A 544,679-nucleotide genomic window follows, 5' to 3' on the forward strand; every position below is an offset into this window, starting at 1 on the left:
GTAAAAGTCCTAATTATATAAGCTACTAAGTTAAATTATTAAACTGTAAATGATAACCATGCCATAAAGAAGTCCATCGTTGCAATCATAATGATGACATTTCAAGTTCACCTCCTGATCCTCCAGACCAGCACAGAACAGAGGGATTTTTTTGCCTTAAGGAGAGCCACAGATGGAGCTGATGGCGTGAATACAGTTGCTCCACCTCTGCTGGTTGTTTTGGACATGGAGCCAGCAGTCATGTGCCGAGGAATGAGGCGGAAAAAATGATGGAGGACTCACATTTTTGCAGAGAAAAGCTTTCCAGCTGGCCATCTGCTATTCTTGAAGTGCAGGACCAAGCCTGGCTGTATTCTGTGTATGTGTTCAATTTTATACCTATAAAAAAGTGTGTCCTGGCTGTCTCATTTTAAAATAAATAGTTATAATGTGTGAAGGAGCACCGTGTGAAGCACAAAGGAAAAGAGAAAGAAAAGGTAAGGAATGAGAAGTGGGAGACGCAGTAAAACATAAATTATTTTATTGCTTCGGGGGATATTTTTCCCTCCACACATTTCCATCCAAGACAAAAAAAAAAAAAAAAAACTTTACCAAGCCTCCCTCCCTCTCTTATTTCCTCACCCACTGCAAAATTGTTTCTTTTATGAGGCTTCAGTCTGAAACCACTCCTCCTTCTCACCACAAGTATCTCTGGTCTGTTTTTGCTCTTTCTTTGGCCTTTTCCCTCCCCCATGCTCTCAGTTTAAGTACTTGCATACTTTTAATGTGTGACAGTAAACAATGAAAAAAATAATTGCACAAGGTTGGGGAAAAGAAAGAAAGCACAAAGGAGAAAATAGCTTAAAGTACAGTTGGTAAAGTATAGACTGTCACTCTTTTTATAAGTTAATAATTTTGAGGAAACATTTCATGAAGCCACTGAAAATTGCAGTATGTTCTCTTTAAATCAGCTTAAAATTAAGACAAATGAGCAAGCAATCCTACCGATTTTTATCTTTATTATTTATTTATCACCAACAAATGACAGCTTATACAGTGCTTAATAAATTCATTAGACCACCTGTCATATTTGTCTCACAGACCATCCAGCATCATGAAGTGCTTTAATGCGGACTCTTCCATTTTCACTGAGCTCTCCACGTTTGACCATTTTGAACAGGAATGAGGGATTTCAAACTGAATTCACCTTTTTATACCCAAATTTGAGCTGGCTCACTGGGCTTCTCTGAGAAGTAAGAAATTAATCAAGCACAAACATTCAACCACTAAAACTCATTTTTCTGTTCAGGAATGCAAGTAAATAACTATAATTTGACATATTAATCAAGAAATAATAATGTGCTTTACTATTTTTTCAGTTTTTTTGTACATCATTAAATTTGAAAATTCATGGATAACAATAATAATTATATTTTAGCATTAAAAATATCATTTTGGTTAAAGCGCTTCTTCATATTGGTGTATTAACTATTGCAGAAACATAAAAAAATGATTTTGGTAATTATCAATGCTGTTAATTTAGGGCAGCTGTGGCATAAACCTTACTTTGGGCAGTGGTCTAATTTGTTAAGCACTGCCAGCCTGGCATGCTAACCCAGCAGATCAGTATCAGGTGGTTTTCTTTGCTGCGCTGACATAGATACATTTCTGAGGAGATGCATGCCAGGCTACCAATGAAAGTTTCTTCGTACGAATGTTTCTGAGTAGTGTGTGGATAGGTCTCGATCAGGCTTGCACATCTGGACACCTCAATTTTTTCCATTCTTGATTGCAAAACTGCTCAAGCTCCATCAGATTGAGTGGGACTCGGATGTAAACAGCCCTTTTCAAGTTCAGCTGCAAATTCCCTATTGGACTGACGTCTGGGCTTTGACTCGGCTACTCCAGAATATTCACCTTGTTGTCTTTAAACCATTTCTGTGCAGCTTTTGCAGTTCTCTTTGGGTCATTGTCAATCTTCTCCTAAGCCATAGTTCTCTTGCAGACTAAATCATTTTGTCCTCCATGATTTTCCTACATTCACTTTACCCCCTACCTTTACAAGCCTTCCAGGGTTGACTGCTGAAAAGCATCCCCACAGAATGATGCTGGCACCGTCGTGCTTCACAGTGGGGATGGTGTGTTTGTGGTGATGTGCAGTGTTTGGTGTCCGCCAAACATTACACATCTTCTCGGTGGCCAAAAAGCACCATTTCGGTCTCATCAGACAAAAGAACTTTCTTCCCCTCAACCATGGAGTCTCCCACATGCCTTTTGCAAACACTAGTGGAGACTTAATGAAGTTTCTTCAACATGCCACTCTCTCTCAGTTACTTGGAGTGTTCTTTTGTTTTCATGGTGTAATGGTAGCCAGGAATACTGATTAACCAGTGATTAGACGTTCCTGACATGTGGACTTCTGTTGAATGAGGTCAGTCACTTTAAAGGGGATGAATATTTACGCAGTCACTTATTTTACATTACATAATTTTGTTTTAATGACATAACTTTGTAGAAATCTGTTTTTACTTTGAAATTAAATAAGATTTTTTGTCCAAAAGGCCAAAACAACTATGACTGATTTATGCAAAACAATAAAAGGATAAAACACCAAAGGGACACTTGAAACTTAAGTCTGAACTAGACTTAAAGAGTAATGGTTATGCTTCTCTAAACTAACCTGACTGGCTCCCTTATTTCTATTTTTTCTGCTCACATCTGTTTGTCCACTCACCTCCTCCACCAGCCAAACTGTCTGCCTATGTGTCTGTGTCACCTGGTTTTTCTATTTGTCTCTGTGGATCTCTCTCATGCACTGTATCTGTTTGGCTGAGCATATTTTATGAACAGACTTCTCCTGCTGCACCGAATCTCTGATGGATATCCATAATCGCTCAACATCTTTGGTTTCACGATGCAGCTTTCTGTGACCAAAACACTGAAACAGAATTAGTTTCAGAGCTGCTTCTGGAAAGCAAATCCTGGCCTCAGGTGTTAAGGGAAAAAAAGCTGACATAAATAAAGCTACTTATACTTTATTGGACGTCCACAGCATGACCAGGGGCTCGTGGCAACCCTACTACCTGCGCAGACAGTACCCTGGGCTGTGCTTACTTGACACATCAACCCCTTACTCTGCCATAAAGGGGTGGTCATATCGCTTTAACGGATTCTTTTCCCATGCCCCTTGCAATATGCAAAGACATCCAGAGTATGACAGGGATTGTGTCTGTCCTCCTTCCCACCCAACGGTGCCCTCAAGCAGCTTACTCGCCACATCTGTGCCTTACTCCAACCTCAGTAGAGTGGTGCAGGAATGAATCCCAAAATGTGGAAGTGAGTTAGCATTTTAGCACTTGCAGTTCCCTCAAAAGTCTATGTGATTTTTGAATGAGTTTTCGGTTAAAGGCCTGAAATAAGGTCTGTGGTGAACACAAGCTCAAGAGAGTTTAACATTTTATCCTACAACATAAAATAAATCTGAAAAATGCCCCACCTTTGAATTGTGTATCTTCTCACGTCTTAATAAAGGTGGTTGCTAAAAGACGGCTAACAAGGTCTATAGTGTTTGTCGGGAAGACTCTACATCATCATCCGAAGCGCGGCAACTAAGCCTGCCGTTCACTTGTATCCGCGGGTGATAACGTTAAATTCAGTCGAACGTGTTGTAGTTCAATATAGCATGACGTTAGCTTTTTACTTTCGTCAGCTAGATTAGTGAACCAGATATGATGCTTATGTTATCAATTTGGGAAGATGATCTTTATGAACAAAACATGTAAGTTTCATAAACTTTTATTGGACACAGAGCTTATATTCAGCAATAATCCAAAAACCCATTGAAAAATCCCATAGGCTCAACGCCGAGGAAACCCATGCTACGTGAACTTCCGGGTTTGCCTACAAAATTACGTCACAACTGCACCACTCTATTTTAAGCCCAAATATGCCTAAAAGTTCTGCACAGTACTGCATGATGTGTTACTTTTTTGGAGGTTGCACAACCCTTGCATTAACACCGTAGTCTTGGTTACACCATTAAAATAAAATCAATTTATCTGCACTGTAATGGCTGAAAAGAGTCTCCAAGCTCCCAAAAATATTACAATGCAGTTCCAAAGAATCTTCCTGAGACTTAGGGTTACTTCCAGGATTTTTGTGGGGGAAAATATCTGAAAAGTATAAATCTTTTTTTTTTTTTTACCCCCTTTTCTGTCACACATATTTAAATCTGAACAAGACAGTTGTATGTGATATTAAAAAGATCTGGATGGGAGAGAGAAAATAAATCAAACTCGACAGACTGAGTCGAGAACAACTTTCCACTTATTCTTGGCCTTTTTTTACGCAGCAAGCTGGGAGTGTGTTTGGAGCATCTGCCCTCAGTCTTGTCTTGCAGGTCATGGATATGAATGCAGATGAGACCTTTGGCGGATACTTTGGCTTCTTTTTTTCTCTCTCTCTGTCAGCCATTTTAATGCTGAACTAGTCTCTCTGGGCGGTGCAGGAACAGCCATCGGGCTCAGCACTTCGCCTCCACACCAGGCAGGAAGTGGCCTGGCCAGCTGCATGCAATTCAACCTGAGACTTTGTTTGGGTGACCTACATTATGGCACCATTTATTTTCTACTGTAACTCAAACAGCACTTTTTTCCCTTTTTCTCCTCATTTTCTCTCTTTGACCGACTTCTAGTGCTGGAAAATAATTATTCAAGTGCCGCGTTGGCAAGCTGAAGTGCAATTGTGACATACTTTTACCATTTTACTGTGCTTTGTAAGTCTCTGTTACATTTTGGTGGCAGATGATAAAGCTTTGATTCTGTTCAGCGACAAAAAGATTGGGATTTTAACAGTTGAAAGAACAAGGCATTGGTGAAGATTAATGTAATGAATTACAGCTTTTTTGGTCCTGTTTCTTCTTATGATAAAGTTTTGAGAGCTTTTGATTTCTTGATACATCTAGTGTGTTTCTTTTAAGCATGCTGCTTTGAGCAGTATTGTACGCTTTAACCACCTCAGGGACAGTGCGGCCCTGAATCTCTGGCGCTGTTATTTTGGGGATCACAGGCTTAAAAGTTTGGTGAATACCTGAGCTGAGCTAAGGTCCAAATATGTGCACAAATGATTAAAACGTGACATTTTTTGCTAAAAAAAATCAATTATTTCTTCCCTCTAAAGATCAAAAATATCTGCGGCAAGTGATGTATGCAAGGCAATCTGTGGGCACCACAGAGCTCAACAGTTATTGCCACTTTTCCCACTAATATTAACTTCACTAGTAGCAGCCAACAACCTAAATTTGCATGTCAAGCAGGCACCACCAATCAGATACAATGCTGTGTTACTTTAGGATTGAGAGTTTAGTGCTTTTGCCCAGTATGGAGAATAAACAATGTGGATCTTAGAACAAGGCTGAAAAAATATGAACTTGGTAACATGGCAGTTGTATTCATGAAATATCCACATTTCACACATTACAGACCCAACAGCATTTCATAAATAAAGAGAGAAAAAAGGTCATAGGTCTAATCAGGGATTAAATTATGTATAGACTTGTTGTATAAATACCTACATAACCGTTGGCTCACTTTGTTAGCTTTAGCTAAAGCTATGTTAGCTAATGTTACTACCTAAGCCAATGTGAGTATGTTAGCTTTTGAGCTTAGCTGTAGTGACGTTAGTTATGTAGCATTGTTAGCTACATTGTAGTTAATTCAACTTAATCAATGTGAGCTTTAGCAAATGTAGCTAAGGCTAACTTAAATATGTAGATAATGATGATGTTGTGGCTGATGAGGGACAGCAAGAAGGTGGAAGTGGGCGTGTCTAAACGCCTCTCCCTCCCCATCCTTTCCATGATGTTCTAAAGGCTTTTTTAGATGTACCTCAGCTGAAACTCTGCAGTTTAGTTACTTCTTAATGATTTAATGACCCCCATATTAAGCTTGTGACCCATAAGAGGGGGTCCAACCACAGATTTGGAAACATAAACTAGACTGTGTGGTCATGCATTAAGATGTACTTAAGAGAGCCTTTGCAGTAAAGTGTATTTTATAAATGACATGGTGCGCTTTACCTTCAGTTGGATTTTAGTGTAGACTTTTACAACTTTTACTTAAGTGCTTCTTCTTTATCTTTTATGTAATAAATAACAGTGAGTAGTAACAGCCTGACCAACTTAAATGCAAAATAGGGTTAAAATATTATCCTATGTTGGAAAAAGGGGCTAATTCAGAAGCTCAAAATGCAGAGTCAGAAACAATCCTAGCTTTAGCTCACGGTGCTGGTTCTCAAATGCTAGCTCTTGTACTGTTGTGCAGTTATAAAAATGTCCAGGTGGTGTAATTTTTGTCAAACATGCTACCCAGGGTGCCCCACACTCTAGGAACACCCAGGTCAGAAAGTGGTCTTTGAGAACAACTTGCTGAATCAGTCTTCACAAATCCCATCCCACCACGCCCTGACTCTGCACCCTGGGCCCTGCTCATCCTCCTTCAGCCCTCCTGGACCCCCCCCTGCTTTTGGTCTGTGACATACCAGCTAATCCTCCATCCTGTATCCTCGCAGACTGACCTCACCGAGTGCTCCCTTCACCCCCTTAAAAAACCCAACAACTCCTCCCTCCTTCCCTCCCTCCATCCATTGCTGACTTCTGCACAATAAGCAACATCTGGTTCTCATTTCCCCAAAACCAAAACAACACAAGGAGGAGGAGAGGAAGGGGAAAGAGACGGGGGAGGATGGGGGGAGTTTTTTTAAGGAGAGCAGAAAGACATTCACAGAAGAGAAGCAGGATGTGAAAAAGAAAGAACGAAGTTACATTTCTCTCAGTGATGGTGGTGGGGACTTTGATGGTGCAGCTGTGAGGGTGTATGTGCAATTAACCCACTTCAGCATTTCTTACTACTGTATTTGTTGTCTTTAACACCCTTTGTGGCCTGTTTCTGTGCTCACACACACTTCTGTAAGACCTCAAACAGTCAGCTCCTTTGGTCAGCTGTATGAAAATGTAAGAAAGGGAGAAAAAGAGGAGGGAGAGAAAACTCCCCATCTCCACTGAAAAGAATCTGCAACTCAGCGGCTAGCGGCCCTAATTACAGTGAGGCTTTGCTGAAGTCTGCAACAAGAGAAGAGTGAGAGAGAGAGAGAGAGAGAGAGAGAGAGTGAAAAACGTGAGGAAGAAGGGAGTACAAGCAAAAGTAAAGGGGGGATAGAGGAGGAGGGGGTTACCTCATTTTGTAAATAGTGTTTTTAAGTCAGTCACTTGAAATGAAAGCTGACTATAAAAGCACAGCTGCAAAATGTCCCTGCACTGAACCTGATGTGCTGCACATCTTACTCTTTTTTCCGATCAAAAGAACCCAAAATGGCAACTTTAAAATAACCAAAAAGGAAATAAAGTTTCATATTTAATTGAGCTAATTTCATATGCTTCAAAATAATGGTGCTCAGGTTGTGTTTCTACTGATCAAATCCCTGCAAATATTGCTTCCAGTGGGATGAAACTTTCTGCCATCATGGCTTGAGCTGGCTAATTATCTTTCCAGACATCAGGCTACAGGCTTTTTCCTTTATTTTGTGTGGTATAAAGGGCTTTAAAATGAAGCTATAAAGACTGAAGAACTGCCCAAAACTTTCAGAAATATTGCCTTAAATTTTTTGCCTTTCATCCAGAGACAAAAACTTTGAATTTAGTCTAGTTTTGGCATGACTTACTATTTTTTTTTTTCTTTGTTTTTGGTTGTGTATTTAGAGTAAGAGCATAGCTACAGAATGCTTAGGTGTGACTTTCTCACTCTTACTTTCTCTTATAAATACACAAAGCAAAGACCTGAATCAGAGTGACTTTGTTTGGCAGCTCCTCCCCCCAAAACACTCCTTTTCTGATGCCAACAGCAGACAAAATGGCGTTGGGAGTCCTTACAGAGCCTTAAAAAAGGATAACTGGTGCACCCTGGTGGAAGAAAATGGATACTACCTCCTTAATTTAACTCAGACATCCAAAAAGTCATGTTTGAGGTATAAATCAGAAACAACATTTATTGCTGAAATCCAATGGAAGTGAAGACTTGAAAAGTTTACATAAATATATTCAATACACTGGCGCTAAATATATTTGCAACAAAATTACACTTTTAACAGCTTGTTAGCTTTGAGAATTTTTCTTGATTAATAGCTTCCCTTTAGGTTTGAGTAGAAGAGATTTTTTGTGCTCCTCCGCTCGTTTGGCCTCCTCCTGCCTCTCCTTCCACGCTTCTATGCCTCGGTCCATCTCTGAACTCAGCATCACAATACGTCTCTGTGGGAAGAGGGTTACACAAAGGAAACATGAAAGGGGGGAAACAAGTTTAATATTAAAAAGTAAAGCGCATGTTGATACCCACTGCTAAAACCTCGGTCTCCTGCTTTCTTCTCATCTGCCCTTTCATTGGAGGTGCTGGTCTTCCATCTGTGTGGGCACACAAACATAGAAGTAACAAAGTGTGCCCCAAAAACCCCATCTGATTCTGATAATGTCTTCTAACATGACTGAAATAAAAACTACCTGCATATGACCAGTCAGGAAGATCAGTCAGAGGACCATATTCTGAACCAGTGCGGGCAAGTCCATGTCTGCAAGTAAAATAAACAAAACAAAACATTACAATCATTAATGTTTTTGGCCATCACAACAAAGTAAAATCAGTATTTTAGAAAATGTTGCACATTTATCAAAAATAGAAAAACTAAAAATATCACATTGACATAAGTATTCAGAGCCAAAAATACTTGAAATTGAGCTCAGGTTCCTCCCATTTCTCTTAATCTTTACTGAGATGTTTCTACACCTTGGTTGGAGTCCACCAGTGATAAATCAAACTGATTGGACATGATCTGTAAAGGCACACTCCTCTCTATAAGAAGGCCATGAGGTCAAAGGAACTGCCTGCAGAGCTCAGAGACAGGATCGTTGCAAGGCACAGATCTGGGGAAGGCTACAAAAAGAATTGTGCTACACTGAAGGCTCATAAGAGCACAGTGGCCTACATAATTCTCAAATAGAAGAAGTTTGGCACAACCAGAACTCTTCCAAGAGCTGGTCACCTGGCCAAACTGAGCAATCAGTGCAGAAGGTGTGACCAAAAACCTGATGGTCACTCTGACTGACATCCAGAGATCCTCTATGGAGATGGAACAAAGTTTCAGAAGGATGACCATTGCTGCAGCCCTCCATGGATTTGGGCTTTATGGCAGAGCGGCCTCTCCTCAGTGCAAAAAACACTGCATGAAAGAGGGTTAAACATAAAGCTTTTATGTCATTTTTCACTTTTATGCAGAAATGTAAATGTGTTTACTTTGACTTTGTTTATGCCGTGCAAATGCATCGCACCAGACTCTGACGTCATGGGTAATTCATGAATTATCTGAGGTCAACAGGTGATACAAGTCCTGTGTGACTAGTACTGAGGACTGTAAGAAAGAGCAAATCCCAACTTGTGTCTACAAAACATGTATTGATGAACGAGTGAAACTATATTTTGGATTTAACAACAATGAAATTCTTTCTCTTTTAGCTTATAACACAGTGTGGTTGTCTAATATCTGCTGTTTATTACATTAATAAGATTTTATTTTATCCCCAAAATCTTGACTTTAAGATAGTAGCACTCACATTATGGTGTGAAACTAGCCTTACTCTTCGTCAGAGTTTTTATCAAGACAGATCTTTTTTTTAGCTAGTCTTAGAATGGTCTTCCTCATGGAAAAGGTGCTCAACTATCAATTTTAGTCATTGTTCTAGCTGACAAAATCAACACTTGTAACAGCCTCTCCATAGAAAGACCAGGTATCTTCTGCAGGTATTTCAAGTTATTATTTAAGTACTCACATAAATATTTCTTCCACATTAGTTGAAATTTTGGCCAGTACGAATGTAAAGTCATCTTAACGACTGGGAATTGGTCATCTATGTTCCAGGTTTAGTGGGAAACCTGCTTGCAAACACACGCAATGAGACACATTAAGAGTCAACTTACTCTTTCCTCCATTTATCTCCAGCTTGTACTCCACATGTTGTGCTGAAGTTTCTGCTGGAGAGCCTCAAAACTGAAAAACAAATAGGCAAACAGAACATCTTCTGTCATCTGGAGTTAACCACTAAAAATAAAAATCCCAGCGCTTCGTTATCTCTACAGCTTAAATGAAGAAAATACACAAAAACGCACCAAACAGATAAGTTTTTCTCCAAAACAACGATTAAATAAAAACTGCTTTCCAACAAAACTGCTTAGCAGTGTTAGCATTAGCTCTGATACTAATCGTTCCTTTTCATGGGATATTTAAACGAAAGGCTTGATAAAAAAAAAGCGACTGATGCAAGATTATTTCTGCGGAATGTATATCTTTTCATTGAGTGGTTTAATGGGGCTTAAACACAACCTATTTAGTAAGTAACCTCTGTCTCACCTGAACAGCACAATGTCCTGACGGGCGCCGCCATGTTGCCTGCATTATTTCGCACAGACCACTGGGTGGAGCTAAAGAAACACCGAGAGCTTTTTTGTTGGTTGGTAAGAAAATAAATATAATAATAATAAGTAAAATCACGCCTGTTTAAATTGCCTTTTAAAACGTGGATTACGCTTTCATACTGTCACTTTTTTTTTGTGGTGTTTAAAATGTATTTTTTTTCTTTCTGTTTCAGTTCATAGTATGGTTCTATGAACTGGAATTGCTTATACTTTATTTAGGCTACTTATTCCCTCGTGCTACCTGATGCTGCATGCTTTTTAATGTAAAAAGTACTAGATTGACTCATCAGCCAAAACATGGACCCGTGACCTGGTTCTAAACTGGTGGTAGGGACCAAAAGCGGGTTACAGAGCTGTTTTCATTGTTTCATTGTGCCTCGAAAAATGTGGCAAAGATCCGTAAGCCATAAATACATCCATACATCTAATTTAATTTGTGTCCCCATAATAAGAAATATACACAAATATCGTTTTTTTTTAAATCTCAACTTATTTATCTCTTTACTACTTTATAACTATATTTATCAAATCACTTGTTTTAACTTACATATTCCTATTTAATTGACATTACTTTGTAGAAATCTGTTTTCACTTTGACACAAAAGATTTTTGTCAACAAGCCAAATTATATTGACCATGACTGATTTATAAAAACAATCAAAGGGTAAAAAAAATACAAGGCACTGTGTGGAATCTATTTTGTCTACCCTTACTAAGAAAAAAATTACACAAGTAAAAATTGAGGGGGCTATCTGACCGATAGCCTATAATTATTAGAACTGTAGACAGAGAGCAGCCATTCTCGCAGCTCTTCAAAGTATTGTTTTTGTATGAACTACTCCAGTGCTAAGCCCAGAAGAATTTCTCTGTTAGCTTTTCAGACAAGTTCCCACTCGCAGCCTGTGAGGTAAACGCTGGAGTCTGCTGCAGGGACTCCGATGCACCGCAAGGGCCATGAAAGGCTCCGTATGGAGGGGGCTCCGGGCTACACAGAAGGCTGACAAGCCTATCCAAACACACCAGGGTAAACACTGTTGTAGGCTACTTTTATCAGCGCTTGGTGTGTTTTGGTGTGTCCGTTAACCGCCACAAAACGACCGGAATGAAGGCTGACTAAAGGCCAGTCTGTCCTGAAATAGTAGCGGGATGTTTACCCTGTATCCTCCTTGGAGAACTCAGACACGCCGAAAAAATTCACCAGCCCACTCACTCGGCAGTGTCCTTCCGCGCATTCCACAGGCTGTTGGTACAATCAAGTAGTGCCGTCGCCTTGACAATGCTGCAAGATGTGATTTGACTTCCAAAACGGTCATTGCAAGTATATAAAACGGTTATGGGGGAAATTAGACTTTAATTATTGGTATATCCTTTTTCAATTTAGCTAGAAAAGAAATGCCTCAAAATCTAAACTCTAAATATAAATTTGAAGTAAGGGTAGGCCAATGTTTCAGGTAGAAAACACAGAGTATGCCATTATATACATTAAAATGTTCTCTGCAATTGACCTAGTCCTACGCTGGAAGTGCTTTAAGGCAACGGCCTGTTAAGTCTACATTCACATTCATTGCCCATCAAAATATGGCTTTTATTTGGACAGCATAGACCTGCTTATGATTGCACAAAGCCTAGGCCATCTAATTATCCATGCTCAGTTGACTGCCTACAAATTCAAAATAAGCCAAATACTATTAAATATTAGGTTAATTAACAATTAAAAAAAAAGGATAAATCAGCATACTACAAAGTGGGAGTAGTAGCTCAGTACTGGTAGTAATAATACAAGTTACAAGGTTATTGGATGTAATGTCTACCAGGCTACAGGAGCTACAGTAACCCACACCCTATTTTACACTGAACTAGCTCGCCCACTTCAGATAAAACTATATATATATATATATATATATATATATATAAGTTTTGTCTCTCTTCATTGTGAGCACTTTAACATTTATTTATCTGGGGTAACCTTTATTTTGATTAAAACACATTCCTTAGACTTTAAATACAGGATTAACACGTTGCAGTGAATTTCCCTCCATTAGGTTATTATCAAACTTTTGCAGTTTTAGCCAGAATAAAAACTCAACTGTACGCATGACGTCAGAGGCCATGTTAGTGCGTGGGTTGACGTCTGTTTGTAAAACTTGAGAAAACATTATTATTTTTGGCTGTAATCTATTTTTTTCTGTTCTGAGCCTTTGGCTGCGCCTCTGAATGACTCTGGTGAGTGAACATTAAGTAAACTCTCCTGCCAACCCACCCGCCTGGCTCTATGGCCGAAAGAAGATAAAATAAAGCACTTTTTAGTAAGTTGCGGTACGGACATCGTTCGTTGCGTATGAATGACGAAACAGACCATGGCTGGTGGAAAGGTGTCCCGGCCTGGTGGGGGAAACGAGCCGCCGATGACTGATAAAGGAACGGTGCGCGTCAAGCTCAATGGGCGGATGGTACGTTAAGTAACGGTCGCCCGATAATTTCACCTTCAAAATAAAAGCGAGTAAAATATCTCTTCTCAGAAGAAAGAAAGATATTCACAGTTTAAGGGTCACTTGCTTAATTTTGCATGTGTTCATTAAAAGGAGATATGCAAGTAAGTTGAGATAAAACCAAATCTGCGCCACGCATTGTTTAAGACAGATTTTTGTTCAAATTCATCGGCTAGCCGGACAGAAAAAAGGGGAATTTGAAGAGTTCAAACCGGAAATTGCTCTGTCAGACGTTCCTAGCTCGACCGTTGTAAAGAGAGGGGGGAGGTAAGTAATTATTTAGGGGGAAGAAAGAAAGAAACAAAGTTGTCGACCGTGCAGTGCACACGGGGAGGGATTTTATGTATCTCAACTCGTTTAAGCTAGCACTGGTGTGCTGGGAAGCGACTGTAACGGCACACCGGTTTCTCCACGTTTCCCTCTCTCTTTCCAAACTTTTCCGCTACTATTCCACCGACTCCCGAAGAGGATTTCTTTTCTTTGAAAAAGGGGAAAGATAAAAGCTTTGAGCACAGGCGGATGGACGGACGGACTGAGCGGTCTAGCAAGTGCCGTTTGTGTGTTTTCCGCTGCCTGAGTTGAAAGTTAAAGGTAATTCAACGTACTCGGAGCTCGGTTTTTCCTGAAATGAATGGAAGAAGTCGGGTGAGTCGACTTTCTGTGCACAAACGGATTTATTTTCTAGTTTACACTGGACCCACATGAAGCGGCGATAGCCTGCATCCCGCTGAACGTCTTCGCTTTTTGTTTTTGTAAAAAGGAAATTTAAACGGAGAGGCACCTTACGCAGCACTGAAGATAGGCACGATTTCAAACATACTGAATTGACGTGTGTTTCAGACTGTTTAAGTAACGGAGACGATGCAGATGTGGAGCCACATGAGGGTCCACAAAGGAGGCCCTCCCCGACCATAGGTCACGCTGAAGTGTCCTGGATGTATGATTCTCCTGCTTCCTGGCTGGATTGACTTGAACTAATAGACTGATAATCAGATGGATTCTTCCTCGCCACAGCCTACCTGTGCCTTTGGATTTTCCACATGAGGACAAACCAGATGACTCAGAGGACTTAAGTCATGTAACCACCATGAAATGTCTTAAATGTCTTATTTATCTGTGTTGTATTTATTGTCTGTACGTAAAGGGCCATTTTTGTAGCTTTCTGCAAGCTTCAAGGCCAGTTTTGATACTGTAGTAAGGATTTTGTAGTTTTTGTTGTGAATACTGAAGATTAACTTGAACTCACTGGTTCTGCTGTATATCAACCTACACTGTATTTGAGCACAATAATCTGTAATTTAAAGGGGGAGCTGTAGGACTTGACTTTGCCTAGACAGGTACAAAACAAGACAAGACCTTCATCATGGACAGGCCAATAAGCAAGTTGTTGGAGAAATTAAAGCTAACAGACTCCGGCAGTGTGAAATTCAACAGTTCAAAGAAGAAACAGGACTCTGCCAACAACTCTAATAACAGCAACGCTAACACTGGCATCTCCGGAGGCGGCGTTGGGGGCAGCGGTCTGCCACCAGCTCCCAGTTCTGCAGCTGCCTCGCCCTCAAGACCTGGCCAGTTCTCGCTTGCCTCTGCAACCACAAATGATGCATGTGTTCCAGCGAGTGGGAGAGCAGCCGGAGGAGGAGGGATGGGAATAACTCCCTCTCAGCTCCTAACCCCACCACCACCTTCCTCCAATGTGGGTGCTGTACCTCAAGATGGCGAGCAACAGCTTCACCCTTCCAACTTGGCCCCACTGAGGCGCCGCTCCCCTCAGCAGAGAGCTTCCTGTTACCTGGGTGAAGGTGTTGATTCCCACCTAAGGCGTGAGTCTGGTCTGGGGCCTGAGTGTGACCCTTCTGGGATGTTTGGCTCAAAACAATCCTTAAATCAACGCCGGTACTCTTTGGAGCTCCAGCAGCTTGTCAGACGGCAGCAGCTCCTATCCCAGCCACCTCCTCTTTCTGTTCCGCCACCGTACCCTGCTGCCGCCGGCTATGGCTCAGCTCCTCGAAGTGGTCTTGGAGAGCCAGGTTACCTTGCCGAGCCTGAAAGACACAAACGCCTCTCTCTCCAGGAAGCTCTGTTTTACAAACGCCTAAGCACAGGATGTGAACTTTGGGAGAGCACCAGGCCTGCATCCCTCTCTCATCCACCACATCGAACATCTGATATGACCGGAGGAGGTGTAGGAGGAGGCTTCTTCTATCCTCCAGGACCAACCCTGAGCCCATGCTCATCATTCAGCCTCCAGGAATCGGTGCTGGTCAGCCCCAGGTCCAGCTTCGCCTCTAGCACGGCGAGCGGAGGTGGAGGAGGGAGTCCCATGGGGAGTCGGTGCAGCAGCAATCGGACCAGCGGCATCAGCCTGGGCTACGACTCCCGCTATTCTGCCTCTGGAGGACTCCCTCCACAGCAGCAGTCACCTTCCATGCAGACAGGTAGCTGTGTGGCTGGTTATGGAGCTACAGGCAGGGCTGGGGTGACCCCTGTGGAGGCCTGGACTCAGTACCTGGATGTAGGGATGCGCCAAGGTGCCCATGACAGCAGACACTCCTACCCACCTGCTGTTGGAAGTCCAGCAGCAGCATGCTATCAGGCCAGCCCTGAGTGGTGGGAAGAACAGCAGGCAGGAGCAAGAGCTAAAGAAGGGGGTGTGATGGGCGACAGGGCCCGATACTCTGACCTACCTGGTACTCGGTACCAGGAAGAGCTCACTCGACTTCTCCTGAGAGATGCAGCACTGGAAGGTGGGGGGCTCCTGGACGGTCTGATGCTAAAGGAGCAGTCTCTTGCTCTGACAGCCCTTTCCAAACCGAGTACAACTACACTTGGGCCATGCTCGGCTGGAGGACCGGGCAAACCTCTGGAAGACCCAGGAGCAGGGGCCGGGAGGGAAGGAGGAGAGAATCGCCAGGAGTTCTTTGGTGAGACCCTTTTCAACAATTGTTTGAAGCTATCAGATGGAAATACTGAAAATAGTAGCAGTATCAGTCTCCAGTACAGTGTAAATTTTGGCAGCTATTTTAAAGATGGTCTTAGTCTTTAGTAAAAATGTTTTCTTTAATTTACATTTCTCTCTTGAAAGTTTTGGTCTAGTTGATGAAAACTCAAAAACATTTTAGTCAAAAAGTCCTTGCATTAGTTCTTCAAAATACTGACAATAAAGTCAGAATTCTCAGAAAAGTAAGAATTGTGACAGAAGAATTTTTCTGACAATGTTTTTTCCAGGCAGAGGAGAAAAAAAAGTCTCAATTTGACTTCAACCTCCAAATTCAGAGAAAAAAATCTGAATCCTGAGATTAAACTCAATTCCAGGAAAAAGTCAGTATACTGAGATTTAAGACGGTGACAATATATAGTTTTTGAGGGGGAAAAAAGGTCAATTTTCTGAGGATTAAAGTCAGAACTCCAAGATTAAAGTCAGAAATCTGTAAAAAAATGTAAAAAAAAAAAAAATATCTGAGATCAATGTTAGGACTCTGAGAAAAAAAGACCTCTCTGAACAGAATGCTAAGAAAAATATTAATTCTGACTTTACTCTTAGAATTTTGAGGTTAAAGTCAGATTTTTGTGATTAAAGTCAGAAATTTAAGATTAAGGTCAAAATTCTTACTGATTTTTTAGATTTTATTTTAAACTCTAAGAAAAGGTCAATTCTAAGAAATCAAGTTTCAATTTTGATCTTAATTTCACAATTCTAAGAAGTGAATGTCACAATTCTGAGAATATAGTCAGATTACTGACAGAATTTTAACAAAAAGATTTTTTTTTCCCAAGAAAAATATTTTTTTTCAGTTTTAGACTACAGGGTAAAGTTGGAAACCCAAGATTAAAGTAGGCAAGAGAATAGAATTTGGAGGAGGGAGAAAATCTGCGATTGAAGCCAGAATTCTGATATTAAAGTCAGATATTTTGAGAATGACTGTTATTCTGAGAAAAACAGTCATTCTGAGAAAGGACTTCAGAATTTTGAGGTTAAAAAACTTTTTTCGGTAGCCCTTATCCCTTATTCTAACATACACTCAGTGCTCTCCACTTACTCTCTTCTGTTTTACTAATTACATGCACAGTGGAGAAATCATGGATTTTGATAGTTCAACAGTCTAGTTATTACATTTTAGTCTGTTTTAGTGTCCTTGATGAAACCGTAACTTACTTTTCCTCAGTTTTTATCATTAAAGATCTATTTATAGTTAGTCTCAGCCTTGTCTTCCAACATTTTTAGTCATATTTTTGTTGATGAAACTAACGCTGCCCCAGTACTGCCTCAAAATGTTGAATTATGTGTCAGTTAAAATGTCAGTCATGATTCAGCTTGATAGTTTTTCCAAAAGCCCCCCAAAATGGACATCTTCTGGGTAAAGTATCATGCTGAGACAGTGACAAACCATGTGATGCTAGCAGAGATTTATGGTGGTTGTGGCAGTATGCTATGAATCACAGTTCTTTTACCAATATTACATTTAAAAAACAGCTAACATGCAAGGGATTGAATTTTGTTATATGTTTGATACTGTTAAACTCAATTTGTTTTTAACCTATGCAATCTCAATTATTTAATCATAGATGGTGTCTGAAAGTACAGAAACTTTTAAAAACTACATTGTTTTCTTAAGAAAGGTGTTTGGAGAGGAATGAATCTATCAGAAATTGCAGACAAACCCATAGTTACATGTTTCTGCAATTTAGAAAGCACACAGGAGTTTGCCTGCAATTTTTGATGGTTAAAAATAAGAAAAAAACATAATATTGGCTGCCTAGGTCTAAATTTCTGCTGCTGTTGTATAAGGTATCACTGTCGTATGATTTTTAACTAGCATCCGATCACAGTTTAGAATTCTGGTCTGTGACAACCTTACAAGGGTTACTCTGCCAAATTCAGAGTATGTGTGTCAGGAAAAATGGTATCTGAGCACCTCCACATCCGTAACTCGAGACAGTGCCGTCACTTTTAATACATAGTGTTCTAGCATCTGTCCAGTGTGTTATTACCATCCTCCCAACCGCCTAGTGTCAGATCACAGGTTTCTCTCCAAATGAAAGGGTTGTATGGATGGATGCACGGATTAATAGTTGAAAGCGTTGTATGGATGGATGGTGCATCATAACCTGCAGAGACATGCAGCATTGTAACACGCAAAGCATAAAGGAGGAAAGAAAAACCACGCTGAGGCTTCAGATCCAGACAGGTAGACATCTGACCAAGAAGAATGAAGATGTTTAGTACTAACACAACGTAAACTTGACTTCACGGCCATTAGAGTAGAAAATAATGCTGAAACGCTCAGACAATAATTACACACTCCACAATAAACACAGCTCGGACCATTACTGTGAGTCACACAAGATTAGGGCTCAAGATCTGTATGTGTTACAGTGCCTGGTTGAATTAAGGGTGTGTACTCCCCCCTGGAGTGACTTCAGGCCACAATAATGCAGCGTGTGTGAGTCATGTGTATGTGTGCGTAATGCTGCCTTGGCGTGTGCAGGGGCGGTGTATGCTGCAGCCTGTTTTTCTGCTCAGGTATGTGTGCCCGCAGGGGACAAACAATACTGTACTCCTCTCAGCCATTAAGGGAGGAATCAGAGGTTGAGAGGCGTGAATGAAGACAACATGAGCTCAGCCAACACATACACTCTACACTTCTATAAAAAACCATTAACTTACAGAGAGAGTCAGAGGTAACCTAGCTGAAAGAAAAAAAATGACACTTCAATTCTGAAGGTCCTATTTTTCAGGGCTTATAGATTTACATTTAAAATAAAATATGGAGGCTGGAAAAGCAGAAAATTAATTAAAAAGTAGGGCAGTCAAAAGATTGAAAATTTTGACCGCAGTGTATTTCTGCAGTTAATCGTAATTGATTGCACCCTGAACTGTTTTCGTGTCATTTTGGATTTTTCTACTGTCTTTAACTCAGGATAATTGACTTTCTTTTTGGGCACAGACCTTCTTTTAGTGGAAGATCAAAGATTTAAGTATAGACTTAACCATGGAAAAAGGAACTTGCTATGGTTTGAAAATGAAATAAGAGATCATTAGGAAAGTTCAGATTATTTCTGTCTTCTCCACTGAGCTGTCTGTGAGTTTTTTAAAGTGAAATGAGACATTAAAGGTACAGTGTGTGATATTAAGCCAAGTAGCATTTAGCTGAACAAACTTGGTAAAAATGAAACATAATATTTCTAACTAGGTCTATCTAAATTAGTGTTTAATCAACTATAAACAAAAAAGAGATCTTTTTTAATTAACTCAGAATAAGCCTTTTATCCATATGTATGGGAAGGGTCCCCTCCATGGACACAGCCATCTTGGATTTTTGCATTTTACATGTTTCTGTGTTAACAGAAGGAACCACGTAACACACTTTTTTCAATCCCACTTGTTGCCACAGTTTCCATCAGAGAAATGAGCATCACCATTTAGATTTACTGTTAGATGTTATCTTATTCCCAATTCTACACACTGCACCTTTAAGGGGAAGTGATGGCTGCAGGAAGACACTGTTGTGGCCTTAATAAAAGTATACTGAAATGGACAAAAGAGCATGCAATTAATCGCGATCAAAAAAAAATTGGTGCGCTAATTGTGGACCTTAATTAATCAAGATTATCTTGATTTATCTTGACAGCCCTGTTAAAAAGTGTTTCAAACTTAAATTTTGTTTGTTAAGAACCCCAAAAATCTAAAATGTCATCCATTTCGAGAAAGAAAACACAAATGCACTTCAAACAGCTCTTTTTGTCTCCATATTTTCTATACGATGCAGCTTCCAGATGTTAAATATGATGCCTCAAGTTTAGCCCACTTTGGTTTTTTGGCTTTGGCAGCATGCCTTTTCCTAAATACCAAAATGACTGCCCAATAGTGAAGAAATTCTCCATTTGTGTGGCACTCCCTCGGCCCCATTAGAGAGGAAAAAACACGGCAGGCAGACCCTTTAAATAGATCACAGGAAAAGGCTGGAGCTCAGACTAACACACCAATTTTCCACTTTACATTTCGAGGCCTCACTTTGTCTAAACTGTAGTCAGTCGGATGGGAAACGCAGAGGGAGGAGTAAGGTTTGACTGGCTTTTAGTGTTTGCACTTTACAGGTGACTTTTCAACAGCTATGAAGCTGCAAAACAAGTACTTGTGCTAATTTTTCTGTAAATGTTCTGTTTACTTTTTCTAACTGCTGTCTGTGGAGTCCTACCAGACATAACTGTAACAATGAAGAAAGATAGCTGAAAATGTGGTTGTTTCAGCACAAAACATGAGTCATGAGCATAATTTTAACTGAAATTGAGTGGGAAAGTAGTCAGACTCTGAATTGAAGGAGGCGTTAGGAGTATTTTTGTTCCTCTCCTGAGCTAGTCGAGGGTCCTAACATCATGAAGGAAAAGTACTACCTTATTTAATCTCCAGATTGCTCAAATTGTTGGGTTCAGAGTCAAACTTAAAGGAAAGTCTTAAGGTTAAAAACTCCAGAAGAAAGAGTCGTCTGTTTTGGAGAACGACTGCCAAACATCAAGATCCGGTGAAGTTTCCCTTTAATAACAGAGCCCGAGTGCAGACACTTGTGTGGATGAGCAAAAAGGCTGGCACAGCTAACTGGGGTTTTAACTGTGTGAAAATCCCCTAGGTGGTGCGAATGAGAGGATTTACAAGTGTTGACACTTTGTGTGGAGTTGGATTTCAGACACATCCTCTTGGAATGCGTCGTAAACGAAGTGTTAAGAGCTGCTGAGCGATTACTTGCCACTAAATGTGTGTTTGTATCTGTTGTGTTTTTTCCCCCCCTGCTGTTGTCTGGGAAGGAACCTGCGTGAAGTGTGGGAAAGGCGTGTACGGGGCGGACAATGCCTGCCAGGCTCTGGATAGCCTCTATCACACACGCTGCTTCACCTGCGTGTCTTGTGGTGAGTCTCCCACTTCACCCTCCAGACACAACAATCATCACTGAATCACCCACACCTTTTTAAACTGACTCTTAACAAGCAAAACTACCATGTTCCACTGCAATATGATGATCTTTTCCCTCATACCCTATAATAATCATAGTTGTGTCATAATTACAACACTTATTCTGATTTGATATCTCTGGTATCCAATCTAATAATTCTGACCATAAAACTCCTAATGACTTTTCATCTCCATGTCATCTTTCTTACAATGTTGTAATCGTAATTTCTTTATTACTGACATTTTTCTCAAATTGCTAATTTTTAAATTGCTGTGGAGACTGAAAACACTTGACCTCAAGCAACTTGAATTCTGTGCCTCTCCTATCTCCTCTCTGGGGCTTTTATTTACAAAAGAAATTCAAAATTGACTTTGATCTTAAAACAGGACTTTGGACCACTGAGCAGCAGTCCAGATCTTTTTCTCTTTAGCCCAGGCGAGAAGCCTTTAATGTTGTTTCTGGTTCAGAATTGGCTGGACTCTAGGGACATAACACGTAAAGCCAATTTCCTAGACCCGTCTATGCGTGTCGGCTCTTGATCCACTGACTCCAGCCTCAGTCCACTCCTTGTAACGTTCCCCTAAGTTCCTGTATCTTCCCTATTTGACAATCCTCTGAAGGCTGAGCTCGTCACTGTTGCTTGTGCACCATCTCTTACCACACTTTTCTCTTCCAGTCAACTCTCCATAAATATCTTTCATATATCCTCTGAGAACAGCCCTGCCCTTGAAGCAGTGACCTTCTGCGGCTAACTCTGATTGTGAAGGGTCTCAATGATTGTCCTCTGGTCAATAGTAAAGTCTGCAGTCTTCCCCATGATTGTGGTTATGTGTACTGAACCAGAGTGAGAGAATAAAGGCTCAGGAAATTTTTGCAATCAAGACTTTTTCCACAATGTTTTTATATTTTGAGATAGTGGATTTTTTATTTTTGTGAGCTGTAAGCCATAATCATCGAGAATAAAACAAAAAAGATCATGGAATATTTCACTTTGTATGAGATTAATCTAAAATTTCGATTAAAAAAAACAACTTTTTGAAGTACTTGAGGTGAATTTTTCATTATATTAAAATTTTTATAGCTTTAGCTCTAAGATTGTTGGCGGAGCAGTTAAAACATTTAATTACATAGAGCCCTGTACATTTCATACATAATTAGTCTACACTTGATGCACACTATGATGCACCCTAACTCTCTAGCTCAGCGTCTCTGAAACAATGAGCCCAGTATACCGGTTTACCTTAAGGCGAGTCAGATGTGCAGTGGGAATTTTAACAATTTGATATTACTGCTATAATTATACAGCTAAAATTACTGTAATAGTTTTAAAGAGACTATTTTGTGTAGATATGGTCAGCCTTGATATTTCTGCTTGGTCTCAGGTGTACTATGGGGGAAAAAGGTTGAAAATCACTGCTCTAATTCATCGTCTAAAGGTTTGACTGGCGTGTATGTGGGTATCTATTTTGAGAAGGGTTGTCCAGCCTCAAGTGGACATTTAAGGAACTGCAGTTTTGCACTTCTGCATTGGCTTTATTTTTTGATGACGCAACCTGGTATAACTGTACTGAATGAATGTTTCTCATATTTAAGACCTTTATCGTTGAAATATGATTTTGAGTTTTAGCTCACAGTTAGTACTTGAATTTTTACTCTTCTTAATTCTTATTTCATATCAATTACTTTCATTCCACTTGTTTTTAAAAATCCTTTAATTGTTTTGTACTTTCTTAAATATGCCTGCTTATAACTTCTAAGTCAGAATTTGCTATCTTATTGCACAGTTCTAACTAAATGTGGATTTTCATGTTACAAAGGCTACGTTTTCCCTCTTGATATTTCCTTAGGCCTCATTATATGTGATTTTTAAAGATTTGCATTGGAAAAAAAATCCCTTTTTTTGATCCTGCTGAGTCATCTCTCTCCCCCTGCAGGACGCACCCTGAGAAACAAGGACTTCTACAATGTCAACGGCTCTGTGTACTGTAAAGAGGATTACATGGTAAGAGTTGGGGTCAGGGTGTGTTTTGTCATCTACCTCTCTCTCACACACATTCACACACACACAGGCGCGCTCAGAGTCAGAGGATTGATTTTCTGCTAATGGTAATCTCTTTGTTGTAATTACAGTTTTCAGGATTCCAGGCTGCTGCGGAGAAGTGTTGTGTGTGTGGCCACCTCATTCTTGAGCAGGTGAGGAGCATGTGTGTGAAGCTGCTGGTCCTCCACCTAGCTTGTGTGTTTTGTAGTCACTTCCCAGAATGCCCTCTAAGATCCCCTGGAGGATTAAAAAATTTCAGTGACGTCCTTTTTGTTGGCTCCTGTTCTGGTTCCCACGTCAGATCATCAGAGGAATGTTTGCTCTGGCTTTTTTCATCAACAAAAAAAGTTGGGAGTGATTAGCTGAAAACTTTTGACCATATTTGAACCTCTTAATACCCAAAATATAAATAGAAAAGTCAAAGTGGGCCTGGGATACACAGACATGTTTTGTTTTTTTTAAATATATGATTTGAATGGCTTAACCACCTTCAAGATTCAGGACTTCAGACACTCAGGAGAGAGTGTTGTAATCACATTTTCTTCTAAGAACTCTGTAAGCAGCTGAGGACTGTATAGTGTTGAAGCTCTGAGAGTGGGATTGTTTCCATTCTTGCTTGTTCATCTTAAGTTGCTTAAAACAGCAAGTTTCTGTTGTCCTATTTTGCGCTTCATAATGAGCCATTCATTTTTAATGGGAGACGGATCTGGACTACATGCAGGCCAGTCTCGTACCTTAACTCTTTTATTGTGAAGCCAGGCTGTTGTAAGTTGTGCAGAATGCAGCTTGGCATTGTCTTAATGAAATAAGCAGGAATGTCCAAGGAACAGACATCTTTAAAGAAGTATATGTTGCTCCAAAAACTGAATGTACCTTTCAGTTTTAATGGGGCCTTCATAGATGTGTAAGTTACCCATGCTGTGGGCACTAATACACCAAAACAATCACAGATGCTGGCGTTTGAGCTTTGCATTGAAAACAATCTGGATAGTCATTTTCCTCTTAAGCTCGGAGAACGTGAGGACCATTATTTCCAAAAACAATTGGAAAGTGGACTTGTCACACCATAGCAATTTCCCACTTTAGGTCAGTCCATGTCAGATGAGCTCAGGCCCAGAGAAGTCAAGACAGTCTGGCTGCAGACCATTCATCTCTGACGGCCATTCTCACAGCCTGTTCATCTGAGATACCATATATGTCAAGATGGAAATGCATACTAAAACATCTGAAATAAAATCAGATTAAACTTCCATTTAGGGTCAGGTTAGAGTAAGTGTTACGATACCAAATTGTAAAAGTTTAAAACATGATGTGCAAAACCGGATTACAACATGTTTTTTAAAGCTGAGTAAACAGTCTGCTTACGGGAAAAAAAACTCATCCTACATGAAAACATTCTAACTCTGCAAACATAGCTTATGTAGCTCTGTTAGCTACATAAGCTATGTAGATAATGGAGCTAACAGAGCTGAAGCTGAGCACCCAAAACAGCAACACATATCTTATCTACATTGCTAAGTTAGTCTCAGCTAAGTTAGCTGAAGCTCATGTTGCAAAAGTTTACTTAGCTACAGATGACAGAGCTACTTAGCTGATATAACTAATGTGGCTAATGTAGCTGAAGTTAAGCTCACAAAGCAACTATGTAAGTTACTTGGATAGTTATCTATGTAGATGCGTTATCTAAGTAGCTAAGCTAGCTTTAGCTGCAAAAATCTCATTGCTAAAGCTTAGCCATAGATAAAGGAAGTACGTGGCTAACATAGCTACGTAGCTAATATAGCCAAAGCTAAGCTTGCAAAGCTATCTAAAGATGTTATCTATGTAGCTCTGTTAGCTTTAGCTGCATTTGCTTAAGGTCACACTTCTAAAGCTCACATTGCCAAAGCTAACTTGGCTACATTGGCTTATGTAGTAACATTAATCATGCAGCTAGTGTAGCTATGTTAGTTAAAGCATGCAAAAGAAAGCACCAGTTCTTGTAACTGCTTATAAAACTGGTCTTTACATAGTTTACCCCCTGGATTAGACCCCTGACCTTTTCTCTATTTTATGAATAAAATGTTTCTTAGTCTGTAATGTTTGCAGTGGGGTTATTCAATGACTGGAAATGCCAGACTTTGTTTATGAATGAAGCTGAATTTTAAAACAAATTTAAAAATGGAAATACGTTGTACCAGCAAATTATGGCACTTCTTTTCTAAGGTATACAGTGTCTCAGATAAACGTCCTGTAAAGACATGTACAGGCTGCAGCCAGACCCTTCTCAAGGAAGTTGGCAGTGCAACATGTGACGGGGAAGAGAGAGCCGGGATGAGAAGCCTGTTTGGTCCTGTGGAATGGAGCACATCCCTCTACTCCCCATAGTTTTCATGAAGGAAGACATGAGTGGATCTTATATCTTTTACTTTTGTCTTCCACCTCATTAAAACAAGCTTAAATCTCATTATGAACTTATGATGATGATTACTTTATCATTTCTCATGAAAATGTTCCATCCATTATTGTGACACTAAATCCTTTAATGATGACTTTCTCCCATAATTAATCCCTTTATCTCATAATCATGCCTTCTTCAATCTCATAATTGTAGCTCTAAGTATTTCTTTCCATTCCTTTCTAATGGCGTTTTATCTCATCATTTAGATTTCTAACAGGGGTTTATCTTATCAGGGCTGTGTCTTTGTCTTCTTTAATCTTATTCTGGATGAAACAGACTTCTTTGTATTTATGTGATTACAAAGCAGGGATTTGTCCAGGATAGGTACTGGAAACTTCATCGTTCCACAAGCATTGGGTCAAAGGGAATGAAACAGGTAACATTTGACAGGCTGCTGGTGCTTTAATTGCAAGCCAGCCAACCAATAAAATGACAAGACTGAAAAACTGTTGAGGGGAAAAAACACAATAAAAGGACTTTAAAATTTAAGAAAAGCTTCTTATCAATCCATAGCACAGTGTAATAAACTGAAGTGTTGGACTTTTGACTGTGGAAGCACTTAAAATCTTAGTCAAGTAAGCCAAATTTGTTTTTAAGAGCTTGCTTATTGTTATCTTTTTTTATTTATTTTATTTTTTTTCAGATCCTGCAGGCTTTGGGGAACTCATACCATCCTGGCTGTTTTCGCTGTGTGCGGTGCTCAAAGGCTCTGGATGGTGTGCCGTTCACTGTGGACCATCACAGCAACATCTACTGTGTGGCAGACTACAACAAGTAAGACTTTAAGTGTTTAAAGACATCGTGTGAAATCAGAATTACCTGTCTGCAGACTCCTATCACATAAGTCTAGAAACAATCATAGATTTATATCAGATTTGGGCATTCTGATACCACATGGTAATCTTTAAAACTTTGTATGGATGCATCCCAGACGTCATACAGAGGTTGTCTGGGATGCCTTTGTCAAGACTGGATTGTGTAGACACCAAATAACAAAAAGGACAGCTGGCTAAAGAGCATAGCAATAATTCTTCTCATTTTTGATTGACTCATTCGTATTTATTGATTTTTGATCATATTATTAGTTGTTATATCCGTACTCCATCGTTAATTGACATTTTGCTGTTGTCCGACAGGACTTTTGCCCCAAAATGTGCTGCCTGTTTACAACCCATCTTACCTGCTGAGGTGAGTACAAGTGTTAAATACATGTTCTGTCTGCCTGCTGTCCTCATTATGTGTTGGAACATTGAGAATACTTTCACAACAAATTTAATGGAAGACAGTCAGTTTCAGTCTATTTTATCATTAGATTATGTTAAACAGATTTGTGACCTTTTGGTTTGTCTTGTTTGTTCCAGGGCAGTGAAGAGATCCTCAGGGTGGTGTCTATGAACAAGGACTATCACTTTGAGTGCTACCACTGTGAGGTGAGTTATCTGTCACAAACACGTTTACATCCTTCAGTATCACATTGAAGTGCACCTTTTTCTGCTCCCACCCTTAAATGTTTTAATCACTGTTGAAGACACAAAGGCTGTCTGATACTTCGATACATTTTAATGACATCTTTTAGAATCAAACAGTCTTATATTTTAATAAACAAGAGTACTGAAAAGATCTGAAGAGAAAAAGTATTTCATAAGGGTTGAGTTCACACTGTACAAGTAAAACCAGGATGACACTATGATAAATGTAAGCTAAGTTTCTTTTAAAGAGAAGAACCTGAATGGGCTGTGCTTTGCAGTCACAAACACCCCCATACACCTCACTTAAATGCTACATGGTCAGGATGTAATTTGATTTGACTAGTTGAACAACTCAAGAATTGGGTTAGAATCTGCTTAAAATTGCACTGTGTACGCCCAGCCTTAATGGCACAAATATTTTGCACTAATGTTCACAATCTAGTCAGAATACAGGAGTTTACTTGCGATTTTATAAAGTAAAAACAAAAGATGATCAAAAATGAGAGGGGTGTGGCTGCAGGTTGTACATCTCTGACAGCCAGATCTGATCAAGTCATCAGATTTTTCATCAGAGACATCGATATCTCAAACAGGAAGTGCCGTTATTTGCCAGTTTTAGATTTTACAAAAAATTAACTTTATTCATGAACAAAGTGAACAGTTACATTCTTGAAATAACCACGTTGCTATCATTACAGACTAAAGAACATCTCATAAACCTGGTTTGCTTTAGCTTCATTAGCCTTAGCTAAAGCTAACTTAGCTACACTACATTATAGTGTGATAAAATTGTAACATAAGCCAACTAGAAAAGCACTCCGAGAGCGCAGACCTCCGCCATAAGCCCTATCTCCCAATAGTAAAGAATCCTTTAAAAAATTCCTGGATCCAGAAGGTGATCCGGATCACTCCCAAAATCTAATCAGTTCTTCCTTGTGCCATTTCTGATATTTCCTGAAAGTTTCATCAAAATCCATCCATAACTTTTTGAGTTATGTTGCCAATAAACAAACTATAACTAACAAACCCTGCTGATCACGTAACCTCCTTGGTGGAGGTAATAAAGCTTATTTTAGCTTTAGCTATGTGAGCCTTACCAAATGTAGCTAAAGCTAAAGTAGCTATGTAGAGTAGCCATGTTGATTACATAGCTGCTTTGAGAGCTTAGCTTTAGCTACATGACTATGTTATCTCTAGCTAAGTTAGCTTTAGCAACACAAGCTTTTGCAAACAGCTAAAGCTAACATAGCTACATAGATATGTAGCTTACATTGCTACTTTGTAAGCTTAGCTTTCGCTGTATTATCTGAGTAGCTTATGTAGCTAATGAAGTTACATAATATATGCTTGCTACTTTAGAATGTTTTCACTGAGGACGAGCCTTTTTGCTGTTACGTTTTGTAACCAGGTTTTTAACTGTGGTATCATAACCGTTACTTTAACCCTGAACAGAAGTTTAATCTGATCTTATATAGAAAGTTTTGGCGTTTATTTCCATTCTGGTATATACAGCTTATCAGATGAACTGTGTGAGTAGCCATAAGAGATGATCAGCCCACTCAGTCTCAGCCAGACTGTCAAAAATCATCCTGAGGTTGAAATTGTAGAAGTGTGATAACTGGACATACTGATGGCTTCTGTTTAGCTTTCTTTTAAGATAAAAAGAATATTTGGATAGTTAAGATCAGCCTCGGTTGACTGTTATTCAGAAGTGCTTCTATGTCTGAGCTCTCTTCTGTATCTTTTTCCTCTCAGGAGTGCGGTAAGCAGCTCTCTGATAAGCCTGGCTCACAGTGCTTCCCTCTGGACTCTCATCTCCTCTGCCACTCCTGCCACATGAGCAGAGTGTGCGCCCCACACAACATTCCCCCTCAGAACACCACACACTGATCAGTTCCTGTGTGTGTGTGTTTTTGAAAAAGCTGGTCTTAGTGTGCTGTCATTCCTTTGTATGCTTTATTTTCTGAGATAAAACTGCTGATATTAAGACATTTCCTCTGATTCCTCTGGGATCACTTCCTTTTTGTCCCATGAACTGCCTGCTGTACTTTCTGTACTATTACTGTACCATAGATATAAGGGAACGGGAAAGAAACTACTGCTTTTTTTACCCAAATGTGGCTACTGTTTGCTGTAGAAGAACAAGGGATTTTTGCTTAACTGTTTTGTAAATATTCTTATCGCTAGCAAACATTTTGCACTTATATTTGACTTTACTGTAAGAGATTTGTAACGTGAATCTGTACAAATTGGGGAAAACATTACTGTAATTTCTGCATGTTGTAATAAATATTTTCATTGTGCTCAAACAAATGTTGCAGCAACATTTTTATTTAACAGAAGCAAAAAATGAAAACCAAAGCTGTTACGCAATTTAAATTTATTTCTTAAATTCTCAGTACATTCAGCACTTCAGGAGGAGAAAAAAGCAACAAAAATAACTGTTTCCAACTAAAAACATAAAATTAAGATTAAAATTTTCACCATTACTCTATTAGAAGGTACAGTTTTATTAGTACCTCTTCTTAAATATATCTGATTGAAGGGTCAGTGCAGGGGAGGTCAGCTTCCCAAAATTATTAGAGTAAACGTCACAATAATTTCACATCCTGGCCACAAACATCCACAGTGGACGCTCGGGCTGTCACACACTTTTACAGTGTTCAGACTTGAGTTGTATTTTGTGGGACATCACACAATGATCCTCCGAGGCTGAAAAACGAACATGATTCAGAATAATTCAAAACAACTTTCCTCATTTCTGACAAACAGCTTGTAGTCATCGTATCTGTATTAAAAAAAAAAAAGTCGGTGCTGAAAAGAAGAACGCTAAAACTGATCCTAGAAAATTTCTGAAGGTCAGGGATCTATTTTGAACTTGTTTTATTACAGGGCTCAGAGGAGGAAGGAAACTGCGCGCCCGCAGAACTAAAATAAAGAGGCGGGCTCCAAAACCTCAAGGGACAAAAACCACCAGAGCCCTCTCTGTTTTTTTCCTGACACTGCGGAGACTTTACAGACGACAGAGAAGAGGAGGAGGAGTGGCAGGACTCGCTTTGAATTCTGGAAGACAATGAGAGGGCATAAGAGTGGGCGCTACATGAACTGTCATCTTACTTTTTACAAAACATGAATGAGGCATGTTGGGAAAAATGGCAGAAGTGTGTGGAAGACAATGCCGGCGTCAATGTGGACGGCCTGGTGGGACAGGCGGTGAGGAGCTGAAATGAGAAAAGAGAGACACATTTCCCCAATATATTCTCATCTGCAGTTTCCTCTTCTCAGCGATGACACTCCTCTCTCTTCATCTTCTCGTCTCTTTACCTCCCCGTCAGCGGCGTCTGTCTCTCGGGTTGCTTCGGCTACGAGAGCGTCGTCCGTTCCCGGCGCCTGCAGATGGCCGTCTGGGCCGGTGGCCGCTGTCCCTCCTCTTGTCCCCCTCCCTGTCTCGTCCGCGCTCTCTCTCTCTGTCTCCGTCAGCTCCTCGCCCAGCTCCTCCTCCTCCTCCACCGCCGCTTGCCGTCGTGTTGCCGTCTTTCTCTCGGATCTTCAGCCTCTCCTTCTTCTCCTCCTCTCGCTTCTTGTCCTCCTCTTCTCGCTCCTTGCGTCGTCGTTCGCGTTCTTTCTGCCTCTCTGTGAGGTCCAGGAGCCTTTGCGCCACCTGGTGGACACAAAGCACAATATGGTTAAGATGACCTGAAGTCTAAAACCCTTACTGTGACAGGAAAAAAGTAACAAGTTTGAGACAAACCTGCTCCTCAGTGAGGGGGAGCCAGTATATACAGGGGGCTGCTTTGGTCTTTAGGAACAAATCATCCAGCAGTTTGGCAGGAGGCTCATCTCCTTTTTCTGCTCATTAGAAAAACAAAAAAGAACATTTTAAAAGGGATGAACAAACTCTTCTCTTTCAAACCTTGGAATTGCAATAGCTATGAGTTTTATATCCTGGCAATAACACACTTAATTTTCTTTGTCAAGATGAAAGAGAACAATATAGTGTGGATATGTGGTTTATGCAGAGGAAGAAAAGCTTTGTGAGATGAAAATTACTTTTCTCAGTGGGAAGCATGATATTGGATTTTTTGCAGATATCTGATGTATCCGTATTCACTGATCATTTTAGCTGATACTGATATACTAATTATAGTTCTGAAATAGAACTTTATGCCTTAAAAACACACTTTAAAGTTTAAGGAATGAGGATAAACAAAGAAAGACTCCAGATGACATGTCTGTTGGTCCAGCCTAAAACTTCACAAACTTATTGGTAAAAATAGCTGATAATGTCCAGCAGTTATCAGTAGTTAATATTGGCTGATACTGATACATTTTTGTTCTATACCTGCCAATAACACAATCCATCCATAACTCCCACTAAGGCCAGTTGCACCCTGTCATGGTGAAGTAAGTTTGCTCTGTCACCAGCTTATCTGCACTTGCATTGCTCCAAGCCCAACCTGATCCAAGTACAGATATCATATCTGTATCATATCTAAGATATGTCAGAACTTTTGGATGAGCTATTACATTTGTTTGCACTAGCAGCCAGTGCATTAAGGACTCTAGTATATGAGTGCCAGCTCTACCAACTCAGCTAGCGTCTGTTAAAAATGACTGTTCTGATGGTTGTATTGATTACACTTCCACACGGCACATCTCTGCTTGTTTGCAACCGTAACGAGCAGACACCCATTTCTTCCATGGCCGTGGAAGTTTACGGTTCTTGAAGGTGATATGGAGCATCACACTGGTCAAAAAAAAATAGACTCTGGGGTCATACGTGCCAGGGTATGGCAAGGATTGCCTCGTATAAGTGGCTTTTAAATTCAGAACGTAACACTAATGTGGATGAAGAGTTGGTTGCTCGATTGAGAAAAAACAGGAACAGACTGCTTCGAATGAAGGTTTAAGTTTGATGCGACAGACCAATTTGTCTCCTTCAGTTTTGTGGAAATGTTACAACTTTAAATACCTGGTGTCTACAGTTTTGCTTGCTGTTAAAAAAAAAAACAAAAACAAAAAAAAACATGCTTCACTCTGCTATTCTCCTTTGTAAGAAATTCTGATCTGATCACATGTCAGTGACTTGTCTTACCTTTCTTATCCGTCTTCCTCTCTTTGCTTTTGTTCCTCTCTCTCCTCCTCCTCTCCCTCTCTCTGGATCGAGACCGCCGTCCATCCTCTCCTGGTCTTGCGAATTCCCTGATCTTATCCCGGTCCCACTCCCGTTCGCCTCTGGTTCGTTCCCGTCGCTCCATCTCTCGCTCTCGCTCCGCCCACAGGTCCCTCACACCTCCCACCCCCCCAACGCCGCCTCTGTCCCGCTCCCGTTCTCGCTCCCGTTCTCTGTCTCTGTCCCGGTCTCTCTCTCTGGTTCGGTCTCGCTCGGGCATCAGAGGGGGCAGTCGGGTTTGAGGAGTGCCTGGCTGGGTGACATGGTCCTTCTCCTCCTTCTCAGGTTTCAGGATTCCTTTGTGGAAGTCCAGCTGCAGGAAAACAGATGTTTAATGGACCTATTTTAGCTGAGATTGTACGGAAAAGAACCTCATTTTTGCATCCCAGTCTGAGTAAAAACAGAACTGTCCTGTTTTACTGCTTTTGATAAGTTTTAACAGTAATCTAACACGCTGGAAGATATGATGCAGCCTGAAACTTTTAAGAAGAAATCCCACAGACACCACTAAGGACAAAGTTTGTGTTTGCTCTTCTGAAATGTTTCCAGAAATAAAAACCATTAATATTTCATCTCTTAAGCCTTTTACTGTGGTCTGTTCTTGAAGCTCACTCAGTGATTTCGTTTATGCTTGTAGATATCAGGGTGTTTTTTGAAGGATAGATCCCTACAAATGTCCTTTACAGCAGAAAACCACAAGATCACAGAAAGTTTCCATGAGCACAGTGGCTTCTATAATTCTATAATGGAAGAGGTTTGGCAAGAGAATTTTTTTTGTAGCCTTCCTAAGATCTGTGCCATCATCAGGTCTCCAACGACAAACGTGTAGGGGGTCTGAATACTTTCTGAATGTACTGTAAGTATAAATATTTCTTTTTACTTTTACTTTAACTTTTTACTGTCATTATTTATGCTACATTAAGTCTACTGTTACCTCATCCTGCTCACAGAAGTCGACACTGAGGACTTTGGGATTGCTCTGAGGCCATTTGACCCCATGGAGGGCGGTCCTGGTAGCAACTGCCTCCTCCATGGTAGCGTACTGCAGGATAGGAGAGGAGGAGGACGGTGACAAATTATTTTTTAAATGTTATCACATCAAACACTTTCTGCAGAAAAGGGCTTGTTGAAAGAGGGTGATAGTTTAGGAGTTAAAGTGACAATCACCCAAATGTTTCAGTTAAAATCTCACATCCTGCAGAAAACAGACATATTTTGAGCTATTTATTTAGCAGCAACCTTCTTTGTAATGTCAAATAATTCTCCTCTCATAATACTTCCAGTCTCACCATTGTCTAACACAGACATCATACATTATTGTCAAGGTATTATTCTTCAGGCAGGCAGGATATTCTTGCTGTAGTGGTGCCTGACAAATTCTGCAGAAATCGTCCAACCAACTCAATCAGTTTTGATTTATAAAATGTTAAACTCTGGCTGAATTACTTAGAAAGCCCCAACAATAATAAACTATGAGCTGGTTATCTTTACACACAGTTGGTTATCTATATGCAAGAAAACACTGATTTGTTGTTACTCACTGTAACAAAGCAATGAGACTTGATTTTGTCGATCCAGAAGCCATCCTCCACCACGCTGCCTGTCCTGTTCAGAAGCTCTTTGAGCTGGCCCAGAGTGAACGGTCGAACCTGTGGGATGCAAAACAAAATTCATGAATGACTTTATGACCAATATTGGGTCAAGATTACAGCATGGATTTTTAGGTTTTATCCTGTGTTTAGACAAGACAGAAGATGGAGAAGGAAATAGTGTGAACAGTGTGGAATGATGTGTGGGAAAGGAGCCAGATAAGACTTGAACCTGAGCCATCTGCTTAAAGCCCTACATCTGCTGTACATGGGGGAAAACCAAACCACCAGACCAGCGGTTTTCAAAGTGTAAGACATTACAATATACAAACAGAAAAAATTGATCTGCTTAGCTGATGAAAGTAATGAGCAAGGCTAAATTGAGAGATTCTTTTTGAGAAGTAAAAAAGAGGAAGTATGACCACGACTACTGAAAGTTTGGATTTTCACGGATGAGTTCTGATGATGGCGCTTTATTCCACAGTACGTACGAGGTCCCTGCTAATGATAGTGTGAGGCTGTGTATCTTTGAAATCATATTGAAACAAAGTACCCACGTTTAGTGATCAAGTCACGGGATTATTTAAACAGAAAGCTACAGGAGCTGTCTGGCTTTGTTATTTTTCATAAATAAATAAGGTGAAGTTAAACCACTTGAATAGGCATGTATGATATAAGCCAAATGTTTGTTTTTTTTAGCTTTTTACTTTTCAAATTTCAAGGAAAATGAAAAAGATGTGTTTTACAAAATGTTGACACGCTTTGAAACCCCTGCAACAGGCAATGTTATGCACGTTCTTACTCACTCAGACACTTTGTCCCAATGAGCAATTCTGTTCCTACAGTCAACAAGATCGTACTTTACAAACAAACAGCAGAGAGGAGTAAGTCAGAGAAAATAATGGTAACATTTTTCTAAATTATACACAACTCTTCATTGTCCCTCTCTTTAACTGGGGAAAGAAATAATAAAATGATGCTAACAAACAGAATCATCAAAAAGACGTGTCACTTAAAATCACTGAACATTTATATAAAATAACTGCTAACGTACTAAAGATATTGTTTTCCATGGTTGAAACTTCCTGAGAGCTCCTGTTTAACTGAGATTAAAGAAGCTGGATGGCATTAGAAATCAGGTCGTCTTTAATCCATGTTTAACTTCAAGCCTTTCTTCAATGACATACGTTTGAAAGAATTCTCTAAATGCCTGTGATTAAATGTGTAATGTCTCGTCTTGTCATTGTCTGCTTAGTCATGTCATTTGCCCCTGATTGATGGTACTGCTCGACTACAGACATAATACCCGGTTAAGTAAGGGTTCTTTGCTGCAATTATGGGAATGATGGTGATGAGGTTAGCAGTACTATCTCCATAATACACATCAGTCAGAAAAAGCTTGGAGGGAACATTTAGAAACTCTTAAAAGGAAAAAAAACCTTTCATTCACTTCACTGAAGTGCTTAACTTCAAACTTATCCAAGAAAGCTCTAATCATGTTCAAGCTTTCTTGATTACATGATTTCTGTATCCGTAAAAAAAAAAAAACTCACCAGGTTGGTCACATGGATGATGTTTGAGATTTTGCCGTGAGGCGGCGATGGCTGCCTGTTTGTGCGGACGGGGTCGTCGATGGTGATCGACACTCCAGACTTTTGTTGACTGATGGAGCGGCGCACCAGGCTGTCGCTCGGGGTGACTGAAGGAGAGACCAGAAATGATCAAATTAAAAACGTCTCATTAAGGAAAGAGTGAAAGGTGACGCACTGATAGAGTAAGAGATAAAGTCGCAGTTGGAACTTTAACACAAAAAAGGTAAAGAAACATGTAACACTGTAAACAGAGGCAGTTTACCTTTTTGGGCTTCTACTTCTATCTTCACTGACACCTGCGTTTCAGAGGCTTCCTCAGAAACACTGTTTTTCCTTCTGTCTCGAGAACTTCGTCGTTGGATTTCTTTTTCCACTTTCTCCACCTCCTCATCGTCATTTGTCTGCCCATTCTCCTGGCCGTCACTCGGAACGACCTGAGGAGGAATTTCAATAAAGTGATTTTAAAACCACCAACTCAAGATGATAGAAGTTCATGAGTCTAGCTGTTCTCCGTAGCAAGCAAAATTGGATCTAAAAAATAGACTCAAGAGTAGGGTTGGTCTCTCCTGACCTGTGTGACCGTGCGTCTGATCTTCAGGCCTTGGTCCTGGTCGCCCCGGCTTGCATCTGGACTCTCCTCGTCCCCGGACAGCTGAAGCTCCTCTGGGTGCAGCTCCACCACCGCCTCCTGGGTCAGTTTGATGTCTGGGATCAAAGACTGAGGGAAGGAGACACGGACAGGAGCACGGAGAAGCGAAAAAGATGTGGACGAGTTATGAGAAGAAATGGCATAATTTTTTAAACTACATTTGTAAGCTGCTGGATATGGGTTTGTTTTTTCTCATTTTTGAGGGTTTAATAATAGATATTTTATTTTACATCAGATCCACAGATGGTTGGACCACCATTACGTTTTGCAGGTACATTTAAAACATTAAACAGGGTTCCTATATTCTTTAAAATTCAAATTTAAGACTTTTTAAGCCTGAAATGAGAAATATTAATGACACTTTTTGCACAGTCCAGTCCAAAAATGAAAGGCATAAGATTTCTTGGTACAAAGTATCACAGCTGAATGAACAGTTAAGGAAACGTCAAATGCTGTAGGGCAAAGGAATTTTTTGGCACATTTAAAACCTTTATTTAATCAATATGTCCTATGGTGATATTTATCATAACACATTTTTGCAGGTGTAATGAGCTGGTTCTAAACAGTTTAAATATTAAAAAACAAAACATAATAATGCTTTTGGTCAGTCAAGACCTGTCAAAATAAGGATGGGCTGCAAGGATTTTAAGTAGACAACTTGATAGCCTAGATGTTAGGAAACTGGACTAGTGTTTCACAACAGTACAAAGTTTATTAAATCACATTTGAGTCAGATAAAATCACAGAGGAGTCTGGGGATCATCCCCCATGAAATTTAGAACATCTAACACTGAATTCCCTGGATTATGGAGAATATTTATGCAACAATTTGTTGAGGAAAATTATTAAAATCATCAAAGGTTGGCTGGAAAACAAAGGTTGGACAAGGAGATGCCTTAATTAATGTACCTTCAAGACTTCTCACTGGTAAAACTCTGACATTTTAAAACTTTTCATGGCCTTAAATTGCAAATGTGCAATTTAAGGCTATGTAAGACTTTTCAAGGATCTGCAGGAACTCTGATTAAAACACAACTTGAAGGAAAATCCTGTGCTGAAGAAAAGTGATCCTCATGATTATGATTATTATTACTATAATCATAGTAAAAGCTTTTATCTGCTTTTCTCTGAAGAAAAAAATATACTTAAAGCAGAATTACCAGCTTCAATCTAAAGAATAACATCCATGTACCTTCAGTGAGTCCGTGGTGATGCTGATTGATGGCTTCTTTGTTGTCACTGATGTGCTGGAGCCCCACCTCCTCTTCCTCCCTGCTGCAGTAACGCTGTCAGCATCTCCTCCTCCTCCGTCTGTGGTGGCTGGGGACGACTTGGCGCCTGCAGAGTAGTAGAAATATGCAGTTTATCACAGAGAAGAGAAGAAATAATCTGAGGAGGGTTTCATGATAATTGTCTAAAGCTCATCACTTGAAAGTAGAAAAAAAAAAACAACTCAATGTTTTAACCCAAACAGGTTTGTATATGCAGAAAAGTATGACAATTACTATCTGATTTCTTATGATAAATAAAACATAACTAACTTTGATGAAAATCTTTTATGTTATACTCTGTTGAAGCTTACTTCTGGAAGTCTTGCAGAGTTGGTTAGCATCAGTATGACAGTCACACTGATTTCACCATAACATCACTTGAACTTCTGCTGTGAATTTTATGATTTATTTCTATTTTGATTTAGTGCACAACTAAATTGGTATTGAACAATTAGTCCAAAGGTAAGAAAACACTCAAAAACAGACAATTTAGGGAACAAAAACACTAAAAACTCAAACTGCCACCTTTAATACATATGATTTGCCATTGTCTTGATTTGTATTCTTTCTAACTGCAATGTAATGTTTCGTTTATTTCAAATGCATTGCGCTCCTACAGTCCGAGATGATTTTTTACAGTTCAAATACTTACATAAACTCATATTTATGAACACAGTGCAAAGGCCTTGGATAGATTTGTCTACAATGAAAAAAACATCCACTACAGCGGCCACCTGAGGGCTTATCACTTCTATTCTTCACAATAGCTTTCAAAAGTTAAGGTGAGATAAGGTGAGGTTCCACTTTTGCTTCCTCGTGAAGGACGAAGATGTAGCCCGTATACTTACTTGTCAGAGAGATCTTGCGTGCAACGAAAGCCTTAGGGGTGGTGCTCTAAAAAGAGAGAGAGACAGGAAGAGAACATACAGAAACCCCAGGGGTGTGGGGCCACATGAGAACCTCGAGTCCAGACCCAAACAGGCAACAACAGAGAAGAGGTGAAACAGGAAAAGTGGAGGAGGGGTGTGGGGCGGGGAGTCAAAGTAACAGAGGCCTGGAGGCTCCAACTGAACCTCATTATGGAGGGATGGCCCTGGATCGATACAGAGAGACTCCAGACACATTACTGCCCTCCACCTCTGCTCAAAGACAATAAAATAAATCATTAGGCTGTTTTTTTTTTTTTCTTAGGGGTGGTGTGTAATATGGTGTGTATGCAAAGGACAACTTCAGAATGTGATGTACATTATGAGGCAAGTGTGCCTATGTGCAACTCAGACTGGGTTGAATATTTGTGGATTATTTTTGACAAGATGAGAAAAGAGACCAGTTAAGTGCCTTGATGTGATTGAGTCCACCCTTAACCTAAAGGAAATTTGTTTTTTGTTTTTTTTTTTGTAATCATCAACATTTTAAACTTTCAGGTATGAATTTGTTCATTAAGTTTTTTGTTCTTTCACATAAAGATCCATATACTTCCTTTTCTACCTGGTCTCCTTCAGTAAAGCCAATTCTATTTACTTTAGATAACAATCTTTATGTTTATTTTTATTATTACTATTCAGACAACTTTGCACCCTAATATAATGGTGGTCTTGCACACTGGATATTTTATTCAATTTCTCTGATATCTTTAATTCATTATTCATAGTAAGATGTGTTGAGAACCTACTTAAGTGCTCTGATACCCAGTTTTTATGTGCCTAGATCATCTGATGTACAGGGTTGGATGTGGTATTTTCATTAAAATCATAGCTGCTGAAATGTGTATGATGTTACAGCCACATCCAAGACAATAAGATTAAGATAGCTTTATAGCCAGGACAGCCAAAAACTTTTGTTTGTTGATGCTGGTTGGCATGTTTCCTCTGTTCCTGCATGTCCCCCTTCTCTATGTACCTCCTTTTCATTTCTGTCTTTCTGCATCTTCCTCATCTGTTTCTGGATCTGCCCCTCTCCTTTTCTGCATTTCCCTCTTCTCTTGTCCTTCATCTGCCTCTTTTGTTTTCCACATTTCACTCTCTTTTCAGCCTCAACGCAGCTCCAGCAGATCACTGTTTAACATATGTCTGGTTCTGCCTGAGGTTTCAGCCTTGTAAAAGAAATACTTACCTTGCAAATGAAACTGCTAAATGTTGCCTATTGCTGAGCTCATGGTGGATTAATGTTGGCACTCTTATATAACAAAGAGAACAATCTAGACTTGCCCTATTTGTAAATAGTCTTGAGATATCTGTGGTTATGAATCGGCACTATACAAATAAAGATTCACTGACTGATACATTGGAATTTCCTAAAAATTATTGATATCATATCTATTTGTATGATATTGAGCAATTGCAAGTAGCAGTCCACTTACAACTGTAAATGTAAACTCCCTTTGAGAAAAGGGCATTACAGTAGTTAAAACTATCCGTATTAAATTGCAGCTAAATGATAATCCATAAATACATTGAAACATTCTTAACTACTGTTTCTGTAATGGTTTCTTGCTGTCCACCATTATCTATTCATGACCTGTTAATGTGCTAGCAGCTAAAATGCGAAGCATAACTTTTCATACATGAAGGAAGAGAACGCTAAAAGCCAACCCTTCCAATATCATTAATCCTGTTTGAATGGATTTTTAAACAAAAAAATAAGGTTAGAATTATTATTAGCAAATAGATCCTGAGTGATAATGTAAGATTTAAAAAATATAAAGATGGAATGCAACTGAATTACGTATTGTAGTCAACTAATGTTGTTGATCATTTGAGCAGAGGTGGAAAACAGAGTGATGAAGACTCAAAGATCTCAGCATGAGTTAATTCATATACTGCAGTTTAAATTTGCCTTAAATATGAGCAATATTCAACAAAAGATTTACTAAGTGAACTGTCCAATTTAAGCTCAAACATAAAATCAAAACTGCAGTACAAGACTTCCAAACTTTGACTTAACTCTGAAAAGGAAAAATATTCCTAGAAGGTCTTAAGTTAAATTATTTTTTTTACTTTAACTTTTTCAAAACTTCTAAACATTTTAAATAGAGGTAAAATCACAAGTCGTTTCCTGGTACCATTTGACACCTGATTCCTTACTGGCTCGACTATGGCCCAACCGCACGACAGCGTGCACTGTATCTAGGCAACAAGGATCCAATCAGAGAAGGCAGGAGTGTGGGCAGGGCTCGATTTGATTGTGTAGATTAGCCACCAGGCAGGAACTGATCACTGGATTGGACTTTTTTTGTCTTGAATGGGGCTGGGGAGGAACTTTTCTTGAGTTGCTGCTCATCAAAGAGTCACTTTTCAGTCTTTCAGGGTTTTAAAATAAAACAGAGGGGTGGGGGGCTGATGTTTACTAAGATGGAGTCCATAGTCTGTAAAGTTCATCTGATGAGTCAAAAAGTTCCATTTGTGATGCTTGGATCAACTGCTTTTGAATGTCATAATAGTCCATAATCTCTGATACCCAGTCCAGAAGGTCTTTAAAGCACTTTGGGGTGCCTCAATGATACCAGCGTGTCCAGGGGGAATGAGTATTTGGTCCATGAGGTCATAGTTCCTGATTCTGGCAGTTCAGGAGGTTCCTATAGCCAGAAGCTTTGCGACATAGTTCTTTGGGTTTGTTTCTTTGAATTAAAGCTCTAGGGAAATGTCTTTGAAGGAGGATAAAACTCAACAAAAGTAATCCAGAAGAGTTTCTTTTTCATCCAAGGAAGCAGTCAGGATTTGCAGGTTGGTGAACATAGTCCCACTGCACCCAGGAAAGCATTCTACATGCAAGGTCCAAGTCATCAGTGTAGTGCAGATTTTGAAGCATTAGTAAATTATTTACAGCAACAACTGTAGTAGTCCATCTGCACGGTTCACTGTGAAGCAGAGTATCTTAAAGTCACAATGGCATTTGACCGCAGAGGAAGTGAGTCAGAGGCTTGAAGAGTAAATCCAGCTCTCATTGTGAACAATCAAAGCCCGTGTGCACTCATAAAACTGACCGGTGCATGACAATGTCCGATTGCTCATGCTGTCCTTTGGAAATTGTGTCTCAGAGGAATTTGAGCAAGGTTCAGGCTGATGGTTTACTGAAATTAATGGCAACTTGGGGCACATTGGAGGATTTTAATGCCCAGCTGACCAACTTAAGTCCATCTTATAACTGCAGCTTCTCAGGGCAGATGATGACTGTTGGTTTCAAAAGCTCATCCAATAAAAGCAATCAACCATTTTCCAAAGGGGAGTAAGAGTCCACATTTTTATGTCTGAGATGAGTCTTGTCCACAAAGGTTACTAAAAATGTACTAAAATGCCCCATTATCATCCCTTGTAGGCAGGTTCAAGCTCATTGCTCAATTGGAGTATGTTTAAAAGCTCAAAAACTCCAAACAGTGATCATACAGATGCTCCAGCTTTGATTACTTCAGTTATTGCAGGGGTTTCTCAGTCCAAAAGTCTTAAATCCCCTCGAACAGCAGGGGGCAGTGTGGGGTTGGAAAATGAGGTTACAATGCCATTTCTCAGAGCAGCATCTTGCTTTTGAAGGATGGAGGCGAAGATGTTGGAGCACAATGTTTGGCAACTGTGCCCCTCAGCCAAACAGCAGGACGGAGAAGTGGGGACAAGAAGAGGTGTTACAGAGCGTTGACACACCCTCCTCTTTCCGTACTCCATCATTCATCACTGCCTCATAGTGCAGGGAAGTACAGTTCAGATCAGCAAACAGGCTTCCAAGCTCCAGTTCCTGCTGGCTCTGTGCGCCGCTACATGGGGGGACGCCTTGCAGAATCAGGCTCAGGCTTTACTCAGTGCCATGTGGATGCAGACTCTGGGCCTAACTCAGGTACCAGCGACGCACTTGGGCATATCGAGACAGGACTTGTAGGAGGAGTAGGAGGAGGAGTGGAGGAGGTGTTGGTGTTGGTGGTGGTAGTAGTAGTACGCAGCAGGTACCATTAGGGGCAATGGAAGAGGCATGGGCACCTTCATAACAAAGCAATCAATGGGGTTTTAAACAGCAATCACACCATAAATATATATAGTGAGAGAGAAGCGTTCATGATGGGATACAGAGGCAAAAGATGAAAAGTAAAAGGGAACAAGGAGGGGGGAGACAGAGTCAAGAACAAAGAGAGAGAGACTGTGAGAAAAGGGCAGGCGAAAGAGCAGAAAGAATGAAAAGAGGGTGAAAGAAAGAGCAGAAACAAGCCCTGATGCATCTCTACACACACTGTCAGAGTCCATTACTCATGCAAAGCCCAGAAGGAAACAAAACCAAAGAACACACATTGAAATATATACACATGCTAATAGTAAGTTCAATAACCGGGCAGCTCACAGCAAATCTACACTACCCTTCTCTGCATAACAAAGCCACTAGCTCAATGCCTAGAGCTAAAGCAACAAATCTCTGTGTGTAAATGTATCTACATTGTTTTAGAAATTTAAATAGAGTAAACTGCTAGCTGGTCAACTAGAAGTAGTTTCACTTTTATACATGATACCTGCCCTTGATGGCTGTGCATGCCTGCATTAGAGAAAACTAATGTGAAACAACAGCTAACTTTTATAACCAAAATATAAACAGTATACAAATATACAGAAGAGTATATTAGTGCCACTGAATGTTTATTAATCCAACTTTTCTTTTCAGATTCTGACCAAAAAAGCCCCCCCCAACCCTGCCAGATTAAAGATATATATATAAACAAAATCAGTGGCCCTTTTAACCTTCCCTGTGCAAATACGAGTATATAAAGTTTCTGCATCTCTTCTACTAACCAGCAACCTCAGCCACTATTTCATAGTCCAAGTTCATTTACTTATCTATTTATTTCACACAGGGATATATAAAAAATTACAGCACACGTATCTTACAGCCAACCCCAGGGGACACAGACATACAAACATCAAAACAATCTGAATCAAGAGGGTATTGTCTAAACTGCTCCTTGTAAAGCTGATTAGTGCCAATATGGCAGATAAACTAATATCAATCACAAGTGCCTGGTGTGCCCAGGAACTAAGGTTTAGGCTACGTACTAAGGCCGGAGATATATCTGCTGTACACATCATGGCTGCCACACGTCCCCAGTGATGGTTTGAGGCGTCAGCTGTGTAAGTCCTCAAAAATTAAGTCAACAGAGACACAAGATGCAGTACACACGACTGATGAAAGCAATAAGGAGGCAGAAGAGGTGTGACAAAAAACACACACAGCAGAGACGAACACGGCTGTATGGTTTAAAGACAAACTGAAAAGCAAGTCCACAGTTTTCTACATCTTTACGGTGAGTTATTTTAACTGCACAGAGACAAGCATGCCTGTCAAATTCTGTAGCGTTAATCTACATTTCAACCTGTAAAAAGATGGAAAATAAGTATGGTGTTACAGTTCATTCCGTGCAAAGTGGTGACTGTCAGTCGAGTGTGTTAATGGCTGTTCATATAAGGTTGGATTTCCATTGAATTTAAATCTGATGAGGATATTTCGACAAAATTATTAAAAGACATTCTGACAAGACTGTTTACAACAGTTGCTGTAAGGACCACATCTATGACCAATGGACTTTAAGTCACCAGTTAACATGGTCACTAATTAAACTGATACACCGGGAGCATAATGTTGGTGCACAGAGGACAACGTAGGAGAAATGTGACAGTGTGTTCTACTAGTTATCAGTCTGAGCTAATCTGATGTTACTGTTGATATTATGTTAGCTCTGAGCTCAGCATTAACATAACAACCTCTTTTTAGAGTCTCCATGTTTGTAGTTTAATTACCACTCATCAGGTAGTTGTATATGGCCTGAGCTCTCTGGTGTGCCCTCTTAGGGGTGTCCTCCAGTAACATGGGTTGCATATCACAGATATAAGAATGCTCAAGATGCAGCCAGGCGCAACAAACGCAAGGTGACACAGCATGTACATCTCCGGCCTAATTCTTACACTGAACTTTATGCCCTGGCCCTAGACCTGTAAAATTTTCAGGTTCACGAAACATCCTCTCCGGAGGAGTGTTTACAGACGCAGACTTTAAATGAACCAGTAGAAGAAAATTCCAAGAATCCATTATAGCATGAGGCAGTGGAAGTGAAATACGTTAATCTTTGAAGGTACACAAGCTAAATATAAAATCCAATAATGTATCTTCATTTTAAGAAGATGTAAAGGCTAGGTATTTAAGTAGAGTTTATAATTTTAAAATGATGAACATTTTTGTACTATTTTCGTTCTTTCTTGATTTAAAAAATTTCAAACATTAACAAAGTTATTGCCCTTCACAAGACACAAGTAAAAATCTAACCCTCAGTAGTTCTGTTCTGAGGGGCAATAGGTGTGTAACTGGACTTTTACCCAACAATGTTTCTTTTTCACTTCCTCTTTCTCTAACACACACATACAGAAACACTCATATGAGACACGGGTACTTTATGCAGCACTGAGGTCAAACTAAATACACTATTTCTATCACTGTTTGCATTCAACAGCTATAATACTTCACGTTTCTGCAGGGACGAGACAAACAGGAGCTGTGTGTGCGTGAGAGGTCATCTAAGTTCATAAGGAAAGTATGAAAAAGTTGAATTAAATGCAGGTGGAAGAAGTTAGTTTAATTCCATTTATCCAAGGACTCAACTCCAACTCAAGCCCTGTTTGATCACCTGAGAGTATTTGTACAAACAATAAATAAAATCTTTTGTATTTTAAGGTAAAAAGGAGCCAGAGCTGGATGGAGTCAGAATGAAAAGGACCAAATCTCCACAGGTTCCAAACATGGGGGTTGTGTTGGTTTTAAGTAACCCTCTTTAACTTGTACCACCAGCTATGCATGCTTTTTTATGAATAAGGATGCACATTAGTGAGAGATGGAGCAGAGACCGAGGCACCCCCACCCTCTCAGTGATCTTACCTCCTCCAGGCAACTCTCGCTGTTCTCCGGTTCAGCGCCGGAGGGCGGCTGTTGGGCCACAGAGTTCTCAGAGTCCGGTTCCACCTCAGTGACGGCAGCTGCGCTGGGCTCCGACACCTCCCTGCAGTTGAAGAGGACAGTTAAGGTGAGAAGCAAGGGAGGGGAAATAGGCTTTGGAGTCTAAGACTGGCTGGGTGTCAACACTGGTCGGTGAGTGTTTGGTTACACCAGTTCTCACAGGGTGGTAAGCTTGTTATCTGTGCCTGTGCTTGGGTTACTTTTGCTAAATCTGTTTGTTGAAGCTTCATGTGAAGAGTTCACAGAGTCTGTGCTTCAGCGCTATCAGAATATAAAGGCATCACACATTAATTCAAACCTTAACTGGACATTTTTTCTCTGTGTGAAACCTAATGTGGTAAAACAGAAAGTCTGATTTTTTTAACTGCTGGTAAAAAAAAAGTGCTATTGTAAAAGGGGTAAAAAATAAGTAGAACTGAGGGGCATGAAAGCAAGAGAAAGGTCACCTTCCAATATTCTGTAAAGATGAAGATAATATTGATCAATCAGCTAAAATAACAATGATATAAATGCTAATGGCAGCTCAGTAAGTAGCCTTTTCACTGGACACGCTGTATCCACCAAAGATTATTGGAAAGACTTCATTTTTTAACCAAGCATGTTTCTAGTGACTAATTTCCCTGTTAATTAAAACAAAATTAAGATTCAGAATAGTCAGGTCAGGTTTATAGTATAAGGTTTATTTAATAGTCAGGTTTACTAAATGAAATGTCTGGGTTTTTCAGAACTGCAATCATAATGAGGATAGTCCTCAAACCAGAAGCATTAGCAAAATACACAATATAGCTAGAAAATATATGTATATGAATATCTATCTATACAAAAGAATCAATACAATCAGATTTCTGTACTATAGTGGGTAGTTCCAAACAATCAACAAAAACCATGAAGTGATTGGGGGGTGAGGGAATAAATCTTCACTTCTAGCCCTAATCAAAAACAACCCTGACAAATTTACGTGTGGGACAAGTCAGCTAAAAACCCAGAGGTATGATGCTGGAGGCCGTGATTTGGGTCACTCCTGATATAAATAACTCACAAGCTAATAGACACATACGGTCGCATAAACACACCTCAAGCTCTCTCACAGTCTGAGACAAACAAACACAGCTGAACTGACTCGATGTGTGTGGTCTTCCTTTGATCCATGCTGGACAGAAAAAACAAGAAACTTTTCAAACTCAGACCTCACACCTCCAAATGGTCCTTCACATATGATATTTTAGCTCTGTTATGTAAGACAGCTAGTAAAACAAGCAGATGCTACCATTATATTTATTTATGTATAGCATCCTCCTCAAAAGTCTCATCTGCTGCCTCTGTATGATGACACAAGCACAGAGGCAGTAACCGTGGGAGGAAGAATCACGTCTTCCAGCATTCCTCTCTCTATTGCAGTGCACATTCATCTCTATTGTTTGAACCATTACATGATGCAATGGATGTGTGTCACAGGGAAATTACCTAAATAATGTATTCAACATGTCTAAAAGACATCAAACAAAGACATTTTTGGTAGGGAAGGAACTTTCAACATCAAAACCAATTGCTGCAACACATTTTCATCAGTTACTGCAGGCAGTTTCTGCATTAAATCAGCAAAAGACATTTTCAAAAAGGCAATGTAATTATCAGTACATTTGAAGACTGCTATGTTTCTGTCCTTTATCTGAATGCAATTTTTAATCAAATGAGTTGACATCTGGCCTGAAGGACACTGAGACCACAATGACTTCTTCAAATATAGTGTTTTATGAATCCACCAGTCCAAGGAAGGAAAACTTTTAACCTTACTAAGATTCAAGTTGAAAATATGCAGCACTTGAAAAGAGAGATTGCTTCAAAGGCTAATTTCTTCCAATTGACACATGGCCCCACTGTCTAACCAAACTTTTGTTGTCGTGATCACTTAATCGACCTGCAAATTGAAGATAGTGGCAGCCAACTGGACTCTCAGAGGAGCCTCTGCCTCTCAAAAACAAGCTACAGGCTGTTTGTTCTGGATCAAAATGAAGAAAGCATTCAACCCCATCAAGACTGATAACAATAGCTGCACAAAACTGGCTCCTAACTGGCCAATAGTTACTCACCAAGTGCCACAAATGTACCAAACTCAGTCTATTCTTTCTCTGTGGGCCATGTGATCACTGGCACGGTTTTTCTGAGTGGACGTTAATCTGTGCACAAGTAAAATCTACCCACAGTGTTGGGAGAGCCTTTTCAGCTTCCTTTTCTGGAGATTAGTCGCTGGCAGGAGTGTAGGCAGGAGGGCAGCTTTTCCCCTCCTCCATGCCACGATGATTCTTTTCATTTGCCAGAGGTTTGGATGTCACAGCCTGTGTGTGAGTGTGACAAACCTGCACAGGCTATAATGGGAGACAGATGCCAACTAGAAATACAACGCCCCCCCCCCCCCCCCCCAAGGATCAAAGAAAGGAGGAGAGGCCATGCCAAGTTGATGTAATGATTTCTTGAACAAAGAACCAGCGTGTCTGCCTTATACTTTGATTTTTCTTAGCAAACAACCTTCAATCCTTCCAGTACTGGATTAAAATCATCACCATCTGTAAAATGTATGATACTAAGATGCTGGTTAAACTTAGGTAGTTTGATTTAAAACAATCAAACATGGCTGACACGCAGGATAAAGTACTAACATGTAGCAAAGTCTATGCATCACATTGATAATCTAATTCAGAAGCCCTAAAAAAGTATAACTTGTCTAACCTGAAATAATCTCTGCTTTGGCACTAAAAAAACTGGCTGATAAAACAAACAGCACCTATTTGCAACCATGGATGTATGCCATAGCTGCAGCTATCACCTGCTAATAATGAGCATAAAAAAGAAATATTTTTTTTATCATTTATCATATCGTAAAAGTAAATTATTTTAGTGCAATGCTACTAGACAACATAATTTTTGTCAGAGGTACATAATGTAAATGAAGTCCAGCTATAAATCAGAGTAATGGCAAAAACAGCATGTCTGGACAGGCCGCAAACCTAATGCTAGCATAGCTTATTATAAGGAGACTCTGTTTTAAATGTTAGCAGTTCTTTTGTTTATATATCCGAAGACATCTACCAATTCTAAAAAGCAACACTGTTTAAAGCAGCTTCAGATCAAAAAATAATTTCTTATGAGGGCTCTTAAGAGACACCATGAAAGAAGATTCAAACAAATCTACTCCATTACAAAAACATCATTGAATCCTTGTTTTATCTATACATGTTTTCCTTTATGTTGTGAAAAGAATTATATTGTGTTCATTCTCTGACTGCATTTATTCTTGTTTAGAAACTGCTGAGACAAAACTCAAAAAAGATAGCAAAAAGTATCAACTATCAAAGGTTACTTAACAGTTAGATATCAATTTTCGAGTGACGAACATAGCTGTAACCTTACAAAAATGATCAGGAAGTGTGGATCAAATTGAGACCCCAATCATTGCTCATTGTAGTGGAACAGAAAACAATCAGACGTGGTCCTCATCAACTAATTGGACTCATAAAACAAACAAAAACACTGTCACCAATCAAATCAGACATGTAGTCAGCTCCCAGGGGACCAGAGTGTGAATGCTGGTGCCAGCTGGGAGAATTATATCACACCATAAGGGCCCATTCACAGTGACTGTACAGCTAACAGATGTCTGCTTTAATGATCTCCCCTGACAACACTGAGATCATTAACAGCTACTGCCACACAAATCCAAAATTACAAATATAGCCCTCTGTGGGCTAGACAACATTGCTGCATGAACGATATGATGTAATGGATAAAGAAATAAAGCTTGTAGAAAGACGGTAAGCAGTGCTTCTCCCCTACCCAGCATGGTAGAAAGTGCTGAGGTCAAGGGGAAAGGCAGTAGAGAGGAGAAATCACAGCAGGAAAACCGAGCCTATTATTTATTAATGCTGCTTCAACGTGAAGCTATTTTGGGCACTGATCAAAGAAAGGAGACCCCCTTTCCTCTTTGGAAAAATCTCCTCTGAGCCATTACTCAACAAAAGACCGTACCAGCCCCGGGTCTTCCTCACATGGGCGGACATGTAGCATGCTGAAACCAGGCAGGCCAATGTGAACTGGTGACATGATAAATCAAACAGGAGAGGAGCTGTTAGCTTAGCAGCACTATGAGAGTCATAATAAAACTATAAAACAGACCGAGGCTGGATGATGCATGGCTTCCTCTGCTCTTTGGATATGTAAAAGTACAACCGGCAACCTGAAGCCTCGAGTCGCCCTCCGGCTCACTCTTACCCGTTTTTGTTGCCTTCGGACAGCATTACGACCGGCCTTGAAAGGGAACCCCCGCGGATGACCGATATCACTCCGCCGCCTGTGTTTATTCCGTTCAGGCTCGGGTTCGAATCGTAAAATCTTAATACTGAAAACGTTCACGGCTGTTCCTGAAGCTTGGTATCCGTTCACTGCGTCGGTATCAGGGATGCAATGCCTGCATGGCGGCCATGTTGGCTCGCGAGACCAGTGTCAAGCCAACACGAGCGGGGGAAAAACGCTACGTTCCGGTTTAAAACTTACAAAATAAAAGCTCGAAAACGACGCATTCCGAAATGTCACAATAGACGTGATGAGAGCAAACGTTGAAACAGTTTATAGTTGAAACAGTTACAACCAATGTAATATAAACGAAAAAAACACGACAAGAAAGGCTTTTAGACCACACAAAACGACCTTAATGTTTTTTTCTACGGAAAGCAGCAGGGACCATGCAGCTCTGTAGGGCTGCCGCAGCAAATGCCTGACGAGAAATGCAAGTTGCTATAATTTGCAACAATGCAGCGAGTAATAATGGGGTACGCTTTGACATGATTTAATGGTTTACATGTCTATAAAGTATGCTTTTACCTCGTTGGTCAATGCTTTCACGGACATAAAATAATATTTCCATAATAAAGTATTATTTCCCCCTTATATGTGAGCATTAAAAGTAGGGCTAAGATGAGTCACATTTTCGGTGTTGTCATGTCAATAGCAGACATAATAAAAGCAATAGAAAGTATAATGAATCAAAAACTGTTGGACAAAGACTAGCAAAACTTTCCTCCTGGACATGCATTAATTTTACCAACTGAATGGTGGTCATTTAGAGTCAGTCCGCAGGGGCGTAGCTAGGGTTTTTGGGTCCCTAGAAAGAAAATTACTCAGGGTCCACCTCTGCCGTCCAGCCAACTAAAAACAATTGCGCTGTTTTACAAATTCTAGGAATTTTAATTTAATTTTGAGCTATATTTTCCCTGTAATTATGAGCAATATTTTTTACTATGGTTAAGTTACATTATCTTGTATAATTTCCCTCACATAAGCTTATGTGTTTATTAGCCTCATCTTGCTCTTTGTCCCTGCTTTCTTTTCCATCGCCCTATCTTTCTCTCTCCTCTCATCTCCTTGCAGTGCTAGGGGTGGGCTATACTATTTGGACCTTCTTGGAGGGAGGAGCAGGGGCTCCCCAATATTCTATTGTACTCTTCTTGATTATGTAAAGTCACAGGTGACTCTAACTCAGTGAATAGCTTCACTCATGGTGCAAGTGGGTTTAGACATAACCAAAAGAGCCACAAGCAGGGATCACTGTACAAAAGACATCCAAATACAACTAAACACAAATAAAACACATCTAAACACTCTGCCCACGGGCATGATTGGGAAGGCTTCCACACATCCCCCCAGATTTGAAATCGCAGTAAGTAGAGCTTGGTTCAATTGACTCTACAGAACTTAACTACCACTGGTGAATCAACACTATCAAATAACTCCAACACTGAAGATCATTTAAATTAGAATTGAGTTAAAATCGCACTTTGGGAGTCAGAAATGTTCACTGACTTATGAACACTCCCATTTTTGCTGTGTACAACAGCTGTGTTTAGAATCATTCTCCCTCTATGTGCTACTGTGTTGTCAACAGAGGTGATAAAGTACAAGAGTATTGCACTGAAGTATAAGTACAGTTACTCTGGTTAAAACTTAAGAAGAAGTAAAAGGGCTAGTTTCAAAATGTACTCAAAAAAGCACAAGTGCCCAAAAACAGTCAATTATGCTAATTTGAGTAAATGTAATTAGCTAAATTTTCACCCCTGTCCACAGATTAAATTGTGCAAATTTAATGAGGGAAAAGAGCCTTTTGATTCATTTTGGAGAAAGGAAAAATATGACACATACATACTTGCCTGCATAGAGTATGCTATCAAAATACTGAATATGTTATTGCACATCATTTTTCACACAGCCTTGACTGAAATCAGTCCAAGAACAGCCAAGGACCACTTACAAGGGCTGTTTTCAAAAACACTATTAAAAAATTAAAACTGTGAGGTAAAATGGCTGATTAAGTTAAAATGTAGTTCAAGGTGTAGCTTGTAGGATGAAAGAAATAACCATGACCAAGATATAGACTAAAAGGCAAAGAGGGAAACATCATTTCCTGTTAAAGGCTAGGCTCTGATGAATCAAGAATCTCCTACCAGCATTCACCTAGCTTTGTTTCAGATGTTTCAGGGCATAATCCTAACAGAGTTCTGTTGAAATCTTACAACCAGCTATCAGACTGTAAGCAAGCTTGACAGCGGGGTTCAAACCCACATCCTACAAGTCCTTAGCCTGACACGCCACATGGATTATTTCACACATCCATCTGGGAAAGCTTCAATAGGAATTATTTGAGAAAAAGCAGAGGCTTTGAAAAATCCTTGGAGCATGACTGGGTGAACACTCTGTCTGTCACATCTCTACAGGCCAATCAGAGCAACACAGCATGTGACGTAGCTGCTAGCAAGCTGCGCATGCGCAGCTACTGAGGAATAACATAAAACATGGCGGCTGAAGACATGTAAGTACTCCAATTTTTTTTGTTTTGAAAGAAAACGACTCATTACTCTTCTTTGTTCTTCTTTTAAAGAAGAAATGTCGTCAAGTTCTAATAAAACTGGCACTTTAGCAAAATCCACGTTAATCTCTTCCTCCATAACTGCACCAGCTCTTGCTGCTGCTTGTTTAGGTCACGACTCTGCTGCGCCTGAAAGTACTGCCCCTTGTTGCTGACTGGTGCTGTCACTTTCTAACCGGGCCCAAACGGTTCAGATGGGAGCTTTGCAAGATGGATTTGCCAGTGGAAAACAAGGAAACGGGCGTATCTATCTGCTTTGCAAGGTTAACAAGTCCTTCCACTCCACTTCAGTTGCATTTAAATAAAAGTTACTGACCTTTTTGAGAGATGGGATTTGTCTGCCTCTTTGCCAAGGGTTGTCTTTTTTGGTTCCTCTGCTGCTTGCCCTTGGCCTGCCTTCTGTGAAGTAATTGTACAATACAGCAATGATAAACAAACAGCAGTATGTCCCAAGATGACTCAGAAATGGAATGAAATGAGGTAGTCATGTAAGGAAAGTTTTTGATAGGATACACAGAGAAAGGGTAAAACAAAATCTAGGGACTTATGTAACACACCAGAGTTTCACCTACCTTCAGTGGCTTTGAAGGGTGAATTTTCTCCTGGGAAGAAGAAGAAGATTGAGAGGAGTGAGAGGAGGAGTCTGAATCTGATGAGGAATCTTGAGCCGCAGTCACAGTCACCCTGCCTTTGTGGGCCCTCCCCTGCATCTGATGCTCTTCTTTTCTTTTCTCTCTTTTCTCCTCTTCCTGGCGCTTTCGAAGTTTTTCTTTTTCTTCTTCCTGGCGTTTACGAAGTCTTTCTTTTTCCTCTTCCTGATGTTTCCTCTCTTTTTCTTTTTCCTCTTCCTGATGTTTCCTCTCTTTTTCTTTTTCCTCTTCCTGATGTTTCCTCTCTTTTTCCTCTTCCTGACGTTTTCTCTCTTTTTCTTTCTCCTCTTCCTGACGTTTTCTCTCTTTTTCTTTCTCCTCTTCCTGGCGTTTTCTCTCTTTTTCCTGTTCCTGGTGTTTTCTCTCTCTTTCTCGTTCCTCCTTTTGACGCCGTTTCTCTTCTTCCAGTTGTTTCCTTTCTTTCTCCTTTTCTTCTTCTAGTCGTTTCCTCTCCTTCTCTTCTTCCAGTCGTTTCTTCTCTCGCTCCTGTTCTTGAATCTTCCTTCTTTCTCTCTCCTGCTCCCCTTGTCGTTCTCTTTCCTTCTCCTCTTTCAGTCGCTTCTCTTCCTCCATCTCCTTGTCCTCTTGAAGCCTCTTTCTCTCCAGCTTTTGCAGAGGAGATTCACTGGAGGAAGTAGGCCCAGCAGTGGAGTGTGCTGATTCTCCTGAAATCCCTGCAGATGAGGTGAAAGCCCCCTCTTTCTCCATCTTGTGTACAAGCAGAGAAAGGGGCCCTGGTTTACGTTTCACAGGGGGCTCGGGGCTGCTGGAACGAGAGCTGGAGTCAGAGTCTTGCCTCTGCAGTGAGGAAGGAGGGAAAGACCCCACCCTTGGTCTCCGTGCAGCTCCAGGGCCTTCTCTTTCCTGGTTGTCTGCATCTGGTGGGCTCTGCTTGGGAGTGTCAGGGAGGGGGAACAGGTCAGGAGGGGGAGAGGGAGGAGGAGTTGGATGGCGCAGTTGCATTGGGGTGTGGTGTACCTGTGGTGGCGGGATGTGCTGTGGAGGCTGAAGTTTGCGTTTGGATCTTGCAGCTGTTGATGGGGCACTGGGGGGCATCTGCTGAGGCTGGGGCGGCACCCTGTTGCCTCTTCGTGCCCCGCCAGGACCAGGCCCCCAATCATCGTCATCATCACTTTCATCATCCCCACTGTCGTCTTCGTCGTCATCCTCCTGGGCACGACTTCCTGCTGAGACTCTGGCAGATCGGCTGAGGTGTAGGACAGGATGAGCTGATCCTGGTTCACTGGGTGCAGTGCCCTCCTTCTCCTGTGCTCGGGGTACAGCAGGAGGCAGCCCTTGGCGGTCGGGTTGACCCAGGACTCGCACAGACAAAGAGGCTACAGCACGAGGAGGAGAGGGAGCTGGTGGCTCCTTATGTCCTTGAAGAAAGGCAGCTCGCTGCATCCAAGCTCCTGGAGCCTTGAGGGACTCCTGAGGGCAGAGGGTAGCAGAAGGACCCAAGTTGGCACCACATGCCATCATTGCATGACCCAACGCTGCATCTCCTCCTCTTTTCTCCTCTCTTGTCATTGAGGGTTGTGAGTGTAAGGAGCGATGCTGCTGGGAAAAAATAATGAAGTCGTCTGAGAGAAGAAATGAGGTTCTACACTTTTAATACATGTTATTTTATAGAATAAAGAAAAACATCCCATCCTAGTGTGTAACAGAAGTGTAAATTATGTGAAGAATTAACATAATTACTCTGGTTATGTTCTAATGACACAACCAGGGTTTTGCATTATTAGAAGAAAATTGAAGGAAGATTTAACCTGATCAAAAGATAACAGACTGCTGTTTTCTGTTGTGTTAATAAATGGAAAGGGTGTCTTTTATTGACTCTTCGGTGTGTGGAGGTCACTGACCTTATCAGGTACAAAGGAGGAGCTGTCATCCTCAGACTGGTCATCTTCATCATCCTCAGGCCCTGCTGGGCTTTCTGTCAGTCAACACAACACGGGTGCAAAGATTCATCAATAATGGTTCCTAATTTTGAAATCAATTAAGCAGAAAAAACTCTTTGTCTTGAATATCTTTTTATATTCCTTTACGGGAGATTACTGTATTTCATAACCAATACTGGCATAATAATGTTCATGCTTAATTTTTTTGGGGGGGGAATATTTTTTATTGACAATTAAGCACCACATCTTAATCAAACAGTGCGTACATTTTACATTAACACCCTATCCTCTCCAAAACAAAACAAAACAAGCACAATTTCCAACTAATACACAGAGCACAGCACAGTCCTGCATTGAAAAGTAGGATATTAAAATTGTTGAAACATTGTTACAACACATAAACATACAGTGAACGAAGTTGTATAGACAACAGAGCCTCTCCCTTGTCCACTAGCCATCTTTTCTTGGTTTGGGAAGAGCCCTCCAGAAGATAGTGCATATTCTCGGGCCTACATAATCAAGGAACGGAGTCCATATATGATAGAATTGTCCTATTGTCTCTCTAGAACAATATGTCAAATATTCCATAGGTAGCAAATCAAATATGACCTTGTGCCAGTCAGAAACAGTTGGTGGTTTATGTGAAATCCATTTCAATAATACACTTTTATGTGCAGCATAGGTTAACACTCTAAGCAGTTTTTGATTGTTGGCATCATTAATTTAAGGATGAGGCATTCCTAAGAGAGGGCACGCTGGATCCACCTTTAAATTCTTACCGAATACCAGATTTAGCTTTGTGATAATTCTCACCTAAAAATCCTGAATATGCACAGTTCATGCTTAATTTTGAACTAAGTATGCATTAGTCATTTGGCAGTGGCGGCATCCAAGGACAACTGATTCATGTATCTATGTGAATGTCTTACCTTCATCCTCTTCTTCTTGCTGGGCCTCTCTCTCCAGCCGCTGGCGAAGAAGCTCCTGCTGTTTGGCCAGGTATTGTTTTATGAAGCTATTCTGGCTCATCTCCTCACCAATCTACAGCACAGTGAGGAAAAACAGAGGAGCACTTTTTAATGCATGTGGTAAAATGGTAAATAGGCTTGAGCTTGTATGGTGTTTTTCTAGTTGTCTGACTACACAAAGTGTTTCTCTCACTGCAGGTCATGCTTACCCTCTCACACTATGATGGTGGAGCCTGCTATATAAAGTATCTGTCATGTTTGCTAATCCCATTCATTCACATCCAAACACATTTACACGCCACTGACGCAGCAGTATGAGCAAACTGCGATGAAGTGTCTTGCCCATTGTGTGATTTCAGGAGCAGGGGAGCAAAGCCCTAACCTTTGGGTTGACAGATCCCACTTTACCACATCCCATGTGTAGTTTAAAAGTTATGAACAAAAAGCAGTGTTTTTCGGAAGAAAATAGTTAAGAACCCAGTGCTTTTCTTCAGAACTTTAAAGGGGAAATCACTTTTTCAGGCTTCTAACAAAAATATGTGCCCCTGACCTGTCTACAATCCCCTAAACTACCAGAAAAATCTATTCCTCCCCTTCTCTTTCTCCACCTTTCAGAAAATGTGTGTTGAAACAAGCCATTCTCAGATTTCCCCTCATGATGTCATGGGGGGGTTAGCCCCGCCCCCATGTTTAGTCGGCCCTCCTTGCTTGGATGAAAGTTTCGCCCTCCTCTCCTGATACTGAGAGGAGGATCAGGTTAGCCACGTCCATTAAGCCATATCCATTCCCTGAGAGGGGCGGAGTCAGACAGCTCATTAACTTTTAAAGCCACGGACACAGAAACAGTTCATTCTGAGCAGGGCTGAAACAGAGGGGTTTTTAGACATGCAAAAATCTAATATTGGAGTGTTTTTCAGCAATAGACTTCACAGGCATGTTTTGGGGACCTCTGAGACCAATATAAACTTGTCTTAAAAGGACAAAATATGTCCCCTTTAAAACACAATAGTTGACAAAAGCCAAAAAATAACCCAGCTTTTAAAATCAGGGTTCCTGAACACTTTTAAGAATCAAACTTAAGATCTTTTTTAACCTGAAAAAGTAATACCACTTTTTGTGCAGCAAGTGGACAAAAGTTAGAGGCTTGTGAGATTTCTCAGTACACCGGACAGAGCTGAATTCTGTAATTCAATGCGGTGCTAACAAAATGTCAATTAATATGATGCATTTTTGGGTCATAAAAACCCAAATGTGATTATTTCTGCCACAGTAAATGCTTCTTTCCTATTGATAAAGACATGTCTTAGTCAAAGTGCCTTCTAAAATTTGAGACCTCTAAAAAGTAAAAATAAGACGTTTATGGCCTTAAATTTAAAAATTCAAATGTAAGACCTTTTAAGACTTTCCCTTAAAATTCTTCATACCTGTGAATTGGGCTGTAGCCCACTGTGAGAGGATGACGACTTCTGCAGATTCTCCAACATCAGTGCCTGCAGAACAGAAAAAGAGATTGATATATCATTTGAAATGTGTCTTTATACTTCTTTCAAAGTGGAAATCAAAGTTTTTAAATGATCAGTGTACTATTCAAACAATCAACATGAGGGCATAAATATCTTAAAGGATTTAAAAAACATCAGCCAGCTTTAAGCAATAATATAGCTAAAAAGTATGCCTGTCAATTTAATATGATACAGCTTAATGGATTAAAAAGCAAACATCATTTTTTTTACTTCAGTTTGTTTTTATTTTAAATCAGACTTGGGAGATAGTTTAAGCTCAGATTGTAAGATGAATAAAATCCTGACAACGTTGTGCATCGTGTTAGACATATTTCTCGATTACTGTAAGAAGGTAGGAAAAATACCATTTGGGCCTCTAAGAATTAAAACTCATTAGATCATTCTTAGCAAAAACCCTTCACACTTGGCACATCCATACAGTTCCATCAATTCAGCTTTATTTGAAAACTTTAGAGGGCTTGGCTCAGCCTGGCAAAACAAACGCAGGTGTTTTGAATGTATGCAAATATCAGTGTCACTGGTTTCTACTCTGCAGTTGCAGAAACTTTAAAGGCTTCATTATAAATACTATATACACTGTATATTATACCAAGTAACATGTGTATCATTGGCTTTGGCAGGACATATATTTTAGAAATCGGATGTGCAGGTTGCACATTACAAAACTATTGTGACAGACACCAAGTGCTCCTCATGAACTTGAATTGCATGCTATTTTCCTGTCCCTCCCTATTTCAACACCATGATAACAGTTTCAATTTATTTTAAAGCAAAAAGAATGCATCAACTACTTAAAGTAAGAATAACTTCAATAACTATTCACTTTTTAAACAATAACATACACCTTTGCTTATGGTAAACGCATCTTTTTACCACAAAACAGAGCAGTTATTCACCAACCAAAAAACATAATTTAAACATAACCGAAAAAAAATGTTAGCTGCAGCTCTTCATCACGTTCTTTGATATAATCCCGGAAATTTGAAGAAATCTGAAAACTGCAAATGCTGTCTATAACGTTAGTTTATATTTTCCGGAGGAGGGGAGGTGGGTTGGCCTCATGACCTCAGTGTTATAACATCCTCGATACCGCCAGAAACCTGTGGTTGTTATTGACCTATCATGTAAAACAATAAAAATGTTATTTATCTAATACTAAAACACCATTAAATCTATTATGTTTAACAGCTCGTGAAATTGTGTTTACATGGCTACGCGCGCCTCCGTAACCCCAATACAAACACATTGGGAGCGCGGTCACGGTGGTACTGTACACTATGTGCGGCTGTTCGCTTGCTTACACTCAGCTTAGGCCTCGACTTGACAGGTGCACACTACAACTGTGTGCAACACGGTGCACTGCAAGGACTTACGAGTTAAGTCCGAACTCGGTAGGTAAATAGTTTCTTTGGGCTGTCAGCTGCAAATAACCGAAAGAGCAAACTGCCGTTTATATGTAATAACGCGTGCCCGACGGTTTATGTATTCCCGCTTCCAAGCCCACACACCGTTACGGCCTCTAACGTTAACCCCCGCCGTCTCTCGCCTCCTGCTGAACTTAGACAGACTCGACAGGCGACCGTTAACGCGAGCTTTAACTTACCCCTTTCAGTCGCTTTATAAGTGTGTTTTTCTGTCCGCTCTTCGGGAGGTTTCTCTGCTCCAGGGCGGCTTTCAAATCCGCAACTCGGAGTGATTGTAGAGGTTTTCCATCAAGCGTAATATCTTCGTCCGCCATTTTGCTCCCACCGCTTGTCCAAACTCCAACAAGCGTCGCTACGGCTGCTGCTCGGCGTCACAGCTCGGCTGTTTCCGGAAATGCTCGGTTTTTTCCGAAACACATAACTACCGTGACAGTTCAAAGCAGTTAAGGGACCAATTTAGGCCATTTCAACTAAAAATTATTTTCTTAAAGTGACTTTATCCGTCATGTGGCTATTCTACGATTTAATATGGTCGCTGGGAAAAAAATCATTCTTTCTTTTTTTCAAGATAAACAGATGCACTTAAGGTAGAAGAAATAATAGCATACAAAGCATAACTGAAATTAAAAACTGAAACATTTTTTAATTGTAAAAGATGTATTTGTGCATTCTGAACATGAATACAAGACAAACATCAAATGTAGTGTTAAAGTAAAGAGGCTTACGTTTGCGTAGTGTAGAAGAAAAGTCAAAGATTCACTTCCTTTAGGCAGCAAATCCAGGCTCTAAATTTTACATAGCATAGAAAACTTCATTGTATAAAAGAAAATACAGCCATGTATTTGTACTGTAACAAAACATATTTTTCAAAGAAAAAGGACATTTCTGTTCATTGCAATTTACAAAGTAAAGTCACCCCTGATATAGGATGTGCATATATAAATTTTAGACAAATTAAAGCCATGCAAACTGAAAAGCAAATAACATAAAAAGTGTTGTTAATAAATAAAGAGCTACAGGTCAGTGCTGATCATGCTCTCCAAACAGTTAAAGGCCTATAGCAGGCAGGTATTCAATATGCAATACTTTAAATCTCCACAAGGTGGCGCTGCAGCAGAAAATATATAAAAGGTAGGAAAAAGAACTCAGGCACACAATCAAGGTGATAATTATGAATTTTCCTGATAACACAGTTTTGGATATGAAAAATAAAAGCTGAATTATAACAAAAAGTAGTTTATAATCAAACTTTGTAAAGCACCTATGTTTTCCTTAGGTATGTATGAAAATAGTACACATCAGACCAAGCACTGTTGTCTAAGATGGTAAACAGGCATGTAATTTGTTGGATTAAAAATTCAAACCTTACCCATTTTTGTCAGCCAAAATGTGATGCTCTATTTCACAGTTTCAGCTAGGGTGGGGTATATGGGTTACATCAAATATTTATAAATTTATCTTGACAAGGGAAGAGTAAAGTCATGTAAAGTGGTCACGTTCAGTACAGTGAGCTGTATTCCCCTGTTATACTTAACATTAATTATGGATTTTCTTTTCTATATTTTACCCAGCCTTAGTCTTCACCGCACACCCTCACAGCACAAATATGAAAATATCAAAGGAGATATCATGAGCACTGTTAACAGGGGTGCACATATTGTGGGAAAAAGGATGAGAAGCAGTGAAATGTAAGCATGCAGATCACAACGAGACGTGTGCAGACAGGTGAGCTTGGTCAACAGGTTTCTTATCCATCGCAGTGACTGTGGGAAAGTATGGGATTAGGCAGTTTATCATGTCATTTGTCAGTTTTCAGTTATGATTGCTTCTTTGAAAGGCAGGATGTTTAGGTCATTGTGGGGCGTGTAAGACAGTTAACTGAACACTTGGGGACTGATTCTGACTTGGATGATATGCTGTTCATATTTTGCTTTACATTGGCAATGTCAGATTACACCAACACAACACATACTTGCACAGATTAAGATTGGAAGTCCAGGACACTTCCTTCACCACCTTTTTCCATTTTGAGCCCTAAAACACTCTGCTTCATCAGCTTCAGAATGATAAAAACAAAAGGCCTTTCAGGTATCACAGCAAAAAAAGTAGGCCAGATCCAGGATGTAAGGCCTCTGTCTGTGCTATTTTTAGAAGAGGGGGATGGCTGAATAAATAGAGGAAGGAAGGAAAAAATGGCTATCATGAGAGGAGAGGAAAATATGGCAAACATAATAAAGCAAAGCTCCCAACAATAACAGTCCGCGCGGATGCTCAAAGCCGCGGCGGAGCTTCAAATATTCAATAAGTTAACACTAAAAAAGACAAGTGTGCCTGGCATCAAAGCACAGAGGTCAGTATATAAACAAAAGGCAAACCAACACACACTTTGCAGACAAAACTGTCAAATCCCAGCAAAACTCGCTTGTTTCAATCCCAATCCAACCAAAGGTAATGAAAAGATTCGTACAACAAATAAGGCATTTCTAAGAGAAGAGAAAATATGTGTGTAGTGTAAACAAATTTCTTTTTTTTTTTTTTTACATTGAATGATATGAAATATCATGAGGATATTTCTGCCAGACGCTGGAGCAGAGTGGAGAAACCAGCTGCCTGCTGGGAGAGCTCAGCCACACGGTCCACCATCTCCTGGGTCGCAGATACTGACGGGTAGTTCTGTGCAGCACCCTTTGTTGCTACAACAACTGCTTTTAGGGCCTGGCAGAGTCGTCCTCCGGAGGTTGTGATCTGAGGAGAAAGGAGAATTTTCAAGAGTTTCGACCAAAATAAGGATTTCAGTTTAATAGAAGGCTTTATTAAAGTTAAACACTCTAGTTAGTGTTCAAACATATTTTAATGTTTTCTGGATTTACTGAACTTGAAAGATCATGGCACTTAAAGGGATATTCCAGTATTTTTTTAATTGAGTTGTATGAGGTACGAAGCAGTAGTAGTGGCATTAGCCTCCAAAGATTCTCCATTTTGAAATGCAAGAGCACAAAACTAATAGCCAAAGCCTGCATTGCAAACTCATGACAAAAACACAGAGGCTTTCCAGGTAAAAAATGAAATGCTTCAAAAGTTTTCAATAGTGAATAACTTTGAGCAAGGAAAAGTTTATTTGCATAGCACATTTCAACAACAAGGTAATTTGACACACAAGACATCCAAAAACACAAAGGGGAACAATAGCACAACAGAAACATTTGCAAAAAAATTAAAGGGATTAAAATAGCAAATAAAAACCACAAAAGATAAAACAAAGATCATGATATGATGTTCATAGAGGATCTCTTGTCTCCTTACTGCTACCTGACCCGATCTCAACTCAATGGTTCAGGACTCACGTGAGATTATAATGTATAAAAGATGGACAACAAGACAACTCCTGCACAACTCATCCTTTTAAGGATGCTCCCCAGGTTCTAAATAAGGTTGAGGGTCAGGGGATGATGGTGGCCACACCATGATTTTTTTTCTCCCTTTATGCTCATAGCAGCCAAGGCCTCAATGGGATTTTTTGCTGCATGGGATGGTACGTTACACCATGGCAGGATATGGGCAAACTCCCTTCCAATGATTCCAGCCCAAAACATCCCTCCACCACCTGCTTGCTGACGTTGGGACATGGTGGCCATCCACCAACCATCCAGAACTCCATCCATCTAGACCATCCAGTGTAACATGCCATTCATCAGTGAATAAAACTGAAAATCATTTGTCATACATTTCTGAGCCCACTGCAGTTGTTTCTCCTTGTGAGCATTGGTTAAGGGTGGCTGATATACAGCTCAACTTACATCATCATCAGTGGATTTTTCACAGCTGCTCTCTTAATGTGATGAATTTGCCATACAGAAACTTTCCTTAATATGCCTTTATCTGAACAAACCTGTCTGCACTCTGAATCCCAGACAAATCTCAAATCTTTCCACAGTATAACAATCTCTCTTCATTTTCAGTGAAATGTCCAGTATCTTTTACAAGATACTGCTCTATTTCAAGTTTTTAACCAGCAAAAAGATTCTTCTCCCCATATTGCATGAAACCTGTGACTTGCTTAACAATGTGGAACAACCTCCTTAAGTAGTTTCACTTTAATTAGGCTCAACTGGCAAACTAATGACCAAACCTGTCTGAGACTGATGTCAGTGATGTAAACTGACAGGAGAAGCAGCACAACTGAAAATTTTGAAAAATCTGGATGTTTGTTTTTACCTTAGCTCTGAGGTCAGCAGAGGTGAGAAGGCGGGACAGTGTGTCTCCAATGAACACCAGCTTGTGCGCGGTCACAATGAGACTCTTCCCTCTAGCGACAAAGATGCGAGGAGGCTGGTTCCCCTGCACGCTGCTGAAGAGCACGTCGATGGCGTCTGCTAGGCAGGAGAGGTGAGCGAGGCTCTGAGACGAGTAGAAGGAGAGCAGCTCCGAGTCCTCAAGGGAGAGAGACACTGGGAGAGCCGGAGAAGGGCTCAACTGCATGGAACAGAAGGATTCAATTAGTATGCAAGGATATTCTTACAAATTTACATCACCCAAACTAAACATAAGATATATTGCATCATTAATTACACTTAAAGAATTGCTAAAAAGAAAGACAATTGTAGTGTGGCAATTCAAAATAAAATCCTTCTCTTCGACTTCTGTTATACTTTGAACCTTTTTTTAAAGCTCCGTGAGGAGCATTCTTAATGTCTTAAACCGCTGGCAAGGGGTAGGTGTAACTTTTTTCTTCTCTAAAATGGATTTTACACATGTGCATATGTGACTGCGAAGTTAACATTTGGGTCTTGCTTATTTTTAAGTGTAATTTTCTACCATTTCTCTGGACCAAACTATTCAAGAAAAAAAATCAGCAAAATGAGTCTGTTAGGAAGAATAATACAAAGTTCTAACTCCCATTACTTCCTATGAAAATCAGTGGTTTCTTGTGTAAACATACCAGATGACCTCTGTATTCTTGTGACTGATTGAAAAAGAACTTTGATGAAGTAACTGTGAGATAAGCTAGCCATCTAACACAACTTTTTAAATGTGCAGTAAGATTTTTTGCTAGTAAAACAAATACAGGGTCTGTCATTTAAAATGAATAACTGTAGTAGCAACAGTTCACCCAGAAAAGCTTTCTCCTCTGATGATACCCTTCTTTAAAAATGTAATTCGTTCATACGTTCCAAATTATGCTTTAAATAAAATATCCATACAAGTTGCAGATATTTCATTTCATGTGTATTAGTGCGATTATTCATGCAATTATTGACTGTTAGCTGTCAAAAGAAACACACAAGCTCAAGTTTGTATTTTTTGTGCTTTTTTTGCATAAAGCCATGCAAGAAGCATGCTTTCTGTTATTTTTCTGTACGTTTTAGCCAACAGTTGCATGGAGCCACAACCCATCATTAAGTGCTATTTAAGTTAAAGATTGTTGTTAAAACAGCAGTGATTGTACCTCTTTATATAGGCCCTTTTTTAATTAATCCTAAAATCCATTGCTCTTTGCAGAGTGTACTTTATAGAAAAAGATCATGCAGCCTCTGTAAATGAAATGATGGATGAGCTGTTGGACAAGACAGTCTCAACCAAAACTCTAAAGTCAGACACATGTACATACAGTACATCAGCAAGTGGCTCTGTTGAAAGAATGACTGTGCTTTTCTGTCTCCTTTTGTCCTGCAGCCCCCATCCTATGTGAGGCAAGATTGTTAAGATCCACAAGTGACCTCTTGTTGGTGGCTATGGCGTAACCAAGGAGTTTTGAGAGTAGCAGAAAAAATGCAGCCTGGATGATGAAAAACATGACCTCAATCTCAAAGAGCGGAGGGTAAAACTGACTTAAGCGATAACAGGATAAAACTTGATTACTTGCTTCTGTGTATTTTTACTTTGATTTCAAACTGTAAGCGCATCTGAGGAAAAAATAAAAGCTCAAACATAAAAAAAGCAAAGCTCCAGGCATGATGGATGAGTGTACAAATTCATTCGACAGAAATCAACAGGGGTTAATGTAAGATTAAGTAAGGTGATGTTGGGTAAACATGTTACAGAGCAGAGCGCATCAGGAGCAAAAGAGCTGCTGCGGGGTGGATTAATGAGTCACAGCGCTCATTAGTAAACAGAGTGCACAGTGAACACAGTGTGAATCAATGACTTATCTGTGGAGACTTGCTGAGTGTGTTTCTGTACAACAAAAAAGCTTCAAGCCTGTGAGCTGTAGGAGAGAGGGAAAATAGACTCACCCTGGGCTCTGCTGTGATAGTTTGTCCGTTCTCAGTCAACCCATCAGGAAGAGGATCAGGTTTACCCTGGTTCGGAAATAGTGAGCATGTTAACAGAGGCATTTGGAGACTTTTTAATTGTATTGTCAAAATAAAATAAAAGCAAAAATGTTTAGAGTTTCTAGAAAATGCTGCACAAAGACACTGCAAAAAAGCCTAGTGATATATACCAATATTAGTCTGATAGACTGAAAAAGCATGTCAACAGACATACAGCACATGCCTAATTATATTCTCTGTAAACTACATGACATTAATGGATAGTTAATAGAAAATTAACTGAAACACAAAAACAGCCATAGGGATGGACTTATATATACACCGACCACTGCATAAGTAATACCAGTATCTAATTAGCCGATCACATGGCAGTGACCAGCGTATTTAGACATGTAGACACAGTCAAAACAATGTGCTAAAGTTCAACAGAGCATCAGTGGGGAGGAAAGGTGATGTAAGTAACTCTGATAGGTTGGTTGGAGTCTTTCACAAACAGCTGATCTACTGGGATTTTGAGGCACAATCATCTCTAAGGTTTGGACTGAAGGCAGGGCATTATTTCTGTACCAAAATGTCTTCTTGTTGGCAGAGAAGAATGACCAGACTGGTTCCAGCTGACAGAGAGGCAAAAATAACTCAAAACAATAACCACTTGTTACAACCAAGTCATGCAGAAGGGAATCTCTTAATGCACGACAACTTGAACCTTGAAGCAGATGGGCTACAGCAGCGGAAGACCACACCAGGTGCCAATAATGTGAGCTGAGAACAGGAAAAAGATGCTATAATTTGCACAGGCTTGAACAAAAGGAGATTGGAAAAATGTTTCCTGGTCTAATGGGTCTTGATTTCTGTGACACTGAAAATGATAGGGTCGGTATAAACAACATGAAAACCTATCAGGCCACAACAACAGCTCGTTCACTTAAATTATCTTTTTTTTATCTATTTATTAAGAATATTTTGAGGCTTTTGCTTTCATTTGATGAAACAGCTGATGAGAAGGGAGAGAATGGGGAAATAGTGCCAGATCAGGGATTTGATCCCATAAAAGTGCATCAAGCATGTAGCCTCTGTTCATGGGTACTTGCTCTATTAACTGAGCTGAACCAGTGCCCCTTCAATCACCTTCCCTCTATTGATGCTCTGTGTGAACTTGACCATGTCTACACATAAAACGGTTGGTAGCTGCTATGTGATCGGATAATTAGACATTTGTGATAATGAGCAGTTGAACAGGTATACCTTGTGAAGTAGCCAGTGATAAACCATGTTTGATTGTACTGTCGCTAATAAAACTCTGGGAAATGTCTGAAAAGGTACTAATAAATGCATCAAAGCACAAAAACACAGCAAAACCACAAAATACAGATAGCAGTCTGATTAAGACTAAAAAGCTCTAATGTTTTGCATTTTTACAGATGCTTACTACCTCTGAGACCTCAGAGTAAGTAGCAAATTCATAGATCACAAAAATGCTGCAGAAGTCTGTAACAGATTCAGACGCCAATACCAGTTTCCTTCTGATTCTGACTAAACAACCTAACACTGCTTATGTGAAAAGATACACCTCATTTTTAATGCTTTATTGTTAATCTTCATGACATCTCAAGAGAGATACTAACACTTTTATCAGTCTGATTCTGGCTAAACAGCACTATGATTAGCATGTTAACACACACTGGCTATGCTTGATTGTACTGCAAAAGTAAATGACATGCATGAAAAACTAGTAGCAAATGAACTGTGTGAAGCAGATACACAGATGCCAATAGTGCTACTATAATGGCTAAAATAACCATAGCGTCTAAAGGTAAAGTAGGATTGACACATCTCTGTCTATTCATTTCCATATATGCTATAAACTGTTATAACATTATGTTCATAGCAAGGGAAAATGAGTCTTACATCTACTTTAAAGAGCTCAAGTATCAGCTTCTAGGAGGTCTTTGATGTTTACTGCCTGAGCGAGTTTAATAGGGACTTTGGTTCTTTGGTGATAAGCAATAAAAGGCATTTCAAAGAAAATGTAAAGACAAAGAATTTTGTTAATTAATCAATAATTTCTCAAGCAAACATTTGCTGGCTTTAGCTTCCAAGATGCAGGGATCTACTGTTGTTATTTTGCACATGAAAAATTAATTTTGGTTTTGAACTGAATGACAAAAAACATTTTCAAAATGTCCCTTTGAACTGGGAAATAGTGTTGAGCCTTCATGTACTTAGTGTTTCCCACATACTGACAATACTTTGGTGGATCCCTCAGATACAGTGCCTATAAAAAGTTTTCACCCCCTTGAAAGTTTTACCCTTTTATTTATTTTATAAATCATTCATGGTCAATATAATTTAGTAGTTTCACGTTAAAAACTGACCTGCAGTTTGACGTATCCCACACTGTCTCCAGTTGGTATAGGTGCAGGAATGGGGGTCAAGCCGATCCCTGCATACTCATTGCTGGGGTCATCTTCTCCATCAGCTGGACCCACAGTTAGTGTCACAGTTGAAGACGTGGGAGGCAAAGGGAAGGCAGGTTGAGGGGTCGGGGGAAGAGGCCTTTCTTGGATCCAGCTACCTTTACGGGATCCCATCCCACCTCCTGAAGACTTCCCATCAGGCACAGGGAGCGCTGGCAGCGGCCTTCGGGACAGGGAATCTTGAGAAGGCAGACGGGGGCGGCCCTGAGCCTGCAAGAGGAGGGCACTCTCTTCAAGAGAGCGCTGGACAAGCAGCAAGAGCCCTTCTGATGGGGGAGCATTGCCGATTGCGGATAATGCAGGCAAAAGGTCCGACAGGCGAGCCCATGCCTGCTGGAGAGGAGGCGGAGGATCGTCTGAGTGACTGGCTTTCCAAGTAGACAGGATTTCAGCCAATGAGGTGGCCAGGTCCCGAGAGGACAGAGTGGAAGCTGGGCAGGACGCCACGCTCAGCACCGAGTGGACAAGGCTGGAAAGAGACACCCGCCACTGAACGTCGCCTGAACCGTTACTAGAAACAGAAAGGCGGTGGGTGGAGGTGGAGGAGGACGACAAAGAGTGGGGGAGCACTTCAGAAGTCAAAGCAGGCATGTCGTAGATGCCACAGTCAGGCTCAGAGGAGTCTCGGTTATGACTCCCTCCACTGGCTCGTTTGTCCAATCCAGGTGCGCTGTAGAGCTGTCCCATCTGGGTGACCTCCTCTCCAGAAAGGCTGGTGGTGGACTCTCCAGGGCCCAGAGGCAACCCTGGAAGTGTAGGAACACTGTATACTTCATCATCAAGTTCCTCAGGCTGTGCTTCGGATGTGGACACATTTAGGGAGCTGGTGGGAACATCGTAGACCTACATGTGGGAGAGATGAAATAGGGAATACTTCAATGCCTAGTATTGGCTTTAAACCTACATGTTACTGGAAGATAAGAATAAACTTGCAGAAAAAAGGCAGATTTGACCCCCTAAACATAACATAACAACCAACAAGAAGTTACAGCAGCCCAAAAGGAAACAACAATCCAACAGCTGGCTGGTAGTCAAGTAACACTGAAGGGGAGATCACTGAGGGAGGAGGAGGGGTGGTGGTGGTGGTGTGGCCTTGGCATGGCCCTGACAGATGGGTGTGACTGAGAGAAAATAGCATCAGCATTTGGACTGGATAGACAGGCTCCCACGGCAGACAGAAACAGGTGTGGCCTCGCCTTGGAGGGAGGGGGTAGACGGAGGGCAGAATGTGAGAAAAAATGGTGACACAGTGTTTGATCATCTTCTCATGTTGCGGAAACCATTTAACGTGTTCAGACATGAAGTCAACACACCGGTTTACCACACTTCCCAGTAATTACCTCACAAATCACTGATACAGAGCATTGTCAGCAAACTCAAAATCACAACTTTGGTTTTTCTCTAAAATGCTTTAAGCTCATTTAAAAGACAAGTGAAACAGAAATCTGTGCACATAAAGATAACTAAGTCTCCCATTTCTTTGCATAACCAAAGAAAACAAGCAATTTCAGCATCCTTTGAGAAGAAAACAGTGCAGTTATGAAGGCCAAAAAAGCACAAAACAGGTCCAAAACATGAGAAGAGATTGGCCATCACAACATTAATATGAAAGGAAATAGGAAAATAAGAAAATGCTGCCTACAAGAAGAGTGAAAGCAAACCTCAGTGTTGTCTTTACCTCAGTCTCAGAGTCGGTTTGTGGTGGGACACTGCGAGGGGTGTCATAGATGCCATCGTCGTCCCCGAGGGAAGATGGGACAGGACGCTGCCACCTTCCACTTGGTGGAGTATCATACACCTACCATCACAACAAGAATTCAAGAATAAATTACCACTGCCTCTCTTTCTTGACAGAATTTTTTTCAAAAGTAGGACAAAAAAATCAGTTCACATGCAAACTTAAGGAGATAACAGGTGGCTAAACATGCTTCTACTGTCACATACCTGGTCGTCCACAGTATCTGAATGACCCTGACTCTCTCCGTTTTTGTTCTGAATGTTGCCATTGTTTGGTTGGCAATTGTTTGCCTTTCCCTCTTTACTCTGAGGAGTTCCCTTCTGTGTCTCTGCTTCTTGCTGCTGCAGGCTCACAGAGCACACCTGAGAAGTGACTTTGGGAATAGAGTTAGAATCAGCTGATGCAGCTTGTGTTTGTTGCGCATCCTTCCTGGTGACCCCCCGTACTGGAGGTGCAGGTGGAGGAGGTTTGCGGGCAAAATTTGGTGACCCAGGGACCCTGACTTGTCCAGCTCTGACCAGCAAAGGGGACCCTCGATGACAGGCCAAGCCAGGTTTGCCCCTGGCGACAGCCGGGACTCCCTTCTGCAGAGGTCTGGAAGATGCTTGGTTAGGGGATAATGAAGACGGGTGCTGGTGGGCTAAAACTGTGGCTGGAGTCCTGTGAAGATTGGCTCCAACAGGGGTGGGAGTTTGGTACATCCCAGGTGTGTCCTGGCTGACTTTGGGCTGTGGAGTATTAGGTGATCCACTGACCAGAGAGGGGCCGTTGGAGCAGACAACCCCTCCTGTGGGGGACTGGTAAACTTCATCACCTGCAAGAGGCGTCCCTTTAGGCACCAAGTAACAGTCATCTGCTTGCTCTGTCGTTTCTCTTGGGACCAGATATGTAGTGTCTTCTGCTTCCTCAGCCGTCCTTGGTGCTCCAGTGGGGGCGAGGTATACAGACTCTGAAGCTGCGAGGGATCCTGGTTGCCTTGAAGGCATAGGACTCACTGGACTTTGATAAAGTGTTCCTGTTATGTCTGTTCCTCGCCCTCTCAGAGAGGGTGAGCGTGGACGCCCTGCCACCCCGATATCCCATTCAGGCCTGGGTCGAGTACCAGAGCTGGAGTGCGAGCGTGGACGCCCACCCTCCACTCTGCGGAGCTCTCCCGGTCTAGAGGCAGCTCCAGCTCCTCGTCCTTCACCCACACCAGGTGGGGAGCGGTACACTCCATCTATGTCCTCTGCACTAGAGCTCACAGCAGTTCGTGCCAGTCCAGGTGTGAGGTAGACGGAGTCCTCAGCAGGGCCATGGCGGGAGTCCGAGCCTGGGGGAGGGGCAGTCTGGAGGAGTCGAAGGCGGTTGGCAGGCGCGATGCCCTGTCTGCCATGAAGGGAGCAGAGCCACCAGCCTGGACCGCCGCTCTGCTCCTGTTCAAGAACCATGAGGATATCACCTTTCCGGAAAGCCAGCTCCTCCGGACTCTCTGCTGTGTTGTCGAACAGCGCCTTAGCCAAAACCGTCTGAGAAAGAGGATTTCACACACAGAAAGTAAAACAGGTTTAAATCTACAGCCTTAATCCACATAAAATAGAGTCTGACATGTACACAAAACTAACAAACAAGTGCATTGACACTGCAATGCCAAGTCAGGGGTACAAAAAGGTTGATTGTCTGGAGCTTTTGAATAGAGAATGAATTGGAGTGAATAGGGAAGATCTCGTAAAAGGGCCATGTGGAAGACAGAGGGACAGGAAGAAGAGTGAGCAGGGAGTGAACAAAAATAAACACAACAGAATTTTTTTGAATCAAAGCATCTTGAAATTCAAAATTCGCAGCTGTGTCCGCAATCCTGAAGCAGAGCAAAAGAGGGGCACAGTGAGGGAGGATCAATGATCAAATGGACACAGGGGCTTAATGGTAATGAGCGAGATGAGAGGGAGGGGGGAGGGGATGAGAGCCACATCTGTCCCTTGCTGTTTAGGATTTAATTGCCAACCCAAAGCCAAGGAGTCAGGCCCCCTTTCATTTTCTAAACCAACCCCCCAGGGACGCCTAGGCTTCATTGAGCCATGTGGGACCCCCTTAGGACAGTAATGGATGCAATGACGATCACTATAAAATACATATCCGTGAAAGGATGAAGTGGGATAATCGAGATAAGAAATAGCATGAAAAGAAATTATTCTAGTTTCAATGCAGGCTTAAATACATTTGTCCATTACATGCATATTAATACAAAGAAAGACTGTACTCACAGAGACAGACATTGTTGGTGAGATAACAGCTATGTCTCTGAGAAACTATAACCCAAGATCTTCATCAGTCTGGCTCATCCATCTAAATTTCTGGTTCTCTTGAATGTGTTGGTCGCCAGACAGACTCGGTCCAGGAGCACAGCTGGGACTGGGTAGCACACATCTCCAAGTCAGGGCGCCTCGTCGTCTCCGCATTCATACGGACCCTGAAATCAATCGAAAACAAGCCCCTTTTACGCTCATTTCAAGACTCAGTTATAAACATACCGAGGCGGTCATGTTCAACACAGACGTGACAAAACACATGTGAAATGAAAACTAAGCAGGCAGCAGCGGCAACACCTGTCTGTCGTTTCCACGCCCAGTAACGTTACGTTGAATGCAACCCGTTCAGCGAAAGCTAGCGTTAGCTTAGCATCGTAGATAAATGAGGGATGCGTTCTCGCTATCGAAGCAGTTTCAGTATGGAGCCGTTTCTAGAGCTAAATAAAGATGTATGTGAGATATTCCCTGCTACAGCCATCGCCAGCTATGCGTACCGGCCTAGTTAAGAGCTAAAATTGCTAGCTATGTAGGTTATCTTCGTCGCTGCTAACGCTAAAGTTCAGTTCAAAACAACAATGGCACCGCTGGGTAAAAACCACTAAAGCCCATTGAGATACTAGTCCTCATTAGCACACATTACTGCCTTTTTAAATCAATTACCTCGTTTTTTGTCGTTTCACGGATAAACTTCGCATCAGGGGTACAGTCTCTGTTACGTGAAATCACTTCTTTTCAGGCGTGAAAATCTCTGGCCATGGCCGTTCAATCATTTTCGGCGATGACAACAAAATTATCTCCGCCCCTATAGTGGTGAACTCATTTCACTAATCTACAAGCACAACATCAATAGAAACGTAATGATAGTAGACCCATCTAACACTTGTAAGATCGAACAAAAAACTGCAGCGCGGAACGCAGGACATCTGTGATTGGCTCGTTTTCGGCGAGTTGCGTTTAAGGACGTCCAGATTTTGCAGTTAACCAGAAAGCCATCCTTAAATACACTTTATAAATTAAAGTTTTGTCAATGGTTCTATCACGAAAACGTGTCTTAGCCTAAGTTTAATGACATATTTTTAGATGGACTTGATTTTAGAATTGAATTTAGCGACTAAAAAAATGTTTTAAAATTATGGAGGCTTTTATTGTGACAGCAAAACCTAACCCGGAAAATACTAGCTGATAGTAGCAACGCATTGATCGTCCGTAGTCCAAGATCCAGGTTGTAGACTTTGTGAGTGTTTTGACCATTTCACTCTCTACTTTTTAAAATTTTGCACAGTCTGTAGGTCGAGATAATGCCAGCGGTCATATCTGCGCAATTGTTTTAGATTCTTTTACAAACAATGTGTTTAAACATAAGGCGTAACGTGAACTTGTCTGATTCTTGATTCTCCTTTGCTTATACCGATCAGCTCTTAAATCACTTAAGATCAGTAACTTCTTCAAGCTAAAGAAAACTGTCCCCAACTTATTTCTGTCTTTGCTTGAGTCTATTTTACATTAAGCTCGTGCACAAATGCTGCATGACTGTAAGGCTCAGGATGACCTCTGCCCTAGTTACCTAGTAATGATTTTATAGTGCAAAAAACATCAGTGGCATTTTTTGTTCTCAGGTGATGTTAAGGAGTGTATTCAGGTGCCTTAGGACCAATCCTGTGACAGGACAGAGGAGGATGTCTCAGAGCAGCCTTGCTGGAAAAATAGCAATAGTCACAGCCTCCACAGATGGGTAAGTATTTCATGATTTACACCATAGCGCGCTGCAGTACACAGATGGATATCAAAGAAAGTGACATTGACAACAGTAATATACTGTTCTGATGTGCAGTGATACCAATCAGATAGTTAAAAGTTAAAAGGTTTTGACCTAAATATGACACCTGGATGTGAATATTCACGTTACTTTTGCACATCTACAGTGCCGCGAAAAAGTATTTGCCCCCTTTCTGATTCCTTTTTTCATATTTATCATAATTAAATGTTTTGGATCATCAAACTAGTTTTTATATTTCACAAAGACAACCCAAGCAAATACAAAATGTAGTGTCCGAATGAGGGGGGGTCCAAACCTATCTGGCCCTATGTGAAAAAGTGATTGCCCCCCTTGTTAAATCATGACTTAACTGTGATTGACCACAGTTCTTGGAAAGCTGAGTTTGTCCCCCCCTTAACATGAAGATGAAATGTCACAGGGTGTAAATATGCCCTGTAAGGGCATTGGTCAAAAACCCAAAGCTAAATAATCTAAATTTACTAATCACATTCACACTGTTTGTGCTATGTAGACAGTATGCATGAATTTGCAATGTGATTTCTTGTTATTTAAAACAAATCATTACTCAATATTGGCTGTGTAAGACTTGTGAGTAAATGTGAGTATTCCCTCCATCACTGACAGTTCTCCCTCCCCAGGATTGGTCTGGCTGCAGCTCAAGCTCTGGGAAAAAGAGGAGCACATGTGGTAGTGAGCAGCAGGCGGCAGGCAAACGTGGACAAGGCCGTGGCGCTGCTGCAGAGCCAGAGCATCAAGGTGACTGGGACCACCTGCAATGTTGGCAAGGAAGAAGACAGAGAAAAACTAGTTCAAACAGTGAGTTCTTTTCCTAACTCTGTCTTCTCCAGCTGCTGAAGAGACTGTTCACTGTTACTAATCTGAGTTTGTGTTTGGAACAGACTCTGGATCAATGTGGGGGTATTGATATCCTCGTGTCAAATGCAGCAGTCAACCCTTTTTTTGGAAACCTACTGGACACATCAGAGGAAGTTTGGGACAAGGTACACAGAAAAACTGATGCAACAATCGAGAACTATCATTTTTGCTCATGTCTCTGAAATAAATACCCTTTCTTTAATTCTACTGTAGGATATTTTATGGTGAAGCTTTAATCCTCAATTATTATAAATTGTGTGATCGTTTCTTCATCCTTGCCTAGATCTTGGCAGTAAATGTGAAATCAGCCTTCCTCATGACAAAGTTGGTGGTGCCCCATATGGCAAAAAGAGGGTGAGTGACAGAGTAAGACAGGCTAAGCATGATTCACATTCATCTCTTCCTGCTATCTTTTTGAATGCTAACACTGTAATTCTTCTGTATTTTTGTTGTAGAGGGGGAAATGTTGTCTTTGTATCTTCTGTGGCAGGATACCAACCAATGCAGGTCAGTGGGAGTCCTACAGGGTAATTTCCTTCATACATAGTCCTCTCAAATGTCTCTATTTTTAACACCTTTATTGTGAGTTTAAACAAAAAGAATAACATAATACAACTGCTTAAGAAATCATGAATCATAGAGCATCAAGCAGCTCATGCAACAAATCAAGTAAAGAATTAGTATCTTCTTAAATAAGATTTGAAAATGACTGCAACCCCCATCTAAACTGAATGTTTTTGGGATTGCACCTTAGTGTCAGCTTGTTATTTAAACCACTTGTCCCAGCATTTAAAAACATGTAATCTTTTTAGCATTACACATTCAAAGCTGAATTAAAACAAAGTGTTGTTCTATAAGTTTCAAGCCTTTCATCTGAGACATGGCCAAAACAGTTAATAAAAAACTGAAGCAAGTGCACAAACTGCAATAGCATTGCCACTAGAGGCTGAGTTTTAAGCAAGTTAATCCCCATTAGGCCCCATTTTCAAATGTCCATCTTTAGACATATTTATAGACTACTTTAATACAATTTAAGTTTGAGTGGTAATTGTTCCTTTCATGACAAATGTGCTGAGGTTATTTTCAAATGATTTGTTCATGTTATACTTAATTTTTGAATCATGGATAAGTGCCATGGATGCTGCTAGCTTTATTTTAGCTGACCCTGCTAATTCAGTTGTTTTAGCTAACTTTAACATCTTAAAAACTCTGGTGACTTACCACCATTAAAATAACTTCAAGGCTCACATAACCCCGGCTAGCTTGCTACCTTTAGCTCTACCTGCAGTGCAGCTAAATAAATTAGAAACCATGAAAAAGTTCATTTTTGACGCAATTCAATTAAAAAAGTTAAACTTCTATATATTTTACATTCATCTCTTTTTTGTGATCAAATTTTTATTAACGTTTTCAAAGATATGCATTTCATTGTAGAAACAATTATATAATATAAGTCAAGGCATATCAAATTAAAATAAACAACACAGGAAAAAACAAAAAAATACAAATGGCAGGTTGATGTAAGAAAAGGTGCGTGAAAGCACATGAGTATCCAAGCTCGAGTGCATTTAGCGTTGTGGCCTTCTACAAATTACCCTGAAATCTGCTTTGTTGTTTTCCTGCAGTGTTTCAGATCACATATCTTTCTCTGCAGGGCCTTGGTGCTTACAGCGTCAGTAAGACAGCACTGCTAGGTCTGACCCGAGCGCTGGCCCCTGAGCTGGCCCAGGATAACATAAGAGTCAACTGTGTAGCTCCTGGAGTCATCAAGACACGCTTCAGCCACGCGGTGAGAAAGACAAACTGTTAATTTTACTTAATTTGTACAAATTTTTTTATTAAAAAAAAAGGGGTTTGTGTTTCTCCCTTGAATGATTAAATTATCTCATAAATTTCCAGTTATGGACAAACGAGGACATCATGGACAGTTTCAAACAGACTCTGAGCATTAAAAGGTATGTCCACTGCTCGCATGTATGTTTAAAGCCAATATGCACATATATTAGGACAATCAATAAATACTATATCTGATATTTTTCCTTCATCTTTCTTTCAGAATTGGAGAACCAGAGGAAATAGGAGGAGTGATCGCCTTCTTGTGCTCTAACGAAGCTTCCTATATCACTGGAGAGACCATCACAGCCACCGGAGGGATTGGCTGTCGACTTTGAATGTCCAATCACCAGCAAAAAGATTGTATTAACTGATTGTAATAACTGAAGATTGATACTAAAGGTTTTTGGTTATTTACTTTGGAGATTTTTGTATTTATGTTCAAAACTTTCTAATCAAGATTTTAAAAATACACTATCAACAGTGTTCAAACACATAATTGAAAAGGCTGCTTAAACTGAGTTTTAAAAATGTGATTTGTCAAGAATAAATCCTCCTGTTTAATGGTGGAATAAGTAAAAGATAGATTTATAATTTAACATTATTGGTAGGTGGCTTTTCCCTTCTGATGTCCAGATTATATTAAAAAAATCAGTCAGACTCAATATTTTTCTTTGCAATCATTTTATTTAAATGAGCAATTTGTTTAATAAAATAATGCAAAATACAAATAAAGTTATATGTAATCATCTGTATTAAACATGCAGATACATAATATAATCCAATAACACTTTTATGGAACTAAATTCAAGTAGAAAGTAAGACTGCAATTAAAAAAAAAACAACTATTGGCCAGCTAACTAGACAGTATAAATGAAAGTGCCTTTAATCAGTGGCAATGCAGTTTGTTTTCCATGATGACAAAACTCTAAGTTAAAACAGACCAAATTAATCTGCAGTAGCAGAGAAAAACATGAGCACACAGGCCACAGTAACAAGCACTTGATTTTTTTGTTTGTGTCTGCAGCAGGTGGATGTTAAAACAGTTCAGTATGACCACAGACTGGCATATGACAAACTTATCACCCGTTTCCTCATCTGCGTTTGCTGGGTGCCAATGACAGATAGCGCGGGGACATCCCAGGTTTCCGGTACTCCCTCAAAGTGGGAACGTATGTGCCGTGTTTGGTCTTGTAGTAGCGCTTCATGAACAGCTGAGGGCGACAGAGAAAGTCAGACATGCCCTGTGTCCCAAGTCACTCATTCATTACCTACACCCTATCCACTGTATAGTGGACTATATAGTGCACTCACTGTAAATACACAAAACAGTTTCGGACAGTATGCCAGTCACAGGCAATGACGTCATTGCCATCTCACAATTAAAACCTTTAGCAACAACAGCTCGTAGATTTCCATGACAATGGCTGAAGATCAACATCAACGGTAGAATTTCACTGATAACTGATACAAAATGTAGCATATTTTCACAAAAAAATAAAAATAATTATAGATAAAAAAGTTTTGTCTTAAATGGCTGAATAATATATCTTTTAGTGTGTAATGTAACTTATTTTTGCCTAAAGATGATGGTCTTATGACTTGTAATCCTCATGGGGGGAAAAGGTTACTCCGTTTTGAATCCTTAACATTTTCTTACAGGTTATATACTTTGGTTAAAACCAACAAACAAAAAAGTATATGAAAAAAGTTTTTATATGTGTTCCTGTGTTCCTCTCGTTCGTCCATTATGTTTGAGAGCAGCAACTGCGATGCATGATGGTAAATATTGCTGGGCTAGTGACCATCAGCTGTTCACTACTTTTCAAAATGCATTATGGGATAGTATGAGTGCACTATATAATGAATAACAATGCTCACTCAGAATTCGGACACCACTACAAAATGGCATATTCACTAAATAGTGATAAGAGAGTGGTTTTGGACACAGCCATGGTATGTTCACTTAAGTCATTCTCTTTGGGAATGAATGTCGTTTTCCCAAGGCATCTTTACCTTAAAATCACCAGGTTTTTACGAAATTAATCAAATCGTGTACTTCTAAAACCTGATATGCTTAAAAGTTTTAAGGATTCTAACACTTTTGTAAACAAATTAAATAACACATACCCGTCCTTTAAAGTTCTTTGTGGCCTCGTCCTCTGAATCAGCTACGTAGTCTTCAGCGTCTCCTGACGGGGATGACGTCTCTAAACATAAAACAAAATTAATAATGAGCAGATGCTTGCTTATTAATGCTGATATTCATCTAAGTTGTGCTTGTTTATTTACATGATTTGTCAAATCACCTGTGTTACTCCGTGGCTGAGAGGGGGACATGCTTATGCTCATTACAGGATGATTTCTGTCAAGTAGACACAAACAATAAAGCTGTAGATTTCATGTTTAAATATTACTAAACTTTTCATTGATGAACTTTTAAAGTAATTCTAATGATAAAGATTTAAAGGAGTCAATGATCTGCCATATTAACAATGTTGATTGCATTTTTTTTTACATCACTATGCAAAGAAAGAATAAAATAAAACAGAAACATTGAACTAAATCAGATAATTTTGTTTTATTTTTAAGATTTTGATCCAGTCTAGACAACATGCACAGCCGCCCCTTTTTTTTTGTTTCTATACACCTGCCATGTATCCACAGCGATTTCTTGACTTTCATTTTGTTAAGTGACTGCTCGTCAAACAAGCTGTTCCTCATGTTTCTTACTCTTTATCGGTCAGGCCAGAACAATCCCAGTCAGGCTCTTCAGCGTGGTTTCTTGTGTTTTTAGAAGTTCCTGCTTTAACCGGTGACTTCCTCTGCTTGTTAACGTTTAGCTGTATTGTTGAAGATGTGCCATCAGGAAGTTTATGGATTACAACTCTGGGCTGGTAGCTCTTACAAGATGCAAAAGCATCCTGGTCCTGAGTTTTTGCTCCATCTTCTTGGCTGTCCTTTGTCTTCTGCGTATCTCTCCCCTTCCCTTGTATCCTTGCTCCAATTCTCAAACTCCCACTGATCCGCCTTCTCCCAGACCTCGTCACACCCAAAACCTCCTCTTCCTCCTCTGACCCACTGTCTCTTCTGTCAGGCTGCTTACGTTTCATTGCATTGCTTCTTATTGAGGCATTTTGCTCCTCTTCATTCACTCCACCTGCTTTAGCATTTTCCCTCTGTTTTACTGCTGTGAACTTCAAGTGCTTATTTGTAGCATCTTCTGAACAGGCCAGCTCATCACCTCTTTGTGTCCTTTTACTGGCAGAAATCATAACTGGGACGTCTTCATTAGTTATAAGTCCTAAAACAGGAGCAATAAACTGTGTTTTGTCTTGTGTTTGTGTGCTGTTAGGGACTATTTTCTCTCCCAGTGTTTGTTTCGAAGGGACTCTTCCAGAAGGAGGCAGTGAGAGTGATTCCAGGATGGAGTCTCCCATGTTTGGAGGAAGGGAGGCTGTAAATAAAATCATGGAGATAATACGGATTATTTTGTAAACTAGTGAGAGATAAAATCAGCTGAACAAGAAGCAGAAAAGATGTACCTGCTGTCTCCAGATGACCCAGACAGGTTTGATGCTGCAGCAATATCTTCAGGAGCTGTGGTTGGGTGGCTGCACGCGCACACTCCTCCAGGACAGGAGGGGCATCACTGAGCCACGACACAGTCTGCAGAAAAATGTTTGCTCTTTTAATCAAACTTTCTTTATTTTAATAACAGTTTTAAACAGCTTTAATGGTACAATGTGTCAATTTCTTTGCACGAAAACGTCTATATTTAGTTAAATGATTAACCCTATGTTACACATGTATTTTAGTTGAGTGCTTGCATAACTTCAAATATTTCCAATAGTTTTCAAAGAAAAAATCTTAATTTTTGTAACTGTAACCGTTTGTGTCTTGTGGATTTGTCAGGATACCAAAATTTTGAATATCAATACGATACTAGTTAAGATCGAATGACACCATGCCAACCAAAATAAACTCCTGGACACCAAAAATTGGTGGATAACAAAATTCAATAAACTGTTTATGGTAATAAAAGGCAAAATAGGAGCTGCAGAGCTCTGAAGCTGTCATCAGTCCACGTCAGAATGTAAAGGGAAACTTTTAGTTGTTACCTAATTTGAGTGAGAGTTCCCTGGTGGTAGAATTTATATACTGTGTTTTTAACAGCAGTAAATCAAAAGGACAGTCTACCTGAGCTAGATTGGGAACAGGAAGCAGCTGGTCCAATCGAATTAGAAACTCCCACAACAGCTTCTCCAGCTCCCGGTCAAATTCTGGACCATAATCCACAGGAAACTCCTCCTGTCAGTTAAGAAAAGTACAGAGAATCTCAAATTTTAACATACAACTAAGATATGATGACAACTGAGTCCAAAAAAAAGTTGTGACTCACCCTGAAAAAATGTTCTCGCTCTTCTGTGTCTGTCAGCAGAGTATGAACCAATAAGTGGAAACTTTCAGCTGTTTTAACAATTTTAACATCTCTCTTCTGGAAGACAAATAGCAAAATTACACTTGAAAACAAATGTATTGACAGTTTTTAAATCATACAGTACTATTAAAAGTTAAAGTAGTATTTCAGCACTCAAATTCTGTAATAGCAGTGGCTGATATGAACATTTATTTGTCTCTGCTAACATAAAAACACAGATATTAGAGACATTTTTGCTAAAAGCTCAAAAATATACAAGATGTCACATGACTCTGAACATGAAAATTCTTTTTACCGCAGTAGCAGCAGAGGAGAGTGTCAGGGCAGCAGGAGCACGGATCCTTTCCAGATTTGTCATTATCACCTTTTCATCCGCCTGTGTCAAACACAGCTCCAAGATGTACTGGAAAGACACAGGAGGTGCATCAGCCAAGCATAAGTTCAAAGGTAGCCTGGTTCTAACTTACAGTACTAACATTTAAAGTGTTGCACCAGCACCCAAACACAATGCTTTGTCATATTTTGCATACACTTAAGTTGCTGTTTGTTGATTAACTGCAGTATAAATTTGATCTGATTGGTCAAATGAAGTTAAAATGTAATTTCTGCAACCGTATTCTAGATATTTTTGACGTTACACTTAAAAGGGAACATTAACCTTACCTCTTGTGGTACAACAAAGTTAGGCTAAATAAGAACTTAACTGATTTCAGTGTAGAATCCAGTGTGTATTTTACACCGAAACTTAGGACAGAACTTGCATATAGCAGTTGCAACAGGTTTTAGGATGAAAAGTAATACAGTCGGACCCAGAACAAAATCTTAATCTCTTCTCTGGAAAACTCACCCGTCCTCTCAGCCCAAGAGCCAGCTTGCCCTGGTGTCTCACAGTGAGCAGCCCTGGGACAGTCTCACAGGCCGATGTCACAAATTGCTCCAGGACCCCGTACTGCATCACATCCCTCTGCTTCATCACCTTCCAGAGGGCTGCAGACACCAGGCGAACAGGCGGGGCCAGCAGCTGGAGAGCAGCAAAGGGAAGGCTGGCATCTGTGCAGGAGACAGAGTACATGGGACATACATGTTCAGCTTACTTATAACATATGGATAGAGAAAATGTAATCATCTCGTTTGATTACGGTTTTAACGCAAAATGTTACCGTGCTGGCTACGACCCTGTCTGTGACGAAGCATCACGGGAGCGTTTAGATCAACAAATCACTGTATAAACCTCATAACATTTATAACAGTTAAAAAAAAACTTTACGTAACAGCTATTTATACCTACCATCATGCTTCGGTTTTCTTGTGGCCATTCCACTCCGTCAGCCCAAGTCAGAAAAGCTAATGCTAGGCAACCGAAATGACTCAAACTTGATGCTAGGAAACTATATCTTCGCAAATTAACCGAAGTGCTTTCCGAAAAAGTTTCGAAGCTGATACACCGGAAAAGTTTATAACAAAATGAATCAACTCCTATGATATCTGGAAGCAGTTAGTCTTTAACACAAGAGTCGCTATTTTTGTTTACACATTATCAAAGCTAGCAACACGTCTGTCAAAAGTTCTGCTTCTCATCCTCCCGCCTTCTTGACAATAAATTTAGCAGCTCGAATCTAACATGCGCGTGTTCCAAAATGGCGGTGCTTGAACGTTTGGTATTAAGCGAATAGTAGTACAAGAAGCCCCGTAAATGGGCGATCTATGGCGTACGAATCAAGCGCATCTAAACTTATCTCAGGAAATGACGACGGCGGTTGTTCCCGCCTCATTTAAGAAGAATAATAGATAAAAATAACACAAAATGTGAGACAGAATTTGAGAAAAATATGAGACTAAGGGAATAAATGAAGTAAAAGAAGTATTAACAGAACTTTTACCACTACAGCGGTTCAGAAATGGCAGAACAGCATCGATAATATCGTAAGATACTTGTGTTTAAATCATGTATTAGTAGCGTCCACCCTGTATTTGACAGTGCAGGCTCGGTAGCCATGGATACTGAAGGCAGCTCATTGTTAATGTGGTGAATAGTAGGACGTTTTTCCACAAGTTTTCCACTTGTAGAATTAAAAAAAGAATAAAACAAAACAGGTGGATGTTTGGCCTATTAACTGACCAACCACTATTGCTCAGCTTTATATTCGCCAGAGAATATTTCTGCTGGATAACTGGTACATTTTCAAATTATTAAGTATAAGGTTTAGCCCAAAATCAATTATTTTTACATATAATCAATATTTTAAAACTTTCACAACTTAAAACAAATAAAACTAAATAACAGTCATGTGCATAAGTTTTAGACATGTAGGGCATTGAGGGGTCTGATGTGCCACAAACTGGGGCTGGAGAGGGGACAGGGGTAGCCAGAGTCAAGCTCAACACTTGCCAACATGTTATCAGCCAAGGTCAGACTAGATGGCATCTCCTTTGTCCCGGGCCTTTTCACCACTGGTGATACGCCCGAAGACCAGTGGCGGTTTTTGGGCCTTTGGGACATCCACAGCACAACAAGGGGCTCCTTGCAAGCCTACTACCTGCCCGCACAATACCCTAGGCTGAGCTTTCTCGCCATATCTTCCTTGACTCTGCCTTAAAGGTGTGGACTGTTATTTTTTTAACAGATCATTTTCCCATGCCCCTGGTAATATGCAAGGACATCCAGAGCACAAATGGGGTTGTGCCAATCCTCCCCTGTAGTTTTGATCTGAGTTACTTCTTATGTATTTTTTTAATGGGAGACTTCTACTAGTGTGGTACTGCAACTTTTACTCAAGTTAAAGAGATGACGATTTCTTTGAGTTCTACTGAAGACGCTTTCAGTCATTATATATTAAGTTTTACTGCATGGTTTGTTCACTAGAGAATACTAAAGAGGAATGCAAAGACACATTGTGGTCACAGAGCTCAAATAGAGTATTTTACCCCGTAGATATAATTGTTGATGTTAACCCCAAATAAACAGTATCAGTCACACTATAAAACCAGCTGACAGATAAAGAAAGGATGTCTCTTACTAAAACACATTCAGAGGCTTGGATGATCTTTGCCCTGTACTGTTCTGTATCTGTGTTATCACCAGGTTAGTAGCAAAGTCCAGCTGCTGGGTCAATCACAAGCAGCGCTGACATTACATTACAGTTTGCTACGCTGAAACACGATAAAAAGAAAACTAATTCAGTGAAAAGACAGGACAAGAAACTGACAACCATGGACACCACCTCTTCATTTATCAAGTAAGTGAAGAATTACTTTAGTACTGTTGACATTTTATTGATTGACTGATTGGTCGTTTGTTTATTGACAACATAAACAAGATTGGGTGGCCATTGGAGCCCCACTTTAAGTAGGCATTTTAAAGTTAATAGCTATGTTTTGTAATTAGATTTAACAGTTTAAATGATTACTTTGGATGAGGTGGTGGCAGTTTCTTCATGTTATAAAACAAAAGAATTTTCATATTTGATACGTTGAGTAAACAGGAAAATATTTAAGAAAATATGTATACATGGGAATATTTAACAGAATCCAATTTTGTTGTATAATCCTGTATTTAAAGGGTTATTTAAAGCACATTTGAGTATGCTGATATAATCTCATTGGTAATTACTAACATCTGTGCTTTTCAACAATGCAACTTTAAACCTTGAAAGAGAAAATACATTCAACATTTATTTACTTTTCCTTTCTTTCCTCAGATCTGTATCAAAGCGTGTGTGGTCTCCAACTCAGCGTCCTTTCAGAATTTGTGGTCACAACAGGACGACGAGGAAGGGCATCACAGCGGGGACCCTGGAGGAGCTGAAAGAGAGGGTGAGGGTGACTGTGAGAAATGGAAAACATTCAAGATAAGGTCAAAGCTCCTTTGGGATTAGCAGCCTTTCAAAAAAAAAATTAGGAGTCACTTATAAAACAAACAAAAACATAAAAGTGAAATTTCAAGCATACCGACTGTCAAGAAAGTTTATCAGTTGTAACATTTAAGTCCTGTCTTTTACAGTTGTAAAATTTGATATGTACAGAAACACAACTTTAAAGTGTAACACGACATCGAAATAGTTTGGGAATCAGGGTTGTATCAAAATATAAATTATGCAATCTAACATAAACAATTAAAAGAAAAAAAGGAACAATTCAACTGGAGTAAAATTCAGTCAAAATTGATGGATAAATGATAGACAACAAAATTAAAATAAAACAAGCCGGACTCAAGGAAACGAGCAGCATTCAAGATTCATTTTCAAGCTATAGGCATGGTGGCACAGTGATTAGTGCTTTCACCTCACAGCTAGAAGGTTCCTGGCTTAAATCTCTATGTATCTATCTCAAATATAAATAAGTTGTTGTTTTCAACTGTTTTAGTAACTGTTTGCCTCAATAGAGCTCTAATTAAGTCAAATACAGGGACATGTGTAGTCATAAGTTAGGGTGGTTTCATAGACCGTACACTGATATTTAAATTCACAAGTCATATTAAATGTAATCTTGTTATCAATGAAAAATAACAGAAAAAAAAAAAATAATATTAACAGACCCTTGGATTAATTACCTTCAGTTATTAAAGTTGTGTTTAATTCTTAAATGTATGAATGAATAAATATTTGTCTGTTCAAGCCAAAGATTTGTTGTTGGTTTTTTTTTTTGCTTGTTGTAGCAGACAGGTCAGCGGTCACGACTTTTTTGTAAGAGTTTGACCAATTTCCCCAGCAGGGTCAAGGTTTTTGCTCTAATTTGCCTTCAGGTCTGTGGTAATCACTTGTTGCTTAAATTTTGGGTTGTTTCTACCAGGGTATATTTTTTTCTAAAATTTTGCAACAGATCTGCAGTCATGACCTTTTGATCCAGTTTTTAGTTGTTTCAGCTGAGCTGGACAGGTCTGCAGTTATCATTTTTTTTAGCAAATTTGAATCGTGTCCCCCAAGATCTTGGGATTTTGGGACAGTTTTGCAGTCATGACATTTTGGCCAAACTTGAGTCACTTTAGCCAGGGTTGATTTCACTCAAATTTGGCGGCAGGCACTCAGTCATGACTTTTTGGTCAAATTTTGAGTGGTTTTCACAGACGCAGTTGCCATCTTTAAATAAAACCTCTAATTAACAACAATAAATAACTAATGGAAAAAGGTAATCCATGCCTCATGTTGATCTGGTCTCAGATGGGCTTGGCATTACATTCAGTTTGAGTTGACATGAGAAAAAAATAGATATATAGAAATTGTGATAACATTAATATACATGCTTTTTTTAATTTTTTTTTTTTTTTTTTTATTTAGACAGTGTGTAGAAGTCTGGCTGGACTTTTTGATAATTAAAAACATAAAACTACCAATTACTGGATGTTAAGAACTTGTGATTTGTTGTTTGTTGTATCTAAGAAGTTTCAATATTGTGATTTTTTCTTTTCTATAGTCTTATCAAGGATTACAACTCTATAGTGAGAAGCATTTATTTCTGTACAGAAAAAGATATATATATATGTTTCATGCATCAATATATATCATGTATTACATATATTAGGATTTGATTTTGGTTTATATGGGGTAGCACTGAAGGCAGGCTATGTTAAGAAATTCTTTAGTATAACAAATGAGTTTAAATATAATTTTCCATGTTTTTAATCATGCATAATAAGGCTTTGTTCCTGCCCATTTACAAGACATGTGAACTGAAAGCTGGGTTATGTGTAAAGGTCTTAATAAGTGATACTTTCTCCCTCAGAAACCTAGAAATACTCACTATCTATAGCCAAGCAAATTTACATTCAAGAAAACAAATGAAGCATGTCTGTCTTCAGCGCACATTACAAAAAGCTACTTCTGTGCTGCAGGTGTGCCAGGCGTTGCTGCTGTCCCTCTCTGCGTTATCTCTGTCTCTGGTTTGTGAGGAGGACGGCACAGAGGTGGACTCAGACGAGTTCCTCATGACCCTGCCAGACAACACCATGCTCATGGCCCTGGAGCCCGGACAGACATGGAGACCACCAGCTGTATGTCTGACCTAAGATTTGAAATGTTTTGACAATTTACCCTCATTTGTACTTCTCTCATTGGCTTTTTAAAAATCTTTGCATGATTTATTTTGAATGAATTAAGCCTATCACAAATTTTTAACCTATGTGATATTTGTCTTTGATCCCCACAGGGTGCAGTCGCACTCAAATCTCAGGACCACAACAAGCCAAGGACCGGGAGAGACATAGCTCGAGTCACTTTTGATCTTTATAGGATCAGCCCCAAAGACCTCTTTGGTTCCCTGAGTGTTAAGGCCACATTTCAGGGCCTGTACTCAGTGAGTGCTGACTTTCAGTGTCTAGGACCCAAGAAGATCCTCAGGTAAGGAGAGGGGTAAAAGACATAATAGAGACGCTACTTAAAGAGTCCTCATTCTGCAGAAAATAACACCCTGCATGATCAAGCAATCCTGTTTAATAACAGATTTTGTCCTCTTTGAAAAAAGCTTGAATTAACATATTGCTTTGGTTTTAACTGCTCTACACTGACTTCCTTATAACATGTAGGGCTTGAGTTCTAGCTCCATTTCATCCCCTGACAGGCCATGATCAAGCTACATTGCTAACTTCATTGTTTATTTAAAGCACAGCTCTGATGAAAGAAAAAGCTTCAAATGTCTTTGTTCTCTTTTGACTTTAAAATACAAAGACTTCATATCAAACAACCTTTTTCAAGCCTTGCTTCTCTTAGTGCGGTATTTTATGAAATACACATAAACTTGTCACTCTTCTTTGACCTCTTTCAAGCTTAAAACGTTTTTAAAAAGATCTCTGGTAAGTTTTAGAGTGGCTGTAAACACATGCAATCTGACAGAGATCAGTATAAGATACTTGTTTTGGCCCACAAGCCAAAACTCATTGAACAGGTTAAATCTTAAATGGCACACTGGGTTTTATAGGTCCACAGAAAAGTTTTGGATAAAAATAGCAAAAGTACTGCAATGAAAATGTAACATTAACAATACTGCAACACTCAAAAGTACCTTAAAACTTGTCATTACATCCTTTGTCTATCTAATCTTATTTCCCCATTAAATTACATGAGAAATAATTATTTAAAGGCTTACATCAGAGGGCAATAAGCTTGTTCAAGGTCCAAATTTAGAGCACAGTGCCAGAGATTACATACCTCCTTTCTTATCGTACTGATGTCACTTTATCTTGGTCCTTTTTTTTTTTTTTAACAGGGAAACCCTACGTTTGGCCTCCACCCTCCTACAAGCTGCTGGGCACCTGCTTATCACCTCCGCCTCTATGATACGCCGCATTATCGAAGGAGCAGAGCTTTGGCAGCCACAGAGGGGGGAATACACAGCCAGCTGGAACTGATGGAGCACAAAGAGATCAGTGTAGCTGTAAAATGAAGTAAACAGTGTTTTTGTGGTGTGTGGCTCCTGTACTAGTTTTAGGGTGGTATATGTTAAGAGAGTCAATCCTAAATGTTTTGAATAAACCTCAGCCTATTAAACATGATGCTACAGAAATGAAAATGACCTAGTTAGACAGGCACAGTCTGGATGGCGAGAGAATAAGTCATTGCTTGTGCTGCACTTTTTGAGTTGATGTGCAATGTTTTACAAAAGACATACAAGAGCTGAACTGTATTTTTGTTTATTTTGTATTATACAGGTAAAACCTATCAACAAGTGATAGAAAACAACTGAAAATTGTGTTATTTGATCTGGAACACTGCTTTATGTAATTGTTTTTTTGTTTTTCAATGTTTTCAATGGTCATGCAACAAAATAATTCTGGTTTGAAAAACAGGTCTTTGACTTGAACGACAATAAGAACAACTTGAAAACAAACTCTCTTAAAATCACAATAACCACAATAAAAAAAATATTTCACATGAAACAGATAACAAAACAAGTGTCCAACTTAGTTGTCAACATGAAGATGAAAGGAAAAAAACAATAATGCAACTCTTAAGTCATCAAGACTTCTGCATCACCTTTTAGTCTTAAGGCTCTTGCTCACCAAACGTCGCTCTCCACAATATTCTCTCTCTGGGTTTGATTGGCAGCACTTTCACCAGCTTTCTGAGACACTGCCTGTACTTGACGTTGGCTAATGCTTGGCTGTGCTGCTCTGCACTCATCCAGCGCGGCCTTCCCCTCTTTATATGATAACGTGTGTCTCCAAACCACTGGACCAACAAGTAGCGGGGGACGCCGATCAGCGTGGACAGCTGTTCGTAGTCTTCACTGTCTGGATATTGGCAGTGCAAGAAAGCCACCCTCATCATTGCCACCTGAGACTTTGTCTTTGCATAGTAGCGGAAGCCAGCAGGGCTAGTGCATGCGCTATCATTCTTGCCATTCCCATTTATAAGTGCTTTAAGTTTGTCAACATCAGTGACAGTACCATCAAGGTTTGATGACTCTGCATGCAGTTCTCCATCAAGCTTAGGCTCTGTTTTTGTATTTTCAGGGGTCATGTCATTATTTGGGGGGGGAGATGGGTCAGCATCAGTTCTCTTCAGGGGTGTGCTCTGGCTGTCAGTGAGTAGAGGCTGGTCAAAGCTCTGGCAGGGCATCCCTTCATCTCCATCCTCTTGTTTCTGTCTCTTCTCCCCAATATTGCCTGGCAAAATCACCCATTTCTGCTTTTTCTTTTTGTCTCCTGCTACTTTTGTGTCTTTTTCTTTCTTCATTTGTTGCTCCAGCGTCGCTGTTTTCTCCATTTGCTCACTAGCCCTCACATTTTCTCCAATCATTCCTTCTTCACTTGAACCTTGTTCCTTCCTCATCTCTCCCCTCACCTTTCCTCCCCCTGACTCCTTAGCTTTCCTTTTCTGTGTCGTTTTCTCTCCACTGTCAGCTTTTCCCTCTTTAGCCATTGTCTTCTCCTTTCCCTGATTTGACTGAAGCTGCCTCCGAACCTTCAGGATATCTGTGTAGTCCCAGCTGACGCCAAAGCGAAGCCTCTGTATCATGAACCATACTTTCACCTGGTCAGGGTGCAGGGAGCAGCGCTGCGCCAGTGCAGTCATCTCTTTCTGTGTCGGATAGGGAAATCGGTCAAAGGCCTTTCTCAGCTCCACTGCACCACTCAGGTGCTGTTCCACCTGGTTTGAGCAAACCCATATTAGCCTCTGATTTTCAGAAGTAACAGGCAGACATATGGCACTGCTCTGGTCCAGGGTGAGAGTCACTGGGGTAATGTTTATTTCAGAAAAAGTTTCTCCAGTAGCGTCTGGTGTCTTTTGTTTGAGAATGGTGTGTCCTCCATCAGCTGTCTGCCTTGTCGTCATCATCTGTAGTGGTGATTTAAAAAAAAAAAACATGAATATAATAATTTACTAAGAGGATATACTTTTGTAAAACATCACAGGTTTATCTACAAAGATAATTATGAAAAAGTGAAGCAATAATGAAAATAAATAGTTTCTGAAACAAGACTGGGCAAATGACTGTACTTCTAAGCAAAAGTATTTCATAAAGAGATAATAAAAGCACCAAAACTCAGTAACCAGAAAGTTACCTATTTTTATTGAGGACTGTCATTTCTGCATTTCATTGGACTCTTTTAGCACTATAGTAGTTGAAATGTTTCAATGCAAATTTAAAAGCCATTTTTAAAAAGGAATTTTAAAACTTTGTTGAAAAAGAACATACATTTACTTATCTTAGTTGACCTCGGCAGTGCTGATAAGGTTGTAAAAAGTATTAACTACCTCCCGTTCATCAAAGCAATGGCAGTATCATTTTGCTAGCATAAATTTGGTTAAAATTGTTTTGCTAGCTTACGTTGGCTATTTTCGGTTAACTTGCTAAACCCCGAAGTCAGATATTTTTTATCACTACTTAAGCAGTCTAAGATGGCTTACCGTGCGCACAGTAACATACAATAGGCTTTAAAGTTATCGATTGCCCTCTGCGATCGATTGAGCTGCGTCGGCGCCTTCAGAAACGTTAGCATAAGCTCTGACGTCAGTTGGTGGTTGGTAACGGTCGTATATTATGTCTATGGGTAACGATTTAGCTAGCGTTCTAGCTAGTTAACTATCCACTGGTTACCTAGTTTAATTATGGCCAATATCAGCAAGTAAAAGCTAATTTATGACAACGAGTCCCTTGCAATATAAATAAGATATTTGAATAATTTTAAATTATATTAATGAAGGCGTGGGGTTCCTACATTATAAGACCGTAAGGCAGTGATCATCAACTGGCGGCCCGGGGGCCAAATCAGGCACCCCAAAGTTTCCTGTCTGGACCCCAGAAGATCACTAAATTCAGAAAAGCAGGAAAAGAAAATGTTGGGGGTTTAAGAGTATCCTTAGGCTTTAAATGTCTGCAGCTGTTAAATCCACCCCAAAAGCAATTAATAACCAAATAGTTTTGGAATGATCTGTTTTTACAGCAATTCACTTGTAAATATTCTTTAAAAAATGTGTTAAATCTGGCAAAAATGGACCGATAATGTGGTGAAAATGGGTTAAAATTTGGTAAACCATCAGTATAAGGGTCAAAAAGTTAGCAAAAATGGGTTCAAAGTGGCAAAAATGGTTGAAAAAGTAATGAAAAGTGGCAAAATAGACAAAAAGTGTCAAAAATGGATAATGGCATGACACAAATGGTAAGACAGGCAAGAAAAATGATTTAAATGAGTTAAAGAATGGCAAAAAATGAGTTAAAAGTGGCATAAAGTATCAAAAATGCATAAAATATGGCAAAATATTGCAAACATAGCTAATAGCAAAATAGTGAAAAAGCCCCCAAAACTGGCAGGAGCCAGGCAAATTCTGTGGGCATGCGTCTCTCCTTGTATGGCATTATAGATTGGGATGGATCTCACTGGTAATGCCAAAAAATGTCCTGCATTTGAAAGAAAATACAATTACTTATAAAATAATATGTTAATCAGAACAAAATATTGATTTATTTTTTTCTTTATTTGGAAGTCCGGGCCCAGAGAGAGAGTCAAGACTAAATCTGGCCCTTGTGCAAATGTACTTGATGACCCCTGCCGTAAGGTGTTTAAAGTGTGACTGGGGGTTTTGTTTCTGCTCATCTCCAGTGAAACAGGCTAAAAATGTATCATTCAAAAGAGTCACTCCTTAAACCATAGCATGACACTGTTGATTGTTACATCTTTAATTTTTTGTGAATTAACATTTATTTTTCAGATTTCAATAGTTGTTATTGATCAAGAAAAGGGGGATCTGTTAAATCAACTCAAAATTCTCAACTTTTAAAAGTCATTGAGTTTAAAGAAAAAAGGATTTTTTAGTACTTTAAAAGTTTTTAATGTATGTAAACCAAAATGTAGAATTTTTGAGTCTAAGAAGTTGAAAATCCAACCACTGTTTTCAGTTTTGCCTCTTTTAAATGTTTTACATTACACTGTTGTAAATTTATTATTTAAAAACCTACATTTTTGAGCTTTGTAGTGTCAAAATCGAAGACTTTTTAAAACTTGAATTTTTTTCATTTTTTTCATGTAAAATTCCAACTTATTAAACTCTGAAATTCTAAGTTTTGATTTCTTGTATATTCTGTTGTTTTTGTCCAAAAACATTGACTTTTTATGCAAAAAAACAGAATAAACAAATAAATAAGTAAGTAACATATTCTCTTCATTTTTTCATCTTTTAGGTTCACCTGAATTCAGTATGTTTCTAATCATGGTTTTTAAAAATAATTATGTGTATATATGTACATGTAATTTTGATGTCAGAGCAGACAGAGTCCTGCGGTTTTATCATTCTTTAAATGATAAGGTCAAGTACAGACTTTTATGAGCAGCAGGGCTGATAAGTCTGGCGCTGTTGTGCTGCTATATAAGAGCTGGGAAAGTAGAGCTGTTCCAGACTTGATAGACCAGCTGAAGGCAAATAGCCAATTTTGGCGCTATTCCCAGGTAGGCTACTTATTTCAGAGTCGATATTTTCTTTAAGAAGGACTTCATTTTAAGATCTCTTTGGGTCTAAACATGTCTGGCAAGGTACGTCAGAACCTGCAGCAGGTCATCTTCTGTGACATGTGCACAGAGGAGGACAGGAAACCTGCACGGAAGACCTGCATGAAGTGTGAGATCTCAAAGTGCATCCAGCACCTTCAGGCCCATCTGACCACTCCAGCCTTACTGCAGACTCATCCTCTGACTGATCCTTTATCCGCAGGAAACGGAGGCTTAGCTACAGCCACTAAATGCCCCCAGCATGGCAAACTCCTCGAGTACTACTGCTTGGATGACTTGCCCTGTGTCTGTGTTTCCTGCGCCATTGAAGACAAGCACAGCAAACACAATATGAAGACTTTCTCCACTGCTCACAAAGAGCTCATGGAGAGAGTAACAGCTGAGCAGCAGGCCTTACTGGTGAAGACTGATGATGAGAGTATGAGCCTAGGAAAGTGGGAGAAGAGTGATAGAGAGAAACTGGGCCGCTCCAGTGTCCATATCATCGAGGCTTTGACCAACCTGCAAGACCTCGCCTTGATCAGTGTCCATAATTCGGTCTCTGCTCGAGTGGCATCGATCAGAACCAGCAAGAGCAGCTTGCAAGCTGCAAAGACCGAGGAGGACGCCTTCAGATTCCTGCAGATGTACTCTCAGGTGCATCAGGATTTGGAGAAGGCCAAGGTTGTGGATTTGAGACAAGGATTGGAGCCTGGAAGTGATCGAGACAAACTTCTTCAAGAGATCAGACAGAGTGGTGAACAACTGATGGAGCAGGGGAGCCTCTTCTTGGGACCCCTGTTGACTCATGTTGACCCTGAGAACCACCTGGTGGTAGGTGCCTCTAAGTCGGACCCTTTCTTTGACCCACTGACTTTTGGTCCAGGGATGTCTCTTTCCAAAAACAAAAGGAAGGTCTTCTACAGTGGCTGGCAGGGGAGAAAAACTCCCTTCACTTTTCTTATTCAGGACACAGAGTCTTCCACAGATCATGGCATTCACAGATGGGTGATCAGTCTCTCCAGTGAGTGTGATTGGACTGTTGGTTTGTGCAACCAAAATTACACAAGGGAATCAGTACAAGGAGACATCTATGGACTATGCTGGAAAGACAACCAGCTCAAAGCTCTGAAAACAGCATTTAATGATGGATATTATGAGACATGCAAGTCATATGGGAGAGTAAGACGTGGCTACAACCAGACTACAACACGCAACACCTACTTTGAAGTGTTCAACTCTCCTGGTAGAGACACGGCAACACAAGTGGACCGACCGAAAAAAGTGGAAGTGTTATGGAGCCATCGTGACTCATTGTCCTTCTACAGCGTCACTGGGCCACATCAGAAAAGACAGATCGTCACGATGAAAATCAGTCCTCAAAGCTTCCCTCTGGTTCCTTTTGTTGGTTTTGAAATGGAAGAGTCAAAAAGTACCCCAGTTAACGCAAGAGCAACAGAACCTCAGCTTTCATCAGCAAAGACACATTCATGGATTAAGCAGTGGAAATGCTCATGTGGGAGCGTTTGTCCTTGGAACAATAAACCCAACTTTGTTGGACATTACTCTTACCAAAGTCAAACTTGTGGCTGTGGAAAAAATATAGGTGTCTCACAAAACACTGAGGTGCTCTGTGAGCTTCTGTAATGGACACCTGAAACAAGACTTTTCCATTTTGTGGATCAATATCATAGTGGACCACAACAGTCATCTTCAACCCTAGCTTGTGAACCGGGTCTAGTCTGCCAGTGTCAGCTATCTGGCTCACACAGACCCTTGTCATAAATACACCCAAAAATTAATTCAGCACAGTTTCATGCAAAGAGTAGAACAGTACAATCGTGACAAAGCAAATCATTTTTGGGGAAACTGAATACAAGACCTGAAAATGAATCACTTTTTCTACTTTACAACTTAATGAACCTAACACAAAAGGTAAGGACATGTGTATTTGGATTATTTCTTTGTTCTAACAATGTCCCTTGGTAATAGACCTTGTACAGTTGGAAAGCCTTCTTGTTTTTCCTTTTAAATGGTGCCACATTTGTAAAGAACATGCATTTGTGGGGTGAGCATCAGAGCTGAGTATGTGGGTTGCATCCATGAAAACTTGTCATCAAGTAGCCATCTTGGAGGATAGAGTTCGGTCCTAGATTGTGGAGAGGGGATTGCTGCTGGTTGCAGAATCACATCTTGATATCTCTCTGCATCGAGATTGCATCCAATGATGTCAAGACTCATTCCCCCGGTGTAGAACCTACTGGCCACTGTAGCAGGGCCCATGACACCTGATTGCCAACACCTGGGCTATTTGAAGCTTAAAAAAATAGTCGCAACAGCAAAATACGCTGTTTGGCATTGGCAGGGAAGATTTTGGCTAATTTTTCATGAGCACAACCCACATACTCAGCTCTGCTGCTCATCCCATAAATGCACGTTCCTTACAATTTAAAAGGGAAATAAACAGACTTTCCAATGGTATATGATTTAAAATAAGAAATAATCTAATCTTTTGTGCAAGGTTTTTAATCATAAAATAATGGTTATCAAAGTAGCAGTAATATTTAATAACTTCTATTTCTGCAGTTGGGGTAAATTTGCAGCTTATTGATATTCTTGATGCAACTTGGCTCTTAAGATAGACTAACTTATTTCTACATTTCTATCTTAACATTTTTTTCATTAACTGTACAGTATTGACTTTTACTATTATATACTATTATCCTCTCATCATCGAATTCATATTGGTTTCTTTAGCTTCTACTACACATTTCTTCAGTTTTTGTTATTTCTTTCCAAATTATCATGCACTGCTTGTATTTTAATCCTTGTTTTATTATTGTTTTTCCTTGTTCATATGTGCAATAAGAGAAAATAGATAAAATAAATGTGGAATATGGCCCACTAAAAACTACCAGCATTATATCTTTGTTTTCATTCCATTCATGTAAATATCAGTTATTGACAGTGAAAATAATTAAAAGAAAAGTGTGTAAAATGAGTTTAAAGTGTGGCTCTATTATCCTTGTGTTGTTTTGAAAGTAAAGTGTGTAATATCTAGAAGTGTTTAGTTAAACAAACTTGGTAAACTGGGACTTAAAATGTAAATCAGTGAAGAATCACTTGAAAATATAATAATTATTTCTATTTTATTGACTTATCTAGCCTTTTATTCATTCATAAGAAGGTTTCTCCTTCACAGACTGCCATCTGGCAGCACCATGTTTCTAGCGTTGCCATTTCATTCTGACTGTTAGATGTCTTAATTCCCAGTTTGACAGACTGCTCCTCTAACATTCTGCATATCCCCCTTGTCACAAAGGTCAAAAGTAACCCATATTCACTAAAGTCTTAAAAACTAAAGTGAATTGTAAACCCATAAACTTTACTTCATGAAAACAGAACCTATCATTCATCAAAAGTTTTAGAAAAAAAATGTTTTTCCCTCTTCACAATACAGAAAAGTCACCTCAATTACTGGTTAATTACTTGTGATTTTTCTTACAGTACACTTGTCATTAGTGTTTTCTGTCCTCAATTAAAGCTTATTATGCCTCCACACCAGAGATAGCTCTGGCCAAAGGCATTGTTCATCCTGAAACAGGAATACAATTATTATACCTTGTAGATAAAAGGTCACGGTCAAGTGGCATATGTGTCTCTTACAAGACATCTCAAGAATGCTTTGAGGGACTTTCTTTAAATGTTTGTACATATGTTGACTCCATCTTAAAGTAAAATGATTGGATTTTGGATGTCAGAGGCAAAGGTCAATGAGCCTGATGTCCACCCTATCTTTAAATATGATATCTCAAGAAAGCTTGGAGGCATTTTCTTCAAACTTTGCACAAATATTTACTCTCATTTAAGTATGACCTGAGAAATGTAGGAGGTCAGAGGTCATTGGGCCTCATGTTCATCCTTTTCTAGAATCACACTATCACAGAAAACACCCCAGTCCTTCCTCTTGACCCACCGCTGTACTTTAACTGTCTAGTGATTGGAAGCTCTGTGGAGGTATATAACCACAGGCAGTAGTTCTAGTTTTATATTTTCTTTATTTCTTTCTTTTTAAATTATGTTTATTGAATTTTAAGAAATGCAACAGGGCAGAGTTAACACAAAAAAAATAATACTACAAGACTGGATGATTCATGTAATAAAATGTGCTGTGACATAGATAAGAAAATTAAATAAGACACTGTACTTGCAAAGTAAACCAAAATGTTGTGTCCATTATACTAAACCCAAAAAAAGATTTAAATGTCCACTGTTATCTACTAAGATCCAGATTATAGTCACGTCTCAAAAGTTCCACTGGCCTCCACCATTTCTGCAGAAAAAGATGAGTCCTTCCATCAGCATAGTGCCCAAGTTTTCCAGGCTTACAATCTCTGAGATCACAGACTTCCACATAGCAACAGTTTATCCATGATCCATTTCATCATTATTGCTCTCCTTGCTAGCACCAATACAGACTAGACCAGGTCTTCCTGTTTTCTGAGAGATAGAAGGAGCTTTCCAAGCAGACAAAGACTTGAACTTACTGACACCTGCTGGCTAACTGCTGTAGTAACGTCTGCACAAACCTCCCTAAAACATCTTTTTTTCACATTTCCACAAACAATGCAACCTGGGGCCTCTATGAGATTTACATTTGGGATTGTCTGGTGACATTCCTGCTTTCTATTTACTGTAGATATACGGAGATGTGTACACATGGTGCAGAAGGTGAAATTGGTACTCCTCATCTGATGACAACTGAAATTCTGCAGGGCAGTCATAGAATCTCATCCCACAGTTTATTATTTATTACACATTTAAGCAGGGAACACCAAGATGTCTTCAACTGGCAAGCTTAACTAGGTTCAATATCTCAGAATAAAGTCTGGATATAAAATGATTCTGCTATTTGAGGTTGTGAAAAACATATCTAGCAGATGTGAGTCATTAGGAATTTCCCACCTATAAATATTTGAAGTCTTTATTTGGTTTATGAGCTATCAGTGACTTAAATGTTTTAAATCCCCTATTCTCAAAGATATTTAAAAATGTATTTTTTATGAAAAATTTGCAAAAAAAAAAAAAACAACAACAACAACTCTGAATACCTTTTATCTAAGAGAATAGTGAAGCATTCTTGTGAGAAAGTGCCATTTTGTATTCAGGCCTCATTACATAAACATTACATAAGACAAAAATAAGATAACAGATGCCAAACAAACCCTAAAAAGCATTAAAAAATAGTGTCGATTATGTTTTTTAATGTAAATGGGTGTGACTGTTATGTTGAAAACGAATCACCTCTCCTATGGCTGTTGCTCCTGTTTCTGTGTAAATGAAACTTAACTTTACCAACGAGACATCATAAGGAGGCTGAAGCCTTATCAGTGCGACCCCACCCCCCGACTGCTGACTTTAGCAGAAATGAAACTGTGGTAAACTAGGAGCAGCCACAGCAGGGACGAGGAGACTCGAACATAGAGACAGCTACGTTATCTCATCCTCTGAAAAGACAACTGGGGACATTATAAAGGTCTAAACAACATCAAAGATCGACTAAACCAGCACTTCCTGTTTTGAAAACATGTCCAACAATCTGCCTAAGGACCGTCACGTCATCTTTTGTGATATGTGCACAGAGAAGGACAGGAAACCTGCACGGAAGACCTGCATGAAATGTGAGATCTCTATGTGCGTCCAGCACCTTCAGGCCCATCTGACCACTCCAGTCTTACTGCAGACTCATCCTCTGACTGAGCCCATATCCTCAGGAAACGGAGGCTTAGCTGGGACCACTAAATGCCCCAAACATGGCAAACTCCTCGAGTACTACTGCTTGGATGACTTGACTTGTGTCTGTGTTTCCTGTGCCATTGAAGACCAGCATCGCCTGCATAACATGAAGACTTTCCCTACTGCCCACAAAGAGCTCATGGAAAAGCTCCAAGTGGAGCAGCAGGCCTTACAGGTGAAGAGTGGTGGTGAACATACAAGTCTGGAAAAGTGGGAGAAGAGTGAAAGAGAGAAACTGGGCCGCTCCAGTGTCCGTCTTATTGAGGCCGTGACCAACCTGAGAGACCTCGCCTTGACCAGAGTCCAGACTTCCGTTTCTGCTCGAATGGTGTCGATCAAAACCAGCAAGAACAGCTTGCAAGCTGCAAAGACAGAGGAGGACGCCTTCAGATTCCTGCAGATGTACTCTCAGGTGCATCAGGATTTACAGAAGGCCAAGGCTGTGGATTTGAGACAAGGGTTGGAGCCTGGCAGTGACCGAGACAAAGTTCTTCAAGAGATAAGACAGAGTGGTGAAAAACTGATGGAACAGGTGAGCCAGTTCTGTGGATCCCTGTTGACTCATGTCGACCCAGAGAACCACCAGGTGCTCAGTGCATTTAGATCAAACCTGTACTTTGACAAGAAGACTTTGGGTCAAGGCTTGAGTCTGTCCAAAGACCACAGGAAGGTCTACTACAGTGGTGAGCTAAAGAAAAGCATTTTACTCATGGAGGGTATAACCAATTTCACAGTTAGTGACAGATACATATGGGGAATCAGCATCTCAAAAGACTGTGACTGGACCATCGGCTTATGTGACCAAAACTATGCACAGGATTTTAATAATGGCGGCATCTTTGGACTGTGCTGTAAAGGTAACCAGCTTAGCTCCATCACAACACAGAACCAAGAGGATTTTGATACAGCACAGCGACGTGTTTCCCACCAGGTGATCAGTCATCCTGATGAGGATGAGGGGAAGCAAGTAGCCCGCCCAGAAAAAGTAGGAGTCATATGGAGCGGTCCAAACACAGAGCTATCCTTCTACAACATGACTGGCCAGTACCAAAGAAGAAAAATAGCCACAGTAACCGTCAGCTCTTCCGGCCTGAAGCTAATTCCTTTTGTTTGCTTTGAAAAGGAAAAGTCACAAGGTAGCTCAGATGATTTATACCATGGCAGACAAAGGCAAGGTTTTGGACAGCACCAACAGGAGCAGTGGAAGTGTTCATGTGGAAGGGTTAATACCATACAGAAAAATCAATACTATTATGGTGGCAGCTATGACCAAATGTCTTCCCAGCAAACCTGTACTTACTGTGGTGTATCACGTGTTCCCTCACACATCACAGAGATGCTTTGTGAACTTCTCTAAAGAGCAGGCATGTTACTGTCTTTGGTCTACATTGACAAATATTCTTGAAAACACTGTTGTACATTTATATTTGGGCTAAACAATTTTGGAGAATAATCTAATTGCAATTTTTGTCCTCCAATATTGCAATTGGGATTTGATATGCGATTATTAATTAACTTTCTTTATTCCTAAACAATGGCTGAACAATTTTTTTAAAACTGTCTAATTCTGATGATTTTGACTCGTATTGCAAATCGGACATGAATTTTTGCATTGAAGGTTTTTTGTCATTCTTATATTTAATAAGAAAAAGAACAAAAATGGAGAAGGAAGGATTTTTGTTGACTATTCTAGGATAAATGGCAGCTGAATGATAGCACGATATGTCATACATAACATCTCTGCTGCTGCTGTTGCTGCAAAAAAAAAAAAGGTTTTGAACCGGTATTTTAACACAAATCTCAGATCAAAGAAATATTGCACCTTTTGCAATTTGAAAATTGCAGCAGGCCATATTGCGAATTAATCTAATTTTCGATTAATTTCCCAGCCCTAATTTATAAACCAAACACTGCCAGATTTGGACTGCTCCTTTGTTTATTTGTTGTTAATGATGTGTTAAAATCACTCCAAACAGCACCTTTCGTTCAAAAGTAGTTGATCGGTCTTTGAGTTCTGTTGGAGCTCTGGTCTATGTGATGATTATAATATAGATATAGATAATATTTTGTCTGATTTTCAGTCAGGCTTTAGAAAAAAGCACAGTACTACCACAGCTTGTTTGAAAGTAGTCAGCAATTCTTGGACATTAAGGAACACTGTGCAGCACTTTTTATTGACTTGTTGAAGACTTTGGATACTGTGGACCATGTTATTTAACAAGACAGAGTCTGTCAGAAGAGACGGACTGACAGACAGGGGGTGTGGGGTGGGGTTGGTTGGTTGGGGGGGGGCGGAAACCTCCTAAAATTGCTTATTTTTTACAACAAATAATTGGTTTGGCTGTAAATATTTTGTATGTCTTTTGCCATACGAGGATGGGCAAAAATGTCACTTATTAGTTTTAAGTTTAATGCAAATGAAAATGTATAATGTAATTATGTAATGTAATATCAATATTAGACAACATGCTATGTATTTCAGACTGAAAACTTTTTCTATGTTGATACTTTTGAGTGAAAATCAGTGTTTGATGCTACTTCCTTTCCCAGCTGCCAACTTTTTGTGTTTGTCTCCATCTAATAGTGAAAATGTATTTTTACAGTCTCACAGGACTCTTCTTCAGTGTAGTCCCCTCTCTTAATTTAAAGTGTCGTGATTACTAGTGTGCCTCTTTTGTATTATTGTGTCTGTATAAACACTGACTGCTGTGTTTAATCTTAATAAAACAATTCAGATATAGAATGTTTTTATTTACAGGTTAAAACATAAAAAAGTGATTTTAAAAACTGCATTTCAAACACAATTGGCCTTTTCAAACCAAAGTGACAAGGGCAACAAAGAAGAAGAAGAGTGTGCAAGAGCAGCTGGAAATTGAGTTACTGCAGATGACAAGCATTCAACCACAACCTCTAATAATATATAAAACAACCTATGCTAATTTAAAGGGATAACCACTTCATTTAAAAGCTATTATTAATATTAAGTTAACTGGATGTGGACATCAATAACATACACCCACAAAAACTTTGGTACAAACAAGAGAAGCACAAGTCAGAGGAGAGAGAAGCTGCACATATAAAAAGAAATGATCACACTCTGAAATCTCAAATTATAAATCATTAAAGTGCACATTTTACTCAGTGAATAAATGCTTTCTAAATAATTAAACACTTTTGCTTTAATTTTGCACGTGTTGAAGACTGACCCACAATTTCCACATGGTTCTTCTGTGCAGCGATCTGTCTGCACCACATGCCAGAACAAACTACTCAATGTCTGGGGTTCTTAGGTATCAGCTGTTGTCCGTCTCTAGCACCACTGCTCCAGAAAGGAGTTGAGTGCATTATGGGTTAAGCTGCAAAAGCAGATCAATCCAAAGAGGAAGCCACACAGGAATGCAAAGGACATCCAGACAATTTCAAAATAGAACATGTAGGGACTGCAACTTTGACAACATTACATCAAAACAGGTAGTAAGTAAACAGCAACTCAACCTCACGTAGGTGAAGACACATGTTGTTTGTACGTTCTGCGTGGACCTCTGATCATGTGATTCGACTGTCCCGTACCACACTCACTCTGCTTCAGTAGTGTACCCAGTGGGTGATGGTACATACCATTGGTTGGTGCAGGCAGACCGCTGCAGACACAGACCATGTGGAAACTGTGGCTATATATGCATAGAAACAGTGAAGATGAAGGTTGTCAAATTTTTTTCAACTCATTCCCCTCTCAGGTGGTAGTGGACCTCTTCTGTGGACAGCCACATATTTGCACAGATGTAAAATGATGAGATTTTGGATGCCAGAGGCAAGGGTCAGTTAGCCTAATGTCCACCCTTGCTTGTAAATGTGAAGGAATGAATGCTTGAAGGCATTTTCTTCAATTTTGCTCAAACATTTACTCTCGTCTAAGGAAACTCTGTGGGGTATATAACAACCATGTCATAAAATGTGCTGTGGCATAGGTAAGAAAATAAAATAAGACACAGTACTTGCAAAGTAACCCAAATTCTTGGGTCCATTACTCTAAATCCAAAAATGCTCTAATTGTCCACTATGTTATCTATTAAGATCCAGATTATAGTCACGTCTCAAAGTTCCACTGGCCTCCTCCATTTCTGCAGAAAAAGATGAGTCTTTCCATCAACATAGTGTCCAAGTTTTCCAGGCTTAAAACCTCTGAGATCACAGACTTCCACATAGTACCAGCTGTAGGTTCATCCATGATCCATTTCACCATTATTCCTCTCCTTGCTAGCATCAATACAGACTGGACCATGTTTTCTGAGAGAGAAGGAGCTTTCCACGCAGACAATGACGTGAACTTACTGACACCTGCTGGCCAACTGCTGTAGTAACATCTGCACAAACCTCTCCAAAATATCAGTTTTTTTTTCACGTTCCCATGAACAATGCAACCTGGGGCCTCTATGAGATTTACATTTGGGACAGTCCGGTGACAGTGTGTTCTATTTACTGTAGATATACGGAGATATGTACACATGGTGCAGAAGGTCAAGCTGATACTCTTTATCTGATAACAACTGCAATTCTGCAGGGCAGTCATAGAATCACATCCCACATATTATTATTTACTACACATCTAAGCGAGCAACACAAAGATGTCTTCAACTGGCAATCCTAACTAGGTTCAACATCTCAGAACAAAATCTGGATATAAACTGGTTCTGGTATTTGAGGTTATGAAAAACATATCTAGCAGTTATGAATCATAAGGAATTTCCCATCCCAAATATTTGTAGAAGTTTCTAGTTGGTATATGAGCTTTCAATGTTATCCCATATTCTCAAAGATATTAGAAAAATGTAATTTTTATGAAAATATGAAAAAAAAACCTCCTCTCATTTTATCTAAGAGAAAAGTGAAGCATTGCTGTGAGAAAGCGACATTTTGTATTCAGCATAAACATTACATAAGAGTAAAATAAGATAACAGATGCAAAACAAATCCTAAAAGGCATTTAGAGTAGCGTAGGTTATGTTTTTTAATTTAAATGGTTGTGACTGTTATGTTGAAAACGAATCCCCTCTTCTATGGCTGTTGTTCCTGTGTCTGTGTAAATGAAGCTTAACTATACCGAGCAGAACTCATGAAAGAGGCTGAAGCATCATCAGTGCGACTCCACCCCCTGACTGTCGACTTCATCAGAAACGAAACTGTGGTAAACTAGGAGCAGCCACAGCAGGGACGGAAAACCTCAAACAAAGAAACAGCGACGTTATCTCATCCGCTGAAAAGACTCAACTGGGGACATTATAAAGGGCTGGACAACATCCAAGACCGACTAAACCAGCACTTCCTGTTTTGAAAACATGTCCGACAACCTGCCCAAAGACCGTCACGTCATCTTCTGTGATATGTGCACAGAGGAGGACAGGAAACCTGCAAGGAAGACCTGCATGAAATGTGAGATCTCTATGTGCGTCCAGCACCTTCAGGCCCATCTGACCACTCCAGTCTTACTGCAGACTCATCCTCTGACTGAGCCCATATCCTCAGGAAACGGAGGCTTAGCTGGGACCATTAAATGCCCCCAACATGGCAAACTCCTCGAGTACTACTGCTTGGATGACTTGACCTGTGTCTGTGTTTCCTGTGCCATTGAAGACAAGCATCGCCTGCATAACATGAAGACTTTCCCTACTGCCCACAAAGAGCTCATGGGAAAGCTCCAAGTGGAGCAGCAGGCCTCAGAGGTGAAGAGTGGTGGTGAACATACAAGTCTGGAAAAGTGGGAGAAGAGTGAAAGAGAGAAACTGGGCCGCTCCAGTGTCCGTCTTATTGAGGCCGTGACCAACCTGAGAGACCTCGCCTTGACCAGAGTCCAGACTTCCGTCTCTGCTCGAATGGTATCGCTAAAAACCAGCAAGAGCAGCTTGCAAGCTGCAAAGACCGAGGAGGACGCCTTCAGATTCCTGCAGATGTACTCTCAGGTGCATCAGGATTTGGAGAAGGCCAAGGCTGTGGATTTGAGACAAGGATTGGAGCCTGGCAGTGACCAAGACAAACTTGTTCAAGAGATAAGACAGAGTGGTGAAAAACTGATGGAACAGGTGAGCCAGTTCTGTGGATCCCTGTTGACTCATGTCGACCCAGAGAACCACCAGGTGCTCAGTGCATTTAGATCAAACCTGTACATTGACAAGAAGACTTTGGGTCAAGGCTTGAGTCTGTCCAAAGACTGCAGGAAGGTCTTCTGCACTGGCCAGCTGAAGAAAATCACTTTACCCATAAGGGGTATAACCAATTTCACAGTTAGTGACAGATACATATGGGGAATCAGCCTCTCAAAAGACTGTGACTGGACCATCGGCTTATGTGACCAAAACTATCTACAGATTTTTAATAAAGGCGACATCTTTGGCCTGAGCTGTAAAGGTAACCAGCTTAGCTCCATCACAACACAGAACCAAGAGGATTTTGATACAGCACAGCGACGTGTTTCCCACCAGGTGATCAGTCATCCTGATGAGGATGAGGGGAAGCAAGTGGCACGCCCAGAAAAAGTAGGAGTCATATGGAACGGTCCAAACACAGAGCTATCCTTCTACAACGTAACTGGCCAGTACCAAAGAAGAAAAATAGCCACAGTAACCGTCAGCTCTACAAGCCAGCAGCTAATTCCTTTTGTTTGCTTGGAAAAAGAAGAGTCACAAGGTAGCTCATATGATTTTTTCTATGACACACCAAGGAGTGTTTTTGGACAGCACCAACAGGAGCAGTGGAAGTGTTCATGTGGAAGGGTTAATACCATACAGAAGGATCCATTCTCTCTTGGCAGCTATGGCCAAATGTCTTTGCAGCAAATCTGTGCTGCTTGTGGTGTATTACGTGGTGCCTCACGTATCACAGAGATGCTTTGTGAACTTCTCTAAAGAGAAGGCATGTTGCTCTCTTTGGCCTACATTAACAGATATTCTTGAAAACATTGTTTATCATTGTTTATATATTTAACCAAACATGGTCAGATTTGGACCTTTCCTTTGTTTCTTTTATTGAATGAAAGCACCTAACTTCAAAAGTAGTTGATCAGTATTTGAATAATGTTGTAGCTGGTCTATGTGATTATTAGTGAAAAGAAAAACCTTTGGGGATAGTTCATCTTTCAAAGCTAAGAAGCTCAGCTGTCTAATGACAGATGGTGGTGTGTCAAAAATATCACTTATTAGTTGCATGCAAATGAAAATGTATCATGTAATAAAATTAACATCAAACAATAAGCTACATAAAGTTTTTTCCATTGTGGTTCTATTTAAATGAGGATCTTTGATGCTACTTCCTTTCCCAGCTGCCAACTTTTGGTGTTTGTCTCCATCTAGTGGTGAAATTGTGTCTTTACAGTCTCATAGGAAACTTCTTCAGTGTTATCACCTCTTAGTTTAAAGTGTGGTGATTACTAGTGTGCCTCTTTTGTATCATTATGAGTCTGTATGAACACTGACTGCTGTAATTACTCTAATCTTAATGAAACAAGCTTAATATTCAGATGTGGAATGTTTTTATTTACAGGTTAAAACATAAAAAAGTGATTTTAAAAACTGCATTTCAAACACAATTGGCCTTTTTAAACCAAAGTGACAAGGGCAACAAAGAAGAAGAAGAGTGTGCAAGAGCAGCTGAAAATTGAGTTACTGCAGATGACAAGCATTCAACCACAACCTCTAATAATAATATATAAAACAACCGATGCTAATTTTAAGGGATAACAAGTTCATTTAAAAGCTATAATTAATATTAAGTTAACTGGATGTGGACATCAATAACATAGACCCACAAAACCTTTGGTACAGACAAGAGAAGCACAAGTCAGAGGAGAGAGAAGCTGCACATATGATAAAAATTAAATAACACCTCTGCTATGATGTCAGCGTTATGCCACGATGTACTTGACTTAATCACAAACTGGTCCATGTGTCAGTTTTTGATAATAAATTCAACCTCTAATAAAAAAGGAAGAGAATTAGGTTCTCCAACTAAACTAGTTTCAAAAATATAAAATTAAATGATCACACTGAAATCTCAAATTATAAATCATTAAAGTGCACATTTTACTCTGAAGGAATGATTAAATTAAAAAAGAAAATAGCAGATGCACATACTATATTCAGGCTTTCTAAAAAAAATTTAAGACTTCTGCTTTAATTTTGCATGTGTGTTGAAGGCTGACCCCCAATTTCCTTATGGTTCTTCTGTGCAGCGATCTGTCTGCACCACATGCCAGAAGAAACTACTCTGGGGTTCTTAGGTATCTGCTGTTGTCCGTCTCTAGCACCACTGCTCCAGAAAGGAGCTGAGTGTAAGCATTGGTTAAGCTGCAAAAGCAGGTCAATCCAAAGAGAAAGCCGCACAGGAATGCAAAGAACATCCAGAAAATTTCAAAATAAAACCTTAATGGACTGCAGCTTGGACAACATTACATCAAAACAGGAAGTAATCCTAATCAACCTCATACAGGGGAAGACACATGTAGTTTGTATATTCTGCGTGGACCTCTGATCATGTGATTTGACTGTCCTGTGCCACACTCGCTCTGCTTCAGAAGGGGACCCAGTGGGTGAAAGTGCACACCATTGGTTGGTGCAGGCAGACCGCTGCAGACACAGACCATGTAGAAACTGTGGGTAAACATGCATAGAAACAGTGAAGATGAAGGTTGTCAAATATTTTTCAACTCATTCCCCTCTCAGATGTATGGGAGCGGACAATTTTTGTGGACAGCTGTATATTTGCACACATGTAACAAACACAACCAAATATGGCAGTGCAACAGGATGCAGTAGATTTGCTCCATACTAAATTTGCTCGTACTATAAAATAAAAATGACCTTCTTGCTCTAAAGGCCTTGCATTGGGATAAAGACATGGTGGTCTGTAAGGAGGTTAACTGCTCTAGCTTGGTCTTACTGTCTGGAGACAAACTGAAACACTTAGTGGTGTGCATCATAAAGTAACAGTGTGAAAAAGTCCTGCAATTTAAGACCACTTCACTAAGATTGCATTCAAATTTTAAGCCAAAAACCTCAACCAATTAAAAAGGAAAAAAAGGGTAGGAATATAACACTATATTATACAAACATGGCTGTTTACTTGTGTTTGCATCACTCCCATCTGAAGTGACATTAAGCTAGAAGGATTCAGCTGTCATTGCCGAACACAGTGTTGAGCTGCTGTGTGACCCTGATAAAGGTGGTCCTGCGACTCAGCTCCTTCAATTTTCCCGCCCCAACGTAGGTGCAGGTAGAGCGGACCCCACCCAGGATGTCGCGTATTGTCACATCAACCGGACCTTTGTAAGAAACTTCGACTGTCTTCCCCTCCGACGCTCTGAAGGAGAGAAACAACAGAGGAGATGGCGTAAACACAGAGACAACAGAAAACAAAGACTCTACAACTGAGGAAAGACTTCTGTTGATCCCATAAGTAGGAGTGACTCTGACCTGTATTCAGCCACGCCTCCTGCATGTTTCTTCATCGCCGTATCAGAGCTCATACCGTAGAACAGCTTGTATTTCTTGCCATTTTTCTCGATAACCTCGCCCCCGCTTTCTGAGTGGCCGGCTAACATGCCGCCCAGCATCACAAAGTCCGCTCCAGCACCTGAGAGTCCCACAGAGACGCAAACAAACATAAGAGGTTCTGTTTTAACAGAGGGATTTCTCGCTGTGTTGGGAATTTTGAAACTGAATACTTACCAAAAGCTTTTGAAACATCTCCCGGGCAAGTACATCCCCCATCCTGTGTGGGAAACAGACATGAATGAGAACACCATGTAGTACATATCTAGTGATCACACTGATTCAAGAAAGAGCAGAGGAAACAGCTGACAGAACAAAAGGAAATCATAGAATCACTTTGCAGAGATAAATTAATTATATAGTCTTACAGTTTAAAATTAAAGGTCTTTTTTTACCTAGCTGTGGAAGAGAAACTGTTATCGTCACTGTAACTAAAAAGCTGGAAGGATTAGCCATTTAGCTTAGCATTAAGATAAGAATTTAACTGTGTTTAAGTTTGGTTTGAGTTGGGTATTTATTTTCTCACACCATACATTTTTGCCCACATATGTCGTAATTTTTAGTCCTTATATTTCCAAAACAAGCCCTTTATTTTAGCTTTGATGCCTTTAAAGGGATATACTAATTTTCTTCATTTAAAGTAATTTGGAAAAGTATTGATGCATAGATGGTGTGCTACTAAAAGTGTGGGGTAAGATCCTGCAGGTTGGCGATGAGAGGTCATTCACAATAAATAATCATTTTTTTCAACATGTGAAACATTTAAATTACCAAATATAAAATACCTGCTTGCATGTTTTTATTTTTAAAAATACCAAAACTTACAACAAGAAGCCAGAAGAACTAACTTAAATGTGCAGAACTGGTGTTACAGTTTAACTGGTGTCAAGTTAACCAGTGATACTCTTGATAAATATTTGACTACACCGGTCACTTCCTTGACAGAAATGTTGCTACAAAAAAAGTTTTTGGAGTCACAAAGTTTATGAACAGAGATGGATATTAGTAAAGAATAATTACATAAGTGACTTTTCAGATGCCTGGTCAAAACAAAGACATAATGAAAACAAACACTGGGCCTAAATCATCGAACATTCTTAAGAAGAAGTGTGTTCTTCAACCCCCTTTATGCAGTAATGATCAAGCATATGCACGTTTAAGTGCTGCTCTCTAAAGAAAGAGTCACTCACAGAGATGATATGGCCACCCAAGCCATGGGCTGCATCTGCACACTCAATCACAGCGCTAAGCTGGGGGTAACCCACGCCTGTCTTCTTGCGGGTAGTACACACAGATCCTGTGGAGGAAGGCACCAAACTCTGAAAATTTCTAGTCAGCAATCATTAATTTAAACACAGGATACAGCAAATGATTGTACATACACATGAAATAAAATCCTGCTTAAAGTGTTAAAAAGGTAACACTGATTACCTGGTCCGATGCCTACTTTGATGATGTCAGCACCAGCCAGGATCAGCTCTTCTACCATCTCTCCTGTCACCACATTTCCTGCCTGAACAAAAATAAAATTATGATGAAGTTGAAACTTTCGGATCTTTTTAGCCCCAAACAGTCTTCTGAAGGCAGCCATCTACTCACCATTATAGTGTGTGATGGGAACTTCTGCCTGACATCTTTAACAAAGTGAACAAAGTGCTCGGAGTAGCCGTTAGCCACGTCCACACAGATATACTTCAGCTGTGGCACCGCTGCCAAGATGGCCGAAATCCTCTCAAAGTCACCGTCACTGGTGCCGGTGCTGACCGCTACATTCTGGAGATAAACAGCCGTGAGAGTGTGATTTTATTTGATCATAAATCAAGTCAAAATTAAGCCTCAAAAAGTGATATAGAAAAGATTAAATACCTCAAGGCATTCAGGATTCTTTGTAGCAAACTCCACCCACTCATCCACGGAGTAATGTTTGTGAATGGTGGTGAAAAGAGTGAACTAGGGGGAGAAATAAGACATTTTGGTTTGAATTGGCATCCATGGAGGGTGCAATTACAGCTACATGCAACAAGGGAAATTTCTAATTGTGATGGTGGTTAAAATACATTTCTTAAAAAGGCAAAAGACTTGAATTAAGACTAAAACTGAAGATATCCTTGCTTACAAACCTTGCATTGTAATAGCTGTTAAAAGTTGTTTACATATTTGGCTACTAACCATGTATGTTACTGAGGAATACCTCCAGAGAGCACACTACAGTAATCAAGTCACATAACACCCAGATGTGCAAAAATAGACATACAGTACGTTACTTCTGAGGTTTGGGCAAGAAAAACTAAAGCACTGCCAAGGTAAAGGTGTTAAAATCAAGCCTTTGGGTAAAATTGTGAGTTTTGTGGGTTCCGTTTTGACTTCTGAAATGAAATTCATATGTCGGCAGCTATTCTAACTAGCACTCTAAAGTGGCAATGACATATTCTACTGTTTGTGAAGTATATAGTGATTTATATGCATCCCTTGCAATGCATAAACTACCTGATGCAAAGCCAAGGCCATCTCAAAGGTCCCTACAGTATCCATGTTAGCAGCAATGATGGGTATCCCTCTGTAGCTGCCTTTAGAGTTCCTAAAAGTGAAGCTCCTCATTAGGTCCACCTGGAAGAGCAAATACAATGTTAAAAGGGGCTTTTCATACGTTTCTACAATTGACCTATTGGACTATCAATGGGTATAAAATGGGATGTGCCACTGAGGTATGGTGAAAGTTAAACTAGATTTTTTTTTCTGAGATGCACCTGTGAAAAAAAAAAAAATCAAAGCCTACCTCGCTCCTAGACTTCAGTGTACTCCGCTTTGGTCTGAGGAGTACATCCTTGAAGTCCAGCTTGATGTCATTCTCAATGCGAGGCATTTTCGGAACAGGATGTTCAAGTTGTGTGACTAAAAGTGGAATGAAGCAGTTTTTCGTTAAAAGTGATCCTGTTAAAGACAGAGCATACTAAGTTCATGATATCTGTTTTGTGTATTTTCTTTTTCACACTTTCGTGAAGACTAACATATGACCATATGCTATCACCCACATTCTACATGGAGTAGTTTGTGGGTCTGCAAGGAAGCCATAAAAGGAAAACAACCACCTCGCAGTCAAGTAAGTTATGATTTTGTCAAGCAATGTAATAATTGCTGAGGGTATATGTAATAAGGCCACCTTAAGCTACTGGAAATACTACTGCTAATGCTATTCATGCTTAACTGTACCACAAAGACAAGACAGATCCGCGTTGCTCACTCAACCCCGACGTCAAAATTCAAGGTTAGCATCGGTTAAAAGTGTCAAACTGGATCACTTTGACAAGCATTGCAAAACAATTATGTTAGTATAAATCATGTTACACTTGACATATGAGTTCTCGCTTAAATTAAAGAAAATATAACATTTACCTTAAGAAAAGTATGAATGACTGGTCTCTGCTGCTGTTTCCGTTTCGGCTTTGTGCGCGGGAAACGTTACAGGGGCGGACACCAACCGACAGCCTGTGTGTAGTTTTTACTGGACCTCCGCCCGTTTGCGACATTCAGATGAAAACTACAAATGCAAAACTTGCTTTACGTCACTTTGCGCTTTCGTCGTAGTGGTTGTTTCGGGTATGAAGGAGCTAAAGGTCCCTTTGCTTGGGAAAGGTTTATTGTCCTGCGGGTGTTAAATATTTATATTCTTAAAGCATGTCTCTTCAGACGAGACTTGAAGCGACTACGTAGTCCGACACGACGGACGAAGTTGAAGCGGAACCGTTAACATCAACAAAAGGAGGCGGTGGGTTTAAGCGAGAAACACCGGAAACACCCATTGAAAGAGCAGGAATCTCGAGTTTCTTCACCAAAGTACTGCGTTATTTTAATTTTATTCTATATCTATCAAATTCAGTTGAATTAAGACCTTAAAACCAACCCGGCTCCAGTTCTTTTGAGTAGAAACGTTAAGTAAAAATGCTTATTAAAGTAAAGGTAAGGCACAGCAAGTTTAACGACTAGCCTAGCTTTTATTTTTAAGTACTCCTCATTATGTCCAGTCCTTAAAGCGTGACCTGACTTTGCCTTTTTTTCTCAGACACTTACAGGAAAAGAGATAGAGATTGATATAGAGCCCACAGATAAGGTATGACATTATCTCTCTATTTCCTTAATTAGGCTACTATGAATTTTCATTGCAGCATTGAGCATCTCTTTTACATACATGTCCATCCAGGTGGAGCGGATTAAAGAGAGGGTGGAGGAGAAAGAAGGGATCCCTCCGCAGCAGCAGAGGTTGATCTACAGCGGGAAACAGATGTAAGATTAAATTAATTTACTTACATTGTTTTATTCAGAGTCTCCAGCTTTAATTATCTGGATTTCTGGGATTTTTGTCAATCAACCTAACAGCATTGGGTTTAGCCTGCTAACAGTTCTGTCTCTGGATACTGCTACTATGCAAAATGCATATTTGTGTGGGCAAAGTGGTTATTACTACAGACTCTCAGGCAGTGCTGAGTTGTATGCTCAGCCCAGGAGGTCCATGTCTGGCATACTTTTTTTTTTAGATGGCAGCGTAAAAAACCACATAGGCTACTTGGCGAGTAATTGATCACTCATTCATAAGTGAGTGAGAGTGCTCAAGTATTTAAGTCCATGAAGATGCCAGTTCCTTGTATGAAATTTGATTTTTAACACAGTGATTCCTGCTTTCTGACATTTTCACACCCTTTGTCTTTATTCTCAGGAACGATGAGAAAACAGCAGCAGACTATAAAATCCAGGGAGGTTCTGTTCTTCATCTGGTGCTTGCTCTACGTGGGGGACAGACCCATGGCTTTCCCTGAAGTCTGTGCTCTGGCCCGCCTTTGTAGCCATCACTATTAAACATGCCTTTACATTTGCGATGCCCACTGGAAGCAGATACACCAAAGACAAACAGCCTTACGGTTATGTAGTCATCAGGTGGTGCAGGCAACACAGACATGTTGGTAGAGTTAAATCAAGTTCTGTTTGTGGCAGCCACTTTTTTACAGCCAAGAATATGATGGCTTGAAACTCCCCCAACTGTAAGCACTAAAGATACCACAGCAGCAAAGTTAAAGATAATTTAAGAGAGGTTAACAAGAAAAAAGCTAATCTTTTTTTTTGGAAATTGCTCAAGTTTTTAAAAAATCCATACAAATGACCTGAGGAAACTGGCTCGATGACAAATTATTGAAGGAGGAGCATCCATGTATCTCAATTTGAGTTTTTTCTTGTGGCTTACATTGGTCTTTAAAGACTGCTTGTTAAGATTATATCTAGTTTGTTTAACTGAATGAAAAACAAAGTTTAAATGACAATTTAAGGCTTTGCACATAGCTTTTGATTGACCAAATGTTGGGTAGTTATCAAACAGCCAGAGAGGAAGCCAAGAAATACTGCCCCACATAACATAAATACCACAGCAACAAAAAGACATGCCTTTTACCCATTGTTTACGCTATTATTTTCCGTTATAAAAATTGCCAGCAAACTCCAGCACAAACATGATTCAGGACTGAGATTATGTTGAAGTGTTTTGCAATGTCAGGGTTCTCATGCATCCTGGTAAACCTGGAAAACAGTTGACAGAATTTCCAGTCAAAGGACACATGGAAAATCAGAGAAAAAGCAAAATGTCCAGTAAAATCTTGTGGAAAATTATGTGAACATTGTCCTGATTTCATATCATCAGAGTTCCCCTAAAGAGATGGTCTTTATTTATAAAGGGCTTAGTTATGTTAGATATCGTAACGAATACTGTTGTAGTTCGTGGACAATAGTATTGAAATACCCCTAAGTCACATAATTTAACATACATTACTCTAGAAAGAAATACTGTTGAGGAATACAGAGTATCAAAATGAAGCTCAACATAGAACACCAGTAAAATCCGATTTTAGACAGACTGGGAAAAAGAAGTTTTAAATGCCACATATTTATTTTAACATACCTAAATCAAGTTCTGTTCTCCTGCAGGTGCACTTTAATTTTCTAGAATTAATTCATCATCATTTATAAGCCTTAAGGAATTTGAAAAGAGAGGGAACCCTGAATTTAGACCACGTCTAGAAGCTCACTTGCCATTTTTGATGGGCCCATTTCTCATACAGTGTATGTTTTGTTTTTTCTGTTTTGTACTTCTTTTTAGTAGTTGTTCATTAAATTAACGGCTGGCATAACTTCAGAACGCATATTACTGAACAGTATTTAAACATTTTGAAACAGTTAATCTGTTTTTTTGCTAGCTTTTTACCGAGCTAGGCTTGCTATTAGCCATAAGCCATTTTACTAAGCTAAGCTAAGCTAACTGCTCATTGACTGTAAAGGAGAGCTTCCATCACATTTTCTACATCATGTACTTCTGACAATTGATTAAGATATGTTTTCAAAAATAAATGTATCTGTATGAAAATGTTTTATTTTTCCACTATATTATGTTTTTGTGCAAAATGCACTTTTGACAGTTTAGAAGACGAGAAAATGTGCTAGTTATGGCGCCCATCAACATGTGCAGAGTTGATTTAGCTGTGTATTAATGTAACAGAACAATAAACTAAAGATTATGATGAAAATGTCTTAGCTTTGCCTGTATGTTTTCATTAAACTAGGCTGGTTTCTTAGACTTTCACTACATCAGCTTAAATCTTGGAGATGCCTTCATATTCCACTTTCACTTTATCTGCTCCTGATAACGGCACTTTGTTGCCACCGTATGTTTTGAGCTTAATCCTGCAATGAGCAAGTGTGAGTTTTTGACTTTCAAAGAATAACTTAAAAAATGCCCTCCTTGACATTATAGTGTATCCACAGCCTTTGTCTCCTTCAAGTGTTAACCTTTTTCTCATGAACTCTTACCTCTTTTCTGATTGTTTCTTCTCTAGGAATATCTATCTCCTCATCCAGACTGTACATTCATTACAGCCTTTGCACACTCAGTCTGTCTTTTTTGTCCAAAATTTTCGCACCAAAAAATAAAATGAAGCTTATGGATGGTTACACACAGACGCTGAAACTTTGCTCCATTATTACTTTTTCGAAAAAGGATTTTTTTGTGTGTGTATTTTTCTCATCAGTCCAAGTCATTTAATTGGATGATTGATGATTCAGATCAGTGCCTGCTGCTTCCCTCTCACTCGCCCCCCTTCCCCTCTCTCCCTCCTTCGCAGTGATCCCTCACTTCAACCTCATTTGTCCATGTATTACGTGATAACAACCATAGTAGAAGTTTGTCTTCACAGCCACGTAACAATGACAGAATTGTACGGAACAATTTGTCACATTCTACAAATTTGGCAAATGTTTTATCTGGATTCAAATAAACCACAACAGACTTGGTATGCAAGGTGCATGTGTGTTTTTTGAGATAACGTATCCAAAAAAAAAAACAGAACAGAAAATAACAGACTCATTGTGTGATGATCTTAATGTGATACATAGTGAAAACTCCCTCATTCTCACTATCTCACCTTCTTCTTGTATACAGTTAGCTTTTAGATGTTCTTTTTCTCCCCCTTAATCCATGTAGTATCTTATATACCCCCTTGTTTTTTTGCAGGCTCCTTTTATGTGTCCAACTTTTCCACAGCTGTGACTTTCATTGGCAAACCTGCAGTCTTTGACCGATCGTTTTCTCCACGCATCTGTAGCATTTTCTAATGTCTGGTTGGGGCTTTAGTCATGTGTCAATGGCTTGTTCACTGACCCCGCCACTCAGTTCCATTTACCAGGTTCCTTCATCCCATGTAAATCGTCAATGTATCTGTTTGCCGCCTTCATTGCTTATGCAAAATTGAGTGGTTTTTAAAAAGTCAGTCTGTCTTCATTTATGCCACAGATCACACAATCTCTCCACACCTTTGTCAACGAATCACCAAAGTTACAGTCCTGCGCCAGCTTTCTCAGTTCTGCCACATAATCACCCACATATTACTCTGCTGCCCTCTGTTGGCACTAAGATGCAATAACATTCCACAGTCACTTCATGACACAGGAGAAGTCCCTGAATGATGGCATCCTAGCATTTAATAGAAAATCAGAAAATGAAGTAGAAAAGAGGTATCAAGGACAATTAGAGCAACAGTGTGGTGTGCAAACTGACAGACAGGCAGACCTGCTGGCAATTATGGCAGTAAGAAAAACCCGAACAAATTCTATCCACTTGTGTACACTTTTATTTCTTGTCACACACTCACCACAGATATGTACATTAACACTGTCACACAAAAATAGACTTACATTTGAGAGGCATGTCAGTCTTAAAGGCTTTCTGTTTGGTAAGTAGACTGCAAAAGCCAACTTAAAATCAATGAACAGATGACATCATAGAGTACTTTTAGTATGATAATGTCACTACAAGAAAAGTCACTTACAGTAGGTTATCAATTAACACAATGACTGACATAACTATGTATTTTCAGCACACTGAGGCCTGTATTGGTCTGAAAGCAGGAAGTTGCAGCTGATAAGGAAAGCTTGAGCACCTAGATAGCAAGAAAATGGTTATAAAAATACATTAGCCTTGTTAAAATATAGTTCTCCAAGGATAAAATAGGAAATCTGACATCTTAGGGCCTCATTTATGTATAGTGTATGTCAGAAATGGAGGAAAACAACAGAAGCCCCAGAAAGCCTGCATCCTTTTTTTTAACCACATTTCCCTGTGCCAAGTTATTTAAAGTAATTTCTTAAGATGATGAGAAATTATTTAAAAGCATTCACATCCAGAGACGCAACATACATACGTCAAAATCTTGAGAAATCCAAAATGTAGTCATAATCACGATAAATGAGACAAAATTTACCTTATTTGAAATGATAGAGGCAAAAAACATGAAGTATTTATATAAATGAGGCCTTGGATTACAGATTCAAACATTAGTCAGTGGTTTTTATTAACTAAGAGACAATATACAAACTGTCATGACTTGTGTGCATACACAATAACCATACAGGCACAAAAAAACAATCATTAACTTGTAAAGACATCCACGACACCCTGTTCCCCTTAAAGTCTAAACAATACTGGCCTTACTTCATGATACTTTGTTGATAATCATCTTGGGATAGCTTGTTGGGTCAAGTCTCCTGAGGAAATTAATCTGTAAACAACAGACTTTTAGCAAAGAGGCAAATCAGTCAGATTGAGTTTTCATGGTCCAGAGGTTCTAGGCAGTGTGTAGGGAGAAGGCAGTGGGGTGCCCTGAGACACTCGGAGATTATAGAAAGACACTACAGTACATAGTGTGTGGCAGGAGTGTTGTTACTGTCATTTCTATGGAAGCCCTGAGAGGACATGCATCTACATGTGTTACTCTGCTTTCCTAAGATAACATAAACTCTGTTGTTTTCTCGACATCTTGACTTATCTTGTATCTTGGGATATCAGTGACAAAAAGTACATTTTCTTAAGATCTTGGCTTAGATACAAAGAAATCGAAGCTTGTTTTCTCATGATAACTTATTAGGTCTTGAGAAATTAACTTATCACAGGATACCAGCATTATTAACATAAGATAAATACAAGACAGCAAGAAAAGTCCTTAACTTTACTGTTATTACAGGAAAACAAACTGTGTCCAAACCACAAACTTTTGCACTATTCATACTAAATGTAACGTCACATTTAGGATGTGGTACATTCATAGTATGCAAATGGGAGAAATCTCCAGATGTATAATAGTAGGAAACAGGAGCACAGTGGTCGCACTAGTGGTCGCATTGAGGCTCTCAGACTATCCAATAGCACAGCCAGTCAGCTAATAAGCAGCATAAATATAAAAGAAAACATTTTGTTGAGAAAATGTTACTAAATAACACTCAAAATAACTACACAGCTGTACTAATCATCAATGTTGAATTGTTTTTATAGACCAAATAGTCGCACCAAATCATGGACCAGAAATACGTAAACAAAAGTCATATTATACGCTGATGACAGGCTTTTAAGTATGTCAGAATCATTAGTGAGTATGTAGTAGTATATGTAGTAGAAGTATGTAGACAATAAAATTCATGTATGTCCACTAAGGGCTTCTATACATTACAAGGTACATATAGACACATTTTTAGAAGACAACACTGGGTTCATTTAGGGGTGGATGTTAAGTTCATCTTGCTGGTGCCTGCACTAATATTGCACTAAAATCTTATCTATTTAAATTTATGAGTCTATTTTTTATGTAAATCTCTTCTTTTTACACCCTAAATAAAGACAAAAATGATTTCAACAAGGATAGATGGCAAGCTACAAAAATACTTCTGCAGTAAAACACATTTTCACACAGGCATTCACATGTGTCGGTGTAAGGGTTTGCATTTAATCAATGCAAATGTTGTGAAATCTGTCATGTGGTGCCTACTTTATGCTCCCTAGTTCAAACAGACTATTCGTGTGTAGTGTCCATAACTCTAAGATTGCAAAACAGACACCTTTTCTTGTCGTATCCGTGAACATCTAAAACTCCTTTAAAGTACGAGGATTAAACTTCAATGCATGCAGTTCAATACAGAGCTGCAATGGCATTAAATTCAGAAAATATTCTAATTAAGGCAATTAAAAAGAACTGTGCACCTGTCATGGATGCAAAGTACAGCTTCAAGAGTAAAAACAAAAGGCCCAAATGTAAATGATGCTGAATAGAAAAAAGACTATCAACAAAACTATAATTAACATATTTAGACTAAAATAACAATGATACCAAAAAAAATCACAATTACATATTTTTTATATAAAAAAAGAAGAACATCTCGGAATCACTGACACCTTTAAAAACAAAACATAGTACTTAGTGTACTTCAAACACATGAAATGACTTGATCTGAATTAGATTTTCTGCCTCCACCAATCAAAACACAGCTTTGGTGTTGAAGAGATGTAAAGTTTCACAACAAAAGCATAAAACAAAAGAAGAAAAAATAAATGTGTAGCTATCACAGTACAGTAAGAGTCCTTAGATTTAAAAAAAAGAACTAAAAAAGGCATCGCTCTTACAGTAGGAGTGTGCAGGGAGTGTGTGGAGGGAGAAAGTTGATGATGGTTAAATGTATCAGAGGATTTTGAAGCTGCTACCGTTTTTATTGCACGTTTGATAGTCCTCAAAGAGAAACATTTGAGGTCATATTACTCTAAACATCTACTTACTATTTTGGCACAGAAGTTGATTGATAAGAAGCTAAAATCCAAAGAAAGAACGTCAAAGAAAAAGACTTGATCAACAATCCACTTCGATATGTTTACAGGTGTTTTGAGAGTGTGTGCTCGCACCCACAGGTGCGTCTGAGCATGTCTGTTTATTTTGAAGGCAGGTGGGAGATGAAGGACGTTTTAGCAGTCTGCTGATTTGTGGTTTTCTCCGTCCTCCTTGGACAGAGGAGACCTGGCTTCCTTCATTTCCTCTCCTTCTTCAGTGCTCCCGCCGCCATTCCCCTCGTCCGGGTAAACCACCACACAGAATTTCTGACCCAGGTATGTCATTTTATCTGAAAAGAGAAAGGAAATGCTTTATGACACAGGAAGAGGCAGATATACAAGCTAAATTTGTCATAATGTTTAATACTTCCTATACTTTTTGATACCACGTGTTTTAAAATGACAATCTCTGGAAAACCAGAGTTTAAAGAGACGGCATCTCCTGTATCAAATTCAGCTCACGAGTGCCATTTTTATGTTACGCAAACATAGCTCTCAGTATTCGAGCAATTAAGAGAGTGTCAGGAGTTTGGTTCCTTTTTATTATTTTGAATAAGAAAGTGTCCAACATTAAGGATCTATTTTTGTTGCCATATTATTGAAATAGGCATCTACAGGCATCTACACCAATTCTTGCCACTTTCTGCCAACAGTTGCCTCTGTTGACCCATTCTCAGCATTATTAACCACTTCTCATGGATACACATACCCATTTTTGGCAATTTCAAGTGTTGTTGAGCCAATTTTGCTGCTTTAAACCCATTTCTGTCACTTTCTGCCTATTTTTGCCTCCTTTATCCCATTTTTGCCACTTTGAACCCATTTTCCCATTTTTTAGTCCCATTTCGAGACCTTTTCCATCCATATTTGCCAATTTAAACCCAGTCCTTCCACTTTTTAATCTAGTATCACCACTTTTTGTGATGATTTCTGCCACTTTTAAGCTATTATGCTACTGTTAACCTCTATAGCCATTCTTCATACCTGTTTTTGCCAGTTTTCACCATTTTTCTGCCCCTTTTATCTATTTTTGCCACCTGTAACCATTTCTGCTACTTTTAGAATCTCATTTCACCACCTTTCCCACGATTTTTAACCCATTTTAATTATGTTTTTAGAAAGAGAAGTTTTCATTCTTCAGAGGGCTATTTACTAGGGCAGTAATTAATCAAAAATCTATTTATTGCTTTGATAAAAAGTGGTTATTATTCATTAAAAATAATTAAATGTGGTTACCACAGCGTAACTTTACAGTGGACCATGATTTGCTGACTCCATGGGCCCCAAGTCTGGCTGGGCCCAGAAAGCTCTCCCCTTTATCCCATCTTATGGGTGGCCTTGATTGATAAAGTTTTGCGTAACTTGCATCAAAAATTGAAAAATATGGCATACACACATCCTGTAACAATACAAAAAATAACTATGACATTTAAAGGATCTCCACTCAATCTTTAACACACATAAAATAAGACAGATAATTAATAGCCCAAATCTTGTAAAATAAGTACCACAGAGTAAACTTCTCATAATAATACCATATGAAAAATGTCAAATTTACTTCATCCAAAATAACCATTCCAGCATGATAAGTACTTACCAACAAAGGCATCGAAGCATTGTGGCTTGTTGTCCCAGTAGACTCCCAGGAAATAGACGGGGACACCGGTTAACATGATGGCTAGGCCGATACCACACACAACGGGCTCAGAGTAAAGGGAGAAGATGAGCAGGAAGGCCCAGAAGATGAGGTAAATAACCGGCCAGATCAGGCTGATCTGAAAGAGGACAGAAAGCAACAACTTTTAAACTCATATAACAACAATAACATGAAAATGGGGCAGAATCATTACAGTTAAATTCTTGTTAGCCTTTTTATTGTTGTCAGATTTAGACCACTAGAGGGCAGCACTGTAGTATTTATAAGTAAATGGCGGCTTTTTAATCAGAATTACTGAATATTCGAATTTTATTAGCTCCACTTTGTTTTTTTCAATAACTTTAAAAAGAATATTGTGCAATAGAAGGCATAATGTTGTTCTTCAAGGAATGGAAAACAACCTAAAAACAAAAATGTAAAATTTTGCATTTCTTATGTATGCATGAAAAGTGTATTTCTTTATTCCTTTTTTAATATTTTTTTTTTCATTTCCCAAAAATACCACTGACTCATAACTACTGTACAAGTAAATCAATAAGTCATGAAAAAATATGGATAAATGATGTGCAAAATATGCCAAAAGCCACAAAATATGGCAGTTCTACACTCAAATCAAGCAGCAGAACTATGATATATGTCTTTGTCCTTAGTAACCTGTCAGATAGACGTGTAAAAATGGCGGTAAAATAGTAAAACATGCTGTAAACTGACCTTGATTGGTCGGTGCATGTCCGGCTGTTTAAAACGCAGCACAATCTGCCCGGTGACAGTGACTCCATAGAAGAGGTAGTTGATGAAGCCCACATAGTTGATGAGAGTGTACATGTCGCTGGTGCACAGCATGAGCAGGGTGGACAGGCACTGAGGGGGAGGAAGTAGAGGTTGCTCAGACACAGGGTGATACAAAGGCTGAAAACAGACTTAGGGGACATGAAAAAGGATCTTTAAAGTGTCATGCAGGGAGCAGCACTCACTGTGAAGAGTAGAGCAGGGATGGGAGTGCAGCGTTTAACGTGAATCATGGCCAGGAGGCTTGGGAGGTGGCCTTCTCTGGCTCCAGCAAAGAACAATCTGTTGGAGACAAGTGACATTCCGTTAATCCTTTCATCTTTTATATAATCTTTTTTCCAGCAATATTTAAGGCAACACAAGAGCCATTGTCAGAATTTTTCATTAAGATGTGACCTTTTTTTGTTTATCTTTTTATTTTTGCAAATATCAACTCACCGTGAAGAGGTGAAGAGGGATCCATTGACTCCTCCGAAGGTGGAGAGAGCCACGGAGATGGGCATGATCCACGCCATGACTCCCAGCAGCTTCTCTCCAAACGTCTGAGGTGGAGGACAGAGGTAAGAGGGTTAGACTCTGTCATGCTTTAATGCATTTATTACTCCTAAAGACATTGAATAGGTACAAAATGTATCAGATAGCATGTTTGATGAGTGCAGGGGTTGTCACTAGGTGGCACCAGAGTCATTCTTTCAAAGTCTGTGTTGATGACGGCATACTCACCACAGCAACAGCGTTTGAGGCGAGCAGTTCCTGAGGGCTCATTGCTGTGACATAGGCGATGTTGGCGAAGACGTAAACAAAGGTGACGAGGGGGATGGAGATGAAGATGGCTCGGGGGAGGTTCCTGGAGACGAAAAAAGAAAAGTCAAATTTAAGAGACAAAGAAAGGAACATTTCAGAACAGAAATTAAAACTTGCATCTTAGGGAGGGTGTGCAAATGGAAATCAAGGCTATTAAAAACGAATGTTTAGAAGGGAATTAAAAACAAATATTTCCAGTCATTAACGGAATAAAAGAGGGAACTCCTCCCATGCTAAGCTAAATAAATTTCAGAAGTCTTTAACAGAAGGATCAGGGATTAAACTGGGAAGCTGTGTCGGTATGCAAGCAAGCAGCTTTAAAATCAGTCAGCCAGAGCTGTGGGAAGGCGGATTTCTAACCACAATCATTCCTAGGAAGTAATTTTTCTTACACATAGGGGTCCACCAGCTCCTCCGTGACGTAGTTAAGGAAGTTCCAGCCTCCGTAGGCGAAGGAGCCTTGTAGAAAGGCTAAAGCTATAAGACCAACATCGTACTCCTGGAAGGGCTCAAAGGCGTTGGCTGGCTCCAACCAGTAGTACTCTCCTATACGTGGAGAGAGAAAAAAGTGAAAGATTAAGGGGAGTTTAAACTCATTAGAGAGCTTTACATTGACAAATTTGGTCAGGTTTTCTAACATAGTAGGTCATCTTTGTTTTTGTTGAAGTTGTTTGTGCTCTGAGGGTAAACAAACTGGTTTCCACTAGAGTCTGGGCTTCCTCCAGCTGGAAACCATCTTCTTAAAGAGCCCACATGTGTAAAACAGGTTGTAAAAGTCATTCTGTAAATCCATGTTATGTGACTTATTTGAAAAATCCCCTGAGAAATCTGCTTGGTTTCTTTATCCTTTATTGTAGTTTTTTCCCTTTAAATCCTGTCTCAATGCGCATTTTCAGAGTTAATGCTTTCCCCTCATATATAACCTCAAGTTTCTATGTGAATCAGCCACTAAACTCCTCATTAACCTTGAAATACACTGAAATTCCCTTGTTGATATAGAGGACCAACTCTTTGTGGCCCCTGAAACAACTGACCCTCAGCCTTGTTGTGACAGTGCACCCACACAGGCGTGCTGATATCAGAAATACAAGGGCCCCCCTCAGCAACTCAATGACCCGGAGATGTCCCCAGTGACCGCGTTATGAATTTTCCCGCCATAGACACAGGAACCAGCAGACAATCCTTACCTTTGCAGATCTGCACGATGCCCATGATGATAATGAGGGCCAGAGCCAGGAGCTTGCCAGCGGTGAAAATGTCCTGCACCCTGGTGGCCCACCTCACACTGGAGCAGTTCACCCAGGTCAGCAGTACTAGAGACAAAAGATAAAACAGATGGTTTTATTCCTCAAAATTAAATTTTTCCATCAAGTTTTCTCTCAAGTATCTTTGAGATACATACAATTTTAGCCTGAAGTACTGATATCTCTGAAAGTTTGCACGTTTGAATTCTAATCGATTGCCCAATGGGAGTTTGTGCCAACAGGTTAGGAAATGATTGTAGTGTCGAGTGAGATTAAAGGTTTATGTGCTCAGTGTTTTATTGTGGTGGATGAACTGTCCTTGTATTGTCTGTTACTGTTGATCATTTCCTAAGACAAGAAGGAATTATGAAAGTGGTAACTGTCACTGCATGTCACTCCTGTCACTCCTCAGATGTGAGAATTCAGGTAAAAGGTTTCCATGTTTTCTCCATGGAGAGAGAGTTGATCTATGGTGAGTAGATAGAGAGATTAAAAGCTGAATACATAACGTGACGTGTCTGAACACTGAACGTCCGCAGTGACCTTTGACTTCGCTGCTGCATCATCGCATTGAACTTCACTCGTTATCTCACACACCTTGTATCTTTATGAAGTTATCTCTTGCCTGAGCTTCTGCAGGTAGCTGATATTAACACATGCACCACTAACTGTTCAAATGACTCTGGTTATCCTATTTATGTAATGTAAACATAAAAACAATAAGGTGTAAAAGTTTATACACTATTACGCTACTTTATGCTATGTTTGATAAAGCCAGACCCATTTTAGAAGTAGGTAAGTGAACTGTCGCTCACTTTAGCTTTGAACAAAGCTAATGTAGCTACATTGGATTAAGTAGTAATGTTAACTATGTAGCTAGCGTAGCTACATTAGACTTGGCTAAAGTTATTACAGCTAAAGCAAGCCCATGTTAGCGTAACTACTTCTTAAATTATACATAGTTTAATCCTTGATTAGACTGCTATGAAATGTTGGTCAGTCTATAATGTTTGCAATGTGATTATTTTATGAATGTAACTTCCAGATTTTGTTTGAATAAAGTTAAAAAAAAAAAAAAAAAATTAAAAACTGGAAATACATTGTCCCAGCTAACTGGTTTCAGGTCTGTGGTCTACAACCAGACTCTGCAGATTGTTTTACCTTTAGGCCTCTGCTAATTTCCAACCATATTAAAAAGGGAAAGGAATTGAAATCCATGAATATTGAATTTCCCTTCAGGGATAAATAAAGTTCTTGTATTGTATTGTATTGTATTGGGTGCAGATGGTCTAGTGGTCACATCCAGCCTGTGGTTCTTTCATTGCATTGCACCCTCTTGTCCTTATTTCCGACTATCTACTTTTCTATCTCTACAATAAAGGCAAAAAACACCCAAATAAATCTGTTGATATTTTAGTTTGTAGATCATCAGAATGTACTTTTTTGATCATATACGGTACTGGATATTACACACTAGTTTGACACCATTTGAACACAGGCTGCAATTTAATTTAATGCATTTTGTAAGGTTGTTTAACCTCTTTGGTATTCGTAATAATGTTTTCAACCACACCCCCCTCATCAAGTCTGAATAAAGCACCAGAACATATTTAGAATGCATCTGAACCCAAGGCATACTTTACAGGGATAAAGTTAATGGATTTGATCCGTACTGCTGGGTGCAACAGGCCAGTGAGTTCAAGCCAATGGGGTGCCATTAAGTAATTGGCCTGTTTGACTCATATTAAATAACTCTGAGCTGATCTGTGGGGAGCACATAAACAGACGAGCTGTGGCTGTTGTGCAGATGTTTTTGATTCCGTGTGTGGGTGTTTCAATGGGGCTGCGGAGGGAAAAGTTGCAACTTTAAAACTTCCTCTGCAAAAAGACCTACAACAGTAGACGTAGAAGGGCTGTTTTGAGGGGAGAGTGACCAGGCCATATGGGTCATGTTATCACACTGTGGAGCTGCTAGCCCCGTCTACATGGGAATCAAAATTTTTACTTTAAATTTAGATCAATTCCATTTTCCTCCAGAGGTATGAAAACTAATACCAGGTTAATTTTAGGCTAAAACCAGCTGCCTTAGCTTTAGCTTAGCTGAGTTTAGTTAGACACTTAGCATGACAGGAAAAAGTGGAAATGTTAGCACCAACTTTTTAAACTGTGACAAACTCTGTGCAGCAGCACCTCTAAACTTAACAAGTTTACAAGTCTAATCTGATATAATTTGCACATCAAGTGTCAAAACACCAATGTGTCATTTTATGTTTGCTGCCATCTACACAACTATGGTGTTGAAAGGTTGATTTGTTTTAACCTTCGACAAAAGCATGCTAATTCAATGCTGTGCTAGTGATAGCCAAGGCTGGAGGCTTAGTTTTTATGTGGTCAGTCCATCTATCTATCTGTATGGGCCATTCTGCAAGAACTCTGATGGACTTTGTTCTGCGCAAAATGATTACGTTTTTGAGGTTAAATGTCACAGTAATTGGGGCTCATGTTCACTTTTTGCTTCTGAATGTGATACCTCGAATGCTTCGAGGGACCCTCTTCAAGTGTTTCTTAAATGCCCACTGTGATTTAAGGTTAAACTGATTAGGTTTTGGATGTCACAGGACAAAGGTCAACATTATTAGGCCTCCTGTTACTGTCAAAGAGATATCTAAGGCAGCTTTTGAGAGATTTTTTTCAAACTTATCTCAGACGTCCACTCTGACCAAAAGTTGAAGTAATTAGATTTTTGTGGTCAAAGTCATTGGGCCTCATGTTAATCCCCTGCTTATAAGGTTAAACAAATGTATACAAATCATACTTCCACAGAAACTACCCTCTTCTTAAACCCACTGCTGACACGAGTGAAGACACATGCAAAAAAGAAAAACAGGAAACAAGACAGAACGCTCAAGCAGCTCAGATTATGATTTGGTTTCACAGAGGCACAGTTACCTAACCTACAACTGGCTGGAACAACTGCACCTTAAATCTCTTAACCACCACAAAAAAAAAACAAAAACAAAAAAAAAAACCCGTGTCCTTTCTAACCCTCTGATTTGACTGACAGGCTCCGAGTAAACACCTGGCGACACATTCTAAGAAACTCAAGAGCCACAGGGCCATTCAGCTGTCGGTAAGCTGAGTATACAAAATGTGTGAGGAAACTTGCTGAGTTAACTATGAGCCTGCTGGAAAAAACATGACTGAGTTATGACCTCGCCCTTTGCCATCTGTAGGAAGAGACGGACCCCTGGGAGACACCCCCCCACACACACCCCCACCCCAATCAGCTAATGCAAGCCCACATGTTTTTGTAACTGTGCACCTTGGAAAACCTTTGCAGATGAAATAAACCCGGCTAGGAACTGGCAGCATTTGGTATCGCTGTCAAGAAATCTTACTATGATTTAAATGCACAAGGTTATATCCGGCATGCGATTATATAATATTCCGCAAGGAGATAAATTTAGGAAACCACAGACACAGATAAACAAGGATGACATCAGAGTTGTGGGGCAACAGGTTCCCTCTCATCTACTTTTCACCTGAACAACAACACCAAAGCAAGAATAAAAATATATCCAAAAAAAAGACAGGTTATCTGCCTGACAACATGTTAGACACTAGCATAGAAAAACAAACTTCTCAGTTGCAAAGCCAGTCAGAGTCATTCCACAAAAAAAAAAAAAAAAAAAAAAAAAAATTAATAAAATTTAAAAAAGGTATGTAGAACTAATGGCAGATCTGAGCATACTCTGCCTCTGGGCATTCATGGAAGTGGGACAATGAGGAAGCAGGTAACTAAATGTAGGTCAAAGCGTGTCTCAAAAAAAAAAAAAAAAAAAAAAAAAAAAAAAGTTACAAAGCCTCCAGGGCCGTGCCATCTTGTAAATGTCAATGCCTCATCTGCCAAGGAGGGTGTGTTTTTCATTCCTCTTGATTGCACGATGCCTTCAAAAGCACACCACCAAATTAAAAAATTAGTCAGAAATAGGTCGTGCTCTTGGGCTCAAACTACAACATACTGTACACTGGTATTTAATGTGTTGTTTATTCTACATATAGTGCCTATAAAATATATTTACCCCCTTGGATGTTTTACTCATTTACTGATTTAATGAACAAATTATGGTCGATGTAATATGTTTTTTTTTGGGGGGGGGGCAAAATATTACAAAAAAATCTCCTCAGTTTCAAAGTGAAAACGGATTTCTACAACACAATGTCAATTAAATAATTAAAAAGTAACTGCATAAATACTCACACCCTTTAAAGTGACTGATCTAATTTACCACTGGTTATCAGTATTCCTGGCTACCATTACACCATGAAGACAAAAGAACACTCCAAGCATCTCAGAGAAAGATTATTGAAAAGTGTAAGTCACAGGATGGATACCAAAAAATGTCCAAGGAACTTAACATCTCCTTGTGTTCAGTTAAATTTATGTCTAAATCACCCTAGATGAGGCCATCCTCACAAACTGAGTGACTGTGCAAGAAGGAGACTAGTGAGAGAGGCCACCGAGACACCCATGACTACCCTGAGGGAGTTACAAGCTTCAACAGCTGAGATGGGAGAGAGTGTGAATACTTTTTATAGGCACTGTAAATATCATCAGCAGATAGATATATAATTTTAAAAGCTTTTGGGTATGGTTAACTGCAAGGCTAACTGCAGCAAGATCAGATGATTCGTCAAATCTGCTGGAATGTTTTTGAAAAATCTTACCCGACTGACCAACTTAACTTGTTTGTCAGCAGAGCTGAAGTATAGTTGATCCCTTGGTTCACTGAGGACAAACTTGTTATTGTGCATTGCTTCTTAATGTAGGGATTCCATGCTGTAAAACCTAACAGGAAGGCCAACAGAGGCTACCTCGGGAAAACATCATCAGTAAAGAATAGTTATTTAAGTTTCTAAACATTTAAAATTGATTATCTTGTGTTCAATAAGCACAGTTTGTCAGTAGTTGTTATTGTTATAAATCATTAACTGAACATTTGGCCTGGCAACTTTTGCAAATCAACCGAAACTATAATCTTATAAATGATACTGTCTTACCCTATATCTGGGGTAAAAATATGCTGTTATATCTAAAAACTCATAATATAACCAGGCTTTATTTCAAGAACTCTTTGGGTAATATATGGTGTTCCACATGGCTCCATTTTGGAACCACTGTTACTTTTACTTTATATTTGATGGAAGATTTTGAAGATGCCTCAAGTTCTAGACACTTTGATTAATGACTTTCTTCAGTAGCCCTGGATTTGTTGACCTGTGCCATTATCTTCTGATTATGATGAATAAAATATAGATATAGAAGAAAATAATACACACTTTCCTACAGTGACTACTTTTCTAGTTTGACTGTGGAAAAAAAGAAAAAAGCTAACTTTTTCCCTTACTTAAACAAGAATTCAGTAAAAAAAAATCTAAAAACCTTTAAGGACAACCCCATTCAGCAACTATTAGAAGAACATGATGTTAGAAAACCATCTGTACTCTTTATAAACCATTCAAAACAAGAAAAGGTCTTCACTATTGCTTTGGCTACAAGCAGTGACTGCAGAACACCTTAAAAAATCTTAAAGTGACATGTTATTTGACAGGTTATATCAGGGAACAGTGTTTATTTGTAATCCCCCTCAAGCTTAGCACTCACACACACACACAATACACACAGTCTTCTCCTCTGTCTGAAGACTACCTGCAGTATTTGGCCTGAGTGTGTGAACTTTGTCGAAGGATTCAAATCAACTACTGTCATGTCAGCGGCAACACATTTATCCATTCATCTTTCCACACATCCATTGCTCAGAGCTTCTTAGCTAACTCTTATTGTCCTCAGTTTCATGACTGAGGGTTAAAAAGCAGAAGGTAGAGAGAAACTGGGTGAGAGTGAGACATAAACTGGATAAATCCAGTCAGACTGCTTGAAATTACTTTAATAGTGTTAATTATGCAACCAACAAAGCTATGCTGCAGCAGTGGAGCATGGGCTACTGAGATTACCTCACAATGTTCAGTACAGCATGTTAGCTAGTAAGAATATCTTTCCATCAACAAGTGTCTCTGCATTTAAACTGTGGCTATGTCTTTATACTTTTTAAACCAGTCTTGGCTTCAAAATTTAACAGGTCTGAACAAGTACTCCACTATTGCTCTATTTCTTCAGGCCATATGGGTCGTGTTATCACACTGTGGAGCTGTTAGCCCGTCTACATGGGAATCAAAATTTTTACTTTAAATTTAGATCAATTCCATTTTCCTCCAGAGGTATGAAAACTAATACCAGGTTAATTTTAGGCAAAAACCAGCTGCCTTAGCTTTAGCTTAGCTGAGTTTAGTTAGACACTTAGCATGACAGGAAATAGTGGAAATGTTAGCACCAACTTTTTAAACTGTGACAAACCCTGTGCAGCAGCACCTCTAAACTTAACAAGTTTACAAGTCTAATCTGATATAATTTGCATACCAAGTGTCAAAACACCACTGTGTCATTTTATGTTTGCTGCCATCTACACAACTATGAGTGTAGTTTGTCTATGAACATGTTTTGTGTCTTGAACAATTAAGACATACTGAGATAATTCATGGACTTAGATGGTGTTTAAAGGTTGATTTGTTTTAACCTTCGACAAAAGCATGCTAATTCAATGCTGTGCTAGTAATAGCCAAGGCTGGAGGCTTAGTTTTTATGTGATCAGTCCATCTATCTATCTGTATGGGCCATTCTGTAAGAACTCTGATGGATTTTCTTCTGTGATTACATTTTTGAGGTTTGCTTCGAGGGACCCTCTTCAGACGTCCACTCTGATTCAAGGTTAAACTGATATGGTTTTGGATGTCACAGGACAAAGGTCAACTTTATTAGGCCTCCTGTTACTGTCAAAGAGATATCTAAGGCAGCTTTTGAGAGATTTTTTATCTCAGACATCCACTCTGACCAAAAGTTGAAGTAATTGGATTTTTGTGGTCAAAGTCATTGGGCCTCATGTTAATCCCCTGCTTATAAGGTTAAACAAATGTATACAAATCATACTTCCACAGAAACTACCCTCTTCTTAAACCCACTGCTGTACTCTGACAGTCCACAAATTGTATACTTCAAGAAGGCAAGTAAAAAAACAGCTGGCTGTAGTTCTAATCTCATTGGGTTTCTATTGTGTTTTTTTTGAGCAAGCATAAGCTAGCCACCAACTAACATAAGTTAGCTAATTTAAACTATATGCAATGAAGTGGTACTTGAATTGGTATTTCTTTTAAAAATTCAAATTGTTACTCTGCTCAGACTATTCTTTAGTCATTTAACCTAAGAGAAAGTTTTGTTAAAGCAAATGATTTGGCTCAAACAAAAGTAGAGGAAGGTATGCTTTGGTAGATATGAGCTATAGTTTATGACTTGTTAAAATTCCTGTAATGAGAGCTGCTGCCATGGTCGTGACACAAAAAAACTGTGGTCAAACAAGTGTTGCACACAATAAGCCCACAGTATTTTCTCGCTTATGTTGACTTGCATTATGTGTCTAGCACAGTTGGGGGAGACATCTTCAAAACTGAAAGTGCTGCAGTTGAATAAGTTTAAGCACTGTTAATCTGGACACAGACTTATCCGAATGTGTTACTCACAGAGGCAGACAGCAGCCAGAAGACGCAGACCATTCTCCGGAGGGAAGCAGGTGGGGAACAGAGGCTGCAGTACGTAGTTAGAAAATGTCAGTGCTATAACGGCCTGGTTAGTCGGGTAGATCACCAACACAGCGATCCAGAGACGCAGGAACCTGCATGCAAAATGGATAAAAATTAAACATTTAAAACAAAGAAAAAACTACTTAGATATAAACTTTCATAGATTTTTGTTGTCTTAAGTTTAAGTTTTATAACTTTCTGTGATTACATTAGTTATTTGAACATATCACATTGGACATTTTACTACATTTTGAGATTTAAGCCAAAGAATTTCAGCAGACAAAACTGTTAACAGTTTGAGACAATTAAATTCTGTGAAAGCCTCGGGACAAAGCGCGGGAAACCCCATTCTGTTAAAAGTTGACTGAAATAGAAACTTGATCTAAAAAGATGACTGCTATCATTTACCAGAGTTTCACTTCTGTCATGGTATACCCTGTGAAGTTAGGAGGATCTGTGATTCACCACAGAAGTTTGCTTTATGTCAGAAAAGTACAGAAATCCTGAGGGGCAACCAAGAAAATAAAAATATGATGATATTTGTCTTGTTGAATGACTTGAGAACAAGCTTTATGCTGTAAAGGAGTAGGCTAGGGTGGAGGAGGTTGAGCTTTGCCAGCAGCAGCGGCATAATGCATCAGCTTTAATACAAGTAGAGATTAGTGAGAAGCACATAGTATTTGAATGCACCACTGTGTTGAGAGGAAGAACTGTGATTGGCTGTGGGAGCTGGGAGGTGATAATTGGTATCAGCTGGCCGTCAGCTGATCATGGCTGGGCGCATGACTATTGTGTCCTGCATGGAGTAACACTAAGCTTCTTTTTTGCTTCTCAGCAGAAAACCCTTTGAAGATATATTTAGACAAGGCCATTTAAAAAAGAAAACTGCACAATGAACTAGACTAAAGAATGTCCGTCTGGCAGATGGTTTAAATGAAGTGACTCAGGCAATCTTAATACAACAGACATAGACGAACATGATTCACCAGTATTTCAACACAAAATAACACTTGTCATCAGCTTTACTTGTATTACTCCCAATATCAAGCTTTTTTTGTGGTTTTTGGGTGGGGTAGTTGTCAGCTACTTTCTGTATTTTGGGATTTTCCTCTGCCAGAAAGATGCTTTCTTGGAGACAAGTTCATTTCAGACGACAGTATCAGAAGCCAATATTGCATTACCTCCAGACAGCTGCTGACACTGATGGATTGATTTTAATAAAGGCCCAATATTAATGCTAACAAAAAAGATTCTCAAGGAGGCAGGCTTTCAAAGTAGCACAGATGAGTCACACACTGATGACACAGACTGGCAGGAGCTAAACCAACAGATTATTACAGAGGAGGGAGAGCATGCTGGGGGTGAGGTGAGATGGAGAGCAGGATGGTTTTAGCAGCAGAGATGAAGCGAGCGGTTTTTCCATAAAATTCTCTGAAAGCTTACAGAGGGATCATTACACATGACTGTGTTGAGGGGATTGTATCTTACAGGAATGCATGTGTTTATGTTTGAAAAATGATAGCCCCGATAATGTTTGTTGAGGATTGGTTGTCCTTGTAGACAACCAATCCTCATTAGTCTGAAAAGCCATCCATTCCAGCTTTAAGAGCTCATATTTGCAAGCGCTTCCCTTTTTTCTACTTGCTTATGTTCATCCATCCGCCACATGGTGATGTTAGCATTACTGTCAATGCGGTTACTGACTTAAACACACAAGCAAACATGACACACCTCCTTGAACACACTCATAGGGATAAAAGGAGCAGAACAACAATAACAAACAGCTCTTGAATGCAGCTTATTTATCCTACACAGAGGGCACAGGGAAACGTTGAGGCCGCGACACTTCTAAAGCCGTGAACTACAAAGTCTCTAAGGGTAAAACTTCATTGATGTGTATTGATAGCTCCTGTACAAAGGGACAAAAACAATCAATGGCTGTTTTGTCTGGGTGAATTCCTCTCCCAGAATACTCTGATTATATGTATCCTTGTGATAAAACAATGGTCTAATCTGTGTTTACAGTCCTCACAAAAAAGCACAGTGTGTGAAATCTACGCTAACAAACAATATTGTTTGGAGGGAAATTACCCTAGTGAGGTTCCCAAGAGCTTACCGTAAGAGCCTATATGTTAAAGCTCACCACTTATGGATGAATGAAAGAGGGTGGTGGGCTGCAAGGAAACCCCAACCGTTAAACCCCCACAGCTGCCTGACATTTGTAACTCTTTGTGAAACTACACTGCAGTTGTGGGAATGAGAGTTTTAAAAACTTAGTCAGAGTTACTGTATGTGGGTTTGACGGGTTTATCTTCTTCTCCTATCTTGTCATGGGTGGCAGCTTGCAAGTATGCACTCCACAATGACAGTGTAAAGCTGTGAAACTGTCATAGTTTGGTTTTATTTACTATTAAAAATGACTTGGTTACCTAAAGTAGAAAGGCTGTGATATGGGCCTAAATAGGAAATACCATTTGTACATGGTCATGTTTCAAACCAGGGTACATAACATACAGTACCTTTAAAAATTGTTTTTTTTTTTCCCATCAATCATGGCCAATATTAATTTGGATTTTCTGATAAAAAATCTCTTTAATGTCAAAGTGAAAATACATTTCTACAAAATAATGTCATATAAAAATTTATAATGTAAAACAAGTGACTGCGTAAATATTCCCCACCTTCAAGTCAGTATTTAGTAGATGCATCTTTGGCTGAAACCACAGCACTGAGTCTGTGTGGATAGGTCTGAATCAGACTTGCACATCTGAACACTATAATTTTACTCCATTCTTCTTTGCAAAACAGCTCAAGCTCTGTCAGATTGCACAGTGATCAGGTATGAACACCTCTTTACAAGTCTAGTCACAAATTCTCTTTGGCTTTGACTCAGTCATTCCAGAGCATCCACCTTGTTGTCTTTAAACCATTTCTGTGAAGCTATGAAGCTAAATAAGATGGTCCTCCATTCATTTTACCCTCTACCTTTACAAGCCTTTCACTGCCAGCTGCTAAGAAGTATTCCCACATTATGATGCTGCCACCACAGTGCTTGGGGATGGTGTATTTGTGATGATGTGCGGGGTTTGCTGTCTGCCAAACATAGTGTCTTGTCTTTGTGAGGACGGCCTGATCTAACCAGATTTACATATGTGCCATATTCCTTCCATTTCTTGATGATGGGATTAACTGGGTATTTTTTTTTATTTTCAACCTTTGACTTACACTTTTGAATAACCTTTTCTCTGAGTTGCTTGGAATGTTCTTTTGCCTTCATGGTGTAATGGTGGCCAGGAATACTGTTTAACCAGTGACTTGATCTTTCAGACACAGGTGTCTTTAAACTACAATCGCCTGAGACACATTCACTGCACTCAGGCGATCCCACTTCAATTGTGGGACTACTAGCACCAATTGGCTGGACCTCTGTTGCATAAGGTCAGCCATTTAAAGGGGGTAATTATTTATGCAATCACTTTTTTACCTAACATATTTTTGTGTAAATGACATTATTTTGTTGAAATTTGTTCTCACTTTGACATTCAAGAAGTGTTTTTTTGTAATTTTATGGTTAAAAAAAAAAGTTAAATTATGTTGACAATGATTAATTAGTAAAATCCACAAAAAGGAAGGGTGAATACTTTTGATAGGCACTATATGTATGCTGGGTTACATAGATCAGGGAAGTATGTAAGGCTGTCAAAAATTTGGATTTTTAGGTCCACTTTAGATAACACTTAATATAACGGTAAAATCCTTGCTATTTTGATGGGATATAATAGAAAAGTTCTTGTACTTAAAAAAAAAAACATGTCTTTCTCATGAGGCATGTGTGTAAAAATTCTGCTGTAGTGATAGCACTGTACATACTATGTATGTTAAGTAACTGACATTTACATTACCTAAAAATAAGTCAGCCTCCAAGAGAAGCAAACAGGGACTACTTGTTTCACATGGGAATAGAGTCCAAGTCGCCCAGATGAATCCCTTGTTTTTTTGACCCGTTCTGCTCCTAAGACCACCCCAAGCGGGCTTTTGTGCTTTTCTTACTAAATATACAGACTTCAAAGCCAAACGATAAGCTTTAGGACAGAGCCCAGAAATGACACTGGAAGGACGTCCAAGCTGCATACTCACTAAAGACCCCCCACTCTGGGTCATGAAATGTGGCATACGTCAGCAGACTCATTCAACCGGGTAAAGAGAAATATCTTGACATGTTGGTATGCTCACCTAAATCCATGCCAAATTATCTTTAACTGTTTCAGAGGCCCCCTCCTCAAGAAAACTGGGTCATGTACTTAATGGTAAGCACCTAAGTGAACCAACAGACAGTACTAGTCTGACTTACAGGTGAAAAGTTTCAACAAAAACAAATCAGGCTCAAAATCTCTACAAAGTGACCCATCAAAATTCATTCAACTTCTCAACCATTTTACAAAGATATAGTAGCAGTGAAAAACACCAGATCAGAAAGTGTTAAACTGAAAAACTCCCCATCTAACCCATAAGCCACAAACCCCTACCAGTTTCCTGCATGTTGCTTAAACTGAGTCACTCTGTCTCTTTTTGAAAACCATATTTCTGTTGAACAATGTCATTTCTTTTGATGTAATTTGCTTGCTGACTAATAACACACCTGCTTCTACATGTTCTTAAATAACACCTCTGATTATTCCCGTATATGCTGATGACTTTGTGTCTTATACAAATGTCTCATTTTCACTCACCCTGCCAGCCCGCCAAAGATGTCCTTGACGTAAGAGTAGTCACCCCCAGATTTGGGGATGGTGACACCCAGCTCAGCGTAGCACAGCGCTCCAATGGCAGTGATGACGCCTGTGATGATCCAGACGACTAGGGCCACGCCCACGGAGCTGGCGTTCTCCATCACTCCCTTAGGACTGACGAAGATACCTGAGCCAATGATGTTACCTGACAGAGAGAAGAGGGTTTAGGGTTTTGGGTGCATTTTTTGTGACGGGTTGTGAAGCTTTGTGGGTGAATAATCCAAGATAGTCTGGCTGCAGATGGTACATGTCTGATGTCCACACTCACAGACCGTCTGTGATGCCATATATCTCAGGACAAAAATACACGCTACAACTTACAAAAAAATAAGATTGAACTTAAGTTTACGGTTATGGTTAGGATACCAAAAGTGAAAAGTCAAAAGCCTGACCTGCAAAACCTGATAACAAAACCTTCAATAAATTGAGTAAATAGTCTGCTTACAGAAAAAAAATTGTGCTCCATGAAAACATTCTAACACAGCGAGTGTAGCTAACATAGCTCCTGTTAGCTATGTAAGTTATGTAGATAAAGGGAGCTGCGTAGCTAATTAGCAGCTAGTTAGCTATGTTGCTAAGTTGGCTTTTGCTATATTTGCTAAAGCTTACATTGCTCAAGTTTACGTTGCTATAGACTACAGAGCTACATAGCTGACCTATCTAAAACTAAGCTAACAAAGCAGCTATAAGCTACATATCTATGTTGCTAAGTTAGCTTTAGTTACATTTGCTAAGCTTACATTGATCAAGCTAACTTAGCTATAGACTACAGAGCTACGTACCTAACCTATCTAAAGCTAAGCTCATAAAGCAGCTACATGAACTACATAGTTATGTTATCTACATAGTAATGTTAGCCTTAGCTACATTTGCTAAAACTCCCATTACTTAAGCAATTTAAGCTACATTGGCATATGTAGTAATGCCAATTATGTAGCTAGCATAGCTATGTTGTTGTGCTCACAAATCACGGCTCTTCCTTTCTGAGGTATACAGCGTCTCAGATGACCAGTCTGTGAAAGAGGCCGCTAGAAATGTACGGTCTGCAGCCAGACCCCTCTCAAATATGATGAAACGCCAGCAAAATACATTTTTAATGATCTTTTTTTAATTGCATTTCAAGGGATTTAAAAGAAAACAATATTTATAGTTGTAAAGGGGGTTAGTGTAGCAAACTTGGCAACCTCAATGAGATAACCAGACTCCAGAAGTTCATATTCCTTTTTTGTACTGAATAACATGATATATTGATTGGGAATGAATGAACCAATAGCTGGATAAAATAAAGTTTGTTGTTTAAGAGCAAATCTTTAGGCTGCTAAAATATGTCTATAGAGCTTTTATTTTGGTAAGGTTACTTGCTATAGTTATTCAGATGTTTAGGGCAAACAGACAAAATGAGCAGGAAAAAGAATGAGGTCATGAGCAGACAGTGAGATTTGAAGAGGAAGAAAACTAGAGAGAACAGCAGTGAATCGGGGAACCTGTAATCCGCTGACTTAGCAAAGACTTATGAGCAAATGAAGCAAGAGAGCAAACGGGTTGAAAGAGTTCAACAAGGAAAAAGGAATGAGGTAAAAGGGGGGAGAATAATGCCCTGACAGGTTCAATGAGAATCAGAGTGCCAGGCGGTTTACACAGGAGGCGAATTATGGAAGGATGGACGATTGAGTCCTGGTCCAACATGAAAAAGATGCTCTTACAACAAAGCAGAGGTCAGGGGCCTATGATATGTTTCAGCTGACAGGGTTGACTGTGTCTGAACTCAACGGACAATAAAGCTGGCGCCAGGGTCAAAGGTTGAAGGCTTTAATCATAACAGGACGATAGGCTAGGTGGCATTTTACAGTACAAAAGTCAAAGATATGAATGATACTGTTTCCTGTTACAACTGCCAGTGAACTACAATGTTTAACTCGCAGCTTTGTAGAGATAAGTGCAGAATGTGGCCAAATGTTAGTCTAGTGCATCTCATTAGGTTAAATCAGAGGCATTGGTCTAGGAATTCTGTCAGCTTTATTTCCTTGGAAGTTGAATATTTTTCAAATATTTTCTTTGTAGTGGTGTATTTTCACATTGATCTTGCAAATATTTCCACAGACAACCATACCCTCACTTGGTAGACAGAGGTGTAAGCTAGCAGTCTCGCTCCATCATTTAGGGTCAAATAGGTATGCTTAGTGCCAAAAAGTAGCAGGTTCTTTTTCAATGGAATAGCAGTATTGTTTCCCCCATTGCAAGGCTGGCAGGCATATCAAACAATGTATCTATAAAAAATAAATCCTTTCAATGATGGTCTGGTTTGCTTATTTATCTGCTGATTTTGTCCTCTACATGTGTAAGTTGTATCTACTAATCCTATGTACTTTCAATGCTAAAACATATCACTTCCGTGGAATATTTGCCATGAAAAAAGTAAAACAAAAGCTGGCTCAATAGCTTCAATTCAACCGACACCTGTTTCCGCCACAGGAGTCAGACATAAAAAATAACTTAATAGGAATAATCAGTTTTGCAACTGGTGGTCTTATTTGCTTTTGCAGGTCATAAAGAGGTAACCATTTTTATTTCTGTCTGGTAAAAGCTCTGATGATGACAGTGATCAAAATGGCGAACTGTTGCAGACTTAAGCATGTCGTCCTGTTCTGCCTTTATAGCAACATCAAGAACAAAATGCATGCTGCAATAAAATACACCATCTGTTTGTCCTTAAAACACTAAAGTCTAAAGAAAAATCCCAAACATGAGCCAAACCAGCGTGAGGACATGCAAATTTGTTCAACTTCAACTGATTCCATATGCACCACGTGCAATGTGCGAGGGAAGGTTATGTAACTCCAGTTTAAGCTAAAGACATAAAAAGTTGACAGTAAATGCTTATACTCCTGATTAAGGTGACGTTTTTATGGCTGCAGTGGTCTGCGGTGTGTGATCTTTGACTTTACGGTGGGGGGAGTAGCCATGCTCTGACTCAGCACTTCTACAATGCAAAATCTCTGCTTCTTAAAGAGACTTGTTGCTGCTGGATGGTTTAAATCTACGTTACAGAGCCAATAGTAAATGTGCATGCTTGCATGTTGTGCTTGTGTCATGTGCATTGCTGGGCAGTGTAGGAGACGTGCTGACTAATGTGGAATCTCCTCAGGTTTCCTGTTCTTGTGGCAGTTTTTACATCCTTTTGTCTCCTAACTGGCCAGGAGGGAAACATGACTTATTTTGCAGCCTAATCATTATTTCTCTTTGGTGACCTTGATCTGAGCACAGCTGCATGTCTGAATCAACTGTAAGATGGCTAAACTTCAGCATCTCTGAGGTCAGATCTGTCCACTTCTCTTTGACAGATTTCTGGATTGAATCGAGTTTTTGTTACAAATCTCAGGAGGTCTTTGACGTTTTTGTCGCAGGATATTTGGATTTGCTCCCTTGTTGTTTGATTGTTATGTCACAGAGGAAGAGGCTTGGCTCCAGACATGCTCTCAGAGCACACTACTGCTCCCTTATGAATTTGTTTCATGTTCATCTGACAGCAAAAGGCCAACGCTTCAAGAAAAGATTCACTGAATTTCATTCTAAGGTCTTCTTAATAGCTCATTTGAGCTGTTTTTAGGATCTCAGCCAAGCATTTGCATTTAATTGTAATTTTGTGGCCTATTTCACAATACCAATGCTTTCTAGGAAAACTGAATGGTTTTATTAAATGTTAGCAAACAAAGAAAAAGGTCATGAATGAAGTTCATGTTGTACTCTTTTTTCTGTTCATTAGCCAAGTAAAAAACAAGCCACCAGTTAACTTTTACAAAGAAATTTGACTATTAGAATTATCAACCAATATTGTAAAATAAGGGAACATTCCTAGTTCTTGCTGTATAACCAACATCTAACAGACAGTTTGAACAATACAAATGACATGCTGTATTACTTGTCAAGGCCTTAATGAATTACACTAACAGCAGCAAACTGAATATTAACAAACCCTGTGTGTTTGTTTGTGCAGCATTATGATATAACTCTAATCAGCCTTTACAAAAGCCTGCTAGATTAGTTCTTGCATTTCCTGTAGTGGTAAATCTCTGTTCAAACAGCTGACAAGCCAAGGCAATGTGCTGCTTGGCCCTCAGCCAGACCCTCAAAGACCCTGTAGGCCCCTGTGTGCTTTTGTAAATTCATGAGTGTGAGATATTACTACATCAAAGCAATTTAAGAATGAGAGAGTGGGAAATAAAAAAGTTTCATTATTGTCTGCTACCTAATGATATAGCCTCTGAGGTTTTAGACAAGAAGCTATGGCTAAATCACAGTGAGCTTTTTAATACATTTTCTGAAACCTTGACTTGAGTGTTGGGTTAAAAAAAACTCACACTGCTAACAACACATTCTTGCTTGCTAATTTCATGTTTACTTAACCCCAAATGGCTTTTCCAATGTGCATCAAAAACAAGATTTAGGCTGGGAGACATACTTATTACGTCAGTGAAGTCTACAATTAAGTAGAAGAAACAAGCTAACTTTTTAAATGGGCGACTCTGAATCGACTAGCTTAGTTAACACAAGCTTACACAATGTATCACATTTCTCATAGAACATTTCTATGAGTTAGCATAGCAGATAATCTAAATTAACATCTATTTCTGTCAAAAAAGGCAAATTTATTTTTGGGGGTAAACAATGGTCTGTTCATGTCTGGTCAAGATAACTTGGGAAAAATAAAGCTTTAAACTGTATGAGTATAAAACACCAGTTGATGACTTTTAGCTAGCTTTGCCCAGTATTGCACACTGAATGCTAACAATGCTTTGTCGTCATTTGCTAACATCAGGTGTTACTCAAAACCCTTTCTTCTACGCTGCTCTAAAATTATATTTAGGCTTAAAGACATTCTAATAATAATTGATGTTAAGTCTAAGATTAATAGCACAAACAAGCTAACTTTCTTAAAAGGCTCATCTATATCGCCTAGCGTAGTTGCTAGCACAAGATATCACATTTTAGGCAGAATTAGCTGTTTGTGTAAGTTAGCATAGCAGATATAGTTTTTTTTTTAATCTTTGAATGCTGCAGTTATGTCAGCAAATATACTCTTAAGGCTTTCCACTTCAGTGGAAATGGCCTTTTTTTGCTGGTTTGGGATATTGTCACTTGGGAAAAATAAATGCTCAAATTGTATGATTCAAAAACACCAAATACTGACATTAGCTAGCTTTGCCCAACATTAAATGTCCAGCTAGCACCACATAGTTGCTCACTAAGTTACTTAAATTCAAATATTTTATTCTAATCTGCTCAAAAATAAGATTGAACAGAGATCATACTGACTATTGCTTGTTAAGGCAGCAGTTTTCTTGAAGATGATACACCTTAGCACTGACTAGCATACTCACTAACACCTGAGATTTGCATTTTAGGCAGTTTCGTGGGCATTTCCAAAAGTTAGCAGACATTTATTATTTCTGTAGGCTACTTTTTTGTAAAGCTAGACATTAATTTTCAGATGGGGCTGATGATTTGATATAGTAATGGGTACATCTATTGATGAGCTTAACACCAGATATCAAATTTTGGGCAGTAGCATCTTGGTGGCACTCCCAAGAGATGAATTGCAAAGGTTTTGCAACAATTCTTTTCAAATCAAGTTAACCAACTTAATTAGAGATTAAATAAAAGTGCAGCTCAGACATGGCTTAGCAAGAAGCACAACTGAAGCATTATCGTCAGGGTGTGGCCTTCCTCTAAATGGACAAAAGTACCTCTAGTCCCAATTCCTTCCACTTTTTCCTGCATATGTTTAACTGTACCGTACAATGGGCTATTAAACTGTTTGATACCCTCCCTCAGACACACACATTCCCTGCCTTTTTCATGGAAACCCACTGGGGCATGCTCCCAACAAAAGGATCAGACAAGTCACCTGAGCCAACGTCTCCTTGCACATGACACGTCAAGGTTGAAAAAAAGAGGCTCCAGGCTAAGAACAGTGTGATGACTTAAAGGAGGAGATGTGTACTCTGGACAGCCATAAAACTTTCCTTTTAGACGGCATGAGCAATAGACTAACACGTTTTTCAATCATAGCCAGAGATCAACAAAGTAATTAAAGTATATATACAGCAATGCATAAACGTCCACAGGTGGGGGCTACAGGGGAAATGTTACATCTACTTTGTGTTTAAAATTAGGCATTTAATAGATCTTAAATGACTTGTCAATATTTGCAATCATATCAGAGGATGATTAGCTGTTCAAGCTTCTTTATGGTAAAAAAAAGCACAGAAAGAGGGAGTAAGTTACACTGCTTTGTGCCAAGGCTGCTCCTTATCTCTCCTTGCTTTCTCTCTTTCTGTCTTGGGAGTTCCCACACTCTCACTCACTCTTTTTTCCCCCTCCTGTTTCCATGGAAACAACCCCCTCCCCTCTCTCTCCTCTCCTCACCCTGTCAAGGTCAGTATGAAGACCACACGTTCACCAGACCCACCTGGTACAACCTGTGCCACATTTCATTCCCGTGCTTTTATCGATCAATTGATCGCTCTGTTGCCTGATGTTGTTTGTTTGATGAATGATAAACTGACGCTCTGTGAAGCTCTGCCACTGTGTTGGTGTCACATTATTGCATTTATAAGGTCATAAAGGCAATGTCAGTCTTTTTAAGTTAAAACTAACTCATTTTAATCATTAATCTGAATAATCAACTAGATTGCAGGCAGAAAGGTAAATGCCCACCATCATTCACCGATTTTTGGAGTTTGATAACCTTTAAAGGAAGAAAGGGGATATTGAATTGTTTAAGCTTTTCCAATTGGATTATTTGTTCATTTATTTTTGTCTCATGCACATTCAGTTGAGTAGGCTATATTTTGATTTTGACAGCTAGTTAGACTAGAAGATTTCAAGTCTGCTCTTAAATGAGTTACAAGTGAGTTCAACCCTCGACAGCCAACACTTTATTTCCATTTACTACTTTAAAAATCTGTCATACCGCGCTGTTCCTACTATATGCTAACCGCTAGGCCACCGCTGAGCTTCTCACATTTGTGAAGTGTGTGACGTTAAGGCAGTGGCCTTTAACTGAAACTGTAATGAACCTCCCGCTCTAGTGGCGGGAGGTTCATTACAGTTCAAAGAACATGATAGACCAGAATTTCAAGCCCATGTGTATAAAAAAATAACAGGTAATTAGTTTAACCGACTCGTAAATCCCGCACTGGCTAATTTGATGAACAAATTTAACCGCATTATCAATTAACCGCAAAAATAGTGCATCCCTACAATAAACAGTGCAAATTTTTGGTCAGCAGAGTAAAAAGCACTATATTTGTTTTGGTGCTTAAAGCTCCTATGAGGACCTTAAGTTTGCTTATGTTTTGGTGCCCCCTGTGGTTAAAGTGAAAAAGGTGACCTGATCTGTACATGTGCAAGTATTGTGATCATAAAAAAATTCAAAATATCTTTTTCTGAAGTGTGCTAATTACATATTCTTTTCTTTAGACAGCTATCCCCTGGCAGCTGTTTGAGGCTCTTATAACATGAAGAGAAGTAAAGAAAAATCTTGTTGGTGATGGTCTTGCTTGCCTTATATAGAGGCAATAGTGTTAATTTCAGTCTGTTTTGTTACCAGTGAGAAAATCCTCACAGGAGCTTTAAAAAAACAGCATTAAGGATTAACAGGTTTCATTCTGCTTTAATATATTAAGAAGCTTTAAATAATGAATCAATAATGTCTATCTTGAGTTGCCTTTCTTTGTCTATGTATTGTTTTAATCTATGTATAAACAAAAATAAACTTAATTCACCCATAAAATAATGAAACAGTGAGGGTTGATTGAGTCTAGCTTTCCCATATGTATATTGGTATGATGCAATCAGAGTAGATTTATGGGTCCACGTGCCACCTCAATGCGACCAAGTGACTTTACAAGCTGCTCTGAATGGACTATAATCCTCTGAGTGTCAGACACGAGTGAAGGTGACGAAATCATCATCATCATTATCATCAGAACTGGCCGGGCTACAAAGACACGATGAAAGCTAAACTGATGAAAGACTGAGGCTCGAGGCTGTGAGTGCCTTTTAAGGCTGTCATCACATGCGTGCATGTACAATTTGAGATAGTACACCTTTGTTTTTCTGCTCTAACTATAAAATAATATATTTAAATTGGTGGTAATATTGTTAAAAATAGGTGTTAAAATTTTAGGTTTACTTGTGTTAACAAAAAAAAAAATGGCCCAGAGACTCTCAAGTCCTCCATAATTCTCCTCCTTTACTTTATTACTTCTTAAGATGCATTCACGCACCGTAAAAATTTAAATGCCAATGTTAACACACGTTTATGGTGAGGAAGTTCATAAAATTGGTGGCACGGTGTGTGAGTCTGTGGTTTAAAAAATGACCAAACAGAAGTAGAACTTACCAACAATAATACCACAGGCACTCACGAGCCCGATCTCCTTCTTGAGCGCAACACCTCCTCCTGACTCCTTCTCTCCGCCGGCAGCATCCTTCGCAGAGCCCGACGTGCTTGTACGTTGTCTGGCACCGTCCGTCATCTTGATGACTTTCTGTCTTTTTTTATTATTTCTGTGTTGTTCTTATCTTCTTCTTTTCCCACAGCACCTGATGCTGGTGCGCTTGCCTCAACTTGACCTCTCCTTTGTGCGTAAAACAAAACCCACCACGTTCGCTGAAACGTGGAGTCCTTAGCAGGTGAGGGAAGTTGACTGTAGTTGCGCTGTCAGTGCTCTGTGACCATGGGTTGGCAGAAAAGTGAGGAATGAAAATTTACAGCAGCAAAGTGTGCCAGAATCTGTGCGTAAACGGTGCGAAAGTAAGGTCTCTTCAACTGCCGGTGTCACAGGTGTTATTACACGTCACAAACTACGCGCACATCAAGTCCTGTAGTGGAGCAAAAAGCGCATGTTCCTTTAAAATATAACAATATAAACAACTTGGACCTTTCCGTCGCCTGTAGCGTCAGAAACAACCAAAACAAAGGCTCTCACTGCTTCCTTGTTCCAGGTGTGAGCAGGAGAGACAAAAACATCCTCTCTGAAAGCTGAAACAAAAAAGTCTCTCAGTTAAAGTCGTTCAGGTATGTCTCGTAAACATCTGGTCTGTCTTCGGCCTGTATGAGACAGGTTCTGTTTGAATAAATACACACTGTCCCTCTTATGAGTACAGTAGCCACACCCCTTTCTTTCTGCCCCTCCTCCTCCCATGCAGAGCTTGTTTTCCTCCTTCATAGACCTTACTCCACCACACACACCTCCAGTCTAGTTTTTCCACAATCATGCCTTCATTTTTGTTTCTCTTTCCATCTTTTCTGCCTCCTATTTTACCCCGCATTTTTTGCTCCCTTGGGCTCATGTGCAAGCACAGATGCTCTCACTCATTCACACTTATTATTCAAGATGCAGCACTAGCTGGAGTCTAAATTTAGCCCTGTAAACCAGACCTCACTCAATATGATGCAAGACCGCTGATGGGTTTCCATCCTGTGTGCATAATTTCCCATTACATGTGATACAAAAACTGCACGCCCAATAGTTGTACCAGTTAGCAACATCCAACCTAGGTACAGGCAAAAAAAAAAAAAAAAAATCCATATTAAAGACCCTTTATCTGCTGTCTTTGCCTGGAAACATTGCCCACACTCAATATGTGCTCCCCAGAGGTCTTCCTGGTGTGTATGCTGGTGTTTTTGTGCCTTTTGCTCATGCTTTGAAACTGAAACCCAGCTGCTAATGATTTTTACCTGTCTTACTTCCTTAAACAGCTCCAGTGTCAAAGTATGATTCTCTTTTTAATTTGGATTTATAGAGAAAGAGGATATATTGTTCCTTTGTTGCAAAAATATTTTAAGCTTAATATAGAAATACCTGCATTGTGCCTAGTATATGGCATTAACAATCTGAGCGAGGATTTGTTTAAAAAAAAACCAGCTGGACTTTTTTCTATTTGTGTTTATACATAAACAATAACTATCTTTGTTTCTTTCTCTAACATCACCTCTAGATAGCTGTGTCCCTTTTCAGGGGCTGCATAATTCACAGTACAAATTTGAAGACTTATTATGACACAGCACTGTGTTACAATCCTCTGTAGTCCAGACATTTCGGATCAGTTTAAGCAGTGTACACAAGTTATGAAAGCAGAGTCCTTTTAAGGACGCTATCTACTAAGTAGGAATAAAATGCAGGGAGCTGGTAGCCTTGTGGTAAGGTTTGTGTGCCCCATGTGCAGAGGGCCTTGAGGTGGGTGGGACCCCCTTGGAGATGTGCCAGAGATTTCATGGGAAGCATGAGGCTCTGTCTGCTTTGAAGTTGCCAAAATTAGATTCACTCATACTAACTAAAGTCATGATAAAAGGTGTATGACTAGTTCATGCAAAGGTCTCTTGATAAGAAAACCTTTGCATGGGGTTATTTTATATAGATTTGAACGATGAAAACTATTAAATTTGATGTTAATTTTTGTTATCAGTGTATCATCTTTTGTTTGTGTGGGTCCTGGGGGTCCTCAGCTCCTCTACAATACAAGTAAGGGGGCTCATAGGAAAACAGGTTGGGAACCACCAGTTCTGACAGATAATAGGGTACCAGCATTAATATTCTGCATAATGTTTATCCTTGCCGCTGTTCAGTACGTTTTCGTTTGAAACGCCGTCTAAAACGGTGTTTCAAATGGAGTTGTAATTTCCTCAGTTCTTGATTCATCCACTGTCCTATGGCCACAAGAGCATCAAAACAAAACCAAAAAGGATTATGAACTGATTTTGTATAGAAATTACACTTTCCCTTCCTGTTCAAAGAGAGCTAAACAGACACGTATGCACGTCCTAAATAATAATAATAATAATAATAATAAAGGACCTGTCATATTATGCATGCATGGACTGTATTGTCAGTTTATTATTACTTTCAGGATATTCAGTGGTGTGATAAAGAACTCTTTGCACACTCTTGTAAGCAGGAACAAAGAGCCTTTAACTTCTTATTCACTCCTGTCCTAAATATTTTTCTGTATTAGCTTCAGATTCACCTGAAAGATCCCATGCTTCCTTAAAAACACTCGCATCATGTTACCCAGCTCAGAACAAAAACCAGCGCTTACATAACGTAATCTCTTCAAAACCGAGCATTCCAGTTTAGTGCTTTGCTTTGCAGAGTGGACACAACAACAAGATCACCTGAATCACCTCGACTGACTTGAAAATACCACTCGCATGCTTGTGTCACTTTCAACTTGTTACCCCTGACCCAGATTCTTGTCTTTGACTCCATGTAGACCTCTCTCTCTCTCTCTCTGTAAGGTCTGGGTTCTGTGCTGTAGAAATGATTCTAAAGGCACCCAGTCAATGAAGCAGGAAGGGGTTCATACTGTGGTGACTCCGGTCACTCATGGCACACATGCTTGACTATTAGGAAACAGGTCAGTGGGCCAGTTTGTTGACATTTTGCCCGTGTAGAACATCTATGGGGAACAAAAAATAGTCAGCAAGTACAGCCTGGTTTTGTTCCTTGTTATGGTTCCTGTAAAACTTACTACTATTGAATGACTGCTAAAAAGCCTTCAACTCAACCGCTTTAAAAAAGTGTTGTAAAATTGCTCTCCTACATAACATACCATATTTGAAATGGGTTTACAATTTTCCAAAAATAATAAAAAATAAATAAAATATGCATTTCAAATGTTGGCTTTGTGCAATTTTCAATTTCATATTTCATATTTCATATCAATCCTAACATTCTGCTTTTTTTTGTGTACATTTTACACAGTGTCCCAACCTTTTTTGGAATGGGGTTGCAGGGGAAAAAGGAATCCCGATCCACAAAATGTTTTTTTTTCCATTAAAAATATATTTTTTACCATTAAAGTTTGTGGGGAAAAAAATAAAGGTGAAGATAACCTTACAATAAAACAAATAGCAGCAGTATTGGCATGCATATTAATGCATCTATTCGAAAAAGAAATTGACAAAATCTGCGCTAAATCCCTGTTCCAAGCTTTGTTTTTATTCTACAGACACTTAGGCATCTGTTTTGACGCAAAAATGTCTCATTTAGCAGAAATATTTACCATATAAATTGGTGAAAAGCTTTTTTTGCATCATGCAAAAAATCAATTCGAGTAACACCTACCCCCCACCAGTGTTTTTAGATATGTTGTGTATATCTATATACATATAATCAATATTGTTCCTGATGGCCTGTTAGTTTTTTTAGGTCATAAAGAGACATCAATATTATTAGCAGTTTGTTTCATAACTAGATAAAATGTCCTCACAAAGCTTTAACCAAATCTAAGATCTATAAAAACATCAATAGGTGAATTATTTACTTTAAATGTACAAGCTTCTTCTTCTTAAAGTTTTATCTGAGAGTTTAGGTCTTCCCTTACACTAAAAATATTGCTTCATGATTTAACCAAGAATAAAATGCTTTATATTTATTAATCTATCTGCAAAAGGATCCCCAAATTATCACAGAATATCTCTGTTAAAAACAGTTGCTTTTTGATTCACATTCAAACACCAAGAAGAATGGGAGTTATCTTTTTTGACCTGATCAATAAACCAACAGGATGATCAAACACACCTTTGAACAGCTTCCTTTTGCCATTGTTTGCATGATTACATTTCTTCCCACTTTGTTATTTCTATAAATGACAAGATGAAGAGCTTTGATTAAATAATTACCAAAGAAAAGCTTTAGATATTAAGCACATTCCTGTTGTTCTTTTACATGGAAAGACAAGGTTAGGCCACAAAATAATGCATTTAGTCAATGCTAATGCCATCAGTTCCAGTCTCCATTACTCACAAACTTTCATCTATTCACATGAAAATAGTTTAAGACATCTCTACTCTCTCGAATACAAAAACAATGGCGGCCAGTGCTATAGAAGAATCAATATATTTATCAGCAAAAGTAGCAAGATTTTGATTGTTTCGGCCAAAAATACATTAAATGACAATCATGTTTCCCTCTTTTTTTGATTTCTCCTCCAAGATCCATCTTAAAAGCTAACTGTCAGCTCAAGAGCCAAAATATTAGCCACGTTTCTAAAACATGTCTCTGCTAAATTGCTAACTTTCAGCTGAAGTATGGAGACATAAGCTACATTTCTAGCACATGCAATTTTCAGTTATGGAAGCATGAATATTAGCTAAGCTAAGCTAAGCTAAACACATTTCTGAGAAGCTGTTTTGAATGGATGTAATATGGTCTGCCTCAAGATTTTGGCTTTATCTTGCCTTGTGTACAAAATTTTGAAAACCACTGAACTGGAGAACTAAGAATAGTAGCTTTATTTCTAGCACATCCTTCTGCTACACTGCTAACATCCAGCTAAAGAATCAAGAATACTAGCTACACTTCTAGCACACGCCTCAATCGAATGGCAAGTTTTCCCAGATTTTTTTTACACCTATGTAGTATGACTACCTTTTTTTCCCACTTTTCTTTTAAAACAGAAATCAAAGTGCTAAAATCAGGTCCTTATTTAAACACCCTATCACTACTGCTAGTATATCTGCTGCCTTTTTGGGGCTTTTTGGAAAATGTAAGATATTAGCTCCCATTAGCAATCTTCAGGGGTAAGTGAGTATTTTCTATTTTAATTTGTCATGAGACCTGAAAGCACTTAACAGATTAAAACAGGGGACAGGATACAAGGCTTTCCATCGATTAATGATGTGTTTAGATGTGTGTGTCCTGTGCTGCTGATGCTGTGAGTGCATGTTTGATCAGCTTACTGGACCATTTGAGCAAGAAGATAAGACTCAGAGTAATGAGCTAAAACCCCGGAGACAAAGAACCGACAGAAAAAGGCATACAAAAAAAAAAAAAAGAAATGTTTGAATGTTGTTTGGTGTAGGGACACTTTTTAAAATTTTTGTTGGTGCAATAAATAGATTTTTGGAGCCCTGCAGTGTGCGAGACGTCTTTCTGTTCTCTTGTCAGCCTCTTTTTCGGCTCAGCACCTGCCCACCTAGGTTTGGATGTGCGTGTAGACTTTTTTCTTACTTTTTTTTTCTTATACTTTTTTTTTTTTTTTTTTTTTTTTTTTTTTTTTTTTACCATTCCCCTCAACTAAACATTGAAATAAAGCAACAAAGTGTTTTACAATCTAGGATTTTTAAATCATCATCAGATTAACATTTTAGGTGTTGTTTTTCTGTTTAGCTAAACTAAAGTCACTAATCTGTTGTTTTTAGTTCCACCTCTTTGAACTGGCATGAAATACCTTAATAAAAAGTGGATTTTACACAGCAATTCCTGCAACACTGACAAAGATGTGACAACAATTGACTTTATATGTTGCCATCAAATCCTGTCCAATTGACAATGTCTACCCAATGAGTTTTTGCGACAAGAAATCTTAACTTCCTTTTCTCTCTGCTTTTTGCACATATAAAGTGATCAAGGTAATTTTCATCTTTTTTTAAAATGAAATTTTAGTTATTCTTGTAGTTAAATGTGTGCTGCTCTCTATTACCAAACAAATCCCCCCGTAGGGTCTTTAAATTGTATCATAGCACGCATTGTATTGAATCATACCATATTCTAGTGTATCATATCGTAACATATCATATCATACTGTAACATAAAATATCGTATTGTGTTATATGATATATAATATCAGATCAAAACATGATTTATATCTTTTGGTATTGTCTCATATTGTGCTGGATTGGATTATATTATATTGTATTGCACTGTACATAGTTGCAGGATATTGCAACATATTGTATCAAATTTATCTTACTGTATTGGGTTATGAGCTGAATAAAGTTCATTTCCATCCTTTTCAAATTGAAATTTCAGATATTCTTGTAGTAAAATATGTGCTGCTATCTATTACCAAACAAATCCCCCCACAGGGACATTAAAATTGTATCACATTGTATCATTTTTTGTTTGCTTTGGTATCAAATTATATCGTTTCGTTTCATACCGTATTGTATTGTATCGTATAGTTTTGGTTCATGTCATCATATCGTTTCATTTAGTTTCATATCGTATCCTATCGTATTGTATTGCATAGTATTGGGTTTTTTTTGGTTTCCTATCAAATTATATCAAAGTGTTTTGTTTCATATCGTATTGTATCATATAGTATCTTATATTTTGTTTCGTTTCATATCAGATTATATCGTATTGCTTTGTATAATATCAAATTGTATCGTATAGTATTGAATAGTTTAATAGTTTTTTTGTGTCATGTCTTCTTGTATCATATCCTAACGTTTTGTTTCGTGTCATATCGTATCGTATTGTATAGTAGGGTATTTTTTTGTTTTGAATCGTTTTCGTATTGTTACATGTAGTATCATATCTTATCATATTGTTTTATACTGTGATGTTATCTATTTCATAATAATGCAAAGTAAAATTTGTACCATGTAACATGATATATCATATCAGATCAAATTACTTATATCCTTTGGTACTGTCTCATAATGTGTTGTGTTATATTATATTTTATTGTGTTGTATATGTAGGCTATATCATATTGTATCATATGGTATCTTATACCCTTACATATTGTATTTTATAATATTTTGTTTCGTATTGCTTATATCGTATTGTATCGTTTTATATTATATTACATATTGTATCATATCTTATCAGATCAAAACATATGACTTGATATCTTTTGGTATCGTCTCATGGTGTTTCGTATTATATTGTATTGTACATTGTGGTAGGCTATTGTATAGAATTATGTCAAGCCAAATTATATGACTTCTTATCTAATGGTACCGTATTATATTATATTATATTGTATTGTATTACATCTTGTCGTTTCAAATCATATGACTTTATATCTATCATATTCTATTGTATCTACACTCACATAACTAAACAAAGGCAAAGCTATGACAGTGTGTTAAACAAAACTAGCAAGCAGATATTTCAGCTATTTAATGATGGTAGAATCAGGAGTCATTCTCTGGTCAGATTCACATCCTGCTCTGTGCTAGGTAGCAGTGATGTAGTTTTAAGATATGTATTATAAGATACAAAATACTAGAGTTAAATAAAGTCTTCACTTTTTTATTTCACCCCAACAAAGTATTCCAATGAAGCCACATTTAGAAAGGCTTCGTTAGTCAAAATTAAAGCCCTATGGGAAAAAATAAGGAATACAATGAAAGGTAAGAGTGAGGAGTGATTCTGTGAGATGACTGTGAAGGAGTGGTGGTGTTGTTTGAACTTCAGAGGCATGTCCTGAGTCAGCTGTTACTGGTATTTTATCACCGTGGAAAGTTGACCCTGGGCTTTTTCAGATAGCACTGCACACTTCTGCATAACTGTGTGAGGAGGACGAGCACAAAGGACAGGAACACCTGTATTCATGAAATCAACTCTTTTGTTTACTATGTGTTATCTTTCTACTGTGGTTAAAAGCTTAAAATCAACTAAATTTGGTGTTCCAAGAACACTGCTTTCATGATTGGATACATTTCTATTAGCTAATCTAGTCGCCACCTCTCACACATAAATTCCCCCTTTCCATCACATGTTGGCTGACGTAATCATCCTAAACATACGTACACACATGCATAACATATGTCCTTATACGCACATTCACACCCCCTGTGGTAGGTGACAGATCTGATGGTGAAAGGCATGGAGATTCTCCAGATAAGGCTGTTAATGAGTAACCCTGCTGTTTCAGGTTGTTTGCTGCTCAGTGGCTGGAAAATTGGAACAATAACACGCAAACACACAGGTAATGGCTGTGGAGCCGTGGACAGACAACAGGGAGATGAAAGGCCAGACTGCAACACCAGAAGCAGAGACTCAATCACCACAGAGGTTATAAAACCAGAATAGATGTTTTATCAGGAGGAAAAGCCCGACTAATTAGACACTTCAATGTATCTGCCGAAGGCCAAACTTGAGCTGATAAGGATGACTAATTATATCAATAATATTTTTATTACAAAAATGCTTTTTTTATTGTCTGTTTGTTAAGCGTTATTTAAAAATCATTTTAGTAATCAAGCAAACTGTGATTATTTCATCGTTTTTACAGAGTTAGTTCAACAGACTGAAACAGCTCTAATTTCTGACTGCCAGCTTCTGTCCAAAAGTTATAGAAGATGTACACTAATGCATATAAAATATAAACATATATACACACACACATATATATTATTTGCCATATATTTAATAAAGCCGAGTATCCCTCTTATTACAGGAAAACCATCTCGTCCTCAATGAAAACATTCTAACGCAGCAAGTGTAGCTTGCATACCTCTGTTAGCTACATAAGTTAAGTAGATAATGGAACTACATAGCTATTGTTGCTAAGTAGCTAACGTAGCCAAAGCAAGCTCACAAAGTAGCAACGTCAACTACATATCTATGATGTAGATAAGTTAACTTTAGCTACGTTCACATTGCTAAGGCTAAGTTAGCTATAGATAACAGAGCTACATTGACAATGTAGCTACATAGCTAGTAAGGCTAAAGCTAAGCCCATAAAGCAGCTATGTAAGCTATGTAGATACATTATCTATATAGCTAGGTAGGTAAGCTTTAGCTACATATTCTAACATTCACATTGCTAAAGCTACCCTAGCTACATTAGCTTTAACTAAAGCTTAAATAGCTACACTAGCCAAGTAATTAATGTCACTACATCAGACAGTGCAGTAGTCAAGCAAATGCCACCGTTCATGTAACTACTTCTAAAACGGGTCCATACGTAATAAAATCCCAGATTTGACCTCTGACCTTTTCCCTATTTTATTTATGAAATGTTGCTTAGCCTGTAATGTTTGCAATTCAGTTATTTCATGAATGCAACTGCCAGACTTTGTTAATGAATAAAGCTGAATTTAAAAAAAATCTGAAACTGAAAATACGTTGTAACAGCAAATAACAGCACTTCTTTTATGAGACATACAGTGTCTCAAATGAACGGTCTGTGAGAGTGACCGTCAGAGATGTGCATTCTGCAACCAGACCCCTCTCAGCCTTTATAGTCCAGCTGATAACACCATCGCTTTCTGACTTAGCCAAGCTGTTTCCATTTGTCTCTATATGCTAAGGTACGCTAACTGGTAGCTGCAGAATAATCTCTGGAGAAGTCATGGAAAATGAGTCCAAAAACTCAGCACATCAGCCTTTTTAAACCTCAGGTGACATAACAAGAAACAGACAACAATTAGACCATAATTCATCTGAAAATCTAAATTTACTTGTTTCAGTGCAACAATTCAAATGCAATTTAAGTGCAGCTGAATTGACCATTAGCAAATACCATACACAAAAGTTAAAACAATCTGCAGAAATGTCTTATCCCACCATATCTTGAGCTCCTATCTGATTTTCTGCTCTACATTGATTTCATAGGCATTTCCTTTTTTCTTCAGACTATTCAGAAAGTAAAAACTTCCATTCTCACTTTTTCTAAATCAAGGGAAAGTTCAGTTTTAAATCATTTCTGCAGCATGTGATGCAATCTGACATTAAGCCATGAAAACCTTTATTTAATAGCTCTGAGCTCTCGGGATCTCACTTTGCTGTAATGCAGCAGAAGCCAATTAGAGGAGAGATGAAAGAGGATAGATTACAGCCAGTAAAAACTGATAGTGACACACCTTCGGGTTCTTTCAGGGAAAAGAATTATGCTGATATAAGCAGTGAATACAGACAGAGCCTGGAAGTGGGCCAGAGCTGCGACACTTCATCTCACTAATGCACTGAGCTGACTTCCCCATACACTGTAAAAACAGGAGGCGTGTTTTTCAGCATATGGCTGCACTACTGTCCCCTTTATCCCCTCAGTATAGAGGATAGAAAATACCCACTATGATGTAACTGATGGTGTTTTCTAACCATTCCAGTGTTAGGGGTATGAGTAAAAAAAGAACTCTGACACAAGTAATGTGGCCTATTGTTCACCCCTTGCTGGTATCTCAACAACACTTGAAGGAATTTTCATCAAATTTTGCAAGGTTGAACTGGTTCAGTTGTTGAAGACATAGGTCAAGGTCATTGGGTCACATGTTCATCTTATGCGTGTGAATTTAAGAGGCATCTGGCTGCAGACCACATATCTGAGACGCCCCCTCTTGGAGACCACTATGGTGTTATGTTACATCTGTCATAAAACAAGTGACAATTTGCTAGTACATTTTAGAATTTTTCCTTTTAATTTAACTTTATTCATAAATAAAGTGACAGATACATTCATAAAATAACCACATTGCAAACATTCCAGAATAAGAAACATTTCATAAATAAAACAGAAACATGGTCTGATGTGTAAAGTTGGGATTAAGTTATGTAATAGACACGTTTTTGGAGAAGTTATGCAAACAGCGGGTTGATTTAGCTTCATTAGTTTTAGCTAAAGCTAACATAGCTTTGTAAGTTACTTAGCTAATGTTACTACATAAGCCAATGTAGCTTCAATGGCGCTAGCGAAGCTAAAGTGAGCCATTCGCGTAACTCCTTGTAAAATTGGTGTAGTTTTTGCAAACATAGCATATTTTAATGCTGCTAATGTAGCTTTGTTTGTTTTTGCTTAAGCTATGTTGGACATGCAGCTATGTTTCCCACAGTGGTGTTGTGCAGGGTACACACGGGTATATGGAGTATACCCACTTATATTTTGTCACAGAAAGAGAGGGAATTTATATTTGGTAGATAATTTCTTTGTTGTAACAATGCTTCTTGGCAATAATTCTTATACCATTGGATAGCCTGTTTATTTCCCTTATAAATGGTGCCACATTTGTAAGGAACATGCATTTGAGAGATGAGCAGCTGAGCTGAGCATGTGGGTTTTGCCAAATCTTCTCTGCCAATGCAAAACAGCTTATTCTACTGTTGCTACTGACTCTTGTTTTGAGCTTCTGGTATCCCCAGGTGTTGCAATGAGTCCAGATTCGGCCTACAGCAGTTGGATCATAGGGTCAAAGTGTAGAGAAGACACAGAGAACGCTATGCTGATTGCTGCACTGATAGAGTAACATCTATCGGTGGAGCTAGTGTTATGGTATGGGTGGCATTTCCCTCACTGAGGGAAGGATTGTCATCATTGGAGGCAATCTCAATGCAGAGAGATATTAAGATGTCTGACTCTATCATCCAAGGTAACAGCGCTGGCCCCCACAAAGCGGCGTTTACCAGAGACTACCTCCAGAATTTGGGAGTGGAGAGGATGAAATGGCCTGCCAGCAGTCCTGACCTTAACCCCTTGAACACTTGTAGGATCAGCTTGGGTGAGCTGCTCGTGCCAGAGTGACCAACACAACCTTGCTGGCTGACTTGCAAAATGCTGTTTGAAGAATGGGATGCCATCCCACTGCAGTGTGTGTCCAGGGTGGTGACCAGCATGAGGAGGAGGTGCCTTGCTGTTGTTTCATCAGAATTCAACCACTGGATCCACCAAACACCAAACAAGGGTCAATGACAGAATAAGCTGTTTGGCATTGGCAGAGATTTGGCAAATTTTTAATGGCCACTACCCACATACTCAGCTCTGCTGCTCATCCCACAGATGCATGATCATTACAAGTGTGGCACCATTTAAAAGGGAACTAAACAGATAAAGATAAATTGCCAAGAAGAATTATTACAACAAAGAAATAATCTACCAAACACAAATTTCCTTACTTTATTGTGCTAACTTTTTCCATTCAATACAGTACTTTCACACTTTGTTAATTCTTTCCTGCTTAACAGAGACCTGCTGATTTAAGGCTAACACTGAGACACTGAATATGAGAAACAATTCATCAAGCATTTGTTAAGGGTGATCAGATGATACCAAAGTGCAAACAGCTGTTAATGACTTGTGTATTTCATCAAGGAGCTGTTTCTCAGCCATAACAGCGTCCATTGATGAAAGGGTCAGAGCTACTGTGATGGTTTTGATGGGATAAGATAAGCTGTTAATGGAGGCTCATTTAGCATGTCATTTCTTATCTTTTTAAGCTCCTCTTGTGTCAGCTTTTTAATTTAATTTATCTGAATCTCTGCTTGTTGTTGACTGATCACAATTTCCTCTGGTTACAGCAGATTTGTGTCTCCACCTTCATAGACCTATTAAAGCTCCCACAAACCAGGCTGCAGATTTGCACACACACAAAACACAATGAAAAACGATCCTGTCTGTAATTTGATTTTGCTCCAGTGTTGCCAGGAGAATAAAGACGTCTCAGCTCTGAACCCTGCACATTGGCACAAGCCGATCAACCAGGGGCACAAGTTAAAACCAGCTTTGCTTGGGATAATCGCATAGGGAGGAGGAGAAGGAGGTGGAGGAGGGGGCGTATCTGTTATGTCATGACGCAAAAAAAGTTGCTGTCTATCTTGGTATATATAGTGTAACAAATGTAATGAAAAACATGCAACCTACTCTTTGTTGTGGCACAGACCAGGAAATTCAAGCATGTTTCCAGCTGTGCTAAGGGAGACAAATAGGGAAAAACATGCAATTTGATACTTAAATAAGGCAACTTTTCAAATAGAAAGTACCTCAGAGCTACGCAGATTTTTGCTTGGCATATTTGTGCCAAAAAAGGGGCATTTAGTGACCCCTGTCACAAAGTCAACACCCATTTTTTCCACGAAATCTCCACGACTTCTGATCCTGAGCACATGACTTTTCTTAGACATGTGGGCCTGTAATGTGACATAAAGTTTATTCATATCCAGTATATCTATAGACACTTATTTACAGTTACACAAGAGGGGTTGCACAACAGATGGAGGGAGGGGGAGGTATAAAATAAGAGACGGAGGGTGTTATTAAAGGTCAAAAAGTCTGCAAAGTAAAGACGTTTACAGGGAAGAAGGGAATGTGTGAAATTGCAGCAAAAGTCAGAGAGAAGACAGAGGGGTAAAGAGGGGAGAAATGGGAGGTGTACAGGAGTGATAGGAGAGGAGGAGAGGGGGGAGTGGTGCAGGGGGCGTGTGAGCGTGGGGAGTGGAGATGGTAATTGGAGCCTTGTGTTTACTGTGTCCCCAGAAACATATGAGTTCTTGGGACAATGTGTTCGAAAACACATGCTGAGATTGACCCAAACAAACTCACTCATTCGCCTGAAGCAAGGATCCAACACCTGTAAACACAGGAAATAACAATTAATGTCAAGGTCTTTAACATTAAGAGGGCTACACCGTTTCTAAAAGCTATAATTCCTGTGAATGATTATCAAAGTGAAAGAAATCTATATGTATGCTGTTTTTGAATTTCTAGGTTCCTTCAGGTTATTGTTTTGGTTTGATACACCAAAAATTCACGGTTTTGAATCACCAGGTGTTATCATGGTGAATTTACTTGACAGCACCTTACTAAACTCGGCTTCATTATGCCTTAAGACATTCATTTTGATTCTGTTCAGGCATGGTATCTAACATCCCTGTCTGTTAATTTACACTGCTTCATGGCATTGCAAGAGTGCAAGAAAGCAAGGTGGAGTGTCCCGTACACAGTCAGACAGACATGCAGTCTCCCGCTGGCTCCACTGATCCCATTCTGGCTACTGTACCTCTGAATGTGGCCCAGAGGCATCTTGAAGACGTTCTTAATAAAGGCAAAATGTCCCAGGGGTCTAAATACCATGTCTTTAAACAGCCCTCTGAGTCAGCTCACTGTCACTATCGCTTTTAAAATCCATAGATGGTACCTAACAAACCCACTCTACAGTACCTACCAAGGACCAAAGATATATAAGGTCAAGTCAAGAGGAAATTCTCTGGTCCATTCTATTTTTTTCCATTTCAAAATTCCTCAACTAATTTAAATTTTAATCTCAAATTTTCAGGAATTTATGGTTAAACATTCCAAGAGGTTTAATTGGGAAAATTGTGCTTTTTTAACAGCCAACCAACGAAAGAAAAAAATTCTCAATTTGTAATTTACTCCACAAAAATCAGTATTTTTCATTTGACAATTCTGGGAATTTTTACAGAAATCTAGAGGAAATTTCAAGGGAATTTTACCAAAAAATGAAGGTGTTTTCTGGAAATGTTCTTAAATTTAATCTGGATTATTTACCATGAATTTACAGGAATTTACCCCACAAAATAACAAGATGTTTCATTGGAAAATCTATTTTCTAACAACCATTTTGAGGAAACTTCTGGAAATTTTTCAAAAAAAAGGAAAACAGAACATTCCAAGTATTCTCTGATTTTTATTTTTATTTTTTTTCAAATTTTAATCAGAAACATTGACTGAAAATTTTCTTTAATTAACCCAAACATTCAGTGTTTTGTGTTTGAAAATTCAGGGAATTTTTACGAAATTTAGGAAGAATTTCAAGAGAACTTTCCCAACAATGATGATATTTCCTGAAAATGTTCTCAGATTTCATTTGCATTATTTACTATAAGGATTTTACCCTCAAACATTCAGGTTTTTATTTCAATTTTTGGGAGATTTGGCAGGACAGTTTGGAAATTCCTCCCAAATTCTTTCAAGGTATTCCTGGAAATAATTAAAAATGATTAGGAATATTTACTGAGAATTTACAAAAAATTACCCCAAACATTTCAAGACGATCACTGGAAAATATGTGTTTTTTTTTCAGATATTTTGATGAAACTTCTGGTTAGTTTTTCCCCAAAAAGAAAAGAAATCCAGATATTTTATGGACATTTGCCCAAATTAAGCAGAAATGCTGACTGAATTTTCAGTAATTCACTCAAAAACATTCAGTCTTTTTTATTTGACTTTGGGAATTTGTACAAAAATTAAAGTACTTTCTGGAAATGTTCTTAGATTTTTTCTTGATTATTTTTCTGGAATTTACCCCCAAACATTTAAGGTTTAAATAAAAAAATTCTGGAGATTTTACAGAATTTCTAAGGAATTCCCCCAGATACTTTGAAATGGAATTTTAAAGAAATTTAGATCAGGAATATTTACTGAGAATTTTCAGGAATTTATCCTCAAGCATTTCAGATTTATCACTGAAATATTTGGGGAATTTCACAGACTAGTAACAAAAATTTTCAGTGCATTGTTTAAAAAAATGCCTGAATTCTCATCTTGAGTTTTCTTAGGATATTTTCCAGGATTTTCCAGGGTCTTTTCCTGAAAATCTGGGGAATTTTCCAAGGACTTTTTTTCTCAATCATTTTCTGGATCTTACCAAAGCCCTTTTCACACTTGAGCAAAAATCCTGTCAATATCCTGAAACTGCCTGTGTGAACTTCATGTATGAATGCAAAAAAGCTGAATTTCTCACCTTAACTTTATCTTGAATTTTTCCTGCTAGCTCCCTCATATTTTCTCCTTTCTCACTCCTCCATCGCCTGACAGCGACACTGCAGGAAAACTCCTTGCTGTGAGGGACAAGAGAGAACAAGCAACTCAGGAAATTCTCTGGAAAGGTTAAACAGAAGTTTAGCATGTTTGAAAAAGTTTAAGTAACTTTCGCTCCCCATGAGTTAGAGGAGACCAAAAACAGAAGTAAAAGAAAGGAACCCTAACAGTGTATTGTGTCCACTTTTTATCAGGTACCTGCAGGTAAACACTTAAGCAGGATGTTGTTTCTTTTGCTGATGAATGGTATTGTTGTTATTCATTTGTTAACTTGCTTGGGAAATCATCCACTTTGGCATTCCTGTATCCTTTCCAGGCCTGTCTGCTACTATAAATAAAACATTGCGTAAATGCAAAGATGAACGAACATAATCAAATGTGATTGGCAATGTCTTTATGTGTCCAAAAGCCAACAAGCCAGTCTTAACTTGCCTCTTCTTATTAGAATGTCATGCCTTTGAACCGCCCTGCAGCTGACACGCTTAATCTCTTATCCGCCTCTTTGTTTACCCAAATCTGCAGTATTTCTGCTGACCCTTAAAATCATTAAAATCATGATGCATTGTCACACAGGGACGAGGGACACTACTTTGTGAAGAGGTAAGGGCATATATTGAATAACTATGTTTATTATAACTGAAGTTCTGAGCTAATAAAAGAGCTGAACACAAAAACAAACTTCCAAACTGACACAGATTGCAATCCTCTGAAGCCACCAGCAGACACCCCTTAAAAAAACAAGACTAGATGTTTGCAGTAATCCTGATCAGCTGAGCCAGCAGCTGAGTGTGTCATAGCACATGGTGTGTGTGCTTTCAGCTACTCGACCCTGAAAACACAGCTTCCTCTTTCACTGTGCAGAGAAGTGGGGACGACTTGTACAGATAAAAACACAGATCAGGGTGTCTTTCACACGAAGACGCACGTAGCGAATCTTATTTTCTCCACTGTCTGTTTTTGTCTTCAACTTTCTCATGTTTCAAGCTCCTTCTTTACTGTCAGCGGTGCATGGAAGAGACTGTTTTCTATGAATCTGGCTAGATCCAGTTTACACTGCTTTAAGAAACAGCCTCCTCAGCTTACTTACCCCACCCATCTCTGCTTATCTCATAACATCTCTCCACTTTATCTGGTTTATTCTTCATTCATTTGCTTATTCTTCTCCTAGCTCTGTGCTGTTCTACTCCTTCACTTCACCCCTTGCGAGTCTTCTGTTTAATTGTTTTCAATTCTTCCTCATCTCATTTCTAGATTTCCTGTTTTTTTTTTCTACCAAATCCTCATTGTCAGGTAAAGAAAGTAACAAAAAAGGGAAGTAAGGAAAGAAAGCTTTGACAGTGTTAGCTTTTATGTGTAACCGAAATAATTTTGTCTATGTAGACATATTTTGAGAAGCGTTTGTGCGCAAATGCACAATGAGTCTGCAGAATATTTCAAGTTACAACAAAATTGATACCCTTTTAGACACAATCAGTCAACATCTATGTTGGCATTCAGCTGCTTAACGCTTGTATGACCCTTTGCTTGGACTGTAAACAAGTTACTGCTAGCCAAAACCTGTCAGGCAGATAGTGTTAGCATTTAGACAGTTAGTTGCTAAAATTCATTAGCATTTAATTGTGATACATGGGACTCTTGAAAAGTTTTGGCAGTGTTAGCCTTCAGAGTCCAAAGGACATGTTACAACAGCATAAGACATAGTAGGACAACAGTTGGAATCCAGCCATTTAAGCCAACATCACAATGCTTGGAAAGATGCCTTAAGAAGCTGTCGTTAGCTAAAATCTACGGCCAGCAATCAGCCATTGTTAGCATTTTGGTTTTAAGTGGCTCAAGCTAACAAAAGCATTTAATCTAAGTTTTTTTTTTTTGCTCCAAATGTTTTAATATTTTAGTAGTGTTAATTCTGGCAGCTATTTTCAATTTAGTCTTAGCCTTTCTGTAAGATCACTTTAGATAAGTTTCAGTCACATTCAAGTCTTTTGAGCCTTTTTAGTTTTCTAGACAGTCCGACTGCAAACTGCAAATCCAAGAAACTTCCTCTTGCAGACCACTACTGTGAGACGCCACCTCTGTCAGAAAGGAAATTCATGCTAAAACTTTCAAAATCAAATCAGATCAAACCTCCGGTTATCAGAAGAGTTAGGATACCAAAAGTGAAAAACCTGTCCAGAAAAGTTTAATGGCGAGATATCAATAAAGCAAAATATAAACAGTCTACTTACAGGAGAAAAGCTTGCCCTCCATGAAGGCACTCTGACCTAGCCCATGTCGCTAAGGCTAAAGCTAATGAACCATGTGAGCTTATGCTATGTTTACTTAAGCAAATGCAGCCTCATTAGCTATCTTAGCTCCATAACTATGTTAGCCTTAGCTGCATTAGTGATGTAGCTACGTTATCTACAATGCTAACATAGGGATCTTTAACTGCATATGCTAAAGCTCACATTGCTACAGATAAAGTAGCTGCATTGGCTTACGTAGTAATGTTAACTACATAGCTAGTGTAGCTACGTTAGCTTTGGCTGAAGATAACCAAGCTAGAGCAGGGACCATTCACATAACAACTTCCAAAATGAGTCTATACATAATTTAAAATCAGATTAGACCTCTCCACTTTCCTGATTTATTTATGTAAAGTTGTTTAGCCTGTAGTGTTTGCAGCGCTGTTATTTCATGGATACAGCAGCCAGACTTTATGAATGGAGTTGATTTTTAAAATTTTTAACATTTTTTATTTTTTTTAAATCTGAAACTGGAAATATGTTGTACCGGCAAATTTCGTCACTTCCGCTCTGACAGACATGTCATCTCACAGTAATTGTCTGAGATCTGCGGTCTGAAGCCAGATCCCTCTCATAGTTTTGGTCTAGTCTTAGTTGAGGAAACCTCAAAAACATTTCAGTTTTAGTCGGAGTGACCAAACGTCCTGTTTTCCCAGGATATGTCCTGTTTTCACATCCTGTCCTGGCCGTCCTGGTTGTTTTTTATAAAGTGATGAAAATGTCCTGGTTTTCGCTGTTTTTCATTGGGCCACTAAATTGACTCGCACTAGGGCACTCTACACCTGCGGTGCTGCATGTGACGTAATCCCCGAGAGGCTGCCGTGTGGGCGGCTCTCTTTACACTCATAACGAGCGAGCAGAACTTGCTAAACTAAAGATATAGATATTTTTTGTTAGTTTTTGTAAATTTGTGAGAGTTATTTTTGTTAAAGTTGGATTGCTAATATAGCAGAGGTATTTTTTTTAGTTATTTATCATTTATTTGTTTATTTATTTATTTTCTAATACAGAGGAGACATTATTTCTATCATTATTTCATTTGTTATCTGTGAAACTTGTCATAATAAAACATGTTTAGCAGGGACATCGTTAGGCCATTTTTGGGGGGCTGAAGCCCCCTAAAATGTTCATCAGTCTCCCTAACAATAATTAGTTATAACAGTGACAAAATTAATTAAGGAATGCACACCATTATGTTACTTACTGCCTAATGTATAGAGCAGAGATACTCAACCCATGGCTCTCCAGTCGCCTCTAGTTCATGCTTTCCTGGTTTTGGAAAGCATGAACAGCCTGAAAGAAGAAAGAGAGGAGTTATAAACTATATATTTCTAGATATTATATACCACATTTATACTTTACTAAATACATTAATGGATTTTTTTTCCAACATATTTTCCATGAACTCACTCCAGCATATAGACCTTTAAATACCAACTCATAAACTCACTCAGGCTGTTATTAGAAAAAAGGAAGACCTGCTCAAGGCTCAGGAAGGGACAGTCTTCTAAGGAAAAGAGAGTGAGCCAGATTGTAGGTCCTGATAAATGCTCTACAACTAATAATGAATGAACTAATTCAGTATTTTAAGGTGCGGAGAAAAGAATTTGGTGCACGCTATAAGCCCCCCCCCCCCCATCTTTCAATCCTAATGACAGCCCTGATGTTGAGTAGCCTCTGAGAAGCCTATCTGAATTTGTGTCTTTGGTAATAGATAGTATTTGGTAAATGACAATTTTCTATCCATACAGAGGAGGCGTACTTTAAATGTATCTAAATTATAAGGCATCTTTGAGTAAACTCTGAGTCTCATTGCTGGGACGAGTGTCCTGGTTTTCGGTAATCAAAATATGGTCACCCTAGATTTAGTTGATAAAAGTCTTTACATATTAGTATCTTAGTCACAACATTCATTCTTTCTGATATTATTTAATAACACCCAAATAGATAAAATAATAGGCTAAAAATGTAAAACAGTAAAACAGTCACATTAATGCACTATCAGCACTTTTAATTATTTAAAATATATTGATAAAATTACTGAATTTACATGCACAGTGAAAAAATATGGATTCTGAACATCCACAGTCTAGAAATTTTTTAGTCTCGATTTCGTGTCCTTGATGAAAATTAAACTTAATTTCTCATGTTTTTTTCACCAAAGACCTAATTTTAGCTAGTCTTAGTGTAATCTTCAACATTTTTAGTTGTAGTTTTCATTGACAAAATGAACACATTAGCATTAGTAACATGTATAACACATTAGCATTATAAATTAGCACATTAGCTTTAGCATTTCCAACTTACAGCTAATATTACCTTTGGCTTGAAAAGGCTTTCCCCTGTTACAAACAGCTAAAAGCTATAGAAAGCAGTCAGTGTTAGTTTTAGCTGTTAGGCAGCTGGAAGAAAATATTAGCATTTGATGGCATTTACTGGATAGCCATAAAGAGCTAACATTAGCATTCAACCATCTCTTGTTAGCTAGGAGGTGGCTGAATGCTCACGGTGGCTCTGGTGCTCTAGATTTTGTACCTTGTTGTGTAATTTGTTATTTTATTCGAAACTGTTTTATAGGATACCTTAGTTAATTAGCCTCTGGGCTGCTTGTGCTCCCATTTTGGTGTATGTGTGTGTGTGTGTGTGTGTGTATATATATATAAATATGAATAAATAAATCATACAATCACCTATATATTTCTCTATTTGAAATTTAATATGGGTTACTGCTGATTAATCCTGTGTCCTTCTTGTTAAGATCTTTATATCATCTCGATTTTTACCAATTAGGCAGATTTGATGTGTAATTATTCCAACACCACATAAATGCAATAACATTTAATCATTGCAAGTCAGTATCTGCTGCAAAATGCAGACAAATAAAAAAGAACTGTTTAAAAATGTGAAAGGAAGAAAGCAATATTTTTAAACACAATGGTAAATTTGGCTCAACTTTAAAAAAAAAAAAAATTTGGTACAAGAAGGGCCAGAGAGTCAGTTTGAGGTTGAGCAGGACTGTTGGTATGCAGTCTATTTGTATGTTTTTGCGTTTGCTTTTCTCTCTCCCTGTGTACAATATGATCTAACACTCCTGTGGAGATGTAGAATCTCACACTACCCTTCTCTGTGGACCTTTCCCACCACGATGCTTCACTCAAAACCCTGACATACCCACGCTTCCTTGCACTCATGCATTTATTTGCCTCTTTTAAAAATTATAAAATCCCCTGAAAGGGAAGGTAAAAACTGAGGAACACATTTTACTCTGTTTCCAGGCTCTTTGTGTGATGCCTGAAAATTAAAGGTTAAAGAATGTGTTTGCATGCTTGACTGCCTGTTATGAATGCAAATATCTTCACATTTACATGTTTTAATTAGTTTTCAGGTCCAGTTTTGTTTGATGGATGAATGATTGATCACTTGCTCTGGGCACTAGTTGTACCTTTCTTTTAATAGCACATTTTAAGATACAAAATAATGCAGGAGATAGCTCTTTGTAACTGAAAACCAGGATATTGGCTCACTGTGGATTGTGATGTCACTGTGAGAGGTTATTCTGCAGAGGACGATAAATCTGTGAGTGTGTGGTCGATTTTTCTGCCTCAAGGACATCACTGGTTGGATTTATAAAATATTTATGCTGCAAGTGAGTGCAGCCCAAGCTATAAATAGTCCCAGTTAAACATAAAACCATCAGCTTTCCCCTCGTAGCTCCATGTTTCTGACATACACGCACCAATTCATACACTGCTCTAATAATGTACCAGATGCTCACTGCATCCTGATCATGCAGAGCTATTGATATTTTGGATGACTCTGCAGGAGTGTTCGCACAGCCTCCGCCTGGTTCCCTGCCAAGCTGGACAGCCAGTGTGTCTGTGGAGATTTATGAATGAGAAATACTATTAAAGGAGCATTCACACAAGCTGCTATCAATCAGTAAGCCTAATGAAGACATTTACAAATCTAAAATTTTGGGTTGAGCTGCTATTACAGATTTCGGCACAACCTTAGAACATTTTTTATTTGGCTTTTTTTTACAAAAGAAAATTACAAATAAACCCTTTAATAGATAGATAGCTTTGGCTTTATGCTTTGGGTCATTACCATCCACACTGTGAAGCATGGTGGTCGCAACATCATGCTGTGGGGATCCTTCTCAGCAGCCAGTTCTGGAGGGTTGCCAAGGTGGAGGGTATAATGAATGCAACAAAATGTAAAAAAAAAAATCCTGGACAGTCTTCAGTCTGCAAAAGAACTACTCCATTACTTAAACATAAAAACATTACACAAATCAGCTTCTTTACACCATCAAAAGTACTAGAGATATTGATCCAGGCAGGGCAACACTGATGAAACTTGAGGTAAAGATCACAGCCTCAGAGGGAAAAAAGTGCTTTGACTTGACTTATAAAAATCACTGACCAGAGCAGAATGTGATGTCTGGAGCAAGTTAAGCAGATGTGAAGCAGCCATAATTCATACTTCCCCTTTCACTGCATACAGTCCCGCCCACAAATACTTCAATGACACATCACAGAAACATACTTCACGCTCATGAAGGTTGTGAAACATTATGCACTATACATAGAAGTCATCTGAATACTTTTAGAGCCACTTGTGATGGTAATAAAAGTCTAGTATTGCATTTTACATACATTTTTATTGAAACATACAGGAAAAATTTGCAATCTATAAATATAGGGATGTCTATTTGTAGTTTTATTTTGAATCAATCATTTCATCTCCAGATCATAGAAGACATCATGCAAGACAAAGAAGTGTACAGTGGCACACAAATTAAAGCTTGACTGGTCCTTGAATATTTTGACAGTGCTGAATATTTGAAATAAACTTTGCCATAAACAAACTGTTTATCTAGTGGAGTGTTGAGAATTAATTAAATGTTTTGTACAGTATGTCTCTATAACATTTGCGATTGGTCATTCATTTTCTCCAAGTTATTAAACTCCACCAACCCTGTTAACCTCCTAAGACCCTGCTTGTGCATATGAGGCCATTATGTTTTGGCTTTCTTACAACATAGAAATGATTTCTGCTACTAGAGTTTTTGAGATAATTGTCTGGAATGTCTATTTAAGTTTAAGTCATTTGATCAGAAAGTTTCATGAAAATCTTTGTGAATTTGCATGAAAATTTGTAAGCATTTTCATGAAGATTCTTAGATGTTTACATGTTTTGTAAAGCTTCATTAAAAGTTTTGGGATGAATATGCTTTTGTGTGTGTCCACCAAATATTGATTTTCATCAATATTTGGTAGAATTTGTATTCTCATTTTTATTTTCTGACATTTTCCTGACAATTTGGGAAATGTGTTTTTAATATTTGGAAATTAATGTATTTTTTAGGGGGAATTGGTGTTAAGATAGTTTGGTATTTTTTGTGAAAATTCGAGACTCTTATTTGTAAATTGTTTGGAATTTGTGTCCATTGATTTTTTTTTTAAAGAATTTTCATGCATATTTCAGGGAATTTGTTTGGAGGTTAGTTTAGTTTATTTATTTGCACATGATAAAACAGATAAGAACAATTAGAAAATACTTAAAGAAAGCATCGTGCAAGGGAGGTTAGAAGCCAAAAAGGCTTGTCAAGAAACCTCCCCCTGATATAACAATGGTTGGTCTAGGCAGCAATGCAGGTTAGCTAAAGAAAAACAAAACAATAAATAGGTTTTGGGGAATTTTCCATTATTTTCATTTAATTATGGAGAATGTATTGGTACATTTAGAGGATTTTGCAAGGAGATTTTTAGACACTGTTGCAGAAATTTGGGGGGTATGTTTTTATATTTTGGAGAGTATTATTGAAAGTTTTGAGTGGGGGTGGGGGGTATTCATTGGATTTTGAAGAGATTTGTTTGCACATTTGGTGGAATCTGTTTTTTAGTTGTTATTTTTATTTTTAAAAAATCAGGGAATTCATCTGGATATTTCAGGAATTTGCATGGAAATTTTCATCTATTTTAATGGAATATTTGGGAATATGTATTTGGTATATTTTGGAAAGTTTCATTGAAAGTTTTGGGTTAAATTTGCTTTCAATGTTTTGGTCATATTCATTAATATTTGGAGGAATTTGTTTGAACATCTGGTGATTTTGTTTTTTATTTTTATTTTCAGGCATTTTCGTCGAAATGTGTTTCCAATATGTGGAAATTTGATTACATTTTTTTTAGAGGGATTTGCATTAACAAATTTTTTTTGTTTTTGTTTTTATGTTTTGTTTTTTGTTTCTTTTTTTTTTTAATGGAAATTTGGGAAATGTATTTGTGAATTTTTGTGAATTTGTGTCCTTTGAATCCATACAAATTTTCTAAGAAATTTCGGGAAAATTGTATGGATGTTTTGGGGAATTTTCCATCATTTCTGTAAAATTATGCGGAATGTGATTGTACACTGTGGGTAATTAAGAAAGGTGTGTGTGTGTGTGTGTGTGTGTGGGGGTGTCTTGAATATTGTCAGGAATTTACATGGAATAGAACTGAACAACTGCCCTACATTCAGCTGAAACATTGGCTCAAAAAACCTGTCCAGAGCAATTTTTTCTGAAAAAAAAGGACCATCAGGAGATTTGGTAAGAAAAAAAAAAGAAAGAAAAAAGCTTTCAAACGCATCAGGCCCTTCTAATCTTTTTTTTTTTTTTTTTTTTTTAAAGAATTAATTGTAATAATTTTTGAATTCAATATTAATTCAGATTAAGTTTGAACATTTTTTTGGATGCAATTACAAAACACTTTCATGTGAATAAGCTTTTACACACAATACAAATGATACTTAAACATAAAGAGCTATGAGTTTTTCTCATTGAGGCCCTTCTAAACAAGCGCGAGACACTAAAAAATGCATTGAAAACAGGAGTTTAATGCATGGGTTTACTGTCAGCTTACATGCAGACTTGTATTAGTGCGACATCTAGCGGCCTGATGCATCGTTAGATCTTCTGTAATGACACGCAGCCGCCTGCAGAGGTCAGTGTAACACAACTCTGTGTGGCCTGTTGATGGAAGCAAACTTTAAACATTTAACGGTAAGTTCTTAATTTATACTCCAGACATGAATTAAAGGACTTAAATTACACAAATGACATTAAAAAAAGGGATAAGCTTCTCATTTATAACTCTTTATGAGTCTATAACCATTAAACAGACTTTAAAGACTATATCTTCCTTTCCCTGGCGGTGCTAATTGAGCTATAAAACGGTTAAGCTAGCTTGATGCGGTGAACAGAGTGAACGTTTTGTTGTTTGTTAGGCAGTTGAGAACCTTTCGGCCGTTTTAAGCAACATTTGATGTTCATAAATGTTGATATTTGCATTGAAAATGATTAGAAAACAGTTGTATTACCGTTAAAGTTGCTTAGTACTGTCTAAAGCCGTTTTTTCCAGTTCGCCAGCGGCATTTAAAGCAACATTTTAAGACAAAAAAAAAAAAAAAATCCCAGAACGAGCAATTTAGCGGTCTAAAACAGTTTCATAATATAATATTACCTAGATTCAATCTCATGATAATGTTTGACAACATGAGATGAAAATTCCTTAAAATCATCTGCAGCAGAGTCCACCTGTGCCTCCTTTTTGAAGTACACTTGGGAAATTCACCAGCGTAGTTCCCTTTCCTCAAAGTGCTAAATGAGCTTTCATTTTTACAGAAAATGCAAACAGGTAATGACACTTATCCATGTTTATTTTCGCACCAGTTTTGATTTGGGTATTATTATTATTGTTATTATTATTTTTTACTAATAACAGAATCTATCAAGATGTCTGTTTGTTCCCAGGTCACGGCTAAAAAAATCTTCATCATGGGGACAACTGGACTTGATTGGGGTTCTTGAGAGCTGAAGTTCTACCTCCAGAGGGGATGGGGGAAGTATCCATCCTGGTTGCGATGGTACAATCCATACAACACTCCAAGGTGAAGGAACATCAGATTTGCAAGTTCCTCTCTCTTCAGGATCACCACCGCTCTCCCAGGTAAGAAAACATGACTCATCCTCATGGAAATCTTTGCAAGGCAAGTGGGTCAAAATTCTGTCAAGCAGGGAGCTTATGCCGCCTGAGGAAGATGTGCTAGCCAAAGGTCTCAATTTTACTGTAACACCTGATGAAGTACAAGTGGTCGGCTTGATCACAGCAACAGACTGTCATGAAGAGCAGCAAACTCCCAGATACAGAGGCAGAACAAGTTAGGCTCAAGGTATCTGCTAAGTCCAGTTGTCCCCCACATCAGCTTTAAAATGATGCGAATTTGATGTAATTTAATGTAATTCTAATAGAAGTTGACATTTACTGTAATTCCACATTATAAAGAAAGATTGGCATCTGAACCATTTTATATCTTTTGACCTTATTTAGATCAAACAGAGCCATGAAATAATTTACTGGAAGGTTGTCCTCCCTCTGAGATATGGGCTTCATCCTTAAGGCCACAAATGCGAGAGGATATGAGGAATGCGTTGTCACCTGCAGCTACTGTATCTAGTTTCTCTGGCTTGCTGACAGGTAAGATTTACAGACAGGTGAGAGGACACTTAAATGGGAAGACATTTTATATCTGTTGCTATCCTTCAGGTTTTTATAGGAGTTTTATTTTTATAGAAGTTTTGTTTTATTGAAAAAGGAAAAGAAGAGAGAGCAGAAGTAGTCATCTTAACCCAGCAGATAAGTTCCACTTCCAATGTGTTTAAGATTTCACTGTTTAATGGTGTCTTGTCCAGTGTTTCTATGTCTAGTGTGTTTGTGTAGACATTTTCAAACATGGCATGTGAACATTTGCAAACTTCCTTTATCCTGCTCTCACACGCAGATCCTTTCAAAGTCTTGATTTTTTGTTTTTGAAAGTCAGTGTCTAAAAATGGGCTTCAAATTGTCTGGAATTTAAGACAGGCAGGCATTAAATTTGATCTGCGGCTGACTAAATTGGCATAATGTCTGCCTGTTTGTTCTGTCTTGTTGTATTTTGTCTAGCATTCTGTCAATTTCTGCAGCTTTATTTGAATTTTAAATGCTTTGCATAGCCTGACTGCATATTTCACCCTTCAGAAGAAGAGGCTGAAGAGCCTCTAGCCTATTTTGCCATATAGATGGCATCTTTTTATCCACACATGATAATATAAGGTCTTAATTAATCAAACCTGCATTGAGATTTCTACAGATGCCTTGTATAAGGCTTTTTGGCCATATCTCTTACAGATTTGGCTGAAATGCTCTTTGAGACCCCCATCACAGCAGATTCAAAAGCCTCCTCATCACTCTCAACCAGCCCCTGTCTCCCATGGGACCCCCACGAATGTCTGCTGAGGGGTCCCCAGTGCCAAAAAGCAGGAAGTCACAGCTGTGCTCATCCCCCTTTCAGCATATGTGAGAGCAAGCAAGTGTGTTTTTGTCTCCTCTGTTTGTATCTGTGCAAAGATCTGGGTCAGTGTGAGAGTGTGTATTTACGTGTGTGTTTTGTTCTCTATATGTCTATGTTTGTGTCTCTGTCAGTCTATCTGGCCTGCATGACGCTGGTTTCTATTCCCACCTCTTTGCTGCACAAGTTTCCAGAGTCTGGCTTATACGGCCTAATAAACACTCCATGTGCATGAGCTCTGTGTCATTGTGGCTTACAGTAGAGGACTGGCTGCACTGATGGAAACACACACACACACAAGTCAGATTTATGCTTTTTATGGTTTCTGTCACTTCTTCTTTACTTCTTTATTTCACTACTTTCTTTCTTTAATTTATTTTTCCTGGTCTTTTTTCCCTCTTTGGATGCAATATCTTAAAAGATATGTAGACAAATGTAGCCAAATTTACATTGTTGTTAGCAGTGTCAAGCAGTTATTTGCCCTTTAAAAAAGTCATGAGATATATACAAAACAATTTGTTGATTGGTAAATTGTCAGAAGCTGGACACTGAGATCTAGCATTCCGGGGCCACCATATCAACATGAAAACCTTTTTTATCATATGTGCCTCACCACATGGTCATCATGAGTCTATAGCAGTGCAGTCTCTTCCTTTCCGGGAGTATTTTTTGCAAGAGCTGTAAGGGTGATGAATTATCAGATATGGGATAGACCTTCACCTTTCCTGACCAACTTTTGGCAAATAAAAAGTCCAGCACTTAAAAATGATATTTTTTTGCAAGTGATGCAAATGTCATTCAGAGATGCTATCTTTGGTTCTGTGAAACATAAACTCATGTTTTTATTTGGTTCAAAATTTAAGACAGTGTTTGGGCATAGCTGATTGAATTTCCACAAACATCCAATTAGTCACAGATGAAAACAACATTTGTTGCACCTATAGTAGTAGATTGCCAGAGAAAAGTGGATGCTGCCTCAAAAGTGAAGCTTGTGTAGCTCTTCCCTCTGACCACCAGGGGGAGACTCTTCTGGTTTCACACTGAAGTTTCACAAACTTTTTTTGGTTACATTTTTAGTGTGTTTTTTGGACTCAGTCTCTATTTCTGATGCTTTTCAATACCCTATGTAATTTGTTTTCTTGATGATGGTCCAATTAAGAGTAAAATAGATTATAGAGGGTAGGCTACCTATGATTTACAAGCTGGTACCATGTAGACCCGTCAACTAGAATGGAAACACAGCAATGTGTGCCCCCCAAATATGGCCACTTCTAACTTCAAAAATTCAAAATATCGGGGATCCAAGTTTTCAAAATAGTTTTACATAACCAATAAGTGACGTTTCCTTCTTTTGTACAGTTTTTAGTCTTACTCTGAAATTTCTAACTTTGTTGTAATTTTCTTTTTTAAAGCGACTTTATAGACAGGGGGACCCGCAGAGACATGGTCATCAAGCTTGCACAGAGCTGCCTTCCAATAACACCTTCTGGATGCAGCTGAACACCAACTACAGTTCATAAACTGAGACCCTATTCATGCTCACAAGGCCATAAAAAAGAGCAAAAATAATGAAAATGCCAGGTGAAAAATCATGTTGTAAACAGATTTCAGCAGCAGACTAATGCTTACTATCAAAAAAAAGATGTATTTTTTGGGCCTTTTCGTGCCTTTATTGGATAGAGGAGGACAGTGGATAGACTGGGAAACAGGGATAAAAGTGGGAAGAGACATGCGGCAAAAGGCCACAGGCCGGATCCAAACCCGGGCCACACGCGTACATGGTGAGCATCTTAAACCACTCAACCATGTGCGAGCCCTCACTGTCATTTTAAAAGAGTTATCACAATGCCAGATATTTAAAACTTTGATATCGATGATGTTGAAACCTGCTTTGAAACCACGACAATAACAAGAAAGTCCATGCATCCAATATAGGATTATTTGTAATTTCCAAAGAGTGCAACAATAAGCTTTATGTCTAAATTGCACCAGTGTTAATTTCTTTGACTGAAACTATGACCTAAAATGTTTGTTGGCAGCCTTTTTTCATGAGAAAGACTAGACTAAGGTCTTGTCCACACAGAGATGAAATGATATATTTCCATTTTGTTTTGAAATAGTTTTCCCTAAACACAGGATCATTTCAGGAAATGTCCGCGTAAACACGAAACTACTGAAAACGACTAAAAACGCTGTACTATATATGCCAAGCCTTTAAGTGATGCTGTACGGGGCCACGAAAATGCACCAAAAGAGAGAGGAAGATGGCAGAAAACTGACACAAATTTTCTCCTGTTTGCCCTTCTGGTTGTTCTCTGCGGTTGATTTAAGAACATCTGGTGTATGCTCTTCTTAGCAGTGGTAAAGGAGTATCAGATTTTGCTGTAAAAGCCGTAATGCGCTTAGCAGCTTCTGGAGCATGAACACATCCCCGTAATCTGCCATTGTTGTTTTGGTTTGATTTGTGCATGCGGCGTAAGTGGGCTATGCTATGTATGACATAATGACATAATGACATAATGGCTGTCCACACGGAGATGAAACGGTAAGCATTTACAGATTTGTTCACTTAAGGACCCGGTTTCAAAAAGTAGCCTTTACTGCCTCCCAAAACACAGTTTTCGTGTGGATGAAACGCCGATACAACAAAAAACTTTTGCCTGTACTCCTGAATTTGTCTCCATGTTGACGGGGCCTAAGACTAGCCAAAAATAGGTCTTTGATGACTAAAACACACAAAAAAAGTAAGTTTTGTTTTCATCAAGATGACTAAAACGAGACTAAAATGTAATTAAGTTTACATCAGATATTCAAAATCCATAATATTTCTCTACTGTGGGTATTCTGTCAAAATACAATGCATCTATATCTACAGTATTTTGCCTCTGCTCTGGAAACCAGGGATCCCAGGTTTTGCAGAGTGTGTAGAACACACCACCATGATTTGGTTCAAGATAAAAGCAAGAGAATAAATTCTTGGAATAAAGTAAAGGCTAAAACATGGGGACTTTTTATGGACTAAAACTGCACTAAAATGTTTTAAAGTTTTGTCGACTAAATCTGTTAAGGGTAGAAATGACTCAAATGTGACTGAAACTAAAAGGTATTTAACCTAAGGACTAAAAGTGAGACTAGAATTAAAAATAGCTGTCAAAATTAACACTGAATTGCACAAGAGTTGCCGTGTATGCATTTGTATGTATTTTTACAATTTCAACATAGTTCTCTGTCTTTTGCTCATGGCTGCTTCTAGATAAAAAAATGATGAATATCTGTAATAATTTGTAAACGTCAGTACTTAAAAATACTACAGATCACTGGTTCTCAACTGGTGGGTTGGGATCCAAAAGTCAGCCGGGGACCTATTTTTTGGTGGATTGTGGATTTGTGTCTGGAAAAAATATGCAACAAGAAGGCAATACCTCTTTTTTTTTGGTTTCTTAAACATCTTATGTTCCATCTCAAGTCCAAACTGTTCCTCTTTTCATTAAAAAACACTTGGTTATTATTTAGAATTTAAGAAATTTGGGTTGCAGTTTGTCGTTAATGATGTGGTTGTGGATCCTGTCACTAGACCAGTTGTGAACCCCTGCTATGGATAATTGAAAAGCCTGAGATTGTATTGTTCAAAGATATTTTTACTGAAATATCTACATTAATAATGACAAAAAAGACCAAACTTAAATTTTATAGATATAACAGGATTTGTCTTGACATATGGTGGCTACAACGATGGTATTTGTTTATTGTTGCCCTGAAAAGACTGGAAGTTACATTAAAGGCTGCTACATAAGGAAGTGGGAACTCCTGGAAGTTGCTGTTCTGTTGCTGTATCTCATTTATGTTTTGTGCTGTTTCCTTGTTATGGGTCAAGTTTATTCTCTGATATCGGTTGTGTGTTCTGTCTCTCAGGCAACTCAGTGCCCCGAACACTGGCCCTGTACCAGTGTGGTCCCACTAGACATTTCCAAGCTGCTCAGCTCCACCCATCTCCCCTGCTTGCTAATTATTTTGAGTTGATAAGCTTTTCAACAAAAAATTCACTATTTAAAGTGTATCTTCTGAACAGTAAACCACCATTCAGTCAGGACCACATATGATTTCTGGCTATAAATATTTTTTATTAGCAATTATTAATTAGCACTTATTAGTTATTTATGTTCGGTGGTGTGGCTGTTCTGGGACCCCCTTGCCCTTTCATAAAGGAAAACATCAAGCAGGAACAGCACATGTTCCTGCTTTTCCTATGCCAATAAGGAAAGCATAAGGCAGGGAGAAAGCCACAAAACCCCCCAGAGCAGAGCAGGCATCAATGACAACAGAATGACTTTGATTAAAGGTGCAGTGTGTAATATTTAGCCTAGTAGCATTTAGTAAAACAAACAAACTTGGTTAAATGAAACATGATGTCTATAGGTAGGTCTGTACTAATTACTGTTTATTCACCTGAAAAAAAATGTTTTTTTTTGTTTTATATTAACTCAGAATAAGCAATCTATTCATACATGGGGAGGGTCCCCTCCACGGGCGCTGCTATCTTGAATTTTTTGCATGTTTGTCGGGTGAAAACTATGGCAACCAGTGGAATTTAAAAAAAAAGTGTATCTGTTATTTGGTCGCTTCTGTGGCGCCATAGAAACATGCAAAATGCAGAAATTCAAGATGGCTGCGCCCGTGGAGGGGATCCTCCCCATGTATGAATTGATTGTTTATTCTGAGTTAATATAAAACAAAAACACATTTTGTTCAGGTGGATAAAAAGTACTTAGGATAGACCTACCTATAGACATCATGTTTCATTTAACCAAGTTTGTTTGTTTTACTAAATGCTACTAGGCTAAATACTACACACTGCACCTTTAAGTTGGAAGCAGAATGAAGGGGGCGCTGGGGTGGAGGAGGGTTGTGAGAGCAGTTTTCAGAGAGAGCAACAGAGAATAGCCAGGTAAGAACTGGTTAAATAAGGCAGTGTGTGTGTGATTAGCCAACGGTATGCTTAGAGCAAATCAGCTGGCTGCTAGCTGATGAGGGCTTGCGTGAGATCAGCTGATCTCAATTATGGCAGTGCTTGACTGTGCGGCCTGCCTAAACTAATTCTATTCACTTAGTTTTTTGTTTAATAGATTAATATCAAATTCTCAGCAAGAAAAGCTATTATATTGACCTTCTTGGGTCATGCTACAACTAATCCCAGATTGCTTTGCGAGTAGCTCATGGTGCAAAAAAGGAAAAAGACTCTTCATTTCAAAAGCAAAGTAGCAGCAGAGGTGGGTAGACCTGTGTGGCGTGTCTCTACCCGCCATCTTTTGTATTGTTTTGAATCCCATGGTGGCAGAATTTACCTTCTGTGCATTTATGGACAATATCAGTATGAATTGTATGAAAAGTATCATAAGTTCTGACAGCCTTAGATTTGTAAACATTGGATGTCCTCATGCTTTTATTACTGTAGTTAGTTTCAACTCCACTCCCTGTATCAGTCTCTCTTATTTCTTTCCTTTCTTCTTCCTCTTGTACGTCTGCGGCCTCTGGTTTAATAGGCGCAGTGTGCCTCTGTAACACCGGCTGCCTTTGTTTTGGTTACAGATAAAATCAGTGAAGGAAAACACGACAGCAGAGAGAGAAGGAGAAAGAGGGAGAGGCAGCAAGAGTCGTAGAAAAACCAGCCTGTGAAAGAGTGTGCTATTCCCCATGGTGCAGGAAGAAACAGACAAATCCAATGAGTGAGTAGGGTTGATCTTCCCTCCTCTTTTTATTTCTTAAACAAGAAACATGGAGAGAGAGAGAAAGGGGGAGAGGAAATGATGGCTCCTAAAAGAGTGATGATTTGGCAAAGCATGCGCTTAACTACTTCCTTACTCCTAAAGAGAGATTGATATGTTAGTCATTCCAAACTTTTTATTTACCTCTCAAGTGTGATTCCTCTTTTATGCCCTCTCCTTCTTTTATCTCACCTTTCATTCCCACTTTGTTTGATCTCACTCTTATGTTACCTGACATGATCGGTGAATGTCTGTGTCTGTAGATGTGTGGACATATGGAGTCAATCACACCGCCTGTTGCTGATATTTTCTTTGCTGACAAGTTGACAGGCAAGGTGCTGCACTGACATCTGACAGGAGAGACAGATACGAGGAGGAAGGGGGGAAGAGAGAGAGTAGGGGTGGGTGAGAGACACAGAACGAGATAGGGGAAGAGAGAGTGGAGGGGGGGAGGTGAGAGAAAAAGAGGAGGAGAGATGAAGAGGGGGAAAAAAATGACTTCACGTCCGAGACCGGACGGCCCCCTTTTTTCCCCTCAGCCTCTCTCTGTTTCTCAACTTTTTCTCCCTCCCTCCTCCTCCTCCTCCTCCTCCTCCTCCCCCTTCTCCTCCTCCTCCTCCTCCTCTGTGTGTGTTTTTTTAAATGATTTGGGGAGAAGAGGGGAACAAGCATTCAGAGCTTGGCCGACGGTGCAGGCAGGAGCGTCACACAGGGGCAGCACACTGGGACTGAAGAGGACTGAAGAGGCTTGGGATTTTTTTTCTTTTTTTGGGACCTGATGCACTGGAAGATTGTCTAACAGACAGAAGGCAGGAAAACAGAAAGAGAAATGACATTTAGATTCGTATAAGCTTTTAAACTATATATTAACACAGATAAACTGCAAAAAAAGCAAGAAAAAAAGCCAGATACACTGATTTCAAAAAGGCAGACAGGCAGACTAAACATTTTTCCAGACGGGACTGGAGTTTCTTCCACTGGAGAGAGACAGAAGCACATTTTGAATGAAAAGAGGAGAACCCTTATCTTTATCCAGCAATGCTTTTGAGGAACTCTGCACTGAACTGTCTCTGTCTGCTGTCCTGGAAGCAGGCACAGGCGTAGGATATAGTTATCTTCACTGAAAAGAGGATCCACATCGCGTTTTTTATTTTGCATATTTAAGTGCAGGTGTTTTGCTTTTTGTCACCATGTTTTCTTTAAAGTTCCCATTAAAACCATCGTGGACTATTGCCCTTCTGGTGTTGTGTATCCTGGATGTATGGATCACAGCCTTGCCTGCACAGCAATCTCAACCTAAACTGCAGCCCCGCCGGTCCAGGCAGATGTCACCTTTAACCTCCTCCTCGTCAGCCGGTAACCTGTCAGAGAGCGCAGAGAGCAAAGTAGAGCGACTCGGCCAGGCGTTTAAGAGGACCGTTCGTGACCTGCGTGAAAAAGGCTCCTGCTTGGATCTGGTTTTCCTAGTGGACGAGTCATCCAGTGTCGGGGCCAACAACTTCCTGAGCGAGCTGAGGTTCGTGCGCAAGATGCTGTCTGACTTTCCTGTTGCGCCAGAGAACACACGAGTGGCACTGGTGACCTTTTCATCCAAAACCAACGTGGTGACAAGGGTGGATCACATCTCAGCGCCCAAATCTCATCAGCACAAGTGTTCCCTGTTCAACCAGGAGATCCCTGCTATCAACTACAGAGGAGGGGGCACCTTCACGAGAGGAGCCTTCCAAAGAGCTGCAGTGAGTCACACACCAATCATCACTCTCTTTTATCTAATTTCTTTCCAAATTTCCTAGAAATCTGGACTTTCTTCATGGAAATCTTTGCTGTAAGTGATGAGTGTCTGTTGGTCTGCATCCTGCTGTGTGTGCAGTGTGATTTCAGCTCAGTAAGCCTGATGTTAATAAGACCCTGCGTGGCCTTGCTGCTGCTTCTGCTTCCTCTAAATTACACAGCAGCAGGTAGTGAGGGGATGCCGCTTGCCGGCTAATTGTCAAGGAGTTTCCAGTGATAAAAATACCGTCAGGAGGGAGCACATGCATGCCCAAGCAATAGCAGACATGCAAACACACACTAGGAAACAGGTTTGGAAAAAGGGACGAATATCAAGACGCACACGTCAAGTGGAGACTATTTAGTTGGTCTGTGTTTTGTTGGCAATCCGTCTGAGATTTTGACAGTTTTCTGTAATTGCATAACTGCTGCATTCTTGACTGTTTAGGCTCTCGAACAGAAGCATTTAGGTTGTATGTGTGAATTTGTCGCAGAGGATTTGGGAGGTTTTGTGGGATTAGAAGAGGTCAGCATGTTGGATTGTTTATGGTTTGTTTGATTTGTGCAGCCTGACACCCAGCAGCACACTCAAACACACACGCAGGCATACACAGTGAGGACATATGGCACAGTTCATCCGTCAAGTCCAAACAGCCCAGCTGTTGGAGCTGTGTTGGTGGTATAGAAGCCGGTCCTGTATAAACACACACACACCTCGACTCAGGCCTCAGAGCTGCCTTCACTTAAAAGTGTTAGTTTAAGTAGGACAAGATTCAGGTGCTTTTGGAAATACTGCAGCCTGTTTCCATGCTACTTTCTGGGGTTTCTCAGTCCACTGATTGTTGTTGTATCCACACAGCAAGAGGGATTAATGGCTAACATCATGACTGGGTGGCAAAGATACAAAATAGATGTTAGGATTGAATGTCAGAATTCTTTCTGGCACTATGAGAGGAAACAGGTGAACATGCATGTAGCCTTAGTGATGTCAACCATGAGTTTCGTCTGCCCCCTGAAGCCCCCTGAGCAGCTACAGCACACCCACAGGCCAGCCAACACACCACTTGTGATTCAAATGTGTGAATAACTCTAAGGCTGATATAATCAATGTGAATGAGTTGCAAGAAAATGCAATCCCTGCACAGTATGCGCTAATGAAACAAGGTATTAATCCTGAATCTGTTTTTGGAAACAGGCTGTATACGTGTCTATTTTTGCTTTGAAATGGGTATTTTTACATGGTGTCAACTGCTCTTTCTTTGAATTTTTCTTGCTAGCCTCTAGTGGACACTCACAGTACTATTTTGCTTTCATTGACTTCAACACTGAATACAACATGGTCAAGACTGGTAAATCTGATTAGGAAGTGGTGGCATCACAGCTACAGTACTTATGCCTTGACCCCATGTTTAAATTGCTCTCAGCTCTGTCTGTCGTCAGATAAAGAAAAGCAAAACAGCTGATGGAAGGTCTGCATGCCAACGGGATGGTAAAATACAAAGATGTTAAAGGTTTCTTCATCTAGTTGCTTGTTTGACAGAGCTGTTTTCTGAATACCTTTGCATGACCATTTCTATCAAAATTAGGGTTCAGTACGAAAAAATGTTAAAATTTACATTCCTTTAAAAGCGTTTGCAACTTTTTCACGTCTCAGGTCTAAACTGTGTAGTTACAACCAAGGTTAGACTAAATATTTTCAGCATGATAATAACCAGATCTGGCAGTTAAAGGGTTTCAGGACCCTTTGGTCCTGAAAATCAGTTGTTTCAACTCGTGTAACATTGAGGAACATGTCTAAGACATCTCATGAATTTTCCAGCAGTAGGTCTAGTGTGTTTTAGCCTGCTTTCTACAATTTATTTTAGCACCCTCTAGCAACCCTAAACCCTGCCACAAACATGAATATTTTTGAAGATTTTTTCAGTGTGTGAGACCCACACATGGCGACAAATAATCACTGATTTTACCATCTGGTCTGTAAACAGACTCTAAGCATGGTCTTGACTCTCAAATTCCAAAATTTTGCGTGATCAAATTTGACTTCAGAGTAAACAAGCTAATCTGGTTAGCGTTTAGCTACCTTTCCAATGTTGTTGCAGTTTTAGTCCAGCTCCCTCCATTGTCAGTTCGTCTGTGGTATGTTTTACAGAACATGTTAAACACTCGTTTAGCTGCAAGCTGCTTGTCCATTTTAAACTTAATGATTCACATTTACTATCATTAAGATGGCTGTGTCTTCGTTGTGCTTCCTACTTTGGTCAGCTTTCTTCCTGATTGATAATTGCTTGCTCTGCAGTCCTCTGTTCTCACAACATACCAAAGGATTTCTGAACGTAAATATTTAACATGATTATTATTTACGATCTCGAGTCGGAGCACATTTGATTAGGTTAGAAAGGAAAAAGTCACTCTTGACTTGCCACACACCACAGGATAATCTGGTGACTTAATCTTAAGAGCTATCCAGTAATCTCACCTTTGCTGACTCTCTTACCTGCTTAAAGTGAAATCCTAATGCAGTCAACAGCAGAGCTTCTGCTTTTCTACACATTGATGCTGTTTGACCTCCAGTTCAAAGCATATTGCAGGAACTGTGGAGCATGTGTAGAATGTCTATGCTTGTTTGGGACTGAGTTGTGTACAGACAAAGTAAATCAAACCTCAACCACATTTGTAGGTGTGCTCTAACTTTGCCATTTTGACTTGGTGAGATCTCAGACTAGCATGTGCTAAAAAAGTCCAGCTTTAGTATATACTTTGGGTAAACAAACACATCAGTGTGCTGTGCAACTCCATACTCCTTCACTCCCACCCCTCCCAACAATAAATGAGGCATATGTAAATGACAAAAACAACAACTAAAAATTTCTTATATATATTGAATTTTTTTCTAAAATAAAAGTTCACAATATCAGCTTCTGTAACTGTAACCTGTTAAAGTCCCCTCTCTTTTATAGAGCTTTTATATAGCCCTTTTATAGCAACATTTTCCAAACTTGATATTTACTTTGATGTTACAATGCTAGCATTCTTTGAATCTGCTTTACGTCATAAAATAAATCACTTCAGCATACTTTTAAGGACTAAAGAGTAGGTAAGTTGAATCTTGGCAGGTTTACTCTTCAGTCCATCTATGTTTTCGACTAATAGCCTTTGGACTGTGTCTTCCAGCTTAGCACTGAAAGCTTGGCCCTGAGGACAGGTTTTCGGCTCGCCCTCCTCAGTTAAGTGCTGATAAGGAGGCTGCTGGCTGTGTCCCAGCTGCTAAAGACTACAACAATACAGAGAAAAGGCTTTCTGGGGGAACTTTGGTGGCTTATCGTTATTCACAAACACTCTGAATGTTTAGGGTGATTTATCAAGTGATGGAGGGGTCTGAAGCAGCCAAAGAAGGCTATATAAAGAAGCAGGGTGCTCTCCTTTATGGCCTCTTAAGTTGGCTTATGAGCATTGTTATTGATTCAGAGTCTGATTAGAATAAAGGTTAAATTTAATTCACTTATCTATGCCAACAAACACTCCTGTATTTTGTTTCCAGGACGGCATTTGCATGGTGAGAGTCGGACTCAAGCTGGGTATGAGTAATGGGAGAGCTAGGTGCAGCCTACACACAGCTGAGATTTTTTGGAAAGATAGATGAGTCTAGCAGACACAGAGTGAGTACCGGTTCTCCTGAAAACAACCGACACCTGATGGATTCAGTCTGACGTTTACTGAGTTTTCACATGATCAAGGAAAGATGTTGAAATATTTGCAAGAAAGAGCAACAGAAAAACATTACATCTGATTTATCACTTGATTTCTTTGTTATTTTATCCTACCTCTCTACTAACATTGATCTAAGCGCATATCTGCTTGTCATCATGCACCCATTGACCTATAGGGAAGTGTGTGTTCAGTTGAAAATTTGCAGCGTGTGTGAGTGCATCCACAGTTATTAGCAACGTAATGCTTCTGCCCCATTGCTTCATCTTTTGCTACAAGGGAAAATGGCTACCTTACATGCATGTACAGTATGTTTGGAACATGTGAAATAGAGACAGTGAGAATTGGAGAGAGGGAAAGGATAATTGATAATTGCAGTATAATAATAATAATGCCATATTTTATTCCCCTGGCTGCTCTTGGCCGTTGTAAGTGCTGCAGAAAGCTGGGATCCATTAAAAGAGACATTTTTCCACCAGCCATGCATGTAGAGACAGGGCTGTCCTCCAGCACTCTTCATCTCCGTCTGCCTCTCCTCTGTCTGTCTGCTGTCTCTCTATTCACCTCTGCAGTGTGTATATCCATACAGTGAGTAATGTAGCACGGTCATGAGTCGCTTTGCTGTTCTGTGACTCGCTCCTAAGTTGAACTCAGACCAAAAGTAAACCAATTTTTAGACCTTTATGTGATGTGTTTAAGAAACATGCATGCCCAGAAAAATTCAACTCCAGTGAGAATAACATGCAGGAAAGAAGCAGCATTCCCAACCTGGAAGACCAGCTTCTGTACAGGGGATGCAATCTAACCACTTGGCCACCTGCACACTTAACAACTAGTAAGTTTGAATCTCCAGTTAGAGCTGTGCCAATAGCAATGGTTAACTCTGTAGCTATGATAAAATAAGCAGATGTAGCTTTTATTACTCACACTAAGTGAGCATTTCTACTATGGTGGAGTGAGAATTACGTAACATTAGGACACATGAAGCAAATACTCGGAACTATTTCTTGAGTGAACCACTGGGCGGAGCGACACAATGCAGCAGCCTTTGCATTTAACTTTAAAACATCTCCGTCTCGTAATTTTCCATGATTATTTCATAGCATGGTGAATGTGCAGGTCACAACTTGTCCACGAGAGTGTTTTGGAGTTGTTGGATTGTGTATTTGATGAGTTTGATGAGGGAAAGCAAAAATTCCGTCTGCTAAAATAGCGTTCGCAGTGCAGCTGGTTTAACGGTCCCCCCAGATCTAGAAACAGCTTGCATGGAAAACTAAAGGAAACGGACCCATTACTAAGACTATGGGAATTATGGCAATGGGCGAATTAGCCAAAATGTTGAAGTATCCCTTTAAAGTTCCATGGAATTTTGGTGCAATTAAGATACCAGGAACACATTTGCAACCCACTGAAAAGGGCTCTGCAACCCACTTACAGGTAAACTGACAAGCCAGACCATCTGTTTCAAATATCCATTCCATGGATATATCTCATATTCATCTGGGAAAGCTCCCATAGAAAGAGTTTGGGAAGGACAGGGGTTTTCAAAAAAAATTCTTGGAAGGGGATTGGAGGGGGACGTTCCATCACATTCATGTTGGGCCAATCAGAGCGACAAGACAAAATGACGTACGCATGCGGTTTTTTTTTAGCTGATGGGTATGCCGTAGCATGTTAATGGCGGTGCATCTCGATGAATAGTATTAATGCCAAGTCTATTTAGGAGACATGCAAAACATCTTCTCTGCCGAGACAAGCCTCTGGTGTGGCTCTTTGCTCTTGTTTCAAAAAGAAATGTGGTCCAGTTCAGATAAAACTGTTGCTTTCCTACAGCTACTTCCAAGCTACCATGACAGCAGCCATAGGATAAATCGGCAGACCCCACCTGTAATGATATGCCAAGGGACTGGGAGAAAAGCGAAACATCTTCCCATCATGAAAAGCTTTCAGTGTTGCTCTCGGGCCTTGTTTTAATGATGACATGTTGTCCGATTCTGACAAAACTGCTGCTGTGGCTATGTCCGAGCTAATCACAGCACTAGCAGCCATTGTATACAATCGCTCATACAACAGCTAACCCTTTCCCCGTAGCTCTCACAAACTCATGCTGAAGCAGGTCAGCTGAGGAGCAAAGACATCTTTCCCATCATGAAAAGCTTTTAGAGTTGTTTTTATTCTTTGTTTCATGCAGAAACATGGTCAAGCTCTGGTAAAATTGGCGCTATGCTAGAGCTTTATCCGAGCTATGCATCACACTGGAGGCAGCCATTGCAAACAGCTTTCAGTACAACTAAACCCCAACCATAGCAACGTAGCTTCTGCATCTTTTAACCTCCTTTCTACATTGTTATCTTCTACTTCCTCATTTTTTTCCTCGACAAACATACCACCATTAAATTAACCACACTTATTGATACAATTATTGGACACAAATTTTATTTTTTTATACCTCAAAAAACTATTTGTCCATCAGAACAGCTACAGTAAAACAACAATGAAAGAAAAGGACACCCAGAAAAGATTTCTCAGCTTTTGGAAAGGGCCTAAACATGTAACAAGTAGAGCACAAGACACAAAAATACAACAAATAAAACAACAAGCAACACAAGAGTCCCTTAACACCTTATTAGTCCTACATTTTGTCAATACTGAGTAATTTCCTTAATAGTAGAACCATAAAGCAGCTTTGAGCTCCAAGGAATATGGTCGACCATGAGCTTTAATTGAGATTGAGCTGTGTCCCTAGTAACCATCAGCCTTATATTCTTTATTGGTAAGTCAGAAACAGATTTCTGCCTTTGCATTAAAAAAGTAGAAGATATTAAAAAGATTTTTTTTGTTTGTATAGTATTGCTCTCCTAATAAATGTTCTTTCTCTTTACATTGTTGATGAAAGCCAGTGAATCATTCAGACCAGCTGTTTGAAATCTGATGGAGACGGTGAATGTCAAACACTCCCATTACATTAAGAGTGCAGCACTTTGTAAAAATGACTCACAGCGTCATATTTCTGCTCTGTCTTTCCTCAACCTCGCCTCACACTTGATAACCTTAAAAAAAAATGACATCACCGAATCCGTCATAGTTTTCCAGCACTTTAAAGACTTAGTGCCAGTCACTTAGTGAACTGTTTCAGCCTCCTGAGGAATAACCTCTTTACTGTACCTGAGACAGAAGTGGTTCACTTCACCTTCTTCAAATTAAATCATATACCTTTCCTCCCTTCTTACTGTAACTACCCTGAAAAAGCTGATCCATTTTCCTGCTCTTTTAGCTCACTTTTGATTTATTTTCCATGCATTCCCCTTTTACATGACCAAATGTCTTCAAGGCACTGTGGTTTAAATCCTTTCATTTGATTCTATTGGGTTGCTGGTAATCTTGTTGATCCAGGAATTATGGCTTTTTCCATTGTTGAATTTATTATAGCAGGCCTTGGATACGAGTGTCAGCTATAAAAATACAAGGAGAGAAATGACTGCATATGTAAGAGCCAGTTAGAAATCCCTGCCATTGCTTTTTTTTTGAGTGATCATTTCTCATAGTGAAGATTCTCTTCTGTGTTGCCATTTGCTGCCAGATAAAAACCCCTCTTCCTCTCTGCAGACAAACCCGGCTTGAGTGAAGAGATACAAAAACGAAACTTGACTTGGCGGTGTCACTGTGTCAGTCTGCCTTTACTGTTGCACAAGACTTGGACAGATGGGCAGTGTGTGAAGCAGACATGACGAGAACGGGAGGAAGATGGAAGAATGAAAGGAAAAAAGCTATGGGTTGAGGAATTGATAGAAAGAATAGGGCTCTTACTCAAAGCAATTATTTTACCTGATTGTATGTTGACTCTGTATCTGGGTCAAACCAGACTGTTAAGAAGTTTACTGACCATAGCCACATCATAAAAGAAGCTTTCTGCTCTGACAACCAGCATGTTTCTGTGACAGAAATCTGTATAAGCAGGACCAGCAGATGGGTTATTTTCAGCAGCTTCTTTGGTGAATATCTCCAGGGACTCCTTATGTGCCCTATGTACCAGAAAAACACACAGGGTCACGCTTGTACTTTACATACACACACAGATTTTATGGACCAGTTGCATGCCTCTACATGGCTGTCATCATATAGTTCAGAGTCATATAATAGACTTTACATGGGGCTGTGTGCCTTAGCATGTATGGGGCTTTATTTATAGACAGTGTTTGATACCATATGTTAATAATATGACCCCATTCCTTTTGATATGATTTAGTTTGATACCATATTTGTTATTATACAGAAGGATACATCATTATTCAGTGCAGTAGGATGGGTATGATGCTGCAATGGGATATGATACAATACAATTGGCAATCAAGTTTGGTATCATATACACTATATTGCTAAAAGTATTCAGTCACCCATCCAAATAATTGAAATCAGGTGTTCCAATCACTTCCATGGCTACAGGTGTATAAAATCAAGCACTTAGGCATGCAGACTGTTTCTACAACCATTTATGAAAGAACGGGTCGCTCTCAGGAGCTCAGTGAATTCCAGTGTGGTACTGTGATAGGATGCCACCTGTGCAACAAGTCCAGTTGTGAAATTTCCTCACTCCTAAATATTCCACAGTCAACTGTCAGTGGTATTATAACAAAGTGGAAGCGATTGGGAACGACAGCAACTCAGCCACGAAGTGGTAGGCCACGTAAAACAACAGAGCGAGGTCAGTGAATGCTGAGGCGCATAGTGCCCAGAGGTCGCCAACTTTCTGCACAGTCAATTGCTACAGACTTCCAAACTTCATGTGGCCTTCAGATTAGCTCAGGAACAGTGTGTAGAGAGCGTCATGGGCTTCCATGGCCGAGCAGCTGCATCCAAGCCGTACATCACCAAGTGCAATGCAAAGCATCGGATGCAGTGGTGTAAAGCACACCGCCACTGGACTCTAGAGCAGTGGAGACGCGTTCTCTGGAGTGATGACTCGTGCTTCTCCATCTGGCAATCTGATGGACGAGTCTGGGTTTGGCGGTTGCCAGGAGAACAGTACTTGTCTGACTGCATTGGGTAAAAAAACATCGCGGTCCCTTAATTAAAAATTGGACATGGATATTCCAGAACTGTCAAAAAATGTTAGAATTTAAATGTCTATATTCTTAAAACTAAAAGAAAACAACATTTTTTTTGTTATGTTAAATGAAATAACTTGAACATGCCACAGAATAAACACAGACAAAAAATAGTGCAAAAAATGAAAATGAAACATGTTTTTATGTCTTACTTTGCCTCCCTCCTTTTAAACATACATAAACACTTTAAGATTGTACTAATAACAACAGCCTGGGGTATGATTTGAATGAAAGACTCCTATAACAGGATTCTGCATTTATTACGTCCTCTTGCAATTATTTTATCCCAGAGGGAGCCAAAGGTAAGCCTCAGCCTCTTAAAGTTACTGATATTATGATAACTTAGAAACATTATCACTCACATATTCAACAAGCTAACATTAGTTTGTTCATGTTTGTTGTCAGACTGACCCGCACTCATGTATGGACACACAAACTCTCTCTCCTTTGTCACATATACACAGACACACACTCAAATGCTCCTCTCTCCTGTTTTAGCAGACATTTAGAACAGAAAGTGAGGTAAATATCATGGGTTAGATGAACGCCTGACAGTCCTTTGCTGTTGTTTTTATCCAGTTTCGTATTGTATCATAACAGAAACAAAACTTAAGTTCCGCAGGAGTTTTTACAACAGGCTATTTTTAGATCGCTAGCATCTCATCTCCATCATGAGACACGGTTAATGATGAATATATCTACTTAAGGTTACCGCTAATCATCAGATTATAATCAGGGAAGAACTAAACTAAGTGAAAGTAAAGTTTATCAGCCATCCGTGTGTGACTACAAACAGGAAGTTGAGACTCTGGTGTTTGTTTTTCAAAATTAAGTTAGTTGCAGAGTGTCACATTTCGTGATTCCAAACTCTTATTATGGTACATAAATGTGCGCAAATATAGACTATATGTTCATATTGATCCATTCATACAATATAATTTACATTTTTTAAAATCTGAAAAAAAAAAAGATCATAATTCTGAAGGCATGACGGCTTTTATTTTGGCGTGGTGGTGCAACACAATCAATTACATGTAGCAGAAACCCTGACTTGACTGGCCTGCACAGAATCCTGACCTCAACCTGATAGAACACCTTTGGGATGAATCAGAGTAGAGACTGAGAGCCAGGCTTTCTCATCCAACATCAGTGTGTGACCTCACAAATACGCTTCTGGAAGAATGGTCAAAAGTTCTCATAAACACACTCCTAGACCTTGTGGAAAGCCTTCCCAGAAGAGTTGAAGCTGTTATAGTTGCAAAGAGTGGACTGATGCCATATTAAACCCTATGGATTAAGAATGGGGTGTCACTTACATTCATATGCGAGTCAAGGCCGGTGAGCGAATACTTTTGGCAATATAGTGTATATGCTAAGTATATATGCTTTGTTAGCCCTGCAATTGACTGGCGACCAGTCCAGGGTATACCCCACCTCTTGCCCAATGACAGCTGGCGTAGGTTCCAGCCACCCCTGTTACCCCGAATGGGATAAACAGTGTAGAAAATGGATGGATGCAGTTTTTTAGTCTGTCTGCTGAATAAGCAAACTTGAGTTCAAGCCGTTATTTTTCCAGTGAAGTGTACAAGAAGTCCCAGCATATGTTCAAGAGAAGAACACTTGTCAATCACACTTCATATAAGTCTTCTTTAGAAGCAGCATTTCCTTACCAAGCTTTTCCAAACCACAATAAGTGAAACAAATACGTAGGGTTTTCTGAGGCCTCATCTCATTCCTGTGGCTAGATGCTGATTCTTCCATTTGTCCCATTTTTATGCCTTTCCATCACGCTCTCTTTCAGAGCTGCAGACACCCCCCAGCAGAGTGTCAGGCAAAGGAACGGCATCATCCTCTGATTGACGCATTACTGCCAAAATATGTGGTATTGTTTTCAAAACATTGTCTATTAGATTAAATGAGGCGTGTGGAAGTGTCACATATTCAAGCCTGTGGAAATGAACTGTGGAGTTGGCCCATTCCACACACACACTTTCTATTCATGCTAATGTTTTAGAGTTTTTGAAAACCAGTAATGAGATGTACAATAAAGTGCTGCAAATTATGGTTGGAAATGAACATCATCAATCACCTGATGATGGAAAATTTAGTCTACAGCTGGTAATTTATCAGAGGCCTTTTCATATTTACTTATTGGAGCGTTTTTTATTCTCTTGGCTGAGTCACAAGGCCAGTTTTAAACAAGCCATTAGTGTTCTGCTGGATTCTCACCAGCTCTAAATTCAAGCTAAACTCTCATTTTAAGAAAGTTTGGAGTTTTCTGTTGCATGAAGAGTAATTTGGAACTCATTTTAACCACGAAAGCAAACCTATTTCCTCTTCAGTCCCTCCAAAGGAGTGACTTTATGACTGTTACAAAGAAGAAAATGACTTGTATTTCACTGGAAGACCCATTTCAGAGAAGTGCCCACCGTATCAAATCAAAGCAAGGTGCACCTCTTTGATCCCATGCCAGAGGCCAAGCCCAGTCGTGATAAGAAGATAAAACAAGTCTCTGTTTCCTGTCTGCGCTACTGCCACTTCCCGCCATCTCACCCTTAATCATTTCCTCCGTCTCAGTCCATCTGGTGCAGCCCTCCTCAGTATTAGAGGGTCTCCTCAGACAGAAGGATGGAGCAGACTCATATACCAACCACAAAAGCACTGATAAGACAGAGTTCAGACAGCAGCGTCCACGGACACCAGAGAACAGATGTAACATTTCTGAGTCAGCAGTGGACTGTGGGTCACTGCCATCATCATATAAAGCACCTCATAAATTCATGGAGTTATTTATCAAGTAAGTAATATCTCACCTCCTAAAACACAAACTTAATGCTAATCCAGAACACCTTGAGTTTTGCCCACGAAAGAGGCAGGGGGCTATAACTAAAATACAGGACCAACATGTACGGATTCCAGTCCTAGAAAAACACTGGCTGTCTGAACAGGGAGTGTCTTGGATTAAGCCCTAAAGCCTCACAAATGCTCATAGATTTTTGAAATCTTAACCCATGTAGAAAATGTGAGACCCCACACATATCATGAAACAATGACAGATATAACAGTTTTGTTCTTAGAGTGTGGTGTGCTTATGTGGCTAACTTACGTCCATATGATTTAGTGTTGGTTGCCATATTGGAAATTTTATCCTAATTTTTGATCAATCTGGAAACAAAGCGGTGGAGACAAGAAAGGACTTTAGTAGCCTGACACGCCAAAATAGACTGTTTTGTTTATCTATTGCATGGATATGTTTCACATTCATCTGGGAAAGCTCCCAAAGAAAATGTTTGGGAAGGGCAGGACTTTTAAAAAATGTTCTCGGTAGGTGCTTGGGCAAACATTCTGTGTGTCACATTCATTACGGACCAATCAGAGGGACAAGACTAAATGAGGTTGCACCCATGTGTAACTCTGGTACAAACTCTGCTGTAGTATATGAACAATGGAGCATGATATGGATAAAACTTATGCTGAAGCATAAGTCTTCCTAATAAATAAATGTTGTCCAGATCTGATAAAACTGCTTCTATACAATTGCTGCATGCTGATGCTAACTGCTATACTAGCTGTTGCTATTGCTATCGGCTCACAGTACAACTAAACCTTGCTCATAGCTACTGCCATATTCTCAAATGAGGCTGATTGGTCTAGACTGTTTTTGGTTTTGCACAAATATTGTGGATTGGAGCTTTTCAAGATGGATTTGCCTGATGATGTGTGGCAGATCCATCTGCTTTGCAAGGTCAGGACTTTAGTGATCTGACTAACAACTTTAATGGACACAACTGTCAGTCAACTCAGCCACACCCTTATTCATACCCGATTATTCAAAACTCTTGGCCCTAATTAAATCCAAGTGGATGAGTTATTTGACAATAAGTCCTCATACAACTTTACCAAAAAAAGAGATGAGTTAAAAGCTGTACAGACTGTTTATAAATTTGGGTCTAAATATTTTAAATTGTTCTGTATAGTTGGGCACTTTAGTATGGGACCTAATGGGGATTTCTTGGCTTTTGGAGCAAGCCTCAAGTGGATGCTAATAGAACTGCATTTTTTGCACTGTCAACACTGGAGGTTGTGACTTGGATTTGACATTTCTTTGTCAACATTCCTTCATATTTGGAGGCTAATCTGAGTACTCTACCCCTAAATAAGACTCGTAAGCTTATGAACTGATAAGCTACCAACTTTCTCTTTGGCATTACAATCAGCACTTTTCAGTTTTGGGAAATTACAGGCTATTTGATCCATCCATATCTTGTAAAAGGTTTTATAATCACCTTAAATTTTATCACCAGCCCTTATAAGGATTTTATATCACAGTGCTCCATGTGAGACCTAACCATGCTTATTGATTGATAGGTGAGTTTAAATGACCGTAAAGTGTGAATCTGAGCTGGAATTTGCACCAGACCCCCAACAACCTCAAACACAAGAGGCATCATAGTTAATGGATGGATGATTTGAAAGTATCTCTGACGATATTTTGGGTTTATTCTGTGACTCATTTGAGGAATTTTGACCCTAAGGTTAAAAACCACTGAGCAAGATCAAACTCAGCCAAAATGAGTATACTGTTTTTTTTCCCTCTTCTTTTCTTTGGCTCACAAAACCAGAGGTGCTTCTTGTGTTTCTATTTCTTCCCACGCTTTTTTTTTTTTTTTTAAGACTGTATATAATAAGGATTTGACTTTATTACATGGTGTATTGGTTTTGGATAGACGTTGTTTCCTGAGTTTTCACTGAGTTTTTGAAAAACAAAGACAATGCTATATTTGAAATATTCTTTTAAGAAGATACCCTAATATAACTTCCACAGTTCCTTTAACATGCATTACTCTCTTGGCTTAAAATCTGATGTAATAGGAACAAGTTTTTTATCTTAATCAAAATAATGTCATTTTAAAATTGTGTTCTTACAAGTCCACACACAATTACACACTTCAGTGGGTGCTTACCTGGCGCCTGTGCTCAGGGTGTAGTCAGACAGCTATTCAGACACAGTCATGGTGATTGAGACAATAGACTCAACATGACTGAGTGTGTCTTGGTGTGTATACGTGTGCTTTGGGTGTAGGAAGAAGAAATACCTCCGTCTCGGGTTCTGCTCCTCTGGGTCGCCTCATTCTGAATCGTTATGACAGAAATATTCTCCATTCTCCTCTTTCATAACTCTCTCCATCAACCTCAAGTATGCTGTATTGAGGCTTTGTGGAGAATTCTCTCAGTATTTTGTCAGCATTAACATCATTAATACTTCTGCTTAGAAGAGAGGAAAGATTTACTTTTTGTAGTTTGACTTCTTAATCCAATCCAGATTTATTCACAAAGCCTGTTTAAAAAAAGAAAATCACCAAAGTGCTGCTCAGTCAAACATAAAAACACAATGACATCACAGCAAAACACTAAGAACAAACTCTTTAGTTCAAAATTTTCCAATTTTTGTCCTTTATAATGAATCCTGTATCTTTAAGATAGTAATTTAACCATGGCCCACTGAAAACAGTGACTTTAAGATTAAACTGTGGATGTGTCTACCACCACATACTAACATGCTCAAACAGTATATACTACATACTAATGTAACGCTTAGAATGCCATTAGCAACGTAACAGGACACGTCCTCTGTGCTTAAATCTCTCCATCAATCACATACTTCTGGTGTTATGTTAAGGGATTTGTTGCATAAACCCCCCTTCTTCAAGCTAATGTGTTTCCACTTTAAACACAGTGTTCAGTTATTTATCACCCAATAACTTTTCTCTTGGTAGATTCATTGTTTACTTCAGATATTTTTAAGTGTTGCTTCTAATCTCATCTGAGTTCAACTTTTGCCTCGCTTGTTGTGATGGGAAATCCTCCTCTTTTGAGAGGTCCAGATCATTTGGCTGAGCTCAGTAGAGCTGGTTGTTCAGCATGGCTCTTCATTTGGTACTAGTTTGGCTTTTTAAATATGGAATAAATAACGACTAAAGATGGAGGAAAGGAAACTGGCACTGAAACAGGAACCAGCTACCTCGGCTAACATAAAGGAGTCATATTGTAGCAAGGGCTTGTTTGAGAAAGTCACTTCATTACTTGGTCGCTCACCCCACAAGGTTTATTTGGTTAGTTACTATATCACTGTTTCAATAAAAAGCATGTTTGTGACAAAATGAGAAATTCTTTATACGTATATACACAAAACAAAAAAAGTAGGAACTCAGAATTCTGTTTTTGCTTTGTGCAGATGATGTTGTTCTGTTGGTTTCCTCAGCTGGGGACCTCCAGCAGTCATTAGGACGGTTTGTGGCCGAGTGCAGAGCGGTGGGGATGAGAGTCAACACCTCCACCTCTGAGGCCATGGTTCACAGCCAGAAAACGGTGGACTGCTCCTTCCAGGTGGGGAGTGAATCTCTGCCTCAGATGGGGAAGTTCAAGTATCATGGGTGCTTGTTCACAAGTGAGGTTAAAAGGGAGCAAGAGATTGACAGGTGGATTAATGCAGCGTCAGCAGTACTGTGGGCATTGTACCAGACCATTGTGGTGAAGAGGGAGCTGAGCCAAAGTGCAAAGCCCTCCATTTACCGGTCAAGCTATTTCCCAACCCTCAACTACGAACTCTGGGTAATAACCGAAAGAATGAGATTGCCGATACAAGTGCCTGAAATGAGTTTTCTCCGTAGGGTGGCTGGGCTCAGCCTTAAAGATAGGGTGAGGAGCTCAGACATCTGGAGGGAACTGAGAGTAGGCCCGCTGCTCTTTCGTATCAAAAGGAGCCAGTTGAGGTGGTTCAGGCATCTTGTCAGGATGCCTCCTAGGTGCCTACAGGCACATCCAGCTGGGAGGAGACCTTGGGGAAGACCCAGTATGCACTGGATTGTGCGCGATTATATATCCTGTCTGGTCTGGGAACGCCCCTGGATCCCCCAGAAGGAGGAGGGATATCTGGGTTGACTTGCTTAGCCTACTACCACTGCGACCCATCCCAAGATAAGCAGATGAAGATGGATGGATATTCTCAATAATAAATGTCACTAAAATGTTTTCATGATGTACAGAGTATAGCATCTCTGTTGGCAAAAAAAGTATTAAACTGGTATTTTGACGCACTTCAAGTTAAAGAAATATTAAACTTTCTGCAAAATTTTGATGACTTGCTCAGTCTTACCATCAACCATTGCTCAGTGGGTAGAAGCGGTCGTCCCACAACTGTAGTACTGGTGGTTTAAACCCCAGCTCTCTAAGTCAAGTTGATGTGTTCTTGGAGAAATAACTTAACCCCAGTTTGCTCCAACTCCTGCAATGGTGGTGTGTGAATGAGTATGGGTATGGATGCATGGGGTTAGCTAATACAGATGACCACCACACATGGCAACGTCACCATGGCTTATGGTGTAAAAGTGCTGTGGGAGGACTGACAACTAGCGAAGCGCTTTACAAGCTCATGTCCATTTGCCATAGACTTGTGAGTAGACCAGCCAACTCTACAGCTTATCTTGATTTTACAGGGAGTTATCGACAGCAATTCTGCAGATTTTTACTGCATTTTTACTCTCACTTCCTTTTGGCATCAGTTTTAACTGGGGTTTTGGTGCCAGAGCTGCACAAACCCAAGGTAGACTCCCTGCTGAATAATATAGCCCAAGTTAGCTCAAGATGTGTCCTAAAGGAATTGGTAGACATCAAATTAGAGTTAAGAGATCCAGGAAGATAAGATACTTGGTTTGGGTTTGGTTACTTGATTTACATCTCACCTGAAAGACAACTTAATTGTTACAGTTTTCCATAATAGCTAGATGTGTGAAGTGAGGGAAATCTTACTAACAACTTAGGACTGTTCGTTCAAAAAGTGATGATGTGTCAATGTTCCCCCTCAGCCACGATGTGCATTTTAGAGAAAGTCTTGCGTTATTAATCATCCATGACTTTGAAAAGCACACAGCTTGTCCTCGTGTGGTTAAACTGCACTCTCTCTCACTGTGTCTAATTGTACAGACACTATTTTCCTTTGTTACTCGATGGTTCCTTCTCTCGTCACACTCAGCTCACCCCTGCCCTCTTTTTTGAAATGGATACCGAATATTTTCCAGAAACAGGGGCCTACTTTCCGACCTCTGGACGTCTAGAAGGACCCCGAGGCCTCGTCATTCACCATTATCTTTCACACACACAGACAGACGGACACAAAACTAAGCATGCAAGCTGTCCTGATGAAAGTGGGCTAGAAGCGGATAAAACATAAATGGCGTTTTTTAAAACGGAGCATCTAGAAACATTCAGCTGATCTCTCTGATATCTAGCAGCTGTATGATGACTGCTAACCCTTTGAATTCTAAAGGCCATGCATCTGAGGAGAAGTGTTGACAGATGGCAGAGATATGCGGCCTTGGAGGTCAGATGAGGTCAGCGGTCATTGCAAAGAAGTGTTGGGCATTGGGAGTGAAACACTGTTTGGATATATACAACAATAATGCACTTGCAGAGACCACAGTGAAATGACAATTGCGGTGTTATCTTCCTAGTCACATACAGCTTATTCATTAATAAAGAAGTGATTACAATGTGTTGAAAATGCAAACTATGTTGTCTACAGCTTCAGCTGGAAAATCCTCTAAATAGCTCCACAATATGTTGAAGTCTTTTGTCCTGGATTGTTTTGTAATACATTTTCCAAACTCTGGATATCTCATTTGGAACAAAACCCTTCAATTTGACAGAGTAGAGGATTTTTTTGTAGCCCAATCCGAGGTCACTGTTTCCCCTCCAACAACTCTCCAGGCATCCTGCTCCCATCTGTATTCACTATCGGAGACACAGACTTGGCAATAGAGATCTTTTTTTTTATCCTTCCTCATCCTCTTTAGATCTTTTTTTAGAAGATCAGCAGTCTTTCCACTTTGGGAAAACCCAACAAGTCCAAAACAAATTGAGGAAAACCCAAGATTCATGTCCATGTAACTGCCAAGATACGTGCCTCGGCTGATTTGTTTGGAAGACAGAAACTGGCCTGATAAGATTTCACACAATAGCACCTCAATTATACAAATTAGGCTTTCGTTGTTTGATAAAATGCTGCCTACTGTAGTTTTTGAGAGCCAAAACAGATTGAATTTCACTATGCTTGAACAGATGCTTGTTTGCATCCTTATGTAAAAGTAGTCGCCTTTGTTCAGCTATTCCAGACTTTGCCTAGAGGTTGTAAGTTACCGCAGTTATTGCTGAAAAAGAACCAAACTTCCGCTAAAGCTGCTGAGTTTGTAGACTTTTCAATCGCTGTTTGAATCAAACAGTCTGCATTCCAGCGTCTCTGTTTTCCCCAGCACCAGGTGATCCCTCCATCTGTCTCTCTATTTCATGTCTTTCCGTTCATCTCCGCTTCTTCCTCCGCCGTATTTTCCTCCCACAAGGGTATGCAGCAGTGTTTTTCAGTAGACGTCAGTGTCTACACTATGTGCTGGTTTGGATGCTGCTGACAGCGTCCCACTTGGCCTAAAGCAAGAGCTGCTGTGGTCAAAATACTCCGGCCCAAATCAGCCAGTCCAGTTAGGGAAAGAATTAGAGAATGTTAAAGGGGTTTAGTCCATTTTAAACAACTCAGTACATGCAGGAGGGTCATGCACATTCTTTTATGCACTGATCCTTTATTTTAGGCAAAGGGTAATGGTATTGACCAATTTTTTTTAAATGTTGCAGAGAACTTATGGTATCCATTATGCTAGGTTATATTATTAATGCTGTTTGTAGAAAGGTAATAAAATATGAACATTATTGATTGGTAGCAGCTTGACCTTGTAAGGTCTAAAACATCAAATAACTGGAAGAAAATTCAATATTCTGGTGTAAATTATTTCTAAATTGATACATTTTAGTGAAAATCAATTAGGAAAAGACTATACTAAGAAAATGACCCCTAAAAACTCTTCATTACTCATATAGTATCTAATTGCTTTACAACAGATTGCCATTCAAAAACACAACACTGGTAATAAATATCCCAGTTTCCACTCCATGCCAATTAAGCCTTTTCTTGAGCTCAGTGTGCAAAAGAAAAAGCATTGCTTTATGGAATGCATAATGAATCAAGTGCAAACAAATGTCACCATGATTTTACCATTGAGCTTTTGCAGACATTTGACTACTATGACGTCACTCACTACAGAGGACAGTGAAAGTGTTGACATTAGGCTACTATGCATTTTATGCAATAATTATGTTGTAGGTGTATTTTGGAGCCATTAAAGCCAAAGAGAGTAAAATATCTCTGTTACATTAGCAAGATGTTATGAACATGTGTGGCTCTGTTAAACGGGATGAGTCACCTTCAGTGCATTTAGAGAAACTTGTAATAAAGCAGAATGAAAGACATTTTGAAGCATACAGCCGTCCTCACATATATTTCTATGTTTAGTTTTTTTTTTTTAAACATCCAGATATGTATTTAATAAAGACGCCACAAACAGGTATCCATGAATACTCTTTCTGTTTTCATCATCTCAGTTGGTTGAAAGTCACCAGTCATCAGGGCCATATTTGAAGCTGTAACACTGTTTTCTTGTGTTAGCGATAACCCATTAAGTGCTTCTATAGCAAATGAGACACTACTATGGAAAAATACTGTGTAACGCATTTAGACTTTATTTAACCAGAGGGAAAAACCATTAAGATTAAAAATCTCTTTTTTAGGGTGTTGGATCTAGATAGTTGGATCCCATTTTAGTCATCACCAGAATTACAAATGAGTTAAACTAATTATTTACATTGAAAAAAAAACAAGAAAAAACATTTTAAGCCCAAATCCTGGTCAAACCCTGTGTCTAAACTGTAACGTGGTTGGCCACTGTATAAACCATATTTTATTTTTTAAACAAATAATAACCACGCTTATCAAAGCTACAAAATTAATTCTGTTCATTTATGTATGCTGTGGTACTATATAGGCTTTTTAAAAAAGTAAACCCCTTTTTCTTAATGTCTGACTTCATAGCAAAGCGATGATTTTTCACAAGTGTCAGGATGCTAGAAAATAAAGTAGAAGAATGTGAGATAATTTTAATGGAAAACATTTAAATAATAGTGAAAGAGGAAAAATTGGTGAATAGTGGCAATGAAAGTGAGAAAAACGGGTGAAAATGGCAAAAAAGAATTTAGAGAGGCAAAAAGGGCAAAGAGTGGCGCAAGTTGGTTAAAAGTGTCAAACATTTGTAAAAAGGTGCAAAAATGTGTAAAAAGTATAAAAAAGAAGTGGCAAAAATGTGTGAAAAGCTGCAGAAAATAGTTATAATAAAAGTGATTAAAAAGGGGGTGAAAAGCTGCACAAATGGGATATAAGTGGCAAAACTAGTGGCAAAAATGGGTGGGAAGTGGTAAAACAGGTTAAAAAGTAGCATAAAAAATAACTTTATCAGTACCCGATAATAGTTTGGCACAGCTCCACAATGAGCAAACTGTTCCCCGGGGTGCTAGCACCAATGCTTCTGATCCAACACACATACATCAAAAAGTCCCAAATGAGGAGAGATCATTCTCTGGGATTTTCAGGGGCCAAGCTAACTCTGTGGGAAGGCCTGCTGGTAGAAACATTGTAGTTTAGCTGTATGTTGATCTAGCAAATGGGGACGAAGTTGTCCAGAGTCTGTGTAACACTAACTGACATGTAACCGAAGCATCAGTGATGTTAACCTGCATAGTGGATTTATGCAGGATTGGTGCTAGCCCTACTATCATTAGCTACATTCTGCAAACCAACTTTGCATTGTTACAGTGTGACGTTGTTTAGCATTGAATTGTGAAGCTAGTTTCCAGTCGGCTAAACCGAATTATAATTTCCACTTTATTGGACAGGAAACTAGAAAAGCACTCGGAGAGTGCCGACCTCCGCCATCAGCCCTATCCCCCCCATAGTGAAGAATCCTTTAAAAAATTCCTGGATCCGTCCCCATGTGCCCCCCACCATGGCATTCTCTGATCACTCCCTCCCCGGTGGGGTGGACACACGGTGAGGCAAAGTATTGACTTCGCTACGGGTGGACTGTCATGGGGGAAGTATTGCCTGCTGGTGCCAACGGATGCACTGACAGTCTCACCCATGGTCTCACTGGATGACTGGAAGTCATGGGAGAGGGTGAATATTCCTCTATTCCTCCCAGCATTGTGAATATTCTTGCTACAATTTGCTGTCTTCTCTCTGTTATGCTCCAACTCATCTCCTTGACTGGGTGTGCATCTTTCAAAGTCCATAAACCCCAAAACTTTGAATAGAAACACACCCAAAAAGCTGCTGTGATTGAAGTTGCTCATTTCCGCCATCTCCTGGTGTAAAGTGGTAACAGTGCAGACCTCCACTATTAGCCCTATCTACCAATAGTGCAGAACCCTTAAAAAAAAAATCCAGAATCCAGACAGTGATCCAAATCAGTCCCAAAATCTAATCAGTTCTTCCTTATGCCATTTCTGACATTTCCTGAAAATTTCTTTAAAATCCGTCCTCAACTTTTTGAGTTATGTTGCTAACAAACTAACAAACCCACCCGATCACATAATCTCCTTGGCGGAGGTAATTATTTGCCAAGGAACATCCTTGCTCTTGGCCAAGACAGGCAGCAGCACATGTGTTAAAGTTTCAGACTAATGTCAAATAAATCTTTTGAAAGACAAGAAATAACAAGTAGAAAGAGCAAGTACCTGTCAGGTCTTTTAGTAATGCATTCCAATTAAAGGAAGCAGCAAACCTTAAACCCCTTTTATCCAAATTCAATTCTGACCCTTGGAACAGAATACGAAAAAATTCTGAGACCAAAGATTACAACTTCCTGTGCTCTTCTGACTGATGCAGGTCAGAAGGTTTGAAGGAAGTAGACCAAGTATAGCCTTGTAGATAAGAAAACAAAAGTGTTTTTGTCTACATGCAGATAAAGAAGAACGTCCAGCACAAGCATACAGTGTCCAGAGCATGTCAGCTTTGAGATGAGGCGTGCATGTATAAAGCATTACCATAGTCCAACATTGACATTAAAGTGGCAGCCATCAGTCTCTTTTGATTTAAAGATTTCTAAGCTTTTCTTGTGCAAATTATTTTACCACCACCTTTGTACACATGGTATTTTGCAGGTTGTATTCATCAGGGTTTTTTTAAGGAAAAGAAATATCAGTGGGAATGTAGAGGTCTCATTTTTTCAGTGTATAAAGATGTGATATTTTGTGCATGTTCCTTGATCCACTTTCTACAACAAGCCCGAGAAAAACAGTGATGTATGCTTGAAGATGGAAACACACCCAGATTTTTAAAATTTTGTTGCACCACAACCCATTACCGAGACGATCATGCAACCAAACCCTCAGTGGAAATGACTGTCGCTCTGCGGTTGTAGATACTTGTATATCAGGATCAGGTTGACAGGTTTAAGTGTCTTAACTCTACAAAGGAAGTGGGATTTTCGCAGTGAATGAATGCATGGGAATGTGATAAAATAAAGGGAAAGATGCCTCTACTTGAGGAATGTCTTGTTCCTAACATTCTCTGGATTTCATTCATCAGGAGTCAGATAATTCACCAGAGAGGAAATTACCACACGCCATTTCATCTTTAAACCCAATTCTTAAACAAATATACGTCTTGCCTCTTATTTACTTCAGTCATAATTATCCCTATTTCTCTTTGGGAATTGGCTTGAGCTCAGCACAGGTGCCCACAGAGGTCAATCTTTACACTTCCCGGCTCTGTAAAACACAGATGTCAGTAAACCCCGTAACGCACACATCTGTAATTTCAGACCTTTCCACAATGGCCCCATACACATTCGTCACAGTGTCATTTTTTTTGCATTACCCCAACCCTAAACTGTCCCCTTGAGATGAGGTTTTTATTTAATGGCTGCCGAGAGGAGGAGTGTGCAAGTCCTGGTTCTGTCATAAAATCTGACCTGAAAAGAGGAGAGTCTCTCTGAGCCAGTGGTAGTGTATAAGTGAGGGTTTGAACCCAAAAGGCAGAGAATCTTGTTTTGAGTGTTAAAGGAGCACACTCAAAACAACAAAAACACTTCAGATGTTCAGCCAAAAAGGCTTATAGGAAAACTGAACAGTTAGCACAAAAACAGTCTTTAAATGCGTACAGACCAGCAACAAAGACATAGCCTTTGTCAGCATACTGGCATTCATCACAGACTAAGGTTGAATTCTGTTCAGTACATAACCCAATGAGTTTTCACTGTCAAAGTTAGGAATGGTACTCATAAAACTGATTTGTACCATCCTACTCCTCTGGCACTTATCTGTTGGGTTACTGAGTGTACCTACAATTATGGACAAAATTATCGGCACCCCTGGAATTTTTCCAGAAAATACACCATTTCTCCCAGAAGTTGTTGCAATTACAAATGTTTTTGGTATACATGTGTTTATTGCCTTAATGTGCATTAGAACAACACAAAAAATCAGAAGAAAAAAGACAAAATTGACATAATTTCACACAAAACTCAAAAAAGGGGCCGGACAAAATTATTGGCACCCTCAACTTAATATTTGGTTGCACATCCTTGGAAAAAAATAACTGAAACCAATCACTTCCTATAAGCATCAACAAGCTTCTTACACCTCTCAACTAGATTTTTGGACCACTCTTTTTTTGCGAACTGCTCCAGGTCTCTCAGATTTGAAGGGTGCCTCTTTTAACAGCAATTTTAAGATCTCTTCATAGATGTTCAATGGGATTTAGATCCAGACTCATTGCTGCTCACTTCAGAACTCTCCAGTGCTTTGTCTCCAACCATTTCTTGGTGCTTTTTGAGGTATGTTTTAGGTCATTGTCCTGCTGGGACACCCATGACCTCTGACGCAAACCTAGCTTTCTGAGACTAAGCCCGACATTGCACCCCAAAATCTTTTGATAGTCTCCAGATTTCATGATTCCTTGCACACAGTCAAAGCGTGCAGTGCCAGAGGCAGCAAAACAACCCCAAAACATCCTTGAACCTCCACCATGTTTGACTGTAGGTATTGTGTTTTTTTTTTTGTAGGCCTCATTCTGTTTTCTGTAAACAGTGGAATAACGTGCTTTTCCAAAAAGCTCTACCTTAGTCTAATCTATCCACAAAATGTTCTTCTAGAAGGATTGAGGCTTACTCAGGTACATTTTTGCAAACTCCAGTCTGGCTTTTTATGTCTCTTTGTCAGCAGTGGGGTTCTCCTCGGTCTCCTGCCATAGCGCTTCATCTCATTCAGATGACCAGGTATGGTCTGAGCTGACACTTTTGCACCCTGAGTCTGCAGGACAGCCTGAATTTGTGTGGAAGTTGACTGAGGATATTTATCCACCATTCCAACTATCCTGCGTTGCATGTTCCATGGGTTATAAACTTCTTGATTATATTACGCACAGTGGACAAAGGAATTTCAGGATCTCTGGAGATGCTCTTGTAACCTTGAGATTGTTCATATTTTTCCACAATTTTGCTTTCTAAGTCCTCAGACAATTCTCAGCTCTTCTTTCTCTTCTCCATGCTTGGTGTGCCACACACAGGCACACAACACAAAGGTTGAGTCAACTTTTATACATTCTAACTGGCTTCAGGTGTGATTTTTATATTGCCAGCACCTGTTACTGCCACAGGTGAGTTTAAATGAGCATAACATGCCTTAAATAAAATGATTTACCCACAGTTTTAAAAGGGTGCCAATAATTTTGTCCAGCCCATTTTTTGAGTTTTGTGTAAAATTATGTCAATTTTGTTTTTTTCCTCTGATTTTTTGTGTTGTTCCAATGCACATTAAGGCAATAAACACATGTATACCAAAAACATTTGTAATTGCAATAATTTCTGGGAGAAATGTTGTATTTTCTGGAAAAATTCCAGGGGGACCAATACTTTCGTCCATGACTGTATCAGACCCTAAATACTGGAGCTAGACCCTCTGATTGGTCAACAATTCTTCACTTCCTGTAAGACAGTAGTAGTAATGGACAAACACAAAACACGGCACGCTAATCTTTAAGCTTTTCATTCTTATTTTCCTTGTAAACATGTTTTTAATGGATACACTGATTTATTATTTAGAATAAACCTTGGGAGAATCCAGATCTCTAAGAAGAGTCAAAATTCTTGTCACTATACACGAGGCAAGCAAGATCAGGGTTTATTATAAATGTGCCAAACTGGTTTTGTTTTCAAGATCGAGACCATCTATTAAATGTCTAGGTCTTGTCTTGGAATCGAGAGCATTTTAACTCTGTCTAGTCTCTGTCTTGGGATTTTCAATCAAGACTGGTCAAGACATCACTGTTGTGCTATTCTTGAGTGCCACTGATGATATTAAGGAGAAACCCTTGCTAAAACAACAAATAGCTTCTTCTTTGCTCATGGTGGTGAGCTCAGATTTTTGAGTATTTTGTTACTGAATTGTCTTCAGGCTGGGCATATGATGTCATTTTCCACTGAACTGTTCCTGGTCAATTAATGTTGTAATTTGACTTAAAACAGCTGCCATTAGGTCACTGATTGTTATGCCTCCTTGGAAATCTAGTCAAGTGCCTTGTGTCAGACACCTGCAAAATCTCAGATATCAACAAACTAGTCCATCTTATTTCTACTCAGATTAATTTGATTTTTATGGTCTTGGTCTCGTCTTGGTTTCAGTCTCGACTTGGTCTCGACCCCCAAAAGTCTTGGTCTTGTCTTGGTCTCGGTGCACTCTGGTCTTAGGCATGTCTTGGTCTTGGATAGTGTGATCTTGACTACAACATTAGTGTCATGTTGCTTGCAATATGTGATGTTATGTGTCCTAACATTTTATACTGGACATTGGTATCTACTAACATCTACTGTGTCACTTTTAAATGGAAACGAATGTATTAAAAGTGCGTTTTACATAACAAATTTTATGGTACTTACAAGAGTATTGTGTACTGACACTCAAGTTATGTCTAGAATGTTCTTGGTAATGTTGATGCCAAGTCCATCAATTTATCCATGCCATGACATTCTCTTATTGGGTAATTGTGGCAGCAGGCTAGGTGAGTCAACCCAGACATTCTTATCCATAGCAACTTGTCCAGCTCCTGTGTTCCCTCGCCAGATTAATCCTTTCAGCAAGTTCCCAGTCTGCCCCAGGGTGTCTTCCCACTTGGTTGTGCCCAGGGGACCTTAGTGGTAGGAAGGTAGGGGGGCATCCTCAACAGATGCCTGGACTGCCTCCTGAGGAATCTCATTTTGTAGTCATGATATTCTTTCTGCCACAGCCCTAAGCTCACGGCCATAGGTGAAGGTAAATTGAAAGCCTTGCCTTCTGGTGCTTCTCCCACTTCACCATTTCAGTGATGAGCAACTGTAAATGTGTACAATGCCTGCAGTACTGCTGATGCTACACCAATGTGCCTGCCTATCTCACAATCTCTTTTGCCTTAACTTGGTTAAACCCACGAGGGGCAAAGACTCACTCCCCACCTGGAGGAGCAATCCTCTGTTTTCTGGCAGAGAACTATGACCACCACGTCTGTAATGAACAAAACTCATTGTAAAAAACTATGTATTCTTAGCGGGACATTTCAAGCAAAAATCATTGGTATCCAAAGTTTAACTGTTTGATTTAAAACTAAAGTGCCAAAAGCTTCTCTCTCTGTGGTCAGACAATGCAAAAACTCTCAAATGCAGTGATAATGAGCATACTCATGCCAACACTCTTAACCTCACACTCTGTTCTTTCCACCGAGTGTGTATTCACACATCTATACACAGATTCCCTCTTACTTAAAATACTACTCCACGATTCATAGCTGTTGCTGACACAAGCCTTATGTGTGTGTGCTAGTGTGTGAAAGAGATAAATGAAAGCTGTAGAGGGTCAAGGTGTCAAGGTGTCAAGGTAGAGAGAGGAGTATGTGATTCAGGGAAGAGTGGGGAGAACTCTAAATAATTCTCTACCAGCAGAGTCAAAGGACAGGAAGTGACTGTTAGCAGCTTTAGTGGCCTGTATTAAACTCTGTGATGAGCTCTGATCATTGAAAACAGTGGCTTCTTTGATGTCACTGATGATGTCACCAATCAGAGCAACAAAACACGTGACGTAGCCGCTATTGAGCTGCACGTGCACAGCTACAGGGAATAACACAAAACATGGTGACTATAGACATGTAAGCACTCGACTTTTGTCGTTTTGAAAAGAAAACAACTCACTGCTGTTCTTTGTTCTCCTTTTAACAAAGAAATGTCGTCAAGTTCTGATAAAACTGGTGCTTTAGCAGCATCCATGCTAAGCTCTTCCTCCATAACTGCACCAGCTCTTGCTGCTGCTTGTTTCCGTCATGACTCTACTGCACCTGAAAGCACTGCCCCTCATTGCTGATTGGTCCTGTCACTTTCTAACCGGGCCCAAACGGAGCTTTGCAAGATGGATTCACCAGTGAAAAACAAGGAATCGGGCGTATCCATCTGCTTTGCAAGGTTAACTACACACTAGATTAATCTCAAATCATAACAGCTTTTAAAACATGAGAGCACAGATTTAAGGTAATTTTAACTGATTTTTAACATAATAATCAGAATGCATACACTACACGATGTGGCCTAACATGACCCCCTCTTTAGGAGTCACGTAGTACAGTGGTTCCCCTTTCTTTTCTCTAAGAGGAGCTAAGGCCCCCCAGGACTGAAATGGGAAACAGTGAAATATTTCTGTCAGACACTTACAGCAATTTTAAGTTGTTTCTATCATCTAAATATGTGTAAAGATTATGGATATACCCTCTTTGTTTCAAACGCAAGGCCAGTACAGAAACGCCTTAAACCTATTTCCTATCCAATGGCCAGCAGAGTGCAGTTCTACTGTTTTCTTGTTTAATTCATTGTGTGGAAATTGTTAAGAAAATAGGCCAAGTTCTCAGATGATTTACGACCTCAGAACAAAGCATTTCCCAGACTTAAAGTCTTAATTGCCAGTTTCAAGTCTTCCTCAGTACAACACTTTGTGATTAATGGTACCATTTAGATTAAAATTGACAAAAAAAGTAGGGTATGCTGGGGCGCCGCCAGTGGTCTAGCAGTTAGTTTGTCCACCCCATGTACAGAGACTGTTGTCTTTGAAACGGATTTCCCACACAATGTCCGACTCTCTCTCCCTTATTTTTGACTTTATCCACTGTCCTGTCCCTCCAATAAAGGCATAAAAAGCCCAACAATAAATCTATAAAATCAACAAACAGGATATGCTGCTATTGGCTTGATGTTACTCTAGGTACAACCAGGACACTAAGGTTAAAAAATTTATCCAGCCTTTTTACAAATATGGTCACATCTTTTTCTGAAGATGTAAGAAGTTCCAATCAAAACACCAAATTTGTGGTTTCCAGATTGGGTTTCTCAAACCAAACAGTGATGCTTGGTCAATTTTTTTAATACAATGCATTGGTTGAGCTCATTTACTCTCTTGAGCTCTGAATTTTGAAAGAGAAGTCTAGTTGGTCTGTAGAATAGCCACTTTTGACAAGGTCAGTGCTCAACTCTCAGTAAAATTTGGTGTAATTGTGACTATGCTGGTACTGAGCAAACTATTTCGCTTAACACTTTGGCTTGTGCCCACGGTTGTTGTTTTTGTGCTGGCAGACCCCATTTTCAATAAAAAAATACAATGTAATTCAGTGTTTAAAGTACCAGCTTTTCTGTTGATGTTGTCCGTGTTCAGGCAGTCTCACCTGAAAAAGGTTCAACCATTAATTTAACTTCTTCCCTAACCAATCAAAATCAAGAAGAGTTGGGACTTAAGATATCAGCTTTGTCAAAACAATGGTGGAGTAGACATTGGTTTGTTTTTTGGGTTTTTTTGATGGTAAAAAATCTGTATCTTGGCATTGTTTTTTTTCAGTTGTTGACATGCTTTGTTGGTGAGAAGAAGAGGGAGATGCAGAAAAATAGGAGAGGGAGAGGCAGAAAAAGAGATGAGAGATTCAGAAAGAGTGAAGAGGGAGAGGCAGAAAGAGAAAAGAGGGAGATGAAAGAAAAGAGAAGAAGGAGATTCAGAAAGAGAGAAGAGAGAGATGAAAGAGAGAAGAGAGAAAGGAAAGAAAAAAGAACAGGGAGATTCAGAAAGAAGAGGAAGGTTCAGAAAGAGTAGAGGGAGATTCAGAAAAGAGAAGAGAGAGATGAAAGAAAAGAGAGGAGGGAGATTCAGAAAAGGAGAAGAGGGAGATTCAGAAAGAGAGAAGAGAGAGATGAAAGAAAGAGAGGAAAGAAAAAAGAACAGGGAGAGTCAGAAAAGAGAAGAGAGACGAAAAAAAGGGAGGAGGAAGATTCAGAAATAGAGAGATTCAGAAAGAGAGAAGAGGTAGATTCAGAAACAGAAGAGTGGATTCAGAAAGAGAGAAGAGGGAGGTTCAGAAAGAGAGAAGAGAGAGATGAAAGAAAAGAGAGCAGGGAGATTCAGGAGAAGAGGGAGATTCAGAAAGAGAAGAGGGAGAGTCAGAAAAGAGAAGAGAGACGAAAAAAAGGGAGGAGGAAGATTCAGAAAAATAGGGAGATTCAGAAAGAGAGAAGAGGGAGATTCAGAAACAGAGAAGAGTGGATTCAGAAAGAGAGAAGAGGGAGGTTCAGAAAGAGAGTAGAGGGAGATTCAGAAAGAGAGAAGAGCAAAATGAAAGAAAAAGCGGAGGAGATTCAGAAAAAGAGGGAGATTCAGAAAGAGAAGAGGGAGAGTCAGAAAGAGAGAAGGGGAAGATTTGGAAAGACAGGAGAAAGAGATGAAAGGAAGAGAAGAGGGAGATTCAGAAAGTAGAAGAGGGAGATGAAAGACAAGAGAAGAGGAAGGTTCAGAACAGAGAAGAGAGAGATGAAAGAAAAGAGGCAGATTTAGAAAAGAGAGAAGAGGGAGATTCAGCAAAGAGAAGAGGAAGATTCAGAAAGAGAGAAGAAAGAGATGCAAGAAAAGAGAAGATGGAGAGGGAGAAAAAAGAAGAGGTAGATGATGAAAGAAAGAGGGAGATGCAGAAAAGGAGAAGAGGGTTACACAAGAACAGAGAAGAGGGAGTTTTAGAGAGAAAGAAGAGTGCAATGCAGACAGAGAAAAGAGTGAGCCAGTGATATACACTATGCTGATGTCTCAATTTGCTCCTTATATTGAAAAGAGACTGTGCAGAAAATAATAGCTTTGCATCTTGTTGCCACAGATCCAACACAAACTTTTAAAAATGCTCCATCCTGACTAATTTGTACACCACAGCTTTGGTATGGGATACAAATCCCCCTATTTTAAAAGCACATGTATTTACTTTGGCTCATTGAGAGGAAGATTTACTAAAAGCCTTGTATAGTGGCACCTTAGGAAACCAAACTATTTCAAAGAGCCAGTTTTGGGAAACTACATAACAGCTTTTCATGGACTAAGGCATGTAGGTCTATTAGTGAACCACTTTCTGTGCTGAGGTTTCAGTTTAAGAGTAGCAGATTCCATTGGGTTGTTTTCTGGTGGCAGAGTGTGAGTGTTTCTTTTGTTATGAATGACTGTAAGGAAGTAATTGGTACATGCATGTAAACCCACAAACATGGCAGCATCCTGTTGTGTTTATTTGCGTTTTTGTGAAGGTTTTTTTTTCCACATTTTTCCGTGTCTGATTGAACAAGATTGTTTCGGTATTTGTCATAGTTTCAGCTTAAGTAAGAAATTATTCCAGGTAGTGAGTTAGATACAAATACTCTCACACTTAAACTTTTACAAGTTTAGATTTGAAGAACAGTCAAAATGAATTTTAGAGAAAACCACAGTACCATTTTAGCACTACTTACTTCAAATTCAGGTTATCCAAACAATATCAGCAAGAGTTTCCAAGCAACAGCATATTAGTATCGCTATTATAATTTTCCTGGAGAACAAGGGTAACATTGTTCTTTGTTCCATGTTAGTAAGATTTATTGTGAAGGTTTTTGTAAAAATCCATGGCAACTCAGGCAGAGTCTACGCTGCATTAAGCAATAATGTGTGCTCCTTTTTGAATGATCCCCCAGCTTGTGCTTCTTCTCTGTGTTACGACACCTAAGACAATTTATCCTCCCATCCAGGGACGTCCAGAACAAATAGGAGAATCAATAAATCGAAACTCCTCCATGAATCCGTATTATAAACATAGACCTCTTTTCAATTCCCTGCTCTATTAAAGGATATCTCCACCTACAGCTGGTGCCAAAAAAAACAACCCCCCTCCTTAAGGGAAGAAAGAAGAGGAGAGGGGAGCACGAGGAAGAATTGCAACTACAGCAACAACACAACAAAGGAAAATGCTGCGTCTGTCTCTGCACTGTGGTTGGAGCCATGTCTGGCCACGATGGGGTACATTTTCACGGATGCTTTAAGCCAGCGACAGTCCCCAAATCATTCCCTGCGTGTAAGCACTTTCAACACGCCAGTCAGAAGTCAAGAAAAGCATCAAACTTAACCACACTGTTTCTTCTGTTTATTTCAAAATGAAAACCCAGCCTTGGAGATGGCGCTGTGGCTGCTGAGGTTATGATCTCATGACTGTCACTTAGATTACATAACTTGTAGGAGTCCCTCCAATCTTTAACCTAATTCTTTGGAAATCGGATTATGTGTCACTTAAAGTTCATATCGAACTCAACCACAAAACAGTTTAGTGGCAGAAAATGTTCCTGCTTTTCCTAGGAATGTAAGCTTAGTACTAAGTTTTGCTTTGCTGATGCTAAACAACTGCATGTGGATTTAACTAGCCTTACTATCATCATAGCACTCTTTAACATGTCAGATTCTAAGAAGTCCCTTTACACTAGAACTATGAGGTGACAGGTAGGATGAACAAGTCCGAAATTTCACATACTCTTCAAAGCAGTGAGCACTTTATTTTCATGTATACAAATATCCTATATTATCTCAGATGGTAGAGCTGGTGCCCGTACACAGAGGCTACAGTCATCAGTGCACTGGTTGTAGGTTTGATTCCTGGTCCCAGCATGGTTTGGTACATGTCTTCCCCACTCTCTGGACTGATATTTTCCACTCAGAAAGTGGCTGTTTTTCACATCAGCAGAATCTTATGATTTAAAATCAAAATGTTACTGTGGGGGATATATTGGAATTGAACACACCACAAATTAAGGAAAGCCCAAAGGGGGTTAGGGTTAGGCACATGAACCCTAAAGGTTAGGGTTAGGAGGAAGAAATTTAAAATAACACACCACAAACTAAGGAAAGCCCAAACAAGAGTTAGTCTGCCACTTTCTGCCCCACAGTCCAGAATACCCCATTGTAGAGGTCTGCAACAGATGAGCCAGAAAGTGCTCCAGCATAGAGGTCTGCAGCCAGATGCCTCCCGTAAGGGAGCCGAAACTGCTTTTCCCCTGAATCCCACTCAGTCTGGTCTAAATTTTAAATTAGTTCTGTCTTGGCCCATGCCACGCTGTTCCACCAAGTTAGTGAGTTCAGACATGCAGTTTTTCCGCTATAAAGTATTATCCTCCTTTCTGGAGTACTTACCTAACCAACAAACATTAATCAAAGCACTTCATTGCAGAAAAGGCTCCTGGACAATGCAGACTGATGATGCCTAGGAGTGAAATCAGTGCGGAGACCCAATATTTTTGATTGAATTTGCCATTTACAATACTATTCACTCAGAAATATATATTCACACATAGAACAAATGATTGTTTGTTGGAAGGGAAATGGTTTAAAATGTTTCAGTATAAAACACAAGGTCAGACACAGTAAGATACGCTCGTATCATATACTCTTAAACAGGCACACAGAGCTAATTTAATTATGCCATTTAAATTCTGAAAATGTCAAACACAAGCTGTGAGAAATAAAGAAAATGTAATAAATATAAATAACCCAACATACATGACGTAAGGCGGAACCCTTGCCAAACCAGCCTGACCCCGTAATCATCCAACTGGCACTCGGGCTGTAACTGCTCCTGTTATTCTTCCTCCCACTCAATCAAACCAGCTCGCCTTGTGCAATTACCCAGAATGCCGTGTCCGATTGGAACACGGTCAGTGCCTAAAATGTTTCTCTCAGCGCTTCGTTCCGCCAGAGACCAGCGGGGGGATAATTGAATGAGTTTCTCATTTGCCAGCCAAGATAGCCTTTCCCCTTGGCATCACATTGTGGAATTAGCTCCTCTCTCTCTCCCCGCGTCCGTCGTCCTCCTCTCGTCACTCCTGGTTCAGTTGTTGAGTTTGATGAATGGTGTTGTGACAGAAACCGTCAAGCGAACACACACAGCAGCCCAGCCCGCCGTGTCTGGCAATTAAACAACTGTCCGCACTCTCTTTGCTGGCAGTTTGGATGCTTTTTGCACTCCCCTGTCAAACTGGGCTCAATTTGGGCCTGCAGACAAATCCACACTACACATGCAGTGAAGACTTTTAAATCATTAGGTAGAGGTAAGTACGTCAGAGGTTGCCAAATAGGCAGCATTTTACTGTAATGGCTCTCTGTTCTTGGAAAAGTTTTCCATCCCTAAAATTTTGCCAATTTTAAACCCAGACAGGTTAACAATTATCTGTGTAGTCTTTATGAAACTTGAAAAACACCCTTTGTGGGTTTAGCGTCTCTCCCTTTAGCGCAATAATTGCACTTTAGGCACAGTGATTGATGAGGGATCCTATTTTAAAAGGTTGTACTTATTTTCAGTTCTGCTCCCTTCAAAGAACAGCACCTATTCATCACAATCTATCAGCTATGGGACACTACATGGGAAGGCATGTCAAAAGGTTGATTCATACTCTTGTTTTCAAAGTACAATATTTACACCAGAGCTGGTCTCAACACTAAGCCTGATGTACACCTGGAAATGCACCCATACCTTGCTGCGGTGTATACAATAACATCTGCGATTTGCCTGCTCCGATGTTAGCTTTGCATTTACACTGTGCTTGCATGCAGCCATAACTGCTACACCTTTAAAGTCTGGATCTCTACAGGCATACTTTGTATGCAAATTTACTAAATACCCTGGATACCCTACCCATATGCAAAAAATGATGGGTTTCCTACTATATATCCCCTTTCAAGCATCTGCTAGCTCCAGCTTTGGTGAGGTGTTTTTTCAGTTTCAGTCTATTATATTTGGTCAGACTGTTTAAAGAGAAACAGCCACCCGTTAGTTTCTCAGGTGAAGTTTTGAATCCTAGTAATGGTAATCACTATGTTAAAAATGCTGTCTCAAACAAGCTTTCAGTCAACCTAGCAACAGGGAAAGAAGTGCTGCCAAAGCAGACAGCTACACCTTCATAAGATAAAGAAATAATTATTAAATAAAATCCACCGTCTGAAGGCCTGAACATACTCGAGCGTACTGTGAGCGGAGCAGACTCCGCGCGGAATATCCGCAGTCATCAGAGCTTCCATAGTTGAGCGCACTGCCGCGTAGTAGTTTCCTGTGAAATTCTACATTTCCCATAGTCCTTGCACAGTTTTTACATTTCTCTGTCATGGTGTCCTACACTGACGATGAGGAAGAGGAGCTGCTCTGCCTGCTGGCTTTGCAAAGCAATAAAATTAAGAGACGGTGGTATGTACGGCCATTAAATGCCACAAGAGACGAGGAAGGGGAGTATGCCATGTTGGTGAAGGACATGCGAAGTATTGATGTGGAAAAACAAGTGCGAAATGCAGGTTTGCGTCACATTTAATTCAGGTCGATGTGAAAAATACATGCCGAGCAGTGCTTTGTGTGAAACCAGTACGTGGAGCGGAGTCTGCATGCTTGTAAAATTTGAGCTTTGCGCACACAGCCCTTGTGGACGTCCACTTTGAGTCGGCGCGGACCTCCGCGGAGTCCGTTCTGCATACATTCCGCCTGAGTATGTTTGGGCCTTAACAGCATGTACCTATAAAGACATGATCCAGTCAGACCAAAACTGTTATGAACCAGGCAGTGAACACCGTTACTTCTGCCATCAAAACGGCCATATTAACATTAGTGTCTATTTGACTTCTGAGTCTTTTTCTGCCAGCTTCGAAGAGGCAGAGTTCTGCAGGTTGTTTCACATTTATTTGCTTCATTTCTACAAAGGTGTAGAAATGCCTCTGCAAACCAGAGCTTACATATGCAACAGACAAAACATAAATGCAAACCTAATTGTAATCGTTTTACAAGGGCATAGATTCGACACAGTTTATTAAGCTTGACTCATTTCCACTTGGGTACGTCACCCAAAAGTTTATTATTTCCTCTGTAACCTGCCAGCAGAACTCCTCCCCTCCATCAAATTTGTGCTGTAAGTTCAAAAATGTAACATTTCAGTGGATTTCAAAAAGACTATCAGACAGTGTGCTATCTTAGTGCAGTTTCTCAACCCCTTGGATCCGCAAGACACTTAGAGGGGGTCGCCAGATGCTTTAAAAAAACAAATAATTTTTTAAAAAGGATTTTAAATTGTATATTTTATCCATTCTTATAAAAATATATGCATCAGATTAGTTAAATGTAAAAAAACATGGTCATTTGGTGAGATTTATGCTGAAATCAAAGTAATGTTTAAAAAATCCTTACAATTTAAGTCTGAGAGTGACTATTCTGTATTGTGCGTGGCTGTGTTTAACTATGTTCAGCTCTCCTCAGGTACAGTGGGGGGTCCCGGGTCTCTGGCACCTTATACTGGGGGCTGTGGGCTGAAAAGGCTGAGAACCCCCTGCCTTAGTGAACATCTGCTAAGTAGCAAACAGGCTGCAACAGTATCAGTTTCATGTGAAATACTGTCAGATTTATCAGTTTGATATGAAAAACAGAACACTCAATACGATGTGCTGTCAGATCATCTTGGCCACACATGCCACGTTCCTGGCAGCCAACTTCTTCACTTAGTTCTTGACAGGTAATACTACACCTGTTTTGATTCAGTAGTTCCTAAAACACTTATTCCAAACTACTGATTGATGAAAACAGACACATGATCATCTCCCCGTCGCTACAGGTAGTTACTGTCAGGTTTTTATCCTTCCGTGAAAAAGTGAACTTCTTTGGGTTGGACACTAGGAGGCACCATCCATAAATTTACAGGTGTAAGACATCAGTCACATGTAAGTGCTGTAGGTACTGTAGGTTTGACTGAAACACTAAGGGTATTTGTATTCTTTCCAAACCATTGCTGTTTGTTGCACAGTCACAAGATGAATTCCTCTAAAATCTTTCTTCTGCCTGAATGGATAAAAATGGCCTTCACAGATGACAGTATAACCCGTCAATATAGGTGGCAGTAATGCTTGTAACTGTTTGCTTATCGCTTTTTACAAAAAAAACACGAAGAAGAGAAAAAAGCAGACACAACAAAACACACAAAGAAGAAAAGTTCGCTACATGTGCAGTAGCAGAGGAGCCACAAGATCCGCCAGCTTCTCCCCCTCACCAGTTCCTCTGTGCAGTTTTAAAAGCCTCTAGATGTAAAAGCAGAAAGGGTCAAGGACTAGTGGCACCAATACATTTTAAAGGCCATGTTGATGTTCTTTTGTTTCAAATACATCGGCCAGACATGGCCATCAAACAGGCCAGGTGGATCTGACACTGTGTAGTTCCCAGATCCCCTCTTCTTCTTGCATTGTTCGTACGGGATATAAATAAAGTAACATTAGCTCGAATGTGACGGTATCATGGCACACTAAAAGTCGTATGAATACTCTAGAATACACTAATTTTACTTTCATCATTATGTTGTATTTATTTGATCATTCTCAGGAGATATCAGACTTCTCATTTCTGTGTTGCCTTTTATTTTGTGTTTTTTTCATCGGTTTTTCCCCTTTCTCATGTTTAATACACCACACGCTGTACTGACTATTATAGTTATTCTCAGTAACACTAGAAGAATTAAACTGTAAGCTACAATATTGTCAGTTTAAAAGTAATAAATAAGGGAAACCTGGAATAAGGACTACAAATTTGGGACTATCCCTTTTACAGAGAAACCGACCCAGTACTGAACCGTCACCCAAAAACCGAGGTACAGACAGAACCGTTACACCCCTGTTTGACACTGATACCAGAAATATTGGAAGGCTAATATATAACCAAAAAAAATACTACTGGAAGTAAAACAGTATTTCCAACGTAGCTCTCTAGCAGTGGTGCTTCCCACTGACATGGCCCCCATTGAAATACAGTGCATGGGACCCTTTAAATCATTAGTTTGAATGAAATCCAAAAATATTTAATCATGAATTATTTGTAGGCTAATTTATGACCCAAGAGAAGCAGTGTGAAACACATCAGTATTTCCATTATAGTCCCTTTCACTGGAACTCATTGATACTGCAGATTAAAGACAGCAAAATTACCCTTACATAACATGAAAACTGTCAATTAATCCTTCAAATTTTTGGACTTCAGAATGTTTGGGAAACCTTCACACACCCTTTAAAGTAGTCTTTGAGCTGGAATGAGTTTACATCTCACACTTAAACAGGGAGGTTTTTATTCTTCAATCCATGGCAACTTAATTTTTACCACTTGGAAGCAAAGCTTGCATGTATCAGTTGCAGAATCAAGTCCAGAAGTTTCCAGCTGTCTGTTTTATGACTCCTACATACATTTCTGCAGGGTCTCAGTTAAATTGCAACATGTGACTGCGGCTGGACAACAGCAGGCTTGTGTTTTAGCCTGGTAGTGAAGAAATTTACAATGGAAACTTTAAATTACAAGATTAGTGGGCTTGCATGTCCTCGTCGGTTAATGGCAAATTTTGCATACTTTACTGCAGACTATCTTTCATGGCATGCCATAATTTTTCAGATATGTCGCCTCAGGAAACAAGTCTTCGCCTTTATTATTCTGACAAGTTGCGGACTGTCTTGCAAACTTAATCAAAAGGTGATGTTTTTGGCAGGTGCTTTATACTGAGTGTTGAATTTGCCAGAATAAGGGAGTTTTTAAACTTGCTTTAACACGATGATCTACTTTGCCAAAAAGAAAATGCCATTAAATTTATGAGATGGACTGTCTGCAGTATCTGTGGCAAGTTTCAAGTCTATACAAGTTGATTTACATACCACACAGTCATGAACTGTAACTAACTGGCAGAAAAGAAGGGTGTAAATATAAAAAAGTTGAAGAACTTTAATAAATGCTTGGGGTCAAGTATATATTTTCTCCAGTACATATGCTGGAACATGCATGTCGAGTCGTTAGCATGCTGGGTGGCCTTTATGGAAACCAGTCTCCTCGGTCTCACTGCAACACGAGAGCATGGAAAGTCTGTGTGAAGTAAAGTTAGCGAGGCAGAGATGATGTGGCAGTATGTGAGAAGTGTGGAACAAATTGAATCAAAGCTTGAAGGCAAACATTCAGGAGCAGTTCAAGAAGATACATGTGCCTTACATGTGCTCTCAAGTCCAAACATCTCAGCATGAACCTTCTTTCAAAATGGGATTGGACCACAGTTTGTGTGATCTAAATCAGAGGCCTCTTATTAGATAACTAAACTCTGCTACCCCAGTGAGGCACACAGTACGTATCTGTGGGAGAACGATGGAGGCATATCACTGCTTTCACTGAACAAATGAGCTCTACAAGTGACCCAGTTTATCTCAAATATCCAAAGTATGTGTCCCTGAGATGTTGCTCAATAATCTGAGTTGAGTCTAGTGTCTGTGATTGTGTGTCTGAGCATGCATTTTGTTCTGTTGGGCCCCTGCAGAGTTATTGTTGTTATTCTTACCACCCAGGCCAAGAGCAGATAGCCTGTCAAAACAAGCACTCTCACTTCCGACCGACGGGGAGACAGCTTTTCAGAAGGGATGCAGTTGGATTGCAATTTTTTAAATTCACTGAGGAATGCCAGCGAAGGGTCTTTTTTTGGGAAGGTGTATCTCTAGGAAGTGATAAAAGAGGAAAACAGGATGTCTTGTCTGTCTTTGTCACAGAACAGTCTTTCTCCTTTTCCTGCTAATGGTAATGCTAATGGAAGGGTAAGAGAGTTACTTGCAAGCTTACCTGTGATAGAGCTCATTAGTGTAGCCCACTATTTTGAATACTCTGGTTTCAGGAGTAAATTTCCTCATTCAATCCTGAATTGACATTCAGGAAATATTTGCATCAAAAGTTTTAATCCTAGAAGAGAGATAACTCTTAAAACATGTAATTTGGTGCAAATATAGGACTGGAAAACTGAGATAAAGGCAGTGGTGCAAGACCACTGTTCTTGTTAAAACCAGAGCGGAGGGCCACACAGAAAGCTTGTCTTGTGCAGAGGAGAGGTTTTTGTGTTTCTTGTACTGACGTCTCCCCTCCCCACACAAAAGAGCACAGAATAAAGGGAGGGTATTTTCTCCTCACTGTTCTCAAGGGCTGCGGCTGAATAAATGTGTGTGTCAATTCCTCATATAACCGCACTTCAACAAAACCAAACTATATCCCTTCATGCCACTGTAGAAAAACTTTATTGATATGGCTTAAATTGTAACTTTCGTGCTCCTTGTTTAAATTTGGACTTCAGTGTTGCAAATGGATTTCATAAAAACACAAATCATTAACCAGCTTAGCTCAGAGCCAGGTGGGTTCGGGCTGTGATCAAAGCCACAGGAGGGGCTGACGGGAGGCCAGCAGTGTGGTGGGGATGTGGGGGAGTTCCTTATTTAGCATTCAGAATAGCTGCCATGCATATATAAGCCTTTGATTAACAGCTGGGGTACCTTGGCACCATCTTTAGCCCCTCAAGGTGTGGAAAGGTTTCCTGCTCTCTTCTGCCAAATGCAACGAGGTGCCTCTTTTGAAGTTCTAATCACACAAGCATCTGTTTGGAGATGTCAGAATAAGGAACCAGGTTTTCATCACTGTTGTTTGAAGGTTTTATTTTCATGGTTTATGTATATTGGTGGTGAAATATGAGCAAGGTTCCACATATGGCCTCTAGTTTAAAAGGCAGTTCTGCCTTCAAGAATGTAAAATAACCTGATTTGTTTCTTTAGGAATAATACACAGCTTACTATATCCACAACTTTATTTTCTTTTATCTGCAAAGAAAATCTGGCTAATATAGTTTCAACATCATGTATGAAATTGTTTTTGTTTGTACGCCTCTAACTCTATTCACTGTATTTATTTGCTGGATTTCTTCCTGCTGTAGAAAGAGTCTACTGTGTTTGCTACTGTACAGAGAAAAAAAATTGTCACTAGCTTTGCTTATGAAGCCCTGGTCCCTTCTTTTCTCTCTCTTCCTTCTTGCCAAACTTTGAGGCGTTTTGGAGCAGAGATAGATTCCCTGCTCTCAGTGCTAATCCCTCCAGGCCTGTTGGTCCCCGTGCTATCACCGCTGCTCTGACAGATATCAACAGCTCCAAACAGGATACACTTTAACTGTCCCACTGCTGCCGGCTTACTATCTCCCTTTTTGGACACAAGCCGGCATTAAGGCATCCGCCAATTGTGTAATTGAAGAAATGCATGGAGACTAGAGTGAAGAGGAGCTGACACACAAACAGCTATTTAAGGTGTGCATCATTTCTGTTCTGTTGAACTAAGCCTTTATAGTTTGGTTTTAGCATTCAGCTTCTTTTACATTTTAGGTCACTGGAAGTTCTCTGGAATATTTTGTCATTGTTTTTAATTAGTGACTGTTATTCAGTTAGATATTTCTGAACAATGACTCAGTGAAGACTGTAATGAAAATAGTTTTATGTTCTTTTTAGTTGCTTTCCAGAGGATTAGTTCTTCACGACTTTATTCCTAACAATCAGCAAATTAACATCTGGGAGCTATTATAGTTATATTGCTTTTTTGACATGCTTGTAACCCATAAAGTGAGGTTTAACTATTTTATTTCTTTCATTAACACTTTTAGCACTACAGCTCACACCCCTCTCTTTTCAGCTGCAGAGTCTGTATCAGACTCTAATTGCACTTAAACCATGGGTAGATAAAGAGGGGAGATTGGTTTCAATCAATAAACAACCTTAAACTGTATACAGCTAAAAAAATACAACCATGGTCAGGAAATAAAGGATAAAGGTGAGTGATTCACACTGGTGTAGTCTATATCGTGGTGGGCTCAGTGGTATCAGTAAAATCGGCAGTAAAATTTCTCCCACAAGTTTGATATTTGCAGTGCCGTCATCACCAGTTATAGCACATGCATTGTGTTATTGTTTACTTGAGAAGCATAACCACAGCATAGAAGAGTGACAGACAACAGCTCAGTCTGAGTCCTGTCGTCCAAGTGTAATGTCTATGATATTAGCACTATACAGTGAGTGTTCTCACATTGCACAGCGTCTCTGTCAGCCTATTTGTAAAGCTTTGACAAACTCTGAGCTACAATGGGTCGACTTGACTCTTGAGCCCAGCGCTGCAGCGATTTGTATGATAACGGCTTAAACAACAGTTTAAAGGTGTGTTTTTATTCAGGACTCACGTGTTTTAGCCTGTGGTGATTCAAAGAAGCAGACTGTGGCATTAAATGAGGTCAGAGAAGTAGCTGTAAACATGGTTGCAATGTACACTCACTGGCACCTCTGCCAAATTAGATCAATGATAAACAGGTTATAGGACATGTTCTTCACATGAGAGTATGTTGTTTTTATTACGCTTGAGTTTTATTGTGAATGCCCACATCAGGAAATGTAGTGCTGTAAGAGTGGCATTACACGCCTCAACAGGAGAGAAATAAAACTTCAGACTGCAGGTACAGTTACAAAGAAGTGAGAGACTTATTGAATCATTTTTCTGTGATCTCATACTCAGACATGAGTTGAGTTTGTAATCACAGGCTTGTTTAAGGGGGAGAAGGTGAGTTGTGACACCTGAATATATGTAGCTTTGTTATCTCTTTGAATTTTGCAATACCACAATAGAACACCATTACTGTCAGGGCAAAATAAAGTTTTTTTTTTAACAGTTTACAAAAAACCCTGCTTTTTTAATCAAAAATAATAAAGACAAAGTAATCATTCCCTTCAATAAAACAATTCATAATGGATATGCTACAGTCAAAATAATTGCGATTAAATATTTTTTCAAAATTGTTTAACCTTACTTTAATCAAGCCAATAATGTGTTATTATAATACAGACTGACTATTGTTTGTTTGTTGAGAAATAAATAATATTAGAAACTTATAAAGCAAATGCATATTAAATTGCACTCAGAATATTGGGGAAAAAAATCACAGTATGATCATTTTCCCTATTCATTCAACCCTAGCTAAAAGTGTCAAAATTGCCCCCAAAAATGTCAAAGACTGGCAAAAATTGGGAACATTTGACAAAACTGGGTTAAAAGTGGCAACAAGAAGTGGCAAGATGTAAAAAAGTTGCAAAAATGGGTTCAAATGGGCCAAAACATGGCAAAAATATGGAGAAAAATTGGCAAAAAATGGATGAGAAGTTGCAAAAATGGATTCAAAGTATTAAAAATTGGACAGGAAGTGACAAAAAGAAGTGTCAAAATATCGGCAAAAATGGGCGAAAAGCAGCAAAAATAGGCAAGAGGTGACAAAACTGGGTTAAAAATGGCAACAAGAAATGGCAAAAATGGATGGATAATTTCAACATCAGAACCAAATAACAGTTTGGCATACTTTTCAGCTTCAGAACAGATTAAAACTGTTAGCCAGTATGCTAGCACCAGTGTTACTAGTCTAACACAAATACATTGATATCATCAATAAATCACAACTGGTTAAGGCCTGTTCTCTGGGCTTTTCAGGGGCCCAGCATAATCTGTGGCCAGGCCTGTTCATAACATTAGCAGATCTACGTCATTGTGGATTCTGTCATATTAGGATCACCTTCACTCAAAGGGATAAAGAAACATTGAAAATATATCAAACATAGTTTTTCATGATAGTTCAGGAATGGTGGCAAAACATCCAAAATGACAAAATATTCCTGGATAATTCCGTCATTAATCACTGCAATGAACACTTTTTTCTCATATTCATTTTCTGTCTGCTTTCCGGCTGCCTCATGTTAACTGTATCAAGATGGCAGCACATCACTTGTCACTCTGTCCGTCTGCGTGTGAGTAATTGTTTGACACTGACAATTGACTAGTTTATCAGTGAATTGTCAAACAATTCCTCTACCTTTACCTGCTATTTCTACTCATTTTAAGTGTTTGTTTAGCTTAATCAGTCATCAAAGTTTAAGACAAACTGAACTCAGTGTTCAGGATCAATCCTGGTCCCTGCAGTTTATCCTGCAAATGCATGTTTTTCGTATGCCAGTCTACTTATGTGACTACGTCAATAAAGCTGTGTGTGGAAACATCTGGAGAGTGGACTTTCTTGGTGACCCTGGTGGATCTGAGTCCTGCTGTCTGGCTAACGACCCCATGGAGCCTATTGTCGGAGATGGAGAGGATATCATGCTTATTTCTGATCGGCCTGATTTCTACAAGTGCTTCCACCTGCTTCTTGCCATTGTTGATTGTTTCTAGAGTTTTTAGAACTGCAAGGTCCTGATTTTAACGTTTTATCCACAGCATTGCCACATTGTAATCTGTCAGTCTTCCTGTTTATGTGGGACGACACGCCTCATCCTCGCCCACTGGGGGAGAACAGAGAAAAACGGACTGAAAAAGCAGCATTTGTTTAAATGCGAATAAAACAAAAGTCACGCTCTTATCAAATGCTAAATCTAAGCCACTGACCCTGCCATCGATCTCCACTTCTATGGGTTCACAGATCGAGTTTGTTATAGATACCTAGGCATTTTGATTGATAATTCCCTGTATTTTACTCCTCTACATTCAGCAATGGTTAAGAGGTTAAAGCTGAAACTGGGTTTTTATTTCAGGATCAAATCCTGCTCTAGACACCATGTATCATTGAGCTTTGAGGTTCATCACAAACTCTAAATCCCTCACTCATCACAGTTTTTTGTATAAACGTGTGGGATGGTTTTCGTTGTCTTCACTAAACACTGGTGTATTCTTCTATAAAGCTGTTCTTGGTCTTCTACCTTCCTACCTTCTGACCTCTAGAACTTATAATCTCCGATCTCAGGATCTTTTCTTACTGTCTGTCCCCAGAGTCAGAACTGAACTGGGAAAAAAGGCCTTTAAATTTGCTGCTCCCTTTGCCTGGAATGACTTACAGAAAGACCTAAAACTTAGTGAACTGTTCTCATTGGAAGCTTTTAAGAGAAGGTTGGTTGACTTGGGGAATTCAGGTCTGTCTGCAAATGTTGTGAATGATGTGTTTGATCATAGCTGGTTTTAACAATTACTTGCTGCTTTCTCTTTCAGTGTACTGTTGTTTGACATTTTACTTGTATGTTTACTCGTTGTTTGTCTGTAACTTTGATTGTGCTGCTGCTGTCTTGGCCAGGGCACTAATGAAAACGAGATTTTCAATCTCAATGAGGTTTTTTCCCCCTGGTTAAATAAAGGTAAAAAAAAAATAAATAAAAAAATGTTAGCAGCCTGGCTCTTTTCATTGTGAAATGCACTCCCTTTTTTGCCTTAATATTTTTTTTAGTGGATGCCGTCAGCCATAAGACAACTGCATACAGAGGGTTACACTAAAGGGCAGCCCCTTCCCACACTCTGGCTGGTGCGGTCGCCTTTATGTTCATACTCTGACCTGAAATATGTTCATGCTATTCGTGAGGGTGTTATTAGTGGGTGTGCATGCGTATGCGCCGTTTGGTGGCATCCCCGCTAACAGAAGCCACTGACTCATGGGTAACGCAGAAACCACAGTGGCCCCGAAAGCACTTTGAGCAGACGCCTAATAAAAGACCTAAAAACACTCTGAAACACACACATGAAATGTTATTAACACATGAAAAAGAGCTAGTCATTTACAGTGATATAAATGTTATACATGAGTACTGCTTTGCTGTGAGAACCATGGTGGCTTTTTGTTTTTGTTGTTGTTGTTGTTGTATTTCAGCACCCTGACCGGGTGCATCGACAGCTGGCAGCGTCCGATGAGCCTCCCCTGGAGCTTTGAGGATCAGAGAAACCAGGCTCTCCCTCTCCTCCATTCTGTCTCTCCATCCTCCCTTTCCCTCGCTCCACCAGCTCTGTAATTACGCCACTCCTGCTAGAGCCTCTTGAAGTTCAGCCAATTAGACAATAAAGAGCCGAGCTTTCTCTCCTGCTCAGTCCCCACTCACTCGATGGTCACACCCTTTTCGTGTCTCCTCTCTTTCTTCACCTCGTGTATTTATGTCTGTCCTGTGTAGGTATTACATCTTATTCCAGAAAAGTCATCCTAAAACACAACCTTTGTTTCCCGCCATGCTCTAATTCTTTATGATACATTACTGACCTTTATGGCTCTTAGTAAGTAACTGGATATCTGTTTTTCTGACTTCATCTTGGCTCCTTTTGCTTTTATTTCTTTTGTTTTCACTCAACCTATTCCCTCAGATTCTTTTCTCAATCGTTCATGATCCACGTAACCCCTTAACCTAATTCAAAACACCCTTACAACAACGCTGTTAGTTTGGCATCAACAATAAAGCTAGCAGATGTCCCAGTTGGGGTGCTTTTCTTCACTTAACTTTGAAATAAAGACATGTTTCTAAGGCTTTAATGTCTGCTCTAATTGCATGTGCTGGATTGTAAACGGTGGCTAAAGTTAGTTTGGGAGCTGTAGTTGGTGTCTCGGCGGACACAGCAGGCCGGTCTGCACTGCCTAGTGTTTCGTGGTGGTTTCAAACCACTGGCAAGCAGCTGCCTAGTCTGAAGGAGGAATAATTACAATTGTAGAGCTCTCTCCTTCTTTTTTGTCCCTCCTCCCCAACTGTGCCCTTGTTGCCCGTGTTGCTGATGGAGGGTTTTGAGGCACCCTGGAATTGAGGGCTGCTTTTAGTGGTTGTTTGTGACGTGCTTCATTATTCAATTTAGCTGTGGAGCTATGTTTGTAGTGCACTGGCAGACTGAGCAGTAGGATGTGTGGATTTGGATCATCAACATTTGCAAAGTAAACTTTTCTATTTCAATCAAATTTTGTACACTTTACAGTATTTTTCTTACAAAGTTTTCTAACTACACTCACTTTTGTTTATAAGAAGGATGCATTTGATATCTACTATATCCAAATTAAAAGTGTTGCGTATGTTTGATATGTTTTTGCTGTAAGTATTACTAACATATAAACAAAAAAGCTGTTATTATTTGGTCTATTTTTAATTCACTAATCATGTCTAAATCTGCTCCTGCAGCAAATCCTTCGTCACTCCCGCTCAAACGCCTCCAAAGCCATTTTCTTGATCACTGACGGCTACTCTAATGGAGGGGACCCTCGGCCAGTCGCAGCGGCTCTGAGGGAACGAGGCGTAGAGATCTTCACACTGGGCATCTGGCAGGGAAACATCAGGGAGCTTCACGACATGGCCTCACAGCCCAAAGAGCAGCACTGCTACTTCGTGCACAACTTCGAAGAGTTTGAAGCTCTGGCTCGTCGCGCTCTTCATGAAGGTATGAAAAACTCCTCAAAATTTGTTTACTTTTTCTTTTGATAGATTACAGCTAAAGATACCCTTTTTCTCTGAAGTCTGACTTCTCCCATCATCATCATTTGACTTATAGAAATATCTCTTCAGTAGAGGCTTTGACCCTTTTTAAATCCAATGTTTACTTAAAAGGAAGCATGTGATATTTCAAATGGAAACTGACAGCATAAATATTACATGGTACTTTCTGTTATATCCTGCCAGCAGCCATTAGGCCTCACTTCCATTCAGATTTGACAGGGTAAGACCCTTTTTCCCACACTTATGGGCTACTTCCCACAATTTGGTGAAAGACGTTCGGTCATGGCTTTAAAACTCAAAATATCACCATAAAATATCACAGTGGAGAACAATGCAGAGTGTGTAGAGAGCTGTAAATCACACACACAGTGTCTGAAATCCCAGACAGTTGGTGCAGCAGTCGTGAGAATAAAAGCCAACACACACAGCGCTATCAGCTCAACCTCCGGCCAGTCTGACTCAAGATTCACACTGAAACTCTCAAATACAGAACCACATGTTGAGCTGCTCTTGTTCACTATAGATCAAATCCAGAAATACAACAGAGATGTCTCTCTTTTCCTTCCTGTTCTCACAGTTTGAAGCAAATGAAAGGAAGCAGATTGACTGGTGGGAGTCAAATTGAATTAAAAGCCCACTGTGGCCAATATCTCAATTTCTCATTAAAATCCACAGTCTTTTGTCATAGCTTTAATTTATGGGCTTCTGTGTTTTTGGATCTTGGACTTCCTTTGTAACAGCTGTAAATCAAGCGTGCAGGCAGCAGTTATTTCTATTACCCCTTTTCTCAACAAAAGGTGTCAGATTTATTTTGACAGGCAGAGTAATTAACCATTGAGCCTGGCTGAATGACACATGGTGCCAACTTACTATAATAAGACACTCTTCATAATAAGTCATTTAGAAGTGTGCTAAATATTGGTTTACTGATGAAAACAAAAATATGCTAGCAAACAGACTCAAAGTTAGTATACAAGAAAAAGTTTTTTTACTTAATGCACATAAGTTGAAATAAAGTGGCACAAGTTTAAGTGTGTTCAGTGCGCTTTAATGCACTAAAAGCACGTTTACACAAGTAAAAGAACAGTTACTCTGGTTAAAAAAGACTTAAGCAAAAGTAAAAGTCCTGGTCATAAATCTAATAGCGCAAAAGTAAAAAGTATTTAATTTAAAGTTTACTTTAAGTACTGAGTAGCTAAAGGAGTTTTACTGAAAAATATGATCTGTCCTTATTAGAAAGAACAACAAGAGAGAAGACCTCCAACCAGGTTATTCAAATAAAGTATAGGTAAGTATCTGTATTGGTCCACATATAGTTAAAATACACTTTTGAAAGTGTGTAAAATTTGACAGTATGACAGCGTTCTCTCTCAGAAAATCAGTGGCAAGGTCTCCTCTGGCAAGAACAAAGCAGAGAGTCAACTTCTTTGCAAGGTAATGCATAGTGATAAAGAATAGGCACTGTGTTCTTTAGGAATATAGTCAGGCAGAAATTCTAATCAGTAGGTAACTCACTCATTGGCGCAAATGTGTCTCAGATCAAACAACAATCCACCAGAAACATGACATCTAAAAAACACAAAAAAACATCTTAACACTTTGCCCAAGGTCATGATGGTAAACTCAGCACACACATACCCCAGATTTGAAATCATCGTAGGCAGAGCTTAGATCAGTTGACTCTTTACAGAGTTGAACTAACACTGGTAGATCAACACTGTCAAATAACTCAAACAATGTAGACCATTTCACCCAGAATGGAGTTAAAATCCACTCTCAAAAGTTTAACCCTGAGATATCAACACTTCAGTATTTGCTGTTTTTAGATGTGATGTGGAATAATGGTCTTTCCATGTGCTACTGTGTAGTCAACAGAGGTGGTAAAAGTACAAGAGTACTGTCCTCAAGCACAAGGACAGTTACGGGAGACTAGAGCTGATCCCAGCAGTTACTGGGTGAGAGGCAGGGTGCACCCTGGACTGGTTGCCAGTCAATCACAGAGTTGACATGTAAAGCAGCCACATCACACTCATGGACAATTTAGAGTCACCAATTAAGTTAACGAGCATGCTTTTGGTCTGTGGGAGGAAGCCGGAGCACCCCAAGAAATCCCAAAGATGCACATGGAGAGTATGCCAGCTCCACTGTCCAACTGGGATTTGAACTATGTGGCAACAGCACTATTCCTTGCAAGACAGAAATTTGTAGTCTCAAATTAGAAATTGTTTTAGAGTTTGTCATTATATTAAAATATTATGATGTTAAGAGAATTCAGTTAGAATGAATAAGATCTAATGCCTGGTTGTTAAATGTGTCACAAGGTATAAAATTGTCAGAAAGAGAGAGTAAAGTGGTCTGTCAAGAAAAAGGGCTGGGTTGGTTTCTTTTGTAGTGTTTGTTAGGGATGAACATTAGAACCAATGCCACAGACTTTTGACCTTTGACCACCAAGATCTAATTTGCCCGCAGCAAGACTGCTGTCTATACAGAAACTAAGATTTTTTTAATTCTGCAAGTGTCACTTTCCCTCATCCATGCCTCGTTTAATTAAACACCCATCTGTAACAAAGCAACACTGAGATTGTGGACTTTCTTCCCTCAGATCTCCCCACAGGCAGCTACATCCAGGAGGATCTGTCACGCTGCTCCTCCCTGTGCGACGCTGGCAGAGATTGCTGTGACCTGATGGCCAGCTGCAAGTGTGGCATGCATACCGGACAATACGACTGCATCTGTGAGAAAGGATACTACGGCAAGGGTCTGCAGCATGAGTGCACAGGTAGGACTGATGGCTACCTGCACAGTTATTAACATATTTCACAAAGCTGTCCTTTCCTCCGCCTTTTCTCTGCTAGTCTACCTGTCAGCATCTCCTTAAAATTGCAGCCACTTATCCAAACGTCGCTGCTGAAATAGGGGTGAAAGTTAAATAAGCAGCCTGTCTACTTAACAATTTTAAGCTGTCCGCAGGGCAGATCACTATCAACAAACTTTTTAAAGTGCTGCAGAGATGGAGGATGGAGGCAGAGGTGTCTTTGTGTATGTCTCAAATCAGCCCATGCCTCACTCTTTTTACATTGTAAACTTCCTCTTCTAAGTTACTATTTCTTTATGCTGTACACAAAGCTAAACATGCTGCTGTCATTTTGATATGTAATGCCAAATTTTTGTGGCTGTTGTGGCCTTGTCTTTAACTTTAGTCTCCTAGAGATGCATCTGGGATCAAAAAAATGTTTCATCTTAGGCCAAAGAAGTAAAGCTTTAACTTCCAAGTTATTTACTACTCCATGGTTATTTACAATGTCAGTCCTTGGGAGTTCATCCTAGATAAGAGAACCAGCATATGTTGCAGTGTTACACTAAGCATGTGTGTGCATGTTTATGTGTAGGAGTACACAAAGGCATGCAGGTGCAATAAATCACTGCAGGGGACAAATATAAGACATGATTCTTGTCATTTGGAAGCAGTCATTTTATGTAGAAATTTTGTTTCTTCCCTCAATTTTTTTTTAAGTAGATTTTAAAACTGACCAGATCTTCATGGGTATATTAATAATGTGGCAGAGTTGCTGATCCAGCCCTTCACAATAACTGTATTTCAAAATGTATGCATTTTTTAAATCCTGCAAAAAAAGCAGATGAATTTATCATTATCTGTAGATTATAGGTAAGTGGTTTAGCACTGTTATAAAAAGTCACTGGTAAAACACGCTTTGAAATGCGCCTCTGTTGTCCTCTAAATGTGCATTCACATTTGCTCTATCTTTTTGAAGTCATCATGGCTCAAACTCTGACCAGAAACCACTTTGTCACTGAATGTGATTCCACTGCAAACTTTTTCTTTTATTTATAGGCCACCTTCGCTAAACTTTTTTTGCTTTATTTTATAGGTTTTTTTTTTTTTCAGCTTTCAGCAATTAGGGTTATTTAATGCTCAAAAAACTGGTGGATGATAACCTCACAATTTTTGCTAAAATAAAAGCAAGATGTTGGAGGGTGCACACATGCAGGCACCTTTAGTGAGATCTGAATGACCATCCTTGATGCCAGCCCACTGTCCTGAGCTACAGTCGGCTATTTGCCTTGTCAGTGATGGAACTTGCAGTATAGTAAATCAACTATGTGAGCTGTGTTCAAACAGGCTGCTTAAAGCTCTCTTTGCATTTTTAAATGACATATTTCCTTTTACTCATTCTTTAGATTGTGATGTTAGACATGCATCTTCTTTGGAGTAGTGCTGCACAATTAATCTAATTGCAATTTCAATCACAATATCAGGCTATGCAGTTACTTAATAGCATAAAAGGCTGCATTTTTATGTATAAAGTAGTACTTAAAAGATTTACAAAAATTATGGCAGAAAGGCCTTTAAGTTTTCAAAAGTAGGAGTGCTTTTGTTTTTAAAAGAGGGAAAACTTTTACTTTTTTTAAATATTGAGATATCTTTGAGAGCATTTTGGAAAAACTTCAGGGTTTGCATTTGTTATGCTACTTAGTATTTGTATCTTTGAGTTGAGAAATACACACTTCAAAACTATTGTATTCTCGGCATTATCATTGACAACCAAGCAAGCAGACTCGTGATACCATTTTTGTATTATATCATGATAGAAATCGCAAATCCCAATATTCTCCAGTATAATCACATTTCCTCCTTATTACCAGATCATGCAGCACTAATCTGGAGTCTTCAAAGAATTAATCTAAGATGTTTCCACTCGGTACTTCTTAAAATCTACACAGGAATATAACATTTTTAATACTTAGTCATGTGTATGGACTAAAAGTTGAAGCCTCAGTTGCTAGGGTTGGGCAACACTGGTCAAAACCATCTGGATCCCTAGCTGCACACATGCTTCTCAGGTGTGCACTAATGTATGTTTAAAAACTCTCCAACTGAAATATTTTTGTCTCTCAAAGATCCTTCTGCTCATTTGACAGATGAGCTTTGTGGTGATGTATTTATTTAGTTTGCTTGTGTTTTAAAAATCAATCTCCTTCTATAGACAGTTGAAACACTTGCCAGCTGTAGCCTGAGAAACCACACATTAATTTTTCTCTTAACTGAACATTTTTCTGTTCTGCTAAATGTCTTGTTTACACAGCGCAGTTGCAGTTAAACACAGGTGGTCTTTGTCTTTTAAGGTTAGGGGTTGATACATTATTTTCACTGATATTTAATCACGTAACTCGCAGAGGGCCATCACAGTGTGTGATTGTTGGAGACGAGAGCAGCGAACAGATGCTTCTGATCACTGCTGTATTAAATCTCAGTCATAGAGACAGCTCACCCTTCATCCAGGTAGGAGGGAGTAAGAAGGCAAGGAGAAGAGACAGTCGCAGCACATATCTGGATAAGAATCTACACTAATAAACGGAAACAAAAGGCCATAATCCTGCTTGTATTCGCCCTCCAGGTCTTCCTCCCTGTGTCATATGTTTTCAATTCAGCGTTAGATAACAGGCGGGGGAGAAGAGGCGACGGACAAGTTAAAATAATTCAAGCAAGAGTTTAGAAGTCACAGAGAGAAAAGAGGGGGATTGTTTTAAAATGAGCGCCAAATGAAAGGGCGTCAGGGTCATGGTGCCAGTATGCACGCCTCCTTAATTCTCCTCAGATGCTGTCGAGACTGGAGCCTCACTTTCCTTATTAATCTGTTTAAATGCTTTAATTAATAGCAGAGCGCAGACTGCAGAGCTGGCGCAGGGGAGGAAGGACACAGCGAGGCGCTGCAACCACAAGTGACGACTGCTTCCTCTGTCTGTATCGCACTCATTTGTTTTACAATGTTGCAGGGAGATGAGGAGTCAGCTGTTTTCTCGTGAACACGCGTCGTCATTTTTATGCTGTAGAGCTCGACTGTGTTTCACTGTTGTGGGTAAAATGGCAAGTTAGCCTCTATCAGCCCTGCTCATCTCTATTTTGGTTTCTTAAGGGGTGAGAAATACCCTCATATATGTTCTCGAACGCTACATTTATTGAAGTTTTACCCTTTAATAACTTACAAGGCTCTTTTGAAGCAGCCCTGGCTCCGAAACCAATTAGATTTGCAGTGCGTAACCAAGAAACATACAAGTAAACTTGACAAACCCCTGCTGCTTTCTGAGCCTCTCTTTAATATTTTGTTGCTTTAACCTCATCAGGCTTGGCTGAACCGAAGGTGTGTCGTGAATTATGGGTACACAGACTGCGTCAGCAATGCCAGAGCTCCTGAGCAGTGGACAGACGAGCTGCCAGAGGCAGGAGTTGCACAATTTTGACAGTCAGTATGGCTTCAGGTGATGTTTAGATCAAAGTCTGAGAAGCTTAGTTCTTTTTTTGATTTTATTTCTCACATGCAACGCTCTTTGACACATCTGAAAATAATCCAAGCAAACTCTTCAGCTTGTCAGTTGATTATTATTATCATTGGCTAAAAGGCTCTGCAGGAAACACTATCCAAATCCCCACAGTGCGCAGCAGTGTTGTTTATGAATCTGTCGACAGCCAAGTGAAACAGCCTCTTCCACCAAACACGACAGGAATCCACACAATAGAGACAGAAGATGAACCCAGTTCCTGCACAGATTGGGTTTTTGTTCACATACCGATCTCAAGCTCTCAATATCTGCATCATGGAGCATCACCACAGGAACGAGGAAGTGGATAAATGGGACAGAGAAAAGTGAGGGTCCAGAGGGGTTACATGTTTTCCTCCTGTCACACATTCTGGCTTATCAATGACAGCAGCTCTGGACTGTGTTAACGTGGTGTCAGCACAGGCTTTGTTCTCAGGATGGTCCTGCTGAGGATGAATGAGGCAGAGAAAGAATGAGAACTAAAGATAGAATGAAAGAAGCAAAGAAATAAACTGATAGATGAGACACCTGGAAAACTTAAAAGAGCTAATGTCTCTCACAGTTTCATGTAGAAATGGATAATCTTATCTACCTCTGGCTTTGGGATTATCATCTTTAAACTCAAGCAGATTTGACAGAGAAATACTAAAATGCAAGTTGTTACTGTCCCAAAACAATTTGATTTGAATGCTGCATAAATTCCATCCTATTTACTGATCATTTCTCCCATGAAGCATTCAATGATTTTGTAATCATATGTCAGAAATGTAAGCAGTAAAAATATATATTTAAACTGCATGTAACTTTGCTTTCATACTACCAACTACATCACGTGGAATCCTTCACACATGAAGTCTGCTTTTTTGTCAGAGGTAGCTCAGCTATCATCACCTGGCCTATTAGGCTTCAGAACAACTGAGCCATCTCTTAGAAGACTGAGAAAACTCCATACACTGATTAAAATGTTGATGAATATTCCAAAAATATATTTACTGAAGAATATTTTGGGCCTGGAAGCTCTATTTCCAGTTTTCCCCAGGAAGTTTAGACCCTTGTTTTATATCTAAAGAGATTAACTGCCAATGATAAATTCATAGCATACAGTTTACTGATTAATCTCTATGATTGGGATGTAAGGATGACCAAAGACTTTTCACTGGAATACCATGTGTGACACTAAACAACCTTTCCTCAGAGTTCCTACTATCAGAGTTGCTCAATAATGACCAAATTTAGTCATGATCCTGAGAGGAGGCGCATGGCAGTACTGAGCTTCAACTCGACCCTGAACAAAACAAATCCATCTCTTAGTTGATGAAGCAGACTGTTTGTTTCCTTGTAACAAGGAGGAGACACGCAGCGTTCACTGCCCCTAATTATTTGTGGCCTGGATGGGAATGACCGTCAGACCCCAGCCGAGAAAGCCTTGAGGTGAACGTAAATTCAACAGAGGAATTAAAACATCAACAAGGAGAATGAAGTTGTTAAATGTTCAAGAGAAGTGTTGAAATGGAGGAATTTTGCAATCATTATTTCTTTATTCTCTTATTTCACCCTCCTCGCACATGGCTCCAGGATAAATGGAGAAAAGTCCGGATAAAAACACATCAACTAGAAAGGCAGAATCTTTTTGGTGATCTGGGAGGAATCTGTTGAACTTGACACCACATAGTTATCATCTTACGGTCATGCTAACATGAGTGCACTCATCTCTATTTAAAAATAACACATTCACTGGTGTGAAACATAGCAAACACCTCTCTAGGGAGAGCATACAGGAGAGTCTGGCTCGTTACGTACTTGTTAAATCCTAAGAAATGACAGTAATAAGTCTGTAAATCATTTACCACATGCATGTATTTTAGAACATTTTCCTATGTTAAGAGATGTTTGAAATAATGCAAAAGGCCCGGTTTGCATTCCTCGGAGAAACTCATTTTGTTTTTACAGAATGCTTTTACTTGAATAGTTCCCAGCACACTTCCACTATACTCAGTCATACTCAGTTATATAGGGTTTTATTAAGTTAAAACTTATGAAGAATGGCCGGGCTTTGACAGCAGGAAGATGTGGCCAACACGTTGCAACACCTAGTGTGAAAGCCGCACCGACAGGGGTGGGACGGACATGTGCAGCATGCACACACACACAACACGCAGCCAGTCGGAAACTGGCTTGTGGGAGATCATTCTCACTGAGTGGGAATCAATTGTTGCAGTGCCAGGTGTGTTTGTGTGGCTGACTGCCCAGGATTGAGCCAGGTGTGGCAAGCTTATATACTTTTGGGTAGCAGCACTCTGTGCTGACTCATTCTGTCAGGGTATTGGACATAATTGTGATAAAGTTATCCTTAAAAGATAACCACTAAAATTGCCGTTGATAAATAGGGAGAGAGGGAAGAAACAAAAAAATAATGTTAATTAGCTATAATCCAAAAGCTCCTATTCTAAATATAACTTTGAAACTAAACCTCCACCCCCATGCAGCTGACTACAAACTAAAAGAACTTGGGAGAATGAGAAAACTCCTAAAATACAATGCAAAAGCCACTAGGCTGTTATGAAGAGAAACCAAAATCGCTGAGTAAGGGCACTCAGCACTGACATGCAAGTATCTTCCAAGTGACTGGTGACTCTGCTGAACCCAGAGAGGTGCTCTCAGTAGCTCTGATTGTGGGATAATGAGTCAGCACAGAGGGCTGCTACCCAAGAGTCTATGAGCTTGCCACACCTTGCCCCAACCAGGGGAAGTCAGCCGCACACACACCTGGAACTACACTGATTCACTCTCAGTTTGATCAGACTGATCTCTGTCTCAGTCTCATTTCAGTTTAAAAAACTCAAAGAAAGGACAAGTCATAAGTCACCTGTATCTTGTGATATCAAATGTTTATGGTTCCCTTATTTCCTTTTTAGTCCATAACAAGTTCCTTTTTTCTGTGGATAAGTTAATGATGTTACATTCAATCTACCCAAAGTTCCTTATTTTTTCTTTCAGAATAAAAGCAGGTACAATTACCCTTTGTTTAAAATGTTATAAACAAAGTTTTAAATGCAGTAGAGGACATTCAAAATGAGACAAAAGGGTAGATTAATCGCAATGGGCTGGCTATAGATTTTCTGAGATTAATGGAATCAAAACATTTATGGTTTAACAGTCTTAGTTATCCAATATTTTTGTGGGGTTTCAGATACTCTGGATATTCAAATATATATTAAAAGGTTTTTATGATATATTCACTTTAATATTGCGGTGTTACCAAAGTTAGTTCCATTTTTCCTGGGTAGTATCCAAAATGTTTTGAATAATGTTGTCTTCCTAATATTTTTTCTTGTTTAGGGAAATATCACAAACGCCTGATGAAAATAAGTCAAAGTAGTCCTGTCCCGGCATTTGCAGCTGGACTAGACCCCAGTCTTGAAAAAGACAGTCTGATTAGTTCCTCACCACCATTGTGGTTGACAAGCTGGTATCATAAGTCACGCCCCTTCTTCATTTGGATTGGTCAATGAAGGAGAACTGACATTGGTTAATGGCGTGTTGTTCCTTGTGAGCGCAGTGACAAAAAACAGCTGACACTGAGGGTCTTTTGCCCCTTGGGACATGGATTTTTAAAACGCTGGACTACATTGTTTTGTTTTGAAATCAAAAATTAGTGCTTCTAGCACACACACAAAAAAAACAGCAGCTACAGACACAGGCCCTTATTCCCTTGATGACCCCTATACCCTGTTCTTACATGAGTGATTATTTTGCATAAACCTCAGTGCTTAAATCTTTATCTACCCAAGAAATTTGGGCTGACCAAACTGTCGCTGCTGTCAATGTTAACATGTGGTAAATGTTAAAATTTTTCTGTTGGGGTAGGATTAGGACGAGATTGTGGTTTGGGCAACAAAAACTTGTCAGTGTTGTTCACACTGTTGTTTCACACTGGATGTTACATGCCACAGCCAATAACACAGTGTTTGCTGCCTTGTGAAAAAACATGGAAAATAAATGTTCTTGTACATCAGTACTATGGATGACACTTGCGGACCGTTTCAGTCAAAGCTCAGACAGTAATCACAATCTGGGTTTGTTTTGGACCTACATTAGAACTGACATTTGTTAATGTTGTGCCAGCAGACACATGAAAGCAGCCTCACACCTGACACTGACCTTCTGTTTGCTCTGAGGTTGTAATTTGCACCTTAATGATTTTAAGAGCAAATCTGTTTTACCAGGGAAAGGAATTCCGCCAAATCATCCAACATGTTACATAATTTTCTTATAAAGACTCCCTTTCCTCAAACTGGAGAAATCTAACCCTGTCAGCACCAATTACCACAGCAGACTGTCTGCTTTTCCACGGAGTGTCTGCATCCGGCTTCTTGTTTCTCAATGTTTCTGTGGAAAAGATCAAATTTCAAGTTGCTTTACAGGAATTCAGGCTGTGCTTCGTACTAGTTATGAGCAGAGTGAAGATGCTGTACATTTGTTTATAGAGCCGTGTAACTTTCACTGACTTAGGATACAGAGAGATGGGACACTACCCCCAATAGACACAATTATAAACATGATCACATACAGTAAGCTTTATCAGTGCAAAGTGATTTACAGCACACTAGTATCATAAGTTGCCCTGGTTTGATATGACGATAATAAAAGCCAAAAATCAGTTAAGAGCAGTGATCTAGTTTTGTGTAGATCCTGTAAAAGTTAACTGTGTTTTTACAGATGATTACAAAACTCCAACATCTAAATGGGACCAGCTGCAGCTCCTCAGCCTCAAGGAGATTTACTCTTACTTTTGCTGACTACTAAATTGTCAAATTCATGCCACTGGTGTTTTATTTTTAGTACAAATAAAGCTTATTCCAGTCTCACAGTCACACTGGAAAAGAGACATTCCACAAGTGCTGTTAAAGAGTACAGCAGCACTGTGACATATTACTGCTTGAGTATCCCTCTGCCTCAGGCCTTTTAATCATTGTCAAATAAGTATTGATACATAACATACAAATAAAGCAGTCATTAAGGGACTTTTTTCAGTGGTTGCACCATGAAATTAAACAGACATGGATTCAAGCATGACAAATGCAAAATTGTAAGTGAAGAAGATTCTTTTGTGCTTTTTGGCAACAGACTGAGTAATTTAGTGATTTAAATTATTAAACAAAGAAGCCCAGACTAATAGAAGCAGAATCACAGCAGCGCTGATATTCAGTATATTAGCATTCCTTGCATGTTTGTCTGTGTCTTGTTAGCAGCTTTTTTTTTTCTTTTTTTTTTTGGTAGGAAAAGCTGCCTCTTTGATCCAGATTGAAAGTGTACACAACTTCTTAATGTATTGTCTTATAATCTTAGCACAAAAAGTAAAGAAATTTGTGTTTGGTAGACGTCTTGGCAATAAATCTAATACCGTTAGAAAGCCTGCTTATTTTCCATTCAAATGGTGCCACGTTTGTAAGGATCATGTATTTTTGGGATGAGCAGTAGAGCTGAGTATGTGGGTTGTGCTCATGAAAAACTTGCCCAATCTTCTCTGCCAATGCCAAACAGCTTAATTTGCAGCTGCTATTGACTCTTGTTTTGTGCTTTTGGTATCCCCAGGTGCTGACAGTCAGGTGCATTTTGATTCATCTGACCACAGAACAGTTTTCCATTTTGCCTCAGTCCATTTTGAGTGAGCTTTGGCCCAGAGAAGATACAGAAACATTTTCCTGAAATGTTCTCTGGACATAGTTTTTTGCAGATTCTCTAAAATGCTCCTTTTAGAGCCATCAATGTTACTGACGTGTTGATTGGTAACCTGGTTAGTTGCAAAATGCTCCTCCAGCTGTTTTTCATAGGTACTACGTACTTTCCAGTCTTTTGCTGCCCTGTTCCTACTATTTTGAGATGAGTAGCTGTCATCAAATTCAAAATGAGCTAACATTTTTATAAAAATGGTAAAATGTCTCAGTTTTGATATCTGATGTGTTGTTTATGTCTTATTGTAAATAACATATGGGTTTATAAGATTGGCAAATCAGTTCATTCTGTCTTTGGCACTATCTTGGGGTAGCTGTAGCAACTAATGCTCAGATTCCATGACACTTCATGGTTTATTACTGAAAGTTGAGGTGAGCTTATTTTTAGTTTAACCTATAAATAAATTTAAGATTGTCAGAGACTTTTTTCCCAACATACTTGATCACTTTGATGCTCTAGTTTCTTGTTCTGATCTCTTTCCAGATCACTTCTATGAGAACATTGTTAATATTAAAATGAAAACGATGGCTAAACCTATGAAAATAAAACCCCAGCTGTTATAAACCCAGGTAATCCTTTATAAAGGAAATATGAGGTGAAATAAGGAGACAAATAAAGTCTTAGTGGAGGTCCAGTCATTGAAAAAATTGGCAGCTCACCAAAAATACCCAGACAGGATTTTTTTTTTCTGCTGGTTTTAAAGGAGCTCAGTGTCTGAGCCGCCTTCAGGTGTTTTCGGACAGTCTTTGGTGTTTGAAGTTTCTGCTTTGGTCCGTGTAGAAATCCATGTCACATCCTCCCTCAGCGTCACATCTCACCCGCGCTCCACCCACCCTCCTCTCATTAAACGACACATATAGGTCTGTAAAAGAGCTTTAATTGATGACTACTGCTGTCCTGTTTATAGGTCAGGGTTGCTGTAAAAAAACACGACTTGTGTTATAAACTAAGGCCATTCTGTGTGTGCGTATAAAAAAGAGACAGAGATGAAGGAGCTCGGAGGCAGAGAGGCTATAAATCAGGCCTAATAGGAGCCTCCTCAGCAGGAACGCATGAAAAAGAAGGGAGCCGTGAAACAGCCAGTGGTGCGAAGCAGAACCTCGCTGTGTCACTCCTCCTTCATCCATTCTCACCTTCACTTTTCACTCCATTGCTCTGTCAATTTCTCTTTTATTTCCCTCTTGTCCTCCATGGCTGGGTTTGTCCCTTTCCTCTGCATCTTGTAGAGAATCTACCTCAAAACCCTGGACGGTGTCACCTGGCGTAAAATAGGTCATTATGGAGTTGTTAGAGGCAGAACACAATCTCTTTCTTGTTAATTTACCTTTCTCTCCCACCTGATTCCTAGTTCAATGGTTTAAGGGTTGAACAATGGAGACATGAACATATTCATAGCTTTCAGTCATGTGACAGTGCAAACCAGGTGGGAAAAAAAGGCTAGGAGGGTGGCAGCTACCACTGAACACTACATGGTGCTGTAGCCCTGGCATTTTTTCTCTTTCTCTTTAAAATGAAAGTTGTTTACATCACCTGCAACCACAGAAAAACTGATATATGAATTAAAACAGAAAGTTTGGATGGCAAAACCAGTCAAAAGCCTAGCTGCTGCATTCTGGACCAGTTCGAGGCAGGATAGTGATCTTTAAGTGATGCCAGAAGAGAGGGAGTTTAGTTGTTTACCTATAAGAAACTTTGGGCCATCCAACATTTAATTTCTCTAAGACAGTTAAAAACAGCAGCTTGCCTAAAAGGATCAAGGTATATCTGCGTGTCATCAGCATAAAAATGGAAAACGAGATCATGACTCTGAATGATAAAAGTAAAAGTGTTTGACCTACATTTTTATGCCTTAAAACGTCAAAGATTTTAATAACAACATAGCAAAAACATTGCAAAAATGCTCGTGCCCTGACCTCAGCAGGTAATTCGGCTATCTGGAGTTTTCTTTCTCATATCTGCAGAAGTATAACTCAGGCTTATGTCCTCATGAGTTTGTGCATTCAGTTGAGAAACAACCGTCTTTCATACAAAACATTTTCAATAAAACTGTTTAGAACTCAAGGTGGCAACCAAGACTTCTAATTTCTCTATTGTTTACAGCAGTCAGAAGCCTTTCTTGCTCTTTAAGGGAGTGGTTTCATGAGTAGGTGATGTCACGGGACAGCTATGAATACTCTCTCATGTTAACCTCTAAGCCCCAGCATATGAGGACATTACACATTGGCTTTCCTACAACAATGCGATCATTTCTACTATTAGAATTTTTGAGATTTTTGTCCGGAATATCCATTTATGTGTCGGTAATTTGCTTGAAATGTTGGGATACATTGCTTTTTGAATATTCTGGGGAATTCGCTTGGAAATTAGCAAGTATTTTCATTAAACTGTAGGGGATATCTTGGTACATTTTGGACAGTTTCATTGGAAGAATTTGGTTAAATTTGCTCTCATTTTCTGGCATTTTTATGGGAAATTGAGAAATTTATTTGTACATTTTTGGGAATCGGGGACTTTGGAGGTAGAGGTTGCTTTTTGAACTTTTTAGGAAATTTCATAGAAATTTTAGGGAATTTATTCAGATGTTTGGATGTTTCTGTCGTTTTCATGGAATTTTGGAGAATGCATTGGTAATTTTTTTCAGGATTTGCAACGAAATTTTAGAGTAATCTTGGATATTTGGAGAGTTTGCTTGAAAATGGTCATGAATTTGCATGGATTTTTAGGGGGAATGATAAAGCTTCACAAAAAGATTTGATGATAATCTGAAGGAATTTAGTGATACTTTTTAGTTTTTTTATTTTGGAGAGGAAATTTTCCCAAGAAATTCCTGTGCAAAAACCTGAAGTTTTAACTTATGAGACCCTACTCATCCCAAATAATTAGGGAAAAAAATTTAAAATGCTTTCCAAACAAAAGCTCAGGTCTCAGGAGGGTATACTAACAGCTGTGTATTCCTGTTTGTTGTTTCTTATAATGAATTAGCTTACCAACCAATACAAAAATTGAACTCCATGTCCACAAATTCCCCGTGGTAATTAGTGTAGTGCACATTTTATCCAGGGAAAGTTTAGAAAGCTTTAAATGCCAGTATTAGATACCTCCCAAATAATTGTAGGATGTATGAAAGCGCATTCACACAGTTTCGTATCATTTGCCACAGAAACATCGAAAGAGCTAATGCTAGCAAATGCCAGTGTAACAGTTTGAAACGTGACCCTGTTTACTCGTGATTTTCAGTACTTGTGTATATCTGATGGGCATATTTTGAAATTAATGAAAAAGAAGACTTGATAGGAAGTAGGCAACTGATATAAAGCTTTGTATAAGATTTTTATTGTACAGTATATATTGTATTGTTTTGTGGTGAAAAAGTTGTACACAGGCATTGTCTTTATCGCTGCCTGCTCATGTGCCGTGACTCTCTGCACTTAAAAAAATCTGTACTTCTTGGTGCTTCCATTTCTCTCTCACACGTAATTAAAACTGACGGATGTGCCCATGGGGATTTAAGGTGGAGTTCATTTCTCTTTTAGCGTCCTAAATGCATTTCTCTAACGTCTCTTTCAAGGCCTTTGCCCTTCCTCAGATCCAGCATGTTTGTCCCTCTCTGTGACCCCATCCGTCTCTGGATATTTTCACCGATTCTCTTCAGCGCTCTCTCAGCTCCCTCCTACTCCCTTTCACTTTCCAATCCTCCCATCTCTATGTATGCGTGTGAGCTGTTGACTAAGATCCCTTCATTTGGTGGGAGGTGATGAAGAGGGACACACGCAACGTCAAAGGTCACAGGCTGAGGGAAGAGGAAGTCAGCAGCTGCCAGCTTTTAAAAAAGAAGCATCTGTCTCTCTTTCTCTGTGACCCAACAATCAACCCTTTTTCAGCTTCCTCACTTCTAGAAAATGCCATGCTTCAGTGGGAATCACTGTCATGTTCTCACTCTTAGTTCATAAACTCAGTGACAAGTGCCCATCAGTGTAAACTTTCCTCATTCATACACTTTCACACACTTCAGGCTGTGCCATCTGGAGCAATTTGGGGTTCAGTGTCTTGCCCAAGGACGTTTCTAACATGTTGGGTTGAACCGCCAACCTTCTGATAAAAAAGTACTGACTCCACCACTGAACCACAGCAACCCCACTCCCAGGGATTAGCGCCTGCTTCATATGCACAAAACCCCAGTATACACATACATGAAGAAACCGTCAAAGAAAAACCCATCCTGGATTGGCCTGAGCCCTGTCAGTGAATCTGTTAGCACAAAAAATAGCCTTGAACTGTCAATCCCACAGGGACACATCAAATCTGAGACTACTGTGGGAACAGCAGAGTGTGTGGTGGATTGCAGTCCATGTGGATGCATCTTTCAAATCACAGGAGTGAAATCTTTGAGGAATTTGGTGAAAAATCGACTTAATGAAAACATACGTTTCCTTTTAAACATGTTGACGTTAACAGTCTGAGCTTTCTGCTACGTTGCCTCTAGTGTACTGAGGTCATAACCAAAGTCTTTTATCGCATTATTCCTCCACTCTCTGACATCTGTAATCAGGCACACCAGATTGGGGACAGAGCGTGTGTTTGTACAGTTGTTTAGCGGTTTGCCTCACTCTTTGGTCCAATCCCAGTGTTCCCAAAGTCTGTAATGAGTGAGCAGTACATTCTCTGTCTGTCCTTGGGAATCCATACGATGCATCTAGCAATTTGAGGTGAAGTCATTCTCCTTTGGGAGAAGGATTGAATAATAAGCAGGATAACAGCGATTGAAGAGCCACTGAACTTCCTCAGCTTCCTCTCCAAAGACTGCCTTGCATCACATCGCAAAATTTCCACGTTCTTCGGATTGAGCGATCCTTGGGGGTCTGTTCCCCCCCCAGATTGAGGCTGTGTAGGTGGACAGCTGTGCAGCAGTCTGCCCCCCCCCCCATTCTCTCTGTACGATACAGCTGGAGAGCAGATAGGACTTCAATGAGACTCTGCTGATGTGATTTAGATCCTCCTGACAGTCCTTGGGGATGGGATTCCCATCTTTTTATCTCTTCATACGACACATGTATGGAGGATGGGAAATCCATTCAACCTTTACCGGTGCAAACACAGACACTGTGCACATCTTGATATTAGCAAAATGGAGACTCAAGCAGAGGACAGACTAAACCAGGTGACAGATCTCTGGGATTTTTCCCTGTGATTTTGAAACATGATGCTGACAGCTTATGTTTCAAAATGAGTAGTGCAGACTAGAAGTGTTATGATACCATTTTCCCTGTTGGATTCCAAAAAGCCAACTTGACTTTTGCCAGTTACAAAAACCCCCTGAATTACTGGGCCGTACAGATGTATACATAATATTGGCTTAAAGCAGACACTGCAAACATTTTGACTACTGTCACATTTTCTGCCAGTTCTGAAATTTAAATTTATTCATTTCAGTGCAGCTCTGCAGGAGGAACTTCAGACTAAATAAGACAGAGGCACTAATGCTCAGCAAGAGACAATTAACCCTGACCAAGAAGACAGGTTCAGAACAAGTGTGTACATGGGCATCGATTGGATTAACAATCGACATGATCCATCCTTCTCATTTGGAATGAAATTACATTCTGAATGGAACATTTTTAGCCCATCCCATCACCATCTCAAATTATTGGAAATTTTGTGGAAAAGTACAAATTGCAAAGGTTTCCTGAGCCTTCATTCTCTCACTCTGGTTCAGTTCACACAACCGCAATCATGAAGAAAACTGCTGACTTGACTATTGTCCAGCAGACTGTCATTGACACCCTTCACAAGGAGGGTAAGCCACAGAAGGTCCTTGCTGAAAAGGCAGGCTGTTCTCAGAGGCTGTATCAAAACATATTCATGGAAAGTTGACTAGAATGGAAAAGTCAGGGATGAGCTCAGCCTTCAGAAGATTGTCAAACAAAACAGATTCGAGAACTTAGGGGAGCTTCACAATGAGTGGACTGAGGCTGGAGTCAGTGGAACAAGAGCCAGCACACACAGACGGGTCAAGGAAATTGACAAATGTTGTGTTCTTATAGGTCATTTCCTGTAGCCAGTTTTAAAGAAAGGGATTATCTTCAATATTAGAGATAGGTAAAATGTTTCCCCTGAAATTATCATTCCATTTTGTATTGTCTTTTGTTGTTGGTAGGGTAGATTTCATCTAATTTGCTGTCACAGTTGTACACTTAAGAAAATCATACAAATATATGATGAGAAGTATGTAGAAAGATCAGTATGAAAGTAACCTTGCAAAGCAGATTGATTGACCAGATTTTATATCATCAGGTGTGTCCATGGCTTCAAGCTGAAATGGTTTTCCTGGCCAGAGAATGACTGGACCAATCAGCATCATCTAAGGAGAAAGAATTGGCAGCTACATGGTATTGACTTTTTGCTGTGTTTTATGTAGTTCACTCCTCAGAGATGGTTTACACCTACTACATCACTGTTCTGTTGCTCTGATTGGCCTGTAATGTACATGACATTCATCCAATCGCCTCCTGAGTTATGTTTTTTTTTTTTTACTTCTACTTTTCCCAGACACTCTGACGGGATGTTGCCCAGGTTGATGTAAAATATATCCCATCCCACTTATTCGTGAAACAGTCTATTTGGTGTGTCAGGCGAGTATAAATGTCCTTAAGTGCACTGTTCATTACTTTGGGCAGGATGCATTGTTGTTTAATATCATTACAGTTTAACCTTAAACCACTAAGCCATTGCTTCACTATCACAGTAGTGGCAGACATAGTATATTTTCATATTGTATTGTCTTGGGATGGATGAAAAAGACAAATTTTGTTGTTGCACAAATTATGATACCATAATCACTGGTGCCAGGCCAAAACCTTGTATCGCATTTTTTCATGCTTTTAATTTAATTTAATTTTTTATAAATTGGCACTATTGGTCACCCTTTTTCATCTTTCAGTGGGTTTTTAACCAATTTTAACACAGTAAAAGTGTTTAAAAGTTGCTGCCTTTGTCCATTCAGTGTTGAGTTAATTGAAAAATACAGCATTTTTCATTCCTGAAAAATGATGGTTTTGGCCAGATATGTACCATGATAAAGTAACCAGTGGTGGACTGGTTGGCTAACTCACTGATGCTGTACAATGCTTTTCAGGCTGTATTTGACCTACCAGTCAATGAAATTAATCGGTTACTGGTGCTTTATTCTACTAGGACACCTGTTCTGAAAAATGCAACTGAATTTACATCTTAGTTTGTTACCTTGATGCTAACACAAAATGGAATATGCTGTTATTAACAGAGAGAGGTGCATGATTGTGGTTATTTTGACTATGTTAGGTGAAATTGATTGATTCCTAGAGAAGTCTAGCAATCTCTACAGTCCATAATGCTACAACTGTGTCATTGGGTAAAGCCACTGGGCTGAATTAGTTTAGTCTAAATGATCAGCAAATAGAGAAGGCATGCCAAGATACCTGTCACAAATGTACATTGCTGAAATGAATGGCGGAGGGTGCTACTAGGTTTGGGCTAGAGAGGCCCATTTAGAAAGTTAGCGTGTTTCTCAAACAAATTTATGGTTCTAGAAAGGGTTGGTCTCACCCCTTTATACAAGCTGACAGAATTTGCCCCAACTTTGAACAAAAAAGTTCTTGTTCTAAGATAAAATGGCCATATTGTTCATCATGTTTCAGACCCATATTCTCAAATTCATAGAGGTTCTCAGCACAGTGACTCTGCTTCTGTGTTGGATTGCTATGTGGTATGATATGAACTCAGAGATTCCCTTTTGGGGTCTTGAGTCCTTGGGAACTTTGGCCATATGGTGCAGTTGGACTGAAGTGCTGAATAGTAGATAGATGCTTGTACTCTCTTTGCTATAGTAGTTTGTAACTGTGGCAACTATTACTGCTAAGATCTAAAGGCCTATGGCTGAACGTAGAAGTGTTCAGTCAGTGGGAATAGAGCTGAATGTGTTTGACTCTGTGACACTTGTAGGTGTTTGTCTTAGTGGACATAAGAACCCTTCACATTCTTTACATCCATTTGCCGTGGTGTTTTAAACTATCCTGGTGGTCCAGATGAATTCTACTAAATAAAGGCAACTGGCTTAGAATAAATCTCTATACCCACTGTGTTTATGAAATGAAATATTCAAACTGGGCTCCAGTTCTTTCACGTCTCTGTCAAGGCTTTGCGTGAATGTATGTCTATTTTATGTGCCAGACTATACATTTTAATTATCCGTCTCCATCGTCTATTTGTGCACTTCAAATGTTCATGGGAAGTCTCAGATGAGAAGTGGAGAGGTTGCTTGCATGTGAACATTGTTTTCTTACTGAAATACCCAGAAATTTAAAACCCAACTTAACAACATTTCATGTGTGAGACGGCCTTTGACCACAAGCGGCCAGGCCTCCGTCCAGACTTAGCAGCTCATTCTCAATATTGCTGGACTTCCTCTGTCTCTTTTTTTTGGCTTTGAAGATGACGGACTGACAGAATTGGGTCACGGCATCCCAAGTATAAAAAGATCACACATGTATTTGTCACTTTATTTGTCTGCTTTGCACATTATGTCTATCGTGTCAGCTGTGGCCACTGTCTGCAAAAGACTCTAGCTATGCCTTAAATGTAGACCTCGTCTGTTGCACTGGAGGAAAATGAGTTTCTCAATACTCAATAACTAACAGATAATTAATTAACCGAAACACTATGAACCCAAAACCTCAAAAATATGCTTACATCACTTGGATGTTAAACTGAGGTTTGCAGTAAGAAAAGGCAAAATGTTCTATATTAAAAGCCCTCATATTTTGAGAAGTATAATATTTAACATATCCACATAAAATGTCTAATCTATCTAAAACTATTTATCATGAATTGGCACCATAAAAGGAAAGATGATTAGTTGAATGTGAAGCACAGTGTTATCCTGTGTATGAAAACTGGCTGCCAAGAAGTATCCCCACAGTATGATGCTGCCACCACTGTGCTTCATGGTGTGTTTGTGATGATGGACAGTGTTTGGCCAAACATAGCATCTTGTCCACAGTGTGTCCCAGATGTCTTTTGGCAAACTCTAGTGGAGATTTAAAATGAGTTTTCTTTAACAGTGGCTTTCACTTTGCCGATCTCCCATGAATCTTTGACTGATGAAGAACCTGGACGACAGTATTTTATTGGCCATGGCTGATTTATAAAATCAGTTAAAGGGTAGAACACCCAAGGGGATGGAAGCTTTTTATAGACACCGTAAATATAGCAGTAGAAATTGCATTCCGAGCCTTTTACGCTCTGATCAACATCCATTATTTGTGCTGCTTATCCTGGGTCAAATTTGTTTTATCCATTCTGCATTGGAGTCCTGTGGATGCCTCTTCAAGTGAGCATACATTCTGTAAATCCAAGGCAATTTGATCTTCAACTCACTGCAAGCATTAACAGAATGCTTCTAAATATAAGAAAAGCATAAAAGTTTGTAAATCTTTTTGTTGGACCTAAGATTTTCAATGATATATCCAGAATAACATGTTTTTATACTCAGGCCTCTTTGTAAACCACAAAATAGTACAAATGTGTCTATATTGAGAGATTTCTAACTGGATAATATCAGCTCTACACATAAATGATTTAAGTTCAAGATAACATATGGAAACCAGTACGAGTGCCGTGTGGGTTGATGTGTGTGTTTGTAAGCATGTGATTGTGGATTTCGTTGGTCTAAGCAGAAATTGTCCCACTAAGAAGAAAACCACTCTCTCTCTCAGTCTTTCTCTTTGTCATTGTGGTGGAGCAGACAGATGTTCTCTCCCTCTGGATCTCTTTTCATCGTCTCTGTCCCAATCTGTTTTTAGGCCTCGCTAATCGAACACAGCATCCCCCCAGAGATGGCAGAGATTCTCATCTGATAGGAACTCTGGCTCCTAGGCCTGACATGTCTGCCTGTTTAAATGACTGACTTCACAAGAGGAGAGAGGACTTTAGCAGATAACTGGACGACGTTGTTTGGTTTTGTCATTGTCTTTCCTTTTATTACTCCCTGTTTAACCCAGGGGGATTTTTCCACAATGAAAACATGGGCTGTGATTTCAGGGTAGCAACTTCAAGATACATTAGCTGAATAATCTAACACCAAAAGCAGTTTGTCTTTTCAAATTGCATCATGGGACATATAGGCTCCTGGTTTTAATAAGAAGAAGAAACCCCAGATTGAAAGAAGATATTTCTGATATTGCTGCTGTGATGTGGTTAACTGTCTATTGTGAGTCCAACAACATTATAGCAGTTCTTTTTGTAATCTTATACTGTTTTTGATCTCCACAAAATTGACCAAAACCAACAAGAAATTTCAGTTTCAGGTTTCCAACTAGTAGCCTATTGGCATTTTAACACAGACAAGCAGTCTGGTTTAGTTCAGTACAGACTGGTATGGTTTGGAAAGGCTGTGGCTGTCAGCTGGATGGCAATAGCCACGTAAGTCATGTATCATATTAGTTTCAAACAGTCTAGCCTGCTGAGTCACAGGAAGTGAAAGTGCACGTGTCTAGTTTCATCCATCAGTGTCTGAGGGGGTACCAACAGAAAGATGGCATTAGTAGGACAGTGTGGATTGGTTATTTTGTCAGCTTTTGACAATGCAAACACAAATAATATAATGCTGAACCAAACTAAACTTAAATTTTTGATTATACTTACAACTCCAATTCCAAAAGGGTTGGTACACTGAGTAGAATGTAAATAAAAATGAATACAATGATTTGCAAATCTCATAAACCCATATTTTATTCACAAAAGAACACAAACAACAAATCAGATGTTGAAACTTAGATATTTTACCATTTAATTGAGAAATATTTGCTCATTTTGATTTTCAATGGCAGCATCACATCTAATAAGTAGGGACAGGGCAACAAAAGGCTGGAAAAGTAATGAAAAAATGCTGGAGGAGAATTTTGCTACTAATAAGGTTAATTGGCAACAGGTGACTGGGTCTAAAAGGGGCATTTAAAGGAATACTTCAACATTTTGGCAAATTCGCCCATTGCCATAATACCTATAGTCTTAGTAATAGGTTCGTTACCTTTAGTTGTCGGTGCAATCTATTTTTAGATCGGCGCTGCCGAGTTCGGAGCTGCTATGCCAACTCAATGTAAGCAGACGGTATTTCTGGCTTTCCCTCATCAAACTCATCGAATACACAATCCAACAACTCCAAAACACTCTCGTGGACAAGTTGTGACCTGTACATTCACCACCACGCTATGAAATAACCATGGAACATTACAATACAGAGATATTTTAAAGCTAAATGCAAAGATGGAACTACACTCCAAACATGTCGCTGCACTGTGTCACTCCGCCCAGTGGTTTACTCAAGAAATAGTTCAGAGTATTTGCTTCATGTGTCGTATTGTATTATTATATACATTATATGTTATTTTATAGCGTGATAAATGTACAGGTCACAACTTGTCCACGAGAGTGTTTTGGAGTTGTTGGATTGTGTATTTGATGAGTTCGATGAGGGAAAGCTGGAATACCGTCTGCTTACATTGAGTTGGCACAGCAGCTCCGAACTTGGCAGCGCCGATCTAAAAATAGCTTGCACTGACAACTAAAGGTAATGAACCTATTACTAAGGCTATAGGAATTATGGCAATGGGTGAATTTGCCAAAATGTTGAAGTATCCCTTTAAGACAGGCAGAGTCTATATGAAGAAAAGATTGGCAGATTTCACCAATCTGCGAAAAACTGCATCTAAAAATTGTGGAAAATTTTTAGAAAAAATTATCCTCAATGTAAAATTGCAAAGATTTATATCCCACCATGCACAGCGCATAATATCAACAAAATGTTCAGAGAATCAGGAGGAATCTCTGTGCACAAGGGTCAAGACTAAAGGTCAGTATTGGATGCTTGCCATCTTTGGGCCCTCAGGCAACACTGCATTAAAAACAGGCACGGTTCTGTACTGGAAATCCCTGCATGTGCTTTGAAACACTTCCAGAAATCATTGTCTGTTAACATAGTTCCACAAATGCAAGTTAAAGCTGTATCATGCATAGAAGTCATTCCATTTGAAAGTGATTCAGAAACGCTGTCATCTTTTCTGGACAAACCTAATTTAAAGTGGACTGAGGCAAAATGGAAAACTGTTCTGTGGTCAGATGAATCAAAATTTGAAATTCTTTTTTGGAAACCGTGGACACTGAGTCCTGTTGACTTAATAAGAGAGGGACCGTCCAGTAGGTACTGGGCAACAAAAAGTTGGAAAGTAATTTGCACTAATGAAAGACTGCTGAACATGCATTTTGCAACTAATTTGGTTAATTGACAACAGGTCAGCTGCATTCCTGGATATAAAAAGAGAATTTTAGAGAGGTAGATGGGAAGAGATTTATCAGTCTGCAAAAAAAATTCTAAAATTTGAGGAACAATTTGGGAAAATTTTCCATAATACATAATGCCTTCTCTGGGCCAAAGCTCATTCAGAATGGACTGAGGCTAAATGGAAAACTGTTCTGTGGTCAGATGAAACTAATTTGAATTCCTTTTTGGAAACCATGGATGCCATGTCCTGCTGACTTAATAGGAGAGAGACCATCCAGCTTGTTATCAGCACACAGTTCAAGCCTGTATCTCTGATGGTACATGGCTGCATTAGTGTGTATGGCATGGGAAGCTTACACATCTGGAAAGGCACTATCACTGCTGGAAAGTATACACAGGTTTTCGGGCACTACATGCTCCCATCTAGACGTCTCTTTCAGGGAAGGCCTTGCATATTTCAGCAAGACAATTCTGAACCATATACCACATCCATCACAACAGCATGGCTTCCCGATAGAAGACTCTGGGTGCTGAACTGGCTCTTTCACCTTTAGAAAACCATTGGCACATAAATACTGAAAAATCTGCGAAAGAAGACCCAGGACTCTTGAGCAACAAGAATCTTCCATCAGACTAGAATGGGACAACAGTCCTCTCCCAAAATTCCAGCAACTGGTCTCCTCACTTCCAAGGTATTAAAAGGCTGTTGTTAAAAGAAGAGGGGGTGCTACACAATGGTTAACATGGCCCTGTTCCTACTTCTCTGAGAACTTTTGTTGCCCTCAAATTCAAAATGAGGTAACATTTTTTGTGAAATGGTAAAATGTCTCAGTTTCAACATTTGTTTTTTTCTGTTCTATTGTGAATAAGATATGGGTTTAATTATGATCATTGCATTACATTTTTATTTACATTTATATGGCGCCACAACTTCTTTGGAATTTGAGTTTTGCAAAAAAAGGTATCCTCTGATCACATAGACTCCCCTCTTCCTCTCTTTAGGTCATTCTTGCATACAGAGGTTCTTTTTAAACCAGCTGCTGTCTCTGCATTTGCTCAGCAAGTCCAGACACAGCAGGCTCTCTCTGCTTTACGGTCATCTGGTCCTCTGATGCCCCACTTCCTCTCCAAATGAAGGGTACACAGTTAAGATGGACCCAAAATGAGAAGAGCACAGGGTCCAAACACATTTAGTTTCAGCATGAGGTCTCAATTAATGGAGCAGTGATACTTTTTGAAGACTTTTCTCCAAGTTCACAATCCAGATTTTCATTTTCATGTCAGATTAATGACTCCTTCCCTCTATCCTAACTACATTCCCTTCACCATTAAACTTCTGTGTGTTCTGTGTACGTTCTCACCTGCCAGCGTGTGAAAACCTTCCAGGAATTGATATTTTATACTTTTTCAATACAATATTTCCACTGGCTAAATTATGATCTGCATAAAAAGTGACAAGCTTTCCTGTAAAACCTTAAACGAAGCTGTAAAACAGACTCCTGAGGATATGAAAAGAGGAGACTCTTCCAGCTTATGTAAGAAACCTCTTTTCGAGTTCAACAGGATGGAGACGCTGCACCGCCTGCTTTTGTTATCAAACGATCACTGAATGACTTTCTGATGTGGGTTACTGGGTGCGTTTCAGCTCCAGGAGCCGGTGTCTGCTTTACAGTCGGTTAACATCTCCTGGCTGAGGGAGGAAGGGGAGAGGGCGCTGGAGGAAGGAGGCGAGGCTGGCATTGGCTCAGCAGTGGAAATTCACACCTGGCCTCTGGCTTAGCGGCAACTAAATGAGTTGTGAGGAACATTAGTACTGTGGCTTCTCTGTTGCACCTACACTACAGAGCTGCTTGTAATCCAGCTGCTTGAATGTTTTTTGACACAGTTTACTTTAGCTTGAAGTTGTAAAATGAGACAAAATCCAAGCTTATTACTTACTTTTCCTGAGAGTTGTAAAGCTAACACTTATGGTGAATATCCTTTAAAGAAACAAGTATTTCTGCATTTTTTTTTTTTTTTTTTACATTTATCCTAAGTGTTTAAATGATGTGTGCGGGTGCTGGTTGGAAAATGACAATTTTCTCATTTAAAGGGCACAACACCAAATAAAAATGTCTCAAAAAGCTCACTGAGACTTTGTAGCATGTTAAGATCTGCAGTCAATAAGAAGAGTTTGCTTTTCCAATCAGTGCGAACCACATTTGGATCTGCTTGAAAAGGCTATGACATAAGTAAGAGTGCAACACTCCGGAAAGTAACGACACATGCTATCCCATGATAAATTAACTTTATTTGACACTAATGAAAGATTCTGTGTCAGTGTGTGTAGCAGTACTGTAACTAGTCACGGTTTGGAGAGATTTACTCATTACAGCATTCTTGTATGGATGGCTCAGACATGCATGTGTACAGAAAACCCAAGTTTATATGAAGAAGGATCAGAAAAATCAGATCATTAAATAAAAGAGCTAACTGCAATCTGTCCTTTCACATTTCTTCTGTTAGTCCTTAAGATAAAGAGAAGCAAGCAAGACAATGCGCCATTCATAATCTACTGGATTCATCTTAAAATTCACTACTTTACCATATCTTTCCCTCCAGTTAACAAAGGGTGTAAGTGACAATAAAACTGGTTTAGCTCAAGAAATTCCCATTTACAGATGCTGTAGCTCTTGAAGTAGTGGCCCCAGACAGTTTACTGCATGTCATCCCCCTTTCTCTGTTCTCAATATTTCTTGTCACCTTTAGCTTCATCATAAAGGCAAAATGAACCCAAGGCTGCAAGCAGCACTGAAGGGCCCTCGCACCCCGGTGTGACGCTATTGCTAGGTTTTGGCAACCTGTGCAGTGTACAGCAGCACAAAAGAGAGATAAGTATTATAAGAGAAGTAGACTGTCCCACAGTGAGATGTATCATGGATTTTGTCTACTGGTGAAAAGGAGATTGCATTTTAGTCATCTTGAGTTTTCATCATCAAAGATCTATTTTAAGCTAGTCTTAAGGCTCTGTTACACTTTCCATGTGGACGGCATGGAACTGACATAGAACTGACATGGACTTGTGGCACTACAACATCTGGCGCATTTATACCCAGTTTGATCCTAGTTGCAAACCGATATTCTCCAAAAGCTAGGGGGCAGTGTCTTTAAAAATCCTGTCTGTAGCATCTTTTAATTAAAGTTATTGAGGATTGATCATTGTTTACAATATGGAAAACCACGCAGAGCAGAATTTGTTTACTCACGTTGCTAAAACAAACAAGGTAAAGGAGATGGTCCGTTTGGGCCAACATTTGAGGCTGAAGTAAGGCGTGTAATGGAGAGTACGCCCACCTGAGGGCCCCATCGGGTGGGAAGGAGGATTGACACAATCCAGATCATGCTCTAGATGTCTTTGCACATTACCAAGGGCATGGGAAAATAATCTGATGGAAACAAAACAAAAACCACAGCTTTAGGGTGGAGTTATGGGTAGATGTGGTGCTTAAACATAGCCTAGGGTACTGTTAGGGCGGGTAGGAGGGTTGTCACAACCCCCTGGGTGTCGTGTGTATGTTCAAAGCACCTGAAAACTGTTGGTGGTTGCTGGGTGTATTACCAGGGGTGCAAAGGCCCGGACGAAAGAAATGCTGTTAAGCTTGACCTTGGCTGCTGAGCGACACACGTACATGTCAAATGTGTCCAAACTGACTCTGGTCGCCCTCCCTCCTCTCTTCAGCCTGGGGTTGTGGAACATCAGGAGCTGTGAAGAACCGTTAGCGCACTACATGCCTCAACCTCTGCACTGTACTGTACACCATTCTTCTTTTCCTGCTGTGTGTGATATTTCAAGCCTGTAATTTTTTCATCATCTGCTGTCTCTGAAATCCTCCAAGGAAGAATCATATAGATGTTTAGATTTCCTACACCTCTGTTGCTAAAAGATCTTCAAAAATCAGCCATCTTGACATCTGGTGCCTCTGCTTCTGTAACAATTTCAGAGATGTGCGTGGCCAGGTGAAAATTCACCGTACAATCACATTTGAAGCACCGACACTCGCGACTTCATAGATGCATCAAGCAAAAAACAGGCTTTAATCTAGTCTTTCTCTTGGGAAAAAGGTAGTCAATGAGCATTTCCGGTCATAGTTTTAGTCGATGAAGTTAAAACCGCTCTGAGCCTCACTCTTGGACACTTCGTCTGCCAACTTGTGGTCACAAAAGCACCTTTTAGTTAACAGTATACATTCAAGATAGCCACTATTCTAACCAAAATGCTCTCCAGCTGTTTTCAACACAAAACTAGCCAAGGTACAAAAATTCATCAAATTTTTTTGTTTGAAACTTTGAAATTTGATAAGGCATGCAAATTTGAAAAGATTTATTAACATTAACAAGCTACAACACCTCTAAATCAGCAAGGCCTTGCATGAGGACATCGGGACTTTTAACCTGTGTAAAAACAAAGATTTTTGAAAGAAACCTACAGTTTGCAAGTAAAAAAACTGTCTTAAACAGTAAAATAAACCCACCGTCCACATATGAGGACAGCCATTTTTAAACAACTTGTTTCAATACAAAGTTTTGTTTTTGTACTATAAGTAGTAAAGATAAGGAGATATCAAAAATGCACACAAAATAAAAGCTTGTGTCTCAGGAGGTCCATGAAGTCCATCTTCCCTTTGGTGATTGTATGCTGGGTACAGAAGCACAGAGACATGCCCATGAGATAATTAGGGAATTTTCCTCTTTGGTCATGCTGGAATTTTTCAACTTAAAATGACAGCAATATGGCAGCTCTTAAGTTTAATTGCTCACGCAAACATGGTTTACTAAGTCATTTTGTTGTGACTCAGACATAGTTTTCAATCTCTGATCAGACATGATGGTAAAACTGTGAATGTGAGCTGTGCTTACATGAAAATTACAATGGCAGCAGTCATAGGAGAAATATTGGTTTGTGCTATTTGAAAAGTTCTCTTTAAAGTGGCTCTGATTCTTAGAAAATGAACACAAACAGAGGAAAATTACCCTAGCTTTGGGGAGCACTGATAAAGATTTTTTTTCCTGCAAAGTGCACCAGTAATCGCTTTGAATTATGGGAATTACCAGCAAAGCAAATTGCTTGTGTGAAAGTGCCCATATAACAGCTGATAAGAGCTGCTTTTGCCCCTGGAAATAACATAATTCAAATAATCATAATGAGAATTTGAGATCTAATTTACAATCTAAAAACATCAAAGACTTATGAGCTCACTGCAGATGCATATTACATCATTATACGTCTTCCAGGGAATTACATCGGGTTAAATCAGGTAATGTGTAATTTATGAGCAATCCCATGTGAGAGTGACCTTTAAAGCAGAGATAAGAGTGTGTGATGGATGCGGTCTTAGACTTTCACTCCTCTGCAGACGCAGTTTTGCACTGAGACGATTTTTATGGCGGTAGACTGATGTTGAATGAAGGAATGTTGGAGGACCTTCACATGAACCCCGTGTCTTTGAGCGTGTGCAGGTGATCAAAAAGGGTTTCTGGCTTAAGGTAGTCATAAAGCTTTCTGTGTTTGTTGCATTTGTGCTCATTCCCTGCTTGGAATAATTAAAAATCAGAGCTGGATTTGTCTTCTCTACTTCGCCTGTGAGATCATTTTGTCCTTTTTTTTGCCACTCTTTCCATCTCTCCCGTACATGTCCAGACATGAATATGATCAAAGTCTCCACATAAATCCATAAAGCTGTTTTTCACTCTGTCATGAAATGGCTTTTCGTTTCAGCCTAATTTTCTTTAAACATATTCCACCATCCAACATTTCCATCCAGCTGTCTCCTTCTTTCTCCCTGTGTGACACTACATACATTTATGGGAAAGTTTGGGCACATGTTTCTAACTTAAATACTTCTTTTCTCTCCAGCATGTCCACCCGGAACCTATAAACCAGAGGGAACACCAGGAGGCCTGAGCACCTGCCTGCCCTGCCCTGACCCTCACCACACCTCCCAGCTTGGCAGCACCTCCCTCACTGACTGCGTCTGCAAGTCGGGCTATCAGCAGATAGGGATGACCTGCCAGGGTGAGAAAAGCTCATGACAGAGAATCACTTCTTATTCCCTCTTCAGACAGCTGATGAAAAAGGATTGAATTCACTTGATCCTGGTGTTATTTTCATTATTTCAAATGTCATCCATTGCTTTTCTGCTGCAAAAAAGTAAATGTTGGGTTTACAGCAAAGACATGATGTAGAAAGTGAAAATAGCATCTGGACTGAAGATTCTCTCTTTCTCCATGTGAGATTTTGGTCTCATCTTCCAGACTTCTATGCAGCATTAAATTGAATTTGTAAATTATGGTGTGACTGTAGGCAAATTTCTTCCCACAAAGCCTGGAAAGGAGAAAAAATACTTTTCATGAGACGGACAGTATTTTTCATTGAAGTTTGGTTCTGTTTTCTGCTTTTTCAGCTGCATTCCTGCAGTGCTGCAAACACAATAGATTCCATGCAACGGATAATAAAGTAACAGACTTTTTGAACCTGAAATTGTATTGCATTTGTTAAACAGGGAGTTTTATTAACCAGGTGATTATTGCATAAAATATGGATATAGAACCATAATCCATTATGTTTTATTGCCTTAAAAAGTGGTTCTCAACTGGTGGGTCTGGATCCAAAAGTGGGTCGCGGAGAGGTTTTCAGTGGGTCAGTGTGTGTTTTGAAAAAACAGTGGCAAAAGTCTATGCAGAGCACGCAACCATACCATTGACTTTACTCTGTTTTATTGTGATAATGAGTACATTGAAATGTTTTATTGATATTTCAACTCATTTACCCTTTGCTGCAATGAAAGAGTGGCTTTTACCATGTTCATGAAGTTTGCACGTTATCACAGGGAAAGGGGCTGTAAAACATGTCAATTTTGGCCTGTCTCTTGTTCAAGTCATAAATTCTGATCTATCGAAGATCTTAATTGCAATATTTTTATTCACTAAACGTGCACTAGGGAGAATTTTTGGCACTTTGGGTCATGATTTGTCAGTAAAGATGTTGGTGGGTCCTGAGGCTAAAACAGTCGAGAGCCACTGGCCTAGAGTATGACAAACATTTTACATACAAAAACATACAATCAATTTACATAGATGAATAATTAAAAATGACTAAGTTTCTATTGTAAAAACAGCAGAACTTCTAGTGGCATGCACCTTAAATAGAATAGTATAGAAATATAATCAATATTTAAAAAATTTGAATATGAAAAACACACAAAAAAAAGGAAAATAATGTGCATTAGCAGTGTTTTTAATGTATGAGTTTTGATTTTTACTTACATCCAATATGTCGATATTTACAGATTCATTTTAGTTGATAGCAATATCTAAATGTAGTTTAGACCTAAAACTTCAGTCCTAAAATTACACTTTCAAGATAAAGATTGAATAGAGAAATGAAAGTCAGTTCTGCACAAATGCTTTAGATTTTAAGGAATGAGGATTAACAAAGATAAAGAACTTAAGCTGACATCCAAAACTCATTCATACATATGGCTGATATTTACAGCGATATATAAGTTTTAACATAATGTCTGCTAATACATACAATATATTTCACCTCTTAAGCTGATACCTGCTTATTCTGATACCATGCGGATAATATTGTGCATCCCTACTCTTGATACCTAATTTTTCATCTAAGTTTATGCCAGTATAAACTGCCTCACTGCTCAGAACGTGCTGGAATAGCAGCACAGCCGTTAACCCTCCCAGCCTGGTGTTGTTGTATAAAACAGGAGGTGACAGGTTATTAAGAGTTAAATAACCTACAGTATGTGCCATAAAAAGTAACCTCTTATTTTTCCCTCTTGAAGCTAGCTGTTGCATAATTCCATTGATGCTATCCATGTTATTAAATCCCTTATGGAAGCATTTCAAGTGAGCATCGAACTTTGAAGACTTGTTGGGGACTTTAAAGATTAAATCCACACTGGTATATCTGACACTGACCATCTTTTTTATATGTTTTTTAATCAATTTTTTAAAACCATTTTTTTGCCACTAGCTGCTATGCTGACTGGCATATTGTTTTCCCAGATTGCTTGGTGAGGGGTTGTCAATCAATTGCTGGCTGTTCTGTTATTGCATCATGTTGTGTCAAGGGGTTGTCCTGAAAAAAAGGATGATTAGAGCTTGACTTCGCACCACAGGGCTGATGTATTACCTGCTTTTTAAGAAAATAAGTCCAGGCAAGACACAATGGTTGGAAAAAATAGCATAGGGCTCAGAGGGTTAAGCACAATTATGAATAAAGTTATGAGCTTTTTGGACCTAAACTGTTTTTGAACCAGGCTGTAAACTTGTTTATTTCTGCTGTAAAAACAGGCTTTGGTATGCTGTAGGACATTCTTACAAGATTGTGACTACAACCTGAGTTTAAGTCTTAACTCCACAAAACTATGCCAACAATTTACAGATGCCCATTCTGCCATTCTTCTTTTACTAATTTCCTTTTTTAAGTGCATGTCTCCACTTTTCATCTCACTCCCAGCCAAGTTGGTGAAGCCGCTGTACAGTAAAGCCCATAAATACTATGACTTTCAGGCAGTTTGTAATGATGTGGATGACTCCATAAAGGCTTTAACACCTGAATAAACATGGTTTATACAGATATATGGGAGAATTTGTGGCCAAAAACGACATTTATGAAGGGCACTGAACATTTGTAAAACGCAGCGATACATTAAGACAAATCAGCTGAAACAAAAACACAGTATTCCTCTGAAGTACTGGGATTTCCTCCCAGTTCTTGAAGAATGATCGGGTTGTTTCCACACCACGGATCATCTGAAAACAATGATCTTTATTAATGATCACTTTCAAGCTTTCTCTTCCTCCCTCTGAGCAGTCAGTAGAAGCGATGTTTGACAACCTGTAATTTTCTGCTGTCATGCTTCCTCATCGTCTTTGTCATTACCATTAACTCTCCAGAGTGTATGTATGTCCTGCCAGTGAGTTTTCTCTTTGTGTGTGTTGTGTTTGTTTTTAAATGTCTTCCTCTGTCAGCCACAATATGAAACTCTGGATTTCATAATATTTTTCTTCTCTTCTCTTCTCTTCTCCTCAGTGGTGCACTGTCCAGTTCTATCTCCTCCAGAAAATGGCTTTTTTGTTCAAAATGTGTGCAACAACCACTTCGATGCGGCCTGTGGTGTGCGATGCCAGCCGGATTTTGACCTTCAGGGAACCAGCATCAGACTGTGCCAGGCTGATGGCACCTGGTCAGGAACGCCTGCGAGCTGCAGAGGTGAGGAGGACACAGCCCTTTGAATAAAAATCATCTATTGATGATTTCATCTGACTATTATTGTTCTCCCTAAAGCTAAGTACAGCAAAAGTAATGTCATGTTACTTCACATGAAGTGCAGATCGAGGCTGTACTTTTTATGTTATTTACAAAGCCTTAACATTAATCCACCAATAAGAAAGCATTTGACAACAATAGTGGGCTTCTGCCCAAATGTATCACAATGTTTAAACAAATGATAAGAAAATCAACAAAATAAAAATGAAAATGTGTGCATTTTTCCATCAACTGCTACAATGCTAACATTAGGAGTCAATAGATTGAGCACTACTCATAATAACGAATGAGAAAACACTGCAGACAGCAGTGGTAAAGAGATGAAACAAAGGTGGGTTTAATGGTAAAATAGAGAACTTTTGATAACTTTTACTTAACCTGTGTGTTCTTGAAAAGGTTCTAGTGACAGCGCTGTGTGCTTTCTTAATCCTCAGCCATCATCATTAATTCACTGAATGTGTTTCCACTGGTTAAAGTTGCACTTGCATTTTGTTGATCCAACTTTCCCACCTCCTCCTAGTGAAAAATCTATATATGATATTTCAAGGTTGTCTCAATTTGTAGTATTTCCAGCCGGTCGTTATGCCCAAGCTGAAAATGTGCATGGATGGTTTGACCTTAAAAAAGACTATAAATAAAGTAACAAGGTGACATCATGTTACTTTAGACTTTAGGCATCTTTGTGTCTGACACAGTATCAGTCCTAGAGATACACTTATTGTGAAAATTAGTGATGTGTAACAACAATTTAACTGATGCTTATTTTGCTTGTTTTTCAGTTCCTCTTCTGGGTGTAAAGCTCTAAGTGTACCAACATATTCTGTCATGTCTGACCATTAAAACAGATCAGAGTTTGCAGAACTAGTTTCTTCTTCTTCCAATAAAAAATTTTAAAATTTGTTGCATTGTAAAATATAATAAATTGAGCTTAATTTAAAAAATGTGGCAACTTGTTGCCTCAAAAATAACAAGTAAACTAAACTTGACTTTTGTGAGTTCAAATAACTTGCTTATTTTAAACAAGCTGCAATTACACTATCTTAATATTTCTGATTTATATATCCTGATGATTACTTCATTATTTTAAGTGTGCTATACTTGCTTTGAATGAATTATTTTAAGTATTAAAAACTAGACTCAAATTTTTGATTTAATATTGCAGTACTGCAGCTAGATTATCTACTTTGGGTGTGCTCTACTTATAATTCACTCATTTATCAGTGCACTGCAAACCCTAAAAATTTCACAGAACTGAAAATATTATAGGTACCTTATTGTCTGACCAGTAGTGCTCACTGAAAAATTAGTATCTTTTTAAGACATTTTAAGTTACTTTTCCACCTAAAGTAGGCTAACTTAAGCAAAAATATACAACAATGGCTGTTAGTGACTCACTGAACCAGCAGCTGAAATCTCATTGAGTTTGGCATACCATCCAACATTCATACATTAACATCAGCATTAATATTATCCTAGATGGGCAGGACCTCTTAACTGGGATGGTAAGTCTGTTTATGGTTCAAAAGGATGTAATCTCCAAAGGCATTCTGGGAAAACTAAGCAGATTAAGGGATGACAGTCAAATAATTTGAGTACAATGACAAAACTGCTTAAATTGTTTGGGTGCTGTTAACTTAAGACTAAAAGCAAGTTCTATCTACTCAAAAAAAGTTAGTTAAAATAGCTGTTTTTTAATTTTTCAGTAAACACAACCCATTTTAACCTCCTTTTAATGTTTGGTTAAACAGTGCAGCAAAAAAATTGCAAGTTCTAAATACTTGATTTTTTTAAACAAGAAAATCCTTTTTTGAGCTTTTATGGCCAAGGAGAACAAGTTACCTGTTTATAATAAGTGTTTATTCCAGGTTACAGAACACTGAGTCAGTTCGACTCAGTGTTTTGTGGTAAAATTGATGTTAGTTTTTACGGTGCAGATGCCAACATGAAATAGATTAAACATAACAGATAAACACTGGTAACTGATATCCGTTCTTTCCACATTATTTGGCCAGTGGCAGATGTTGAAAATAGGGCTGATGTTGGCTTCCCCCAGTTGAAACCAAGGCCTCTGTGCATCCCTAGTCAGTACCATTTTTTTTTTGTAAATATGCTGATTCAGCATCTCAGCTAATTAACAATTAATATAGTGTCCTTTGGGCTGTATAAGGCTCACACATGTCCAGATCTTGAAATTTATCTTTATACTGCTGTTTTCAGCAGTTGTCAGGTGACATAAATGTGTCTTTCGTAGAGATTAAAAATCATCAAGCCCGTGCTGCAGCTCTGTAACTAGTATCTAGGCTGTGGATTATTGAACAGTCTGAGTTATGCCAGCAGTTTGGCTACTGAGGGGGGCTTTGAAGCCAATCTGTGGTGGTCCCCATGAATCTCAAACTAACTTGAGATCAGCCAGTGACACAAACAGAGATGCAAAGCTGAGGTGGGTCCCAAGCCTCCTGACTAAAAAGCTACAACATACTGGCTTGCAGTGATATCAGATATGCTCCTAATTATGCAGAACTTGAAATCCTTCTTATGACTAAAATGAATGAGTTAGGAAAAGATCCCCTTTTACAGTTGTGTCTCCATAAAAACATGACTTATTCCAACCAAAATATTTTTTTAAGCAGGCTGCAAACATGTTTGTTGTCCTGTAAAAATCAGTATTTTAACATAGGAGTGTATGTGATTACCAGTGCTTCTGCAGCCAGCCCCAAGTGGTTATTTGAGATGCCGCAGTTTTTTCTGTGCACTTTTGCATTGACATCATTTTTCATGGATGTTAACTTTTAATCTCCTCATTGTGTTCAGTAGCTGCTGCTTTCAATAATACCCAATAATAATAATACAGCGGGTACTGTACAAACAACATCCCCTACAAAACACGCCCACTTGTGCTATTTGCTTAGTTTAAGGTTAACTTAGATTAGTTTAGATAGGCCTTAATTGGCTTTAGGTTAAGATGAGTATTTTAGTTTCCACTGGTTAGATTTAAGGGTAGCTCGTTGGGGTAGGTGTGTTTTTAATTAAATAGCTTCCTGGGGTTAGGTTAGAATTAATTTATTGTATGGATCGATGGGGCGTGTTTTGTAGGGGGTGTATTTTGTACGGAGCGTGGTTTGTAGCGGCTGCGGCTGCAGCTAGACCCTTCTCCCTGCTTTCCCAAGTTCTTTTGTCCTCCAGGCCTCCATGCTGGTCATGCGACTATGAATTTTGAACAATAAAAGTTGCATGAGACATACCTAAAGCAGAGCACATTCTTTAATTTAAGGCTTCAAGTTGAAACAAATAAAAATTGAAAATAATGAAGCTTGCCTGTATTAAGGGTAAATCCCAGAAATCAGATTAGCTGCTGAAGTAAAAGTTATTTCATCAGACTGTGTTTACATCTTTCTGTATTGCAGGCTTTGTTTTATCCTCTATAAAGCTCTTGGTATCACACAGTACGATGCTCCTGGCTATATAATCATTACACACTTACATCCAAGCTTATCTGATTGATCCTAGCAGGTTCCTCCGCACCATATGTCTCCTATAATTCCTCATGAAGCTACAGGACGTATTTCAAAGCCCTCACAGACCCTCTTGTAACGTCTGTGAACATTCGTAAACATTTATGTAGCTTTAAATCCCTGTATCAAGAGTGAGTCGGCATGCTTTAGAGTGAGATGGAGGCTGCATGTGTGAGATTTCTCTACTCGTATTGGGATCATATGTGTTTAGTCTGAACATGGAATCATCATTTACTGTGAGGCTACTGCTCTCTGCCAGGACAGATGTTTAGAAGGAGAAGAATTCAGTATAAAGAAGGAGAAAGATATTGAAAGTGTAAGAAAGGAAGAAGAGTAAAGTAGAGGGGTCAAAGATTAACGAGGTAAAGGGAATTTTTACCAGCAAGTCAGCAACAGTGTGACTCACAGAAATACCAAGATTTTCAAGGGTGTGTGTCCATGATTTATGGCAGCGGCTTTGGGTATATATTTCGAAGTGTGTGTGCATACGTCTGCTTGTATGTGTTACACCAAGTCTGCCGCAAACTGTCGGACCTCCCAGCTAGTGAAGCCCTAAGGGAGGGGGTATCCTCTCCTCCGCCTGTCTGTGTGTCTATGAGAAATAACACAGTGCACGCCCTCATCGAGACCTCAGTTTAACTCAGAACAGAAACTCATGAGTTTTTGTTTATAGGGACTTTCAAATTTTAAGTTAAATTAAAGGGCCAAGAGATGAAGTTGATGATGATAATTGTACTGCAGATTCCTGCAGCTGATTTACTGCTTTCTCCTCGTTCTGTGATTTATGTAGAGTACCTGTGTTTAGAAGTTACACCTCATATTTAGCATGGCATTTGTTTTAAATCTTCCACACAGTTCTCTTAACATGACTGGCCTTATTTTTGGTATCTTGGGAAAAGTATACAGTTGGAGATTTAGCTTGATTGCAAATCAAAAAGTCAGATTTTTTTCCTGTGTTAAACTTTGTATTGGCCTTTTTTGGTCTCAATTTGGGCCAAGAAGTCATCAGATTACTCAGAAATGCTCATGATACCAGACTGCTTAATGCTCAGAGTCAAGGCCACTCATAACAGGGAATAAAAGGGAGAGCTTTCTTGGGCCTAGCCAAAGTGGGGGCTCAGGGAGGTCAGCAAAATCATGGTAAAGTTAAGCCGGGATAATGATATTTTGTTTTATGAATAATAACCACTTTTACCAAAGCAACAAAAAACGAATTTCAAAAATGTATGCTGGTGTACAATATAGCCTTTTTTAGAAATATACCCCCCTTTTCTTAAAACAGAAGGCCTTTTTATTGGTGATGTTGACAGCATTGATGGCCACACTGAATTAAACAATTAGAAAATCAATGTCAGACTTCATAGCAAGGCCATTATGTGCACAAATGTCAGAAATCTTTAACAACTTACATAGAAAACAATAACATAATTGTGAAAATATGCAAAAATAGGTTAAAAGTGGCAAAAAAAGTGGCATGGATAAAAAGTGGCAAAAATTGGGAGAAAGCGGCAAAAGTGAGTTTTAAGTGGTAGAAATGGTAAGAAAGAGGCAAAAATAGGTTAAAAAAGAAAAGAAAAGAAAAGGCAAAAATAGAATAAAAGCGCCAGAGAAAAAGTGGCAATAATGAGAAAAAGTGGCAAAACATTTTAAAAAATGACTAAAATATTGGCAGAAATGTGGATAAAGTTCCTTCAAGTTCCCAAATAAAGCAAAAGTGGCAAAAATGAACATAAAGCTGAAAAAATTGGTAAAAAGTTGCTTAAATGGGATAAAAGAGCCAAAAAGAAAAGGCAAAATTGGTTAAAAGCGGCAAGAAAGGGTTAAAAAAGGAAAAATCTGTTAAAAGTGGAACAAAGTAGCAAATTAGGCAGAAAAGATGGTGAAAAGGGGTCATAGCACAAATAAATAACTCCTACATCGTAACCCGGCAATAGTTTGATATACTTTCAGCTCCAAAATCAGTCACATGTATTGACACCATCTATAAATCACAACCTGGGAGGGCCCAATCTCCAGGTTTTTCAGGAGCTCAGCCAATTCTTTGGGCAGCCCTTTTTAAAGTTAACACAAAGTTTTATAAAAGTATTAAAAAAAACATGCATAATGCTGACCCAGTCAGCATTTAGGACCTGATTCACAAAAACCTTTATCAATTAAGGCAGTTCATAGCTAAAAAGAAAAAAAATGCATTATTTGCTTTCTCTTTACCTCAGGGTCTAATTTTTAAAGCATATAGCACATCAGTCCCAAACTCACCCATAAAGCAGCCCTGCTCCATGCAGTTTTCTCTGTTTTTGCTCTAAATGTGGACAGAGGCTATTTGCACTTTTATGTTGTGCAGAGATGCACTCACATGCTGAAATGATGACAAAGGAGTGAAAGGAAAGCTAAAATAAAGATGTAATATGAGTTTCACAGTTTAAACCAAAGCATCCTTACTGTGTGGAGCAAGAAATGACAACTTAAAGGAAGACTCTTCGGTTTGACGGCACCAAACTTCACACATGGATAGATCGTTCATCTTTTAGCCCTACAGAGGTGAAAGTGTGATTGTGGTGATTGCTGAAAAGTTTGCACATGGGACACTGAACAGACATCTTTCATACTAACTGTAGCAGCTGTTAGTGCTGGTGCTTGTGAATCAGATAGTTTTACAGAAAGGGTCAGTTCCCCCCCAAATGAGCTCATAATGACACAAACACCTACACAGAGAAACTGTTTGCTCTACAGCACAGTTAGGAGATTATTTAACTCTTTGCGTGCGGTTGGTGAGTTAGACCGTGGCTTTCTGACTCATTTTAGCAGGAATTGAAGGTGAGCAATCCTTCTGTGAATCAGATCCTTGGTTTTCATGTTCAATATTTTTGTTTGTTTTTACATCCAACAGTCCGCTCCTGCCCGCCCCTCTCTCGGCCCCCACATGGCTTCCTGAAGTGCAGCAATGGCGGCGCCTCCCTCAGGATGGAGTGTCAGGTGGGCTGTGAGCGAGGCTACAGGTTGGAGGGAGACTCTAGACTCGTGTGCCAGAATAACTCGCAGTGGAGTGGACCCCAACCTCGGTGTGTGGGTAAGCCTTCATCACCTCCAACTCATTATCTATCCCAGTGTATGAAAAATTTTCTTTAAGGTTTTCCAAATAAATTCTCTGGCTCAACGATTATATGATTACATTTTTGAGGTCATAGGTCAAAGGTTAAGTCTTTCAGCCTCATGCTTATCCCTTGTTTTCAAGGCCATTCTTGTCGAAGCAATATTTGGAATATCATATCATCAGATATCAGGGATTTTCTTCAAACTTTGAATTTAGATTGATTTGATTTCACCTGTATTTTTCCTGTATTTGCGTATGCAACACTGGCAATTTATCTTCATATAAAACTGTGAGGAGAAACTGGGTCATAGTTCAATCACAGTTTAATTCACTTAACTTGTTTCCTCTCAGAGTGAACAAATCTATCTCAAACCCTAGAGTTTTTGTTTTGTTTTTATATCTTCGTCCTCAGTTACGTGTTTCCCTCATCCGGGAGGTTAGATTAGATTTCTTTATTTAATTTGCATTATTCTCCAGGATAAACCTCGCAGCCCTGGGTCAATTCAAAAACTCACAGTAGACTTCTCTCACAGTACATCTTTACTAAAGTCTGACTGTGTTTAAATATAAGCTCCCATTATCTGCTCAGCTGTGTATCAGGGATCCGTGTCTGGCTGCAAAAACAGACAGATCATTTATCAGATACATGACTGTATAATCGACATGACGTAATCAGAGTATTTCTGTGTTAAAACATGTGGTTTTACACACACATGTGAACACACATGAGAGCGCACTCTCACACATGCACAGTGGTTAAACATGTGTTTGCACTACATCATCCTCGGAGATACATCTGCTTTCTCATGGCAAAAAAACTCCAGTCACCACATATACACATGAACACAAAAGTGCCCACACACTTTAGAACTGATAGTTAAGTTAAAATAGTCGCACACACTCATGCCAGGCACACAAACACACAGAAAGAGGGACAGTGTGAGAGCCGCAAACCTCCGGCCTGCTCTGACTCACTTCCAACCAACCCGCTCACTGCTCTATTTTAAAACAGGCAACCCGGTGGCTTCCGGAAAACTCTCCCTTTTATCGATAACGACCATCTGAGCAAGTTAGATTTGTTTGTTTGGTCATCTCAGCGTTTCCCCCACAAAATGTCGTTACCTCTTCTCCCAGCCAGTAGGGCTGAGTGGTTTGTTTTAGTGTTTGTTTGCACTGCGGTGAAACAGGATCGCCTCGGCCGCCGGAGTGGACGCATAGACATTTATTCATCTGATTGAAATCTCCTCCTCTGTGTGTTTTCCCATTTTAGCTGCTTCAGCAAAAGACAATAAGAGGAATTAGAGAATGAGAATAATCCATCATCAAGTTAAAGCCACACTCGCCTGCACCCTTCAAATGCTTGACAGATGTTCAGAGATGTGGTCAGAGCTCTCAGAGGTTATATTTCTACCAATGTTAGTTACAATACCACCGAAAAAAGCTTAAGTATTGTAATTTTCACATTTATTTAATTGTATAAAACAGAAGCTAAACTTCATTTATTCTTTATATAATTATTAATTAATATAAGCTATTAATATTTGTAAAGCAGCCTTTAAAGAGAATTGAAAAATTGCTTTGATGAAAAAGTCAATCCTGAAACTCATTAAGCAAAAAAAAAACCAGCATGGCCTGACACAGAGAGAAGCTCTGCTCTGAAAGCTACTGTTAATATGAAATTTAACCGTGAGGACAAATAGAAGACAAAATGAAGTGACAGCATAATAAAGAAAGAAAGAACGAAAGAGGGAAAGAATGAAGCATTAAAGGCTAAATCTTAAATATAAATGAATGATAAAAAAATGATATTTAAAAAGTCTAAACTGTAAATGAATTAGTGAAAGCAATAAATGCTTTAATGAAGGTAATACGAGATAAATAGGAGAGGAAAAAACCTTCCGAGTAAAAAGGGATTTTAAAGAATGTAATTTCAGCTGAATACATTTCAAAAGGAGTCATGATTTTTTTTTTGCTTTAGGTTTTTTTTTTTTAATCAAACCCTTAATTTCTTGAGAAATCCGATTAATCTGTCGGTGTCTTCATTTCTCACTCCTCAGAGGTTCGCTGTCCTCCCATCTCCGCCTTGAGAAACATCCTGCTGTCGCCCCCTGCCTGCACGAAGAGAGCTGCATCACCTGGCTCTGCATGCCTGATCACTTGTCGCCAAGGTTATACTCTCAAGGGAAACAGGAGGGCGGTGTGTCTGGGCTCTGGAAACTGGACAGCTAATGTGTATAAAGCTGTCTGTACAGGTAATACACAGCTGTGTTTTTGTGTCCGTGCCACTCATTAGGAAGTGAGTCTTTCCACCTCTGCAGCCTTACATTCTGACCACGATACCTATAAGTTTATTTCTTTTAATGGGGCAGGGTAACTTTCAAGCAATATCTTTTGTTTTGTTTGTTTTTTAGAAAAGATCTGATTTACTCTTAGATCTAAGTTCACTTCAACACCGTAGTATGCCCATGTATTATGTGGAAATCAGCCATGGAAATATAACAAGTTAAGGCATGAGTTTGTAGCCTACTCACAGTTCATAACAGAGACTGAATTAAAAAGTTACTCTCCATCTCTTGAACTTGGCTCAGTGCTATGACACATGAGCATGTGCTGTATGTAGCTCTCTGTCAGGATGGATGGTGAAGGCACATAAAATGTGCCGTGTTCCTTATATTTCATGATGATGGATTTAACTGAACTCTGGGGGATGTTCAATGCCTTGGAAAATTTGTTTGTACCATCCCCTGACTAATACTTTCAGTAACCTTTTCTCTGAGTTTCTTGGAGTGTTCTTTTGTCTTTATGGTGTAATGGCAGCCAGGAATACTGATTAACCAGTGACTGGACCTCCCGGACACAGGTGTGTTTATACTACAGTCACGTGAGACACATTCAGTGCACTCAGGTGATCCACATTTTACTAATTGTCAGACTAGCACCAATTGGCTGGACTCCGTTGAAACAGGTCTGTCACTTTAATCCTAAAATACACATTAAAGTAGCACATATGCAGCAGAGTCATTTTGAATTGGAGAAACTTCCTAAGACCATTTTCTTTTGTGGAATAAATGATTGTAACTAATAGCTTTTTTGGCTGCACCTGTTGTCCAGCTTTCCTTTCCTGAGAGGTAAGAAAGTCTGTTATAGGTAATTGGAATTAGAGCTCATTTTACAGTGTTAGAATGAACAAAACTTGTAAATTGTGGGGTTTATTTGTAAAGCAAAAATGGAAGGATTGTTAAAGAGCTAAAAGAGAGAAAAGGTCCTGGATTCACAGAGAAAGAGGAAGATATAAAAAGTAAACAGCAGGAAACTTGGAGGGAGAACTTTTTCCATTCTCTCTTTCCCCCTCCCTGCATTTTTCTCCTCTTTGTGAATGGTGAGAATGGAGCTGACTCTGTTTTGAAGCTGGCCTCAGGTCACTAACTCAAACCATACCATGTCCAAGCGCCAACTGGAGGCTGGAGATCATTATGAGAGGCTGCAGAACCTCCAGATGCCTTGCAGGTGAAACAGGTGGTCTGCCTCCCTCCCTTCAGATGTCCCCTCACTTCTTCAAGTGAGGTGAAAGTTTGCTAATGAGGAAACTTCTGTGGAGGAAATGGTGATATAGAGATGAAAAGGAAAGGGGGACAGGAAAGTGAGAAAGGAGAATGAGGCATCTGGTGGAAGAAAATTGAAGTTTTCTGATCCTCTTGGACAAAATATGATGAAGGGAGGGAGGAAATCAGGGAGATTCAATGTCAACAAGTGGAGATCAAGAAATAAGAAGTGTATCATGAATTACAAGTGCCTTTCATTTCATTCCGATGACCCCCGAAGTGAAATATTTTCTCCATTGTTATGAATATAAACAGAGTTGGATAGAGCTCATGTTGCTGTTCATGTTTAGCAGAGATGGATGCCTAAGTGGATGGGTCATCAGGTCCAGATGTGAACAACTCTCTTACACAACACAACAGGCATGACTACTTCTGATCGATGAGAGATTCAAACTCTTGGATGATTTTCTTATTTACTGCAGGTTCCAACCATCAACTTTCACTTTATTACAACATGCTGTTTGGAAGGAGAATGAGAACAAGGATGAAGAGTTTGGATGAAGAGTTTTTTTTTTTTTTTCAAAAGATCATTGATAGGATAAAAGATAGATGGCATTTAAAGGTATACTATGTAGAATTTGCACACTGAGATGTCTACAATCACTTCCAAAAGTGACTACTCTGATTTTATGCATAAACTGTGCTATGAAAAAGTATTTCCCCACTTTCTGATTTCTTATATTTCTGACATTTCTCATACTAGAATGTTTCAGATCATCAAAAAAATTTAATGTTAGACAAAGATTACCCAGGTAAATTAAAAAATGCAGTTTTAAATGGTAATTCTATTTACTAATGGAAACAAAGCCATCCAAACTTATCTGGCCTTAGATAAAGAATTTCTTGCCACCTTCTTAAGTCATGAATAAACTGTGATTAACCACATTTTTGGAAAGCTGAGTTCAATTTTCCAAGCCGCACCCAGGCCTTATTACTGCCAGACCTGTTGAATCAAGAAATCACTTAAATAGAACCTGTCTGACTAAATGAAGTAGGCTAAAAGATCTCAAAAACAACACATCATGCCGTGATCTAAAGAAATTCATGAACAGATGAAAGAAAAATAAAGTCATTGACATCTATCAGTCTGAAAAGGGTTACAAAGCCATCTCAAAGGTGAACTGTCATGAGAGCCATTATCCACAAATGGAGAAAACTTGGAACCATGTTGAATCTTCCCAGGAGGGGCAGGCCTGCCAAAATTACTCCAAGAACTCATCAGTGTTCATGATTCAACAATAACAAAAGGCAAAAATGCCATCCATGGGAGAGTTACTAGGTGAAAGCCACTGCTGACTTAAAAGAACACAAAGTCTCATCTCACATTTGCCAAAAAACATCTTGATGATCACCAAGACTTTTGAGAAAATATTTGGTGGAATGACCAGACAAAAGTTGAACTTTTTGGATAAAAAAAGACTACTCCTATTTTATACATATACGAACTAACACAACATTTCACAGTAGTGGTAGTGTGGTGGTCTGGGGCTGCTTTGCTGCTTCAAGACCTGGGCATCTTGCCATAATTGATGGAACCATGAATTCTGCTCTCTACTAGAAAGTCCTGAAGGGGAATGTCCGGCCATCAGTTCATGACCTCAAGTTCAAGTACTCTTGGGTTATCCAGCAGGACAATGATCCCAAACCCACCAGCAAGTCCATCTCTGAGTGGCTTTAAAAAACAAAACAAAATGAAAGACAGTCAAAGTCCAGACTTAAATTTGAATAAGATGCTCTGGCATGACTTCTAGGCTGTTCATGCTCGAAAACCATCCAGTATGGCTGATATTAAAAAAAGAAGAGTGGGCCAAAATTCCTCCACAGAGATGTAAAAGACTCATCGCCAGTTATTGCAACTGCTTGCAGGTGTTGCCACCAAGAGTGGCACAACCAGTTATTAGGTTTAGTGGTCAATTACTTTTTCACACAGGTGATGATCTGAAATGTTTTGGTGTGACAAATATGCAAAGAAAAATAAAGAAATCAGGAAGGCAGCAAATACTTTTTTTGCAGTGCTGCATTGTTCAAGAGCTTACATAACCTCAGACATATCCAACAGAAATTCTTCATGACAGACACTTAAGGAGCTACAGTCTTTTGGCTTTAGTTAGCTCTGTTCCTGAAACCACAAGTCTCCACTTGGTCATGTAACCTCTATATTTGTGACATGGTGTTGTTGTCCAGTTAATGGCCCAATGTGAAAATAGGACAATATACACAGCCACATACAGTGTTAATCCATGGCAGCAGTGGGTTCTGTTCTTGTTGAAACACTGACAGTGGGATCCCTCTCTCTGTTTCACTAATTCAAAGTAATAAGAGTGTGACGTCTTGTGATTAAAAAGGTTATTGGTCACACATGTTCTTCCTCTGGGATAACGAACAGCAGGCTGAGGTTAAAAAAGTGAAAGGATGTGACGGCTGGACATCTGCACCATGAGAATCTTTCAATTGGTTGAATTGTGATGAAGCTCTTGCTGTTTCTGACTTTCTCCTTCCTCCTAACCTAAATCTTTCTTGTTTTCTTTTTTCTCTCCTCAGACACTGAACCTCCGTGGATTCAGTGCCCTGCTGACATCGTTGCAGAGACGGATGAGCGGCGTGGCATCGCCAGTGTCAGCTGGGACGTCCCAACTGCCACCGACAACTCTAAGGAAGAGGTTTGAAACTTCACTAAACAAAGCTTACGGAAGTAGTAACTCCTGCTATTGTTAGCACACATTATATATTTTTCCTTTCTTTAGGATATTTGGGGCCTTTAATGCTTTTATTTGAGAGCACATTTGATAGAGTAGGAAATCAACAAAAGAGAGGATGAAAATTACACGCAGAAAAAGAGCCGCAGGTTGGTTTTGAACCTTGGCTGTGTGCTTGGGGGACTTACAGTCTCAATATCTGGGGTGCAGCCAGTCCCCCATCTTTTCTTCAAATACCGAAAAATGATGAAAAATCAAAGATGAACGTCATTTGGATTTTTGAAAGCTGTGAAAACTGAAATTGAAATTCTTTTACTTTTAAAGTCTCTGTAAAGTGTTTAAAAAAAAACTGTATTTGAGGTTTGTTGTATGAAAGGCTACTGTGTTATGAACCACCAGTCCAAATTTAGTCATGAAAAACATCTCTAAGTTTATAAACTAAGCTTCATAATCATGAAAAATGAGGCAGTATTTATGTCAGTTGAATGAGCTGATGCCAAACCCACTCACAAGAAATAAGATCCTCTTGAATCTTGTCACATCCTATTTGAAACTGTCTGAACTCATTTCACTTGGATCCTTTTATTCTGTCTTAAATGACAGACATTGGCCAGACAGACCATGGAACAGTACATGTGCTAATAAACTTGTTATAGTGAGTCATTTTTGTAGCACCTATCTCCAATTACCTATGCACTTTAAAAAATGATTGTTTGTTTTTAACTTATTGTTGTAATCTGTCTCTGCATTGTATTGTTGATGTGTGCTGCTGACATCTTGCCCAGCTCACCCTTGCGAAAGAGATCTCAATCTCAGTGGGTCTTTATCTGGTTAAATAAAGGTTCAATAAAATAATTTTAAAAAAAGAGAAGGTAACATGCAATGTGAACTAGAAGAACACTAAATACTACTATTGAGTTATAGATAATAATTAACAAAATCATGTATTTAATGATAGAATGTAGCAAAAAACTCCTTCACCTAGGTCTCGTCTTTATTTAGCTCTTCATATTTTCACATCTTCCTCTCCTCTAGGTGGCACTGCAGGTGAAGCCAGTCTACACTCCCCCTGCACTGTTCCCCATCGGAAAAGAAATCATCATCTATACAGCTACAGATCGCTCAGGGAACCAGGCCAACTGCTCTTTCACTGTCACGGTCATCGGTAAGTTCATCCCTCTTAAGATTAAATCAACACAGTGGAGTATTCTGCATACAGACCTCAGTGTGAGTCAATTTAGTGACAAATAGTAGTGACAAATAGTAGAAGCAGAGAAAGGAAAAGACTCTTCATACTGTGGATTTTTAGATCTATATTGAATGAACATAATATTGTTTACAGAATTCTATAAATACTGGAGGTATAAAAAAACTTTTCTGGACTGAAAAATAGGAGAATTGTGGTAATGTCCATAGTATCAAGAGATATGACAAGCATGCCAGTATTCCCAGCTGTCTTTTCTTATACAAAGCACCCAGATAACTTCAAAATGAGTTGAGGTGTTCCTCTGCAACAGCTACATCAGCTCTGTAGTGTTTCTATTCTTTTGTCTCATTAGTCTCATCACAAATGCTGGTGAAAGTACACACATATGGATGACTTTATACATGGTTTTAAGGACTGAAGTTGCACCCATACTCCCCACAGTGCTGGTGCATTCACAGTTATGGTTTGATGTGTTTAACTGAACTCTTACCAGCCTAAACTGCAAACGTTGCTTTGTCGTCTACATCAGATCTGATTTAAAGAAACAAAAACATCCCCAAGGAGGTGCTAGACCAAGCAGTCAGCATTTTAATTTGAATATAAAGCGACAAATTCACAGCTTAAACAAATGCTACTCCACCGCCTGCCTCAGTTGCAGATTTCCTCCTTCATTTGACGTAAAACTGATTTAATTGAGGAGTTTGTCCGCCCCCCAGCAGGTGCCAAACTGTGTTACTGCAGAGAGAGAAAAACAGGGGTGTCCCGTGTCAACCGCTCAGTAATCACAGCAGTCAGGGGGAAAACCTCAAGCATGGTAGCCGTGAACATTTCCATATGTTATTATGTCGGTGGAACGTTGTGGGTTTTTATTAGAGACATGTGTTTAACCGGTGCCCTCTGACACTCTGCATCTAAAAGTCCAATCACAGGCTAAAACGTTGCTCTTTTCTTTTAGTATTTCTTTCTTCCAGTCTTTGGAGTGATTGGTTGTTTTGCACCACATCCTAAAAGCCTGATTCTGGTATTTTTATTGGTGTTAAATATGCAGTTCTATTGCATGTTTCCATCTGTTTCGGCAGAATTACACCTCTTGTTAACAACCTTACATCTCCTCTCAGATACGGAGCCCCCTGTGATTGACAGATGCAGGTCCCCGCCCACTGTCCAGGCCACAGACGCAGAGACGACGGCGGTCGTTTGGGAGGTGCCGCAGTTTTCCGACAACTCAGGTATGTCTGGATGGTCTTTTTCTCCTGTGTTCCACTCCACCCTCTTTCTCCTCCGCTGTTGATGATGATGGTTAAACAGGATATTTCCGTTAGGTGACTGGAAAAAGGGGATCAGAGGAGGGCTTTTACGTGAGTGAATAATGGTGAGAAACATGGGACGTATGGTGCAACAGTGACAGGATGGGTTGTAATTATGTGCTTGAAAGCTTCACTTGTGTGTCTGTGTCTTTAAGAGCGATAGAGAGAGAAAAAGAAAGCAGTGGATGGATGAAGTTTTTAAGAGTCTGTTAATGTCATTAATGTAAAAACAGATGGGGAGCAGGTGTTTTTGCAATAAAATGTGTGAGTTTGCACCAATGCCATCAACTTTCACGTAATAATTTGTATAATAATGTGAGTACTTGACTCATATGGGAGTTAAATGTTTTTAAATTACCTGTCAAATCTTTATTTAATGAATCAGAGTGACCGCAATGCTTGATAGATCAGGATATTAATCACTGTCAAGCCAAGGTGAAACAAAAGAATTACACTCATGAGGGAAATATTCATTTAGTTCCACATTTACAGATTGAGTAGAGGTAATCAGCATCTGAAACAGCATAACTGCAGTATATAACAGCTAAAAGTCGTTTTTCCTGCTGTAGATTAATGTCTTTAAACCATTAATACAGCTGAATCACAAGTAAAACTCCTGATGTAAAAGATGAAATGCTGACGTCCTAAAAATGTCTTTAAGTGATTACCCCTTTGATTCTTTTTAACTGCTTTTTTTTGATTGATGTCATTTTTTTAAGTAAAGGTAGTCATGGGAGAATAAAAAATATGTTGTCTACTTTAACAAAGGAGAAATTTGTGGAAGAAGATGATTATATCCATCCTCTTTACCCATAACTGTGTACTTTTCATAGAGTAGCTGTTATAAATGCCAAGTAAATCTAGTGCAGTGCTTCTCAACTGGTCTAGCCTCAGGATCCATCACCAAGCATGACACCAGGATTACAATTTTGGACGTGCCCACGTAATTCTGGCCTTAGATGTTTCTTTGAAACATTTAGCGTACAGTAGACAACCTTTTGTTTTCGCGCAGACTACTCATCAGTCATATGTGAATTTATTACCTGGCACAAGTAAAGCATGCAGCTATTATTACTTTATGCAAAAAATATGATCCCTTTTATTTTCTGCTATGCTAAATAAAATTTCAGAACACTTTATTAACTTTATAAAAACACTTGATGATGAGGATAAATGATTTAATAGAAGGAGGAAGAGAGAGAAAAAGAGAGAGCATTGATTAAAAAAAAAAAGGGCAGCACACCATGCTGTCTGAGATTATATCAACAGAAACAGTTTGATTATGTTTTTAAGACAATTTAGATACAATCTCATCAGACAGGAACATTCAGCACTTAAATCTTTTCTGTTTGGTTTGGTTGGTTGTTGTCTCATCATTATTACAGTTCAACACAAACCTGACGCAACAGCTAGAATGCTTCACATATTCATTGTGTGGATATATTTCACATTTAGCTGCAAAACTTCCCACACAAAGCATCTGGAAAGGGCAGGTAATTGCACAAGTGTTCGGTCTTTCACATTCACTATGGGCTAAAACAAGTCAAAATAAGGTAGTTGAGTGACAAGACAAAGTAAGGGAGTTGCCATGCACAGCACCAGTAGTAATCTGAGCTCAACAGGCTGGTGCTGCCATAGTTTATGAACAAAGGAGCTTGTTGGTGGATAAAACGTATGCCTAGGCCAGTTAGGAGAAAAGCTGTCCCTTGCTCTTTGTTTCATAAAGAAATGTGGTCCAGTTCTTTTTGTAATTAAGTGGTGCAAAGACAAGTGATAGTTAACACACTGATCATACATTTTAGAAAGACATGACAAAACCAAACGAAAGGGAAATGATTTATAGGTAACTGGTGGTGATGATTTACAAAGAAGAAAGGCTTTAGATGTAAAGAGAGAGACAGTAAGTGAGTCAGATTTATGTATAAGTTAAAAATAAATGTATGCATACATATACAGCGCTTAACAAATTTATTAGACCACCTGTCATATTTGTCTCAGAGACCATCCAGCGTCATGAAGTGCTTTACTGACTCTTTCATTTTCATTGAGCTCTTGACATTTTACCATTTTGAACAGGAATGAGGAATTTCAAACTGAATTCACCTTTTTATACACAAATTTAAGCCGGCTCACTGGGCTTCTCTGAGAAATCAGAAATGAATCAAGCATAACATTCAACCACTACAACTCATTTTTCTGTTCAGGAATGCAAGTAAATAACTATAATTTGACATATTAATCAAGAAATAATAATGTGCTTCACTATTTTTTCAGTTTTTTTGTAAATCAGTAAATTTGAAAATTCATGGATAAAAACAATAATTATATTTTAGTATTAAAAATATCATTTGGGTTAAAGAGCTTCATGTTACACATGCTACATGTTGGTGTATTAACCATTGTAGAAACATAAAAAATGATTTGGGAATTACCAATGCTGTTAATTTAGGGCAGCTGTGGCATAACCCTTACTTTAGGTGGTGGTCTAATAAATTTGTTAAGCACTGTAAGTATGAGAAATACATTAATAATATAAATAATAACACCTTCCAGTTCAAGTGGGGCTTTGCTCCAGTGTCAGTTTATGAGTTACCTAACAAAAATAGATTAAAAAAAAATCCTTCTTTCCCTTTCTATTCTTTGCCCATATTTCATTTTTTAGCTGTTTTTTTCTTTTCTTTTCTTTTCACCCAATTTCTGTTTTTCTTTTGTAGTTGATTGATGTTGAAGTACTCTACTTCCGTCGCCCCAAAACCAACTAAATTGTGTTCCAGATCTGATAAAACTGACACTGTAATATAGCTACATCTAGAGCTCAACAATATCTGCTCACTTTTTTGGCAGCACTGGCTCCAGAGGCCAGTGCTCCAGAGCCAAAACCCCCATAGACATTTGATAAAATCCTTATTACAGTGCTTTTAAATGCATGAACCAAGCTAACCAGCTCCCTAAGTACTCACGACCATACAGCATTTGACTCGGTGCAAAAACGGCATTCAAAAATACAGAAAAAGTCAAACTAATTTTTTTTACAAGGAAGAAGGAACTACGTATCCCACAATCCATTGCAGTTCATTTTATTTGTTGTAATTTATAGCTTTTCAAGCTTTCAGTCATGTATTTACCTCTTTTCTACCCTTATCTTTATTGTAGTGATATATTTGAAATGATAATGTTGTATTATATCGTTGTTTGAGTATTTATTGCTTCATACTGTGGTGGCCTGTACAGTCGATAGTCTTTGTTTGCTGGCTCAGTAGACAATTCCATGGTAACTGGAGACTCCACTAATCAGAGACATTGCTGTGACACTCAAGGGTTGTAGGTATTGTTGTATTTTTAGCAAATAACTTCTATTTTTCTTAAAATGAGGTTGATATCTTGCAAAATTTTGTCTTCTACAGGAGCATAAACCACTAGTGTAGCTCATGGTAAGGCTTACTAGGATACGTCTGATTAAATGACTAATAATCAGATCTGCTATGAAAAAAATGAATGGAATTATTGCTTCAAGAGTAACACTGTTGAACCCTATTGCTACACTCTCCTAGCACAGCTAAACTCCACCTGTAGCTTCTGCCTCATTCTACTAAAATGATGCTGATTGGTCAGGTCTGTTTTCAGACCTAGCACCAACAATTCAGAATGTAGCTTTACACGATGGATCAGCCTGATGACAGACATGGATTCTGGCCAATCCATCTGCTCTGCATGGTTAGAGAGGCCCCAGTCCGATCCCAATGCATTCATACTTTAAAAAAAAAATAGTGTCTGAAAGCATCAGGTTCCATTTAGAAGCACAAAAGCCAGCATGCCTCACCAGCCCTTAGTCAAGGGCCTTATTTAAGAAAGAATGCATGAGAACCAAAGTTAAAAGCACAATGCTTGATGAAGTACGACAGTATATTCCATTTGTGTGCATACTGCATACAGAGTACATATAGTGTAAGGTTGCTGCAGTGGTCATTGTAGCAGAGACAAACAACTTGCAATTTGGCATAGAGTGAATAACTTCTATCCAGTGCACCGTTTGGAGAGGCTGTTTGGAGGATTCGACATGCACCTTGTTAGTCTTTGTTTGCAGCATTAGTCCCTCTGCTACTCTCACTATATCGATGCTTAGCAACTCTGCCTGGTCTGTTATAAAGGAGAGCATCAAGGCCGCTAAATCTGCTAGCTTTGGCACGCTCTCTCCTTAGCTGTACCCAAACAGTCTTAGTGGTGACAGACAACAAACCAGACTGCAGTCCACAGCCAGGGACGTGTAATTCACTGGCTCTGTCTCCACACTCACACAGGCGTAGAAATGCAGGTCAGATATATGTTCACGTGTACAGAAACGTCTGCAAGCATGGACGCCGGCATAAACACAGGTCTTAAATGGGACGTCCCTGCGTGCTTATTACCCACCTGTCTGCAGAGGTACACCCCCATCAAACGCACACACAAATCTTACACACACTGTAATAACAGGCCTCTGCGGCTGCTCCAGGGCCACACGACGTCAGCCCAGCACTGCTTCGACGTCAGTGTTTTGTTTTTCCAGGCCCACACCCTGATGCCAGAGCTAAATATAGCTGCCACTCAATAGACATGCACATAAACACACTTACAAACACACACACAGGCTATATATAAGTGTAGACTCTAGACTCCTGCAGGCCAGACCTGTGTCAGGCCTGTTTAAAAGGAGGAGGTGGACCAGAGTTAAACTAAAGGTCACTCCATTTTTCACCTTCTTCTCTCCCTCTTTTATCTAGTCCGTGTCTCACACTCACAGTGCAGGTGTTTCACACGTGCAAACTTACTCTCACACACTTCTCTCAGCACCGCTGTCTCTCCCAAGCCTCCATCCATCACTTTCTTCTCATGCAGGCCAACCAGACTGAAGAAATTTTCCCTCTTCAGTCTCAGGAGATGGATTTCTCTACAGCAGTGTGATGCCCAGACCCATCACTCCCATGTCATCGTATTGTTGTTTAACACAACTTTTGTGGTTTAGTCAGAGTGACTCATTTAGTCCTGGAAAAAGATTCAAGGCTAACACTGCCCCCTGCAGGAGAGGCTGAGTAAATATTTAAAGCAACACATTCAAGCTTGGAAATTAAGGTTTTTCTTGAGGTAAATATGAAGGAAAACCACAATCTTAACAGCTATAAATCCTGCAGATTTCTTTTGGACAATTTCTTAAGTTTTATTACTTGTACTTGGATGGATGTCAACCTGGACTTTTGCTTAAGATCCCCTGAATTTGAATCTTTCAGAAATATATGATATTTTATATTTTTTCCCATGCATCACTTAATGTTTATCACTCAAACTCTTGTAATGTTTATGTCTGTGTCAGGTGGTCGTCTCACAGTGACCAGCAGCCACCCTCCAGGCTCTCAGTTTCCAGTAGGAGAGACTCTGGTCCAGTACACAGCGACTGATGCTGCAGGGAACAGCCGTACATGCAACCTCACCATCACCGTGCAAGGTACTGTTAGAATGGGTTTCTTTAGACACGATCAGAAATGTACTGTGGTCTTATTTTTAAAGATATCTGGCTGTGGTTTGAGTATAGCTCCATAAATGATGTTTTTGAAGTTTTTGCCGCATCTGTAATTCCTTGTGCACCTCTGAACATCAACTGAAAATCTTGAAAAATTGACATGAGGAAAAACAGAATTTTGAAGCAGATAATAGTGCATGTAAGAGTATGCAAGAATGTAAAGAAATACCCTGATGCCCTCATAAAATTATGGTACTTTAATTTTAACTGTGACAGTCTCTACCAACATTTTAAAGCTTTTGTGGATTAATTTGTTTTTCAATACCTTAATAAGTGTCTATTGCTTTGTTTCAAGGAACGACCTGCGATCAGCCATACAAACCTGTCAATGGAGAGTTCATCTGTTCAGAAGGAGAAGATGGTGTGAACTGTACTCTTCACTGTAAAGAGGGCTACAGCCTCACTCAGGATGCTGTCCACAGCTACTTTTGTGCCTACAATGGCATCTGGGAGCCGCCGTACTCTGCAGACAGACCCGATTGCTCCTGTATGTTTAGCACAGATGCACAAATACCTGTGAATGTACACAACTCTGGGATGCATGGAATTGACACTCCTAACATGAGTATTGGCTGCCAGGATCAAAAGGAAAAGATATTTGATGTGCATAAATCTGAAGAAAACTCTCTGTTCTTTCTTTTTTAGTGAACCGTATTGCAAACAATGGTTTGAAGCCATTTGAGATGCTGTTTAAAGCGTCTCGCTGTGATGATGTGGACTTGGTCAAGTCGTTTACTGGAGAGTTTAACTCCAGACTTGAAGGCATGGTAAGGACAGATATTTACAACATGTATCATTTCTATTTACGCTCATATGAAACTGATTCAGGGGGTGTTTGCCGGTTAAAAATGTGAAATGAAACCCTTATGGACCAAGGAATATTTGTCCTGAGGTCCCATTGGTCTGAACAGTAAAAAAATTACAAAATCTTTATTTGCGTTAAAAAAAACATCAGTAGTTGTGTGACAGGAGAGAAACATGCATGCCAATATTGATTAGACAAATCCAAAAATAAAAAGTACAGCTAAAATGCTGTTCTACTGCAGTTTCTACTGTACAACATATTCACACATTTTTAATTGATCCGTTTTATTTTATTTGTTCTTTGCTGTTTTGTTGAAACTGGGTATTATGATACATTTAAATGGACCCAGGACTTGTGCTAATAGCACCCTACCCAGACCAAATTAAGCAAAATGAAATGGTCCCAGACTCAGTTATGTCTTAGTCTGAGGTTCTGTTTGACCTGGGATGCCCTCTACAATGACTTTAAATAAACACAGGTCAATTCTATGATAAATTAGGAAGCCAAATTGTAGGTTTGAGGGCCTTGAATACGTTTTGTGGTGTCTGAAATGTGACGTATATGGGAAAATGCACAAATCTATCAATTTTTTATTGTCTTATTTGTCATTTATTGTCCTAAAAGTTTACGTTGCTTTCCTTTTTCTCCTTCCTGACAGCTTCCCAATATCTGCAGCAGTGATGATGTCATCTGCAAGCTGGAAGTGATGTCACAAGGTCACTGTCTGGAGTACAACTACGACTATGAGAATGGATTTTCCATTGGTAATATTAACACATACAAAAAATCCCAATAAACTTCCAGCCTTTTAGATAGAGTGTAGCCTCTTATTTTCCCTTCTCTAATGTTTAACAGCACCAGGAGGCTGGAGCAACAACTGGGGTCCTCAGGGTGCTCAGGATTATGCATACTTTGAGACTGGTTTCGCCGCAGGCAGTCGGCATCTCGCCAGACGGCAGCAGGACGGCAGCATGCAGCCTCACCCACGCTCAAAAAGGCACCGCAAAATCACAGGACCAACCAGAGACCAAAAAATCCAGATCTTTTTCAACATCACAGGTATGTTACTTTCTTTTTCAACTTTATCTCCATTTAAATACATCATTCACCATCAGTTATCAGTCCGTTAAACTCAGTCCATTCTCCCAGCAAGCATACCTCTGCCTATATCGAGGAACGACTCAATTGAAGTGGCCAATCAGAAGAGACTCCTGCGCACCCTGGAGCAACTGACCAATCGTCTGAAGCGTACGCTGGCCAAACAGCCACTGTCTAGTTTTCATGTTTCCTCTGAGATGATTGTATCTGATCCTAAATCTCTGGAGAGTAAGAAGGCATTTCTGTCCTGCCGGCCGGGGTCGGTGCTAAAGGGGCGGATGTGCGGTAAGTTTGTGGGGATTTTAGGAATTTGAACCCAGTTCTGTCAAAAGTATGAATAACTCAATTTATTACACTATGATATGTACAAAAATGTATGATATGTTTGTAAAAGCATGTTTACTGTATATTGTTTTATGTTGACTTCCTCTAATTTTGCTGTTGCAGTCCAATGTCCAGTGGGAACGTACTTCTCCCTGGAGCATAACGAGTGTGCGAGCTGCTGGCTCGGCTCCTTCCAGGACCAGGAGGGTCAGCTCGAGTGTAAGTCCTGCCCAGAGGGAACCTCCACGGCCTACCTGCATTCCCGCAGCATCTCTGAGTGCAAAGGTAACGCTCAGAGCTCACATTCAGACCTTATACTTACTGATTTTACTTTGCTGATTAATTCTGTTTAAGATTCTAAAATCTTAAACGTCTTGTCTGATGGCCAAAAAGCACCATTTTGGTCTCAACTTTCTTCCACATGACTATCGAGTCTCACACATGCCTTTTAGCAAACTCTATTCATGATTTAATGTGAGTTGTCTTCAACAGTTGCTTTCTCCTAACCACTTTCCTATAAAGCCTTGACTTGTGAAGAACCTGGGCAACAGCCGTTGTATTCAGAGTCTCTCCCATCGCAGCTGCTGAAGCTTGTAACTCCTTAAGAGTAGTCATAGGTGTCTTGGTGGCCTCTCTCAGTAGTGTCTTTCTTGCACAGTCACATGTGCCATTTCTTGATGATGGATTAACCTGAACTCAGGGGGATGTTCAGTGCCTTTGAAATTTGTTTGTATCCAACCCCTGACTTAATCTTTTCAATAATCTTTCTCTGAGTTGTTTGGAGTGTTCTTTTGTCTTCATGGTGTAATGGTAGCCAGGAGTACTGAGTTGACCTCCCAGACGCAGGTGTCTTTATACTACATTCATTTGAGACAAATTCACTGCACTCTGGTGATCCCCATTTCACTAATTTTGAGACTACTAAAAATATAAACCATGATTGATTTATAAAATCAATTAAAGGGTAAAACATCCGAGGGGATGAATATTTTTAATAGGCACTGTGTGTAGTTTTTACCTGGTTACAAAACAGATGCCTCTCTTTTGGCTTACAAAAGCAAACAAGAGCAATTTATTTTGAAAAGAAACAACTTTAGCAGGCAACAGGACAAAATAAGCATAGATCAGACTTTGAAATTAATAAATTATATTTCACAGAGCTGTTGTTTTTTTGTCATTTACTTTCTGTGTCTGACTATAGCTCATGAATCAAATGTCAGTTCTGATTTTCTTTGGTCTCATTCACTGTTAAACGTAGTCCTGTAGACCTAAAAAAGAAGCACATAACATTAATTGAAATTAATTATTAATACAAAAAAAGAGTAAAACTTTAAGAAAAAATATTTGGATAAAAATTTACATTTGAGTGTCGTATATCAATGTGCTTTTAGGACAGTGTAAGCCTGGCAGTCACTCTCTTAACGGCTTGGAGATCTGTGAGTCGTGCCCACTGGGTCACTTCCAGCCAGGTTATGGCGCCAGAGAGTGTCTCGTCTGTCCGGATGAAACATCAACCGTCACAAGGGGAGCTGTGGAGGAGGAGGAGTGTGGAGGTACTGCTGTGTATGATTCATGAAGCATTTGTCATTATGAAGTTCTTACATATGCACCTAGGTAATTATTCCAGCCTGTGAGCAAAAAAATTTTTTTTCAATCATATCAGAAATTCCTTCTTACAGATTTTATAAAAGTGCCTTTTATGTTACATAATAAATCTGGATCAAATATAACTTACAGGTTCACTGTTGACTTGGATTTTTAAACCAGGAAACATTTTTCTGAACATTTTTGGGACATTCTGGCATCAATATCTTCATTTCTCTCCTTTAGTGCCCTGTTCTTCAGGTCATTTCTCCCGCACTGGTCTGGTTCCCTGTTATCCTTGTCCCAGAGATTACTACCAACCTGAACAAGGTCGCTCTTACTGCCTCTCCTGCCCTTTCTATGGAACCACCACTGTTACTGGGGCAACCACCATACAGCACTGCTCCAGTAAGTGAAAGAACCAAACCATTTTAAGACTGAGCAGTGTCGTAGTCCTTGCTCTTGGTAGGAAATATGCAGTAGAACAGTATATCAGCATCTTGACTTGTGTGATGCAATCATCAAATTCCTGGTGCTAAATAATGAAATTGTGAGGAATACACCATTACTACGTGAGTAGAGTTGATAAGCCAGAGGATGAAAGCAGGGTAACATCAGACTTAGGTAAAAAAACAAGTTAATGAGTAAAAGATGATAAGAGGTAAAATCTAGATCCAACTATGGAGAATAAATGAAAATAAACTTAAAATTCAATGTTTTTATGTATAGTACCAAACTGAACTGTTTTGATTACATGAATAAATTAAAAAAAGGTCTAATAAATAACAAAATCAAACTCAGAACAGCAGAGGATATATAAAACATAAATAAACAGAATCCCAAAACTTTCCTTTATGGTTTTTTTTTTGGAAGCTTTGTAAATCCTGGTGTGTCTTCTGGAAGGACTCCTTTGTTGTTAGCGACTGAATCAACATTGTTTCATAAAACGACACCGTCATCGTTTGTTCCACCACTCGCTCCAGTGTAAATTCTCGCTGATGAAAAGGCGATGACAGAGCAGATTTTCACACAGCACAGTTTTATTTTAACACCACTGTGCTGTGTTGAGTTGTGTTGGCATGTAAAAATGAATTATGTCAAATTCTACAGGACAGGCCAAGTGGAGTCAGAGCTGTTCAGTGTTAGCTGTGCCGCGTGACAGCTTTCCTAAAGTTTCAAATCTTTCTGCGCTTGTGTGGTGTCTGATCTGAACTCAGACAGTGGAAAAGGACTTGCAGCACGGGATCAGCCGGGAAATGGAAATAATTTGACTTTTATTGCTCTACTGCAGGATGGAAATGAATAACAGTGCATGCCTAAGTGTGGGAAAAGACTTTTGTTCAGACCATCACAACCGCCTCACAGACTAGTGGAGAGGGGAAAGATCCTTGCCGTGTTTTTCCGACTTGTCTTTGCTTCCATATTTTCTCTGGGTGTCACTCTCAGGTTTTGGCTCCAGTTTCCTTCCTAAAGAGGAGAGTGTGACTGCGGCTCCAGAGGTGCAAGTCCATGAAGACTACCAAGCAAGCAGCCAGGTCAGTATTTGTCCTGTGTTAAGTCACATTTGGTCTCATTGAAGCCCTGAGCAGACATGCTCCTATATGCTCAGGTTATTCTGCTTATTTTAGAACAACTAAATGTTTTATTTGATTTGGGTACTAGTTTGTCTGCTCAAAAATGTTATTAATGAACTAAGCACATAATAAGGCAATATTCAACTTAAACTCATACCAGAGAAAGATTTATTTCTTCATCTGTTCAGCTATCACAGCTTTTAAAACTCAAATTACATCATATCTATTGTGTAATGAAATAAATAATGCCAACAACACTGGAAAGAAAAACGTTGTTGGACGGACATAAAGCATTCAAAAATGATGTAATGCATAACATTTGAATAACAGAACATCAACTGAGCGACTGTGTGGACTGAGATTAACCAGAGGTTTTCACGGTTTGTGTAATCAGTTAATCTGATTGGATGTTCCTGCAGGTTTTCCACGAGTGCTTTCTGAATCCCTGTCAGAATAAAGGGACGTGTGAGGAGGTTGGGGCTGGATATGTGTGCACCTGCATGCCTGGATTCACAGGTAAACCACCGATCAAAACTTAAAATGTTTGTTTAACACATATGATCCAGGGCCATGTCCAGGCTTTTTTGACTGGAGTAAAAGAGGAGTGGCCTGAGGTTTAGACCCATACACAATTAAAAGAATAGTATTCATCATATCTACTCTAACTTTTAACATTAAAGTACAAGCAAGACATTATGTTCTGGTGTTTTAGTTCAGTGGCATCACATTAATCCTCCTAACTTGCCTGTAAATCCAAAGCCAGAATTTATAGTAAAAAAATTAAATCAGCTATAATGAGTGCAAAGGAAGCTATTAGCTGCCAGTGAGAACATAGTCTTTCCTGTCTCTGTCAAGGCGAATAATTAATCATAGTTCAGATTGAAGATTTTAAGGAGGCTGTGCAACCCCTGGTCATCACAAGAAAAATAAGATGATAATTAGTGTTTTGTAGGCTGTTTGTCATATCACTGTGATGCCATTAAGATGCTTGTGTTAGCAGATAAACATTCTAACCATGGCTGGTTTACCTCTGACTCTTCTAGTGTAACGAATATTTGTTAATCTCTCCGTTATATGTCTCCCAGGTGCAAAGTGTGAGGTTGACATTGATGAGTGCGACTCTGCTCCATGTCAGAATGGAGGCCTTTGTAAGGATGGGATGGGAGACTTCCAGTGTCAGTGCAAGTCTGGCTTTGTAGGTAAGTGACAAGAAAAGACACTGCAAAAAAGACAATGAAAAATGAGAGGGAGAGACGAAAACAAAAAATGAGGATTATGGATTGCGTCAGTGGTTAAAACCAGATGTTTCTTTGTATGTGCTGTCATGGGAAAATCAAAATTGTAGCATGTGCAAAAAGTTGCTGGTGTATAAGCTTGTCTTCTCTATGCTTCTCTGCTCAGATGACATGATTTTGGTCACTAACAATGTTCTTCTCTTTTGTCTCAGGTTCTCTGTGTGAGGCTGAGGTAAACGAGTGTCTCTCCTCCCCCTGTCTGAATGAAGGCGTATGTGTGGACGAGGTCAACAAGTTTAGCTGCAGCTGTGCAGACGGTTTCACAGGTTAGACAACAGGACAGTGGGACATTTTTATCATAGACTTAAGATTAAGGCAACAATCAAAGATAATTATTCAAGAAGTTCCTCCAGTTGTCAATGAACCTCTCAAAACCACCACAGAGTACTGGATATTCACATAGCTACAGTTTATAAAAGCATGTAAGTATGGAAGAGACTCACATGTTTATATTTTCCTTTTGTTTGTAACTGTTCTAAGGATCTCGCTGTGAGCTAGAAATAAACGAGTGCCTCTCCAACCCGTGTCTGAATGGAGGCGTGTGTGAGGACTTGACGGGCGGCTACACCTGCAACTGTGCCGTTGGCTTCTCGGGAGATCGCTGCGAGGTCAACATTGATGAATGTTACAGCTCCCCCTGTCTGAATGGAGGCTCATGTCTGGATGCTATCAACAACTACAGGTATTGAAGATTCTAATGGGAGGAGGGAACTTTGGTATTCTTACCAGATAGTATATGTGCTATGCAGTCAGTCAATTAATGTTCCTTCCATGGTTCCAGCAAGTTAAAAGTCTTATGGCATCAAGATTCAGCTTTAGGATGAAAGCAGGGTTTGTATCATCTTTCTGAGGCTAGAGAAGAGCTTTGTGTCCTTCTTGGGATACAGGTGGGCTTTCTGCAGCATTCCTGTCTGGACGACATCAAAGACAGGAAAGAACTCAACCAGCCAATAGCTGACTGCACTAAAACTTAAGCTAAAGCTGGAGCTCAAGGCACACAGTGGAAGGCAGCTGGTCGTCTGCTGATGTAAGGTCTCATCCTAGCAGAGAGGAGAATGTGTCCTGGGATAATGAGTCTCAGTGTTTATGACTCTTTATTTGATCAGTTTCCTCCAAAACTACAAAAACGGGTCTCTGCAAGTTTGCTAGGCCTGAGTCTTGTTTCCACATGGCTGATTCCCAACAATTCCTTGATTCCTGTTGTTGTGATGTTGTAATGCCTCCTTTTAAGTGTTGTCCTCCCCTCCACCCAGGTGTCAGTGTGTGGAGGGTTTCCGTGGTCGTATGTGTGAGGTGGATGTGGACGAGTGCGATCCAAACCCCTGTGTGAACGGAGCCAGCTGTCTGGATGGTCTGGGCTCCTACATGTGCCGATGCCTCCCTGGGTTCAACGGAACCAGGTGTGAGACAGGTACTATAGGACAGATGACACATCTCCATGGCAACTCTAGCAGGAGTTAAACAAGGTTCTGTTGAACCTGGTTTGAGATTTTTCCTTTAGCACAGACACAGTGTGCTCTTATTGGTGGCTCCTAATTGTGAGTTGTTAAACCCTCTGGTATCACTGCAGTTTTTCAATGTCATGGCCATTAAGAACAGAATATCCCCTTCTCAAAGCATTCAGCATACTTTTTCAGGTAAAATCTTTCATTTAACTTTAGTCCAGAACAAAACTTATAAATAGTTAAACATTTACAGGATTTTAACCCTTTGATGCCAGTTTGATTACATTTCACATGAAGAGTATTTTGTGAAAAAAGTCCAACGATTAAAAAAAAAAAAAATTCTATATGATATACTAAATGGGAAACCCATGGCTTATAAGGGTTGATAATCTTAAATGAAATAAAATATTTCAAAATAAAGTAGATGCAAAACAACAATAGATATGTAAAAAATAGAATAAAAAAATTAGGAATGCATAAACTTAAATCAGTGAATAATGGATAAAACCTAGTTTAAGAACAAGAAAAATTCAGACCAAAGCTGTAAAATTATCCCCAAATCAAAAACCAGACTGAAAAACTTTGTCTTCAGTTTACTTTTAGATGTGCATAGACAAAGACCAGAAGGTTTACTCTAAATTATCCAGTGTTTAATTCCTCCAGATGCCTGAAGTTTATCATATCTCTATTATTTTCTGTTTAAAAAAATTCCCCTTTTTCATGCAGTGGATTATTAGTGATTAAAGTCAGGAAAATAGCTTTCATGGGTTTATAAATGCATAAATGCTTTTTCATCCCTTTAGAGATGTCTTCAGCCTTTAACCTGGACTTTGAGGTGTCTGGTATCCATGGTTACGTCATGATGGATGGAGTAATGCCAGCACTGACAGAGATCACTTGCACGTTTTGGATGAAATCTTCAGACACTACAAATTATGGCACCCCTGTGTCCTACGCTGTGGAAGGGAGTGACAATGCTTTCCTTCTCATCGACTACAACGGGTCAGCGACAGAAAAACTATAATGAGCATTATAATAACCAGAATGTGAGAAAAAAAAATTTTTCTTTCTTTATTAAATCGTATATGACTTTTTCCTCAGCTGGGTTCTGTATGTAAACGGTAAGGAGCGTATCACAGACTGTCCTGCGGTAAACACAGGTCTGTGGTACCACATCGGGGTCTCATGGAGGAGCTGGGACGGAGACTGGAGGATCTACATCAACGGGAAGCCATCAGACGGAGGAAAAGGCCTGTCAGTGGGCACCACCATCCCAGGTGTAGTGCAATCCTCTACCTGATCCCCTCTCTGCTTGATCACCATATTGCCTGAGTTTCTGTAGACAATGAGCTGTGGTTAACCTCTGTTGTCCTGTAGGAGGCGGAGCTCTGGTGTTAGGTCAGGATCAGGATCAGAGGGGTGAGGGCTTCAACCCTGTTGAATCATTTGTCGGCTCCATTAGTCAGCTCAACATCTGGGATCGAGTTCTCACACCTCAGCAGGTACAATTAGTCACTGGTGGTTCAGTCACATGCCTCATGGAGTCTTTTTTTTAACCATCCTCCTCTTCTTCTTCATATAATGTCTTTAGATCAAAGTTCTGTCCAGCAGCTGCCCGGCCTCACATGTGACCCACAGAGGGAATGTACTGGCCTGGCCAGACTTTCTCAATGGGGTCGTAGGACGAGTCAGAGTCAACCACAACAGCATCTTCTGTGCTGGTATGAGAGTCATGTTTACACCTTATTCTACCTTAAATTATAAACTATGAAAATAAAATTTAAGGCATAATCTTCAAAATCAACCCACAGTTATTGTATTGTATTTCTTTTAGACGTTCAAAGAAAGTTGTCAGATTTTAACTGCTGTATTCTCTTATATTCCTTATTTTTCTGATGAAAACCGTCACAGATGCCTTAAAATGGCTGTTTGTCATTAATGTATTTTTTTAATAGATAACCCTTAAAAAGATCAGTGTTTTAAAATAAAGAATTTCTCTTTGCGATATTAGATAAAAGTGGATTTTTGTGTACATGTGAGACAGTGTGTCATAAATCATCAAGTGGATAAGGGTTTAACCAAACAAATTCTTTCTAAAATAGGATCAGTACAAGTTTGATAAGTAACAGAGAAAACTATAGTAATGCACACAGGACTGATGTCGTTGAACGCTCATATTTTAGACGAACAGTAAATGAAACAGTTAAACTTTCAGAGTGTAAATGAAAATGTAGGTGTAGTTTATTTTGGAGCCAGAGAACAACCACTCACTGGCACCTCATTCATAAAAGTTGCGTGGAAACCAGTGCAGTTTTTGATATAGAAATCATCTTATGACATGGTCCATGAGTGATTAATGAAACATGCATATCTAGCCAATCACATAAGGATGACAAAAGTAGAGGAGAATGAAAACTATGCACTATCAGTCGTCAAGAGGGGGGATGAAGAGCATCTGACGAAAATATATCTTACTTTCATGATGATTTTAAGAACAGTTATGGTATCATTAAGTACTCATATTTGTATTGGTGACTACCCAAATATAAGTAGTGGTACTCTCTGGAAAAATGTGTTATTGGTGCATGAGTGTTAACATTCACAACACCTATCCAAAGAAATGTTAAGAGGTAAAAACAAACTGTAATTGCTTCATTTATGACTAAACAATGTCATATGTTTTAAACCTAAAAAGAAAAAGATTTTAAGCTTTTTAAAATGATATGTTGTCTTCTAAAACCATGCCTGGTCATTTCAGATTGTCCTAAATTGGAGAACGCTGTTCCCCACCTGCACGCCTCCTCTGTAGAGGTGAGTCCTGGAGCACAGGTCCAGCTGTCCTGTGATCCTGGCTTCTACCTGCTGGGGGAGCCGGTGCTGCAGTGTCAGAACAAAGGAGAGTGGAGTCATCCTCTGCCCAGCTGTGAACGTAAGACAGAAACACATCTGTTTGTTTTAAGTCACACCTTAATTATATGAGTATTTTAAGAGTCCAAGCCCCTAAAATAAAAGAAAATTCTAAGGATTCTTGTTCACATGAATAATTATTCAAAATATGAAAAACAAAAGGTATATTTGGACATTTTTAGGAAAAGGAAAACTTGATAACCTTCTTCTGTTTGTCTGTTCCAGGAGTGTCCTGCGGGCCTCCTCGTCCTCTGGAGAACGGTTTGTTTCAGGGGACTGACTTCCATGCCGGCAGCTCTATTGTGTATCAGTGTAACGCTGGTTTTTACCTGCTGGGAGACACAAAGGTGCACTGCAGCAACAGTGGCAAGTGGGGAGGAAATTCACCAGCCTGTCTGGGTACATGTTTTTAATGAGTCACAAATAGTGAATAAAGACTCCTTAAGAGCAGAAAATGTCAAAAACCATGTGTGACATGTGTTTTTCTGTGTAATTGTATGCTCAGATGTGGATGAGTGTGCTCTGGGATCTGACTGTGATGAACACGCCAGCTGTCAGAACACAGAAGGCTCCTACACTTGCACCTGTGTCCATCCATACAGTGGAGATGGCAAAAACTGCACAGGTAGCAACAAGCAGAAACTGCTTTTCTCAGACACTTGTGAACCATTCTTTTGAATTTTAATCCACCTGTTTTATGTTTTTGTGTATCCATCAGAGCCCGTAAAGTGTGAGAACCCTGGGTCTCTGGAGTTCGGTCACAGACAAGGCAGTAACTTTCTGATGGGCAGCGAAGTCGTCTTCAGCTGTGACAGTGGCTACGAGCTGATAGGATCAACTCGCCTTCGCTGCACAGAGACAGGACGCTGGGATGACTCAGTGCCCTACTGCAGAGGTGAGGCAGGGTACATGTCTTTTAAAATCACTTTTGGTAGCTCCATTAACAATCACCAGGTGAAATATTACATTATAAAGGAGGGATGCCCCAAACAGTCGGCATCTGATCATTAATTCCATCGAACTAACAAATGTTTTTAAATCCTCAGGTGTCTGTGGCTGAATAAGGCACTTTATTCTATAAAATCCCACCATCAGAGGGAACTGTTTTCTTTTTTTGGAGATAATGAAAGAGAAACAAAGTATCCGGATTGAGAGAAAAATACAGCTGGTGATAATAGGTATTTTTTTCCACTGTCAAAAATGGCCATGAGCCCAAACAACACAATTATTACACTGCAATATGATTGTTTGTGCTGCCAAAGCTAGATGTTGGTCGGTATTTTGAGATATATTAGTCCAAAACTATTACAAACACATTACTGTAGCTCAAGTCCTTGTCCTGCTGTGAATCATACTAGCAAGGTTGTAGTCTGGGGCTGGAAATGTGGTTTTCTACACTGCCCAGCTGTTCTTGGAATATACAGGTCTTTAAAGGTGTAGTGTGTAATATTTAGCCTAGTAGTATTTAGCAGAAGAAACATGGTCAAAATGAAACACAATATAAATTAGTAGGCCTGTCAAGATTAGTGTTTAATCACTTTGATATCAGTAAAGTTGTCTTAATCTGAATCTGAATATGTAACATTGTTTTACTTTAATTATCTTAGAATAAGCTTTTTTTTCATATGTAGGGAGTGGCCTCATCTACAGAGTCCGCCATCTTGGTTGAACTTTATGTGTCAGAAAGTGCGCTTGTGACTAAGACAAAAACTAAATACATTTTCTGCAGCATTTTATTTCATTTTAGTTATTTTTCTTAACATTTCTTTATTTATTTATCTATTTGGCCTCCGTTTACTGAATTGTTTTGACCTTGCTGTTTTCATGACTGTATTGGGGTGTTTTTTTGTAAATTTGTTTTCTTATATTTTTGTATTGATTTTAATAAGCAGATACAAAAACAGATAACCAACTAAAGAAAAGGAAAAAAGAACCCACCACCTCCAAAAAAAGAAATAACAACTCAGCATATCCTACACTGTTTAAAAACCTTATCCAAGATAAAGCCACATACACAGCAAATTTTCCTTTAAAAAAAAGATAAAAGATGAAAATTTTATCAAACATATTCAGCAAAATGGTATTGATCAAACACATTGTTGGTTTAAAAATTTCAGTAAAGGGTCCCAGACTTTCTCAAACTCTTTTTTTTTTTTGTAACCAAACAAAACTTCTCTCTTTTCATACTTGTTGACAGTAGTTAAGGAGCTTGTAGCTCCAAAGATGGCTACAGGTGGATATGGTTTCCAACATTTTCCAAATGCTTTAAAAAAAACAAACAAAAAAAAAAACAATGAAAAATATTTTTCCAATGTGAAGTCAATTTACTGCATGACCAAAATGCAGTTTTTCCTTGCAGTAATAAATTCTAAGAAGTGTTTTAAACTGTATGAGATTATGTCTTACATTTACTGAACAATCATGTATACTCTTCAAACATTTTTCTCTGATCTCATCCATAAGTTCAACACTCTGTTCTTTTTTTTCTTTTCTTTTTTTTGAAATAACAAAGATGTTCCACTGACAGGGGTAGGACTGACATTTGATGGCAGTTAGGAACCTTTTGATACTTCCTTTTTCACACATGTAAGCATTCAGATTAGTTTCAGTATTACTGGCGGTGTGTGTTATTGTCTGACTCATCATTCATTGCGATATAATGTGGGCTCAAACACGTAGCAGGACTCACTGTGGCTTCGTGCTGTTAGGTCACAAAAACGAACTTCCTTATGTGTGGGAAAGAGCTGTGGGGTTTTTAGCTTTAAGACATGCATGTATAAGGAGGGCACGTTCCCATTTTTGATATTTCTGCTTTCATGTAAAACGTTAGCATTTACATTATCCACTTTTATGCTTTTTGATTTTGCAAGCGTACTTTATAGTTAAATAGTATTATAATAGCTCCATTTTGGACATGTTTTAGTGAGCAAAACAATGGTTATCTGAAATAAATATTAAAATTACCAACTCTGTGGAAGACCTAAATGGAATAAAATTCTGAAATTCTGGCCATGCAGCTTCTCTTTATTGCACAATTATCTGGGATAAAGCACAGCATAACTTTTGAACATTTCACAGAAATGAGGTTGAAGTAAACAATGATTAATCATGATTTTTTATGTACATTTTTCTAACAAAAAAAAACGCTGGTATTTGTTTTTTCTTACTGAATTCAGGTTTTAATTTTCAGTTATAAGTCTTTTTAATGAAGGGAAAATGTTGTATTTATTGTACGAAGTGACACTGGACATGTCCCTCAAACAGACCTTTACAGACATTTTCTTGTATTATATAAAGGATTTAAAAAGATCCCATCCCAAATCAATACATTTTTAGCATAAAAGAGAAAAATCTCTGTTAGTAGCCAGATTTGCAGTTTTTGTTTTTGACACACTAAAAGCTTATCAAAGACATTGAATTTATCATTTGGGTCTGAGTAAACTGCAAATTAAACCGCAGAGCTGTGATCCCAGTTTCATCATTATGCAGAATGCAGAAACACCTAAACACTTCTGGAAACACATGCACACATACTCCTGGATAGTGCACAAGAAAGTTCAGATACAGATATGAAAGCATGTAACACATGATTTAGTGTCCACTGCTGCTGCTGCTGTGACAGACTGATGGAACATACAGCTGTCTTTTTGTCCAGTCGCTGAAAGCCTTGACCGTTGCAGCACCTCTGTTGGCTTTGAGCCACATTTTTTCCTGATAGGCAGACGAGAACTGACTAAGTCAGCACCTGCAGACTCTGCTGGTCTATCAGCTCAGCCCACATTATATCACTGATGGTCATCACTGTGATGTTCTTTGCCAGAATCAATACTATGAGGGTTTTCTTCCCATTTGTCACAGACAACAATACTAGACGTTTAATAATTAATCTATAGAGAGCACACTGATGCAGTGGAATAAGGCTATAGTGTTTAGGTTTTCTGCAGCAGCGATGTGGCCACACTAAATCAGATTTTTCATTGTTTGAGATTTCAAATTTCTGCCATGGTAAAAACTAGAACTACCACCTGGAAGTTACATGGTTTCATGACAACTGTGTCTGGAAGGCCCAGTCACAGTTGTCATGAAACCATCCCAGCCATCACCTTAACCTCCACCTGAAAATCTATGCTCATCCTTTAGTCAGAGTACTATTTGTAAAAAGTTAAAAGATTCCTCAAAGAGTTCTTTAGATATTGTGATCACAAGAAATTCCTGGACTGACAGGCCCAAAAACATAATTCTCTTGGTTTTGGCTTCCTGTGGCTGAGGCATGAATAGGAGTACTGTCTGGGGTACTCCCTGTCTGTTATCTGGCCTTCTCAGTGAGCTTTTTAAGTCCCTCTTGAGTCCAAAATGAGTCTGAATGGTGAATTTGAAGTGGTATGAAGAGAGAGAAACATATCCTGACATTAAAGTACCATGTTCTGTCCTGTTAAATTCGGATAACTAATTTTCAGACTTAAAATATTAAGTGGAATTTTAATGCAAGTCATTCAGTTTTTTACAAGGTGAAGAATGAATCATACCTGATGATTATGGAGTGGCCAGGAGCTTTATGGATTTTCCCATTTAGAGGAGCTATAAACGACATAAACATAGATATGCCATTTTGAATACCAGAAATGTTGAGTCAGTGTTTTTTAGCATTAGATATTTCTTCTTCTGCTAGAGTTTTGGCCTTGTATTTTTTATATGTCTCTGGAGTCTACCATCTTCATGGCTGTGCCTTATTTAATCTCTCAGAGTGCTCCATTTATTCACTTATGCCTCTCAGTTGCACATCTTTGGCTTTTATCCATGTATTACTTCCTCTGAGCTTTTATCCTGTCTGTGGAAAATGTAATGGGGCATTAGTCCTGGATGAAGTCTGTGCCAGATTCAGAACATTTGATCAATAACACTTAAAGGCTTCTGTAAACTTTTTTAAAATTATCATTCTCATGATAAAGATGCAGGCATCTTTTGTTTTCATTAAGTATAATCACTTATCTTTCTGATGTTTCACTGCAGCTCTCTCCTGCCCGATACCAGCTGTTCCAGAAAACTCCATCATGACAGGAAACAACTTCACCTATGGAAGCAAGGTGACTTTCAGGTATCATTTGCATCCTCTGTGACACCATGACTACCGTAGGAAAAATGTACAACAGGTGTAAAATGAAACGTTACTCTTTTTTCGCTCTGTTTCATCTAACACAGCTGCATGAAAGGCTTCCTGCCTCAGATCCCCTACGAGTTCCAGTGTCTCTCTAGTCTGAGGTGGAGTGGGATGCCACCCACGTGTCACCCAGTGACCTGCGGGGATCCTCTGACTGTCATGAATGCTGGCTACACCCTCATCACAAACACATATCAGTCCACTGTGACATATACCTGCGCTGAGGGGTACAGGTACAGATACAGGCCTGTCAGCTGAAGGTTTTCTGCTACAGTAGGAAAAAAACAGTTTTTAAAATCAATTTAAAGTGCACAGGATTTTGTTGAGATGATAAACTCACTACAGTGCAAGTGCAACAAGCCATAAAAATCTAAACTATGTTTGCAATAATAATGAGTCCACAATAATGTTATAAACCTTGCTTATGTTTGTAGAGTGTCATCCGTTTTGATTTATTCATCATCACAAGCCCTCTAATTGCTGCAGTGTGAGTGTGTAAACTAAGTTGTGTGTTTGTGCAAAGACCACAGGGCTCCATGGAGGTGGTCTGTGAGGCCACAGGGGAGTGGAGCATGCCCGTCCCTCGCTGTGTGAATGTCCTGTGTAGCGAGCCCCCAGCCCTGAGAGACGCTGTGACCATAGGACAGAACTATGAGCTGGGAAACAAGGTGCACTATGTCTGCAAAGAAGGGTAAAAGTCTCCTCACTTACTGTGGTATTCTGTCCATTTAAACTACTAAGATATGTCTAAATATTGTCAAATGGAGACATTTGGCTTTAAGCCATTGTGAGGAACGTGATGTTTGTGTTGATTCAGTGTTTTGAATTTAAAAATGTTATCTTGCTGTCTTGTAACTGTTAAAATTAAATTAATAATATTTGCCATGGAAATTGTTAGAAAAAAAGCTATTAACGCAGAGTTCTTCAGCTCCCCTTTTCTGAAACCTACCCAGGGCCACCCCTGGCCAAAGTGAGGCCTTAAGCAGACCCTGATATGAGGCCCCCTGACACTTGTCTGTTAGGACAAAAGTATTTGGCCACCTGACCAATACACCAATAGGACTGTGATGACATTGTATTCAAATACATGTTATTCAGCATGGAGTTGGTCCTCTTTTTCCACAAGACTTTGGAATGTTTTTGTAGGAATTTGTGCCCATTCATTTTGTAGAGCATTAATGAGGTCAGGCACTCGCTAGTCTCCACAATAAACAGGCCCCTGCAATCAGGTTCTGTCCCATCTCATTTTAAATCTGCAGTTGTACAGCTTCTTCTTAATAAGAGCAACATAAACCCATCTGTCCATCAAAACTACCAGCCAATTTATAAACTGCCTTTAATTTCAAAGATTTTAGATAAAGTTCTATTTGTTTTAACTGCTCACAATGTTTTGGAGACATTCCAGTCAAAAACATTCAGCTGAGACTGCACTTCTTAGAGTTTTAAATGACATCAGGATGTCCTCAGATGTGGTTGACTGTCTTAGTCATCCTGAGCTCTGCATTTGATACAAAAGACCACAAAATCTTAATTGACAGAGTCAGGTGATTGGAAAACTGGTTCTCCAGCTACCTGCCAAATGCCAGTTTTTCTGTGTCAGCAGGGCCGATGCATATCTATATGCATTAATTTGCCCTGTGATGTGCCAAAATCATCACACCATGTCTTTATAGTCCTTTCTTTGTGCTCTGGGGGACAGTCATGCTGGAATAGAAAAGGGCCTTCTCCAAACTGTTGCCACAAAGTTGGAGGCATAACATTGTCCAGAATGTCTTAGTATGCTGAAGCACTGAGACTTCACTGAGACTTTCCCTTCACATGAGATAAGGGGCTTAATCCAAGCCCTGAAAAACAGCCTCAGGTGTGACCAAATACCTGAAACAATGGTTGAAACTTACATTTTGTTTCACTTACTGCTGGGAAAGTATAACATAAGTCACTCTTTCATTAGTTGTGCATAACATTGTGATTGTGACTATAGATTATCATTTTTGAGAAAAATATTATAAATTTAGGCTAAAGTAATTCAAAAGTTAACATTTACTTTTAGTGATTAGTGTATATATGATTGTGCTGATTATCTCTCTCCTTTCCCAGCTACACTTTGATTGGTCCAGAAACCAGAGAGTGTCTGCCAAATGGCGAATGGAGTGACAGCTCTGCCCAGTGCGTCCCTCGCTCCTGCGGCCCTCCACCCGCCATTGACCACGCTGAGCCCTACGAGAGCCACCAGCTGTTTGGAGACACGGCTAACTACTATTGCACTGATGGATACACAGCTGGAAATAATTCTAAGATGGTGTGCAACGCTCAAGGTGTGTGGGCACCCCCTGATGGCATGGATGCCCCTCGCTGTATTGCAAATTTCTGCCTCCGTCCGCCTGAGCTGTCCCACGCCATTTTAGATTCTGTCAACAAACCCAAATATGCCAGCAATACTGAGGTGAGCTATAAGTGTGAGGAGGGATTCATGCTGAACACCACTGGCACACTCAGATGCTTGATGGGAGGAGAGTGGGAGCCTTCCCCATATGATATTGGTTGTGTACCGGTGAGATGCTCGAAGCCTGAGAGCATTGATCGAGGCTATGTAAGTGGGACCAACTACAGTTTTGGAGCTGTCGTAGCGTACAGCTGTGATAAAGGCTTCCTGATCAGAGGGGAGAAGAGGAGGACCTGCAAGGCCAATGGAGAGTGGGGAGGAGTTCTGCCTTCCTGTGTCCCTGTGTCCTGCTCCCCTCCTCCTGCACTCAAGAATGGATACATTCAGGTAAGATGTAAACAAATGGAATTAACAATAAACACATGCTTTATAGAAATCTTGGAAACAAAAGAAGGGATAAACATATTAACAGAGAAAAGAACTAACTGAGTTCAAGATTAGACAATGGATATTACAGAACTGATTAGAATATGCTGCTACCCGAAACTGTTTATTTCATCCTGTTAAAATATTTATTCACCTATTATCCTTATTGGTTACATTAGTGGCTATAAATATGTCTGATTATTTATCTTATCTTTGTCCCCTGTAGGTCAGAGGACGGTTCACCTTCAATAGCAAAGTGACATATGCCTGCAATGCAGGCTACAGACTCATCGGTCGCCCAGAGCGAGTTTGCCAAGCCAACCGGCAGTGGTCCAACAATGACCCTCCTACCTGCGTCCTTTTAACTTGTGACCCCCCGCCTGACATCGTTCATGGACACTACAAGGGCTCTGACTTCCAGGTTGGGCGAAAAGTGCAGTACTTCTGTGACGAAGGCTACGAGCTGGCCGGGGACCCCACATGGACCTGTTTAAAGTATGGACGGTGGGATAAATCAAGGCGTCCTCGCTGCTCACCGGTGCAGTGTCCTGAGCCACCACTGGAGGAGAACCACCTGGTCCTGAAGGGTGTGGATTCTGAATCAGGAACTGTTGAATTATCCTGTGAGGATGGTTACGTCCTTGAGGGAGCCCAGGTCCTGCGCTGTACCCCATCCCAGGAGTGGAATGACACTTTTCCTGTGTGTAAACAAGTGTTTTGTGGCCCACCACCTGAGGTGTCATTTGGTGGCCCTACATCCTCCTCTGCCCCGTTCCCTTACGGCTCCATGGTTAGCTACACCTGCATGGATGGCTTCACTTTAAGAAAAGAAGGGTCTGTTTCCTGTTTAGCCAGTGGGCAGTGGGGCAGTCCTCATCCAGAGTGTATTCCTGTTGAATGCCCTCAGCCTGTGGAGATTTCTAATGGTATTGTGGATGTCCAGGGTCTAATGTACCTCAGCAAAGCACTGTACAGCTGTAAGACTGGATATAACTTAGAGGGCAACTCTACGATACTTTGTGGAGAGAAAGGACTCTGGATTGGAGGGGTACCCTCTTGCCGCCCAATTGAATGCTTGATCCCTAAACAGATAGCAAACGGGAAAGTAGCTTACACAAAACTCCAGTTTGGTCACAGTGTCACCTACTCTTGCCGTCGTGGATACCGTCTGAAAGGCCCAGAGACTCTCACATGCCTCGCCAGTGGGGAGTGGAACATTGAAGCACCTACATGTGTGCAGATATCCTGCACACCACCCCAACCAATTGAAAATGGGTTTGTAGAGGGCCAGGATCACAGTTTTGGTGTCACCATTTTCTACAGCTGCTTCCCTGGCTTCCAGCTTGTAGGCCAGGACCATCTGACCTGTGAAGAGTTTGGTTGGTCTAGTTCTGTTCCCATTTGCGTGCCCTCGGACTGTGGCCTGCCTCCTCATATTGACTTTGGGGAATATGTTAGGGTGTCACTGCAGGAAGGAGGCTCTGACTCTGCTTCTTCTAAAGACAATGGATCATTAGCCACACCTTTGGACCTGAGCTTCCTTCATTCCACATTAATTGAGTACCGTTGCCACAGAGGTTATGAAATCACCAGCCCAACTAGGTTGGTTTGCCAGGAGGATGGAGGCTGGAATGGCACAGCTCCATCGTGTGTCCCTGCAGAGTGTGAAACCCCACCCAGTCCAGAGCATGGCTGGGTGAACGTGAGCGATGCTTCCCTTGGAAGTACAGTCAAGTACTCATGTGAGGAAGGATATGAGCTGCAGGGCGAGCCCATGAGGCAGTGTGTTTCAGGACGACTCTGGACTAATGAAGCCCCTGTTTGTCGGCCTGTTTCCTGTGGCGATCCTGGTGCTATTGCTAATGGCACTGCTCATGGGGATACTTTTGTGTACCCTGAGGTGCTCCGGTATGAGTGTAGTCCTGGATTTGTCCTTAAAGGTAGTGACGCTATTGCTTGCCAAGCCAACGGGAAGTGGAAAGGACAGAAACCGATTTGTGAGCCAGTATCTTGTGGTCCTCCAAAAATCCCAAAAGGTATTACTTTTAAAGGAGATCAGTACAGCTACAATAATGAGATAGAACTGAGCTGTCCACCTGGTTTCCTCTTAAAGGAGAAATCTGTTAGTGTTTGTCAAGCTGACGGCACCTGGAGCCATGAGACTCTTACTTGTGTACCTGCCCGCTGTGGCAAACCAACACAAATACCCAATGGACGGTTGTTTGGGTCAGACTTTGGTGTCAACAGCAAGGTAAAGTATGAGTGTGATGAGGGATATGCACTTAACGGGGATCCCACCCGTATCTGTCAATCTGATGGACTCTGGGACAAACCTGCACCCCGCTGTGATGTCATAAGTTGTGATCCACCTGAGGATATCAGTCACGGCTTCCTAAATGGCTCCAGCTTCAACTACGATGATGTGGTAGAGTACGTCTGCTTTGATGGGTATGAGGTCGTTGGGGATCCCATCCTGAGGTGCTCCGCTCAAGGTTCCTGGTTAGGAACCGTACCTCAGTGTCGCCCCTGTGTCTGCGCCCTCCCTACACTAAAATTTGGTGTGGTTCTTGGGCGTGAACGTTCCTGCGGGGACCGGGTGAACTTCCAGTGTGACGATGGCTACAGGATGCTGGGTCCCTCTGAGGCGGTGTGCGAGAAGGGAGGGGTATGGAGCCCTGGCGTACCTGTGTGTGGAAGGGGGAGGTGCAGTGCCGCCCCGCCTGCAGTTGCTAATGCTGTCCTGCAGGGCGGCAGTGCGACCTTCCCTGACACAGTAATATACAGGTGTCGGCCGGGCTACCAGCCGAGGGGGTACCCATACCTCTCCTGTGGACGAGACGGCAGATGGGGAGAACCCAGGATCAAGTGTGAGCCTTTGGACTGTGGTAAACCTCCAGCTGTAGAGCACGCTCAGGTGGCTGGAGACACCTTCACCTTCCCAAACCAAATCACCTACAGGTAAACACTGACTATTGCTGTTATCAACCACGTTTCCAGGGTGTTATGAATGTATTGTTTCAATGTAGAATCAGGTGAAATTTGAAAACATTCTGCCTCCCTTACATGCAGGGTCCAAAACTAACACTCGCCACTCGCCAATTATGGGTAGATTTTGTCTCTGGCTGGTAAATTTTTAAGACCATTCGCCACTCTGGCGAGATATTTATTTTACCAGCAAAAAATTCTTTTTTGTTGTTACTGGAGAACGATGCTGGTATCAGCTGGTTTCCTGGCAGAGTAATGTGTATTTCAGGCCAAGACGATCTTTGGTCACGTAAGTGCGTCAGTCATGATGTCATTCACAGCACGCCGAGGCGGACAGCTGCGGTGTTGCCAACTTAGCGGCTTTGTTGCTATATTAGCGAGTTTTCAGACCCCTGTAGTGACTCTTCAAAAAAAAGCGACTAGCGACGAACCTAGCGAGTTTTTCTGGTGTTACTGGAGACTTTTACAGACTTTTTGAGACTTTTACAGAGTTTTGGAGACTCTGACGTGAAAGCACCGTGGGCCCCTCCCCGCCCCAGAGCTCTCACAGGCGGCCTAGTCCTCCTCATTAGTCCATCAGAGCAGGAAATGTTCACCCCTCCAGATCCAGACTGCAGATTAATCGCGCTGTGAAGGTGCCTTCACAGTTTTCTCTATTGTCTCTTTGTTCCATTTAGATTGTTAATGAATCCAAAAAAAAAACATTATTAATCTTATGGATAAAAATGTAAATGTTTCACTGGGATTTGGTGTTGGCTTTTAAGTGGACCATAAGGTTTAAAACTAAACCAAACGTGAAAAAACTAAACTTCTTAGAAAAACAGAATAATAAATAGAATAAATAGAAATAAACCAAAAATCAAAATTAAAGTAACTCTGCCAGAGTATCTCTTGAGTCATTTTTACCGGTCCTAATCCCAGAAAAAGGAGGAGCATTAGAATTGTGACATTATATAAACAAGAATCAAAAGAAGAAAGCTCATTTGTAGTTCTACCCATATTTAAGGTCATTTTACTCACTTTTTGTCTCTCTCATGACTAGGGATGAGTGTTTGGAAGAAACCTGCCAACTCGAGCATCGCTAATGTTAACGATCAATTAACTGATTAATCTTATGTATGTATGAAAACATATATACATGGGCATATGTATAACAGCGTTTCAGCTAGAACTTTTTGTCCTCGGTCAACATGACCGGCAGTTCTCAAGAATTTCGGCCATTTAGAACAACTATAAAACATTTGCTTTAATATTATTTTGCTGCAAAAATGCATAAATCTGATATTCTGTGGTACATTGATACATACAAGTCTGCACTAAACGGGAGAGAGGACACATTTTTATTTCAAGACCTGACCCAAAACCGAGATAGTAGAAACCAAGCCAACAGTAAACCTGAGTAATTATTACCCTGTTACAACAAACTGGTAGACACATATACATGATCAAAACCCTAGAAATGACTGCACACAGACTTTCTCTTATTTTTCTTTGTGTAAGTGGTTTCAAAATGAAAGCTGCGAGCTTTTCCTTACACACGTAGTCACACAACACACACCCACGTTAAGATCTTAAACAACAGTTAGCTTCACATAACCACCCTTAGCCTGTTAGCACATCAGCTGCCAATGCCATCATAACTTAGCAGCTTACAACAGCCAAATACCATCCTCCAACGACAACAACGAAGCATCCAAACACATAAAAAGGTGCTCTGTTAACTGGACACTGCGTTAGTACTCTAGATTTCAAATGAAAAATGAGTCTTACCGTCAGCTGCTAATATCAGTCCTCATGATGATATAGCTAACTATAACCTCCGCTAAAGCTGGAAATCCAACCATTCTGGTTTATTTGGACTAGTCCCGAAAAGACAAAAGCCCCACAGCAGATCCGGTCCAGTCCTCCTCTCATTAACAGCTTATCCAAGAATGTTTCTGCTAATTAGCCAGGACATCCCGAGCCTTAACAACTAGCTATGTACGAGGAGGAGAGATGGAGCCGTCGTTATCAGCTCCAGCGGTCTCTGTCGTTCTGCACGACGTGATTCTGTGTTGACTACAGTCCAACTTTATCTGAGGTCATAGGTAGTTTATCGAAGTCCACTATTTTGCTCAGCATAGGCCTCCCTCTCTCTGCTGCTGCATTGGTGTTTCAGACGCTCAGCTATTCAGTTCCCTTTGTTTCAGTCTCTTCATTACTCGCAGTGATGACATAAAATCCCTCCATACCGCTGATGGTATTAAGCCTTTGGGTAACCAGGAAAACCTCCCTTGTATTAAAATTCTGCTTTACGAGAAAGCTCTGGTCAAACTTTTCCAGCACAGTCCCAGCAGTACTGCACATGCTTAGAGAGAGGGCTTGGGTTTTACATCATTGTGCATACATAATTAGCCATGTGCTTGCCGTCTGAGGAGATAAACAACCCCAGCACTGCAGGACAGTAGATGCAGTAAGATTAGGCAACTTTTAGTTTATATTAACACATTTTTGCAACATATCTTCTAGGTTACACAAAATACAATATGCAAGCATTCAGTATTTGCTTATCTGGTCATTTGCATGTTTTCTGCCAGATATTTTGACCGGTTATATTTTTATCTGCCGGACTTCCGCCCTTTTTACCGGCAAATGTCGGCTAACAGAAACTCAGATATATATAACATTTCCCTATATAACAAAAATTGGTAACTAATGAGTGTGTTTCTTAATGATTCTCTAAACTGAAATAGTCCCACACCACACTTCGCTTCGCTCTCTTCATTTTGTGTTTCGGCAAATTGAGATAATGCATTGCGCTGCTTGAGTACTTCTGTTTGCCCTCTTCCTCTCTCCTTAAGTTAAATCGCCCCCTGATAGGTAAGATGTCTCATTGCTTTTGTTAAAACCCACTCACAATGTCATGACGGTAGATATTGTTGTGCAGTGCAGAGTAAGACATGTTAAGTCTCTTTATTAAATGCCAACATCAGATCGACTAGATTCCCCGTGATCGACCAAATTCTTAATGACTAATTAATCGATCATCGATTAATTGTTCCCATCCCTACTCATGACGTTATTCCTCTCTCCTACAGTGTCCATTACAGTCTAAATTTTGTCGACTAAAACTCTGACTAAAAATGTTTGTCAGCAGTCTGTTTTTCCATGACAAAAACTAGACTAAGACTAACAAAAATAGATCTGAGAAGACGCAAAACTGACAAAAACTAAGTTAAGTTTTCATCAAGATGACTAAAACTAGACTAAAATGTAATGTAAATGTAATGTCATGTTTATATAGGGCTGTTGCAGTCTGGTTGAGCTGAAATCTTATGTCTCAACTGTCCAAAGGAGACTGAAGTCAGTGATTCAGGTAAAATTCCTTACTGAAAGATTCTTTTTGCACTGTAGTAAGAATACTGCAGAATTTATCAACCTAAATATTACACTTAACTTTTGAAACAGTTATTAATATTTTAACATACATTATTGCTAGTATTAGTGCATACAATTAGAATATTGATTGATAATGGCATACAAGACCATAATTACATGTTAAATAATACTGATAGCAAATTACAACACTTAAAAGCAATTTTTATTTGGTTGGCTGGTAAAATATCTGCCTGGCTGGTAAAAAAAATTCACTCACCAGCCAGGCTGGCTGTAAGTGAAAAGGTTAGTTTTGGACCCTGCTCACATGGAATAAGAATGGCCTGCTAAGCACATTTTAGAAAACAGTGGTGCACAAAGAGGAACAGTGATTACGAAGTATGTGTGGTTTTCAGTTGAGAAATCAGGATTTATTGCAATTTATTGCCTACATAAAATGAAAATACCTTTAGGAAGTTTGTACACATTTCCTCTTTAGTTCTTATTGTGCACAATTGAATGTAACCCTCTGGCTTTGGTACAATCCGAAACACAAGATCTCCTCTCCTCCCTCTTTCTTTCCCTTTCTCTTAGAGGTAAAATGAAAAATACTCTTATCATCTAGGAATGTCAAGTAATGTCTCATGTGTTTTTAAACAAATAAAAATGGGCCTTAAATTTTCTTTATTTCTGGCTTGTGTAACCATGGCAAACTCCTTCCAGCCACTTTTTCAAGAAATACAACTGTTTTTCCCCTTCTAAATATTTCTTTATTAGCAGTTATAAATTTGCACTTGCACTGTTATATTTTTTGGCATCCTCCTGTCCCTCCACAAGTCTACATGGGAACCATTAAGCAGTTCCTGCTCTTCCTATGCCAAAAATGACAGCCTTGGGCAGAGAAGCAGCAAAAAATCAGTGCAGAGCAGGCATCACTGACAACAGAATGACACTGAATAAGTCAGAGGCAGAATGAAGGAGGAGCTGGGGTGGAGGAGGGTTGTAAGAGCAGCTTGCAGAGAGAGTTTAGTGATCACTGTATGATTTCTACTGTAAGGAACAAAAATTCCTAAAATCAAGCCAGAGCTTATTGTAAAAAGGAATATGAAGCATTTTTTTTTATTAAACATTTTTTCATGATTCCTCACTTCTGACTGGGAGAGAATTAATCTCATTGATAATGTAGAATGTGCCTGGAAATATTTCTGTGATGGTTTTATCAGTATTAATGATAAACATGCACCTTTTAAGAAACTCAGGGTCAAAGGCCATGATACTCTACCACTGACTTGTCCAAGATACGGAGGAAACATAATTTGGCTTTAACTACAGCCAGGAGTTCTGGTCTTCACTCAGACTGGTGGAATTTTAAACCTTTAAGGAATTCTTGCACTTTAGCAATCATAAAACAAAAGCAAAGAATTTTCTTTCTGAAACATCAAATAATACAAGACTCATTGGAAAGTGATTAAAATCATTTTCTAGTAATAAAAAAAGCTGCCAAGCTGTCCCCTTGTCTTGTTAAAGATTCAATCAACATCAAAGATAAAAACCACTGTGCTTAACTTGTTAAATGAGCATTGTATTGATCCAGGATCCCTGTTTGACAAAGTTAACCATGTTCAAATAAACCCCCCTGTCCATTCTTCATCATATCACTGTAGAAGGAGTTTTGAACAATCATTAAAATTTTATGTGACCGTCAGTCAGGACTTAGGCTAAAACACAATATGACCACTGCTGCCTTTAGAGTAGTCAGTGATTTTACTGAGTCTATGGACAACAAAGAACACTGTTGTGCTCTTTTTATTGATTTATCCAAAGCTTTTGATACTGCTGACCATGTCATTTTAAAAGACAGACTGTGCTGTATTGGTCAGTCAGAGCAATCTGTTCAGTGGTTTGAAAATTACTTATCAAACAGAACTCAGTGTGTTTACTTCTAAATGTCTAGAAGTTAAAAATGGGCTGCCTCAGGGCTCAGTTTTAGGACTGCTGTTATTTATATTTTATATTAATAGCATTAGTCAGAAAGTTCCCAATGCAAATTGTCATTTATATGCAGACGATACTGTCATTTATTGCTTCGCCCCTACACAGCATCAGGCTCTCTGTCGCCTACAAGAAGCCTTTAATACTATGGAACACACTGTGTGCATTAAAATTGATCTTACATCCTGACAAAACCACACTCATGTTTTCAAATTCAAAGAAGAAGCCACTGAACCCTCCCTGTAGCACCACATCTCAGGGTGGTGGGATTGAGTCTGTATCTTCTTTTAAGTACCTTGGGGTTTTGATTGATGGTTGACTTTAAGGCTTCATATTGAGCAACTTGTTAAGAAGTTTAAGTTGTAGCTGGGTTTTTATTTCAGGAATAAGTCTTGTTTTTCCTTTACTGCAAAGAAAGGACTTGTTGCTACCACTTTTATGCCTCTGATTGATTACAGGTACAGCTCAAAAAATTAGAATATCATAAAAAATACAATATTTTTTGTCACTCTTTTCTGAAAGTGAAACCCATATATTATGTAGACTTGTTACACATAGAGTGAAATATTTCAAGCCTTTATTTCTTGAAATGTTGATGATTATGGCTTTCAAATAAGAAAACCCAAAATTCAGTGTCTCAGAAAATTAGAATATTACATAAGATCAATATAAAAAGGATGTTTTAAACGGAAATTTCAGGCTTCTGAAAAGTATGTTCATTTCTGTGCCTTCAATACTCGGTTGGGCCTCCTTTTGCATGAATTACTGCATCAATGCGGTGTGGCATTTAAATTTTGGCAGATACATTCTTACATATTGTCTCACATAATTACAGCTGTACTACTGTTAAATTCACACGACATTTTTTGAGACATTCCATTCTCCAGTTATCCAAATGTTGCCCTTCCAAAGTATTTTTTGTATATATATTTTTTTAAACAATGTAGCATAGTTAACTATATACAGTCGAACATGGGAAGCTCTTCAGTCAATGGTTCACCAGAAATCTATGGCAAGGAAAACAAACAACCACCTATACATATATACACATACACGTATATCTGCATATATTCCTACTCCACATACATATCCACATACGTGCGTATATGAGACAAGATCAAACAGAAACTTACATACACATGGTGACTTTTTGATGTCCATATCTACATTTCATATTGTGTCCAGCATCTAAATCCTTTATTGTGTCAACCTCACTTCAAACATATTGTTGAGTTAATTAAAGTCTAATCTAACTGGTTTGATGTATTCAGTCCACTTGGACCAAATCAGGTAAATTTTTTCTTTTTGGATCCTGAGGAGAAATGACAGTGGCTCCATAATATAAATTTCATGTACTATTTCTATCCACTCTTTGATAGTTGGTGGGTCTGATTTTAGCCACCTCTTCATGACAGCCTTTTTACTTGCTGCCAAAAGAATATGAGCAAGTTTCTTATCATTATTACTCCATCTGTTTACTTGGATATCACCCATGTAAATAGTCTCACATCTGAGAGGAATGTTACTACCAAATACATTGTTGTGTATTTCATGCCAGTAGCGGACAAGAACCTGGCAGCTCCAGAATATGTGGAAGTGGTTGACATTGTCTTCCCCACAGAGCCTCCATTTGCTGCCTTGTCCAAAATGTACTTTTTGCTGTGGAGTAATAAAAAATCGTACTATATGTTTCCAACAGAATTCATGCCACGTGGACAAACAAGTTGAACTCCATTGTATTGCACATATTCTTTGCCAATTCTCATTGGAGATGTTAAAATTCCCCTCTTTCTCCCATTTCTTTCTAATATAAAGTGAGTTATCTGATTTACAGAATACCGTTGTACAATTTAGAGATGATATTGCTGCACATTGTGGATTTAGATGCTGACAAAAATAGTTTTAGGATACCTAATTCTTCTGTTTTTAGAGCTGTGGTCAAGTTCTGACTAAAATAGTGTCGAACTTGTAGGTACCTAAAGAAATCGCTCTTTTCCAAATTATGTCTTTCCTGTAGGGATCCAAAGTTTCAGAACACCCCTTTATGGACAAATGTATAGTAATTAGTAAGACCTTTTGTGGTCCATTTTTTGAATCTATAATCCGATCTATTCGGTAAAAAGTTTGTGTCATAAGCACACGATTTTAACAGTTTTGCAGGAACTTCTACTATAGTATACTATAGTTTAATAGTATCCTGCCATATTTTTAGTGATAAGTTGAACCACTGGTTACCCTTGTTAACATTTTTTTTTTGTAGTTCCTCATCTGTTAAGATTGCTTCTAGTGGGATCTCTTCCACCAATAAATTTTCAATCTCCTTCCACCTCACTGTGTACACTTGGGTACATAAACAAAGTAAGGGCCTTAATTGAGCCGCATAATAAAATATTTGTAAACATGGGAGGCCCATTACATCATTATCCTTCTTTAACTGCAGGGTTTTATACTTGATTGTAGGTTTTTTCCTTGCCACCAGTCTTAAGTTCTTAACTCCTCATTTTAATTCTGTATGATCAGGTTGGCTGGCCTTCTTTGACTATACATAGACAAATGTACTGGCATATCCTTTAAGGCTATTCTAAATTTGCGTCCATAATACTTCTGTAAATTTTATTCATGTGAAGTTCTGGACACTACAGACTTCGCTCTGTGACTTAATCACAAAATGTACTTTTCCTATCTGTGCCCCAAAGTCTGTCTTGAAATGGTTAAAGGAGTTTCATGTATGCTGCTCCGGCAGCCTGGAATCAGTGAATTCTTTTAGGACAGTGGTTCTTGGATTAAATAGAGGTTAATGAAGGTTGCCAGTCATTTATTTTCACTATAATACTCTTCATAAAAAGATAACAACACAATTTGAGTATTTTTGTCAGTGATTTCATACATATTGTTAAAAATACTCTATCAGAGGGGGCATTAGGATTACATCAATCAAATTTTTATTTAGTGCTTGATTTGTGTTATTTCTGGGTCTACAAAGTTAAAGAACTACTGCTTAGTAGACTTGTTTCTCTTGAAGTTCACTATCAAACATAGTTTTTTTTTCCCACCCATATCTGTTTTTTTTATTATTTGTTCCTCTTTGTTTTCATGTCTCGCCCTCCTCCAGGTGTGATGAAGGTTATCATTTGGCCTCGCAGACAGACTCCCTCTCCTGCCAAAGCGATGGCACCTGGTCAAAGCACAGCATACGCTGCCGTCCTGCCCCCTGTCTGTTACCCACTAACATCTCCATCCAACATTTGTTGATCACTGGAAAGGAGCTGACGCCTGTCGGAGGCACTGTCACTCTGTCCTGCTCTCCCGGTCTCTACCTGCAGGGGTCGGCATTAGCTGAGTGTCAGGTTGGAGAGATGTTTACTAATAATTAACCTACGTTTATTTTATTCTTGATCCTTCCTGCTTTATCAGAGGTTGGCAGGACAAGGAAATATCTCCAGTATTTTTATCCCTTGTGTAACATTCAAAGAAGTGCAGATTCAGGGGTTTCTTTTATCTATTTTACTTTTTGGTTTTAAATTATTCACCTCATCCCTTTAACTCAAATAAGCAGCCTTCATTGGCACAAGTAAAAACAACGACTAATGTAGTTCTCTTTTGTCCTATCTTTTTTTTTGTGTGCTTTAGCTCGGTGGTACATGGTCACCAAGCATCACCTCAGCTTCCTGCGAGCTGGTGGTTTGTGAGAAGCCCCCACCTCTTCTTAATGGTGTCATGGAGGGAGAAAGCTTCAATTACGGAGATTTTGTTATGTACTCATGCCTGCCGGGCTTCGACATGAAGGTACTGCTTCTCATCAGTTTGCAGAGTTGAGTAGCTTAATTGATAAGATTAGAAATTTTTGATTAATGAGTCATAAAGACAAGCAAGAACACAGTTACTTTAAAAGACCATACATACAATTTGAGGGATTTATTCCTATTGCAATGTGTTTTATTCAAAAGAAAGTCACTCTGCCTCTCCCTGTTCAGACTCCTCTCCTGCTCTCTACACTGAGCTAATGACTAACAATCAGATTACATGAAGTCACATGATTTCTCCTCAGCAATCAATAGCAGTGTGCAGTAACAGAGCAAACAGAAAGAGCTGAGTCACTCTTTTCCTGATACACTGGCCCACACAATTTAAATACAATGAGAGTCTTTTGTCATACCACAGACGCATACAGAGAGTACATACTGCTGACTTCAATGCATAGAGTGTTTTAAAGGGTCATTGTTCCAGTCTGAAACAAAAATCCATAGCATGGATCCTCTCATCAGGTTTGTTTTTCCTACAGATCAATACAGCTAAACTTTGCTTTGTAAAGGAAATTCTTGTAGCTTAATCTTTTGTTGTTGTTTTTTTTGTCATAGGGAGACTCTATCCAAACCTGCCAGGGGGACAGAACATGGAGTGGCACCCAGCCTATGTGTGTTGGTAGGTTTTTTTAAACATGAGAATCAGATAAGGCTGTGCCCAGGTCAAATATTTACTGTAATCTCGTAAGCAGGGACAGCTGGTATAAGTGGACCGGCAGGGCTAAAGCATCCCTGTCCTTTTTTTTACCAGTTAGGGTAAGAGAACAATTCTTAGGATCACTTAAAACACCTCAGAAACAACACACAAAATGTCTGTATGGGATTTTTTTCATGACTGCTATAGCACTGTGGTATTGTCTTCCGCTCAGTTCATTATTGCAAATGGTGTCATGCCACGCCCCTTGGTTTGTAGATCATTTTGGCAGACTTCATTCAGCTCACAGACCATCACATTTTGACCCATTTTATATCTGTCAAGTTGAATTGTAGAGTTGTTTAGACACTTGTTTAACATCTCTTTACTCATCATTTACCTATAAAAATATTCACCTGCTTGGATGTTTTACCCGTTTACTGATTTTACTAATCAGTCATGGTCAATATAATTTGGCTTCTATGACAAAAAATACAATAAAACCTCTGCAATGTCAAGTGAAAACATATTTCTACAAAGCAATGTCAATTACATGGCAATATGTAATAAGTGATTGCATAAATATTCACCCTCTTTAAAATGACTGATCTAATTCAACAGATGTCCAGCCAATTGGTGCTGGTAGTCTCATAGTTAGTAAAATGGGGTTCACCTGAGTGCAGTGAATGTGTCTCAAGTGATTGTAGTATAAAGACACCTGTGTCTGGAAGGTCTAGTCACTGGTTCATCACTATTCCTGGCGTCCATTACACCATGAAGACAAAAGAACACTCCAAGCAGCTCAGAGAAAAGGTTATTGAAAAGTATAAGTCAGGGGATGGATACAAAAACATTTCCAAGGCACTCATAGTTCAGTTAAATCTGTCATCAAGAAATGGAAGGAATATGGCACATGTGTTAATCTGCCCAGATCAGGCTTTCATCACAAACTGAGTGACCATACAAGAAGGAGACTAGTGAGAGAGAGGCCACCAAGACACCTATGACTACTCTGAAGGTGTTAAGAGTTTCAGCAGCTGAGATGGGAGACTTCCTGCTACATCATGAACTTCTTCAGCCTTTAAAGAATGTCACCTGAGGCCCGTACAACGAAGGTGGATTTTCTCTTACCGAGATAACTTCAGGATTAACCCTGGATTTTCTGTACAACGACACTGGTTCACTTCTTACCGGGATAAATCACCGCGGAAACTTATGCTGAATGGCTAACCTGCTCTGGAGCAGGCTATGTTCTGGATACGAGATCAGCGACTATAAAAGCACTGCCTCCTGACCAGTCAGTTCTCTTGGAAAATGGCCTGCCCATTCTTAGAAGATCCTGGTTGGTGCACAGATCATGAGAAGAGCGCTTAGGAGAGAAAGAATATTTAGGGATAAATACAATCCTTTTGATTTACCCGATGACACTCAACCTGTGGCTCTGGAGCCACATGTGGCTCTCTTGTGATGATTTGTGGCTCTCTTATGTCTTAATTTCAAATATTATTCCCCCCGAAAAACCATCAAAAAAAGAGAAACTTTGTCTTCAGAAATTATCCATTGCAAGTCACATTCATCTGTTTGTTTCCCACAATTATACAGTTTATATACATATACATATATATATTTATATAAACAGACGCATATGTAAAACTCCACACCCATGGCACTTTGTTTAAACATATCTTTTGTCCCCTCAGTGCAGTCCTGTGGGCCTCCTCCTTCAGTGAGTAATGCAGTGGTTCAGACAACAGGAGAGACTTATCTTCACAATGCCACTTATGTTTGTAATGTGGGCCTGCAGCTGGTTGGCCCAAAGTCTCTCACCTGTCTCTCCAATGGCACGTGGAGTCAGCCAGCCCCCACATGTGAAGGTATGCAGCAGGACTTGTAAGAAATGAATGAAATGATGATGTTTAGAAAGCACTTTCTGACTTTCTGTTGCTTTTAATCCTTATAAGTGTGTTTTTCTTTCCTGAACATGTCAGCATCTAAAGGCTGCAACAGCCCGGTACAGATACTGCACGGTAAAGTGCAAGAACACAACCTGAACACTGGACGGGCTGTGGAGTTCCAATGCAATAAAGGTTACAACCTGGTGGGAGATTCTTTAGTGGTTTGCATGGGAGACAACACCTGGAGCTCCACGTTCCCATCTTGCAAACGTAAGAATGCCCTCACACAGAAACATGCAGAAAAACTCTTTAGCGTGTTATTAGCTGTCTCCCTGTAGATTTCTGGCTTCCTGTTACGTTTGACTCTCTACTTGTCAACATGTCATATGTTGCAGTTGTTGAGCAAAGACCACAGTAAAGCTAATTACAACATTTAAAGCTCTGGGCTGTTTCAGTCTGAGGCGTTCACTGGAGTGTTTATACTGGTATCTGAAACTTGAGCTACCAGAAACTCTGACAACAATCATGTAATGGAAACTTACAAAACTCCTGCGATGAAAACTGCCTCTAAATACATTTACACTGGCTTTTTTACCAACCATTCATTTTGACATTGAAGATGTCTTTTTGTAATTTTTAGTCAAATTATATTGACCGCAATTGATTTATAAAATCAATAAAGGGTAAATCATTCAAGCGGATGAATACTTTTATGGGCACTGTAACTCTAGTCTGCAGGTGTTGGACAGGGCCACTGAAAAAAGTGGCTGTTTATGTTTTTAACAGCAATGATTTGCAGTTACTATGTTTGACTATTAAAAGACAAATTTTATCAGAAAACATGACTAAGGCAGGCTACATGTTAGATATTTCAATCCTAAATTTTAGCCCTTATTTTCCCCCAGCAATGTGTGACTCACAACCCATTTTTGGTCCAAATAATACTTAATTGTGCACTGACGATATGATAACTTTACTGCTCACAGTCAAGTCAGAGCCTTCCCAATCCGGGATCTTGAATGTCAAACACTTTGATATTAATGAATCCAAGTTGGTCTGCCTCCAATAGCCAATGAACAGACTGGGTAGCATTACCAACTGGATGCTGCATACAGCTCACGTAACATAAGCACAACTGTACTGTCTGTTCAGGGTTTCACAATGATTTTATTTTTTTTTCCCTGATTCTATAATGCATGCCAGAACAGCCAACTGCAGACACTGATTGCCCCCAACGTTTTTTTTTCCTGAGTCACATTTGATCATGCAAGTGTCTGGGGATTCTCCACTGTTAATTAGGAATAAAAAGTAATCAATTTCATTACCAAAATTACTGTAACTTAGTAGTTTTTTCATGTACTTACACTTTTTTGAGTACATTTTAAAATCAGCACTTTTACTTCTACTTAAGTAAGTTTTAACCTGAGTAAATGTGCTTTTACTTGAGTAGAATACTCTTCTAATTTTTCCACCTTGGTTGACAGGATACATCATTTTCTTTCAGGGAGGCTTACTGTCACACACTCTGAAAATCCTTTGTTACCCTCCAAACGAATACATTCTGTCACTACCTTTGAGACCACAATAGCTGCCATAAATTATTGTTGATTAGGTGGTTACTTTTACAGATTTGGATTTTACTGGATATAATAGTCAAAAATCTCTCCTTTATTTCTGTTCTCCACAGCTAAGTCTTGCCCGGCTCCACCAGGTTGGAGGGAGGAGCGCAGCAGTAACAGGTCCCAGCAGGAGTTTTATGTAGGGCAGACGGTCCGTATCACCTGCCCCAAAGGACAGCAGGTGAAAGGCAGCGGCACGGTCACCTGCAGACCAGACCAGACCTGGAGCCCTATCAGCTCTGTGTGCGAAAGTAAGTGAAAAATATTAGGTCACCTCAGGTGAAAAGCTTCCCAATGCCTAAATAAACAAGAGCTAACAGTTAACTATTACATTATTCTTTGTTCTATTAAAGACCTGTACGATTTTTGTCTCCTTGTGAAAACATTTAAAATATGTCAGATTCACAACAGCAGATTTATTTTTTTAATACACCCATTTGTAATAATACTTCACCATTCAGTAATCAGTAATCCTAAATATTGACTGTTTTATTCATACAGGTAAATATAATGATACCCAAGTACATATCAATTGCATTATATGTTATAAATTTTTATACTCTGTACTCTAACCAGAAAATCATGTAACTATTCACAAAATAATCAAGTCTAAATTGAGCACTTGATATTTTACACATCTGCATTCCTTCCTTGCCTTCTACCAAACCTTTTGTTCTTCCTTTACTCTGGTCTATTGGCTTAGATCAGGCTGTGAGCTGGAGCACCCTTTCTCTGCTGCTGTTTTCAGTCTTTGCTTGTCTCTAAACAAATGAACTGCTTCAAACACTGTGTTGGTGTCCTGTGTCTGGCCTAATTACAGGCACCTCTTCAGCCTCTATGGCAACCTTTGTGTGAAGATCCTCTGATCTGTCTTATCTGCAGTTGTCCTGAATATTCAACACAACACTGCTTATGTTGCTATGGTTTGTTGCTTGTGTTTGCATGATGTTTGTTCTCCTATATGCATGTTTACTGGGATCCTTTTACCCGTTTCGATCTTAAATGGGGGTTCACCCGCAGCATGGACATTACAAAAACACGGCTTGGGTTCATTTGACAGGCACAGAATTTTTTTTTTCTCTGAAAGGCATGCTTTGAAAAGTAGTATTTTTGCAGGGTAGAAAAGCTAGGAAAAATACATAATTTTAATATCCTGCAAATGTATTAGTTGAGGAAATGTCAAATTGATTCTTTTTCCATGTTCAAAGTTGTTGAAAGGTGACACTAACGTTAAGTGTTGTTCAATAGGGACTTCCCTAAATAGTGGTGCAAGATTCACACTAAATGCTGTAAGGGGAAATTCACAAAATCCATGAACACAAGCTTGAGGCTCTTTAGAGAGAAAGCAAACAGTTGCGAATAGCAGCTATTCACCTTTTCACATTGTGAATAATTCCCACTAATGTTAGGCCTAGAGTGTGTGTGTGGGTGGGTGTGGGTGGGTGTGTGTGTGGGTGTGTGTGTATGTGTGTGAGTGGGGGGTGGGGGGGGGGGCATATTTGGTCATGTCAAACAACTCAAAAGGAAAAACCTAAATGTCAAGCTAAAACAACATTGGCTTTAATTGTACTCATGTTGTAAAGCTAACCAAACTGTTTTGGTCATGTCAGGTAACACATACGTCTAAATTTTTTGCAAAGTCATTTTTCCCATTAATTTATTTCCTAGCCATGATAATGTTAGGATAACATTATCATTTGGTTGTATAAAACTGACATAATTAGAGACATCCACATATTTGATTGACATAATTTCAGCTTACAACGTAAGCTAACATGTAAAGTTAAATGTAAGCTAAATGGAGGATGGTAAGGTTTAGCTAACACAAATTTAGTCATGAATGTATATCCAAGCTATCATAATGTTTACCACCATTGTTATATATTAAAGATACAGAGAAAAATGTCTTGCTTGATAAAGTAGATTTCCGTTAGACAGCAGTTTAGGAAAGCATATAGCCACTAGCTAGCTTACCACTGTTAGCGTAACTATCTTCCTACCAATATTTAACTTATGTTAAATGATACAACAGGAGTGGCCAAAGTCTCTAAATGAGTTCTAATTTCCCTTCAAGCTCTCATCACGTTATAAAGCTAACCAAACCATTATGATAACACATTAGGATAGGCCTACATTTCTTGCTAAAATAGCATTTCTTTTGGATTTATATCCTTGCTATAACTATGTTAGCTAACATCAAAAATTTGGTAGTAAAAATCCCTTGACATTACTGGGGATATGCGAATTCCTGGTTTACGTTATTTTTAGAAATACTTGGGAAAACTGAAATTTTCATTTTGCCCTCATCTGTATCCGACTTTATATCCTGCATATCATAATGTTTGCTATCATTGCTTTATGTTGATACTGACCAAAATTCCTTGCTAACACAGCTATAAAGTCCTTCCTAGCTATTTAAATGTGAACCAACATTGCCTTTTGCCATTTTAAATTTAAAAATAGGAGAGGTCTACATTCCTGGCTTTTCTTATTTTAACTATAAATTCACTTCTTTGCTGGCTAAGTTAGTCATATCATTGCTATAGTAATTTTTGCTATCACTGTAAGATATGATAATGATATAGACCAGAACTATTATGTGGCATAGCTATACGGTACTTCCAATTTATTACAATGTGAAGTAGCATTACATTTTTGTGGATTAAATTACACAACAGGACAGTTCAGTATTGATAGCTAACCTTTTACTAGCTATGAATTCACTTCTTGGCTATTATAAAATCACAACTTTGGTGGTGTTACAGTTAGAGTGTATACATTTCTCCCAAACTATGAAAATGTGCGCTAGCTAAGGTTCCATTTGGTGTATTTGAATTCAATAGGTAGCAATGATGCAGTTGTTTGTGGGTTTAAGTTAGCATGTAGATATGCCACAAAAATACATGGTGTGGGGAAAGAAGGAAGTAAAGGAGAATGGATGCTAAGATTAGCTGTGAAATAACAGTTGCTAGTATATGTTTACTTCAAAATACAACCTCACAGCCCTTTATAGTTGGACTTTTCCTGACATGTTCATTGTTTATTTATAGAAAAGTGGTCATTGATAATGATGCATTTATTCAATTTAAAACCTAAATTACAATAGTACAACTTTGCAACAAAACTTAAATTTTCAACCCTAAAGCTGTCCACCTTGTGAGGACAGTGAATTCTGCTGTACTCTCAATAGTTCCTTTATATTGTTCACTTCTTCTTGCGTGTTCTTTATCTATTACCTGGTGTGTAAAAGTATTGAAGTGCAGTCATAAATGTGATTGCAAGTAACAAAAAAAGCATAGTTAGTAACTCGTGGGTCGTTTCATCTGGGCTGTTGTACAGGGGTGTCCTGTGGCCCCCCACTCCACGTTGCCAATGGGGTGGTGCGGGGGGCGGTGTTCCAGTTTGGGGACGTGGCAGTGTACTCGTGTTTTGGTGGCTACATGATGGAGGGTGTCGGGAGAAGTAGGTGTCTGGAGAACGGCACCTGGACGCCGCCTCCCACATGCAGAGGTAGAGAGAACACGCTTCTAAGTTTACCAGAAAGGACTCTTCCTGCTTCATCTGAATGACGCCTGGCTGCTTTTCAGCTTCTTAACTTTCACTGGAACAACAGCTACTTTTTTCTCTGGAGGTTATTAACATTTCCATGCCTGTATCCTCTGTTCTCTTTTCCCACTTGGACCAGGTTTACACCACTTGAATGGTGGAAAGTAAAGCAAAGGAAATGGTTCAAGTATTTAGGCTTAAAAACAGCCTTAACACCCACTGTGCCATGACTGGTACTGTTACTTTTTCACACCTGCACTGGTTTACATACAATCATAGAAATGTTCTTTAAGGCCTGGATCCAGCCATGTTAAGGGAAGAATAAATAGCCTAGAAACTGTGAAAATCTACTTTTTTTCTGTGAATGACTGGATAAAATTAAAACATCACATCAGAGACATTTAAAGTACAGGTGGAGTTTGGTCTTTTTTCCAGCTACCCAAAAGAAAAACTTTTTTTTGTTTAAGCTTGTAAAAGCTTTTTAAAAGTAATTTATCAATGCTTTATGTCTTGCAGTGGTTAAGCCTAATTTAAAGGACAGTTGTACACATTTTTCAGCAGACTTAACTGACATGGCAGACTGGATAAACTTGTTTCCACAGCTCAAAGTTTATTTTCCATAGTGTGTTGTTTTGTAAAATAGAGTGGACATCTATGGGATTTTTGACTGTTTTCAGTTAAATAACTGAAATAAGGTCTGTGGTGAACACAAGTTCATAGATCTTAACATTTTTTTCTATGTAAGAAAAACATCTGAAAAGTGCGCCACCTTTCGATTGTTTATCTTTTCATGTCTTAATAACGGCGGTTGCTAACCAACGTCATCACCCCGAGTGCGGCGACTGAGCCTGCCTCTCACTTGTATCCTCGAGTGATGACGATAAATTTAACTATGTTGTAGTTCAATGTAGCATTACATAGCTTTTTAATTTCCTCAGTTATATTTATGAAACAAATATGATGCTTATATTATTCATTTATGAAGATTATCTTTATGAACAGATCGTTTGAAGGGAAAATAAATTCCTACTTGGTGTCAAGTCTTTTCCACTTGGAAAATTGTTTTCAATGCATGAGTGGTATCTAACACTTTAAAGTTAGGACTTTTTCCTTCTTCAGTTACATTTTCTTATCATTATGAATAAAAGTTTATCTATGAGCAGCTTCTCTGTCTAAAAATATATACAATTGAATTAATAAATATACAGATGAGGAGGTGCAGCATTAAAATTCAAAGGGCACGTGCATACTTAACATATGAAACAATAGGCTGGATCCAGGCTCGCTTTTCCTCCACAGCTGCTGAGTCTGTGCACACTCCTGTCCACACAGACACAATGAGGGGATTTTTTTGTGGATGAATTTGATAAGTTTGAGAAATTTGATTTGTGGTGTGTGAATACTGCCTTTGTTTGAGTGCATGTTGCATGTTCGCCTCTTTTAAAAAAATGTAATTTGTTCAGTTAAAAATAAGATGTAGTATGTGCAGTTTTGTTCGCTCATTTTTTTGTGTGTTTGTTTGTGTGTCTTCCCCCTTTTCAGCCGTGTGTTGGTTGCATTGCCAGAATGGAGGTGTCTGTCAGCGGCCCAACACTTGTGCCTGCCCTGAAGGCTGGATGGGTCGACTCTGTGAAGAGCGTAAGTAATACTCAAGTTTAAAATATTTAGTGGAAGCCTAGTTAACACCTACAGCATGATCTCAATTGTATGACAACTCAGAAAGCAGTGACTCTCAGGGAGGAATCATAACACCTTGCTAAACATATTTTATACCACACTGAAGCACAAGAGGAACAGAAATTAGTAGATTTTGTTATTTATCACATTAGCATACATTTACCTCTTTTGTTCTCCCAGAACACAAAGGTTGAAGAACAATTAAAAAAAAGAAATAAAAGTAAGCTGATCTTACATTGACAAAAGAACTTCAAATACTCTTATTCTCAAATTAAGATACTGAAGACAGTTGTTTTTTTTATCATGCTAGTAACATAGCTTAAGCCCCTTTACCAAAATTGAATGCTCGCCATGAAATGTAAAGATATTCACTTTTCCCACTGAATGAATCCCCCTGGCTTTAGGACAGCCTAAACCTTTTCCATTCTACTCCAAGTTCATTTTTTTTTAAGGTTTCAGAGCAAGTCGGTGAATGGTAAATTCTTCGACAGGCATTCGTAATCCCCAGAGGATGAATCCTGCTCCGTGTGGTGATCTATTTTTCAGAAGGCAAAAATTATAGACAGTCATGTTCCCCCTTGGATGAATCCTTCTAGCACTGGTACAAGCAGACTTTGCCAGCCACATTACTACAGTGTCTACGGGTAAATCTGTGTTCATCCTCATCCCAGATACTCAGAATTTTACCGGATCTTTGGAAACTTTAACCTAGGGTCAAATATGCCAGTAAGATTCATTCACTAGAGGACATAGACATCTGTAGTCAGTCACTTAAGTCAATAGGCATGATTGCTGAGGGAAAATCAATGCCTCTAGGTAAATGTGTGCTCTTTTATAGGTATTCCTGAATTCAATGGGATCTTAAGATAGAAAATTTCTTGCTGAACAATCCAGTAGATATTGAGATATTCCATTCCTTAAGTCAAAGGATCCCTGGAGTTTGGTAGATTCATCTTCTGGGGATAATGGTCCAAAGCTTGTTGATGCCACTAGATCAAGAGGGAAATAATCGCCAAATTAACAAAGATTTATCCTTTAGAAGCTATGGATGTCTTTTTTCAATGTACATGTGTCAAATCAGATGTACTAGTAGTAAACGTTGACATGTTTCACAAAGTATTTGTCAAATTTGTCTTTCCTCAAAGGTCAAGTATGCATAATCATCCAGGGAACTTGGATATCTGTTTGTGAATTTTGCTGAATGTTTTGATCTAGAATTTGTTGAAGTATGACTGAAGTGCTAGGATCTTTGGAAACTCTGACCTGAGATAGTTAAAGTCAATATCAACAAGCCTCTGGGGTTGAATAACTGTGGAAAACTTTGTGCTCATCTGTCCAGGATGAGAAGGTGTGATATCCTTATAGACATTTGGAACTTTGTAAGGGGGTCAACTGAAGCATGGTTTATCCCCTTTTTTGGAAATATAACTGCTGAAATAACCAAAGAATATTTCTCCTCAGGGGATTACAAATAACTATTGAAACTTTGTGCTAATCTATCCATGAAATGTTTGAGACATTTCTCAGACATGTGAAACTTTGACTGTTCAAGGAAGGGGGTTAACCAAAGTATGGTTCATCCTCTTGGGATCGTGACTAACTTTAGAAAGTTTTTCGGGGCAGATCCTCTAAGATTGTTTTTTCTTTGCTCTACTAGTGTTGACTTTAACGTAACTGAATAGCTCCTGTTATGCAACTAATCCACTTAAGAATTAGCGGTGATGAAATGCCGATGCTAAAACCTCCACAGCTGCGCGCACTGAGCGCGTCTTTTTCCAATGGCCGAGTGGCACATTGATGACTTTGCACTTCACCAACACCACAATAACAGAGTGAGATAGAATTAAAAAAAGGAGGAATAATATTTTCAGAGAGAACTTGTTCATGCTGAGACATGCAGCAAAACACACACCTGTTGGCACATGAGAGGCCTCATGTGTGACTCAGAGACTGGATTCAAAGGGAAAATGCACTGATCATCAGTGGTGCCAATGCTGTTGTTACAATATCACATAAAAGACATAATTCATGAAAAATAAGACGTTTGAAAATCAATCATTGGTAAGTTATCGCTGAGAGAAGAGAGAACACTTCCTGCTGCGTAAATCAATATTTTCTCAGTTAACTAATTTGAACAGTAAGAATTTTTTTACTCTTAGCAGCAACCCAAACTGAAACACACTAAAAACTTTACAGAAAAAGTTCAGACAGACATGATTTATGATAATTAACAGCGCAATAAGGCGACATTTATTTAATACGGAAAATAAGGAGTGTACGCTTTGTGAAACACCATCCATCTTTTCTTAGTCACTACAATGTTCTTAACAGTCTTTAACAGGTAGAGCAAATTATTTTAGGATCCGTGTTGTGTTTTTTTTCTCCCAGTCGCTATGCATTAAGACAATCCCTCCAACATCCTCATGCGCTCGCTCTCTCCCTTTCAAAAGAATAATCAAAATAAAAAATACAAATCTAAGAAACCTGCTCTGTCTGACAGCAGGACTGAATATCTTGGACTGTTGTAGTACTGAAAACCAAAACATTTCAACGTGTCATTCACACACTGCTTTTTGATAGGAGATGATAGACATAGCAACAGAGGAAGACATATTTCACTAAAGATTGTTATCATTTTAACCATATGTTTTATTCTAAAGTGGCTCATGCCGAGTTCCTACCGGTTCCAAAGTGCATTGTTGCTGATCAAAAAGTTTATCTAGGGATACACGGTAATGACTGACTGCTGTAAGAAGAGGGGAAGCAAGAGTATTCATCTTCCTCCTTTTAATTTCCATATATGTAAATGGGACAGAGTGCTGCCTGCTCAGCTGAGTAGGTTTGCATGTATTTGTGTGCAGTTGGTGTTGATTTCCCCTTTGCACATGCTCTGTGGATAAGATGCAACCTTTTTTGTCCTTTTCATAGCTTAGCTGCACAAAAACCCTTTAGAAAAAAATTCTTTGTGGATCTGCCCCTTTGTGTTTATTTATCCATTAGATGTTGAGATGTTTCTCTGTTTTGAAACTTTAACCTGCTCACATAAAGGATTAACCAAGGTCAGTAGGATTCATCCTCTTGGGATCATGAATGTCTGAAGCAAAATTTATCATCCACCCACAATTTATAGTTGTGAAACTTGCCCCTAAACCATAAACTTGTACTAGCATGAAAGGAAAGGTTTGGGTTGTTAATGAGAATCTGATGCAATATTTACCATCCAGCTAAAAGTTATGAAACATTTAACTGAAAAAATGAGCTTCATGTTTCCCAGAGGATTCTGCATACTCAATTTCATACATTTTATAATCATTGTCACTATAGAACCTTAAAACGTCCCTTCTTCTGCAGCACAAAAACATGCCTTTACAGTCATAAAGTTTTTAAATGTCAAAATGGAATAAAATATCAGAGGGTTTAACAAACTGTTAGACGACAGATGACCTGAAATGGTTTCCTGTTTACACTCCTCTCTTTCTCCCTCTCATTAATAACAGCGATCTGCATCCTGCCGTGCCTGAATGGCGGGCGTTGTGTGGCACCCTACCAGTGCGAGTGTCCCACAGGGTGGACGGGGACCCGCTGTCACAGTGGTGAGTTCATAGATACATTCATGTACTGAGGCTGGTACACATGAGTAAACCTGTACAGCCTGAATCCTGCTGAGGAAGGGTTTCACCTGTGTTTGCACTCAGACGTCACTTACACAAGGGAGCTGAGTGACGCCAAACATGTTTCCAGTCTTTGTGTTAAATTAATCATTCATTATATGTTGACAAAGTAGATTTGAATTAAGATGTAGATATAGCATCTGTAACCTAGAATAAAGGATAATTTTCAATTATTCTGACACATTTAGCACAAAAATTAGACATGTTTATGAATGTGTAGATTTAAAAATATAATTTTCCCAAGAGTGAGAATCTTAAGAACTGACAGCAGTTAGAACAAATATGTAAACAAACCTATGTGGTGATTATAACACAAAAGTCACATTTACATAAATGCAAAACTATGGGGGCCCAAATGAGACATGCATCCATGTGATAAAATTATTGGCTATTTTTCGATATATTTTGCAATGTAAAATAAAGACATTTTAATTGTAAACAAATCCTGAAATGTGCCTTGGATTGCTTTTTTGAAGGACAATTGCAGTTTAAATTTTTTGATTGAACTTTTGATTTTTACTTGAGCAATTAACCCTTCATGAGACGTGATGGAAAATGTTTGTTGTTTTCTCCAGACCTTGTCTTATTTTCTTGTCATGACAAAATGAAACAAACAATAAAAAGTCATCTTCTGACAAAATCCTGGTAAACTAAAATGAAAAAAGAAAGAAAAGGTCATGGTGAAAGGCCAGACTACAGCATACAGTGCTGCTATTACCAATGTGGTCAGTTAATTCTATTTATTTTGGGTTTGCAGTTTTTTTAACCAGGGATACAAGATTAAAAAAAAAAGTCCTGATCTCATGAAAACAACCAGCAGTTACTTATTATCAAGAAAAAAGTAACAGTTGTATATCTGCTTAGGGCCTCATCACAGAACAAAAACCTTTAAAATAATACTTAATATACACTTACATATACTTATATATACTGAATACCTTAAATATTTTCATTTAATTAGCATTGCTTTGCATAAATCTGTTTTCTTTACATCTGTTTTCAGTTTTACATCAAAGAGGGTTTTATTGAAAAAGTTCTTGTCAAAAAAAAAAAAAAAAAAAACCCAAGCCATGACTGGTTTATGAAAATAAATAAATAAAAGGGTAAAACATCCAAGGCACTGTAGCAAAGTCATCTTGCTACTCCTGATTGAAAGGGAAGGTCAGATGATTTGATACATTTTTCTGTTAAACCAGTGTTCAGGGATGGTTTCCAGCTAAATCAAGGAGAAACATTAGGAAAAAGTGTGCACTTTGTGTATGTACTTATAAATATTATTTTTCTTTTTATATTTAACAGCTTTCAGTATTTCTTTCTCTCACATTTTGTGCTTGATGACCTTTGCCCTCTCTAGTGGCTTGCTGTAACAGCCATATATCCTAAAGTATATCTACTCCTACTATTCATGTTGTTCTTGTACCTTAAATTTTCCTGATTGTGTAACTACAGTGTCTTCTCAGTGGGTTTCTTTATCAATGATCGTGTTAATGAGGGGAGATAATGGTTGATTGCATCATGAGGAGAGAGAGAGGGGGAGCACTTAACCATCTGTGTCATGTCAGTGTGTGACAGCAGCTTTTGTGCTCTGAGAGCTCAGAGCTAAAGGAGATGTATCAGCCTCTTTTAAAGGGCACTTTCACCAAAATAGACTCTTCTCTGTGGAATCTTCCAGATATAGTCAGTGGGTAAATCATGCTATCTGGCATCGGTTGTTTCTCAAATGCTAAATTATTCAAACAAATGTTTGGAGAACATGACTGGACAACCTCATAAAGGCTAATGAGCAGAATATTGGAAGAAGAATTTTATTGCTATTATAGAGGTCTGCATGTAAGGAGATTGCAATTTGCCCTTGGGGCAAAATTATCAATATACAAACCCCAATAACCAAAGGGTTGTGACACTATAATAGCATGACTTCACAGTACAAGAGTGAGGTTATAATTCCTACCTGAAGGCAGTACAGACCTGTCTCTCATTGAAAATGTACTACACATTATTAAGCACTAAATATAGTGAAGGACACCCCACAATGTTGAGCAACTTAATGTGTACATCAAGGAAGAATGGAAAAAACAATCCACTTTCAATTAGTGCATTAAGTCCCCAGACAGTGTTGTCAGAAGAAAAGGTGATGTAACACAGGGGTAAACATGCTCCTGTCCTAGCTTTTTTGGCATGAATTGCAGGCATTAAATTCAGAATGTGTGTATATTTCCAAAATCATAAAGTGCATTGAACATCTTGTCTTTATTGTATTCAATTGAATGTGGGTTGAAAAAGACTTTCAATTCACAGCATTGGCTTTCTTATTCACATTTTATATGCTGTCCCAACCTTTTTGGAGCTGGTGTTTGTCAGTCAACATGTAAATAAACAAATTAAAAGGTATCAAGGCAAGACAACAACAAATACGCATTTCAACGCTGAAAGTGTAAAAAAACATTAACAGCGTGTCCTGTGATGATGACGTTGTAATGTAACTAGACTGCACTGACTGATGGAATGGCACACCATCACTGGGGCAGGATGTGTTCTCCAGTCTGTTTATTTATGTTTTTATTATCCTGTAACGTTTCCCAGATGGCACATGGGTCCTTCAGAGGGTTTTAATGTTCTTTTGAACAAGTGTTGTATGTGTGTGTCAAAGTGGAAATCTGAGGTTTTGATTGTGTTGTGTGGAGCTTTCATACAACAATCTAAAAAAACTCCAAGCCACAATCTTCAAGAATATGATTGTCTTCCTGAGAGAATCTCTTGAATGTGTTTACAGGATTAACGATCACTCTGATAATGATTCATGACTCTGTGTTTGTGTATGATATCCTCAGCTGTGTGTGCCTCGCCTTGTCTGAATGGAGGCCGCTGCATCAGGCCGAACAGATGTCACTGCAGTGCAGGGTGGAGCGGACACGATTGCTCCAGGTGAAAAGACATAGAGATTGCATTTTATGTTTCAGTTAATAGACATAATTCTTATTAATGTGGATGTAAAAGATGGAAATCATTGCTCTATTTGATGATGAATATTAAAAGCTGCATATAGATCAAGCTTAGTGTTTTAAATTTGCATCAACTGGTACAGACGTACATACATACTAAAACTTCTGTGCATTTTTCATAGAATAAAACTCTTTTCTACCTAGAAACATGCTCTGCATTCATGTGAATAGCGCAAGAGCACTTTACAGTACTCATCTAACAGGACAAATTAGTCAAGATTCCCAGCAGTAAATACATTTATTTATTTGGAGTCATATTTAAAGGCATACTAATTATATAATGGTCACTTTAATGATTGCTTTGATTGTTGCTGTTGCTCTTCTTTAAAGTTCCTGTAAAGTCATAAAAATCTGTTATTTAGGTTTGTTGTATGACAGGCCAGTGTGTGATGAACTTTTATTGAGACAGACTTGGCAGGAATAGGTTCAGGTTCAGGTTCAACAGGTTTATTTTGCACACAAGCAACGATTAAACGATCTACATTTGCAGTAATTGTATAGTTGTGTGAAAAGGGCTCGCTCCAAGGAAGCTATCTAAAGCTTTTAAAAGGGGGCCTGATCTTCTACGGATAACAAATAACAAATATGTGTAAAATTTAACAATGTATAACAGACATAAGGTAGACATACAAAACGAAACAAAACAAAACAAAACAAACAAAAAAAAAAGCACAGTCCCAGTGATCTGGTTGGATTAGGTTTGTTGGTTCATACAGATGTACAGTAACAGATATGCACACGTCTAGAGAGATGAATAGGTGGAATAATATGACAGGTGATTTTCAAAGACAAGAATGTTCATATAAGCAGTAGATTAGACATACAATGATAGACGTTGCTTTTTTAGATATTTCTTAAAGGCGGATATGGCATGTGACATTTTCAGTTCCTCTGTAAGCTCATTCCAAATCTGTGGTCCTCTGCAGACAATGCTGAAGCTAGTGCATTGTAGCCTACGTTTCATAGAATGGGTCTGTCATCAGATACTTTGCTAAACTTTAGCTTAGCGACTCTGACAGGAGAGATTAAACTGTTGTTGCTTCAAGAGAAACAAAGCCACAGTCGTCCTCTATCACCTTCAACAGGTAAAATGTTCGTACTGTGCCTGGTTCAATTGAAAAACAGACAAATATTCCAGCATTAGACTCCCCCCTGACCTTACAGTGAACTATGGCCAGAACAGTTACCCGGCTCTGTGCCAGAACAAAGGCAGAAGTCTTCAAGGCTCAAATCACCCGTCATGATGCTATAAATTAGGGGTGTCAACCTCAAGGCCTGCGGGCCAAATCCAGCCTGTGGTATAGTTAAACCCGGCCTGCAAGATCATATCATATTTTTATTATAACTGTCCCACTGGTATGAAGTCTGCAGATTTCTTCCAATCTAAAAATGTAAACTTAACTTTGATGATTTAAAATATTTAAAAAATGGTAAAGAGTGAATGGTTAAATATAAATTCAGGAATGTGGGGAAAGATATTCATTTGTGTTTTCATTTCATAATTTAAATTTGCAACTCACAATCATGACAAACTTTTTATTTTGACTTTTAATCCCATATTTGACCTCTAAAACTAATTATTTTAAAATTATATTATATATATTTTGTATTATTTCATATTTTGACCTACAAAACTCATGGTTTCAAATTTCATCTCAAATTTTGACCTTTTTATATGAATAATTTAAAAATTTATCTAATGTATTGACTTTTTAAACCCATGATTGTGATTTTTTTTCTCATGTTTTGACCTTATAACCAACAATTGTGAATTTTATATCATAGTTTGATGTTTTAAACCCATGATTTTGAATTTTATCTCATATTTTAACCTTTTAAAAAAACATAATTTTGAATTTTAGCTCATATATTGATGTTTTGACCCCACAATTACAAATTTGATCTCATATTTTGACCTATAAAACTCATGATTTTAAATTTTATTTCATATATTGACCTCTAAAACTCATGATTTTGAATTTTATCTCATATTTTGCCTTTGAAAACATTAATTCAACTTTAAATGTTGTTTTGACCTTTAGAAGTAATAAGTTGGAATTTTTTTATCTCAGATTTTGAACTTTTAATTGTATCATTTTGACTTGGTTAATCTCAAAATCATTTATCATCAGTGCTAAGTTAGTTTTCCTGCATAATTTATAACTGGTGAAAATGAGGTTGACAGTTTTTTGTTAAATGTGGACCCTGTTAGGCTCTCAGGTTGGACCTAAATTCAGAATCTGGCCCCTGCTGTGATCGAGTTTGACTCCCCTGCTTTAAATGATCTGTAGACCACGCTGGCTGATAGAGTTGGCAGATTTACCTCACAATGAATTAAAGACACATCATTTAGCTGACTGTTAACTTTCAGTGAAGGCAGTGACATTGGCTAACAACAGACCGTACTAAGATAAGCTGCTCACTGATTATATATCGTTGTAGCATTACGGGGGTGGGGTTATTCCATAGGGCCTGGTTACATCATGGGGTGCTATATTTACCCTGCCCAAATTAAACCTAGCCACAAGAGGTAAAAACCCTTTTAACAGTCAAAATACCAAATTCAGTCCCACATAGATCTCATGTTAACAGCAATCTTATTCCAACCTATCTCGAGTGTTTAGACCCAATGTGTTTCACTTTACAGGGGCTTTAAAGAGCCATAATTTAACACATGACGTTTCCCTTTATTCTTCTTTTCACAGGAAAAGGAAATCAGGATACTATCACTTCTGAACCATCTCCACGTGAATCGTCTCATGAAGGGAAATCTTGTATATTTAACTGACTCACTTTGTAAACCATTCATTCTCATCTCTCTGCAAAAGGCAAAGCAAGAACCCGTTTGTAAAATAAAGCTGTATTTTTTCATATAGAGACTCAAACAGTATTAAAGGTATGCTGCTATATACTTGTACGATGTGCAAAAACTGTTGATGTGATTGTGCGATGTATATGTGTAAACTATTCTCACATTTTTATTAAAGCATAAAATACCATTAAACCTTTTCTTCTGGTTGGGTTATTCGCTCTTGAAGAACAGCACCGCTTGGGTAAAAGTCACAAATATTGCAATTTAAAGAAAAAATACGTGAGACAACTTTTCAGAAACTCATCATTTATTAAATCCAACTTGTTGGACACAATGTAACAAGAAAGTTCTGGAGTTAATCAAGAGGAAAGCTGATCTTTCTCCCATATGAAACTGAATTAAAAAGGTTTTCAGGTGTGAAAAGGAGGGCTTGTTTTTGTTGTACATAAAAGGAAACCGGAATTTCTTCAGCACATACAGGGAGAAATTATGGTTTTCATTATCTGTTTTTTTCAATTGCTTTCAACAGATTGCCCTCATCAGCACCAGAGAACCTGTTGACCTGAAAAACAATATAAAAAAAAAAATAATATGATTACAAATAAAATGACAGTTTTTGTACTTCCTGAGAATAGAGCAGCCTTTTGAATGTGACTCAGTGTACCAGTGTCTCTTTTTAGTTCACTGTTTTTGCTGTGCAGATTTAAACCTCCACTCTTATGTTGCATCCCATGCAAAAGTTAAGCCCAGTATACACTGTGAATTCAGGCTGACTCCTTGACAGTAGTGGAGGAAAGTCAGCTCATCCTGTGTGACTAAAGTGCTTATGATGCACGACCATTGTGCATGATTTATGTGCTTGCACTTTATGAGTCTAGACGGACTGACAAAAACATGTCAGCTGGAAGTCTGTGAGTGGGAATTTTTCTTGCTTGTTTATTTCCTTTATTATGGAGAGGGGCACTAGAAAGTTATTCCTGCCGTTGTCGTGGTGATTTAGGATGTTTTCTGACAGTTTACAAAAGAAAAATGCCTCAAAGGTGAGGATTCTGCTCGTGGCTCTGCTCTCACCATGAAGTGTGTGCAGTCATACAACCAAAATATCACAAATGTCAGATATCATCCCGCCAGGAGCATCATAAACTTTCTCTGAGGTTTTCACAGTGGTCTCTGCATGTGGTAGTTTTTCTCAATTAAAATTACGATAAAAATCTAATTATGTCCCGTCCAATTTTTTCCATTTATCTGACGTCACGTCAGACAGTTTATGCTTAACGCAACATATTTCATGGAAATGCACTGCAACTGGGCAGTTTCTCAGAAATCCCTCAGGTTTTTGGAGGTTATTTACAAACCAGCGGTCTGGCTGAAGACATCTCTGTCTCCTCACAGACTGTTCATCTGAGACTCTGTCTATTTAGGAAAAGAAATACACGCTACAACTTTCAAAGTAAAATCTTATCAAACTTCTGTTTAAGGTTATGATAAGGGTTTAGGTAACGGTAAGAATATCAAAATTTAAAAGTTAAGAACCTGAACTGCAAAGCCTGAATAAAAGAATAATTCAAAACCAAAAATACATTCACTGGCAGATTATGGCACTTCTGTTCTGTTCTGAAATAAACAGCGTCTCAGAATAACGGTCAGTGACAGTGGCCGTCAGAGACTGACCGGGGTTTGAGAGGGGATTTTTTTTTTAGTTGGCCTTAGGTCTAAATGGGTTAGACTTGAGTTGTAGCTTTTTACTTGGATGAATTTAAATTTGAATTAAGAAAAACATCTACCACCAGCAAGGAGCACTGTAAAAAATATCTAAGTGAAAATTTATGAACAGTCTAGATTTTAGCCCAGAAGCTGTGATCTTCAATCAAACAGCTCACAAAGGTAACAATTAGACTGTGAAGATTATCAAGCACTATAAAGCTGAATAGACAATTTAACAAGTTGTTGGATACTAAAAGTGAACTAAAAAGAGACACGGGACTCTATATAAATGATAATGTTTGATATATGAGTACTATGCTTACCTCTTTGCCATTCTTGAAGAACACGAATGTGGGCATGCAGCTGATTTTGCATTCTGCAGCCACATCCTTAAAGTGATAAATAGGATAACAACGGTTAGATTGATGGACCATTATGACTGAGATGGTGTACAAGCACAAATCAAACACTTGTAAAAAGCCTCCAGTAGAAAGAGTTAGGCTGACAGGTTTCTCTCTTTATTGTAGGAGAATAAATTTGCTGACATCACACTTTAATAGACTCACTTATCTCATTTCCTTTTACATATGTCAGCCATTAACTGTATCTTTTTTCTTCTAATTATTAATAATTACTTTATATCCCTAATATCCATGTTAATGCATTTATTGTATTTTATTGCTTTTAATACTGCTTAATTGATCTCAGTTGTGCTTTTATTCATTATCTGTTTTTCTACGCTCTATTGTCCATTTCATTTAACATCTTTTTACCCTCAGTGTTGTGCTGAAGTTTTAGGCTGCCTAAGAGCATCATCAGAAGGAGAGGAGAATTGAAACAACCCCTGTTATGCTCTGGATGTCTTTGCATATATCAAGTCCACCACTTCATCCACAGTGAAGAAACATCATAGATTTTGGAAGTCTGACAAAAACTTAATTACATTTTCTTTTCTTTTTTTGTGTCCATTTGACAAAAACTAAGCTTACTTTTCTGTCAGTTTTAGGCTCCAATATCTATTTTTGGTTACTCAGTCTAGACTTTCTTGTGGGGAAAAAAGCAGTTAATGAACATTTTTGGTCTTAGTTTTAGACAATGAAATCAACACTGGTGTTGATGTGTCTAGCGTGACTCTGGCTGCCCTCAACCTCCCCTCCAGCCCCGGGTTTATTTACTTCTATCTCTTTCAATTGTTTCTACCTCTTCATTACTAATAAACTTCTATATTTTTGGTCATCTTAGTCATGCTTGCTGCTTTATACCTTGTGTGGCTGGATCCTTGTGTTTGGATTGCATTTAGTGGCCAGCAGTAAACTGGTATCAGTACCACAAGTCACCAGTGTATTTTCTGACAGGGAATGATTCTGGATTTTGCAACACAGTAGTCACCAGTTAAAACACATGCATTGTGTTTAATAAACGATACCAGTGACAGCTCAAACTACCAGCCACAGCAGCAGGAGAATAAAAGTAGTATAACAGAGTGATATGTGGCAGGCAACTGCTCAGTTTGAGTCCTGTCTCAGCATGCATCACTCTGTCAATAAAGACTAGTCAGGTAACTAACCGAAGGTCACCTGCTCCTGTCAGTGTGATTAACATAACACGGTAAACCGGTAAAACCTGTTCTCTCCTCTCCAGGTCTGATGTCTGTAATAACTGCGACACAAGAGGAGTGTGCTCTCTTTATAGAGCATCTCTGTTAGCCTGTCAGGAACCTTTGCACATAGGGTGTGCTGGAATGGATCGACTCGGTTTAAGTGAGCCAAACTCTGCAGTGATTAGTAATGTAACGACCTGCACTCCTGTGTTACTCTACTAAAAAAAGCTGTGGTATAAAACGAGGTCAGAGAAGCAGCTGTCAACATCATACATCCTTAAAACCAAGTTAAATTAATGATGAACAACCATGATAAAATGTCTGTGGTTTTTATTTTGTTCCAGGGCTGTTTCTGTGCACACCCACATCAGGAAATGTGGCATTTCTAAAGAAATTAAAGTTAAAACCACCGATGGAGTTACAAAGAACTAAGTTAAGCAGGGATACAGCTTACAGATTTTTAAAGTTGAGCAGACTATTAAGAAGATAAGTCAATTGTTTCTTAAGATTATTACGTTACCAGCTACCTAGCTCACATTTCATAGCAGAGGTAGTCGATGCATGCCTAACATTATAAAACTTTTTTTTTTGGAATGGGGTTGTCATGATTCTGTGTGTTTAGTTAGTTTCCTTGATGTTATCTTTAGCCCTTGTGTTTCTGTGTATTTTGTTCTGTATAATTTCAAGTTCTAGTGTTCAGTTTATTCCCTGTGTTTCATGTTTAGTAATTCCCTGTGCTTTATGTTTAGTTAATTCCCTGTTTCATGTTTAGTTTTTACTCCCTGTGCTTCATGTTTAGTTTTACTCCTTGTGTTTCATGTTAATTTTGCTCCCTGTGTTTGTATTTGCTTCCTTGCTCCCTCCTAGTGTCTCATGGTTGATTCTTCTCCTGGTCCCGTGTTCTTGTGTATTGTAGAGTGTTCCATGTTTCCTGTTTCATTTTGTAGTTGCCTTCCCTTGTGTTTGATTCCAGTTTCCCTCCTTTGTGATTACCCTCACTAGTTTCACCTGTGTCTTGTTATCCTCACCTGTTTCTCTTTGTCTAATCACTCCCTGTGTATTTAGTCTCTGTGTCTCTCTGTGCCTGTTACTCCTCGTGTTCATCTCAGTGTTTTCTCCTCGTGCTTCCTGTGGATTTTGCTTTTGTTGGACTTTGTTTTAAGTAAGTTTTGGTTAATGGCTTTTTCCTTGTGATCCTCAGTTGCTTTTCCTTGGACTTTAGTTTGTTTTATTAAATCCTTTTTATCTGCATTTTGGGTCCTCCATTTTGAGTTTTCTACACACCTGACAGGGGTAAACTGAACGTTAACTTTACAAGATGAATGATGTTGCTTCGGTAACATTAGTGATTTCAAGCTCATATCAAGGCTAAAGACATGTTACCCAACCCTGCCGAACCAAAGAGCCAAACTGTTAAAAAAAATATACCTTTGCAAGAGCCACAATCCAAATCCAATAATTAATAAAAAATAAGTGTATAAAGAGTATATTAATCAAAGCATGCAGAGAGCTTGGTTTCACCTTTATTTTCAGGCATTTCAAAAAATGCTGTTTTAACTCACACCACATGCCTGTAATGCAATGTGTCCTGACATCTGTGTCCCTTTTGTCCATTTTTGACCCATCTACTGCCATTATGATTTTTTTTTTTTTTTTTTTTTACCATACAGCAATTAGAACCTTAAAAAACACATGCAATAAATGCTGGGGATTTTTTCCTAACTATTTCTGCGAAAGTTGTAATTTTTACTATTTTCCACCAAATGAGCCATTTTCTTTATTTTGGTCACAAGTGGGTGTAAAATAAAAAAGGATGCATGAAGGTGAATTTTCATCTTTTTTCTTAAGAAATCAATTCTTTATCCTTATTGCCAACTTTGTCAGAGAATGTTTTTTATTTTGTAAAAAATGCAATTTCTATTGATTCTATAGCAAACCTACATGTATGTGCTCATGCTACATTGGAATTTTTTTTTTTTTTTTTTTTTTTTTTTGTCTGGGCACTTTTTGAAACCATACAAAATGCCCCAGCAAATGTAATAGCATCTTCCAAAATCAAACAAAACTTTAAAAAGATTACCAGTAGAAAATAAAAAGGGGTTGTGTAGACTTGCACTGTGACACCTCTCTCAGGCCAGTCAGCTTTATTAAATGTATCTTTTTTCTTTGTAATGTTTTGGTATTTCCCTATTTCCATTGGCTAAAATCAGGGCAGGGGTTGTTCAAAAACAGGTCTTATTGGCATTTAATAGATTCTAAGTCTGAAAACTGGACTGTCCCAGGACATAAGGTCACCGTATACATAACCACTGTACCATACTGGAATCACTGCATCACTACAATACACTTACCGAACACTCATCAACATCCACTTTTATGAAAATCATATCTGTGTATTTTTCTGACGCTTCCTGCAAGAGAAAAAAACAATCACTGAGTCTGAAAGATTGAACATGGCGACTGCTGCCACATTATGGATGAGAAATAACATACAATACATTACATTTTATTTGGCTAATAAAAAGGACACTAATATGATGGTAATTAAAGGAAAAAAACAGCTTTATTATTCAAAGATTTGCATAGCCAATGCTACCAGATTAGGGGGTTTTGTGTCAGATTGTGTGTCCCTCATGAAAATAATGGAAGAGTTTACTAAAGTTTGAACTGAAGTTTTTTTTAAGGTTTTTTTTTTTTTTTTTTTGGACAAGACTTGAGTGCAATTTTCACCCACTTACCTCAAACTTTGGGGCTATCATTCTACAGGGGCCACACCATGCAGCTGTAAAGTCCACCACCACCACCTTGTCTCCAGCTTCCCTTAGGACGCTGTCGAACTCCTCCTACATGGGATGGAAAAACAGAACAAGCCTTAAACTGGGCTCTTACCCACTGTGGGTGGTTTGATGTTAATAAGAAGATGGTCTCCATGTGTCCTCCTGTCTAAGAGACTTTTTTTCTCTGATTTTGCTCTCAAAATTCTGACTTTAACCACAGTTTCTGATGTTAATCTCAGAATTCTGACTTTTTTCTCAGATTTTGTTATGACTTTAATCTCAAATTCTGACTTTAATCCCGGAAGTCTGACTTGATTCTCAGGAGTCTGATTTAAATTGTGTAATCTGGACTCTAATCTCAGAATTCTGACTTTTTCCTCTGATTTTATTATCAAAAGTCTTACTTTGATCTCAGTTTCTGACTTTAATCTCAGAAATCTGACTTCAATCTCATAATTCTGACTCTAATCTCACCATTCTGACTTTATTTCTTTTGACTTTTGTCTTTCATATCAGAACACTGACTTTAATCTCATCATTCTGACTTTTTATGATTTACAACTCAGGATTCAGAAACCAGAGTCTGAAAACGGACTAATCTCAGAATTCTGACTTTCTCTCATAATTCTGTTTTATTTTGCAGACTTTTTTCTGACTTTCTATGACTTTTATCTCAGAATTCTAAAATAAAAGTCAGAATACTCACTTTGATTTTAGAATTCTTACCTTGAAGTCAGAATTCAGACATTTTACTCATAATAAGAATTAAGATTTCCATCTCAATTTCATTTTCAAAGGCCCTAATTCTTTCCATAGTACAATAATCTGGCATTTTTTCTGACCCTGATATTTATTTTCCATAATTTCTTATAAACTTTATCAGAGATCTGTTTTGGCATGTTTCTGAGTAATCAATGACATTGTTGACTTGTAGACTGTTGCAGCGTCATACTGATGGTCCTGGTGTTGAAATTACAGAATTAATTTCAGATTTCATCAGTGCACATTTTACCACATCGTGCATAGGCTGTGGTTTGAGCACAGTTCAGCAGCTACATGCTGTTACCCTGTGTGTCTTTCCCTAACATTACGGTATAAAAATAATTTTAATCCATAGCCACACATTACTTTCGTGTTCGTTTCTGCATGTTTGTAGCAGGTGATCTCGGATGTCTTTAGATGTGGCGTCTCCCTTCTCTAGACTCAACCCTCTGTGAGCTTTCTGTGGGCTGGCACAGAAAAAAAAATGCGGAAGAGTGGGTTGTAGTTTAACTGGAATTTGACAAACTCCACCAGACGGAGTTTTTGAGGTATCATTCCCTTACAATTAAGAGTGAGGCCAGTGAAACACTTTTCATTTTCTTATTCTTAATTTTTGACCATACCCAGCTGCTTTAAAATTTGTCTTTTTAACACAGTCAGCACATCTTTCTACTCTATTATACTTCCATTTTATTCATAGTTTAACCATACAGGACAAAATGCTCTACTTGAAACACTAAGTTTTTTGATAAGTAATTATGTTTGCATTGTTTAAACAGGCACCTGCATTCATCTTTGTTTTCTTTCTCTAAGTTTAAGGCTCCAGACTTCCTAACTGACTCCAAAACACTTACTTAAGACTTTAATGTCTGGAAGTAGCAATAAATCATTTCTATAGGGAAAAAGCGCTGTACGCAAGTTTTTTATGTTATTTGGAAGATACAAGCCACACCCCTCAACATCTGCTCACAATCACCAGTTTATTCGGCACACCTGTAGAAGCACACCTGGACGTTGGCAACTTAAAAGCATCCATTAGTGAGACATGGCAGCTTCAACTAAGACTAATCGAAAGATACTGAAGAATAAAAGACACAAAACTCGCCTTAGTGTTCACTTTCTTGACCATGATGACTGTGGAGGAAACTTGCCTTGTGCTGAGTGACTTAGCGCTCAAGTGTAGGAATCCCTTCTCTTCTTCTGAGTGAACATGGCGCTTTTATTGTGGTTGAGTCAAGGTAGTCAATCCTAGGACGAGCCGCAGCGGAAGTTCCCGCCTCTTGTTACAAAATAAACGTGGAGAGCTGAACACAGAAATGCCTTTGAGGTGAGGCAAAGGCACATTTATGTAGCATATGTTAGCAACAACTCAAAGTCATTAAGATAAGACAACAGACGCATAAAAAGCACCAGTCAGCACATTTTTAAAAATAAGATTAATACAAATATTTATCAAAAAACAAGATAATTAAAATAAAACAGCTAAAACAGACACTAAACACGTGATACTACCAGGGCCGGTTCTAGGCATGCATACATGAGGGGGCAGGCAGAAATGTGAAGGGGGCAGCATACGTATACATCATGCTCCCATTCTGTTCTGTTCCAATCAATGTTGCTCCAAATTCATGCTTTGGGTAGCTACCCAGTATTGGCTGAGATGGTGCACTGCATTTTAAATCACTGGGTAGACCTAGCTTAGTAGGCTGCATTGGGGGGCCAGCACAGGGGGAAGGAGAAGCAGTGTTTGCTGATGGTAAGGGTGTAGTTTGCATTATGCTAGCTGCTGTCTGTGAGGTACCAGCAGCATCACTGCTACTGGTACAGGCATGAGCAGCACTACCTTTTTTTCAAAGCTCTGAAAAATGGATGCATCGTGCAGAACTGAAGGAAACTTTAAGTCCAATGGCAAAATTGTGTTGTTATGCTATGCTGTCGTGATCAGTTTGAGTTTGTAGTAAATGGAAGCAGAAACACACATAAAGCTCTTTATGAGCTGCTGAAAGCAGTGGGAATGGAAAGAGAGTAAAGGTTTTATAAAATTACTGTAATTATTATTACCATTATTATTTAACCACCTCAAACCAGCATGCAGAACTAGAGACTGGGTGGGGCTTTCTGTAGGGGTTTGGTACACACAGGTCATTTGGCCTCAGTCTGAGTTCTGCACTGGGCACTCATCACATCTCTCTGTGCTTGTGTGACTGAGAAATGCTCCTCCTGGCAGGCTCACACTTTGAAAAGAACAGCATTACAATTGGGGCCATCCCTGATAACAATCCCCAGTTGAGGTAAAAGCCTTCTACAAGGCGCACCTTTTGGCCACACCCTTAAATGAGCTGAGCCGAAGAGAGAACAGCCCTCCTCCTTTAGTGGAGGCACCAGCTGGTGTGATGGTGCCTCCTGCAGGCTCCAACCTTCCTCCTCCTACCATGCAGACTCCAGTTCTTCCAGAGGAGTTGGACCTTAATGCCCTGATGGCTGACAAAGATGACCACATCTGTGCCATGGCATTTGCTGACCAACGGATCAACAGAGTCAACTCCACTGTGTACAGCTATGATGGCACTACCCTGCCAAACTGCTGGAGAGTCACTGACTACAGGGAAGACGTGCACTTCCCCATGTCAGTCTTCTGTCCATCAGAAAGACAGTGAAGTATGCATGAACTATTTGTGAGAAAAGACCCCTATGGTGTGTTTCTTTGTCATTTGAGTTTAGAGATCAGCGCAAGTTTAAGCAGGATGACTTTTGCTTTCATTCATTAATCAGCACTTATTTATGTCACTCCCATTCCCCACATTCCTGCTCTTGTAACAAGCTGGTTGTGGACATTTTCTCTCTTCAGACAATCCTTTTCTGCTACGACCTCTCTTGACCAGTCATTCTACTGCAGTCATATTTTTAAAATCAGTTCTCTCCTTAACAATCTGTTGTTTCAGTGTTACCTTACTGCCCTCCTCCACCCCAGTCACCTCCATTGCATCTCATTAATGTCCAAGTCTAGGTTGTCAGAAGTTCACTCTTCAAATCATCCTGCAAACCTTCATCACATCTCTTAACCATCTCATTAGTGTCTGGGTTCTTCTGAAGTCCTCCCCGATTTCATTCTACGTCTCTCCATCCCTGCCATCACCTACATTACATAAAGGAGGGCATACACTGTGCGAATTCCATCCGATTCAGTCATGAAATTCGAGTCACACAGTCTATGCCCAGCTTAAGGTGGTTTCTTATCCTGTTGTCAGCCTCACTACTCCTTCCAATACATGGAGACATAACATCAGAGTTTATTCACCAAAGACATTTCACATTTCTCTATCCCAAACTTCTAAAATAAATGATTCATCACTCATATTTAAGTCTCTCTCGACTGGTATTACAGCACCTAAATTGCTGAGGGTGTAAAGTTGATGTGATTGATGAGGAAGTTGCCAACCAAATCAACACTTGAATTCATAACCAGACCTTTTATCCCCTTCATTTTTAAAATGGTTGTAAATCCTCAATGATAAAAATCCCAATGCTCTGTGAAACCCCTTTCATTAACATGTTTTAAAAACCAGTGTGGTAAGAAGACAGAAGCAAAGTAATAAAAGCTGGTGTTTTAAATTTGCATGATTTACTATGAACAACAAAACAAACAAAATAATGAGACACAGATCAAATATTTCATGTGACTTCTGTAAAATCTAAATCCTACTGGCTGCCTTCAAACCAAATAGCCACATAAACTGAGGCCTTACTAAAAAGTTCCACAGCCTTATATTAGTCATCAACCAAGGGCGTCTCAGTGTTTTCATTACAAACCCATGGATTCACTGGAAAAGTCTTTTTACTCAGAAATATCCTCAGCATTCATGTGAATTACACTATGAGGAGTTTACAGTAAATTTACTCATCTTACAGGAGGAGATTGTAATATTTTCTTCTTCTGCTTTAGAGAATAAACACTGAATGCACAACAACCCTTTAACAAGCTGTCTGAGACTGGGTTTTTCTGAGGTCTGACATCTCACTCTGAGAGCTTAGAATGTCCTAAAATGGACACGGTACTTGTGGGGAAAAAATCCCGACTAATGCATTTTAAAGAAGAGACATGACACGCTTTTCTGTAATTCATCATTTATTAAATCCACCTTGTTGTATACAACATAACAAGAAAGTCCAGGAGTTAATCAAGAGAAAAGCTAACCCTTTTCCTATATAAAACTGAATTAAAAAGGAGGTTTTTGGGGTTTTGATCCAATTCCAGTCATTTGTAAAGTTCGAGTTTTTCCTTCAGTGTATCTTGGTTAGCACCAGAGAACTCGTCGATCTGAAAGACAAAGGGGAAAAAAGCGTTACAAATTAAAATCACAGTGACAGAGTTTATACATTTCCTGTGAATGGAGCAGCTTTTGATTAAAACTCAGCATCACCAGTCTCTCTTTTTAGTTGTTTCAGCTGTGCAGTCTTCAAACTCCACTCTTATCTCATGGAAGTATAAGTGTAACCCTCAATCTGCACATGCTCCACCTGTACCGCAAATCGCTCCCATTCTATTCAATCTCTGCAGTTCCACTGCATGTGCCCCAGTCATAGACTGTAAAAAGAATTGGATAAAGCCTGTGTGACGTCAGCCATTTGATTACAATAGGTGGACTCAAACTGCTCTTGAAGCCAATCCATGGCGGCTTTGGATCAACCTAACAGCCCACCCCTAAGCTCAATTTCCTGTCAGCTAGCTAGCTAGCATTCTGGCTGACAAATAGTCAGCTTCTGCCTGTCAAGCTATCTGTCAATAGAATGAGAGCGTCAATCAGTGCACAGTGAGTTTTTTCCTAAATATAATACAAATTGTGGTACAAAGACCCCCTCCCCCCCACACAGTGAGAGGACATGAAGACAGTAGCTAACGAGACACATTTGGCTTTTTGAACCAGTTTATTTCTTGTGTAAATAAAATGGCTTTTTAACATGTGTTGTGTACGGGACTTCTAGTGTTCCTGCAGCCAGTCTCAAGTGGACACTCGCTAGACTCACAACCTAGACTAAAATGTTTGGGAGTTTTCATCGACTAAAACTAAATAATGTAGAAATGACTAAAATGTGATTAAATTTAAAGAAATGTAATCAAAAGACTAAGACAAAAATTAAAACAGCTGCTCCTGTGTGAACTTGTATTTCTCCCGTGATCTTATGATCTCGAGGTTGGAGCAAAGCGCTGAGCAGGCAGAGTATGTGGAAATTAGACGTAAGTGTAAATGTTTCTTAGCATGACAGTGTTTGAGATCAGCAAATATGAATTAAGTTATCTCTGTGTAAAAGGACTTCTTTTGATGCTAACAGACTTTCCAAGTAAAGCAGAAGAAACTGATACAAGTCCAGTGTAAACAGATAATTGGACAGGATTTATTTGTTTTGGATTATAATTCAAATTTCAACTAAAAAAAATACTTCAAGTCTGATTACTGAAAAAAGAAAACTCGAGAAAGCTGTGGAATGGCCCATATTAAGATAATCAAATTTTTCAAAGCTGAAGGTACAATCCCAAGCCAAATCCACCTACTACTCCAGTCTGATCAACCGTAATGAAGGAGACTCCAAGACTTTATTCTCCTTACTCAGAAATATCCCTCAGCCCCCTGATTCACTTCCTCCACACATGTATTCAACTGCTTCCTGTAATAACCTCATTTCCTTCTTTTCGGACAAAATCACCAACATCCATCAGCAACTTATTCCTACCATACCTGCTAATACACCCTCCTTTCTTCCTGTTGTTCCTTCTTCTCAGTCTCTCTCAGTATTCACTCTACCCCCTGTCTCTGAAATTACTGATCTTATCAAAAAATCAAAAACCTCCACCTGCCTTCCTACTGTACTTGTTAAAGCTGCTGCTTCTTCTCTGGGCCCTCTCATCACACTCATAACCCACTCTTCCCTCACCACTGGAATTGTCCCCTCACCCCTTAAAACCGCTATCACTCCCACACTCAAGAAACCTGGTGCTGACCCCAACAACCTCAATAACTTCCGTCCTATTTCCAATCTTCCATTTCTCTCCAAAATTCTTGAAAAAACTGTTGCCTCTCAACTTCATTCTCATCTGTATGAACAATTTCAATCTGGTCTCCGTCCCCTTCATTCTACCGAAACAACCTCACTGAAAATAACCAACAATCTCCTTTTAGCTGCTGATTCTGGTCTACTATCCATACTAATCCTGCTTGATCTGAGTGCGGCCTTTGACACCATCTCCCACACCATCCTTCTGGACAGACTTCTCACTATTGGCATCACACAGACACCCCTCACCTGGTTTAAATCCTATCTCTCTGGCCACACTCAGTTCATTCAGCTCAAATCATTCACTCACTCCCCCTGACCTCTGCAACACTGACTCCCTATCCCTCTTTAAAACCAGACTCAAAACCCATCTGTTCAAACTCTCCTACTCCCTCTGATCTTTTGCATTGTCTAATGTATTACTGTTTGTTTTTATTCCTGTTTTTATGCCTGTTTTAATGCACTTCTTTGTACTTTTGTAAGGTGACCTTGAGTGTCATGAAAAGCGCCCTTAAATAAAATGCATTATTATTATTATTATTATTATTATTATTATTATTAAGCTACCCTGACTTCTTTCCCCTCAGTTGTGTGGAAGAGAATCCAAGGGACAGCAGCTGCAGGTCAGTACCTCCAAACAATTTGTAACAATTCATCTCAAGTTTGGTTGAATCTAAAGAGTTCATTTTATCCTCTTCAGAAACCACACCAGACCATCTTGTGACTGGGGAACTTGTCTTGTGCATTGTGCTTTACTGAACTGGTGAGTCTGAGGCCTTGTACACACGTAGCTGAGTATTTTCTAAAATGAATATCCCCCTTCATTCATTTTTAAAAATACTTCCGTCCACACCTGATCGTTTACAAAAAAAAAAAAAACGTGTCCACACATAACCAGCAAATCCACTGTTAAATGCTGCTCTAAGCATGCCAAACCCATAGGTGGCAGTGTTTTTCAGATGTGAAACCCAGCCAATCAGAGTGAACTTCCGTCATTCTGTCTCTTCCGCCAGAGATTCAAACATGGCACAAGCTGTTACGTTTGAGAACCAAAAGCCCTGTTTCCCGGCGTACACATGAAACCATGAAACTGGAGTTTTCCAAAATCTCCTCTTTGGCCAGAGTTTTCAGAAAAGATAGTTTTTAGTGATGTAAAACTGCGGTTTTGTGTGGATGGCAGGCCTAAACGTATAAAAATGTATGTGGTTTCCCACATACCCGGCTATGTGTGCACAAGACCTGAATATGAGTCTGAATATGAGTCTGAATACAAAATGAATGCCATGACATCAATGACCTTAGCATTAGCCACAATGCTACATGCTAATGCTAACATGTTGTTTAATCGATCTGTCCTTGTATTCTGCATATGATTTTGGTATTCAAATTCGATTATGCTAGTGCCAACTAGTATGCTAATGCTAGCATGCTAATGCTAAATGCTAACATGTGGTCTACTGTGTTGCATAAGCATTTTCTGTACTCTGGAGTACATTTTGTGGTGTTTGCAGCTATGCTAATGCTAGCTTAGCTTTTAGCATGTCATGTTATTACAATGTTATGTGTATACATGAATGGAAAAAGAAATGTTTTTGAGGTTCTAAATGGTCCTGTTTGTGTATACAGGCCAGGTGCCCGATGAAGGGTTTAAAGTTGATGGCGAGCTAGTAAAATCAGACTGGAGCTGACCCCATTCCCTGTTCTGTCTGCATCCATCCATGGTGTGGTAGGAGGCTGTGCTGCCTGTCTTTTTATCCTTCCTCCAGCTCGAAGCTACGCATCCACTTCACCTACAACTCTTCGGATATCTTCGCGCTCTCGGACAATCCACCTCAAACAACAAACATAACGGACTATTTTGTGGTGCGTTGCTTCGTGCCCCGATTTCCCTCACAAAGTGGAAGAACGGACATTGGATTTTGCGTGTCGATTGAACTTTTGAACATTTCTTCACGGGTTATTAATTGAGTTGCTACACTCCTTGAACCGGTATTACCAACCTGCAGTATTGTAAATATTGGGTAACCCATTTGAACTGTAATCTGTATAATACACCATCATATAACTCAAAACCCTGGTTACTGGTCCCTGCCCTCCAGCAGATGTCCTTAGTCTTCTGTTTCCAGCCTACAATACTTACCATCTATTACATCTGTTACATTATTATTACATGATAATAAGCCAACACTTGTTACATGTACATCAAGGAAGAATTGGGAAAAAAAATCTACTTTCAATTACCGCATTCAGTTCCCTGACAGTGTTGTCAGAAGAAAAGGTGATGTAACACAGGGGTAAACATGCTCCTGTCCTAGCTTTTTTGGAATACATTGCAGACATTAAATTCAGAATATGTGTATATTTCCTAAAACGATAAGGAACATTGAACATCTTCTCTTTACTGTATTCAATTGAATGTGGGTTGAAAAGACTTTCTTATTCACATTTTATATGCTGTCCCAACATTTTTGGAACTGGTGTTTGTCAGTCAACCAGTAAATAAATTAAAAGGTATCAAGGCAACAACAAATATGCATTTCAACGCTGAAAGTAAGAGTGAAAAACATTAACAGTGTATTCAGTGATGATGGTGTTGTAATCTAATTAGACTGCACTGATTGATGTAATGGCACACCGTCACTGGGGCAGGATGTGTTCTCCAGTCTGATTATTTATGTTTTCATTATCCTGTAACGTTTCCCAGATGGCGCATGGGTCCTTCAGAAGGTTTAATGTTCTTTTGAACAAGTGTTGTATGTGTGTGTCAAAGTGGAAATCTGAGGTTTTGATTGTGTTGTGTGGAGCGTTTAAACAACAATCTAGAAAACTCCAAGCCACGGTCTTCAAGAATATTTTTGTCTTCCTTAGAGAAACTCCTGAATGTGCTTACAGTAATAACGATCACACTGATTATGATTCATGACTCTGTGTTTGTGTATGATACCCTCAGCTGTGTATGCCTTGCCTTGTCTGAATGGAGGCCGCTGCATTTATGCATTTTATGTTTCAGTTAATAGACATAATTCTTATTAACATGGATGTAAAAGATAGAAATCATTGCTCTATTTGATGATGAATATTAAAAGCTGCGTATAAACCAAGCTTGGTGTATTAAATTTGCATCAACTAGTACAGATGTACATACATACAAAAACTTTTGTTCATATTTCAAAGAATAATTAAATCTTTTGTGTACTGAATGTTAAATCCTCTTGGCTGCAGTTCAACTCAACAGCTATTGCATAACTGTGATCTTACTAAGAGAAACTACGTCTACAGGAAGTCCCACAGATTCATATTAGTCATCCACCAAGGGCGGATTAGTGTTATCACAAATGGATTCCTTACAAAAAGCTTTTCTACTTGGAAACATGCTCTGCATTCATGTGAATGGCACAAGAGAACTTCACAGTACTCATCTAACAGAACAAATTAGCTAAGATTCCCAGCAGTAAATACATTTATTTATTTATTTATTTAGAGACATATTTAAAGGCATACTAATTATATAATGGTCACTTTGATGATTGCTTTGATTGTTGCGGTTGATGTTCTTTAAAGTTCCTGTAAAGTCATAAAAAAACTGTAATTTAGGTTTGTTGTATGACAGGCCAGTGTGTGATGAACTTTTATTGAGACAGACTCGGCAGGAATAGAATAGGTCTTTCATCAGATACTTTACTAAACTTTAGCTTAGCGACTCTGACAGGAGAGATTGAACTGTTGCTGCCAAGAGAGAGACAAAGTCACAGTCTGCTTCTAACTATCACCTTGAACAGGTAAAATGTTCCTACTGTGCCTGGTTCAAGTGAAAATCAGACAAATATTCCAGCAAATTAGACTCCCCCCTGACCTTACAGTGGACTATGGCCAGAGCAGCCACGCAGCTCTGTGCCAGAACAAAGGCAGAAGTCTTCAGGCTCAAATCACCTGTCATGATGCTTTAAATTAGGGGTGTCAAACACAAGGTCATAGTTTGATGACCTTGAGATCATATAATATTTTTTTATTATAACTGTCCCACTGGTACGAAGTCTGCAGATTTCTTCCAATCTAAAAATGTAAACTTAACTTAGTTGATTTTAAATATAAAAAAATGGTAAAGAGTGAATAGTTAGATAAAAAGTTAGGAATGTGGGAAAAGAAATTAATTTGTGTTTTCATTTCATGTTTTAAATTTGCAACTCACAATCATCACAAACTTTTTATTTTGACTTTTAATTTTGTTTTGACCTTTTGAAATAATAAGTTGGATTTTTTTTTATCTCAGATTTTGAGCTTTTAATTGCAGAATTTTGACTTTTTAAATCTCAAAATCATTTATCATCAGTGTTAAGTTATTTTTTCTTACTGTGATAAACTGTGAATTCAGGCTGACTCCATGACAGTAGTCGAGGAAAGTCAGCTCATACTGTATGACTGAAGTGCTTATGATGTACGACCATTGTGCACGATTCATGTGCTTGCACTGTGTAAGTTGAGACGGACTGACAAAAATGTGTCAGCTGGAAGTCTGTAGGTGGGAATTTTTCCTGCTTTTTTATTTCCTCTATCAATGAGAGGGGCATTAGAAAGTTATTCCTGCTGTTGTCGTGGTGATTTAGGATGTTTTCTGACATCTTACAAAGGAAAAATGCCTAAAAGGTGAGGATTCTCCTCGTGGCTCTGCTCTCACTTTGGAGTGTTTGCAGTCATACAACCAAAATATCACAAATGTCAGATATCCTGTCAGGAGAATCATAAACTTTCTCTGAGGTTTTCACAGTGGTCTTTGCTTGTGGTAGAAGTTTTTCTAAATTAAAATTTAAATTGATTCAAAAAAGAAGCTAAGACTCTTGATGAAAATCAAATAAGTCCTGCCCAATTTTTTCTATCCATCTGACACCGCGTCATTGCGTATTTCCCTGAAATACACTGCAACTGGGCAATTTCTCAGAAATCCCTCAGGTTTTGGGAGGTTATTTTCAAACAAGTAGTCTGGTTGAAGACATCTCTGTCTTCTCACAGACCGTTCATCTGAGACGCTGTCTATTTCCGAAAAGAAATACACACTATACCTTTCAAAATAAAATCTTATCAAACTTCCATTTAGGGTTATGATAAGGTTTTAGGTAACAGTAAGAATATCAAAATTTAAAAGTTAAGAACCTGAACTGCAAAACCTGATTACGAAATGTTGAATAAAGCCGAATAAACAGTGTCCTAGAAGGAATAAAGCTCAACCTCCATGAAGACACTGTAACATAGCAAATGTAGCTTATGTAGCTCATGAAGCTCATGTACGCTGCATAAGCTACATAGATAACATAGCTACATAGCTAATGTGGCCAAAGCTAAGTTCACAAAGCAGCAATGTAGCTACATAGATAATGAAGCTAAATAACCAATGTAGATAAACTTGGCTCACAAAGCCGCTATGTAACTACGTAAATAATGTAGCTATGAAGCTAACATAGCTAAAGCTAAGCTCACATAGCAGCTCAAGTTACTAAAGCTAACTTAGCTACATTGGCTTATGTTGTAACGTTAGTTTAGTAGCTGGCATTGCTATTTTAGCTTTAGCTAAAGCTAACAAAGCTAAAGTGAGAGACACTTCGTTTAACTACTTCTAAAACAGATGTATACATAATATAATCTCAGATTTGACCTCCAACATTTATGTTTTATTTATGTTTTATTTCTGAAATGTGTCCTTGTCTGTAATGTTTGCAGACTTTGTCTATTTCATGAATGTAATGTACTTTGTTTATAAATAAAGTTGAAAATAAAAGAATAATTTAAAATGTGAAATACCTTTACTGGCAGATTATGGCACTTCTGTTCTGGAATTAACAGCATCTCCAAATAACGGTCTGTGAGAGTGGCCGTCAGAGATGTACTGTCTGCAGCCAGACTGTCTTGAGTTTGAGAGGGGATTTTTTTAGTTGGCCCTAGGTCTAAATGGGTTAGACTTGAGTTGTAGCTTTTTTATTTGGATGAATTCACATGTGAGAACAACCTTGACCACAAACAAGCAGCACTGTAAAAAATGTAAGTGAAAATTTATCTATGATTTTAGCACAGAAGCTGTGATCTTCGATCAAACAGCTCACAAAGGTAACAGATTGTGAAGATTATCAAGCACTATAAAGCTGAACAGACAATTTAACTAGTTGCTGGATACTAAAAGTGAACTAAAAAGAGACATGGGACTCTATATAAATGATAATGTTGGATTTTTTTCATGTTTGTGTGCTATGCTTACCTTCATGCCATTCCTGAAGAACATGAATGTAGGCATGCAGCGGATTTCGTATTTTGTAGCCACATCCTTAAAGTGAAAAATAGGATAACAACAGTCAGATTGATGGACCATTATGACTGAGATGGTGTACAAGCACAAATCAAACACTTGTAAAAGCCTCCAGTAGAAAGAGTTAGGCTGACAGGACCCTCTCTTTATTATAGGAGAATAAATTTGCTGACATCACACTTTATTAGACTCACTTATCTCATTTCCTTTCACATATGTCAGCCATTAACTGTATCTTTTTTCCACTAATTATTAATAATTACTTTATATCCCTAATATCCATGTTATTGCATTTATTGTATTTCATTGCTTTTAATATCGCTTAATTGATCTCAGTTGTGCTTTTATTTATTATGTGTTTTTCTGTGCTTTACTGTCCATTTCATTTAACATCTTTTTACCCTCAGTGTTGTGCTGAAGTTTTAGGCTGCCTAAGAGCATCATCAGGAGGAAAGGAGGATTGGAACAACCCCTGTCAGTAAACTGGTATCAGTACCACCAGTCACCAGTGTATTTTCTGACAGGGAATGATTCTGGGTTTTGCAACACAATGGTCACTAGTTCAAACACATGCATTGTGTTTTATAAACGATAGCAGTGACAGCTCAAACTACCAGCCACAGCAGCAGGAGAATAAAAGTAGTATAACAGAGTGATATGTGGCAGACAACTGCTCAGTTTGAGTCCTGTCTCAGCATGCATCACTCTGTCAATAAAGACTAGTCAGGTAACTAACCAAAGGTCACCTGCTCCTGTCAGTGTGATTAACATGCAACACGGTAAACCGGTAAAACCTGTTCTCTCCTCTCCAGGTCTGATGTCTGTAATAACTGCGACACAAGTGGAGTGTGCTCTCTTTATAGAGCATCTCTGTTAGCCTGTCAGGAACTTTTGCACATAGGGTGTGCTGGAATGGATCGACTCGGTTTAAGTGAGCCAAACTCTGCAGTGATTAGTAATGTAACGACCTGCACTCCTGTGTTACTCTACTAAAAAAAGCTGTGGTATAAAACGAGGTCAGAGAAGCAGCTGTCAACATCATACATCCTTAAAACCAAGTTAAATTAATGATGAACAACCATGATAAAATGTCTGTGGTTTTTATTTTGTTCCAGGGCTGTTTCTGTGCACACCCACATCAGGAAATGTGGCATTTCTAAAGAAGTTAAAGTTAAAACCACAGATGGAGTTACAAAGAACTAAGTCAAGCAGGGATGCAGCTTACAGATTTTTAAAGTTGAGCAGACTATTAAGAAGATAAGTCAATTATTTCTTAAGATTATTACGTTACCAGCTACCTAGCTCACATTTCATAGCAGAGGTAGTCGATGCATGCCTAACATTATAAAACTATTTTTTGGAATGGGGTTGTCATGATTCTGTGTGTTTAGTTAGTTTCCTTGATGTTATCTTTAGCCCTTGTGTTTCTGTGTATTTTGTTCTGTATAATTTCATGTTCTAGTGTTCAGTTTATTCCCTGTGTTTCATGTTTAGTAATTCCCTGTGTTTCATGTTTTGTTTTCTCCCTGTTTCATGTTTAGTTTTTCCTCCCTGCACTTAATGTTTAGTTTTACTCCTTGTGTTTCATGTTAATTTTGCATCCTGTGTTTGTATTTGCTTCCTTGCTCCCTCCTAGTGTCTCATGGTTGATTCTTCTCCTGGTCCCGTGTTCTTGTGTATTGTAGAGTGTTCCATGTTTCCTGTTTCATTTTGTAGTTGCCTTCCCTTGTGTTTGATTCCAGTTTCCCTCCTTTGTGATTACCCTCACTAGTTTCACCTGTGTCTTGTTATCCTCACCTGTTTCTCTTTGTCTAATCACTCCCTGTGTATTTAGTCTCTGTGTCTCTCTGTGCCTGTTACTCCTCGTGTTCATCTCAGTGTTTTCTCCTCGTGCTTCCTGTGGATTTTGCTTTTGTTGGACTTTGTTTTAAGTAAGTTTTGGTTAATGGCTTTTTCCTTGTGATCCTCAGTTGCTTTTCCTTGGACTTTAGTTTGTTTTATTAAATCCTTTTTATCTGCATTTTGGGTCCTCCATTTTGAGTTTTCTACACACCTGACAGGGGTAAACTGAACGTTAACTTTACAAGATGAATGATGTTGCTTCGGTAACATTAGTGATTTCAAGCTCATATCAAGGCTAAAGACATGTTACCCAACCCTGCCGAACCAAAGAGCCAAACTGTTAAAAAAAATATACCTTTGCAAGAGCCACAATCCAAATCCAATAATTAATAAAAAATAAGTGTATAAAGAGTATATTAATCAAAGCATGCAGAGAGCTTGGTTTCACCTTTATTTTCAGGCATTTCAAAAAATGCTGTTTTAACTCACACCACATGCCTGTAATGCAATGTGTCCTGACATCTGTGTCCCTTTTGTCCATTTTTGACCCATCTACTGCCATTATGATTTTTTTTTTTTTTTTTTTTTTTTTTTTTTTTTTTAACCATACAGCAATTAGAACCCTAAAAAACACATGCAATAAATGCTGGGGATTTTTTCCTAACTATTTCTGCGAAAGTTGTAATTTTTACTATTTTCCACCAAATGAGCCATTTTCTTTATTTTGGTCACAAGTAGGTGTAAAATAAAAAAGGATGCATGAAGGTGAATTTTCATCTTTTTTCTTAAGAAATCAATTCTTTATCCTTATTGCCAACTTTGTCAGAGAATTTTTTTTATTTTGTAAAAAATGCAATTTCTATTGATTCTATAGCAAACCTACATGTATGTGCTCATGCTACATTGGGATTTTTTTTTTTTTTTTTTTTTTTTGTCTGGGCACTTTTTGAAACCATACAAAATGCCCCAGCAAATGTAATAGCATCTTCCAAAATCAAACAAAACTTTAAAAAGATTACCAGTAGAAAATAAAAAGGGGTTGTGTAGACTTGCACTGTGACACCTCTCTCAGGCCAGTCAGCTTTATTAAATGTATCTTTTTTCTTTGCAATGTTTTGGTATTTCCCTATTTCCATTGGCTAAAATCAGGGCAGGGTTGTTCAAAAACAGGTCTTATTGGCATTTAATAGATTCTAAGTCTGAAAACTGGACTGTCCCAGGACATAAGGTCACCGTATACATAACCACTGTACCATACTGGAATCATTACATCACTACAATACACTTACCGAACACTCATCAACATCCACTTTTATGAAAATCATATCCGTGTATTTTTCTGACGCTTCCTGCAAGAGAAAAAAACAATCATTGAATCTGAAAGATTGAACATGGCGACTGCTGCCACATTATGGAGGAGAAATAACATACATTACATTTTATTTGGCTAATAAAAAGGACACTAATATGATGGTAATTAAAGGAAAAAAACTGCTTTATTATTCAAAGGTTTGCATAGCCAATGCTACCAGATTAGAAGGTTTTGTGTCAGATTGTGTGTCCCTCATGAAAATGATGGAAGAGTTAACTAAAGTTTGAACTAAAGGTTTTTGTTTTTGTTTTTTTTTTTTGGACAAGACTTGAGTGCAATTTTCACCCACTTACCTCAAACTTTGGGGCTATCTTTCTACAGGGGCCACACCATGCAGCTGTAAAGTCCACCACCACCACCTTGTCTCCAGCTTCCCTTAGGACGCTGTCGAACTCCTCCTACATGGGATGGAAAAACAGAACAAGCCTTAAACTGGGCTCTTACCCACTGTGGGTGGTTTGATGTTAATAAGAAGATGGTCTCCATGTGTCCTCCTGTCTAAGAGACTTTTTTTCTCTGATTTTGCTCTCAAAATTCTGACTTTAACCACAGTTTCTGATGTTAATCTCAGAATTCTGACTTTTTTCTCAGATTTTGTTATGACTTTAATCTCAAATTCTGACTTTAATCCCGGAAGTCTGACTTGATTCTCAGGAGTCTGATTTAAATTGTGTAATCTGGACTCTAATCTCAGAATTCTGACTTTTTCCTCTGATTTTATTATCAAAAGTCTTACTTTGATCTCAGTTTCTGACTTTAATCTCAGAAATCTGACTTCAATCTCATAATTCTGACTCTAATCTCACCATTCTGACTTTATTTCTTTTGACTTTTGTCTTTCATATCAGAACGCTGACTTTAATCTCATCATTCTGACTTTTTATGATTTACAACTCAGGATTCAGAAACCAGAGTCTGAAAACGGACTAATCTCAGAATTCTGACTTTCTCTCATAATTCTGTTTTATTTTGCAGACTTTTTTCTGACTTTCTATGACTTTTATCTCAGAATTCTAAAATAAAAGTCAGAATACTCACTTTGATTTTAGAATTCTTACCTTGAAGTCAGAATTCAGACATTTTACTCATAATAAGAATTAAGATTTCCATCTCAATTTCATTTTCAAAGGCCCTAATTCTTTCCATAGTACAATAATCTGGCATTTTTTCTGACCCTGATATTTATTTTCCATAATTTCTTATAAACTTTATCAGAGATCTGTTTTGGCATGTTTCTGAGTAATCAATGACATTGTTGACTTGTAGACTGTTGCAGCGTCATACTGATGGTCCTGGTGTTGAAATTACAGAATTAATTTCAGATTTCATCAGTGCACATTTTACCACATCGTGCATAGGCTGTGGTTTGAGCACAGTTCAGCAGCTACATGCTGTTACCCTGTGTGTCTTTCCCTAACATTACGGTATAAAAATCATCTTAATCCATAGCCACACATTACTGTCGTGTTTGTTTCTGCATGTTTGCAGCAGGTGATCACGGATGTCTTTAGATGTGGTGCCTCCCTTCTCTAGACTCAACCCTCTGTGAGCTTCCTGTGGGCTGGCACAGAAAAAAAATGCGGAAGAGTGGGTTGTAGTTTAACTGGAATTTGACAAACTCCATTAGACCGACTTTTCGAGGTATCATTCCCTTACAATGAAGAGCGAGGCCAATGAAACACTTTTCATTTTCTTATATTCTTAATTTTTGACTACGCAGCTGGTTTAAAATTCGTCTTTTTAACACAGTCAGCACATCTTCTACTCTATCATATTCATAGCTTAACCATACAGGACAAAATGCTCCACTTGAAACACTAAGTTTCTTTTAAAGTAATTATGTTTGCATTGTTTAAACAGGCACCTGCATTCATCTTTGTTTTCTTTCTCTAAGTTTAAGGCTCCAGACTTCCTAACTGACTCCAAAACACTTTCCTCCTGACTTTAATGTCTCTGGAAGTAGCAATAAATCATTTCTATAGGGAAAAAAGCGCTGTACGCGAATTTTTTATTGTTATTTGGAAGATACAAGCCACACCCCTCAACATCTGCTCACAATCACCAGTTTATTCGGCACACCAGTAGAAGCACACCTGGACGTTGGCAACTTAAAAGCATCCATTAGTGAGACATGGCAGCTTCAACTAAGACTAATCGAAAGATACTGAAGAATAAAAGACACAAAACTCGCCTTAGTGTTCACTTTCTTGACCATGATGACTGTGGAGGAAACTTGCCTTGTGCTGAGTGACTTAGCGCTCAAGTGTAGGAATCCCTTCTCTTCTTCTGAGTGAACATGGCGCTTTTATTGTGGTTGAGTCAAGTTAGTCAATCCTAGGACGAGCCGCAGCGGAAGTTCCCGCCTCTTGTTACAAAATAAACGTGGAGAGCTGAACACAGAAATGCCTTTGAGGTGAGGCAAAGGCACATTTATGTAGCATATGTTAGCAACAACTCAAAGTCATTAAGATAAGACAACAGACGCATAAAAAGCACCAGTCAGCACATTTTTAAAAATAAGATAACATACGCTAAACACGTGATACTAGTTTTAGTCGGGGATCCACAGGCTCAAAAGCGCAATAAAATGGGTTGAACCTGACATGGTCTGCCATACTTTTTGTTTGTGATTTTCTTTTTACTTGGACTCTAAGATCAAATAAATGAAGGGTCTGCTCTGCCGGAAACACCGCAAAAAAAATTGTGGCCATTTTAGTGTATGTACCCTTCATTTTTTTTTTTTTTACAGAAAAATGATTTTTTTCCTACAAATCCTCAGTAGGTTTGGTAGGCTGTCAGTAAATGCATTCCAGATACACAGAACACTTGTGGTGACATCATCCACTGAAAAAAATAACGCTTAAAACTCATTTCTACATGATTTGGGATCAATTTAATGCAAAACATTTCGGCGTTTTCTCACTTTTTTCCAATATTTTCATCTTTACTTCACTGGCAATCAACTATGGCCCCAAGTTATGACATCAGTCAATATGCCATTCTTTTCACCAAACAGTATACTTAATCCACAGAAAGAATTAATAAAAATCCATCCAAAATCATTGGTTCTGTGATGATTTCACTACTAGTTGAGGGTCAACAGGCTCAGAAGCGCAATAGAATTTTAGGCTACTCTCAAAATTCTGAAAGACGGATATTTAAAGGTACAGTGTGTAAAAATGGGACTATCAACATCTAACAGTCAATTCTGGAGTGTGATGCTCATTTCTCTGGTGATAACTGTGGGAACCAGTGAAGTTTAAAAATCAATACATGCTTAACTGTTATTTGGTTTCTTCTATGGTGCCATAGAAACAGGCAAATTGCAAAAATCCAAGATGTCAGCTTCCTTGGAGGGGACCCTCCCTATGTATGAATAAAAGGCTTATTCTGAGTTAATTTAAAACATAAATTTAAAAAATGTGTTATCAGATGTCAACACTAATTTAGATCAATCTACTTATAAATGTTATGTTTCATTTTAACCAAGCTTGTTTTGCTAAATGCTAACAGGCTAAATATTACACACTGCACCTTTAACGGAAAAGAGAGAAGTAGAAAGAGGAGTGAATTGAACAGGAGAGGATAATCAATCACTCAATCAACCAATCAATCAATCAATCAATCAATCAATCAATCAACCAACCAACCAACCAACCAATCAATCAATCAATAAATCAATTAATCAATCAATCACCCAGTTTATTCACAAATCATTAAAATCCAATACAATCTATCATGATACTTCATTAAAAAAACTCATTTGTGAAAAGGGACTCCCAAGAAGCTATGTAGAGCTTTTAAATGGGGCCCAGACATAGTTATACATTTACATAGAACATTCAAAACACATACTATACACAATTACAGATTCAAACACAATTCCTAGCATTACCTCAGAACTCTAAAATACCCTAAAATTTACTCTAAAGATCCTAAACATGACACTGATACAATACATATAGACAATTACACTTTGAAAATAGCAGTATAAATCAATCAATTTGAGTATGTTTTCATATGGGAAGCTTTTAAAAAAGATCAGAAACCCGTTGAGGTTTAGGAATGATCATATTTCAGTAGCAGCTGTTGTTTTAGGCTCTTTCTGAAGATAGACAAAGATGATGACATTTTTATAGTGGTTTCAAGCTTATTCCAGATTTGTGGACCCTCTACATGTCACACTAAAGCTTGTACTCTTCAGCTTTCACTTCTTGCCCATTAGGAGTTGTTTGTTCCTTGTATAATGTGCATGAGAGGGAGTGTAAATTAGAATAAGATCACATAGCCTATCATTGAGTCTGTATACTACATTAAAACATTGTACAAGCATTTTGAAAAATATTACATTCAGTAAGCGTAAGTAAGTGGGGAAGATAAGAGTGAAGAGGAGAGAACAGGAGAGGAGTGATGTAAACTGGAATGAAGGATGGAGCCTGAGTTCTCAACCAAGCAGCTGAAGAGAAAGCGGACCAGTACCAACTACAGGGCATCCAGAAAGTATTAACAGCGCTTCACTTTTTCCACATTTTGTTATGTTACAGCCTCATTCCAAAATGGAATAAATTTATTTTTTCCTCAAAATTCTACACACAACACCCCATAATTACAATGTGAAAAAGTCTTTTTGAAATTTTTGCAAATGTATTCAAAATGAAAAACTAAGCCATCACATGTACATAGGTATACATATTAAGCTTGCTTAATATGTCAGAAAGCAGACAGTAACGCTGGTCCTCTTCAGAAACTGATGGATCAAGGCTGTCCTTCCCTCCTATATGCTGTAACTAGCAGAAAGGACAATATCTCTTTCAGACTTGAGAACGAGCTGCAACCTTAATGTGACTTTCATGACAAAATGTTGTGCAATGTACACAAATGGTAAAACTGTTGACCAGGAGAAGAAAAATGTTGAAAAGCAAGAGGGCAATTGGTTTGGGGTGAAGGGTGAAGGTCTGTCCCCAGAGCAGTATCTGCAGTGTGCATCCCTCCTGACTATCCCACCTCATAGGGACCTGCACCTTGTTAATTAAGTTATGTTAAATTATTTTGTTCTGTTAAAGTTATTTTTTCAGTGGATGATGTCACCACAATTGTTCTGTGTATCTGGAATGCATTTACTGACAGCCTACCCAACCCACTGAGGATTTGAAGAAAAAAAATCATTTTTCACATTTTTCTGTGGAAAAATGAAGGGTACATACACTAAAATGGCCACATTTTTTTTTAAATGTTTCCAGCAGAGCAGACCCTTCATTTATTGGATCTTAGAGTCCAAGTAAACAGAAAAAACACAAATAAAAAGTTTGGCAGACCATGTCAGGTTCAACCCATTTTTGAGCCTGTGGATCCCCGACTATATGAAGTATGACTGTGAAGTTACAGTGAGTGCAGTGTATTATGACTGAAATATATAAAGCCTACTGTGACGATCACAAGTTTTTTTTTCCATGGTTAGTATAATTAAAACTAACTGAATAACTAAATCTAGAATGTATAAATTATTTTAGTAAACTAAAACTAGATAAAAACTAAGCTTTAAAACCACTTACTAAAACTTAATTATGTGTTTACAAAACTAACTAATATAAAATAAAATTAGGGACAAAATCTCCTTAGTTTAAGTCACTGACAACAGTGTACTGGCTGAAAACAAACACCAGTCTGTTTGAATTTGTTTTAAAAATGTATATTTTCTTTTCTGACCCATTTGGGTCAAACCTCTGACATGTATGCCTTATTGCTAAAAAAGCTAAACTAACACTACAGAAACTAAACCAGCAGTAAAAGCTGATCAAAAAATATATATAAAAAAAGAAATGAAAAAATTGATGAAAATAAAAACTAAAAATGCCGAAAAATGTTAAATTTTCCAACCTTGATATCAGAGGTTGAAAAAGTCTATTGCACTCAAGTAAAAGTACAGCTACCCTGGTTAATATTTGCTTAAGTAAAAGTAAACCTACTGGTCTATAAATCTACTCAAGTAAAACACATTTAATATAAAGTTTACTTTAAGTACTGAGTACCTACTGAGGCATTGGACAGTAAAATACAATCTTTCCCTAATTGGCAATACCAACAAGAGACTAGATCTCCAACCAGGTTGTTTAGGTAAAGTCACACCTCTATAATAAAGTAAAACAAACAATAACATTGTTGACTAAACTCATATAGAGTTAAATTTAACACTTTAAAAGTGTCTTTATTGGCCCCTACTACATAGTTAAACAACACTTTTGAGAGAGTTAAATACTTTACAATAAGACAGAGGAGCAGTAATTATCAAAAATCTGTGGCAAGATGGGTTTCCTCTAGCAAGAACAAAGTAGAGTCAACCTCATAGCAAGGCAATACATACTGATGAAGAATTTAAACTATGCGTCTGTTAAGAATATCTAAAGTCACAGGCCGTTCTCAGTGGATAACTTCACTCATGATACAATTGTGTCAAAAGTCAAAAAAAAAAAAAATCAATCCTTATGAAACATGAGCAAAGAAATCCCAGTACAGGCAACATCCAAACACATATAAACAAAGGGGATGACGGGGAGCTCTGCCGACACATCCCTCCAGATTTGAAATCATAGTGGGCGGAGCTGAGATCAGTTGATTTTTTACAGAATTGATTTGAGGATCAACACTGTCAGATAACTCACTGAAAATTTCACTCAGAATCACACTTTGGAAGAAAAATCAACTCTGAAATGTTCAACCCTGAGATAGCAACACCTGAGTAAAAGTATAGTTACTCTGGTTACTTAAGTATAAGAGTAAAAGTACTGATTTCAAAATATACTCAAAAAAGTACAAGCACACAAAAAAACTCCTCAATTACAGTAATTTGGGTTAATATAAGTGGTGGCTATCGCTATCTCTATTATAGACTTTTATTTTGAAGGAGCCAACTGATGAAGTCTAATTTTTGATGCTTAACACCATGAACTATTGGCTTAATCAAAAGTTGGGTGGTGCCACTTTTTCAGTAAACCAATCTGATTAAAAGATAAACAATGCTTGAAATGTCGTTTTGTCTAACCAGCCCTCCAACAGTTTGTTGATTTTTTAACATGTTGTAATCAGTTTGAAGAGACACTAGATATTACTAACTAGCTAGTCTATATGGGTGTTTATTGACTATTAATATTTATAATGACCAATATCGCTTGGCACACTAACTGATTATTGTTTAGCATGTATTTTTATGCTTAGCATTGTTATTAATTAATATTAATTAATGATAGAGATAGGTCATACCGTCAGCACTGATACCAATCAACTACTTCCTATTTATTTGCTGATTCTATACTAAAAACTCTGTCTTTATACCCTTGAGTGCTGACACTGATTTCCACTGGTATGCTGACCATTTACATATGTTTCTGTCCACCTCCTTTGCTGCGAAGGAAAACAGGAACATACCACATCACTTCAATGTCGCTGATCATTTTCTGGAAATATAAAGTTGACCAAATGTGACTGATGTTTTCCTATTTTCTTTGCTCTCCCTCTCAGCGAGGTGCAGAGGCTGGGACCAGTTCTTCGGATGTTTTCTACAAACTTGAGGAACAGGTCCCTCAGTAGTTGAGACAATGAGGCTTTGAGAATGTCCAAGTTCAGCCTGTTCTACGACCTGGCCACAGGGTCGTAGGAGTACCAAGTCAACCAGGTAAAAGCCTTCTTCAGGGCTCACCTTTTGGCCACACCCTTAAGTGAGCTGAGCCGAAGAGAGAACAGCCCTCCTCCTTTAGTGGAGGCACCAGCTGGTGTGATGGTGCCTCCTGCAGGCTCCAGCCTTCATCCTCCTCCTACCATGCAGACTCCAGTTCTTCCCCAGGAGTTGGACCTCAATGCCCTGATAGCTGACAGAGACGACCACATCTGTGCCATGGCATTTGCTGACCAAAGGATCAACAGAGTCAACTCCACTGTGTACAGCTATGACAGCACTGCCCTGCCAAACTGCTGGAGAGTCACTGACTACAGGGAAGACGTGCACTTCCCCATGTCAATCCTCTGTCCATCAGAAAGACAGTGAAGTATGCATGAACTCCCAGACTGGAGAAGAAAAAGCACCCAGAGGATGAGAGCAGCAGCAGCCAGGCTCTGCCAAAGAAACACCTGAGACTGTAGAAAATATTTGCCCTGCTGTAGCTTTTGGTCCAACTGATGAAGATTCAGCCGATGGACTCAACAACAAGTTAATGGGTTGCAACACCCATTGCATATACCGGTAAACCCCATCCATAACGATCACAAACCCATGCCGAAGCAGACCGGGAAAAGAGTGAAAACATCTTTTCTGTCATGAAAAGCTTTCAATGTTGCTCTCTGCCCTAGTTTAATAAAGAAATGTTGTCCAGTTCTGACAAAACTGCCGCTTTGGCTAGGCCCAAGCTAATCAATCACTCCACTAGGCGCCATTGTATACAACCATTCACACAACTAACCCTTTCCCCTGTAATAACAAACTCATGCTGAAGCAGGTCAGAAGAAGAACAAAAACATCTTTCACATCATGAAACACTTTCAGTGTTGTTTTTATTCTTTATTTTGTGAAGGAACATGGTCCAGTTCTAGTAAAACTAATGCTATGCTGAAGCTACATTTGATGTAATTACTACACAGGAGGCAGCCATTACAAACAGCTTTGAGTACAACTAAACCCTGACCACAGCGCAACTCTGTACGGCTCTGAAGGTAGTCACTCACTCAGCCAGTCACATACAGACCCATGTGTAGGGATGACTCTGGTGATCAGCCAAAAATTATTTGTGAGGAAAAGACCCCTATGGTGTGTTTCTTTGTCATTTGAGTTTAGAGATCAGCGCAAGTTTAAGCAGGATGACTTTCGCTTTCATTCATTAATCAGCACTTATTTATGTCACTCCCATTCCCCACATTCCTGCTCTTGTAGTAAGCTGGTTGTGGACGTTTTCTCACTTCAGATGATCCTTTCCTGCTACGACCTCTCTTGACCAGTCATTCTACTGCTGTCATATTTTAAAAATCAGTTCTCTTCTTAACAATCTGTTGTTTCAGTGTTACCTTACTGCCCTCCTCCACCCCAGCCACCTCCATTGCATGACATTAATGTCCAGGTCTAGGTTGTCAGAAGTTCACTCTTCAAGTCATCCTGCATGCCTTCATCACCACCTCCCAACCATTTCATCAGTGTCTGGGTTCTTCTGAAGTCCTCCCCTGATTTCATCCTACGTCTCGCCATCCCAGCCATCACCTACATTACATAAAGTGGGGCATACAGTTTGCGAATTCCATCCGATTCAGTAACAAGTCACACAGTCTATGCACAGCTTAAGGTGGTTTCTTATCCTGTTGTCGGCCTCACTACTCCTTCCAATACATGGAGACATAACATCAGAGTTTATTCATCAGACATTTCACATTTCTCTATCCCCAACCTGGAAAATAAATGATTCATCACTCATATTTAAGTCTCTCTCGACTGGTATTACAGCACCTAAATTGCTGAGGGTGTAAAGTTGATGTGATTGATGAGGAAGTTGCCAACCAAATCAACACTTGAATTCATAACCAGACCTTTTATCCCCTTCATTTTTAAAATGGTTGTAAATCCTCAATGATAAAAATCCCAATGCTCTGTGCAACCCCTTTCCTTAACATGTTTTAAAATCCAGTGTGGTGAGAAGACAGAAGCAAAGTAATAAAAGCTGGTGTTTTAAATTTGCATGATTTACTATGAACAACAAAACAAACAAAATAATGAGACACAGATCAAATATTTCATGTGACTTCTGTAAAATCTAAATCCTACTGGCTGCCTTCAAACCAAATAGCCACATAAACTGAGGCCTTACTAAAAAGTTCCACAGCCTTATATTAGTCATCAACCAAGGGCGTCTCAGTGTTTTCATTATAAACCCATGGATTCACTGGAAAAGTCTTTTTACTCAGAAATATCCTCAGCATTCATGTGAATTACACTATGAGGAGTTTACAGTAAATTTACTCATCTTACAGGAGGAGATTGTAATATTTTCTTCTTCTGCTTTAGAGAATAAACACTGAATGCACAACAACCCTTTAACAAGCTGTCTGAGACTGGGTTTTTCTGAGGTCTGACATCTCACTCTGAGAGCTTAGAATGTCCTAAAATGGACACGGTACTTGTGGGGAAAAAATCCCAACTAATGCATTTTAAAGAAGAGACATGACACGCTTTTCTGTAATTCATCATTTATTAAATCCACCTTGTTGTATACAACATAACAAGAAAGTCCAGGAGTTAATCAAGAGAAAAGCTAACCCTTTTCCCATATAAAACTGAATTAAAAAGGAGGTCTTCAGGGTTTTGATCCAATTCCAGTTATTTGTAAAAGACAGTTGATACACACTGAACAGAGTCAGACACATGATGGGTGGAATAAATTATTGCCTGTGTCAAAAGGAGGGCCTGCTTTTACTGTACATTAAATGAGTATGGAATTTCTTCAGCATGTACAGAGGGAAATATGGGTTTTTATGATCTGAGAGCTTTGAGTTTTTCCTTCAGTGTATCCGAGTTAGCTCCAGAGAACTCGTCAATCTGAAAGACAAAAGGAAAAAAGGGCGATACAAATTAAAATTACGACAGAGCTTATGAATTTCCTGTGAATTAGGGCTGCAATGAATTGGATGATTATTTTCTCGATTCATGGATGAATTGGATGGTTTAAATGTCTATATTCTTAAAACTAAAAGAAAACATTTTTTGAGTTCTGTTAAATTAAATAACAAACATGCCACAGAATAAAAACAAAAAAATTATTAAAAAAAATTAAAATGATATTTTTTATGTTATTACTTTGCCTCCCTCCTTACAAACATACATAAACACTTGAAGATCATACTAATGACAACAGCCTGAGGATATGATTTGAATGAAAGACTCTTATAGTGGGATACTGCTTTTATTACATCTCTTGCAAATATTTCCTCCCAGAGGAGCCACAGGTTGCCTCAGCCTATAAAAGTTATTGATATTATGATAATTTATAAACATTTGTCACTCACTTATTCAACAAGCTAATGTTAGTTTGTTCATGCTTGTTTTCAGACCGACCTGCACTCACGGACAGACACACAAACTATCTCTGTCACACATACAGGTACATCTCAAAAAATCAGAATATCATGAAAAAGTTCAATATTTCTTGTCACTCATTTCAGAAAGTGAAATCCATATATTATATAGACTCATTACACAGAGTAAAATATTTCAAGCCTTTATTTCTTGAAATGTTGATGATTATGGCTTACAGATAATGAAAACCCAAAATTCAGCATCTCAGTTTATTTCTTGTGTTTAAAAATGGCTTTTTAACGTGTTGTGTATGGGACTTCCGGTGTTCCTGCAGCCAGCCTCAAGTGGACACTCGCTAGACTCACAAACTAGACTAAAATGTTTTGGAGTTTTCATTGACTTAAACTAAATAGTGTAGAAATTACTAAAATGTGATTAAACTAAAAGGCATGTAATCGAAAGACTAAGACAAAAATTAAAATAGCTGTCAAAATTAACACTGATCTTATGATCTCGAGGTTGGAGCAAAGCGCTGAGCAGGCAGAGTATGTGGAAATTAGAGGTAAGTGTAAATGTTTCTTTGCATGACAGTGTTTGAGATCAGCAAATATGAATTAAGTTATCTTTGTCTCTGTAAAAGGACTGATTCTGATGCTAACAGACTTTCCAAGCCAAACAGAAGAAACTGATTTAAGTCCAGTGTAAACAGATAATTGGACAGGATTTATTTATTTTTTGATTATAAATGATAATGTTTAATATTTTCCATGTTAGAGTACAGTTCTTACCTTCACTCCATTTTTGTAAAACTGGAATGTGGGCATGCAGCTGATTTTGCAATCGGCACTCACATCCTTTAAAGAGGAAATAAAAGACAACGGTTAGGCCAGAGAGATGCTTGCTGCTAACTATGCCTATGTATGATGGCTGCCACATATCCCGAGTCGCTTTGAGTATGTCAACTGTAAACGTCCAAAAAAATGAGTGCAACAAATGTGAGAAGCAGTGTACATTTGTGGTAGAGAAAGCTGAAAGACAAACTGACAAAATGAAGTCCACAATTCTCCACACATTTTACGATATATTTGTGTTATCATTAATTACTTTAAAATGTCAATATATCTTTATTGTTTTTGCCCCTATGTCATTTCCTTTTCCTGTTTTCAGTATTGTTGAATTGATCTTGTTATATTAGATGAGCCCAAAACACCTCACCATAGAGGTCTGCAGCTAGATGCCTCTAAAAAACATGAAACAACAGAAACATTTACTCATAAACTACTTCTATCTTTGTTTGTCATTGTCAAGTTAGCATTATGTTAGCAGTAACCGGCCAGTAGCATTAAGTTATCAGTAAGGATGGGGTAATCCTTGATAAATTCCTGGCAAACAATTTTAGAAAGGAGTTTAAATCTATGTTGTACTGCATCTTAACATAATGCTAGCAAGGACATTAGCTAGTATTGCCAACCAGAATATTTGCCTTTTAGCAAGCTAGAGGTTCTGTAAACAAATAAACCGTTGAATGCAAAAATTAGCTGCTGTCTGGTTGTAACTTGTTTTTGGTTTTCAAGTATGTTGTCTAAACTTTTGCCAATGACCATCCAGATTTTTACTCTCTTTTTTAACAGGTAGTGGTATATTTTAATTAGGAGTGATAAAAAGCTTTTATCAAAATTTAATCTTCCCACTCCAAATGTGACACTGGATAAAATGGTGATGTTTGATAACAGTCAATAACTTTCAAGCCAATAAAGTAACCCACACTGTCAGTTTATTTACAAACAAAAATGCGGTGAAAAAAGCCTCTTAGCGAGGCCTTTTAATGATGCGGTATGAAAATAAGCAAAGCTGGCTTTAATCTCACTTGGTTGTTTGAATCACACAGAAAAAATGTTGATCACATGATCCAGCTGTGAACCCACATGGCCTTATGGAGTGGATTTTACAAATAGTCCACATTGTTTTGAGCATTAATGACAACGTTACACTTCTACAAAAGCAGCAAAAGGAAAAATGCTTTAATCCTCGTCTCAAATATCAACAGCTTTGTTCGCAACAGCATAGTGATGATTTACCAACAGTTACTAAGTCAAGAATGGTGTTGGTTTTGGGTGGAGATCTGCATGATTTATACTGCTGCATATGGATAATGACGCATTCCCACAGACACACATTTCTGAAGGTGCTTCAAGTTGAGCTGCAGCTCACTCTGTTGGTAGGATGTCAGCTTGTTGTTTTAAGGTAGGACTCCTAATACTGCTTTAACACCAGACAATTATACACAACCTCTGCACTACTGCTCTTTATCAAACACCTGAAATATAAATAAGAACTGCAACATCGCTTTGCAGCAGGGGGGACACAGGAGACTAACTTAACTTTCATTACAGTTTAACTGGCTGTTTGATTTACATTTACCTTTAAAGTAGCTAAAGTTTATAATGACTACATGTACACTTCATCACAGTACCATACTGAAATCATGTAATCACTCAGCCTCAGCCTCATATAAACTTACCTCAGCCTCATCAACATCCACCTTCAGGAAAATCACATCCTTGTTTTCAGGATTTTTTGACTCTTCCTGCAACAGAAAAACAATCAATGATCACTGAGCTAGGAGGACTCAGCATGGTGGCTGCTACCACGTTATAGAGGTGAAATAACATACACGACATTACTAATGGTTTTGTTAGAGTAATTTAAAAGGCAGTAATCACTTTAGTGTTAAAAGTTTTGCAAAGCCATCAGGTATTCCTGTCATGAGAGTCTTTCCCACTTGATTCGGAAAAATGCTGACCACAGGCTGGCACAAGAACAACCTGCCTCTCCTGAGAGATGCTTCTGCTTCTGCACCAATCCTTCAGGACAGGAGAGGGCTCGCTCTAATAACTAAGGCTGGCCACACATCACATGATTTTAAGTCTGATTTGAGGCCACATTTGCCTCACTGATCGTGGTGGGGGGGGGGGGTATCCCAAGCAGAGGTTCATCTCAAATGATTATTTGTCTGAATAATCCTTAGGTGAGTGGAGTCAACACAATTATTTTAGTGCTCCAAATTGAGTTGTGGCCTTCCAGATCTTGTTTTATGATTTTTGCTGCAATTGTAAATCATGCCAGGACAGATGTGTATGGTCAACTGGTGTATGGTCTCCAGTGGTCTGACAGTCTCGCTCTGGGCTGTTGTTTTCCACGTTTTTAAAATCACTTAAGATCTAAAAAAAAAAAGGGTTGTGTGCAGCCAGCCTAACACAGAGATTTTCAAACTTTTCACCTAAGATTGAGCCAAACTCTCTAGGACACCATATGCATACAAAATAGCCTCTTTAAAACATTTTACAGTACCTTTGCTTGTTGTATAGTTGTGGTAATAATATATGATTGTACAAATTCCTACAGCACACCTAGACTTGCCCGAAGGCACACCATATAGTAACCACTGAACTAAGACTAGAAAAAAATTTGAGTCTTAATATCAAACACCTTATGTACACACCTGGGAAGGGTACCAACAACATCACAGATATCTGATGGCTTCCAGCTTTTAAATGATTCCTTTTTTATGAACTTAAAATGTAAAAGGTTGGCGGGCCGGTGGTCGAGTGATTGGGGCGCATGCCGTATACGCGGGCGACCCGGGTTCGAATCCAGCCCGTGGCACTATTTCCTGCATGTCTCTCCCCGCTCTCTCCCCACTTTCCGACTCTATCCACTATCCTATCAAGTGGGGGCAAAAAGGCCAAAAATGGATCTTTAAAAAAAAAAAAAAAAAATGTAAAAGGTTAACTTTACAGAGTCAAGTGCCAAAGTCAGCCACTTACTTCAAACTTAGGGCCGATCTGTTTACAAGGGCCACACCATGTGGCTGTGAAGTCCACCACCACGAGCTTGTCTCCAGCTTCTTTCAGGATGTTACGGAATTCCTCCTACATGGGATAAAAAAATACACATCTTAAACTTGATTGTTCTGGATTATGAAGAACATTTACTGCAGTTTGCAACTGAAATTAAGAACATTTTTGTCCTTATATGCAGTATTATACTAATTTACATTGCCTTTGTGCTGTGTGGACTAGACGATGTCAGTACATTGAATTTATGCTCCAGCTAGAATGAGCTGACCACAACAGTTACATGCAAACATTTTGTTGATTAAAGTCATCAAAGTTATAATCATAGGAATGAGGGTAGTATGGGATATTAGTCTGATCCACACTCAAATATATAAATTGGGTATGAGTGACAACCAGCCAATCCATACAGCTCAGTTCTTTGCTCTCCTGTATTTACATGTCAGCCGTGTGCACGCTGCATCACAGTCTTTAGTACAGTAATAGGCCTGTGCATCGTATGGAGGCAGCTTACAACAAGGGCTGAACAGTTCTGATTCATTTCATAATTGAGCACCAACAACTTCCACTACTAGAAGCAATTTATGCAGTTTAGACACTGAAAGGGCGGTGGTTTAACCAAACAAAGAAGGCTGACAAAAAAAAAAAAAAATTTAGCAAACACAGGGAACTATACATACAATACATACACACATAAAGAGGAAACAGCTGTGTGCTCAAGATCACACCTCACAATGCAATTAAAAATATATACACATTACCACAATTTAAAATAATTTGATAAAAATATCAGTGCAATACTCGTTTTATCCATAAGATGGCACTATCTTATCTGACAAATAATACAGCTAGAATTATAAAGAAAAATATGCCTGTTTCATTAGTAGCTATAAGACATAAATATACAAAAAATACCCCTATAAATACACGTAAATGTATATTTTGCATTTTCATTGTCATATAATTAAAATGAAGCCATCCGTTTACTTGCATGTTTATAATAATCGTGATAAAATCGTATCCTGGACCTTTTAACTTGATATGCATCATATTGTGAGACACGTGTGATATTATGTCTCCAATAAAGATTCCGGATAGCAGGTTACATTCATTGGCAAACAAGTTTAAAGTGCATCCTGCAGGCTGTGCGTGACAGGAGCTGACAGAAACTTTGTGATATACATTTACAGAAAGAAGTTCATCTGAATCTAATTCACTGGAAACATAGAAACAAGATTGCCAATAACAGCGTTGCATTATAACGATCCTTTTTAGCACATTTATATCGGTATACACAACTTTTATACCAACTAATGTAACGCATAGGGTTGGTACAGGCGTGTTATAATGTGCCTTGTAGTGTGAGAGCACATTACTGTCCCTGTAGGACCACCACCCTGAAACACACGGAGGACTAGTCCGGCCTACTATGCATGAAGAAATAGCGCTTAGCTAGCTTTAAGTTGATACAGCTTTAGCACAAGTTTACGACAGGAGTGAACTTTACCCACTTATTCATAAAGACGGCCTTTGAATAATTTCAAAAATACACGTCCGTAGCACTTGGTCTAGCAAGCTTTTCCACTGCAGCTTAACATTAGTGTATCAGGCTGTCTGGCAGATGGGGAAAGTCCACATTGACACGCGCGTGGTGGCGGCTAGCGTTCAACAGCACGCTGTACATCCCGATTCATCCATTCATTTAGCTCACAAGAAGCATGTAGCTTTAACCCTGCTTGGTGTGACACTAACAATGGATTGAAGGCAGCGTACAGCTCGCAAAAATCAAATATACCATCCAGAAGAACAAAAAATTGAGCCGCTGTAAGGATAATGGGTCACGAGAGGGGCAAAGGGAGCGAGCGCGCGGCAGCCCTTTTGGTGGAAACACCACATCATCCACAGATAGCGGGCTTAAAACATCCATTAGTGAGCTACAATGGCGGCGTCTAACGGGAGTAAACGACATATACTAAAGAATAAACGACACAAACTCACCAAATTTTCCACTTCTCTGACCATGTTGGCTGTCGAGTAAGCCTGCCTTGTGGTGGGCGATAGAGCGGTAAAGTTCAGGAATCCCTTTTTTTCCCTCTGAGGGGAGACACAGCGGTTTTATTGCAGATGCGTCAAGTTAGTCAGTCATAGCACGAGCCGTAGCGGAAGTTCGTTTATTTTTTGAGTAAAATAAAAGCGGATAGCTGGACTAACAAAATGCACTTTAAGGTTAGGCGAGACACATTAATTTAGCATAATTTGGCAACAATGCAATTTAGAGTCCAGACATCAAAGAGCACCACCACCCGCCCATTTTGCTTGAGAATTAAAAATGATCATATCAAAAGAGGAGATAAAGTACATTAATATTATGAATGACTAAAGTAGCTACGTTAAATACAGTTTATTACAATATTAATCAATTTGCACGAAGCAGCTGTACTGATGGAGTCTAGGGCTGGCAAATTTATTGAAATTTAGATTAAATTTTGGTATGGCCTGCTTCAATTTTCAAACTGCAGGAAGTGCAATATTCATTTAACCTAGATTTGTGTCAAAATACCCCATTTTTTTGCAGCACACACAGCATACACTCATTAAGGTACCATTTTTTAAGTTAACAAAAAAATCCTACTTCATTTTTGTACATGTTTTTCTAAATAAAACCGAGACTGACATTAAAATGATTAGTCTCTTTAACAAATCAATTCATAGCAAATTTGCAATATGAGTCACAATAATCAAAATTACATATTTTGTCAAATTTGATCAGCCCTAGTTTAATCTATATTATATATTGTTGAACATAATAGGGATAGTGATCTACTGTTTGTGTTTGTTGAACAATACATAACATGAGGAACTTCAAAATAATCACATATTAAATTACAATGTTAGGGGAAAAAAATCACAATTAGGTTATTCTCTTCAATTGTTCAGCCCTAATGGAGTCCTTATTTGATTTGGAAGAATTGTAGATTTCAGGATACCTGCCATTTTCTAGCACTTCTTCCCTCGAGCACAAAAAATCAACACTTGTCTGGTTTTGACTCTTGGTACAGAAATCATACCTAACCCATCTGGGTGGTCTAGACATCTCGTATCATAATACCCAGAACCATTCACCGAGGGCAATAGAAATGTTTCCTTAATATTCTTTGACAGACATTGAGCCAGTGCACACTTTTACTTGACACATATTTCACTATTACTTTCGTCGTCATAAATGCAGAGCTTTCTCTAGCGTCTACTTTTATTTTGAAGGAACGGAACAACGGAACTTCGTTTTATTGCCTAACACCACGGACTATGTGCTTGACGAAGAGTCAGGTGGTGCCACTTTTTCAACTAATCAGCCCATTTAAGATATGTGAATATTGTTTGAAATATGTTTTTTTTTTCGTCCCAACGGTTTGTAGAGTCCTTCAACAAGTATAAAATTACTGTAGAGGAAATGCAATATCAGCTGAAAGGCAGTCTATATGGGTGTGAACTGTCTGTTGAATTTGAATTATCATCATTATTATCCGTTATACTAACTGGTCGTAGTGTATGGTGTAGTTTGTGTGCCTGGTATTGTTATTATTGCATTAATTGATGACGGAGATGTATAAGAGTGATTCTAGTCACAATGACTTGACAAAATCTTGATTTACCGTAAACGACTGAGTCAACGCGCGGCCCGGTTTCACTAAAGTAATACAATACAGCTATTCGACGACTCCTGCGCGACTTCCTGCTATTTACGTCAGCAGTACAGATTTGGCTCCGATGGGATATTTTCTTTCATATAATAATTATGCTACAGTTGTGGTCAAATTGTTGTTATGCTAAAAAAGATTAAGCCTACTTTGATTCCTCCTTTGTTCTACTTTTTATTTGCATAATCGTTTTGTCCCTTATGTGTTTGCCACACTCCATAATATTGTTGGAAATCAGTCCAGTCTGGGGCTTACACTGGGTAAACCTTGTTCAGTTCTGCTGGACTTACAGCTATGTAACCATGGAGCTCAGTCTCTAATTACCACAACAACCTTATGAAATTCAAATTAGTGCCTACAAATACAGGCTATTTCCCAGATCAAACACAAAGCTGCACTTAGCAACAGTGCCTGCTCTATTATCTAGATCTTTCTCAGTTTATGAATAAGGACAATATACATCTTCAGTTATTTTTTCCGTGTTCTCCTCCAGCCTTAAACTCGAGACAAGTTTTCATTAATGCAATGGAGAGACACCAAGACTCTGCTATAGGAATTTTAAAAATACAAATGAACTTATAAAAAAGGTCAAAAGATTTTCAAAGAAATTTTCAAATGTTTTATTTCCTATAGAAAAGCTCACACTTAATACAAAGTACACGGTTAACAATGTTTTGAAAGCAAATCACCAGTTTGTTCCCAGCCTTCTCTATGTAAAAGTGGCTCAACATGAATTAAATCCCACCAAACCTAGCAAAACAAGCAAGTTTCACTATCAACTATCAGTTGAATTATACAGGATAGTTTGTTGCTGACTTTAAGAACAGTCCCAAACAAGCCCTATAAAATATAATTCACATTATATTTCCTTCATGACTGAGCGTTGCCTTTCTGCTGCTAACAGCCACATTTTTATGATTGTGGCAATCTAATGAGCAACACGGACATCTGGTTAGTTGTAAGAACCTACTGCTCTGTCCTTCATGTGTACAGTCTGGGTTAATATGTAGATTAGTAATACTGATCTTCACTCTTGATTCTGTGCTCCATATCAGACTGTGATGATAGCCTTGCCGATGTTTTCGCCCCGCAGCAACCCCATAAAAGCAGCTGGCATGTTTTCAAAGCCTTTAGTGATGTGCTCCCGATACTGCAGTTTGCCCTGCGATAAGAGAAAAAAATGCAGCAGTTATTACACTCAAGTTAAACATGGTACACTTGAATCTCTGAGATTTATCTTTAGTAGCATCTTTATGAATCATTTTCTGCCACTAACCTCCTTCAACCATCCCATCAGCCTCTTCAGGGACTCAGGGTGCTTGTGCTCCCACCTGCTCTGCATGAAGCCCTCCATCTTCAGCTGTTTGATGATCATGAGAAAGTGGGGATATGGGCCTAAAGTGTGAAAAAAGGGAATAAAACTTTCGAATACTGTGCAAAGGAGCACATCCTGTTAGTAAAAAAGGTCTGTTTATGCACCCACTTTAATTTGGGTTTGACAATGCTGCCCTCTAGTGACAGAAAAAAGTGCTTACATGTGAAATATTAGAGGGATGGAATCCTTGCAAGCATTGGGAGAAATTAATTGGTCTGCTAAAATACAGGCTTGATTTTCTAAAGGCTGTGCTTTTGTTTAGGAAGCCGTTTTTAGTTTCTTCTATGTAACTAGGGGCCGATAAGTTTCAAAGCTCAGCCTTGTCTTTGAACAGGAATTAGTTTTACAAAAATGGTTGTGTCCGCAAATCTCCTGAAGGTCCTGTTTCTGCAGGAAATCGGTTTTAGAGCAGATGTGTGACGACCAGATGAGCAGTCGTTGGGAGTCTTCAGTTGCTAAGAAATGTGTCAGTCATTGAAAGAGAGATGGTGGTGTCATTTGGTGATGGCTTATCAAGGCAAAGCATCAACAAAATGTTCACAAAATGTTCTTAATATGGCAGAAAATTTCCTTTCCAAGATCCACACAATGTCCCTTAAATTTTTCTGAAAATCCCTTCAAATTACTTCAGATATTCACCAAATGTTTTAGTGAAACTATATCATAAAGCCACCACATTTAGTTGTGTCCTTAAAATTCCATGTAAATTCCTAAAAAATGTTCAGGAAAATTCATACATTTTCAAAGCAAATCCCTCTAAAATTTATCATCAAATTCCCCATAATTCACAAATAAAATCTCCCAAATTCAAAGTGAAAATGGTGGAAAATTACCCTAAACATCCAAACATTTTTTCCACAAAGTTCTTGGAAATTTCAAAGGACACTCCCACCCCAAATTTCCAATCAGTATCCCATGAAAATACCTAAAAATCCCAAGCCAAAGCCCCCCAAAAATTGAATTTAAATTCCCAAAAATTACAAATATATTTCCTAAATTCCCATAAAATTCCTGAAAATTTCCAAATTCTCAAAAAAAATTTCCCCCAATTTCCTCTGAAAATGCCTCCCCCAAAAAGAGGAAGCAAATTTCCCCAAAATTTCTATGAAAATACCTGAAAATTTCAGAACAAATGCCAAAAATTAGATAAATAAATTTCTTAAAACTTGCATAAAAATTAATTAAAATCTTAAAGGGATTTCTCCCAAACATTTCAAGCAAATTGCTTATTGTTCAGTGGGCATTCTGGACAATAATCAAGAAAATCTAATAACATCAGTTATTACTTTGTTGCAGGAAAGTCAAAATGTAATGTCCTAATGCAGGGTCTTATGTGGATATATTCAATGTAAAGATATGGGAACACATTTTACTTTGATAAACTGTATTCTATGCAACAACTAATCTTTTTTTGTTTTAGCATGGGATTGAATTTAGCTTTGCAACAACTTTGCTTTAAGGAAATTTTCCTAGCTTAAAAACTGAAATATAAAAAAGTAGGTAGAAGTGTATGTAAGGGGGGACACACCTGTTTGAGGAGTGGTGTCGTTATATGTGGAGATAGTTCCACACACTGCTATTCTTCCAAAGTTCTTCATCTGTTGTAAGGCAACACTTGAAAAAGGACCTCCAACCTAAAACCAAAAAGTTCATCTGCATTAAGAGAATAACTGTTTTTTTAAAAACATAAAGGAAAACTTTGCATCTTCAGGCCTCCACCAGCACTGCTCACATTTTCAAAGAAGCAGTCATATCCCTCGGGTGACGCCTTCTTCAGCGCCTCCTCCAGGGAACCAACAGTGTTGTAGTTGAAGGCCTCGTCAAAGCCCAGTTCTTTGAGGAAAGCCACCTTAGCATCAGACCCAGCCGAGCCGACCACCTTACAGCCATTGATCTTGGCGATCTGGCCCACCACAGAGCCCACTGCCCCCGCTGCAGCATTCACAAGAAGTGTTTCACCCTTCTGGAGGTTTAAGACTTCTTCGACCCCGTACAGAGCTGTCAGTCTAGAGAGGATGACAAAGAGTCAAAACCTGAAATGCATGACAGTTTTCCGTCTTTGCTCTCTATAATGTAAACGGGTTGACATTGCTTCCAAAGAGTTTAAAAGGTGACTTCAACTCACCAGCTGGACAAAACATCTGCAGGCTGATCTGTTTATTTTCTCAGACAGACAAAACTCAGCTGTGCAAAACTAACCTGACAAAGACTTTTACACTGCTTTGTAGTTTTAATCCAGGACTATTTGTGCATATGTATTAGCCTAAGCTAGGTTAACAATTTTCAAAAACAAAAATGCAAAAAAGCTGATTGAGTGCTTAAAAATATGGCCCATTAACACAAGAAAAATGTGCCTGAATCACCACTGTTCTTTAAAAGAATTCTAACTGGAAAACTACAGCCCCTATACAGATGAGGACAAAATTAGTCCTTAGCCCTTAGTCATTTACTAGTGTATTGACAGTTATTCTGGTGTCTTAAGAAACATCTCACTAGTTTTCTTTCCAGAGTCTGTGATATTTTTGCTTCCTACCTCTGGCTTGTTCTGTACTGTGTGGCTCTCTTTCACTTTCTGGATGAAACATCTCACACAAGTTCTTGACACTTGGAAACTCTATAATAATTTTGTACATCCTTTAACTTTGAATTCCTCTCTACAGCATAACCCAAAATGCCTTTGTAGATATTCTATTTGTCCAAGACACTAACTTCTTTAGGTTGGTGAAAAAAAGCTACAGTGGAGTGTAGTTACTCACCTGCCCAATGTTAACTGTGAAACAGACATGATACACCTATATACTTTATGGTAGCCCTGTTTAATAAAGACAAGAATTTAACTGCTTGGTGCAAATGGCTGGATTTACATGTCTATCCCATATATACGCTGCAGTATAGTCCCCTTGTGGGACTAATAAAGAAATATCTTATCTTATGTCAGAATTTGTTTCTAAGCAGCTAATTTTAAACATAGGAGTTGTTCAAACTTAAGCTAGCTTCCTGTATCTCAAAAAAGTGTTAATCTTTCACTTCTACTTCTTGTTTGTTTTAATTCTTCATAAGGATACAGCTCAGACAGATTTATGTTAGTCATACTGCTGTAAACACTCAAAAGAACAAATGACAGCAAATTGCGCATGGAGATGTTAATCATGTTCTAACTTCAGGCTGCCAGATGTTTCTCCTCTGCTCTCAGTTGTGTGTCTTCAACATGTGTCTCACCCCGGCATGCCGATGGCACCCAGAGCCAGGGACAGCGACACATCCTGCGGCCAGTCGGGCATGACAGGAATGAGGTCTGTACCGTCACTGAGCGAGTGGGTTCTCCAGCCGCCGCGGCCGACAACATGGCTTCCCACGGGAAAGGCTGGATTCTTACTTTGAAGCACTCTTTAGGAAGAAGATACAAAACAGAGGAGTTTGCGTGTTTATCGCTGTGGTATCCTAGGCGACTGCATGACATCAAAGCTTCTGGCAAATGCATCTGAAGCAAAGTGGTTCACAACAAGACAGAGAAAAATGCACAACATCTGGCTTTAAAACAGATACTTTTGGTCAATGAGTAATTATTTAGCATAACTATCTACAAAGACAGCATTTAAACTTTGGGCCAAGAACATTCAGTGTTTCTTCTTTTCAGTTACTGTGAATGAAAGGCTTTAGAAATTAAGAACAGGTGCACGTCTGTTTAAATGGAGCAACATGACAGATTAAAGGCATAGCTGTTTGAGTGGGTGAGTGGATGTCTGCTCTTACTTGGCCACTTGAGTCCCAATCATTACTTCGCCCTCTTTCATGCGAAATGCACTGAATGGCCTGGACACACAAACGTTATATCTATGAGCTTTTTCTGCATTCATGATTGATTTTGTGCTGCTCACTGTAAAAATCATATTTTTACTCACCTCATATATGGATCCACACTGAGGAACAGAGCTTCCAAAAGAACCTCTGAAAGAAAGAGATACCACAGCAGTGTTTAAGTGCATGCATGCGAAGTAATTCAAACTGCTTGGATTTTGAGACAGAGACATCACTGTACCTCCATCTTTGGGCTCAGAGAGCTCCTCCACTCTGAGCTCAAAGTCACTGTTCTTCGGGAAGCCGTCAAAGTGCTTGGTGAGGACCCACGTCTTAGACTGGACCATGATGCTTTGTTTATGGCAGCTGTAAGGGAGAGAGAGCAGTTGTTTTATATAAGACAGATGGTGACATTTGGTACATCACTACCATGTGTGCAAAATGCAAGACATGCTACATGTACCACCAAGTTATTAGAGGGAGACTTAACTCTAACGCCTTTAACCTATATAGAAAGAGTAACTTCGTTCAACGCAATACTTACAGTGTTACAGTAAAAACGTTATGCTGAACTGTAATCAAAGAGGAATGCACGCACGCTACAGAGGCATGCCTGCACGCGCATACACGCACAATCTTAATAAAACAGGAGGAAGTAAGTCAAACAAATTTCACAATATACAACTCCATATATATAATAGTAACCTCACCTCGCAAAACAATCAAATGAGCATGAGCTCAACACAGTTTAAATAAAAAACTCAGACTTTAAAAGGAGTGTGGTGACATTAAATGAGTAAGGTAACTTTTCATGCACTGCCAAAAAGCAAACAGCATAAAAACGCTAGCTTGATAAAGAAAAGTGAACTTCTTTAGTTGCCAGTCTGCGTATGTTTACCCAATCCCAGAAATAAAATGTAGGCTTTATCGTCCGTACGTGTCCATGTCGGTTTATTTGTGTAAACTTACCAGATATCGTTCCCCAAAAAGAAACTGCAGTGGGTAGTGAGCTCACTTAGGAAAAGAGAGAACAGGCAGCGGTGGCTTGCCCGAAAAGCATGGGAGGAGAGCAGGCGGGAGTCATGCTTCAAGCGTTGATCTGATTGGTTGGAGTTAGAGTGACGTACGAACGCCTCGACGTACTTGCGTGCTGACGTACAGCCAGTTTGGATGTTGGCGCGAGCTTGAAACTAAATATCTCGGATGCTAGGAAAGTAATGTTCCCGAGTAAAACTGTAAGTATTTGAGTAGCCGCCCTTCAAAAAATGGAATTAGGCTGTTAAGTCAACAGGGAAAACGCATCACTATCGACGAGACTATAACGAGTCATGATAATAAGTCGACTAGATATACTTTTTAGTCGTTGTGTACCGCAAGTGGTAACTTTAGCTTGCTAGCAAACGTTGGTGGTTGTTAGCATGCTAAAACCAACAGATTCACCTCTAATGTCAGACGAACATTTGCGCCTTTAAAACCGAGGCATATCACTGTTGTATTTAAATATTGAAAGAATAGTTTATACATAACTGGTATTATTATCACCTGTTATTATTACCACTGTTACCTCTGCTTTATTAGCCCATCAGTGCTGGTGTTTGTTTACCTTCGTTTATAGATGAAAAGTATCTAGATTTTCACGATAAAAAGTGACTATTTGAAAGGGTTGTTTTAAGGACGTATTACTTTAACTACTTTTGCTTGTTCCCTGTAAGAGTTTCTCCACTTCATGTAGAGTTTTGTGTGATACCCTTTGTAAAAGAAATGCCGTTACCTATGTGGTTCTGATTCAACTGCAGTATTACCTGTAAAAGACTGCCACAAAGATTTAGATGTTTGTTTAGATGTGTTGTCTTTTTATAATGACTTAACTGCCAAATCCTTGCAAATTTATCATAAATACGCTTTTTTGAATATAATCTTACTGTCTTTGTATTGACTTTGCCTAATCCTCCTTAACCCTTGCTGTGCTGCAGTTTAACTGACTTGCACAATAACAAGGGGGGCACACAGAGCTGAACTACCATGCTGGATGGTGGCCAGTTCGTTGAGGCCCTTGGCCATCTAGGTTATCCTGGTGCATCGTCACTGAAGGGCTCTGAGTTTGACTGGCTCTTTGACTGTGCCCCAGAGAATCTTCACTTCTTGCGCTTCGTCTGTCGGACCCTCAATCGGAGCAATGTTCTCACCACAGAGGAGGCACGTGCTTTTCGAGAGCTAAGGAAGTCTGGCAAGCCAATTCTTGATGAAACTGCTCTGGGAGAGGTCCTGAAAACCATTGGACCTTCAGATAGGAGCAGCACCAGTGTCTTAGGATCCTCCTTTTCATCGTCATCCTCGGTGTTTGCAGCAGAAGGGGATGTAGCCACAGAGGACTTAGAAGCAGAACTCAAGGCTCTACGTAAAGAAAAAGAGCTGAAGCAAAGACGCTATAACAGGTTGCAGGTTGCCACCACCTCCCGTGCAGATGTTGAACTGCAACTTAATGCAGAGCTTGAGAGGGCTACATGTAAGCTTAAAGATGCCAGTGCCTCCATTGGAGCTGAGAATGCTGATACCAATGCCCTGTTGCAAAACTTAACAGAAGAGGTGAGCAAACTAGCCTCATTCCTCCCAGTTCAAGAAGCCAAGCCAAAAGGAAAAGAAGAACCTTCAAAGCCTTCTATCACCAAAAAACCTGCTGTGCTGCTCTCTCAGCTGTCTTTGGATCCCTTCCTTCATCAGGAGGAGCTCAACACAAAAACACTCACTGCATTCACTCAGAAGCATTTCTTTCAGGGCATCTCTGACATTGTTGAGACTTCCTGCTCTGAGCGCTTCCAGGTGCTTGACCTCAGTTCTTGTGAAGACAAGGAGGAGGAAGAAAATGAGGATGAGGGAAAAGAGAGGGAGGAGCGAGTGGTGGAGCGCAGGAGGGCAGAGATGGCCAGACTTCAGTGGTCTCATATTGTGGCTCAGCACCAACTGATGCAGGCTACAGCTGAAGAGAAAAGCCTCAGAGCTGGACTGGACTGGCTCTCTGAGAAGTCCTCTCATACTAAGGTAAGGCAGATGTAAACAGTGGGTTTAGTTATATTATTAGTTATAGTGCTTGTCCCGTCTCTCAAATTATCCTTCCTCTTCAATCTACCAGAGCATCTCCACCTCCTCCTCACTACATATCCGCGAGGTTGTGTCGCGGAAGGAGCTGCAGACAGTAGAGGCTGAGCTGGAGTCTCTGCTACATGGACCCGTACCTGCTGCTCTCAGAGATTCTGCCAGGCTGCTTAATGTGCCTGTCGTGAGGGGAGACCTGAACCTGCAAGTGGCAAGACAGGACTACTACACCTCAAGACAAAATCAGGTTAGTTGATGATATCAGGCATATCCACCATAGTTTTTCCATACAAACATGCCTTTCATTTGCAAGGCACAAGTCAGGGATGGCCTTCAGTCACCTCTGATGTAGCTACAGAGGATTCAAGTGTCTTATTCTAAAATGTTCCAATTAAATACACTATCTATAAGGTTGAGCTTTTGCCTTCTTGTTTAAGAGTGATCTTCTTATGTCATAGTTGTAACATATTATTAGTTATATAAAAGTTATATTGATAGTTGTTATAAAAGTTGGGATTTTTGTAGGGAACCAATACAGCAAGATATTATTGTCCTTGAGTGATAGAATCAACAAATCACTGGTGCAATATTTCAGTTTAAAAAAGATTATGGTGTATTAAACAGACCTCCCTGCCAATATTAATCACTGCATCATTCTTTGGCTCCTCACTGTTGGGCTACTGACAGTATGCAAGGGTAACAATCAGAAATTAAGTGGACAAATTTGAATTTGACAAAGAGGATAACAGCAGGCTAATGCCAGACAGCAGTGAAAAGAAGGATAAATGGGGATAAGAGGTGAATAAGACATCAGTTTGTAGTGGATTAAAAACATCTTTCACTTTACCTTTTAAGGGGCATTTTATATTCTGCAGTTAATCAGATATTTTGATGTGTAATTGTATGATTTTCAGCATATCTTTTGTGTAATTGCTAATACCATGGGTACATTTTGTACCATAGGCTACCCAGCAATTCTCATCCTTAGAATTAACTAAATATGAATCACACAAAATAATCCACTTTTCCCCCCTCCTAGATACGTGACTACCTACTCCGCCAGAAGGCGTCCTTTGACCTTGTGCACCTAGCACAGGAGATGGAGCTGAGGAGGTGGAGGACATGTTTTAAACAACTGGGAGATTTAAGCAGCAGGCTGACAAAGGAAAGTGAGGCTACAACTCTGAGAATTGAGTCCCTTTCCCACCCTGATCTTGCTATCAACTCAAGGCCCAACCCTATCATCAGCTGCAAGGATGCAGCCTTCAGCAGGTAAGAAAACTTGAGCTATGTGTATGATGGAACTGCTTTAGACTGTTCAGGGCTACTGTGAGTAATGCCTTCATGTTTTAATTTTAGATGCCAATTTTTTTACGCTTGTATACCTTACTTCATCAATGACTCATCAAAAAGAAACAGGATTATTAGTTTACACTCAGCTAATGACTCAACACATTAAAAGTTACTTTGTGCCCATGAGAATTTTTCCTCTTTCTTCAGGCTGCTCCAGATCCTTGACCATGATTCAGATCACAGTCGATCAGAGCCTTTCCGGACATATGAAGCCCTAGATCAGGCTGCTTGCAACCTTGCAGGAAACCTCCAAGTGACCAGAGAGGCATTGGCAGGTGCGGACCGTGAACAACTCTACACAGCTGCTCGTCTCTACAGCGACTGTGATGCGCTCCGCAGGGCGATGTACACGGAGCTCCAGCAGCTGGTCTTAGGGCCGCAGGTACGTCCGACGGCCTCCACTGACCAGGAGCTGCTCTGTCCCAATGCACAGGTGGGTTTGTTTCCTTTTATTTCTTGCAACTTGATCAGCAAGACAGAGTCCAGAAAACATAAATGTGAGTCAGCTAATTTTATATCATTGGTCACTAGCGGTGTGGAAAGGTGGTAGCACTGCATTTCCTTTTGCATATTTTCCCACTTATATTACAATGTGAATAATGAGGCATATGGCACTGCACGATCACTGGGTCTTAAGGAGAACTGTTGCTGGATTTTTGTCTGCTCTCATGAAAGTTTTCATAATTTCTTTGGGATATTGCTCACATACAGTAATGTACCATTTTGCTTCAAAAGCAGCAAATGATCTAAGAAAGCTGTATGCTGAATATTTTTTGGCTGTTGTATGAACTTCATCAATTTGAGTTTTATAGACAAATGGTGGTGTGTCAGCCATCACTTTCTTGTTTCCCCCAATCTTAGAATTGTAAGAATATGTGTGGGGATATGTATGTGTAGTTGGCATGATAGGGACTGCTCTATGACAGAAAGTAAAACAATTTGATGTGATTTATACTTTTTTCGTATTCCTGCTTTCTCTAGATGATGAACATCCATGTGTTGTTTTAGTTCAAATCTGTATGGTTTTGTTACTTTGTGGTTTATGGATTTACAACTTTTTTTTCCCACTGAATAGTCACCTGACTGTAATATAAAAGACTGGTAACACCCACCTTTGTATGCACAACACAGATGAAACCCTTGGCTAAATTCCTTTTCCTTCAGCTGCTGTTAATCCCCTTTATAAAAAGATACTTTCTCTGGAATGCTGGCATTTTGCAAGATTATAATTAATGCTGATGTGTGGTGATTAAAGCTTATCATTTGCCAGTTCAGGTATCTCCATAGGTCAAAACATGTATGCTCACTTAGACCATGGTTGTTTATTTTGTTTTCCTCATCCTTCATTCTTTACAGGAGCTGACGGCAAAGCTTGGGGAAGCAGAGTCTCAGCTGCAGAGTTTGCAGCTCGTAATGCAAGAAATCATGGGTGAAGTTAAAGCCAAGCGTTCACAGCTGGAGCGCAATGCCCTCCTCAGGCGTGAGAGGGAATTATACGTATACTTCCACCTGGATGCCAGACTGCTGCAGAAAATCATGGAGGATTTGGAGGGCAAACCAACTGTGAAGAGGGAGCAGCAGTGAAAATCTGCCAGAATTAATGAAGAAAACTTAACAGTTTAAGGACAATGTACTACATCTGTGGCAAGATGTATATCTTGACTATCCATGGAGCTAAATCTGGGAAAACACACATCTGGGAAAATTCTGCTAAGCATTTAGATTTTGTTTGCATTGGTTAAAGTAGACTATTAAGATTTTTTTTTTTAATTCAGCGAATTGTTCTGCCTTGTGATTAAATAAACTAATGTAATTATTTCCTTAAGTCTTCTAATGAATAAAAGTTATGAAAGTTATGTTTATGAATGTTTAAGTTGTGAAAGTTATTTTGTTTAAGCCCATTTCGTATCCTTTGAAAAGTTTTGATTTGATTGCTGAGTATAACCTAACTCTCCCCTTTGACTTATCTCGGTTGTTGACAGCTGGAGATTCAAAGAGCCTCAGACAGATAGGAAGAGAGCAGGCTGACAGGGGAGAGATGGATGGTTCTGGCAGCAGGTTGTACTCAGGACCTCTGTCTCTGGTGGCTCAGAAGATCCTGGCTGCTCTGCGGGCCCAGAGTCTTCACGAGGGCAGACACATCCACAGCTACTCCTACAATCACAGGCAAAGTCAGTGAGGACATCAGCATGAAAGTATTCTAGTGTATATAACTAAAGTATAAGTACACAGCCAAAATAATGCTGGTTAATCTACTTAATTACTACTTTAGCTCATTTTAATTGGCATGTTTAAAACAGAGGTTAAGCTCTTAAGTCATATTTGAGATGATTTAACAACATTGGTAACAAGTGTTGCTCCAGGGAGTTAGAGATGTTATTTTTAGCCTGTCGTAGGTGTTGTTGGTTTCAGTTATTTAACAAAAAATCTCGGATGGAACATGCCTACTCGATAAATCAAACACAAGCATTACTGCTTCATCAAGCCTCATTTTACAGCTTTAAATCCTGTTTTAGAAAATAAATCATTAGATTTTGTCAGGTTTGAAAGTATAAGGTGTAAACATTAGAATAATGTAAGAAAGACCTGTCTACACTTTTTGCTGATCAGCTAATCATTGCCTATAAGATGTTTTACAACTGTTTATAAGTTTCTCAGTCATTCTCAGACAGTTTATGGTTTTCTCCTTTATGTGTACATCAGTGGGGAGGTGTTATGGCAGCCAGAGGGAGCCTTTGGCTCAGAGCAGCTGGAGCATGAGTCAAGAGGAGAGCATAGACAGAGAGCGGTGAGGCAGTTCCAGTAATGACTGTGCAAAGAAATATAATCATGAGCACAGATATTCAGTTAGAGTATGTTCACCTTCATATTATGAACCATGCCATTTGTGGTCTTGATTTGCCTTTATCTCATATCTCTGGCCTTTTATCATCACTTTATCTCACAAGTATGACTATTATTATTTAAATTTACAAAGTAGTATCTTTTTGATTAATAAATTTGACGTTTTATCTCAAAACAACTGCTTTCATCTCATAATTTCATAACTAAGCATATGATTTGGTTTCATATCTAAAAATTTTCCCTGTTTTTCTCCTAACTATGTCTTACCAGAGGGACATTTTTGTTGATTTCATCTTCTATGACTGGTAAAAATTGGGTTTCATGTATTTATCCCATGAGATTGTTGCAGAAGCATTTTCTTCTTGGCAGTAAATTGTTAATTACCAACAGTATAAGCAGCTACTGAGGGACATTACAATGCTTGAAATATTAGGCCTAATCCCAGCATATTGGTTGAACATTTCTATAATGCTTTTGAACAGGGGACTGTTTTCTAGGTGTAACCTTATTGTGCTCAATGTAACTGTAAAGTAGAAGTAAAAGAAATCTCTTTGACAATGTTCTGGTTCAGATCCTGGTTCCAGCCCCAGGCGGTGTCCTACCATAACTCCTCAAACCACTGGCAGAACTCTCAGACCTCAGCCAACTATCAGCACTCACAGACATCATCCCAGGCCTCCTCCTGCTGGGGCTCAATGCTCAAAAGAGAGCCTGAAGACTATCATCAGTGCTCACAGATTTATTCCCCCATAAACCTTGTGCACCATTCCAGCCAGAATTTGTCAATTTGTCAGCGTGAACCAACAGAGACAGCAGCTCTATCCTATAGAGAGAGAGACACTCCATCCCTCCAAATACCAGAGAGTATTAAAGGAAATCAAGCTACACTGTGGGGACAGTAAGTAACAGTGGGTATAAGGGTGTATCTGCATTGTTTCTACTCTTGGAAAGTATATACTACATTCAGTAGCTGAGAGAGTCATCAGCCTATTGCAGCAGCTCCAACCTCTTTTTTTATTTAGCTTTTTACAACTTTTTTGCTTTCTTTATATTCAATTTGATTGTATTTTACCTTCCTTCTCCTTTGTTGCGTTGCTGCGATGCCAGACTTTCCCCTCTGGTGATTGATAAACTCTTATTTTTTTAATGTATATACGCACACACATATTAAAAAATTAGGGGTACATTGCTTTTACATTTTCCTTTAAAGGTAGTTTTAAAAAAGCATTTTAAAATTTGTTTTTGTTGTCTGTTGCACAGTTTTTTGGGCTAAGTGGTTAGAAATGTTCTATTCTCTTGTCCTTTTACCTTCCCAGTTCTACTGCCGAGGATCCCGAAGAATTATTGCTCCCTGCAACAGAACACAACACTCATGAAGAAGAGCCTATTTTTGCTTGGCATCCAGTTTCACCCTGCTTTGAAACAAAGGAAGAGAGGGACAAGAACTCAACAGGTGCACAAAGAGAAAAGGTTACAGTGAACTTCCAAAGACATGGATTTGCCCCAGACAGTCAAGAAAAGTGGAAGCAACCTCTATCCAGTGATGCTAAAGATGGCAATAACAGATGGGAAGCTGGTGGCACGCTTTATGAGAGACCAGAGTCTGAAAAAATACAAACTGGAGAGATTTATTCATCTACAAGACAGGAGATCAACGTTGTTGCAGATTTATCCATGTGTATGCAAAACCAAGTCGGAGAGGAAGACACGGGTAAAACTGCAAGCTTAGCGCATGAATTACTGCAAAAAGTTTTGTTTAAAGAGAGCCTAAACTCCGAAAGGAGTTTAGATTTTTTGTGTAGACTCGGCAAGTGCTCAGATGGTGATGCTATGAAAACAAAACTTGAAGAGGAAGAAGAAAATGAATTTTTTAACAGAGAACATCCACCTGCCATAAAGACTAAAGAGCCCACTGTGGGATGCCAAACTGGTAGTCCAGATAAGATCTCAAGATCTTTAAAAGGAAAAGACGACATGGTTAGCCTCTGCCAAACTGTAAGCACTTATATGGATTGGATTGTGAGTAAAACAGGAGAGAAGCAACTAACAGAGAGACCCAAGGAGCAGAATGAAATGACAGAATCACACCAGAGTGATAACCAGGAGGGAACAGCCCAGGAAAGAGCAGATGTGATGGATGTTGCTGGCATCAACACAAGCACTAAAGATAAGACAGAAACAGGACAGCAGTGTTCTTATGTCCCACTAGAGAAGATACCGTGTGAGCGAGATTATAGCAAAGTTGATGAGTTATCTGGAGGAGACTCTGAGTCAGAGGAGAGGGGGAGAGAGAGGGATGAGTCAGTGCTGCCTCATGTGGACCGGGAAGATGAGTATACATCTACAGGTAAGAACATGAAGCGCCTCATTTGAAACAGTACTGTGTTGTACTTACAGTTTATTCTTGGTTTCCTTTACAGTCACAGTGAAATAGATGTGCTTTTTACAATTTAATCAATTTTAACTTTGTTTTTATAGGCATATTAAAGTATAACAATTGCATCATGTCAAAAACATTCAAAAGAAGAGTGTTCAAGAAGTCAAGAACTGTTAGTATAGGCAAATAACTGACTCAAAGCAGTTGTTGCACAACAGTTTATACCCATCATTAAAGGTCTGACTAAATCAACTGTGTATATACATCGGCTTTACACCGTTTCTCTCCCAGTTCTATATGGAGCCATAGAGGGTAGGACACCCTTCCCAAAACATGCAACTGTTTAACAATGCTTATAAACAGGCCAGCAGAAGGGCAGTTTTTCTGAGTCCAATACTTCAAATGCTTTTTTAGTAGGTACTTCTTAGACCTGTAGAGGGTAAGCATAATATCTGTTAAGTTCATCTTAGATCTGCCCAAAATAGAGGAAAGTAAGTGCCATAATGATACGGAAACCAAGAATATTTCACATTATGGTGTGGGCACTTCCTTCCAGAATGACTGAGGAGACCGAGCTAAAACACACAAGCAGAATTAACTACAGAATCTCTACATTCTCATTGATTCAATTAGCTCTAAAATTAAAGGAAATGTTTTTAAAAATCTCTATTCAGGGAAGGATTTGCAGCTTTATTTAGTGAAATTCATAGATCAAAGGTTGATTGAGTTTTGGCCCACTTTAGACTGTCAAAAAGATGCAGTTTACTACATATACCTCTAGAGGGTGGTGGAACCCTTTCCTATCTGAATATTTAAAACAAACACTGGAGTAAATACTTCTTTGATACATGATGTCAAATATTGTAAGACAACCACACTGAGCATTCATTAAGTCATTTATCACTTCATATATCTCAAGAATTATATAAACACATCATTCTTTAAATGGGAAAGGGGCTGTTGTCGTCAAAGGCAGAATGACTGGCATTTGTGTTACCTTGTAAGTAGAACTTTTTTCTTTGATATGATACTAATAGCATTTAATAAAACAGTGGTTCTCAACTAATTAGTCTTGCCTCAGGACCCTCCACCCTACCCCCCTATATCAGCACTTGTCATAAAGTCTTTCAGTTTTCATTGAAGCAAGTGTTAGACAGCAGCCTGTGGAAATGGACACATTTAAGCCAGAGGCTTTCTTCAGCGTTTCAACAATATATGCGGGTTTGATCCTTTTTATAAAAAATCAATGACAGATGACAAACACCCACCTGAATAATCAAATGAGGAATCCAAATTGATGCAATACAAATTAAAACAGAGAGAGAGAAATAATCAAATTACAGGTAGAAGACGATATTAGGCAAAAACAAAAAGCAAATGAAAGGGTAAAGGATGAACAAGCCTTAGTCACAGCTTTAATCAATCATTATTTAAGTGATTCTGCCATCTCAGGACCTGAAGCTTAATAATGACGATAACAAAAAACAATTATAAGACGACTGTTCTAGACAATGCATCCAAACATATTGTTCATTCGGATTCATGCCCAACATAAAAATAGTCCAATTCTCCACTCGACACAAGTCCTTTGCGCAATTTGTAAGAAGTCAGTAAGAGCGAACTCCACATTTAAACCTCTCAGAAACTCAGTCTGTAGATGATGAATCCAGAAGGCCTCTGTCTGGAGAAGTTCTTAAAAATCTCACTTTCCTTCAAACATGACCCAACAGACTCAATACCCATTAATCTCAACATGCAGTCCTTATGTCCTCCAGAATTAAAATGACTGGTGACAGGCAGCCTCTCTGGCCTCAGTGACTGCCACCACCTCCTCCTGAATATTTTCAGTCACTTATGTCATGATGAAAAATGTTGCTGTTTGAATCTTGTGTTGAACAAAACCTAACTAAAGAAGGGTCAGGACAAGCTAATATGTTTGAAAAGCACATCATTATCAAAGTAAGAGGGCATACAAGCATACCACAATAACAAATACTACTGGAATCTTATTTTCTGTGTTGTCGCGTTCTTATCAAGCAATCAGCACAAAATATAACATAAGTGTACCCATTAAGCCCACCAAAATCTAAGTTCATGTATTTTACATAGATACAAAGATGGTTTATAAACATGATCATTTGTTAAAATGAAGGATAATCTCTCATTTGAAAGTACATTTATTTACTTATGCATATTTTAAAGAACAAATTAAAGAAATTTTATGAATAAAGTCCAAAGTCTGGCATGGGCTTAATTGGTACCTAAATACCATTTAAGCCCACGTGTGTTCCAAATAAGCCCACAACCACATTTATTGACAGAAATATAAAAATCCATTATATTTTTTTAGGTAGTAAACACATATTCATTCAGTAACATGTTATACATGTTAAACAAAATAGATTTTTTGAACTTGGATTTAATGTTTGGCTTGTAAAAATGGACCACCACAAACATGACTAAGTAGGCCTAAAACTAATTTTCATTGGCTTCAGTATTTCACATTTCATTGAACATTTTATTTAATATTGACAAAATTTGATTAATATTGACAAAATAAGAAAAATGTATTTGTTTTTAAAAGTATTAGATGACAATACAGTGCATCAACAATGTCTTATTGAACTTGGATTTAATGTTTGGCTGTAACAATGATGATTTTAGGACAGTTGCTGTAATTCTTTCTTTTTGTTGGCATTTTTCTCACTGTAAACAAATTATTATGCCAAATTAACTGACATAACAGTTCTTCTAGGCAGTGTGTGATCTGTGATGTACTCGTGTTAATGAAGTTAGTATAACAACATCCAGCACAGGATTACAGTGAAAAGCTTTCAAAATGTAATTATTTCCTATTGAAACACATAAGATGGGCTTAAATGGAACACACTGGGCTTAAATGGTTCTACAGTGACTACCAGGGAAATGAAGATAATATGTTCTCACCAAAATTAAACAAATGTTTAAAGAAATGCCTGTAGCCTAAATATGCTGTAAAACTTGCCATCCCTTTTTAGCCAAACTTTCTGAATTATCAAGGAGTTCTTGTTCAAAGTTAGCTTACGCTAGCTATTTTTTGGGTCACTGTACCATTTAAGCCCACCTTGGAAAAAAGATATTTTTAGAAAATATTTCACCCACCCAAACAATTTTTTTGTGTATCAATTTGAGGATTTTTGTAAAATGAATCAGAAAAAACTTAGTTTGTGTACTTATCATTTTTAATCCTTAAGCAGTGTATCTATCTGTAGGGCTACATGTACAGACTAGTGATTCGCTCGCTACGCTAGCTAGCATGACTCATCTTTTCACATGAAACTAAATAGCAAGAAATGACAAAAACTACTTGTTTATATACAAAAAAACAAATCAATAATCGCTCAAATTACATAATATGAATGTATTTACCAAGTCAGTGGCTGAAAATAGTTGAAAAGAGGTTCTTTCTGAGGGGTCCCAAAACACCAAAGTTTTGAGGCGACTTTATCTGAGCCTCCTTGAGACTGCACGAACGTAGGCGAGCCTTTTTCAGTATCGACAAATGTGATTGGTGTCAAACAAAAACTGACATTTAATCAAGAAATTGTGTGATTGTAAAAAGTAATGTATAACATTAGACAGGCCTGTCTTTTTTTTTTTTAAATTGACTTCAGAGTTGCAAGTGGGCTTAAATGGTGCCTGGGCTTAATGGGTACACTTACCTTGCACCAAACCATGTTGCTAATTTATGAAGGGAGAAATTTAAAATGCATTGAAATCTTTAGAAGATAATAGAAATATACTAAGTATTGCAGTAAAACAGTGTTAAATAAAATTTGCAATATATGCAAGTCCACTTAGGGTAGTGTTTCCCAACCATTTTTCTTTGGCGCCCCCCCTACATGTACCTAAGAAAAGTGAAGCCCCCCTCAGGACACAAGAGAGATGAAAAAGTGGCGCATTGCCATCAAAAATTAACATATATTTTAATTTCTATATTGATAAACCCTAAAAAGGCCCATGCATGCTTTTTTTAATCAAAATACCTTTGTATAAACTACTTAATAACTGCTTTATTATGGTTTTGATCAATATTTGCAAATCTAATTTTGACAAAGCCTCATGTCCCCCCAAAGATCTTTGCCCCCCCCCCCCCCCCCCACACTGACAACATGCTGGTCGCCCTGAATTTGGCATTTTCTTGTTTTTAATTCTCAACTCTGATACTGAAAAAGTCCCTGAACACATAATAACACATCTGACGCACAGTTAAAGCTTGAACAGCTTTAGGATTTTAATTATCATTCAAAATCCAGAAGTGTTTGGTTATATCGATATGTTCTGGTATAATAAAATGCAAAAATACTGGATATTTTATCTTTTTACATTCTGCACTATTGAAGGTATCTAAGCTTCTAAAATTTTCACAAACTTACTAAAGGTATAATACATTGAAGCTGTGAAATTTTCAGTTCCTAAAGATAAAACCAAAAAGCATAGCATGACCTTTCCTGAGGCCAGTGGCTGGTTTAAAAAACAGCTAGGGGGTGCTGAAGCATCTCAAGATGGTTTTAAACTCATGCTGGCAGCATCTTTTCTATCAGATTGGAGGCGATGATGCTGAGGAAACTCAGCACTGACAAAGGGTGTTGTGTGTCGGCTCACATTACAGCCGCAGGAAGAAAGCTTGAGTCTCAGCAGCTGAGACAATGCTGAGTCAAGTCAAACACACACACACACACAGCGCAGTGTCGTAACAAAATGTCAGTTTGATCTCTGCGAAGATTTCTGGAGTTGGCTGACCTTGTCCTGTCACACTGCTGAGGTCGCACACATACATGCTTACACAGACATGTTTACATAACAGAGCAGGCTCATCGATTTAGGAATTAGTCTGAAAAAAGGTGATCTGGTAGAATTCTCTCATCCCCCTGCCTCTTTCCTTCAGAGGATCCAGGTAGAGAAGGCTGTTCAACGCTGGCATTGTCCCAGGAGAGCAGGTCAAGAAGGTCAGGGTTCAGAGCTCCCTATCTCAATGAAAAGGAACAGGTAAGTCCCTTTAAGCTTTTTTTATACAACACACACAGAGAAGAGGACTTTGGACAAAGTTCTTGAGTGATATTTATAAATTTGGCCCCCAAGTAGAGCAAAAACACTGTAACTAAGTGGCAGGGAGTAGCTTATTTCTGAAGATTAACGTGTCTTCCTTTTTTCCTTTTTGTCTATCACCCACTCTACTTCCATAATCCCTGAAAGCAAACAAAGAGCAATCCACCACAAAGTCCTGAATCTAAAAAAGCTATTTTCAAACGGATTAGGCCTCTATTTCCCTGATGAACATAGAAATCAATCTGGATTGTGTGGAATGCGTTGCTGTTGGCAGTTTTGCAGCAGGCTGAGAAGTGATAGCTCCCTGATGAGTTGTAAAGTTAGAAAAAAGCCTGATGAAGTGGTCCCTGGTACATATTGCAGAAAAGGGCTGTAAAGGGATAAAGAGGGATAAAGAAGGGATGCAGGGAGAGGCTGAAAGATGAAGAAGAAAAGAGGTAGAAAGGTGCAGAAATTCACAGTACTGCTCCAGTCAGCAGCAAACACACCAATCTATTCTCTCACTTCTCCCCTCATCACTCTCTTACACCATCCTGCACCCAGTGCTGGGCGACGGGCCACAGCCTGCCTCCGTTTTCTATCTATATCCTGTAGCACAGCACCCTGGGGGGGTTCATGACTTTGTCAGCAGGAAAAAAAGGGTTGTGTTTACAGGGGAATGAGGAAGACTTTCCTCTGGGAGCTGAGTCACAGGAATTCCTTACGTACCGAGTCCTCTATTGACGAGCATACAGAATTGTCTGCATGCACAAACGCACACAAATGAACGTGCAGAATCTCTGAGCTTTTGCATAAATAGAGGGGGGAGTCAGAGTTATGAATAATGAAGATGTTTTGAAGATGATGAGAAGGTTACAGGGAGGTGAAGGTGTGCTGTGGAGAGACGGGAATCAAATTTCTGTCCATTTTGTTTTTCATCTTTTTTTTCATCCTCCCATTTATCCTGTCCTTTCAAGAGCATCATGAAGTATCTTCTGAAGTACATTTTGGTTCTTTGCCTCTTAACTTGCTTATTAACTTGGAATAGAAGGGTAACTCACAGTATGATAGGTTGTGGAAAAGGAGATACTTGGCCCGTGATGATTATAATTATTGATGCTCCTATTCTGCAACAGATAAAGAGGGGAAAAAGATGAGGAATCTTAGAAGGGCATTTGAAACATTGCAGAAAGAGTGATGTGAAAAAGTTGAAAAGGGAAAGAGACTAACTAATTTGTGATTGGTTGGTATGATATGTTACACATTATTGCCCATGATAAGGATGATATGATACAGCTCCTTATGAAACAAATAGCATAATAGAATGCCTCAAAAGGTAAAATGCATGCATAATTCACTATGTATGATTTTTATTTATTGTTAATGACCTCTTGCAGCCCACCAACAGTACTTCTGAGGCCCTCTTGAGGTCCCTGGCACACACTTTGGGAAGCACTGGTCTAGAGATCTTGTAGATAGCAACACAAATGCAGTTTGAATTATTGACTTATAGATTAAGAGGAGATAGCAAAATTGTTTGAGAACAGAATATTCCTCTGCTCACCCTTCTGTTATATTTACCCACATGAATTAGTTTGAATAAAAGTTGTTGTTTAGTTTAATGACAATGACACTGAAATCTACCAAGATCATGTTGATGGCATCTTTTGGTGAAAGGCCAAGAGTTGTGCCACTTTAAACAGAGCTGACACATAGAGTTGTGGGTTGTATCTTTATTTGTCCTTTCATAAAGGATGATCCAGTGTATTGTTATGAATGCAACTTAGACAACCCCAATTAATGGAGTTGCGGTCACTGCATCCAAACGTGAAAACACAACCATGAGCTGAGCAACAAACCAGAGGCGAATAAATGGCAGCTGTGTGTACCTGGTGTGAAGTCTGGACCTCGCCCACAGTGTCTCCTTGGTTACCCGACAAGCACAGTCTTTGGTTCCCACAAGCCGCCAGCCCCTTCTGGTTGGTTTTGTTAAGGCTTTGTTGTGTTGTGGTGGAGAGATGGTGGAAAAGGTGGTGCAGGTTTAAAAAACGCGTGGGCTAAACTCATGCAGCTAAGCGCGCAGGGTGCGAGCTAAACTACCCACTTCGCATGTTGGTCCATCAGATGTAAGAGTGAAGTAGTTCTTTACGGTGCCTCTATCATGGCTCTGCAGCTGCCGTGAATTGAAGATGCATCATTTTGTTTGCAGGAGTTACCGAAATGAAATAAAAGTCTCTGATAGTAATTTTATTTTTTGATATCACAGGTCAGTTTGACCTCCAGTCCATTTTTTCAAGCATCATAGAATAGACTATAACTGTTATCTCTGATCAGCCTGATATAGTCTTTACACTCTTCCTTTCAGTTTCTAATGTCTGATTAACATGACTAGCATCATTGTCATTAGTGTCACAGGAATGATCTTATTGCGTTTATATAGATGATTCCTGCAATCCCGCAGTGAAATTCAGGCCGTGAAGCTCCTTTTCTTATTTTGAAGAGAATTCAGACAGGTTTCTTAATGGCTGACTTGAAGACTTCTGCATCATTTCACTTAGTTATGGACCTTCCCAACCAAACAGGACTGTTCAAATGTACCTCAGTTTATTTTTTAAATCCTCCATCTGTTTGATCAAGTCATAAGTGCCACCATAAGGACTCATGACGCAGAGATGCTGATAGTCAAACTGGAAATCTGTATTTTTTTTTTTTAATATATTTTGCACTTGTGATTTTATGATCATGTCAAACAACCTGGGGACAATTATATATTGGCTTGGTGATATTTCATCACTTTAACTTGAACAAATCTAACTATTAATTATGTAGTTGCACCTGTATTACTTCCGTAAGTAACAGATTGGTTAATCCAAAGGAAAAGTATTGCATTGCATGGATACACAACACACCCCACTTATTCTAAATATATTCATACACATCCTACACATTTAATCTGCCAGTTTAGTTAACTGTATCCCTCCAGATATAGTTGGACAGTGTCAAATATTCATTGTCATTGTCATTTTTGTTCCCGTCATGAAAAATAAGTACGAAGGGGTGTTAGTGGCACTACTCGAGGCAAGCTGTCACACAAACAAGTGCCTTGACTGTCTGTAGTTTTGTCTGCTACACAGCGCTCAGGGCTGACTGTGTGTCCTCTCTCACATCCTGTTTTTTTTTTTTTTTTTTTTTTTTTTTTTGCAGCTCACTTGGCTCAGCTTTCACTGCCTCTTTCACAAATTTAGTATCATCCAACTATATGCAGAGCATGAATGGGAATAATAGAATAAACCATGGATTTGTCACTGTGTTAAAGCTAATTATAAGCTGCCAGAAATCTTAACTTAATTTCCCCGACTTTTCTAAAGTAATTTACTGATAATGTATTGATTCTCTTTGTAACAAAACTAACAGAGACAGCCAGAGTCTGTATTCAAGTGCCTTCTGATATTTCAGACTGTCTTTCTAAATCTATTTTTGCCTCTCCTGTTCCCTCTATCTCCTCTGTCCCTGTCTGTTCACCTTTTTTATGTGTAGACTGCTAATGGAAGTATCAGAGGGAACAGCTCAAGCGTGGTACTGGCCCAAGCAAGCACTTTTGGACAGAACTCCTCCTTAGTGCAAGAAATGGCCTCAACTATTATTCAACCAAGTAAAGAACAAGCAGAAAGCAGTCTCTATCTTTTTAAAGCCCCCCTGATCCCTTCCTTCTCTTTCAAGAGGACACAGGAAGATGCTCCCCCACCTTCTAAAATTCACCTGCCAAAGCGCACTCCAAAGTTGGAGCCACTTCGTTCCTCTGAAGAAAGGGCAAAGGATGATAATGGACTAAAGGGAGGTGAACTCAAAACATCAACCCCTGAACTCTCTGCAACATCGTTTCAGCCACAGAGTAAAGAAAGCCATTCAAATAGATTAAGAGAAGTACATAAAAAGCCACGCACCCCAAAGAAAAGCCAACAAATGAAGCGGAGTGCAGCTGCAGAAAGCTGCTGTGAACCACCAAAGCACAAGCGAGCCAAACGTGAGCCTGATCAGGGAAAAAATGGTTTGAAAATATCACAAGTACTAGCTGATGGTAAACGGCAGCACCCATCTAGAGCTGGCTGTTTGACTGCATTCTTGACATCTGATCCAAGAGTGAAGGATTCTGGGAAAATGAACTCGGAGGAGAGGATGCAGATTCTCGAGGATGCTGGAAAAGCCAAAGTGTTAGCGCTAACCTTGGTTTACAGAGATGGGACGACTCAGTTAGACCCTGAACAGGTACATAGAACACCAAGGTTGCAAATGATGAGCTACCATTGGTTTAAATTAGCCACTGGAAAAAGCTTCCAATGTTGCTGTCAAAAAATGGGATCTATGTATAAAGCAAAGGTCAGGCCCATCAACTGTGTAAAATGATGGACAATGGGACTATTCCCAAAAGTGATGCTAACACCTTTGGAGCCCCCCCCTGCTGACTGCCTGTAGTATAATTCATGAGCTCCACCTCCTCACATTATTAAACAGGTCAAACTTAAAAGTCAAAATAGACAACAAATTAATGTTTCTGTAGAATGATATCTGTCTTTAAAGTTAGGCCCCATCATGTTGACTTTATTCCCAAGTGTTTGTTTTATGATAGGTTTCTTTTGATTAGTTATTTGATGCTATAAAAAGAAGTATGAAGCCAGTCCTGACGGCCTATTGACCAATATGGATCCTGCTGCACTGAGGGTAACAGTGAGGGGAAATGTAATCAACAGTAACATAAATATGATTGTGCTTTTATGTATCGTGAGTGCTGACTCAAGAATAATCTCTGCTGGTTTACAAAAGGGTCAAGACGTCAAAACTCCAGCAGACTGTACTTGGGATGAGATATTACATTAATATAATTCTCCAGCACTTGCATGACTTAATGAACAAGTACTTGAGTACTCGCTAACAAAGCATATGTTGTGCTAATGGCCCCCTATGTTTTTTGTAATGAGCTGCCTATCAATACTTTAAACCCCATTTCTGAGTTAAGTGGCAAAGCATGGTACTGTAGCAGGATTGTTACTTGTGTCTAAACTGTATAAGGAAACAACATGGGACGCAGATGGCCTAGTGGTAAGGTGGTCCCCCATGTACACGCTGTGGGTTCAAGTCTGGCCAGTGGCTATTTCACCGCATAACATTCCCCACTCTTTCATCACCTTATTCAGCCTTCCCCATCACTCAAAATAGCTATCAAGAACATATGACTTTATGGAGATCTACCCGTGTGTCTGTCGTAGTTCTGCTGCTCTTTCTCATACACCTGCCACACACCTGTCCTACTCATGTTGCTGTTGTTAGCCACAGTGGTAGCTTTTACTTTGGTTTGACAAATTCCATGAGCTTACCAAAGCCTCTCTTTCCACTAAACTGAATTTGAGCATATATTTGAGCGTAGGGCTAATGGCTCATCTGTGATATAAGTCATGTGTCCCTTGAGAGTTCACAAAGCTGTTTAAAAGCACTGCTTGATGAAAACCAGAGCTGTGGCTGGAAATGTTTCACTTATGTGTATTCTATTACTTTCTTAACTCATTATTTCTTACAACTTGTACTCAGAGAAAGCACTCTGGAAACCTATAACAGCATGTGCTCTGTCCCTTATTAATGTGCAAAGTTACTTGAGTAATGACAGCTACATGAAGTACTTGATAGGGCTGTCAATCAACAAAAACAAAAAAAACCCTTCATATTATTTAAAAGATGAAAATGTGCTAGAATGTATTCTGGTGATTCTTTGCTAGAAAGACAAGTTTGTCAATTCAAGTGCAGCTCTTTTTATTACAATATTAACCATATGAGAACACCTGCTCAGAGTGCACAGAGGTTCCTGGTAGGGCTGAAAGAGTTGGGAAAATAATCTTATTGTGATTTTTTTTTTATCCAATATTGTGATTACGATTTGATATGCGATTATTTCTTAAGTTCGTCTTCTCATGCATTTTTTAAAAAAAATCTATAGAATTTATAGAATTCTATATTTAATAAAAAACATACAAAAATGAAGAAAAAATATTTTTTTGTACACTACTCTAAAAATATGTCAATAAAATGATTGCATGATATGTAATGCATAACATCTCTGCTGCAAAAAACTGCATACAAAAAAACCTGACACAAATTTCAGGTTAAAGAAGTATTGCACCTTTGAAAATTGCAGCAGGCCATATTGCGATTTAATCTAATTTGCGATTAACTGCTCAGCCCAAATGCTTTCGCGCCAGCTTTGTGAGCTGCAGGCATCTAGTGCGCCCTATGTCTCTCCACCAAAGAAAGTGTTTGCTGTCGGCAGAGAGAGAAGTCTTCTTTATGTAGGTTTACATCTCCTGAATCGCACCCCCAGTTTTTTATTTTACCATCCATGGTGTAGAATCCAAACTATTTTCACACAGAGATTCTAGAGTGTTTTGGTGTCGTTATTGAACGCTCGTTGCTCTGCTTGCCCTCCATCTTTGTCAAACTAACCACGCCACTATCTTTATTTACTGAGGTAAAGAGGGCACTCAACTGTCAGGTTGCGCACTCTCTGCTGAATTGAAAGGCAGACTACTTCAAGTAACATGGTTTGCTGATAGATTGTGTGTAAACGGCTCATTACAGTTTAAATATGAACTTTCACCCTCTAGTTTGAAGGAATGTTTGAATTTCAAATAAAAAATGACGGCCCTAGTACTTGAGTACTTGAATAAGCGTACCCGTTCCGAGAATCTACTAGCCTACTCGTGCTCCAAAAGATTTTACCAGAGCAAAATGTCGGCACCCATTGTGGTGGATATTTTGAGTTCTTCACTGCACAACAAGAGGAAATGAAGAGGCATTATCTATTCTTACACAGTTAATGACCAAGCCCTTAGTTCTAATGTTATTTTGAAAAATTCAAGATTATTGTTTTAGTTCAATTTGCACAAGTAAATGAAAAATGACTTATTTGTAAGTAGAATCTGTTCCAGTTCTTTCAGGATTAGTATAAACACTTTTACTTTGGGACTTCTGCATCATTAACAATCTGCTTGCATTGATTTCCCTCTTTGCTCATTGATACAGAAACTCACTCCTCCAGTGTGTGGCCTTCTCGTTCTAATGAAGAACAATCTGGACTGCAGCTCACCAGAGGACTTGCTTGAGCCAAATGACAGTCTGGTCTATTTAAATTTAGAGCACACACCTGCATGGACTCAGCAGCACGCACACCAGAGACAGGAGCTCTTTACCAGGTCTGTTTGTGTGCAGGTGGAGGTGAACGTCTAGTGTTTAATGCTTATTTAGTGTAAAATAGAAGTAATAGTAGTATACTAATGAGTATGTGTGTGCGTTCCACAGGGATATGCTGCTACAGGTGTTATCAGGATCTCAACTGGTGGTGTGCTATAAGGCCAAGGATTTTCTGCGTACAGCTCTGCAGGTTTACAGACAAGACCTCAGCTGGAAACAAGGCAGAGTACATGATAATAAATGCACATAGACACCTTCATTTGTTGTCATGCTGAACAGTTTCAGAACACTTCTTTGTAAATTTATTCTTCTTTTATCAAGAACTTTGATTCATGAATCCTTTGCTGAAGTGGTACTCCACTGAAATGAGAATTGTAGCCTGGAGCTTAAAAGGAGGCTGTTTGAAGTTTGGAGTTCTTTTTATTGTTTTTTCTCTCTTCAGATGAGTTTTTTAACAGGATCACACGAGGCAAACAGCTGGCAGAAAATCCTCTTAATCAAAGATAAAGTAATACAAAGAAGAAGTTTCATTAATTAAAAAAATAACAGGTTTAGACAGACTGATATTATTTGTAAAAGAATTTAATGAAGACCAGTTTCAAAAAAAGAAAAAACACTTAAAACAAAACAGACACTTGTCAACCCACACCTGCAGTGGAGATATTTAATAAGCTACTAAATACATGAACACAAATTAGCATATTTTCATAGAAGTACTGCAATCTTCACAAACTTTTGCGGGTTTGTCTCAGTAGTAACGTCTTTTCTCTCTGCAGTGGCAGGCTGTCATATCCAGGACCCACAGGTGTCAGGCTGGCTACTGGATCCTGCAAACCCCTTCTCTTGCTATCAAGAGCTTCTCAAAAAACACTATGAAACACCCTGTGCATCCCCTGCCCTTGGTACCAAGAAGGTCAGCTAAGATTGGTGTAAAAGCTGGAAAATTTCCTACTAGGACAATAGGATTATCAACAGAGGCGGTTATAGATCTGGAAAGTTGTCGTTATGTAGTTGAACTATACAGTAGATACTCTTCACAGTTACCTAAGCCCTGGGCCAGGTTGTTCAAATATCCTTGGATCTTATTAAAGCTTTTAGACTGAGTTAAATCTTCAAATGGAGTTTGAGAATGAATATGAATATGGTCAAGTAATCTAATCTTGTTGTTTATGATGATAAAATCTCAAGTGTGTGTTTTTCAGAACTTTTAAGCAGGATTGGAAAAACCTTTATTAAATAAAAAACAGTTATTTAGGCAGAGTAACTGAATTAATCCTTGATTTCAAAAATAAAAATCTAGGACTTGGAGGTAGATCAAACAAAACAATTTTTTTAAACAGATGTTGATGCTTCAAACATTTTCCACATGTTTAACTTGAGCTGCCATGTTGATAAAGTAGACAATAGAACTGAAACTCTGGTGAATTTTGTCTCTATAAAATATGACACCAATAATAACTTGTAGATCCTGAAGTTTTTGTGGAAAAAAGTATGCCATTTGAAACTCTCATGAAAGACAATACTATTTTGATTTTCTGATTTTTTTTTAATGTATGCCAGTTGATAACATCTAATTTGTTTTTTCTTTGAAAATCAGGACAAAAGTAAAATGGATTACATAACCCCTCACAGCAAAGAGTGGTTGCCAAATCTGGGCTATTCTAATCTGAATTATTTTACAAAGGTGAAGGTAATATAACATGCAGGAAGTTGAAAACACTAGGGAAGAGACAGATAAACATACAACAGGACACATATCAACTTAGGGCTGCGATAAAAAAAAACTCAAAATCAAAGCTGATAAAGACAAAACATGAAACACTGAGGAAAAAGCAACAAAATGAAACAGGAAAGACAAGACTCAATCTGGAAATGACTACAAAGGTCACACATGACAGATTAAACCTTTTGTACAACTGGGCCCAGATTATTTTACTGATAAATCAATACTTCCCATGCTGCACTATCTTCATCTTTTGTACGTAAAAGACAGTGATTGGATTTAACCTTCAGATCTTAAACACACCTGAAAAAGGTTGTACTTCATGAAAGAACCCATTCATTGTTGTCTGAACTGTTGAACTAAATCTAAATCTTTAAGAAAGCAGCTGAGCTTTGTTTGTCCCCACCTGCTGCACTGTATGTCTATTTTTTTTTCTTAGGCTTCTCAGGTCATTTCATATCTCTGTTCACTTCACTGGCTTAACATGGAGCTTTGCTCTAAACTTCAGGTAATTTTATGTATACACACTTACACATACAGTAGGTGTATGTAGAGTATATACTCAAATGTGACTGACTGTACATCTGTAGAGCCAGGGGCTGCGGGAGCTGTACTCAGACATGGAGCTGAAAATGATTTCTGTTCTGGCCGGTGAGGACAACTCTTCTGGTTTTTTAAAAGTCTTTGCAGAAAAGAAATACCTTTTAATATGACTATAAAAGTTTATTTTGCAACACAGCTTTGCCACAGCTTTGATATTGAGGTCATGTGGATCAGTAAATGCTTACGTTGTTTCAGCCATGGAGAGTCACTGCATCCATGTGGACAAAGAAGCTCTTAAGAAAATGTCAGACCTGCTGGGGGTGAGACACAACATCACACACCAAATTCATTTGAACACTGGTGCATTTGGAAAGTTTCTTGTTAATGTTATAAATAAGTACAGCAGAACATTTGGACTAAACAAAGGAGGGTTTTTTAATATTTGGCTGCTGGCAGATGAGGTACTTATCACACACAGCCAGGAGTTATCAACACTCGCCTCATGGCTAATGTTAATTTCCCTACAGAACACAACAATGGAACAGCAGCAGTGAGTGCAGTAATCTGCTGTTTATGTTTAAAGATGGAAAGGAGAGGTTTCAGTTTACTTTCATTTCAGCAGCTTTTTTTAAGTGCCATACAGCAACAGAATAAGACTGAATGAATATATATTTATATATAAGTTATATATATTCATTCATATATATATATATATATGCATGCATCACTCTTTTCAACAACTACCCACCATTGTGTGGTAAACTTGATGAAAAAAAGACATATGCCATCTATTCATTAACAGGAAAGTCTCTCTATCTGACCTCCCTGCCTGTGTAGCGTGAGACTCTCCTGAGTGTGCACACAAACACACAGAGATGAGTATATTCGTCTGCATTCAGAGACATGTAGCAGTGTTATGTCCATAAACAGTGTATTTATCTACTTACAGTGCTTAAAAAATTTATTAGACCACCACCCAAAGTAAGGTTTATGCCACAGCTGCCCTAAATTAACAGCATTGGTAATTACCAAAAACATTTTTTATGTTTCTGTAATGGTTAATACACCAATATGTAGAAGTTCTTTAACCCAAATGATATTTTTAATGCTAAAATATAATTATTATTGTTATCCATGAACTTTCAAATTTACAGAGTTAAAAAAAAACTAAAAAAAATAGTAAAGCACATTATTATTTCTTGATTATTATGTCATATTATAGTTATTTACTTGCGTTCCTCAACAGAAAAATGAGTTTTAGTGGTTGAATGTTGTGCTCGATTAATTTCTTACTTCTCAGAGAAGCCCGGTGAGCCAGCTCAAATTTGGGTATAAAAAGGTGAATTCAGTTTGAAATTCCTCATTCCTGTTCAAAATGGTAAAACGTGGAGAGCTCACTGAAAATGAAAGAGTCCGCATTAAAGCACTTCATGGTGCTGGATGGTCTCTGAGACAAATATTACAGGTGGTCTAATAAATTTGTTAAGCACTGTATGTGCAGACATTCCTGTTTAAAAGTATACTGCTTTAAAATGTTGTAAAAGGGTCCAATGCTGCTTAAAAGCACGCCCTTTCATTATTAACTTCAGCGACATCATCAACAAGAAGCTTCCTACACACACCAGTGGGTGATGGAAACTTGTTTATGAGGAATAACAACGTAACTTTTGACAGGAGGGATGGAAAGAGGGGCAGACAGTCATCAGACTGAGAGCAGCGGCAGACCTACAGCCAGTGTGTGTGTTGATGGATAAGGAGGATATAAAGTGTCAAAAGTGTACCAGATAAGAAAAAAAACCTCTTAATAAGCTAAAAGGAATACTGTCCCATGGGACACAAAATAGTGTCTACCAAGATGCATTAATGAAGTATTTCCCTTTTGTATGTCCAACCTCTGCATATACCACTTGTGTTAACTTTCCAGTGGCTGACTCATGCTGGCTACACCCTAGAAAATTTCCAGATCTTTACCAATTTGACAAAATTTGGGTGAAGATGGCATGAGGACAGTTTCAACAGGTTTTAAACATTGTTATCCTCCAAAAGCACACTCTCAATGATTCGGCCAGACCATGAGACAGCATGCTTTTTGTAGTCACTGTTTCACAGTGGAGATTCCACACATACAAGATCACACAGAAACGTGTGAGCAAATGTGATTTCAGATGAAAAACAAACATGAAGGATGACTGATGTCCTGAGCTGGCTTTCCTGGCATATGTTGGAGTTCCAGGGAAAAAAAAAAAAAACAAGGAAAAGAATATGGGTGAAGTCTTGGCTGAGAACAAGGTATCGTTGTGTTTGTAGTCCTTTTGGTGATGCTACTTGGTCTGCTTGCTCTCTTTAGTAATTGCAAAGGAAGCCTTACCTAGATCAGTTAGGCTTGGATGCAACAGGGAGCAGTGAAATAACTGTACTGACACCACACACTTGAGGATTATTTGGACACGCGGTTAATTCAACAAAACCTTGAATCAAGTCACGTCTAATCATCTTGTGTGTTTCCAGCTTTACTGTCGCTGCTGACACAAGTGATAAATCAGCCTTTCATTAATGACTTCGTCCTACTTCACTGCATTCATCAAAGACCTTATGAGGAAAACATCTGGACATTCTTGGCCATTCACTCTGCTCCTTTAACTGAGCTTAACCTATTTCTTGGAACAACTCACACCAGTGGATTATTCCCAGCAATTGTATGACTGATTTCCAGAAACTATTTCACTAAGTCACTGCAAGACCCTTGTCTTTAACTATTGTCAGACTGTTTAACAGTAATCACAAGGACAGAGTCATAAGCTTTCATATGTTTATTAATACATTTTTACACCGTATTTTGACATATTGGTATGTCCTATTGGGGATTCCTCAGTCTTTTGAGACAGGCTCAAGTGGACTCAATTTCTTTTGCCAGCAGTGAAGGTTGCTGCTTAGTGTAAATATCAATAATAAATAGGGCTGTCAAAATGAACACGTTATTATGGATTAATCCGTCATCATGATTAATCTGATTAAAAATTTTAACACAATTAACCCATCTACAGCACAGAATGACTCAAAATCCCTGAAACGTCTCTGGCAACGCATTTCGGGCAGTTTGTCAAAGTAGGTTTACCGTTGAGCATACTGTCAAGCATGCGCAAATGGGCCTTTGATCGGTAGTGACCAACCAACTCGATATGGAAGATGCTAAACAGCACGTTGGCCCTCTCGATGGGAAATTTGAGTACGAAAAACAAGACGGAACAGTCAACTGACATAAAGTATTATGCACATTCTGCAGGGAGGACTTTTCTTTTCACCGAAGCACTTCCAGCTTAAAATACCGTATTAATGCAAAACATACGTTGGTCAAGGATTGAGTCTGTTTGCTTATGCAAAATGAAATGCAATCAATATAGATTAAAAATTAATGATATTTAATCATGATTAATCAAAATAAATCCACAGCAACCCTATGATTAATCTGATTAAAAATTGTAATCGTTTGACAGCACTAATAACAAATTCATCCTGAGATGAACAAATTCTTTGACACTAAGAAAATCCATTATAAGGCTTTTTATGTATATCAAACCATTTATTTCCATCTAACCTTTTGTCGATTTTTTTAATAGTTTATGATAAAGGATTATGATAAACTGACATTGACCCATGTACTTGAGTTCAATGTTTTAGTGTTTGCCAAACAGCATTACTTGAAATACTGTCTCTGATATTTTGTTTTAGCCAGGCAAGATGTTCAGGGTCAGCTCAGATTTGCACCACATCACTCTTAGCTGATTACATTTTTTGGTCTGGCTTTGGAACCACAGTGCAGTCGACAGCTGCTGTATTAAAACAAATGAGAGCAAAACACTGGGAGGATGTGAGAAACACAAGAAACCTCCCTCAAGAGCCTGAGAGAGGAACGGAAAAATAACAATTTCTCTTTTTTTCCTTCTGGGGAGGATTAGTGTTGAGGTGGGTGGACTATCTCCTGGGACCTTGCCTGTATGCATGCAGATAAAAACCAATTGTGGAGACTACACTTGAGAGTGGTCTGAGACACACCAAGACAAACATATACATGCTTTAGAAGACACAACTCTCCCTATGCATCAATAGAGACAAGCACATATTTCAAACCCAGCTACAAGTCTTGCAGACACCAGTGGGGGTGTTGTTGTAGAGCTTTTTGGAATTTGGTATCTTGCCGTGTTACTATAAATAGGAAGGAGAGTCTCTTTTCCTTGAAGAGGCTGTGCTGCAGGAAGCAGCATCACTGTCTGCCTCAGCACACCAACACTCAGAGGCACTGGAGTTTCTGCAGGATGCTGCAGAGTTATGTGTGCACACACTTGTGTTTTTGTAATATGGGCCTGTGTGTGTGCAGCCACGCGTATCCCCACTCTGTCGTGTCGGATTTCCTTTTATCTGAGCTGTCAAGTTCACCTGTCTGAACACCAAGCAGAGGATCACTCCTGTCTGTCAACCTTCATCCTAAAAACATGCTCTTTTTTTTGTCTTTTTTACAAGTGTTTTTGAAAACTCTGAAGGACAAATTTTCTGTCCAAAGGCACTTTTCAGATCACATTAGATTGGCATCTTGCGTAAACACCCATCATGTTAAGATCAAACTCAAAGTCAACATTTTGATGAGATGCAAACCGAAACAATGCCCTACAATAGTCTGCTGTACTCATTCCACTGAATGTGTGTGTGTTTGTGTGTCATACACAGTACTGAAGGGGATAGCATCCAATATTGATGAGACAGTCTGGAGGCTGCTCTGGGCGAAGAGTGAGACAGAGAGAGAAAAGTACATATTTTGGAATTTTGGTACAGGACTGCCAGCTCCATTCCATCCTCTTTTCTTCTTCTAACTCTCCCTTTTTTTATCGCTCTCTGTTCTTGGGGTGATACAAAAATTACAGCAATATATTGTCATCTTAATTTGTTAATTATTGAACAAGTAGTACCAGTATTAAGATTTCAATTAAAAGGAAAGCAATTTGTCTGCCATTTTGACTCACTGCATCACTATTATATGACTCCTTACAGTCGTGATTATGACATAAATGAGGACAGGACCATTGGCAGTTAATTGGCCGGAGATGATGCTAACGACAGAATGAAGGAGAATAAGACAGTTGGATAATTTCAGACAGGGGAAAATAGATTAAGAAAGTGTAGTGAGATTGGAAGTGACACCAAATTGCAGTGAATAAATACATCAACCCTGCACTTTACCCTTTTTATTAAAACAGTATCAGTTTGAAACATGGCCAGTGTTTATTTTTTCCACTGCTCTTCCTGGAATGTTTCTAATGCCACTTCTCAGCAACTTCCTTTTTTTTTTTTTTTATCACATTTCAAATGTCTTTTTGCACCTTGTAACTCAGTATTCTTCTGAGTCTGTTTCTCTTCTCCTCTTGGTGTCTGTTGTCTTTCATTATATCACCCTGTCTGAGTCATCTGCTCCCTTTTGTATTACTGTTCTTCACTTGTTCTCTCTGCTGTCAAGTTGTGAAGAAGTGTTTGCTTCTTAGCTTAGGCTTATAATGAGTTACTGGTGTATGGGTGTCAGATAAAAGCTGCATTTAGTCTCCCTTGCTTTATATCCCATTTTTCTCCTCCTTATAAAAAAAATGTAATTTTTTTTTCTGTCCCTTGAGTTTGTTATACTGTCTGTGTTGGCCATTGTGATTTGTTTATCACTGAAGTCATCTTGGACTTAGAATGCATATAGATTTATCCACAAGTTTTAGCTTATGCTGTTTTAGCTAATTTGGCTCTGCTGCTCAGGTCCTTTCTGTCATATTTACTCTTCTCAAATAAACCCCCATCTTTACTACAAGGTTCACACTCTGTTCTGGAAACTGCATTTGATAATTTACTGATCTTTAAATGTGTTTGGCAAGCCGAAGTCACCAGGCTGCAGAAATAAAGCGTCCCATCATGTTGGCATAAATTTTGCTGCCTACTAAAATTTTTATTTGTTTAGATCCAGTCTGAGATACATGAGCAGATCTTGAAAAGTCCAAAAAGACATAAAATAATTTAATGAAATTAAATTAACTGTAAATTATTACTGATTTATGTTGAGAGTGCTTAAAAAGATGAGATATGGTAAACATAGTCTGTCAATTGCTTGTTTTTAATTACTGACGACTTTATAAAAGTGGTTGTCAGATATTTTTCTCACAACTCTCTTCTAAAACTGAAAAAATAACGGTAATTTTCTGTCTGTATTACAACATTAATTTTAACCACTCTAGGACCACCCTGCAGCATGAAAGCCTATGCAACGTTTGTGTTCATGTTACAGTACGTTCTTAATGCATTAGCTTCACATATATGGTCCAGGTGAATAAGTGGTCGCATTGATCGATCAGGGAATCAACTAATGCTAAATGTCTCCATAATTAAAAGCACTGTAGAATATAATCTCCAGTTGTTTCTCTTTCTTTTTTTCTGTCTCTGTTAGACTAAGATGAAGCAGTTGGAGCAGGAGGCTCACAGAGCAGCTGGACAAATATTCCTTGTCACCAGTAATGCTCAGCTACGAACAGTATGTATCTTTTTACTATGTTTGTAGGCACTGTGGCTTCAATTGTTCTCAAATGTATTATATGCCTCTCTTATAGTGAACATCTGCTAATGATAGTTCCTCTAAGTGTCCTCCCTCTTCACTGAGTTTGTGTCAGTATTTCTATGTGGTTTTATAATTTTTCAAGGTCCTGTTTGAGAAGCTTTGCCTCCACGAGCACTGTGAGAACAAAAAACTTCCCAAGACCATCAACCAGCAGCAGTCAACCTCAGAAGCTGCGGTAAGGCACGCACACAAAAGTAATCAAAGCTATTCAGGGTTCCTGCAGATTCTTCAAGTCTTAAATTGGGTTTCAGAAAATTATGGTCATAAAATGTCTCCAACAGTCTTGTTTTTACTTGTGAGAGGTCTTAGATTTTGGATGTCAGCTTGACTGAGACATGTCACCTAATTATATCCACATTGCCTGGGTGTTACATGTTCTTTTTTCTTTGTGGATTCATGTTTGATAATGTGACAGCATTTGCATCTGTGTATTATGTTCACAAACTCCTAATGAAAAGGCTGGAAAAGAAGATAGGAAGGTGAATTTTTAAGGATGCCTGGGATCAAGATTAAAAGAAAAAAAAAACAAGGAGTGTCTGGCTGAGCAAAACAACAACAATATGACCTGCAATTACGAGAGTAGGCTTTTAAACCTAGGAAAAGCACTGACAATAAATAATAGGAAGAAATATGCAAATTCTTCCTAATTTGTACTTTAAAACAGCTTTAAATCCAATTTAAAAAGCAAGCCGCAACCCTGTAAGTTCAAATCTAGCATTACCAAAGGGACAATACAACACTAATGATTTGTTGCAAAAATGAAATGTTTGTTCTATTTTTTTGTTTCCTCCTGCAAACACAGTAATGTTTTTTTTCTCACCTTTATCTTGTATTTTTGCAGTTGTTGCAGCTTCAGGACCTGCACCCTCTGCCAAAGATCATTCTGGAGTACAGACAGGTCAGCCATGTTTAACCTTGTTAATATGTGATAATCGTCAGAAAAATAGTTCAGCAAAATAGTTCACACAACATTGCACACATTAAGTAATGTGCAAATCTTGAGAGTAGCATTGCACGCAAGATGCAGTATACTATAGGCATGCTGTCAAACCAGCTATTTGCGTTAGTTCTTCCTTTAAATTGCTTGGAAAATAGGTTGGACAAAGTTAGCGATAGAATGGCATTTGGCATTATTATCATTTTTTTGTATTCACAATAGTCTTCACTGTAACCTCCAGGTTCACAAAATCAAGTCGACTTTTGTAGACGGGATTCTCTCATGCATGATGAGCAAGGTGAGCATATAACTGCTGAAATGTAGATTCACTATATGGACAAAAGTATTTGGCCAGACCTGTTAATTATTAAATTCAGATTTTTCAATTAGACTGGTTGCCACAGGTGTATAATTTCAAGCACCGAGCCATGCACTCTCCACTTGCAAACATTTGTGATACAAAATGGCGTGGTACTGTGATGGATACCAGTTTTGCAATAAGATGGTTCATTAAATTTCATCCCTGCTGGATATTCTACAGTCAGCTGTCAGCGATGTTATCAGAAAGTGGAAGCATTTAAAAGCAACAGCAACTCAGCCATGAGGCGGAAGACCATGTAAAATCACAGAGCGGGGTCAGTGACCACTAAGGCACATGGAGCATAAAAGTTGGCAGCACTGCTGATTCCACAGCTTAAGTTAAGTTCCAAACCCTCCACCGACATTAATGTAAACACAAAACTGTGTGGCGGGAGGTTCATGAAATGGGTTTCCATGAATGAGCAGCTGCATGCAAACCTCACATCACTAAGTGACAGATGAGGTGGCGGAAAGTACAACGACACTGGACTGTGGAGCAGTGTTGGTGTGCTTTTTTGTGGAGTGATGGATCACGTTTCTCTGTTTGGCAGTCAGATGGGTGAGTCTGGGTTTGGGGATGCCAAGAGAACGTTACTTGTCTGACTTTATCGTGCCAAGTGTGAAGTTTGTTGGAGGAGGGATAATGGTATGGGGCTGGTTTTGTGGCTTTGGCCCCATATCTCCAGTGAAAGGCAATCTTAATACTTTAGTATCTCGAGACATTTGGGCAAAATTATGCTTCCAACTTTGTGGCAACAGTTTGGGAAGGCCTATTTTTATTCCAACTTGACTGTGCCCCAGTGCACAAAGCAAAGACTATAAAGACATGGTTTGATGAGTTTAGTGTGGAAGAACTTGACTGATGCAGTTCTGTGTATTAACAGCCTCCACATGGACTCTATTTTCTTTTGTAGGGAAGCAGCCGCTTGTGTCAGTCTGTGCTTGCTCAAATCTACAAGCTGTCAACAGAACTGTTTGGCTTCTGATGGTGCTGATTCATTTGGTGGTCCAAAGTGAATAACACTGGCAGCTAGAGGAGGGCTGTTAATTCAAAAAACATTTTTCACTCAGGAAAATGAAAATAGGGTGCTGTGTAGGGTTGGGTATTTGTGCTAAAGAAAATATTCTGTTTAGTGGCAAGATTTCTACATCTAATCTTGGCTGTTTTTTCACAGTTTGAGGAGCTGTTGAGAATCTTATTTTGACAGTTATCTTCATAAATTCAGTTTTTTAAGCTCTGAGACGTGAGAAATAAACACTACCATCATGGGTCTTTGAAAAAAGAAATTGACCAGTTTTTTTTTTTTCAAATCTCATATAAAGGTTAAAAACATGATAATAGTTTATGTAAACTGAAGCAATGGGAACTGGTTCATTTTAGCATATTTAAACATGTTGCTTTATCAAACTACAAAACTTGTTTTTTTCAACTCTACTGAGCAAAACTCTCCTCTACTAGCAGCTGAACATCAGCTATGTGGACAGTTCTTACTTTTTAGTCTGACAAGTTTGCTCAAAGCACAAAAGTGTGATTGCCCAGTCTGCCTATTGCACCAGCTCCACTGGCACTTCACTTTGCAAACAGATTACTGAGACAGGGCAGTGGGTAGTTTCATGGCACTGTTGATGCCTCTCAGTCCAGAAGCAGATCAGAGTGAAGAAGGGAAGTGGATCAGTGCTGCTGTTTGCAACTGAAATAATTAAAAACTAGCTTTAAGGAAAAACTGATGACTCACATGTCATGTGATGAAAATATTCCATTTTTATGTGCTGGAACTGTCTATGTCCTTCTATGTCTGATTCACTTTTTAATCTGTTCCCTTGCTGACAAACATCAGAACGACATTTCCTCTTCATGGCATCAGACGAGTGCGGTGACAGGGAGAATTTCAGCCAAGCACCCAGTAAGTAGGACCCGCCTCCCATCCCAACAGATCTCCCCATATCTTCAGTTCTTTTTCCTCCTTTGGTGATGTAACGATGAATTCCCTGAATGCTGTAGACTGGAGCTGCAGTTCTCTGTCACTGGAACTCTCCATGGTGCTGAAATGAGAGAGCTGTGTCCACAGGCTTTTAAATACAGTGGTATTTGTTTTTTTATTATTACAAAACAGTTCCGAGGTGGTGCGACCAGTTTGGTGTCATTTGGAATTCTTAGTCAAAGTCATTTTGAGAATTTGTATACATGTAGAATTACTAGTTATGCCAATAAACAAAAATCAAAGGGGAAATATTATTGTAAGGATGCATTGCAAGACATGAGCAAAATAGGCATCAACAATGCAGAAAACTGCACCACTACTATTAGTTTTACTAAACTCGGCCCTTTTAGCCTCATTCGTGGACAATCTGTTTGCCATCCTGTGGTCACAAAAGCACATTACAATTATCAGTATCCATTCAAGATGGATTGAAAATACTCTACAGCTGGTCTTGGCACAGAGTAGACTGTTCAGGATACAAAACCTTTTCAAGTTTTATGATTGAAACTTGTATATTTATGCTTGGTAACGTTTGTCATTAAATGACATGAAGTTTTATGTGGCTGTGGTCCAAATACAACAAAACGTGTGAAATTGGTTTTCTCCTGCATACTGTATATCGCGATATTTAGCTGTTATTTCATATAAACACAAAAAACATTTCAGAATATCTTGAATTACATCTTTTATCTAATACCCATTTATTGGGTACTTTGTATTTTTAGGGGGGTGTCCCAAACCTGAACCTCTAAATTCCATTTCATGATATTATAACTTGCACAGTTTTTGCAAATCTTTCTGATGCATTTTTTTCAAAAACACCTCTTGGATATATTTCCAGAAGAATTTGCAAAACAACAGAACAATTAATCTATTTCCTAGGTTTTTTCTCCCCCCGTAATGCTGCTGTGATGACCAGCCAGTGCTGTCACTACCATAACATGGCATTTTTCTCAAAGATTTGAAATATTCAACAATTAATTATGATATTTAGAAGCTGTTTACTTGAATGTGATTTAAAGCTAATGAATCCTTAAGTTTGAAATCAGTTCAAGTAAATGTATGCCTTTTACAAGAGAAATATGAGTACCAATACAGAAATGCACAAAAAATAAAACTTAAAAATGTGGCATTAACTGAATATTTGTATAAAAATTCTGTGTGTTGATTTAAACAAAATGTGAAAAAGATCATTTTATATCCTCATAAAACTTTTTCCTTTAGAAATGGCACATTTGTGAGACAAAAAATATTAGGAAGCTGAAAATACAAAGCCAGATTTAAGTGAAAAATGTGAACCTTGAGTATTTGATAAAATGCATTCATAACAAATTTAAGGACTACATGTTTTTGTTCTTTCAGGATATTTCCAGCTCTTTTTTTGCATAATTTTGGTAAAATTGCTCATATTGTGTTACATAGTGGTGTCCTTACTGTGTTATACTGTAAAATAGGCCCACGTTCCTCATAGGAGGACACCAGTTTTCTTGAGAATTATGTGTTGTCGAGAAAAAAATGTTTAATTATTATACTTATCAAGTCCTACTAATCCCAAATAACCTGGAGATTTCAATAATGCATAACAAAAGAAAGCTTGGGTCTCAGGAGGTTAAGTGAATGTAAGTTCTATAAAGGGTCTTGAGATTTTAGCACTTTTCTGGTCCTCTGACCACTGAAACACTCCTTACGCCACAGTTCATGCTTATCCATTCACACCACATTCACACTCTGATGGAAGAGGCTGCTATGTAAAGTGTCAATCTGTATTAACTTATCCAATTCATACACAGTCATTCACACACTACTGACACAGCAGTGGGAGCAATTTGGGGTCAAGGAGGAGCTGGGGATCAAACCCCTGGCTGCTGGGTTTGAGAGATGACAGACTGAACCACACAGCCACTAGTGAGGCACAAAAACATAATCTCAAATAAGGTTGTCATAAATGGGGTCCCTGTCCATCAATAAAGGATAGATTAAAAAGTGAAGTTAAACCGGACAAGCTTGAGCTTGACACCATTGTCATTATCCTCATAATGAAAGTTTAGTGTTTCCTGTCATGATCTGCAATAAAATCCCCCATCCTTGAATTCTTACAAGTATAGTTTTTGACACTCAGACACAACATTCCTGAGAATACATATTTTAAAATAAAAGACCATTACATCCAAACAATCTCTCTTCTTTCTCAAGGCTTCACTCTCCCTTTCCCCCCTCCTCAGTGTTGGACGGTCGATAACTCATTTTGATATGACCCAGCTGTCAGGGTCCAGTGGTTCCTTCACTGAGTACACGCACACAAGCACAGTCATATAAAACTGTATCAAACACTGAGATTTCTAATCTCACTTAGAAATTTGCAAACAGTGACTGCCATGTAAAATTGATCATTCTGGGACTATATGATTAATGTAGCTTCAAGGCAGCTGCTGTGTAACATCATCCTGTTGCTTTGCTCTAAGGCAGAGCTGGATTTATTGAAACATTTTATCAAGTATGTGGATGTTGATGTCTGGTTGATTTAGGGGGGCTTTTGTGGCTTTTTAAGCTTATATTCTGCTGTATTTATGACTTTTTGTTGGGAAAAGTTGATTAGAAGCTGTTCTGATAATTAGCTGTAATAATTAGCTGATCCATGCTTATTGTTTGACTTAGAATAACTACTAATTAACATGACTGTGGATCTCTTTCTGAATTCAGCAACAATTTGACTTACACAATAGTTTGCCTGTACAGTAATTACTGAGAAACAGTAGATTTTGGTACTCTGGTATAGCTGTTCCTTTTAATTGTTCCTTAATTTATCCTCTATGTAGATGACGTATGTAGTGCTGTTTTCTTACAATAATCCATCCTACTTTGATTCAACAGTCATAATTAAAACCTACTGAGATTCTTTATTTTGGAAAATCTCCAAAAGGTTTTTCGGCTGCATGCTGTCAATCTTAGCCGACACCTACCCAGCAGCTTTTACAGGATTTAAATGACTCTTTAAAGACAATTTGTCTTCTCATTGATAGTGTTTGTTTTCCTGGCCATACAGAGGCATTGGAATTAATTTCGGTGTGTCATTGCAAGCAAAGAAAATCTTGCAGCGCTTTAAACTGTAGCATAAAGTAAAGCAGCGACTTTGAGGGCCTAAAAAATGAGCTGAAATAACAGTACAAAAAAAATGCAGTTCTTTAAATGGCCACTTAATGCTGCTACCAAGAGGAAGTCAATCCCCATAGAGCCTGTGTTAAAATGACAAACAACTCAGCAGAAATAAAAAGGTTTAAAGCCTGCTTAACCTCACCTGTTTGAGTTATATTGAAGCAGTCTGCTGTAAGACTTGGCAATACTCATTTTCTAATACTGTCATATCCTCCCCAAGTTTTACCAGGGTATACATTGTACAGGTACTTGTGGGCATGCACCTACTTTGACTAGAGAAGCTCATGCTGCAGCCTGCCCTGTGCAAGCCAGGACGAGCCCATGGCACGCAAGGATCCACACGCCAGTATATGAATGCATCTGTAGTTGGCGAAATTAGCCCAACATCATCAACAGGAGTTCTTTAATCACTTTTAAAGCACACTTCACACACAGGCAGTGGTGCTGCAGGTGTAAATGGACACATTCTCTCAAGGCATTAATAGTAAACATGCCCTCCTTACAAAACACCGTCTTCATGACAGTAATTAAAGCTTAACCGTAACTATATTTAATACCCTGGGATACGGTATTACCATATTACTGCCCATGCTTAGTCTGGAGTCGCCCCTTCAACTAGTTTGAGCAACAACAACAAAAAAAAAAAAAATATATATATATATATCATTGTAAAGATTGGAGGTAGACTCACTGCTGTCTGTTGATTGGTGGAAAGAATCTTCACTTCCTGTGCAACAGTGGTAGCAATGGAAAAAAACAAATTGGGTCAATAAACATGTTTTTAAAGGAAACAGTGATATGCTATTTGCTGTGAATGCTGAAGGCATTCACAGGTATTTTTATTAGTAGATAAACCTTGGTTAGACTGAAATGACAACTAAAGAGGAATAAGCATTTAATTAGGCATTTTTGAAGGAGATGGTTCTAATGTCTTCACAACAAATGTGAACCATCGTCTGTTTGCATGTTTAGATCCGCACAAATATAAGGAGTTTACTTGCTTATTTTTTAAAAAATCAGTATGAAAAACTTGCTCCAGCAGCAGGTCAAATGGCATGTATCTGAGTTTCTGTTAGCCGGCCAGTTTCAAGAGCAGATGTCTGGCAGATAATAATACAACCGGTCAAAATGTTCATCAGAAAACATGCCAATGAGCAGATAAGTAAATACTGAGTATTTGCATATTATATTTTGTGTAACCTAGAAGATATGTTGCAAGAATGCTTTAATATAAACTAAAAAGTGTCCTAATCTTACTACACCTACTGTCCTGTGGTGCTGGGGTAGTTAATCTCCTCAGACAGCAAGCACATGGCTAGTTAAGTTGCGTATGTATTAGAGATGTAATGATAACCAGTATCACTATAAACCGTGGTAAAATTCAAGAAGGTTAGTAATACCGTTTCAAATTTTAATCATTGTTAAAACCATGTTTGATTACCGCACTTTGAAAACTCATGGTAATACTGCTCAATTCCTGGAGAAGCCGCAGCGCTCTGTGGCAGTAATGCAACTTCATGGATGCCAGCTGCCGTTAAACACCAGAGCAGAAAAAGAAGCAGCAGCGCTCTCTCAGACGCAGGCGTGCGCAGTTTGAAAACATGGCAGAAGGTTGTACAGGTTGGGGATTTCTTATAGATGGATGGATAGATAGATAAATAGATTAGATTAGATTCAGTGTGTGTATAAGTACTTTTTTAACATTTTGAGCACATTTAAACAATACCACGATAGTAATGATAACCGTGATAATTTTGGTCACACTAACCATTACATGAAATTTTCCTATCGTTACATCCCTAGTATATATGCAAGATGATGGGAATGACATTAAACTAGGCCTATCTCTGAGTGTCCTCAGCACAGCTGGAAACTTTGCAGGGAAAGTTTGAACATTCTCGGAAAGCAGAATTTTAATCTTAGCTTTTCCTGGTTAACCAAAGGCTTAATATCATCAGCGGTATGGAAGGATTTTGAGTTAGTCATTGCTGCAAGTAATGAAGAGGCTGAAACAAAGGGAATTGTATAGCTGAGTGGCTGAAACACCGATGCAGCTGCAGAGAGAGTAAGGCCTATGTCAAGCAGAGTTGTTGTAGACTTCGATAAATCTACCAATGGCCAGTCCTCAGATAAAGTTGGATTGTAGTCAACACAGGATTGCATTGTACAGAACAGCATGGGCCACTTGGAGCTGATAGCAAGGGCTCCATCTCTCTTCCCCGTAGCTGGTTGTTAAGGCTCAGGGTGTACTGACTAATTAGCAGAAGTAATCTTGGATAAGCCATTAATGAGAGGAGGATTGAGCCAAACTATCTGCTGTGGAGCTTTTGTCTTATCGGGACTAATCCAAATAAACCAGGATACTTGGATTTCCAGCTTCAGCAGAGGTTACAGTCATATAATCATGAGAACTAATATTGGACAACTGACAGTAAGATAAATTTTTCAGTTGAAATGTAGCGTTTTAACGCAGTGTCCAGTTAGCAGAACACTGGGGAGTTATGTTTTGGATGCTTCGTTGTTGTCAGTGGAGGATGGCATTTGGCTGTTATAAGCTGCTAAGTTATGGTAGCGCCCAATGTGCTATTTGGAAATAAAAATGTGTCCTTAGTCCCATTTAGCGCAGACTTGTACATATCAATGTATCACTGAATTTCATATTTATGCGTTTTGCTGCTGTTAATGCAGCACAATAATATTAAAGCAAATGTCCGGTAGTTGTTCTAAATTGCCGGAATTCTTGAGGACTGATGGTCTTTTTGACTAGGGACAAAAAAGTCTAGTGGAAACTCTGACATGTATGCCAGTGTCCCCAGGACGTGATAGGGGAGGTGCTGCCTTCTCCCATATCTGGCATTTCAGTCAGTTCTCATCAAACATGGCTAAGCTTGACTAAATTGCTTTGTATCTGCTGTGACAAAGTGACTGACAAAAGTTTTCACAACTTACCAGGCAATCCAAACTCCTCACTCACTCTCCTCCAAGCGGCCTTTTCATTCCTGTGCCGGTAGAACAGGCATGTTGTGTTGTACAGCTTGGTGTAGCCACAGATAGAGACCGCAAGTTTCTCAGAAGTCAGAAGTAGGGATGCGCACGGTTTAATGGTAACATTTGTTTCTCAAATTAGTCACGCAGGATTTACAAGTCGGTTTAACTAATTACCTATCATGTTTTATAAACACGGACTTGAAATCCTGGTCTTAAATGTTCTTTTGAGCTGTAATGACCCTCCCGCCACTGGAGGCCGCTCTAGCTTCAGTAAATGGCCTCTGCCTTCCTGTGTGGGCACTTCACTGTATGTAAATGTGAGAAGCTCAGTGGTAGCTTAGTGGTTATTGTGTTGTAGAAACAGCTTTTTTAAGTAGACAATGGAAACAGAGCAATATGTAGGCTGTTGAGGGTTGAACTAATGTTTAACTACTCAACTGACATGAAAAGAGGCCAAACACAATATTAATCTGCAAAGAGGGACGAAGGTGGGTGAAGCTAGCTGCTAATTTTAGCCACACTGTACATTGTATAACAGGCTCACATCATACCTGCTGACACTATGACCCTGTGATGAATTGTTTATCAAGTATTTCCTCTTCTTCAAACTAGTAGATTAATCGCAATTTAAATGGGCGTTTAGCTGAGTGGGGAAATAGACGCCTAGGAATATCCTTAGTCAGAACACAATACATTTCAAACAGTGATATGGATATTACTAATGCACAGCCATCTCTACCTTGTAAAACAAGCTAACAAGCTCTCCACAGCAATGAAAGTGAAAGGAAATATTTCCTGTGACACTCCTTGTGCCTTGTTATCTACCTCTTTCCTCGTTCCTCACCCATTTCAATGCGAGCAACAGAGAGGGACAATGTGGGAAAGTGGCATGCTGCATTGCTCCTCTCTGTTGCTGTCAGGATACTACAATATAAATCAATGTTATCAAGCTGATTTTGTCGTTGACGCTTTCTCGTGCTGCATCCAGTTAGGACAAAGTGTTACAGAAGTTAAATCCAAATTTCCCCAATATGTGGCAGAGGAAGAAGAGTAAGCTCCCACTAATGATTTGCCTTTACTTATAATTTATTCACTTTTTTCTCTCTACTGTATAATTTGGTGTTAGATGTATCCCAGCAGTGATGACCAGCATGTCACATGAAGGGCAGAAGCTGCAGTTTATAAATTTTTGGTTAAGGGGAAAAAAAGGGAGCTGCTCTCACACTCATCACCCTGCACACACACACACTTCCTACACACATTCAAATGAGGAGTGTTGCAGAGGGGTTTAGCTTTCATCTGCTGTGGGTTCAAACGGGGTAAAGCCAGACTGCAGTAACAAACGGCGCCTGAATTAAAGCAGGGCAGCCATAAAACTGCTGCTGAGCTTTAAAGCATTGCAAGAGGAGAGCAACGCTGCAAGAGGGGAAGAGGATCTTTTTTCCCTGCTCTTCCTCATATATTTTTATCTGCTAAAAGCCAAAATATGTGTCTGTGAATAGCAGCTCTCCCCTCTGCATCCCCGATGTTTTTATCGTTAGGTCTTTTATTCCTCCTGCTTTTACCCTCATTCTCTTAGCCTCAGTCTATTTTTGTCTTCCCTCCTTTGCTCTTAACTCCCTATTTTATCATCCCCAAATTTTAAGCATCACCTATCTCTTTAATTCCTCATCGTGTTTTGCTTATTGCCCCTTCTTTGCACGATGCTTACACCTTAAAAACAAAACATTGCAGTTGAAATATAAGATTGAGATTCTTCTTTAATGCTTTGTTGCATCAAACATCTAAACTGTTTTATCCTAGAGGTAGGATTCCACTCTGTATCTTTTTCTCTCCGCACTTCTTATCTTGTTCTATAGTCTGTAATGATGTTCAAAGATTTATCCACTGATGCCACCCACAAGTGCATCAATTTCAGTTATTCATGCAAATCAACAAAAACGAATGCAGGAATGATGTTTTGTTTCATTTCGGTCTATCTGCCAAACTGTTGTTTGTTTTGGTGGTGTCAAGAACTGAGGCTCAGTGAGTTTGACTCTAAATTTAGACTTTTCTTTATTATTTGGCTCAGTTTCTCGCATTATACAGATGCAAAATCTCTTTCTCCAAATGGACCATTTTCCATTTGATGTTTATTTTAAATTCTAATATACAATGACACTGCTTTAGTTGATTATTCATTTTAAGTTGTGTGTTAAATCTCTTGACCTTCTAGTAACAGTAATAATGATAATAATAACTTTATTTGTATAGCACTTTTAAAACATGGGTTTACAAAGTGCTTTGACATTTGTAGAAGCAAACAGAAAAACAAAGCAACAAAACCAAAAAAAGGACAAAAAAGACAGAACAAATGACACCTGACAACATGAGCAGAATCCAAAACCACTGAAGAATCTAACAAAAAATATGATCAAGATAATAATTCATCAACATCAAAATATATCAAACCCAGACGTCATGTGATGCCATGCAAACTAAGACATCGTGGACATCATCAGGATGCAGTCAGGACACAGAGATCAAGTACCATAAAAACAACAGAACCAAGTTGGAACCCAGGCAATGCAGGAACCCAGCTACACAGGCTGAGACCAGTGATGTTTTTTTTTTTAAACTGCAAACTGAGTTTCCCTCAGAGCTTCTCAAACATTTAAATGTTCATTTGCAGCCACTCTGCATTCAGTCATTAAATGTTTCACACTTAGAGAAAATCCTCCCCAGGCTGATTTAAGCACTTCACTGCAGTGAGTGTCACTTTCTCTGCTGACTTGCTGGCAGTGCTGAACACCAGCAAAGTAAGCTACATTTTTCACCGTGTTTATCAACGTGTGGGATAGATAGAAACATCCTCTATTTCATATAAAGAAGTGATAATTTCAGCATCTACGCCAGTCTGTTCTGTATTAAGGGGCTTATGTTATTATTTGGCATTTAAAAGCTTAATAAAATGGGCTCAAAATAATGGTTTTTAGCATATTTGTAGAGTTTTTTAATCAACTAATTACAGTAATAAAACCTGTGATTTTAGCTTAAATTGCAAAATATTTTAATATGAATAAAATGTGTGGGCTTAAGCAGGAAACATATTCATCAGAAAATCATCAGAGAAAAAAAACAATCATAAATCTAAAGCCTTCACTGTGAATGATGCTGTGGGAAAGCAGATGTTAAGTGACCTTGTTAAATGGTGACTTTTCAGCTGAAAGTGTCCGTGCTTATTGTTACAACCTTGTTTAAACACTGAACATTTTCAGTTATGTCTAAGATATGCATAGAAGATACGAATTTATTGAAAAACTAAACAAAGGAGCTCTTTAAGTTTTTCGATATCCATTATTTAACCAAGAGGAATTCGTATATGGTCACTCGTTAACCTGTAACACTGGCCATCGATGAGAAACCAGATGATAGATCCAGTCATTTTATTGTCCGTGCTGGTCAGCAGTTGTTGGCCAATATTTACTCCAGGTGAACTTGTGTGTATGATGTGAATTCAGGCCTATGAACTGTTTCTGAAGCAGGCTACAGTACTTTTAGTTTAGCACAGTAAGCATCTATGTCAGGTCAAGCTTCTTCATACCTGGGACTTTAGAATTCATGGTGAGTCTTAAAACTGGTCTTCTGGGAAAAGAGGACAGGCTCAGTAACTCAGGACTCCACATACAGTACAGGCAGTATGTAAGTGTGTCAGACTCTTTTGACTGCAGTGACATAGCTACGTTCTATACACGGGTCATGATAGAGGTGCAAACAAACTGCAGCATTTACACTCCATTACAGATTTTACAGCAATGTCATGCAATTCTGTGGGAGTGCAGTGATGCAGATACCTGGGACAATCACTATTTATGAAAAACAAAGACAGGACCTCTTAATCTTCCCAAGTTCCCAAGCCACAAAAAAGGAACACATGAGATAAACATTAAGGATAAAGACTAGTTCACTGAGACACTGGGAAACATTAAGGCTAGAGCACAGACTTTCTGTAGACAGAAGTTTTCCTGTATAAAATAGCATCAGATATTACCATAAATGTAAGTCTGGGTTCTAAAGTACCTGTTTTTATATCTCACTTGATTGCTTTCTAGGGAATTACCTGTCCTTTTCATACGCATGTATTCTCATGTCTGTGTGTCTCACATTTATTTCCTGTTATAAAACAGGCAGAACATACAGTATGTAGACTGACTCACTTCCATGTTCCTGCCTCAAACAAGCTTTTCAGACTCCTTTCCATGACTCGAGGAGTTGAAAAATGAGTATGTGGGGTTCCTGTCTTAATATTCCATAAAATGGAAATTGTGATGGGTGCCTACATGTCCTCCTTAAATCTGTACAGGAACAGTTGATACCGATAATCCATATTCATTTAAGCAAAGTAAAAGGAGTGCTCTGTTTACACCTCCAGAAATGACCACGCCCCCAAATAGCCATATGTATGACTGAAAGAATACAGCATTGTAAACATTACCAACACTACGAGTTAGCACTGCTAATGCTCACAGTGCATCTAACTAGCCAGCCACACACCTGCAGCATCTGAGACGATTCTTGGAAATTTGGAATCAATTCAGAGCTGTAGACATTAATATATGTGATTCTGACTTGAATAGATTTTTTTCCATCACCTCTTGTAGCTTGTATTTAAAATTAAAGGATAATGTATATAAAAAATGCTAGAACAAATACCAGTATCTTTCTGCAAAATTATTCTGTTGTATCTTTTCAGTGTAAACAAGATTATATTACTGAGATTATTAAAAGTTTTATTTTCAAGTGTAATAAAACTTTTTTTTTTTTTTTGATGTTTTGTTGACTTGAAGGTTTGAGAAACACTTTTGCCAAAGCATCAAATTTTATATTTTCAAATATTTGGATTCTTTATAAAAAGAATGAAATGAAACTGCTGTAGCTGATAGAAATTTTTGCTATTCTTTTGTAATGTTTCACCCTTTTGTTTGTATGCTTTACTGGTTTATTCTGGTAACAACTGATTGTAATCAACTCCCAACCAAGGATTAAAGCCTGAGCTAGTTTTAGAGTCTAGAGCTGTCATATTAAGCACTGAATGAAATACATTTTTAGATGAGGCTGAACTATGAACACCCGAGCTTTTCTTTTTATTAGCCCTTCTTACATTTCCTGGTTGAGTATAAATACCGTGTACTCCTCAGCAACCTTTATTGGCAAGGGAGTCGGCCAACAGGGACACAGTTGAACGGTAGGGATACAGTTTCAAGGCGGTGGCTGCTAGGTCATGTTTGGCTAACTGTTAGCAGCAGCAGGTGTGAGCTCAAAAATCCTGGGGACTTTTTTTGTGGTAATTGTTGAGAAGCAGGATGTAAATGTTTTTAAAATAAGCAATACAAAATTGTCCAGAAAATAACCTTGATTATTATCACGGTTTCAGTATTGATCAAGTTATCATGATTATCATTTTGGTCAAATTTTTCAGCCCAAGAACGACAACCGAAGGCAAGGAGCTGCATTTAAGTGGGGTCAGAGTGTCAGACGCCTTACTCTACCTTATGACTCTGGCCATGTGCCGTTCTCCCTTTATCTTCTCATGCTAAACAGATTTTTGGCACATGTGTCTTTTTCTTGTTGCAGTGTGAATGGAGATAATTCAGCAGTTTGTGCACACAGTGTATGTGTGTATTCTCTTTTATGAGCCATTAAATTGATGCAGTGGGATTAAATTACCCCCACACCAGTGCAGTGATTCAGTCATCCCCATCTGTTTAACAAGGCAGTGCTCCTCTGACTCTTGCTCCATTGATCTATGGGCCACAGTCAGGTTCATGAAAGCACATGGTAAATTTGCAGTGCAACCTTCATTCAATTTACACTCCAAATCTGTGTGTAATTAGTGCTACAGGCACTGATGTGGCAGTGGAAAACAGAAATGGTGAGTCAGGAGTTTATGCAATAACTGTATATTTAAAGTAGCACCATTTAATCATTTATTAGGTTATAATATTACATTCTGGTTCTACCAGCAAATGTATTTGTATGTCATGCTAAGTTAGGCCTTGGCAATATGGCCTAAAATTTAAATCACTGTCATACCGTAACAAAATGAAAAGAGATAACATATTTAAATTCATGTACTGGTGTTACAATGCAAACCCCATTCTTCCTCTAAAACAAGTCTTTGAGGACATACTCAACTCATGTCTGAGCATAAGCTCACACAGTTTTTATAAATCTCTCTACCTTTACCCTTTGTAACTACACCTGTAATTTCAAGTTTCATTTCTCTCCTGCTGAGGTGTGTCAAGCTTCTACTAAAAACACCACATTATCTGTTGTAGTTGTTTACAATAAAGTATACAAGCAAAATAACAACAATCAGCTTTTATTGTGAAGAATCTATCAGAAACAGAGAGTTTTTTCATTGATTTGACTTCACTTTAGCAGAGGTGCCGGTCAGTGTATGAAGCACCTGCGTTTACAGCTGCTTCTCCAACCTTGTTTAACGCCACAGCCCTCTTCTTCGAATTACGGTGGTCTTAAAACAAGCAAGTTTAAATACACCTTTAAACAGCTGTTTAAGCTGTTTTTATAATTAGTGGAAGATTAATAGAAGGCTGTGATGTTTACCGTCGTTTTCTATAAGAATATTCCATTCCTAAGCATATATCAAACTGGAAATTGGATCAGCATTTCCAACTTTGATTGATTACAGTTACGTCTATCAGAGCCTTAAAAATAGTGTTGCTCAGGTCTGGTGGACTAGGCTGTTGTAACAAAATAAGTTGAGAATTGCATCACAAAAGGTCATGCCTTGCAATTGTAGGCAACAACAGTTTCCCTAATATGCCATCAAGTAGATAGTAGCAGAAAATGGTGTGAATTCCCTCTTACCTTGTTCATTCTCAGGTGAAAGGATGTTTTTCCAGTAAATGTCACTTCTTTGCTTTGCTTTAAGGTGAATGTGTTTTTGTTCACAAAGCTGCAGTACCACATTTTGCTTTGAAGCATCCATTTTCATACCTGACAGGAAGCAAAGTGATAAATTAATTTGTGTTAAATTGTTCACTTCGGCTTGACCTTTGAATCAAATAGCACATTTAACTTTCTTAAGAAGGGGGAACAAGGAGGATTTTGCAAGCCTGACAGCCGTGTTTATAGGTCAGTGACAATTGATTGTGTTCTAAAACATGACTGGACCAGCATTTATTATGACTCATTCATGGTCATTGACATTGTTCTGCCCTTTCTCAGTAATTACTTTGAGCTTGTTTGGTTTTCTGCATTTTACCTGCCAATGAATCAGCCCTAATCAGACTGTCATTTTCCAGCTCATCTAAAAGTATGAATCTCTGCACTGATCATTGTAACAGGTATTTAGGCAGTAAGTATCACAGTCCTGCTCTTTTTGGCTTAATGGAGACTCACTTGAGCAGCAACAGTCCCCAATTACTAGTTCATTATCAGGGCATTGTGAATCAATGTTGACACGAGTGTGGCGTTAAAGATCAAAAACACCAGGCTGTTAAGAAGGATAAGGAACAAGAACATGAGAGCGGTGACAAGAAAGGACAACAAAACAACCACATCTGCAGGAAGAAGAAGCCCATTAAGAGTCAGTGTATGTGTGATTGGCAGTCCATGGCACAGGCACTTTTCAGTTAGTGTGTGTTTTCTGTGTGACAGCCTAGGAATTATTATGTGTTTGTCTTTTTTTGTACAAGTGCCTGTGTCAGCATGCTGATGTAATCAGAATAGGAACAGTAACTTCATCAGCTGCCATTTAATGGAGCACATTTTGTGCCATGCATGTGTGTGTGTTTCTGCATTTTGATATCACATACATACAGCACTGCTTACTCGCTTTTTGCTCTGCTTTTTTGTGATGTGTTGCTGCCAAATTTTAAATGAGCTAGTATTTTTTATGAAGTGGTCAGATTTCTCAGTTTCAACAGCTGATATGTTGTTTATGTTCTATTGTCAATAAAATATGGGTTAATGAGATTTACAAATCATTGCTGCTGTTTTTTTGTTTTGTTTTGTTTTGTTTTTTAAGATTAATTTTTGGGCTTTCATACCTTTAATGATAGAGGACAGTGGATAGAATTGGAAACAAGAAAGAGAGAGCCGGGGAGAGACATGCAGAAAAGCGCCACAGGCTATATTCGAACCGAGGCTGACCACATGCATAGTACACGCCTTTAAATTTTATGCAGTGCCCTAACTTTTTGGGGGGATTGGGGTTGTATATTCATTAAGGACAAATTTAGTGCAATGCAAGAAATACCGTGCAAAGTACATTTTGTGTTTTGAATTCTTTATCCGACTCACACTGTCTGCTAATGAACTGTTTCTCCTATCGCCATGACACAGTTGGGGGGATAATGACTTTGGCAACACGCTGTGCAGGTGTGAATGTTGTTTGTTTCCATTTCAAGTTGCATCAGTGTCTCTGCCATGTACTTTCCTCCTATGAGTCACTCATTATATACTGTTCATATATGCTGTAATTACATGTCTCATAAGTCTTTTGGCCTATTATTTTAAGATGCAGCGAGTGTTTTTGTCCTGTAGGTGATGCTATCACAAGAGCTGCTGCTGTGAAACATACAGCACTGTATTTAAGCATGTCTTTACGTAATGCGGTGTCTCTTTGCATAAGAATACATTCATCAGTGGCATTCATCAGTCTGTGTGTATGAGAATGACAGGCGCTGATCGTCTGGAGATCTTCATGCATAGTGAAAACTGTGCAGACAGCAGAGTGAGCTGACCCAGGCTGTTTCATATTTAAAAAACTCCCATTCATCTTTTTCTCTGTCTCTCTCAGGCTGCAGTGACGCAGGGGAAATACACTTTTGCTGCTCTTTAAATCTTTGATTCCTTCTCTGCTCTTATCTCTCATCCCTTGATCTCTGCCTTGTTTTCTGTCTCTTTTACTGCCTTTCTGTTTCTCCATGCTAACATCTTACTTTCTGTTTGAAAGCCACTGGATGTTCTGTTTTTTATATAAAAATACAGGATGCTGTTTACTTTTGCAAAACATTAATCAGCAGAAAGAATTAGCGGTTATAAGGTGGTCTGGGCAGAGTAATGAGGGTGGCCCAACTGGAGCACTGACTTTTGGGTGACATGGAGAATCTGTGCATAAAACATGAATACGAAGCATTTACTTGCAACATCCTTCTCCACTAATCATATCTGCTCATGTGAAGAGTTTGTATTGAATATACTTGTTCTATATGCCTCTAACCCCTGTCGTAGGGTCAGTGTTAGATGACGCAGTTGACAACCTGCTGCCAAAGTTGTCTTTTTCTGTTACTTAGACATGTACAGGACAAGAAGGTAGAAAACGATATACTTTATTGATTCTGCAAGGGGAAATGCAAGCCTTGCACTCTGTTGAACTTGCTACACACATCGGCTGAAATACATGCACAAACAGGATCTATTGGGCATGCACTAATGGAGGGCTCCCGCTCACAAAGGCACTCTGCCTAAGCAGTTTGGGGTTCAGTGCCTTGCCTTAGAGCACCTTGACTGTACTGAGGAAGTGAATTGGCACCTTTCAAGCTATCAGACCAATCTCCAGATGTGGTGTGACCAGTACCTGAGCTGGCAAAAAAAAAAAAGTTCCTCACAGAAGCATTAACCACTAAAATCAAATTATCTAAGAGTGATGTGTCTTTGTTTAAATACTTTTAATTTGAAAAAGTAAAATAACAGAGATGCAACTTAAAAGTCTTATACAGATGTTTTTCTGAGACACTGGTAGCCTTGTCACTTTGTGCGCACACCCAGTGTAAGGAGGCTGTAGTGCTCAGACAAGCCCAGGTTCAAATCTGGCCTATGGCTTTTTTCCTGCATGTCAATCCTTGCTCACTTTCTCCCCAGTTTCTGACTCTATCCACTGTCCTGTCTCAGATAAAGATATAAAAGCCCCAAAACATACCTAATAAAGAAATGTTTGTCTAATGTCACACTTTAAAGTACAGAGAAAAGAAAATGTGCAATGTTAAAATGTAAAGAAAACCACTGGCAATGCGTTGCAGCAACACGAGGGGTATTTCTAGTATCTAATTTTCTACTCATTCAAATGGAAATATTTATTTCAGACTGACCGACTTGTCTAAATAAGGCACAGAAACAACCCGCCAAGATTGAGTAAAAATCCTTAAACAGGAACTTACAAATGAACAAAACATCTGCTAGCAATGGTAGTCTCTGGGTCCTACTTGCGGGGTATTGTCTACATGCCTGTACTGAATGTGCTAACATAATGCTCAGCTCAAGTTGACAACTATATTGCCATCTATAAGATCAAAATACTGCCAAAATGTACTACTCCTGGTGCGCCGGTAGTCGAGTGGTTGGGGCGCATGCCATGTGCGCGGGCGACCCGGGTTCAAATCCGGCCCGTGGCACTATTTCCTGCATGTCTCTCCCCGCTCTCTCCCCTGTTTCCGACTCTGTCCACTGTCCTATCAAATAAAGGCAAAAAGGCCAAAAATAAATCTTTAAAAAAAATATATATATACTACTCCTACATCGCTGTCCATTCTCTGTGCTTGTTTACATCCTGGTAGTAGAGCGAAGAGAAAAGAACCATTAGTGTGGGCTTCAGCCCCAGCTAATAACAGATAGCTGTTACAGTTGAACACAACAGCTAATCAGCAGTCCCAAATATAAACTATTTGTTTTGAAAGCTAGCTAGCTAGTAAGAAAGACTGTTTCGTATATCCATTGCATGGGATATATTTTACATTCATCTGGGAAACCTCCCATGCAAAGTGTTTGGGAAGGGTAGGACCTCTTAAAAATTTTTAGAAGGTCATTGGACCAACATTCTGCCTGTCCCATTCATTACAGGCTAATCAGATTAACAAGACAAAGTGATGTAGAATGCATGTGCAGCTCTGGTTAGTAATGTGAGCTCAGCAGGCAGGCGCTGTTGTAGTTTTCGAATGGTGGAGCTAGTTGGTGAATAAAATTCATGCTGAGGCCAGTTTGGAGAAGTTCAAAAACATCCCCCATGCCAAGAAAGGCTTTTGGTGTGGTTCTATCAGGAATGCTGTCCAGATAAAAACTACCACTTAAGCTACAGCTGAGTTAGTGGCTCTGCCAGCAGCCTTGGTGTATACCAGTTTACAGTACAGCTAAACCTAGCCTGTAACTATTGCAAGCTCATGCCAAAGCAGGTCAGGAGACAAGTGAAAACATCTTTCATGCCGTATAAAGCTGTCAGCGCAGTTCTGTGCTCTTCTTTCAATGAAGAAATGTGGTCCAATACTGATAAAAACTGCCATTATACCATAGCTAAACCCAAGCAAATCCCTATGCTGGCAGAAGCCATTGCTACTAGCTTCCAGTACAATTAAACCCACCCGCAGTTACTGTCATGTTTTCCTTAAATGTCGCAGATTGGTCAGGTCCATTCTCAGACCTGGCACAATCATTTCACATTGGAGCTTTGCAAGACAGATTTGCCAGATGACGAACATGGAATCATGCCAATCCATCTGCTGGTGCCAACTAGCAGGGGATTAATCATATAGCTAGTTCGTCATGCACATCCCTATACATCACAGCCCAGAGGGTTCATTTTACCAAAAATGAAAATGAAATAAAGTTCTGAGGAAATAGTTACTCATTGTTTGGGATTTTTTTAGTGAGGCCTGGGGTAGCAGTCTTGTTTTAGGGGAATGGGGGGGGGCTCCCTGCCCCTGCCCATCCTCTCCTTGCTCCACCCCTGTTATCTCTGGTTCTTTTAATGCTCTGTGTGTTCATATGATAAAGTCATTACTCAACAGGAAATCAAAAGTTTGTGTATGATTTTTGTGCATGATTTGTTGCATAAATATGTGTAAAAGCTGAGGGATAAAGTCTGAGTATACCTTGGAAAGTAAAAGTATTTCTCTAGTGTGCTTGTTGATTTATGCTGTCGTCAGTACTGTGCATGATGGGAAAGCTGAGCATCTACTAACGTCACACTGAATCACTTTCACATCACTATATAAGCACACACATAAACATATTTGTACAGAGTATTTACTCTCACTTTCGTCATTCATCTACTCAGAGCACACTGCAGCTCTCATTTCTGAAGTTCACGAGGGGTAACTGGGCTGAAATTGAGTATGTTTGTGTACATGTGTCTGTGACTGTTATTGGTGCCCGGTCTCTGATGTATACTTGCCTCTGTCCACACCCTGCCACTGCAGTCCTCTCTTCCTCCCCTCCCTCCCTCTCTCTCTCTCGTGAATAATAAATGAGTTGTGAAAGCAGAGAGCTGTTTTTTTTTCCTCTCTGAATCACACACCGTGCACACCAACTGTGAGGTCAAACCCATCACATACAGGCTTTGACCCATGATGGGAATCCCTCTCATGTTTGTTCATGTACACACTATGTCCTGCATGTCCTTCGTGAAAAGATCCTCCTTATACACAAACCTTCACTTGAATGTATGTGTGCTAAAAAAGGTGGATACAGTGGGATTAACAGGGATTAAAATTAAACCGCTGAGTCTAAACCGTTTCTTCCCTCCATCAAATGCTTTGTTATCGATGCTCCTTATTCCCCTCTTTAGGCAAAAAATCCTGCACAAGGGTAATATTGTATACGTGTTTGTCTGTATCAGCAACATATTAGTTTACTAAGTGGGTCGATGCAGGGTGGGCCAGGAGCCCAGTGAGCATCCTATTTGAAGATGTTTGTCTGATCACGAGAAAGACCTGAGGAGTTGCAGGAGACTCAGAAGGCAGGCTTCTGTTTCTTCTCTGAATCCAAGCCACCAAAGAGGCTTTATAGATGATATGCAGGGTTTCTTGTGGTATTGAGGGATTTGACAAAGACAGGCACAGCAGGACAAGACAAGGAATTTACTTTGTCAGTGGGATTTTAAAGGGTTGTTTCAACTTATTCAAAACTCACACTTTTGTTGCAAAAATTGGCAGTTTTTTATGTTTTTTTGTTTTTTTTTCAAGGTGGCAAGTCTGTGAGTCCCTCTCCTTTTTAGTCCACAGGATGCAGTGCCTGTGGTTTCCAAAAAGAATTTCAAATTTTGATTCATCTGACCACAGCACTTTTTTTCCATTTTGCCTCAGTCCATTTTAAATGGACTTTGGCTCTGAGAAGACAGCAACACGTTCACATATGGCATCTTCTTTGAATGATACAGCTTTAGCTTATATTGCATTTGTGGATGACAGGATTTCTGGAAGTGTTCCCGAGCCTGTGCAGTGAATTACAGTATAGAATCAAGCCTGTTTTTGATGCATTGGCCCCTGAGGGCCTAAAGATCACAAGCATCTAATACTGACCTTTAACCTTTCAATTTCTCACAGAGATTTCTCTAGACTGTCTGAATCTTTTGATGATATTATGGAATGTAGATAGTGGGATACTCAAAATCTTTGCAACTTTACATTAAGGAAAAATTCTCTGAAATTATTCCACAATTTTCAGATTCAGTTTTCGCAGATTGGTCAATCTCTGCCTATTTTTATTTCTGAGAGACTCAGCTTCTCTTAAATGCTCCTTTTATACCCAGTCATGTTACTGCCCTGTTGCCAATAACCTAATTAGTTTCAAAATGCTCCTGCAGCTATTTTCCATCAGTACCACTTACTACACTGCCTTTTGTTGCCCTGTGCTTACTTTTTCGATATGTGTTCCTACCATCAAATTTGAAATGAGTTAATATTTTTTTAAAAAATGCTCAAATGTTTCAGTTTCAACATCTGATATGTTGTTTATGCTCTACTGTGAATAAAATATAGGTTTATGACATTTTCAAATCATTATATTCTGTTTTGTTTAAATTTTACACAGTGCCCCAACGTTTTTGGACTAGGGGTTGTAAAGCATGTACTTTTCTTTGAAAACAAAATGTAGTAAAGGCTGACAAAGCTTTCTGCAGTGTCAAACTTTGCTACTGAAGGCCAAAAGCTAAAAGTTAATCCATTTACCTGTTTCCATTTAAAAGAAGAAAATGTCCCATTTTTGTGCATACTGAATGCACAAAGACACATTTTTGTGACATGTCTTTACTTGCACCTGTTCCTGCTAGCCGCCTTGGAATATATGTGGATCTGGGTTGAGCCTATGTGTGAATGCAGGACAAACTATTTAAGAAAATTATCCACAAGCAAGCAGTGCAGAACAGTGCACTCCCACAGTTTAATTGAAAATATGGTGAGGGGTTAAACACACACAGTTGAATGTTCTCCCTCTTCGTTATCATCTCAAAGGAGAGCATACAAGTACCCCCTTACATTCAGCTGACCTATGTCTCGATTATGAAGAGCTATATTTGATTATTTAGGTTTCCACACAGCAGGGAATAACTCATCTGCACAAAGCACTGCATTGAAAACAGAAAGGCCTACTTTTATAGTTATGACACACTGTCACAGTACAACTTCCTAGAACTACACACTGTACAGGGTAACACTTAACTCCAGCTGACTTACAAATTGTGTCTCCTTCTAATCAGAACTTCCAGGCCCTGCCAAGACAGCCGCTTCAAATCACCAAGAAGCAGTACATCCCAGGTAAGGTGAATACACTCATTTGCACTTACACATGCAGAGAAACGCAGCTCCCATGTGTTTTGGAGAATGAGACAGTGATGAATGTCGAGGTGTGTGTGTGAGAGAGAGAGAGAGAGACATCCCTGAGGGTGTACAAAAACTGATGAGCAGGGAGACAGTAAATAATGTTTATGAGAAGGATAAAATCTGCAGTAGGAACAGGTCGGTCAATAAGAAGTGTTGGTTTGCTGAGTACAGTGGCCTCTGAAGAGGAGTTTATTTGATTATCATTTCAAGCTGTGCTGCATTTGTTTGATTGGAGGAAAGAAATGTTTATAAGCGCACTGATGGTCTCATTACGTTCTGACAGTCATTTTTATTGTAGTGAAAAGATAGTTACATTTGTATTTGGTCTATTCCGACCTCTATGTGTATGAAATATCAAACATTTTTGTCTCTATCACTTGTTGTAGGGAGTTAGAGTTCAGAACTTTTGTTATACCGTGCACTCAGAAAGTATTCAGACCCCCTTCACTTTTTCAATTTTATGTTGCAACCTGATGCTACAACAGTTTAATTCACTTTTCCTCTCATTAATCTACACTCACAGGGTATCCGTGGGGTCTTGAAAAGTATTAAAAGGTGATAAATCAATTTTGGGAAAATTAAGACTCTTAAAAAGTATTAAAAAGTCTTATCAGGACTTTATAAAGTCTTAAATTTTGAAAGTATTTTTCTGAAATAGCTGTCCAAGAGTTTGAGTCCCAAAAACATCGTAAAAGTGTGTGAATTTATTCATTTTTATTAAAAAACAAAGATGAACAGGTACATAAAAAACTAGGCTATTGTGGGTGCATTCGTAAATTGTCTCTGAGAGCGCCAGAGAGAGCGGGCGAGTGGAAATTCAGAAGCACAAAGATTTACTATCCCAGCCTATTAGAATTTTGTTGTATCATAGTGGTCTATAGTCTTTATCACAAACTAAAACTGTTAAGTTAAAAATATCACTGATGTAAATGGTTACAGCTTGAAGTGGCGGTGAGGTATTAAAAAATATTGAGAAGGTCTTGAAAAAGTCTTAAAAAGGTATTAAAATTAACTTCAAGATTCCTGCATATACCCTGACTCAATACCCCCTAATGACAGAGTGAAAGCAGAATTTAGAAGTACCTTTGGCAGCAATTATAGCCTCAAGTCTTTTGCGAAAACCCCCACAGCATGATGCTGCCACCACCTTGCTTTACTGTTGCTTGAGAGAAGGCAGGTCTAAACCCTGTCCAGACATAATATTTAGATTTGAGGCTAAACACTCCAATTTTAGTTTCATCAGACCAGAGAATCTCTTTTTGTTCAGTCTGAGAGTCCGTCAGCTACGTTGTTGCAAACTCTAAGCAGGCTATCATTTGCACTGAGGAGAGGCTTCCGTCTAGCCACCGTTCCATAAAGCCCAGATCAGTGGAGAGCTGCAGTGATATTTGTCTTTCTGGAACTTTGTCCAATCTCCACACAGGATCTCTGCTCTTTCAGGGTAACTGTCAGGTTCTTGGTTACCTCTTTTACTAAGGCCCCTCTCCCCCACTTGCTCAGTTTGGCCAGGTGACCAGCTCCTGGATGAGTCCTGGTTGTGCCAAAACTTCTTAATTTGAGAACCATGGAGGGCACTGTGTTCTTTGGGGCCTTCATTGCAGCGGAATCTAACCTGACACAGCCTCTGTACGACTTTATCTCTGTTTCTGGATGAAAATAGAGCTGAACTGTGCTGTTCCTATGAGATGCTTTTGGTACTATAGCAGTTAGCAGTCATTGAAATCAGATTAAAGAGCATTGTGGCAACAAGACAGTAGTCATTAAGAACAACTACAGTGGCGACTAGTGGCAGGCAGCTTCATTACGGTTTGGATGGAGCATTTGACCAAGAGTGTGGGCCTAAACTGACAAAATAAATGTTAATAATTAGTTTAACTGACTTGTAATTCTGGTGCTGACTACAAACAGAAATTCCTGTATTTTTAGGCTGAACACTCAAACCAACTCTGTTTGTAGACTTCAAAATAATCTTAAGATGGAAAAACTCCATTGAGAATGGTTCTAGGACCAAATGGATATATTTTAATTTATACCCCAACATCACAGAGTGTAAAATATGGCACCATTAAGTGAGACATGTTTTGTTTTATGTCTTCTTTATGTTCTCTTGGTTTACACTTATGTCAGTTTGATGAGGACAGGAAAGATGGTAGTGTGTAATTAATGAATGCAAATGGAAATTTTAAAGATTCAGTGGGGGAATTGTTCTCTTATATTACACATCTTGTTTCTGAGTCAGTTAAAACATCCAAGAACATGAGCAGCTGTGCTTGATTTGTGTTGTATTCAATGCCATTCATTTGCAGTGTAATATCGCTGTTGACTTCAAAACAACACTGTTTACTGGAACGTTATCCATATGGACACAAGCATCCACTTCTTAATAAAATCTTTGTTTTGTTTGTTCCCTATCTCCTGTTTTCTCACCATCACTGATTTTCTCTTCATCTCTTCTCTTTTAGAGGAAAGTTTTAATTACCTTATCTTGCCTTAGTGGCTCACAGTCATTATTTGGTTAAAGCTGCCGCACTAACACTTTAGGAAAACAGCCTCATGAGTTAGTTTTTGAAGCAGACTCTGTCAACAATCCTGCACATCCTTTTAAAACGTGTCAAAAAGCGGTCACTCAGTTTGTGAGGATGACCTGATCAAGGCAGATTTACACATGTGGCATATTCCTTCCAATTTTTTTGATGATGGTTTTAACTGAATTCCAGGGGATGTTCAGTGCTTTGGATTTTTTTTGTATCCATTCCCTGACTCGTCTTTTCTCTGAGTTGCTTGGAGTGTTCTTTTTGTCTTCATGGTTTAACTGTAGCCAGGAGTACTGACTAACCAGTGACCTTCAAGGCACAGGTGTCTTTATACTACAATCACTTGGAAAAATATTCACTGCGCTCCAGTGATCCCCATTTCACTAATTGTGAGACTACTAGCACCAGTTGGCTAGATGTCTGTTGAATTAGATCAATATTTATGCAGTCACATCACAAGAGGTGTTTTTTTTTGTTGAAAAGCCTTAATTATAGCAATGTACAAAATCAATAAAACATCCGAGGGGGTGAATGTCTCTTATAGGCATTTTATTTTCATGGCTCCAGTTTAAAACTTATTTGCTCAAGAAATGCAACATAATCTGCCCGACAGTGTGACAAAATCGAAATTTCTCCATTCGCAGATGAATAAAACATCAAAACAAGTTGATCCATCTATAGTCCACGTCAAATCACCCGTCACAGCCAGCGGTGCAACACTCAGCTTTATTGCTCTATTTCTGTCCCTCTGCTCTCTGAGTCTCTTTCTCTGTGGGAGTGATTCATAAGCGCCAACATCAGCACCTCTGCTCCTCACTCACGCAGATTCCCTAAAGCTCCTTGTCATCAAATCCTCCTTTCTCTGTATCCCCGCTACGTCTCTCATATCATCCCTTTTTTCCCCCCGTCACTCTCTCTCTCTCTCCTTCTTACTGTATGGCTCTTGGTTTTGAGGTGAGAGGTGAGGCCCTGTACACAAGTGATTACATAGCCTGGTTTGTGTGTGTAAGAGAGTGAGGCCACAGTTTAGTGTCAGCATTTTGGTGTGTGAGTGTGTGTGCTGCTGTTGGTGAATTCTCATCGTGCTGACGTGTGCTGTGATGTTTCGTCGTTGCCAATCATTCCTCCTGAGCTGTGGTCAGCACTTCAGTCCAGCTCCTTGGATCCTGATTGGATTCTTATTTGCCTCTTATAGTGGGGTCAATTTCATCATATATCTTCACATTAAATCAGACATCAGGATAAGCTCCTCAGCACCCTTTATCTGTCTCTCTGTGTCTCAAGCACATAAGTACACAGATTTTTTTAGAGTGAATTTTGAATTCTTTAAGTTCAAATCAATGCCCAGGCAATGTAACCAGGACTCCTAAGCTCCCAGTATTTCACATATTATTTCTTGTTTTCAGTTACAAAAAATCAAAAGCAAATTCTTGCACAATGTCTAAATTTAATCATTCCAATGACAATGTTTAGGTACCAAATTTTTACAGTACACACTCTTCCATGGAGGCAGCATTGGGTTCAGTTGGGCTCAAGCAATCAAGTAACTTGTAGGCAGATTTACTGAGGTAAAACTTTTGAGGAAAGAAAAGCCTGAAAAGGTGTATTTTGCATAATACGTGACCTTTAAGTGATTGCCCATTTTTCTAGTCATGTGACTATATGCACTGAACTGGTTTTGGCTGAATACAGATATCAACTCTGTCGCATTTTAATTCTACTCATATACATCAGACACAACTTTTTTAGTGATGTTTCTAACCCAATTCTTAACTGCTGATTATTTATTGCAACAGACGATTAATCCTCTTGTTGGTACTGTATCCAGCCTGTTGAATAAGGGTGGGCTGATAGAAATTTTAGGTGGCATACTTGGGCTGTAAGTAGCCCAGTGTATTAGCGATGGGGGTATATTTTACAGTACAAATAAAGATTAAATGGAACAAGAGAATCAGAGTTGAAAATACTGATCTATTAATGCATTTTGAAGCTAAATATGAACTTATCAGACGGGAACTTAAACTTCAGATGTTGCTGCTCAAACAGTATGGTATTATTGGCTGAGGTGTTCCTCAGAGCTCTGTGTTTGGTCCCCACAGGAGAGGAGGAGAAAGTGGTGACTATTCATCCTCGGGCAATGTTTGTTCCACAGGATGGGTGGACTTTTCTCTCTGCAGGTAGGACATTATGTAACATCCCATCAGAATGTTTTGGGTATTTCATTCAGCATTTTTTGTGCTCTAAAAGTCACATTCTTTCTCATGTTTTGACACAAATGAACTTTCTTGGTTCAGCAGGAATAAGTTGCTCAGGCATGTTATTACTCTCACTGTTGACTGAGTCACTTACTGAAGCTAAGAGAGCAGAAAGGTTGTACTTACAGCAACTTTTCTTCTGTTTTCATGGCTCAGTCTTGTGGAAAAACAGCTGAAAATAGGCCTCAGACACAAGACTTATTTAACGAAAGATTCCATGAGTTTGTAACCGTGACCTTATACTAACCCGGCCAAGCTCAGCTGGTATCATCCATTCACTTCAGGGTGTAAAGCCAGTCTGCGCTGTGCAGACCGAAGGCAGAGCTGGAGCGCTGTCAGGCTGGGAGAGTTTTGTGGAGGGGACGCTCCGTGTCTGTTGGACCTGACAGTGTGACACGCACTTACATAAGCAGGCAGATAAAGCAGGGTTAGCAGGAGGACAGCAGCAGGATAAGAGCCACCATCCTGCATATACACACATCGGCAGGGATTCATAATCACACACCGACACACGCACACATGTGCTCAGGCCAGGTTGCCATGGAAACAACCCCTGATAGGAAGCCCTGGCCAAGTCACCCCCTTCATGTCCTACAATGTCCTTCCCAAACTGGAACAACAGCTGTGCGTGTGAGGGTTTCAGCTACTATCACTTTGCTGTGTCCTTAGAAAAAGTTCAACTGAGAGGCACGTCAGAAGCTATTATGTGTCAAAATCTTAAAAGCTCTGTGTGCAAGTGTGTGTGGGCATGACGCAGTTATTGTCTTCATTGTGTGTATATATCGATCCCACCCTCCAGAATAATCCAAATCATGGCTTAGTGAGAAAAAAAATGCACGGCTGCCAAGAAGAAACTCGTCTTTGTGCCACATTTTTTAACATCCTCTGTCCTGAAGCAACCTGTGTGTGCCTACTGCTCGTGTATGTGTGTTTATTTATGTTAGAAACTGTCAACACAGTTATTTTTCTGTGGGGAGATGTCTGCTGTGTGTGTGTGGGCTGGAGCTGACAGAGAAAAAGAGAGGCTAGCCAAAATGAGAACAAAGGCAGGCGTAATTCCCTCATCAACAGCCTGTTAGCTTTGAGTCAGTCTGTCCATTTTGTTTATATTCAAACCTTTGCTCCACGACAAAAACATGAGCTTTAACGCATACAGTGCAGTGGTTGTTTACTGAATTTACAGAAAAATATGCTTTGTCAGATAAGCAGAAGTTCTGTTGAAAAGAATGCACTTGTTTCTGCTGTAAAAAAGTGATACATGATGAACATCATCTAATATTTTTCAAGCAACAATGACCTACCCATCTAACTGGGTGATACTTTTTTCAGAGTTAGGTATCATTTTTGTAGTCGGGGGTATCTTGTTTATTTTGCACCAGCAAAAATAAGGTATTGAATATTTTAAAAGTATGCAATGGCTGCTGTTGCGGTAGCTGTTAGCTTGGGATGCAGCTGTAGGAAAGTGGCAGTTTAATCAGGACTGGACCACATTTTCTTTCAAAACAAGTACCAAGAGCCACACGGAAAGCTTGTCTTTCAGAAACGATGTTTTTGCTTGCCCCCAGACCGGCCTTGGCATGAATTTAGTCACAGAGGAGCTCTGTCATTCACAACTATGCAGCAATTACCTGTCAACTCAGGTATACATGCGTATACCTCATTTTTCCTTGTCGCTCTGATGGGCCCGTCACAAATGTGACAGAACGTTCCTCCAATCACCTTCTGAGAGTCTTTAGAAAAGTCCTGCCCTTCCCAAACACTTTTGTCAAGGAGGTTTCCCAGATGAATGTGAGATATATCCATGAAGTAGATATATGGAACAGTCCATCAGGTGCATCAGGTTATTTGGGAATATTTTCACTATTGAGTTGGCGGAAACAAAAATCTTAGTTAATGGTTAAATTTTGGACTTAAATAAGTGATAAGGTTACATCATAAATTCCTGTCTTCTAACAAGTATGATATATTAACTTCAAGATGAAGATACATCACTCCTGTGTTCACAACTTATTTCTGCTGCCTCGAGTGGTCTAAAAGAGATTCAGTACTTCAATTATTATAACACATAAAAATATCTTTAACTTATCAAATATTTTATAGACAAAGAAGGGATTAATCATTCCTCATGAGGGTTTTCCTTCACAGCTTTAACTTGCAGGTGAATCTCCATAAATCATCAAAGAGTTGACTTATTTCAGTAATTCAATTGAAAAGGTGAAACTCATATAGTATATAGATCCATTACATAGAGACTGATATATCAAGTGTTTTTTTTTTTTGTTTTGTTTTTTTTGTTTTGTTTTGTTTTTTTTTTAGTTTTCGTGATTATGGCTAATGAAAACCCCACATTCAGTATCACAGAAAATCAGAATATTGTGAAAAGTTCAAAACTGGAGACTCATGGTGACACACTCTAAACAGCTTATTAACCCCAAACACCTGCATAAGTTTCCTGAGCCTTTAAAAGGTCTCTCAGTCTGGATCAGTAGCCTACACAGTCATGGGGAAGACTGCTGACCTGACAGATGTCCATAGGACAGTCACTGACACCCTGCACATGGAGGGTAAGCTTGGCTGTACACAGAGTGCTGTATCCAAGCACATTAATGGAAAGTTGAAAGGAAGAAAAAAAATGTGGTTAAAAAAAACACAATGCCCAAGCAACAGGGATAACCGCAGCCTTAAGAAGATTGTGAAACAAAGCCCATTTAAGAATTTGGGGGAGCTTCACAAGGAGTGGGCTGCAGCTGGAGTCAGGTCAAGAGCCACTACACACAGACGATTCCTAGACATGGGCTACAAATGTCGCATTCCTCATGTCAAACAACTCTTGAACCAGAGACAATGTCAGAGGCATCTTCCCTCAGCTAAGGACTAAGAGAACTGGATTGTTGCTCAATCGTCCAAAGTCCTCTTTCCAGATGAAAGATAATTTTGCATTTCATTTGGAAATCAAGGTCTCGGAGTCTGGAGGGAGAGAAGAGGGGCACAGAATCCAACTTGCTTAAGTTCTAGTGCAAAGTTTCCACAGTCAGTGATGGTTTGGGGAGACATGCCATCTGCTGGTGTTGGTTCACTGTGTTTAACCAGGTCCAAGGACAGCACAGCTATCTACCAGGACAGGCATGCTTCCTTCTGCTGACCAGCTTTATAGAGATGCTGATTGTCATTTTCCAGCAGGACTTGGCACCTGTCCACACTGCCAAAAGTATCAATACCTGTTTTAAGGACCATGGTGTCCCTGTGCTTGATTGGCCAGCAAACTTGCCTGACCTGAACCCCATAGAGAATCAATGGGGTTAAGGTCATAACAGCTCAGCAGTGCCACAGACTGATCGCCTTTATGTCACAACGCATTGCTACAGTGAATCATGCAAAAGGAGCCCCGACCAAGTACTGAGTGCTGTACATGTTCATACTTTTCAGTAGTCCAACATTTCTGTGTTAAAAATCCTTTTTCAAAAAATTGCCTTAAAGTAATATTCTTATTTTCAAGGTACCGAATTTTGGGTTTTCATTAACTATTAGCCATGATCATCAAAAGTAAAAGAAATAAACACTTGAAATACATCAGTCTGTATTAATTTTCAATGCTTTCTTGACAATACCACACAAGTTTTAGGTACTGGTTGCACTGTGATAGTCGTTTCTTTTCTGTAAGAATTTTTCTGGCAGAAATCCCAGGAATCATTGTCATTTCAGCCCTGTCCCTCCTCTGCTCCTCCAGGGTTTTGGTAAAAAAAGTAAACATGAAACACATATCTCCCATTACACCTTAACTTTCATAACTCAGTCCAAACTACATCCCTGGATCACCCTTGTCTGTATGCTGATCAGTTCAGTCCTCCTTGAAGCCTCTTTAGACCAGCCACAATCCCCAAAGGACACTTCATATGCTCAGTGTGCAGGTTTTAGTTGAGCTCTAATGCTTTTATCCATAACCTTCATACTTCACTCTGCACTGCAAAGCATCACTGAGGGCTGTTCAGGGTGCTGTGGGTGGTGGTATTAAAAATGTATGAGACTCGGCTTAGTCCCCCTAAATCTGTTCATATGCTGTCCAAGGAACTACAGGGGAAAAATGTCAACTTATTTATTGTTTTTATTTTCTGCAGTCTCTGGTAATAGATGACCTCATTCTGTCAGGAAAAACTAGAGCACAGCATTTAGAGTTAGAGAGTAATATTCTAGTCTTTCAGGTTCAGTTTAGTCTGTGAGTAGCGTGTTTGTAAATGTTTTACTAGAGCTACAAGTAATGAGTGTTTTCATTACAAAAATGAATGCTTGCTTTGAAAACCTGAATAACAAACAATAATCTAAAACTTGTAGCTTCCTTTGCTGTTAAGGATTGGAACTGCAATTCATTTTCTTTTTTACCAATTTAAATTATCCCTTGTGTGTACTGATTTTTAACTGTCACATTGCTAAAATAACCCGGGCCTAACATTGCTTATTTTGTTTGTAAAAACACTCAAAATGTAAAGTCAAGTTCACACAAAAAATGTGCAATCAGATGTTCCGTACTCTGTCACTTATCCCACAAGGTTTATATGGTGATAGAACATCACCGTTTCAATCAAAAGTATATTTATGACAAAATATGGATTTTTTTAAATATGTAAAAAGGAGGTCAAATAATTTAGCTTATTGCAAAACTCCTCAAGACTCTTGTCTCCCTTCATCTGGCTAGATGACACTAGGAGGTCTGCTGGACTAAATGATTTGTGATATTGATTGACTCCACATCAGGTTAATCTGTTAAACTTTGGTAAAAACTTTCTTTCTGAATTGTAGAGATCGTTTCAAATTATGTGGAAATTTTACAATAATTTTTTAAAGTAGGAACTTTCCTCCATTACCATTCATTCTCAATGGCTGTCCCCAACATCCTGACCCCCAACGAACATTCAGGATCACATGACTGCAAACAAACTGTATTGTTAAACTGCTTTAATACAGGATGTGGTTTCATAATTCTATATTTTGTTTGCTCTTTTTGGTCATAAACCGTTTTCTCTAACCATCTGTGTCAGTTTCATAACCCACTAAAAGCATCCTTACAGGAGCTTTAAATAGTGAAATGATGTATTTTCTGTCCATCGTCAACTTACTTTAAATACTAGCTTTAGCAACAAAAGGCCATATGTTTGACCATTCAAACATTAAAACAAACATCAGATCAAATCTTGAGTGGAACCAGTAGTAAATATTCACTAATTATAACCTAAACTGGCATTTAAATCTTTTTATAGTAGTTTTACAGTTTGTTTGGGTCATAAATAGAACTCGGCTGATCCAGTTAAAAGGGTTAGATTACTGTATGTCAGAGTTATTCCTGTACGGATCAATACAAGGAGCTTAATTGTGGCATTTTTTCTGCACTAATAATCTCTGTAAGGAGAACTCCTTTAACAACACCCACACACACTCTTTCAATATCACACATTTACATGCCTTTATTTTCTCAGTTTCATGTATTTTCCTTTTATATCCACATCAATCTTTTCCCTCTCTTTCTTTCGTTCTATTTTTGCCCACATACATTTATCTCTTACACACACTCACTCTCTCTACCACACACATCCTGGTCAGCAATATGTTTCTGAAGCTGCCGGCCATGCTTGGAGGAAATGTGATCTGGCTCATAAAACATGGATGGGATGATATCTTTAGAAACTGCCTTCCTCACCTCATCACAAGCAAAAGCAGACATCTCTATTCCTCCTATTGCTCATCCTACCATCACTTCTACACCTCTCCATCTCTCCCTTTCTCCCTGCCCTTTTGATCTTCTGAAATCTGTGACTGACCTAGGTTAAACTGTAAATGTACTTTGTTTTGACCTGTCTTGTAACCTGGATTTCTGAACTTTTCTCTGATATGAACCAAAAGTCTGTTTTAATGAACATTTTATCTCTGTTTTTATGATTGTAACTCTTTCTAATGCATCTGTGCATGATATCTATCATATATTTATCCATTATCTATACTGATTGTCCTATGTGGAGTCATTAGTGGCTGAAGTTGACCCTGGCTGGCACTGGATCAAAGGTATATCAGAGTTTACGCTTGACATTTCTGTCCAGACAACTACTGGGTATTCTTAAGGTAACCATATGTTGTTAATAATCTGCATTTAACAGCAGGGACACACTCAAAAACACACAATGGTAGAGTGGGGCTGGGGCCACATATTTCTGTCTGAACTGGAACCCAGCAGTAAAACCCAAGTTGTCCTCACCCTGTTATTACAGTCTGTTTGTTTACACAAATTACACATGACCAGACCTTGAAAATGTCTGAGAAAAGTCATTTTACTTATCATGATAAAAAAATTAAATGATCAGCTGTTCCAAACACACAATCAGTAACACCATATATGCGGCATTTTCCTAATGAATAGCAACAGCACTTTACCAGCTTTACCCTCATTAAGCCCATTAGCACATTAAGTACCACCATTACTCAACAGCTTACAACAGTCACATAGCAACCTCTGCAGAGGATGCCAACATATTGTTACAACAAATAGCCAACCAGCAGTCTGTTTTCCTCAGTCACTGCATTATAACTTATTTCAAATTGAATTAGAGGCTCACTTTTGACAATGTCCAACTCCTCATAAGCTGATGAACTCAACCATAACCCATGTTAACTGTAAAATCCAACCATCCCAGTTTTTTTTAAGGAAGTCGAAGAAAGAGAAAAGCATCTGCTGTGGATAGTTTAGTGCTGTCCTCTTGTCAGTAGCCCTTTCTGCAGCGAAAGTATTGTTAGCTACTGCTGCTAGGCTAAAATCCACAGAGCCCCAAGCAACTGCTCCTAGCTATGTGTAACTGAGATGCTAACTTCGCCACTAGCCCTGACGATCTATGTGATGTGATTCTGTGTTGTATGCACTTCATCTGAAGCCCAAAACACACCAGCGCTGTCTGACGCGCATCCAATAGATCCACCCCATTATTTTCTATGTACAAAGCCATACCAGTGGCGGCTAGACAACCGTGGACGTACCGTGTCACTTCACACCATTGCTTTATTCCCAGTGTGGGTTTTTTCCTGAAGAGAACAGGTGTTTTGTTCATCTTGGCTGGTATAGTAGCAGCTCTGTTTGCGAGCACAGAAAAGGAATTTAGTGTGTTTAAGTGTGAGGCCTCATGTGCTTGTGAAGAACCACTGCTCAGTTTTTGTTTGTTTGTTTGTTTGTTTTTTCTTACCTGGTGAAGTGATCCCAAATGAGCTATTGGCTCTGGTATCAAGAAATCGGCCATGCAGTCTGAGGAGTTTGACCACTGACAGGCTGCTGTTGGTGTGTGCTAGGGACAGTGATTGAGGTGCGTCATATGACATACAGCACTGGTGTATTGTGGACTTGAGAACTGGTCCTAAGTAGATTTTGAAGTCCACAGCAACTCTGCTGAGCGCTGCCGCTTTAGTGTTTATGGTTTGTCGCTAAACTCCTACATCGACAAGTGAATCCAAATCCTTCACTACCATTGATTTTCCTGTTTTTCATACATAGTTTACAATAGTTCTAAACTAACCTGAAGTTAAATTTTGTTTGATGTCCTCTATCACATATTTCACAGCCTACATTAGCCATGTGCTCCGGTACATATAAAAAAAAAAAACACGCCACTGAACAGGAAGTAGCATAATAACTGTAGCCACACAAAGAAAGTAAGTCATAGTAGAATGGCATTGCATTTCTATCAGTGCACCCTTGGCAAGACATCTTTTAGGTATTAGAATATATGATATGTAATTATTCACTGTTTATTTTTTTTGGCATATTTTTCAGCCGGTAATTTGGCCGTTAATATCTTTATCAGCTGTCACACTTGCACCACTGTTCAGCCTCTGTTCAAGGTATTTTCCCCTCAGAATCCTTTGAAACTGTCCGACATAATTCTTCTCTTCCCATTTTAACAGAAACATTTTACAACTGGTTGCTCACCCCAATCATAAGTAAATCCCTCAATTTCCTCCATCCGTTTTGAACCATTTTCTCGCCTTTGGTTGGGTTTAATTTGATTTTTAAGCAGCTGAGCAGAGGGAGGAAATGTGTCAGGGTGAAATACACTGTGTGGAAATTCTGAGCCTGTGTCTGTGTTTCAGCGTTGTGTTTTGTGAACATGCGTGTGCATACCTGTGACAACACGTTGAGAGATGTTCCATTTAAGATCTGCCAAGCTGACAACAGAGCTGTTGAGCTGTCAGTGCAGGACCTGTCGCTGTAACACACTGTCACCTTCAACATGAAGTGTATGTGTCTTCTCTGTCTTCATGTGTCTCTTCATATAGTTGTTTACAGAGTTGTTTTTCTGTAAATGCAGGTGTATTATTGTGTGCGTCTAGGAGGAACCGTTATGTGCATTTTTTGCCTCTGGTTATCTCTTAGGTTATGTAAGTGCTCTGGGCAAATTTTTTGGATGATTTGCTCTCAGGTACCTCTGAAAATGAGGTGATATGCATCATTTCTGCCACTTTACTGTCTCGAAAATGTGAACTTCTTGCAGTCATACAGTCATATCTTCAGTTTTATCTCTACAGCAATAAAGTCTTTTTGCAGAGAAGCATCCCTTTGGCTTAAGAATATAATTGACAAAAAAATAACAGAACAAATCAAGCCCTTTACATAATATGGAAGATTTCATCATACAAATAAAGACATCTTCCCTATTTGTTTTAACGCTGCATTTATTCTCCTTAAACCAGCAAGATGAAAGGTGCAGCTGTTAAAACTCTCTTAATATTCACACCATCCTCATTTCCCTGCAAAAAATTGCACAGGGGTTTTATTGTAGCATTTCTGTGATTTACAGTAACGTGATTTTTCTTAATAACACAGCTTTACATGGGTTTTTCTCATGCAGCATTAGCTTACTGTGACATTGCTGGGAAAATGAGATATAAATCTTGACAGTGTGACAATCAGTCAGCACATTTTGTTGGATTCGATAAAAGCAGTCAGTGTAGATCTGTTAGCAAAATATTTTAATGAAAAATAAAAAGAAACTGTTGCATGCTGAAAAGAGTTGCAGGCTTTCCATCCAGTTCAGACAGAGTTACACGTTAAAGCTGACCAACTAAAAGAAGAAGCTATTTTCTTTCTGCCCAGTCATTTTGCAGTGCCATCAGCAGGGAGGAAGGAACATCAATTTCTTCTCAGACAGTGACCTTTCTTTTTCTGCCGGCAGCTTTTGCTCTCTGCTCTTATTGTTGCTGTTTACTGCTGCTGTTTTCAGTTTTGTGTGACTCTAAAAGAACTTCTATATTTGACATGGACTCTAGACTTGTTTTGCTTAGCCATTTCTTTGCTGTGATATAATGTTGCTTACAAATGTTCTCAAACACAAAATGTCACTTGGACTGTTTCTCTACAAAGCACATTCCTTTCATATGTTAAAACTTAAGATGATGCATTCTTGGAAATGTTATAGTATATTTATCTTGATGTTGAATTTAATATTTATTTTTATGTAAGATTGAGTCAAGAGTAGGTGTCTGGTTTTTCAGGGCTGGTATCAGTACCAATTATTAGTAGTAGATAGAGTAGAGTACATATCAAACATAGTGTTTTATAAATGTATTGCCGGAATTTTAGCCTGAATTAATATGTAAACGAGGGCAACAACACGCTTAGGTGATGTAGTGGTTTCAGCCCATCATACTAGACTTAGCTGGCTGGACATTTAACCACCTCCGGAGCAGGCTAGCTCTATGGTTACTCAGCTGAGACTTCAATTAGCCACGTTGATGGAACAGAGTTCCTCCTAAAATAAGCCAGAAAAACTGAAGCAGGCCAGGCTTCCACTTTCATGGAATATCCCTCTGAACTCCTTAGTTAGCTTGGCTAGCTTTAGCTCTGTCTACATATGTACCAAACTGACATTAAAGTAGTTATAACCCTCTTGTCTATTTCTGTCAAGGAAATATTAAAGACCCTTTCCCTGATAGTCAGCATTGCAATGAGATGAAAGTGATTCAGATGTGCAGTTACTGAACAAGTCATTAAAAAGGGGTCTTTTTTGTGTTTTTGTTGTTTGTCTTGGTTGTTTTAGATTTCTGCCAGGTGGAGCTGCGTCTGCTGGCTCACCTCTCCTGTGACCCTGAGCTGCTCCGCATTTTCATCAACCCGCAGGCTGACGTCTTTACCATGCTGGCCTCTCAGTGGTATGTCTCAAACACACACTGGTCCTCCCTTGATCTCCTCTACCAAGGTGAGTGTTGATACTCCTCAGGGTTTCTCTGTCCCAGTCAACCCCCCCACCCCCCCACCCCCCCCACACTGCCGGCTTTACTTCAAACACTAATGATTTACTTGCTATGACGACATATACCAACTTCCTAATTCCCTTTATCTTCTCCATGAGCACAAACAGCTGGGCTGTTTTTTACTCACTTTTTTAAATATTCATGTGTGTTACCTCTTCACAGGTGTGTCTTGTTGTTTCCGTTGGTGCATGTTTGTATATCCATGTGTGCTTTCACATGTGTGTACTCCCTTCACTCCTTTCATCCATCTTATTCAAGTCTGCAGCCGGTTAAACAGATTACCTCTTCCCACAGACCACATTAAACACTCTACAGAGGCTTTACATTGTTTACCATCTCCCAGCCACCTTTATACATATTAACCAGTGTCACAGCTCTGCAGGGGTTGATGTCAATTACACTCTTCTGTTTCTTTCTTTTGAGCTGATCCTCTACCCTTTTGTGCAAGTGGCCCTGTCTTTGTCTTGTCCTATTATAATATTCTCTCCCTTCTTATCCTAATTCTCCTCGTCTTTTTCCACCACTCTTTAACATGTTTAACAGTTTCTTGTAATTCCTTTGTGGCCACATTTCCTCCATTTCCCCCATCATATCAAAGGATTTTCATTCTTTGCTAGTGTAGCTACAAAGTTGATTCCTTCTTACCCTAGTTAAAATCAATATTTTTCTCTACAAAGTTTAGAATTCTGTTTTTAATGCATTCATTCATTTTCTTTTCTAATTTAGTCTCAGACACTAACATTTAACAGCAACAAGAGACTTTTATGAATGCTAGCGTCTTGTCTTCGATCCAAAATGAGACATAAAACAGGAGCCGGTAGATTAATGCCTGCCCAGCAGGGGGCAATAAAAAGCCAGTGTGAATGTCTTCTACAGAAGCACAGTGGAGGGGAATTTCTCCCCTTTAGGATGCCCTTTGTAAGTTAAGATACCCATCAGTTACTTTAATTTAGGGGTAAAGTGTTCATTTGTAAGCAGAGACAAACGTAGAGAGGCATTTATAGCATAATGATTTCAAATTCCAGAGTCCAAGGCTTCAAGATATCTGACCTCATGAAACTTTGAAGTGTCTAGTCAATGATCAGCAGTGGCAGCTCCCAGTCAGCCCCTCCAGAAATGCCACTTTGCAGACGTGTCACCCCGCCCAGTCTGATCCCAGTACCACTGCCGTCTACAAGTCATATTATGTAACTGTCTGTTGGTCCTGCCTCGCTCCCCTTGTCTCTGCGCAGTACTTCTGTCTGTCTGCACTTCATGTCCTTTTAACCTCACATTATTCATTCCTTTTTATTTTTGATGTCTTATGGCAGTTCTTCTGCTGTTTGTTCTTTTTATGTCCTCTCTCCTTCTGTCGAATAATCCTTCTTGATGTTTTACTCTTTTAGGCCCCACCAGACCACGTCAAAAGATGAATTATCCTTGTGCATCAATGCATTTGTTTAAATGATAAAATCTCAGATTTTGTTAAGTGCCCAAAAATGTTAAGAGGTCCTTGAATTTACCTTGTATGGTATGATTTATGATGACCCAGTAGATTACAGCGTGAGCAGTCAAATGGTAAAACAGCCTTTAGCAAACATCATTCAAATAGGGGACTTGAAGCAGATCAGGTGAACAGCCATCTGCCTTAAATTGTAAGACAAGAGCATCTTTCACTTCAGCATTACAGCTTGCTTTAGGTAGTTCTGCAGTACATAATAGAAAACATAATATAGACATCTGAGCTGAGCAGTAGAGTTTAAAGCAAAGAAACTCAGGGATGGCATCACCATCATGTTGCTTGTGGTAAATGTTCCAGATTTAAACATAGAATATTTCTGACCTTTCATGGACGTTTCACCTTAAATCTTGCAAGAAAAAGCCTGCATGAAAAGTAGCACTGCTTGAATAAGGCAAAAACCACAATTGCAATTATTTTAACTAATATTAAGAAAATATGACACAATTACTCATTAATTTTTCTCCTGCATCACATAAAATTATTGAACTTAAACATTCTGAACCTCTGAAAGACAAGCAATGGATAAAAATAGAAGTAAAAAAAATATAGATATGTATAAATAAAGGCTTGGCAATTAAGCAAAAAGAGGAAAAATCACAATATGGCTCACTGCAATTCTCAGATAACAGATGGGGTCATATTGCTTTATCCTGAAATGTCTCAAAATACCAGTTTAATACATTTTTGTTGAAATTCAAATGTCAGTTTTCTAGAATAGTTCGCAAAAAATTGTACTTGTTTCTGTATGTTTCTTTTATTAGAAATGAGAATAACTTAAACATGATCATTCCCTTCAATACAATTTTTTATTAAATTTGCAGTTTGAGTAAAATAATCACAGTTTAATCATTTTAAAAAAGAAATAGCCCTAGTTCAATCTATTTAATGTTGTGTTGGTTATAACATGGATAATGATATAGATAATAATATAGATAATAATAATAATAATAATCATATTTTATATTGCAATTGCAATATTAACAATGCAATTATATGTTTTGGCCCAAATTGTTCCAACCTAGTATTAATTGTTAAAATAAAACATGATGAATAAAATATAGAACAAGCCATACATGGCATACAGCATATACATTGTTTATTTAATCTTGTTTACCCTGTTTTCATGACTATGGGGGAAAACTGTCTTGTAACTAAAATTGAAAAACAGTTACCAAGCACCAGAGGTGGAAAAAGTACACGATTAGTGTAGTCAAGTAAAAGTACAGTTACTCGGGTTACAATTTACTCTAGTAAAAGTAAAACTATTTGTCTGTAAATTCACTAAAGTAAAAGTAAAAAGTATTTTTTGTAAGTTTTAAGTACTAAGTAACTACTGATGAGTTGTACAGTAAAAAAATGATCTTTCCTTACTGGAAAGAAGAACAAGAGAAGACATCTCCAACCAGGTTGTTAAGGTAAAGTCCCACATCTATAATAAAGCAAAATTGGCAGTCTTAATTAAACTCATACAGCATTAAATTTAAAACTTTCAAATTGTTTATATTGGTCTTCACTACATAAAATTCAACTACACTTTTGAAAGTGTTGAATATTTTACAATAGGACAGAGCTGCAGTAACTCTTGAAAATATGTGGCAAGGTGTCTTTTGGCAAGAACAAAGCAGAGAGTCAACCTCAAAGCAGGGCAATGCATACTGATGGTTATTATGGACTGTGCTTCCTTTGTGAGCACCTAAAGTCACAGACAAGAAGTCAAACTCAGTGGATAACTTCAATCATGGTGCAAATGTGTCACACATCAAAAAAGACAACAATACCAGAAATGTAACATGAAAAGTTGTGGTCTCGGCTGTCCTCTTAAATTCATTATTAACAAAACCCTTAGCAGCATTTAGCAAAGTAAAAATTCCTTTCAACAGGCAGAAACCTTGAATAGATCATGTTGAACAGCTGTCAGTTGCTGTAGCAACTGTGTGACCTTGTATTAACAATTATGAAAAGTAAATGTAAGATTGATATTAGCAATGGAGACTTTAAAGAACCCATGGCGAAAAGGGGCAAAAGAAGATTTTCCTCTCTTCTAGGCAGAATCCTTTGGCAAAACCATACCCTAGCTGCACAGCCAGCCTGGATGCTAAAAGAGAGACAGAGGGATTGAAATAGCAACAACATATTAACAATAAAAAAGTGTGATAATAACAGAGATAATAAAGGCAGAAAGGTTGAGGCAGATGCAGTGCTAGACTCTAGATCGTTGGCCACTGACAAACTGAGAGAGTGAGTTTGTTTGCCTCTGAAACTAAAATAGTAGATGAACAGTCTGGTACCTGACATTTGATTTACATTGATTTGTAGTGTTGTGTCTGTTTGTTCTATAAAAACGTCATCATTTAAAAATTGTTATCTAGCCAAAGAAAATGGTTTAAATCTGTCAAGGAAGAACTTCATTGTATATCTCTCATTAACTAACTCTGGCTGTAAGATTGCACCCACTGTTCCGAGACTTGAAGGTGATTTTTTACATTTGGGTCCTGGGCCCAAATCTGAGCACACTTGGCCCTAAAGTTCGCTTCATATGATCAGCGTGGACAAGAGCATGCTGTACTGGAGCCCTGTGTCCAAGCCTAATGAAAGAGTTGGTCAATCCATGATCTTGAATTTCCCCCTGAATTAATAAAGCATCTTTCCATCCATCCATCCATCCATCCATCCATTGATCCACCCATCCTCCATCCATGTGCACTCAAGCACAATACATGGAAGATGTACACACAGTTATTCGTCAGTGATTCTTAAACTGTCTCTTCAAAAACCATTACATCCCAACAGACCCCTTTCATTCTCAGAGCTGCACAGTGGATGTAGAAGCAGGAAGAGGGTCGCTGTTGATATCTTAAAGATTTCACATCATTTCCCACTCTCAGGTCCCTGTTTCCATCCCCTATTAACCCATGGGGAGGTTGTGTGCATTTTACATGCTTTTCATTCATTTTTTGATCATTTTGGCCGTGTTCATGTAAACGGCATGAATTTTGGCAAGATTGTGTATTTTTGTTTGATCTGGTAATTTCCAGCTCAGTGCCTGCAGTTAGTCTAAAATACACTGTTTACCAGAAAGAGCTACAGTCAAGATGTTTAGCCCAAAAAAACGCCATCATTGAAACCTATTCGAATTGTAATTTTTTGGCTATTGAGGAGAAAACCTGCTAAACATGTAAAAAATAGTTATGCATAAAGATACAAAAAAATAGCTAAATGAAAGTGAAATAAAATGTTAATGTCTTGCATTTTTTATAGCTACCTTATGAAAAGTTCATTTTTTGTGCTTAGAAGCTTGAAAGTGAGTATGTGACATTGCAAAAAATATATTAATGCATAACAATCAACGTTGCTGCTAATCACTGATAAATCCAAGGCTGTAATAATTCAACACAAAAATATTTTGTATGTAGTATGTTGAAAACAATAGATTTTCCTATTTTTTCATTGAAAATCATGGTGCCATCAACACAAGAAAACTGGCATTCAAAGGGTTAAAATCTTTAAATATGAATGAATATTTAATATCACAAATTAGCTCTGTTGTAGGTGAAAAAAATAGCTGAATAAAAGTAGAATTAAATATTAAGGTACAATATTTTTTAGAGCTACCATATGAAAAACGCATTTTTTCGCTTAGCTTGAGAGTCAGTATTTGACATTGCACCAAATAATAATGAAGAGGTACTTGTATTTATTTTTATGTATTTGTAGCCTCTGATAAACAACCTTTGTTTATTTTCGTTAAGCTGAACTTGTCCCTCTCAACCCATTCATCTCTGTTTCTCAGGAAAGGGGTGAGTGAAGGTGAGGTGACCTCTGTGGACCGGGAACATGCCAAACGAATCGTCTACTCAGTAGTGTATGGGGCAGGTGAGAACAAACACAGACAAACTCATAGACAAAGAGCGGAGGATGAGAATTGATGGAGATGAAAATATTTTTTGACCTGTGTTGTTTAAAATCACAAACAGTGAGTCATTTTATGTTTGGAAAAACCTATAGGGTGGAAAATTGTGTAAATTTATCAGTGCAGGAGGTAAAATACCACAAAAGAAGTCTTAAGAATGTCCACAGATTTCCACAGGGATGTCATTGTTTTTGAGTCGCTCTCTATCTTTTGATCACATTCTGGGGTGGAGGGGCAGGAGCAGATAAAAATAGAGAAAGAGGGGAAGATTAATGCAAAAAAAAGGTCCCTGTGGCCCATAGAGAAACTTGTCTATGTCACTTGTGACCCATTTATGGTTCACATATATGCATGATTTCATAGATACGCACTTGCACGTGCACACACATGACCAGAGAGAGTCAGTGAGCGGTAGAAATCTGGGCCAGCCAAACATCAACAGTATATTAACGTTTGTAAACTGATGTGACATGGACATGTACAAAACGTGCACATGTTTACATTTGCATTCTGTGCTCACCTGTGTGACAAAGGCGTGTTTTATGGGCAGAATTCACTCTTCATCAGGTTTTACTGCCGGTGGCCAATTAAAATGCTTATGTAGGGTTTTTCCATAGGCTCACACCGCATCCTTCACCAGCTTCTTCTTCACTCACAAGATCCCAAACTTATAATAAATGTAGGTTTTTTTGCAAGCCAGAAATCAGATAAAATGACAGTAATCAGACATAATTAAGTAAAACAGAACTCTCAGCATGGCCTCTGCTCTAAATGAAGGGCTCATTATATGTAATTAATCAAACAACACATCATATCGAAACAGCTTTTACAAAGAAAAAGGCAAGTACCTCTTTATGTCTTTTTACAGTAGTGTTTCTAAACTGGTGGGTGGGGACCAAAAATGGGTCGCAAACCTCTTTCTAGTTGCTCGCAATTGTGTACCAGGAAATAAAATGTGGTAAAAAATCTATGATGTACGGAAGCCTAAAGTGTACACACAGTACATCCATACATTTTTTTCAGGTTTCCCTGTGATGATGGATAAATTTCAGTCTTTTTGTAAAGTTTTTACCTTGTGTATCTCATTTTATCCAGATAGAAAAGCTGGTTTTCCAAGTGAACTTGGAAATCCCTTGTGAACTTACCAAATTTGTATGCTGTCTCAAGAAATTGGAGTTGAATGAGGTGTATACATGCATGTTTAATGATATGCTTTTTAAAAATGTTCTTTTTTTTGCCGCCTCTTTGTTGAAACAAGTTTTGATCCATTTACCCACTGAGACTTGCATCGTATACAACAACAAGAGACACAGGTTATTAAAAGTAAAGAAAGTAAGAAAGTAAATTTTTCCTATTTTTGAGTAAAATATCCGTAACTCTGGACATCATTCCTCAGATTTTCCTGTGTTGCCTCTTGAAGCTCGCCATTGTGCCTTTCCAATGGTGCTATCCATGGCTTAGAATCCCTTACAGAAATATTTCTAGCAAGCCATGACTTTCTTGGGTATTTAAAGATCAAATCCACACCAGTAAATCTGAGATTGAACATCTTTTTATCCATTTTTAATCAATTTTCAATCATTTCTGCTGCTTGCTTTGAATGCTAACTGTCATATTCCGTCATCACATCATGCTTTGTCAAACTCATGACAGTGACAGACTGAAAAGCTCAAAATGGAGAGAAAAAGAGACACACAGCCTGTGTAGCCCCCTGTGTCACTGCAGATAAGACCTGGTTTGAATAATGACAGAAAAACCATGCTGGGGCCAGGCCGTGGGCAACGTCAGGCTGGTTTCAGGCTGGGGCAGAAAATCAAACATCTGTCTGCCAGTTGTGAATGTTGGCAAGATGAAATATGATAGAAGCTAAAATTAGTCTAAATTAAAAAAAAACTTAAAGATGAATCTGAATAGACTGATAAGCACAACACAGACCCAGAAAGATGGAAGACATCCAATAGTAATTTTCCAAAGCCTTATCCTCGTGGCTCACTTCAACAGAAAGCATGACACCCAAACTAACAATGGCATCTGCCAGAGTCAAAGACTTATAGAAGGATGTTATACGGGACTTTTAGGGCAGAAAGGTCTTATTGCACTGCCGTTAATGTCTGATTGTAAAAGACAAAGCTGAAGTTGCCTGTTATGTTAGCACCAATAAGCTAACTAATAACGTTACATAGTAAAGTTTGCAGCAAGGGCATACATAATGGTACTGATGTAATACATTATATTGACTCATCAGAACAAATGTAGACATCCTTGTTGATCCTCTTTACACTGAGCTGACTGTGTGGTCTGCCACATAGCTGAATACAAAGTGAGTCTTTTGCTGTGTTTATGTGAGGTTTAGGAAACGGGATAAGAACCACTTTATTCTCCAGCTGCTCAGGTTACCTGTATCAGTATTGCATTTGCCCTATGAACATTTTTTGACCTTTCTCTAAGTTATGACTGTAGAAATGTTAATAAAACCAGCAGGTTTTAAAATGTGTGATGCTTTTCTATGGCATCTATGAACTGGATGTCTGAGTGCATTATGTAACTGCAAGAAAGGTAATTGGCTCATGGTGCTAGAGGACTGGCTTAGCGATAGGTCAATCTGGAAAGCAAAACAAACTAACAAAAGTCAGGATAGACATTTCAGTTAATGCAATTACATAACAATGGACAGAAAGATAAAAAGAAGATAGTAGAAGAGGCAGTTACGATCAACAGGATAACATTAGTGTACTGAATTTCCAGTTCAGAATCATCCTTTTTAAGAGCATTGATTCTGAGCCCCATTCAAATGTTAGATCAAGCTTTTTAAAAACCACAGCTTCTTTCACAAAAATGTTTTGATGGTTTATACAGCTTATATAACTGATTGTATAATGGGATTATATGCCATTAACTGCATTTGGCTTGTGTGAGCCTCATGTAAGGACGGGAAAAAGCAGCATGTGGCAACCGAAAATCAGAAATCTACTGATAAACAAAACATCAACTTTGCACATCTGACAGGCCCAAAATTCTGATTGATAGATAAATCACTTAAGATATTTAAAAGGTTTTGGGTTTACATTTGAACTTAAAGGAGGCAGGCAAATTTTAGGAACATATCAGATAAACAAAAAAACACACAGGTTCATACCTATTAATGAATATAGAAAATAACATCAAACCCTCTTTCTGACTGAACTGCAGTATCTATTATCTTCCTGTAAAAGTGCTGAAATCTGAATATTCACATGCTTTATTTCTTCAGTTTCATACATCTCTGTTCTATTATCAGTTGAAGTAGATAACCTTTTAGCCACCCACCCTCCTCCTTAATTTATATCAGTAGATTATACATTAAGTAGATTATACATTGTTAATCTACTATATTATCATTTTAATATTATTTTCTTTTTTTATTTAATTAGAATTGCAAAACACAACCAGCAAAAGGAGGTTAACTGCAATTAACTATAAAATTCTTAAATTAATCGCAATTTTTAAAAAAGTAAGCGCTTGGCAGCCCTGCTGTGAATACAAACTCTGAATTAAAAAAAGTCAGGATGTTTTTAAACATGAATAAAACAGAATATGGTGATTTGCACATTCTTCAACTTATATTCAACTGATTATGACAAAAAGCCAATGTTCAAAATTAATGTTCAAACTGATTTTTTTTAAAGACAAAAAAAATTTGACGCCTTTAACACATTCCAAAAAACTTGAGACAATAGTTATTTTGTTTTGTATTCAATTGTAAAGACTTGCAAACTATTGTAGTTCTCTTTTTTTTTTTTTGACATTTAAATTTTTATTGAGAAGGTGTTTACAATAGTGTATACATTTTCACATCATCTTGATTACAATAATAATAAAATATGAAAATAAATAAAATATATAACATCAACAAAATACAAAATAAATCTATATGGTGACATGGGAATGCCCTCTATAACAAATGTGTTCAGCATCGCCCTGATCTCAAATTAAATCTCCTAATCTGTGGTGTCATCCACTTTTCTTTTATGTAGTTTGTTTTCAATAAATATATATACATTATCCATCAAACTAAAAATGTTTTTTGTACTCTACTTTCAGTGTGACTGAAGGGCAGCCTGTTCAACGCATTGTAATTAGGCTTGCATCTAAATCAGCAGTATCATGAACAGGTGTTATGCCTGTTAAAAAAAACATATTATTTTGTACACTGTGCCAGCTTGACTTCTAAAATGTGTTGAAACTTTACTAAACAGAGAATTCTCTATTCAACATGCTGCTTCTGAGGATTAGTTGTTCTGTACTTTGACCCAAACATATTGTATCATCAAACAGGACTTTCACTGTTCTCCCTGAACAGAACATTACTATAAAACCAGTAAATATGTTTAACCAATCAGCAGTGAACCTAAAGCGCATGGTTTGCATCAGATTCTGCTGGGAACTTCACCAGCTGCTGTCTCTCTCTTTGGGCTGAAGTATGTTTAGAGTTCACTATAATCTCACACTCTCAAGCTGATCATGGAGCGTTTTGTGGTATATTCAGTCATACACAGCTCAGATGGAGAAAAAAACAAGCTCTCACACACTGATGAATGAGTCAGTTCTTGGAAAGTCAGTACACACAAATAGAAAATGTGTAAAACATATTCATCTGAGATTTGTACGGGGGCACGGGATGTAATTTACAAAGCAAAAGGTCAGAGCTAAAAATGCAAAGAAAATATGGAGATCTAAAAGAGAGGCGGCCGAGGCAGATATAGAACATGTAGGCTAAAGATGAAGGAGAACGGGGGAGGTGTCGGAGGAGGGGAATGTAGGGGAAAGGGGAAAAGGGAGAAGCAAGGGTGAAACAGGAGAGTAATGGAAGGAGCTCCTGATCATCATGGATAGACAGCTCTCAGTGGAAGGATGCGTTGCCATGGATGCCAAATACTAAAAGGAAGCTTTCTCCTGCAAGACAATAACCAGGGCAGGGAGGAGGGGCAGAGCCACGCTATGGACTCCAACACACATCCATATGTACAAATAGGTCAACGTATACAGAGGTTGAATTGGGGGACTGCAGAATTAGGATGATCAGACAGAGAGAATATTGAATGTATTCTAGCAGATTTGTCTATTTTTGGGTGTCAAAGACCTTTCAAAAGACATTTTCCAGCAAATCAGCAGTATTAGTTTTAATGTTAGCCAATTTAAAGTTGAAATATAGTGGATTTTTCAAGGAAATAATAAAAAACCTGGACAAACAAAAATGGTGTAAAAATATAAAGGTGGAGAAAACCATTTTGAGGGTTTAGGGAGCAGGAAAAAGCTCACAAGAGGTCAAAAAAACTGACAGACATTCAAGCAAAGAAGAGTAGGCCAGAGAGTGTCAGTAGGTTAAAGGTCCCTAAACTGACCTCATTCAGCAGGAATGTGGGGCTTTATACACATATACCGTACACACATGACACATTCAGAGAGAGAGTGATCTCCACATCATTGTCATGGTCACTTTGGTCCCATAACCAGACTCATCGCTGAGAGGGTTTTTGGTCCTGTCATATTTCAGTGGCAGATGTGTCATCTCCAATAAAGTCAGACGTCTTCCACTCCAGAGCTGAAGTTCCATAAAAACAACAACAAAAAAGATTGAGCTCAAGATGGAAACATTCAGAGCATTTGAATTATTTACAACTAATGTACAGAGCTGTTAAAAAAAGTATTTGCCTTTTTCCTAATAAATATAACCCAATTAAATACAAAATGCAGTTTTAAATGATGATTTCATTTATTAGCGGAAAAAAGTCATCCACCCTTCCCTGCCCCTGTGTGAAAAAGTAATTGCCCCCTAAACCTAATGACTGGTTACGCCACCCTTGGCTGCAACAACTGCAAGCATTTGCAATAACTGAAAATGGGTCTTTCACATTGCTGTGGAGGAATTTTGACCCATTCTTCTTTGCAGAATTGTTATAATTCAGCAACATTGGAGGGTTTTCCAGCGTGAAAGGCCTGTTTGAGGTCATGCCACGGCATCTCAATCAGATTTAGCTCTGGACTTGACTAGGCCACTGCAAAACCTTTTTTTGTTTTTTTTAAGCCATTTGGAAGTGATTTGCTGCATGTTTCAGATCATTGCCCTGCTGTGTAACCCAAGTGCGGTTGAGCTTGAAGTCACAAACTGATGGCAGGACATTCTCCTTCAGGATTTTCGGTAGAGAGCAGAATTCATGTTCCATCAATTACAGCAAGTCGTCCAGGTCTTGAAGCAGCAAAGAAGCCCCAGACCATCACACAACCACCATTTTGTTTGACTGTTGCTATTATTTCCTTGTCATGAGATGCTGTATTAGTTTTACAGCAGGTGTAACAGGTGTAAAACTAAAGCAGCACAAAAACTGGCAACTTTTGTCTCATCAGTCCACAGAATATTTTACCAAAAGTCTTGGGGATCATCAATATTTTTTTTTTTTTTGTTTTTTTTGCAAATGTGAGTCTTCTTGATGAGCAGTGGCCTTATAACTCTCTCATGGATGCCATCCTTGCCCAGTCTCTTTCTTATTGTTGAATTGTGAACACTGACTCAAGTTAGGCCTGCAGGTCTTTGGATGTTGTTCTGGGTTCTTTTGTGACCTCCTAGATGAGTCACCATTGCACTCTTGGATTAATTTTGGTAGGTCGGCCACTCCTGGGAAGGGGTATCACTGTTCCAAGTTTTCTCCATTTGTGGATAATGGCTTTCAGTGTGTTTTGGTGGAGTCCAAAAGCCTTGGAAATGGCTTTGCAACCTATATTACAAGCCTTATTTACTTTGCAAGATCATTTCTGGTATTAAAACCATAAACTTAACATTTATTTGTGTCATTCACTTTCTTTAACAAAGCTTCACCTTCACTCCTCTGTACTTGTACATTGAACCTCGCAATTCTATCCTTCTTAAGCCCTAGTCAGTGGCATAGGAGCTCACACACATAGCGCTGTTCTGCTTGATGTTTACAATGCCATTCACCTCAGTATCTGCCTCCAGTGTCGGCTCAGTGGCAGGGAGACTGCCTGACCACTGTGTCTCCAAGCATTCTGAACTACTGTCATAGTGCGCTAGATACTGACATGGAAAATGTAGAAAGGGCAAGAATGTTACTTCTTGACAGATTTGTAGTGAAAATAAATTGCTTGGGACCCCCAAGGGTACCTTTGAGAACAACTGATGTATGTTGTTTACCAAGTCTGTTTTTAGGTTTAAAAAGTAACTTATTATTGTCTATTAGCCGACAACAACCATTATTATACATCCTTATAATCCATGTTTACTTTGTTGAAATATATGACATGCTTTTGATATCACATGAGGCCCGTATCCAGATGCTAATTAGGGTCAAAATGGTCGGCTTTAATTATAACCATGGTAAAATTCTCCCAGGGTTAATAATTTAGAAAAAAAAATCTCACAAAAATCCTTTGCAATTACCCCACTATAATGTTACAGTAAATAATGTTCAGACAGCATGCAACAAAGGCTTGCATACTGAGGTGAACTGAAAAATGTCAGCAGGTCGGTCAGGATGTAACACAAAACTTTTTTGGGGGGAGGGTTTTTCAATCAAACAATATTACCATTAACTGGATTATAGTGACCTGATATTTCAGGTCACTATAATCTTGATATGAAATGAAATGTTACCATAGCTATATGTCTAATGCCATAAAAGGAATGTTCTTTAAATTTTGTATCCTAAAATAACAGCCAAAACAACTCTGATGGCGCTTTGACCAGTGATAAAGAAAAGCTCAGATCACCCGTTCTTCCATTATTTAACTTAGCTTAAGCAGCTCTGATCACCTGTAAGATATGTATAAAGCTTTACAGGATAGTAAAAAACCATGGCAGCAACCTTCTCCTGTTACTCTTCTTCTGTCACTGCTCTCAGTGCTAACATGGCGTAAGGGGCAAAGATTTTAAAGGAGTCAGACTAAGGGGGCTTACAAAGAAAAACGAGGGTATTAATGAACAAAAGGGCGGTGAAGATCATAGCATGATCTCACTCTTTATACCTGGTAAAAGTCTGAATTTTTCTCAGACACTGTCATGGTGCCAAATGGCAAAAACAATACCGCTCCAGACCAATAAAGACATTCTGTGTGGTAAATATGACTTTTTTCTGTTGGTAATTTTCCACCAAAACATTTAAACATAACATTTAACATTAAAAAAAATAAAGTATCCTCTCTGAGTGGGAATCATGTATATCTCAGTGCTTTTCTGGACTCTGAGTTCCTCCCAACCACCAAAATATTATATAAATATGCTTACATGTTAAAAAGAAATCATCCTTGAGAATACTATTGACTGAAAGTAAGTAAGTTTGTTACTCTGCACATGCATTCCCTGCATACTAAAATGAAAACAGAGGTTAAAAGTAGTCCTTGTTTAGTCGAGGGACACTATTTTTTGTATCTGTTATATGGCAGTGGGGATTTTTTAATCTTTGCTGTTCCCCTGCTAATCCTTCCGCCACCTCTCAGGCTCTTTGGCATGACATTACTCATCACCAACCACACACCCTTGTAGCTGAAAACCACAAACACACACACACAAGCAGCACACTGGCAGTGGCACCCATTAGCTCACCCTCTACACTCTTCCATCGATCTTTTCCTAACCTTTAAGCCCACTCCTCTACTGCTGCTACACACTGTGCATCTTATACATCCTGGGAAAGAACATACACACAGTAAGGCTGTGTGCTTTTACCTTAATCTTTATTATACACACACATAAATACACACACACTTACCTTGCAGTCTTCCCTGATCCTTGCCCTCTGTCTTTTTATCTTGTCCTCTTCTATCTTTCACCCTTCACTCAGCTCTACTTTTCTCCCCCTTAATTTCCTTTACCCTCAAGTCCAGCTTCCCCTCTGTTCACTCGCCTCTTTCAAATTTCTTCTCTGACCCTTGCCTTTCCTGTCACTTTTCAAACACTTCAATCAGTCATAATAAAGGCAGTTTCGCCCCATTTAAATTCTCAGCTTGTTCATTTGTCAAGGTTAAGGCAGTTTAGACCTCAACAATTTAGAGCTACAGAAAATTTTGACATTAAATAAATGGTCCAATATTCAGGCTTTCATTTCACGTTGAGAAATGTCCACATTTTAACCTTTTAATATGATGACTCTAGAAGCCGGCTCGCATACCTTAGCATAAGGACAAACAGGGAAAAGCCGGGCCATCTTTGTCCTGAATGACCAAGATATACCTTTAGGAATTTTCTAAACCTTCTGCTCAAAGTTTTTTGTCACATTAGTTTAATCCATCACAGAAAGCAAACTGAGGCATAGCAATGGTACTAAAGAGGGAATAATACTTGGCAAGGTGTATTTCCTAGCCTCTAATTTTTAGCATTAAAGAGCGTGAGTGTTTCCTAAAATGCCAGACTATTTCACTGTCACATTAGACTCATTTTTAAAACTCATGTGTGAGTTAAAAGTCCTCAGAATCTGTTTTGTGCTAATTATCTTTTATAGTTCATCAGCATGTCTAAAATTTGTTGAGACTATAGACAATAGAAATTATTAGACAAAGCTTTGGTGATGTCAGCTATTTGGTTCCTGAGGGGGTTTTTGAGCCCAAACTGCAGTAGCCACCTTATTGAAACGGCTGTCTCAAACTAACGTTAGACCAATCTAGTAACAGACAGAGGTGAAGCTGAGGTTGGTCTCACAAAGTATATATATAAAAAAAAAACATCCCCTCCCATGTACCTGAGGTCGAGTCGTGGTGGCAGCTGGCAAAGTAAGACAACCCAGATATCCCTCTCCCTACCAACGTTGTCCAGTTCCTCCTGAGGGATTCTGAGGCGCTCCCAGGCCAGATAGCACATATAGTGGAGGAGATAACCTCAACAATTGTTTACTTTGTGATACAAGCATGAAATTTGGTACAGTTATAGCCAAGGGCATTCTAAAGAAAACTGGATATGGAGGCATCCTAAATTTTCAATATGGTGCCCATGGCAGCCATTTTTCAAAATGGCCACCAATGATAACCGTTTTCTCATCAATTTTCTTATCAGGGAAGATAATAAAAGATGGAGAATTTAAAAAAAATGAAGAATAATTATTGTGACAGTAGTCATGTGTTGCAGACAATGTAATAGAGTGGATGTCAAAACACAGCCAGGGTACACTGGTGACACCACTGCTGTGAACTCAGCATGGGGTTCAGTGTCAGCTAAATACATTAGCCATTAACATCATTATTTCTGTAGTCACTATCAATCTACTCCTTTTAGTGATAGTTTAATGATGGTGTGTGATCAAAAACACTGATCTGAAATTCAACTCAAGATTCAAGTTTATATAAAACTTAGTGTAAAATGTAAATAGTTCTTTCAGTATAATTTTCTAATCAACAAAATATAGCAGGTAGCAACTTTTGTTTAAACTGTATAATTTTCAGGCTTAAAAAACAACAACCTCAAGCTCAATTTCCATTCCATCTTTTCAATTTCTAAACATAGCACAAAAGTAAGGAAATTTGTGTTTGGTAGATTATTTCTTTGTTGTAACAGTGCTTCTTGACAATAAATTTTATACCAATGGAAAGCCTGACTATTACCCTTTTAAATGGTGCCAAATTTGTAAGGATCATGCATTTGTGGGATGAGCAGCAGAGCTGAGTATATGGGTTGCACCCATAAAAAATGTGGCAAATCTTCTCTGCCAATGCCAGACAGCTTATTTTGCTGTTGCTATTGACTCTTGTTTGGTGTTTGGTGGATTGGATGATTAAAGTTTGAAGAAACAAGACATACTGGCAATTTAACAGTTTTTTCATTTAACAAACAGGAACCTCAGTAGCATGTGGAAGAACCATACACAGCCACAACAGCCTGGCTCCTCCTCCTCATGCTGGTCACCAGCCTGGTCACACACTGCTGTAGGATGGCATCCCATTCTTCAACCAGCGTTTGTCGCAAATGTGGTTGTGTTGGTCACTCTGGCATGAACAGCACGCCCAAGCTGATCCCACGAGTGTTCAATGGGGTTAAGGTCAGGACTGCTGGCAGGCCATTCCATCCTCTCCACTCCCAGATTCTGGAGGTAGTCTCTAATAAACCCTGCTCTGTGGGGGCGAGTATTATCATCTTGGAGGATAGAGTTCTTGCTGACGGGTGTGAAAACTGTATCCTTGGGGTGTCGTCTTCTTGGGACACCCGCTTTGCGGCCTGTCTCTGACATTAAGTTGCCCTATCGCATGGGCCCTATCCAGATCAGTCAAACGTAGCATGCCGATTCTTGAGGCAGACATTTACTGCTTCTACATCTTCCACATCATCTACTGACATCTACAATATTTAGGTGTACACCTTGATAATAAGTTGGACTGGTCTAAAAATGTAGACTTCATCTACAAAAAGGGGCAGAGCCGCCTCTTTTGCCTGAGAAGACTCCGATCAATAGACATCTGCAGTAAGATGCTGAAGATGTTTTATCAGTCTGTGGTGGCAAGTGTTCCGTTTTATGCTGTAGTCTGCTGGGGAGGCACTGTAAAACACAAGGATGCAAGGCGTCTGAACAAACTGGTGAAAAAAGCTGGCTCTGTGGTCAGAATCAAGCTGAACTCATTGGAGGATGAGGTGGAGAAATGCACAATGAAGAAGGTGGAGACCATTCTGAGGAACATGGATCATCCACTTCATATCTCCCTAATGACCAAAGAAACAACAGCGGTGGACGGCTCCTATCCCTGTGCTGCAGGACAGAAAGATTTAGAAAATCTCTCATACCATCAGCAATAAGACTATATAACTACCATAAACAGATGAGACTCCAGACAAATGAATTTCCCTTCAGGGATTAATAAAGTAATTGTATTATATTGTATTGTATTATTGTACTTACCACTGTAGCAGGGCCCCAGGCTCACTGGTGCTGCCAATCAGGACCTGTGGGTACCAGAAGCTCAAAACAAGAGTCAATAGCAACAGCAAAATAAGCTGTTTGCCATTGGCAGAGAAGATTTGCCACATTTTTTCATGGGTGCAGCCCACATACTCAGCTCTGCTGCTCGTCCCACAAATGCATGATCCTTACAAATGTGGCACCACTTCAAAGGGAAATAAACTGGTTTTCCATTGGTATAAGATTTATTGTCAAGAAGCACTGTTACAACAAAGAAATAATCTACCAAACACAAATTTCCTTACTTTTGTGCTATGTAAAAATAAAACAACCCCTGTTTAAGCCACACCCATTTCTGATGTAAGCCCCACCAATTTCTTACCCAACCTCCACCCTCTCCAATGGTATTTTAGACAAATTAAACTATTTAGATTCTTAATATGAAATATCCATTCCTGATAAGAAAATTGATAAGAAAATGGTGATCATTGGCGGCCATTTTGAAAAATGGCTGCCATGGGCGCCATGTCAAAAATTCAGGATGTCTCCATATCCACATCTTTTGGGAATGCCTTTGGCTATAGCTGTACCAAATTTCATGCTTGTATCACAAAATGAACAATTGTTTTGGAATTTCTGGTTAAGCTGCCCCACTTATACAGTATAATCTCTCCAGAGAGTTCTGCATCTGTCCCTGGGTCTCCTCCTAGTTGGATGTGCCCAGAAGACCACCACAGGGAGGTAATCAGGAGACATCCTGATAAGATGCCCAAACAATCTCAGCTGGCTCCTTTCGATGCACTGAAGCAGTGGCTCTTCTTCAAGATCCCTCCAGATGTCTGAGCTCCTCACCCTCTCTCTAAGGCTGAGCCCAGACCCCCCTCCCGAGACATCACATTTTGACCGCTTGTATAATCTAATTCTTTCAGTCATTACCCACATTTCATGACCATAGGTGAGGGTTGAAACACTGATCAACTGGTAAATTGAAGCTTTGCCTTCCGGCTCAGCTCCCTCTTCACCACAACAGCCTGATACAGCCCCTGCAACACTGCTGATGTAGCACCAATCTGCCTGCCAATCAGCCAATCAAGATCTGCAGAAGAATACATTCCACAGCCCATTACCGCCTGTCTCTCAATTTCACTTAAAGTTAACTACTGGCATGTTGTTTTCCTGCAGGCCGTGAACGACTCTCAGGGATTCTCAGTGTGAGCGCTGAGCAGGCCAGCAAATTCCAGGACAGTTTCCTCCAAACCTACAGAGAAGTCCAGACCTTCATCCAGAGGACCATCCAGCAGTGCCACAAACAAGGTGTGTGTGCAAATCACACTTGATATCTCCCATATGAAGAATAAACTCAAAGTTATCTGGAGTCTTAAAGCTGCTCAAGGGATAGATATTGGAGAAAATGCATCTGATACTGTAATAGAGTTTCCAAGAAATTACGTACAGTTTTTTTTATATAACATGGTCAGATCACAGCTTAATCTAGGGAATAGTGGGGTTAAAGTTAAGGATTTCAGAGGAGAAATGTCCATGCAAATTTACCAAAAAGATGGGTTTATGTCTGGATTAGGGCTTGCACTTTTTACATGCACTATGTATTTTGAATTTCGTACCCACACACTGTGACAATGTATGTGTGTTTAGCTGAGGAAGAAGAAGATGTGCTTGCATTGGCAGGAATGAGACAAACTGCTGTAGGTCAATACTTGAGGGGGGCGAGGTGGAGGAGCGGGGTGGGCTGGGCCGTGTGAGGGGGCTGACGGTTCAGATGGGACAATCTATTTATATTCCGCCTGAACTGCCAACACAGCACACCTGAGACTTCAACACACTCACATAAAATAGTGTAAAGTCTGCACTTTAACCCTCATTGCACACAGTACATGAGCCCAGCTTTGACAGGCAGAGACATGAGGTCAATCTGAGCCAAAACACTGAGGCCTATGTTTGGGTTAAGGCCTTATATTTATTGTGCATGTACCAAAGCAACTAATAAGTTAAGTATTGACCAATTAGAGCAAATCAAATCTGTGGAAAGCTTGAAAAAAGAGCCTCTTGTGTTAGAACTAAAAATGCTACTCTCTTAGGCTGTTTGTGCATGGACAAGTAGGTCTTTAGTAGCCTTATCTTACATAACAACCTTGTTTTTCTGGTAAACATGAATATTTAGGCTAGGACACATCTCTATTCACAAATTCAACACAAGAATGTTTAATCTGTGGGGTTTTTACCATTATGGGGCTTTTAATGCTTTTATTTGTAGTAATAGAGGATTAGGGAATGACTTGTGGGGATGGAGGCACAGGTTGGACTTGAACGCCTGCTGCTCAGTTGGAGGACTAAAGACTATGCATGGGACACAACCTAACTGCTAGGCCAATAGCACCCTAAGGGGGCCGAGGTTAAGTATGGGAAGTGTTTTGGTTTTTGTTTGTAGAGTGTTTGTAGTTAGCAGAATTACGTTATCACTTATCAGCAGGCTTTGGTGTATGAGAGCAAAATCAGGTCACTGCAATGTCATCCTTGCGCCCATTGGTGATAATTCCTAGACTGTTTTTTCATTCCTATAAGCAGATATTAGGGGTGTAGAGCACCTGTTTCATCACAAGAAGATATGGATTCTGTGGACAACAATCCAATACTTTCTGATATCACAAAATCTGCCTAAGGACAATTTTGATTTGATTTGATTCAGTATAGGAGCCTATAATAGATATCCGACCATTTTATGCACAAATTTCAGACAGTTAAAGTAAAAAAAAGTAGTTTCGGAAATTTAATTTCTGAAAGGTTTCTGTATTTAATTAGAACAAAAAGAAAGAAGTCCTCAAATTCACTACAGTTACAGTTCATTACTGCTACAAATGTTGGTTGTTATTACTTAAATTTGAGGGCCCCTGATTACCTTTAAATTAGGAACATAAAATGGACATCTGTGTTAAAACATGCTGATTTTATTGCAGCAAACATTTTAAACACCAAACATTTTTTATTTCCTTGTGTACTCTAATCTCTCTTTAATTCTGTTTAATCTCTTTAATTTTAGTTTTCTTTTTAATCAATTTGAAAGATAACAATAAGGCATCTGCACCTCTTTCAAGGCATAACTTGCAAAAATCTCAAATCTTAACACATTTGTTGAATTAACTTCTTGTAAAAAATAAACCCTTGTATGTATTTAAAAGTCACTGAAAGTCTGGAATTATTTTGAATATCTGAAAAGGAGGTGTGTCTAGATTTGTCAGGTGAATCAGGCCTAAAATTAGTGTTCAGAGGAATTAATGACTAGAAATAGGATGGACTGATGTCCGAGTTTTTGCAGGTGTGCTATTTGTTGTTTTAGCACATTAATGAAGTCGAAGAATAGCAGATCAGTGCTCGTCTCGACCGGTCTTGATGGAAAAATCCAGAGTCTGGCCAGTCCGAGACGGAGACAAGACTGAGTAAAAATGCTCTCGAGTCCGAGACAAAACCAAGACACTCAAAATGTGGTCTTGAGTACAGTCTCAAGACCAAGACTGTTCTCGAGTACTACAACACTACTTCATAATTTACACAGAGGCCTTTTAATGCACATTGATTTTAATAAATGAAGGAGTTAGAACAAAGTTTTATTCCAAGGAATGCTCAATGGCTACAAGCAGCCTCATAACAAAAGAGAAATATGGGATATAAAGAGAGCAGCTGTCCTTCTTAAACCACATCAAGTTTGGGCAACTCATATATTCATTAGAAATTTAAAGTGAGACATTGGACTTCAATCAGTGTTTTAAATGAGGCATGAAACAGCTAACTTTTCCCTCTCTGTTTATCGCTTTTATCGCTTCTCACTTTTTCCCCCTGCATAACAAGAGGGGTGAATTTTACTTCCTATTTCGTATGAGCACGTAATGAGGTAAATAGCACCTCTTTTGCAACTAATCCACGAAAGAAAAAATCAGAAGCCTTTGCTGTAAGTGGTTAAATGTTGGCTCCACCAGAATCCCCCAAAAAGTTCATCATCATTCCTAGAGGCGATATTATCATCAGACAATAGCTAAAGTGTTCCAAGATTGGGTCTCGGTAGCTGGTGTTTTTGTGCCAGCTTCATCATTGACACTGACCTGCTGACACACACAAACAGGTGCTGAATCACCTACAGTAACCTGTCACCCATGATGAGCCCAGCTAAAATTCATTGTTTCCCGTGTTTTGCCACCTCCCTAAGCATTTTAATGGTTTCATTACTCCAAAAAAAAGTCAGCCCACAGTTCACTTTGGAAGCCACCTCGCCCACAGAGGCAGAGTGATGGTTGCACCAAACCCTCTGCTTTAATTCAGCCCATCACTATGGTGATCCTATCCCTGGAGACAGTGCAGGGAGTGATACACCCAACTTGTCCTAGTCTCTCTGTCTTGCTGTCCTTCAGTCTGTCTCTTTCTTTTTGCTACTTTTCTGTTTCAGCTGTCTTTCTTTCTTTTTCTCTACGCCTTTATTTTCACATCTCTTCTTGTTCTCTACTATATTCCAAACCTCATTTGTAGCCAAGGATAAAATACTCCGTGGTTATCTGGGAGAAAATTTACAGTCTCTCACTAGATTTACTGGCAGTGACTCAGAGAGCAGAGATTAATTTGTGCCAGGGCTCCTTCGCCACTCTGCACTGAGCTCAGAGATGATTGGTATACGATACGGCGATATTTTGTTCAGAACTGCTGCGTGCTGGCAGGCTGAGCGGAGATGAGGTGAACAGTGCCGCCTCAGCTGCTGTCATATTTGTTGGAAATGTGTTGGAAAGGGCAAAATGAAGGTGAGGTCAGTATCACAGTGTGGGTGTTACAGCAGAGAGAGAAGAAAGAAAAAAAAGGTCTTTGGAGTACAGAAATGTAGCGCTGAATACAACAAAGATAAAGACAAAAAAGGAATATTTGGGGATTTTTATTTCATATGCTACAGTGAATTACATTTCCGAGTGGTTCACACTCTGTTTGACACTTGCTGTCTTTTATTTTGAAGTGGAATAAAGCCTCGACTCTGGGTAAGCCTGTCCTGTTGAGCACATTCCATCAAAGCCCTTGGGATGGCTGCTGCACCTTCATGTTTAGAGACTGACAGAGATGAAAAGGAAGAGAGATATTTCTCTGCCTTTTTGAGAAACAACAGGAGGAATCACAGGCATAAAAAACACATCCACATCTTCCAATGGCCACAAAAAACAAACAAGTGCTTGGATCTGCATCAACAGATACACTTCCTGCTGTGCTATCACTCACACCAAACACACCCTGGCTCTGAAAACAGTGTCAGATTGTCAATGCTCATATTTCTGGTGTTTCAAATTCAGACAGAGGAGCAGGCAAAGGCTTGTTATTAATGAAAAGGAGATTTGCTGTTCAGCTGTCACTTCAGCCTCTTATGCTCTGCCATGGGTAAAAGTATGTGTCAGCTCAAATGATGGGAGAAGCTTCAATTCAAACACTTCATATGCATACGGATGATGACAGAAGTTTTGCTATTAGACCCAAAAATATCACCCTAACAGCATTTATGAGATTTTGAATTCAGCCGAAGCGTATTTCTATGTGATTACTGCCAGTTCTAACTGATGGCACCCTGATCTGTGTTTTAAGTTTTGTCTTTCTGTTGTTTTGGACTGGGCGTGTGGCTGCTGCATGGCTGCTGTGTGACAGCTTCATTTTTATTTCAGCATGCATGTAAACAAGTCAGGGCTTTCAGACAGCAACATGTGAAGAATCTAGAGAATTAAAGGCTTGCCTGTTTTACCCCAAGTTGCATGTCTCTCAGTCAAAATTGGCAGTAAAGTGATTTAAAAATTTAGCCATGTTTACTGTTTTTATCAGATGTATTTGTGCACATTGGTAGAATAAGTCACAGGCAAGTGTAAAATTTGTGTTGATAATTTTTGTTCTCATTTACAGCAAAGACTACATGTTTTTTACACTGACTTGGGGTGTTTAGTGTTGACCAGTAGAATATGTTTTTGTCTTATCAGGCTGTTGTGGAGAGAATAATCCATATGGGATGTCATCTTGGTACAGTAATCTCTCAGTTAAAATATAAACTTGCTTGTCTGGTGCAAACCGCCATGAAAGTTGTAGGAATGAAAACCTTTCCTTGAAGTCCATGTATGAGCGGTCTGTTCCCAGGCAAACTTTGTCAGATCTGTCAATTCAGATTTTGAATTATGTGTCTTGAGGCTGTAGCTGGATTGTGCATAAATGTCATTGTGTTCTCTGTTCTCTTATCTTTATATTTTAACCTGTTGTTTTTCCTCATTGTTATTTATTTTTAGCATTTTTCTGTACTATTTCTATGAAAATTTTGTGCAATGTATTGATTATATGGTTTGATCTTTTATTGACATCTCCAATCTGCATACATGTGGATCATTGTTGCTAGTGTTGTAATTATCTTATAGATGTTATTATAATTCAATTAATTGTATACAGCATTAGGAGTCAGAGACAAACAGCCTAACAGTTAAAAACACTGTGATAAACATTGTGTTTTGTTCTAAGACCAGAAACTAAAAATAACAACTGATTGGAATATAGGCTTTCAGGGTCTTAAATATGTTTGGGTGTTTTTTAAAGGAATATTTTCTGACATTGTTGACACACAAAACCACAAAACGTCATCAGAGATGTTGATTTTCTTCCACTTCCTTTACTGCTGTAAGTGTTGTACCACTTTCTCCATGTCCCTGATCGTGAACAGAGCCTGAACTTGAAAGCTTTTTCCTTCACAGCGCTGTTTCATATTAGTCCAGTCAGTTACAAAACCCACATTCCAGTATGGTTCAAGGTTATACCTGTCCTTAGATGAACGCAAAATTTGTCCGGCACAACGTCAACAGCCTGTCTCTGTCATCGGGCCCCTGATCAAAGGTCACATTCCTGGTGAAAAGGTTACACGCATGTGCCATGGGTCAAAAGCAGAGGGTTTTTGTTTGTTTTCTGGCCTATTTCCTCTGCAGTTATGTGTGTGTGCATGATTACGTATGTGAGTGTATTTGTGTGTTCTAGGTAGCCAGTCATTCATGCCCTGTTCAGTTTTCCTCACAGTCAGGGATACAGCAGGGATTTAGCCCCAAAGCCTGCTCCATTGTACAGCTGGTGGAATGTACTGGTTCATTGTGTATCACTTTGTGTGTGTTTGGTGCATACCTGCATTTGATGCTGTGCAATTGTGTTCAATCACATCATTTTAACGCTTGTGTTACCTTCTACTGGTGTTTTGCTTGAGCTGTAAATTTCCTTTTTCTCATTTTACTGAAACCAAGGGGATCTAGGTTACACATCTTTGTTTTACAGTTAACCTGATGATCACCCACAATTTTGTGCTGACAGGCTACTTTAACTGAGACTGTTCCCTTCAAATAACTCTGTAGCTATGGTTTTTCTCAGCCTGTTGTTATGGATGACTCACTTGACTGAAAGGAGTGAGACGGATCATAAAAAGACGATTGTTTCCTTTTACAGACTGGCACTGCATGAAGTTACAGGCCAGGACCTGACTCATCCTCCAGACAGTTTATTTTCTCTGAAAGGTTTTTTAGAGGCTTGCTTGAATTTCTTTGCTTTGGTCAAACAACTTCTCTATGGACATGCTAATCCAGGAACTTGACTAATTTTACACATCCTTTAACAAGTGCACAAACTTCAGTAAACATTCAGAGCGTTCAGAAAGTATTCAGACCCCTTTCACTTTTGCCAGTTTTGTAATGTTGCAGCCAATCATTTAAATAGATTTTTTACCTGTCATTAATCTACAGCCTCACAGCTGCATATCAGACCAAAAACCAAGCCATGAGGTTAAAGGGATTGCCTGTAGAGCTCAGAGACAGGATTGTTGCAAGACACAGATCTGAGGAGGGCTACAAAAAAAAGTCTGCTGCACTGAAGGTTCCCAAGAGCACAGTTGCCTCCATGATTCTCAAATGGAAGAAGTTTGCCACAACCAGGACTCTTTAGAGAGCTGGTCGCCTGGCCAAACTGAGCAACTGTGGGAGAAGAGCCTTCGTCAGAGAGGTGACCAAGAACCTGTTGGTCACTCTGAGCTCCAGAGATCCTGCATAAAGAGCGGACAAAGTTCCAGAAGGACAACCATCACTGCAGCCCCCCACCAATCAGGGCTTTATGGCAGAGTGGCTAGATGGAAGCCTCTCAGTGCAAAACACATGCAAGCCCCCCTTGGAGTGTGTTTCACACATCCATCTGGAAAACCTTCAATACAAAGCATTTGGGAAAGGACAGAGGATTTGAAAACTCAGAGTGTGATTGGATGAACATTCTGTCTGTCACATTCTTACGGGCCAATCAGAGCAACAAAACACATGACGTAGCTGTGACTGAGGTGCACATGCGCAGCTACCGAGGAATAACGCGAACCATGGCGACTATAGACATGTCAGTATACAACTTTTGTTGTTTTTGAAAAGAAAACAACTCACTGCTGTTCTTTGTTCTTCTTTTAACAAAGAAATGTCATCAAGTTCTGACAAAACTGGCGCTTTAGCAGCATCCACGCTAATCTCTTCTGCCATAATTGTACTGTAATTGTTGCTGCTTGCTTACGTCACAACTCCGCTGCACCTGAGAGTACTGCCCCTCGTCGCTGATTGGTCCTGACACTTTCTACCTTGGCCCAAAATGTACAGATGGGAGCTTTGCAAGATGGATTCGCCAGTGAGAAACAGGGAAACAGGCGTATCCATCTGCTTTGCAAGGTTAGAGACATCCTCAATGAAACACTTTTCTGCAGTGCTTTGGACCTCAGACTGGGTGGATGTACCCCCCACCCCTCACACCACCCCAAGCCCAGAGCCAAGACAACACAGGAGTGGCTTATTTCAATTTTCTAGATCCACTTACTATCAAACCCCCACACTATAAGATGTCCCTCCTCCACTGTGCTGATATACATCCGGGTGTTAGAGCATTACAGCTCAGGTCAGACAAAACATTTAACCAGCACTGCAGACCTAAGCTAATAAATTTATGCCTAATTTGTTTAACCAACAAGTAATTCTGGACTTTTGAGGCTAACACTTCAACTTTAGAACTCCTCTGATTTTGCAAGGATTTCTATATTTGCCTTTACTTCAGTCTCTTATTGCAAAAATTCCACTAAACGTCAAATATCTTGTCTTATCCTCTTTGTTTAGGTTATGTTCTCTCCATCATGGGTCGTAGACGCACCCTTCCAAACATAAACTCCACTGACTGGGGGAACCGCATGCAGGCTGAGAGGCAGGCTGTCAACTTTGTGGTCCAAGGTAGGATGACTGAGAACTGCTATTCCTAAGCACATGCAGTGATTTCCAGTACAGAATCATGCCTGTTTTCAGCCAGTGCCACCTGAGGGCCTGAACATCACGAGCATCCAATGTTGACCGTCGGCCTTGTCCCTTGTGCACAGAGATTTCTCCAGATTCTCTGAATCTTTGATGATATCATGTAATGTAGATGGTGGGGTATTTAAAAGTCTTCACAAATTTAAGTGATGAATATTTTTTCAAAATTATTCCACAAGTTTTAGACACATTTTTTTTCACTGATTTGTGACCCTCTGTCTATTTTTACTTCTTAATGATTCCGCCTCTCTAAAATGCTCATTTTATATCCTTTTTACAGTCATGAACGAAAATGTTGGCACCCCTGGAATTTTTCCAGAAAATACATCATTTCTCCCAGAAATTGTTGCAATCAACAAATGTTTTGGTATACATGTGTTTATTGCCTTTATGTGCATTGGAACAACACAAAAAAATCAGAAGGAAAAAGACAAAATTGACATAATTTTACACAAAACTCATAAAGTGGGCCAGACAAAATTGTTGGCACCCAACTTAATATTTGGTTGCACACCCTTGGGAAATAATAACTGAAACCAGTCGCTTCCTATAACCATCAACAAGCTTCTTACACCTCTCAACTGGAATTTTGGACCACTCTTCTTTTGCAAACTGCTCCAGATCTCTCAGATTTGAAGGGTTCCTTCTTGCAACAGCAGTTTTGAGATCTCTCCATAGGTGTTCAATGGGATTTAGATCTGGACTCATTGCTGGCCACTTCAGAACTCTCCAGTGCTTTGTCTCCAACCATTTCTTATTGCTTTTTGAAGTAAGTTTGGGGTCATTGTCCTGCTGAAACACCCATGACCTCTGACGCAGACCCAACTTTCTGACACTAGGCCCTACATTGCAGCCCAAAATTATTTGATAGTCTCCAGATGTCATGAATCCTTGCAGTCAAGGCACCCAGTGCCAGAGGCAGCAAAACAACCCCAAAACATCCTTGAACCTCCACCATGTTTGACTGTAGGTACTGTGTTCTTTTCTTTGTAGGTCTCATTCCATTTTCTGTAAACAGTGGAATGACGTGCTTTTCCAAAAAGCTCTACCTTAGTCTCATCTGTCCACAAAATGTTCGCCCAGAAGGATTGAGGCTTACTCAGGTACATTTTTGCAAACTCCAGTCTGGCTTTTTTATGTCTCTTTGTCAGCAGTGGGGTTCTCCTCGGTCTCCTGCCATAGCGCTTCATCTCATTCAGATTACGACGTATGGTTTGAGCTGACACTTTTGCACCCTGAGTCTGCAGGACAGCCTGAATTTGTGTGGAAGTTGACTGAGGATGTTTATCCACCATTCTAACAATCCTGCGTTGCATTCTTTTGTCAATTTTTCTCTTTCGTCTACGTCCAGGGAGATTAGCCACAGTGCCATGGGTTATAAACTTCTTGATTATATTATTCACAGTGGACAAAGGAATTTCTAGATCTCTGGAGATGGTCTTGTAACCTTGGCATTGTTCATATTTTTCCACAATTTTGCTTCTAAAGTCCTCAGACAGTTCTTGGCTCTTCTTTCTCTTCTCCATGCTTGGTGTGACACACACAGGCACACAACACAAAGGTTGAGTCAACTTTTAGACATTCTAACTGGCTTCAGGTGTGATTTCTAGATTGCCAGCACCTGTTACTTGGCACAGGTGAGCTTAAATGAGCATCACATGCTGGAAATAAAATGATTTACCCACAGTTTTAAAAGGGTGCCAACAATTTTTTCCGGCCCATTTATTTGAGTTTTGTGTAAAATTATTTAAATTTTGGCTTTTTTCTTCGATTTTTTTCCTATTGCTCTAATGCACATAAAGGCAATAAACATGAGTATGCAAAAAACATTTGTAACTGCAACAATTTCTGGGAGAAGTGGTGTATTTTCTGGAAAAATTCCAGGGGTGCCAACATTTCAGTCATGACTGTATATACTGACATGTTGCCAGCAAACCTAATTAGCTGTAAAATGCTCGTCCTGCAGATTTTTATGGGTACCACTTACTATTACAGGCTTTTGTTGCCCTGTCCCTACTTTTTTGTCATGTGTTGCTGCCATTAAATTTAAAATGAGCCAATATTTTTCATGAAATGATAAAGTGTCTCAGTTTCGATACCTGATAAAATATGGGTTCATGAGATTTGCAAATCATTGCATTCTGCTTTAATTTACAATTTACAAAGTGCCCCGACTTTTTTGGAATTGGAGTTGTAGGTAGATGGGTCTTTAATCATCACTGAATAAAAGAGTTCCACAAAAGCTAGTTGTTTTCTTGATTTTCTGTCAAATATTCCCACAAAAATCAATATTGTATGAGCCTCGAAGCCCCTTATCAGTGCGGCTGTGCTAATGATTCCTCCTGAGGTTATTCCTCTGCAATATTTTTTTCAGACAGTCAAATATGATTTGTTTTACTGTGTCTGTGTGCAGGTTCTGCTGCTGATCTCTGCAAGATGGCCATGATAAGAATTTTCAACCTGGTCTCCTCGTCCAGTTCTCTCTGTGCCAGGTACAACCAACAAAAACACCACACCCCTGACTAAAGAGGCTCATATTACCAGTCATTGTTCCTGGATCATCACTTACTCTTGTCATGCAGTTTAAATAGCAAAATGCACACTGGCTCCTCTACATGTTGTGTTCTCTGAATCTATACAGAAATCATAGTCAAGTGCATTTTAAATCAATAAAAACATTAAAACTCAAATCACAGCCAGGTAAATTCACTTGGAGTTGCATTTGTAAAGTTGAAAAGTTTGTTTCGGCTGATGCTGTCATGGTGACGTGTTGATGAAAATCAGTCCAGTGCCTCATCATTAGTTATTGTATTATAAACTAAAGTGTGAATTGAATTGTGTTTGGAGTATTGCATGTTTGTGATTGTGTGTGACTGTAGGCTGCTCGCCCAGCTCCACGATGAGCTTCTGTTTGAGGTGAAGGATGCACAGGTGGAAGAGTTCGCAGGTAAATTTTCTTCGTCTTTGCTTGAGATTTCTCTCACAAATGAAAACATGCTTTAGTAGATTTATATAACAGTCCTGCAGTTGAAAGAATGCTTCTTCTTTTAAGCATTACTGAATCAGACTATCAGAAGTCTGGCTGTTTTAACATAAAATGGTCAAAATCCCTCCAGTCGATGCAAAACCCTTTTCTTACTCCATTCATTCTTCTTTGTGCAGCTCTGGTAAAAAGCACCATGGAGTCCCTTCAGCATATTGACCAACTTGGAGTCCATCTTAAGGTGAGTTGAATGAAATCTGACACCATGACCTAAAATGGAAATAGCTATTTTAAGTTTTACCTTTAACATTTTTATTTGCCCTTTTCTATTTCAGTGTTTGACATTATATTTTATTATTTTAAGTACTAAGACATTATTCTTTCTGACTTATTGATCCAACTCAATATATCCTGTAGCTACAAACTAATTATGAATTGAAAATGGCCACTTTTTTTTTTTTATTAATTGCAAATATTTGAAGCCAAATTACACAACTTTATATTTCCTCCATTTTCATTTCATTGCTTTCTCTCTTGATGTGTAAAGTTGAATGACTCTTGACTGTTGTCATGTACAACAGAAAAAAATAAATCTGTTTTCATCAATTTATTGCCTAGACTATGATGTTTTTTACAAACCCCTATTCTAAAACCATCGTGCATGTAGCATGCCACAGAATCAAGCACTGCCATAATTGAGAGAGGTCAAAGGTCATGGGCATCTAATGTTGTTGTCGGCTTTGCCTTTAAAAATGTTGCAGGCACAAAATCAGGACATGTTTTTATTTCCAGAAAGTGATATTTGAACATTAAACATCTTGTCTTTTGTTGTATTTAATTGAATATGGGCTGAAAAAGATTTGCAAATCACTGAACATCCCAACTTTTCTGAAGTCATGATTTCTAAAATTTGCATATTTTTATTTGCCCTTTTTTCTCTTCTGAAAATGTAGTACATTCCTGTAAGTTTTTATATTCCAGCTTTTGTCTTTGGTAAAGTAGATTAATGCATTGTCTTGGATACTTAAAGTGTATTTAAAAATACAGAATACTCCTTTTCCTCTTTCTGTTGGATAAACAAAAATCTGAGCAGGTCCCTGTTTGTGGTGTCTACACCTTTACCAACATCATTTTCTTATGTGTGCTCCCCAGGTTCCCCTGAAGGTGGCGGTCTCCAGTGGCAAGTCTTGGGGATCCATGTCTGAGCTCAACATCCCTCCAACATCTTCCTCTCCTTCTCTCTGACTCCCTCCTCCTCCCTCCCTTCATTTTTCCTCCCTTTGTCGTCCCTCTCTGTTGAACGTACTCTCCTTTTCTGCGCCGAGGCTTCTCTCTGTCGCTCGCTGCTCAGTCAGTGTGCTCTCATCCTTCTTTTTTTCCATTTCTCTCATCACATAGTCTCTCAATCTCGCTCTCCCTTCCCTCGTCCTGCATCCATATTGCTATGGAAACCAGGCAGTATCTGGGGGCAACGGCAGGAGCCACAGACTGGATCGCACCAGTTTCTTTTTCTCTCTCTCTTTCCATCCTGCAAAATGAAAAAACTCCCTGTCCTCCTCCTCCGTTCAGTTTTCACACTCTCTTGTTAAGACTGTTCTGTCTGCCTTTTTTAAGGTGAAGCTTAATATTCAGTTTTTAATGGGTTTCAAAAAAGAAGGCACGGTTCAGCAGCTGAAGAGATGAAATGCACTGTTTTTTTGTGTTGAAATTTTCCTTTTCTCTGTCTTTTGTTTCGCCAAAGAGCCTTTTTTTTTTTTTTTGCAAATGCTTGTTACAGGTTCACATTTGATACATCCAGTGACCTTTCCTGCAGGCAGTATTTAATGCTCACTTGGCGCTAATCCTTAATTAAATATCATTACATTTGAGAGCATTTTTAAGCTACTGTTCTGCATAAGTCTTGATTTTAACAAACGTTACAAATCCTGTTTAATGGCAGAATTGAAGGGGAAAATGAGCAATAAAGACTTGAAAGAGTGGGCGTAACTGATAAAGATTGTGTTATTTTAATGGCATAAAACCATGATATTTTTAGGGTCATTCGTTTGAACAACCTTCATCTTTTGGTTCCTTTAAATTGGTTAAAGGCAGATGATCTAATTTTGCTCAGCCACAAACATTCAGCCTTGCTTTATCCACTCACTCGCTCCAGCCCACTCCCCCCTTTGTCTTGCTCATGCCTCTCTCACTCACACACACACATTCCATGAATGCTCGTACACACAAATCAGTCACCAGCTTCCAGGCACACTGACCGAGTTTCTGTCTCTGGCAGTAGCATCCAGACTCTTCTATCCCCTTTTATTTCATCCTCAATTAAGACCCTTAAATTCTGCAAAACAAGTCTAGTCTGTGACATTTTTAACAAAGCCTAACCCCCATTACCTATTGGAAATGTCACCTCCTGTTGCCTGCTAATTACCGTAGCTGTCCCTTGTTAAGAAAGCGTAAAGGTGGCATGGGGGGATACTGAGTTTATCCACTATACAGTTCTGTCTTGTCGTGTCTCTAGTTTCTTTTTTCAGCCCTTCTCACTGCCTGTTGAACCCGCTGACAGCACTGTGAGCTCATGTAGGAGCAGCTTTTCTCACCGAGTCAGTACGAGCATTTCAGAGCCGCAGCAATGGACAGTGTTATGGAAATCTCCCTCCTCTATTCTCTCATTGTTCGGTGGTTTAGGGGTGCACGGCCACCCCCCCACCAATCCTCCGCTTTGAGAGGGGAGCGTGAGACTGGTATGTGAAAACTCTAGAGGGTTCTCTGCAGTTTTGGAGGAGTGTTTCTAAGCGAGAATGGAGGTAAATAAAATACTAGTGAATCTGTTTTTAAGTGCTTTTCTAACATCTTTCTGATCCGCTATGAAAATCACACCACCTTACTTAAGTCCTTTGAGCATGCAGAAGGATTTGTTAAAAAGACATCTGATTGTCTAATTCAAGACATCAGCAGCTCCTTTTGCAAGCATGTAAAGGCTTTGGTGTGGACTTTACCACACTGAATGAGTCAGCATTTTAAAGACTTTATGGGCCTCTCCCAGAGATCACAGTGAAAGTGGTGTCGTGAAACCTTCCAAAGCCAATGGATCAGCCAGATACTATGCCGTTTATCAGGCGGATCTATCCTGCAAAGATGCTTCAAGGTGAAACACCTGTTAGAGAATGACCTGATCAATCAGTTTCATTTTAGGCACAGGTGTGGTTTAGTTTTACTGCAAGCCTGTAAACAATGGCAGCTGGTGAAGATATTAGGCCTCATCCACACAGAGGCGAACTCAAGAGTATATGCAAAAGTTTTTTTGTCTTATCGGCGTTTCATCCACATGGAACTGGCGTTTTGGGTGACGGTAAACAATACTTTTTGAAAATGGGTCCCAGAGTGCACAACAACTACTACCGTTTCGTCTCTGTGTGGACGGCCAACCACATCTTTCTTGAAACGGTTATGTCACACATAGTGTAGCTCTCTTAAGACGCCTGCACGTGTCCGGCCAAAACAACAATGGCAGATTACAGGATTGCGTTTATGCTGCAGAATCTACTGAGCTTGTTATGGTTTTTACAGCAAAATCTGATGGTTCTTTACCAACACCGTGAAACGCACACACCATATTTTCTTAAATCCAATGCAGAGAACAACCAGAAGGGCAACTAGAAGAAAGGTTGTGTCAGTTTTCTGTGATCTTCTTCTCTCTTTTGGTGCTTTTCCATGGCAGTGTTACAGCGCCACGTACAGGCTTGACATATGCACTACAGCATTTTCAGTTGTTTTCAGTGGTTCCGTGATTACGTGGATATTTCCTGAAACGATTCTGTCTTTACGGAAAACTTGTTAAAAACGAAACAGCAATATATCGTTTTCGTCTCTGTGTGGATGGGGCCTTAGTGTAGACCACAGTGAAGGCTTTTCCTCAAAAGATGGTTCTGCTGACCGGCTCCAGCATGAGTTTAATTCAGCAAGTGGCTCCACTAATAGTGAACAACAATAATGGCTGCCTGTCATGCTTGTGTTGTGATGCTTACTCATTGGGGTGATGCATACCTATTATGTCACGTTTTGTTGCCCTGATTGGCCTGTAATGAATGTGACAGACAACACCTTTATCCAATCTTCCTCAAAAATCTTTGAAAGGTTCTGCTCTTTCTCAAACACCATGTATGGGGTGTTGCCCAGATTGATACAAAAATATCTCATTTCATAGATAAGTGAAACCGTCCATCATGTGTGTCAGGTTGACATGATGCAAAGTACAGGACCACAAATTCTTGGGTATGTATCTCTTGAGTTTAGCTTTTGGGGTTTTGTCTTGATTTGACTTTACAGATGAAAAGAGACAAGACAAAGAGTGTAGATTACAAGGTTGTAATAGTGTGGACTTTTCATTTGTTTTACTTTTATTTGGTTCAAACTGCTGGTTTGTTAGTTTTGTTTAGCTTTTATTTTGTGTAAAATGTTTAGTTTGGTTTTAAGTTATTTTAATGTTGGTTTTAGTTTCATTTAGTAATATGGGCAAGATCCCAAAGGGCCAGAAAAAGATTTTTTAAATATATAGGTGTATCCAAAAACAATTACAATATCACGAAAAAGTTGTTCGTTTTTTTTCATTGATTTAATTCAAAAAGTTAAACTTCTATATATACTAGATTCATCTTACAAAGTGAAATATTTCAAGTCTTTTTTTGTTTTAATTGTGATGATTACAACATACAATTAATGGAAATCTAAAATCCACTATCTCAAAATATTAGAATATTGTGGAAAAGTCCAATTTGCAAAGGTTTCTTGATTGTTCATTCTGGTTCAGTACACACAACCACAATCATGGGGAAGACTGCTGATATTTCTCTATAACAGTGGTTCTCAACTGGTGGGTTGGGACCCAAAAGTGGGTTGCAGGGGTGTTTTCAGTCGATCGCAAACTGGTTTCAGGAAAAACAAAAGGCAAAATATCTCTGATACTGAGGCCCTAGGCAGACATCTATTCATATACTTTATTTTGCAGGAAAATAAGTAAATTCTGATTGTTTTCTTGAGATTTTAATAGTTTCAAGAAAGTTGGTTTTCATATGATAATTTGTATATGTCTTGTTACCTTAAAAAAAAACAACCAAAATGTGTTATAATTGTAAAACATAGTGAAATGTTTGTATGTGTGTCCTCCCATAGTTCAGCCTTTTGTTGTGTTCCTTCCAAGGTCCAAATTTCAGCATTTTTTTGTTGAATTAATTTAATAAAAATCAGAAAGTTGGGTCCCTAATTCACATACAGTAGATGGTGGGTCCAATGGCTGGACCAGTTGAGAACCACTGCTCTAGAAGACGATCAGTGACACCCTCCGTGAGAAGGGTAAGCAACAGAAGGTCACTGCTGAAAGGGAAGGTTTTTCTCAGAGTACTGTATCAAAGCACATTCATGGAAAGTTGACTGGAAGAGAAAAGTGTTGGAAGAAAAGTTACCCATGCAACAGGTATGAGTGCAACCACTGGAGAACTGTAAAACAAGCAGATTCAGGAACTGGGTCTACTAGGGATTTTATGTCTCATTTTTCTGTCTTGTAACTGTGCTAATGACATTTTTAGCACCAAATTTCCTTCTGTTTTATCGTAACAGTCAAATTTATCACGCATTGAAAATCTCTGTAAACAATAGCAGTTTCTTATTATAGCTACATAATCAATCTTTATACTGATGATCTAGTTTACTTCTTTAGCTCATGTGGAGGTATCAGCTGTGTTTCATTTCCTGCTTAAATCTTTTCACAAGAGCTTTAAGTGAGTTTTGTCTAAACTGTTATAACCTGTGTCTTTCACAGGCACCCATGCCTGAGGGTCCCTCTGAAGACTGCTGTTGTCAAGGGCAACAGCATGAGCTTCCCTGTGCTGCCATGGCGACTGTGAGACGTGTATGTAGACCCTGTGGGACACATCAACACGGCTGACACATATGCTTTAATATTATTTATCTCACATTATTCCCACTGTGTGTCTCCCTTTCCTTCTTTCACTCTTTGATGAAAAAAAAAAACATCATACTGATGCGACATATAAAAGCTTGATGCATCATCATTTTTTAATCGATACAGTATATGTACAGCCATGTTTCAATCATCGCCATAATGCAGAGAAATGCCATCTTTACATCTATACAGTGTTCCAGTTGTCAGTATAAAAAAAAGGTTAATAATCACAATAATGATAATATTCCCCAGTGTGGTAAAACAGCAGGCTTTCAAAGGAACAGCAGAAAGGGAACTGAAAGCTAACGGACCCCAGATAGAAACCAGGTTGTCACTGCAGGCTCACTGAGGTCGAGCAGAGTGGTTGTACCAACAGCTTCAAACCTAGGACATGCCTTTTTTTTCTTCTTATTCTCTCTCTCTCTCTCTCTCTGGATTTATTTGCTAAATCGCCACACCAAGCTTCACCTTTTCACTTTACAAGAAAACTATCTCTTTGTTTTGTTCTGTAACCCAGGCACTTTTTACTCTGACTTGTCTCGAAACTAGAATTTAAAATTTTGATATACAAGTAAAAATGAGAAGATGTTAATATCTGCTTCAATACCACAGGAATTGAAATGCCAGTCTTAGGCGCCCAAATTGAGCCTTTTCTCATACATGGAAAAAATGTGCCACTGGCCCTTTAAGGCATTTTGTATTGAACTGTGAATCAAACAAACCAAAAACTGTTGTTTCATTTTAAATTTTGTTTGTTTGTTTGTTTTTGTTTTGTTTTTTTTTTACTAGAAATGTCCATTTCCATGTTTTTAAATGACAGAACACTGGTTATTTAACATCCCTTTTTTATATGTGTGACCTGCTGCAGGTGTTGTAAAAAAAAAAGAGAATGTTATGTATCAAGTGTTTCATGCCTTTTTTGATCACAACACAAAAATGAATTTTTTCAGTTCTTCTGAAGAGAAACTTTTTTTTCAGTTTGCCTTCAGTTATTGGCTATTTAAAACAAGGGTTGGTGTAGTTAAGAGCCAACTGAGTGTTAATTTAAAATGAGAAATCTTGCCAATTACCATTATGTTATGTTTTTGACACTGTGGAGGAGAGTGTGAATTTGATGTAGTTTTTCAACGTTCTGTCACTTTCAACGCTTTCCCCTATTAACATAATAGCGGTTGTATCATTTTAAAATACATGGTATTGAAAAAGTATCACAAATTTTGTCAACCTTGCTCAGAATCATGAGGCCTAAACTTTCGAATCCCTAACCATAAACGAACAATTCCCCCTCAAGTGCCCCCTGTTTCCCAAATTCCCTCAATTACATTTTAACTCCCTCCCCCCTGAAATCCATCCATCTCCTCCATCAATCTCTCCTTCCTTTCCTCCACCGTGGCTGACTGGTTGACCCGTCTGCCTCTCCACAGTGCGTCTGCATATCACTCCCCTGCTGTGCTTTGTGTGGGTCGGTATCGTAGCAACAGACAACAGCCAGGACAGGCCTCCAGGGCAGAGAGAGCCTCCCTTTGCGTAGCAGCAGCTTTCTGTTAGATAGATAGCTCCACTCTAACAGAGCTGCTGCTGCTGCCATCTTCAAGGCTCTCTCTGACGACGTGAGAGTTCAAGCAGACAGGTGGCGCGAAAGATGGCGTGCACTGTAGCCTCTGAAAGCAGCAGCTGCTAGTCAGTATGGGATTGTCATGAGGTAATACAGATGAAGACACCTGCATTACTGTAGAATCTCTTCATTAGTGCTTGTAATATCTTTAAAATATAACTTTATATATTTTAAATCCTGTTACAAAAGGAGTAAAAATGACCCCCAGATGCTATTTACAGTAAAATATACTTTACAACTTTACAGAGATTCAAAAAGAGACTTTGAATCTCGCTTGTAAGAAAAGTCAACATGGTTAAGAGTTGCAATACTGGCAGCTGCAGCATGTTTTTGAATTTGTCGATCAGAGTAGTGGTTGTGAAGTTGCAGTGCGTGTCTCAGTGAGTTTGACAGGAAGTCTTTGTGGCTAGATAAAAGCCCAAGAGTTAACAGCAGATTTGGCTTTCAGAGTGCGGCTACACCACCGTGTTTTTTAGACCTGTCTGCTAGAACTGTTCACTCTTTAGCATCCATCACCCCTGTCTTGTTTCCTATTGATATCTGTACAAATATGCAGAGGTACACTTGTTTACTTCAACTTTAAAAAAGCACATCCTTCACACCTTTTTGTAAAGAAAAATACAAAAAAACTAACATTTTACAATCAAACACCCTTCAGGCTTGGATATCATGAGTTGCAATGCCAATACTGTGATCACTGGCACTAATAGGTACAGTTTAAGGGATTTAACATCAATGCAGCATTTCTTTTGTAAAATAATCACTGATAGTGTGTTATATTTGGGGCTTTTCCTCGGTTTTTGTGATTATTGCTTAATTAGATGGCACGTGGGCAGGATTTTTGTTGAATAATACCAAGAAAGTACAGGATTGTGTTGAATAAAAAACAGCCACATAAGGGATAAAAATGCAGCAATTACTGTCACCTTTGGCAAATTTTCCCCTCCAAAAACAGCCATGGGTTTTAGTGCTAATTAAACATTATGTTTTGTATATACGCCTACAATACATACAATCCATAATACAGGAGAAAGAGAAACTTTAATCCATATTCTTCATAGGAAATGTAAAAAAATCAAAACTATCTGTACCGTAATAGCAAAACAAGACACAGTTGTGCTACAAGTGCTTATGTGTTCTTGGCACCTGTGGCCTCAGTCCAAAGTGAGTCCTTCTGTATTTCGCCACAGCAGAGCAAAGTCCTCACCAGAGGTAGAGAGAGAGAGGGAGTCCATGCTTTGGAGCTCTGTGGCCGCAGACCTCCTCCTCCTCCTCCTCCCACCCTTTACAGCCCCCGCTTTTAACTGCCAATGTGACACATTCCTCCCTCACCCCTCGCCCTCCTCGTTAGGTGGAACATTCCAGACGACAGCCATCTTCTGAGACAAAAAATGAACTCCAGCGGGTTGGTTAAATCCAGCAAAGATGACAGGTTGCAGTAAAATCATATAGTAACAATATGTATAGCTATTTACAATCACACAACATGTCTAACAGCTAATGTAGTGGTTAAGTTGCTTAATTAAAGAACAAAAAGCCATTTTTTAACCTCCTTATCGACTGTCTCATTCACAAAGTAAAACAAGCAAACAGGAAAGATTTAAAACAAAATCTTTCTAAGACCATAAATCTTGGCAGTTTACATTCATGCCTGTGAGTGTTCGCACACCATCAGAGTAACACAGCACACCCACAGGATCTGTACATTTGTGCGATTTCAACACCAATAAACTGAATGAAATACTGATTATGACATTTTAACCATTTGGCTAGTTTAACCTCAAGAAATTCCACATTAAACTTGAGCTGAAGTTGAAGCTTTGGCTTTCTGCAGCCTCCGCTCGGGCATCAGATGATCATTTTTGGGTTGTAAAGCACTCTCAACTAAAAGAGCCTCCTCCGTCTTTAGAGGCCTCTATGCAGCATACCTTCTCAAACCTCAACCAACAGGACAGCACACTCACACTCAAGCAAATCACAGAAAAACAAATGAAAGAGTCTTCTTTTTTTTTTTTTTTTTTTTTTTTTTTTGGATTGTACATCGGCAGAACATTTCCAAGGAAAGGAAAGGTTTCATTTACACTCTGGTAGAAGTTGCATACGGTTTAATTACTACATTCTAACATGAAGTATGCGTCACCAGTTTCAGTGGGAGGTGAGAGTACAGGGCATAGCATTCACATGAAGTAGAAAACAGACATTGCTCAGACTAGAAATAAATGCATTTAAGTCAGTGCACTTCATCTTTACAATTCAAAATCACTCTTTAGCTACCCGCAGCCATGCAGTCCACAAGATATTTGAACTCCAGCGCTTGTTTCCAGTGCATAAGGCCTTAGCGAAGGCGTTTTGAATGATATTGTTCAGGTTATGTTCTTTTACTGACACTTAATTCTCCCCCTAAAAGGAAAACAAACAAAAAAGGGGTGTCTTAAATTTCATCTGGCAACAAACTAACATTGGCAGCAGTAGAAATGGCTCAGAATTGACAGACTTCACATTCGTACACAAGCCCCAGACCAGCGGTTATTTTTACAACCCCACTCCCCGTCACACCTCACCCAGGTCTGATAGAATTATACAGGGAGAACCTTCACATACTGATTTACATCCTGAAATACTCCAAATGTTTCTCTGCTGTTTTGTGAAGACATCTAAAGCTTCAATTACACTGACAGCTATATTTCATAACTGCAGCATCAAGTTTTAAAAGATGGTTTATAGTTTCTGTATGTCAGTGGTGTATGGTGCAAATATAATCAGGCCCTTTTTTGACTCTCAAAGTTCAAAGCAGATGCATCAAAAAGTCAAGAAACATCCTCCCCCTCGCTCCCAAAAAATATCTGATGCATTTCTTATCTTCTTTCTCTTGTAAAATACTGTGATGTTTGTAGTGCATTTGTGTCTTGCTTTTACATGTGATTTTTTTATAGAGAAAATTGCGTACCATTAAATTAAAAGACAAAAAAACTCATTAGGAGATAAACCTCCTTGGACATGGTGTAACAAAAAGGTTCAAGGTGGAGGTACGTACCTTTGAACCTGACCTAAACTGGCATCTTACGTCTTTTGTCAACTTTTTCCATCGTGAGGTTATACTATAGACTGTGTAAAAGAAGTGGACGTATCCTTTTAGTTTCAAATGTGAAGCCAATGCTTTTTTAAAAGGCATCTCAACTTTGGCTTCTTTTTAACTTCATTAACATTTTGCCTTTGTTGATAGATTTCAGTCTTCTTCAAGGTTAATTTTGTATATGATGGTCCCATTTAGTGTAAATTCAAAGGTAATCTTGGCTTCACTTTGGGCCATGGCTACTTGTGATTGGCACTGTGAAGTATTCAAGAGACCAATCACCTAAATATGATCTCTTTTGGTTCCATGAATAAGTTGGCAATATGTTCAAAGCAATGGATGACTCCAATGTGGCTAAATCAACTTATTAAATACAGCCTTTGGTATGTACCTCCTTAAATGAAAAAACATAAAGTTGTAGTCAAATTTGGCATCCTGACACTACTTTATTTATGGCCCAAATGTGGATACGTTTGGTCCAAAAGACAAGCTGGTAGCCTACAAAAAGTCAAACCTGAGGATCTAAAATCCTACTCATATCAATGTTTGGTATTCCAATTGCTGCATCAGCTTATGTAGCGTATACCTTTAAATAAATCTAAACTTAACACAAAACGTGAGGAAATTTGTGTTTGGTAGATTATTTCCTTGTTGTAACAGTGCTTCTTGGCAATAAATCTTATACTGTTTTAAAGACGTTTATGTCCCTTATAAATAGTGCCACATTTGTAAGGATCACACATTTGTGGAATGAGCAGCAGAGCTGAGTATGTGGTTTGCGCCCATAGAAAAATGTGCCAGATCTTTTCTACCAGTGCCAAACAGTTCATTTTGCTGTTGTTACTGAGTCTTGTTTAGAAATTCTGGTACCTCTAGGGGCATTATTCCACAATCTCAATGCAGAGAGATATCGAGATGACATTCTGCGACCAGCAGTAATCCTATATCTCTACAGTCTGGGACTGGACTCTATCCTCCAAGATGACACCCCCACAGAGCGGGGTTTATCAGAGCCTACCTCCAGAACCTGGGAGTGGAAAGGATGGAATGGCCTGCCAGCAGTCCTGACCTCAACCCCACTGAACACTTCTGGGATCAGCTTGGGTGTGCTGTTCATGCCAGAGAGACCAACACAACCTCACTGGCTGACTTGTGACAAATGCTGGTTGAAGAATAGGATGTCATCCCACAGCATTGTGTGACCAGGCTGGTGACCAGTATGAGGAGGAGGTGCCAGGCTGTTGTGGCTGTTTGTGGTCTTTCCACACTGAGGCTCCTGTTTGTTTGATGAATAAACTATTAAATTGCCAATATGTCTTGTTTCTTCAGACTCAAATCATCCAATCCACCAAAAAAGAGTCAATGGCAGTATAAGCTGTTTGGCATTGCAGAGAAATTTGGCAAATGTTTCATGGGTGCAACCCACATACTCAGCTCTGCTGCTCATCCCACAAATACATGCTCCCTACAAATGTGGTACCATTTAAAAGTGAAATAAACAAGCTTTCCAATGGTATAAGATGTAAAGAAGCGTTGTTATAATAAAGAAATAATATATCAAACACAAATGTACTAACTTTTTGTACTAAGTTAATGTAGAAATTGTTATCTGGAGTTAAATGCAAAATAATAGGTGATTGTTGCTTTATTCTGACACTGGCTGTTTGACAACACTGCTAATATCACTGAAGCCTTAATAAAAGTCTAACCATTGGACAGTAACAATTTGTATCCTTTATCTGCATATAATAAACTTGGCATTTAGTGAAAATAAGATTGTTTATTTTTGCACTCTGCACTACACAGAAATGTTTTTTTTATCGTGTGATTTGTCAAATGCCCATTGATGATCTTCAAGGTTTTGGGAACCTTTCCCCAAGCTGGTTTAATAGAAGAAGGCCTCATTCTTACTGAAAAGAAAGAAACTAACTCCACCAGCCAATGATCGATGAATCCAAATAGCATTGAACTTTTTAAAATTTGGCAAAGCTTTTCATCTCAATGAGAGTTTGCAAAGATTGAGGAGCACTGGCTCGTGTCAGGTTCACACTTTGTCTTGACTCCAGAGGATTAAAATAACAAAAGAAATATAAAATAATAAAAGAAATATAAAATTACAAGTCTATGGTTCCACTGTATGCCATGTGCTAGGAGTTTCTCCCCTAAAAGTTATATTTGCATTCAAAGTCACATTTCATGCAAATGGTACAAGTTTTCTTTTTTCCATATAAAGAAACACACATTTCTTTAATATGTTCATCTATAAACAGAAGCTTATTTTCTTTTTATAATATATATATATTTATATATTATATTTATAAATTGTTTTCTACACTTTTCCAGGGCAGGCACCGTACACACACCGGGTACAGAGGCATGCCACACTTGCATTGCTTTTTGCATTCTACAGTTGGTTTGCTGGCAGGCATGATGCCATCCAGGCAGGTAAGCTTACACAAATACACTCATCATCTGCATACAAGAGCATGTCGTCTAACTCAAACCAGCACTTTTCAAAGCTGCCTGGATGACATCAGGGTAGGGTTTGGGGTTGGTCCAACAAGCTTTAAATGGAATAATAAAAGCAGTGCAGCAAGGCTCTGCGGCGCATGCAGAGATGGGTGGGGGAATGGGTGCAGCCTGGGAAAGGGAAGGTCAAAGCTCAGTTGAGGGTGCGCAGGGTTCAAATGGAGGGTTTGGGGTCTAGCCCAGGGTTGCAGACAGATTCATGAATGGGGGGTTGGGAGAGTTTTGCAGGGAGGAAAGAATGGCAAGGCAGAGGAGGGTCATCGCTAACTTCATGATGATTACAATTGTATTCACTTTTTTTTTTTTACATTTTTTAAATTTTATGTGATTTTTTTGTTTGTGTTTTGCTTCAACTTTTACAAAGAATGATTCATGATGACACAACTTAGGCTCAGAATCATGGATGACAGAATCTACTGCTGGTTGTATGGTCAAAGGATGGAGATGGAGAGGGGGTGATATGGGAGAAACGTTTGTTCGCTACATGAGTTTTCCGCTGTGTACACAATATAAATACATGAAGGACGGGGGGACACTCATGCCAATACATTAGTTTAAATAATTAGTTACTATTTGTGCTCAGTTATGTACTGTTGGTTTGCAGGTATTGCTTTTATGTTTTACCAAGCTGTTCCCCAATAACCTGGATTTTGTATATGTAGTGTCAGGTGCAGCTATTTTGTGTTTTTCCTACTTTTGACAGTAAAATTTGCATATTACAATGTGGTAATATGTGTTTATAAAATTACTAATTGTCAGTCAAATAGTAAACATGTTCAAAATGTTATAATTTATCTTTCCTAAATCAGTAAACAGTTATTAAGTACACATAGAAAGATAATACTTAACTTTTAGCAAGAAAAGTGTGCGCCTTCACACAAATTAAAAAAGGTTAGTTGTTCATCGTACATGTGTCTGGACTGGTCGTATGTCGGACCACTGCCTCAACACTCACACATACACTCTGAACAGTCACACACAAACAGACAAGCTCTGACATGCAGCTATATTGTTTCTCAGGATCTGTCAGCGAGAAAGTTCCTCCCTCCTGTCACCTCAACCAATCAGGGACCCTCTCCTCAGCATTTGAGAGCAAAAAGCAGCGATAAACGGAGGATAGGAGGCAATAGAGAGGAAGGAGAGATCTGATGAGGAAGAAGGAGCACAGGGTGTTTTAGGAAGATGCGCTGTGTTGATTCAAATCCATCAGGATGCAGGAAACACAGCACATTTCCGGTAACCATCCTGCCATCCTTCTCTCACACTGTGGGGGTCAGTAACACACTCTTGCTGTGCTTCAATATGGTGTCTTGAGAGACTGGAAAACAGCCAAATGACATGGTTTTTCTGTGTGAGCAGCCAAAGATGCATACACAGAAAGCAATAACGAGCTTTTCTGAAAAGAGTGTGAACATCAAAGTCAGGTTTTGTTCGTGTTGCTCACCCGGAAGCCATATTTGGGCCTCCTGACCTGTCCATTGCTCCGTCCTATTCACCCCTGCTGAAAAATGATGTCTCCTTTCACTGCGACTAAACCTGGCTGTTGAATTTTTGTGAGGGATTTAGGAAAATGGGAGGGTCAGGCTTGAGGTAATGGGGGAGGGTCAAAAAGGGTGCTGGGGAGAAGTAATGAAGGGGAGTATTGATCAGAGTCGAATGAATATAAAACCAAAGGGGCTCGAGAGGGTACCTAGTCAGGGTGTCAGTAAGATGGTGTCTTTAAAAGCTGATTTAATTTTCTCCCACAATGAAAGGGGAGGGGTAAGGTACCAAAAAATAGCTAAGAAAATCAAGATAAAAGAAACAAACTCTTATTTATAAATGTATAACACAAAAACAACAGCAACAAAATCATAATAGTGATGAAAACGTTAGTGACTTTAAAGGTGAAGTAGTCGAAGTGTTAAGTACTCGAAGTTATCACTAATGACACAAAATAAATAAAAGCTGTCAAGAGGAGAGGATGCGGTCGGGGGCTCTCAGGTGAAGGAGGGTCGTTGCTCTCTCTCTCTGTCCCTCTCTCTCTCCATCTCCATCTCTCTCTCCCTCTCTCTGTCACCTCTCACTCCTCGCGGAGCTGCAGGCGGTAGCGGCTGTAGCGGATCTGGAAGAAGAGCCTCTCCAGCGGCGAGCGGCTCATGCCGGGGAGCCTGTAATCCTCGCTCTGGCCCGTTCGGCGGAAGCCCAGCGACTCATACAGCTTGTGGGCGGCCAACTTGACAGCCGTCGTGCCGAGGACCACGGCGGCGTAGTTGTTACGCACAGCGAACTCCAAAACACGACGACCCAGGGCCTTTGCGATGCCTTTGCCGCGGTAGTGGGAGTCCACCGACATGCGCCGCAACTCGACCGTGTTGTCATCCTCACGACCTTGCGCCGCCACGATCCCCACCACACGTCCATCGAGCACTGCCACCCAGAAACAGGAGCCTGGCAGAACATGAGAGGATAAATCAGGTTGAGGCTGAGCTGTAAGATCCTACAAGATAAACAAGATACTGATCTTCTGATTAGAAGATCGACATTTTTCTCTTGTCTCTTCTTTAAAAATCTAACTGGAACTCAGCCAATTAGCATAGCTTAGCACAATAATTGGAAACAGGTGGAAACAGCTAGCTTGGTTCTGCCAAGTGGGCACAAATTGGCTTATACAGCACATTTTTAACCCTTAGTCAAAATGGAGAATTACTATACGTTTAGGAATAACTGACATGTCTTAACATGAACTTGATAAGCTTTAGAGCTGCCTGAAGACAGATCACAGAGCAAAGCCAGCAGTTTCCTACCAGTTTCTTGTCTTTATACTAAACAAAGCCACTCTGCTGAAGTGGGTTTAGAGATAATAAAAAGTAACAGCTTTAATACACCGTGAAGCCAAAGACCCTCTTTTAAATCATATTCCCTTTTTTAAACTCTTGTTACTGTCCAGAAATTAAAGCATTATCATAATGGAGCACAAATGACACCTGGCCTATTTATTAGCACCCACCTCCAAAAACAAACTCTTAATTGGTCGAATGGACGGGTAACAGACAAATTGGAAGGACAGGGGCAATTGAGTGAAAGAGTTTGGCTCCAGAAAGTCAAACCAAAATGAACAGCCTGTCTTTCCATTAGCAGTGCATTGCATCATGTCCTAATGGCTTAAACGCTGTGAGAGGATGGAGAGAGAAGAGGGGAAGATGAACGAGGAGGGCAGAGACCAGTGTCTGACTGGTGCTTAATGGCATTAGCAGCTCAGGGAAACACTGCTGATTAAAAGCGCAGGCATGACAGAGCGGTCACTCAGGGCTCACAGTGTAGCGAAGCAGCAAATCATTCCAAGTGCGAGACAGAAAAGGTTTTGATTGATTTGTTATAGATGCTTTAGCATCTCTAAGTTCAAAATTGTGTTGCAGGAATTAATTATTTTGTTTCAGTACAACCCAGGGAGGCCAAAAAATGTAAAAATGCATTGACATAGCACAATCAGACATTAAGACCCCATTTAGACCTTGGATTAACACGGATTAACATCAGTTGTGGGCATTTGAATACCAAGTGGCCATCTGCAGTGCTAGGTGTGGATGCTTCCAGAAGACAGATTGATATCCAATAGCTCAGACTGCGCACAGATGTGGTTTAAGACAGTGGTTCTCAACTGGTGGGTTGGGACCCAAAAGTGGGTCATGAAGCTCTTTCCAGTGGGTCGCAAATGCGTGCCAGGAAAAATATATGGCAGAAATTCTATATGCAGAAACCTAAGTGGACATAGGGTAAATTTATAAATTGAGCATATAGCATAAGTTCAGGCAGGTCATGTGTCAAGCACTGCTTTAATCAAGATCAGCTGATCTCACACAAGCCCTCATCAGCTAATGCCAGCTGCTATTGGCTAATCACTCTCATCCTGCCTTATTAAAACTAGGCTTGCCAGGCTATGCTCTGCCGCTCTCTCTACAGACTGCTTTTGCAACCCTCCTCCACCCCAGCTCCTCCTTTATGCTATATCTGACTTAATGTCATCCTGTTGTCACTGATGCATGCCCTGCTCTGGGAGTTTTGCAGCTTTCTTACTGGTCTTAGGCTTTCCTTATTGTCATTGGAAGAGCAGGAACATGTGCTGTCCCTGCTTGATGCTTTCCACATAGGCTTGTTAAAGGGCAGGGGAATCCAAGAACAGCCACACTGCCAAATTATAAATAACAGCAATAAATTCTAATAATAACTTTTAATAAAGAAATACATATAGCCACAAATCATATGTGTTTCTTGTCAAAGTAGTCCTGACTGAAATGTATTTATTTGTTTTTCCTTTGATTACAAGTAAATTTCAGCTTATGTCTGGAGCTTTCCATTTTTAATCTCCTTTTCTTTGGATAACACAGCATGGTTTTCCCAAGACAACAAGGAAGAGTCTCATGAAATAACCAAATTTCCATGCAGTCTTGGGAAAATGGAGTAAAATAAGATGTATGCATGTGTGTCCTTCTGTAATGATAAGCTTTTAAACATGTTTGTTTTGTCTTTAATCTGAATGGGTTTTTTTCATTCAGGTTCCAAAATATTTACCTGATAAATTTGAGAGGTGTCATATTTTCAAATATTCGGGTCGCGATTTCTCTTATCGTGGTCATGTTGGGTCCTGATTCCCATCTAGCTGAGAACCACTTGTCTTGGATGCTTTCATGGTTTGGTATTGCAGACGAGTGTAGAGTACTGGTATGCATTAAAGACCACTAAGCAAAATTCACAGCTGTGTCCAACCTTGCTAGTAATGATGGGAATTACTCTGAGTTTTTTTTACCTAATTAAGGGCATCATTTCACCTCACATTGTTTATTTGCTAAACAGTAAATCACTGTCTTCTTTGAAAGCATATTTATGGCATAATGAAGGAGAAAAGCTGCTAAAAATGCATAGCTAATCCCTGATACTGCAGCCAATTTACTCATATGTATTGTATTGTATTGCTTCACTGCACATGCATACAGGGATACCTGTGTCAGGGAAATGCAATAAGGGTTTTTTTTTAAAGTGAGAATTGTGCTTGGGGATCATCACAGAAGATGCATTGTCAATGCATATTCTGGTTGTATGTGCTAAGTGTAGTCAACTTGGTATCTGAATGTCCCAAAAGGATTCATAATACAAGGTTTAAATAACCCCTAAATCAGACGTAAGTAAAAACTGGCGCACATACATACAAACAAACACTGTTACACCAGTACATAGAAAAATTATATCAGACAATGCTCCTCCACCAGCGTTCCTGAGAGCTTTAATATCCTCACCTCTTAACATCGATCTGCATTCCTGCAGCTGTTTCTGAGCTGTTCACTTTGACACTGCTTGTGAATTATTTCATGGTAAAAGTATCAAGTTTTGTGAGACAATAAATGTAAAATGAGCCAAAGAACATTTTCTATTTGAACCTGAAATGCTGTATTACAAGCATAACAATCAATAGCTGAAATCAGCAAGATCTCGTTTTTTTTTTTATGTCTATCTGTATTCTTCATTTTATAGACAATACATGCATCTGCAGCATGAGTCTCCTGAATCCTAAAAGCAGTGTTTCACCACTGAATTTGCACCAGGACTTTATTGCAATAAATACAAACGGATATTAAAATCACTGTTTAACATAATCTCCACAATCCTGAATCCTGAGCTTGTGGCTTATTGAACGCTCAAGTTTAAGTGCAGAGAATAACAATGAAAAGTAAACAATGTCATGTGTAATCACTCTGTCTTTGAATCATAAATAAGTCCTCTTTAAAAGTAGCGTAGCAAGAGAGTGCAAGCCCTTGTTTACTTTCCCTTAGGATCATAATCTTTCAAAGAAAGTGACCATCTCTGTCCTCAGTTTTTATTACATAACTGGTCAAAACAGCCTCCCCATCAATGTCAGCAGTATTTATGACATGTGTTGGCAGCAGTTGCATGGTTTCGCATTAAAACGCCATCTGTTTGTTATAGATAAAGTTAATCTGACTCTTCCGTGACTGGCAGCGGTCGACCTGCGGACAGTAAAAATCAGTGTCCGTCTGTCCATGAGTCCTGACTCTGCTCTTTTGTGCCTACTCTGTCTTTCCTTGCCTTCTTTATTTCTGCTGTATCTCTCCCTGTTACACACACAGAAAACAGCCAGTGCTATTAGCATCATGCACCGTGTGTTGGGAGGGATTTGATGCCCCTGTGGGTCAGTATTAAGCCGATCCGGAGGCTTCTGTTGCTAAATTGAACAACTGTTATCGTCATTGCAGCTGCAAAAGGAAAACCCAAGTTGAGTAGGTATGACATCACTGAGAGACTGTCCCAGACTGTTTTTGGTTTCTCTTTATCACTTTCACTCAAGTCCAAAAACCTAAACTTTGAATTTCAGGTCATAAACTAGTTATTATTAATATTCACCAACAAAGCTAAGACTTTCCTCAATTTTCCCCCTTAATTTCAGCTAATTTAGCTTAAGTGTTGTAGTTTTCGACCTCATCACTTTAACTAAGGAGTTTTTAAGGCTACTTAGATTAGCTGTAAAACTAAAGTTATCTAAAGCTGTTCTCAGTGGTCTAGCATCAGGATCCCACACAACCCATAGGAGGACATGTGTGGATACATTTTATTTGACCGCATCTCCTGTTATAACGTATATTTTGGCGATTTTTTACGAAGTCATTAGGATTTTCCTTGCTATCACGAGAAAAGAAACTTGTAATCCCAAAATAACAAAACAGTAAAGTTGAAATCTCAAGGAAACAACGTAAATTTACAAATTTTTAGGGCACAGCTATATCCGTTGTCCTAACAAGCTTGATACATGTCACATGTGTTGTTCAGCAACCAAGGTCAAGCTAGACGGCATCTCTGGTAATACACCTGGAGACCATCAGCAGTTTTCAGGTCCTAGGGACATCCAAAGCACGACCAGGGATCATGGCAGCCCAACTACCCACCCAGACATTACCCTAAGTCATGCTTGGACGCCACATCCACCCCTTACTCCGCCCCAAAGGTGTGATTATTTTCCTGTTCCTCTAGTGTTTTTGTCAGTTTTTTTTTTCCATTCATGTATTCACAACCCACTGAAAACAGTTCAACAACCCCCTTTTGGGTTCTGACCCACTAGTTGAAAGTTGGGAACTGACTAAAGCGTTGTAAATTGAAATGTCAAACAAATTGACTGAGTTCAACAAACATACGCATAAGTACTTTTTAATCTCAAGTTTCCTGAATTAAAGTCACTAGTCATTGTCATCACACTCAGTTTTAATTCTAAGTCCTTTGTGGATCTTTTCAAATTGAGTCCAAGTCATCATATTTGCTTGAGTCTGACTTGAGTTCAGACAATGTGGACTTAAACAGATTTAATTCTAGATTCCCTGGGGCAAAGTTAGCAAACTGGAGGTGTTCAAAAATGTAACCTTGTTCACTTTTTAAGTAGAAATGTGGGTCACATGACAATATGATTAACTGTCATGGCCTTTCTGGATGCTACAAGTCATTCAGCCTCAAATCAAAAAGGCCTGGGTAATACTATGGAATGATGTTTATCACAGACAGATGTCAGAGCTGCAGTGTCAACTCCTGTGGCTTTCTGCCGGCATTATTACGCTGGGGCACGGTGTGGGGGGGGGGATATACTCCCATAAAGCCCTTCTGACCATCTGTCTGAGCTGACTCTGTGCCAGCAGTGAGGACAGCACAGGAAGGCACGCAAGCCTACTGCCTATCAGATCGTCTGTATCACTTAACACTGCGTCTCGTTAACATCACTTGATTCACACTGAACACCACAAAAAATGGATGAATCTTGGCCCCCCACCCCTCCCTTTCTGACTCTGCTTTTCTTGTGAAAGCTGAGCTGGGTATATTGACCTTTAATCTTCCTGACATAACAACTCCAGGAACGTCACATCTGCTGCATCTGGCACTAGGAAATGCACGATTATGTGAGTTATCATTGTTTTTGCTGGGAACTGCACTTCCTGGAGATGGGCGGATAAAGACAGACACAGACTGGGAGAAATGGAAAGAAGAGAAGGGATGGAGAGGAAGTTAGAGGAGATGGCAAAGCATTATGCTCCTAAAGGCCATGTGAGATGAAGATTCTCTAGACTCTCATCAAGCTTGCAGAACTGCTACTGAAGCTGCATGTTTATCCAAAATATCTGCTTTGAGTCATGCTGCGACACACGCCAAAAATTCAACATAATTATCTCATTTAGAAAAATTGAGCTTTTTGCAAGAGGTATGCCATTTAGAAACCAATTAAAGTAGTTTAAAGGAGCAACTGTTTCCCTAAAAAACCACTGATAAGTCATATGAAGAAGGTGCTGACACCTCATTTCCACTTCCACATGTGAACCGAGACGAGTCAATGAAAGTCCATTCAATAAGAGACTCTTTGTGATATCCTATGTGCCGGCAAAACCCCTCCTACCTGTAATATTTAGTCATCCATATGACAAGTTCAAAATGAAATACAGTCATGCTCATCAACTTGATGTGACAGAGTCAGATTTATTAACAAATACTGTAAATTACCAGATCTTGAAAAAAATAAAGTACAAAATTAGCATCTTCCCTATGACTTCAGGTTTCTATTAGTTTATCCATCCAAAAAGACGCACACTAACTTGTGGTAGATACTGAAAGGCATCATACTGTATGTATAATTACAGATCTACAGAGACCTGTCTCATATGTAAGCTGCAACAAGGCTTTAACCATCGGTGAAGCTTTTTTGTTATCCTGTAGAATACGCTCAATGACTGATTCAACTTTTTAGACCACGCTAGCAACATGGCTCCATCAGCCAGATAGTCTGCAAATTTAGTCAAGATTCAAACAATTCCACACTTAATTCTTTGGTGTTTTCCTGACTTATTTTTATTACCTAATTGACTTAATTGTGTAATACTAACTTTGGTGAATTCCTTTACTTTGCAAAACAAATAAGGCTCCTACAGCCTCAGTTGGACTTAGTTTAGGGCTAGGGATGCACTTTGGTCACTCTGCCTAAAATGTAACACAGCCACCTGCCTGTAGCTTATCCAATGTTTACAAAGGTGGACAGATGGCAAAAAGGTGCTCATGGGAATGATGTGGTTGAGTACCTTTTTTGATCTAGAAAATGGGGATAAAGTCAGCTGTGTCAGGTTATAATCAGCACATGAATGTTGACATTAATCTGCAAGGAGGGCTAAGGATCTAGGGTGCTAGCACTGCTAACTTTAGCCACACTCTGCAAACCAATGTCACATTATAGGGCTAATGGGATTGTGTCTTAAATAAATGAAGATGTGGTCTCCTATCAGGCCACAGCCCCTCTAGCATTGACCAGAGGAGTAATCAAATTTAGAGGTGATAGAGGAGTCTTAAAAAAACCCCATCTTAACTTTCCATTCAAATTCATTCCAAGTAGGGCTGTTTGTTATTTTGTTATTAATTCATCCATAATCATGGTGTTCATCTCTAGTTCTCTGAGCATATCTTAACCTACATCATATTGGTTTAACAACTTTAAAATCCTCAAGGTGAGGAATATGGAAGTGGCCCCCACCATTCATATATTTACCTCCGCCAAGGGGGTTATGTGATCGGCAGGGTTTGTTTGTTAGTTAGTTAGTTTGTTTGTTAGTTTGTTTGTTAGCAACATAACTCAAAAAATTATGGACGGATTTTGATGAAAATGGTAGAAATGGCAAAAGGAAGAAGTGATTAGATTTTGGGAGTGATCCGGATCACCGTCTGGATCCAGGAATTTTTTGAAGGATTCTGTACTATTGGGAGATAGGGCTAATGGCGGAGGTCTGCGCCCGAGTGCTTTTCTAGTTTTCTGTTTGTGGCCCTTAGTGGGAAAAGTTTGGACTCCCCTGGCTTAAGGAGTTGCTAGCATGGCTGTCGACTCATAAGTTAAAGATTCTTTAAAGTCCATTAAGAAGCAGCATCCTCTGGTGTTGACAAAAAAATGCAGTTCCTTAAGTGTCCCTTTGAGGCTAAAAAACCTGCTTTGATCTCTATAGCTTGTTCAGTTATCGGTCAGATATATACAGGCGTTAACGTTTTCTCATAACGCATCAGTATTTATCATCTTAGGCTAAATGCTACACATTAATTTCCATAATTAGAGACTTGGCAGAGTAGACTGGCAGAATGACACATTGTGGCTGTTCCAGCAAAAGTTAGGGAAACCATTTCCAATATGGCCACCACTACTGTTGTGCCTAATTACACCTCTCAAAATCCAGTGGGTGATATCCATATTTTATTCAGTCATGTCCATGAGCAAATGTCTAATATCCTCTAGCATTATTACACTATCTGTGCATGAGACTGAGGGAAGGGGGGTCTGGTTTTCAATTGAGAGTCAAACAGACTGACTGATAGACCAGATTTTCCTCTTATGAGAGCCAAGACAGTCGTCTGTTGAAGACTGGTCGTCTGTGTGAAGAGTTTGGCAGGTTGTCATAGGAATAAACAACGGATGGAGACATTATTGTGTCCAACAGTTTTGGGAAGGAAGGAAGAAATTAGTAAAGTAGTCAGACATTATAGTGTGTAAACGGGCTGCCTGGTTTTTGGGATCGCCGATATCTTCAGATAAGACCAATCTGTTAGCTTTTATTCTTTCTACATTTCCTAACTAACTTCAATCTTTCCAGCTAAAGACAGTAGACTGGAGAAAGGAAATCAACATGATAGAACCAACATGAATATTTCTCCATCTGCTTTTGAGCAAACCACTAAAGCCCTGTTGCTTCATGACAGCATCTCAATGCTAAAGAGATGAGCTTAATGCAGTATTAATAAGGTCCACAGACCATGTTTTAGTGTGAATCTGCAGCCAGAAAGTCATATAAATGAGCTCACTCAGAAAGAGGAGTGAGAGAACGCGAGGAAAGAGGTACAATGAAGAAGATCATTCATGTGTCCGCTTTGAAAGAAAGAGCGAGCAGAGGAAGGAGAGAGGCGAGGCATCTGCGTTAACAGTAATAGTGATGAGCCTGAAAGGGTCCATTATTGCTGCGAGAGCATCGAACAGGACGGGGGGAGGGAGGAGGAGAAAATCAACCATTATTACGGAGGGGGGAGGGGGACCTGAAGAATACAGATGAGATCTCAAAGACAAGAAGAGAGTGAAGGCAAGGAAGAGGAAGAGCTCTGAAAATCACTCGAAATGATTCTCACACAAGAATCAGATTACTATATCCTTAACGCAGCAGATCAAATTCTTTAACTTCTTTACACCGATTTTAATAAATGTCCGTGCTTGTGGGCTGGAGCGCTAAATATTAGCTGATATGAACCCTGTGTTAAAAACACAAAAAAATCACACCCATGTTTCGACACGGAGATAGTTTTAGGCGTCTAATGAGATTATCGTCTTTTCCTTCACATGAAACCAAAAGACTTATTCAGCCGATGAATAACACCAAAGTGTTGTCCTTAACACTCTGTGGGTGTAAGTCCTGACAGAAGCCCATAAGTAGCTTTAATAGATTTTGCATGCGTGTTTGTGTAATTGCTGCAAAGCACTTTCAGTAGGGGTGGGACAAAATACTGATGTGAGAGACAGGAGATATGGGGAAGAGAAACCAGTACTAGTATTAGAATTCTAACATGAAGCCGTTGTGTTAAGGACTGTATTTGTGTATAGGGGTACCATCTCTACCAACTGAGCTAAACTGGTATCCCAAATATCCCTGTTTTAATGAAAAACTTGAACCACCACCCCCAGTGGAATGCCTAAAGGAATAAAACTGCTGGGTAGTCAGCATAAGAAGAAGGTTTCTGTGGTCGAGTGATTTGTAAAATTCTTATAGCAGAGGATGAACAAGGGGCTAAATGACCCTGACCTTTGACCTTTCAAAATGTCAGTTTATCCATCTGTCAAAATGAATATTTGTACGGAGTTTGCAGAAAATCTCTTAAATGTTCCTGAGATGTCGTGTTCATAAGAGTGGTGTACGTACATACAGTGCCTCCTCTCTCAGCTATTGCTGCCACAGAGGCACAAAAAACAGAACTAACCAGACTTCCTCACCAATTTGACACACAGCTTTCCCACTTTATGGCATGAATAAGTTAAAATAAGACCACAGAAAAAGAAGACATGGAGATAATGCAGTATGGTGGTTGAACTAAGTTAAGAGATGAGGAGGGATAAAATAGTCAAACTGCCACTAAACTGCAGTGAATAAATGAATTTATCCTTATTTAACCTTTTAAGGAGCATTTTATATTCTTCACTTGATCAGATATTGTGATGTGCTGTATGATTGTTTTGCAATATGTGAATTATTACTGTCATGTTATTGGCCATTGTAGAAGACCCTAGCTCTCATTTATCAAATGTTTGCATACCAGAAATTGGTAGTATGGTCATTTTAATGCACAGACACACATGCCTGCGCCAGGTCTGAGCTTGTGTACGCAGGTTTTCAACTGATTTACTTTGCAGCGTGAATCTGGTGATGTTAGATTAGATATGACTTTGAAATGTATTTAACATGAAACCAAACTTTTGACAATCCCTGTGAGATCTTTAACTGGCGAGGATCAGAGCAAGCTTTCAGTTGATTTGTTATATTTGATGACCCAGCATTCCTTAATCGAATTAGTCTATCTTAAAGGTAAACTAGTCTTTCAGTATGCCATTGTACATGGTACCATCACTTGGAAGATATCATGAGATTTAAGCAGAAAATGTTCTGTAGTTATTTGGGGTATAAAAAGAGGAAACTCAGATTTTTAACTTCTAAATAGAAAACATTTGTAGACCATTATGGTTAAGGGTTTAACAGAAAGAGCAGTGTTGTACTCCAAAATATTTAAATGTGTAAAGAAGTGTGTGTTCAAGAGCTGACCACAGACGCGCAAAAGATATTTCTAATCACAGAATAGCATGCGGACAAATGGCTGGAGGATGTAGGAGATTCGATCTCATCGTGCGCTTTAAAATGTAAGAAGTAAAAGTGATACGTTTGGCAAGAAATTTTTTCAGATTAGAAATAGAAATTATTCTTCATTTGTTTTATTGGCTACTGAACCCCTAGGCTTTCTTAAATCTCTTTTCAAGTCTCATGAACAGTCAGAAGAGAGCAGTTCATCACTGCAGTCAAACGGCATATCACTGTCTGACACTAATATCAGCCTACTTTAGTAATAATACCTGAAACTGAGGTAATGGAGCCACTCTCCTCTCAGTATGAGCAGCTACAGGCTGGCCTCCTGCTGCTTCTGTAATTAGCCAAAACAAACTTTTATGCCTCCATCTTAAGAGCGAGCCACATTTTTAAAATCCAGATTCAAAGAATGATGTTTATATTGTAAACTGAATGTAAGGAATTATGATAATATCATATACAAGTTGTATTTAAAGAAAATATAATTTAAGTATCCCAAATTCAGCAGGAGTTTGGTTGACTGCAGCATCACAGCACTGATTTCCTTCCACACACAATGTTTCTGACTCACTTTAATGCCACTTTTTGTGCTGTAAAGCAGCTAATATGTTTAATTTTCCTTTACTTCCCTGACACAGAGACTGAAACATGACAGAGGGAGCAGGTACTTTGCCGTGTTATGTACCTCCATGTTGTAAACTCTAGGGGCAGATACTTGAGTGAGAAAATACTCTGGTAAACGTATTAGTATTGATTCAACTTCTTTACTCAAGTAAAAGTAAAAAAGTACAGACTCTAAAATGTACAAGAATCAGCAGCAGAGTTAAATAAAACAAAAAACGTTTTTTTGGATTGTCTTTAAATACATTAGTCATAGCAGAATTGCTGTATGATGACATTGTTGTTCTGTATTGTATCGTATTAATGTGTTTGTTACCTCCGCCAAGGAGGTTATGTGATCGGGTGGGTTTGTTAGTTTGTTAGCAACATAATTCAAAAAGTTGTAGACGGATTTTGCCTCACTGTATTTCCACCCACCGGGGAGGGAGTAATCAGCGAATGCCGTGGTGGGGGGCACATGGGGACGGATCCAGGAATTTTTGTAAAGGATTCTTCACTATTGGGAGATAGGGCTATGGCAGAGGTCTGTGCACTTTAAGTGCTTTTCTAGTTTCTATCTAATTTAGTTTTTGACCACATTTTTGTCTCCTTCCTCTTAAAAATCACTCACGTACTTCTTTGTTTGGGGCTATTTTTCAAAATTATTCTGAGACTAATGGGGGGAATTCATTTTAGAAATATTCATGATCACAGAGACATTAGTGGTCACTTTAGGCAGTTTTAAAATTTGCATGACAGTGAACAAGAATGTGACGCTTTAAGAGAAATACACAAATTCTTATTTTATGCAGCTATAATCTTATTTAAACATGCATGTTTTGTGCAACACAGGCATCCTTCTCTCTCTTTATGTGCACTTCCATAAAATCACACACACACAGTGAAAGAGAGAGACACACCCTCCTCAGGTCAGAGTGCATGCTGGGAGTATTGATTAGCCTGTCACGTATAACTCATGCCTCAGCAGTTTCCTCCTCCGTCACGGACAAATGAGGGTGAGAGGGGAGGTGACGGTCGCACACAGGACACACTGTCCAGATGTGTACACAGACACAACCGTGCCGTTACACAAAATGAAAAATTCATGTGTATCGAAGGCTAGATTTAACGTACAGGAAGCCTTTAGCATCCACTTGGCCTTAAGTCGATATGCAGAGGACATGCAGATTACTGCAGAGAAATTATTAGCTAAATCTTTGGAGGTCCCTCATGTTTTACTGTATGCATGTCATTATTCTCCTGGCTGCTGCTGCTGCCACCTGAGTCCCACGGTCAGAGGTCATCAGACTGAACTCCACATCACATTCAGAGAGCCTCTTTAAACCAACCATCTTTAATCTATAAAGCAATCAAGTAATCACAAGCCTCAAAGATTGTGAGGCAAAGGAACTACATTGCTGTTGACATTTAATCAGCCCTTTACAATTTCTGTCTTTGTCCAGTATTGATTTGAACACAAACACATGTTCACAATCCTGCAGCATACAGCTGAGGCAGCAGACTGATGAGGTCTATAGTTTCTCTGTATGTTTACATGCAGAGTAAAATCAGCTGCAGTTATAGCTAGATAAGGCCATATGACTGAAGATGTCTTTGTCTGGAACAAGCAAAGGGATACTTGATCTATGGGTGGGATTATGTCTGACTCCACAGTATTAAGTGGCAGTTTGCTTCCTTACAAGTTGTTACTACTGGACCTGTGACATGTAGATGCAGATACTGTTGTCTTACTTTCTTTGCAACATTCTCCTTTAATTTTTGCTCTTGGAGAATGTTGAGATTGTCGTTCACACACTACATGAGATGAAATGACAGATTTCCAGGGCTGACGGGTCCTGAATCCTTACAACTGTCAGGTCCAGCTATAATCATGCTGAAATCGTGTAGCTTGACTTTAGCTTTACTCTTAACTAATACAATAATTTGACTATTTTAATAAATGAGCTGCAGGAGCAGCACTTATCATACACTTGATCTTTCTTTTATCTTCTCTCCACAAAAATCAGAGAAGAAGATTATTTGCATTAAGCTTGTACATTGTACACAAACACAAGAAGATGATGACAAGGAACATGAATGCTGGAGTGAGAATGGAGATGTTACAGTGGACCGATGACGAAATTGAACTTTTGCTTCGAGTCACACCAGATTACAAGTCGACCAAACTGCAGGAGAGAGCAGCAGGTATAGACCAGTTATGTTGTTGGCAGGAGAAGCTGCTGTTCTGTTGCCGTATCTATATTTTTTGTGCTGCTTTCTTGTGATGGACCACGATTATCCATGGGTGAATTTCCCTGAAAGGCAGATAAAAGTGGCCTTCCTGGTTTGGCACTGTAAAGCTTAAACCAGAAAGGCCACTTTTATCCGCTTTTCTCCCTCATTATGTGAAATTCCTCCATGAAATCAGTACAGGGACTCACTGTTTAGTTCATTCATCTTCTGGAGTCCAGTTTTTATTAAACAGAATCCTTAATTCAAAACAGGAAGTTAGGGAGGTGGGCAGAGATCAGCATCACATCTTCCTCTTGTTAGGCAACAAAGCTCTAGAGCTGGGGGATTATGGAGGGCACTTGTGCAACAAAATGAGTAGCCATTGCCAGAGAATAATCACGGTCCATCACAAGTGATGAAGTACAGCAACAGAACAGCAACCTACATTTGCAGTTCACTCTTCATTAGAAAACAGTGTTTGGCTGGGCACGGGCCATAATGTCTATAAAAAAATCACTGGCTTTGGAAAACGATGGAAATAATATATACACGCAGTATAGAAGTGGTCATTTTTATCATTTATGTAGGTATATCAGTGCCAAAATTCTACATAATGTGACTGAATGAATAGTAAACAGTATTTTTCTATATGTTTTCTGCTCCTAAGAGATGCCAGAAGCTATTTCCGCAGCCTGGAGAAAACCTGACTTCCTCTGTGCCAGGATGATGTATAACCCAGATGAGCCTCTGCAGCGCCTCCCCTGCACCTTCAGCGTGATGAGAAATGGAGACAAAGAGGAGGAGGAAACACAATACAGGTGGGAGAGAGGAAAGAAAACTGTGGCTCTAACTGCAACAGGAGAGAGAGGATAGAAATGAGGCCGTATTCATCTAAGGAGCTCAGCTGTCATGTCACAAACACAGCCAGGAGATTTATCTGGCTATGTGCTCATCAGAAAGCTATTTGTTTCTGTTTTTCTGTCACTCACACAAAAATTTATCTTATAGTCGAGGAGCACACCCCTCCCTCGGATGCCCCCGTTTTCTTTCTAGCACTCAGTTTCTCTTTGGCTCTCTGTCTGCCTCTGTTGATCAGAGCTAAAATAAGCACAGCAGGTTGCGGTGCAGAAGGCTTATCCCACATACATATAGAGCTACAATGAGGCTGACCGGCAGGTGTTATAATGCCCTCTGCTTCATGAGACCCCGCAGTGGTCATAATGCCTCATTAAACAGCCAGTAATACTGAGTGGGTATCAGTTCCAGCCAGGAGGATTTGGCTCAGTGTCTAATGCTGCCCTCATTAAATTATATTCACTTTTTAAGCACTAAGCTGCTGCAGAGTGACCTGTAGTGACGGAGCAAGGAGACAGTGGAGGAGGGAGGGGGGTCTACCTCTTAATGTATCTACAGCTGGTTTCCCTTCCAAGATAAGCTGTCAAATATGTCAATTTGAGTGTTTTTCTTTAGGCCCTATACGCTAAAGAAAAGGCAAGATCCAAGTCCTCCATGAGGAGAAAATGCGTGCGTGCAAACAGAAGAAAAGGTGCATACGAATCAAACATAAGGTGCCATACGAACATCACATTCACACAGTATTTGGTGTTTCACAAAGCACTGGTGTTTTTTTAAGCTTGCGTGAAAGTTGTTTTCATATAAAGCATATATGGCCAAAAAATCTACAAAACTTAATTTTGATTTAGGCCTTTGCGATATGAGAGATGTATGTGATAACTTTGTAGTAATTCTATAAACAAAACTAAAAAGTGCTTCCAACCATGACTCAGCTTTAATGTCTAACTGCTTTCTATCTTTTTTTTCACAATACATACGTTTGCATATTCTGTCTCCTTAATAAATAAAATCCAGAAAACAATTTTGAACAAAAATAAATTGGTACCAATAATCTGAGATAATCTTGACTGCTCTTAAATGTCTTCAAATCATCTACTTTATACCCAGGCTGATGTTTAATCACTAAAATGTGAGTGAAAAGCCCAGTAATTTACATTTAATAACTGTACTGATTGAAATAAATTTGAGGCATTTGTGATGTTTTATTGCGAATTAGTACGTCATAATGGGTACCACTCGTTTTAAATAAGATTAACGGCATTATAAAGTGTGTACTTCTTTGCATACTGACAAAGTTAAACATTAAATTACTATTTTATTACCAAATATTAAGACTCATACATGTTGGTATTATTATCCAGGCAACAGCAGCAAATACAACTATCTTTGAAAACTCTGAAGCTTAACCATGTGAGTGGCAGATCTTGTTAGCTTTAGAGCTCTGTTAACAGCAATAGAATGGGAGGAGACACAAGATTGAAAAGTGGCACCTGGTATACCACAGACAGGGCAGCAGTGATGTCCCTGATTCTTTGGCTTATGCCATTAGAAGTGGCAAATGTGCCATCACTTCAGTGCAGGATGGGAAATTAGCACCCACCACCAGCCAAATTTGGGTGTTTTTGAGCAGTGACTGGTGAATTTACTTAGTCTACCAGCCACTGTAGGAGGCAAATTAAGGTAAAATATGCTGTCTTTAAACATGGGACATGTGAAAATAGCATTATTAAATGTGACAACAAAATAACATTCACACTTTCTGGCATAACCTTTATAACTTTAACTCACCTAATATAATTTTATTTGTGTATCACCTGTAAAAACAAGGGTTTAGAATTTGGTTTAAAATTAAAATGTAAAAACGACTTTCTTCTGTTTATGAAGAAGAGCAGAGTTCATGCCAGTATAGCTGAAACGTTGACATTTTTTGAAAAGCATATAGCCTTTACAATTATACTATACCTAATTACCTGATGCTGCTCATTAAAATCTAGGGGGTCGTTAAAAAAAAAATAAAAAAAAATTTATATATATATATATTTATATATATATATATATATATATATAATTTTTTTTTTAATCCAACAGCCGCTGTGGCTAAAAAAAAGTGAATTTCAAGCCCTGCTTCAGTGGCTTGTTCCGCATTTGATGCATGCCACATGAGGCCCGCGCCTTGTAGGCCTACTATTTTTCTGCTAAACTAGTCCCATCTCCCATCACTATGATGTTTATATTCATAAATACTAGTGGTCTTGTTTTACCACTTAAACATTTCACTGCTGTAATTAATTTTAATTGGCCATGTCACAGCAATATAGTGTTGTAACTAAAGGACTATATTTCTGTAGAGATGCATTGATGCATCAAATTATTTAAAACAGAAATTCTCAAATTCTCTGATTCTCACAGTCGGTTTTCTCATGTATTGAAAGTATACAGATGACAGTTATAAGTAATTTCAGTGATGCTGGTTTAAGTAGTAGCAAAGGCACTCACATATTACACATATCAGCAACACTGATAATAGTTAGCCTAGGCGGTGTATGCCAGCTGCAGCATCACTAACCACTACAGCTCTGGCTTACATGGTAAACATATATAAGGTTGTTTATCATATGTATAACTACATATGATAAAGACTCACTGACTGTTATCCCTTTCATTTGATCAGATTCTCATGTCTTCATTTACAGTGTCTCTCGGTGCGTGTCTGTTCTTGTTAACACGCTATTGTTGAACATATTGATTGCCAGATTGACTCATTATTGGTTTAACGTTTAAACTCAAGGACAGAGAGAGATGGATGGAAAGAGGAGTATGAATGTACAAAGAAAATGCAAATGTTGTATTTTAACTGCATCAGTTTTAATTTGTCAAACTTATTGAGCTGTTAAATTTGAATAATGGATTTAAAGTCATTACAAGTTGGACAAAAGCCTTTTTAATCACTTTTAAACTCAAACTCATAAGTGAAATCAAAACTAGAATATTGAGTTTGATCAGTTTAAGTTGGTCACAATTGATTACAGTGACTTTTTATGTCAAATTTAATTCCAAACCATTACACATCAAATTGTTAATCAGGACGCTAGCTGTTCTCTTTTATTACAACCATTTTAATTTATTCTACCAAGGATTGATCCTACACTTTGCTTTACAACCTCTCTGCCCACACACACATTATTGTGTAGCGAATGAAAGAGGTGACAGCTGGCCTTAAGAGACAGCAGAGTGAGTGATCACAGCGCACACACCGAGCAGATCAGAGTATTGATCGCTGTAGTCGTTTCATGTGTGCGGCGACATGCAGCGCCAGTTATCTTCCTCCATTACCCCAGCAGTCAGCTTGTTACTCCTTATTCAGTTCAGATTTCACTTAATCATGAAGAAATGGCTGCAGGAGTGTTTAACTGTTTCATTTAGTCTTTCTGTTCCTCCCTTACTCTTCTACTCTCGTCCTCTGTCAGTTTAAAGGGATTTAAGTTGATTCATTGCTGAGGCAGAATGATACAAAATTTATATTCTTTGATCTGCTGATTAATAATTAAACACACTAAGACGTCTCATTGATAAAACATGGATTTGAATTTAAGTTTTTACCTCATAAAAACAAAAAATTATAAGTTTTATGTCCTAAAATCCACTCATAATCACTGAATCATGAATGTTGTTTTGAACATTTCTTGCCTGTCTTCTAAATATGTCATTTAGCACCTCTAACACTCACTGTGGACATTTACTTGTTATTATAAGGACACCTCAGTTTATCTTAAAAACTAGCCAGTAAGGAAGTCAGTCACAATTTTTCAATTCTATTCAACTTTACTTGTATAGCACATTTCATTCAAATGTAGACTTAATGTGCTTTACATATTGAATGACAAGCTTGTTGTGCTTATCTCATAATATAACTACCCATTATTCATGATGACTGCTGAATGAGCAATGTAGCAGCTCGCTTTTAAGAAGAGCTAAGCAAAATCAACCATTGCCACAACACCTCTGCTAAAGTTCTAAGCTAGCTCTTTATTGCTTTGCAAGCTATTCGCAAAATGAAATTAGACAGAGCATTATCTTGTGGTTGCTGTGAAATCCTTCATATTTGTTGGTAAAATGTGGAGCATCAACCAGCTTCATCTGAAAGACCTGTTTAGACAGATCTGCCATGGGATTAAAATAAAGCCTAATAGACACAGTCAGCATAAAGGGAAGCGCCTAGAAAACATATACACATACAAGAGAGCAACTCATGAACCCCATCTTCTGCACTACAAAAAATTATGAAATCCTAATCTATTAATTTTTCTATCTCATAGTTTACCAAACTGGAGAACAGAACCAGGTAGAAGGCTGTGGCTGCATGCGCTATTATCCATGTATCAATATTGGCAGATGTTGGATTAAAGAGTTATCACCTGTAAATATCCGCCTTTATTGACTGTAGATATTGTCCTATATCTGCTATAAATATCTGCTAATTTCGGCTGTAAATACCAGCCTAAATCATCTGTATGTTGGCCTTAAATGGTTGTAGATATCAGCCTGTATCATATGTAAACATTAGCTTTTATTGACTGTAAAAATGTGCCTATATTGGCTGCAAATAGCTGCCTGCATTGGCATATGTATATACTGTAAATATCAGCCTTTATCATCTGTAAATATTGGCTTATAGCTGCCTAAAATGGCCTATATCACCTGTAAGTATCAGATTATCATCACATTATTATCCTTTAATACTGGCTTATATTGGCTTAAAATATCAACCTATATCATCTGTAAATATCAGACTTTTTATCTTTAAATTTGGCTTATAGCTGCTTAAAATATCCGCCTACATCATCTATAAAAATCTGCCTGTATCATCTTTAAATATCTGCCTTTATTATCTGTAAATATTGACTTATATTGGCTTAAAATATTGGCCTATTATCATCTGTAAATAACAGCAGTAAACAACAGTAAATATTGGCCTATATAATCTATAACTATTGCCCTTTATTGGTTGTAAATATTGGCCTTTATCATTTGTACAAATCTGCCTGTATCATTAGTAAATATGAGCTTATTTATGTTACTATCAGCCAAAGCTGCAGGGGGGACCTCCATCATCCTTCATCTTGTTCCTTAAAGTTTGAAAATAGTTTGAAACTTTTTTGAGAGCCTTTGATGAAGTGACTTTTTCAAGAGGATAAGATTGCAGGCTGCATCAGAAATAAGGGAGAGAGATAAGGGAATGCAAAGCAGGAATGGGGCCTTAGGTAGGACTTGAAACCAGGCCACATGCTCGAAAGACTTGCTTCCATATACGAGGCTCGACCTAAGTGCTCTTCCATCAGTGGCCCATTCTTTACACTTTAAAGTCTGCTCTAAAGGACTAAATTTTGTTTCTTTGTTCATCCTTAAACTTTAAAGTGTACTTTAAGGACTGACGTTTTAGGTCTGAATGATATTTACATATTGGTAATAATTTCAGATATCAGCAAAAACAAATATTGTGCATCCCTAACTGATTGGTGCATGGGAAAATGTGACATCACAGTCTTTAGTCTAAGCACCACCCACTTGAAATAGCTGCAGAAAGCACAGACACAGAATTAATGTCTGATGTAACTAACCACTCCTTTAAATACTATTATGGAAAGAATACATTTTCTTTAAGTTACATAATTTCTCTGCGGTGAACTTCAGTATGTTGCATTTTGAACATAATTATACACTCTAAAAAGCTGTGAAATTCTAGTCATACCTTACACACACACCACAACAAATGACAGTGACGTATCAGGGCTGTATATTGGTGCCCAGGTGTTACCCCCCCGCCCCCGGACCGTTCTGTTTGGATATAATCATTAGCATTGTCCTGGAGCATCGGTGCCTGACCCCTAAACCATCAGGCCCTGCTGCAATAATGAGAATGCTTAACTGCAACAGTGCATGCAGTGGATTACCCAGCCAGAGGGCACAATGTTGAAAGGAAAGAGACAAAAGGAGGCAATTTAGTGGCTTAACCAACTTCTGCTTCCTATGCCAGGCCAGGAAGTTCAGGGTTAATAGAGGATAACTGTGTTTAAGGAGTTCCATCAGAGGAACGTAAAAATGAGGAATGTGTAAAAATGCGTTGTGTTTGTGGTCGGCCCTACACTCAGCTCCTGGAGAGAATAAATAGTTTAACATGACACTACGAGACGATTGATTTTTCCAATTACAAGCTTTAGCAGAGGAAATGAGCCCTGCCGACACTGGGTGTACTGCAGAAAGTATATCAGCAGTTTTCTCCATGCTATCGATTGCCCTGTGATGCAATGCCTCTCTCCTTTCTTGAGACCAAGTGGAGGAGCTCAGGGAGGAAGAAAGTGGGGGAAGGAGCAGAGAATTAGACAGGGAGGAGGGGTCGAGTGGAAAGAAAAGAGCGAAAAAAGCTGCATATTTGATGAATTGCCTGAAGACTCTCTGGACTTGGCCAGTTTTACTATTCACTGCCTTTCACAGCGGTTTTAAGGCTTTCCTCAACTAATGGAAAAACTATTGTGAGTTTTCAAACCATTTATAAAAAGAAAAAATGCTAAAATGTACCCTGCTGGTGGAGCATTGTCTATTAACAAACAAAATGTCTCTCCTTTTTTGATACCACATGAATGATGGTTGTGAAAATTATGAAGCTTTCAAAAGTTGCTTAAGAGAAGAACATATGCTTTAAAATTACAAGCAAACTTCTAAGCAATGTCTAAGTTGTACAAATATGTTGGCAACATTTCCTGCAATTTCTAAAATAATTAAAACAATAAATTTGCCAATAATGGGCATAATGGATGTCTAATTTTGTTGCTGTGGTATCAAAACAGGTGTCAGTCTTACTACCTTATCATAGTTTAAAATTCTGGCATTGTTACACCCCTTCACACACATTTAATTAGTAACATGGTGAGACAAGCATCATTCGCCCTGGTCTTACCTGTGGGTGTCATGTAATAAGCCTCTATGTCAGCCATGTCCGTGTGCAGAGCAAAGTCCAGATAACTCTGGATAACTTTCCTGCTGTAGTAGTAGCGCGCACCCATGAGAAAGAGAGGCGCACAGCAGGTCAGCGTGACGGATTTGGTCACGTAAAAGCACATTACTATGGAGAAATGGAAGAAAAATAAACGAAACCTGTCAGAAGAGAGAATCACATGTTTGATTTTGGCGGAATTTGACCCCAAACAGACACAGAAGACAAAAAAAGCAGATTCAATATGACATTAGCATACATAAACAGTTGCTTGTTGAGATTTTGACAGAGAGAGAGATCAGGATTAGTTTCACACATGGCAGTCAAGTTACATCATCAAACTGTGAAATGAGGCACATTAGCTGCAGGGGACAACATTTCATAAGATTTGCTGGTTAGATCTGAGCTCATTAAACTAATTCAGTGTATGTAGGAGTAGTTTGTCAGACGTGACGCTGGGGGGCGCTAATGAGAACACAAACAGGAAGGCTGGATGCTGCATAGCATGTTGTTGCGTGGCATGCCATAAACTAGGAATTAGTTTACACCGCTACACCTTAGCACTGTTAAACGTCAACGCTGGGGTGTAGAGGAGTCATGACACTGTTAAAGACTGTTTAAACCATCAATTTCAACATGAAACAATAACACCGCAATATGTAGGATTAATTTGAGGGAATTTAAGGGCAGGAGTGTCATGTTTAGTAGATTGCAAGTCGTCTGCAACAGCCAGATTTTCTTTTTTTTTTTTTTCAGAAACTGAAGTTTTGAGTGCAGCGGCATCTTCAGAGTGGACGTGCGTCATCTCACAAGGCTTTGATCTTCGTCGCAAACATCAACAAAAGCCAAACGAGCTCTGTGCAAAACTGGCGCATAAACTGCTGTGTAGAGGCGGAGGGGGTGCGTGTGCACGCTGTGTGGGAGTGTGTTGGGTTGTGCGGGGGAGGTTTTTTTTTTTTTTTTTTTTTTTTTTGTAAGTACGTGCGCGCACACTGTGGACCAATCCTCATTTCATTCACTCATTCATTCACGGTAACCGGCATGTCATCACATCAGCAGCAGGCCCGCCGGTTCTACACGTGCACCATGCGCCCGGCCATGCCTTTTGTTGCATGATGAGCAACATGCCGGTAAGTGCCGGCGGTAAGGGAGCCGAGAAGGCTCAGTGTAGCGCTGCAACAGATTTTAACTTAGCTGCACGTCGCCTACAGAGCTATGGAAACGTTAGACTTGTGTGAGATTTACCTCAAATAACTCACAATAGGAGGCAAACATCAAAGAAAAGCGCAACAGAGACGTGAAAGTGATAACTCATCCATACATATTTAATGACAGGCATTACGCAGAAGTTTTCTCAGCGTTAAAAGTGAGTTTGAAGCTCACATGATGCTGTATAAAGCGGTACTTACCTGTCAGAAGAGCATATAAAAACTGAGTCTTCGGCTGCTGCCTGAGCCCCCTAAATGCAGTGTTGGGTATCCTCTCCATAATGCCCTCGTAAAAAATGCGCCGCACCTCCTCCTGATCCCCGCGCTCGAACTCACGGATAAAAACCGCATCTTTCCTCACATCCTTAGCCTCAGCCGGGTTCAGAGCCGCGCTGGACGGAGGAGAGCTCCACATGATCGACTCTTTTTTGGTCCCAGGTATAGCATCGTGCTCGTCCGCAACAATTTTAGTCTCGCAAACCATTTTGGGAGACGAACAATGCATGCAACTGGCCGCAGAATAAACAACTACAGTTCGGAAAAAAATGGGAAGAATGGAAGTGAAAATGGATGAAGCGTGAGGGTTTTTGTTAAAAAACAGAGAAACGATGAAGGGGAGGAGACGAAAGGGGGATGTTCTGCTGCAACCCTGAGCGTTTCTGACGACCAAGACTTGCCGGTGTGATTGGAGCTGTATTTATAAACGCGCAGGGCGGGTAGATTCAGGTTCAGGGGTTGGGGTGGCCCTCGCACAGCACAGATTGGTGGAGGCGCTGCGCCGTTGAACGCTGATGGATGGACGGGGGAGGAGGGAGAGAGGAACAGACACAGGCTCTCTCTCTGCATCTCATCGGGCGTGTGTGTGTGTGTGTGCGTGCTGGAGAAGTGTGTGGTTTTTTTTTTTTGAGGATGTAGACCCATGAGGAGGGGGTGTGATGGTGAGAGGTCGTTTCTGTACAGCTTTCTCTTCATTATGTCTATCAGTGAGGAGGATCCCCGCTTTGTTGAGATACCTTGGCTGTCAAGGATGCGAAACGCAGCGCTGAGGCGCAAGGTAAAGCGGGGGCGATGCGTCAAAACTGGAGGAAATCCCATTGAGCAAGAGGGCGAGTGCAGCTAAGAAAACACGGTTTATGACTGAGATAATGCAGCATTTTAAAAGTCTATAACATTGTTGTTATTTAATTCGAGGTGAAGATAGTTTAATGTTGCGTCGGAGGATGCAGAGGCTTGTGCATGCGTCATGAACGCGGTGTCGATTGTTGCGCAGTTTAAAAAAACCTCGAAAGGGAATGGGATGCTTAGGAAAAAACAATCATCAAGCAAAACAGGTTTACAGTCCGATATAAACCATCATTTAAGACAACATAAAAGCTCATATTCAGCTGAAATTCGCCCTCGTGTCCGCACAGGCTGCAGCCTCCTCCGCCTGTTGACTGACAGCTCTGCTGCACTGCAGTGATTCCTTCACGGCTTCCCTCAGCTTTGTCGCCCTGCTCCTGTCATGCATCACTCCCATCACAGCAATGCTTTATTTCGATTTAACTTGCCGTCTCAAACCTTACATTAAACCAATCTGTGGACGAGGTGCACCAAGCACCTCAAAGCGACGACAGCACCGGCTTTACGCACGACTTTGACGAGGATGCTGGATAAGACGCACTGTTGTCCCTCGGCACTCCCTTTGATTTACCACAACTGGTTTCAAAAGAGTCAACCCTATTTGGATCAAAGTGCCGCTATTTTTCGAAGCTTAGATGGCATGAGGAGGGGCCGAGTACATATCAGTTATTCTTGTTTCGGCAACATGAAAGAATGTTGTGCAGCTGGAAAAGAAACGAAATTTAGGTTCATTTTTAGACAAAATTTCCTATTAAAGTCCCAAGTGCAAACTTCAGTCTCAAAACGCCAACGTGAGTACTTAAATACCCCGGCTTATGTGCTCTTCTTTAATATGTAGTTCAGGTTTTCAGTGAAAAATGGCTGCAGCTCTGAATGTCTTAAATCCCAGAGCCATCATCGAATATGTAAAGCAGAACTAGTTTGAACTGGATCATCAGAGGCAACCTGCTATTGATAAGGCTGCATCCACCCCCACTCCCATCTCCTTAAGGTATCCCCCTCCTCCCTCCACAGAGCCACCGATAGTAATAGGAGGAGGAGGATGAACAGGAGGAGGAGGAGGGCAGGCAACCTGCAGAGTCCAAACTGTCCTCACACACTCCTCTCAGCCTCATCAAACAGCGATAGATAGAAAGATGGTTGTCCATGCATCAGCAGCGCTTCACATCATGCCGAGCGGGTGGAGGATGCTCAGAGCATGCGCAGTGTCTCCGTTTGGCTGACTTAAGGCACTGCTGCTTCCCTGCGCAGTCTGTTGTTATGCGTGAAGCGTCGAATGAGCCCTAAGTTGAAAGAGCAAAATTTAAAGAGTATGTGTGGTGATGAAAGAAGGAAATAATGTTTTCCCAAATTATGGAAAATAACCATGAAACTTGATTATAGAATTGATTCTGAAAGACTTTATTTCTCCCAATGTAAGTTTTATCACTGTAGTGCAAAATTTGCTATTTTTTTCTCAGTTAAAACACCCTTTTGAAGAGTATACTACTGTTGTGTCTTTCCTAGTTGTCAAAATATTTCTCCATGAAGTAAAAAACGACAATTTTTATTAACAAATTAATGGCTGCTATGAGATCAAACAGTTAGTGGTGTGGGAAAACAAGGCACCGGAGAGCTTCTTGAAACTAGTAGTATTGGTTAAAAAAAGGGTGGGTTTTGATGAAGGGTGTGAACAGTCCAGAAATTTTTCAAGAAACCAAGCCACTGGTTTGACAGGTTAGACACGGAAATGCATCGACTCACAGTTCCAATGACGCCCTGAGATTTATTGAAGTCACCGCACTCCAACATGTCAGTGACTGAAATGCAAATCAATGCATTTCAGAGTCTAGTCAGAGGCCAGACACCAAAACAAATTGAAGTCAAGTTAATGGTTTTAATCCTAGACTATGAGAACATGCCAGTTTTTTCTAAAGACAGATTCCTTGGTTTCTTGATATTTAGTCAGTGGTGTGGAAAAACAGGGGACTGGAGAGCTTTTTGAAACTAGAAGTATTGGTTTAAAACACAAACAAACAGTGCATGCTCTGTGGTGAAGGGTGTAAACAACCCAGAAAAAATATCAAGTCACCTAGGCAAAGGCTACACGCCAAAATGTGTTGACTTAAACGTGTTTCAACAACTTCAACGCGTTCTAATGATGCATCAAAATGCATTTAAGTCAATGCATTTCAACACGTCATTGACCGAAATGCGTTGAAGTCTACGTGTTTATGAAGTCAAGGTAATTATTTTAACCATGCTTGACTTTGAGAACAAGCCAGTTAAATAGAGGGCTTTTACTTTTTTGTAGAGCCTTGGATTCTTGATATTTAGTCAGTGCTGTGGCTTTGTCATTTTGAAGCAATAATCACTTGAAGTAAGAAACTACAAAGTTAAATGTACAAAACAACAGAGACTAAAAAGCCCAAATAAAATTGGGAAACCAACTACAAAAATACAAATAACTACAAAGGAAAACAAAGCACTTCAAAGAGGCAGATACAAATGAAGAAGATCCATCAGTCTCTTCAGCAATCAGACACGTGAACAAAAGAACTGTTTTTGTATGCTGATGAGGGAATTTTAACATGTTTCCAGGTTTTCTTTTCATTTCTAAATCTGACTTTAAAGAGCGTCTTTACATATTGTAAGGTCTGTTTGAAATAATGTGATACCGTCATTGTGCTGCACAGTAGAGAAGTGGTTAGCTCTGTCTCCTCACAGCAAAAGGTTCCTGGGTGGAAACCCCAGTCACACAGAGGCTTTCAGTGTGGAGTTTTGCATGTTCTCTATGTGTACTCCAGCTTCTTCCCACAACCCAAAGACATCCTCATTAGGTTCTTTCGTAACTCTAAATTGCCCATAGATGTGAGCTTGTCTGTCTCTGTATGATAGCCAGTAATAGACTGGTGTGACTAAACTGCACCTTGCCTCTCTCTCTATGACAACTGGGGTCAGCTCCAGCCAACTACAGGGAATAAAAGGCTACAAAGACAGTAAAAGGTTTCCAAGGAGACACCAAAAGCTACAAAGTGATACTAAACACCATACAGACAAACTTCAAAGGAAGGCAAAATAACTGTAAACACTGCACCAGGACTATGTTTCCAATGTTGAATTGAAGTGTCTGGGTCTAAAGGCCCATTGTTTAACAGTCCACCTTTATTACGCTTTGTACAAATTCAGATATTAAACTTTTCATGCAAACATAAAATGGTTTAATCCATCATCATCAAAGTTACTCCAGTCACCAGCTACAATCAGTTACATCAAAAAAAATGTGTTTTTCAAATTTGTATTAATTCAAAAAGCTTTAAATGCACAGTATATGAATGAAATATGATTCTCAATCAAAACAATGATGACAACCAGGACTGAAGGTGGAACTGAAGGGCCCTTGCACCCTGGTGCATGTTGGGCTGTGCTGCAGTTGCATAGCAACTGCTGGGTGTTGGCAACCCTTGTGGTGTGCTGCATCACAGGACTGTCATTTAATGCAAATAATGATGTTATTGCATTTTGTATACATATATATGCAGCAGCAGGTGGCAGCTTGCCAAAGCAAGATGCTAAAATGTAGAATTTAAGAGGGCAGGGCAGATATTTATTGTGTAAATTCTAAGAATTCAATTCAGTAGATGGTGCTACAGCAAAACCATGCAATTAAAAGAAATGTGTGGCGAAATAGACCTTGATCATACATGTGAAGCAAATGGGATGTTTACTATGAGAGTTATGCCAACTTTTTTTCAAATTGGCGAGATATGAAAATGGTCACCCTTGCCAGTGAGGTGTCCTTTAAAGAAACATGTCACTGCGGAGAAATATCAAGGCCTTTCTTTCAGATTCTAAGGTTGATATGTTTAGCTCAGTAAGAGAAGTGAAGAAATGTCCTGGTTGTGTCACTTAAAAAAAAACACAGGATAAAGTCTACAACCATTACAAGAGGTTAAAGTCATTTAACATCATTTGGGAAAGCCTTATAAAGACATTGAGATGAAGCTGGTGAACTTCCTGTTGGGATCTGGGCATTGGTCCAAGAGGATTTTTTAGGCTGAGTCATGGTGCATGTACAGGTGAAATATCATTAAGCCTCGGTGTGATGTTGTCGAGGGGCTGAATTTTTTAAAAACCTGTTTGCATTGGCAGAGAAGATTTGGCACATTTTTCATGAGCGCAACCCACATGCCCAGCTCTGCTGCTCATCCATTAAATACATGTTCCCTACCAATGTGGCACCATTAAAAGGGAAATAAACAGGCTATCCAACAGTATAAGGTTTGTTGCCAAGAAGCATTGTTACAACAAAGAAAGAATCTACCAAACACAAATGTCCTTACTTTTAGTTTGAAGTTTTATCTAATACTGTATATTAATTTAACATGTACAATGCTTAACAAATTTTTTAGACCACTCGTCATATTTGTCTCAAAGACCATCCAGCATCATGAAGTGCTTTAATGTGGACTCTTTCATTTTCAGTCAGCTCGCCACGTTTCACCATTTTGAACAGGAATGAGGAATTTCAAACTGAATTCACCCAAATTTGAGCCGGCTCACTGGGCAGCTCTGAGAGGTCAGATATTAATCAAGCATAACATTCAACCACTAAAACTCATTTTTCTGTTCAAGAATGCAAGTAAATAACTATAATTTGACATATTAATCAAGAAATAATAATGTGCTTTACTATTTTTTCAGTTTTTTGTAAATCAGTAAATTTGAAAATTCATGGATAACAATAATAATTATATTTTAGCATTAAAAATATCATTTGGGTTAAAGAGCTTCTACATATTGGTGTATTAACCATTGCAGAAACATAAAAAATGATTTTGGTAATTACCAATGCTGTTAATTTAGGGCAGCTGTGGCATAAACCTTACTTTGGTTAGGGTGAGGGTGGTCTAATAAGTTTGTTAAGCACTGTAGATGATTTGTCCGAAGGATATGAAAATGAGGCCAGAAGAGACACAGACATCTGCAAGACACATAACACTCAGATACACAAGAGAAATCTGATCAAACCTGTGCATATTGAAAGACCATTTGTCTGAGTATTCAAAATAAGTAACAGCACAACAGTAAAAAATGTAAGAACTTTTACATGCCTACATGAGAATTTGTTGACTGTTTTTTTTTTTTTTTTTTGGCAGGGTTTATGCAAAAGTTCTCTAGTTTTAGAGCTCCAGCCTCTATAATTTTGAATTAATTTGCAATAAGTTTAAACATTTTTGGAAAGTTTTCATCAGTCTTCGGATTTCATTTGAGCACATGCCTTTTTTTCTGAAAATTTAACTAAATTAGAATAAAAAAATGAAGACAGGCATTGGTGTAAAAAGCTCAATACAAAGTCCACGGCAGTTGACCTAAGAAGTAATATTCTGCTTCTAGGTGCAATTTCAATAGTAATGTTGAGACAGGTAATGTAATATGCATTATTAGGTGCATCAGTTGATCGGCTCATTTACCTACACATCTAACCAGGCAAACATTGCAGCAAGCAATGTATAAAGACATGTCCACATGGTCAAGATGATGTACTAAAGAAAGGTGACTTAAGTCACTTTAAACCTGCCGTGGTTGTTGGTAGTCTGACAGCCGTCCATATTGTTTACACCAAATTCTGACCCTACCATTCAAATGTCACTGCAGAAATCGAGACTCATCAGACCAGGCAACATTTTTCCAATTATCTTTTGTCCAAAACTGGTGAGGTGAATGAGGTTATTTGAGTTCTTGTTGCCTTTCTATCAGTTCAAACCAGTCTGGTCAGTCTCCTCTGATCTCTGCCACCAACAAGGCATTTTGGCCCTGAGAACTGCTGCTCACTGGATATTTTCTGTTTTTCCGACCACTCTCTGTAAACCCCCGGAGATGGTTGTGGTGGCATGAGAATCCCAGTCGATCAGCAGTTTGTGAAATACTTGTACCAGCATCAACATCCATGGCTCATTCAAAATCACTTAATTCAACTTTCTTTCCCTTTTTTGATGCTCAGTTCGAACTTCAGCCCACTAACTTGACATTTCAAAATGTTTGGTTGCTTCCATGTGATTGGCTGACTGGATATGTGCATTAATCAGCAGTAAAACAGGTGTACCTAATAAAGTGATCAGTGTCTATATCTTGTATAATGCACGCTAGGCTTTGAATAATCATCAAAAAGAGCTCAAATTAGAGTAAATAAGACTATTACAAAGAATGTGGTAAAAGAGGCCGCCTATTAATTGTCATGATATTCCCATGCCATGTTACATCTGTGATTTTGTATGGCTGCTACTTTGGCCAAAGTAGCAAAAGATCTCAATGTAATCTCAATGAGACTTCCTGGTTGAATATACCTATTTAATACTCAATTATTAAGATATTGTCAGTGCAGGGTTTGCACTTATATTGGAGAGTCTCTGCTTTGTTGTTGGAACACTGCCTCCTTCTCTTACAAACTACAGACCCGTTAAAATCAGCACCCACACCCACATATTGTTCTAATAGTCTTGAATGTGACCTCTGACTCTCTGTGTCTCCCTGCAGCTGAGGAAACCCCCTCTAAAGGTCACGTCTGGCTCCCCTGTCATGACCTCTTCAGGTCCGCGACTTGCAAACAGACAAAACCCTCCATGTTGGGAGTGTACAAACTCAGCGTGTTTTCTTCACACGTTTGTTTGAGCAGGTTAGTTTTTCACCTGCTTTTGGGAATTATTTATGGTATATTTCAACAACAGGAAATTAAAAGTTGTGTAAGCATTAGACATCTTAAAGTCTCTCCTACCCATCTTTTAGAGCATCCCATCCCCCACCTCATGTGGACCCTCATCTTAGTATTTTTTTCTTCATGAACTCTGACTTCTCTGCAGACAAAATAAAACACTCTGCTGCTCCATAAACACACCATAGGTAACTGTGACCCCAGAAATAAATCAAAGTTTTTCTTTTTCATCCATAATACTTCTTTTTAATCCTACAAATACTGTTTTATCCATAAATACTGTTACCTTTGTCTAGTAAGCGTGCTCTCTCTTTGTCATACACTTCCTATAAATAGCATTCACCCCTTGGATGTTTTACCCTTTTAGTCATTTTATAAATCAATCCTGGTCAATATAATTTGTCTTTCTGGAAAAAGAAATTCTTTAATGTCAAAATGAAAATAGATTTCTTCAAAGGAGTGTCAATAAAATGAAAATATTTCATTTAAAATAAGAGTGTATAAATTTTCACCCCCTTTAAGGTGACACCTGAGTGCAGTGAATGTGTCTCGAGTGATTGTGGTATAAAGAAAGCTGTGTCTGGAGGGTCCAGTCGCTGGTCAATCAGTATTCCTGGCTACCATTACACCATGAAGACCAAGGACCAAGCAACTCAGAGACAAGGATATTGAAAAGTATAAGTCAGAGGACGGATTTAAAAATATTTCCAAGGCACTGAACATCCCCCAGAGTTCAGTGAAATCCATCATTAAGAAATGGAAGAAATATGGCACGTGTAAATCTGTCTAGATCAGACCGTCCTCACAAACTGAGTGATCATGCAAGAAGGAGACTAGTGAGAGAGGCCACCAAGACACCTATGACTACTCTGACAGAGTTACAAGCTTCAGCAGCTTTGATGGGAGAGATTCTACATAAAACAACTATTACCCAGGTTCTTCAACAGTCCAAGCTTTATGGGAAAAAGACAAAGAGAAAGACACTGCAGAGGTAAACTCATTAAATTTTGACTACAGTTAGCCAAAAGGCATTTGAGGGATGCCAAGATCAAGTGGAAGAAGGTTCTCTGGTCTGATGAGACCAAAATGGTGCTTTTTGGACATCAGATAAGACACCAAACACATCACCACAAACACACCATCCCCACTGTAAAGCATGGTGGTGGCAGCATCATACTGTGGTGATGCTCCTTGGCAGCTGGCCCTGGAAGGCTTGTAAAGGTAGAAGGTGAAATGAAAGTGGCAAAAGAGGACAATCCTATCCAGTCTGCAAGAAAACTAGGGATTGGAATAAAGCTACACAGAAATGGTGTAAAGACAGCAAGCTGAAAGTTCTGGGGTGGCCTTGTCAAAACCCAGACCTCAATCCAATTTAGAATTTGTGGCTGGACTTGAAATAAGTTGTTCACTAAAGATCCCTGCAACTTGATAGAGCTTGAGAAGTTTTGCAAAGAAAAATGGAGTGAAATTGCAGTGTCTAGATGTGCAAGTCTGATTGAGACCTATCCACACAGACTCAGAGCTATGATTGCAGCCAAAGGTGCATTTACTAAATACTGACTTGAGGGGGGTGAATATTTATGCACTCACTAATTTTACATAACATATTTTTATTTTATTGCCCTTACTTTGTAGAAATCTGTTTTCATTTTGACATTAAAGAGTTATTTTCTTGTATTTTTTGGGGGGTGAAAATGCCAAATTATATTGACCATGGTTGATTTATTATATCAATAAAATTCTATAGCATCCAAGGGGATGAATACCTATTAGAGGCACTGTATTTAAATACATGCAATACAAAGCAGTGAGTGTAGTATCTGTCTTAGGCTTTGTATTGATGTTGAAATGTCACACTTCATTACTATTTTTCAGCTGAATTTCAGCTCTGACACCGATAAGAAATGCTTTATTTGCATGAGTGTTCAGTGTTTATGAGAGTTCTGAGAAACTTCCAAATGCATGTCTCCCTCTTGTGGTCACAGGTCAGAGTCACAGAGCTACACTGAAGCTGGGAGTAGCTTCTTCAAACAAGATGTTTAATCTGTCAACATATCCAGTTATTCTCCAAACTGCCTGCTAGTTTAGTGATTAGCTTTGAGGGAACTTTATGGCTCCTTTGACAATTTTCTGGGAACTTTTTTTATTGATTTGGCAGCTGAAGAGAGAGAGAGAATGTTGAGAGGGCAGAGAGGGGTGGACTTTAGAGGACAGAGGCTCAGAGTCATAGCTGGTTGTTCTATGAGACAAAACAGTTGTATGCAGATGTGGTCCAGATTAGGGAAACTACTGTTGTATTACAGGCTTTACATGTCCAGCAAAACCAATTTGACACAGATTGGGCAGAAGTAGCAGGTTGCTGTTTCAAATCCCAGTACAGACCAAGTACAGTATTTGGACTGGTCACTGGAGAGGTGAATGTAATCTGGGTAGTGAGAAGGTGTCATTAAGCTGAACCCCTGCCCACATTCAATGATTTAAAATAAAGGGGAGAAAAAAAAAATCTCTGCAGACAGAACCCTAAAACCCCCAAGTTAGAAAGTGCATAAGCAGGTGCACCAATCGCTACAAGAAATGAGTTTACCATCAAAATTGATGTATAAGTCCGTATTTAAAGGTAAAATGGTTAAAATATTGCTCTTACAACTAGAGACATCTGGTCATCAACATTGTGACCATGTGATTTAAGTGAACAGCCAGAGGCCTTGGAGGATTGTTTAACTGACTCACAAAACTGGTTCTGTAGTGTTTTCCCATCACAACAAACATAAACCAAATAAAGTCAAAAATAAATATTTATTCCTGCTTTCTTAGTGACACATAAGCCTATTTGCCAGACCCTTAGGGTCCAAAGAGAACAGACAGTTGAAAAACAAATATCTCAGCAAAAGTACAGCTCAGTTTTGTGTCTGAGTCAGGAAGTTTGTTGAGGACATTATCTTCAGTAGATGAATATTTCACTTAAATGTAGTTAAGAAAAGATGTTTCACTCAAAACGCAGAAAAAAAAAACAGAATTTGAGTTTAGGTATGAGTGCCAGCTGTTGATTGCATGGGTGTTATTCAATTTCTCCACCTTCTTCGCCTTTTTAAGTGAGAAAACTGAGGCTCTTTTACATTGAAATTCAAAATATTTCATCATCTCCCTGCAGCTCAAATCCAAACCCATGCTAAAGTGATACATCAACGCGTGTTTCATGCAGAACTGAAACTAAAACAAACATAAGATGACAGAAAAGTGTCATTTAAATGTTTTTTTTTTTTTACCTATAAATACAGCTCTAGGCATGTCCTTTAAGAAGAACATAATGTTATGTTAATCTGTTTAGAAGCAGCTGTAGGATCTCCTGGCAAGCAGGATTTGTTATTTATGACTGCTTGGGGTAGTGTGCCAAAAAGAAAAACTTGTGTCCACCTATTAAGAGTTTAAATGATCAGTTTTCTTTATGGATGTTGAATTCATTGGGTTTTGATGTTGGCTTTTTATAGGATGCCTTTTTAGGCTGTTTTTGACCCCTCAAAATTCTGCGCACATTGGTAATCTGTACACTAAGGAAGTGGTTCCCAACCTCTTTTCCTTTAAGCCTTTTCTACTTGTATCTAAGATGTTTTTCCAATCAAGCACCTAATTGCCAGCACAGGGGGTACCAGAACCTCAAAACATGAGTCAATAGCAACAGCAAAGTGAACTGTTTGAGACTAGCAGAAAAGATTTGGCTAACAAAGAATTTCTTTCCACCTCATTTATGGATGTTAGTGTGGTTTTTGTTCAGTATATATTAGCATCCCTTTTTTGGTAGCTAAGCTTACAATTCAAAAAGGAAAAGTATCATTACTTCAACAAGAAACTAACCTAGATACAAAAACTAACACTAGTTTGGTGGTTAACATTTTTAATAGACATATCTGCAGCATTTCACTGCCCCATGCTAGATAGCTTATCCTGATGCTTTTGAAGTTTAGGCTAAAATTAGCTGTTATGTTCTCCTGTTTACTAAACTTTGTGACCAGCTAGGCACCAAAACATGTCCAGTAAAAATATCTTTGCAAAACAAGCACTTTCAGTCAAAAGCCTCCATCTTTGTAACATTAAATGGGGGAAAAGTGGAAAAAGAAAAGTGCCTTTCATGCAGGCACCAAAGCATGGATGAGGTAGCTAGTTTTTAACTACAATGACAGAACAATACAGCTCCTGATGTTCATAAAGCATTAGCTTCATTGTTCATACAGCATTATGTTTTTTGTAACTGCCTTTAACAGGTTTCTGGTTTAACTCCAGTAAAATGAGCTGGTGACCTTTGGACCAAGCTAATGCTAGCTTGTTTGACTAGCCAACTCTGCAAAGAAAAGTTGTCCTTTCCTCGGTAAAAATCGATAATACCTACTCCAAATGAAAAGCCTGGCTTTATCTTCGCTTGTATCGAAAGGTAAGACATTATTCATTACTACACTTCCATAATATAATTTAAAACCAGATGCTAAACCAGTAAGAAAACTCGTCATGAGTGCCTCAAGGAAATTAGCTACACATGATGCTTTTAGAGCTAGATGTTGGAGTTGCAGAAAAACAAATATTTGACAACAATAAACAAATACTTTATAAGTGTCAGAAAGGCTGAAGGCTTGTCACTTCAGTAGTCTATTGATGGTTTCATTAATTTTCTATTTTTTTATTAACTCTAGTTTATTAAATATTTTAGCAGCAAGATGTACAAAATAGGTCATAAGAATAAGATTTAATTCAATAGGTATACATTTTCTTTCTTATGAGCAGATTATTTTTTTTTACAGACTTCTTATGAATATTCCAAAATTTCCATTTATGAGTAATCAATAGTGCTGACTGCACATTTCTAATGAATGAAACAATATCAGGCAAATACTAAAAAAAAATTAAATGTCTTGCGACACTTTGTACCTTTTAAACAGGCCTGACCTGATACCCACTAACTGTGAATACAGCTGATGTTATGAATTATGTGAGTCTTTGCTCTGGAAGTTTCCATGCAGTATATCTTTATTCCTCGGGGTGTTTATTTGTCACAGACCTGCTCAAACATTTGGAGACTTTTCATTGGACAAGCTTAGCATTTTGGTCACAGTCACTAAACAAACATGTATAGTTTAAAAGCACCTACATTTCAAGTTTGCCTCTTGGAAAGCCAGAATTACTCAGCAAGTCCTTCATCCTGCATGCTGTGATACCGCAAACTGTTGGTGAGTACAAAGCTTTTGTTTGAGTCTTTCCACAAACCTAACATGTATACTTTATAAAATAAATGCAGTAATGCTGGGCAGTTAATCAAGTTTCAAATATGATTTTAGCTTTTCATATATATGTTTCTTTCACTCATTTTTTATTTATTGCTTTTTTTCCAAAGTGTAACAAGTGTCTAAGTTCAATAAGTACTCATTGAGTAATAGTGTTCAATTAGTGTGATCTAAAACCAATCAAAAATAACTAGTTAATTGAGCGTCCTTATTATGCAGCATTTTGATTTTGATGATTTTTATCCTTACAGAAAATGAGGATCCAAATAGCTCTGCTGGTTGCTGCTTTCATGGCTGCAGTCAGTGCAGTGCCAACACACTACCCAATACACTACCCTTCAGGAATCCCATTCACAGGTGAAGTTTCTAATATTTAAGAATGCCTTATTTTGTAGTATTAAACACTTGAAGTTTGTCCTTCATCAGTCAGTTTATTCATTTATTTTCCACAGGTGTAACCCGTTTTGTAGGCATGTATTCTGATGAGCCGAAGCTCGACAGCGCTGCAGCTGAAAAGCCACAACTAGATGCTGCTGCAAACAAAATGCCACAACTAGATGCTGCTGCAAACAAAATGCCACAACTAGATGCTGCTGCAAAAAAAATGCCACAAATGGATGCTGCTGCAGACCAAAAGCCACAACTAGATGCTGCTGCAGACAAAATGCCACAGCTCGATGTTGCCAAAGAGGTCCCAGATAAAGATGAGGAGTCTAAGATGGATGCTTTTGAAGATGACAGGTTCATGCAAGACATGTTGGAAGATGAAAGGTTTATGCGTGATGCTTTTGGGGATGGGATGTCAATGAACAACGAGTTGGAAGACGACAGGCCCATGCAGGAGGCTTTGGAAGATGAGAGTTTCATGAATGCGGCTTTGGAAGACGAGAGGTTCATGAACGACGAGTTGGAAGACGAGATGCCCATGAACGATGAGTTGGAAGACGAGATGCCCATGAACGACGAGCTGGAAGACGAGATGCCCATGCAGGATGAGATGGAGTGATTCACCACTCATGCTTTACAGAGGAGGATTCCCAAATATGCTAAATGATAAAAAGCCAATTGAATAAGTTAAGAAGAGTAAATTCCATTTTTAAAAAATCCTGCCTTTTTTTACAAGTATGCACATCTTTTTCCTGATGGTCTCTAAGAACGCATCTCAGAGAACCTCCAGAGAACATTAATATCAGAGATACATCACACAGAGAATATGCCTGATAGTCGAGGTATGTAAAAACAACAGGACGTTTTTAACTCCCCTCAGGTTTTGTCCTTTGCCTTTCTTTTAATATATTGTATTAAAGCCAAAAATAATAATTAAAAAGTAGCTGTTTTCCTCATTTTTACAGTGTTCAGATGTCAAAAATGCTCCAGTTGAATGTAATGGATATTTTCTAGTATAAATAAAAATATACACCTCAGATTGAAGGCCTAACTGATACTACTCAGTTCTGCTTTTGTTCTTGTTATATTTGTTTAGATGTATAAATGTGTGTATTTGTTCTCAACATTTAAACTAGGTTGTCCACATTGTATGCAAAAATGCTGAGTCAACCCCCCAGGATATGTCAACAAAAAAACAGTCCCTCTGTAAGAATATGTTCTTTGTGACACTTTAAATAAATACAGGTTTGAATGAAGTAAACCCGTACATTTATTTATTTTATTGATTCATACAAATGCACACTTCTTTGATATCATAGACTCAAACTGTAGTGAAGCCTCCAGTATGTTGAAGTATGGTGGAATATTAACCTCCTGTGTCTTAGCACCCTCATAAGAGGAAATTACATCTTGGGTTCCATGCACCTTTACTCTTAATTTTGCTAAATATAGACCTGTTGGCCTCATTTGTGGACACTTTTTCTGTCTTCTTGTGGTCACTAAAGCAGGTTACAGTTTACAAGATGGCCATCATTCTGACCAAAACCATCTACATCCACTCTCAACACAAAACTGTTCAAGGTTCAAAAGGTCTTCAGATTTTACAACTGAAACTTGTTTAGTCAGGAACACTTTGGTCATGCATTTACCATTCTGTTGCGAAATGGATATACAGTTTTACTTGGCGGAGAAGGCGCTGGGTTAGTCAAGCAGCATGCTTTGGGAGTGCATGTATAGAAACCCCCATATGGATAGATACATTTATGACAATGCTTACTGAATACAAAAAAAATATTACAAAAGTGATTAATCCATAGTAGCATGAATTTCAATATGAGGATGTAACAACCTTTATCCTATAAAGGAGGAGGCTGGGGTGGAGGAGGTTAAGCTCTGCTGGCAGCAGCAGCATGGTACATCAGAATTAATGCAAGAAGGGATTAGTGAAAGACTTATCATATTTAAACTCACCACTGTGCTGAGAGAAAGAGGTGTGATTGGCTGTGGGAGCTGGGAGAAAAAACAATTTTATCTTTTCCCTGTAACACTGCTGTCACTACCATAATATGGCATCATTTCTCAAAAATAAAACCTATGAACCATTAATTATGATGTTTTGATATTGTTTAGATAAATCTGCATTATAACTAATGAATCCTTGACTCTGAAACCTTTTCAAACTAATTTATGCCCTTTACAAATCTGGAGACAGAAATATTAGGATTGTGAAAATACAAGCGAGATTCAAGTGGAAATATGTGAAATATGAACTCTGAGTGAAAAAATAAGAGATTCATGCTTTTATTTCTTTCAGGAAATTTCCAACTGTTTTTTAACCCTATTTAGTAGACCCACTGTCCTCATATGAGGACATGGTTTTTTTAAAGGTGCAGTGTGTAATATTTAGCCTATTAGCATTTAGCAAAACAAGCTTGGTTAAAATGAAACATAACATTTATAAGTAGATTGATCTAAATTAGTGTTGACATCTGATAACACATTTTTTAAATTTATGCTTTAAATTAACTCAGAATAAGCCTTTTATTCACACATAGGGAGGGTCCCCTCCAAGGACGCTGCCATCTTGGATTTTTGCATTTTGCCTGTTTCTATGGCACCATAGAAGGAACCAAATAACAGTTAAGCATGTATTGATTTTTAAACTTCACTGGTTCCCACAGTTATCACCAGAGAAATGAGCATCACACTCCAGAATTGACTGTTAGATGTTGATAGTCCCAATTTTACACACTGTACCTTTAATAATTATTGTTGAGATGCAATGTTTAGTTAGCCTTATCAGGTCTTACTAATTCAAAATACATAGGAGATATCAAAAAATATAGAGCTGTCAAAAGATTACAATTTGATATTGCTATTAATCTCAAGATTTCTGTTAATCGCAATCAATCATATCCTTTCTATCCCATTCTAAAATTCCTCTGTTTTGCATTTAAATCTCTTTTGGTGTCATTTTAGATTTTCTACTGTCTACTGAGCTGTCTGTGAGTTTAAAACTGAAATGAGACATGAGGATCAGTGGTGGACTTTTTTTACATCACAGTGACTGCAGGGAGTGGCTGATGGTATCTTAACTAAAGTTTGTTGAAGGCAACAAAAAAGAATGTGATTAATGGTGATTTAAAAAATATTAGTGTGATAATTATGGGTCGTAGTTAATCACGATTAATGCAATTAATCTTGACAACCATACAAAAAATGTAAAACAAATAAAAGGTCTCAGGAGGTTTAAGATAAACTCACTGTCCACTCCATCAGGTATACCTTTTAAACTGCTTGTTATTGCAAATATCTAATCAGCCAATCACATGGCAGAAAACCATGCATTTATGCATTCAGGCATGGTAAAGGTGATGTGCTGAGTTTAAACCAAGCATCAGAGTGGGGAAGAAAAGTGATTGAACTGACTAAATACATTGGTTGCTGCCATTTGATATTTGAAGAATGATGAACCTGAACATATATACCTAATAAAGTGGCTGGTGTTTGTATATAACTACTCAGACTGCCTCAGCCGCCAGCTCGGGAGCCTCTGCATTATTTTTATTTGCCTGCTGTTGCTTTACATGCTAATGATCATTCCGAACTGTCTAAATGGTAAGCCTGTGTTTATTTCCTCCTTCAAAACAACTCATCTTTCTGTCACTTCCCTATCACTTTCTCCATCTCTCTGTTTCCAGCAGCACTGGTCAAGCTTTTTCCAACATGGTCCTGTAATGAGTAATTTATGGTGGCCCAGCAATAAATATACATATGCATAATTTATGCATTATCATGCATATGACTTATTCATGGTGCCCTGCTAACACTGGCAAATTCTCCAGGCTCCTGCTGTTGCTGTGGCCTCTTCCTTGGCAACAGGATCAACAAGGCCTACAGAGCAACCATCCGAGGAGATCACAACTTCCTTTAATATTTCTGTATTAAGGAAGTGTATTGAAAAAACACTTGAATTTTATAAGAATTTCTTGTAAAGTTTGCATAACGTAAAAACATTTGACTCACCAGAGATGGTAAATGATCATACACTCCCAAATGTTTGGAAAATAATGGATACTTGTTTCAGCCCAGCAGAGACAAGTTCTTCACTTCCCACTTACCTCAATCAAAGCTGTGTACAGCTTTACATAGTGTACCAGCATTTAACACAGGCTTACTAATGATTTTGAGTTGATGAGTTGATTGAGGCGATGATATGTTGAATTTGTTTTTCTGCCAGTCCTGGTTCTGAATCATATAAGGCTGTTTTTAAAAAATATTATGATTTTCCTAATTAGGAAAAGGCGTTACCAGCTGGTGAACAGCTTTCTTTTTTCACAGCTTCTTTTCACACAAGCTGCTTGTCTGTCTTCTCAGCATCCCATCAATTGTTTTATGATCACCACCATGTAAGACCTTATTTAAAAATCTAATTTAATCTTTGTTCTCGTTTAAAAATGTGTGTGTGCCTCATTTATACTCATGCATTCACTCCTTCACTCAAAAGGACAGCTGGACAGTTTTTGAGAAGAGGGATGACACATTATTGGGATTAGTTAACTCAAAGTGATGAAGTCTGAATGAACAGCTAAAAGTAATTTATTTGACAGTCATAGAGAAACAGACTATATATTTTCAGTACAATGGATGGAATTTCAGATTGTTTGCTTTCAGTCCTCAATAAGCAATTTAAAACTTAAATAGTTATAAACCTCAGCGGAAGTTCAGGCATGAAGATTTTCTTACACATTCGTTTGTCATCACTCGCTCACATCTCTTTCTCTTTTCCCTCTCTGGTGATCAGCTGATTATGGGCAATCACTGTCTTAAGCACTAAGCTAATCATATTCTACCACAACCTTGTTTGACCAATTATCATGCACCTGTCATGTTTTAAATCTGTCATCTTGTCTTCCCAGTCAGCCTGTCAGTGTGGATGCTGCAGCCCTCCTCCACCCCAGCCACCTCCATTTAGTTCATCAGCATCTCATCCAGATCCTCATAGGTCTTCTGCTCATCTCATCTTGCAAACCTCAGTCTCCTCCAAGCCACCTCTTTGGTGTCCCAGTCCAGCTTCTCAGAAGTCCAATAAATTGTTGTTCACTCATATTTAAATCTCTCCTAGTTGAAATTTTGTTATTCAACATGTACACTGTTGACATGAAAAGCTTCAAGTCTTATAATAGAGCGCAAATGTACATTTAAAAGACTGCACTTTAAAGAGTGTGCACTTGTGTGTACCCAAAAGTGCACACTAATAAATGTACATTCCAACCTGTGCATTTAAACATGTAGCTTTGAAACCCTCTCTTGTAAACTTGCAAGCGTATGCTTGAAAGTGTACTTAAAAATTCCTCTTGTGCTTAAGAAGTATACTCTCGAAAGTGTGTGCTTACTTGAAAGTGTGCATTTACAGTTTAGCAACTAGGACTCCTTAGAGTGTTAATTAGGTACGGGAAGGTTTGAATTTGGAAATGTGCTGTTGAAAATAAGCACTTGAAAGTGTGCTCTTATGCAGTCTCTCTTATAAAGTGTGTGCTTGTTAGTATGCACTTAAGGCCTTACAAATGTGAACTTTACAATGAGCCTTTTAAAGTGCTCTCTTCTAATCGTTTGCTTATGTGATTGTGTGTGCATTTTAAAAATGAGAGTGAATTCTTTAAAATGTAGTCTTTAAAGTGAGTTCTTTTACACTTATGTGTACTTAAGATGTGCACTTTGAAGTGTGCACTTACACACTCAATAGTGCTCATTATTCCCTCATATATCTGTGAGGGTAGGCCCTTGAAAATGTGAATTTATGTACTTGAAAGTTTGAATTTGGAAGTGTGCTTTTGAAAATAAGCACTTAAACGTTTTTTTTATTATGCACACTTGAAAATGTGTACTTGTTAGTGTGCACTTATGGCCTTACAAATGTGAACTTTGCAACAAGCCATTTAAAGTGTTGTCCTCTAAGTGCGCTTACCTGATAGTGTGTCCTTTTTGAAATTTAGAGTGCATACTTTAAAATGTGGAATTTAAAGTTTGTTCTTGAGATATGTGCACTTGAGATGTGCACTATGAAGTGTGCACTTACAAGCTCAGAAGTGTTCATTATACCCTCCTATGAACCCTTAAACCCTTTCTATTCCCCTTAGATAAGAATGTAAAAGTGTGCACTTGAAAATGTGCAGTTGAGTTCTTGTACATGTGAAGTTTCAAGAGTGCTCTTGAAAAGTGCAAATCTGTTGGTAAGCTTATGGATGAACACTTGAAATATAGATCAATGTTTTTACCTGAAGGTTATGATGATAATAAACTGTAGGTGTTTTGATTAGCAGCCAATAAAATCTCAATTATGTTTTAAAAAATGTTTGTTTTGCTATATCCATCTTAATGTCCATTTGAATTGAGTTAAAATTCAAATAAAAATGCATTCAGATAATGAGGCACATTGTGGATAAAGCACATCTGACACAAGTGTAGGTGTATCAGACAAAAATGGTGGGAACCACTTCAGTTGTTTTTAATAAAATATCTACATCTTTATGCAGGCAGTGGTGCATGTATGAATTATTCAGAAATACCTGGCTGAGCTACTCTTTGGTTTGCTCAAAAAACTCCCACGCTTTGCAGCGAGCAAACTTTTGTGCCAAGGTCAAATCAATGCCTGAGGAAGACTGATGAATAAAAGGGGAAGAAAATATTGAGGATTATGCCTGCTTGCCCCCTGCTGGAGAATTTCAAACAGCTGGAACGATTCAGTCAGCTTTTGTTGGAGCAGATGAAAGAAAAGTTGAGAGGGTGCTGTGGAGAGAACTGGCCAGTGGGTGAGTGGGAGACTGAGTGAGAGAGTGGAGGCTGCTTGACAACATGGATTTTTTTAGTGATTCAGGGTATGCTTCGTTTTCCTGCATACTGAAAACTCTCTAACAAAAGCCTGTCAGATCACAGCTTCTCCTGTAGCAGAATCGGGGGATCCTGCATGTTATGGTTGCATGTACATTTTTTTGCCCTCAGGCTTGGAACCCTTCCTGGTGCTTTTTATAGCCAATATAGCACCGTAATTCCCTCCTTTTCTCTCTATTTACAGTATTCCATCCTCTCTACACTTACAGCCATGGAGGAAGAAGAGACTGAGGATTGCTGCAGTGCTGCGACACAGCTGGCAGCTTGCCTTTACTTAGAGCTCCCCCTGCTGGTGGAGATTGGCATATTGTACATTTTTATGTGTCTTCTGTGCTGTAATCCCTGTTGTAAATAGAGAGGTGTGTCTCTGTGTGGGAGGGGATGAAGTCAGCTCAAACAGCAGGACCTCATAACAACACCTCTGAGACTGATGGCCCTCCCTCACTCTGATACAGAAAAACACAGAGGGGTCTGATAGGGTCAGCCTGTGCTGAAACTCAAGGCATAGTTCTGGGTAGTGTTAGACAGAAATACTAAAGCCAAATTTGTTTTTAAGTAGGCTAATTTTAGAAGCGAATGTTTTCACAAGTTATGTCAAGATCTCACTGATTAGAGTTAGGCAGTGTATACTGCTATGTGTTTCTAATTATCAGTTATTTTTTATAAATGTCTTGAATTGACTCATTATGACCACAGTGTTAAATAGGGAAAATCAAGGCTTATTCTGGTGATATCAACAATGTGGAGAAGTCCATTAACAATTTGGCTTGTAATGTCATACTTTCTAGCCATGTCACGACCGACACGGAAGTCAAGATGTCAAAGAGAGGAGGTGAGGAGACTGAGTCAGTTTACCAAGGAACATATAAACTCAATAATATCTTGTTGATATACTTTTCAGCTCCAAACAAAGGTAAATGTTAGCCAGGAGGCTAGCACAAATACCACATTTCCAATATCTAATTATTGCTATCAGATAAAATCTGGGGAGGGGCACCTGCTAGAGAGAATGGGCGAATGATTAGGTACACATTCTGTCCCTCAGATGCTTTGTCTATCCAAAAGTAAATAAGAAAAAAGGCAAATACAGGGTGTAGATAACTTAGTCGTTAGGATGCGCCCTATGTGCTTAAGTGACCTGAGTTCTAGTCCAGCCTGTGGCTCCTTTCCTCCACGTCACTCCCCCACTCTCTTATCCCTGTAGCAAGACAAATTCAATACAAAATTACTCTTTTAAGTTTTATTTGGATGTCGTCACCCTATTAAACTAATGACATAAGTCATATTTTCTAGTTTTGGGGGAAACACAAAAAACCTAAATACACATTATATATTTGTGAATCATTTCATACATAGAACGCTGTCTGTCAATTATGTAACATACATGAATAAAGTCATTTAGATCAATTTCTGAACATCCCATTGTGACTTAGGCCACTTAAAAACTGAAAAAAACTGCTCTTTAATAACAGTGCAAACTCAAAACTGAAATCAGTATTAGCTAAATTAAACAAATGGCAGGTAAATCAAACACTGATGAGGCATGTCCATCTCCTCACTTCTCCAGTTGTTCATGGCCCTACTTTACTGGGTTCTAGGTGTGTAGGTCTTGGTGTGTGGTTTTTTGTGTTTGTGGGTCTGGGTGAGAGGGTGTGTGGGTTAGGGTCTAGGTCTGTTGATCTGGGATTTGTGTCTCTGGTGTGTGGGTCTGGATTTGTGGGTATTTGGATCTGGTTGTGTGGGTGTCAGGGTTCGGGTGTGTCTGTGGGTCTGGGTTTATGGATGTGCCACTGGCACAACTTAACCCAGGCCCTTTGGCACAAATCACCCCAGCCCCACTATTTTGAAAAACTAGCATGATCCAGCAGTTTAGAGCTAACATCATGCTAACTGTATACTCATTGTGTAGCTTACTAAAGCACTGAAACGTGTGAACTGTTTTCAAACTTGTCTATAATTGTTCAAACACAACAATCAAAAAAACTTGATCATAGAAATTTTAATTTAGAAGGAAAAAAAAACCAACAGTTTTTTGAGCTAAAATGTGCTTACCTTTCATGCTGTGTCTCCCTTTTATACAGAATGAGTAAAATGGACAGCTCTTCAAAAATATGTGGTCACATGACCAATTTCTTCTATGGTTTTCTATAAACAAGGGGTGGCACTACTTCCCCCTTGGCACAAATCCCCCCACTCTCCCCTACACCAAATCCAGGTTCACTAATGGGCACTGTCCCCAACAATAAATAAATAAACAAATTCATCCACTGGAGGGGCCTCAAATAGAGAATATAATTTGTTTAAAAATATGACTTTAGACACTCAGCTGGAGTTATAATATATAAAACAGACTAAAATTAATACAGAGGCCTCTTTATGAGTTGCAAAAGCAAAAAGTAATTTTGCATGACTTAAACTGTTGGTGGGGAGTCGATGGTGTACATAATGTTAAAAAACAACAACGACTACAGAAACTCATAACCGTGTGTACTTTTCTACAGCTAACGATAGATAGATAGATAGATAGATAGATAGATAGATAGATAGATAGATAGAACGAACACAAATACAAAAAAATAATCTAGCCTTGCAAAATCATTACTAGCAAAAATTTTGTAGTGTGTCCTCAGGTTTAGTTGATGCCTCATATTAAGTTTTTTCCCACCTCAGTGCCCCCTTCAGTTTGGTCGCCAAGGCAACCTCCTATATTGCCAATAGAGGCAATATGAGGCAAACAGAGGCACTGCTAAGTTGTCATTCCAAATGGAATTGTTCAGAACAAGATTAAGTTGAAATTATAATAATTATTATTAATGGCTTCACAATTTAGTTCACCAATAACAGCCTTTCAAATGCTTACATTTGTTTCTACTCTTTATGTGAATATAAGCAGGTTTTTGGCTGTTTCACAGAATCCCAAGTGGACACATATCCATACATTTTATTACTGTTTTATCACATGATAATGACTTATTTTATTGATAATAACTTATTAACTGATAATAACTTATTTGCTCGTATCCCCTGAGTTGCAATAGCACAAAACAAACATAAAAGGAACTTACCTCATTAGTGTCTGCAGGGGCAGCATGGCATGGCATTAACAGACCTACTAGAGTGACCAACATTTTGATTTGTTTCTTGATCTAGAAAATTGTCACAAGAAAAACATGCTTACAGATTTTTTTTTGTTATCAATATGTTTAAAGTTTCCGATATCATCTCAATTTAGTCATAAAAAAATGTGTCCACAATATTTCTAGTCAAAATGTTTGTTTACAGAAATAACCCAGCAGCACTGCTGAGTGTTGAAACTAAGAAAAACAGTACAGTTAAGCAGTATTTCATTTTATTTGAAATTTACTGCCAGGTGATTAAAAATGATCCAAGGACTTCAGTTGAAAAACTACATTAAAAATAATAAACTAAAGGCTGAGTCAACAGTATAATAGCCGTACTATTCTGTGATGAAAATGATCATTAGTTGCTGCCCTTAAGGCTCACTGAAGAAGCAACAATACTTTTACACATTTGTTACACATAGTCATCACAGTGCTACACCTACATCCGAGCTGTGAGACCAAACAGACACCAGAAGGAATAAAAAATCAATGAATGAATGGATCTACATCTATTTTAAGACCACTGTGGTGAAAGTCCCTTCCAGAGAAAACACAATGAGCAGCAGAGATCATTCATTGTTTTTACTGATAGTTAAAACATTAAGACAATAAATGGGGCGCCCTGTGACATAATGTTAACAAAGTACACTGTTCATGAACAAGCAACATTAAGACATATATTTCTATCTCTATGCCCCCCTGCTGCAGCTAATCTTCCTCCATCAGGCCTCTCTCCTTCTCCTGCTGATATTGCAGCTCATCTCATAATTTATCACTTGCATACACATTTTGTAAGACAGAGAACAATGTCTGTACACATTTTTGTTACATGTACTTGTGTACATATACATAATCTATACATACAATCTATATCAACAGTAGTTTAACAAAAAGTGCTGTTAATTCATGCTACAGTGCTGTGCTAAATCAAGACCTAAAAGAACACCTTTGTGGCCTAATATTGTAGATAATGTTTATTGACCATGCCAAATTCCTCACTGTTGGCCATTTCTCTAAATTAAAATAACTTAAAAAATAAATCACCTGACCCATTTCCTTTGAATAGATAATTGAGCTAATCTAAGATGTTACTGCAGTATTTGAGCTGTTAAATAAATTCCACATGATGCTACAGTTTGATGTGTAAAACCATCATAAACATTAATTTCAAACAAGACATTCAACAAGTAACTTTACAGATGCATTTTACTGTATCTACATTATGCAGTCAAATACTAAAAAAATCCCCAAAATATGAGACATATGAGTAATGATTTAAACCCTGTGACAGTGGAAACAGTTTTGAACACACAAGTTTAAACATCAGTTGTATAAAAGACGTCCCAAATAAGGCAAAACAACAACATGCCTCATGATGCATGAATTCAAATCAAAGCTTCACTCAACGCTGACATGGAAAAAAAAGAAAATAAAGTGCCCGTTGTGTGAATAAGTTGGATGAGTCGAGGTTTAGAGCAGGGTTGTTTTCAGTGTGACAGCAGGTGGAAGTATCTTAAGGTGGATTTCAGCGCAGTGCGTTAGTGGGCATACAGTCACACAGAGCCCGCCTCTCTGCACGGAGCACCAGCGTCTCTGTCTGCAAAGAGGGAAAATAACAACAATATTACACTAGAGGTGAGAAAAAATATAGATATGGCAAAATATCATTGACATGACTCTTGGGATAGAACTGTCGAATCACTGATGGTAGATATTGATCATGACTCCTTACGGTAGTGCTAGCTTGTGTTAGCATGAAATTAATGCTAACATGAGCAGAGGTTAACTGGCCAACAAAGAAGTCAACAGCATGATAAAAGAAGGCAAAAGGGTATTGTTTGGCAGCAATGAAGAAAAGCTGCCAGATGCCTGGCTAACTCATTTTGTCTTGTTGCTCTGATTGGTCCGTAATGAATGTGACAGACAGAATGTTCATCCAATCACCTTCTGAGAATTTGTTTAACCCCTTAAAGCCTGTTGTATCATATTTGATACATACTTTTATGATACCTCTATCTAATCAATATGATCAATAAGTTACTAAAAAAATTCTAAATGCAATCTGATAAATGATAAAAATGTCCTCAAGTGGATTTTCAGTTACCAAAAAACACCTAATGTATCAAATGAGATACAAAAAATATATATGTTAAATTTTATGGAAAGTTGCATTTTTTTGGATTTCAGTAGAAAGTGAAATAAACATTTCAGTTCCAAAAAATGAGAATTTTCTAGCAATAATTTATGTTTTCAGGCTTTAAAGGGTTAAAGACATGCCCTTTCCAAACACTTTGAATGGGAGGTTTCCCAGAAGAGTGTGAAATATATCCATGCAATAGATATATGAAACAGTCTCTCTAGCCAGTCAGGTTAGCTTGTCAGTGCCATTCTCCCTCACCGACTAATCAAAATCAAGAAGGGGCTGGACTTAATATACCAGCTTTCAACAGCAAAGTGGAACAGAAACTGATCTGGCTTGTCCTCCCCAGGCCTACTGCTGCTGCTGATTTCAGGTTAAGATTCCTTTATGTTGTCTTTAGTTTTTCTTGGTGATATAATCTATTTGCATGAAAAACAAAAATATTATGTGCATGGGGCTATAAAAATAATGTTATTAAAGATACTGAGGAGAGCCAAATTCAGCTTTTGCAATGCTAGTTCAAAGCGCTCTCAAACTGGTTGTGAGCACTGCCAATGCTAAAAGAGCCAGCTGCAGACACAGGCCTTTAACCCTGCACTTTCTCTTTTATGGGGCATTTTTAATGAACCCTTTATTTAGATATAGTGATGTACCATGTTATGACTGTCTTGCAATATATCAGTTATCACTGAACTGTTGTGTTATGTTATTCTGGCCATGTATGATGCTGTTCTGTAGGTAAAAAATTAGCAAAAGTTCTTAATTTTCTTTTAGTCTGCTGAGACTCAGGACTTTACCCCATTAATATTTCCAAGTGGCCAACACCCATGTTAAAAATGACACTACTGCAGACATGCAAAATAAGCAACATAGCCTAGTTGACTGACAGGAGACTTCAGGCCCACCTCTACTCTCTACGCCTGTTGTAAGGCAAATGTCCAAGGAAAGTTAGTTAGGGACAGCTTTTTTTTTTAAATACGATGACTTCCATCAATGGGCTTCAAAAATTGGCTCCAGAAACAATAGGAGATGTCTCTGACACTGATATACAAAGAAGGATAAATACTCAATATGCAGTTTATCTTAAGAATAGTGTATAGAAATGAAAACTCAGTGTATAAATCCAGCCATCATCAGCAGACCCAGTACTTTCTGTTCAAACACAAAGTCATCATCATTGACAAATTGTTCTCGGAGACTCATCATCTGGTGAATCATGAACACTTAACACTTTGATAGCACAGGAGGAGGAAATATCTCAAATAAAACCCTCTGAGGCGAGAAACACATGATTCCACCTACCCTGGCATCAAGATTGAAGGCGGTCTTTTTTAAGTCTTGCAGTGCCCTCTGCATGAACTCAAATGCGTGACAGTCCACACACGGACGGCCTGAAATCAGAGGCAACAGTCAGCAAGTAACAAACAGTTTTCTCTTGAACGAACAGAAATATCTCCTGGATTTTTTTTTCTAGAATTAAAGAAAATATTAGTGTATAGCAAGCAAGGATGTCAGCATTCTTGATACTTCATTACCATGTTTTTAAAATATATATTTAAAGTTATTTCAGTGATAGATAGCACTGAGAATTAACAAAGCTTTAAGAAAACATCTGTCCTAAGAATTGTGTGTAGAAGAGGAATTAAATATCTAAAATTGTATGCAAAACCCCTGAAAATTATGAAATGAGCAAAAAAGTTTTTTATTCACTATGGTGGCCATTGTCACTAAAATTAAAGCAACACGCTTTTATAAGTAATGTTGTTCACTTGAGTTGAAAGCTTAAATGTCCTACTGCTGTATTTGAGGTTTGGTAAATAAATATTGACAAATACTAACATGATATTGAGATACATTTCAAATGAACAAATTAAGAAGTTAAACACTGCTGATGTACCAGAGCTAACATTCATAGGAAACTCCTGCTAACTAAACACCACAAGCTCACACAAACACCAACAGGCTACTATTAGCATTTAATAGTATTACATCATGGGAGTGTGTGGTGTCGTGGTGTGTTGCCCAAATATAATCTTAGCAATAAAAATTGTATATAAGGGAGCCAACAGTCATGTTTGCAAGGAATTGGTTGAATGCTAACTTTAGCTGTTGTTCTTAGCTTTTAGAACCAAATGTTTTAACAAATATGTTGTTTTAATTGGAAATATTTCAAAATAACTATATTTGTAGTATAAACAGTACTGTGCTTAAGTTTTAGGCATGTAGGGTGGCACAGATTCATCACGGGGCCTGTTGTGCCACAACCTGGGACTGGGGGGTGGGGGCCAGAGTCAAGCTCCCTTGGGACATCCACAGCACCACCATGGCTCATGACAACCCTCCTACCCATCTGGATGGTACCCTAAGCTGTGCCCATTCACCACATCCACCCCTACTCCACCCAAAAGGTGTGGACTGTTATTTCTTTTCAACAGACTTTTCCCCCTGCCCCGGGTAATATGCCAGGACATCCAGACTGGGGTTGTGTCAATCCTTCTTCCCACCCTATAACAGCAATAAAGCTTTAAACCTCAGCAATGTATTGCTTATGGATTTTTTTTATTAAGTAAAGTTGTTTTATTGTTTTATTTCCCTTCTTAACGTGTTAATAGAGACATGAAGCTATACTGATTGTAATGTATTGGCTGTTACAGAGAGGATTGTCTATAACAGTACCAAAAAGCATAAAATGCTGGTGCTACTGCCTTAAAAACCATGGTAGGGTTTGGCCAGTTTTCCCATTTAAACCAATCAAATTCCACAAATAAATAAAGGGAATTGATTTGCTCCACCAAAAAAATAAGCACCATATGCAGCAAGTTACTGTGTTGCTACCATAGATGTATTATGATTGACTATTTTTGTTTTATAGCAGTGGAGAAGTGTGCTGATTTCAGGACTTTTTGTAATGACTGTAATTCAAAGCTTTTAAAATGTAAGTAGTTTAACTACTTTTAAGAGCTGGTCTGATGATGTACAAGTATGGCTTTTTAAAATGGATACTGTATTTTTAGATCCATAGGAATAAGGTTGTTTATTTCAATTTTTCAACCGTCTGCACCAATATAATAGCTAAGAAATAGTATCATGAACACCCTCAATCTTGGTAATAAACCCCAGATGAGAGCTGAATCCTATTCTTTTCTCCAAAGCAGAATACTGGATACCTGTAAACCTAAACATTATTTGCACATATTTCGAATGATAAATTGAGCCTGAAAACAGCAGTGATACCACATTTTCATGCTGTGATTTATACACTAATTAGCATGACCTACTATTCTCAGTGAGAACCCTCAAAGGAGAACTAGTAGGCTATCATGTGACCTAAAGAGCATTACTGTGGCAGAAACATTCCTATCTTTAAAAATTATATAGAAATAATCCTCATACCAAACTGTCAAAAAGCCCCAATTTCCTCATTTAAAACCACCTACTTTCGGCCGGGATGACAGTCCCAGTCTCCTGATCTGCATCAGCAGCACTGAGACAGAGAAGCTGGACCGCCAGGAGCAGCACCGCTGCCTGCAGATATCCACCAGCTGCCATGGTGATGGTGTGTTCAATTACCTTCGAAATTACAAACACAATTCACATATGTGTGGTCTGAAGACAACGCAAATACAATAACAACGTTAAAATACCTCTCACCACCGTCAGTTAATGAAATATAAAAAATCTGATAGGCTTTGTGTTTAAAAGCTTCCGTTTAAGTCGATGAATATATGTCAGTTTACAAAATCACAGTCTGTGGAATAAAAGTAAAGCTTATTTGACTAGTAATATATTAACCTACCGTGAATTAATCGATGATATGTTGCTGAACACCAGATAAGAGCAAGATGCCCACCAAGGATTGTTTTAGGTCGAATAAAGGACTGCGCATGCGTGAGTATCATCTGAAATTTACTCTGGGGACCAGAGTCAAGACTTCCGCTAGCAAAATTCAAAATAAAGCTCTGAACAGAAGTGTATGGATCATATACGCTATTCCTGTAAAAGTGAATACTATTGACAAAAAATACTTGAAAAACCTGCTGTAGCAGGATATTGATGTGTATTTATGTGCTTTGGTTCAAGTTTTACAAAAACATTTCGCCCCACATGTCAAAATGATGGTACTTGAGATTTTACGTTTAAAAAATCCAATTAATTTTTTCAAGTATACTATTTTGTTTATTTTTTCTTAATGAATGCATTCTTTTTTTGTAAAATTGAATTCATCTTGATCTGCTATTATTAAAATGGCCCCATATGTTCTAATTCATAAGTATGTGTGTGTGTGTATATATATATATATAGTTATTGGTGAAAGTATTGGCACCCCTGGAATTTTCCAGAAAATACACCATTTCTCCCAGAAATTGTTGCAATTACAAATGTTTTTGGTATACACATTTATTTCATTTATGTGCATTGAAACAACACAAAAAAGCAGAAGAATAAAGCCAAAACTGACATACACAAAACTCAAAAAATGGGCCAGACAAAATTGTTGGCACCCTCAACTTAATATTTGGGTGCACACCCTAGGGAAAAAATACCTGAAACCAATCACTTCCTATAACCACCAACGAGCTTCTTACACCTCTCAACTGGAATTTTGGACCACTCTTCTTTTGCAAACTTCTCCAGGTCTCTCAGATTTAAAGAGTACCTTCTTGCAGCAGCAATTTTAACATCTCTCCGTAGGTGTTCAATGGGATTTAGATCCGGACTCATTGCTGGCCACTTCCAAACTCTCCAGCATTTTGTCTCCCATGACCTCTGATGCAGACCCAGCTTTCTGACACTAGGCCCTACATTGCGGCCCAAAATCTTTTGATAGTCTCCAGATTTCATGATTCCTTGCACACAGTCAAGGCATCCAGTGCCAGAGGCAGCAAAACAACCCCAAAACATCCTTGAACCCCCACCATGTTTGACTGTAGGTACTGTGTTCTTTTCTTTGTAGGCCTCATTCTGTTTTCTGTAAACAGTAGAATGACGTGCTTTTCCATAAAGCTCTACCTTAGTCTTATCTGTCCTCAAAATGTTCTCCCAGAGGGATTGAGGCTTACTCAGATACATTTTTGCAAATTCTAGTCTGGCTTTTATATGTGTCTTTGTCAGCAGTGGGGTTCTCCTCGGTCTCCTGTTTCATCTCATCCAGATGATGATGTATGGTCTGAGCTGACACTTTTGCACCCTGAGTCTGCAGGACAGCCTGGATTTGTGTGGAAGGTGACTGAGGATGTTTATCCACCATTCCAACTATCCTGCGTTGCATTCTTTTGTCAATTTTTCTCTTCCGTCCACATCCATGGAGATTAGCCACAGTTCCATGGGTTATAAACTTCTTGATTATATCACGCACAGTGGACAAAGGGATTT

At 39.0% G+C, this 544,679-nt stretch overlaps 20 protein-coding genes across 27 annotated transcripts; 7 read left to right on the top strand and 13 right to left on the bottom strand.

Annotated features, from left to right (window-relative positions):
• Window positions 1–7,999: 7,999 nt before the first annotated feature.
• On the bottom strand, window positions 8,000–10,514 carry mrpl52 (mitochondrial ribosomal protein L52). Its single transcript, XM_041779823.1, has 5 exons — window positions 10,426–10,514; window positions 9,996–10,065; window positions 8,525–8,592; window positions 8,364–8,428; window positions 8,000–8,278 (listed from the first exon to the last, which is right to left on the bottom strand). The coding sequence occupies exons 1-5, from the start codon at window positions 10,457–10,459 to the stop codon at window positions 8,126–8,128; spliced, it is 390 nt and encodes a 129-aa protein (XP_041635757.1). The 5' UTR covers window positions 10,460–10,514; the 3' UTR covers window positions 8,000–8,125.
• A 2,754-nt stretch (window positions 10,515–13,268) lies between these two features.
• ajuba (ajuba LIM protein) lies at window positions 13,269–29,187 on the top strand. Its single transcript, XM_041779519.1, has 8 exons — window positions 13,269–15,903; window positions 20,783–20,884; window positions 22,863–22,930; window positions 23,059–23,121; window positions 26,053–26,183; window positions 26,546–26,597; window positions 26,771–26,839; window positions 28,634–29,187. The coding sequence occupies exons 1-8, from the start codon at window positions 14,343–14,345 to the stop codon at window positions 28,766–28,768; spliced, it is 2,181 nt and encodes a 726-aa protein (XP_041635453.1). The 5' UTR covers window positions 13,269–14,342; the 3' UTR covers window positions 28,769–29,187.
• Window positions 29,188–29,247: 60 nt separating this feature from the next.
• Window positions 29,248–58,834, bottom strand: acin1b (apoptotic chromatin condensation inducer 1b). Of its 2 annotated transcripts, none has more exons than XM_041778986.1 (17): window positions 58,682–58,834; window positions 56,980–57,045; window positions 55,517–55,628; window positions 54,549–54,622; window positions 52,609–54,243; window positions 52,353–52,435; window positions 45,046–45,166; window positions 38,001–38,046; window positions 37,074–37,219; window positions 35,804–35,950; window positions 35,495–35,666; window positions 35,194–35,339; window positions 33,593–33,700; window positions 32,986–33,093; window positions 31,974–32,364; window positions 30,630–30,727; window positions 29,248–30,539 (listed from the first exon to the last, which is right to left on the bottom strand). In XM_041778986.1, the coding sequence occupies exons 1-17, from the start codon at window positions 58,814–58,816 to the stop codon at window positions 30,210–30,212; spliced, it is 3,918 nt and encodes a 1,305-aa protein (XP_041634920.1). In that variant the 5' UTR covers window positions 58,817–58,834; the 3' UTR covers window positions 29,248–30,209. The 2 variants fall into 2 exon arrangements, with proteins under 2 accessions (XP_041634920.1, XP_041634919.1); XM_041778985.1 differs by having other exon boundaries at window positions 52,609–54,246.
• A 286-nt stretch (window positions 58,835–59,120) lies between these two features.
• Window positions 59,121–72,119, bottom strand: efs (embryonal Fyn-associated substrate). The gene is made up of 8 exons (XM_041778987.1): window positions 71,938–72,119; window positions 71,233–71,438; window positions 69,196–70,497; window positions 68,930–69,049; window positions 67,150–68,094; window positions 64,736–64,801; window positions 62,718–62,975; window positions 59,121–61,247 (listed from the first exon to the last, which is right to left on the bottom strand). The coding sequence occupies exons 2-8, from the start codon at window positions 71,242–71,244 to the stop codon at window positions 61,062–61,064; spliced, it is 2,889 nt and encodes a 962-aa protein (XP_041634921.1). The 5' UTR covers window positions 71,245–71,438; window positions 71,938–72,119; the 3' UTR covers window positions 59,121–61,061.
• A 325-nt stretch (window positions 72,120–72,444) lies between these two features.
• Window positions 72,445–76,180, top strand: dhrs4 (dehydrogenase/reductase (SDR family) member 4). Its single transcript, XM_041779488.1, has 9 exons — window positions 72,445–72,511; window positions 72,894–73,009; window positions 73,693–73,870; window positions 73,954–74,055; window positions 74,214–74,284; window positions 74,386–74,437; window positions 75,585–75,719; window positions 75,830–75,885; window positions 75,987–76,180. The coding sequence occupies exons 2-9, from the start codon at window positions 72,897–72,899 to the stop codon at window positions 76,099–76,101; spliced, it is 822 nt and encodes a 273-aa protein (XP_041635422.1). The 5' UTR covers window positions 72,445–72,511; window positions 72,894–72,896; the 3' UTR covers window positions 76,102–76,180.
• A 320-nt stretch (window positions 76,181–76,500) lies between these two features.
• tinf2 (TERF1 (TRF1)-interacting nuclear factor 2) lies at window positions 76,501–81,780 on the bottom strand. Its single transcript, XM_041779484.1, has 10 exons — window positions 81,493–81,780; window positions 81,052–81,254; window positions 80,500–80,607; window positions 80,166–80,261; window positions 79,964–80,074; window positions 79,309–79,432; window positions 78,497–79,220; window positions 78,073–78,128; window positions 77,894–77,973; window positions 76,501–76,977 (listed from the first exon to the last, which is right to left on the bottom strand). Exons 1-10 carry the CDS (start codon window positions 81,518–81,520, stop codon window positions 76,858–76,860), a joined length of 1,650 nt encoding a protein of 549 aa, XP_041635418.1. The 5' UTR covers window positions 81,521–81,780; the 3' UTR covers window positions 76,501–76,857.
• Window positions 81,781–83,282: 1,502 nt separating this feature from the next.
• On the top strand, window positions 83,283–87,881 carry cideb (cell death inducing DFFA like effector b). Its single transcript, XM_041779489.1, has 5 exons — window positions 83,283–83,440; window positions 83,903–84,017; window positions 86,032–86,190; window positions 86,346–86,536; window positions 87,402–87,881. The coding sequence occupies exons 1-5, from the start codon at window positions 83,415–83,417 to the stop codon at window positions 87,541–87,543; spliced, it is 633 nt and encodes a 210-aa protein (XP_041635423.1). The 5' UTR covers window positions 83,283–83,414; the 3' UTR covers window positions 87,544–87,881.
• On the bottom strand, window positions 87,810–90,280 carry homezb (homeobox and leucine zipper encoding b). 2 transcript variants are annotated; one of them, XM_041779485.1, is made up of 2 exons: window positions 90,047–90,280; window positions 87,810–89,473 (listed from the first exon to the last, which is right to left on the bottom strand). In XM_041779485.1, the coding sequence occupies exon 2, from the start codon at window positions 89,471–89,473 to the stop codon at window positions 88,178–88,180; it is 1,296 nt and encodes a 431-aa protein (XP_041635419.1). In that variant the 5' UTR covers window positions 90,047–90,280; the 3' UTR covers window positions 87,810–88,177. The 2 variants fall into 2 exon arrangements, with proteins under 2 accessions (XP_041635419.1, XP_041635420.1); XM_041779486.1 differs by lacking the exon at window positions 90,047–90,280 and adding an exon at window positions 89,835–90,015.
• A 15,142-nt stretch (window positions 90,281–105,422) lies between these two features.
• Window positions 105,423–110,959, bottom strand: gmpr2 (guanosine monophosphate reductase 2). Of its 2 annotated transcripts, XM_041779258.1 has the most exons (11): window positions 110,850–110,959; window positions 110,233–110,348; window positions 109,944–110,063; window positions 109,323–109,406; window positions 109,056–109,229; window positions 108,888–108,969; window positions 108,647–108,753; window positions 107,634–107,676; window positions 107,379–107,538; window positions 107,029–107,265; window positions 105,423–106,556 (listed from the first exon to the last, which is right to left on the bottom strand). In XM_041779258.1, exons 2-10 carry the CDS (start codon window positions 110,317–110,319, stop codon window positions 107,076–107,078), a joined length of 1,047 nt encoding a protein of 348 aa, XP_041635192.1. In that variant the 5' UTR covers window positions 110,320–110,348; window positions 110,850–110,959; the 3' UTR covers window positions 105,423–106,556; window positions 107,029–107,075. The 2 variants fall into 2 exon arrangements, with proteins under 2 accessions (XP_041635192.1, XP_041635190.1); XM_041779256.1 differs by having other exon boundaries at window positions 105,423–107,265.
• nedd8 (NEDD8 ubiquitin like modifier) lies at window positions 110,360–114,019 on the top strand. Of its 2 annotated transcripts, none has more exons than XM_041779259.1 (4): window positions 110,360–110,556; window positions 111,517–111,564; window positions 111,655–111,737; window positions 112,168–114,019. In XM_041779259.1, the coding sequence occupies exons 1-4, from the start codon at window positions 110,467–110,469 to the stop codon at window positions 112,265–112,267; spliced, it is 321 nt and encodes a 106-aa protein (XP_041635193.1). In that variant the 5' UTR covers window positions 110,360–110,466; the 3' UTR covers window positions 112,268–114,019. The 2 variants fall into 2 exon arrangements, with proteins under 2 accessions (XP_041635193.1, XP_041635194.1); XM_041779260.1 differs by lacking the exon at window positions 110,360–110,556 and adding an exon at window positions 111,061–111,413.
• A 2,294-nt stretch (window positions 114,020–116,313) lies between these two features.
• On the bottom strand, window positions 116,314–144,753 carry slc7a8a (solute carrier family 7 member 8a). Its single transcript, XM_041779481.1, has 11 exons — window positions 144,019–144,753; window positions 135,552–135,756; window positions 130,762–130,913; window positions 123,073–123,198; window positions 122,278–122,431; window positions 121,805–121,928; window positions 121,520–121,623; window positions 121,267–121,363; window positions 121,004–121,153; window positions 120,233–120,410; window positions 116,314–118,925 (listed from the first exon to the last, which is right to left on the bottom strand). Exons 1-11 carry the CDS (start codon window positions 144,152–144,154, stop codon window positions 118,771–118,773), a joined length of 1,581 nt encoding a protein of 526 aa, XP_041635415.1. The 5' UTR covers window positions 144,155–144,753; the 3' UTR covers window positions 116,314–118,770.
• Window positions 144,754–169,181: 24,428 nt separating this feature from the next.
• Window positions 169,182–330,168, top strand: svep1 (sushi, von Willebrand factor type A, EGF and pentraxin domain containing 1). Of its 3 annotated transcripts, none has more exons than XM_041779332.1 (54): window positions 169,182–169,241; window positions 169,992–170,187; window positions 170,569–170,715; window positions 171,406–171,573; window positions 177,152–177,288; window positions 177,986–179,063; window positions 224,997–225,252; window positions 227,911–228,087; window positions 255,590–255,748; window positions 258,788–258,967; window positions 265,424–265,603; window positions 267,685–267,879; window positions 271,771–271,889; window positions 272,961–273,090; window positions 274,251–274,361; window positions 279,787–279,918; window positions 280,289–280,480; window positions 280,639–280,760; window positions 281,457–281,562; window positions 281,654–281,857; window positions 281,948–282,181; window positions 282,344–282,505; window positions 283,612–283,773; window positions 284,051–284,212; window positions 285,251–285,339; window positions 285,798–285,894; window positions 286,464–286,577; window positions 286,826–286,939; window positions 287,154–287,355; window positions 287,927–288,084; window positions 288,922–289,120; window positions 289,220–289,395; window positions 289,496–289,620; window positions 289,710–289,839; window positions 290,877–291,047; window positions 291,251–291,424; window positions 291,531–291,650; window positions 291,744–291,920; window positions 296,036–296,120; window positions 296,225–296,416; window positions 296,707–296,874; window positions 298,281–298,953; window positions 299,219–301,950; window positions 310,436–310,670; window positions 310,954–311,109; window positions 311,682–311,745; window positions 313,461–313,634; window positions 313,749–313,925; window positions 315,343–315,525; window positions 318,614–318,784; window positions 320,363–320,458; window positions 323,995–324,090; window positions 327,000–327,093; window positions 329,876–330,168. In XM_041779332.1, exons 6-54 carry the CDS (start codon window positions 178,518–178,520, stop codon window positions 329,904–329,906), a joined length of 10,902 nt encoding a protein of 3,633 aa, XP_041635266.1. In that variant the 5' UTR covers window positions 169,182–169,241; window positions 169,992–170,187; window positions 170,569–170,715; window positions 171,406–171,573; window positions 177,152–177,288; window positions 177,986–178,517; the 3' UTR covers window positions 329,907–330,168. The 3 variants fall into 3 exon arrangements, with proteins under 3 accessions (XP_041635266.1, XP_041635265.1, XP_041635267.1); XM_041779331.1 differs by lacking the exon at window positions 169,182–169,241 and adding an exon at window positions 169,625–169,875; XM_041779333.1 differs by lacking the exons at window positions 169,182–169,241; window positions 169,992–170,187 and adding an exon at window positions 170,306–170,410.
• A 116-nt stretch (window positions 330,169–330,284) lies between these two features.
• Window positions 330,285–338,053, bottom strand: LOC121504236 (thioredoxin-like). The gene is made up of 5 exons (XM_041778929.1): window positions 337,931–338,053; window positions 336,025–336,129; window positions 335,638–335,697; window positions 332,010–332,075; window positions 330,285–330,544 (listed from the first exon to the last, which is right to left on the bottom strand). The coding sequence occupies exons 1-5, from the start codon at window positions 337,952–337,954 to the stop codon at window positions 330,482–330,484; spliced, it is 318 nt and encodes a 105-aa protein (XP_041634863.1). The 5' UTR covers window positions 337,955–338,053; the 3' UTR covers window positions 330,285–330,481.
• A 2,885-nt stretch (window positions 338,054–340,938) lies between these two features.
• LOC121504216 (thioredoxin-like) lies at window positions 340,939–354,696 on the bottom strand. The gene is made up of 5 exons (XM_041778896.1): window positions 354,574–354,696; window positions 352,676–352,780; window positions 352,300–352,359; window positions 349,121–349,186; window positions 340,939–341,143 (listed from the first exon to the last, which is right to left on the bottom strand). Exons 1-5 carry the CDS (start codon window positions 354,595–354,597, stop codon window positions 341,081–341,083), a joined length of 318 nt encoding a protein of 105 aa, XP_041634830.1. The 5' UTR covers window positions 354,598–354,696; the 3' UTR covers window positions 340,939–341,080.
• Window positions 354,697–362,583: 7,887 nt separating this feature from the next.
• On the bottom strand, window positions 362,584–369,415 carry LOC121504104 (thioredoxin-like). The gene is made up of 5 exons (XM_041778723.1): window positions 369,282–369,415; window positions 367,254–367,358; window positions 365,948–366,013; window positions 364,215–364,280; window positions 362,584–362,949 (listed from the first exon to the last, which is right to left on the bottom strand). Exons 1-5 carry the CDS (start codon window positions 369,303–369,305, stop codon window positions 362,884–362,886), a joined length of 327 nt encoding a protein of 108 aa, XP_041634657.1. The 5' UTR covers window positions 369,306–369,415; the 3' UTR covers window positions 362,584–362,883.
• Window positions 369,416–371,585: 2,170 nt separating this feature from the next.
• On the bottom strand, window positions 371,586–377,206 carry LOC121504133 (prostaglandin reductase 1-like). Its single transcript, XM_041778764.1, has 9 exons — window positions 377,124–377,206; window positions 376,396–376,520; window positions 376,259–376,304; window positions 376,110–376,169; window positions 375,576–375,743; window positions 374,089–374,362; window positions 373,885–373,990; window positions 372,258–372,376; window positions 371,586–372,143 (listed from the first exon to the last, which is right to left on the bottom strand). Exons 2-9 carry the CDS (start codon window positions 376,499–376,501, stop codon window positions 372,033–372,035), a joined length of 990 nt encoding a protein of 329 aa, XP_041634698.1. The 5' UTR covers window positions 376,502–376,520; window positions 377,124–377,206; the 3' UTR covers window positions 371,586–372,032.
• A 60-nt stretch (window positions 377,207–377,266) lies between these two features.
• haus3 (HAUS augmin-like complex, subunit 3) lies at window positions 377,267–382,462 on the top strand. 2 transcript variants are annotated; one of them, XM_041778879.1, is made up of 6 exons: window positions 377,267–377,389; window positions 378,128–379,193; window positions 379,285–379,494; window positions 380,287–380,519; window positions 380,748–381,033; window positions 381,957–382,462. In XM_041778879.1, the coding sequence occupies exons 2-6, from the start codon at window positions 378,177–378,179 to the stop codon at window positions 382,182–382,184; spliced, it is 1,974 nt and encodes a 657-aa protein (XP_041634813.1). In that variant the 5' UTR covers window positions 377,267–377,389; window positions 378,128–378,176; the 3' UTR covers window positions 382,185–382,462. The 2 variants fall into 2 exon arrangements, with proteins under 2 accessions (XP_041634813.1, XP_041634814.1); XM_041778880.1 differs by having other exon boundaries at window positions 380,748–380,982.
• A 2,956-nt stretch (window positions 382,463–385,418) lies between these two features.
• poln (polymerase (DNA directed) nu) lies at window positions 385,419–476,982 on the top strand. The gene is made up of 24 exons (XM_041780131.1): window positions 385,419–385,791; window positions 390,749–390,849; window positions 394,426–395,154; window positions 397,957–398,126; window positions 398,233–398,345; window positions 398,901–399,037; window positions 400,287–400,355; window positions 400,438–400,498; window positions 400,646–400,710; window positions 406,860–406,943; window positions 407,110–407,202; window positions 407,869–407,925; window positions 408,206–408,262; window positions 410,163–410,228; window positions 430,921–430,983; window positions 435,683–435,755; window positions 445,898–446,009; window positions 451,403–451,485; window positions 464,572–464,703; window positions 472,566–472,676; window positions 475,168–475,246; window positions 475,634–475,701; window positions 475,917–475,978; window positions 476,890–476,982. Exons 1-24 carry the CDS (start codon window positions 385,419–385,421, stop codon window positions 476,980–476,982), a joined length of 3,051 nt encoding a protein of 1,016 aa, XP_041636065.1.
• Window positions 476,983–484,672: 7,690 nt separating this feature from the next.
• Window positions 484,673–514,337, bottom strand: nat8l (N-acetyltransferase 8-like). The gene is made up of 3 exons (XM_041778882.1): window positions 513,885–514,337; window positions 512,440–512,604; window positions 484,673–491,337 (listed from the first exon to the last, which is right to left on the bottom strand). Exons 1-3 carry the CDS (start codon window positions 514,186–514,188, stop codon window positions 490,970–490,972), a joined length of 837 nt encoding a protein of 278 aa, XP_041634816.1. The 5' UTR covers window positions 514,189–514,337; the 3' UTR covers window positions 484,673–490,969.
• A 23,366-nt stretch (window positions 514,338–537,703) lies between these two features.
• Window positions 537,704–543,208, bottom strand: c22h4orf48 (chromosome 22 C4orf48 homolog). The gene is made up of 4 exons (XM_041779809.1): window positions 543,103–543,208; window positions 542,744–542,876; window positions 540,609–540,697; window positions 537,704–538,763 (listed from the first exon to the last, which is right to left on the bottom strand). The coding sequence occupies exons 2-4, from the start codon at window positions 542,853–542,855 to the stop codon at window positions 538,692–538,694; spliced, it is 273 nt and encodes a 90-aa protein (XP_041635743.1). The 5' UTR covers window positions 542,856–542,876; window positions 543,103–543,208; the 3' UTR covers window positions 537,704–538,691.
• Between the last annotated feature and the right edge of the window lie 1,471 nt (window positions 543,209–544,679).

The sequence above is a fragment of the Cheilinus undulatus genome, linkage group 22 (genome assembly GCF_018320785.1).
Source record: "Cheilinus undulatus linkage group 22, ASM1832078v1, whole genome shotgun sequence".
Classification (NCBI taxonomy): domain Eukaryota; kingdom Metazoa; phylum Chordata; class Actinopteri; order Labriformes; family Labridae; genus Cheilinus; species Cheilinus undulatus.

Excerpts from the sequence above, each read along its gene's own strand:
- mrpl52 (XM_041779823.1), bottom strand. The coding sequence starts at position 10,459 with ATGGCGGCGCCCGTCAGGACATTGTGCTGTTCAG. Across the intron at positions 8,593-9,995 it reads GGAGATAAATGGAGGAAAGA|ACATGGACTTGCCCGCACTG; the intron begins GTAAGTTGACTC and ends TTTTACTTGCAG. Across the intron at positions 8,429-8,524 it reads TCCTGACTGGTCATATGCAG|ATGGAAGACCAGCACCTCCA; the intron begins GTAGTTTTTATT and ends GTGCCCACACAG.
- ajuba (XM_041779519.1), top strand. The coding sequence starts at position 14,343 with ATGGACAGGCCAATAAGCAAGTTGTTGGAGAAATTAAAGCTAACAGAC. Across the intron at positions 23,122-26,052 it reads GCCACCTCATTCTTGAGCAG|ATCCTGCAGGCTTTGGGGAA; the intron begins GTGAGGAGCATG and ends ATTTTTTTTCAG. Across the intron at positions 26,840-28,633 it reads TTGAGTGCTACCACTGTGAG|GAGTGCGGTAAGCAGCTCTC; the intron begins GTGAGTTATCTG and ends TTTTCCTCTCAG.
- acin1b (XM_041778985.1), bottom strand. The coding sequence starts at position 58,816 with ATGGCGGACGAAGATATTACGCTTGATGGAAAACCTCTACAATCACTC. Across the intron at positions 57,046-58,681 it reads TTATAAAGCGACTGAAAGGG|GCACTGATGTTGGAGAATCT; the intron begins GTAAGTTAAAGC and ends TCTGTTCTGCAG. Across the intron at positions 54,247-54,548 it reads CCTCCTTTGTACCTGATAAG|CAGCATCGCTCCTTACACTC; the intron begins GTCAGTGACCTC and ends ATTTTTTCCCAG.
- efs (XM_041778987.1), bottom strand. Across the intron at positions 69,050-69,195 it reads CAGATACTGTGGACGACCAG|GTGTATGATACTCCACCAAG; the intron begins GTATGTGACAGT and ends TTGTGATGGTAG. Across the intron at positions 62,976-64,735 it reads CTATCACAGCAGAGCCCAGG|TTGAGCCCTTCTCCGGCTCT; the intron begins GTGAGTCTATTT and ends TGTTCCATGCAG.
- dhrs4 (XM_041779488.1), top strand. The coding sequence starts at position 72,897 with ATGTTAAGGAGTGTATTCAGGTGCCTTAGGACCAATCCTGTGACAGGA. Across the intron at positions 74,056-74,213 it reads CAGAGGAAGTTTGGGACAAG|ATCTTGGCAGTAAATGTGAA; the intron begins GTACACAGAAAA and ends ATCCTTGCCTAG. Across the intron at positions 74,438-75,584 it reads CAGGATACCAACCAATGCAG|GGCCTTGGTGCTTACAGCGT; the intron begins GTCAGTGGGAGT and ends CTTTCTCTGCAG.
- tinf2 (XM_041779484.1), bottom strand. The coding sequence starts at position 81,520 with ATGGCCACAAGAAAACCGAAGCATGATG. Across the intron at positions 80,075-80,165 it reads AGCGAGAACATTTTTTCAGG|GAGGAGTTTCCTGTGGATTA; the intron begins GTGAGTCACAAC and ends CTTAACTGACAG. Across the intron at positions 79,221-79,308 it reads GGGTCATCTGGAGACAGCAG|CCTCCCTTCCTCCAAACATG; the intron begins GTACATCTTTTC and ends TTTTATTTACAG.
- cideb (XM_041779489.1), top strand. The coding sequence starts at position 83,415 with ATGGACACCACCTCTTCATTTATCAA. Across the intron at positions 86,191-86,345 it reads AGACATGGAGACCACCAGCT|GGTGCAGTCGCACTCAAATC; the intron begins GTATGTCTGACC and ends TGATCCCCACAG. Across the intron at positions 86,537-87,401 it reads GGACCCAAGAAGATCCTCAG|GGAAACCCTACGTTTGGCCT; the intron begins GTAAGGAGAGGG and ends TTTTTTTAACAG.
- homezb (XM_041779485.1), bottom strand. The coding sequence starts at position 89,473 with ATGATGACGACAAGGCAGACAGCTGATGGAGGACACACCATTCTCAAA.
- gmpr2 (XM_041779258.1), bottom strand. The coding sequence starts at position 110,319 with ATGCCTCGCATTGAGAATGACATCAAGCTGGACTTCAAGGATGTACTC. Across the intron at positions 110,064-110,232 it reads CACTGAAGTCTAGGAGCGAG|GTGGACCTAATGAGGAGCTT; the intron begins GTAGGCTTTGAT and ends TTGCTCTTCCAG. Across the intron at positions 107,539-107,633 it reads AGATGTTTCAAAAGCTTTTG|GTGCTGGAGCGGACTTTGTG; the intron begins GTAAGTATTCAG and ends TGGGACTCTCAG.
- nedd8 (XM_041779259.1), top strand. The coding sequence starts at position 110,467 with ATGACCATATGCTATCACCCACATTCTACATGGAGTAGTTTGTGGGTC. Across the intron at positions 110,557-111,516 it reads AACAACCACCTCGCAGTCAA|ACACTTACAGGAAAAGAGAT; the intron begins GTAAGTTATGAT and ends TTTTTTTCTCAG. Across the intron at positions 111,565-111,654 it reads ATATAGAGCCCACAGATAAG|GTGGAGCGGATTAAAGAGAG; the intron begins GTATGACATTAT and ends ATGTCCATCCAG.
- slc7a8a (XM_041779481.1), bottom strand. The coding sequence starts at position 144,154 with ATGACGGACGGTGCCAGACAACGTACAAGCACGTCGGGCTCTGCGAAG. Across the intron at positions 130,914-135,551 it reads ATCTTTGGCGGGCTGGCAGG|GTTCCTGCGTCTCTGGATCG; the intron begins GTGAGTGAAAAT and ends TTTTGCATGCAG. Across the intron at positions 121,929-122,277 it reads GAGCTGGTGGACCCCTATGT|GAACCTCCCCCGAGCCATCT; the intron begins GTAAGAAAAATT and ends TTTCGTCTCCAG.
- svep1 (XM_041779332.1), top strand. The coding sequence starts at position 178,518 with ATGTTTTCTTTAAAGTTCCCATTAAAACCATCGTGGACTATTGCCCTT. Across the intron at positions 258,968-265,423 it reads AACGCCTGCGAGCTGCAGAG|TCCGCTCCTGCCCGCCCCTC; the intron begins GTGAGGAGGACA and ends TACATCCAACAG. Across the intron at positions 286,578-286,825 it reads GTGCAAGTCTGGCTTTGTAG|GTTCTCTGTGTGAGGCTGAG; the intron begins GTAAGTGACAAG and ends CTTTTGTCTCAG.
- LOC121504236 (XM_041778929.1), bottom strand. The coding sequence starts at position 337,954 with ATGGTCAAGAAAGTGAACACTAAG. Across the intron at positions 335,698-336,024 it reads TGATAGCCCCAAAGTTTGAG|GAAGCGTCAGAAAAATACAC; the intron begins GTAAGTGGGTGA and ends TTTCTCTTGCAG. Across the intron at positions 332,076-335,637 it reads TGGATGTTGATGAGTGTTCG|GATGTGGCTGCAGAATGCAA; the intron begins GTAAGTGTATTG and ends TATCACTTTAAG.
- LOC121504216 (XM_041778896.1), bottom strand. The coding sequence starts at position 354,597 with ATGGTCAAGAAAGTGAACACTAAG. Across the intron at positions 352,781-354,573 it reads TCAAGAAAGTGAACACTAAG|GAGGAGTTCGACAGCGTCCT; the intron begins GCGAGTTTTGTG and ends CATCCCATGTAG. Across the intron at positions 352,360-352,675 it reads AGATAGCCCCAAAGTTTGAG|GAAGCGTCAGAAAAATACAC; the intron begins GTAAGTGGGTGA and ends TTTCTCTTGCAG.
- LOC121504104 (XM_041778723.1), bottom strand. The coding sequence starts at position 369,305 with ATGGTCAGAGAAGTGGAAAATTTG. Across the intron at positions 367,359-369,281 it reads TCAGAGAAGTGGAAAATTTG|GAGGAATTCCGTAACATCCT; the intron begins GTGAGTTTGTGT and ends TATCCCATGTAG. Across the intron at positions 364,281-365,947 it reads TGGATGTTGATGAGGCTGAG|GATGTGAGTGCCGATTGCAA; the intron begins GTAAGTTTATAT and ends TCCTCTTTAAAG.
- LOC121504133 (XM_041778764.1), bottom strand. The coding sequence starts at position 376,501 with ATGGTCCAGTCTAAGACGTGGGTCCTCACCAAGCACTTTGACGGCTTC. Across the intron at positions 376,305-376,395 it reads CTCTGAGCCCAAAGATGGAG|AGGTTCTTTTGGAAGCTCTG; the intron begins GTACAGTGATGT and ends TCTTTCTTTCAG. Across the intron at positions 372,144-372,257 it reads TGATGGGATGGTTGAAGGAG|GGCAAACTGCAGTATCGGGA; the intron begins GTTAGTGGCAGA and ends CTCTTATCGCAG.
- haus3 (XM_041778879.1), top strand. The coding sequence starts at position 378,177 with ATGCTGGATGGTGGCCAGTTCGTTGAGGCCCTTGGCCATCTAGGTTAT. Across the intron at positions 379,194-379,284 it reads AGAAGTCCTCTCATACTAAG|AGCATCTCCACCTCCTCCTC; the intron begins GTAAGGCAGATG and ends TCAATCTACCAG. Across the intron at positions 381,034-381,956 it reads TGCTCTGTCCCAATGCACAG|GAGCTGACGGCAAAGCTTGG; the intron begins GTGGGTTTGTTT and ends CATTCTTTACAG.
- poln (XM_041780131.1), top strand. The coding sequence starts at position 385,419 with ATGGTTAGCCTCTGCCAAACTGTAAGCACTTATATGGATTGGATTGTG. Across the intron at positions 385,792-390,748 it reads AGATGAGTATACATCTACAG|AGGATCCAGGTAGAGAAGGC; the intron begins GTAAGAACATGA and ends TCTTTCCTTCAG. Across the intron at positions 400,356-400,437 it reads AGCTTTGCTCTAAACTTCAG|AGCCAGGGGCTGCGGGAGCT; the intron begins GTAATTTTATGT and ends GTACATCTGTAG.
- nat8l (XM_041778882.1), bottom strand. The coding sequence starts at position 514,188 with ATGCATTGTTCGTCTCCCAAAATGGTTTGCGAGACTAAAATTGTTGCG. Across the intron at positions 512,605-513,884 it reads TTTATATGCTCTTCTGACAG|TAATGTGCTTTTACGTGACC; the intron begins GTAAGTACCGCT and ends ATTTCTCCATAG. Across the intron at positions 491,338-512,439 it reads TTATTACATGACACCCACAG|GCTCCTGTTTCTGGGTGGCA; the intron begins GTAAGACCAGGG and ends ATGTTCTGCCAG.
- c22h4orf48 (XM_041779809.1), bottom strand. The coding sequence starts at position 542,855 with ATGGCAGCTGGTGGATATCTGCAGGCAGCGGTGCTGCTCCTGGCGGTC. Across the intron at positions 540,698-542,743 it reads GACTGTCATCCCGGCCGAAA|GCCGTCCGTGTGTGGACTGT; the intron begins GTAGGTGGTTTT and ends CTCTGATTTCAG. Across the intron at positions 538,764-540,608 it reads CCTTCAATCTTGATGCCAGG|ACAGAGACGCTGGTGCTCCG; the intron begins GTAGGTGGAATC and ends CCCTCTTTGCAG.